This window comes from Pogona vitticeps, chromosome 3 (assembly GCF_051106095.1).
Source record: "Pogona vitticeps strain Pit_001003342236 chromosome 3, PviZW2.1, whole genome shotgun sequence".
Classification (NCBI taxonomy): Eukaryota; Metazoa; Chordata; class Lepidosauria; order Squamata; family Agamidae; genus Pogona; species Pogona vitticeps.
The window spans coordinates 158,944,285-159,417,602 of NC_135785.1; the positions used below are offsets into that span (position 1 = coordinate 158,944,285).

At 40.6% G+C, this 473,318-nt stretch overlaps 5 protein-coding genes, 1 long non-coding RNA gene and 1 other non-coding gene across 13 annotated transcripts; 4 read left to right on the forward strand and 3 right to left on the reverse strand.

Moving 5' to 3' along the window:
* Positions 1-19,908: 19,908 nt before the first annotated feature.
* LOC110088515 (DNA dC->dU-editing enzyme APOBEC-3H-like) lies at positions 19,909-33,419 on the forward strand. 3 transcript variants are annotated; one of them, XM_078391400.1, is made up of 4 exons: positions 19,909-20,006; positions 20,847-21,578; positions 27,071-27,167; positions 28,155-33,419. In XM_078391400.1, the coding sequence occupies exons 2-4, from the start codon at positions 21,036-21,038 to the stop codon at positions 28,352-28,354; spliced, it is 840 nt and encodes a 279-aa protein (XP_078247526.1). In that variant the 5' UTR covers positions 19,909-20,006; positions 20,847-21,035; the 3' UTR covers positions 28,355-33,419. The 3 variants fall into 3 exon arrangements, 2 of the variants coding, with proteins under 2 accessions (XP_078247526.1, XP_078247525.1); XM_078391399.1 differs by having other exon boundaries at positions 19,916-20,006; positions 27,083-27,167; XR_013544056.1 differs by lacking the exon at positions 28,155-33,419 and having other exon boundaries at positions 19,916-20,006; positions 27,071-27,222.
* Positions 33,420-40,375: 6,956 nt separating this feature from the next.
* On the forward strand, positions 40,376-92,636 carry IPO5 (importin 5). The gene is made up of 26 exons (XM_072994675.2): positions 40,376-40,606; positions 44,492-44,572; positions 46,897-47,089; positions 48,841-48,943; positions 49,379-49,475; positions 52,033-52,137; positions 53,664-53,786; positions 53,875-53,995; positions 57,827-57,914; positions 58,871-58,977; positions 60,209-60,333; positions 60,415-60,504; positions 60,582-60,755; positions 60,844-61,062; positions 63,005-63,088; positions 64,703-64,835; positions 64,921-65,042; positions 65,866-65,962; positions 66,060-66,232; positions 67,792-67,903; positions 68,445-68,500; positions 71,468-71,590; positions 71,963-72,182; positions 77,850-78,078; positions 90,316-90,457; positions 91,907-92,636. The coding sequence occupies exons 1-26, from the start codon at positions 40,514-40,516 to the stop codon at positions 91,991-91,993; spliced, it is 3,297 nt and encodes a 1,098-aa protein (XP_072850776.2). The 5' UTR covers positions 40,376-40,513; the 3' UTR covers positions 91,994-92,636.
* An 11,916-nt stretch (positions 92,637-104,552) lies between these two features.
* Positions 104,553-106,185, reverse strand: LOC144588475 (uncharacterized). Its single transcript, XR_013544057.1, has 3 exons — positions 105,771-106,185; positions 105,291-105,399; positions 104,553-104,690 (listed from the first exon to the last, which is right to left on the reverse strand). It is a non-coding gene; the product is annotated as an uncharacterized LOC144588475 (long non-coding RNA).
* A 14,336-nt stretch (positions 106,186-120,521) lies between these two features.
* FARP1 (FERM, ARH/RhoGEF and pleckstrin domain protein 1) lies at positions 120,522-360,183 on the forward strand. Of its 5 annotated transcripts, none has more exons than XM_072994671.2 (27): positions 120,522-120,658; positions 159,626-159,820; positions 281,244-281,348; positions 283,906-283,948; positions 287,349-287,427; positions 291,160-291,257; positions 296,223-296,337; positions 297,246-297,393; positions 298,285-298,380; positions 300,235-300,398; positions 303,436-303,504; positions 306,366-306,441; positions 308,153-308,387; positions 320,977-321,167; positions 323,650-323,739; positions 325,378-325,511; positions 336,123-336,204; positions 337,726-337,963; positions 340,005-340,135; positions 345,888-345,956; positions 347,312-347,401; positions 348,246-348,328; positions 348,635-348,747; positions 351,711-351,874; positions 353,654-353,761; positions 355,299-355,450; positions 356,975-360,183. In XM_072994671.2, the coding sequence occupies exons 2-27, from the start codon at positions 159,650-159,652 to the stop codon at positions 357,054-357,056; spliced, it is 3,126 nt and encodes a 1,041-aa protein (XP_072850772.2). In that variant the 5' UTR covers positions 120,522-120,658; positions 159,626-159,649; the 3' UTR covers positions 357,057-360,183. The 5 variants fall into 5 exon arrangements, with proteins under 5 accessions (XP_072850772.2, XP_072850773.2, XP_072850774.2 ...); XM_072994672.2 differs by having other exon boundaries at positions 320,980-321,167; XM_072994673.2 differs by having other exon boundaries at positions 306,366-306,429.
* LOC140706133 (U1 spliceosomal RNA) lies at positions 209,482-209,647 on the forward strand. Its single transcript, XR_012085856.2, has one exon. It is a non-coding gene; the product is annotated as a U1 spliceosomal RNA (small nuclear RNA).
* A 2,944-nt stretch (positions 360,184-363,127) lies between the features above and the next one.
* Positions 363,128-399,982, reverse strand: STK24 (serine/threonine kinase 24). Its single transcript, XM_020801601.3, has 11 exons — positions 399,664-399,982; positions 391,876-392,106; positions 378,988-379,044; positions 377,812-377,920; positions 377,563-377,720; positions 376,689-376,874; positions 372,656-372,801; positions 371,177-371,300; positions 368,829-368,897; positions 367,226-367,362; positions 363,128-365,578 (listed from the first exon to the last, which is right to left on the reverse strand). Exons 1-11 carry the CDS (start codon positions 399,706-399,708, stop codon positions 365,542-365,544), a joined length of 1,299 nt encoding a protein of 432 aa, XP_020657260.1. The 5' UTR covers positions 399,709-399,982; the 3' UTR covers positions 363,128-365,541.
* A 6,228-nt stretch (positions 399,983-406,210) lies between these two features.
* On the reverse strand, positions 406,211-450,560 carry SLC15A1 (solute carrier family 15 member 1). The gene is made up of 23 exons (XM_020801594.3): positions 450,486-450,560; positions 440,009-440,037; positions 437,534-437,618; positions 437,294-437,435; positions 434,267-434,386; positions 432,394-432,493; positions 430,894-430,984; positions 430,251-430,334; positions 429,254-429,336; positions 428,377-428,463; positions 424,419-424,508; positions 423,400-423,444; positions 423,077-423,109; positions 422,886-422,974; positions 421,608-421,689; positions 420,244-420,369; positions 418,305-418,457; positions 417,112-417,161; positions 416,557-416,664; positions 415,018-415,111; positions 413,569-413,715; positions 410,794-410,901; positions 406,211-408,185 (listed from the first exon to the last, which is right to left on the reverse strand). The coding sequence occupies exons 1-23, from the start codon at positions 450,487-450,489 to the stop codon at positions 407,991-407,993; spliced, it is 2,145 nt and encodes a 714-aa protein (XP_020657253.3). The 5' UTR covers positions 450,490-450,560; the 3' UTR covers positions 406,211-407,990.
* Positions 450,561-473,318: the final 22,758 nt, after the last annotated feature.

Below are 473,318 nucleotides of genomic sequence, written 5' to 3' on the forward strand. Positions count from 1 at the left end.
TTGGGTTCTACCTACTAAAGCCATTTTCCTGGTTGATATGACAGTGAATGCAAACTAGCCAAATCAAAACTGCAAGCAGCTGCAAGACGAGCCCATAAAATGCATGTCCCTAGACCAATGGCTCCCAATCTTGGGTCCTGAGATGTTTTGGACTAAAACTTCCAGAAGTCATCACTGCTAACTGTGCTGGCCAGGATTTCTGGAAGTCATAATCCAAGAACATCTGGGAACCCAAGGTTGGGAACCACTGCTGCAGACCAATCTCTTTTTACTGACATGACTAGAGGAAACTAACAATATATTAAAAACTCTTTTACATAAACTTACAGTAGTAAACAGTAAGTTTAAGCAGCAATCTTGTCACTTTACAGGCACATGTGTCCCAATCTTATATAAAGTGGAATATAGAGTCAGTATAAAGCTCAAACGAAATGAGGTAGGTAGGAGATCATAAGCCCACCAGTCAAAATTTACCTCCCTCCAGTGCCACAGTCCTTTTGATATCCACAGAGGGATTGCATAAATTGCTGCAGCTAAATGTAGCTAATTGACAAGCAGCTGGGGCAGATTCCAGGCATATAACTAGGCACATAAAAATATAATAATAATAACCCTTTAACTGCAGAGCTGGAAGGGACCCTACGCATCATCGAGTCCAGCCCCTTTCAAAAAGGCACAGTGGGGAATTGAACTCCCACCTAAGCCACTGAGCTGCAATCAATTTTCTCCAGGCTTGTGCCAATGCTTTCCGATACCTCTTCCTTCCAATTCCTAGTAATAACCAGAAAAGCTATCAGGATTCAGGAAGACAATAGCATACATGGCCACACGCAAACATTCCTGTTCCTTCAGCCCTCAAAAATGTTGGAAATATCCGGTGTGGCCCTCATGGTCAAAAGTTTGGAGACTCCTGCTCTAAACAATCCTAAAATATGCTAATGCAAGGTACATAGTTGAAGTGAATCATATGCTATGAAAGAAAGACATCTTTTGCTACTTGAGGGAGTACTTTGTAAAACTACATACTAAACATGGTGTCCGAATTGAGCCCAAGACTTCAGAGACATCTGGAAAAATTCAGTTGACAGTATCTCATACCAGTAATGGGCAGGTCATAACCATCAAAGGTGATGCACTACCTTCCCCTTAATAGTGTCCCCAAACTTGCTCCCAAGAGAGAATTATGTATTTCAACACAGGAAGGTATGTTAAGGTGTTTGTTTCTAAACGTAAGGAAAATTGTTGGGCACACTTATACAAAGAAGGAGATAGTGGATAAGGAGATTTTAACTGCTCTAACAAAATGTTGACAAAAGAAAAAAAAGGTAAAATGGCAGGACTATTTCTAATTCTTTGGCAACTGCCACAAATGTTTGGACTTTTGGTACTTGCTTTGAAGAAGTGGGATTTACCCATGAAAGTTTGCACAGTGTATGATTTTTTATGAGTGGTCTATAAAAGTATCATGGACAGGAGGGGCTCATCAGCCTTGGAAGGAAGTCCATCTAGGAGAAGGAAAACTCCAATTTCAAACCTCCACTGCCTTGTGGCTATATCCACTGATGAAAAAGGCTTCAAGAGTTAACCTCGAGGCAAAATCCGGAGCCGGAGTCCCGAAGGCAGTTCATGTCATTCTGGCAACTCCTGCAACATCGCTGGAACCAGTTGTATTGGCTCTTGCCTTTCCACTGGACTATTTCAGCGATGTGGAGAGGGGGGATTTGCTGCTTGGGTAACAGCCTATCCTCCATATTACTTTACCCAGGCTTTGTGCTCTGGAGAGGACACTCTCCAAGTCCTCCATACAGAGCACGTTACCATAGTCTCTCAAGACTGAAGGATGCCTAATCAAAGGTATCACCTATTCTTGCATTTGTATTTTGTAATGGCCACATGCCTCACCCCTTTTATGTCAATGGAACTATGAGGATACCAAGAAAGAGCTGATGCCACACACCTCACATATCAGCAAGAAGGCACATGGACTCCCAACACCAGCGGAGCAGGACTGCAACCACTAGGTAATACAGTGGACCCTTGACTTACAGACGGCTTGACTTACAGACTTTTTGAGTTACAGACTTCTCTGGCCGCAAAATTTAGGTTTGACTTGCAGCCTGAGAATTGACTTACAGACCAGAAAAAAACCAAAATGGAACAAAAACGGCCTGTTACGGGATTAATTGGTTTTCAATGCAGTGTAGGCCAATGGAGACTTGATTTACAGACTTTTTGACTTGAGGACCGCCTTCCAATACGGATTAAGTTCTCAAGTCAAGACCCCACTGTATTCTTTTTACTTTAATCTGACCCCAACTGGCTAGACCTAGTGGGTTTACTAAATTATACCCCAATTTCCAGATGGAGGACATGGGTTTTCTGTCCTACTCCTGCTTTCCTGCTCAAGCAGAAACACGTCTGATTTGAAGAAGAGCCAAATGGGGAGAAGATGTGTGTGTGCATGTATAGCCTGTGCCCCTTTGTTTGGAGAACTGGAGTGTGAAATCCAAGCCACAGCTGCCTCAATGGTATCTTTAAAACAACTCCCGGCCTCATCTAAGACAGAGGTGCCTGGCAAATCCCATCTTGCCACCAATATTTGGACTTTTGGTACTTGCTTTGACAAAATGGGATTTACCCGGAAGAGTTCTCATAGTGTATGATTTTTTTAAAAAAATTATTAGTGCCCTATAAAGGTATCACCTATTCTTGCATTTGTATGCTATAACATAAGTTTCTTTTCCTCCTTAGGTGGATGCAGTTTCCCCCATAATCCACTTGGAGCTGTTTAGACCATGTTTGTCTGTACAGCAGGCCATGCTGCTATGTTGTCCTGCTGCTCATGAATAAAGAAAGTTCTAGGATTGGTTGTTATGGGTTTTTCGGGCTCTTTGGCCGTGTTCTGAAGGTTGTTCTTCCTAACGTTTCACCAGTCTCCATGGCCAGCATCTTCAGAGGCCAGGAGCCAGAGACTGCCGAAACATTAGGAAGAACAACCTTCAGAACACAGCCAAAGAGCCCAAAAAACCCTCAACAACCATTAGATCCCATCCGTGAAAGCCTTCATGAATACAAAGTTTTAGGAATTTCTACTTTTCTTGTTTGCCTTTCAGTCCTCTCACACAGTGGGTACCGTACTTTTCATAAGAAATGCCAGCATGTTCAAAGAAATTTCTTAACATCTCATAGGTTGCTTTACTTTATCACACAGGGTAGATGCAGAAGGGCATTCAGAAGTCTTTGTTACAAATGTGTGTGCTTGTATACACTCAGATGCACACACCCACACATGCGTATTCTGGAAAATAAAGTTCATGTTGACCTGAAGAAAAAGGCCAAGGAAGAAGAGCTAAGAAATGAAACTGAAATTAAAAAGTGGTACATCAACAAACGCGAAACTAACTCCACCTGGACAAACAAATCAATTATATAATATATTTCCCCATAACCACAATAATTCAGCGTAATAAGCTATTCTTGACATAACAAGAATATCCGTCTGCAGCATCATGACAAATATGCTATATTTAATACTGCCAACTTATTCTCCTTTTACTCACCCTTTATCTAAACAGGGAAGTGTTTTCAAAAGTTACTCATTCTCTCCATAACAACAAGCAGATAGACCAGGTAAGAAATCCTCTTTTTCTTCTGTTAAGATTTAGTTCTCAAAACTTATTTGGACCCCACAATTCTCTCTGTTCACCCACATTTCCATTATGCCCTCTCTCTATACTGTATATATATTTTTCAACCATGACTTCTGGGATGCCTCTGCCATTTGTACAGCATCTGGCAGAGTATCACCATCGTTCTTTGGGTCCTTCAGCAGCACATCTTGGTTCTGCTATTGAATATCACCATCTTCCATATATGGGAGACTTCCAGCTAATCCCCACTTGTGGGATCAGATCTTCCTGTTGTGGACAAGAATGCCATTGAAAACGTTCCCAGCGACCAAAGGATGACAGGGTAATGCTATGTCACTGTCTCAAAGAGGAATGGAGGACTTTGGCCAATACCAGGCCTTTATGGAGACAACAAATATAGAACACCAAAAAAGTCTGGGATGCTAACTCTGGCATCCATATTTCTCCTGGTACTTTGGGGGATTGGTTTGTAGTAATAAAACTCAAACATGTTCATTTTCATATCTCCACAGGCCACTCCATTGCCTTTATGTCCAGTTTGTTCTTCTGGAAGAACTGTTCCAGTTCAGGATCCTCCTATTCTGCTCTGCCATGACCCTGAGGGTGTTTACAAAATGGTTGAGATGGCTGTGCCACTTCTATGGACAAATAGCATTTTGACGTTGCCTTGTCTAGACTAATAGCTACTGGTGTCAGAATAACACAAGAAAATGCTCAGTTCTCCTGTACTCCACTTTTGGGATTTGAGTGTTCCTGTCAATTACAAGACACAGATTCTCTTCTTGGCTCCATAATTGCGTATTCGCTTCCTATAATCAATAGGACCTGCTTTAGCAACCCCAAAGATCACGCATTCCTTGGTCTCCCCAGCCAGGCTAGGTAGAGACTGTAGAGGACCATGGAAACCACAGAGGTGGTCCTACATCAACCATGGAATCATTTCCGTCTTTTAAAGAGGTGCTTGCTCTCTTCTTGTTACTCCCAAGCAACTTGCCCAGAAAGATGCTCTGTCACTCCATCTAAGGTCCATAGGAAAGTTATTTGACATACAATAAAATGCAACTTCTGCTGCGGAATCCCATTTTACCTGCTGCACACCCACCAACCCAGTAGGTCTGGCCATAGAAACTTCAGAAGACAGTGGGTTGCATACTGTTGTCACCTAACAATGCATGCACAATGGATATGACATGAGCTCCATCTGCACATCAATTTGCTGGAACTCATGGTAGGAATAAAGGCTTTTCATGTGTCAAGTATCTCCTCTGTAGGTACTATCAACAGTTCTACAGCAGTGTGCTCCTTCAACAAGTTAGGTAACACAAATTCCTTCTGTGCATCATTCTTTGTGGCAGTGAGCTATCCACCCCACCTTGCCAGTGATGACAGTCCTTCAGATGCACTCAGGCTTCCACAATGCAGAAGTGAGTGTCACTTTCCAGTTTTGCTTAATGTCTCCTCACAAGTTAGGTCACCCCATATATCAACTGGTTTGCTTTTTGACAGAACTTGAAATGCTGCCTTTTCTGTTCCAGAGCTGGCTGCAGCTACAGCTTCCTTGAAATCACTTTTCTCCAGACTTATGCTAATGTTTTCTTATACCTCTTTCCTCCAATTCCGGCTTACAACCAGAACAGCTATCAGGATTCAGGAAGACAACATCGTTCATGGAAATTCTTTTTTTCTTGACGTTAGCATGCCTTAAGCATACCTTGAAGCTGTTTAGATTCAGGAAGATCATGATTTGTATCCTGCCTGCTCTGTGACAGTCCTATGAACCACCATGGTTCATGGAAATTCTTCTCCCTTGACATTACCATGGCTTAATGACACCTTAAAATCAAGAATGCTTTCTCATATTGTATCTCACAGTGTGGTATATTCATCTCTTTCACATCCTCTCCCTTCTCCAAGGGTGTATATATATCACCAAGGGAATGGGGTATCATATGAGGCCCTTGTGAACTGGCTCCTAAGCCGTGATAGGCAGAATCTGCCTTCTTGGTTGGAAGTTCCCCATTCATATCTTATGGAAAGGAATAGTCAGGATAATGTTTTTAACAGTAATATATTTCTCTATGGTTTGAGGTAGGTTTCTTGAAAATTAAATGCATTTTTAGATATGAAGAAAAAACAATCCAGAATTAAGTACAGTGGTGCCTCGCTTAACGATTGCCTCGTTTAGCGATGAATTCGCATAACGATGTGTTTTTTGAGCAAATAATATGCCCTGTATAACGATGTTTCCTATGGGCGATTTTCGCTTAGCGAAGTTTGGGACCATGCTTCGCATAATGAATGCGATTTTAGGTCCCCTGCTTCACTTAACGATGTTTCTTTTTTCAATTAAAAAAGTGTCTTAGAAGGGTCAAAAACGGTTCTAAATGCTTGGATTCGTTAGAGGACCCCCTAAGTCATGTGCAAACCTGATTTGGCTTTGATCTGACTTTTCGTTAATTTATGGTTAATTTTTTTTTCTGGCCCATAGGAACCAATGGACCTGTCAAAATCTGACAGCTCCATGCTTTCCTATGGGGGAAGAAAAAATTCACAAAAAATTAACGAAAGTTCAGATCAAAGCCAAATCAGGTTTGCACTTGACTTAGGGGGTCCTCTAACGAACCCAACCATTTAGAACAGTTGCTGAGTCTTCGCTAATTTTTTGTGAATTTTCTCTTCCCCCATAGGAAATAATGGAGCTGTCAGATTTTGACAGCTGTCAAAAGTTGGGCGGGGGAAATTCACCATAAATTAACGAAAAGTCAGATCAAAGCCAAATTAACTTTTGCATCCGTTTTAGAGGGTGCAGAAGCTAATCCAAGCATTTAAAACCATTTTTGACCCTTTTATGACACACTTAATTTGGCAAAAATTGACTTCACAAAGCCATTGAAATGTATTGAGTCAGCTTCAATACATTCCAATGGAGGAAACATTGTTTCGCTTAGCGATGTTTCCTATGGGTTTTTTCGCTTAACAACGGCAATCCGTTCCAATTGGAACGGATTAACCGGTTTCCAATGCATTTCTATGGGAAATGGTGTTTCGCATAGTGATGGTTTCACATAGCGATGTTTTTTTTTGAATGAATTAACATTGCTATGCGAGGCACCACTGTATTTTAAAAATGTATTATCATGGTCTTGATTTTTTGTTTTTCTTTTGTTTTTCTTCTTCTTTTCGTGCATTGGTCAAAGTGCTGAGGTCTTTGAAAACACAACATTGCATTAACAATTCTAAGTGCATTACATTAGGCAGGGTTTCATCATGGCAAGAACCGGCTGGATTTCAGGCAAGCTCCTGAAACTGACTGGGACCCGTCGGTTCCTGCCCGCCCAACCTGGGGAGCGGGGAACAACTATCTGCTAGGAGAAGATCTGCTCTGAAGCAGCAGAGATGACAAAAGGCTGGAAAGGGGATCGGCAAAGGCTGGTTCCCTTATGAAGTCAAATCTAAGTGCATGGACCAAGGAAGAAGCCATCTTGGCAAAGAGTTGGGAACACCCCAAGCAGAGACTCTAAGTTAAAATATCTGTTCATGTAAGGAAAATCTCCATGAACCCAAATAACTGCACAGAAAAGAGATAGATATAAAGAATCAGCAAAATGGACTTTACTGTTAAAAAACTTTACGGTAGAAATGAGTCTCCCCCCCCCCCAAGCATGGATCAGGAGAACAAGTGGAGAGAAGAGGGAAAAGGGGGAGAAAATCACTTCATCATAAAAGTAGAGCAACTTAAGATAAAAGCCTCATTCCTGTGACTATCTGAAAGACTGATATTAAACCCTACTTACTTCAAAGCATTGCAGACCCTTTAAATTGTTATTGTTGTGATTGGTGACTGTGAGAATTTCTCTCTACCCAGCAGGAAGCGCCACCCCCCTCCTGGATTGGACACATAAGACTGAGAAAGGAAAGTAAGGTTACAGTGACATCTGCTGACAAAAGACTTAAACAGCACTCCTTAAAGAAGACAAAAAACAGCCTCTGATAGAAGACTTACACAGCATCCCTTATATACTTAATTTTAGAAGAAGGGGAGGAATCAATATGGTGACAAAAGTTGGGGGGGAAAAGAACTCAAGGAGGATCACCGGCACAGGAACAAAATCTCAGTGGGAGTCATTTAAGGACTGGCAACAGAGTATTCAAGAGATCTTGTCAAGAGGGCTACAACAACTACAAGGAGGGTTGGCTCAGCTATGTGTTCAAATGAAAGATTTAGGGAAGCAAATGACTGATATTAAAAATCAAATTACAGAAAATAAAAACAAACAGCTTGAATAGAAAGCATATCAAAGAGAACACAAGAAAGACTGGAGACTTTGAATGCAGAGATAGAAGAACCGAAATGTGAAAGAAAGCTAGATGAAATTACTCTGTTAAATCTACAAATGGAAAGATCCAATGCCATACTTAGATTCCAGAATCTATCAGAACAAAAAGGAGAAGATACAGGGCAGGTGATTAGTACCTATTTAGTATTGCTCATGGAGATGCAACCAGAGGATGTTCAACAAATATTGACAGAGTACAAAGAATTAATACAACATACACCAAGAATAAAAATCTCCCCAGAGAAATTCATGTTAAATTCATGAGAAAGGTTTTTTTGAGATAAAGTTCTAAGAAACATACAAGGTAAAGAACTTAATAGAAAATATACAGAAATTAAGATCTTGAAACATTCCGTGACAAATGAGACAGAAAAGGAGACGATATGCGGAGATGACATCCCTCCTGAGATCAAATTCAATTATGTATATGTGGTTGGTGCCTCAAGTCCTCTTTGACTTCCAGGAGCAGAATTATTATATTAATTCAAAAAATGAAGGCAGAAGATATTCTGAAAACAAAGGAGAAGTGGCTGTGCAGAAAAAAGGTAAAAAAAAGCAGATGAGAAACAAGAAGAGGAGAAATCAAATTGATCATCAAGTCTAGAGGCAGAAAGAAGCTCAACTAGAACAGAAAAACAAGTGAAAAGTTCTAGAGGAAAGCGCACTATAGAAACAAGAGGATCCAGGAGGAGGAAAGAAAACAATAAAACATTAACAATAAAAATGGACTAAATGAATAAAATGGTTAAAGACTGTAGGCTATAATGGGTATAAAATGGTAGAAGAATTTTAATAATCAAAAATCAGTAACTATTAAAGAAAAAATGCACATGAGATGTTTTATAGATGATATATGATTTACTGATGATACACAATGCCAAAAAATTTAAAAATGTTTTTAAATAGTGTGGGAAATGTAAAACACAGGAGAAGACTTTTATTCTGTTTGGTGGTTCCAAGTCCTCCATACAGAGCACGTTACCATAGTCTTTCGAGACTGAAGGATGCCTAACTAACTTGGATATACTGTATAGGGAATAATTTCCTACCCTGTTTCCCCAAAAATAAGTCTTAGCCTGAAAATAAGCCCTAGTATGATTTTTCAGGATGCTCGTAATATAAGCCCTACCCCAAGAATAAGCCCTAGTTAAGTGAAACCCTGCCTTTGTGCAGCAATAAAGTGTAGCTTCTTCAATATACTATGATTTTACTAATGCATCACTTCGACCAAAGAGAAACTAGTGGTTTAGATGATTCATTGATCATGTCAGTAAATAATATAACAGGTTTTCCATAACTGGGCAGAACTGAAGGGTGTGCACCTTATAAAAAGGGTTGAAGGATCTTGGTTAGAGACAGATCACAAGGCTGTTCCTCTATCTATCTGGGTGAGTTGCATTCTACTTCCAAACAAGTGTCATTTGGTCTCTCTGTTTCTTTTCTATGGTTCACTTGTTTGTGGCTCCCTGACCAAACTCCGGGAGGTAGTGGAAGACAGGGGGGCCTGGCATGCTCTGGTCCATGGGGTCACGAAGAGTCGGACATGACTAAACGACTAAACAACAACAACAACAACAGGTGACCACAAGATTATATTTCCAGCTGATCTAGCTATAAAGTGGTAAGTTTTGAAACATTGTGTTGTCTTTCTGGAGGTGAAATTACATAGCACGTTTCCTTCCAACCCTATTTTCAAGTAGATTTGAGTGTCACTGATACAGTCCTATTAGAATCACTCATTATTTTTACATGGGCATGAAAATGTTATTTGGACAATATCATTACTGAGATTAATGAAATGCTTGTCAATATTTGTTATACATTGTTATAACTTTTAATACTCACAAAAATATTTCTTTGCTAACAATTTAAAACTACTCTTCATTTTAAAAAGAACCTCAAAGTAATTTACAATAAAAACAGATACAGAAGAACCAATTGCTAAGATATTGATTGAAAACTATTAAATAACCACTTTAAAACAATTAATATAAAAACTATAGACCACAACTTTAGGGCTTTATAAGCAAAATGTAAACCCCTGGACTTGGCTTGGCAGCTAATTTGGCAAACAGTTCAGGTCCTTTTAGGACATTATATGTGCAGAACAGGGGACTATGACTTCAAGACAAGATGCAAAAGATTTATGATCATTATCTTCTACAGGATTTTGATTTTTTTTAATGATCTTGAATTGAATCATGACTGTAATGGTGGACAGCAGTTTTTAGCACTGTCCTCATGTCATTTCCCAGATATAACAGATCTTTACAGAAGTTTAAGAAGTTGTGTCTGACTTAACAAAACCAACTTATTTCATCTGGGAATTAAATCAGGAAAACTACACTCCCAAACTAATCGAAGAGTCATAGATAAGAGAGATTTGTCTCTAGTTTCTTTATTTCACGTTAGAGACACATCTCTAGTTTCTTTATTTGACACCTGTTCTTTGCCTTTATGGTGCTAAGCAAAAAGTGTGATTGCTATACTGAGGTAGAATAGAAATATTGATTTATAGAGCTGAAAGAGACCCCAAGGGTCACCAGTTGCAACCCCCTGATGAAGCAGGAAAATCACAGCCAAAGCATCTCTGACAGGTGTTCATCTGACCTTGGTTTAAAAGTCTCCAGTTAAGGAGAGTCCAACATCTTTCAAGGTAGCATATTCCAGACTGAATAGCTCCTCCTCTTCTCAAGAAAAAAAAATAAAGAAAGCAGAAATGCTACAAAACTCCCAAATTTCCGCAAGCTGAACAAAATATAGTACATACTCATGCCTAAAGACTGAATCTACTTGCAGATAGTATTAATATCATGTAGTTGACAGCATAAAGATAGAATGGAACAGTGAAGAACCATGATCCCAAACAGCAGGACAAATACCCACCTAGTTGCTCCCATGGTATATTCTTTGTCTTCCACGGCGAAACTATCTCCCTCCATCTGGCTGTTGCCAGAAGCAAAGGCCCTCTTTTGGACTGTAATTCCCAGAATCTCCCAGCCTGCAAAATCAGTGTGATTACTGACAGTAGGATTCTGGGAGTTGCAATCCCCCCCAAAAAGGAACTTTCCTTAGCTTTGCCTGGAGATTATTTGCCTATGATTGCCATCAACAATAGACAGTAAGGCATGTAGATTTAACCAACTAGCAATTTATTTCAACAGCAGACTGCAGTGTCCTCTTCTTACACTAATATCAAGAATATGGTCTGATACAGGCTTGATTAAAGTATGTATTTTATACATTGATCCTTTTCCATTATGTATCTTTCCACCACTAGGGTGTCTTAAAATATTTACAAACAGAAATAACATAATCTCAATTTTTAAATATTTTTTAATCTTAACAGTTGGAGATATCTGGACAATCTTAACCTGCAAAGGAAATAAAATCCCAGAGGCTGAAAAAAATGTTGTCAGCGGAAGAATACATGAAAAATTTCCCTAATAATATTTGGCCCGGTCACACATTAGCGTTGTTTACTATAAGACAGGAAAATTCTCCTGAGCCCATAGCAAGAGGGTTCAAACACAATATTTATCCTCGTCATGCTGAAATACGAGCTTTAGAGGAAATTCAAAACCATATCCCACTAAATGATGAAAATTATGAAATAACGCTATTTATTTCATACACACCTTGCTTTAAATGTTGCAATCACATATTAGCCTTCCTGGAACAAAGAAATAGGTTACATATGGAAATCCGAGCTTCAAGATTATATTCAGATAGAAAAGGTCTCTGCCTTCTGAACAACGCTGGTGTTTCCATCAGAATGATGAGAAGAGCTGATTATGAAGAGAGCTTTCAGTCCTTTGTTCACCCACCCAGTTCATTTGAGCCATGGGAAGATTTGGATGCCTGTAGCCAGAAACAAGCACAAAAACTGAATCGCATCTTGCAGGTAAGAAAATATGTTTCCAGCTGTAATTCCACCAAAAAAAGTTGGTGCAGGTAATCGAGTAAATACACAGGAAATTGTTCAAGTGAGCATTATAGTGCCTCCCAGAGTTTCTACATCCACAGGTGTTTTACACATTTTAAATTCCTCTGTTTTCTCCAAATTATTTTTTTCTCTTTTTAAAAAATTATAAAATACATATACTATGAACACATAAAACTTACTAAATACCTAAACACAAGATACAAGTGCACCCCTCACCCTAGGAACCATTATAGCTTACAGATATTTACTTGTAATTATAATCTTCCTTCTCCTTTATCCATCCCCCAAATCCTTCCAAAAATACATATATAGATTGCCCTTTCCCCCCTTTCCCTTTACACAATACAGCTTTTATAAATCCATCCCACATTTAATTGAATCTATTAATATTTATCTCCCTTTTTAAACTTAATTTCTGAAGTCAGCTTATCATTAACTGCTGTATTTCATATTTTATTGTACCATTCTTGCAACGTTTTCTCCAAAATGTTGATATCCTTCTCAGTCTTACATTCTATGTTGCCCCCAAATACAACACAAATGATAGTGTGACTGTGGTCCTAGTATACTGACCTAGAGTAATTTCCATCCCTGTATTTCAAACTAACACTGCTACTACAACGGAAACTACTGCTCGTTGTATCTGTATCCATATACTGCAAGATGTCAGATAAACTGATGTTAGCATATCTTCAAAGAGTTCTGAAATGATCACAGCTTTTTGTGTGTGTCTTTGGCATGACAAAGTCAAAATCCCTTACATATTTTTTCTCCCTTTTTTAGCAATAATTTAGACTCAGCTATTGGGAATGAAGATCGCTTTGAACAAAATACTCGCTAAGAAGCTTAACCTCTAAAAACCTAGATATTCTGTTTCCGTGTTTCTCTGTTCATCATTGCCATGTGTCCTGTCAATGTGAAACTAGTGTCATGGGTTTACCTAGAAGAGACACAGTAGTTTCACAACCTTTTCTAAAATAGGAGTAGTAAGAATTTCAGGTGAAGATTCCATTATCAGAGCTTTTTTTTCTTAACAGAGGCTTCATACCTTTAATAAATTCTCAACAAAGAGATGTAGCTTTTTGTGAGGCAGGAGGCAAGAGGGATACCCCACTCGCTGGAGAGCAGTCCCTCTTCCACATCGAAGATAAGGAAACAAGACCCCAGCCAACATCAGCACTCACAAAGACAGAGCAGCAAGGGACAGAAGCAGATGAGCTAGGAAATGATGTGCAAGGAATAACGTTAGGAGGTGTTCAGGAAGAAAAGGCAGGAAAGGAGAGAAAGAAGAAGATTGGGTTTGAGGCAGGAGTGGGAGATATAAAGAGGAAGAGCTTCTGCTGCCAGACTGGGAGTGGGTATGGATGGAAGATCCTTGGATAGGATTATGGGAGAGATTGAGGGTGCCCAAGAAAGAAGCCGAATATAGAAAGGGGAGAGTATACTCACTCCGACCATCTTATTGGGAAGAAACCGAGGCAAGAAAGTGGAGGAGGAAACTGAGAGAGGAGAGAGAGAGAGGGGAGAGGCAGAAAAGAAGGAAAGGCTGGAATGGAGGATAAGGGAGATGAGGAGGAGATGTTGCAGGGAGGACTTTGGAAGGAGCCAGACCCAGAGGGACGCTCCCTGTGGAATGGTGACCGGGACGACGAGACCGTGCCCTTGTTGGAAGGTGAGACAGGTCAGACTGTAACAGACGACATCCCTACAGATTGGCTGGGACCTTGGAATGCCAGTAATGGAAATCAGTTCCTGTTCAAAGATTGGAAGCCCCTTCGGGACCCATTGGCAGAAGGAGAAAAGCGCCAAAATCATGTTATGGACACTTGTTGTCTGTTAAATACACCAATAAATATTTCACCTGTTTTGAAGCATCAAAAATCTTCTGATTTCTTTGAAGCAAAAATGGAGTCAAAAGCCGAACCCTCACACTTCTCCAGTGGAATGGATTACAATTATGGAAAAGGCTTTGCCTGCTGAGCTCCTGCCTGTGACACAGCTACTACAGCATGGTGCATTTGGAATGAACATGGGTTGCGTTTGTTGTAGCTTCTAAAGTTTCACCTGCTTTACATTCCTGCTTTCTTTTTTCTAATTTTTGGAAATACAAAATGAAATTTCAGGAAATTGATGCCAGGCTATGTCAGTTCTCCTGACTGTTTGAATTGACAGTTCGCTGTTCTTGTTTTTAAAATCAGCTTCTTTCCTCTTCTACTTTATTTATCATGGTTGGGTAATAGTGGCTCATTAAGACCGAAATGGGAACCCCAGTGTGGTGTATTGGATAGCGTGGGGGACTAGGACTCAGGAGGCCTGGGTTCATATCCTCACTCAGGCATGGAAGTCACTGGGGGTGTGGCACTCATAAAACCACTCCTTAAATATTACACTTACCTTGAAGCTCTATTAGAGTCACTGTAAGTAAGTTCAGATACGATGGCATATAACAAGATAGAAACATTTCGGAATACTCCAGTAAAATGACTCAGTTAATGGTCAGACTAACTCAGGGGTTAAATTACAGATTTCATTTTCCTGTAAACAGTTACTGTAGGGTTGATTTCTTATGATTTCAATTAATTGCCCTTTTCTGCCTATTATGTTTTATAGTTTTAAGTTTGCAAGCTATACACTTAGTAGGGAGTAAACCCACTGAACACAGGATTTACTTCCAAATTGATTTGCATGGTTGTATGCTGAATGTATTACCTTCTACATTATTATATTACACCACTGCTTGTCTAAGATTAGTATCAATGCTGGAATATTTACTCATTTGATTGTTTAGGTTTATCTACTGAAAGCTTCTAATTGACTGTATTAACTGATCAACTAATAAATCAGAGATTGAATTTTGTCACCATGTGAACAGAGGCAATCTGTCTCTTTTCTTTCAAACAGGGGAGAAAGCTATTTCTGAAATAATGCTGTACTAAGACATGTGTGCTGCATGTAATAACATCTAATTCCATATGTAAATTTAAGATTAATTAATTAAAACTCTTATGATTAACTGATTAAAATGTCTCACTTGGATTGCAACAACACACTCCAGTACAAAATTAACAAAATAAAATACAACACTGGTTGTCTTCTTCACTGTAGTCTGTGTCATTTTCCTCATCTGTAGGGAGATCTCCCCCCTTTTTTCATAACACACTGTGGAAGTTCCTTGTTTACGAAGCTTTAAAAAAAAAAGATATTATTGATCCTTGCAGTACATAAAGCCTCTCATATCTCTGATAAGAAGGATGATTAAACACTTACACATAAACATAAATCAGTTAACTCCGTAAAAATCCAATACTAGTAGTAAAAATCAGGTTTCAAATAAATAATCTGAGGAGCACATTGTAAGTTAATCATTTAAAAAATCTGTGAACCAAATATTACAACTATATCTATGTTATGCTGAAGTAGGCACCAGTTTCACTAGACAATGTTTTGGAGTCAAAGATAACTTCCTAAGCCATCTCTGCCCAGGAAAGAATGCAAAAGGGTCATGCACCCATGGTTATGGAATGCTCTCAAAGCAACAGACACCATCTGAGCATCTAATGTTAGGTGTGGATCACTTATTTGATCTTTTAGCAGGAATACAGTTACACCCAGAACAGGTTGTATGTTAATTTACAGAACTATCATTTGTTCCCTGATTTTGTATGGGTGAAATCCATCTTTTGATTTGGATACAGTTGTGAATTTACAGAATCCACACAGTTACTGTGCCATTGTGGAAGTCTGCTCTCCAGCAAAACTGTACCCTTGGTGATTTTTAAGCACTCCTTTCATGGTTGGATGGAATGTTCAAGGGACAGGGAATCTACAATGAAATGGATTGTTCTCTTATCCACATTAGCATGATAAAACACTGAAAAATGAGATATGCATACCCAGACTGTTTGATGGGGTCAACAGGCCACACCTCTGAACCCAAAGTGGCTGTTCACATAGTTTGCTTTAGGAAAGGAAAAGTATATCAAGACCTCCTATGTGATACAGTACATGATTTGGTATCAGTTAGATAGAGCCTCGTGGAGCAGTGGTTAAACTGCTGTACTGCAACTAAAACTGCGCTCACAACCTGGGGTTCAATCCCAGGTAGCCGGCTCAAGGTTGACTCAGCCTTCTATTCTTCTGAGGTCGGTAAAATGAGTGCCCAGCTGGGGGGGGGGCAATGTGTAGTCTGCTTGAAGCACTATGGGGCAGTATATAAGCAGCACACTTTGCTTTTGCTTTATGTCTAGACAAGAGTTGACAAGCTATCTCTGGACAAGAGCTGAATGGAGTAGACTCTTATAAGCCCTGTAGGCTGGTTATAAAACATCTTTCACAACTAATAGAAGACATATAATGTGATTCCACATTTCTGTTCTAGTTTAACCTTTCCCTTGACATAAAAGCAAATCTTTTAAGAAAGCTGGCCACCCTGTCCTTAGCAGTAGCCGGGTAACTCCTCTTCTCCCTGGACCAGAGGCAACTGAGCCATGATAGAAAGGAAACAGTCTGCCAGGTGCTGCTACCCGACATGAAGCAAGGATGGTGTACCATCCTGGGCATGGCAGGATTTTGCAAATTGTGGATTTTAAATTTTTCATTGATGGCTCGACCACTTTATGATGCTCTAAAGGGGCCGGAAGAGTGGGTAGAGGCTACACCAGAAATGAAAAGGGCTTTCAAGGAGATTAAGCAAAAGTTGCTCTCTGCTCCTGCTTTGGGATTGCCAGACTCAGAAAAACCATTTCAACTGTTTGTTGATGTGTGGAACTTAGAAAGACAACAAGAGAGGTGCAATGGGGTTTGATGTCCCCTTTGTATATATATTTATGTGCAGAATGGCATAATAGAGAGTCTTACCTTGAATAAAGTTATTTATTTTGCAAAAGCATGATTCACATTTAATTCATGAGTCAATTATTTCTTTTTTCAAGTAGTATATATTTACATAGTCCAAAAAGTATAACAGCTTTTCATTGCTTATTACTTGTTCTAGTTACTTTTAAATTAGTTGCTTGTAGCCTCTGAAATTTCAGAGCTCATCAATCCTATTAACAGTTTATTTTTCTGTTTTCTCACACCCATGAGGAAATATCCATGCTGACTCCTTTCACATCATCTGGCAGTATACAGGTATCTTCATTCTGTTGCTGTTGTTTCATTCTGCTGCTCCTTCCCCCCCCCTCTCCAGGTTAACAATGTCTACCAGGCCTTCTAGGCAACAGTAACTCCTTCTGCATCCCTCCTGGGGCTAACAGCATCTTCAGAACAAGACAATTTTCATTGCTAGCATGGTGGAGAAAAGAAGGGTTAAGCTTGCATTCCTGAGTTCCTGATTTCTTCTGCCCCCCTCTAGCAATTTTTAAAATGATAAAATTATTCAGACCAGTCAAAATCCAAAGGGATGGTTCTTCAGATGGATTTCTGATTAGCAGAACTGCATTCTTAAAATAAACTATTGTGGCTTGTTCCTGTGTCTTAATTTTAAAAATAAAAACAAATGAAATATCCATTATATAAATATATCCTCCAGAGTCAAATTCAGTGGTTCTTAACCTTTGTTACTCAGATGCTTTTCAACTGCAACTCCCAGAAGCCCCAGTCAGCACAGCTGGTGATGAAGGCTTCTGGGAGTTGCAGTCCAAAACTCCTGAGTAACCCAAGGTTAAGAACCAGTGAAATAGATTACATTATGCAGGACACATTTAACAGAGTCTGTGGTAAATGAGACTACAACTTGCTTTCTCAAGTACTGATTGGGCTACAAATGGCAGTGTAGAAACACAATTTCATTTTTAAAAAATGCTAAAGGTAACTATGATACCCCTTGCAGTGTAGTGGATAGAGTGACAGACAAGGACTCAGGAGGTCTGGGTTTGAATCTGCTCCTAGCCATGGAAACTTACTGGGCATATGGAACTGGTAAAACCACTCCTTAAATACCCCACTTCCCTTTTAACCCATATTATGGTCAGTATAAGTCACTTCCAACTTGACAGCACTTAACAATAACTGCACTACAGAAGTGATATAATTCAGTGGATAGAAATGCATGGCTGTGATGATAAGGGACTTTTTAATATATTTTTTATTTTTAACTAAGGATAAGGTAAGGAATACAAACGGTAGAGGGGGATATGGGGGGAAGAGGGGGAAGGAGAACACGAAATGTACCACTATATATAACTAGGTACTGTAGTTCTTTGTCTTATCTATATTATCTGGAATAATGCTCAGTAAAAACAATTCTGGTGTTATTGGAACATTACAAAGCAGTATTTTTTGTAACAGAGTATGTACTGCTATCCAATACTGTTTCGCTACTCTACAAGTCTGTGTAAGGTAAAGGTAAAGGTGCCCCTTGACATTTAGTCCAGTCGAGTCCAACTCTAGGGCATGGTGCTCATCCGCATTTCCAAGCCATAGAGCCAGCGTTTGTCCAAAGACAGTTTCTGTGGTCACATGGCCAGCGTGACTAGATACGGAACACCACTACCTTCCAACCGTGGTGGTACCTATTTATCTACTCACATTTTTACATGCTTTCGAGCTGCTAAGTTGGCAGGAGCTGGGACAAGCAACGGGAGCTCACTCCGTCGCGTGAATTCAATCTTACGACTGCTGGTCTTCCAACCTTGCAGTACAGAGGCTTCTGTGGTTTAACCCACAGCACCGCCACGTCCCTTGTTCTGTGTAAAAGCCCTCTATCTTTTCTATACCTAGATTCCACTTGTGCTCTGGACCACCAGTCTAGATATATGTTTTGTGTTTCTAACTCTTCTTTGGACCTTAATTCACAATCATTTTTAATAGATCTTGATATCTTACAAGTTTCACTTCTGTCATGAAGTTAGGTTGTGTAAATGCCGCTACAGTTGATACCCAGCCTGGTGTCTTTTGGTAAATCTGCTGGATGATCTTTTTCCAAGTCCCTAGTAGGGCTCTTCTTATCATATGTGAGTTGAAACTTTTCTGCTCTTTATCTGTTTTATACCATAGAAAAGCATGCCAACCTAACTATAAATCATGCCCTTCCAACTTGAGTAGTCTATCATTATCTAAAGTTATCCATTCCTTTATCTAGACAAATACACAGGCTCTATAATACCATACCCAAACTGGGAGACCAAAACCTGCTCTTTGTTTGGCATTTTGCATTGCTGTATTTTAATTCTTGGTTTTTTTACCTTGTCACACAAATCTCATGATTATCTTGTTAAGTTCTTGAAAAAATGACTGTTTTATTATGGGAATTGTCTGAAATAAAAATAAAATTTTAGGTAGAACATTCATTTTGATGGTTGCTATTCTTCCCATAAATGATAGCTGTAATTTGTCCCATCTCTCCAAGCTAATCTGTATCTCTTTAATCAACTTCATATAATTGTCTTTGAATAATGTACTCATTTTCTTTGTGATTTGGATCCCTAAGTATCTGACTCTCTTCTCTTCTTGAAAGTTAGTCCTTTCTATTAATTTCTGTCGTTCTTGATCTCTCATATTTTTAACAAGTATTTTTGTTTTCTTTTGGTTTATTTTCATTCCTGCCATATCACCAAAATTAATCAGCATCTCCATCAGGGTCAAGAGCTTAAACCCCCTAGTGCAGTGGTCTCCAACCTTTCCAAACCATGGACAGGTTGGGGGGTGGGGTCCATGCATGGGGGGACACCTGTGCACACGTGTGGGTGGGCAGGGCACCTGTGAATGCATGTGTGTGGGGGCACCTGTGTGTGCATGTGGGGGGGCATGTGTGCGTGTGTATACATGTGGGGGGCAGGAGATCTCTCTCCGTGCCTGGTCCTGCCAAGGCCAAGACTGATAAGTCACTTCTGAGTGTTTTATACCCGGAAGACTTTGAGTCATCATGAGTCAGAACATACTTGATGTCACATAATTATTAACTACACTGTGTTTGCCACTAGATGGAGTAGTGAATACTGTACTGTTTTAGTACTTCACTATATGCAAAAGTAACAGAAACTGAAAGTTAAAAGTGAGATAACTACCGGTAGTTGACAGCAGCTCCTAAAAACACTGTCAGAACTTGAATTGGAAAACGACATACAGTATTTGGTAAGGTTACATTTCATGATGTTTGTATTTATTTTTAAAGAGTGTGGCTGGGAGTACAGATATGGACTGAGCAAATTGGTTGTAACCTGCAAACTTTACAGGGGGTGTGATAACAGTGGGAGCAGCAGTATGAAGGAGCCACGGCAGAGGATGATGAAGGAAGCTTCAAATGCTCATCTGGGCCTGAAAGCAACCTGGAAGCAGGTGGTAGCACTGGTAGTACCAATGGTAATACCACTCGGTTCTTGTTACGCATGTTGAGCCCACCCCTGGTGGCCAGTTCTGAGGAGTTATGCCCACAGTTTTGCATTTTTATCTTTTTAAAAAGTTAAATTTTTAAAAGTTAAAAGACGTATTTTCATTGCCCCAAGTCTTCAAAAAACCTACTTCCTCAGCCCCCTGCCATGGAGCAGAGTAAGCATTTAATTACCTAATATCCCAAAGTAGCTCTCTTATTAAGGCACTTCACAAAATTAGCAAGTCAAATGTGAAGGCGTTTGATGCATTCCTGCAATCACACCAGCTGGAAAAGAACAAAAAGTGACTCTACCTGCACAAAAAATGTAGCAGTCCTTAACAGAGGCCAGGAAGTGCAGACAGGAAAACACCGAGGGCAAGCTGGTTTACACCAGCAAAGATGTCTGATCACCAACTTTGGGAATAAACCAGCCCATCCTTGCAGCAGACAAACTGAATGTCTGTGTCGTCAGCCTCCGAGTTGATTTAGACTTTGTCCCAGTCATGTATACGTGGAGTTTGCTCTCTTAGTGTATTTATATTATTTCTGAAGAGAAGCAACATATGTTCAATTTAATATGCCTCCCATTTTAATCTTAACAGTCACCCCAAGCTGTCTGGATTGGCGTTACCAAGAGGAGACAAAAGGAGCTTCCCCAAAGAACGTGAGGACTGTGAACACATTTAGGTATCCCTTGGGCAACAGGAGCAGCTTGTCAGCAGATCCTTCCACTCAGGAAGCACCACTGGATTGCTTCCGACACGAATGAAGCAGCAGCATTAACAGAGAAAATGCCCTTCTTCCTGAAAACACTTCTACCTGAAAAAGATTTCGAAGAAAACTTTAATAATACATTTCAACCCCACAAAACATTAGTGTTGTTTAGTCTTAAAAAAGATAAAAGTTCTCTTTGGAAAACATGGGGCTATGCATATAATAACCCTAACAACGAACATGCTGAACATTTGATTTTGGATAATATTGAAATATATATCCAAGAAAACCAAATCAAAGGGAGACATACACTGACATTGTTTATGTCATATACTCCTTGCCGTAAGTGCAGTGCTAGGATAAAATCTTTCTTGACATCAAGAAATGACCTATGCATGGATATAAAAGCTTCAAGACCATATTTCTTTGAATATAAAAGTGAACAAAAGGGTCTCTACCTTTTGAAGAGCTTGGGTGTTTCCATCAAAATGATGGACCAGTTTGACTACGAACAATGCCTTCATGAATTTGTGCACCCATCAAAAAAGTTAACTCCATGGTTGGGTTTAGAAGAACAGAGCAAAAAAAATGCAGATGATCTGGAAAACATTTGGAAACAGGTAAGATGCAGGAGACATTTACAATGGAGAATCTATAATACTTAACAGCCACAGCTTTTTTAAAAAAGGTAAAATCACATACCAAGACTGAAATCCTCTTGCACAACTTTAAGCTACACAGCAGGGATGCTGTCATCAGCTGCTGCCATGCCATGGCCATTTAAGGGCAATAAAAAACTTCTGTCTCACACACACACACACACAGGTTCTCAGGATTCCTTGGGAATCTCTTTCATCCTGGGGAAGCCTTCGGGAACTGCAGAACAAAGGAGGGGATGATTTAAAGCTGGAAAATCACCACCACTATTCCTAGCAGAAGTATTGGGATCGATGACAGCAATTTAAATAGTTCCCTCCCCATTTTTTGCAGCTCCTGAAGGCTTCCTCAGGGAGACTAGAAAGTTTTTTATTGCCCTGAAATGGCCACACCTGATTACATCATCCCTATTACACAACACTGCTCTGCCAGCAGGATTTTAGTCATAGAATGTTGTTCAGTTGTATGAACTACTCACTTCTAAATGCTTATGACAATATTTATTTATTTATTTATTTATTTATTTATTTATTTATTTATTTATTTATTTATTTATTCATTTCATTTCATTTCATTTATACCCCGCCTATCTAGTCAATTGTGACCACTCTAGGCGGCTTACAACATGCATTTAAAAAAGAAACATATAACAAACCACATCACAAATAATAATTTACATAAATTAAGATAGAATTTTAAAAAAAAAAAATTTTCCCAAAGATGGCGAGAAACGGGATATATTATAACAGAAAAAGAAAGTGTTAGGTAGAAAGGGGGAAGGCCTGCCTAAACATCCATGTTTTCAGTTGTTTCTTGAAAATACCCAGCGAGGGAGCTGCGCGAATGTCAGGAGGTAAGTTGTTCCAGAGGCGAGGAGCCACCGCCGAGAAGGCCCGGTTTCTTGTCTTTTCCTTCCGGGCCTCCCTCGGCGTCAGGCTCCTCAGCCTCACCTCCTGACTCGCTCGGGTGACACGGGTAGAACTGGGTGGGAGTAAGCGTTCCGCCAAGTATCGAGGCCCTAAACCGTTTAGGGCTTTAAACGTAAGCGTCAGAACTTTGAAGTCAACGCGGAACCGAATGGGCAGCCAATGCAGCGCGGCCAGAATAGGAGAAATGTGATGGTATCTTCGAGCTCCACTTAGGAGTCTGGCCGCCGCATTCTGCACCACTTGGAGTTTCCGCGTCAGCCTCAAAGGTAGCCCCACGTAGAGCGCGTTACAGTGGTCTAATCTTGAGATTACGAGCGCATGGACCAGGGTGGTGAGCGCCCCCACATCGAGATAGGGTCGCAGCCGGGCTATCCGCCAAAGATGAAAAAAGGCGGTGCGGACCACGGACGCCACCTGAGTCTCCATGGAGAGCGCCGGGTCCAGGTGGATCCCCAGACTACAAACCCCATTCTTTGCGGCAAGAGTCACCCCCCCAAACGAGAGGGAGTCACCCAAGCCGCCAACAGTGGGGGCACCCACCCTCAAGACCTCTGTCTTGTCCGGGTTCAGCCTCAGCCCGTTCTCCTGCATCCATTCCAGTATGGTCCCCAGGCAGCGCTGGAGGGACAGGACGGCATCACCTGCAGTTGGAGTAAAGGAGATGTAGAGCTGGGTGTCATCCGCATACTGATGACACGACGCTCCACATCCCCTGATGACCCCACCCAGCGGCCTCATAAAGATATTAAACAGCATTGGGGAGATAATCGACCCCTGTGGAACCCCACAATTGAGACTCCACGGGGCCGAGACACTCTCCCCAAGCTGTACTCTCTGGGGACGGTCCTCCAAGAAGGAACGGAGCCAGGCAAGTGCCAGGCCACCAATTCCCAGCTCGGAGAGCCTACCCAGGAGGATACCGTGGTCGACGGTATCGAAGGCCGCTGAGATGTCGAGAAGGACTAACAGAGAAATTTTTCCCCTGTCAGCCTCCCTCAGTAGGTCATCGTACAGGGCGACCAATGCCGTCTCTGTTCCGTGGCGCGGCCTGAAGCCCGACTGAAATGGATCCAGGGCATCCGTTTCTTCCAAGTGAGCTTGAAGCTGGTCGGCCACCACCCTCTCCACCACCTTGCTCATGAAAGAGGACTCTCCGCACAGGATTTCCCTTTGGTTCCACCTTCTTCCCAGTAAGAATATAACAAAATATTTCTAACTCGTTTATAATATGGGGGAAAACTGTTCATTTGAAAGATAGTAATGAAACAACAATTTCTTAGGTGTTGTCCATGCAGTGTTTTATTTTTCCAACTGCTTAATTTATTTTCAAATTGTTGCTTCTTATATTAAGCCTTGGTTTCTGTTTTCAAAATGGTATCCATTTTCACCACCTCAAGTAATTTTTCTCTGCTTGTAGTAATACAGTGGTGCCTCGCTTAACGATGATAATTGGTTCCAAATAATCGCTGTTCAGCGATTTCATCGCTAAGCAAAACACGGTTTCCCATAGAAATGCATTGAAAACTGGATAATCCATTCCAATGGGAAGGGATTGCCGTCCTTAAGCAAAAATCGTCATAGGAAACATCGCTAAGCGAAACACGGTTCTCCAATTGAAATGCATTGAAACCTATTCAATGCATCTCAATGGGGGAAAAAAATTACAACAAATTTAAAAAGAGTCGGGACAAAGTCAAATTAGTTTAACAAAGGGTTTATTAAGTGCACTTATGATTTCAAGCATTCTAAACATTTTTAAACATTTTTAAACATTTAAAAAACAGCCAACATGAGGCTGTCAAAACCATCGTTAAGCGAAACAGGGGGACCCAAACTGTCATCGCTATGCGAAGCATGGTCCCAAACATCGCTATGCAAAAATCACCCATAGGAACCATCGTTAAACGGAGTGCAAGATCGCTCCGAAAATCATCGCTAAGCGATTTCGTTAAACGAAGCAATCGCTAAGCGAGGCACCACTGTATAAGCATTTAGGTTCCCCCCCCCCGTCCTCTGCTACCTGCTGTATTTGCAGTAATCCATAGCCTCCAATTTTTTGTGGTAAATATAATCTGTCTACATCACTTTTTGGATGTAGTGCATGTTGCATGGTCATTAGTTTCCATGTTTTCTGATCCAATTCTTCTAATTCATTTTGGGTCTAATCTATTATTCCAGCGGGATATCTAATTATTGTAACTGCCCATGTGTTCATGGCTTTGATTGTACTTCTGCCAATTAATGTTGATTTTATGATTTTCTTCAAGCTTTTGATATATTCCCTTTTTGTCAGTTCTTTTGTGTGCAGTATGTTATCTGCTTCTAGTATTTCAAGGCATTTATAATTTTCATCACTTGAGAGTGATTTTATAAAATTTTCTAACTGTACTGCATCTAATTTTTTGATCATGCCATAGTGTATAGACAAAGCTGCACATTTGTCAATTCCAAATTTCATTTGAACATCTTCACTAAATATTTGCACTGTGTTTAGAAGTGATTCCATCTCTTTCGAACTTTTTGCATATAGTTTTAGGTCATCCATATACAGTGGTGCCTTGCATAGCGATCGCTCCGTTTAGCGAAGAAATCGCTTTGCATCAGACATTTTGCGATCGCTTTTGCGATCGCTTTGTGATGTTCCCTATGGGGTATTTTCGTTTTGTGATGACCAAGCATCGCAAAGCAACCATTTTCGCACAGCTGATCGGTGGTTTCAAAATGGCCGCCGGGAAAAAAACATGGCCGCCCTTTTTTTCTGGGACGGATTCCTCGCTTAAGAGGCACCAGAAATGGCTGCGCTATGGAGGATCTTTGCTGAACGGTGAGTTTTAAGCCCACAGAAATGCATTAATCACGGTTTAATGCGTTTCTATGGGCTTTTTTATTTCGCATTGCGACGTTTTCATTCAACAGTGATTGACTTTTCCTGCTTGTTCTGAAATATGGTAGCCCAATCCAGCTTTTTTTAAAAATTATTGACATGGAGATTAGGAAGATGTTAAACAGCAGTGGTGACAAAGATTCTCCTTGAAATATTCCTCTTTTGATGCTAACTTCGCCAGTTTCTTCATCATAGACCATTAAGACAATTTTCCATTTTTCCATGTTTGTCTTGAGGAACTTCTGAATATTTTTACTAATCCCAAAAAAATTTAGTCAGCTGTGTGGCAATGAGACAAATGCCTTTTTCTAGTCTATCCAGACCATGTTAAAATTTGTTTTTCATTTTTTTGCATTCTTTAGTATAATTTTATCAATTCAACATGGGCATGGCTAAAACTGGGGACCATTAAGAGAGAAACCGAAGGCTTGATTTTTGCTGCACGAGAACAAGCACTCCAGACCAATATGATGAAAGCTAAGATTCAAGGAATTAGCACTAATAGCAAATGTCGACTCTGCCAAGAAAAAGATGAAACTGATGAAACTGTGTCACACCTCATCTGTTATTATATAGATAAAAGACTTTTTATTTACTTCTCTCTTTACAGTTTAAACACATTCTCTATGTATTATAGAGAGGTGGTTGTTTTTACACAAGTTCCAACAAATATAAGACATAAGACATAAGAAATTTATTTGTCATTGCACTCACAAGTGGGTGCAACGAAATGAGGTGCTCTTCCCCGAGGTAAAACTGGACAACACCACTACAAAAAAAGTTAAAATATACACAACACTCACCATACAAATATAGATACCCCGTTTCTCCCAGCAATTAAAATTCCACCAAAACCCCGCATTTAAACTCAATACTGCACTTGGGTAGAAGCTGTTCTTGAATCTGCTTGTCCTTGCTTTCAATACCCTGAATCTCCTTCTCGATGGTAATAGTTTAAAGAGCTGATGTCCCGGATGAGAGGAGTCTTTCAGTATGTTAGATATCTTCCTCTTACATCCGTTCTTATACAATTCTTCCAAATATACACTACTTTTTCATAACATCTTCATAAAAACTGGTCACTTCAGCTCTAACAGCACAATTCTTACTCTAACTGCTTCAGTTCTCCCTCTGACTCACATCTGACTCTGATGTAGTCACATATGACTACTCCACAGTTTTCAGTCTCAATTCTGTATCATAATCTCTCTTACTCACACACACTAATACCAAATAGCCACCCACCAACCAGGAGTCATACCAACCAATAATCTCACAGTTCCATTCACAAATATTCTATCAAACTTCTCAACTGTTCTGTCTCTCTTGAATCACATCCAACCTAAAACTGACAATCACTTAACATGCATACAAATATAAATCTATAAACAAAGATATTTACAATGTAGAAGTGCCACATTGCCATGTATGGATGTATTTGATATTCAGCATGTCATGTAAAATAGAAAATGTTTAAAATACTGGTTGATGTTAAAGAGAAATCTGTGTTGGATAACATGAAAGAGAAATTGACATCAGCATTTCTACATAAATTGCCATAGGTTTGTGACACATATGCATATGTTCCAACTTCACAAAACAAAGTCTCTTATACATACTGTATTCCTGACCCAATGTATAGTTTTTGTCCCAGGAAGAAGAAAAGGAGACAGAAGAAAATGCCAAGATAATTAAAATATCAAACCACGACAATATGATTGGTCCACAGAACATATCAGGTAATATCAATATTTTATTAAAAATAATAAAAATTTTACTAATCAACATTTTGTATAAAGAGATTTTAAAGAGTACATCAGCAGTTGGAACATTACTTTTGATACTGCTAGTTCAATGTGAGTATTTGGAGGCACACCACAAGATTTAACAACCTCCTTCAGCAGAAATGAGAGGACAATTCTCGCCTCATTCAGCAACTAGTGCACTCCCAAAACTTGCTCTGAAGGGCTAGAGAACTCTCTGGAGCCAGTCTTTGAATGATGCAGAAGGCTACGAAAGGAAGCAAAAGATAGTTCTATTACATCAGTAGTTCACATCAGTATGACACTAGATGTAGGTCGAAGGGCTTATATTTCAAGGACCACATGTACTGAACAGTAAATGTGTCTGCAAATACACAGAGGACTCTGTTGCCTGCAGTGGCTTGCAGTTGTAACTGCTTTTGGATAGACATAGCAAAACAAGGTTTGCAACATGGGCCAGACATTCCTAGGGACATTGCAAGGCAGTTAATACTGGTTACCACCACCTATCCTATGAATAAGCAAAATACACATGCACAGACAAAGGTATATTTTTGGGTCATGAAAAAAAAGACAAAAATAACACGACAAAGCATAAAAGGGTTTTGTTTGATTGTTTACATTTTTATCCCACCCAGCTAGTAGCAAAGCTACTACTCTGGGCAGAAGACACAACAAAACATACCGTAATAGTAGAAAAGCAATAAAAAGGTCAAAAGAATAGATTCCCAATTCCAGGACCACGATAAACATGGTCCTAGGGTGCATTAAACAGCAGAGATACATAGGCTGGAAAAAAATCATGGCAGGTGGACCAAGAGGGATACATAACATTACCTTGGGGCAAATGACAGAAAGGCTTGGGAGCACAATCAGGTCTTAAGTTGCCTCCCAAAAGGGATATATTTTGTATTTTTCCAAAGTTTTGACAATTATTACACTTCATATTTTAAATGGTTTTAGTCTGCACTGAACAACTTGGTGCCCAAGACGTTTCCAGACCACATATTATTCTGGATGGCCAAGATCACCATGATCAATCCCCAACTAAGGATGACACATGGCTCTCAACACCAGAGACTCCTCAGAAACGAAAGAGTACTGACAGAGCAACAGAACCTGTCCCAGGAGCGAAAAGGAAACTTGATTTCTTAGAGAAGTAAGCAAGAACTTTGTCACAACTCTGTGAAAATGTCCATTTCATAATATTACAGGCTTGAATCTTAGGTCATGAAATTTGTTAGATAGTAGATTATGATGATGATGAATGTTAGTACTCTTGATACCTCACTCTGTAACACCAAGTAATAATTTTTGCTGCATTGCCCTAAGTAGAATTATCACAGGGTTGCCACAAGTTTTGCCAAATGTTTTCTAGAAAGGAACTGTACATTTCTGGATGCAGGAGAGACATGTAGATTTCCTGGCACTAAGATATTGTAACAGGAAAGCTTTCTCCTGCTGAATTTCTGTAATCTCTCTGATTCAAAACTGCTGAAGCCTCCTAGTTAAAACATGTACAGTATTTGTAAACCTACTCTTCCCTTTCAAGGAATACTGATTGGTTTCTGTCCAATGCATGCAGTTGCTTAATTTCCTTTGTAGACAGCTAATTATGAGTCAGATGTATAGCTCATCTAGTGATGATAACCATAATTTTAGCAGGCTTGGAAACCCAAGAACTCTGGTCAGAATTTGGCTGAAATCTGTCTTTCATACCGTGTTTCCCCAAAAATAAGAAGGGGTCTTATATTAATTTTTGCTCCATGTGATCAGGTTCAGTTTCAAATTTTGACAACTCATTTTGCGCGGGAAATATCACAGGAGACGTCTTCTTAGCTTTTACATTTTTGTCTTTATTGCTTATACTAGGATCAACACTGATCATAATCGGGTCAAAACAACTTACTAACTCAGGCAATAAGCCATAACTGTCTGATGCGAACTCCCGCCCAAAGTCAGTCAAACTCACAGGGGTGCCGGGCCAAACTTCTCCGCGTCGGTGGGTTTCTGAAGGGGTGCACTCCTCACTGAGCAAATTGTGCTGCAGCATGGTTGCCGGGCCCAATCCCCCTCAGATGGAGGAGTATTATACCTTGAATCTGGTCTTATCACCTGTTGTCCTCTCCCCTTTCCCTTGGGGAACACGATCACCGACCACTCCAAGGTTTCATATTTCACTTCTCCTGACTCTTTAAGTGGGGGTTCCGGAAGCAAACCCCCTAGCTTCAGATTTGCAAAGTCCCTGAACAACCCCTGGGTTTTCACTCTCTCATACTCTCGCAGTCTCTCCAGCTCTCTTTTGCGCCTCCACATGTCCAATTCCACCTCAAACTGCCACTCGCCTTGGCTACTTATACTCTCCTCCCAAACTGACAGTTCTTGCTCCTCCCCCTTCCGACTCCCGCTCTCCTCTAACAGGCATACTTCCACCTTCCCCCTTTCTTTTGGCTCCCCCTCTCTCTTCCTCCTTAATCATGTTTTCCCTTGAGTCCGACTCTACACCAATACTCTCCTGTTCCGATCCTCCCGCTACACCCTCTGTCTTGTGAGACGGCACACTCTCCTTCGGACTTCCTTCACACTCCAAAAAACACATTAGGGTTTATTTTCAGGGGATGTTTTATTTTACAGTCATTTCATCTTCAGGTTGCTGCACAATGCTGTACAATGGTGGATGGCGGGGTTTCACTTAACTAGGTCTTATTTTGGGGGTAGGCTTATATTACAAGCATCCTAAAAAATCATACAGTACTAGGGCTTATTTTCAGGTTAGGTCCTATTTTCGGGGAAACAGGGTATTGGCAAGTTCTTAAAGAAATGGGAGTGCCTGACCACTTTATCTGTCTCCTGAGAAACCTATATGTGGGACAGGAAGCAACAGTTAGAACTGGTCATGGAACAACTGAGTGGTTTAAAATTGGGAAAGGAGTACGGCAAGGCTGTATATTGTCCCCCAGCTTATTTAACTTATATGCAGAATACATCATGCGGAAGGCTGGACTGGAAGAAACCCAAGCCGGAATTAAGATTGCCGGAAGAAATATCAACAACCTCCGATATGCAGATGATACCACTCTGATGGCAGAAAGTGAGGAGGAATTAAGGAACCTTATAATGAGAGTGAAAGAGGAAAGTGCAAAAAACGGTCTGAAACTCAACATCAAAAAAACTAAGATCATGGCCACTGGTCCCATCACCTCCTGGGAAATAGAAGGGGAAGATATGGAGGCAGTGTCAGATTTTATCTTCCTGGGCTCCATGATCACTGCAGATGGAGACAGCAGCCCTGAAATTAAAAGACGCCTTCTTCTTGGGAGGAAAGCGATGACAAATCTTGACAGCATCTTGAAAAGCAGAGACATCACCTTGCCAACAAAAGTCCGAATAGTCAAAGCTATGGTTTTTCCTGTCGTGATGTATGGAAGTGAGAGCTGGACCATAAAGAAAGCAGACCGCCGAAGAATTGATGCCTTTGAATTGTGGTGCTGGAGGAGGCTCTTGAGAATCCCCTGGACTGCAAGGAGAACAAACCTATCAGTTCTAAAGGAAATCAACCCTGAATGCTCACTGGAAGGACAGATCCTGAAGCTGAGGCTCCAGTACTTTGGCCATCTCATGAGAAGAAAAGAGTCCTTGGAAAAAACCTTGATGTTAGGAAGGTGTGATGGCAAGAGGAGAAGGGGACGACCGAGGATGAGATGGCTGGACAGTGTCTGCAAAGCAACCAACATGAACCTGACACAAATCCGGGAGGCAGTAGAAGACAGGAGGGCCTGGCGTGCTCTGGTCCACGGGGTCACGAAGAGTCGGACACGACTAAACGACTAAACACACACAGGGTATTGGACTACAGTATATCACCACTTGAAAAGAATAACCTTAGCACCGACTCCATTACATTCTCTGGACTGGCTTCAAGCATGTTATTGTTTTTGAAGCACTTATTTTCTTTACTAATTTGGGTCTGCAAAAACTTCTCCAATCACATTAATATTGCACCTTATGAGCACGCCATGCCCATCTGCAGATGCCCATGAGTGTGACACACCCACCCACGAGCACGCCTCACTCACCCAGGCATGCTTGTGAGCACACCACACTCCCTGTGAGCGCACCCCACCCCACGAGCAGGGTGGTGGCCTGCCCCCCTGTGCAGACCCTCCCCCCCCAACCAGTCCACAGTTCGGAAAAGGTTGGAGACCACTGCTGTAAGCAGTGTTCTGTGACTGAGTTCCTTTGGGTCTTCTGTGACATATTTGCTTTAATTTACTGTACCTTCTGAGTTCTGAATGTAAAAATATATGCACTGTATGTTTACCTTATTATTCCATTGCTTTTTAATGTCATCATGGAACTATTTATTTCCAGTAACGACATATAAATTGATAAACTTCTAAATTTGAAATAACAGCAACCATTTTAATTACAAACATTTTGCTAATATGAAGGGTACAATTCATGGAAATGGGCTGCCAAGAGGTATGCAAGTGAAAAACATGCTTTAGATGTTTCTTGCCCTGCAACTTCTATCAGTGTTAGCCAGCATAGGCAATGCTGAGGAATTTCATCTGGAGGACTGCCGTTGCTCACTCCTGGTCCACAACAGTAAAGCATTAGAGAAGCAGATAAAATGGTGCAAAAAAGAAACAGATTTGCCATTCTTTAAGTGACAGATATATTGTACAGTAGCCAAGATGGCTATGTACTATTTTAATTATTTTAAATGAAGCTATAAGATTTACTGGAAAATCTGAAAGACAATTTGTTTCTTCAAATTGTCTGGGAGAAAATTAGAGAAATAAAGATAAAATAGGGTTTCACTGAAGGTTCAAGGCAATTCTTGGCCTTTATTAGCAATTATGAGAAAGAATTATGACACTAGGCTTGCTGTAGGCATTTACCAATGCTACAAGAGGCACCATCTGCAATCCTGAGCAACTAGTTTCATTGAGCTTTGGCTCCTCACAGCTGTCATTCAGGAGTCATTCCATCAAGCTGTAGAAGAGACAGAAAGCAGGGCCAGAAAGGTCTGCAGTCTTTGCCTCTGTTTCCATGGCAACCCATTATGATAAGAAAGCCACTCAAATTTGACTGTATTACAGCACAACCACTGTGTTATATCTAATTATATAATCCATAAAATATTAAGAATTGGTCTGTGGCTAAGAATTCTCTTTTTCCTTTTCTATCCCTATCCCCCTTTTATTTTGTAATGTTTCTCTTTAGATTGTAAGCCTGAAGGCAGGACTTCTTTTCCTTTCCTTTCACTGATCTGTAAATTCTTCTGGAAGAGTTTCCAGTGGAAAAATAGATTAATGCTTTGAATAAAGAAATAATAAATTATACACGTAGAAAGTGGTAATTAAACTACTATTTCCATCTTCGCAATTATGACATTTATCAGTAGATGTCAGAATGCACTGCATGAAATGGTGTTTAGAACACTGGATACCTAAAGCACTTATGAAAAAATGCTACATACAGTGGTGCCCCGCTAGACGATTACCCTGCAAAATGGTTTATTTGCTAGACGATGAGTTTTTGCGATCGCTGTAGTGCTTCGCAAAATGGTGTTTGCTATGGGCGATTTCCGATGGACGATGTTTCAGACTATGATTTGCAAGACTTTTTGGGGGGGATCATATTTTGCAAGATGACGATTTTAACAGCTGATCTGCGCTTGTAAAACGGGTGTTTTCAGGACCGTTTTTCGCAAGACAGCAATTTTTACAGCTGATCGGTGCTTCACAAAACGGTTTCTCTATGGGCGATTTTCACAAAACGACAACTATTTTTCCCCATTGGAATGCATTAAACGGATTTCAATGCATTCCAAAGGGGAACTGCATTTCGCAAGACGATGTTTTCACAAAGCAATTTCAGTGGAACGAATTAACATTGTCTTGCGGGGCACCACTGTATTTGTCTTTCTAATTTGTGCGATGCACTAGATGTTGTGAACTCAGCAAGTATTATATGAAATGTAGGATCTTTGTTTGATTTAACCTGTAATTTTATGTAACACATAGAAATGTTCAATACATATGTAGGATTAAAAGCCATAGAAATCAGGAGTTTCAGTTTGCCTGAATTTTATGTTAGAGAATTCTTTTATTATAACTATTGTGATCATGTATAAGTTACCTCAGAAACTGATTTTACCAATATTCTGGTTGTACTAACTTAGTCAAAGACTAATCTTATAAAGATAATAAATTTCAAGAACATATTGCCATGCATAATGTTTATTGTATGTAGTGTTGGTATGGATAAGAACTTTGAAAGAAGAAAGCAACCAAACTTACATTAATTTTCCAGACTGTGACAGCCTCCTCACACGACACAAAGGAGCTGCCACGTCGCACTCACACTCACTTTATTTCACGCTGCCACCAACCATTCCCTCAAAAGACTCTTCAGACAAAAGTATGATTTTTTAAAATAAAAACTTATGTTTATTGATAATAACAAAAGGAATGGTAAATCACTATAATAATTAAAATAAAAGGCAATCAGTAATAATAAAGCACCATACACACACACTCTCTCAGACCTTCACTCTAATATATAGCACAGTACTACACAACATGTACAAGCCCTAACTCCCTAAGTCCCTATCCAGACCCTATCAAGTCCCTCTCTGACTCACACCTCATTCACTCCCCCTTAAATACCCTAGCTCCACCCTCTTATGTCCCACCTCCCGTCATGCTATTGGCAGATGACAAACAACCATAGCAATGATGGGCAGATGACATCACCGTTACTGTAACACAGACAACCTTCCTAACATATTTTACCAACTGAACACATAAGATATAAAATATTTATATCACCCTGCTCTACAGCAATCACCCGTGTACCCTTGCATCGTACTGTTTAGAAAATATACCCTTAGATGTTAATTTTTATATATTTAGTGGTTTAACCAGAATTCTTACACATAATCAAAAGGTCAATATTGAATCAATACAATCTTTTAATTGGTATCAATAATGAATATCAACCATTACATTTACTTTTACCCTACTTTGTGGGCTAAACACACTACAATATTCTGCTATGGTGAAATTAGCATAGATAAAATATCTATTACATATTTTATGGTGTAAAATCTGAACCTTTTAGAACTTTCAGAATAGGTAAATACTTTTTAGGACTTGGACTAAGTAGCTATTTATTGGCACCACAGAGAATTACTTCATGATAGAAATATTTCAGTCAATGTAAACAGATAGAGAACAGAAGCAGAAAAGCTTAGCCACACCAAAATACATATAACAATGCACAAACAAAGAATCACAGACTGTTATAATCTGATTAAGTAATCCAATGAAAATTCCTTCTGCAAGAATCTCCCACATGTGCTCCCTACCTCCAACCCAACACTTTCCTCCTGCCTTAGACCAACAGAACTACTTTTTTTCCCAAGACTGAAACTCAGTTCCCCTTGATAATTTGTCCAGTCGTGTCCGACTCTAGGCGACGGTGCTCATCTCTGTTTCCAACCCATTGAGCTAGCGTTTGTCTGCAGACAATCCTCCGTGATCACGTGGCCAGCGTGACTAGACATGGAACGCTGTTTACCTTCCCACCGAGGTGGTACCTATTTATCTACTCGCATTTTTGCATTTTGCATGCTTTTGAACCGCTAGGTTGGCGGGAGCTGGGACAATCGACGGGGGCTCACTCTTTCACGTGGATTCGATCTTACGACTGCAGGTCTTATGACCTTGCAGCACAGAGGCTTCAGCAGTTTAACCCGCAGTGCCACCACGTCCCTAAGTCGAAACTCAGTTCATTCCACCTTAAAAGAATAAACATGGGTAGGAATTGTTCAATTAGAGCAGCAGCAGTCGTGGTGGAAACATTTCTCATGCGGAATATCTAGTAGAGACTATGTTCTACTAGAATTCTTGATTTCAAAGGAAACTAAAACAGAGTTGTAACCACACATATATGATGGATTTTTAAGAAGACAATTTTCATAAACTCAGAGCAAAGAAAAGTAAGGTCCCATGGCAGGAGATCCTAACAAGAAAAGGAGTCCAAGAAGGGTGGGAGCTTCTAAAACAAGGAAATTCTAAAGGCACAACTACAAACAAATCCAACAAGAAAATAAGGTGGGAGAGAGAGAAAAGAAAAGCCAGGAAAGCTCGGAGAGGACCTGAAAACATAAAAGGGACACATATAGGAAGTGGAAAGAAGGCCAGGCCACAAAAGAAGATTACAGACAAGTAGCAAAGAATTGCAGGGATGTCATTAGGATTGCAAAAACTGAGAATGAGCTGAAGTTAGCTAGAGACACTAAAAGTGACAAAAAGCATTTTTCAGGTACATTGGTGCCTCGCTTGACGTCATCAATTCGTTCCAGCAAAATCACTGTAGAGCGAAAACATCGTAAAGCAAAATTAAAAAGCCAATTAAAATGCACTGAAAACCATTCAATGGGTTCCAATGGGCTGAATACCTGCTTGTCCAGCAAAGATCCTCCATATGGCGGTCATTTTCGGGTGCCTGATAAGCGAAAAATGCCTCCTAAAAACAGTGGGGAGCCATTTTGAACAGCCGGTGGCCATTTTGAAACCCCAACAATCAGCTGTTTTGATCGTCGTAATACGAAGAATGGTTCCCGAAGCAGGGAACTGATTGTCGCAAAGCGAAAAAACCCATTAAAACATTGTTTTAAGATCGCAATTGTGGTTGCAAATTGTCGTGAAGCAGATTCGTCGTTATATGGGGTAATTGTAAAGCAGGGCACGACTGTATGTATGTAGCAAAAGAGAAAGAAAAGAAATAGTGGCTCACGTACTCAATGTAGATGGAAAAATGGTAACAGATGACGCAGACTGCAAAAAAATAAATAAATAAACAAATCCAAAAATAAACATTGGAGCAAGTCCCATGCTGGGACTGCATAAAACACACACACATACACACCAAAAAACAAAACAACACAGAAACATAAACCCCCCAGCCCAAACCTACCCTCCAAACCCCATCCAGAACAATTTTTTTTAAAAAGGAGCACCTTACCCATCCGAAGCCTCTGAAGCCTCCCGGGGGTCCCCCACCGCCGCATTTGCTGCCAGCCTCCCTCAACAGGTCATCCAACAGTGCGACCAATGCCATTTCTGTACCATGGCGTGGCCTGAAACCCGATTGGAACGGATCCAGGGCATGTTTCATCCAAATGAGCCTGAAGCTGATCGGCCACCACCCTCTCCACCACTTTGCTAATGAAAGAAATGTTGGCAACGAGCCTATAATTGCCAATTTCGTCCGCCGCCAAACTAGGTTTCTTCCTTATGGGCCTAATGAGTGTCTCCTTGAGGGCAAGGGGTACCCTGCCCTCAAGGAAAGACCCATTAATTATTGCTGTGGCCCATTCAATTGTTATAGGCCTGGCTGCCTTGATTAGCCAGGCCGGGCAAGGGTCAAGGGATGAGGTGGTGGCCCAACAGCAATCAAGCACTTTGTCCACAATATCAAGCACTTTGTCAACAGGTTGAAAGAGATCAATAATCACCGGTCAAGGCGGAGCACTGGACATCTCTGCTCGATCCACTGTATCCAAAAAAGGAGAGAGGTCCCGTCGAATGGCCTCCACTTTAGATTTTTAAAATACTGCAAATTGGTCTGGTGAAATACTAGAGGGAGGCCCATCATGCACTATAGCAGTGGTTCTTAACCTTTTTGAAAGAAACGCCCCCTTGAGCCATTGAAGAAGTTATCATCGCCCCCCTCCCCACGGTGATATCTTATTTATTTATTTATTTATTTATTTATTTATTTATTTATTTATTTATTTATTTATTTATTTATTTATTTATTTATTTATTTATTTATTTATTTATTTAAGACACTTAAATCCAATGACTGCTGAAAACAAAATTCAATTCCAAGAAAATGAAATACTCCCAAAAAGTAACATTTAGTTATTTAGTTGTAAGCGAATTTTAAGACGCAAAAAGAAATATAAAAAGGGCATAAAAACAAACCGCAATGCAGGAACTAAAAATTTCAAGACAAAAACTCTGAAACTAAATTAAGATTGGAGGAAAATATATATTCATGCACACTGTAAAAAGGCTGCAGCCATCTTCACATGTTTAGCTTGCTCCAACGCCCCCCTACTGCCCCCCTTCTGCTCCAGCGCCCCCACACCGCCCCTTTTCGTTCTACTGCCCCCCTGAAAAATGAAATCGCCCCCTGGGGTTCATTATCGCCCACGTTAAGAACCACTGCACTATAGGTCACGCACTATATGGAAAAGCTCCACCTCTGGTTTGAAGCTTTGCTTATCCAGTTAGCAAGATGTACTCGGCTAGCAGCCTTTACCTTAGCATGGTAAAGGTTAGTTGCGACCTTGACAGCTATCCAATTATCATCTGTCGGGTTCTTTCTCCACTTGCGCTCTAGCCATCTCCTAAATTGCTTCCTTGCTCATAGGTCCTGATTAAACCAGGGTGCAGGCCGAGCTCTGCATTGGAGAGGGTGTTTAGGAGCAATCGTGTCTACAGCCCTGCTGGTGGCAGTATACCAGCCATCCACCAGAGCCTCAACAGGAACACCAGCCAGATCAGCCGAAATCCCTCTCATGGAATCCTATGGGATTCAATAGCCTTTGAGGGTGGACCATAGAAATAGGTCCATGCTCCCTGCAAGGGGGGAGAGCCACTGAAAGATTACATTTCATTAGGTGGTGATCTGACCATGACGAAGGGACTGACACAAGGTCAGTCACCATCAGACCACACTCACTCCAATTTGTGGAAGAAACCAGGTCTAGCATATGACCACCCATGTGGGTGAGGCCCCAGAATGCTGAGCCTCCCTTTTCCTAACCATTGGGGCAAAAGCCTCTTCGCCACTAACAGTTAGCAAATTTAAATTTCCCACACTTTTCCCCTGCCTTTTTTCGTTCGTATCATGAAGCACCGTTCGCAAGTAGAAGCAAAATTTTGTGAACAGAGCTGTTTGTAAGTTGGATTGTTCGTAGGTAGGGACATTCATAAGTAGAGTACACTGTACTGTACTTGGAATGCTGCCATACAGGAGGGGCTCCTTGTCTCCTTGTTTGACTCTTGGTTCTGTTGCTGCTTTTGGATTGTTGACATTTGGTTTAAATACTCCCTCTTTGGACGTGACGCTATCTAGGACTCAACTTTTCTATTTTTCCAGGCTCTACTCTGACTGGAATGTAGTAACTTTCCAGAACACAAGAGTTCTAAAAAGCAAGATATATGGTGCCTCTTACTTTGGACTATAATTTCAATTGGGCCCTGAAGTACGCTCAGTATTTGAAGATTATTGTAGCTGTCATCCAAAACAGGGTTATTCTGTTTATACCTGCAGTACATTGAATGTGGATTTGACCTCCTGCAATCCAGTGGCAAGAATAGTTGATTATGTACTGTAAACTACATTTGCAAAGTCTTGGATGAGCTTTGAGAAAAGCAGTGTTGCAGTGTCTCTTTCGGCTGGTGTAGTCCAAAAAGTAAATTTTATTCCTTAGTTCAGTGCAGCCCACCACAGTGAAACAAAATAACAGCTTAGTGCAATGAGGTTTTAGGAAACATTTATATTGAGGTTGTGGCGCTGTGGGTTAAACTGCAGAAGCCTCTGCGCTGCAAGGTCAGAAGACCAGCAGTCATAAGATCGAATCCACGTGATGGAGTGAGCTCCCGTCGCTTTGTCCCAGCTCCTCGCCAACCTAGCAGTTCGAAAGCATGCAAAATGCAAGTAGATAAATAGGTAACAGTGTTCCGTGTCTTGTTGCTCTGGCCACATGACCATGGAAACTGTCTTCAGACGAACGCTGGCTCTATGGCTTGGAAACAGCGATGAGCACTGTGCCCTAGAGCCGGACTCGACTGGACTAAATGTCAAGGGGAACCTTTACCTATATTGAGGAAAATGAAACCAAAATAAGAGTATCATATTCCACCAGCACTTGTTGATACAGTGGGGAAGTCCAATAGGGCAAAGAGAACTGTCAGGGTATTTCCTAGTTTGAATTTTAAGCATCCAGTGTGTATCTCTGGAAAGAAGACACACGTCTTGTGTTTACCCTGACTTCTACAATCCCCTTGCAAATTTTTCTGCAGATCAGAGGACATTAGCAAACTTCTTATGGATGATGGACAGAACATTAATAAATACTGTAGACAGTAAAAGGCTACAATCATATGTGAAAAGTGCTACCAAAAATCCCTATGGCAAAATGTCATCATTCCGTTAGTTGTATGCACCACTAATACACGTGACTGTTTCCCTTGGTTCCCCCTTTCCCACGTTAACCCCCAAATAACCTATAATACAAATTAGGCTAAGAGGTATTCAATGACCCAAGGACACCAAAAGATTTTACCACGGGTCTGTATGGCGTTGGCAGTCTGTTATTGCATAAATGTCACCAAGGCTAAAATATGTCGCTAGAAAAACAATGCAGCGATGAAGGTGCTTGACGTGCATACACTGCCACCAAATCTGCACAAGATTTGCAACTAAGGGCGCAGGATTTGGTGCACTGATCGCCCGAAGAAAGGGTGAGTCGCTAGAGTGCGTCAGTATTTTAAAAGCCGTCTCAGGGAACACTCCAAAGAGCATCGCCCTCCATGCGTTGCTCCACCTCCAAAACTCAGTGGGCCTCCGAAAGACCCCCGATTTCGTGTGACGTCACGAAAGAGAAAAAGCAGCCGCTCCTATTTCCCCCTTTTTCTTCTCCCCGCCCGACCCTAGTGATCGGAGCCATGGCGCGCGCGTACAGGCTCACGCGCTCCCTCCCATTACGTGCACCGACCCACTCCTCCAGCAGGACGCCGCCGTACAATCTCCCGCGTTTTCTCTCCCCTCCTCCTTTCTCAGCCGAGAGAGAAGCGTGTGTGTGTGTTTTTTTTTCCCGCCCAGCCAAAGAGCGGCTGTCAGGCCCTCCGACCAATGGGAGGCTCCGCTCCCCTCCTAAGCCCGGCCTCGTTTCCCTCCCTGAGGAAGCGGGAGTACCTTCTCCCCCTCCCGCAGCCGAGGGAAGTGACTTCACAATGGAGTGCCCCCCCACCCTGTCATAAAGACTGGGCGATCCCCGCCAATCGCAGAAGAGCGGCTTTTCCCCTCGCAGCCAATGAGGGGGCAGGAGGCCGGCGCCGGCAGGCGGGGTCAGCCTTGTCAGGAGGGTGGGAAGACAAGTGACAAGAGCGCGGCGGCAGCGGCGGCGGCTCCGCCTCCCTTTGGTCGGTGCGCGGCCTGGAGGAGTCGCCTCCTCCTCCTCCTCCTCCTCCTCCCGGCCCGGCTGGCTGGCCTCTGTCTCTTTGGCAGCCATGGCGGCGGCAGCGGAGCAAGAGCAGCAGCAGTTCTACCTTCTCCTCGGCAACCTGCTCAGCCCGGACAATGTGATCCGCAAACAGGCAGAGGTGACTCGGCGGCTCCGCGCTTCTTCTTCTTCTTTCGCCCTCCCTCAAGCCCCGTCCCGGCTCCAGCCACGCGCAGTCCGGAGCCCGGCCTTGCCCTGTCAGCGGCCGCCTTGTGTGTGTCTGTGGGAGGAGGGCGCCCCCCTCCCCCGAACGGGCCCCACGTGCTCTGGCCGGAATCGCCCGGCGGCCGTTAGAACCGTTGGCTGGGCATCCGCGCGCAGGGCTGGCCCGTTCGGAAGGCAACCGCCGCCTCCTTCCCGCCCGCCGCTCTCGCCGGCTTCTCCTTCCCGGTTGCTGATCGGCGCCTCTCTTTCCCCCACCCGCCGCCTTTCACGTGTTTGGCTCTCGGCGCCGAAGCCCTTTCTCCTTGTGTGTGTGTGCGAGAGACCGACAGAGAGAGAAAGGCCCTGAGTGGCTTCGCTCCTGCCTACCCGGGGAAAGCCCTGATCGTTTTCTTTGTCCCGTGGCTGTAATTTCCAGCCCCCCTCCCGGGTCACTGGGAAGTGCCTTCTCTCACACGCGCACTCCTTGTCGCTGATAACCTCTCTTCACCTCATCCCCCTCCCTTCTTCCAGGTTTACCTTTCCCCGGATCATCTGCCTCAGCCCCTAATCCCTTTGTAGAGCTAGCGACCCAAAGCCCTGATGCCTTTATGGCCTGCATCAGGTATTGCCAAATACAAAGGAAGGGTGAGATTCCTTCTTGGAAAATGTTCAGAAGGTACACTCCTGACCCTTTTCCGATTAAATTCATAGGAACAAATGAGGAACGGAAGAGCGTTTCACTGATGGTTGGGCTGTAGTTTTGAGTAGTTTGCAATGCATTAATAGTGTGCTCATTACTCCATTTATCTATGTAGAGGTGGAGAGCCATAGTGCTGATGGATTAAAAAGCATGAATAGTTCTGTCTTGATTGATGCTTTGGCAGTATCAGTAACGCTTGTGTATGTGTGTGTATGCATATGCATGTATGTGCTACATTTCAGAATTCTAAATTCTCCAAGGAAAGGGGTTCAATCTGTCTGGTAAAACTCTGGGTTAGATTTATTGGGGAGAGGGGATGAATCCCGAAGATTTTGCAGCCAGAATTCAATTTGCTGTGATTGATGCAATGTAAATTCTTCTGAAAATTTAGGGGGTCTTGTCTGAACTTTGGAATAATACTATGCCTAAAATGCAAAATGTCTTTAGTATTCAATATAGTACTGAAGTGATACTTTCATCTTTGCTTTATTCTATGCTTTTTATAATAATTTGAAATTCAGAACTACAAGATTTCCCAGTAATTAGTAAATTGGGAAAATGCTTCCCCCACCCACCCACAGGGGTGCTTTACATTCTTTATTGTAAAAACCTAGTGGGAAATCTCTGTTCCATTGAAATTAATGCCAGTGTCTGGCTTAGCATTTTCTCATTGGATAGCTGTACTGAAGCTTTTATCATTTCATCACTCCAACGGTCAGCAGAGTTCAGCACATTGTTTCATTATGAAGAGTTGTATAAAAAGCTGTTCCCTGTACAGTATTCTAATGTAAAACAATGCAGTGTGATTATTTTTCTTTCTGTAACTGACACATGTTATCCAAATAAGAGGTGAAGACTGTACTTACTGATACAATCATTTTTAAGCACTGTAAAGCCTCATGGCATACATATGAATGTTCTAATGTGTGAATGAGAGAGGAGGCCAATAGCAAATTTGAGCATATTAGTCTTCTGAGCCACAAGTAATGTGGTCAAGTCCTGAGACCCTTTGTTAAAAGGAGAAGGAATGGCTAAGTGGTGCATCATAAGGAAATTACATCACTTGTATGCAAAATAAGGTAATGACTGATGGGCATATTGCCCAATTGTGATAGTAAACAGTTTCTGCTGTGTTGTAGTAACTTGGATATTTTGCAGATGAGCTGTTCAAACATTCTTATTCACACAGTATACGTTTGAAGGCCAATTCATGACACAGAGAATAAGCATATTGTCTTTATGTCCTTGACAGCTTCCCAGAACCATATATTGTAGTAGTTCCTACCTACTGCCTTGTAGTTTTAAGCTCACAAACCTGAGGAGAACTTTTGGTACAGCGAAACCGAGGAAGTCCAGATTGGTAGAAACTGAGGGAGTCCAGATTGGTAAAGAAGCAACGGCCAAAAAATAATAGCAGTCAAGTGATACTGTTGAAGCTTATGCATGTCCATTGAGAGAGGAAGATCTCTGCCCTTTTTGACACTGGGAGATGGTAATGCTAGAGTCAGCAGTAACTGGTGCAAACTCTTGATCGCTGGAAAAATAATTGCCTTGACAATCAGCAGGGGCAACTATCTACTCAGCACCATCCACTTACAGCATACTGCCTGGCTTATACTGTACCACCAGAAAGCAATCAAACTGTCTCTTGTCCCTATTATGACACGTAATATCTGGCAGCAGGTATTCCCAGTGAACACCAACCCACTAGTGCTGCTAAGTATGAATGAAGAACTGATAAATAGTAACTACCTGTGAATTTATCAGACAATAATAGAGTATCATTAGTTCTTGCAGTTTTCAGTAAATATTATAGATGTGACAAGCACTGATGGTAGTGTTTTACTTACACTGTTAGATACTCATATCCAGATGGGTTGACAAGATTTGTCTTGAGTTCTATTTAACTTCAAAAACCTCCACACCCATTCTTAACCAGATTGGTCTTTTTAGTATTCATTCTCTTCTGTCCTAGAGAGATATCTGTTAATGCTGTGCTTTTTGATCATGAAGATAACAATGTTAACATCACTGTTGCTTATTCTAAAATAAATATTAGCTTTTATTAGCAGCAAGGAATATTAGGAATTATTTTTATTAACACTTCTAGGCACTGTAAAATGCCAGAATTTTCATTCACCCAGTCATTTTTACTCTAAGGAACTTCAAGAATAATAGATGGTACTTCATAGGTTGTACTTTGTAGGCTTCAGAGTTAAGAGTATGATAAGCACTGATCACTTCTGTAGACACGTAGTGGATTTTTCATACTCTAGAGTGAAACTAACTTTCAGACTTAACTTAAAATTGCCTATTTAAACTGTGAAATCAACAAGATTCTGATCAATCGGACAAGCAGGCCTATCTGTACTCCCAGACAGCCATTGCTTTCCTCAGCATCTTCTAATCAGGGAAGCAGTTGTGTGCACAACAGACAGAAATGTGTAAGCAACCAGGGGAGAGCAGGTGCGCAACTGCTCTTATCCACACAGTTTTGTTTTGGTGTTTTAACTACTATTACACATATCTGGTTAGTTCATCAGTGGAAGTTTGACTGGGTTAACATGAAAAAAAAGAGAGTGACATAAGAATAACATGACATAAGAATGTTATGTGCATTTTTTTTCTAGGTTAGAAGAAAGCCATTGTCTTCATAGTCATTAAAAGCTTCTCTTGATGATTAATGGATATTGGCCTGGTTATAACCTGTATGGTTTGGCTTTTGGGATTGCAAAATATTTTGAAACTCTGTCCAAACAAAACAAAAAGAAACAACACAAATATTAGCTTTTATGGATGTATCCATTTTTTCAGACACTGTTTGAAGTACAGGATTGCACCTTTGAGTAAAAGAACCTCAACACAAGCATTTATTTCCAGCTGTGATGGTGTTATATTCTCAATACCAGTTGCTGGAGAAGAATAATGAGAAAAGTTGATTGCCCTCAGGTTCTGTATCTCCGCAGGTATCTGGTCGGTCATGAATGGGAACAAAATACTGTACCGTAATGGACTTTGTTCGGGTCTGGCACAGTTTTTTCTTCTTCTTAAGAATGGGTCTCTTAGAGCATAATGTGGGGTAGGTGAAGCCTTGATGTCTCATTTTTAGTGGTAACCTATATCTGTTCTTTTCTTTCATAGGAAACATATGAGAACATACCAGGCCAATCTAAGATTACATTCCTTCTACAAGCTGTCCGGAATACTACTGTTGCTGAAGAAGTATGTTTTTCCCCCCTTAGGCAATCTCTAATAATGCTATAAAATATAAGATAAGACAGTATCAGCTGCAGCATTGTTTTATGTTGTACTAAAATTGTTAGAATTCTGATTAATTCTATCAGCTGGAATTAGCCACTAAGAATATATTACTAGAATTATTTCTAGATTTAACAACACTGATCAAGATGCTGTTTCCCTACAGTAAATTTACAGGTGTAATACTAAACCATAGCTTAGTTTTACAAGAAAAAACAGACACAAATGGCTGGTGTACTCCCTCCTCCCCAACAAATGGGCCAAAGTCCTATTGCTTAAAGTAGTAAATTGAACTAGAGTAGACCTATTTGGTGAATCAATTTCGCCATAAGTTCTGTTCATTCATGTGAGCCTATTTTAGCTGTGACTTACATAGTACTGTCATAACTAGCATAGACCTATTTTGATGAGTGGAACCTATGGAGGAATTGATTCACAACTTACTATGCCAAGCAACTGGATTTCAGCTGTATGACTTTCTGTTTCCGGTTTATTTCCATTTTTGTCTTAAATCAAGATAATGAACCATAACTCAAATAGTCCTAGTGACTTGGATTCTGACTTTCCATCTGTGAATAAAACTAGGTGTTCCCTCCCACTTTTTTCTGCTGTCCCTCGTATTCCCTGAATATCTGATCCTACAAATAGAGACTTTTGAAAATGGTGTCACATACAGTGGTGCCTTGCAAGACAAAAGTAATTCGTTCTGCGAGTTGCGCTGCCTTGCGAAATTTTCATCTTGTGAAAAGCGGTTTCCCATAGGAATGCATTGCAATGCATTCCTATGGGAACCTTGCAAGACGAATGAATTATTTTTGTCTTGTGAAGCATTGGTCTTGCGAAAAACATTCATCTTGTGAAGCATGGCCATAGAAGAAGCCGTCTTGTGAGGCACCATAGGAATCGCAAAAACCATTCATCTTGCAGGTTTTTCATCCTGCGAGGCGTTCGTCTTGTGAGGCACCACTGTATAGTGCAGAGAACTAGAGATGAAGGGATAGGTTGGTAGAGGAAAAGGTTCTGGTACCTGCATGAATGGAAAAACAGGAGAATCCAAAGTATTGTGCTTTTAGTGAAATTGTGAACCCTTCACTTAAATAGCTCTTTCAATTCAGAAAAGCTTTAGCACATGGAATTTGTTGAGTGAAGTTTACAGGAGATGCTAATAGGAAACACTCTAATAAAAAGTGTCTGTGTCTGTCTTTCTTCATTATGTCTTGGGATTTCTGCATTTTAGCCTGAATAGGTGTGTGCTGTCAAGTCAATTCTGACTTATGGTTACCCTTTCCAGGGTTTTCTAGGTAGAGAGTATTCAGAAGTGGTTTACCATTCCCTTCTTCTGAGGGCATCTTGGGGCTGTGCAGCTTGCCCAAGGCTACATAGGCTAGCTCTTCTGGGATGCACAGTGGGAAACTGAACTCTCAACCTGTGGCTCTGCAGCAAGATACCCAACTCACTGAATGATCTTGAAACTTCTGCTGTTCAAACCTGTTAGCTATTGATTGTGTGTTTGGTTGTTGCTTTCTTTACTAATTTATTAACTGTTATGGAGAAGCATAAAGAAACAATAAATAATAATAATTCATTAGTATGTAAATTTGTTCACGTTGTCATATGCAAAAAATAGTACCAATTTAGCAGTATCGATATGAACAATATCTCTTCTGCCATAGATATCAGAAGAGTGATGATCATATCTTATATGTCCATCCTCAGTTGTTTAGATTGTAAAATACATAGAATATTTGTGTATGACATTTATGTTAGCAGAAGTTGCAAAATAAAATAAACCTGTTGCACTTCTGTTACTTTTCCCTAAGAGATTTAAGTGAGTTCACTTATTTAACATGTAAATTAATGTTTATGTGTGCTTTAATATACACTTAATTTATATCCCATTTATCTTATCTCTTGAGGCCATCATGAAGGTGGATTACAGATTCTTCACAAGAGATATTTCAATGTCCATTTTGATCTGTTGCAGAATACTTTATCCATAATTCGCAAAATCTCTTTACCAACTGCTTCTAAGTTTAGAGTTCTTCCATCATAGAGTCAGTTGCTTTGTTTAGTTCTTGTATCATCTGTGGAGTGAAATAGTGGTGCGGTAAATAGCTATATGATTAAAGATGCCAAAAATAAGTTTGGCAGAGTCAGAACTTCGGCTCATTGTCTAGATTTTTGTGTACAACGACATAGAAAATAAAATTACAAAGAATTGAACTGCAGTATATTGTTTTAGAATTGTTTCCCCCACCAAACTTCCTAATGTATATTTGTTTTAATAGGCTAGACAAATGGCTGCCGTGCTCCTACGAAGACTTCTGTCAGCTTCTTTTGAAGAGGTTTATCCAACCCTACCCCCTGAAGTTCAGGCTGCCATCAAAAGTGAACTGCTCTTAATTATTCAGTTGGAGACACAATCTAGTATGAGGAGAAAAATCTGTGATATTGTAGCTGAATTGGCCAGAAATCTAATAGGTACACAGGATTATTTGTATTTCTCAGTTGTGCTCTCTGCCATAACATGACTGATGTAATATACAGCATAATGTAACAATAAATACAGTAGGACCCCTGTATCCACTTTTTCAGTTACTGTGGTATCGCTTAACTGTGGTTGACTGCAGTCCAAAATAAAGGGAAGCTCCTTCATACTCTTCTCTGTCTGCCTGTTCAGGCCATGGAGTGGTGATCATTTTAAGGGATGGAACTGAGTCAAAGTGTTTTCTTCAGTGGGAGAGCACTCCTCAGCATCTTGCCTTCTGCCGGCTTGTCTCGCCACAAACCAACAGCAGCACCTGTTGCTTTCACTCAAGTCCTGATGCATTAATGTGGAATGTGACGCATCAGCCACAATGGGCCAGAAAAGAGACAGTGGAGGCAAATGGCATCTGCACATTGAATGACATCCTCACACCGCACTCATTCATCATAAAAGCAGAGGGCCCAACAGCCTTTGCTTCTGAGCTCACCACTGCAATGTTTGCTAGTATCCACAGTTTCAGACATCTGCAGGGGATTTGAAATATTTTACCTTTGGATACATGGCTCCTCCTGTAATAAGCTGTACCAGTAAAGAAAGTTTTTTTAAAAAAGGGAAAACATCATGAAGAATCCAGAAGAGTGCCAATATCTGTCTGGACCATGTTAAACTTGTTTTAATCAGCAATTTCTATTGTATTGTAATGCTCAAGTCTGTTAACCGCCTTGGGACAGTGATATAAACATATTTTAAATAACTTAAATAAAAAGCTATGAAAGAGGATGCCATGTGGATTATTCTGGAATATTAATGCAACTGCAGAAATACCTATTCTGCTTCCTCACTAATCCTTGCCTGATACAGGGATGGAACACAAAACAAGATATCCTTAGTGCATTTGAGTGACCTGGAAACTCCAGGCTGCTGCCTCTTTGTATTTCTGAATATTATTGTCCTGCTAATCTTCATGGAATTTAGTGCTTTGATTGTGCTGTTATGTTCAATTCTATAGTTGAAAGAAAGCTGTAACATAGAAAATGGAGTGATAACAAATCTTTTAATGGCCATTTCACATTTTTAGGAAGCACTGCATAAGCTTAAGGACTGCAGCAGTCCATATAACCCTTGCATATTGCGATAAGTATATGGCTTTTCATGTTAACTTACCTAGCCAAGCCATCTTCGTCTATGACTGCTTTGGTCCTGTAAAGTGATCCTTTCCCAAATACTAGGGTTACCAGAACTTTACCAGTGATACTTGGTTTCTTTTAAAAAGGTGATGCTTCAATAAAAAAACATGCCTTCATCACATAAACAGGCAGTGATTTTACTGTATTGCTGCCCCACAGGACCTTTTGCATACCCTCTTGCACCTGCTGCAGTAGGTGGGAGTCTAGCTTTGCCTCACAGCAGAATAAAAGATTATTGAAATTTTAAGGAGAGGATGGTGGTGCGATGATTAAAATTTCTGGCAACTATACAAGGGTATGAAGCATTTAAAGTATAGAAAGCTGTCTTGTGTTCAGGAGAATCCAGAGCTTAACATGCTGTGAAACTAGGCAGTCATTTCCCTTTAAGAATACTGTCCCTTGATGCAAATTTTGTCACTGAACATCAGGAGATCGCTCCAGAAAAAAATCAGTTCTTTTATGATTCAGTTAAATACAATGGTTTCATGCTGGTTTTAATCTGTCAAGGAATTGTTTTGAAAATTGGTTTCTGAATGCTCCTTTTCTGTTTTCTCTAGATGAGGATGGTAATAATCAGTGGCCAGAAGGCCTGAAGTTTTTATTTGACTCAGTCAGCTCTCAAGACGTTGGATTGCGTGAAGCTGCACTACATATCTTCTGGTATGGCATTACTCCTAAATGAGTGAATGGTGTAGTTCAGGTCGCAACACAAGTACTGTTAGATTGTATATATAAGGTCACTGGTCTTAGAAATCCTTGCTTAACAATTAGCTTTTAAAATGGGGTCTGGAGGAACCTTCTGGGGTAATTTGAAGAGATTATTCGGAGTTCTTAGTTGAGATGAGTAGTTTTGCTCAGGCATCCACAGGTGGGTTTAGACTAGTATGCTATAGCAATTCATGACCATGTTTCAGTTTAGTTTTCACCTTGCTGGAGATCTTTTATCAATTCACGGGACTGTGGAAGGCAGGTTGACATGAAACATGTTCCCTGAACATAGAGAAATGCAATTTTTAAAATACAATATCTTGCATGTATGTAATTCTAAAGTCTACAGTATGCTTTAAAGTACATGTTATGTTATTGCCTATATAGGAACTTCCCTGGAATTTTTGGAAATCAGCAGCAGCATTATTTGGAGGTTATCAAACGAATGTTGGTACAGTGTATGCAGGATCAGGAGAACCCAACAGTAAGAAAAAATCTGTTTTGTTTTGTCTAAGAACACAATCTGACTAAATTTGTACAAGAAAACTTGGTTTAATGGTGGAATATTTACTGCTCTAGGGGACTAAATACCCGAAATGAAAATCTGCAGCCATAGTTGAATAATTTACACTATTAACCTTAGAATATTGAGTTGCCTGCTTTGCGGTAAGGGCAGTTTCAGAAGCCAGTTCTGGAAAACTGTTGTGACACTTTGGCTGCTGGCCTGCAGTGTTCCCAGGATTCTCTCTTACTCTCTGTTCTAATCAATGTAGGTATGAAATAAGTGAGAACATCACGGATTTGGAGCATTGCTATCCATATGTTGGTAATACCCAACTGTGTCCCCTTTTATCCAGAGCTGGGAAAGCTAGACAAGCTTTGATTCTGTGTCTGATATTGATCATAGACCTAGTTGGTTTAAAACAATGAGACAACCCAGGCAGATCAAGGAATAGGGATTCAAATTGGCTTGAATGGAGTTGTCCTGTCCTTTCTGGGTTTGCTGTATATACACCTAGATCAGAGGTGTCAATCTCAATTTCATCTTGGGCTGCATTGGCATTATGGTTGCCCTCAAAGGTCCGGTTGTATCTGTAAGACTATATAAATGTATCCACTCTTTATAGCTATACTATAAAGAGTGTGAGCTCAGTGGTACATTCTTATGTTACACTTGCTTTTAAATAAGCATGGGCAACCCTTTCAAGAATCAGTCCTCACAGAAATAAAACAGCATTTTTTTCTTTTTCTTATTGCCCAAATGGTTCCATAACTGTTCTCAGAACAGAGCAGCAGAAAGAGACAGATCTTGAAAAACCAGAATTGTTTAAAAAAAAAAAGTTTCTACCAAGATGATTCTGATGTTGCCTGGGCCTCAGGATCACGGTCCACAGAGGGCGCAAGGAGGTGAGCCATGCTTGCGCCATGTTGCATGGCGGCAGCGTTTCCTCCTCCTCCGTCCTTAGAGGGTGGGTGGATCAGAGCCCTGGAGGAGATGAACCTGAGGCACTCAACGGCCAGGCAATCCAAGCTGGACATGCCGCCTGGAGGGTGCAGGGATGGCGGAGATCTGCATCTCTCCGCATGCCTGTGCGCCCCTGAGGGTGTGCCTGTCCTCAATGGGTGGATGGAGAGGCCACAGGGGGAGGCATGTGGATCTCCTGGCGGGGCTTGAGATCGGGTTTGTTAGTCTGCCTCCTGGCTCACCACCCTGCCCCGGCCAGTCCTGGCACAATGTAGAGGAGGGAGAGGAAGGCAACACTGCCGCCACCGCCCCCCCATCTCTGCCCAGCCTAGGCGCACCTCTCGCCCTCCCAGCTAGCTAGGCCTCACCTAGCTAGGGCACATTGGGAGATAGGAGAGGAAAAGGGAGGAGAGACAGGAGCATGCTGACAGGAGGTGGAACGTCACTTGCCGCTCACCTCCTGCTTGCCGCTTATCTGTTCCAGCGGCCTGGTCCTTACAAGGCCATGTACCGGGTTGGAGAACCCTGGTATTCTGCACAGTAGCAGGGGACCCGGACCCTGCAACACTGTGAGGGGCCACATGAAACAGCCTGGCGGGCCAGATTCGTCCCGCAGGCCTTGGGTTTGACACATATGACCTAGATCAAACCTGTGAGTTGGAGGCCTGGGCTTCAGTGGGTATGAGGAATGTTTCTGCATAGCTAAGACTAGTTCCCTAAATGTTGATGTGCTGTAGCACATTCTTTGTGGGACTGACCTTAAAGAGTGTTAAGCCAGTTTAGAATCCCCTAGCCACTCTGTTGCCTAAGGGTAGCTGTAGGGTGCAGATCTTTTCCATGTTGCAGCAGCTTCACTGACTGCTTTTCTGAGAACAGCCCAGGATAATGATTATGGGTTATAAAGCATTATAAAAACATGTCATAGGTTAACTGGAATAGCATGTTCTTACATATCAGATCTTTGATAGAAGCCCTTCATGTTCTGCTGAAGTGTCACATTTACAAAGGACTCAGGTGTACCTTTTAGCGGCTACTCTGGAAGTCTTTGTAAAAAATGGTATGTCTAACCTCTTTTGAACTTGTAACAACAGAAAAATGATTTTTTTCCCAACTGGATACTTTTATCAGTTATTTTGATGTGTTTTATCTGCCTTAAGTTTTTTTTTAGTCTATATTTTATATTTTATGACATGTCTGCTAAATTAAGCACTATTTAGTAGAAAGATGGCATATGAATTTAACAGTGTCAATTCATGGGGGAGGAAAGCTTGCATCCAAGCTCTCAAGCTGTATAGGGAACTCCTGTAGGAAATCACGTAGCTGAGGGACATCAAAGTTCTACAGAGAGCAGAAATTTCCTCCTCAAACTACCTGAAATCTGAAGAAGTTAAAGGTCCCTTCCTAAACAGCCCTACTTGATCTGCACTGAATTTTGTGGGGTGACTGTAACACCCTCATATCACTATCCCAACCTGATATATGTAGGAGGGGAAAGCTGCTTTCTGTGAAGATGTTTGATTTAAAGAGGCTCAAATGTTTGAGAATGTTCTAATGCTAAGATCTGTTTTTTCCTTAGATCAGGACATTATCAGCTAGAGCTGCAGCTGCATTTGTCCTTGCTAATGAGCAAAATCTTCCACTCCTTAAACATTTTGCAGATTTGCTCCCTGGAATCTTGCAGGTAAGGACTGCTCCACTGAGTTGCTTCATGTCAATCTTTTACCGTTACAATTGTGATATCTAAAATGCTTACGAATTTTGCTGTTTTCCATGTCAATAATGCCTGCAGTTCTAGTTTTAGCATCAACAGTAGCTGTAATTATCTAGGGATATGTCATTCTTTTGGTGGGGGGCAGACTCCAATTTGCAGAATTCTCCCTAGGCAGAATTCTGAGAGTTCCACTCTACAGATCCCCATGTACATTCCTCTCACCTATTCTAACACCACCCTTGTTTCCTGTAGTTAATGTACAAAAAATGAAGCTGTTGCTTTCTAGGAGTGGTAATCACATTGCCCTTTAGGCTCTTTAGAGGATGTTTCCAGAAGGACTACCACTCCCAGGAATCACTACAGCAGGTTTGTTGTTGTTGTTGTTGTTGTTGTTGTTGTTGTTGTTGTTGTTGTTGTTGTTGTTGTTTCATATCCACATAATCATGTATATATATTGTGCACATGTTGTTAAGTGCTAGACAGTTGTAAAATATATGTTATTCTTTCACCAAAATATCTCAAACATTACATGGAAAAGGAGGAAACTTTTTTTGTTGTCATATACAAAATCTGCAAATATCTTTATTTAGGTATCACAGTTTTGACTTTGTCTCACAAGATCCTCTGAAAATAAGCATGGGAATAAACTTGAGAACACCCTGCAGCTTTTCAGTTTCCTCAACATAGCTAGTACAAATTGGAAATCATCACAAACTGCTGGTTCGGCAGTTTGTGCCAGTTCATTTTTCAGCTAAACAGGTCTTCGGGGACGTGGTGGCGCTGCGGGCTAAACTGCACAAGCCTGTGCTGCAGGGTCAGAAGACCAAGCAGTCGCAAGATCGAATCCACGCGACAGAGGGAGCTCCCGTTGCTTTGTCCCAGCTCCCGCCAACCTAGCGGTTTGAAAACATGCAAATGCAAGTAGATAAATAGGGACCACCTCGGTGGGAAGGTAACAGCGTTCCATGTCTAAGTCGCACTGGCCATGTGACCACGGAAGATTGTCTTCGGACAAAACGCTGGCTCTATGGCTTGGAAACGGGGATGAGCACCGCCCCCTAGAGTCGAACACGACTGGACAAAAATTGTCAAGGGGAACCTTTACCTTTACCTAAACAGGTCTTCAGTGCTTCCCAGCCCTGCCTCCTCTAGCAAGCACCCACTCAGAGGCAGTGCCCCAGCTTCCCTGCCTCACCCCCTCTGGGTGCTACCTCTGAGTGGGCACCAGCTCAGAAGTATCAAACATGTGTCGCAAACAATGTGTTGCAAACATTGCAGCTAGTTTACAAATCTTTTGGGTTGAGGCTGAATGCCTGCTAAAATTTGATATAATATACATATTTCAGCTATGAATTACTGAGGTAACATGTCCTCTACTCAGTTTCTTTCCATTTGTAGTATTCTTAAAGACTGACTAGAGTCTTCATAAAGTAGTCTTTATTATGACTTTGAATATGAAATTGAGTGACTATGTGTTAATTGAATTCTTATTTTAGGCAGTAAATGACTCCTGTTATCAAAATGATGACTCAGTCCTGAAGTCTCTTGTAGAGATTGCAGATACAGTTCCAAAATATTTACGACCCCATTTAGAACCTACATTACAACTGAGTTTGAAGGTAAGTTTGACACCTCTACTCTGTGCTTTAGTTTTTAAATTATTTGCCCTAGCTTTTAATGTTTCACTTAAATATTTCTTGATTTCAGCTGTGTGCGGACACTAGTCTCAGTAACATGCAACGTCAGTTGGCTCTTGAAGTAATAGTTACATTATCAGAGACTGCTGCTGCTATGCTTAGAAGACATATCAACATTGTTGCACAAGCTAGTAAGTAATTTTTTTCTTTTCTCAGTGTGAGGGTTCTAAAGGGGGCTCCTCTTTTTCACCAAATAAATTAGCAGACTTACGAGGTTTAGAAACTGGAGTAACGTTTATTGCAGTATTTAACAGAAAACCAGTATTGGCAAACGCATTCCAACTCTTATCACCTTCTAACAACTGGTCAGAAAGAGGCTTCCATTTGTCTTCTTTAAAAGGATTTCCCCCAACAGGGTTCCAAGTTCCTGGCCAGTCCACCAACAAGTTAGAGTTCAGTACCAGTCCGGGTTCCCCTGCCTCGTCTCTAGGATCCACCCAGGCGAGTTTCTTGGAGGTCGTTAAGGGTCTGCCGTGGTCCGAAGGCTATCCCATCATCTGGGTCTCCACCACCCTCCATTCATTTCTTTCCCACCTTTCCCTTTCAACCCATTCCTTTTCTTCCCTTAATTTCCTCCTCCACTCCTTCGCCTCTGTTTCATCCCAATAAGATGGTCTTGGAGTCACTTCCCTCCTTCTCCTATAGTCTGCCTCTTCCTTAGGTATACAGAGTCTTTCCCACTTCCCAGTCCATGGATCTTGCATCCAGATCCATTCCCAACCTGGAGGCAATTCCCCCCTCCCCCCTTTATATCTGCAAACCCCACCTCTGCCTCTACCTGGGGTTTCTGCTCTATTCCCACCAACATTTCCCCTGTTTCTTTAACCAGGTCTTGTACTTCTTTCTCCACACACATGGGGTCCTTTCCCGGAGCCTCAATCTTTCAGGGTTGGGAAACAGGCGAGGTCTGCACCCCTTTCTCTATAGGGAGAGGACGGGGTGGCACTCCAGTGAGAATACCTAGGTTCTCGCCCTCAGTCTCACACTCAGATAAAATTAAAACAGGTGAAAGATAGATACATAGTGCAATTACAACTAGCTCCATGTTACTCCAGAAGAAAATTGTTGTGTGTAAAGCTGTTCTTAAAATCCAAATATCCTCTCATGGGCTGTTAATAATGTGGGAGGCCTAAATCAGACTCTCCTCCAAGCAATTCAAAGAGGGAGGTGCTGAGATTTGGTTTGGTTTGGTTTTGTAGAGCTGCGTTTTGGTGATTCAGCTCCTCCATAAATTCCATTAATTCAAATAGGCACTTTATTGTAGTAAGTCGCAACTAGCATAGGCCTATTTGAATTAGTGGACCTCACAGAGGAGTTGACTTATCAAATCCCAACGGTGTAGTGTATAGAGTGACTGCTTAGGACTCTGGAGAATAAGGTTCAAATCCCTGCTTGGTCATGGAAATTGACTGGGGGAGTGGAATTGGTAAAACTGCTCCTTAAATATCTCTCAGTCATGTGAAAAAAAAGTACAGCCTCTTTGAATTCTATGGTTTTATATATCAGGACAGAATAAAAATCATCTGGTCCTTAGCAGGTGTGAAAATTAGGTAAATACAATCTCAGATGAACAACACATGACATGATTTATTTAACAAAACTAAAGCCAAAATGGAGAAGCTATATGTGAAAAACTAAGTACATCTTACGATTCAGTAGCTTGTAGAACCACCTTTAGTAGCAGTAACTTGAAGTAATTATTTTCTGTGTGACTCTACCAATCTCTCATATTGTTGTCAAGGAGTTTTGGCCCATTCTTCTTTACGACATTGCTTCATTTCATTGAGGTTTGCGGGCAATGTAATATGTCATGTGTTGTTAATTTGAGATTGTAATTACCTAATTTTCAGGCCTGCTAAGGACTAGATGACTTTTATTATGTCCTGATACGTAAAACCATAAAATTCAAAGACAGTGTACTACTTCTTACAGCGGTAACACCACTGCTGAAGTATCTCATACAACTTGAAGCCTTACTAAGGTCACCATAAGTTGGAAGATACTTGACAACACGTAACACACATTATACAGTGCACACTCATGGGAGGAGTATGAGACTCTTAGGTTTGGACAATGTTGGTATAAGGGACTAGTGTTAACTAATGAATGATATAGATGTGGTCTGTAGAACTTTTTAATAAAAAAAATTAAGAAATGACAAATTAAATCAGAGTTCGAATAGTTAACACACTAGATTAAAATTGGTGCCTGTTTAAGCCAGACAAATTTTTAATTTTTTATGGCATTTGTTTTAAGCTTAGTACAGTGGTGCCTCGCATATCGATGTTAATCGGTGCAGCAAAAATCGCCGCTAACCGAAAACATCGCTATGGGATTTTTAAAACCCCATTGAAATGCATTGAAACCCCTTCAATGCATTCCAATGGGGTAAAAACTTACCTTTAAGCGAAAATCCTCCATACAGCAGCCATTTTCGCTGCCTGGTAAGCAAGGAATCCATCCCAAAAAAGAGCGGGCAGCCATTTTTTTCCGGGGGCCATTTTGGAACCGCCGATCAGCTGTTGGAAAAAAATCGCTATGCAAAAATCGGTAAGCGAAACAGCTTACCGATCATCGCAAAGCAATTTTTTCCCATTCAAAACATCGTTATGCGATCATTTTTGCGATCGCAAAAACCTAATCGCTATGCAATTTTGTCGTTAAATGGGGCACTCGTTAAGCGAGGCACCACTGTATTAAGTATGGGTATCATACTTCTCTATTTGTTAAGAACTTTTTTGTCTGCACTGAGGTGAACTCTTTGCTATGGCATAGTTTCAAATCCTAGCTTAAAGCTAGCCATAATCAGACTGTATTGTGTTGTAATTACAATTGAAAATGGAGGCAAGAAGATAATTCATATGGCGGAGGAAGGAATCAGTAGTGCACATGAGCCTACAAAAGTCTTATAGTTAAATTCTTCTTTCATTCTTTTTCTAATTTTACATATGCCATATCTATGAAGTCATTAACAGAAAAAAATTAGCATTATGAGGTAGAGCAATAGGAATAATTAGAAAACTAAAATCAGACAGGTGGAGCAGTTGTTCCACATAAAAATGGAGATATAATAAGCATGATCAAATATTGGCTATTGCTAGAAATTCACTGCTGACTTATAACTGATGTCTAGCAGTGTAATAAATTTAGACAAGGAAAAGGTAATCTGTTCTGAATGTAATTAAGATTCAGGACAAAAACATTACTTTGTAAAGATCTAGTTAGGGAATCTGAGAACCTGTCAACTCTAATTGATTTCAAATAACAGTTCCTGGCAAATATTTCTTCTTCGCCAAATCTTTCTTTGAGGAGATTTAACTACAGCCTTGAAAAATTGAAGAGCTGTTGCAGTCATGAAATTAAACTGGACATCATATGACTTGGAAACATTAAAATAGATTGTGTATGTGTGTTTCTGAGACTATAGAGAATATCATTTCCCTCCTGTAAATGCCTGAGGCATAAGCTTGCCAGTTAAGCACTTTTACATCCTATTAATTTTAATTGGAGGGTTAGATACGTACTTAGATCATTCCTTTTAAATGAAAAGGAAGGAAAGGTGCTTTACTTTAGGTTTCTTGAGCCACAGACAAGATGAAATGAAAGTTGCAGTCACATGGTTCGTATCTGTTCTTGAGCCCTAGAAAACCAGATAAGTGTTGTCTACAATACTTTTGTTTTAAAATTGGGACCATTCTCCCACTTATACATGCTCCCTTATGGACAGTTAAAACTAAAATTTGGACTTCAGAATGAAAATTATATTACAGAGCTTTAATATCTCTGGTCATATAATTGCAGTCCAGAATTTGAATACTGGCACATGCTGTGGTGAGATGAAATATGTTTTATGTGTCACATTATTTTAGCAGTTCTTATGGGGTCTGAGACTGATGACCATTTTATTAACATTCAGATTGTTTTTAGAACATCTTTATACTCACAAGATTTCATTGCTTTAGTTCCTCAGATGTTAACTATGATGGTAGACCTAGAAGAAGATGAAGACTGGGCAAATGCTGATGAGTTGGAAGATGATGATTTTGACAGGTAAAAGACTTCTTTTTCTCTTTTTTTAAAAGAAAGTTTTGATTAAAATTTTAACCTTTCGGAGTGGTTCTCTTACATTTCAAGCTATCTTTCTTGATACTTAAAGTTGCTTTATGTCTCAAGTCAATCACCACATGATTGCCTTGGAATGGACAGCCCCACAGTCACTCCTGACTGATCTGTGCTTGTATAGATGTGGTTTTATGTTGAGGTGCCTGATCACAAATGATTGTGTTGGGACCATCATGTTACACAGACAGCCCATGGAGTGAAATAATAATAACCTGTAAAATAGTGGTTCACAGTAACAGTATGAAATAGAAGGTGCAATGGGAGAATTCTGAAGAGAAACCTTCCTATGAAAATCTCCTCATCCAACTATCATTTATACAAAGAAAATCTATGTAAATATAGATTGAATCCAATCTATATATGGATGCAGGATATGTCTGCTTATTTAGTACAGTATTTTAAACAGTTTGATAGTTACAGGTCATGTTAAGATCTGTATAGACTTAACCTGAAACCTATGCAAACAGAATTTAACTTAATTTTAAAAATCTGTGTTTTAAAATATCTACACCTTTAAATGCCTGTTCAGCTTTGCTTTCAAACATAAAGTAGTAATATATTTGAAGAATATGTAGCTGAGCACTGAATTTAATGTCTCTTGAGTATCAGGCTCATTATTGTAGGTTTTTTGGGCTGTTTGGCCATGTTCTGGAGGTTTTTCTTCGTACCATTTTGCCATTCCCTGTGGCCAGCATCTTCAGAGGACAGGAGCTCCTGTCCTCTGAAGATGCCGGCCACAGAGAATGACGGAACATTACAAAGAAAAACCTCCAGAACATGGCCAAAGAGCTGAAAAACCTACAACCATCGGATCCCAGCTGTGAAAACCTTCAAGAATACAAATCAGGCTCATTATTTTTTGTTTGTTTTCACAAACCTCTTAGCAATGCTGTTGCTGGTGAAAGTGCATTGGACAGGATGGCATGTGGCCTTGGTGGAAAACTCGTCCTGCCTATGATAAAAGAACATATTATGCAAATGCTTCAGAATCGTAAGTAATTATATTTTGGCCTTTGAACAGATGTTGCAATATATGCTTTTGGGGTTGATATGATTGATTGAAAATGTGTTATTAAAGGAAGGAGGTTCACTAATTTTGCAGTTGTCGCTAGGATCAAGAAAAGCCCAGGCATTATTTCAGTGCTTAATAGCATGTTGATTTTTTAAAAATCCAGCAGTCCTGAGCCATCTTCGGGTGCATGACACCACAGGATGATTTGGATGTAATATTTCTATTAAACTGGAGATGAATGTGCTCTCTTTCTGCCTACTCCCACTGAATGTGAGCGTTGATACTATGATTCTAGTCACTTTACTAAGCAGGATTATAAACTACCGTATTTGCCAGCGTATAAAACGACTTTTTTGCCCTGAAAAACATGCCTCCAAGTGGGGGGGTCGTCTTCAGTTGGGCCAGGAGGGTGGCGGGCAGACTTTCACAAAGGAGCCGCCACTGCCGTTGAGTGAATGACGCGGGGCCGCACTGGCCGGGGAGGAGGGCAGGCAGGAAGGGTCCGTACGGAGGGCAGGCAGGAAGGGTCCGTACGGAGGAAGGGAAACAGAGCCGGTCATGCATGAGCGTCCAGAGCCTGCTGCCGGGCTGCCAGCTGCCCACCCGCCGCTGTAGAGCTGCTTCCTCTCCTCCTTCTCCACTGCCGGCGCCTGCCCGGCCGCTTCCCCTCCTTGGGCCTCATTGCCGGCCATGAACTTCCAGGGCGGGCCCGGGCAGAGCCCCCAGCAACCACCGCCAGCACCACAGCAGAGCCTGGTCGCCCTGGGGGGCCCGTTGGGGCCGTCGCTGGGCGGGGCGCCGCAGCTGCAGTTCGGTCTCTCCAACTCGGCGGCCATCCAAGCCAAGATCAGGCGCTTTGTGTCGGTGCACCCCAACATCTACGCCATCTACGACCTGATCGAGCACGTGGAGGACTTGGCGCTCCAGAGCCAGATCCGTGAGCTCGTCATCTCCATCGAAGGTGGTATTTTGAATGGAAATGTGGGGGGGGGGGTTCGTCTTATATGCCCAGTCATCTTATACGCTAGCAAATACGGTATGTACATTGTGCAACGTTGGGGCGGAAAGTACAGTCCTGTTTCTCATAGTCTAGAGGGAAAGGGAAAACAGTTACCTTCCACTTGAATACATGTTCTTGATAAAAGTATATGCATACCTTGAATATGTCTGTTCTGGCTCATAATGTCTTCATTCAATATTTTTAATATAGCTGACTGGAAGTGCAGACACGCTGGCTTGATGGCTCTATCAGCAATTGGTGAAGGTTGCCACCAACAGATGGAAGGAATTCTGAATGAAATAGTTAACCTGGTTTTGCTTTTTCTTCAAGACCCTGTAAGTTTAATGCACTTAGCTTCCTGAAAAAATTATACCCAGTCATTTTATGAACTTACTAATAGAAGCTAAATGTTTCAGCACCCAAGAGTGAGGTATGCCGCTTGTAATGCAATTGGTCAGATGGCTACAGACTTTGCACCGGGTTTCCAGAAAAAATTCCATGAAAAGGCAAGTAGAAACCTATGTAATGTATATTGGTCAGGTTCATTTTAAGTCCTTCCACTGACAGTAGCTATTTGTTGTAGGTAATTGCAGCTCTTCTACAGACCATGGAAGACCAAGGCAACCAACGTGTTCAGGCTCACGCAGCTGCTGCTTTGATCAATTTTACAGAGGACTGTCCAAAATCACTGCTTATACCTTATTTAGATACCTTAGTGAAACATCTGCATTCCATTATGGTATTAAAACTGCAGGAGGTAAGTCACATAAAGTAATAATTTGACTTCTATGTTTTTATGAAGATTTAAGTGAGTTTCTTAGACTTGTCTGTTTTTTCCCTCACAGCTGATTGAAAAAGGCACTAAGTTGGTTTTGGAACAGGTTGTTACATCCATTGCTTCAGTTGCTGATACAGCAGAGGAAAAGTTCGTCCCATACTATGATTTATTTATGCCTTCCCTGAAACACATAGTTGAGAATGCTGTGCAAAAGGAACTTAGACTCTTGAGAGGAAAAACCATAGAATGTATCAGTTTAATTGGCCTTGCAGTAGGTAAAGAGAAGGTACGTTTCAGTTTGACTTAATTGCTGTAGATTCTTGTCATAATTTGTTTCATTTATTACTGTTACCTTGCTTTTCTTTCTGTCAGCAAACAGTAGCTTGCAAGATGAAAGTGGGGAGGGGAGAAATAATTTTCACTAAAAACATACCCAAATTTCTTGTCAGGAGCACTATGAGTAGATATACTTTCCTACTTTGTATTTCCTGTTAGAAACTTGTGAAGAAGTGAGAATTTTTTTTCTGTTTGGGGATTGAATTCCAATTTGTGAAGGATCTCAGGATGACATTTGTCATGGCAGGTGTGGTAGATTTAATTCTTAACAGTTTGGACACTTTCCTATCAAGCATGCAAAGGTCAGCTCAGTCCAAGCCTTTCCTGCCTACAAAAGTAAATCTTTTTTGCCTAGAAACCTCATAGGCATCCTTCAGTCTCGAGAGACTATGGTAACATGCTCTGAATCGAGGAGTGTCCTCTCCAGAGCATGAAGCCCGGGTAAGGTAATATGGAGGATAGGCTGTTTCCCAAGCAGCAGATCCCCCCTCTCCACATTGCTGAAATGGTCCAATGGAAAAGGCTTCAGGAGTTAACCTCGAGGCCTAGAAAACAGAGTTAAGAACCATACAACTGCTTTCTTTATCCCTGGCCATTGACTGGCGATAACAGCAGAAAAAAACTGATAGGGAGCCCATGGCTAAGAAAGATAAGCATTCAAGTATACAATATTGCTGTCATATAATATGGTGTTCCAATATTATTTCACAGTTTTCCGTTAGGATCTTATTCTCTCCTACAATCATGTATGTAATAAGCTAGCTGCAGTAAACATTTGTTACTCAGATTTTCTCAAGAAGTTCTTGCGTTTTTGAGGTACAATTTCAAAATGGAAGATGACATGCTAAATGAAGTAGGGATGTTTTTGCGCTTGCTTTCCCTTCCCATATGTGATCTGGGGGAAAACACGTTCTTCAGTTCAATTTGCCTAGTGACCTAATTTTGATCCCTTGTAATACTGGCTTGTTGGTTCCACATTTTTTTTGATCTATAATAGAAAAGAGCTGTCAGCTTGAATGGTGTGGAATAATTGATTAAGGGGGTTTTTTGTGTGTAGTCTGCTGCTTTTGTGCAGGCAGTTGGGTAATATAACTCTGATTCTATGTATCTCTCCAATTTGTGTTTGAATTTTCAAGTAACATAAATTAGCATCTAGCATGGCTTTCATGGATTGGAAAGAAACTTTCAATATTCATAGAAACAATGGCTAAAATCCCACTGAGTAACGACAAGTGTGACTTGATATTGCACAAATTACACAAGTAGCAGTGCCAAGATGGAAGTGGTATTCACAAGCCACCTCTGCAGGCACATTGTGCAGAAACTGTACAAGCCACTCGCACAGTATTTGTTGCCTGAAAAGTTTTGCCTGTGTTACTACATTACATGGAGACATGCAGGATTCCAGCCAATGAGTTGCTCTTAAGTTCTTTGATTTAAAATCATTAGTTTCTCTTTATCTTTTACCGTGCAAACTTTAGTCGTTAGGGCATATGTATAATTTATGCTGGCAGAAGCTTCATAGTGTCTGGCAGAAGATATAGAACAATTAAGACTCGGACCACACATTTTCTGAATAGTTTTTATCCCAGAGTTATAATTGCACTTAATAATGAGCTTAAAGACCACCAGTAGTGAATAGTTAGTTGGACTGTGTTACTTGGCCCTGCGGTGTAAATGTATTTTTAGTGGGGACTTTTAGTGGGTGGAGAGTGTTTGGGGAATTTTATGTGTGTGCATGTGTCTGTTCTCTGGGTGTCTGTGAATTTCATTGTATGGGTATACTGTGTATATACTTACAATGACAATCAATCAATCAATCAATCAATAATTGGAACATATATATTTTTGAAAACTGCCATATTTGATTGGGTGTTTGTTTCTCTTTCTAGTTCATGCAGGATGCATCAGATGTGATGCAGCTGTTGCTGAAAACACAAACTGACTTCAATGATTTAGAAGACGATGACCCTCAGGTATGTCAAGGCATGTTTGTATTATCTAGTATTGTCTGTTGCTTTAAATGTTGAAAGTAATCAGTGCTGTAATTGCTTTGTGTCTAGAGTGTGCAGTGCAACTTCTCGGTGTGTTGGTTATTTCAGTAATCTGTACATTGTCCAAACTTTCTGTATATGTTAGTATCTATAGGTGAATGTATCATATGATAATATTACATTATCATGTTAAACAGTTGAGTGTTATTTAGTTCAAGATACCACTGTACATGTGTGGTATAAAGTCTCCGTTTTTCAAGGCTGACTTAGTTTTATTTGAATTTGCTAACAATGATGGAGCAGAACTTCTTTTGTACCACTTGTTTTATACCATACTAGTTAAAGGTTTGTTGAGTGTGATGGATGGAAAATTTGAGACCTTGAATAATGGAGCATGCACAGTCTTTAGTGTCTTCTGAAGTCTCCACTTGTACTACCTTGTATTTTAGTTCTGTTCCTCACCTGTAAGGATAATTTGCACATACAGAAGATACCTTAACATCAGGAAACCAGAAGAGAACTGTACGATTTCTAGCAGTGGTGTGATATGCTTTGCTCCCTTTTTATCACTGCATTTCTCAGAGAACTACTCATTTGTAATCTCTTTGGTCTTAATTATATGTAATATAATGGCTGAAATCCAATATCATGAAGTTATGCCATTTAAGGCTAATAACATCATCAGTTGCAGCCATTTTTTAGGAATTAAACTTTCCAATTCCTTCCTGCTAGCTTCCAAGGATTCCTTTTATCCTGTGGAAGCCCTTGGAGGGGAAGTGGCACAGTGGTTAAAGTGCTGCACCACAGCCAAAACTGTGCTCATGATCTGGGGTTAAATCCCAGGTAGCCGGCTCAAGGTTGACTTAGCCTTCTATCCTTCCGAGATTGGTAAAATGAGTACCAGCTTGCTGGGGGGGGGCAATGTGTAGCCTGCATAATTAACTTGTAAACCGCCCAAAGCATGCTTGAAGCGCTATGGGGCACTATAGAAGCTGCACACTTTGCTTTGCTTTTTTAATTTCCAAAAATTGTTTCCACTGGTAAAATAATTCTAGCAGCAGTGAGTTTTGGAAAATTTCCCCCAATGCTGCAGCCTCCAAGGATGAAAGGGACCCCAAACAAGCCTCAGAACTTTAAAGGGAATCAAATAATTTAATTCTTGAAAAACAGCTATAGCTGATGATATTGTTAGCTTTCCCTGGCTTAGGTTTATGCTACTGAATCAAATCTAGTGACTCATACAGGACCATAAAAGTTTCTTCTCTTGTCTACAAGGAACTTTCTAGGTGCCCTTAGGCAAACAAATGCTTTTGTGGTCTGAGATTATGTCTGCAATATGGGGACACACTAACATTGCCTTAAAAGCTGTAGAAAGATTGCAAGGAAATGATTTTGTGATGCAATTTACTGTATTCAAAGTGTTAAGTAAAGATAGAGTGTTGTTCAGCTATGTGGAAATTTCTTCTTAACAGTGACAGCAGTGTGTAATGTTAGTATCTGTTTTAAAATGAGTGTATCAGTCAGCCCAGATAGTAATGCAGCTTTGTAAACCTATTCTTGGAGAAAGGGAATGAATATAAAATGATTAATTTACAGATATCATATATGATTTCTGCATGGGCTAGAATGTGCAAAATCCTTGGAAAGGAGTTCCAACAATACCTTCCAGTTGTTATGGGCCCTTTAATGAAAACTGCATCAATTAAGCCTGAAGTGGCTCTCCTTGACAGTAAGTTTCAACGCTTACCCCTTCTTAGTTTCACTGGTACAATAACACAGCTCTGCTATAATTACCATTATTTTTTTCTCACTAGCACAAGATATGGAAAATATGAGTGATGATGATGGATGGGAGTTTGTAAATCTAGGAGACCAGCAAAGTTTCGGTATTAAGACTGCAGGTCTTGAAGAAAAAGCAACTGCATGCCAAATGTTGGTAGGTATTATTTTATTCACAGACTTTGAACAGAAATCACTGCTCAGCATAATCAAAGCTACAAAATTGAAGTAGATTGCAGTTCATGAGCTTAAGATCATTCCTAGATTCCTCTCTTACTGGAAAAGATTATGAGACAGTCCCTTTTGTGGATGGGAAGCAGTGAGTACAGTCAAACCCACATATAGGAGCTTTGTGGCACAGTGGTTAAACTGCAGTACTACAGTGAAGAAGGCTTTGCGCACAACCTGGGTTCAATCCTAGGTAGCTGGCTCAAAATTCACTCAACCTTCTATCCTCTTGAGGTCAGTAAACTGAATACGCAGTTCGGGGGGGGGGCGATATGTAGCCTTCATAATTAAATTATTAATCACCCAGAGAGAGATTTTAGTACTTTGGGGGGGTATATAAGCAGCACACTTTGCTTTGCTTTTATATAGGCCCAGATCCAAAATCTTACTTTTGCCAGTACAGATTTTCTTCCCCTTCACCTCCCCTCTGCAGTTTTCCCTCACGCTGAGTGTGTGTATTTCCCTGTAGCATTGGGGGGGGGGGGGTGGTACAGGATGGATTCCCCCCCAATGGAAGTATGCCGTTGGACCTTAGGCTAGTCAGAACACAAAACACTTCATTTATATACAGAGTAGCAATTTGTGGATTGGTGAAAAGGCATGTGATAATTTAGCCATGTCGCAGGTAAAATGGAAATGCACATATTGTTTGCCTGTTCCTGTTACAGTTGCTGTCCAGTTATTCCTGGTTCCCAGTTACCCTTTTAACAGTAGCATTCCTTTTCTGAAATAATTTCATTATTCTCTTTTAGGTTTGCTATGCCAAAGAACTGAAGGAAGGATTTGTAGAATACACAGAACAAGTTGTGAAACTTATGGTTCCTTTGTTAAAATTCTATTTTCATGATGATATCCTTTAATGAAAATGTTCCTGTGATGTTTTAATGTTGTTTCATTGTGTTTGCTATAAAAATGTTTGATGGCAATTTACCTTAATAGTTTTCACGTGTTCGGGTGGCAGCTGCAGAATCAATGCCTTTGCTCCTGGAATGTGCAAGAGTCCGTGGCCCAGAATACCTCACCCAGATGTGGCATTTTATGTGTGATGCCCTTATCAAGGCTATAGGGACAGAGCCTGATTCAGATGTACTATCAGAAATAATGCATTCTTTTGCCAAGGTAACATTCTACTTATTTAAGCTGTCTTTTTGCTACTTACTGGGATTCCAGGTTATTCAGTAAGCAGGATAAAAGGGAATGTTATTATTTGTAGATCAGAAACTTTGCTTTCAGCATTCAATAAATTGAGGCAATATTATAAACATCAGGAACAAGCAGCAATGGGTTCAGATACTCTCTTCTCTGTCCCCAGCATGAAGGGAGTTGAAGCTTTTGCTTTCATTTCACAGTGACCCATAAGTTATCATTGCGTCTGTATACTTCACGTACCCAAGCTGTATAGGTAGAAGAGTGAAAGCTTGTAGTTCTAAAGAATTATTAGTAAATTCCTTATACATTTCTTTTACTAGAAATTACTAAATCTGTATTTTTATTGTTCTGAAGCAGTAATTTATGCATTATTTGTAAAGTAAATAGCATATTGATTGATGTGTCCTGCAAGTGAAAGCACTTTTCATTGTGACACAAGGAGTATATTTTGCCCATAGTTTTCTGTTACCCAGCCTAGTTTAATTGCCAGTGTAAAGGACCTTAGTGCAGCAGGTTCTAGCTATCTTCTTTGTACTGCTCAGTAGCCAAAAGAGCAAAAAAATAGGTTGACCTCGCTGTGTACATTTCTGAAATACCGCATTTTTCCGATTATAAGACGCCCCCATGTATAACATGCCCGCCCCCGCCCCCCCAGTTTTGACCCTTTTGAGCCTGAGTGCCCAAATCAGCAGGCACCCTCTGGGCCGGCATGTCCTCCAGAGGGTGGACAAGGGACACCTTTCCCCCACTCCCCAATATAGGCAAGGCCTTCACCCAGTCTTTCTGCGCTGTGCTCTGCCCTGCTCGCTCACTCTCCTGTGGTGCTGGAGTCGCAGTCAATGGGCAGCAGCAATTACACGCTGAGCGGCAGCCGGGTGCAGCTCTTCCTTCACCTCCTCCTCCTGCTGTCGCCGCATCATCACTGCCTCCAGCGCCACTTGTGGACTCCCTTTGGGCAGGGGACAAGGTGGAAACGTGAGCTCGAGCTGAGTCCCAACAGCAAGAGCTGCCGCGCGCTGCACCGGGCTGGCATGGGCAGCAGCATCAGCATGGCTCGCTTGCTTTCCTGTGGCGCTGGAGTCACAATCAATGGGCAGCAGCGATTTGCCTCCGCTTCCTCCTGCTGCTGTCACCACCTGATTACCGCCTCCAGCGCCACTTGTGGGCTCCCTTTGGGCAGCAGGCAAGGCGGCAGGGTGAGCTCAAGCTGAGCCCCAGCAGCGAGCGGTGCTGCCCTCTGCTGGCATGGGCAGCAGCATCAGCATGGCTCGCATGCCCACAGAGAGGGCTCTGTGCCAGCTGTGGCATGTAGGTTCAGCTTCTGTGTATAAGATGACCCTCAATTTTTACTCATCTATTTTAGAAAAAATAGTGTATTATACATGGAAAAATATGGTAACAAATATGTATAAGTTCAGAGCTTACAGAACTGGTCTTTCTGTAGTTGTGTTTACAATGTTCTGGAAATCATCACTATTGAAGCTTTTTGAGTAAAAATAATTTTCAAGTTGATAACTTTATTTCATTAGTGTATTGAAGTAATGGGAGATGGATGCCTTAACAATGAACACTTTGAAGAGCTTGGAGGAATATTAAAAGGAAAACTAGAAGAGCACTTTAAAAATCAAGAATTAAGGCAAGGTAAACTACTTAAAAGTTGCTTACTGACATGAAATATTTGTCTCAAGGTACAATACTCAGTTTTACTAATGATGGATATTTCGCTATTTTAGCCCACATAAGCTTAAAGTTTTGGACAAAAAATTGTATATCTAAAAATACAAGATTAAAAAACATCTGAATGAATACAGAGATAATCACATTGATAGTCATTGTTAAATTTGGTTGCCAACCACCAGCCCCCCCCCCAAGTTCTGGAAGTTTTCCAAGCAAAATATTTAAAAGTAGAATCTGTCTCAACAAGTACTGCAGTATATGACAAAAAATGCAGCTTGCTTTTCATCAGGACAGCTTTCCCCAGGATAGATTGCTATTTATTACTGCACCTCAGCAATAACTTTCGCACCATACGTTCCTTCTGTCATGCTTACAATAGCCGTCCACCTAGTTGGCCTGCCAAACAACTTCCCTTTGCTCATTTTCTGTGGCTTCTTTCCTGCAGTGGATCTGAAAATTTATGTAACAACTGCACTAATACATTAATAATTTACTTTTTAATTAGCAAAAAGACAAGATGAAGACTATGACGAGCAAGTTGAAGAGTCATTGCAAGATGAAGTAAGTTTTCTTTTCTTGATTCATTCTGTGATGTAAGCAGAACATTCTTGTAAACTATTTGTACTATGCGAATACTTTGAAATAGTGCTGAACTGAAAAAAAAATACACAACTTCCCAATGTGTGTGCTTTGTTATTATAATCATAGTCTCAGGCTTGTGCTCAGGACAAAATACGCAAGATTCTCCAGATTCTCTGACATATCTGTCCATAAATTGAGCCATCTTATCTCAAGCCAGCGAGACTCAGACCATATTCTTGAAACATTGATTAGAGGCCCTTTCTTGGAATTTTACACATTTTTACCTGAGGACTATAGACTTTACCACAGGCAAAAGGTAGCAGACCATTTCTCCCAGCAGTACTCTAAGTCTTAAATCTGTCAACAAACTTGTAGTCAACGCTTGTCCAATCTGAGTTTAAGACAAAGAACTGTTGGTAGAGCTATGGTTGCAGCATGTGCCACGTTCTTCCAATTGTACTGGGAAACCCAAGTTTTGGAAAACTGTTCATCGGTTCCACTTGACTTAGGCTCCACCAGCAACTGTGGGGATAGTCTGTCCCTCCCAAACTCAAAGGTCAGGGAGCTCCAGAGTGGTTTTGTTTTCAAAGTAGAAAGAAACAGCCAGCTGAAACAACAGATTTATGGTACATTAGAAAGCAGTAAGTTGTTAGTCCCTATTGTCTTTTTCCTTAACATGCAGAAAGGAAGATGGCTTGTGGAGATGTTAGACTCTGATGAAAATGTGATGGTTTCGATAGGATGTATCATATAAGGGTTGGCGCTCTGACCCAGGCAGCATAATGTCACTGTTGGGCAGATCCCTTTTCATATTGTACACTAAAGCCACTTTTGTGGTAGCTGACAAATATCCATAAAATTCTATCCTCCAATTATTTTAATGTTTCTTTTCCTTAGTGCTTGAGCTTTAAAATGTGCATTGCTTGGGTTGCTCACTACGTAAGACAGCTTCTGCTACAAATACAAGAGTTGAATTGAGATTATTATTATGCAGCTGCATAAAAACCTCTGAAATATTATACAGCATTGTAAATGAATACCTCCCACCAAATCATGCACAGGCAGAAGAATAGGTAGCCATCATAACACCGGAATTCACATGTCCTGGTTTTAAGAACATGATAACCTCCTAAGCTGAGCATGTTCCAACAGCTTAAGAGGAAGACAAATACTTTGTCCTATCTCTTGCATCTTACAGTTAATCATGATGTTTGATTAAATTACATGAGTGTCTGAAGTCCCCTGAGTAGTCAACAGATTTTTTTAAAATGATGAAAAGAATCATATGTTTTGTTAAAGCAAGTTAAAGATTTTCCGCATTATGTATTTATTTTATTTTGTTGTATGATGACTCTGAAGTGAATGGCAGTCCTGGTGAATGAATGCCTTGTGCCACAGATCCTATGGTTTTTAAAGACAATATTCAGAATAGCTGAAAATTTAATATCTAGATAATTCAGCAATATAATATTCTCTTAATATTTATCTTGTCTTTGCCACATTTCACTCCCTTGGTCCCTTCTGAGAAACACTTGTTGGGTCCAGATTTCTAGCAGCCAAGAGAGTTGTGAAAGAATATAACAAGGACCTTTAGGGTAGGGTGGCAGCTTGTGCTGCTACATCCAGTAAGTGGTTCTAAGATACCTGTCAGTAACTATGATGGAGGTGGGGTGGGGTTAATAGAAAGACTGGGGAAGAGTTGTATTTGTACAGGAATGAATTAAATTTTTGTTTCTGTGGTAGAATTCATCTGAGAAATCCAAGTAGGGCTGTTGTATTCTGAGAGGCAGTCTCTTATTTATTTGATTTATACCCTGCCCATCTGGTCTAAAAGACCACTCTTTTATACTTTATAAAATTTATAAAATTTTATAATTTATAAAATTAGTTTATATTTTCAGCTTCTATATAAATATTAGTAATCACAGAGTAATCAAAGGAGCATTAATATACTAGCATAGACTCAATTTCAGTTTCTGACTGGTTCAGAACATGTGTAATGTTTAGGGAAAACTTGTCAAAGACTTGCTGTTTTTCCTTTCCTCTACCTTTTCCCAACTACACTCTAGAATTGAAAGGGCCAGTGAGGAGATTGAGGAAATGGCAGTAGTTCAATGTGACTTGAGGAAGCAGATGATATTTTACTAGAGTTCAAGGTCCAGTTTAAAGAAAAACTACAGTATTTGGCAGAATGATACAGGTGGCTGTGTTTCTTTTGGAGTAAAGGTTACCCTGTGCTCATTTAGGCATTTGTATGAACATGAAAGCCTTGGGCAGTGGGGGTTGGGGAATAAAAATTGAACCACTCAGGCTGAATTACAGTAAGGAAAAGGCAGATGACTGGCTAGAGGGAGAAAGTGTGTGGACATCTAAAGGAGAAAAGATCTGTAGGAGAAAAGTTCCTGTCTGTAAGAACAAGGTCTGCTGAGAACAGGTAGGGAAAAGCACCAGTCGCTTATGTTTGTACATAACAATAAAAATGAGAACTTTTGGTTTATTTTGATTCACTCCTTCCTTTGCAGAAGGGGGTTGAAAATGTGTTTTGTGTAATTTCTCAATCCAGAGTAAACCAGGATTAGTTGTCAATTTACATAGCATATTTTAGAGGAGGAAATCATTAGCCTGGCTTCAGAACATGGATGGTACATTCACTGTCTGGTTCATTTGCTTTTGCAAAGGGAAGAACAAAGCAGGAGAGCTGCATAGATTAGCATGCTTAGAAAAATAGGGTAACCCTAAACTAGGATAAATTCTGGCTTATCACTGTGTGCACCTGTATCTGATATAAACATATTCCTGTGTAATCTTGAAGCCAAAATTCTAGGAGAATTCTAGGAGAATTGATGGACCACTTTTAGTCTGAAAATACAAAAGTCATGACATCTATCACTGTTAAGCTAGTCAAAATGATTTGTATTGATCAGATTGCATTTTCTTTTTTATCAGCATGACAGTGATGTCTACATTCTGACTAAAGTATCCGATATTTTGCACTCAATATTCAGCAGCTACAAGGCAAAGGTGTTACCATGGTTTGAACAGCTGCTACCACAAATTGTCAATTTAATTGTAAGTATCATAGATTTCTTCAGATTATCTTGAAGTAGTAGAAAGATCCTTTATTGTAATATCAACGCTGGGACAATGGTGACGGAAGCTTCAATGTAAAGTCCATACAAAATTAATATATTTGGTTGGCTATAATATATACAACTTTTGAACATGTATTGTGGTATTTGATTCCAGAGGCATGTGTTTGGAAATAGAAATGTAAAATGTAGGAGAATAGCAAATAGATAAAGATTACATATGTAAAGAATGATATGGAGAAAAGTATGTATACAACATAAACTACAATATAAAGGAATGGCAAGGAAAAGTTTCAAATAGTGGAGGGAAAGCTGGATGTATATTTACCTATTTTAAATGTTTTATTTACAGTGTCCACATAGACCATGGCCAGATCGGCAATGGGGTTTATGTATTTTTGATGATGTCATAGAGCACTGCAGTCCATCTTCATTCAAATATGCAGAATACTTCTTAAGACCAATGCTACAGTCAATATGTGATAACAGCCCAGAGGTTAGGCAAGCAGCTGCATATGGTGTTGGAGTTATGGCACAATTTGGAGGAGACAACTATCGGCCTTTCTGCACAGGTAATTTGGTCAGAGTATTTCTAAACGAGATCCAGGAGACTTCACATAGGTACCAAAGTGTCCTGTTTGAGGAACAAGTAGAAGGTTCTAGTAATTACTGCCTAGAGAATTCCTACAGATAAATTAAATAACAAATGCTACTGAATTGGCAGGGGGCAAGGTGGAATTTGTAAAATAGAACTTGAATGTTTTATGTTATTTCATTCCATAAATCATATTACTTATTAGCATTTTTGTATTAATTAGAAATCATATCAAAACTTGAAGCTTTTTTTAATCATAGGTAAAGGTAAAGGTTCCCCTTGACATTTAGTCCAGTCATCTCCGACTCTAGGGGGATAGTGCTCGTCCCCGTTTTCAAGCCATAGAGCCAGTTTTGTCTGTAGACAGTTTCTGTGGTCACGTGGCCAGCGCGACTAGACACGGAATGCCCTTACCTTCCTACAATGGTGGTACATATTTATCTACTTGCATGTTAACATGCTTTAAAAGTGCTAGGTTGCCAGGAGCTGGGAGAAACAGGAGCTCACTCCATCGCGTGGATTCAGTCTTACGACTGCTTGGTCTTCTGACCTTGCAGCATAGAGGCTTCTGCAATTTAACCCACAGCGCCACCACGTCCTTTTTTTAATCATAGAGGGCATTAGAAGACAAGGATAACAGATTAGTCAAATGCTATTTCATCAACAGCTAAAGCTACTCCCTTGTGAGCCCAAATTTTTAGCTGTCATCACATCATAATGCATACTTCCCTCATTGCTACAGTTGTTGGTTTTTCTATCAAAAAGTGAATGAGATTCTGGCTGCTGTTCCTACATTCTGCCTATTTTGCTGGAGCCCATTCTGGAGTTTTTAATCCTATTACAACCATGCTTTGTTTTTCTTCTTTCCTTCAAAAAGGTTGATAGACACACAAGGTCTTTTATCCTCATAATATGATGAGGTTGACTGCCCATGGCACTTCATTGAGCTTCATGTCTGAGCTGGATTTCAACTTTGCGTATTCTAAAATATGTTCCTAAAGTTTACAGAGATACTGTGACAAGGCAATTAAGTATTTGTAATAACAGTTCCTTGAGGTTCTTCTTCGTGGCCTCTGTTAATCACACCCTGGGTGATTCATGCCTGCACAGAGCCTCATCGGAAGATTCTAGAGCTTCTGCAATAGCAGTGAACACGTTAGAATATGCCCCTCCCCACCTTGGTGCTCAAGCGTTCCTTTTCAGTTTCAACTGCCACATTGAGAGCCTCATAATTCTGCTTCTGTGGGTAAAAGAGAAAGAGAGCTTATTCTTGATTCCTTCCTGTTATCAATCTTTTTCTTTTAAAGTATTAGATCAAACTCTTATCATCGGAGATTTTTCCTTTCACCTCTCTCGGCCTCTGGCCGCACCCCCCCACCATGGTTTTTTCTCCTCAATTATTTTCTCCTATTCATGGCTCCTTTGGGCCCATTTAAGCACTGTGTTGTCTGCGATAAGATCCCACTTTCCGACGGACAAGCTAAGTGCCTTTTCTGCTTGGGAGAACAGCATCAAACTTCCTCCTGTACCCACTGCAGAAATTTTAAGGTCGGAGTTCTTTGATCTCGCCTCTCAAAGCTAAAACTCTGACTTTGGGAACAATCTTTACAAACAGTTCAAATGGCCCAACCTCCCTGTAGGGCCACTTCCCAAACCAAAGCAATGGAAAAAGCCGTTACTGAATCATCGAAACAACGTCCATCAGCTACACCAGCTCATTCTGATACTCCATCTCCATTGTCTAAGACCTCGAAGACAAATCAAAACTCTCCATACTGACGTCCTCGACTTTGAAAACAACCTCTAATTGTCAGAGACTTACTGAAGCTGCTCCATTTCCGGAGCCTGTTCCTCCTAAACGAGCTAAAGAGTCTAAGCCTACAGACATCCCACAACAACCACAACTCTCTGAATCAATTTCGGTTGGATCTCCCTCAGATGACAGACTTCCGTCTCATCAACCCTGTTCTCAGTCTCCAGAATGGGATGACAGAGTTGACCAACTAATGTCCTCTCCTCCCAGTCCACAACCTTCCGTTCCTTCCAGCAAGCCTTCAGTTATTCCATCACCCAATGATTCCCATCCCAAATGACTCAACACCATTCCATATCTCAACGCCGAGGTCCATCCCTACCAATCGAGGTCCGCTGACACAACCACCATCTTTTGATGTCGACGATCCTTGACATCGACAGATATCCATGGACATGCCGCCTCCATCTTTTCCAACTCATAACTGGCAATACTATGAGACTCAGCCTCTCGACACCAAAGTCAATCGACTCCAGATGCGACCTCGATGGCTCTGACCATGGATCTCAGCCGCAGACTCCATCGGTGTTATTTACCTCTCCACTGTCAGACATTGTTGATGCCGACCCGCCATCACCGCCAGAGGATTTCCAGACCTATGCCCAACTTATGATTTGCATGGCTAAATCTCTTGATCTGCAAGACCACTGACCGCATTCCTCCCTGTAGAAAAGAGACAAAATCTCTTCACCTTACTTCGCATTTCCGCATGCCTTGATACCTGCCTTAACGGTGCAACAAATTCTAGGCACCATGGCCTCTATCACATCAGTTGTACAACATGTGCGTCTCAAAATGAGATCTCTCCAATCCTGGTTTTATGTCCCTGTTCAATCCACTAACAGACTCTCCCCACACTCTCCTAAGAGTCACTCCAGAATTGGTCTCTCAACTTCAGTGGTGGCATTCCCATACCAACCTTTCTATCGGGCGACCATTCCAACAACCTTGCTCGTGAATACAAGTCACTACCGACACCAGCTGCACCGGCTCGGGGGCTTACTGAAAATCCCTCACAGTCCACACCAAATGGTCTCACAGAGAAAAACTGCTCCACATTAAACGAATTGGAGCTACTAGCCGTCATAAAGGCTTGCAAGGCCTTCAGAAACCTTCTGGTAGGAAAAATGGTACAGATCACCACCGACAACACCACGGTGATCTACTACATCCTAAAACAAGGCGTCACCCACTCCCCAGGTCTCCTCTACCTAGCGGTTGACCTCTGGGAGTGGTGTCTGCAACATCGCATCTGTTTCACAGCCTTACACATCGCTGGTCAAGACAACAACCTAGCAGACTCGCTCAGCCATACAGATGCCCAAACTCACAAGTGGGAACTAGATCAATCAGTATTCCGCCAGCTATGCCGGAAATGGGGCACACTGGCTCTCGATTTCTTTGCCTCCTGAGCGAATCAAAAATGCCAACTGTATTGCTCCTGAGCTGGAATAGGAAAACATTCCCAGGGAGACGCATTTGTCAGACGTTGGCCCAAGACTCTTACCTACCTTTTTCTACCGTTCCCTCTCCTCCACAAAGTTGTCGTCCGTCTACAACAAGACAAAACCAGTGCCATTGTTATAGCCCCTTGGCGGCTGAGACAGACTTGGTCCCCAGTTCTCCTCAGTTCTCTCATCAGACATCCACCATCTCTCCCGCCTGCCACACCTTCTCACACAGAAAAACTACCAAGTCCTACACCTGGACTTACCTGTTCTGCACCTGGCAGCATGGAGGATTCTCCCTTAATGAACATTCTTCATCATGCCAAAAAAAAATCCACAAGGAAAGCCTATCTGTACAAATGGAAGAAATTTTGATCCTTTACCAAATCTTCCTCATCATCCTCCATCAATCCATCTTTTTCCACTATTCTCCGCTTCCTCCTACCTCTCAAATCCAAGGGCCTCTCCATCTCACCCTTGAGAGTCTACCTTTCGGCAATAATATTATACCAACCTCCAAATTCTCCAGCAGCAAACTTCTTCAAACATCCAACAACGAAACATTTTCTAAAAGATCTCTCTCATATCTACCCCAATACTCTACCTCCTTCCCCATAATGGTCATTAATTCCTGTTTTGAAACAGCTTACAAAAGCTCCTTTTGAGCCTTTAGCTACAGCTGACTTAAGATTCCTCACCTTTAAAACAGCTTTTCTCATAGTCATCATCTCAGCTCGATGAGCTAGTGAATTGGCAGCTTTACGCTACGACTACTTTTATCTACAATTTTTTCCCCGATAAGGTAAAGTTATTCATGGACATTTCCTTCCTCCCCAAAATTGTCTCTCAATTTCATCTTTCCCAGCTCATTGTCCTGCCTTCATTTTTTTGTCGCCTTCTTCAAATCAAGAAAAATACTCCATACATTAGATGTCAGAAGAGCTCTTGCTTTTTATCTCCAACATACTCAACCTTTTAGACAGTCTCTTCATAAGCCATCAACTACCTACAAAAGGCCGTCTGCCAACTTCCCAATCTATCTCCAGATGGGTTGCCACAACCATTCATTTGGCTTATCAACTTGCTCAACAACCAGCCCCTAGAGTGGTTCGCCCTCACTCCACCAGGGCAGTGGTAGCCTCTACAGCCTTTCTCCGCCACGTACCTCTTCTGGACATCTGTGCCTCTGCCACTTGGGCACAGCCATCCACATTTATCCGTCATTATAGACTCAATCTCCAGCAGAAGTCTGATGCGGCATTTGGACATGCTGTTCTAGCCTCTACCTTGGCGTGACACCCTGCCTCTGGGTAAGACAGCCTATTAGTCACCCAGGGTGTGATTCACAGAGGCCACGAAGAACGACAGGCTACCCACCTGTAATTGTAGTTCTTCAAGCGAACCTCTGTGATTCACACATCCCGCCCATCCTCCCCTCTGTCACACCATTGTTTGCTTACTATTAAGCAGCAGTTGACACAACTGAAAGGGGACACTTGGTGCCAAGGTACTTATACGGGTGGGGAGGGGCATATTCTAATGTGTTCATTGCTACTGCAGAAGCTCTAGAGCCAATGAGGCTCCACGCAGGTGCAACTCACCCAGGGTGTGAATCACACATGTCCACTTGAAGATTTTACAGGCGGGTAATCTGTGGATAAGAAGCATGAAAACTATTGCCTAGAAGTAGCCACAAGCATAATCTTCTACACATGAAACTTTGTATTGGTGTGCTTGTTGTATGAATACATATTGATATTATTTTCATTCTAAAAGGGCTGGAGGGTAAAATAGCCTGATGCTGACAAATTATTAGAATGGAATACAGTAGCAGGGGTAGGGACTGGAGAGAAGGGATCCTGAAACAGACAGATCCAGGTTATTCTGGACCATGCTTCTTTCTCCTCCCTCCATAAAGAGACTGAGGATGGCTAGCAGTAAAATAAAATAGATAAAGTTAAAACTTGTCCTTTGAAACATAGAAAATTTAAAAGCCACACAAATCAGTGTGTGTGGTGGAAACATATCTGGCCAAATTAGAAGCCCATTCTGCAGCACCTCCATTTAACTGCCTGAATATGAAGGATCCTTGCCTTCCAATGGAAAAATATTTGGGATTGGGGGGCTACCCAGAATCCCTCGGTAGTGAGTTCCACAGCCTGTAAGCAATCACAGAGAAGAACCCCTTCCATCAAACTTCTATTCAGTAGTGGTGAGACTAAAGGAAGGCCCTCTTCAGAAGATCTTTACAGCCAGCAGATTTATATAGGACAATGTGCTATCTCAGTCTAGTTCCCTGATGCATGAGTGATTTGATGTGCTATAATTTCTTGGACTGAAATATTTCTTTGCCTTTTTCTTTTGTCAAATATTGTATTATCAGAGGCACTTCCATTGCTGGTAAGAGTTATCCAGTCAACGGATGCCAAAACCAAAGAGAATGTCAATGCAACAGAAAATTGCATTTCAGCCGTCGGGAAGATCATGAAATTCAAGCCTGACTGTATAAATGTTGAAGAAGTCCTTCCCCATTGGTTATCATGGCTTCCACTGCATGAAGACAAAGAAGAAGCTGTTCATACTTTCAATTACTTGTGTGATCTAATAGAAAGGTAATTTAATAGAATATAAATTTCATTCATGCAGATCTATTCTGTTGAGCCAAACATTGCATCATTCACCCAAATTAAAGCAAGCAGATTTTAGTTACAGTACCCCACCACTCCAGAGTAACCTAGATATCCGTAAATGTAAATATTCCATCGCCTTTGATGACAGGAACTTTGATTTATTTCTTCTTTGTATTTCAAGCTGTATCTCACACCCAAAGTTTCATCCATCCAAAGTCACTTCCCAGAAGCCTCTGTCAGCCAGAATGTAATAGAACTCATGGTTAATCAACATGTGAAGTGTCATTGGTTCCTCACCACTGTCATAATGTTTTTATGCTCTATTTATTTTTCCAAAACTCTTTTGTTAGCCCTGCCATTCCCTTCTTACTTTGTGATATGTTAAAGAAAATTGCTTTATAGTGTCATAGGCACAGTATACTTGAAATTAACATTAATGGAATAGTGGCCTAGTTTGGGTTCCACATTAAGCTAGGATTTCTATGAATTCCTCACTGTTGCACATTGCTCAGTTGCTTTCACTTTGTTTTTCTCAAACAGTTAAGCAAACAATGAACTGTGTGTCTTTAGTTTCTTTATTATAACACTTGAACCTAGAATTGGAGGCTGTCCGACTCATAATCCATGATATGTTGGCTTGTGTTTCTCTTATGCGGTGAATAGTGAAGTGCCATACCTTATTCAGGCATTACAGTTGTACATAAAGCACAGACAGTGGGCCCATCACCTGTTGAATTATGCCTGCATATGATGTTATGTGCCATCAAGCCAGAACTAAGTTATAGTGACCCTGATAGGGTTTTCCAGATAAGTGAGATATTGAAGGAGTGGCTTTACCAGTTCTACACCCCCAGTGAGTTTATGTGGCTGAGCAGGGATTTGAACTAGGCCTCCTGAGTCTGTCACTCTATCTACTACACACACTGGGAATCCTCAGCATGTAGCCATTGGGCAGCTTGTGTATAAGACAAGCCAAATGGGAGCACTACATCCCAGTAAGCCAGGGTTGTCTGGGATGTCTTTTCAGAGTATCAGGTGTACAATGATCTCACAGAGGTATTGTTAAAAGAGAATGAATTCAAACTTCGAAACAAGTTAGGTGAAGCAGCCAAGATCAGTAACTCAGTATGCAAGTAATAAACAAGTTCTTTGTGGTCTCTGTGAATGCACATGAATGGGTTAGACTGTGCCTGCGCAGGACTCCTCAGAATGTTCTAGAGCTTAAAACCGTGATTAGCAGGATGTTCCCCTGTGGCGCGCATGCTCTGCCCGCCCGTGATACCTCAGTTCCTTTTAGCCACCGCTGAAATTGGACTTCTTTAGCGATTACTAGAGTGAACTTCTTATCTCTTGTGGTTTTTCGGATTTTTGGACTGTTCAGCGTTTACAATTTCTGGATTTCGGACTTGATCTTGTCTTTTTGTTTTGGATGTTTTCCCTGTGAGTTATCTTTTTGTTTTGGTTCTTCGTAGTGGTCTCTGTGAATGCACACAAATGGGTTAATCCTGCACCTGCGCAGGACGTCCGGAAGATTCTAGAGCTATAGAAAAAAGAGTCAATTAGCTCCCTCCTCTCCGGAGGGTATATAGGCTCTGCCTTGTCTTTCTCCTTTCAGTTCCTCTTTTTCCGCCGCACCATTAGGACATTAGGAAGAGCAGAGCATCTATACTTAAGTATCCTAGCTTAGCTAGCCTTTTATTCTTCTCCTTTTTCCCTGTTGTTGTTTTATTGTTGTTTTATTGTTAATCCTTGACAAACCTGCCAAATTTTTTTAGTTTGCCATCGTTCTGTTCCCCTCCCCCTGTTTCGACGGATCCCCTTTTTGTTTTGTTTTATGGCCCCTTGGGGCTTCAAGCAGTGCGCCGTCTGTTCTCGTAAAATTCTGACGGACACGAAAGTGCTTGTTTTGTCTGGGAGAATCACACCTCGACCAGACCTGCATTGCTTGCAAAGGTTTTTCCAAGCAAGCCATTAAACTCAGATGTCAACGGATTTGATCTTTTCTCTACGAGAAGACTCTTTTTCCCACCATGGAAGGCTCCTCTTTCCCGGCACCAACCCTTCCACGTTCGGAGGCCTCTAAACAGACTTCTCCTGTTGAGCAATCGACTCTTAACATTACTCTTCCTGTGAAGCCTAAGGAAGCCTCAAAACCGCCTAGTCTGAGCCTCATTCCAGCCCTCTTCGGACTGGTTAAAACTTCATGGGACAAATCACCCTTGATGGCTCAAGTCCCTCACAAAATAGAGCATCGCTACAAAACTCATGGGTTGGATTCCAAATTCCTCACTAATCATTCATCACCCAACTTCATCGTGGTTGAAGCCACCCAATACAGGTCTCATACCTGGTTGTCAGCTACGCCCATTGACAAAGAGGGTAGGAAATCCAACAGTTTGGTCAAGATGTTTTATGCCTTCGCTGCCCTTTTGATCAAAATAGCCAACTATCAAGCGGTCATGGGCACTTACCAGAAGCATCTTTGGGACAAAATAATCCCTATGCTACAAACTTTACCTGATCCTTCTAAAACGGAAGCCCTCAATGTTACGAAGAGGCTAATACCCTGACTAGACAACAGAGATTTGCTGCAAAACATACGGCAGACATCCCCTCTAAATCCATGTTAACGGCGATAGCTGTCAGACGCCAGGCATGGCTCAGAACTGCCAATATCCTCGATGACACTAAAACAAAAATCAAGGATCTACCCTTCGATGCGCTTGGACTATCCTACTTCAAAACTGATGAAATCATGGAGAATATCCATAAGATGAGAAAGACAGTGAAGTCTTACGTACCATACCAGCCATATAGGTATCAGAAACAGGCATACAAGAAGCCTCAATACCAATCTTCCACTCAGTACCAACCCTTTCCGTACAGCAAACAACAGCAGGACCAGACTTATCAGACTTATCAGTCCACCGCTCCGCTGTTCAAACAGCAGCGCTTTCGTAGCCCCAAGCAGTCCTTTCACAAAGCTCAGCACAGGGGTAAGCATCTCTCCTAATTCTTTATGCACCACCAGACTATTCCCATTCCTCCAAGAACGGCAAACCATCACTACTGACAAGTGGGTCCTTAATTGGAAATCTCAGCGCTCCTATCCAAGGAGGCCATCACCAGGATACCATCCTCTGACTCCAGCGAGGGCTTCTTCTCACACTACTTTGCAGTCCCCAAGAAAGATGGAGGCATAAGGCCCATCATGGACCTCAGAGATCTCAACCAATATATCCTCCATAAGAAATTCCGTATGCTGACTCTTGACTCCATTCTCCCTCTTTTGTCTCAGGGAAACTAGTTCGTCACCATAGATTTACAGGACGCCTACTTCCACATCTCCATTCACCCATCTCATCAAAAATTCCTCCGATTCAGGTTCCATCACGATACCTACCAATTCACCGCTCTCCCATTTGGGCTCTCCACAGCCCCCAGGACATTCACAAAATGCATGGCACCAGTCGTGGCTTACCTCCGTACCAAGGGGATAAAATTTTTTCCCTATATAGACGATTGGCTTCTAGTTGCAAAATCCTACCACGAGGCAGTCTCCGCCACAAACTTCACCCTCTACACCCTAAAGAGACTCGGGTTAAAAATCAGCGAGAAAAAGTCCAGCTTGATGCCATCCCAGACCGTCTCCTACATAGGAGCAACACTGGACTCGATTCTCATGAGAGCTTTCCTACCGTCTTAGCGAATTCACAAAATCCAGGCGGCAGCCTTCCAGTTTACACCATACGCGACTTTGACCGCGCACGATACCCTGCACCTTCTAGGTCTGATGAGGTCCACTACCGCAGTGGTACTCTTCACGAGACTAGTCCTGGTTTCTCACCCAGTACAATCCCATGATGGATCCTCCTACAAAAAGTTAAGGGTCCCACCTCTCGTAGCCAACCATCTCATCTGGTGAACCATGCCCAACAACCTTTCATTGGGATGACCGTTCCACCCTCCATATCTGTCTATACAAGTGACGGACGCCAGCCCCTCAAGATGGGGAGCGCACTGCCTGGAGCTGCAGGTACTTCGCGCCAAAGAGCCATCCACATCAACCAGCTAGAACTGTTGGCTGTCATCAAGGCTTTTCAAGCCTTCCTGCCTCGCATACGAGGGCTCGTGGTACAGTTGGTAATGGACAATACCACAGTGATGCACTACATCAACAGACAGGGCGGCACTCGATCCAGGCCCCTCCTTCGATTGACTCTACGTTTTTGGGAATGGTGTCGCTCCCACCACATTTTCCCCCAAGCAATCCATATTGCGTCCAAGGACAATTCCCTGGCAGACCTAGGAGTGCACTTTGCCTCGGCGTCGACATCGAGCTTATTACCAGCTCGATCCCGTGGTTCAGGTACCAACAAAATCTGCGGTTAAACACCGCCTGCCTCAACCCAATGCTTCTCGACCAGAGCCCCATCCATCGAAGCGGTACCACCAGTTTTGGTATCACACCCGAGTGCTTCTCTCCCTCATGTCTGTTCATCCTGTCAGGTTGCATCTTCCAAAGGTTTTCTTCCGTCTGGGGCTGACACTTCAGTACTGACCCCTTGGGCTCCAGCCTTTACTTCTCAGGCTCATCACCATTCTCCCTCTCCGCCCCTCTCTCTCTTTCTAGAGGCTCCTTAGCATCAACAGCCTCTGAACAGGATCCACCTTCTGAAGCTTCCAGAGAGTCTCCCTCAAATCTACCAACCCCTGATTCGGATGTGGCTGATATTAACCCCCCCCCGTCCCCATTGGAGGACTTTATACTCTCAGCTCATTCTCTGCATGGCGAAATCTTTGGAGCTCGATATTGAGCAGCCTCCCCCTCCTAATCAAGACCTCGTCTTCAACAGTATAAATCAAGAAAAATCCCCTCCGTTGAGTCTGACATTCATTCCTGCCATGTTGGACCTCATTAAGGAATCATGGGAAAAACCATCTGCGTCTCTCCAGATTTCCAGACATGTTGAAAACCACTATAGGACACATGGGAACAACACAGCTTTTCTTGCTAAACATCTGTTTCCAAACTCTTATCACAGTGCAGTCCAATCAGTCGCATGCTGGGAACTGCTCAACGGTCACCCCCACCAACAGAGAAGGTAGAAAGCTGGATGTCCTACGTCGTCAGCTGTACTCCCTGGTCTCCTTTATCATGAAGGTTTCCAACTACCAGGCTGCAATGGGAGCTTATCACAGACAACTATGGAATAAGATCCTTCCAGTTCTTCAAGCCGCTCTCGAGGAGACTGCCCTTAATACCCACCTTGAGGTGGCTACTTTGACTAAACAGCAGCGTTTAGCATCTCGCCATAGGGCTGATGCTGTCTCAGAGGCTATGGCTTCTGCTGTTGCCCTCAGGAGACGTGCATGGCTGCGCTCAGTGGAAATCACTGATGATTCTAGGTCCCGCATTGAAGATCTTCTCTTTAATGGTGTTGGCCTCTTTAATGAGAAGACAGATGAGGTGATGGACAACTTGCACAAGATTCATAAGACTGCCCATTCTTACTCTACCCAACAGCCAAGGTACCAACGGAACCAATGGCGCTGGCCATTCACCTTTCAACAATTGAACCAGCACCCCTATTGCCCTTACAAACCTCCAGCTCCAGAGAAATCCAATCTTCCTCCGTCCTCCTCTGCTGCCTCTTCCTTCTGATCCCAGGCACCGGGCCTACGTTGACAAGCTTTCCATCCTCCTGCAAGGAGAAACAATATCTTTGACTCTCCTTCCTTGAACCTGATCCCTGACCGTCCACATCATCCCCAGCTAACCCCCTTTTTTGACAAGTAGTCCATCTTCACCAAGGGCGCTTGGGTGCTTGCCATCATACGTTACGGTTATCTGTTAGAGTTCTCGGAGCCTCCTCCTATCGGTCGCCTCAGACCCATGGCTTACTCACCTGCCCTAGAGGACAAAATATATCTCCTTCTCCAGAAGCATGTGGTTCAACAGGTTGCTTCCCAAGATGTTCTAAACAGTTTTATTCCCATTATTTCACAGTTCCCAAAAGGGATGGGGGCCTCTGCCCCATCCTGGACCTCAGACTATTCAATACTTGTATTCATCTGAGGCGTTTTCACATGGTCACCCTCAAATCCGTTATTCCACCTCTGGGCAATTGGTTTGTCATTATGGATCTGCAGGATATGTATTTCCATATTTGCATCCATCAGCATCAAGTATCTCCATTTCTTCTTCATGGATTCGACTTACCAATTCTGCACTCTTCCCTTCGGGCTCTCCAGTGCTCCAAAAACCTTCACAAAGTGTCTAGCTCCTGTGGCAGCCTACCTTTGTGTGCATAACATCACGGTTTTTCTGTATATAGCCAATCAATTGATTGTGGCAGGTTCATACCACACAGCCCCAAAAGATGCTATCTTTGCTCTTCAGACTCTAGCAGACCTCAGCTTGCAGGTCAACTTCACAAAATCTCCTCTCAAACCGCCTCAAGCCATGGATTACATCAGGAGACACCTCGATTCGGTCAGGGCCAGGGTATTCCTCCTGAACGAATACTCAAGTTGAGGTGAGCCATTAACCCTTTTTGATACTCCAGAGTATCTGCTCACCATACACACCTCCTAAGTCTGATGGCTTTGACCATGTCTGTTCTCCAACATGCAAGACTGAAGATGAGCTCTTTGCAGGCTTGGTACCTATCTCAGTTCGACACATCCTTCCAAACGCCTGTGTGTTACCCCCAGAGTTGGCTTGCCAGCTACCCTGGTGGACCTTCGTCCCGCACCTTCTGGTTGGGGACGAAGGTCCTGCACCTCCAGTTGACAGTACAGATCACAATGGATGCCAGCCCAATAGGATGGGGTGCACACTGATGTTCACGAGATCCATGCTTTGTGGTGTAGCTTAGAGAAGCTGTTACACATCCATCACCTAGAAATGTTGGCAGTCATCAAGATTTTCCGGGCTTTCCATCTTCTCATAGTTGGTCGCAGGGTCCCGGTCGCCACAGAGAATATGACCACCCTGTATTATATCAACAAACAGGGAGGCACCCACTTGTTGTCTCTTCTATATCTGGCGATTCAGCTTTGAGAATGGTGTTACGATCACCATGTTTTTTCAGTCACTATTCACGTGTCTACAGAGGACATAATGTCACCGACCATCTGAGCCACCTTACCCCTCAAACCCACAAGTGGGTTCTCTGCGACTCTGTTTTCTCCCATCTTTGCAGCCGGTGGGGAACACCGGTTCACGACGTCTTTGCCACTCAGAGCAACTCGAAATGTGGCATGTTTCGCTCTTGGGCAGGAAGAGGTGTGAACTCTCTAGGTGTTCATGGTGAACTGGGGCAATGTCTTTCTCTTCCCTCCCATTCTTCTCATCCAGCAGACAATAGTCAGACTCCGTCAGCTGCGGGCCAGTGCCATCCTGATAGCACCATGGTGGCCTCAGCAACCTTGGTTTACCCCTCTCAGAACCGTGTCATCCAAATTCCTGAGATTACCTCTCCAGCCGTCCCTCCTGACTCAGGAAAGAGGCAAGATCTGTCATCCTGACCTAGAGTGTCTCCACCCACAGCGTGGAAGATTCCCTTGCCATAGCAGATGTGCTGGACAAGGCTAGGAAATTCTCTACCAAGTTGTTATACTCCTAAAAGTGGAATGCTTTCTCCAAATTTGCTGCATCTAGGGGTCTAGTTGTTCCAGTTTCACTGAGCACCCTCCTTGCTTTCCTTCGCTATCTGTTTGGTCAAGATTTGGCCCACTCAACATTAAAGGTTTATATTTCTGCTATCATCCCTTATCAGCCTGTTGGATCTGAAGCTTCCTGCTTATACTAACATCCAACCCTGAAGAGGTTCTTAGAAGTTTGCGGAACATTCGCCCACCTATCTGACCTCCACTTCCTCAGTGGTCTTTAAAATTTGGGAGTGGGACTTGCTTACCCCCACTCAAGCCCTTGGCTTCTGCAGACCTTAAGCTTCCCTCTATTAAAACATTGTTTCTTGTTGTAACTTCTGCACGACAAGCAAGTGAGTTGGCTGCCCTTCAGACCAATGGCCCTTATACAGTGGTGCCTCCACTTATGACCATAATCTGTTCCAGAAGATGGACGTAACTCGAAATGGTCGTAAGTCGAAGCACCATTTCCCATAGGAATGCATTGAAATGCAATTCGTCTGTTCCGACCTAAGAAAAAAATCACACCAAAAAAATCACTGCAAGACTCATTGGAAACGTGATTAATCCCTTCCGGCTGAGGGGGGGGGAAGTAATCAAGCGGGCAAGACCCATTGGAAGCATGCAGGACCCATCAAAAAGGGGGGGACAAAAAAACCAACAAACTCCCCAAGACCCAATGGAAATGGAGGAAAAAAACCAAAAAGCAAGCAACCCCCCCAAGACCCATCAGAAATGGGAGGAACCAAAAAGCAACCAAACCCCCCAAGACCTGTCGGAAATGGGAGGAAACAAAAAGCAGCCAACCTCCCCCAAGACCCATCGGAAATGGGGGGAAAACAAAAAAAAAACAAATAACCCCCCCAAGACCCCTCACAGCACAGAAACATAAAAAACCCAGCTCAAAAACCACGCTGCAAAAGCACCCAGAACAGTTTTTAAAAAGCAGAAAACAGCACCTTACCTTACAAGGCAGCCCAAAGCCTCTCTGCAAACACACACACAGAAGCAGAAGGAGGCAGTCCCAAGCCTCTGACGATGACCTGCTATGGTGAAAGAGCTACAAAGAAGCAGCCTCATCACCACTTACAGTTAGAAATTTGAATTTCCCACCTTTTTCCCATGCCTTTTTCTGTTCGTAAGTGGAAGCTCCAGTCGCAAGTAAAAACATTTTGCGGCCAAAGCTGGTCATAACTCAAAATGGTGGTAAGTAGGGACATTTGTAACTCAAGGCACCACTGTATTCAGTTTCACTCAGACAAAGTTTCCTTATATCCTGATGTGTCCTTCCTTCCTAAAGTAGTTTCAAGTTTCCATGTGAATCAACCAACCTCTGATTCTTCCAATGTTATTCCCATCTCCCTCTTCTGATGTTGAGTGCATGCTCCATTCCCTCAGTGTTTGTCGTGCACTAGTATTTTATATTTCCAGAACCAAGGACTTCTGCAATTCTCCTCGTTTCTTCATTTGCTTTAATGGCCCACGAAAGGGTTTTTCTGCCTTGTCGCAGACAATCTCCAGATGGATCATTAATGCCATTACATTGGCTTATGGATTGACTGGCAAAGCTGCCCCAGACATGTTGAAGGAGCACTCCACGAGCGCTTTGGCCACTGCTGCCTGGCTGCATGGCGTTGAGGTCTCTGACATCTGTCGAGCTGCCACTTGGTCTACACCCTCGACCTTTGTCACACATTATTGTGTGGACATCAGGGCCAAAAATGAAGCAAGTTTTGGCAGGACTGTGCTGACTTCATTCTTGGCGTGACGGCCCTCCTTCCAGTAAATGAGCTTGCTAGTCACCCATTCGTGTGCATTCACAGAGACCATGAAGAAGAAAGAGAGGTTACTTTCCTGTAACCATGGTTCTTTGAGTGGTCCTCTGTGAATCCACACGTCCCGCCCATCCTCCCCGCTGTCCATCACTTTGTTGTCCTGAGCTTGGTTATAGTTAGAGCTTTGACAGTGGCGGACATTTTCCAGAACTGAAGTACTACGCGAGGGCGGATCATGCGCGCCACGGGGGAACATCCTGCTAATCACATGTTTTTAAGCGCTCGAACATTCCCAAGAGTCCTGCCCAGGCGCAATCTAACCCATTTGTGTGGATTCACAGAGGACCACTCGAAGAACCATAGTTACAAGTAAGTAACCTCTCTATTTTCTGATATGGTCATGCCATATGCATTCATTCATTCATTCATTGCACTTATATGCCGCCCATCTAGACATTGTCTACTCTGGGCGGCTCACAACAGGTAAGATAAAAACAGTTAATATATAATAACAGTTTTACAGCAATATCCAATGATAACAATAGTTCAAGATGGGAGGAAAAATTAATTAAGTAGTGCCTGGAGGGAAGGCCTGTCTGAATAACCAGGTCTTAAGTTGGTTTTTAAAAATGCCCAGCGAGGGAGCCAAACAGATCTCGGAGGGGAGTTTGTTCCAAAGAGAAGGAGCCACTGCCGAGAAGGCCCGGTGTCTTGTTTTTTCTTCCCGGACCTCCCTTAGCGTTAGGCTTCTCAGTCGCCCCTCCTGACTAGATCAAGTGGTACGGGTAGATCTAGGTGGGAGAAGGCATTCTGCCAAATATCAAGGTCCTAAACCATTTAGGGCTTTGTATGTAATCATTAAAACTTTGAAATCAACGCAGAAGCATACGGGCAACCAATGCAAGGCGACCAGGGTGGGAGTGATATGTTGGTGTTTCCTCACTCTACTGAGAAGTCTGGCCACTGCATTCTGCACCATTTGGAGCTTCCGCATCAATCTCAAAGGTAGCCTCACGTAGAGTGCATTACAATGGTCTAATCTTGAGATTATGAGCACGTGGACCAGAGTGATGAGTGCCCAAACATCAAGATAGGGACGCAGCTGGGCAATTTGCCAAAGATGGAAATATGCAGAACTGACTACTGATGCCACCTGAGTTTCCACGGTGAGCACCGGGTCCAGATGTATCTCCAAACTGCGAACCCCACTGTTTGCAGTAAGAGTCCCCCCCCCCCAAGAGAGGGAGTTTCCCAAACCGCTGATGGATCTGACTTTAGAGGAATGGGGTCACAATCCAAATGATAATATATTTGGTGTATTAAATATCCAAACAAAATAATAAGCTGTCTTTACATATTTCCTGTGCACTTTACACTCTGTATTGGTAGCCCTAGTTAACTAGATAATGTTTAAACTTGTTAAGTAGAAATGGGCACAAACCATGGCTTAGCAGTTTGGCCATACAGCTGTTCCGTGTGTCCGTTGGCTTCCTAGCCCTGCCTTTTCTGTCAGGCGCCCACTCAGAGGCAGTGGCTCAGCTTCCAAGCCCCACCTTTTCCAAGTGCTGCCTCTGGGCACCCGCCAGAGAGGTGGCGCAAGGGAAACCAGGATGCCCATAGAACAGCCGTGCAGCTGAATGCTGAACTGCAGTTCATGCCCATCTCTATTGTTAACTAGCACTTATTATTATTTGTCTATAGTTTATTGATCTGTGCTAGTTTCCGACTTTCACCTGTGTAGTTTGCCTGAAAAACAGTATGTCAAGCAAGCCTATGGAAACACTAGTTCACTAAGTTATGTTGTGATTTGTGGGACAAAATAACAGACTGAAATGTGGGGTATAGTTGAAAAGAGAAAAGCTGCTTCTCAGTTCCACTGAGGGAAGAGCAAGCTTTGTTCCTTAATCCAATTTTTCAGCTATTTCAAAATGTAATAATATTGTACTTAAGGGTAGTGGTGAGGGAAAAGAAATGTAGAGTCTTTCATCCTTCCCCCACTGGTTACATTTGATGGGACTTTAATCTGGGATGAAATTGAAGCATCATTCTAACACCTGTATGAAACCATTTCAGACTCAGGTAACAGTAAATTAGACCCATAAAGTATCAAAAACTTTTTTTAATGTATATTTTTATTCCATTACTTAGGCAATAGTCTGTGTTCCTCTTTTCATTTAAGTGGAATCTTCAGAAGATGACTCAGTTATGTTTTGCTTTCTTTGTGAATTGATCAGTTGTAAATATCTAATATACACTGTGTATTAGATTTGGACAGTTACAGCAGAGAGAAACAGTCTGGCCTGCTTTCAAATTTTGGAACATCTTTTTTCAAGAGATATTATATCCCAGATATGTTTTCACTATTCCATAAGCATTTATGATCTAGGATAATTTTTTGTAGTTGCAAACTTTCACTTCCTCTGCTTTTATTCTGTGATCAGACTTGCTAGATCCATGGAAACATGTCATTTTAAATTGTTGCACACTGACTAGAGAAAACCTCAAGGGATGAGGGTGGAAGAGGGTGTTCTTTCTGATGGTAGTACTCCTTTTTTATTTATTGTAGACTTGGTTTGCAAAACTAGGCAGTGCTCTTCATCTGCAGTTGAATAAGGTAGGTCATTGATATCCTCTTCTGTAATGAGCTTGCATGAAGCACTTTGTGAATTCATGGCACCTGGAATTTGAACCAAAGATCCACGTTTAATCTGACTATATTGTGTATCATTCATTCATCTCTTTAATGTTAATGTGGGCTAACATTTGTTTTTCTTTCCCTTACCAACAGTAATAATCCCATTGTCCTGGGCCCAAACAATTCAAACTTACCCAGAATATTCAGTATAATTGCGGATGGTCAAATAAATGAAGCAATCAAGCGTGAAGATCCATGCACCAAGCGACTGGCTAATGTAGTTCGGCAAGTGCAGGTAAATTCTAATTAAGTTCTTCATATAGAAAATTGTTTTGCTTCTTGAGAAAATAGCAACACCTGCGAACTACTGCCCCAAGTCAAGCCTCTGCTCACAACCTGAGTTCAGTCCCAAAGGGTTAAGTAGCTAGCTCATGGTTGACTCAGCTTTCCATCCTTCCAAGGTCAATGAAATGAGTACACAGGTTGCGGGGTGTGTGTGTGTGAGCTTGTTTCTTAATTATGTTGTAGACTACCCAGTGAGTGCTCTAGCACAATGGGGCAATATATTAAGTCAAAACAACAACAACAACCCTGTTGCTTGGAGTTGTAAATCATAAAGTAGGGCTATTGAATCAATAGTTTAGTGAGTCAAGTTTTTTTAAAAGTTCCTTTGATTCAAATGGGCCTATTTGAACTGCAACTTGCTATGCTAAAGTAAGCTACGACTGAAGTAGGTGCATTTGAATCAGTGGACTTGTAGGAGTTGACTCATCATTGATTAAGTGCTCCTGTGCTAATTGTGACTTATTTATGAGCCACAAAAATGTGTTTGAGAATAAATGACGAAAATCCTATATGTAATGGCAGAGTGCTCCACCATTCTCAAGCATGGTACTTCTTCTGGATTCGTCATTAGTCAAAGTTGACAAATTTTAGCTATGAATCAATGAATATATTCATTGATTTTAGCTATGAATTTGTTGGTTCCTTGCTAAAACACGCCCCACTGATCAGCAGGACATTGACAAGCAGGCCGGCTGTGGAAGGGAAGCAGTTTCTGTTCCAGGTTCCCTTCCACAACTAGCCTGCTTATCAGTGACCTGACCATCAGCTGATGATCCGGCCATCGACAAGCAAGCTAGCTGCAGGAAGGCAAACCTGGTTTCTGTTCCTGCAGCCAGCCAACATGAAGGGAGAAATAAAAATGGGTAATTATTTGCCCCTTTGTATTCATTAGGGACTCCTGATGAATATGAAGGGACGAATATCCCATGAATCAGTGATATTTCAGGAATATTGTGATATTTGTGTTGTTTTTAAATTTCTCCCCATGTCTAGTAAACATTGTAACCTATGAGAGAGGTAGGCAATTGAGATCCCAGATCTGAATGTTCAAATCAAGGCAAAGAGAGAGAGGAGGTCTCTAAAATAGAACATCCTTTTTTAAAATTAGTTTTCATCTTTTAAAACTATTTCTATTATATATAATTGTTATATATTTTGTGTAAAAGATCCCTAAAAGCACTTTTAAGTGCTGGCTTCATTGATAAAGGACTGTGTGTTTTCTGTAACTCATGAGATTTTTTTAATGAGAAGAATTTCTATAAAGTGCTGTATCAGAGTGTACCATTTTATATAAATCTTTCTGTTTTCTCAAAGTTATCCAGTATTAAGTATTCTGATCTTTTCATAAGCTATGCTCATGCCTGTTTAACTTTTCCATTATTTCTCGTTTGTTCTCTAGACTTCTGGAGGCTTGTGGACAGAATGCATATCACAGCTCAGTGCAGATCAGCAGGGAGCCATACAGGAGCTCCTGAACTCTGCATAAAGGGCCTTAAATATCATCCACAAGAAAACTCCAAATAAACATTTACCCTTTGGCTTAGGTTTCTTTGTTTTGTTTTTGAGAGAGAACACTGTAGTGCATGTAGGCCATTTCTGCAACCTACAGGCAGTGGCAGCAGGAAGAAACGGTTTCAAATGGTGTTGCAATGAATTTCTACCCATCAGCATTGAAGGAGCTTCCTGTAAACCTCTGCAGTAGCACTGAAGAATATTTTTCTAATGGTATGAACCAGCCACATGATGGTGAAAGGGAAACATGTTGAATTCTCAATAAGCATAAAGAAATTAAGACAGCTTTAAGACCAGGTATTCAGTAGACACCCGTTATAACAGATTACAGGCATTTTTACCCTCTAGTGTTAACATGTATTGGAGTGTGAGTATTTTTGTAGGGTAGAGAACACTCTTCTGCCCACCCTACCAGTAGATTAAGAGACATTATACTGAAGGCAACATCAAGCATGAAGACTTCATCGGGATCACATTCAGTTTTTTGAAGCAGGCTTGTGTAGTGACTCAGTGAAGAAAGCCATTGAGTTCCCAGCCCCTTGAATGTGAAGCGTCCTTGGCATGTCTGACAGTATCTCATCCACTCCTCAATAAATGACATTGAAATACAATCAAAACTTGTGTAAAAGTCCAGTGCTGTGTGGTCTCTGTTGGCTTTCAACATTTTCATTTACTGTGTTTCAAATGTGGTAGGCTTGGCCTATGTTTATTCATGTTTTCATATTACATAATGCAAAGATTGAAGAGCTCTTTCTTACAACTTATTTGTCTTTTCATATGTTGATTTTTCATTTTGACCTATTTTCATAATTTAGAGATGTAAGTATCAGCTGCAGGGTGATTCTGTTTCCCGAATAGGATTTTCCAGTAGTTGAACATAGGTACATGTGCTGGAGTTGATCTCTAATAGAACAGACAGCATCATAATAGGGGAACTTGAGTTCCTCATAAGTTTAGGCTTTTCTAATCTTCAGTCTTTGGGTCAAGCATTTTTCATCTTATACTATAACATTCCAAAAAAACAGGCAATTTGTTTTCGACTCATTTGCTAGGTGGGGGGATTTGTGTTCAGAATTCACTAAAGATGAATTCTACACATCATTCTTGGAAATGCCACTAAAAGCAATAGGACTTCAGAGTAGAAATATAGAATTGTAGTATAAATGAACTGAATGTTCATAAATCGACTGCAACTTCAGCATTGAGACAATGCCTATGAAAGCCCATTCTACAATACACCAAGTTTCCATTCTGTGCACATTTGCTCTAAAAGTAGTATAGAAGATACTATGAATGATTTGTTCCTAGATTTATGTATGTGAAAAGAGGACGGTTTTGTTCCCTCACCACCCAGAGCAAAGCAGAAAGCAACACAATCTTTGCTTTAGTTCTGAAATTGGTAGGTGCTCACTTCCAGTTTTGTTCCTATCCTCATCTGGGTCAGCATTTTATGTTCTTGTTTAGTCGTTAAGTCATGGCCGACTCTTCGTGAACCCATGAACCAGAGCACGCTAGGCCCTCCTGGCATCCACTGCCTCCCAGAGTTTGGTCAAATTCATGTTGGTATGTTTATGTTCTTACTCTGTCATAATTATTTATGTTCTTACTCATAATTCCTATACTTTTATCCCCAGATTTTAGTTCTCTGACTTTCTTTGATAACCTTTTGTGTTTTTCTGGTAGCAGGTAAACATTTTTCGCCATTTCTCATATTGCAGGTCCTTTTAACATTGTTATCTGTTTGTGGTTGGGTCTCAGTAAATGTAGGCTGGGAATTCCAAATGGGCATGGAATGAACTTCACAGAATGATTAAAGGGCTCAAACCCAGGCTGTGATGCTTAGCCTGCCTCATTTCAGGCTTCAAGAGGCATGGGATGGGCAGTTTGCTGTATAAAACACATTTACATATGGTTTCATTAATGCCATGTAGCTTAGTGAGAGCCATGAGCATAGAAAGAAAGCACATATAGTATAATGAATTTACAAACCTAAGAGTAGTTCATCTTAACCAAGGTGATATAACATATGTTGACTTCTTAGAGGATTTTGTGCCATCAGCATGTAGCAACTTTCCTACCATCACCACTAGGGGATGGGTGGCTGTTGGCTTCCATTCCTTGCCAATTTCAAGCTAGAGGAGGTAAGCTATAAAAACCCTCTCTTACCCAGTTCAAGGACTAGCCCATCCATGCAGACTTTGCCTCATGAGCCTGACACACCTATACCCTGGAGCTCCCCAACGTGCTTTCAAACCAATTGCTGTCTTTATTAGGATCGAAAGTACGTAATTCATGGTTCTATATGGCTTGAAACTTCCAGTTAATACAAGGCATGGCCCTTGTCTGGATAATATATGGACAGAATTCTCTGCACCAGCTTTACAGAATCTCCACAATTAAGCACCTGTCTTATTCATCATGGGTTTTTATAAATTACAGTATCTTGATCCATTTTAGTTTTGTGTATTTGTGGACTCGCATAAAAGATTTCTTTTAATCCTAGATAATTTGGGAGCTAGGGCAGAAGTTAAACACTTGCAATAACAATGTGATTAGGCCTAACACTGCCTAGGGCAGAACAAGATCCTGTTTGTTACAATAGCAGGCATTGTGCCTGATTGGTGGAGCATCATAACAAACAAATAGCATATTATTCAGGCATGCCTTAATACAGAGGAGTTTCTAAGCCTACGGTACATTTGTTGGATCTAGTGGTGCAGAGCTTTGATCTCAACTTGTTGCATTACTAAACTCACTTGACCATGAGCCAGAAGAACTGTGGATTGAAACCAGAGATATCTGGGAATAATACAACAAAATTATTCCTGTAGTCAGAAGAAAGGCCTAAGGTGGATGACTAAAAAAACACTTGAAAGTGTTAAAGACAGATGAGAAGCAAATGTAAAAGGTGACTGAAATAAGGTCAGAATCCTGAATGCAGCTTTTCAGCATCTATCATATAGACAAAGAGAGCTATTAACAATCAGTGCGAAGAGATGTAAGAGAACAACAAAAAGAGGAAAAGCAGAGTTATCTTCCATAAGATCCAAGAAATCGAAAGAAAATTAAACCTTAATTAGAAATGCTGAAAGACTAATGGAAGCATGCTATATGGCCAGACCAGGATAAAATAAAGAGAAGGTGGAAACATACTGAAAAACTGTATAGAAGAGTAAAATGATTATAGATTCCTTTGAAAAATAATTATGATTTCTAGAAACATGATTTTTTAGAAAGTAAAGTGAAAGCTGCCCTGAAAACACTTGGAGGAAATAAATCACTAGGAGTATATGGGATACCAATATAACTATTTTATGCTACAGAGACTGGATCTGACAAATCCTAAGAAGATATGCCAGCAAATACAGAAAACAAAGCACTAACCCACAGACTGGAAATATTTTACAGTGGTGCCTCGCTTTATGATTGCCCCACATTACGACAAAACTGCTTAACGACGATCTTTTTGCGATCGCAAAACGATGGTCTGAATGGGGGAATTTCGCTATGCGATGATCGGTTCCCTGCTTTGGGAACCGATTCTTTGCAAAACGACGTTCTTTGAACAGCTTATCGGTGGCTTCAAAATGGCCACCGGGTGATTAAAATGGCTCCCCACTGTGTTTAGGGACGGATTCCTCACTATAAAGGCAGCGAAAATGGCCGCCGTATGGAGGATCTTTGCTGGACGGTGAGTTTTTACCCCATTGGAATGCATTGAACGGGTATCGATGTGTTTCAATGGGGCTTTTATTTTCGCTTTACGATGTTTTCACTTAACGGCGATTTTCCTGGAACACAGCGTTAAGCAAGGCACCACTGTATATATGTTCCAGTTCCCAAGAAGGGAGACACAAAGGAGTGCAATAATTATAGGACTGTTGCATTAGTTTCCTCTGCAAGTAAAGTGATGCTTGAAGTGTTGTAACAAATACCTGATATTTAAGCTGGATTCTGGAAAGGAAAAGGTATCAGTGATTATATTGCAAATATCCACTGGCTACTGAAAGATACCAAAAGATTTAAGGAAATTGGTCTATGACTTATAGACTACAACAAAACCTTTAGCTGTGTGGATCATGAGAAAGATTATTTTGTTATTTTTGCTTCTAGGGAGAGTTCAGGCTTGATTTGATTAGGGGCCCACTTATTTGTCTTTTGACCAACTATGAGATGGACACAAGCCATCTTTGCACAAAATGTTCCTTTAATATCTCCAATTTTTTGAACAGATCTCTGGTTTTTCCCTTTTTATTCTTTGCCTCTATATCTTTGCACTGTTCATTTAAGAGGGCCCTCTTGTCTCTCCTTGCTGTCCTTTGGGAGTCTGCATTCAATTTTCTGTAACTTTCCCTATCTCTCTTGCATTTTGTTTCCCTTCTCTTCTCTGCTATTTGTAAGGCCTCATTGGACAGCCGCTTTCTTGCATTTCCTTTTCTTTGGGATGGTTTTTATTCCTGCCTCCTGTAAAATGTTATGAGCCTCCATCCATAGTTCTTCAGGCACTCTGTCCACCAAATCGAGTGTTTGTGATGACCAGCTTGTTCTCTTGACAAAACTCTATTAGCTTTTGCTCTGCTTTGTTTTGTGCTCCAAGGCCAAACTTTCTTGTTGTTCCTTTTATCTCTTGACTCCCTACTTTAGCATTCCAGTCCCCTATAATGACAAGAACATCTTTCTTTGGTGTCAGTTCTAGAAGGTGTTGTAAATCTTCATAGAATTGGTCAATTTCAGCCTCTTCAGCATAGGTGGTTGGTGCATAAACGTGGATTACTGAGATGTTGAAAGGTCTGCCTTGGATTTGTATTGAAATCATTCTGTCATTTTTGAGATTGTATCCCAGTACAGCTTTTCCCACTCTTTTGTTGACTATGAGGGCTACTCCATTTCTTCTACAGGTTTCTTGCCCACAATAGTAGATATGATAATTGTCTGAATTCAACTCGCCCATTCCCGTCCATTTTAGTTCACCAAAGCCCAGGATGTCAATGTTTATTCTTTCCATCTCCTGTTTGACCACATGCAGCTTCCCACTGTTCATAGATCTTACATTCCAGGTTCCCATGCAGTATTTTTCTTTGCATCACCGGACTTTCGTTTCACTTCCAGGCGCATCTGCAGCTAAGCATCTTTTCAGCTCTGGCCCAACCACTTCATTAGCTCTGGAGCTACTTGTCCTCCGCTCTTCCTCAGTAGCATGTTGGACGCCTTCTGACCTGAGGGGCCATCTTCCAGCGACATATCTTTTAGTCTTTTGTTTCTGTTCATGGCGTTTTATTGGCAAGGATACTGGAGTGGCATTGCCAGTTCCTACTCCAGGTGGATCACGTTTAGTCAGAACTCTCCATTATGACCTGTCCGTCTTGGGCATCCCTGCGTGGCATAGCCCATAGCTTCTCTGAATAACTCAAGCCCCTTCGCCACAAGGCAGCAATCCGTGAAGGGGATTAATACTACAGGGATCCATAAATGTGTAGAAACATCCTTCAGATACTTCTTTGTAGAAGTATCCTTCAGAAAAAGAGCATTCCAGCAAGTGTTTTCTACTCAGTAATTTTAAAACTGTTGTCTCCCTTCAAGTTGCATCCAATTTAGAGCAACCCTAACAGGGTTTCCAAGGTATGGGAAATATTTAAAGTTTCCATTACCCAGCAAGGTTTTGAAGCCAAGTCTTCTGAATAGTAGTCCATCACTCTATCCATGACACCATCCTGGCTTTTCTCTAAATGTTGGCTCCCTTTGGCAGATCCCATCCCAGAGACCTTCTTACACGAGCCTGGGAACAGAACATTAAATGCATATCCTGAAGGTTCTTCCTGAGATGATGTAAGGATGGTGTGTTTGTGCTTTCATTTATTATATGTGTCTGTGGATCAGCTCCTTTTTTGTGTGTTTGTGGTTTTTTTTTCAACTGGATATGAGGGGTTTTTTTTTATTCTCTCCTACATAATCCACTTGCCATTTGGTACATGCATTAGCAAGTATTTGTTTTCATTTAAACCCCTTGAAGCTGTGCAGATGGTATTTAAGTGCTGTTGTTGTGCTTCCAAAATGGAAATGTCCAGAAATTCCTTACTGCTCTACAATGTAAACAATGAATTGCTAGGCCATAGATGGTCCTGACTGTTTTTCCTTCGTTAATCACTGGAGTAAGCAATCCTGCTAACCTTTTTTGGTGACCTAATCAAAGAGGCTTATATTACGGCTAAAGAAAAACGTGACTTACTTAGCTAAAGCAGGTCAAAGACTAATGGGATTTCTGCTTTAACGATCTGTATCTTATACCAGATCATCTTCATGCCCATGTTTGCCCACTCACTTCTCAATTCAAGTGCTAAATTATATGTAAAAATGGTTCTGCAGATAAGATAGGCAGGAGAGTACAGATACTAATATATTTGATTCTTTCAGATACTACAGAACCAAATGATCACATAGGCTTGTTGGGAGCATATCGTTAGGAAGCAAAGGAGTCATGACTGAATTCATCTAACATTGCTACTGACTTCCTTTTGCTACAAAGCAAACATCAGAATTCTGGGGAGGAGGTTATAAAATGTAGAACCACATCTTTACCATGCAGTACTTTGAACTACATTTCTGAGGATGGAACTTAAATCTTATTTTCCTATAAGACTAACATTATGCAACAAAGCATCTTATATAAATGCTGTCTAGTCATTTAGAGCAGAATTTGAAGCCTTGGAAATTTCTTATTGCCTCAGGAGTAAGAGGTGTTAGATGGTCTTGCCCTATAACTTTATGCTCCCTGTAACTTTTTTTTCCTAGTTGTGTCCAAAAATACTTTAGAAATTTTGGTACTTTTCTATAATTTATGCTGCTCTTTTGCACTTGTGTTTCCTCTGTGTCCTGGCTCACACATTCTTCCTGTGCATGATCCAGGGATCCATAGAAATGTTTGTATTGTTGCTCTGCTCTGCTCTGCTTTGCTTTGCTTTGGGAAAGGGTCTGAGTGGTACAAAAGGTAACATGCACATTTCCTTGCTCCGCATGTGGGCAGCTCATATTGCTCACATTATGTCATATGAATCAGCCTGATCCAATGTATATACACACAAATTATAGAATCCTATTGATGTTCATTTAAGGTTTATGTAACTTCCTGGAGCAAGTGGCAACTAACTGACAAGATGCTGGGGTGCATCTCAGTTGCAAATTCAGGTGTCTGATCAGGCATATTATGGAAATAGACTCTTAATTAGTTGCAACAAGTAACATAAACCTTATGCAAACACGAATGTGATTCTGCATAGGACTTTCAATAATGTATCTTAATGCAAACATCCATGTTGATAATGCTACATAATCAATACAAATACTTTCTGAGCTTCTAAGCTGTTTACGCTTTGGGAATGTAGATTCTAATAGATAAATTTTGCTGTTCACATCTGCAAATATTTTTGCTCGCAAACTCCATCCATGTGATTGTTTGCTACTTAATAAATATTGCATTAAGATCTGCATAGAACTTGTGAAACATTGCTGACCATTTTGAAATATTTGGTCTTTTCTTTTGTTTCTCTGAGGATTTCCCAATTTTTGATGACATTTGTGTTGCATCCTCAGTAAAGGATGGAAAAATAACTGGCTCAAAAGGAGTTATATTTGAGAAGAGGGCTTCCACACATTCCAATTCATCATGATATGGCTGAATAGTCAGGCTAGGACAGGTCTACATCAACAGCTATACTGGGAAAAATCTTTGTTCAGTCCAGTGATATCAGTAAATGCAATTTGTTTTCTCCATCTGTGGCAGAGAATGTGTTCCTCTACAGACAGTAAGAGGGGAGGGAGAGTCATGTCACCTTTATCTTTCTAGAGATCTCTCTGGTTCAGGAATGGAAGCTGGAATGCAAGTCTTAGGTCAAGAGGGAGAAGAGGAGTCATAGCTCAACAGGGAGTGAGTGCCCTTGCTTGCTATGCAGAACGGATTGGACTTTTTCTGTTTTAATTATTTTTATTTTCAAACTACTAGGAATGGGATAGGGAATACAGAAGGTAAAAGGGAATACAAGGGATGGAAAAAAAGGTTTGAGGATAGGAGAACACAGAGTATATAATCATCCATTCTATTCATATTAAATGTGTATGCCTCTGATCCACTCATTTTCCAGTACAAAAAAAATTCTATTTGATTATCCTCCATATATTCGCTTATATTCATGTTTTAATTTAAGTCTAAGTTATTCCAACTCTATCATAAAATCAAGGACAATTATAGAACACATCCCCTCTTTGATTTTCTTTCTGCCATGGACCTATCGGCCTATCTGGAAAGCTATCCATTTCTGGCACTTCCCATATTTTCTCAGTACATTTTTCCCATTTCTGTGCCTCTATTTTCTTCCAATCTTGGGGAGATAAAGTTAAATCCAAAACAGTAGTCTGATTTTTAACATCGCCTTTTCTGACTATTGTAACTGGGTATCCCACGTGGAAACCTCCAATCCCCTCTATGTTACCAACCATGTTACCTGGCATCTCTCTCAATAAAAACTGTTCTGGAGTTTCAATTTCATTCAATTGCTGTTTAGCCTCTAGTGGTTTCCCCTTCATCAGGTCTTCTATCTGTCCAAGTTTCTGATATATCTGCTGAAATCCTATTATTGCCATTCGCATGGTAACCATCCATTCTTTGTCTGACAACATTCCCACTAAGTATGTCCTCCCCCTCCTTGCCCAGAAATTATCACAGTATACTCAGAATCTACACAGTCCAGCCAAGAGAGGGTCCAAAGTAAACGTCAAACAGGAAATCAGTCTCTTCTAAAAAGAAAAAAAAACCATCGTAGTCCTGTAATAACTCCAGATCTAATTTTCTTCGGTCCTCCGTCTGTTCTGCTGAGCTCCTGTCGCTGCTCAATTAATAGTTTACTGTCGTTTCCCGTGGCTTTATTCTTTCTTCCAAACCAAAAACACTTCTGTTTTCAAAGTCCCGTTCAATTGCCTTCTCCCCCTCTTTCGTCTGTGTCGCCACGCTGATAATTCCTTGCTTATTTTTTGTTCCCGAAAGCCTGTGCCTCCTGCTCCAAAGATGTGGTTTTATTTTCAAAGTCCACTCAGTTAGTAAGGGAAGTCCAGATTGCACAGCTCTGACAAGAATTCAGTCCCTCTTGAATAGTATTTCTTCTGGGATTTTTTTCCAGAAACACAAAGTTTTTCTCGCAATGTATCTGAGTGACCTTGGCCAGCTTGCAATACGCTTGCTATTTATCAGAGTTCACTTTAGGAAAGAAAAAAAAGACAAGCTGGTATGCTAGCTTGCCGCTTCCCCTCTCTCCTTTTGGTCAAATATTTTTCACTTTATTTTCTTCAAAATATTGATGAGGTTATTCATAAATCAGAGGCTTACTTTGCTGTTGTTTCTGTTCTCCTTCCTCGGGAAGTTGGGGGTGGAGTTTTCCCACAGCTTTCTGCCATAAGATATGGCCTCCCGTCTCCGGTCTGCGTGTAGATGAATTATCAGAGGGAAGAAAGAACCGGTTGCTGCCAAATCTTCCAACCTTCTGGGCTCAACTGCTTGGGGGTGCCTCTCCTGACACCCCCTTCCGTCGCCCCCTTCTTGGAGGGATGGGCAGGCCGGACGGTTCCAGTTTTCCCCGGAGCTGTTCACCGGGTGCTGCTGGCTTCACTGCAGTCAAGCTCCGCCTCCCAGAACAGATTGGACTCTTGACAGCTTCTAGCTAGGGCTGGGAAGGCCCCTGCTTGAAATCCTGTGGAGCTACTGCCAATCAGACAATATGGGACCAGATGGACACAAAGGGTCTGACTCTATAAAATTGTGTCCCTAAATATTCATATTTTTCAAGAATAGAAGTTTTTTAAAAAATTATATAAGAGGAGGGCAGATCCTGGTTTTGAAAGGAGGCAGGGCTTGGCTTTTGGTCCTGCCTTTGGCAGGTGTCATTTTCTTCCTCCTCCAATACAGGTCAAAACTGTAAGTTGATCAGGGCAAGGGAGGGGGGAATATGCTGTCCCTCCAGATGTTCCATGACTACACCATCCACAGTCCCACCTCACTGGCTATGCTGAGTAGGACTGAAGCGAGTTGCAGCCTACAAACTTCCTTAGGCCACATTTTTTTCCATTCCTAGATTAGAGGCTTGTTTAAATTTCCCAAAAGCAGAGACTAAGTGAAATCCCCAGTGTTTGCCTTGGTAAAAGTTCCTCCTTTTAGATGCAGTCTGGAAGAGCTCTCGCTTCTTTATCTGAAGAAAAAAAAGTAAGAAGGGGTCATTTCCGAATCTACAGCTGTCTCCTTCGGCAGAAGTGTGTTTTGCTGGAACAGGCTGCCTAGTCAGCTGATTGCAGGGAAAGCCTGCTGGGAAGGACTTTCTTTTTCTGAAGAGATAAATAATCTGTAGCCTTTAGGACAGGTATTTTACAAAGCAGCACACCTACATTTCTTTTTATTTTTATGTATACACACATAATATATACATAAAAAAGCTCACTTCAAAATAAATTTGTTAGACTTAATGGTGCAGCAGTATTTTTTTCCCTTGTTACCTCTTAAGAAGACTACTAAACATATTTATGAGGGAGTAACCTATTTAACTGAGTACGGCTCACTCCTGAACAAAAACATTTAAGACTGTGCCCCTGGACACTGAATTAAGAAGCATGCATCAATTCTGGACCTTTTGCAAGTCAGTTTTTCACTGGATAACCTAGAATTCTAGGAAAAGGGAGAAAATCTTATATTTTTGCCTTAGTTTTTACACAAAACTTTTCTATACTTTAGTTGCCTTTTTTTATGCATTAAGCAAAAACACATAAGCAAGCAGATAAAGATTTTATTTTCTCTCAAGTGGCTCTGATTTCTGAAGCGTAGGATTAACGTATTATTAAGCGTATAATTAACGTGGCCTCCTTTTTTAATCCGATAAAAAATGGAAGGTGACCAAAGCCCTAAAAGCCTGCCCTGGGGAAAGGTGTTGTAAAACTCACCAGGGATTGGACTGCCTCTACGCACGATGTGCCCATGTTAGACCTGTATATTGAGCTAAAGTATGACTACCAGACAATACCATCAGCTGAACATAAAGAAATTCTTGCAGGATCACAAGAGCAAAGGTCTAGAGAGGCCATCAGCCTACTGTTATTGCTAATGAAAGGCTCATACCCAAAAGATAGGACATGAGAGAAGGAACCACAAGTTTTCTGTTGGCAGGAGAAGTACCAGTGGTGAAGCTGACACAGTTGTGCAGAATTAAATTTAATTTCATTTTTGCCTAAACTGCAATGGGAATATAGTAGTTAAAGAACTGAGAGGCTTAAAGCCTCATAAAAGTCACAAGTCTCTTCACCTTGCCCACCACCAAAAATTGTACAAGAATCCTGGAAGCAAACTTCACATTCCCTGTTGTTTAATATTAAAATATGGGATGAGGCATACCCCTGCAGCTTTCATCCACAATCTGCACATTTAAAAAGAAAAAGAGCAGATACAACCCTAAACCTTGATAACCTTTATTTTCATCTAATGATTGCTTCAGAACCTTATGGGACATACAACACTTTCAGCTTCATAGCAAAAGATAACAGGATTTTAGAACATACAACGATACATACAAGCACAAAACACATGACAAGCGATGCCATTAGATCAGAGAAATATAAGTGTTCGTCAATTTACACCTAAAAACATTTATACTACAACTATAAGCTCAGTTCCAAAAAGCTGATATACACCAATACTTTAAAATAAAAACTGGGATGATTTTGCCCCCAGGACTAATTGAAATCCTATAAAAACATATAGGATTTGAGAAGCCACAGGAAGACCAAAACCAGAAACATATTGTGTAAATTTGTGGGCAGTGGTGCTTTACAATGTTTCATCTGTCCGAAATGGTGATTTTCTAGCCACCGCCTTAAGGGCTTAGCAGACTTGTGCTAATGGAGATCCTAGAAATCCTAACTGTTTATACATGTATGCACAGTTGTTTGCTTCCCTTACACCGGTTTTCCTTACTCAGAAAGCAAACTAGAGTGCAGAAATACTTGTATTTATTGAAAGTTTGCGTCAAAACTGGCGAGGGAGGGGGAAGCAATTTTTTAAAGGATGCCTTTTTTTAGCCAGGACCATTTAATATTATTCTAATAGAAAGCAACAGGCCACACTTTCCCCATACATTATGGGATGTTCCCAAAGTCTAATGTAACATGTAAGTTTATCAGTGTTATGTGCTTTATTATACTTGAACTTACAAATTGAGCACATCGTTACTTTCCAATCACCAATCAAAAACCGGAGCACACTAAATGTTGGATTTGGAGATAAGGAAAATCACTTGTGGGAGCACCTCTTCTAAAATGTTGTGAAGTGTGTAATCGAATTTGACCCTCATGTTCATGGCTAAGTGAGTACTTGAATCTGTGTCTCTTGTATTTCTGTCCAATTGTCTTAACCCCTATTATCACGCTGGTTGTCCGTACATTTGTGGTTTGTGCCACAGCTGGAATTTGATGAAGAAATTGATGGAGGAGTGGGTTGGACTCACCAAGGTGTTCTGGAAACAGTTCCATGAGTAAGAAGTCACATGGAAGAAAGGCAAGAATTTTTTGAAGCAGCTAGAGATACACAGATGGCTGGAAATGGTGCAGCTGGGTAGGTCACAGATCACCTGTAAGTCACAGGCAGAGGCCTGTCAAAGCATAACAAGTGAGAGAGAAAGATGCCAAAACACTATACATTTAAAGAAAACCTGGGATGAAACTGGCTTTGGAAGAAAATTTGAAACATTTGTGCATGATTTGGATGCTGACACAAAGCCAGTAAAGTATTTTAAAAGGGTTTCACACTTCAGAGCAACCAGTTATTTACACAAGCTCTTTTCAGTCCTATTTATTATTTTAATTCTAGTTTGTACCCCAGAGAAGGCAGGATGCACTGAATTTAGGGAGGAAGATATTGTACTTTCCTGCCTCATCTTTTCTTGCCCTGGACCTGCATCTGGTCCCTGAGGCCCAGTTGTCTCAAGACAAGATACCTGCAAGGTATGTTTTAAAAGCAACTCCCATTCAGAATTCTGCAGATGCACAATCCATGTGGTAAGCAAGAACAACCAACCATTTCTTTATGCATTATTATTTTTTAATCATCCCATTTATTTGCAGGCTGATATCCATTGTCTTCTATGTTTACAGTCCTCATTCCTACAATGCTCCTTTGAAATTTTGTGTGTGTGTGTGTGTGTGTGTGTGTGTGTGTGTGTGTGTGTGTGTGTGTGTGTGTGTTTACTTACATACAGATGTATAGACAAACGTATCTTAAATTCTGCCAGATGATCTCTTTAAGGTGCATGTCTGCTAGGAAGAAGCACTGCAGCATGGTACATTTTACAGCTCTGTGGTCTGTACAGATGACATAATGAGGGGCAAAAAGAGGTTACTAACCAACAGTAGACATAATGAGACCATTAACCTCCCCATCCATCCTTTTCTGCTCCTCTGAAAACTCTACAATTCAGACAGATGGTTAAGGTATGAGTGAGTGGAGGTACATTCCCCTTGGCAAACTAAGTCTTTATCTTGCTCACGCTCAAACAATTCATGCCTGCTGCTCAGAGATAAAGCTTTTTAAATTTTATTTTATTTATATTTTTACTCCACTCATCTAAGTGGCTAGGCCACTACTCTGGGTGGCTTTCAACCAAAACCAGTATAGATTACTTGAAAGTTAAATACGGGGGGGGGGGGGGGGGGTAGGGTTTCAGTCATATTACCTTATCTGTAGATAGGCAGAAAGTAGATCCTGTTCTCCTAGGTGGGTAGGCAGAAGATTAACAAGGTATTCTGGAACAATTTGTCTGGGAACAGCAAGAAATGAAAAAGCAGCCCCTGTCCCATGATGTGCAATCAAGTCATTTCTGATGTATAGTAACTGTGTGTATCTCCAAACGTTCCTATTATTAATAGTCTTGATCAGTACTTGCAAACTAGAGGCCCTGGCTTCCTTTACTGAGTTAATCCATCTCATGTTTGGTTTCCCTCATCCTTACTTTGTTCAAATTTTCCTAGCATTACTGTCTTTCAAATTTATTATTTAGTTAATTACTTAACTTTTATACTGCCCCATTAATGCAAAGCACTATTCTTGACGGTTTACAGCATGATAAAACAAAACACAAAAGAAAAAAATAATAACTTGCTGTATAAATAAATACATAAAAGTTAAACACAGCCTAAAGCAAGAGGCAAAATATTCCATGTAGGAGGCAAAGCAAGAGCCATGTCAATCAGCCAAGGCTGAATTGAAATACCTCTCTAAAGAGCCACATCTCCACTAGCTTCCTAAAATTAGGAGGGAGGGGACCAGGCACCACTCAACTGGAAGATGGTTGCAAAGTACAGATGCCACCGCAGAAAAGGCCTGACTTCGCATGGATGATTTCCTAGCCTCCTTCAGAGTGGCCACCCATAGTTGCATTACCTAGGAGGATCTGGTGGCACTTTGGGGAAAGGTGCTCAGACAAGTAACCAGGTCTTGTCTTCTGATGATAGGCCCAAAGTACAATAAACTTTGCTCAGCAATTTTTACTGCTAGACAGAGTTCAGCTTTGATTTGATCTAGCACCCGCTTGCCCTCATTACCATTATTCCACACAAAAGTTTGTAGGGAAAGACTGGTGAAGAAAGTCAGGAACAGGATTTTGTGTGAGTTTGTAAGCTTGATTCTCCTATTGACCAACAATTGGCTGAGTGTGTGCTCACCTACACCTTGTTACTTAACGTTAGCCTACGTCCACCTGCCTCTACCATGGTGTTGCACTTGTCTCTGGTTAAGTGGCTCTCAAGAGCCACTTAAGCAGAGTACATCCTGCAAGCTTGATGTCTGTCCATCCCTAACCAAATCTGTATCATAGGTAAAGGTAAAGGTTCCCCATGATAATTTTTGTCCAGTTGTGTTCGACTCTAGGGGGCGGTGTTCATCCCCGTTTCCAAGCCATAGAGCCAGCATTTGTCCAAAGACAATCTTCCGTGGTCACATGCCCAGTGCGACTTAGACACGGAACGCTGTTACCTTCCCACCGAAGTGGTTCCTATTTATCTGGTCACATTTGGATGCTTTCAAACCGTTAGGTTGGCGGGAGCTGGGACAAGCGACGGGTGCTCACTCCGTCACATGGATTCGATCTTACAACTGAAGATCTACAGACCTTACAGCACAGAGGCTTCTGCGGTTTAACCTGCAGCACCACCATGTCCCTAAAAATCCGTATCACGTTTCAAGCTAATAGATTTGTTGGAAAGGGTGATGGTGGGTGGTGATACACTCTTTGGTACTGATTGGGTAAGGTAAGCAAAAGGGTATCTAGCTGCAATTTGCTTAATTGTTGCATTATTTTTGAGGAATAGAGCATAAAGATGGTCTAACCAAGGAGCAATAGAAGCAACATAGTAGATTTGCAAAACAGTGAAACAGTAGAAAAATTATATAAAGGAAAGGACAGAACAAAATCTAATTGTTAGTCCAGCTAGATGAAACATATTGAATCAATGAAACTTGTAATTGCCAGCTAATGAAGTTTCCACTGATTCTGTGGTTGAAATCCTATTCCATATATTATGCCACACAAAGCTGATGAGGGCAGTGACAGCCCTTTTCTGGAAATAAAACATTTTCAATTCTCCTCCAAAGGCGTCAAGGCTTCTGTGGAATCGCTTTCATCCCTGGGAAGCTGTTGGGGGACAAGGGGAAACTTTAATTACCAAAAGATGCCGCTGACAGGATGACTTTACTGGCAGTTGTGATCCTCAGTAATGAAAGACCTCCTGATGTCTCTTGACTCCCAATGGCTTCCTTACAATGAAATATATTCCTTGGGAGCTCTAGGATTTTCAATGTATGGAAATCTTTTACTTCTGAAAAAATGATGCTGCTGGTGGCATCATCAGCCTTAAATGGAGTAATGTGCGAAAGAGCCATTAACTGGATGTAGGGCTCCTGTTTTGTTTGTATCCTGTCCTCCTCCAAGGCAACATATAAGTTCCTTCTGCTTATTTTATTTTTCCAGCCATCCTGTGGGGTAGGTTAGGCCCAAGGTCATAATTTCATTCCTGAAAATATGTATTTCCAATGCTAATGACACCTCCAGCCAATATGCTTTACTGGCTGTGACAGAAAGCAGCAGGCCAAGAGGAAGGGGAAAAGGATGAGAGAAGGAAAGCTGGAAAATCAACTGTGTTGAAACAACAAGCAGAGCATGATACTGGTCTGAAGTAATCAGTTAATGTTATTATGTACATATTGGAAAGTTATCGTGTTTGTCATTTAAGAATAAGAAACACTGCAAATAGAAAAGGGTTGTATTGTAGTTAAAAATGATTTTACCTCAGTCCACTCTTTCCTCTTTTATGAAGAGCCGTGAGGGAAGGCCTATCAAGTGACACAGAATCACAAGTCTCTGTAATAATTGTGACAAGATTATATCAAGCCATGGTTCACAGACCTTGTTGCCTAGAGAGAATAGTAAAATGCTGTAAGAGTATGGATCACTCTCCATAACTGTAGGTTCAGGATCAGTGAGTGGCCTTCTTGTTAAGTATATTGCTACGTCTAAATTTTATTCAATTGAGTGGAGCTCATGTGTACCAGCATGTTCTGCATATGTTGCTTCCATTAAACAGTGTGGCCCCTTCAGAAACTGACCTCCTTTCTCATGGCGATGGGCAATAAATAAGGTATAAGAGTTCATCCTCATATGTCACATAGGTAGAGAGAGGGCTACCCCTACCATTAGGTGGAGCAAGGGAGCATATTTGAGGGCAACAAATTTGGGGTGTTCTGGCAGAACACAGACTTGCCATATCTTTACTGCTAAGGATTGGGAGACTTATGGGACCTTGTACCTCACATGCAAAAATAACATGGCTTGCTTGAGGTACTATATACCTTAATTTGGAGTGGGGAATGCCATTTCATGTTCTGTCACAGGCAACAAAATGAATAGGGCTAACCCTGCTTAATGAACAGAGTATGTAACTATGTAAAAATTCAGGCATCTCCTAAAATGCGGATGAACTGCTAGGACATTTAGGGAGAGTTCACAGAGACCATTTTCTTGCACCATTAAATATCCAATCTATTTTACATACACATTTCTCCTTTAGCTCATATATAAACCCCAGTCTTCTAATAGAGGTTGTTATATCTCTGAATTGTTTTCCTTGCAGTCCAAAGGAAACTTCATTCTTCATCAGCAAGCAATGGGATGGTGTGGGGGTGGCAGATATCAAGTAATTCACAAATCCTTTGTTTGCAGTTTGGGATGGAAAGTTGCAACCATGCTTACGAGGAAGGATGCCTGAGAACACATCTCCTGACTGATTGCATCCTGAGGGCTTGATCACACATGCCAAAAGAACCTAGTTATACCAATTACAGTGGTGCCTCGCACAATGAGTGCCTCACACAACGATAAATTCACACAATGATGGCTTTTCCTGAAAAATTTGCCGCCTCACACAACGATGTTTCCTATGGGGAATTTTCGCACAATGATGTCCCTTTTCGCTCCTGTAAAAGTGCCTTAAACTGTTCGGAAAGTGTTTTAAATGCTTGCTATCCTTAGCCCACCTCCTGAAACCTATGCAAACTTAATTTGGTGTTGTTCTGAGGCGTTCTTAATTTTTGGTGATTTTTTGTTTTCTCCATTGAAAGCCATTGGACGGCAATGCATTTCAACTGGGGAACCGCGTTTCCCTCAACGATGTTTCCTATGGGGATTTTCGCTTAAGGACGGCAATCCATTCCAATTGGAATGAATTAACCGGTTTTCAATGCATTCCTATGGGAAATGGTGTTTCACAGAACGATGTTTCACAGAACGGGTTTTTTTTTTAACCAATTAACATCGTTGTGCGAGGCACCACTGTACTTTAATCCCTTTTTTGATTGGATACATTTTTACATGCGGTCATGTAGTGTATATATATTGCTGGGCCCATTCACATGGCTATCAGTTCAATTGGTACATTTCTTGCTCTTTGTATCTGTTCTGTAGCCTACATGTGCCATCTCATATAAATTGATTCATTTGCCATCCTGTTTCTTGGGGTCTCTGCTGCCCTAAGATTTTGTCTTTTAAAAATAATTTCTAATTGATATACTGCCATTTTCTTGTCACTTCTGTTAGTCGGTGCACAGCCTGGTGATATATGTCACCTGCGGTTGTTCCTTCCTTCCCTTTTCCCCCAGTTCCCAATTCTTTTCTCCACGTTCTCTTTTTCTTCCTCCCCTTTTCCTTCTACCTTCCTCCCCTCTTTTCCCTTATTTCCCTGCATATCTCTCCCTCTCAGTTCTTGGCTTTAAGTTTTCTTTTCCCTTTTGAACAGCATCAAGAGAAGGAAGCAGGTTTTAAAAGACTTGCAAAGTATTGTGAAGAACAGGGTTTTAAAAAAGAGAGAAGACACTAATGCAATGCCCCTTTCGTTCTCCCCTCAACAATTCAAAGCAGGAAACATCCATTTCTCTGCTCAAACCGTATTACCCTTTTCCTTTATTACACCCACGGGGGGGGGGGGCTGTCTCCTTCTAAGCAAAATATTTGTGGTTTTTTTTTTTGCTCTTGCTTGTTTTTTTCTACAAGTGATTTATCAATATCCCTTTATTTATTTTTAGAGGGGCACAAGTGCAGTGGCCTAAAACCCACCCCCTTTGCAAAGTAAATAAATTGACAGCTATATTCATACATGCTGAAACAATCAGGATTGAAGCAATACATGATCAGTACATTGTAAAACAACACTGCTGGTGAGGTAGAAAAAACCTGATTGGCTGGCCAAAAAAATCAATCTTACCTGCATGTCATGGGAACAGAAATCTATCAAATGACATGAATAGCAGCAGAAATGATATAACTGGGGTTCTTTTGGCATGTGTTATTGAGCCCTAAATCTGGGTTCATCTTATACAAGCAGACTCAGCATGGACATCTGCCGTAAATTTTTGGGAATATTTTTTCTGCACTATCCATAAAACTTCCACGCACAGCCTGAGGAAGTGAGATTTTACCCACAGAAGCTTGCAATTTGTCTGATTTTTAAGTGATTCGATAAAGGTACAACCTAATTCTTACATTTATATAAAGCCTTAATTTACAATGATTAGCATAGTGTAATATTTTCAGAGGTCTGCATGCTAACAAAAGCCCCCCTTTTCTACAGTATGTAATGTTTTTTGTTTAGAAGCTATGGAGTGTTTACACAAAAAAGTCAAATAAAATTATTTTTCACTAGTCTTTTACACTAAATGGAATAAATTAAATTTGATTTTCAAAAATCAAGCTCCAAACCCACTACACATGATTGAGCATAACGCTTTTATTTCTAATGATACTTCACAATAAAAAATGACAATTTTCCATTGTTAAGTTGTAATTACCGTCTTTGACCAATACATCAGCTAGAGAGAAACATTAATTTTTCATAATGGAATGCCCAAATCATACAGTATTGGGTTTTGCAAAAGTGTTACAAATCAATAGTATGCAACAGCAAAGAATGAAATTTTAAATTGAAGCTATAATAAACAGTAGTAGTCTTTTTCACGTTGTCTATATCATGTACAGCACCACAGAGTTTTTTTATCCAATATAATTTTCATCTTGTGGATATGACCATGGAAGCCTTAGCACAGGACATGTGGGGTACAACTTTCAAGATGCAGGCTATAAATTAACCATAACTTAAATTCCACTGATTTAACTACGAACCAGTTTCCACTGACTTACTCATCTGGATCCCATGAATATATTGATACATATCCTACCTTCTGACCTTTTAGTCTGCAAAGCACTTTGTAAGTAAAACAACACAGTGATCACAAAAATATATTATATATTATAATTTATATATTTATTATAAATTATTAATTTATTACATTATATATTATATCAGTACATAAATTTGGCTGTGGGGAGGTTCTGGGAAGATGTTTTCAATTTTTATTTTATTTGTTATAAGTGATGCAACACATCAGTAATTACCCGATACTGTGAAAAAAAAAATTAAAACATTATTCTCTCCCTCCATGGAAGAGCAGAGGAATTGCTTAACTTCCCAATACTGTATTGTGAAATAACTGTTTTCTTAAGCCACATCACCACACGGGAAATTCAAAGAGGAAGGCAAATTGACAGTGGAAGACTCACTTTGGTTTATTTCCAGTGATGCACATGCTGGAAATAAACCAAAAACAGACTGATCCTACACACACCAAAAAAGTAGATGCTAGTGATAGGGCTCCAGAAAGCTGTGCGTAGGAGCACTCTGGGGCAGGGCTGGTTCACTCTAGCAAAGGCATCATCTGACTGCCAACTTTAGAGGAAACCAAATAGCAAAAAAAATGCTTGTATAGTAACACTCATAGTTGAAATTATATCAAAAAGGAAAGATGGTTTGACCACATATCAGCCCGCTGCTTCTAATTCAAACTATGGGCACAATGGTAGACCTTTCTAGTACCTTAACATCCACCACAAGTAAACACAAGACGTTCACTCAAATTTGATTCCCCAAGGAGAAAGAAATATCTGGTCTAAAGCTACAGTTAAGATTGTAGGACTACAACTATTAAAGCTAGACATAATTCACCTATAATTGCTCAAGAAATGTCTAGACATGGCCCCATTCACAGTCCCTGTTTGTATCTGAACTGCTACTCCAAGTAAACGCAAGAGCTGTATCAGAGTCTCTATACTGTGGATAACTACAACTCTATGTCAAATAACATCTGAGATTTCAGAAGTGGAGAAGTATAGTCATTTATTTTCCAGCATGGAGTATTATCAGTAAGGTGACATAATATTTAGTGCAGATTGCATTAGCTTTGTTGATCACGTTGGTAGCCCTCTTCTTTGAGAATCATGTAGAAACAGGTAGAACAGATAGTGGAAGGAACTAAGAGTACAATTGCCCCTGTATTTCCATCATCCTGAGAAATGTAAATGGGTGGGGTATGTATGTATGTATGTATGTATGTATGTATGTATGTATGTATGTATGTATGTATGTATGTATGTATAAATAAATAAATAAATAAATAAATAAATAAATAAATAAATAAATAAATAAATAAATAAAGTGCAAACCTATGCATCTTCTCAACTTCAGACTATGTCCATTAAGCACAATCAGACTTCCTTCTCATAACCACGGATCAATTGGAATAGGACTGTGTTGAAAAGCTGCTCTCTGTAGATGTTGATGCTATCAAAGCTTGTGTTTCAATTCTTCTCCATTGCTAGCAATGCAATATACAAAGATTGGGTGGCCAGTCTAATTACGGCTCTAGTGTTTACTTGAGGTGAAAGGTAAGGTACAAGAAGGATGCACCAACGGATTCATGCTTTGAGTGAGAAGAAGAATTGATCTGTGGTCTGAATTACCTTGTTTTGGAGGATATAGCTTCAACCATAACTTCTGGCTATAAATGGAATCTCTGTCTTCTTCCCTTGCTCTCTCTTTGAGGACTTCCCTGCTATTTTAAATGGAAAAACTCACAGACAACAATTTGGAAGTCTGTCTTTATTGAACAATTTAAGGTAAGAGAACAACCTGTAAAAGCCACTGTATATACAGTATATCACAGAAGTGAGCACACCCCCTCACATTTCATAAATATTTTAGTATATATTTTAATGTGAAAATGCTGATGAAATTATACTTGGCTACCATGTAAAGCAGTGAGTATACAGCTTGTATAATAGTTTAAATGTGCTTTCCCCTCAAAATAACAATACATCTATTTCCCAAAGCCAACCTCTGCATATGACACTGAGCACGGGCACTCAACTTCTTTGGTCGACCATGGCGAGGCCTGTTCTGAGTGGAACCTGTCCTGTTAAACCGCTGTATGGTCTTGGCCACCGTGCTGCAGCTCAGTTTCAGGGTTTTGGCAATCTTCTTATAACCTAGGCCATCTTTATGTAGAGCAACAATTCAATTTTTTCAGATCCTCAGATAGTTCAGTACCATGAGGTGCCATGTGGAACTTCCAGTGACCAGTCTGACAGAATGAGAGTGATAACACCTGCTCCACCTTCACACCTGAGACTTGTGACACTAACGGGTCTCATGACACCAGGGAGGGAAAACGGCTACTTGGGCCCAATTTGGACATTGTCACTTAGGGGTGTGCTCACTTTTGTTGCCAGTGGTTTAGACATTAATGGCTGTGTGTGGTGTTATTTTGAGGGGACAGCACATTTACACTGTTATAAAAGCTGTATACTCACGGCTTTACACTGTAGTCAAGTGTCATTTCTTCAGTGTTGTCACATGAAAAGATATACTAAAATATTTATGAAATGTGAGGGGGGTGTACTCATTTCTGTGATATACTGTATATATACATTTAAAGCTAGTGATCATCAACAATTTAACAGTTTGAACTCACAGTACACAGCAGACCAACTTTCCCCAACCTTCTAGTTAGGTCTTTAAGAAAAACCATCAAGTCACAAAAAAGAAAGAGTGGCCATTAAGAAGACAGCTCCTGCATGCTTTAAGAAATACAGTACGTTACTTATCAATTCACACTCACCGAGTCTTGGTGTTCTGGTCAAAGATGTTCCCCTGAATGTTAATTTCACATCAGATGGGTTTCATCATCCGCTAGTTCTACTGAAGAGCTGGGGGCCCTAGAAAACCATGCTCTTCATCCCATGTGCCACTCTATACTATCTGCCAGAGTGAAGACACAAGTAAAGATATGAAAATTTGGAAAGTGGCAGTACAGTACTGAGACTTAGTAGTGCAGCACCAGCAAATAAAGGCCAGAACAAGAAGCTTGCCAAAGAGAAAACAGAAAAGCTTCAAACATTCATCCAGGTTAGCTCTTTATTAATCATAACTATATGGCAGATAAAGCTACCATACAGTTAATAATGATAATAGTGATTATGATGATTATTCAGTAATGCTTCTGTTTCATGACACCCTCAATCAGTTGCCCAATATGGCTCTTTAATTCTGTCAGATGGCAGGGCCAGCCTGAGAAGGGGTGGGGGTGGGGAAACCCTTTCTCTAACCACATTTCCCACACTGTAGATAATGTTAAATATACATCTTTGAATAGTATGCTTGTGCTACTTCATTACCTATTTTTCTCAAGCTAACACACCTTCAAATGCTTTACATTTTCTTCTTGGGTCTTTCTATGCAGGAAGAACCAGTTCTACATCCTCTTTACCGCTCCAGGTAGGAAAGGCAAGAGGCACAGCCTCTGGGAACTTCTACTTGGGAGAATTTGCCTGTTCTTTTCTTTCTTATTACCACTGGCTGTTTAATTCAAATGTTAATCTATATCCCAAAATGAAAGAGCCGTTACAGTGGTGCCTTGACTTATGACCATAATCCATTCCGGAATGATGGTCGTAACTCGAAATGGTCATAAGTCGAAGCACCATTTCCATTCAAATGTACTGGAACACGATTAATCCATTCCGGCCAAAGAAAAAATCACACACACACAGACACAAAATCACTGCAAGACTCATTGGAAATGTGATTACTCCCTTCTGGCAAAAGGGGGGGAAGAAAACCAAGGGAAGCATGCAGGACTCATTGCAAAACCACAGAAAACGAATGGAGCAGATTGGAAATGCACAGAGAACAAAGGGAAAAGGTTAGAAATGCACAGAAAGCAAAGGAAAAAGCAAGGGAAGCATGCAAGACTCATTGCAAAAGCACAGAAAACAAAGAGAGCAGATTGAAAAGGCACAGAGAACAAAAGGACAAGGTCAGAAATGCACAGAAAGCAAAGGGAGCAGATCAGAAATGCAAAGAGAACAAAGCAAAAAGCAACGGAAGCATGCAAGACACATTGGAAATAGGAAAAAAACCCCAAAGCAACCAAACCCCCCAAGACCCATCAGAAATGGGGAGACAAAAAAATCCCCCAAGACCCATCAGAAATGGGAAAAAACACTCCAAAAAGCAACCAACCCCCCCATCGGAAATGGGGGAAAAAATTAAACAACAAACAAATCCTCCCTAAAACCCAACACAGCACAGAAACATAACCCTCCCAGCCGAAAACCATACTGCAAAAATACCAAGAACAGTTTTCTAAAAGCATAAAGCAGCACCTTACCTTAGCAGGCAGCCTCCTCGAATCGCACCCTCTCTAACTGCCTGGGCGAAAGAGCTACAAAGAAGCAGCCTCTTTCACCCCCTACAAATAGCAACTTGAATTTCCCACCTTTTTTCCCTGCCTTTTTCTGTTCATAAGTGGAAGATCCGGTCGCAAGCAGAAGCAAAATTTTGCGACTAGAGCTGTTCATAAGTCAAATTGGTCATAAGTAGGGACGTTCGTAAGTGGAGGCACCACTGTATTTCAGTTACTCCACCTGTACATATAAATGTCTGCCTACTGAAGCTACTCCATACATCTGAAGACACAAGCTACACTGCATGAAAATTTATGCCAAATAAAAAATTGTCTTCTAAGACCCACAAGATGCCATTTTGCTTTTACTACATCAGAATAACACAGCAGCCCCCTTGTAAACTAGAATAATTTTGTGTCACACCCAAAGTTGGACATCTCACTGCTATTTTATTATGACAGCCAAGTGTTTGGATGGTTGATATAAAGCAGTGGTTCCCAACCTTGGCTACCCAGATGTTCTTGAACTAAAACTCCCAGAAGCCTTCACTACCAGCAAGGTTGCCCACATTTTCTGAGAGTTGTAGTCTAAGAACATCTGGTGACCCAAGGCTGGGAACCAGTGGTATGGATTTTACAGGTACAAATAAGGAGCTGGAGTCTGTTTCCAAGCAGAAAAGCTGGGTAGAGCATTTGAGGATTCTACTTAGATGGTGATATGGACAAGTAAAGTGAGGAAAGATATAACGGGGGCATATAAACTATCTTAAGCAAATGAAGGTAATTTTTGGATTTTTAACCATTGTCCCATTTGGTGTCAGAATTATTCAGTAAAGTTGATTCAAAGCACAGTAGCTGAAATGAAAATACTTCTTCACATAAATGGATTCCTAATTTAGGAAACTAACTACTGGAAGTTATGGTCAGAACTACTGACCTAGAAGCTGTTGTTGGATAGATTAATGGAGAACAATTCTACCAGTGGCTTCATGTTTAGGGGCAGTAATAAATATCTCAATGTGAGATGCTGAGGACAAGCCAGATAAAAAAAGGCCATTGCCTTCATGCCGATATCGGTTAGCAACAGTTAAGAAATAGTAGAGAAAAGCTGAAGTAAAATAGGAGGTTTTTACTGCACAGTTGCCGTGCTTTGTCCACATAATCTGACAAAGGGTTTAGATGATGATAGCCATGCCCTATCTGTAACCTTTGTCTTTTCCCTAACTGAAAGGTTACTTCCAAACTGAGAGGTACTGAGTTTTTCCCCTCTTGATCACTGGGAAGAAAAAAGGCAAGAGATTCGACAAACAAAAGAACACACAAGGTCAACAAACTGAAGTTACTGCTGCCTGGACTTCCTATAAACATCCACAGCTGTACATGAAAGCCTCGTCTGCAAGCATCTGGAATTCTATTAGGGAGGAAGAGACAACGGGTACAAAAGTTGTGCCACAGTCCTTCTCTTCTTGGAGGTATGTATGTCCTGACTTAGTTCAGAGTGTGTATGTACTGAACTGCAGCATGAATGGACTTTTGGCCTCACCCGGCAAGATTGCTTATTCTCTGTAATGCATATTTGGGGTTGTGTTTAACCTCCCTGCAAAGGCCAGGATAATATTGTTAGAGATGTGTTAAAGAAAATCCTGAATAAACAACAAATAAAGAGGTGATGTTCAGAATTAAACTGCTGAAAAATCCCAAATGCATTATTTTTATGAGAAGGAAAAATTACTGGCAGTCCTTCAACTGACAAGATTGAGATAGACATACCAATCAAGGCCACTAAAGGTGGAATCTGAAACCTGTGCTTCTGAGTCTTCAGCCCCTGTCAAGCTTATTTGGCCATCATTTTCAGAACTTTTTACATTATTTCTACACCATCCACTGCTCTGTAGTACCCAGCCTGGGGAAGAGCTGTACGGGACTGAAACCTAGCTTATGGCTGTGCTTTTTAAATGGTCTAATATCCACTTTTATCTTACAATTATTTTTACAAGGTACTGGACGGATGGAGAGGCTATGTTGGCAACCACTAATCAGTGAAAAAGCAAATCCAGATCCTTGTCTATGCAATGTGTTGTTTATAGGTAGCTGCCTTATATCAAGTCAGACTTTTGTTTTTGTTCATCTAGCCTACTACTGTATTGTCAACAATGACAAGCAGTGGCTGTCCAAGGACTGGAGCAAAAAATTTTCCTCAGCATACAGGGACTTGATAATGGCAACTTCTACATGAAAACTGTATGTGCCAGCATAGAACAGTAACATCTCTTGCAGAAAGAACATCAGGCAAAATCCAAAGAAAGAAAACAAAAATGACAAAAACATGTGGCCATTTTAATGTAAGCTTTTGTCGACACGTCCGCTTCATCAGAAATTAAGAAACAAATTGAAATGAAATGTATATGAAACATCAGTTTCACATTCTAAATGTTCATTCGCTACATGCACTAATTAGACCTATGTTTGTTTTACAGTCCTGTTGTAAAAACAGTTCAGGGAAACAGAAAACAGACACCAGGTCTGAGCAGAGATGGGGGGGGAGAGAGAGAGAGAAAGAGAGGAGGGGTTGAGGGGGTTGAAGATGTTAACCTCAAAAGGGTAAAGAATGAATGAAAGAAGTTAACCCAGGAATCATGTGTGTTAATATAGGGGGTACAGACAATTTTTATCCTGAAGCCTTGTGATGAAAGATGGACATGGTAGTAATGAAGAAAATGGCAGTGGCGTAGATACTAACAGTAGAAGGGTTACAATTGGCAATGGCTTCAGAAACCTAGGCTTATATTCAATCCATTTCTATGGTTTTCCATCTTGCCTATAAATTTTATCTCAGCTGTTTCCTTCTGTATTCTTGATTCGTAATGATTCTGTTCTAAGACAGTGACTTTTAAATCTTTCACAGAGCAACCTGGTAGACTAAAATGGTTGGAGACAGGATTCTGTGCATTGTGGTTTCTGATACCAGATTTGTGGCTGGTTGATCAGTTTCTGTAGGATCCCTTGCAGAAGATATATTCGTTGCAAAAGAGAACATGCTGTGGGTGCTTCTAGTCAGTACACTTCCTAACCTCATCCCCCCCCCCCAATTGCCCAGCTCCTCTTAAGTTTTCCTCCTTAACACATTTTATCTGGTAGGCATATTTTACCACTGCCTGAGGAAAAGGTGCTTTTACCATGAAATTGCCCTTCTTTGTTCTCGCAATTTTAAGGAAGTCCAGAGAGAAATCCTCCTTGTGCGTTGCTTCTATGTTTTCCCACCTCCTCTTCGCACTACACACACACACACACACACACATACAAAGAGGTAAACACTTCATGGAAGGGAAGCATCGGCGCCTACTCATCGCCTTTTGACTGATAGCGGCAGGAGCTGTCCATTGGAAGCACAGAAAGGAAAACGCAGGACGGAGACTGCGAAATGGAAGATCCTAGAGGCTACCGTGAAGGAGGCCAAAGCAACTGCGCCAGAAGCACCTCGCCTAGGAGCGCCCCAGCGAAACAAACTGGCGAGGGATTCTTCTGTGGTGTGACCTTCCTCCGCGGAGTAGTGCACAATTCGAGATAGGTGGCTCCGCCCCACTTCAGCCCTGACCATTAGGCTTCCCTTTTCTTTTTGTTCCTCATGTGAGCCGGGTTTTTTACTCACGCATCAACCTCTCCTGTTTTCGCGACCTCTGAACACTTGCGACCTCCGCCACGCCTCTGTGGGCCGGGGAGGCGCGCAAATCCGCGCGCAATCCACGCACAAACACACACACACACACACACAGAGATGGCCCCTGAAGGCATACTTAGAAGAAAATATATAACCGGCCGTTCTGGTGTGTAAGAGCTTTCGCCTCTCGCCGACAAGGAGGAGGGGTGTGTGTGTCTCTTCGCACCCCCACCCCGTTCCTTTGGCGAAAAAGCGGGACCCTCCCCGAGCCGAGCGCGCGAGGCCGGCTTCTGTGTGAGAAGCGGCGAAGGGGGGCGGGGCAGGAGCCGGGCCAGGGAGGCAGGAGGCGCTGCGCGGACGCTGGAGGGGGCTCTTCACCGCCGCCGCCGCGGCTCCCCTCTCCGCCTCCCCTCTGGGCGGGGGCCGGGCTGGTGGTGGGAGGAGGAGGAGGAGGAGGAGAAAGAGGCGGCGGCGGCGGCGGCAGGAACCATCAGGGCGAGGACCGCGGCGGCAGCAGCACCAGCCGCGGGGGCGCCCTTTTCCTGCTTCCCGGGCCGTCGCGGGGCCCCGTGCCTGTCTTCCCGCCGGCGGGCGCCTGGGTTCCTTTCCCTCTGGGCGAGCGTGCTTTAGCCATGGCGACCGTGGCTCCCTCGCTCCCTCGCGGCTCCCCCTGCCTCCCGCCCCCTCCCTCTCCTCGCACGGCCACTGCCTCTTCTTCCTCCTCCTCCTCCTGGAACCTTTAATGGCTCGGACCCTCCGGCGGCCCCAACTCGACTTGTTTTGCGCCACCGGCGGCCGCCGCCACAGCCGCCAGCCAGAACCCGAGAGGAGCAGCGCGCACGGTGAGCGGAGCGCACGGAGCGGCGCGAACAATGGGAAGGAGGGGGCTCGGGGGGGAGGGCACTCGCTCGGAAACTGGACTGGGGGGGGCGGCTCCGGTCCGCCGGGGAAAGCGCCCTCGGGCTGGTGGGCCGGAGGGGGAGAAGTCCGCGCGGTGTGGGTTTGGGGCGGCGGCGGCACGGAGGGGGGGGCGTTGCTGTGCGGGCGAGGGACTCCGTCGTGGAAATCCGCTGGCGCTAAAGCGGAGGTGTGCGCCCGCTGGGCGGTTCGGTCGCCGGTCTCGTCGCCCCGGGCTTGATTTTTCTGCGCCGCTACTTCCAGAAGTTGGTGCCTTTTGTTTCTTCTCCTGGTTGGGAAGTTGCTGGAGGAGCAAAGGGCATCGATTCCTGGCGCTCGCTTCCCCGCCCTCCTCGACCCCCCCGCCCGCCCACCGGCTGTATCCATGGCGGGGGGGGGCGTGGAAGGGAGGAGATCGCCCTCTGTCCCTTCTTCGCAGGCGGGGGGGGGGGATGTCAGCGCGCCCTCGCCTTTGCTTCTCAAATGTCACATATACACGAACAACACCCCCTACCCCCCCCCCCGAGCCTGTTACCCCTCTGCTATAGAGCTGATTTTCTGCCGCCGTCCTCGTCCGTTGAACTGCCTTGGCTTCTCGGCGGTGTAGCCGGGAAGAGCCGGCCCTGCACAAAGGAAGCTGAAGGAACGCCTGGGAATGGACGGGGCGGACACGGCGTGCGGGGGATCGGGGAGGGGACGGGTGGCCGGGCTTGTTCCCCATCTGGAACCATTCAGCTGAACGAAAGAAAGGTCGAGTCCCGCCGCCAGAGGGGAGAGGAGGTGAAAGAGGGGCGGAGCGGGTGGGGCAAAAGAACAGCCCGATTATTGAGGCTCTCCAAGAAATGGAAGGGGAGGAGATTCAGGTGAGGGGGACATCGCAAAGGCAGACCCTGGCCAAGGTGAGGGGCTTTGTTTTGCGGCCTTCGATGACAGATTTTCAGTGCTTCCATGGGGGGCGGGAGCGAGTGGTCCGACCCATTGGGCACAACCCCCTCCCCCCCAAGTCCCCTTGCTGACGCCCCATTGAAATGCAAGGGAGCTAGCTGCGCAGGAGCGTGGCGGTTCATTTTAAATGAAGCTTGCGCAGGAATTTTTGCAGCTGTGTCCCGTGTTATTTTATGCTACGAGAGAGTTCTTTTTCTTTTTAAAAAATAGCTTTGCTACCACAGTGTTTTTAAATTGATTACAACCGCTCTCTTCTGAAAACAAACTCTGCCTTTAAAAAAAGAAAGGTGGCTGAACAGTACAGTCATGGCCAAAATTTTTGGCACCCATGCAATTCTGTCAGAGTATGCAGCCCTTCTCTCAGAAAATTGTTGCAGTTGCAAATGTTTTGGTACTCACATGTTCATTTCTTTGGTTTGCGTTGGAACGACAAAAAAAAAAAAAAGAGAGAGAGAGAGAAAAAGTCAAATCTGATACAATTCCACACAGAAACCCAAAAGTGCACTGGCCAAAATTATTGGCACCCTTAACTATTTGGTCACACTCCCTTTGGAAAAAAATAACTGAAATCAATCGCTTCCTGTAACCGTGAATGAGTTTCCTACACCTCTCTACTGAAATTTTGGTCCACCTTTCTTTTGCAAACTGCTCCAGGGCCTTCAGATTTGAAGGATGCCTTCTCCCAAATGCTGTTTTGAGATCTCTCCACAGGTGTTCTATGGGATTCAGATCTGGACTCATTGCTGGCCATTTCAGAACTCTCCAGCACTTACTTTGTAACCATTTCTGAGTGCTTTTTGAAGTGTGTTTTGGGTCATTGTCCTGCTGTAAGACCCATGACCTCTGGTGGAGAGGCAGCTTTCTGACACTGGCTACTACATGGTGCCCCAAAATTCTTTGATAATCATCAGATTTCATGATACCATTCACATAGTCAAGGCATCCAGTGCCAGAAGCAGCAAAACAACCCCAAAATACCTTTGAACCTCCACCATGTTTGACTGTAGGGACTGTGTTCTTTTCTTTGAACGCCTCATTTCTTTTTCTGTAAAAAATACCATGATGTCCTTGACCAAAAAGCTCTACTTTTGTCTCATCTGTCCACAGTACGTTCTCCCAGAAGGATTGTGGTTTTGTCACACAAGTTTTGGCATACTCCAGTCTTGCTTTTTCATGTCTTTGTGTCAGCAGTGGTGTCCTCCTGGGTTTCCTTCCCTTTTCATTCAGGTGGTGACAGATAGTGCGACCTGACACTGTTGTACCGTATGTCTGCAGATCAGCTTGAATTTGTTTGGAAGTTAATCTGGGTTCTGTATCCGCCATTAGAACAACATTGTTGTATTTTTTCAATAATTTATTTATTTATTTATTTTAATTTATTTATAAAATCTAGTCAGCTCTGGACCACTCTAGGCGGCTGATTTTGCTCTTCTGTCCATGCCCACGGCATGGGCTGTAAACCTCTTGATGATATTGCATACAGTGGACACAGGAACATTAAGATCACTGGAGATGGACTTGTAGCCTTCAGATTATGTTTTTCCAAAATTTCTCTCTCTCAAATCCTTATACAACTCTTTACACTTCATTTTTTTCTCCATGCTCAATGTCACACACAACACAGAGATTGAGTCAACTTTTGTCCATCTTAATTGGTTGCAAGTGTGATTACTATATTGCCAACACCTCTTACTTGTAACAGGTGTGTCTAAATATAAATTAAAAGAGCATCACATGCTTGAAAAGCAATTATTTCTTACAACTTAGACAGGGTATTGGCCAGTGCATGTTTTGGTTTCTTTGTGGGATTGTATCAGATTTGACTTTTCTTCTGTTTTTTGTTTTTTGTTGTTGTTCCGATGCAAACCAAATAAATGAACATGTGAGTACCAAAACATTTGCAACTGCAACAATTTTCTGAGAAAAGGGTTGTATTTTCTGACAGAATTGCAATGACTTATGGTAACCCTTTTCAGGGTTTTCTAGGTAAAGAATACTCAAAAGTTGTTTCCCATTCCCTTCTTCTGAGGGCACCCTGGGACTGTGCAGTTTGCCCAAGGCCACACAAGCGAGCTGTTCTGAGATGCACAGTGGAGAACTGAACTCCCAACCTTCGGCTCTGATATCTAACTCACAGAGCTCTGGTGCCAGCACCTGCATCCAGTGGGTGAGTAAATATTTGTATAGATCTCCCAAAAGCACAAACTGGCGATAACAAATCTTAACGTATAGACATATTCTCCATTCATGAAGGAGGACAGGATAAATAACTTTATGTATGTATGTATGTATGTATGTATGTATGTATGTATGTATGTATGTATGTATGTATGTATGTATGTATGTATTTATTTATTTATTTATTTATTTATTTATTTATTTATTTATTTATTTGATTTATATCCCCCCTATCTGGTCTTGCGACCACTCTAGGCGGCTTCCAATACAGCATAAAACAGCAAATTAACACAAAAATTATTACTTAAATGATTTCATAACAATTTACAAAACAGGTAAAATAAAATAAAAATAAATAGAGAAAAATAAAAGAAAGGAAAAAGATCAAGTATTGACTGGAGGGAAGGCCTGAATAAACATCCATGTTTTTAGTTGATTTTTAAGGTACCCAGTGTAGGCGCCACGCGAATCTCCAGAGGGAGATTGTTCTAGAGGCGAGGAGCTACCGCCGAGAAGGCCTAATTTCGTTTTTTTTTCCTTCCGGGCCTCCCTCAGCGTCAAGCTTCTCAGCCTCACCTCCTGACTCGCGCAGGTGGTCCGGGTAGACCTTGGTGGGAGTAGGCATTCCGCCAAATGTTATACATTATACCAAATGTTGCTCTGTTTTATGTGTAGCGGTTGATGAGCCTTGTACTGTGCATGTAGTGGTGTGAGATGGTGCACTCTGACAAGAAGACTTGGGTTCTTATAATGAGTTACCAAACCAGTTTGGGCAATCTGGTCCTGTAATAGCAGACCAGTTTTCTTTGACCCAGCTGATTTCAGGTGCGTCAGAAAAAAAAGTCATGGTGTAGACTCTTTTTGGGCTGTTTCACAGATATGTTTACATTAGCTGCTTTCTTATCATTTGATTACTCGACACCTGATGAGTCACAGCTGAATGTATGAGCTGACTCAGTATTAGAAAAGCAAATGTTTTAATGTGATGGGAAGTCATATAAAAGTTCTGTTGTGATCCATGACAGTTTATTCATACATGCAGGTAGTTGCTGTAGTCGAAAGGCCTGGATGCTAGCCAGTTGATTGCATCTACTTGGCAGGTATTTCACTCCCTGTATTATGTAAATGGGAGCCAGGTAAATCAGGATAATGTCTGATTAACAGTGGTAGGAATTGAAGCCCTTTGCAGGTTAGCCCAGATGAAATTGAGGGGTGTGGAGACTAACATCCCTTTCCATCTTTTACAAGCAGACATCCTGCCTTACAGTTCTTTCAAGAAAACTTTGCCCTTTTCCATTCCAGTTAAGCCATATAAACCATTATATTCTACTGGGCTATATTAAAATAGCCTGATCTTTTCTGCCCCCTCCATTGAATGGCTGCCTGATCAGTCAGTCATATCTGGGCCACTGCTTGGTTGTGAACTTTCTGTGGGGCAGAACATGGAAAGCTACTTTGAGAAGAAAGTGCATTTTCCCATGGCTGAAGTCATCCTTAATAAGCAGTGGGAGAACTGATGTTTTGCAAACTAGAGCTCAGTCATGGATGACTTAACTATGTCATTATATTTATTCTTAAAGTAGCTTTCCAAGCTCAGCTATGGAGCCACTGCCTTTGTAGGTAAATGCGTGGAAATGCAAATAAAGAAAATCTCTACACAGGTGAATGTATTCCCTTCCCAAATGAAGCATACACTTTTACACTTTGTTGTTGAGTTAATTTGGAAAGTCCTTTGTTTTCTTCTTTGATGGCAACCCAGTGTTTCAGGATTAGCCTGATTTAGGAGATCTGGATTCTTGTTCCCTCCCAAGGTAGGAAGGCTGTGAGTGTGGACTGGTCATTGACTCTCAACCTGACTAAATTCACAGAATTATTATGAAGATGATATGGAGAAGGAGAGTTACTTGTGGTACCTTGAGGTCTGAGGTAGAAAAGCAGGATAAAATGCAAGTAATAAATAGATGAGTAATGATGTGAATGCTTAGAGGCACTCAGTCTGTTACATCTTTCCCAAATCACAAATGGCCAGGAGTGGGGAGTGCCAAGTAATTTGTTGTAATGAAAAATGAATTTGTTGTAATGAAAGATACTGTTAGGGACAGTGCTTTGTAATCCTTGTGGGCAGGACTGAAATAAACTCTTGCCTATTTTGTGTATTACGTTTCCGTGCATGGCTTTGGAGGCCTTTCTGCAAAAAAGGGGGTAGGGGGAAAAGTGTCATTGTAAATTTTATGACTATTACATATCTGCTTATTTTTAATTCAGATACATTGTTTAAAGACTGGGTCCTTATTTCACCATGTTTAATAAGTAAGATGCCAAAGCTGTGTTTTTGTAAGTGAAATGGTACAGTGCCAGTTCTGCAATTCCTTGAAATAGTAAGCATCCATGTGTGTAACTAGTTTTTCTCATGGTTAGAAATCTGACACAGTTGATGCATGCGGGCATCCTTTTTTTGTAGAGAAGAGGTAAGAATGAACCCACCAGAGGTTGATAGAATTAAATCCAATTGTTAGTCTCCACTAAAATAGACCCATTGACTCAAGGTGTGTACGGAAGTGTTGATTTAACAAGTCCCATTCATTCATTCAGCCTATTTTAATGGAGGCAATGGATGTGCCCTGTAAAGTTTTTGGGAAGAGGAACAGACAGTAATGAACATTGTTGAAAACTTGTGTCTCCTCCCACTTGGTGGCTGAAATCTTCAGGCTTATGTATGTTATACTGTAATGAGAAGCTGGTGATCTTCAGCCAGTGGCCTGTGTTCAAGTGAGTAGTTTCCTACTACTCAAGTGGACCAATACTCAAGGATACTTCTCCCTCCTTTCTCATTTTTACTTCCCCCATACAGTACTTGTTTGATTGCTAGCAATTTGGTTGCTGCTTCTACAGCCTTCATTTCAGCAGGAGTGTCAGTTTAAGAAGGAGAGAGGAATCGTTGACTACAGTAGGTGTGTATTCTAAGAAAACACCTATGTCCTCTGGAAACAACAACAATAAATAGTGTTCATTCTAAGCATAGGAAACTGAGGAGGATGTGTGCTATATTACCAGATAACCATGTTTCTAGTTACTTCAATTAACTTCCACCTTTCTATACTGTATAATCTTATTGTTGATATGGAAGTACCTAGGATATTCTGTCCTCTCTTTTCATCTGACTAGTTTGGATGTTTATTTAGTGCCCAGTTGATTATGGAGATTAGACATGAATCAGCTGAACTGAATCCAGATAAAACTAAGGTAGTGATGGCTGGTAGACCTGAATCTAGGAGGTGTTCTAGATTCCCAGCCCTGACAAAAAGATTCATAGCCTAGTGATGCTCCTATATGTTTCGGATATTTCAGCAGTACATACTCTTAAGTACTTCTCAGCAGCCTCACTATTAGATTATGCTTCTCTTTAATTCAGAGTGACTTCTGTCAGTCATCTCATCAAAGCTAGACTATAGTAACACATGCAGTATAGTGTTTGCATTGTGCCTTGCTGTTTTCCCTTAGGAATAGTTTAAGGCATTGATGTCCAAAGGAATAATGAAGATTGATTGCATACAAAATGTGTTTTGATGCACATCAAAGCTACTTTGGGTGTATCCTTGAAATATATGATAGGTATGGCATAAATACATAGTCACAAACATATATGTCATAAAGATGCTCTCAACAGGGAATCAGGATTGCATGTCATTCTACTGACTGCATATTGAATAAGAGAGCCAGGTTTTCTTTTGCATTTTGTATGAAATAGTACATGTCTAGAGTAGAGTAGTCCACCACGACTAGATAGGCGGGATATAAATTAAATAAATAAATAAATAAATGTCTGAATTTAAGAGACCACCTCTGTCCTTGCATCTTATTATGTCACCGCTTTCCACCTTGTGGTTTCCTTCTGCATCCTCCCTTTTTTTTATTTTTTTATTTTTTTGCTGGACCAGCTAATAAAGTTGCTGATTAATATTTTCACATTCCACAGCTAGATAGAAATATGGCCTAGTTTTCGAGAAGTGGGTGTAGCTAACTTCTCTCAGGGCTTATTTAGCAATTTAATGGACAGCAACCATGGTGGGTTACATTTAATTAGAGCTGCGAGCTAGAGTCAATTTTCATTCGCATGACTATTCAATTGATGTTTCATTAGATGATTACAATTTGTGTTTGATTAACATACAGTATTGACAAGAGAGGTTAGACTTGGGATACTTGAAGGTCATGTCACTGACACAGTTTGTACAGATGAGAGAGCCAGTGTGGAACACTCTTCATAGGGTTGAGCTGGGCCTTAAGATGATGTAGGTTCAACCCTTAGTTTAGCCATTAAACTCAGTGAATAACTTCAGGCTAAGAACTCTGTCTCCACCTTGCCTACCTCACAGGGGTTTGGTCAGGATAAAGTGGGGGAGAAGGAGACAGCCTCGTTGGAGGAAAGGGGCAGGGGATACCAATTAATTTTATTTTATTTATTTATTTATTGCATTTATATGCTGCCCATCTAGACATAGTCTACATTAATGAATGAGAAACATCCTTTCAGTCTCTCTCTCTCTAATTAAAATGAACAGAACTCCATGAAAGAAGACTTTTGCCTGCGTGTTCATCCAAAATTAATAATTTTTTAAAAATTTCCTTCTAAAAATGAGAACCACAAGCATGTGAAGATAAAAAATAGAAATGAAAGTATCAACCTGCCTTTTAAAATTGTGTCACTTTACTGAGAGAGATTCTTACTTGTTTCCAAACTTACTTGTTTCCAAAGCCGTGCTACTGTTCTGGGATACTGTAATTTGCAATCCTATGTGTATATTGGCTGAAATACAGTAGCAAGTTACAATTAGAGTAGCAGCATTGAATCAGTGGGTATTTGATGAGTCAACAACACTTGCGTAAGTTCCACTGATCAATAGACCTACTTGAGTTGTGACTTACTACTGGATTTTAGCCATTATATTTAATTTCCAACAAGGAACAATAGCTTTAATTGCATTATTACACTTTACCATCTCACACTTAAAGTATAAGCACCCTTTCAGGAATTGCAGAATGTCTTCTATGCATTGCAAGATGTCACTGATTGGTTTAGTTTAATTGACTGAAATGCTGGCAGTGAATGAATGTGAAAATCTTTAACAGGTGTTCCTTGGAAGTAATAAACACATGTTTGATAACAATATTTAGAAAGCCCAAGTTCCTAATTGTAAGCAAGGTAGAGGGTGCATTTGGTTTTTGTGTTTCTTTTCTAGGTAAGGGCTTATTATCCTTGGGTGTTTTTATAGCTGGTGCACCATACCTTGAACATGATATGTCTTTAAATCGTGATCTTTTCTTAGGGCTTCCTTAAATTTTATTGTCTCTGGAGAGCAAGGAGATAACTGCCTGCACATCAGGGCTATTTGGCTGTTTAGTGTTTTATCTTCTAGATACATAAATGTATTGTTTTTGTCATGCATCCAATATAAATCATAAGGAGAAGCTGTTGATACTGGAGTTAATCCAGTCTGAGTAAAATCACGATGTTGTGCTTTAACAATCCCTCCAAACTGTTCTATTAATAAACTTGCTACTAATATATTGTAATGCATTCACTTTGAAAAAGCAAGCCTGACAGGAAAAGGTAGAGGACATTTAAACCATGGATTTTGCCAGTGTTGACTTGCTTTGATGATTAGTTAAAGGCATAGCTGCATCTCAAGAAGCATCAGCACTAAAAACAAACCCAAAAAATCAAATGCTGGAGAGATGGAAATCTGGGGCAGATGAACATCTCTAAATCACTGTTTCCTTGTGTTTGGGAGGGTAAACGGTGGTTAAAGTACACTTCGTTTGAACTCAGTGAGCATAAATGCCCTAAAATAGCTTGGCAAATGGCCACTGTGTTGCTGGTAATCCACCAGCATAGGAGGCAGTACCTTGATTCTGGGTATGCTTTCAAATATAATGGATTGCATGTAGAAAGCAGCAGTTCTTGGGTTTGTTTTCTTTGAAGTAAGGTTTCTGAAATGGTTCATCACAAAGTCTAAACACTTGCCACTTTGCTTTTAGGGAACACGTTATTTGCTGGAAAAACTTTCTTCATAGGGACTTTAATATTGTTTCATGAAGTAACTTTGTAGCTGCTTTTAAAAAATAAACAACAACTGAACAGACTAGAGAAGGTGGATGAGCCAAGGAGGGGAGTAATTTAGGTGGCATCATAGATGAAGCGGCAGCAGCTCCTGTAATTCCTTATTCCATGCTGGGTGGGGCTGATGGGAGTTGTAGTTCAAACATTTTGAGGACATTTTTGCCTCATAATTGGTTAGTTTCATGAGAAAGAGGGGGACGGAGCCTATGAAGGAAAAGGCTCTACTTCTTTCAGCCCTAGGGGAAGGAAAGCATAGGCTGGATTTCATCTTTTTTTTTCTTGATCTTCTCTCCCTCTCTCCCCACCTCTTGTCATTCCTTATAACCGAATTATGTTCCTATTCGGAAGTAAGTAGAATGTTGTTTTCCTTTCCAGGGTCTTAAACGGGGGAATGAGAGGGCTTTGGATCTGTATGTGTATGGTGGGGGTGTATGGATGCATAAATAGATACATGGATTGATATGGCTTTAACTATAAATATAATTTTCCTAGCAATCTGCCTCTCTTTCAAAGTATATTTTAAATGTCTGCATTATACATATCCCCTTATCAGGAAGTTGGCTGGATAGCATTAGTGGGGGCTTTGTATTTATTGTATGTTTGGGAGCAAATCTGGGTTTGCTGACCTGTAGTATCTGAAATCTTCTTAATGGTGCAAGAAAATGAAATCTTGTTTTGTAAAATCTATGAATGAAAGAAGTCTTTGAGCCTAACCCAGTGATTTATTTATTTTTTGCTCCTATCCAAACAGGGGTTTTGAACTTGTTTGCTTTGCACAGTGGATCACTCTGCTGTGTCATAGAATGTTTTTATAGCTACCCTGCCTCCTTTCCCTCAAGAAGCCTATGTGAGGGGATGTTAGTGTTTAAACAACAACAACAGCCACTAAGTCCAAAGTACTCTTGGGAACTCAAAACCAGTGGAACAAGTTCTTTCAGTTCTAGCCGTGATAAGCATTGAATTAGTTTAATCCTTTCTGTTGAAAATGTGTGGAGCCTATATTTCTGCAAACTATTTTGTAGCAGTGGGTTTTAAATAACAGACTGAAGCAGGACAATGCAGTTAAGTAACAAAGATAAGAGTTCTACAAAATAGTAGTAAAAACTACTTCTTACTTGTTGAACATCGATGGCCTCTTTCTAATAACCATTTTGAAATGAATTTTGATGAAGCAGGCAAGAGATCCAGCATAATGCAACTTTATTTAAAGACTACTAACAACAAGATCAGTCTTTTGAAATAATCCAGGATTTTAGAACTGAGCATAACTGTGTCCTCTAAAACAGTGGTTCTTAACCTTTGTTACTCGGATGCTTTTGAACTGCAACTCCCAGAAACCCCAGCTAGCAGAACTGATGGTGAAGGCTTCTGGGAGTTGCAGTCCAAAACTCCTGAGTAACCCAAGGTTAAGAACCAGTGCTCTAAAACACAACTTGAAAAGTTACTTTTTTACAATTACAGTTCCCAAAATCTCTAGCCAGCATTGGCTTCCACCATACTGCATAGCTACTTACTATGCCAATTGTGGAACTGTGGGAATTATCATTCAAAAAAGAGATAACATTGTCAAACTCTGTTCCATACAGATGACTAATCTATCATCACAAATAGATTGTTAATTCAATTTATAGCCTTGCATAACCACTGATGTCCTGCTAGAGTTGCAAGAATTAATATGATTGTGAGCTGCCTATATTTGTGAAGAATGTGCTCGAAAAACTAGGAGAAAAGAACCCAGCTATAAAATTAGAAGAAAAAAAAACATGGTCCCCCTGGTAGCTCTATCTATTATTTGTTTGTTGTTTGTTTGACCATATATATTGACAGCCTTCTGTCACTGGGAGAGGTCGTATCAGATTCATTAATATCTTTCTTGCTTTCTGTATTCTGAATGGACCCTGGGACTCAATGGTGTCAAATTGCATGTTCAGGGAAAACATATTTCTTGCTATTACATCCTTCCTCCAGACACTTCATTCCTTCAGAGTCCCATGCGTGACGAATGAAACTTGCAAATGAACTCCTTATTTGCCTCCCAGAGCCCAATCACAAAACAAAAGCTAGCTAACTTTCAGCATGAAAGGCAAGGCAAGCTCCTACTAGGATGAAGAGACATTGTTCTAAAAAGTTAAAAAAGAGAGAGAGTAGTTGTTATCATAGTGACACATATTAAAGTAGCTATTTACTTTTCCATTTATCAGAATTAGACAAATGTTTCCTTTTTGTTACTTCTAAAAGAACAACAGAATACTACCAGCTCTTGGCCCTTGTTACAAAATGCACTCCTTCAGTATATCTCACCAGTGCTGTAATACACCCAACAAAGGAGAAAGCAGTGCTTAAATTGCAGTTCTCCTTTTTACCTTGTACTGAAGTCATAACTTAAAAACTCAGTAAAAATCACATGATATCCCAGAAGGAGGCAGCTATACCTCATTAAGTTAAAATAATGTTATGTTCATGTATGTTAGTTGTTAAAGAAGGGACCTGACTGTAATTAACTAGTTATTTGTTACTAGTCACTTCCAGGTTCTAGAAACTGGTGTGGTTGGGAGAGACTACTGCACATTGGTGCTTACTGAACATGTAATCTAATTTGTTTTCAACAAGAATAGTCCCAAATGCCACAGCATAAAATCATGACTCTATCCATATATTCCACATTGCTTTTTTCTTTGGGAAGAGATAATGTGTAAGTGGCCATCTGATCATCTCTTGTGTAGAGGCTGTTAAAAACCTGGAACTACTTCTGGTTTGAAGCTTGAGGGGGCAATATGCTATTTTAATCTCATTGATTTCCACTGGATTGAAGCAGTCTAACCATGTATAGGAATTCAACCAAGGACAGCAGTCAGATGGAAGTAATTGCAGCTAGATCACCCTCCTAGTTTTGTGTAACATACAATGTTTGCTTTTCTTCTGTTGAGGCAGCTTATTAATTTTTTTGAATGCCCGTGTTTACTGTAATTTGGACAGTGCTGCCCATTATCCTCCATTGTGTACATACGGTATATAACTCTGTAATAAATTTTCCAAAACACAGATTGAACATTCTGCATACATGAGCACATATACTGTCTGCGTCAGGAGAGCCAACCTTCCCTATATACAGGTTTATCCAGTGTGTGAACTGGATATTGTCAGCAGTAAATTCTGTATTTGTTCTGGCACTTTTAAAAAGTTTGTAGGCACTGTGATCATCGTCAGCAGTTTCCATGATCATATGCATGATCACCTGGTTGACAGATTCTTGGGTGGCACACTTGTATGTAAACACAAATATTGAACCAGCTGCCAAGAAAAGTGTGTTCCATGAATCAACTATTTCTCAATGGAACTCTTGAAGTGCCTTCTTTGTTATGTGCCAGGGTCATCATGTCCTTAGGCCAATGTTTCTGACCATTTGGTCTTCCAGATGTTTTGGTCTTCAACTCTTGGAAGCCCCAGTCAGCATGGCCAGTGGTCAGGAATTCTAGGAGTTAAAGTTCCAAATATCTGAAGGGCCACAGGTTAAGAACTGGCTCTCTTAAGCTTTTCTTCATAGGTAAAGGTAAAGGTAAAAGTTCCCCTTGACAATTTTTGTCCAGTCGCGTTCGACTCTAGGAGGCGGTGCTCATCCCCGTTTCCAAGCCATAGAGCCAGTGTTTTGTCCGAAGACAATCTTCCGTGGTCACATGGCCAGTGCGACTTAGACACGGAACGCCATTACCTTCCCACCGATGTGGTCCCTATTTATCTACTTGCATTTGCATGCTTTCGAACCGCTAGGTTGGCGGGAGCTGGGACAAGCGACGGGAGCTCACTCCGTCACGTGGATTCGATCTTACGACTGCTTGGTCTTCTGACCCTGCAGCACAGGCTTCTGCGGTTTAGCCCACAGCGCCACCACCAAGAAAATGGGTACTTGCTTGTTAGTGTTCTAATGTATTAGAATGAAGATGTGTTTCATACCACATCGTAAAAAGGTCTGAACAGTCCATGGTTTGAAACAAGTACTTAAACCAGTATAATTGTTACAGCAGTGGTTACCAACCTTGGGTCCTCAGATGTTTTTGGACTAAAACCCCCCCAGAAACCTTTACCACTAGCTGTCCTGGCCAAGATTTCTGGGAATCACCATTCAGGAACACCTGGGGACCCAAGGTTGGGAAGCATTGTTTTACAGGATGGTCCATGCTACTACAGTGGACCCTCTACTTAAGGAATTAATCCGTATTGGAACGGTGGCTGCAAGTCGAAAAGTCTGTAGGTCAAATCTCCATTGACCTACAATGCATTGAAAACCAATTAATCCCATAACTGGCAGTTTTTATTCTATTTTTGTTCCATTTTGGTTTTTGTCTGGTCTGTAAGTCGATTCTCCAGCTGCAAGTCGAATCTAAATTTTGTGGCCAGAGAAGTCTGTAACTCGAAAAGTCTGTAAGTCGAGCCGTCTGTAAGTCGAGGGTCCACTGTACCCATAAACAGACTATCAGCATTCTTTTGATACTCACCATGCTCATCCATCCATGTCATTTGATTGAGAGGCTTAGTTTGTTTGCTTTTACGCTTGCAGGGACTTCCCTCTTGTCTGTGGATGGTGCTCTTCTAGCCTGGTTCTCCAAGAACTGAAGTTGCTTTTAGCATATGTAAAGCCACAGGCAATTTGGACAGCTTGGGGCAGGTGAGACTGAGAGCTCAGTCAACTTTTCGCCTCTCAGATTATGAACCACCCATGTATACGGTTGTGTTTGGGTTGTAATAAATAAATTAAAACCTAGAAATTAGCCGAATTAGCATACAGTAGCTGGAAATGTTTAGATTTGAAACAAAACACTATATTTAACTATAAGATTTAGTTCTTCTCCCATATTGTGTGTTTGTGCCAGCAATTGCTGTTCAAATAATCATAGTGAGTGGTTAAAACGCTGTACTGCAGCTAAAACTGTGCTCACGACCTGGGGTTCAAATCCCAGGTAGCCGGCTCAAGGTTGACTCAGCCTTCCATCCTTCCGAGGTCGGTAAAATGAGTACCCAGCTTGCTGGGGGGGCAATGTGTAGCCTGTATAATTAAAATTGTAAACCGCCCGGAGAGTGCTTGTAGAGCTATGGGGCGGTATATAAGTCCAATAAATAAATAAATAAATAAATAAATAAATAAATAAATAAATAAATAAATAAAAACAATAAATAACTTGTATTCATAATGAAATCTATTATATAATATGATGTTGCTTAGTTGTTTGGTATGACAGACATTCTCTGGTAAATAGTTATCTCTTTGTAATAGTATATTCATAATGCTTACGCTGGCCCTAGTACTTATTTGTCCTATCTTTATTTCTGTCTGAGGTACATATAGTGTGAGACCCTGTCAGCCTTATCAGTCCCTATCTATTGCTATCACACTATTGGACCCTATCAGTCTCTATCTCACAAACTCCTGGCTGACACTGCCTTTTATAGAAGCCTGGCTGTCTACAGATACACTCTGATTGGTTCAGGTCACATTCTATGCTAATGCCACATTCTGCTCCTAGAAAACACATTGTAACCATTCACATTATAAATACACACACACATATAATATACATTCTGTGTTGCATAAACGCATATATATGAACAATAATAACTTATGAAATTCTGGTGTCACATCACCTGCATGGATGAAAACGTCACAGTTCTTGCTAGTGGACCTCCTTTTCTAACCTCTCTTAATCTCTGTTTTTTCTGTTTAATGCATGGTAAATGTGCTACATAACTCATTCTTGAAGGCTGGATTAATAATTCTTGATTCAGTCCCGCAGTGTCAATGCCTGTAATCCAAAATCAATGTATAAAGAGCATTTGCTCTCTGAAGGATCTCTACTGCTTTCCACAGAGAATGACAACTGGTAGTTTCCACAGAAAAGTGAAAATAAAGCCTTGACCTCTCAGTACTTGAAAGGATTTTGGGATTATATACTTCTGAATAAGATCACATTTACAAGTATAGGACTTCAAGTTATGTGATTATCAAACAGATACTGCTGCATCTTGTGTAGTGAGTACATTTTATGTTGTCATAATCTTCCTTCCCTCCCTCCCTCCCCCCTTCCTTCCTTCCTTCCTTCCTTCCTTCCTTCCTTCCTTCCTTCCTTCCTTCCTTCCTTCCTTCCTTCCGGTGCATGAAAGATATGCATACTCATAACCATAAGGAATATGTTATGGAAGAACTAGGTTTTATGAGAGACACTTCTATTTTTTTAAAATAATGTCCTACTGTAAAATTTGCAACCTACAATATTTACTAGAATTAGAAAGGTTTATGGCTATACAGCTAGAGGAATGACAGATGTTAGTTATTGTTACCAGTAGTTAGTTGTTGACATAGTGTTAGAATTAAGTAGATTATTCTCATTCCCAAGTGAATTTCATTTATTTTTGAAAATAAATCTATAGTTACTTGCTGTTTCATAGTCTGTTATTTCATATCTTTGAGCTTTTTGGGCATTTACTAGATTTTTCTAGGATGATCAAGATTCATATAAAAGTGTAAATATTCACAAAATATATACAAACTGCCTATTTGCCTTTAAATTACAGGAAACTAACTTTAGGGAATCTATTCTCTATGTAGGTTATTGGTGACAAGAACCTACATAGAGAATAGATTCCCTAAAGTAAGTTTTTCCTCTTTTCTGTTATTCAGATTACTTAATCCTTGTATTGATGTCCTCTGAGTTCAGCATCCCCTAAAGACTTGTGGTGTCTGTTAACATGTCTCTCTTCCCACTTCCTCATAAATGTTTGTGGGAAACCTTCTGTTCTTGCTTGGTGACTTCTTTGTAAGTGTTTTATCATTCAGTATGTGGTATTTGAAGTCATTTATCCACATATGTTTTCTATTTATTGGACCCTTAAGGGGAGCTTGCAAGGCCATTTATATTTAACATGGATGATTATTTATTTATAAGCTTCTGGGTTTCCTTGTAATCCTACTCATTTTATCTTTTAATTGATGATTTTAATAACTGTTAATTTTTCCTCTATTCATCTACTTTGTTCTTTCATCTTTGATTATTTTTCTTCTAGTAAAACTTTGACAAATGAAGGCTGTTTTCTTTTTGGATTCCATGGGCTGAACCCAGTTGTTAATTCCATTTAGAGTTAAATGTGGCCTGTTAAACCAGGGTGGATAGAAATAAATGTTTTTTTTTTTAAAAAAAAATCTTATTGATTTAAATGGTCAGAAATTAGATTTTTAAAATTTAAATCATTTAAATTGTGATTTAAATCAAATCATATCTGTTAAGCTGAAATTTGTATGTGTCCAATTCATTCAGTGGATCTAGTCTAGTTAGGACTAACAACTGGATTTATCTTAGATTTTGTAGCATTGATATACTGTATTTTTCTGTGTATAAGACGCCCCCATGTATAGGACAACCCCCCCCACTTTTCTAACCCAAAATTAAGACATCTAAGTGGGGCTTAGCAAGTGCAGGGTGAAAGGGATCAAAGCACTGCAGGATCACTTTGATCCCTGCTTTCTCCCTTTGTGCTAAGCTCCGCGGGGCTTAGCAAAAGGAGGGGGAAAGGGATCAAAGCTATCCCACGACTGCATGATATTTTTGATCCCTTTCCCCCTTATACAGCCATGGGATTGCTTTGATCCTTTCCCCCTACACTTGCTAAGCCTCATGGGACTTAGTAAGCAGAGGGGAAAGCAAGGATCAAAGCCATCTTGCAGCGCTTTGATCCCTGTTTTCATTTTGCTAAGGCTTAGCAAGTGGAGGGGAAAGCAGGGATCAAAGCCCTGCAGGACCACTTTGATCCCTGCTTTCCCCTCCTCTTGTTCTCTCTCTCTCTCTCTCTCTCTCTCTCTCTCTCTCTCTCTCTCCAGCTTACTTCCGTGTATAAGACGACACTCAATTTTTAGTCTAAAGATTTTAGACAAAAGTATAGTCTTATACATGGAAAAATACAGTACTTTTAAAATGGGTTGATTTGTCTTAGATTAGAAGTAGATGTTGCCATTTTTATGTATGGACCATGGAGGAGGAGCTGTATGCTGATGCAGCTTTTCTAGTCATAAAGATGTCAGAAGTTATTAAGATTTGTAGAACAACCTTTGTGTTTTTTGTTGTGTTTGCAAACCAGCCTGTCAGTTTTACACTGTGGTTGTATTTGTTACTGATGAGATCATTCTGGATAAGCCTGGTATTGGATACCCTTTTGGGGGCTTTTTGCATGACCTAGATGCTCTCAGAGGGAAGGAAAAGAGAATAGTTCATTATTCCTCAGAAACCAAGGGTAACCATGCTGGCTTGGATCCTAACTTTGTTTCTGTGAATGGAACAGAGTCCACATCTACAGCTCAGGGCTTTCCTTCACTCCTTCCCCTCTGTATCCCCTTGCAGGCCCTGAACATCTATTGTGGTTTGTAGATCAGTAGGAATGGTGGAGGATATGGTGCAGGAGAGAGAGTTAATAAAAATCCTACACACAATCCATTTTGTAAATAGCACAGCAATTTAGGAGGCTTTTCTGAGCCTTCATGACCGGGCTGAGTTGCTGCTCCAGCTTGTTGCAATTTTCTGAAATTTCCAAACTATTTTCAACAAGCTCCTTTGTGAGCAGGCCTTTGACAAATACCCCTGATTTGAAATACTGTTTTTGGCAGACTATGCAACTGTAACAAGTTATACGCAGCTTTGTATGCAACCATTTGCGGCAAACATTTTTTCCCCACGACATTACTGTGGTATCTGAGAAATGAAGAAAGATACTGTGTGCTGCCTTAAGAGGGGAAAAACCCAGAAAGAAATAGCATGTTTGTGTCATCACAGCATGAATTTCGGATTTCCTCTCCTTGTCAGTCTTTGAATAGGATTATGTCAACTCTGGCTTCTTGTGCCTTCTCCCTTTTTGGATCCTCTGGTGGGAGTGTATCACAATAAACCCGGGCTGTTGAATGGGTAAGATGAGAGTTGGGGTATAAATGTGATGACAAAATAACAGTGAGGAGGTTGCTTCAATTAAAGAAAAGCTTTCTTAGTACAGGTCGTCCACTCTGGAGAAGGAGCTCTGTGAACCACAGTGAGTCTTTTCTGAAAATTACAATTAGATCCTGGCTGAATGAATTGAACCTAAGTTCCACTGAAATCAGGAATCATCGATTGGTTTATGGATTGTATTATATAGGTCACCTTTCTCCTCATGATGGAACCCAAGGGGGCTCACCGTGTTAAGTCAAATCATACTGAAAACACAATAAATCACAATTTAAAAAAACATACTTTACTGAAGACCTGTTGAAGTTAATGGAAACTTAGTTTAGCAAACATACAGAACAATCATAAGTGAGGTCAGTGGACAGGAGATTGATAGCTCTCACACTGCATCCCAAGCTCTGGTGCCTCATAAAAACCACAGCATAACAAATGTAGTGCAGAGTGTTTGGATAAGGTTTTGTCTAGATTTACAGCCATTGAACCTGCCTCGTTACTTCTTGCAGTGCGTTCCTGCTGGAAGAATAGCTGGCAGTAGCTTTTTGCTCTGTCTCAGTGCTTTTGTGGGGGGTGGAAGTCTGCAGCGGAGGTCTCCTCAATGGGGGAGCCTAAAATGCGTCTTTGTAAACGTTGCAGCCATCAACGGTTAGTGGCTTGGTACATGTTTGGAGAGAGTATTAAGTTGTGTTCTTAGTCTGGATCAAATCTAAAGTTCCCATTTCTGAATTCTTCAGGAGCAACCTTCCACTTCCTTCCCCACTCTCTTCTCTTGGTTTTTCACTGAGTTATCTCTTCTCCCTTAGCTACTCTTGTTTATGTGCTGTAGCTTTTTATTTCGTCACCTATGTCTCTAGAGTTGTCTGGATGGAAATATGGGTTATTTGTTTATAACCTTTTTAAACCCCTTGTTAAGATTGGTACATGCCTTTTCCTTTTTTAATGGCCTCATTCTTAGCTACTTTTCTCTGAAGCTGTAGGAAGTGAGAAGCCTGTTGCTTAGCAATAGGTAGTGGTGCCACTTGCATTATATACAGTGTGTGCTACAGATATGCAGGGATTCTGCCTCTGTTGTGTATGACATAACATACTTGGGTTGAAAATGTTCTTTTGATTGGAGAGTAATCAAGTATTCATTGGATAGTCTTAAATACATATATATTCTTTGAGACTTGTATATGGTTGTAGGTAATCAATGGATTCTATGCATCTGGTCTTCGCTGTTCTTTGTCCAGTTCTTCTCATATTCTGTTCCTCTTCTACATTCAGCATAGTTGTGCTCAACAGACAGAGCAGTCTTTGAAAATTGCTAGCTATCAAAAAGTCCTGGTATACTTAGCAGAGAGTTTTAAAACCAAAACAGATTGCTGTATGTGGAAGCATGTGATATAAATATAGTGCAGTTGACATTGTGAACAATGAAGACTCTTACAAATTCACTCAGAAGCCCCCCCCCCCTGTTTGTTTATGGTGTCTGTATGCCTAGCTTCCTCAAATGAAGCAGTATACATTAAGGATTGGTCTTTTAGAATTTTAGGACTTCCAGTACTACAATTTGTTCAGAACCCTCCAGGTAGAACTATGAGAGTGAAAGCCCCAGAAGGAATTACTGTAGAGTAGTGGTTCCCAACCTTGGGTCCCCAGATGTTCTTGGACTAAAACTTCCAGTTTCCTTCACCACTAGCTGTGCTGGCCAGGATTTCTGAGCATTGCAGTCTAAGAACATCTGGGTGCCTAGGTTGAGAAGCACTGACATAGAGCAACCCTCTTTACCTTCATTTTGCTTCTATGCCACTGCTTTGAGGTAAGTCAAAAAAGAATCTCTGCAACTCACTTGTATTCATGGGAGAGATAGTTCAGTTCGATACCGCCTCTGTACAGTCCAGTGCGGAGCAGGGCTCACCCTTGCATGGACCTTTGTGAGTCTGTTGCAGAAAGAAAAGGAAAAGGAAAAAAAATTCCACAAAATGTTGTAGCATTTTATTGTAGTTTGGTCATGTTCCTCATCTGACTACTTTGTGGGTTTTAGAGATACATAATTTCGTGTTTGATGACATCTGGATTGTTTTCCTTCTTATGGAAATGGTTGTAACTTTCTTGGTTTTAATCAAGCCTAAGAATTTTTGTTTCTTCTTCGTGGTCTCTGTGAATGCACACTAATGGATTTAATCTGTGCTTGCGCAGAGGTCTCCGGAATATTCTAGAGCTTTATGCTAAGTTTGTCAAGGACCGCCCCCCCAGCCCACAAGGTCCACCCGCCCTTGCATTCACCTCAGCTCCTTTTTGCCACCACTGAGGTCTCTCCTCTAGCTGAGCTGCATTCGTCCATTGTGTTTTCTAAAGGAATAAAATTGTTGAAATTGTCTCAATCACTTATCTACTATTACGATTTTCTTCTAATCAAGGAATCGTAAGAGACTCTTTCTCGGACCATTCCCCCCTCCCCTTTCCCACTATTTATGGCACCCCTAGCCCCCTTCAAAAAGTGCAAATCATGCTCAAGTAAAATTCCTCTTACAGACGGCCATAGCATCTGCCTTTTCTGTTTGGAAGAAGCCCATCAAATTTCCTCGTGTCAATACTGCAAAAAATTAACCAAGGAAGCCCTCAAGTGAAGGCTACAGCACCTTAGGTCTTTCCTCTGGCAAAAATCACTACAAGCTGCCCAAGACATGGAACCACACAATCCACAACCTCTGAGACAATCGCCGATCCCATCTATCGTCTCTCCATCTGCTAAATCAGTCCCAAAAAGTTCTCAAAAATCAAAATCAAAAACTCCAAGTTCAACTAAATCCACTTCGATACCAAAGTCTCCCTCGATATCGGACAAATCCAAGTCTAAAAAACATAAGAAATCTGCTGATCCTCAACTATGTGGACTGGTACCAATTCAGACATCACTTCAAGATCAACGCACGGTACTCATAGATCCTTTGGATGACAACCCGTTGCCTCCATCTGGTCAGCTTGAATCTCCAATTCTAGCTTAATCTCCGTCCTCACTGATTGACACTGCTGAAATGACGATGATACCAACCTCACTGTGTTTTAGCCCCATATCGATGGTTAAATCCATATTGGTGGCCGATTCAGAATCTGTGTACCAGGCACCCGACATTTCTCCTCCCCGTAAGAAGTTGAGGAAGGAACATAATCTGTCATAACCAGTTCATCTTGGTGCCAATACCATGAGATCTGCCACTCCTACTAGTCCTTCATGTCCTGAGAGCCATCCAGGAGATACAGGCAGTCCAAGAGGATCAGGCTCTATGAGCCTCCGGGGTACTACGACCCTGCCTACAGATGCGCTCGATATCGAGCATATCAACATTATCTGTCTGAGCTCGACTTTTACTCTGACTGTCAACAAAGATGCCAGTACTACTATGATTTGGACTATTCCAACTCATCTCCTTCTCCTTGATATCAACCACAATACCAGGCAGCGTATCAGTCTCTGTCTTCATCAGAAGAGGCTTTGGTACCACCCGTCCAGATACTGAAACATAAATCAAGAAAAAGACAACATTGAGACATCCCTCAAATTGAATCTATGGTACCGAAATGATCCCGCATATCAACTTTGGGCCAGCAATCTCAACCTTCTGTACAGGCAAGCACTACCTACACAGGTCCTCCGCCTTCACCCTCTGGTACCAACCATCCTCATAGGAAGAAATCACAAGCTACCTCAGTACCGTCTCATCGTACTTTATCTAAATCTCACTGTGATTTACCAGAACCAACTCCTGCTCTTTCGTAGTATTGTCCAGCCTCTCCATCCTCTTCCTCCCATTCTCTTTGAATTCTTCCCACTCTATTCTAGATCAAGAATCACCACCTAATCTACCAACACCAGATTCTGATATCAATATCAACAATCCCCCTTCTCCATCTGATGATTTCTCTTCCTACTCACAATTAGTCTTACGTATTGCCAAAGCAATGGAGCTTGACATACAATAGCCCTCTCAAGTTCAATCAGATAGTCTTCAAAGATATCAATGAACAGCAAACTCTGCCTCTAAGCATGAGTTTTATCCCATCTTTGCTGGAACTTACCCAACAGACCTGGACAAAACCTTCGTTGATACCACAGATGTCTCATAAGGTCGAAAACCTTTACAAGACACATGGAGGCAACACTACTTTCTTATTTAAGCATCCACCTCCTAATTCTCTGATTGTGGATGCCACTCAAAACAGGGCGCGTAATTGTTCTGCTTCTTTATCTTGTGGTGCAACTTTGGGAATAGTGTCTAGAATGACACTTTTTTTCCATGGCCGTACATATCACCACATACGACAATCTGCTGGTAGACAAATTGAGCGAACATCACACCCAGATGCACAAATGCTCTGTGGACCAGTCAGTGTTTCTTCACCTGTGCAAGTGCTGGGCTCAACCGCAAGTCATCATGTTTGCTACACCTACCAAATGCAATCTATTCTTCTTGAGGGCAGGTGTGGGACAAGGATCAATGGGAGATGCATTCATTGCAGACTGGGCTACTTGTCTGATATACCTATATACTTATTCCCTCCCATTCCTCTACTACTCAGGGCAATATCCAAAATCAGGAACGATCATGCAAACACAATCCTCATAGCTCCATGGTGGCCATGTCAACAGTGGTTCACCATGCTATGCTCCATTACCAGTGACTACATCCACCTACCCCTTGTCCCACACCTTCTCACACAATGAGGCAGGACCCACCGCCCAGATCTCCACACCCTCCACCTCACAGCATGGAGAATCCTTCCCCAGTAGAGGCTATCCTTTCTTATGCTCGAAAACCTTCTACAATCAAACTATTGTCACAATTGGTCTGTCTTCATCAAATTTGCTCAACAACACAATCTTCCTACTAAGCCTACAAATTTGCATACTATCTTACAGTTTCTCTCCTACCTGTTTGACAAGCAACTGTCTCTTTCAACCCTCAAAGTTTCAAGATTCAGAAGCTGCCATAATTTTCAGACATCCCACACTAAAATGCTTCTTATGAGGTGTTGTCAATATGCGCCCTTCAGCACCTCCACCTCCTCCACAATGGTCTTTATCCCCTGTTCTCCACTGGCTTTCTCGTTCACCCTTTGAGCCACTTGCCACTTCAGAATACCTCCTCTCTCTCGAGACACTCTTCCTAGCCACCATCATGTCCATCTGCAGGGCTTCCGAACTTGCAGCATTGAGAGTTGACTCTCCATTTCTCCAGTTTCATCCCGATAAGGTCACTCTTTTTATGGATATCTCCTTCTTACCAAAGGTTGTATCTCATTTTCACCTCTCCCAACCAATAATTCTGCTTGCCTTTTTTCTGTCGCCTTCAAATGATGTGCAAAAATCCTTACATATGTTGGACACCAGGAGAGCTCTGGCCTTTCATATCTCCGGGACTTCCTCCTTTTGGAAATCCAAGAGGTTATTTGTATCACTGCACACACACACCCTTATAGAGGCTCTCATGTTTCTTCCCAGACAATTTCCTGCTGGATCGTCGCTACCATAAAATTGACATATCAACTGGCAAACAGCCTCTACCAGAACGTATTAAGGCTCACTCTGCTAGAGCAACGGCTACTTCTCCAGCATTCCTTGCAGAGCTGCTACATGGGCAATGCCTTTCACATTTGCCTCCCACTACAGACTGGACCTAAAAGCCAAAAAAGATGCTTCTTTTGGGAGGGCTGTCCTCTCTTCAGTCCTTCCGTGACGTCCCTCCACCGATAAAGTAAGCTGGTTAGTCACCCATTAGTGTGCATTCATAGAGACCATGAAGAAGAAAGAGAGGTTACTTACCTGTAACTCTGGTTCTTTGAGTGGGCGTTTGTGAATTCACACTTCCCGCTTGTCTTCCCCTCTGTCCGTCACTCTTGTATCTTTTTGATGCAGCGGCAGGCTGTTCTTAGGAACTGAGGTGATTGCGAGGCCAGCCGGACCTCGTGGACTAGGGGGGCGGTCCTTGACAAATGTAGCATAAAGCTCTAGAATATTCCGGAGACCTCTGCACAAGTGCAGATTAAACCCATTAGTGTGAATTTACAGATGACCACTCGAAGAACCAGAGTTACAGGTAAGTAACCTCACTTTTTATTTTTTTTAGCAAACAAGGGGATTTAATACCACACTAACCTAATATAAGGCAACTTCCTTTATAAAATGTCAGAGATGAAAATGAAATGTAATATTGTGTCTCCTCTCAGAATGTCTGCAAGAAAAAGAACACTGCATTATCAGTTATGGCTTAGATTAGACAGATGACAGTTTTGAAAGTGGCTTTAAAGAAGGATTGTTGTGTATGACATGTATGTGAAACAAATTAGAGCAGTGTGCTGAAATCACACACACATCTGTACCATCAAAGCGAACTTGTGGATTTTTAACTTTCTTGAGATATATAAATGTATCCAATCTTTGATTCTTTGCCTATATTATGTAGTGTTTATACATCCTGCTTTTTCTTACAGCTTCTTTTGTAAGCAGTGGAGTTTTTGTAGATTTGGATACTTCAGAACAATTTTATATGAGCATACTGAGGAAGATAATTGTTCGTTTTGTCTGTGGTGTGACAGCTGTGTTTAGCCAAAGCATGCTGAAATATTTTGAGGTCAGATAATGTTGGTAAAACTGTGTTATCTTCCAGGGATCCAAAGGAAAGGCTGCATGTTACTGCCAGATTAGACATTTGAGAACAAATTGTTTTACATGGGGTGTAGGGCAGAGTATCAGACTAGATGGAACCTTTAAATTAGTGGTTACTGGAGCTTGTCTTTGTTGATTAGGACAAATGAGCTGCAACAGGAATCTTAGTGTCATCTTTGAATGATACTTCACTTTCATAAAAGAATGCTGGAGTCAAAATTTTCCAAATGCAGAGCTCAATGGGCATTGAGATACAAACTCTTAAAAAGCCGTCCTAAAATGTTCTGTTGTTACGAGTATAATTTTATGAGTCAAACAGGGATGCAGAGTCTGTGTGGTCCTCCAGTTGTTGCTGGCATACAGCTTCCATCATTCCTTCACAGTTGACAGAACTGCACAGGATAAATGGGGACTGTAGACCAAGAACATCTGGAAGGCCACATGTCCTCCCTTCCCAGAAAATTTAATAAAATTAAAAAGGAATTTTAAAGCTGTTGCTTAAAGGTAAAGACAGTTATGTATAACTTATTTAGTAAAACTTCAGTGGATTACAAAACTGGGAGCTGAGGATACGTTTAGTTTATATTTTTACATTTTTCTTAAATAATATATACAATACATAAGAAATACAAAAAATGTAAAATACATACATACACAAAGCAACTTACATTATTCAATTATATATCGGTGCCCCCCTCCACTGGACCCTTTCAAATATATGTTGCATCAATTTCCAGTTATGGCTCCCAACATACCCTCTAACCTTCCGCTCCATTGGACAGGGCTCTGCCTCTCTCTCTTGCAACTTTGCTGCTCCGTGCACGTGACTCCACATGCAGGGTCCCATCTCAAGCAGAACCTAACATGATTGCTGTGCGGAGGGGGAAGACAACTGCGCAGAGCGAGGCAGAGGCGCGTGCATGCCCAGCTTAGAGAGAAACTTGATGGTACCCCATTCCCCTTCTAAAACTATATTAATCCTTTTGAAGATGTGTGGCCCTTTCCTTTTATTAAATACATAATTACATCTCCAAGCTAGATTTTAAAAAATGCTATCCGTGCAATTCAATTTTACAATTGTTAGATGCCATTTCCATAATAATTTGTAGTAATTTTCTTCTATTCTTACTGATATTCATTTTATTATTCTTTCATCCCAAATATTTTTCTACTCTTCGGTACTTATATCTGTTCCCAAATCCATTTCCTGTGATACCTTACAAGATTCATTTTGGGTTTTCCACTCCTGTTAATATCTTATAAGTTTTGCTTGTTTTCCTTCTCATATCTTGCTTTTTTCTTGTTAGGTTATAATAGTCTTATGAGAAAGGTACCAGCTTGTAGAGCACCTCTGATGAATGTATTAGAACTATAGATCAATTCATGTTTAACTGGATTGCTTCTGATCTCTAGGTGGTTAATTGCTCTTGATTTGCAAAGTTCAGCTTAATGTATAAAAGGGGTTACATTAAGTTCAACTTTGCAAATCAAAAGTACTTAACCACTCATGGTGGTTTCAAAGTGCATACTATATACCTTTTGCATTCACTAATGTTCAAACCCAGGGGTTGCAACTTACTAGGGGAGTGCATGCTTAGTATGATAAATCCCTGATGGGTCACAATCAGTTAGTTTAGATAATGCTGAATTTGGTGGACATCTTGTTAGATGGTTTAGGTGGCTTGATAGTCTGACACAAGTGCTGTATTTAGTGGAAATTCTGTATTTTGTCCATTGTTGATTTAAAATATTGTAGAGTTATCCGGCACCTGTACACAATTTGCAGGGTAGTGAGCAGAAGGGACGCACATTTATTTCTGTGAAATAGAAAAGAGAAAACTAGAAATAATGTTGTGCTGTGAAATGTATTGTTGTTGTTTAGTCATTAAGTCATGTCCGACTCTTCGTGACCCCATGGACAAGAGCATGCCAGACCCTCCTGTCTTCCACTGCCTCCTGGAGTTGGGTCAAATTCATGTTGGTTGCTTCGATGACACTGTCCAACCATCTCATCCTCTGTCGTCCCCTTCTCCTCTTGCCTTCACACTTTCCCAACATCAAGGTCATAAGTATTAAAATGCATATTTATACTATACGTTTCCCAATATCAGCTCATAAGTATGAAATGCATATTTATACTGTAAGTTTGCTAATAACACAACTCTGCCTTTAAAAGTTTGTCAAGCAAGCATTGATTTTACTCTGAATCATGCAGCCTTTGAGGAGGAGAACCACTATTATCTTGAAAGGTCTTTTTTCACTAAAGCACATTATGCACAGTTTTGATGGATTCAGAATAAACTGAGGAGGGTATGTTTCTCTTCCTGATCAACTCTTCATCTTCTGTTACTGTCTCCAACTCTCCAGTTCAATCATTCTTTCACATCCTTAGGAATGAAAATGTGTCTATTGTTTGAGTCGTGTGATGTTTGACTGACCATCTATTATATCGAATTAAACTTTCATATTTTTACTACAGTTTTGGAATAGCTGTTCTAATAGCAGTGGCTTTCATTCTCTATTGCCTTGTCACACCACCAGAGCCAATTTGCACTGTGAAGTTTATGCAAGAACTTTAACCTAAGGATGCATTTTTTTTTTTTTAACGTTGTAGCAATTCTATGTAGCCAGAAGACCTGGTAAATAGTTAAAAGCTGTTCCTTTCCAATTCACCTTTCTGTCACAACCACTTCAATGCTAGGCTAGGTGCTACTATTGGCATTTAAGATCTAGGTTTCCATATCTACTGCACAAAATAACCATAAGCCTTGAGTAGTGTCCATTTGCAAAGTTAAAGCATTGACTGCAGTCACATCTCATTACAGTTCAAATTGTGGTTTGTTATAATTTTGCTTGTATGAATAAATCCCAGTTAGCAAGCCTTAGCTTGCTAACCAACCAGAAAGCACATTATAAATTCACATGAGGATCTCTGTTGTGGTTTATAAACTCTTTGGCTGCTTGTGATGGTGATACCTACAATCCATGAAACTGCTCATCTCTTGCTTGTTCCCCCAGCTGCCCATTCTGAAACAGGAGCTGAGGGATGAAAAACAAGCAAATCAGACATGAGGAAAACAAGCCATGGTTTACTTGGTTGTTTGTCACACAGTTCTTGGCTTAAGCAGCAAACCTTGGTGAATACAAACTACAGCTTATATGAGAGTATGCTCCCAGAACCGTGTAAAGCTTCAAAGGCATACATTGCTGAAAGTTTGGTGTCACCTCGGTTATCTTGTTATATATGAATGAGCCTACCCAGAATCCTGAAATCCATTACTGCTCTATATAGTACGTGAGCACACCTGTTGTTTTGTATTTTCCTTTTCCTTTTTGGCAATTTAGTATAATAAATTGAGTAGTTACATTGTTGTAAGACTCTTCTTAGTTTTCTGTAGCTGCAACTGACACAGCAGGCTTGAGCAGCTCTATAAAGGCATCCTCAAAAAAAAAAGTATAGATGGAGACAGGGGGTTAAAAAGATGACTTCCTGTCTAGAATAAAGAAGATGGTAACAGTGATGGCAAGCAGCAGGGCCAGTGAGGAAAGGCAAGTGTTTAAAAGTCTCAGGTTTGTTCTGCTTGCTGTTGTATCTATCATCCCAGCATTTTAAGGTGAGTTTGAAATGCATCTGAAAAATACATACTGAGCTCTCTTTTTGTTTTGATCTTAAATGTCTCTCTTTCATCTCAGTCCTGCAGAGTTCATGTGGTTGTAGTGCTTGAAGTTGTGGTTATTAACTTGCACACACCCAACTAAGTGAGTTGAGGGTATTGTCCGACCACATGGGAATTCCAGAGTATTGAGAATTAGCAGTGTGGTTCAATTTAGGGTTAGCAAAAGTGTTTAATGTGTACATATTTTGTATTTCCTAAACTCACTGAGAATCCTGGTGCTCCCTCTTCCCCAAATGGGCTCAATTTACTGACAACTGCACATCATTTCTTGACATTGTGGTCCACAGAAAATCAACATGGGACAGGGTGTTTGTTTGTTTGTTTGTTTGTTTGTTTGTTTGTTTGTTTGTTTGTTCTGATACATTACGTTGGCTGGGACAAAAAAGTAACCCAGTGGCAAAATGTAATAGATTGGGTAGAAAAGTTTCTGTCCGATAGTATTTTTCCTGTTTGCAACAACAACAGCGACAACAGCAGCTGCATGTGGTGGAAACTTGGGGATATGATTTGCAACTCTTCAGATGACATTGCTGCTCAATACCTACAGTGTAGATCTAGCATTGTCTAGAGCAGTGATTCCCAAACTTGCACGCACCCAACTCACTTAGTTCAGTGGTTCCCAAACTTGGGTCCTCAGATAGTCTTGGACTAAATCTCCCAGAAGCCTTCACCATTAGCTGTGCTGGCCAGAATTTCTGAGCGTTGTAGTCCAAGAACATCTGGGGAACCAAGACTGGGAATCACTGGTCTAGATTCTGCAATAAATATGAGTCTGGAGGACTAAAATGTCCAGAGGCATGAGGCTTGAAAAGAGTAATTTCTTCATTCAGACAAACTGCCCAGATGTTTTGTTTTTGTGCTGATGTCTGCATTTTCGTTTGGGACTGGGTATGCATGTCTGTGGTACAGGCTTGCATAGTTCTTCCATTGAAATGTAAAGAAGTCTTGTTGCTTCAGTTTATACAGACATCTTACTTGACTTTCACATTAAAGAGTTATGTGGTTGAGTGAGCACAAAACCTTCCAGCTGGTATAACAGTTTTATTTATATAAAGGGCCTGAGCCAAAGTTCAAATAAGTTTGAGGTTTAGTTAATTTCATTAAAAGGCATGTATTTAAATGATGAGTTGAACAATTTGCCAGTGACTGTACACAAGGCTCTCTTTCAAATTCACCAACCAATGATTGCTATACCAGATGGGTTGCATTAGTTATACAACTGATTGAAGGTAGAAATATGAGGTAAAGGAGGAAATCGTGAACATGCTTTCTCAGTGGTAAGTCCCATTTATTTTGATGGGACTAAATCACTGAGTAAACATGTCCAGGATTGATAGTTTTTGTGTCATGCAAGATATTTTTTTTGGAAAATTTATTATAAAGTAATATAAGTTATTTTGTTAACAGAAATGTAGTAGATAACAAAGGGAGAAACAAAAAAAAAGTTACCAATATGGCTTTTTGAAACAGTTTTGGGCATGAAATGAAAGACAAGGAACCTTTGCAGTAGAGTGAGAAGTCATTTAGATTTGGAGTAAACTGTATGATGATAAAAATTACTATGTTTCTGGAGAATACAGAACTAGAAATAATTTATGTCTTGAAAGCTAAAGGTTAGTCTTAGCTGTTGCTCAAGGTTGGTCTTAGCAGCTGTCAGTAACAATTGAGTTTCTGATTGTTGTGGATTCAGCTTTATAATTACCAGCATGTAGATTTTTAAACAAATGCCACATATGTGTAATCAGTTAATAAAGAAGTTGTGTTCTTATACTAGTGTTCTTGAAGTCCTTCAGGGAAGCAAATGTGAAAGTTAAAATCATTCTGCTGTTGAAAACTCTGTTTGAAACTTTTTCTAAAGTGTGGATTTTATTCCTCTCCTGAAGACAGACCTGCAGACCTTTCATATTTGCTTCTGCCTGATGAGAGATGACACCAGCTCAGTTGATAAATTCTGTTTCATCATCTATTCTAGTCTAGCTGTCTTTTGCACAGATAATAGTCCTTTCACTGAGCATTACTTAGATGTTTGCTGCTTATCTATTTTGATATATGATTCCATACATATACAGAGCCGTACACTTGCAAACTCTTTTACCATTATGACTCTTTCAGTGCCCAGTTTTACAAAATTTCACCTTCTATCTTAGACTCTTGAAATTTTTGTAAATGGAGCAGAAATGGCTAAATCCAATCACTAGTCGCCACCAGAGTACATCCATTGAGTTTAGCTGAGATAGGTAAGGGGTGACTTTATAGGTTCCATTCATTCCATGTGTCTGTTCTAGCTGAGAGTTGTACTTGTTTTAGTCCCATGTATTTTGCAGGAGGGCAATATTTTCTCCTCCAGGACACCTCAGTAAAGAGAGGCTAGAGGGACTTGTGTTTGTTGTCTACAGGAGGAGCTGGAGTTTGTGGCTATGATCCGGTAGTGTTTTGGAACATTGGAATGTGCCTTTTTCTGAAATATTGTTCTGTCAAGCTCAGTATCATCACAATGGGGTGATGATCTCAGGGCTCAGGAGAGGGGGGAAAGTGACAGTCCAGTGGAGGGCATTCAGAGGCTATGTGGAAAAGAGGAATCTTCCCTTCTCAAATCCGTTGATGGAACTTCTTCCATTGGTAAATGGTAAGTGGCTTGTGTTGTCAAGGTTAGCCTACTATATGCTGTGGAGCCCCTGTTCCCCACCTCTTCTTTAAAAATATCCCTGCAGCTCAGAATATACTGGTAACTTTTCTTACAGAGAACAGTGACTACCTTGCCAGTTTTAGCCATTGCGTGCCTGCCATTTCGTGCTCAGTTTTAGTCATTATTGAATGCTAAGTGTAGGATCAGCAGAATGAGAGACTGTTGTGTAAACCATGAAAAGTTTTCAGAGCCAGCACAGGATGGGGTCAGCTGGAATAGTAAGCAGTGCAATGTTTATAATGTATGTGGCCCTTTTTTCTTCTTTTTGGGTCAGGCATTAGTAACTTGAGACTGGAACAAGGGGGGTGCCCCCACATCAATTTTAGGGGGAGCTATCCTCCCCTTGATCAGTCCACAAGCCACCCCTTGAGTCAGGGAAACACACACACCCAGAATACATAAAACGACACAGATTCCACTGTGTTTTCTATTCGTATTTTGCCTACAAACACACACACCCAGATATTACCTGTCACTGTGAAGCCATTGAAATCCACAAACACCAGCAGAACTTCAACAAAAAAGAAGAAAGTTTAAAATTCAACAAACCTTGGCTCCCAGCACTGAAAAATACAGCATGCAAAAGGTCAACAAACTCTACCCAGCCACAGGGACCAGTGATCACTACACACAAAAGACCAGCTAACGACACCCATCAATCACAGTGACAGATAATCTCTCCTCCTTATTACAACAATACACCCACAGCAAAAACACACTGATCACCATAATCACCCATCTCCTGAAAAGGACAAAAGCTGATCCCACAGCTATAAATAAACTCCCAAACAAACTGCACCAGGGCACAGAATGCTACTTCTGTCCTCCAGCTACAGAGACTGGCAAAACATTAGGAAGAACAACCTTCAGAACATGGCCAAAGAGCCCGAAAAACCCACAAAACCACTGATAATCTACTGAATTTGGTATGTTACTGAATTGTCGCCTCAGTCTGTTGTAATCTAATTTTTCAGGGTCCACTTTAGAGGAACTGGATTTTCAGAATTCAAGGATTCCCAGTCTCATCATTGAATTATGAAACTGGGAATCCTACAGGCCAAATTATGGGACCAGGAGCCCTCAAACTGGCAGGAGGTGGAGCAGCCCTTCCACCTCTATGCCATTCCCGTGTTACTTCTCCAAACCATTTGAAAAGTGCCCCACTGCATCATGATAGTCATGAGGATTCCCTGTGATTCACAAAGGTGCATGGAGGAACAAGTTCCAAAAGAAGCTACCATATAAATAGTCCTGAACTTATGAAAATCTCATCTCTAATTCTGCCTTTCCAGGCTTGAAAGTTCTGGAAGTGTAGGGAGGCAGCCTTTGTCAGAACTCAGCAAGGCACTTTTCTAAGGGTTCAAAAGAACCACAAGAATAACAGGGAGGTGAGGGGGCTGATCTACTTCCTGCCACTTTAAGGGCTCCTGGTCCCATAATTCAGCCTGAGATATGCCTTCCTAATTATGGGTGTGGGAGTCCCTGAACTCTGAAAACCCCATCCCTACTTAATAGTGTTTTCCAGAATACACTCTCCTGTCCTTAGTGTTTCAGAGAATTAAAAGAAAGTATGTCTTTAAAAGGGGGGGAGAGGGGGATGTCAATTATCTGTTTTTTTCTGACCTTTTAACTGGGTATAAATGAGTGCATTAAAATGCCTTTTGAGCCATTTAGTATGTCCCTCTTGGAAATGTCCCTGCCTATACTTGCTGATTTGAATAGTTCAAACACCATCATATTTTACCAGTAACTTCCAGTTTATTTTAAAATTCTTAAATATCTTAGTCATTGTCTTTCCTTGTTTACTTTCATTCCCTTTGCTCTTTAATCTGTCCAATTCTTGTGTTTAAACCTTGGACAAGTTCCTTGTATCTCCCCTGCATTTCTTTTTGGCCTGAATCAAAGAGGTCCACAAATATGGTGACCACAGTTGCTGTGGTAACCCAGAATTGAATTCTGGCAGTTACAATTGCGGTGAGGTATAGAGCAAGGAGAAGTCATAGTATGTTGCCCTTTTGCCTTTTTTTTGTTACTCCCAGAATTTTTTTTCTGTGCAAAACTGTGCAGCAAGATTGGCTGTGACTGTTGTACCTCTTTGGCTTCAAAGCCAAGGGTTTTAGCATCTACCCAAGATGATTTTTTTAAACTCCTAAAACAGTGAAAATTGTGGGAGGGGAGGGGAACCCAGCTTGAGGCAACCATTTCTCTTTATTTCATTTCTGGAGTTCAGTGGATGAGACTGCAGAGTAGTGCCAATGTTGCAGGTGAGTCAAGAAAAGCATAGCTAGTTAGGGCCTTTCCTTGCTAGTTAGGGCCTTTCCTTGACCAGAGAGGGTCTCCATGAAATAAAGCTGACTCTATGAGGAAACTGGGAATCAGGGGACATGAAGAGTATAGCTGTACATGCCCCAGTGATCTTGGCCCACAGAAGGTTTGTTGGTAGGGTGATCTGGTCCCCATCAATATGCATAGAGCCTCTGCTATATATCCTTAATCTGAGAGTAAGCCCCACTGAGCACTGTAGAAATTACTTACTGCATCATTAACAACTTGTTGTCTGTTTACATATCCCAAGTCACTGTGTTTGGCAAACAGCTGCTAGTGTGGTTTACCTTCCTGCCCATTTTCCTTTCGTTGCTTTGGGAGCATCCTAAAGCGCTCTATCTCCTGATATCATTTTGTTCTCAGAATGACCTGTTCTGTAAAATCTGCATTCATATATTGTTTAATAGGTTTGTTTCATTACTCCCCCGCCCCACTGTTTTAGCTCCATCTGAATAATGCTGCTGTTTTAATCTCTGCCTTTGAATATGCAAATTGAGCATGCAGTACTTATGTATATAGTACTGCTGGCAAAATCAGCATATGATACACAAGCGAACACTTCAGGACAGTTTACGTAGCAGAAAGCTCTCTCTCTCTCTCTCTCTCACACACACACACACACACACACACACACACACACACACACACACACACACACACACACACACACACACACACACACACACACACACTCACACTCACTTTCTTCAAGTTTTTAAGCTCAAGGAGACAGTCTCCCTCCCCCACCCATCCCCAGAATTGAGAACAAAGTTCACAGGGAGAGTGGATGGGTAGGTTTAATAATTCGCTCCTCTGTGTTTCCAAATTGTGTCATATCTTCCCATCTCTGTGTATGGGAGGTAACCAATAGTACAAAATGAAATAATATATATTTGAATTTTACTAGTGGTAGCTACTCCTTGCAGTGGAAGGAATTGGGAGAGGAGTTAAAACTGGGGGCTGACAGAATACGTCTCTCTTCCTTCCCATGGATTATGATTCTGACCAACAGCAGAGGGCTCTAAGTAAAATAATTTCACACTCCCGTCTTCCATTGACCTATCATTCCTTCCATTTCTTGACATTTGTTCTCTTCATTTATTCATAAATTGTTGATTCCCTGAATCCTAGACTCTATGTTCCGGTGTTGTTGTTGTTTTCACTCTGCTTTAGATTGTGCTGTACATAGATTTGGTATGACCATGGGAGCACCTTTTGTGTCATCTACACTTTTCTTGGAAGGTAGAAGAGAATAGCTGAAGCCAGGGATCCCCTAGGTCTTTTATTCAGTTACTCAATTATTGATCTAGCCAATAATTAATAATTAACCAGACATTAAAGAGGGTTTAATCTTCCAGGATCAAGCAAGATCAGTAACTACAAGATCTTACACTTCACCTGCTTACTTGCCTCTGGAGACGAAAGCCCTGTATTTGTAGCCTTCTTCTGATAAACTACTGCTGTACAATGGGGGGGGCGGGGCGGGGAGAAACAGCATTTTCTGGCTGCTGAATTTCAAGCCATCTGGATCAGAGAGTTTTCTGGATTATATAACACGAGGTCGCTGAGTGTACCATTCTTTCAGTATCTGTTTTATTCACTGCCCCACTAAAACAAGTATTTATTTGGTACCCTTGAATATTAGTACATTTTCTTAAATGTCAAGACAGAAATTTATTTGAATTTCATATCCAGGTTTTCTTGGATAAAAATGAGCACTTGAATCTCTTCCATCTGGCTTTTGAATAGGAAAGAAAAATCAGATTACCTACATGACAAACGGAATGCATTTCTGTTAGTTCTTTTGGTCCCCCCAATAACATTTGATACCATCAGTAATGGTATTCTTCCGAGCCATTTGGCTGACATGAGGCTGGAGGCACCATTTTGACTGCATTCTCTCAGAAGGTGGTTCTCAGGGACTGCTGTTCATCATCACACCTCTTGGGTTAGGATAGAAGTTGAGGGGCTGCATATTCCCATTACTGATCCCAGAGGTCTTCTGCTGCTCCTCTGAATCGTCTTCTATTCCCCCAGAGGCACAAAAGAGACTTTCTGAGGGGGAAATTAAAAAATGGGGTTCTGCAATGTTCTGGGACGTCCAGGGATAGTGGGGGCCCATTTGGGGCTGCATGTGATCTGTAGACCTTACGCTGACTCCTGGTTTTTGGCATTTTTAGAACTGCCCTCTGTGATTTCATAACATTTCTTTGAAACTTCTTTAAAAAATATTGACTGTGTAGTTCAGGAGTGGCCTTTGTGAAGCCCACAGGCCTCAAGTGACTTCCATGGGCATTTTTGCAGCTACCCCAAACCTTCCTCACTGGCTCACTAAGTTTTTAAGATGCAGAACTTTTTAAAATGGTAAAACATTTGGAAGAAGCACAATATTTCACTTTGGCAGCCTACCCAGCATAATGTAGTTGATGGAGTGACAGACTTGAACTCAGGAGACTTTAGTTCAAACCCCTCTCAGCCATGGAAACTCAAACCACTCCTTAAAAATCTCACTTACCTTGAAAGCCTTAATAATGTGGCTATAAGTTGGTTCCAGCTTGACAGCATACATTGCAAGTTCGCACAGCCTTGAAAAAAACAAGCTGGAAGTGTCTATCCAGAAACTTTAAAAAAAATAATAATGGCAAAAATGTGGATTTTTGGAGTCCGTTGATGGGGTCTAGGAGCCGCAATTTGACTCCTGTGATGCAGAGATTGCTTGCCTGTAGTGTAGTTAATTAAGCAGAACACAATAATAACTAGAATACAGTTCTTAGTTAGCTTTGTTTGTAATGATACAAAATGTACAGGTACTTTACTTTTCAAAGTAGAAATATTTTGTAATAATGGAAGAAATGGTTTGTGGGGGAGTTGTGCAACTTTAACTCACTGAGGTCCAAACTTTTGTCTGTGAAGGACAGTATGTGTTCCACAACCTTGGCTACACCTAATTTCTAGGACTACACAAGGCATGAACAGCTTCATGATGATAACCAGGCAAAACCTGGAACTTGCCACCATCTGTGCTGCTCTTTTGAAGGGGAAGATCTCTGTGGTGCATCTGTGTGCTTTTCTAGCACGTTGCATGTGTGTGGTAGTGTGCCAATGTTACACTGAGCTTTGAAGAATCAGGGGAAGGGGAGAAAGGATCCCTTAGATCTCATGTTGAGGAATTTTCAGGAAACCATCCTCTGTTTTGTAGCATCTTTGCTCAAAATATCTCTACTCAAGGCTCAGTATGGAAGTCCTACCTGCAAAGTGTAGGAAATCTTGGAAGGGGAATGGGAGTATGTGTCATGTGAATTGGTCTGCATGTTTGTAGACCTATGAAAGCAAGTGGTGGTGGAGGTGATGGTCTACTCTAGTTTTTTTGTATAATTCTTTACATATAATTGTAACTACCAAGGATCATTACTGCGGAAGATTCTGAATTTTGAGGCGTAAAGCAAATCCACTGTCCTTGTGAACAAGCCTTGTTATTAACCTATACAAATCAGTGTTGCAACTTACAACAGCCCAGCACTTCCAAGTGGCTCCACTTGTTAAAAAATCTGTGGTATTAAATGACCAATCTATCATGGCAACTTATTAACCATTATTTACTCTGTGACAAATTCTTGCTAAACTTCGAGAAGGCTCCGTCTGTCTATTACAGTTTTCCTGTTTTCTGTGCAGCTGCATAGTTTTGAAGACAGTTTGTAAAAGGCCGGTCTACAATGTACTTGTAATCTTAAAAATTATAGACTATACTGAGTTTGGAGATTAGTTAGTGATAATTTGCATTCCAGGAGTGGGATACATGTTCTGGGTCAACAGTGCATTCTTTCCAGGCCCTCACTGTCCAGCCATATGCTGCGGAGTTTTAAATTTAATATGGTCATATGAAGTCCTGAGCAGCACAAAATTCTAGAATCCTCTTTAAGGGGCATGACCTTGTTTCAGAATTAATGGAGCAACTGTATGTATTATCAACTCTATGTTTGTTCAGCCAAAAAGTTATATTCCTGTTTTTCCTGTTTTGTTGCATGCTTCCTAATGATAGTTGATCAGAGATTAAAAGGTGGGGGAGGGGAATGGAAAGGCAATTACCCAAATAGATGTTAGCAGCAGGTTTGGTTTGAAACTCAGGTTGTCAAAGCAACAAAAGGAAAGAAGGGAGAGAGAAAAATTATGGAATGGTTTGACAAATCAGCCTAGTAAAACAAGAAAATTAATGAAAATTGTGATGTGTTAGGCTTCCTTAATAACTTATTTTTCCGGGGGGGGGGGGAGAAGAGGTTGCTCAGTAATTGGAGGATGAATTATTTTGTAATTTCATTTTATGATTATTTTTATGACTGTGGCTTGCTTTGAAGTATGAATTTATTTATTATTTTTTTTGGATTACTTAGGCAAAACGGCAAAAAGGAGAACTTTTTTTCAAAAATCATCTTTCTTTTAGAATGCTCTTTATTCTCCCATTTCTCATATGTCATAAGATTGCATGAAAAAGACAAATCTTCACTGATTTTGATGACTCTCTTAGTTCTTCTGAATTAACTATAGTGCCTATAACTGGTTTGATTCTTGTTATAACCAAGCTCAATGTGGGTCCAGCTTACCGAACATCTTGTTAGCCTGCTGTTGCTTAAAAAGTTCTAATTCGTAGCATCATGGAAATAAATATATTTACTTATTTAGATACATTTATAACTAATGTACGCGGACTGGAACACTTTTGGTGCTTTGCAGCATGGGGGATACAGTTGTCACTTTGCTTTGGTACATGTTACATCAGAAATACTGAGCCAGCTTGACTGGACAGGTTTTGAGCTGTAGCCCTAATTCATTTGGAGTAAAGTAAGCAGAATTGCTTTAGCTTAGTTCTGCTTTTTCACCAGATAACAGTGTTACCTAATGTTAGAAGATGCCATATTTGGCTAATTGTGTTTAAAAGAAATAAAAGCTGCAATCCTGAACACACTTACTGCAAATGGGAAGCAAGCCCTCATGAAGAGAGTGGGACTTCACTTCCAAGTAAATATACAGAGGATTCAGCAATAAAATATCAAGTTCAGACAGCATTATGAAATGCAAAGATACTTAGGACGTGAGGTTCCTTTAAGAGGACATGTGCCTCTGTTACCTGCTGCAGAATGGGGAGGGGAACTTGTCCTCCAAAACGCAGTGTGGAATTCAACTTCCAGCACAGCCAGTGAGCAGGACTGGTGGGAGCTGCCTTCCAGCAATATCTGGAGGAATGCTTTGCTGTTAGTAGTGTTCAGAAGTGCGCCATGATGCCAGTGTAAAAATTCCTGTATACCTTGATGACTCTTAACAGTTTTAAGTAATACACCTCATGTTTTCTTTATCCCTCTGTCAGAAATAGGAGTTTGCTTCTCCAAAGATGGGTGAAGTGGAGCAGAGGCCGACTGCGGGATCCCGGTTAGGAGCTCAGGAGAATGCTGGGATCAGTACTTTGGAACATGGACAAAAACTGCCCACAACACCTACAGGAAAACTTGTTTCTATCAAAATCCAGATGCTGGATGATACACAAGAAACTTTTGAAATTCCGGTAAGGTGATACTCAGGATCTGTTCCTCATTGCTTGGTTGATTAGAGAGAACAATCTCGCTTTCGAATCTCTGCCAAAAGATGAATTGAAACTGCAGTAAGAACCTAATTATTTATTGTCTCTCTATAACAGTGTCACCAAGGCATTGAAATTAGTGATTTTTTAATGTTCTGCACTTTTGTAATCCCATGAGAATCTTCTAACACTTTTTATTAAACAGAATCAAGTGTTGAATTCAAGAGTGTAAACTAATGAAGTACCATATGAATACTAAGGAAAACTAAGTAAAAGTTTTCTGTTCTCGTGAATTAGTTCCTTTGGTAGCAGTGGACTGGAATTGGCATATGTTTGGTTGCTTCCAGTTTAACCGGCTTTTTTAAAAAAAATCTTTTTAACATAATAGCTGCGCTTCTGATAAACAGCTCACTAATTAGTTGATTTTCATTGCTTGGACAAAGATCATTACATAACACATCCCTGTTCTGAGGGCCCTTCTTAAAATACTCCCTGTATCTGGGTACAGATACAAAATGTACATATTGTGAATCAGTTGTGAATGTAACGTGTGTTGCCTTGCAAAAGTCTGAACTCCAACTTCCTTGCCATTTGTTGAGTTAGTCCTTTAACTCAAGGGTGGTCCTTTTAAACTAATAGCATCATCCTTAGTGGTCATTCCTATGTTACGTTAATATAAAGGGAGAATTCTTCAGTGGACAATTCTGAATAACTTTAAACAAATGTGGGATGCAGTTAAATTCCTGGGGTTAGATGGGACTGAATGATGGGAACAGGGGAGTCTTTTCTTCTCACCTTCTCCTTTATCCCTCACTTTCCTACTGCCTAAAATGTTCTTTTGGTAGGTGGAGGAAAGGAAGGAAATCAGTATTTTCCGAGTTACTCCAGAGGTGAAAGGAGCTCATTGTTCTTTCCTGAGATGACTGATGAGAAGAAGAAAACAGATACAGTTAACCCTCTCCCCCATTCCTTTGTAGGGCAAGTTATGGACAGTGTCCTCTATGGGCAGGGATATTTCCAGCAACACAAGGGGGGAGATCATGATTTGGGAGAGAGTTTGCATGTACACTAATAAGTAAATGTAGTTTTGACTCATCCCCACATCTAGGCTTCCAGTCCTATCTAGGAAGGGAGGAGTGAGGTAAGAGAGTGGTTGCAACCATTGTCTCTGTTTATATGCCTATAGGGTGAATGCTTTATAGTGACAGATTTATCCATCCTCAGTTGTCTGGAGTCCGTAACTTAGTGTTTGAAAAGAATTTATGCTTTTAAAAATTGCAGTGTGAGTATGTGTTTAGAAATGCAAGAATTGTAGACCACTAAAACAATTGTAGACCACTAAAAATTGTAGACCACTAAAAATGTGGGATGTGGTGGCGCTGTGGGCTAAACTGCAGAAGCCTTTGTGTGCTGCAGGGTCAGAAGACCAGCAGTTGTAAGATCGAATCCACGCGATGGAGTGAGCTTCCGTCGCTTTGTCCCAGCTCCTCGCCAACCTATCAGTTCGAAAGCATGTAAACGCGAGTAGATGAATAGGTACCACCTCGGTGCGAAGGTAAACAGCGTTCCATGTATAGCCGCACTGGCCATGTGACAACAGAAACTGTCTTCGGACAAACGCTGGCAGGAAAGTTTCTCTTAAATGTAAAATCCAAAAGCTCTTGGAAAGATGGATTTCGCTAAGCAAATCTTTCTTAGATGTAAGGCAGGAAAGCTGGAGGTTGCATTAGGGCTGTTGTTTTAAAGTTACAGCTGAGGCAATTGTGGATTGGATATCACACCTCAGTTCTCTATACAAAGAGGCACGGGCCATGCGTGCACACACTCCCCATTTGGCCTTTCTTGGAAACAGACATGTCTCTGCTTGGCTGTGGGTGGGGGGAGGCAATCGTCTGGGATTGGGGGTTTGTTTAGCAAGTTGATGGACAGATATATTGGGTTTGTGTGTTCTAAATTACTGAAACATTAGAAGGACATTCTTTCACTCTCCCTTCTGCTGGCTTACTGTGTGACCTCAGGGCACTTGATTAGCTGGACAGGATTGACTTTCCATCTGTTTCAAACAGAGATTTGCTTTTGTTGTGGTGCTGCTGTTTTAAGGCATTTCTTTTCACTTTTAACACAGCAGTTTTTGCTACCTTACGCAGTTGGCAACTAACACTTAATGTCTGTCCTATGCTCATTTGGTGGCAGAGTTCATAGTATCATAGTTCTAGAAATAAAAGGCTGTGTGACAATGCCAACACACTTCCAGGGTGTCCCTGACCCATTACCACTTAGTTGTCATGAGGCTGCTTGCTGCTGATGCCTACACATTAGTCATGGAAAAAGGCACCAGTCAATGTGCATTATGTGCATCAATAGAAATCCCACCCCGCCCCTGGTACCCTTCTCCCCACCTTAAGTCTCACCATAGGTCTCATCATAAGTGTGTTCTGAGCACACTGTCTGAGATGATGTTGACAGAGCTTCCCAGGATGAGAATGAGCACTAGAAAAGGACAGGAACTGTCACTGCCACCTCTTATCTCAATCTTTGTGTTGGAGTGGGTAGAACCAACACAGCAGATAGCAGCATCTAGAGGATGACCCACCCAAGGACATCTGGCCAGAGTCCCCCTAAAACTCTGGAGCTCAGCCTGTTAATAACCATTACATTTCCAACAGTTTCTTGAAAGGAATTTCATGTTAAGTTTCAAAGACTTGGGATATTCAGTTTTGTGTACTGAAGCTCTGTGAAAGTTCTGAAAAGACATTATCTGTCTGTCTGTCTGTATGTCTGTCTGTCTGTCTGTCTGTCTATCTATCTATCTATCTATCTATCTATCTATCTATCTATCTATCTATCTATCTATCTATCTATCTATCTGTATCTGTGCATCCTTTATTGTGATGCAAATAAAACTTACTGTCACTGTGCATGGTTTGGGAGAAACAGAGAGAGAGAACTGAAACGTGATACCTCCATGATACTGGGCCATACTATGAAATTTTCTTGTCTATTTTTTCTCATTTATCAGAGCATGAGGAATGTTCAGTCAGCTGCATAGAGGTAGTGCCAATGTTGGTTCTGTCATAGTTTTGCAGTTTTTTTAAAAAACAAACTGTGTGTGAGTCACGGGCATGAGGCTGTTGTAATCTGGACAAGCCTTGCTGAAAAACAGACAATAATGCTAGGAGACGTGGATGCAGTATGAAAAGAGAAAGACTGGGTGTGGCATGGGTTAAGTCACTCAAGGAAGCTGTGGGCCATTAGTTTGCAAAATTTGAGCATAGTTGTGAACAACAGGGCATGATGGAGATGACTGATTGATAGGATCATCATAAGTCAGAAACAACTTGATAGCAAATGACAGCAACGTGTTTGAAGCACTGGAGGGCACTCAAAGTGCTAATTGTGACAGTAGGAGCCAAGCTTTTACTCTTTGCAGAACCACAGTGCTGAAGTTTCCTACTATCACAGCCACCGCTGTCATTGTCACCAAGCAAGTGGACTAGCAGCATTCCACCTATTACTGTATTTCAAAGCTACCAACTGTGGTCCATTTCTTTACCATAGGTTGGTCAATGGAGTCTCAGCTGCTCTCACACTGCCCATCTCTGCTTGCCTAACTGGCTGACTGCCTGGTGCCACGCTCAAAAGCTAGCTTGCACTTAACACTGTCAGTTGTCACAATCATGCTTTGATTTGGTGCAAGAAGTCTGTGTTTAACTAATGGCTTCCTCACAGGCTGTATTAAATACTGTGGATTTGCTGAGACTGATATGAGTGGAACTAGGAGGGTGAGACATTGCCCAAGGTCAATGCTTTCTCATTTTAATGACGACTTTGGGATATGTTAAATTAATTGTATTAGTGGAAATAGTTGAGGTGGTCATTCCACTTTTTTCTCTAAAAGGTAGATTTTAATTATCTGTTTCTTTCCTAGGGTTTGTAACAGTGTGAAAAAGTTAATTACTTTTTCTTTATTCTGCTGATGGGCAAAATAAAGCATTCACTGAGCTCATAGATTATTAATATTAAATGCATTGTCTGTTTCATCTTCATTCCCCTCTTTCACGTCTTCCTTATTTTTAAATGAGGTTTAAGATTTGTGTAGCCAACAGAGAATGTAGAGCTTCTCGCCTTCTACTCCTCTTCTCTTTTGTGGAAAGCTGATTTTGGAGAGACACCTGTGTTCTGATCTGTTATTTTAGATACACTTAACTCATCTGTCTTTATGGCTAATGCTTTGTGTAAGCTTTATGAGCATGACCTGTAAGGCAGGTCATGCTCATAAATTGATTTTAGATATGTTGCCTGAAATCAATCATTCCTATGAAGGCATTTTTCCATTGTTCAGATTTTCTCCTTTTAGTCCCTCTACCATCTCTCCTGGCCCTTCAGAGGCAGTGGTTTGCAAACCTGGGTCACCAGATATTATTAGACTACAGCCTCAGGGGTCCATGACCATTAGCTATGATTAGAGGTATTTGGGAATTGGAGTGCAATGACATTTGCAGACAGGTCCGGTTCTATTGTAAACAGCACCCAAGACAAGGGATGCCTTCAGCATCTCCCAGTGGTCAGCTTTGGAGGGCAACCCAGAGGTATTGTAGGGCCTGGGACAAGTATGAATTGGATGGCCTTGTTCCAGAAGGACCCATGCATGTGTGTTCCAGGCTGGGAATGCATGCATGAAATACTGAATGCACAGACCACACATGAAATTTCTCACCTATAGCTTTTTCTTGGACTGAAATCAGGCAGAATGATAAATGTGCTCCATTCTTTCGTACATGGTGATAAGGGACTAGGCATTGCATTGTGCTTCTCTGGGATATCTCCTCCAGTTGGTATGCCATGATTCTGGACCCTGGAAAACCAGTTGTACATAACAGTTTTATAACAATAAGGGATTAGAAACATATTTCAGTCATATAAAGTCTCTGTTCCTCCAGCCAAAGGTGGATTGTGCTTTGAGGAAGGGGTCTTAATGGGGGTGGGTTGTTCCATTCACCATTGACAGGGCAACCGCCCTGCTTGAGCCATGAGTAGTTGGTATGCCCAGTTAAATAATCCAAAAAATTATAGTTTCACCAGCTTGTGTTTTATGATTCTATTATGTAGGGTCTTAAATTGTGCAGTGTTCTAAAAGTCCTGCTGCTGTAGTATGGCAGGAACTGGGAAGTTTTGGTTTTCTAATGGTGAAGGAATGTGGGATCTGTAGTCCAGAACACCTAGAGGGACATGTTCTTTACCTCAGGTTGGCCACATATCCTCTTTTTTAAAACAGAGGATAGTCTTCCATTTCCAAGGCTGCAGGAGGACAATTCCCATTTGTTCTCCATTTGAAGGGTTGGCTAGACCCAAGTGTAATTTAAAGATAATTAATGGGGGAGATTAAATACTTTGAAACTCACCACCTACAATAAGCAACATATGAGCCATCTTTTTCTTTATATCAGACTTGGACTGCCAGTACACACATAGGACAGTCACTTGCACTCTTCTCAGTCAGATGAGATGTACAGTATTGTAATTCTGCTAAAATTGTGAAAAATCATTTCTGGTGTGTTATCTGGATATATAAATTAGCACATGCAGCTTCATGGAGATCATGTTATGCAACATCACATTGATTACTACTCACAAGGTGGACCCTAGTGGGGTTTTCTGAGAAACTGATGTATCTAAAGGATGGTTTTGCCAGTGTCTCCACCCAGTGAGTTTTCATGGTCAAGCATGGTCCTGTTCTGGTACTCTCGTCACTATATTACAGTACTCAATGTAAATCAGTATCCCTCTTTGACCATTTTGTTGCCCAGTATCTCCTCAATGTCTCCTTATCCTTTCTGGTGGTGCATCAGAGGCCCTGCTATCCCCAGCTGTATTAGTTAGTTAGGCATCCTTCAGTCTTGAAAGACTATGGCAAGGGTCTCTTCAAATTGGGAGAGGCCGTGATGTAGTGCCTGCCTCCAGGCTGAATGCTCAGATGTCAAGGTTTCCCATCTGTTGAGGTCTATTCCTAAGGCCTTCAGATCTTGCTTGCAGTTATGCTTGTATCGCAGCTGTGGTCTCCCTCTGGGGCGATTTCCCTGCACTAATTCGCCATACAGGAGATCTTTTGGAATCCGACCATCAGCCATTCTCACGACGTGCCCAAGCCAACGTAGACGTCGCTGTTTCAGTAATGTATTCATGTTGAAAATTCCAGCTCGTTCTAGGACTACTCTGTTTGGAACTTTGTCCTGCCAGGTGATACCAGAAATCCGTTGGAGGCAACGCATATGGAACGTGTTCAGCTTCCTCTCCTGTCGTGCACAAAGGGTCCCCAGATGTATTATAAATTGACAAAAATAAGCAACATAAACAAACACTATAGAAACTTTTATCATACAGTTCTTCCCCCCCCCCAAGGTCAGTAATTCTGTGTCTAGGGGATAAGCATCAGAGAAGGGAGTGGTATAGCAACCACAAAGCAGTGTTTTATGCCTTCTCTGCCTACTTTAATTGCGATGTGAGTTGCCGTTCCCTCCAACTCTGGAAATGAACAGCAGGTCAAGTGTCACCTATTCATCATTCTAAGGCTTTATTCCCCATGCCTGAAATTATGTGGCTGTCAGTGTCGAAACTATTCCCAAAGGAAAGTAGGACACTTAAATATTCACTGAGCAGTCCCAATAGCCAAGTCTGGTCTGGTGGAATTAAGAAAAGAGACAGTGACATTTTTCTTTCATAAGTAGGAACTGTGGTAGTTTTCCCAGCAGATCACACTTGGCACTGGCTCTTAAAGGACTGACTTTCTTCCTGAAAGATAATTAGATCATCTTTGTTGAAATGCAGGGGATTTTTAAAATCTCATCTTGTAAAATATTAATGTTTTTTTCTCATTATGAGAAAACATAAACTTAGTATAGGCTGCTTCATGATAGTGAATTATGCATTATCTTAAATGAATGTCAAAACAAGAACAAATTTTAAAATTGGTTGTTTAAAAATGGTTGAGAATGCTTTAAAAATCTTTCTAATGTCAATTATCTCAAGTGATTTCCCGTTTCATTTTTTCCCCCGTTTCCAGTTGCAAAAAAAAAAAAATAAAATAATAATAATCAAAATCTTCGGTTCTAAACACACTTTAGCCACTCCACTTGCTATTGTGGGGGGGGGGGGGGGGGAGAGAATAGCTATAAAAATTTAAGGACACAACTTGCCTGGCTACAGCCTGATAGCACCTTTTAGTTTGGCAGTTCAATATATCAACATGCTTTAGGAACACAGTGAACCCTGTGGGACTTTAATTATGTGTATATGTGTATTTTGTAAGGTTTGTGCTAGATTTAGGAGTGATTGTTAAGGTCAAATACAAGACACTCAAAGTCCTCAGAGCACTGTAACATTTACTCAGATTTATAATTTATTTCTTAACTTCAGTGTCTTAAAAGAGCCAGATGGTGGATTGATTATGACATGTCTTGTCCAATGTCTTTCGGTATTGTCTGATTTTATGTGATTTTATCTGAATAATGTATTTTTATCTTCCTGGTCATTGATTGTAATAAATATAAATTAATTAATACAATTTATAACAGCCTTTGCTGATTTGAGTTTGTGGGGTACCTCACATCTCACATTTCTACATGAATCAGATCACCTTTTTCCAATCATTTCATTGTTCATCTGGGTATTAGGTAAAAGTTGCTTCTTTTTCAGAATGATTCCAAGCAATGTCAGCTTGCCTGTTTCTATAAGCTTTTTTCATCTACATTGCTTTTATGCATAAAAATCCAATAGTTGATGGAAAAATGTAATGTTTTATGAATTATAGGACATTTCAGTTACTCAGAAATCAGTCTTATAGCTGTGAAAAACTATAGATACAAATGCTTAAAAATATATGAAGTAACTTAAACTGTATGCAAATAATTAAGTCAAATTTCAATCCAAAAATGGAGGAGCATAAAAGACACAATAAAATACCAAAAAAATGTTTTAATAACATTCTAAAAATGCAGGGGCTTGTACCCTCAAAAGGCACAATCAAAAAGCAGAGTGTATATTTCTTAAAATATTGATGTCCTTAAAAGTAAAAATATTTAAAGACAGAATATTTTTCTTAGCCTTTAAGCATATTCAGTCACACAAGAAAACTATTCAGTGTTCTCACTCAGACAAGCCGGCCATGTGCCAGTTTGCAACTATGGAAGGAATTTCATGACTTCTTTATCTATGTACAGTATGTTGCCAGCTTCTGGAAATTAAGTCCACAACTAAATTGTTTTCTCCTGCTCTTTGATGTCTGGTGCCTAGTACCTGTTACCTGTGTTGTTGGTATCTGATATCTGTATTGTTTTAACTTACTTGCCTATATTTATATTTCCCTCATTTGTTTATTTTTCTCTTTAACTGTCAACAGTTGAGGTCTGCTGATAGAGAAAACCATTAACCTATTAAACACATGTCTTAAAACTTCTGTGGAAATTTATATTATCTTTGCCAACCCAGCAAACTGCCATCTCAGCAAACTGGGAAGATAGCAAACTGCCATGGCAGCAAAACATTGTTTATATTTTGACTAGGTAACTTGAACACCTATGAAGCGAGCAAACTGCTGAGAGCTTGGATTGTTTCTGTAGCAATCTGCTTGAGCACTACATTGCTAGGCATGCATTATGCTTATGAATGGATCTGGTGGCATGCGTACTTATTGGCTGTAACTGTATTGTAGCACTCTAGAGGCTTCATGGTATAGGACTGTTTTTCTTTTCAGTGCTGTGGTTTTGTTATCAGTGTTTACATGTCCAGGCCCAAGTGTTAGCTTGCTAGAAAAGAGATGCTTTGCAAGGAATAGGGTTGCAGCCTGTGCAGGATGGCGTTACACTCCCTCTGAAAGCACAGGTGCGCAAATTGGGGGTGTTCCTGGATTCATCTCTGAGCCTGGATGCCAGATTTTAGCAGTAGCCAGGAGTTCCTTTGCACAGTTAAAACTAGTGTTCCAGCTGTGCCTGTTTCTTGGAAGTTCTGATCTGGCCACAGTGACACATGCCTTAGTTGCATCTCGGCTGGATTACTGTAACACACTCTATGTGGGTTTGTCTTTGGAAAGTATTTGGAAACTCTGGATCCAAAGTACCGCAGCCAGATTGCTTACTAGAGCTGGTTACAGGGAACATGTAACAGTTACAGCTGCTCCACTGGCTGCTGATCTGCTTCTGGGTACAATTCAAAGTACTGATTTTAACCTATAAAGCCCTAAATGGCTTGGGCCCAAGCTATCACAAAGACTCCATCTCCCTCTATGAATTTGACCAAACTCTGGGAGACAGTGGAAGACAGGAGGGCCTGGCGTGCTCTGGTCCATGGGGTCTCGAAGAGTCGGACACGACTTAACGACTAAACAGCAACATAACATCAGCATTGATGCTTGAAATTCTTTGTTTTTATAGCACCCATGTTTGAGATTATAGCTCACAGTAGACCTTTTTCTTCTTACCCACCAGTGTAAAATAGATCTGACTCTAAAAACATAATTTTGTGTTTTATATAGTTTTGTTTTTAATAACAGTAGTAGATTAATCTGGACTGGGATCATGAGATGGGAAAAGGAAGTTAATCCAACCAAAATAACTCCTCCTAGATACCACCAGTAACACAATCAGGAGAAAATACGTTTTGTTATATGCGTGTCCATACTGATTTTTTTTTTCAATAGCTGCTTGAACAAAGTATGAAAGCATAAAAGCATGTTTACAACCATCATTATGATTAAATGTTCAATGTATATGCAGTGTGTGTGTTTTTTTTTTGAGAAAATGTCATTGATTGGGGCATTATAGAAGAGGCACACATGCAAAATCACACATTGACTGAAATAAGTTGCAACTAGAGTAGGCCCCTTTGAATCAATAGAATTAAGGGAGGAGTTGATTCACCAAATCATCACTGATTTAATAGTCCTACTCTCTTTGCAACTTATTACTCTAAGCAACGGGATTTCTGCCAATAAGTTATGAAATCACCCCAGCATAATGGGAAACTTCTTGAAAATGAGAATATGATTTATATGCAAATATGTGTTCTGGGAGGAGCTGTAAGAAATGTGGCAGTGAAAGGAAGCCTTGATTGTCAAGAGTTTGCAAAACAATGTCACAATTGCAATACAAATAGCAAATGTTCAGTGGAGATTCTGCTGTTCCAAAGCCTAGTGCCAGATAGAAAACCCTGCCTAATATGATGGGAGAAAGCATTTGCTTTCTGTTGCCTCACTCCCTTGCTTTCTCCACAAGTGGTGTTTATATCAGCCAGCGCTTTTAGTAATTTTCTCCACTTGATTTTCTTCTCTGATTTTGTTCTCTTGGTCCACCATGTGGTTCTCATTAAATGTCTTTTTAATAACATTGAAGAAGGAATTGGTTTATGTGAATACTGGGTACTGTTTAGTGGGAATCCTTGCTGGACCCATTGTTTTCCAGATTAATTAATTATTCTGGCTGCACATACGCTTCCTGACTTTAATATCAAGACAGAAATTCGTCTCCTCCTTCCTCGTTTAACTCCGGGTTTGGTTTTTTTAACTGAATATATGTGACTTTTCAGTCCATACTCTGGAATTTAATTTCACACCTTTTTGTTATTTAATCACAGTTCTCTGTCTTTGTACTGCTTCTCAGCTCTTCAGTATTTCAAAATGTCTACAGGGGGTCTGGAAAAAATATTTCAGATTCCTAGATGCCAGGAGCATATTTTTGGATACTAAGCCTGCACAAGGCTAAATAAATAGCTCACATTCTTGGATGTTAGCAAAACACTTCTGTGTTACAGGCTAAATTTTTAGCTCTCTCTATGCTCCAAGACCACCTCCTACAATCTGTTTAATTCAATAAGAAAGTTGCATTAAGAATCCCTGAGACAGGCTTATGTCTGTGCTGCTTGGTTTTGTTGAAGTATGCCTGCGAGGAAGCTCTTCTGAACTGAGTGAGGTTTGTTTCTGAATAGAGGTATATAGGTTTGGTCTGCCAAGCAAATTAAATGGAAATCCTTCAGTCACTTCATCAGATCTAAGAAATACGTGTCTGAATTTGTGAACTGGTATTTGTAAACTGGGAATAAAATGATGAACTCCTAAAATGCACATGGGAATATTTAGAATAATATGGTGGATGTCCTCAGATCCTGAATGTAGACCCTATTACATGTTTAATCCTAAAATGTATTTTCTTATGATGCATATTAAATGTTATTTAAAAATTTTAAATTTAAAAATTTTAAAAATGTTTTTGTTTGATCTCACAGTTAAGCAAGTCATAACTGTGTGATATTTTTAGAGACAAATGAACAGCAATTGAATGTTTCTATTTTTTTCCTGAACTTGCAGTCTATTATTTTGACTTCTTATTTTGTCTGATACCAGTGTGTTGCATAGTTTTGTTATTGTTCATTCTTAAGTTGAAAGGAAAGTACCATGCTTGACAGGGACCAAAACAATCTGTTCTATTTCACTTGCTAAAAGAGTATTTAAATGTAGATACTGTAATCTGAGCCATTATTTGATTGGCTATAGGTAAAATAAAGCAGATTTTTATAGCGGGGTTGCCTCTCACCCGATATCACAACTCAATTGTAGCAGTCTAGACTGGAACACAGATGGAAATTATGGAGTTATGACTTCTAATGATTGTTTCTGAATGTTTTCATTTCTACTACTCAACTTACAGTATGTTGTATCCATAAAAGAAAAATACAAATGATGAATTGTTTAATGGTTTTATTGTTTCTGATCTTCTTTCTGTTCCAAAGACTGGTGCTGGAAAATTGGCAAAGTGTATCTGTTCCTACAAAATCCAATTTAGTACTTTGTCACACAACAGAAAAGATGCAGAAAAAAACCCTTAGCATTTGTTGTCAGGTTAAAAACAAGTACTTCTTTTAGAAACTCTGTCTTTGCCACATTTATTTCAAGTTGAATAATATGTAGCTTAGAACAACACGCTGTGTTCTCATGCAATTCTGGTGATAAATTATTAGAGATTATTAAGATGCTGTTGATAGCTGAACTGCTCTTCTGCAAATGATTTGTCCTATTCTTCATTTTGTTTTAACTTGATACAGTGCAAAGCTTAAAGGCATAAAACATTATGGCCAGAACCATATTAGAGGTGACAGTGGACACAGCTTGACAAGTTATGGAACAAGACTGCACAGGTGTAGAAATACCCACAGGTGTGCGTCACAGAGATAATGAAGACAAAGCTAGCACCATGCAGAATAGGCCATGTGGTTTGGGCTTATGGCAGCAATGATATGCTGATGGTATAAAATCCCTCTAAAAACGATCCTGAGGTTGCTCTGTGTAATAGGATACCTCTGGATTAATGCCAGATGTTAAGCAACTCAATAGTCAGTTTTTGTAGCAAACCAGACTGAACGGTGCCCTTTTCTCTTGAGTATTTCCTCCATTCCTTAATCAAATCATTGTATTTTATTTTTGTTCTGTTTCATTAGATAACAAATGAGCTGGATGAGAATAAAATACACAGTGACATTACAAGTAATAATAGAAGTAGACACCGTGTTTGATGTTTCCCTGGACCCAGTATCTCAGCTGGGTCCAGGGAAACAGAGGTTCACATAGCCACTTGGCTATGGACTCACTGAGTAACCCTGGAGTTGTTACCATTTTGCAGCCTAGTCTACATCACTGGTTCTTAACCTTGGGTTACTCAGGAGTTTTGGACTGCAACTCCCAGAAGCCTTCACCACCAGCTGTCCTGACTGGGGTTTCTGGGAGTTGCAGTTCAAAAGCATCCGAGTAACAAAGGTTAAGAACCACTGGTCTACATCACCAGTGCCTGTCCAGGTAAAATTGGAAGGAGGAAGTAATTTACATTGTTGGAAGTTCCTTGAAAGCAAAGCAGAATATAAAAAAAAGGAAGAGAACTGGATAATATTATTGATTCCTTCTGGGAAACCCCCCCATTCAGCCTCACCTCATGAAAGGGAAAGTCTGTTATAGAAATAGTTTTCTCTTGCCCACTACTGTACCATCATGGAGCTCTAGCAACAGCTATTAGCCATAGTAGCTCAGTGGAAACTCTTTGCACAGAAGCACTAGAGCTCTGATTACCTGCTGCTGGACAAAAACAACCTCTGGCTACTACTGTATCATTGTGGACTAGGTTGTCAACATCTCATATTTGAGAAAATATTGCATAGTCACAGGAGCTTTGTGAAATAGCACACATTGGAAAAATCCTTTCTGAATAACTTTTAATATTCTTCTGATGTACGTAAATAATTTCTAACAAGCTTCTGATGGGCCTAAGTATATGATAAATTATACCACATCTTTACTCTCCTTTCCCATTGGCTAAAGTCTATAAAAATGTGAAACCACTTTTAGAATTGACCCTAGGTTCAAGACAAAAAAAATTTCTAGTTTGAGAAGGGGCATATGGTTCGTTTTCAAATGTGGGGGGAAAACACAAGCTTTCTGTACAATGTATTTGGGTGTTGACAGAACTGTGCACCCACAATTATGTTTTTAAAGGCTTCTTTTCTGAGTAATCACCAAGCCTAAAGCTATGTATGTGGACTTTTAAAAAGTTAAAACAGCCATAGAGCAAGAGAATAACATTTGCAAGTTTGGCTCAGGCTGATTGAGGGCAATGTTTTGAATGTGCCTTTGTTTAGTTTCAGCAGGCAGTTTACTTTGATGTGTGCCTGTAGAGAACTTGGTATTCTGTTTCCTGTTGCACAAATAAATAATGCCTTGATAGGATTCAGTGCCATCAGTCCTGCTTGCTTATTCATTCCCCTCCCCACAACATTTAGTGTATTAGAGGAAAACAAACTGCTCTTTTGATATACGCTATTCTTGTGTGCATGCTCTGTAATCTTCAGTAGTTGCTTTTAGCAGGCTTACCAGTAGTTTTATAATACAGCAGAATTTATTGCAAGCTGCTCGATTTTGTCTCACTCAGGGTAGTGTGGCAGATAGAGTCATGGATTAGGACTGGATTCATAATATCTAATTAGCCATGGAAACATGGGGGGAGGGAGGTTGAATGGTAAAAAATACTCCTTAAATATCTCACTGATCTTGAAAAACCTATTCAGGTCATTATAAGTTAGTTCTAACTTTGAAACACATGACACACAAACACCATTTTATAGCCAGCTGGCTGAATAACTCAGTGAGTTGGTGTGTCTGAGAAGCCAGGATCAGCAGTTTGACTCCCCACTTAACCTTGTGGAGTGCTTCCTGAAGAGAGGAGTGGTCAACCCCTTCTGAGTGTTCTACATATAGGAGAGCCTAGAAAGGGATGCCATAAGTCCAAATTGATTTGACTGCATGTAAATATTATTATTATCATCATCATTCCATTTTATGATAATAGACCCATCATCTGGTTTCTAGCGTAAAGGAACAGATTGATCCAGTAAAACAGTTTTACTATCTAAAATTAATGTTGGTCCTACCAATTGGCCAAAGATTTTTTGCTTTCTTGAAATCGTTCATTATTTAATTTTCAACAACAAAACCCCAACTAGCAATTGGACATAATAAACTAACAAGGTAAAAGAAATCCATAGTGAAAGAAGCATTTTGGCATAAGGCATCAACATCATTCTTTTTTTTTATCTAGGATTTTAAGATCTTACTACATCTTTTGAGCACTTGCTGATTGTGGTATTGTTGTTGAAGATTGTTAATATGTGCTTTATATGTCAATGTATTGATTCATTATTTAATTTATTATCATCTTTTTACTGTGAGGAAAAAGGAGAGAGGTACTTGCAACATCCACGGCTTCTGATACTATAGTAACTTTGCTGACCTAGGGTACACTGTATCCTGAAGAGGGTGCTCCAGTTACTGCTCCACCTCAGTAACTGGAGCCCCATGTCCCACCCCTTTCAGCTTGGCTGTTTCCTACCTATTAACACCACACATGGTACACTGGGACAGAAACTTGTTCAGTCATACAGTTTGTCTTCCAAAATGTTTTCTTAATGTTTTTGTTCTTATTTATATATTTTATAGTGTCCATGCAATGAACGTTATATGGTGAAAACCAATGAAAGCATGAGTGAGAGAGAGAGCATATGGGATACATCACTTGGTGACAAAATGCACACAAATGTAACTTGACCAACAGTCCCTCTAATTTTCAGCCCTGCTTGGCGGGGCTCTGCCCCTTGTACACATGGCCACTGCTCCATCACCAAAAAAGGAGGGGAAAAATTCACCAAAAAGGAGGACATAGACAACAAGGAATACAAGAAAGGAGGATATTTGTCACAAAATGGGGGTATTTTTGCATTTAAGTTGCATGTGCTGATTTAAAATAATTGTGCAAATGATATCACAATTAGCCATTATTTCTAATTGTAATTTGAATGGAAATGCACTACTGCTCACTATATGGCATATGAGTGTGACTGGGCAACCACTTTGGAGCAAAGTGTTGAGATATAAATCAAATAAGTAAGACAAAGTGTTTAATAGCATTCTGAAATGCCCTGTACCTTGTATTTTCTGCAGCTTACTGAAAGTGCATTTATACAGAGAAAGAGAAGGAAAATTAAATAGAGGTCACTGTAGTTCTGTGGAAGACGTCCAGGTAGGCAACAATCAGTTATTTCATAGGAATGGTCTGAGTAGGAGTTCCTGTATGTCCTGTCCTGGGACTGACCTCACATCTGAAGTTCACACAGAACTGATGCACCATGTCATATCCTTCCTGCTTTTCATCAGTACCTACATCAGTGTCTGTGGTTTGTGTCTTTTCTTACAAGATGGCCCTCACTGCAAAGATTTTACTTAACAAAAAAAAGGGCAGGGGGAGAGGGCCAATTAAATACATTTGCCGACCAAAGCTTCTACTTTCCCTGCTCCACAAGGGAAATTAATGGAGGTGTAAGGTGGCTACTTACACCTCACCAGAAAGGAGGACAGCTCTTCAAATAGAGGGCCACCCTCCTTAAAGAAGGGCATATGGACACCCTCATATAATGACAAACTGTTTATATTAAAGAGAAAATAACAAATCTGAAGATAGACAGTAATCTGTAGTCTTGTAGAACTTTTTTTATTCTTCAAACCATGATAAAGAATCCTTTGTGTGTGAACTGATCCTATATATTTCAATTCTTACAGATTTTTACCAATTACAATAATGTTTAGCATCATTCCTAGAACATTTGCTGAAGAGTAAGTTTCACAGAGCTTAATAGGGCTTACTTCTGAGTAAACAAACATCAAAATTATACCCCCCAGTAAAAGGGCATTAACAGCTTTCTGTACTACATAGGTTTTTTTTAAAAAAATTAATACCTGCTATTAGGTCAGTCGCTACTTATTATATCTGCTTCACAAATTTATGGTATGATATTTAACAATATTACATCCCATGAATAGTTTGACATAAATGCTTCACATGATAAGTTTGTTACTTATACTTAAAAGGAACACATATTTAAGTCCTTTCGACATTTTAAACTTTGTAGACCTGGTCTTTATTGTTCTTTTTTTAAAATTCATCTTATTTGTTTTCCTCTCTACAAATTTTCCTATATCTGGGAAGTGAGGGTTAATCCTTCCCTCAAATTCCTCCCCCACACCACTAATTCAGAACTTGTAATTGAAATTCTGCCCCCCCTTTTAATTGCTAGAGGGGCGAAGCTGCTGGGGAGGCAAGGATTAATCTTCCCCTCTATATGCACAGTGTTTCCAGACCAGATCAATGCCCATTGTGCTTATTTTAAACAAAACAAGACACAGAACTGCATGCTACATGTTTCATATAACATGTACTACGGTCCTGAATGTTCAGCAGATGTAGAATATGTCAGGGTCTATGTATCTACAGGTTTTGCTTGTTGTTTGAACATTTCATTGTTGGGAATATTTAGTGATTAATTATTTCATCAATATTTCATGTTTAAGGGATAAATGTTTCCAACCGTTTATCATTTCTTCCAGATTTACTTTCCTTTAGAAATTGTTCTGTCACAGCTACAAACACACACACAAACACACAAACACACAAACACACACACACACACACACACACACACACACACACACACACACACACACACACAGGTTTGTTTTGAACTGCATTTGAAGAAGTAAACACGCCCTGTAAAGCTCTGTCCTTCATCCAGCCACAGCTGAACACTTTATGGAAGTGTATTAAGCCAAGTCTCTTAAGAGGGTAAAAGGCAGCCAACTGGATATACTTGCGAGATCTCCCTCAGGAGTGGAAGGGAGGAGCTAGTAAGAAGCCAGTTGAGCATTCACTTAAAAAAAAGAGAGAGAGAGAGAGAGAGAGAGAGAGAACAGACTTCGACTGCATTCTTTTTAGCTTGAAGCAGTCTTACCGAGTGGAACAAACAAAATGAAACCCATGGTCTGCTCACATTTTGTTTTCAGATTTATGGAAATGAGAGGAAATATATGTATATCTACCTAATTTGCATAATCCATTTTAGTAGCAAAATGGAGATATTCTTTCTGTTGCAGAATTTTGCTAAGATCCCATTTTTTTAAAAAAGTACACAGTAAAAAAAGTTACTCACATAATGGTTCCCTGTTTGGCAAAGTGTCTAGCTTTCAAACAGTTATAAAATTGGTTATATGACCGACACCCTGCAAAAGGGTGAGTAGCAGGCTGTGGGCAAATTACACATCCAGATAGTCTCCAGCACTATCCTGATTTTTTCGCAGGGCATCTACCCACCCTGCCATTGCTTCCACTCCCTGTATGAAAGCTGTAACATGAGAAAGGTGTATGTGGTGCCTTCAGTGGGAGATGATCCTGTTTAAAAATCTCCATCATATCCAGACATACCTATGTCTGACTGCCCAAATTAATAGAGGTATTTTATGTTTACCACGAAATATTTGGGGGTTATTTTTAAATTTTGTTTTTCCTGGGTATTATTTTCATTAAATGAATCCAGATGCCCTTTACCACCTACCCTGGACAGATTCTTCCAGTTTTGAAAATAAATAAATAAATAAACAAAGGCATATCTTGCTATGTGTAGATACTAAATGAGTGTTACATTTGGACAGATGACCACAAAAGGAAGAAAGATTGAAAATTTTGGACCTATTTTTGTAAATACTAGCCAACAAAAAAATGCGAGAATGATCTGCCTTTCAAGAAACTAATTTGCTTTTCAAACAATATATACTACCAATGTGGTTTTTAAAATCCCCACTCCAGTTTCTTAATCAATGCCTTGTGAACTTTCTTTAGCATTTACAGTGTTAATGTTTTTCTTTTGACCCCAGAGATCTTGGTCAATTATGTATAACAAAAAAAAAAACCCACTAACAATCAACAGTACTTCAAAACCGTTTTGGCTGTTCATTTAAAGACCCTTACACAATCATTATATGAGCCAGGTGTAAGCAACTTAAGAAGGCAAAGTCCTGCTATACAGGTTCAATTTAACCTGAGAAGTGATAATATTTCCTCAGTCCTTTAAAAAAAGAAAAATATTAGCTGCCTGAAACTATCGGATTGTAAAGGATGTGTCTGTGTAGAAAGCAACAGGTGGTGAACCAAAATGGAGATCTGTAGCTTTGTCATTATTGGAGAAATGCAGGGTTGTTGGGGTTTTTTTTTTAAGGAAATGCTTAAAAATACATTCTGATATACCTTTGATTTTAGTAGCTAGTTTTGGTTCATTAAAAAAATGTAACATTAAAAAAAATAAGTCAGGGATGGACAACCACATCTAGAGATTTTTTTTTCCTATCAGTGGTAACTGTGGTAGCCTGCAGTAAAGAAGTTATGGTCCAAAAAACTGTCGAGCTACAGTTGCTCATCATGACTGAGATACAAACACTATGACTTTCTAAAAACCAAACATTGGTTCCAGTTTACCAGAGACTACAGTATTTCTCTCCTGACCTATACTAGAACTGCTCTTTTGTTTGAGTAGAATGTAATCATCTTCTCAAGGCCTTGTCCATTCACTTAATAAACATATGGGGATGGGAAAACCGGCTACCCACCCCATGACCTCCGAATATCCAACTTAAGGCCATAGTCAGAGGCTTCCCTGTCCCAAAGTTTTGGATTGAGGTGCCCTCTCTGTTTGGACCATCAGTCTTCCATTTGTGTGTGTTATGTGCCAATTTACAGCTAAATTACGTGAGATTAAGGAGTGGTTTTACAAGTTCCGCACACCCTGATGAGTTTCGATAGCCAAGTGGGGATCCAGATCCAGACCTTTAGATTTTGTCACTTAATCCACTACATCACACTGGGGAATAAACAAGCCTTCCATAGGAGTGTGTTTAAAATGGCTGTGTACGTATGAATTTTCATGTGGGATTAAGAAACGTGCCTTAGGGTTCTTGATCCTGAGTATCAGTCCTAGGAAGATATACAGAGTGAATTTTCATATTCTGTTTACTTGCAGAGATTAGGAGGGAGGGCAATATATGTTGGCCTGGTCTCCTCTTTAACTGAACAAATAAATTATTATGTAATGACTTTTATGTTTAGAAATATTAACTGAGTGTCATTAGTATTGTGTTTTCTTCAACATTCCTTGCTTTTCTAGATTGGTGTAGCAAAAGGGCTTGTGATCTCAATTTTTAAAAGGAGATATTCCAGCCTTTTAAAAAACCCTTAGGAAATTAAGATAATGAGAATACTTCATTAGTATTTTACTGGTACCTTTTTTCTCTCTGCTAGTGTTTTAAGACTCCCAGAACACTAATCTTATGGTTCTCCTGAGGAGGAAGAAATGTCCTCAACAATGCAACAGTCTGAGGTAGCCAGCAGTTTTAGTGTTCAGTAAGTTCAAATGATCCATAGGAATCCTTAGATGAAAAATAAGCTTCTGTTTAATTTTTAGCAGGAAAATAATATAACAGTTATAATACTTCAGACTCTTGATCTGTATGTTAAAAAACAGCAGACATTTTAAAAATGTGAATAGTGGGTGTTAACATTTTTATTTGTGAATAGTGGATGTTAACTTTTTTTATTTTTCTCCAGAGCAGAAGGAGGAAACTGAACTGTATGAGGGAACATGTTTGATGCCATCTGACAGTGTGGGGTGTACTTGTGGACCACCAATGAAAATCATCAGGCTTTCCAAACCAACACCCATTGAAATTATATTCTTTTTCACATACTGTGTGTCCTGGCCCAAATCTGTCTTTTATTTCTTGCAGTTTTTACAGCCTGTTTTGTTGCACACCCAGATGAAAACACAGCTGCTTTAAAAAAAAAAAAGCTTTCTTTGAAAACTGTTTTTGGGGTTTCCACCCCTTTTTTCCTACTGAGTAATGAAATATTTAGTGAGGAAACAAAAGCTTGATCTGCGGTTTGACAGAAGCTGTTAAAAGGAGATTAATACATCCTGTTATATCAGGAATGTGCAAATTAGCATCTTTGTGGTAAAAAAACAACTCAAAGCAGCAAATCCTTTAGAATTAGCAGCAATTATAAAAATCTTTTCATAACACATGGCTGTGTTTCAGACTGATAATAGATACTGGTGTGTTCTAGTTTTGCTTTAATTATCACTCCTGGGCCGTATGCTCTTTGTTGTTACATGCCCGTCAAGTCACATCCAATTTATGGTGATCCTATGAATGAAAGATCTTCAGAATGTCCTGTTCTCAACAGCCCTGCTCAGCTTGTGTAAGATCAAGCTTGTGACTTCTATTATGGAGTCAATTCATCTCATATTTGGTCTTCCTCTTTCCCTGCTGCCTTCCATCTTTCCCAGCATTACTGTATTTTTCCAGAGAATCTTGCCTGCTCTTGATGTGCCCAAAGTAGGACAAACTCAGTTTCATCACTTAGACCTCCAGAGATAGTTCAGGTTCTTTTCGATCTGGGACCCATTTGTTTGTCTTCTGCCAGTCCAGAGTATCTGCAAAGCTCTCCTCCAACACCATATTTGAAATGATTTTTTTCCTGTCAGCTTTCTTTACTATCCAGCTTTCACACCTATGCATGGTGATTGGAAATACAAAAGTGTGGATGATCTTGGTCTTGATCTCCAGTGGCACATCCCTACACTTAATGATATTTTCTAATTCCTTCATTGCTGCCCTTCCGAGTCTCAGTCGTCTTCTAATTTTTTTTGGCTGCAGTATCCATTTAGATTAATGATTGAACCAGAATATTCACAGTCTTTCACCATTTCAATTTATTCTTTGTCAAGGTTAAAGTTGTGTAGTTTTTCTGTAGTCGTGATTTTTGTCTTTTTAACACTCATCTGCAGTTCTGCTTTAGCACACTCTTTTTTCACTATCCCTAAAAAATAATTAATTAATTAATTAATTAATTAATTAATTCATTCATTCATTCATTCATTCATTCATTCATTCATTCATTCATTCATTCATTCATTCATTCATATCCTGCCTATCTAGTCAACTCAGGACTACTCTAGGCGGCTAACAATCAACAAATTGTTTCAAATCATTGCTGCTTTCTGCCAGTAAAATGTTGTAATCTGCATATCATGAAATACTGATGTTTCTTCCATCAATTTTCACTCCCCCTTCATCTGAATCTAGTCTGGCTTTCCTTATAACATATTTGGTGTAAAGATTGAACAGATAAGAGAATAAAATGCACCCTTGTCTAACACTTTTGACTTTAGGAATCCATTCTGTCTCTCCACATCCTGTCCTAACGGTAGCTTCTTGTCCACAATACAGATTAGGCATCAAGACATTCAAATGCTGAGACACCAGTTTCTTTCAGATCAACCCATAGTTTCTTGTGAGCCACACAGTCAGCAGATATTTGCAGTATGATCTTGAGTGCCCCTTTTCAGAATCGAGCTTGAACATCAGGCATTTCTCGCTTCATATAAGGCAAAGGTCTTTGTTGCAACACCTTGAGCTGCAATAGTCTTATAGTTATTTCATTCTTTGGTGTCTCCTTTCTTGAGAATTGGAATGCATATTGAATATTGCTAGTTTGTGGTCATTGTTTTATTTTCCATGTTGGCATATTCTTGTTAGGATTTTGAGATTCTTTCTATGTGGCTTGAAGCAGTTCTATTGGTATCCGATCTACCCCTGATGATTTATTCCTTTCTAGTGCTTTCAGAACAGTTTTCACAACACTTTCTAGAATTACAGGTTCTTCAGTATATAATTCCTGTTCAGAGGAGTCCATCATCCTTTTATCTCTTTACAAGTCTTTAGTATACTCTTTCACTTTATTTTCTTCTGATCAGATAGTATGATTCCTTGTTGGTCTTTCAGCATTCCTAATCTAGGCTTAAATGTCCTTTTGATTTCTCGGATCTTCTGATTGATATTATTTAGTCAGATCTTGCATTATAGCCCCTAACTGCCTATGCTATATATTGCCTCAGTATCAGAGACACCCCATTTCTCCTGAGTTTGTCATTTCCACTTTGTATTTGTTGGACTGTAAATACCCAGATCCAGTCCACTTCAGTTCATTAACACCAAACACTGCAAAGTTGTTATATATTCCATTTCTTGCTTTAGGGGTTCCAGTGTGCCTTGATTCATACTTCTCACATTTTGTAGTCCAGTTGTATATGTTGTGCAGCATTGGATTATCCTTTCACTTCTGTGCACATCAGCCACTACATGTCCTTTTGGATAATCTAGCTGCATCATTAGTGACAGAGCTTTCATATTTGTCCTCTGCTCTTCTGCTATTTAATTAGCTGACTGACTGAGTGCTTTGTGACCTGGCAGTCTCATCTTTCAGAAATATTTCTTACAGTATTTCATTTTGGACTGTCTCATCATAGGGCTTTCATGGTAAGGAAAGTTCTTTTTTGGTTTACCATTGCCCCCTTCTGTGCAGTAGTAACAAAAATTATTGTATCACCACTATTACCAATGCCTCCTTCCACCAGTTTCACCTTCAGCTACTGTTGCTGCTTGGTAGCTGCCTTGATGAGAGTGGATGCATCTTAGTCTGGTGTCTCGGTTGTGACTGTTCCACTTATAGAAGTCAGGATCATAATGGAGTCTGGCTTCCTGATGACATTGATCTCAGGGGGCTCTTTAGTTCTCCATAAAGATGGAGAAACTCAAAATTTGTTATTGTCTACAGAATTCAGCATTTTCTGAATCCTTCCTATGTTTAAAAAAGCAAGGTTCTCCCCACCACCACCCCTTAATGCTAAGAATACAAGATTTCAAGCATGTGTATAATTTCTGTCAAGCTATGAATACGGTAAGGAAGAAATAAAACAGATATAAACAAAAAGAGAAGTATTTCTGAAAGCACTGAGCAAAAACTGATCTGATGTATCACATATGATTTGTATGTATTAATTTTTTCAGAAGCTTCACTGTCACCCCCCTTTATTTCTTTTAACCAGGAAAAAAAAATCTACAAATGATTGCAATGTATACAGATAGCAGAATGCAGTTTTTCTTGCCCTTATTAATGGTCTAGTCTTGCCTCCAAGATGGGCTGACTTTAGTGGGTTAGGATTAAGTCCAAACCTTCATTGGCAGAAAATCATTTCTACCAAGAGAAGCCTCTTCTATGGCTTGATGCCACATCTGCTGCTGGAACTGCTCTTCTGGCTAAGGTCAGTGGCCTAAGAGCAGAAAAGGGGACTGGGTAGGGGTGGGGCTATGCTGTCATATCCATATCACCAGCCTTAGGGACACAGCCACAATGTTGACACAAAATGGATTCAGAGCAATGGTAGTCTTGAGTAGTTTCTAACATATGTAGGTTAGGAAGGTATTGGATTCAGCACAGTTCAGTTGGCCCTTGGCCATTTTGGCTAGTGAGGATTATACTGTTCATTGTTTACTTGGATGCAAAATGTTTCCTGTGTTCTTTTTTTCTAAGCACATCCACAAGGCATGTGTACAAGGGTCCGTGAAGATTAAACAACTCTTCTTCATGGTCTGCTGTGCAGTCATGTGCAAGCTACCCCTGGTGAAATTCTGTCTTCCATACAGCTATTAAAGATACAAAAGTCATATCCTTTTTCTTCCATGTGTATTTAGTCCATGTTCAAAATAAGATTTCCTATTTATAAGAGATGATTTTTCCTCCTTTGCTTTACTTTCTAAACTAAGTGTGTTATGTTCAGACTCCAGAATCACACAGTACACTGTAGTATACTAAAGAGGCTTTACAATCCACAGGAATGCTGGGATGACAGAATTCAGGAAAGCTTTTACTATAGTCTTGTTCAATCTTCCTAAAGCTGCCAAACCAGCAATTTCCTCTGTATCGAGCTGTTCCTTGGATATCTATCAGCTATACTTTGTGTAGTCCCACTTTTGGCTGTTAATGCGTCCATATGTTTTCATTTATAGAATCATGGGAATTCTCTAGACAGCCAGTCTGTTGAAAAGAAATTAATCCTAGTAGTGAAGCAGGATTGTGAATTCTCAGCAGTTCAGGAATTCATGTTTTCACGTTGTGTCTATTTATGTCAAGGCTGAATGTGACCAGCTGCTTCTGGTTACATGCTTTTTTCCTACATGTGCCAGTAAAATATCACTTTGGAAAGGCTTTCGCAGAACAAGGACTGGAATGGTTCAGCCATTGTATTTCACTGCACAAAATTGTGTGTGATGTACAGATAAACTGTACGTGAACATTTGTTGTATGTTTTGGCCTGAAAACAGTAAAAAGAGCTGTTTACCTTAGTAACATTTTGACTTAATGTGCTATATCAAGTTAGACTGTTAATCTGTCAGGTATTGTTAGGTCCAGATTTTCATAATGCAGCACCTGTTAACTGTTAAAATTCAGTTTATTGTCCGACACAATTGTGACTCAAGTTGATGGGAGTTGTAGACCAGACTCTCTGAAGGGTTCCAGGTGGGGGCTAAGTTAGTCTAGTTTGATTGACATGTCTCTCCAAAGTCTGAGGGCAAGGTCCTTCAGCTACTTGATATATTAGATTTCTTATGCAAATCAAGGTTCTGGAACCAAGACCTACTATGCTAGTACTGAGAAGTCGCACCTGGCCCAGTCCTGCCTAAAAACAACCTGGCCCATTTAAAAATGTCTGTTAAATGCAAGATACCCATAAGTAAAATAATATATCTAAAATAAATGGACCATGCAAGACTAGCACTGCTAACTAAAAAAGTTTTTTTTTCCCAAGCAGAAGGCTTGGCTTTTGATCTGTGCCCTTCCACTTCAAAATAGGCTGCAAGGAAGTTAAATGGCAACATAAAACAGAGAAGCAATTTGTCCGAAGAAGAGCAGTTGGTGCTCAGCAAATGTTCTATGTGAGGGAACAGCCCAAGATGGGAAGGTGGTGGTGGTGGTAATGACAATAAGAAGGATCTACAGGAGGAGTCTGGGTGCATTTTCTTGCACTGTTTTGGCAATGTCACACAACCAAATCTGACTGGAGCCTTTCAGGTGTTCAAAAAAGAGTCCATTGTGAAACCATGAGCATGGACAAGAGTTCAATCTTCTGCCTGTCACCATCTCCACAGGGAGAAGGACTATCTAAAGGTGAGATCTTCTGCTGGCCATGGAGTCTTTCCCCACAGTTAGGTATCCTGAAAAAATCTAGAGTTTCTGATGGTGTGTTCCACATGTAGCAGCAGACCATCTCAGCTTCATGTTGACCTTTACCAGGACTGCAACAGAGAGGAGGGTTAGAACTCTCTCCTTTCTCCTGCTTTCACATGAAGCCTCTTTTGAATGCCTAGATAGGGCTTTGGTTGTGTGACACTGACCTGCCTATGAGATCCCTGACTGACCAGGATCACCTCAGGAACATGTTTTTGTGTTGGTTTGTTCTTTGCATTTGAAAAGAAACACTGTATCAAAGCTACATATCGGGAAAGGAAACAAAACAGGCAGTGAATATAGCATGTGAAAGGTTGCAAGCAAATAAACTTCCTCTCCCCCACACCCCTGATTCTTTTTCACACATCTAGATTTTTGTGTTCTGCTCTACTCTATACTGTACATATATTTTGTGTGTGTGTGTGTGTATGTGTTTTTTACCAAGCACTAGCTCAGACTCAATATACAGTTACAAAAACAATTCCCTGCTGAATATCTGCAAATGAATGAACACAATTGTTTCCATAGAGACCGGGCTATTGAGAGTGAGCTAGCTTATATTAGTCAAATATATTTTTAAAGTAGTGAATTTACTTCATAATTAAATTTGCATTCTGTCATCGTAGACATTATCTAGATAAAGTCAAAAGGTTTCTTTAAAAGTAGCCTCATTACCACACTATTTTCTTTTTCTAACATAGTCAACTGAGCCATTAAGTTTGATATTACTGTTTTTTTTTATTTTAAAAAAAAGAAATTACATAGAAACATGTGCTGAAATTGGGCGTCTTTGCAGATGGGCTGCAAAAAGTTGAAGCACCATATTTATAACCCATGTTTCCTTCAGTGAACTCTTCACTTTATCCTCACAACAATTCTTTTGAGGTTGGTCAAGCTCAGGGACTTTTGACTGACACTAGGTTACCCAGTGAGTTTCATGACTGAGTAAGAATTTGAACTCAAGTCTCCTAAATGCTAGTCTAGTACTTTAACTACTACACCACACTGCCGTGTGGAGACATTGCATGGTGACCCCTTGATTTGAGCAAGGGAGGTGCCTTGCTCTGAAATTTTGGATTGATGCAACCCCCACATCATAAGCCATCTCTGGACATTGAGTAGGAAAGTAAGGAGCTGACTGGTACAATTATCTGATGGGGAAGTTTTAAAAGTTTAGTAATGTCTCTTAGAGTCCATCTCAGCTGCAGCAGAGTGGCAAAGTCAAGACCTCATAATAGGCCACAACATTTTTTACTATCTTGCCTGGTTGCATGTGTTGCCTCTTATTTGTTGCATTAAAACAAACACTTCTTGTAAAGTTTTGTTGCTTGGCACTGAATTGGGATATGCGAAATTGCCTTATAGTGAGTCTCACTTTTGTCCATTTAGGACAATACTGTCTCCTTTGACTGATACCAGATTTCCTTTGTCTTAGAGAAGGCCCTCTGGAAACAGGAAACATCTGGAGTGAAAACATCTGCACAGAATTAGGAAGATTTTAGATTAGGCATCCTTCGGTCTCGAGAGACTATGGTAATGTGCTCTGAATGGAGGACTTGGAACAGCATCTAGTGTGGCTGAGAAGGCCAATTCGAGAGTGACAATCACTTTCACACTGAAGACAAATACAATACGTCCCCTGTACAGCTCTCTGATTTTGCTGGTTTCGGGTCTGCCTCTTTGCCTCGGCCTGCTGGACAAGTGTCTCTTCAAAATGGGAGAGGCCATGATGCACCACTTGCCTCCAGGCTGAATGCTCAGATGTCAAGGTTTTCCATCTGTTGAGGTCCATTCCTTGTATCGCACCTGTGGTTTCCCTCTGGGGCGATTTCCCTGCACTAATTATCCATACAGGATATCTTTTGGAATCCAGCCATCATCCATTCTCACGACATGGCCAAGCCAATGTAGACATTGCTGTTTCAGTAATGTATGCATGCTAAAAATTCCAGCTCATTTTAGGACTACTCTATTTGGAACTTTGTCCTGCCAGGTGATACCAAAAATGTGTCGGAGACAATGCATATGGAACATGTTCAGCTTCCTCTCCTGCCATGCACAAAGAGTCCAGGACTCACTGCAGTACAGGAGTGTGCTCAGGACACAGGCTCTATAGACCTGGATCTTGGTATATGTCGTCAGCTTCTTATTGAGCCATACTCCCTTTGTGAGTCTAGAGAACATGGTAGCTGCTTTCCCAATGCGTTTATCCAGCTCGACATCTAGGGAGAGAGTGTCAGGGATCGTTGAGCCAAGTTACACAAAGTCATGAACAACCTCAAATTCTTATGTGGAGATGGTAATAGAGGGAGGTGAGTCCACACCTGTGGCTCATGACTTGTGTTTTCTTCAGGTTGATTGTTAACCCAAAGTCTTGGCAGGCCTTGCTAAAATGATTAATGAATTTTTTGAGGTCTTCAGTAGAGTGGGCAACAGCAGCTGCATCATCAGCAAAGAGGAAATCCCGCATGCATTTCAGCTGGACTTTGGCCTTTGCTTTCAATTTAGAGAGATAAGAGTTTTCCATCTGACCTAGTCCGGAGATAGACACCTTCTGTTGCAATTCCAAAGGTGTGCTTTAGCATGACAGCAAAAAAGATCCCAAACAGGGTTGGTGGGAGGACACAGCCCTGTTTCACTCCACTTCGGATGTCAAAGGGATCTGATGTTGAGCCATCAAAAACTACAGTGCCCTTCATTCCCTCATGAAAGGACCTGATGATATTAAGGAGTTGAGGGAAGGATTTTAAAAAGGCCGTCCCTGCTAACCAAATCAAAGGCCTTTGTGAGATGTATGAAGGTCACAAAGAGTGGCTGTTGTTGTTCCCTACATTTCTCCTGCAACTGTCTGAGGGAGAATGCTATGTCAGTGGTAGATCTATTAGCTCGAAATCCACACTGTGATTCTGGATAGACTCTGTCTGCAAGCATCTGGAGTCTCTTCAGCACAACACGGGCCAGCAGCTTTCCTACAGCACTGAGAAGAGAGATGTCACAGTATTTATTTATTTATTTATTTAATTTATATGCCGCCCACACTACCCAAAGGTCTCTGGGCGGCTTACAGCATTTAAAATACAATAAAGTTATGTAGCAATAACAGTAGTTATTGCAATCACCCCTGTCTCCTTTGTTCTTATACAATGTGATGATGTTTGCATCCTTCATGTTGTGTGGTACTCTACCTTCCCTCCAGCAAAGACAAAAGATTTCATACAGCTTGGTGGTGATGATCTCTTTACAGCAATTCAACAAGGATGTTATCCTTTCCAGGTGCCTTGCCAGAGGCGAGGGAATCCAAGGCTGCTTTTAGTTCTGGTAAAGTTGGTTCGCTGTCCAACTCTTCCAAGACAGGCAGGCACTCAATGTTATTTAGTGTTTCTTCAGTTACTACATTCTGTCTGGAATATAGCTCAGAGTAGTGCTGCACCAAGCATTCCATCTGCTGTGCTCAGTCCTGGATGATTTCTTCTGTATTAGACCTAAACTGCTTGATACTGTCATACATTCCCTTGATGTTACCTATGTCCGCTGCTATCTGTAACTGAGAGCAGAGCTGAAGCCAATAATCGTTGGAACATCTCCTAGCAGCCTGTTGGACTTTGCTGTGAGCAAGTCGAAGAGCCTGCAACTTGTACTCACTAGGACAGGCTTTGTATGCTGCTAGAGCTCTCCTCTTATCCTCAGTGGTTGACACGAACTGCCTCTGGGACTCTGGCTCTGAATTTTGCCTCATGGTTAACTCCTGAAGCCTTTTTCCATCAGTGGATATAACCACAAGGCATTAGAGGTTTGAAATTGGAGTTCTCCTTCTCCTAGATGGGTTGCCTTCCAAGGCTGACGAGCCCCACCTACCCAGCCTACTCCCTAATAGTGCGGAGATTAGAACACAGGCCTCCAGCTGCTGGAGCTTGTCTTCCAAGAGGGCCACCAATTAACACTTAGTAGCATTTCTACCCATGAATTAGGAAAGGTTCAAATTTTTAGAACTGCAAAGCTGACTGAGGCAGCTATAACTGTACATAAACCGCTAAGCTGTCACTTTTCCCATGGACAACTAGGCAATGTAAAGCCTTTATTAAACTGCATCAGTAATTCCACCATTGGTATATTATTTTGACAGGAGAATTAAAAGGTGCCCTTTATTTTCTCATTTTGTATAACATTTCTATCTTTATTTAATTCATTTATTTTACCCATTTCTGCCTTTGTCCTAAACAGATGCCAGGGATTGCCATTTTGTCAAATGGGAGGGATTTGGAAGTCCTACAATCCACCATTTGTTGGTGACTCGATCTGCTTGCTCTGCCTGATGAAAACAGTGCTAAAGAAACATCTTCTTATGTTCATGAACATGATTAATGCCCCTTGAGCGTTCTGAGATAAAAGAAGCTAATTGCAAATCAATTCAGTGATAAACAGCTAAGTTCGTATTAATGAAGAATTTGCCTGCTAATTGGCAATTAAGTAACTGAATAAAATATTTATAAATGAAACAGTAGACCTCTTGGTATATTGTTTGTAGGAGGAAAGTAGTGAATAAGTAGTCACCTATCTCTCTTCTGTACATCCTTGGTTATTTAACAAAACTTGAATAAACCATGTATTTTAACTGCATTTGGGTATTCATCCACACTTTCATTAACCACTTTCATAAAGACACACTTTCATAAGCCATGAAGTGTCATGGCTCTGCTCTTTCCCTCCCCTCCCTCCACATCATGCTGGCTTTAGTGCAGATACTCTAGCCTCATTAACCCACAGTTTCCACAATAAATTATATCTGGTGAACTCGCCAGTGAAATCTGTGAACAAACCATGCTGGTAAGCTAGAGTACAACTAGAAGGACAGAAGAGTGAATGAGGCAGGTTTATACCTCCTATTCTTCTTTCAACACAGTTACAGTGTTGGTTTTCTGCCTGTTCAAAAGATAGCTATTACAATCTTATTTAAAAGACAAAACAGGTATTCTGGAGTTTGATGGACTTGCTGTCTCAAACTGTAAACAGTTTCAACCACAGCAAAACAGAACACAGCAGAATAAAAAGCTAGCATAATCTCATCAACATTCATTTGACTTTGCCTTAAATATCTGCATTAATGTATCTTCTTGCAGGATTGAAATCACGTCTGGGCATCATTAACATAATGACATGTTCTTCCTTTTCTTTGAAGGAAGTGTTTTGTATATAGCAGATAGAGCTATTCAGTGTGATGTATTATTGGCCTTGTGGCACAGTGTTTAAACTGGGGTATTGCAGCCAAAGCTCTGCTCATGGTCAGTGTTTGATACCAACTGATTCTGACTGCGAGCTTGAGCTTGACTCCACCGTCTATCTTTCTGAGGCTGGTAAAATTACTACCTGTGGGAGAAGCAATGTGTTGTGTGTATAATTTAAAAATTATAAACTGCCCAGAGAGTGCTTTAAGCAGTATGGGGTGGTATATATGCAACATACTTATTTAAAAAAAAAAAGAATGGACTAGGAGACGGGTTCAGATCCCTGCATGAAATTTACTTGGTGACTTGGGCCAGTCACATCCCTTCATTCTGCCCTATCTCACAATGGAATTGTTGTGAGAAACTGGGAAGGAGGACAGCCATGTATACCACACTGAGTTCACTGGAGGAGAGATGGTGTAAGATTCTAAGGAATTGGAAAAAAAATCATGTGTGGCATTTCAATCTAAAAGACAAGAAAGGAAAATCTTGGGGCTAGATTCAAGATTGTAATTTAGATAATTTTTTTTTCAAATAAATCATTCAAACAGAAAGCCCATCAACTGTTAATAAACCTTACTTTACAGAAGGTGTACTCAAAGCATTGTCATACTTCATCATTGAGTATTTATCTGAAAATAAAGCTGTGTAAAAAAAGTCCCATACTGCTTTTTTTATTTTGGATATCTTTACTTCATACCTCATAAATATTCATTTTCACAATATCATAAAAGAATGGTGCAATTTACATCAGGGGTGGGCATCCGTATCCTTTCCATTTGCTCTTGGACTCGAACTCCCATGAGCCTTGGCTGGCTAGTGTTGAAAGTGAGAGACACACTAGGAGCTGCCGTTTATAAACATTAGAAAGTCCATAGTTGTCTAGTCCTGATTTACATGATACGCATATGGATTTAAAGATAATGGCTATTTTGGGAGGAAATAAAGGGCATAATTTGATCTTGCTATGCTTCTTAGAAAAGTACAAACGGATGAACAGCCACTTAATTGAATTCTGTTGTCTCCCAACTCTCAACATCCAATGTAAGCATAGTTAATAGCCTTCAGAAATAAAAAGGGACAGCAAATTCACCACTGGAACTGTGATTCCCTGGAGAAAATATCAATGGATACTCAATAGCTCTCATTCACACTGTGCTAAACAGCAGGGAGCCAATTATTCTTAGCATTAAAGGCAAGGGAGAGCAAAAGCTTTTTTTTTGTGGCACAAGTTTACATTAGTGGACTGTATTGTATTTTGCACAGGAACAGGGTTGAAGGACCAGCATTGCCTGTGTCCCACTTTGTGTGGGACCAACCCAATACTGATGCTACAAATTACCTTTATTTTCCTCACCTCTTAGACCATCAGCCACTGGCTTTAACCTTGACTGTTCGTTCCCATTTTCTTCAATTACTGTTTGCACTAAAAGCAGGGGAGTAAAGAGCCTCTTCCCAGTTTCTAGCTCAGGAAAAAGTGGCCAAATAATAGTAAAGGGCTCTTTTAGATTCTGGCACTCTCCTGATCTCAAGGGTTCCACCCATGATAATTCAACCACTCTTTCAGTAAGCACAACATGGCTCATGTCAGCTGCTGCATCTCTTGGCTGAATATCCTTGGCTACAGCTCATGCCTCCAATAAATTGCACAACTGGAACAGAGAATCTCAAGTGAAAGCATATACGTTGTCTATAAAACATACACACAGAGGGCGAGAGAGCAAGAAGATTTGGTTATTTAAAGAAATCCAGAGATTGCTGATAGTTAATGGACTTAAAATTTAAATGCAGCATTTAGTTTGTATTTTAGATTCACCAACACCAATTAGCTCCCGTTATGGCTGTGCTGAGCTTGCCTTAATTGGCTCTTTGCTGCTGGCAATCTAGCTCTACATTTTCTCAGGTGTTGCATTTCAGTGCCCTCTGTTTGCTTTCCCAAGGGAAGGCTGGCAAAACCTTTTGAGAAGGAAGCTGTTTTTAAAACAATCCAGTCTGCTCATCAGGTATGGGGGCTGGCATGAGTGGGGAGAACACAGAAATGACAAAATATTTTGTCACCAGAAGAAGTGCAACAGAAGAATACAAGAATTGCAACAAAAATGAATAACTGGCTTTGAGACAGTGCATTATATGATGCTATATATTTTCAGTTTTACTGTATATCATAGAATTGTGGACTTTTAACACTAAAAGATAGAACTGTTTAAAATGTGTATTTAATGCAGGATATTAAGAATTCTTTGGATCAAGAGAGTGACAAGTAAAAAAGTGCTAATATGAATGAATGAAGACAAAGAAATCAAGACTGATAAAAGATAGAATACTTTGGTCACATAATGAGTTAAAGATATATAATCTGTGTGTGTGGAGTTGCTTGGCCTTTTCAGTAACAAAAAGCAGGGGTGGGGAGATCAAAAATACATTTTAGTCAGATCATTAAAACACACCTAAGTTAAAACATACCTGCTTGGACAGCAATCCCATCAGCTCCTGTTACTGGAATTCAAAACCAGTTAATAGTGGCTGCAGAGAATTCAGGCCATGACCCTTGCTGGAGTGTGGTAATGAATAATGTCCTGTTTCCTCACTAACATGCATTGAGAATCTTATCTTGAAGAGTCTCATCCTGCCACGGGATATTGGCAAAAACAGGCAGAGTACTGAAAGGTGGTACAGAGTGAGTTCTCAATAGGACAATCAGCCATCTTGCTCTAGGACAGTGTTTCCCAATCATTTTTGAGTCAAAAACCCCTTTTACAATAGGCAAGTAACCTTGAACCCCACCACATTTGCATAAAAAGGCATTTTTAATTGGGTGGACAATTTGTGACAAGACAGATTTCTCTGGCAAACAGAATAATGCTAAGAAAGGAAGAAGACAGAACTTGAGATGGATTGTCTGGACAGAGAAACCACAACCTTTATTTTACAAGAATGGAGCAGAGTTTTTGACTCTAGGAGTGAAGATTTTGGGGTGGGTGGGCCAGCATTAATTCACAGGGCAGCAATTTGACAGTACATAACACCACGACCAAATATCTGTTGCCTGATGGAGGAGGGTCCTCTTCCCTTCTGCCCCCCAGCTTTCCCTAGCCTTCCCTCCAGCCTAGCTGAGATGGACTTCTCTCCAGGCACAACTAGGGAGGGAATCCCCAGAACCTGGAAGGAAGAGGCAGTCTTTAGGGGAGAAGAAACTCCACTTTTCCCCAGAAGAAAAAGTAAAAGAGAGAGGAAGGGACCTTTTGACTGCATAACCAATTCCACCTACCCCACCTGTCCCTTCCTCTATAGTAGTGGTTCTCAAACTGGGGTCCCCAGATATTCTTGGACTGCAGTTCCCAGAAGCCTTCATCACTTGCTATGCTGGCCAGAATTTCTGGGAGTTGCAGTCCAAGAACATCGGAGGATTTCAGTTTGAGAACCACTGTTCTATAGGAACCCAACTCAATGCCTTTAACCCCTGCTGATAGAGCAAAGCAACTAGTAAGTCGTCATAGGTATACAGAGAGAAATTCTTGGTTTGTATGAGCTTGGTGACCCTCCAGAAAACAGTTTGTGACCTCCTTGGCGATCATGACCCACAGGTTGGGAAACCATGCTCTAGGAACACTGTTGGAATCTGAGTAACAGAAAACAAAGGTAAAACTCCATGAAGTCACAGTTACAATGCAGGAGCCATGCCATTACTAATCTAGTTGCAGAGCCCCGTGAAAGTCTGTAGAACAGTAGCTTACTTTGGAAGGCAGATTGAGAAAGCCTGTGAGCAGGGAGGCAAGATGGAGTTACGTGAGCGCTGTCCCTTCCAGCAGAAAAAGGGGAAAGAAACAGAGGAACAGAGACGGTTGGACCCAAAGAGACATTTCACAGAGATTCCTCTAGGGAGGCCACTGGGGAGGGGAGGTGATGTCCAGTGAAAAGAGGAAAGTAGAAAAGCTGAGGGAGCAGTTAGAGAAGGTGGGAACAGGGAGAGGAGAGGACAAACTGTCAGAGGAGGAGGAGAAAGGGAAAGTTGGCAGGAAAGAAGATATAAAAGAAATTGGAGTCCCAGAGAGCGGTTTAGAGGCGTGGGAAAGTGAGAGCAAAATGTCAGAGAAGATCCTTCCCCTGGGTTGGGAATGGATTTGGCTAGGGAACCCCTGGACGCAGCAGTGGGAGAGGCTGTTGGTCCCGACAGAGGAAGCTGAGAGAAAAGAGAGCGGAATTCCTTCTAAAGCCCTCGTAATGGGTAAAGAAAGAAACCTGGGAGTGGGGACACAGGCTGAAGGAAGAAAAAGCCATGTGAAGAAAGAGAGAAGGGACAACGCTAGAGGGAAGGCACAGAAGGCGATACAGAGGAGAGCATCTCAAGAGACCTGGGAATTCTGTGAGTCGGGAAAACAAGACAGGAGGAAGCAACCATGCCCCCTGTTGTCAATATCATCTGGGCTGGCACTGAGAGACTGGGACCAGTTTGACCAACCAGGACTTTGGGACACTAGTTATGAGAAACCGTTTCTTGTTCAGTAATGGAACCTTTTCCTTACCATGTTGGGAAAGGAAGAGACGCATGACATCAAGCTCAATGTAAATAATTTTATTGAAGTTCCCACAATAAATGTGAATGCTTTGCACCTTGAACCTGAGTCTGTGAGACTGTCCACTCACATGTTTGCCAGCAGTGGTGGCCTCGCTCATCCTTCCAATAGTTCCCGGAGTGCCGCTCCCTTTCTGCTTGGCTGGCCACTCCAGGCAGGAGGAGGGAGGACAGAGTCTCCCTGCATGGCTGCCAAGTGGCCAGCCGAGCGGGAAGAGAGTGATTGGAAGAATGAATGAGACTGCTGCCGCCGGCAGACACGTGAGTGGACAGTCTGCCCCCCGAGGCCGGACTCTTGTTAAGTCCAGCTGTGTGGGGATATTAGTATTCGAGTACTAATACCCCTATCTCTATTCAAAACCCAAACTCTCACAGAACCTTTGTAGGTTTCCAGTTGTCTCTTGGAATAAAGCTTTCCAGTTGGTTTCTTTTTTACTTTTTAGCTAAATGCAGCTCTGTATAACAGCCATATTCTTGTACTTATAATTCTAAGTGATTAGCAAAGTTATTTGGATAATATAATTTGTAGGAGTTACATATATTTGATGAGTATGCTAGAAACTGAATTATTTGTTCATGTTTAAAATGTTATTTTGTGCTTGCATAAATGTTAAGGCAACCCTAAGGGTTGTTTTAAATCTCTCCATTTTCCTTGACATGGATGGACAAAGAAAAAGTATTAATTGGAAATAGGAGACATGAAAATGGCAGACATATGACTCATATACTCACATGGTTTTATACCTGCTTGGGATATTTTCTACCAGCAATTGAGTGAGCAAAGAGATGTTTCTCTGGACTGGATTTGGGGAAACTGTGTTGTTCCAAATGCTAGTAGACTGGTCACATGCTGATTGACAAGGGCAATGGTAGGCGACATATGGAGTCTGTGCTGCATCTAGTGGGCCCTGTACTGACCATGGCAATTTAAAAAACCTTTTAGTGATGAAAACAAGACAAATGGTTTTACGAGAAGCCTCCCAAGAGAAAGAAAAGGTTGCCAGATTTCATTATAAGTGTGCTCCATATAGCTTATGTTTTGAAGGACAGAACCATTTTTGGAAGGTTTGACTCTGCAAATGCATAGTCTGTATATGATTTCCCCCCACTCACCCAGTTATTCTAGCCAGAAGAGTATAGCTCACAGTATGTTAGGCCTTGTCTGTCATGAAGAAACTGAAAGCATTCACTTGACTGCTCCTTTTAGCTGCTGAACGCTCCAAAGGGAATTTAAGAATGTGTTTCATTATTAAAGGCATCATGAACTCTGATGTCAGCAAGACTGGTTTGTGATTGATCTAACTTTTTCTCCTTAAAACAAGAGTGCTCATTTTCATAGTTGGCCAAATCCTTATCTACTAATTCTGGAGAAGAAGGATCTTTCCCTTGTTTCTGACTGCACGTACTCCTTCTGGAACAACATCTGGAGTTAAGAGGAAAAAAGCTTGCTAACTTATTTTTTAAAAACAATCATTTCCCTATGAACACTCTAAATTTGACTATCCTATATTTGTATCAAAGATGTTTTTCAGAGGTCTGAATTTGAACATATGCATTCATTTATTTTATTTTTTAAAAAGAAATAAAAGGATCCCATCTACCAGTGTAAACCCAATTTACTATATTGCCGGAACTTAATGTGGATTTCCCGCTCATCTCCCATCCACAGATGAGGCCTATGCTTTAATAAAAGGTTATACTACACTAGTTAGACATCAGTTTTTGTGTTCAGCTGTCTTCTACCACCAGAGAGCCCACCTGGATAAGGTTATTTCACCTTCTTGCATAAGACGTCCAGCTCTAAGTTCCACTGCAAAACAGTGCCCAGATGGCCCACATCATAACGACATAATCCATGTAAACATTATTGTGACAAACCCAGACCTACTGGTATCTGCCACACAGTTACACTAAGCTGCCACCAACCATTCCCTTTAAGAAGTCACACAGACCAGGGATGGATTTTTCAAACAATAAAAAGAATAAGGTTTATTTAAATACACACAGGCAAAATAAAACAATCAGGTGAATAGGATAAAGTAACGTGGCTTATTCTCACTCATACAAGCATACAGTTTGGTTCACACAGAACCCTTAACTTGAAGCACAGACCCTGAACCTATCAGTTCTGGCTAACCAACAGACACCTGAACCTATCAGGTTGGTACTCTGACACACAGTAGTACCCTGTCTGACACACAGACTCCCACAACAGCTTCTTCTTCCCAGCTGCTGCTTCTTCACCCAGAGTCTCTCAGCATCTCCTAAACTCTCCACACACACTCCACATATTTATACAGTACAGCCCCTCCTCCTGATGTCCCGCCTTCCACTCCCCATAGGATGGAACTTTCCCTCCAAACCCATGACAGACAGGTAACATCAGTGCTGTATGTAACACCTCCCCTCTTTATAAGTTGTTTTGTAGGGGGAAAGCTAACGTGCTTTTCACCAAAAAAACAACCTGTATAAAATACACAACAACAGTTATACATACCATATTATACTTACTCATACTTACATTCTAAGTTAACCATAGCAAATAGGCATTTAAACATTTACCATATACAATACATCCATTTACCTTTATTCATACAAACCAAGTTCAAAACCAGGTACATTTTAACTTTTTGTGATCATTATATACACATAGTCCATGTTCTTTCGTCGTCTTCATTCTTCAGGTCTTCTTGATAAGGCGTCAGCAACACAGTTCACTGACCCTCTGACCACCTTCACTTCAAAGTCATAGTCCTGTAGGTTTAAAGCCCACCTCATAAGTTTGCTATTGTGGGTTTTCATTGTCTTTAACCATTGCAATGGTGAATGGTCAGTACACAGAATAAAATGTCTTCCCCAGATGTAAGGCTTGGCCTTCTGGATCGCGTAGACTATGGCCAAACACTCCTTCTCCACGGTTGCCAAATGTCTCTCACCTTTTTGAAGTTTCCTACTCAGGTAGGACACTGGATGCTGGTCACCATTCTCATCCTCCTGGCACAGAACTGCTCCTACCCCGCTGTTAGACGCGTCGGTGTAGATGATGAACTCCCGGTCGAAGTCTGGAGCATGCAGGACTGGATAGTTGATTAACGCCTCCTTCAACCTCTGGAACGCCGCCTCACAGTCGCTGGTCCACGGGATGCGGTCATCAGCCTTCTTCCTCGTCAGATCGGTCAGCGGAGCCGCAATCTCGCTAAACCTCGGGATGAACTTTCTGTAGTAGCCCACCAACCCAAGAAATGATTTGACTTTTTTCTTGGTGTTGGGTCTAGGCCAATCACGAACAGCTTCTATTTTGGCCTCCAGGGGTTTTATCATTCCTCCCCCTACCATGTGACCCAAGTATTTTATTTCTGGGCTACCCAGCTGACACTTGCTGGCCTTTACTGTTAGCCCTGCTGCACTTAACCTCTGCAGCACTAACTCCAGGTGTATCAGGTGATCTTCCCAGGTATTACTGAAGATCCCTATGTCGTCAATGTAGGCCACTGTAAAGTCACTGAGCCCTGCCAAGGTCTGGTCCATCAGCCTTTGGAATGTGGCTGGTGCATTTCTGAGACCAAAGCTTAGGACTCGAAACTCATAGAGACCAAAAGGGCTGCAAAAGGCAGTCTTTTCTTGATCCCTGGGATCAATTCTTAATTGCCAATATCCCTTTACCAGGTCCAATGATGAAATGAACCGACAACCCCCTATGGTTTCAATCAGGTTGTCTAGCCTGGGCATTGGGTAGGCATCAGGAGTGGTTACACGGTTTAATTTCCTGTAATCGACACAAAACCTAATGCTCCCATCAGGCTTGTCCACAAGGACTATCGGAGAGGACCAAGGACTAGAAGAGGGGACGATTATGTTCTCCCTCAGCATTTCGTCCAGCTCCTTCCGCACCTTGTCCCTATAGGGTCCCGTTACTCGGTATGGGGATACTGCCTGCGGGGGTGCATCCCCTGTGTGGATCCGATGCATCACTCCCTTCACTATCCCCGGCTTGTTGGAAAACACCTGTTGATATTTACTAAGCAGCATTTTTAGTTCTTGCTGCTGGTCTTGGGTGAGTGCAGGACTGATCTTTACCTCCTCTGGGTTGTATTTTACTTCCCCTCTACCCTCCCAGAAGGGTAATTCAGCTTCCTCACTCTCAGCTGCTTTTATCGCGAATAAAACCCTCTGTTCCCCTCTGTAGTAGGGTTTTAGGGCATTCACATGAACCACCCTCCTTGCTTGGTTCTCCTCCTGCTCTATTAGGTAGTTCAGGTCTGACATCTTGGAAATGACCCTATATGGTCCTGCCCATTTGAGCTGCAGTTTATTCTCTCTGCAGGGCCTAAGCCAAAGCACTTCCTCCCCTGGGTCAAAGTGCCTCTCTCTAGCTTTGTGGTCATACCATGTTTTCTGTCTGACCTTCTGAGCTTGCAGGTTTTCTGCTGCCAGCTCTAGATTTCTCCTTAGGTCATTCATCAAGGTGTCTATGTAAGTCACAACGTCTTGTGGGTCATCCTGGGTGATCTGCTCCCAATTTTGTTTGATCAAATCAAGGGGCCCTTTCACCCTTCTCCCAAATAAAAGTTCAAATGGACTGAACCCGGTACTGGCTTGTGGCACTGATCGATAAGCAAACAAAAGGGATTGCAGCTTCTGGTCCCAATTGTTTGGATTCTCTGCCAAGTAAGCCCTAATCATGCGCATTAGAGTCCCATTGAACTTCTCAGTTAACCCATTACTTTCCGGATGATAAGCAGTGGTTTCCTTGTGCTTTATTCCACAGATTTGCCATAAGCGTTTCATGAGCTTTGATGTGAACGATGCGCCCAAATCTGTGATTATCTCTGAGGCAAATCCCATCCTGGACATATACCCCACCAAAGCATCGGCCACTGTGTTAGTTTCAATGTTAGTCAAGGGTATGGCTTCAGGATACCTTGTGGCATGGTCCACAATTGTTAGAATGAACCTGTTCCCCCTCTTTGTGGCCTTGGGCAAAGGTCCCACAATATCCACCCCTATGCATTTGAACGGAGTGTCAATCACAGGCAAAGGGCACAACTTTGCTTTGGTCCTGTCGCGGTTATTCCCCTGCCTTTGACACACATCACATTGTTTACAGAACTCCCTGATCTGCTTCCCTATGTCAGGCCAGTAGAAATTCTGTGTGATTCTCTGCTGTGTTTTGTTCACTCCTAAGTGCGCAGCAAACATGTCAGAGTGCCCCCTTTGTAAGATCATGGGGCGATACTTTTCAGGTACCACCAGCTGACTTCTGATCCCATCTCCCCCTTTTGAGATATTCCTCAAGGTTTCTCTATATAAAATCCCCTTTTTCTCCAGAAATCTCACTGGGGTTTCAGGTGTTAGCTGGGCGTCAGTCACCTGTTCAAAACACTTTTGGAGAGTGGCGTCTGCCTTTTGCTCCTGTCCAAATCTGCTGTCTGTGGTTAAGGTTTCCACCACAGCTTCTGAACTTCCCTCTGCTTCCGTCTCTGGCTCATCATTACCCCCCTGAACTGTCCCTGTGGTGGCTTGTGAGCGTGTAATCACTAGCACCCGTTTCACATGTTCAGCCAGGTCATTTCCCACGAGCACGGCTGCTGGCAGAGTCGATGAAATCGCTAGCCGCCAAGCTCCCCTCCAGCCTTGAAAGTTGACAGGTACCTCTGCTACTGGCAGAGAGATTACCTGCCCCTCAATCCCTGCCACCTTCATGCTCTCATTTGGGATTATAAACTCCCTAGGAATAATATCTGGATGGCACAGGGTTACCTGGGAACAAGTGTCCCGCAGCCCCCTATACTGACGGTCAAGTATTCCTACGTCCACCCCAGCTGTCTCAAACAACTGAGAATCTGTTTTCACCAGCAAGCAGCGCTTTACCTCCACAAGAGGACCATTTTCCTCAGCCTGATCAGCAGAGGTAGCTGTTCCAGACTGAGTAGCCATGGCAACAGGCTCCCTCAGTGACACTGAGCCTTGCTCTTTCTGGACACAGAACACAGCTTTTGGCTTGGTCCCACTAGAATTCTGAGGCACCATTCCTTTTAGCTGCTTTAATTTCTCACACTCTGAGATTAGATGACCCTTTCCCTGACAGAAATAACATTTCCTGGTGTATTTTGATTCTCTCTCATCTTGTTTTGGTTTTCCCTCCAAAATCTGAGGTCTTTGTTTCATGTCTGAGGGCTTCCCTTCACCATGGGCCCCTCCCCCTTGCTGGCTTTTCCCTGGTCCCTGAGAGTACTTGCTGTAGGTTTCTTTGGGTTTACCCACAGATTTCCCCTCACCCAAGGGCTTTCTTATTTGGGAAATAAAATCTGCGATCTCTGCGGCTGCTGCCACAGATTTCGGTTTCCTTTCCCTCACCTGGAATTTCAATTCCCCATGCAGGACTGAATAGAACTGTTCCAGTGCTATTAAGTCTTTAAGCTGCTCATAGGTCTCTGTTCCCTCCTGCGATAGCCATTTCTCAAGCAGCCTCACCAATTGGGCCCCCACTTGGGTAAAAGTCTGCTCTGGTTTCTTGGTGAGGGACCTGAATCTTTGTCTCAGCTGCTCTGCATTTATCCCATGTCTGGCAAACACCAGCTTTTTAAACTCTGCAAAATCTTTCATCAGTTCCTCAGGCATCTCGGCATAGACCTCAGCCAGGCTACCACTGATTAAAGATCGCATGATGGTCATCTTCTCAGTTTCCCTCACTGAGAAGTCCACAAACGCTCTTTCCACTAAGGAAAAGAACACCTCAGGACAATCTCCCTTGTGGTACACAGGGAATTTCTTCAGGTCAGCTTTAGACAGTTGGCCTCCCTCAGAATCCCTATTATTATTATTGTTCTGATTCATCAGTTCCAATTTTTTTAATTCAAACGCCATTTTCTCTCTCTGCAATTCCAATTCAATTCTCTGTATTTCAAATTGCCTTCTTTCTCTCTCTAATCTTTCCTCCATTTCCCTCACCCTCAGTTCATGCTGTTGGGCTAGGAGTATTTTTCTGAGTTCTGGGTCCTGCTCTCCTGTGCTGTCACCTTGCACTGAGCCAAATTCATCCTCAGAACCTTGGTCAATCTGGGGGTTTTTCACTCCACTCATTTCTGCCATCTGGCTTCGAGTCAAGGGCATAATCCCCCCTCAGAACAGGCTGCTTTAAAAGTCAAGCCTCAAAATAAAACGACCACTTTTTTCCTTCTTGCCTCAGAACCAGCCTTCTCTAGGCTGCTGTTCTTTCAGCACTAACTTGTAACAGTATCGAGTCAGAGCCTACCCCCCTCTGCTGGGCCTCTCAGCTGGCAAGCTAGATCACTGTTACTACGCAGTTTTGCCTCAGCTTTTTCCCGCCAAAACTAGGCTACCTCAGAGCACCTTAATCTAAGTCTCCCCAGTTGGCACGTTCTTCTACTAGCGCACCTCCCCGTGAGGTACACCTAGAAGATTACCTACGCGCCTCAGACTGTCCCTGACTAGACCCCCCTTGCTCTGGGCACACTTGCCAAGGCTTTGCTGGACCGCTGGACAACTGGACCAGTCGTATCCCACACGCTGGACACCAATCAATGTGACAAACCCAGACCTACTGGTATCTGCCACACAGTTACTCTAAGCTGCCACCAACCATTCCCTTTAAGAAGTCACACAGACCAGGGATGGATTTTTCAAACAATAAAAAGAATAAGGTTTATTTAAATACACACAGGCAAAATAAAACAATCAGGTGAATAGGATAAAGTAACGTGGCTTATTCTCACTCATACAAGCATACAGTTTGGTTCACACAGAACCCTTAACTTGAAGCACAGACCCTGAACCTATCAGTTCTGGCTAACCAACAGACACCTGAACCTATCAGGTTGGTACTCTGACACACAGTAGTACCCTGTCTGACACACAGACTCCCACAACAGCTTCTTCTTCCCAGCTGCTGCTTCTTCACCCAGAGTCTCTCAGCATCTCCTAAACTCTCCACACACACTCCACATATTTATACAGTACAGCCCCTCCTCCTGATGTCCCGCCTTCCACTCCCCATAGGATGGAACTTTCCCTCCAAACCCATGACAGACAGGTAACATCAGTGCTGTATGTAACAATTATAAAAGCAAAACAAACGGAAGGGCCATGCAGCAGATAAGGCCCAGTAGCCTATTAAGCCTCCATGGATCTGTAGTAAGTGTAATGATGTGGGACAGTGCCAATCATTACCATTACACAAAGCAAAGGGCAGGTTTTCCTCATGAAGATTACTGATTGGGCAATAGCACTGCTTGCTCAAGTGCCAGAAATCCTGTGTTATTTTCTGCTGAATATTAGGTCAGCAGCATGCTGACCAAAAATATTAAAAGAAGGGGAACAGTTCAAAGATTGTCCCAAGCAAGACAAGACTTGCCCCAAAGAGTGTCTTGGTAAGGTAGTGGAAGGCCACTAAAGAGAGAGCTTGCAAAAGCCTCTGTCAGCAGACTGTTCCATAATCTTGGTATGCTTGCCGATCGAAGCTACCTTCTATGCCTCAGTTGCCTGTGTCATGTTGAAGAAGCATGAAGAACCTCTCCAGAGATTTGTATGGGAACAGCTGGTCTCATCAGATATCCAGCAGTCAAGCCATTCAACACTTTAAAAGTAAGCTTTCAATCAATCATTTCTATGACAGTACTGCTGATGTTCTATTGTGTGCTCCATGCGGTCCATTAACATTTGTTGCATTTTGAATAAGCTGAAGCTTTTGGAGACTCCTATGAAGAGTGCACTGAATTATTGTGACTTCTTATATGCCAGTAAAACTCTGTTAGCTTTAAGACATTTGCTTGTTGAGCAAATGTGAAAATACAGCTAGTTCCCTCTCCAAGGCCTAGCAGCAGTAACCATTCTAGTATCCAGGTCTACATAATGAGTGTTGCCGTTCCTGGATCATATTGAAAAGTTTGGTGTTAATATTTATTGTATGTGCTCTGCTGGTTATTTATTGATATGTTGCAATTTACCCACCTGCAGGCATAAGCAACAGATACTATACTGTATTACATACATCCTGTTTCTCTATTGTACAAAGATATTTTTGTGAATTGCACAAACAGACATTATTCCCAACATAAAGAATCTAGAAATGTCAGAAAACTGGGAAATTGGGAGGTTGATGGTTTTGATGCCCTGTGAAATACAGGTCTTTTAGCTTGTACCTGGACGGGTTGGCCAAAGGAATGGGAAGGAAATGTCTATTAATTGGAAGGTTCTGCTATTTGTGTTCTTAACAGTGTGAGAAAGAATTTTCAAGGCTACAAACTCAGGTCTAATACAAGCTGATTAGTAGAATTGGTTTCAGCTGAAGAGAAGGGAGTAGGAGCAAGTAAAATTACTTCAGAGAGGTTTGGAGTGACTCAAGGCCTTATTGGTCAATTCTCTCAGAAGGTCTGGAAAGTGGAATGATGGGTATAAAAATGAAACAAGAATTTGTTTAATTTAGCCTAGTCTCTCTTCAGAGTTTTTGAAATGTTTGGAACTTTAATCTTTTTGATTTCTTTTTGCAGCACCATCAATAAAATAATAATTGTAATAGCAGTTTGGTTATTTTGGGAAAGAGGATTGATTGGTAATAAAGAAGGGCCTTATCTTGACCACCAACTGGATTCTTTATATTTTGTATGTATTTTGGTACTCCTGCCTGTCAGGGTTGGTGTGTAGGCATAAACACTCAATTTTTTTTGCTTTTTGGTAACTTCCTAGAGTATGAGAGTTTGGAATATGTTATTAGCACAATTAGCCCTCCCAGAACCTAGCTACACTAGGAAAATTTGAGCAGTGTTGCTCAATGGTTAGTGTGGACCTTTCTGACCCAACTTTGACAAGAGGATAGCAATCTTATACAGACTTACTTGGGAATATAGGATTGTACATTTGCATAGCATTATATCTAGAGATGTGCATAAACTTCTCTAGTAGTTGATTTGTGGTTTAGCATTTTATTCACTTAATTTTTCTTTCACATTCATTGTTTAAACATCTAACCAGTCTTTACACATCTTGGGGACATATTTCCATATTGCAAATCTCCAGCATTGCAACCTTTCAACCCCCCCCCCCTCAAAAGTGAATTATTTGGAATGTAGAAAATTAGGTCACGGTAACCACATCTGTACTCTGCATGATTTGGCTTCATTTGTACAGTTAATGAGGGATGCAACATACAAAATGCCAAGCTTTTAAGTATTTCCCTGGAAGGTATATCTACATCTGTTTCAGGGCTGCTAGTTATAATCAGTGTATGACACTTCAGGATGCACAGATACTGCTCACACTTTCAAAATCTACATCCAAATTAGATGGTCAGCTGTATAGGACTTTTACGTTTGAATGAGCTTGCAAATAAGTCAGTTTATTCATTTATAATATTTGTAGAAGTATGCCAGTAATATCTGTACAAAGTGAGTTTGGAGGCAGATACTACCAGTTTTGGGCTGTTTTAATGGATCAGTTGTGGTTGCCATTCTCTTCTGTTTTTAATGGTCAATAAGGGTTGGACCTAATGGGTTGTGTGGCAGTAGTTCCCAAACATGGTCCCCTTTTGCCGTTGGATTACATCTGCCAGAAGCCCTGATCATAGGCCATGCTGTCAGGGGCTTCTGAGTGTTCAGCAGTTTTCCATGGCACAAGTTTGGAAGCCAGTGACCTCTGGTCAGTGTGCACAGGAAGAGAGAACTGATAATAATGAAGTTCCCTTAAAAATATCTGTATGTTTTAATAAAGATCAGTACATACCAATATCTTACATTTGCATGTACAACCAATGAACCAGATGTATTTGTTTGGTTTTTTTTTTGGGGGGGGGGGGAGAACAGTCTATAGAGTTACAGCAAGTGTAGATTGATGAGAAGAGAGAACTGAGAGTCAAAGGTGTTGCTTGTGTGCCTATAGTATGTACTGTCATGCTTTCTACAGTGTTCTGTAACTATTTTTGAAAACCTCTTCATTAACACATTTTAAATATAAATTTACTTTAAAACAGCAATGCATAATCACAGTTGTCACACATCATAAAAAAAAGAGAGAAAGCTCCAGCATAGGATTAACCTACAACACAATTACATTCATGCTAAAACAGCAATCTTCACAGCACCTGTGAGCATTACCTCCAGACCCAACCCAAATAACTGCTGCATTGTGTATAGCACAAGGAGGAAGAACCTGTACTAAAAGCTAATATCAATGAAATCCTGTTGCTAAAAGTTAGATGGTGGAAGGCTGATTGTCATTAGCTATGGCAAATTTTCAGAAATTAATGACTTCCCCCACAATCCTGTAGCCTCCAGTGGCTTCCACATGACAAAGGGATCCCAAAGGAGCCTCAGGACCTTTGCAGAGGAAACAAATAGGAAATTTTATATTTTTGAAACATCACTGTGGCTGATGATGTCATCATCCTTACACGGAGTAAATTGCCTAACAAGATTTCAGCCACTGAAATATTTATATATTTTAAACTCTATGCCCTCCCAGTATCCTCAACTAATTATCTTATCACAAGCAAGAAATTAAAGAAGATTCAGTAGTTGTGGAAACATTGTAGCAATCCCCATCTTACTGATTGGAACACTTCAGTCCCCTAGGATAGTGTTTCGATGCACAGAAGAGAGAACTGTACAGTACCTATAAGGCAGCCATTTTGGCAGTGTCACCTGAAGAGCAATAATCAATGTGGCTGAATTTCAGTTAGTTCCTGTGTACAGGCTTTTATTTAAACAGACAAGCACACCTGGGACCAAAAGTGACCTAACAAACCTGTTGCTTTTTGCTATGGGGTACTTCCTTGTTTCTGCCAATAAAGTGTAGTAGCACATAATAATAAGAATAATTTAAATAATTGTGTTTTCCAGCAAACCATTATGCTGAGATAAAAGTGACACACTTGTTTTTTTGGTAGGTGGCACCCATTCAGCTGGAATCCTGGAATTATCAGTAGGTTCAGGAAAGGCTTCCAAATGTATCTGTAAGTCTACTGCTAACCCTCAATATACTGGAATTTCCAGGTCAGAAAATACCCTCCCCCCCCCCCCCACGGTCACTCAGAGCAAGTTTGCTTGTATGTGGATAATGGCTCAATGACCCAACCCCCCCCCCCAAAAAAAACCCATCTGATGCAGTGATGTGATAATGAAGTTGAGCTTAGCTGTAATATAGAAATCTGAAGGGTAAGTTTGGTTGTGATCACAACTTAATGATCCACTGTGCACAGATAAAGAATTGTTAAACTGTGTATTACATTTCTGTAAAAGCTGAGTCCTGTGCCAGCAGAGTGGTGATTGTATAAATATCTGTCTTCAGCAAAACACCAGGTGATGAAAATGGGTTGTGGATGAGGGGAGACAGCTTAGCCATCTAGACAATTTTTCTACTCTCTAATAATGTCATTGTGAGCATTCCAAAAATTACATGTTAGAGTAAAAAGTGCTCATCTGGATTTTGAGTACTACTACAAAGCATTGACTGTTTATAAATAAAACTTTTCCCAAAGTCATCTCCAGTTCCAGCTAAAAAAAAGCATGTTTCCTTGAAAAAAAAGAGTGAATGAATAGGTTCTTACTCATAACATCACCTGATCTTTGGCTGTCTTTCCTCAATTATCTGCACGTCCACTTAAAGCATTAAGTGATATTTGCAAGTGGGTATGAAGCTATCAATAGCTGCTGCTTAGACCTAATGTCATTATTCAAATCTGCTTCTGCTCAAGATGTGAGCGCAGATAACGAAGTTCGAAGGGACTCACCTACAAAGCTAGAAAGTGAGGAGAATAGCTTGGGGATGAATTGCATTTGAGGCAAAGTAGCACAACAGAGAGGGAAGGAACTCAGTGGCATGAGGTTATTGCAAAATATAGTTTGGATTAATAGTGTCATTTGAAGAGCTATTTCTAAAATGGTAGTAAACCCTTGTATGACTGTAGATATTCCATGATATGTAAAATGGGATCAAAATTAAGTTTGACAAATTCCTTCATTGTTTGACTAGGATAAAATACCAAGTAGCCATTAATTCCCACTGTCCTTTCTTTCAGGCCTGCCAAAAGTGCAGAATGACACTCACTTCATGAAGTAGCGCCTGTTGTCCATGGGAACTGGTGGGGCAGGAGCTATGGGGCTACAGGCTTGTACAACAAAAAGGGTGAAACAAGACTCATGAGCTTTCAGATCAATCTTGGGTCCCCACATGTTCTGGGACTGCAACTCTCAGAAGCCCTTGCCAGCACAGTTAGTGGTGAAGGCTTCTGGGAGTTTCAGTCCAAGAACTGCTGAGGGCCCAAGGTGGGGAACCACTGGCATAGATGAAAGGAATTCTGTTCATGCAAATTCAGTCATAGATGAAGGTAACAATAATATATGGAGTGCAGGGCCATGTATACTTTCCTAATTTTCTTGGAAGAAAAGTGAAATATTCATTTTGAATACAGTGGTGCCTCGCAAGATGATTTTAATTTGTTCCATGGAAATTACTGTTTTGCGAAAACATCATCTTGCAAAGCCCAGTTCCCCATTGGAATGCATTGAAAGCTATTTAATGCATTCCAATTGGGGGAAAAATAACTGTCTTGCAAAAATTGTCCATAGAAGACATCATCTTGCAAAACACAGTTCCCTATACCATACTGGGAAAAAATTCGGAAACTCAGTGGGTCTCAGATGGCCTCCCCCTCTTTCTTTCTCCAGCAACAAAGAAAGGGGATGAAAGGAGTCAAAGCAGCCCCCTGGCTCCTGATAATGGTGACTCCTTTTGCCCTGATTCTTTCCCATAGGGGAGAAAAAGAGGGAAAATACAATATAAGACATCGCCAGGATTTGCTGCCTTTGTAATAGGTCCTGATGAGAAGAAAGAGCGATGAAAACGAATCTAGAAAAACCAGGGAAATCACAAGTGCAATCTCCCATTAACACCCCCTTCTGTCCCCTGACCCCCCCCCAAGGCATGGTGACCCCCTGGCTACACCTCCCACTCAGTACAGGGCTGCACAGCCCCAGTCCTGCCAGAGGCCAAGAGAGCTCCTCAGTGTCCTGGGGTGCCCTGCGGGACCCCCATCAGGGGCTAGGTGTTCCTCCCACAATCCTCTAGTGCACAAGTATTAGCATAAGGTATTAGCATATGCTAATAACTGTGCACTAGAGGATTGTGGGAGGAACACCTAGCCCCTGATGGGGGATCCCTCAGGGCACCCCAAAATACTGAGGAGCTCTCTTGGCCTCTGGCAGGACTGCGGCTGTGCAGCCTTGTACTGAGTGGGAGGTGCAGCCAGGAGGTCACCATGCCTTGCGGGGGGTCAGGGGACAGAAGGGGGTGTGAGGTGCAAGGGCCATTCCAACTCATACCTTGCAGAGGAAATACCATGTCATAAAAGTGGTTTTTCCAGGGGGAGGCTCATCCATTGCACTTTGGGTATGCTGCTGATCCCTGTGATTTCCCCAAATGTAGGGCACTCAACTGCATAATTTGTGTTAATGGTGGATTACATTTGTGATTTCCCTGGGTTTTTTTTTTCTACAATCTCTTTACCCTTTGGTTCCTGGCTGTTTTCACCATTCTCTGCCATTTAAATTTGCAGCCATAGCCCCATTGGCAATGCTTTGCAAGACGGTTTTTTCCCCCATTGAAACATATTAATTACATAAGACATACTTTTTTTATCCTAAAAAAGTGGTAGAGAAAGTGTATGCTGCTATTTTTCTAAGAGGTGGACCCTGGAAAGCCAGCAGCATATATTCCCCCCACACACACACACTTTTTTGGGATAAAAAAGTAGGTTTTATGGTATTAATGTGTGTCAATGGGAGGGGGGGAACTGTCTTGCGAAACAGGGTTTAAAAAATCTTGCGAGGCAAGGAGCCAAACATCATCCAGCGAGAAAATTGCCCATAGGAGCAATCATTTTGCGAAGTGCAACATTGCTCCAAAAAAAGTCATCAAGACAATTGTCTAGCGAGGCACCACTGTATAACATTCAAATGCTTAATTATTAATTGTGTGCATGCACAAGTGAACGCACACACGGTCAAGTCAATTCTGACGTATCACAACCCCTTTCAGGTTTTTCTAGGTAGAGACTACTCAGAAGTGGTTTACCATTCCTTTCTTCTGGGGACATCCTGGGACTGCGCAGCTTGCCCAAGGCCAAAGAGGCTGGCTATTCTGAGAAGCGGGGGAGGGCGGATGGACCTCCCAACCCCTGGCTCTGCGGCCAGATACCTAACTCACAAAGCTATCCAGACTGTTAATAAACATTATTAAAACATACAAGAGACTCTCAGGTAGACCATAGATACAGATGGGGTATTGATTACATATCTGTATCTATTTATATATTCATATAGATAGAGGCAGTGAAAGGAAGAGGGAGATAGTTGCATGTCTTTGCATATATGTTGTGCATAGCTACTGAGAAGAAAGCTCCAGTCAGTTCGTTGGAATTTCCTTGCAAGTAAGTGTGAGCGCCAGAGTGGTGTAGTAGATAGAATTATGTATCTCCGGAGACCAGGGTTCAAACCCCCACTTGAAATGGTAAAACCACTCCTCACATATCTCAACATACTTTGAAAACGCTGTTAGGATTGCTATAAGTTGGATATACCTTGATGGCATATAACCCACAAGTGTGTAAAAGATTGGAGCCTTTTACAGAGCAAATCAACTGATTAGGGACATCATTATTAGCCACAGTGTGCCTGCCCAACAGAGCCTGTGAGCCTCAACATTTCGCCCACTATGCCCAGTGGTGACAGCAACCTGCTCTTAAAAAAAATAATCATACTGATAAAGGTATTTGCTTCCAGATGAGCCATGGGCTGAAGTCAAGTGTGCCTTGTGAGATGCCCGAGAAAATCCTCACAGAACATATAATAAGTCACAGAGTGGGTTGAGCAGGCCAAAGTTCAGATCAACAGGGTTGCCTAGTTGGAAGCATCCTTTCAGTCAAGGCAACTAAAAATATACTGTGTATCAGAAAAAGCAGTCCAAGAAAAGCAGACAAAGAATAGTTAGGAACATACAGTTACACCAAATCCTGACCTGCCTGCTGTCAGCCACCTCCCCTTTCCTTTAAATAGTATTGTTGTGAAGCTGAAATCAAGCTAAGTAGGCGGCTGCTGGATCTGGTTTCCATGACAGCAGAGATGTGACAGATCAGGGCACAGAGTGAATCCCAATACCATCTATCCCTCTTTCTCCTGTTGAGAAAAATTATGGCTATTTATACAATTTCCCATTTCTTGCTTGTTTGCTTACTCAAAACACATCACATAGGATTTTGTGTGTGTAAGACAGCCGTCTGTACAGGGCTGTATATAGAGAGACTTCAGACAAACATGAAGTAAGATATAAATTCACTAAATGTGTGATAAATAAATTAAACAGATATAAATTATGTAATTAGAATTAGCAGAATAATTAAGTTACTTAATGTAAATAAATATGATCAATCTGATCTATTGGGAAGTTAGAGGAAGCTTCTTATCCCAATGAATTATTACTGCTATTGTTGTGACAGTAAAACATTTTCAGCAGTTATGGAATTCCCTCTTCTAACAATGGGTTATCTATAATGTCCATACCCATTGTGGCAGAGCTTTTCCTTTACAATATTGCACTACCCTTCCTCCCACTTATCCTCAACTATGCCCAGTATTCTGCATATCTCAATGGAGTCTTCATCGCACTTCCTTATTGTCATGTCATTTTCTGGTGCATCTGCAATTTGTCCAGAGTTTCCCTTGGGTTCGGCTTGAGGGTACTGTATGTTATTTACTTAATTTCACTGGTAGTGTATTTCTGCCTTTTCTGGCAGCCTCTTGCATGCTTATTAATGACATAAATCTGGCTATGCAGTGTCACTCGGATGCCTACAAGTTTCTGCATTTAGCATTAAAGTACTTAGCTGTTATTGGAACAGGAGCAATTTTCTCTCTGGGCAGGAATGCTGCTCAAACCTCTGCTTCCTTTCTTTTACTCCATCTTCCAGTGAACGAGATCCTCTTTATTCAAGTGTAAGTTGATTTTATCTTTATGAATTTAAAAGGTCTCAATCATAAACTTTTCTGTTTGGGATGCTGAAATCAGATATCCTTTCTCATATGGATGTTGAAAATCAGCAGCATGGGAATAAAAGGAGGAATGAAAAGAAATCCATTGGCTGAAATCCTGTTGTTTAGTGTAACGTGATTTGTAAACGTTCAGTCCATTCCTAACCTGCACAAAAAGAGGCCCTGCCACAATTCTCAGGTGCTTGCATGCACGCTGGCTGGAATATTGTATGGTAGGGAGTCTACATTTATCCCTGCTACGAATGGTTTGAATGTTTCAAATTGTATTGTGCTAAACAACATAATTTTATCTATTATAACATACCTAGATTTCTGGTAATACACATTAATGATTTTTCTAATTTATAAATACGGGCAGATGTGTAAAAGGTGACCTTACTTTTTTCTTCGGAACAACATGTTCCTTATTTGTTATGTCTACTTGTAACCAAATTCCTTTGTTTTGTTTTGTTTATTATTAAGAGGAAATCAGTCTTTGACAAAAAAAATTCTGGTTTCCCTCCATTGATTTTCTGTCTTTCAATTAGTCCATGGTTTGATCATTATGGACAAAAAACTTCTCAGAATTTGACTTTCAATCATAGATAACATAGTTGTTGAAATATAAAATTAATATATTATAATTTGGTTATCATTTTAGTAGATACAAAAGAATGAAAACTTAATTGATCTCATCATGTGGGTTCCTCGTGACTGAGATCCCTAGTGTATTTATATGTAGGACATTACTTGAAAAAAAGAGGGAACTGTAAATTAGACTGGAACGACAGCAGTGCATATGAGCTTTTTATTATTCCGCCAAAGTACTGCTTTTTAAATTGAAAATCACCAACTGCTTTTACCATTGTGAGGAGCAAATTTCACCTTTCCATGGTGTTCATGTGTGCTGTCAAGTCACTTCTAACTTGCAGTGGCGATAGTGTTTTCAAGTATGGTTTACTTGTGTTACCCCACACTGAGTGTCCATGGCTGACCTAATCCGACAGTCTGTCTACCTCACCATATTGGGTCTCCATAGTTTTTAGCAACAGTTGGAAATTGGAAATAACCCATATGCCACTGGACAAGGCATTTTAGTCCTCCAAAAGCCTATGCAGTTTTTCAATAATCAGAAACTTTGTAGGGGGAAGAAGCTATCCCAGCGCTATTCCTTCATCACTTTGCTTGAGTAGTGATATGTACAAATAGGAAAAATGCTCAGTGGATTTGAAAAGTGCAAGCTGTGTGCGTTAGTTCAGCTGAGGTAGAGCCAGAGCTGTCAGCAGAGACAGAGTTAAGGGGGTCCACTTGGGCAGAACCAGGTACCTGTATCTTGTTATCCATCATCTTCTGTTGCAATGCCCTTAGGTCATGTAACAGTGGATTATATATGTGCAGTGTATCACTGAGTGGGAGAAGAATGTCTTGCCTTAATTCAGAATGGTTATGCACTATCACATTTGGTTCCATGCCATTCTGCATTCATGAAGCACGCCTCTTCCTCTGAAGAGGTTGACTGGTGTAGCTCATCTTGCAGCTCTGAAGATGATGAGGAATATGTTCCAATGGATTTGCAGAAGAGAGTGAAACTAAGGACATTTCAGCAGTGACTAACAATTAAACCAATAATGGGTTCTTCCCCTTGTTTCACAAGGGCTGTGTGTGGTCTCCTTCAGCCCATGCTACTGTCTCATCCATTAGTTTAAAAATGGCCTTCTTTCTGTTTTTCCTTTTTTGCAAGTTTCCTTTTTTATTATCAAACACAAAACAAATGTAAAACAAGAACATGTGACTAAGCAAAGTAAACAACAGCAACAGCAAAAGGTAAATCAGTTTTCCAGCCTTTGCTGAGCACTTACTTTTCACAGGATCATAACCCAACCAGTTCTAAATTAATTGAACAAATTAATGATTAAGATTCTTCTGCAAATCGGGGGTTCACTGCAGGTAATGAGGCCTTTTGTTAATTGACCAGATAGCCCGGTGTGATTACTTTTTCACATACTCAATAAATGTGAAAAATAGTCTCTCATCTGAGTCTGGTACTTTCTGATCTTTTAGTCACTGCATAATGTTAGTTGGTTAATTGACAAATGCTGTTCCTACGCTTGGCCATAACATTTATTAAGGGACAGAAGTGATTAGTATTTAAATAACACATTGCTGTTATCAGAAAACAGGTTTAGCAACAGAGTTTTGTAAGTGTAAGGCAGTCTGCCGATCAGGGCTAGGGTTAAGATGTTTTAAAATATACATCTAGCCACACTACACAGTTTAATGTTCCCCACAGTGCAGCCAGATGCTGCTTTTACAGTGGACCCTTGACTTACAGACGGCTTGACTTACAGACTTTTTGAGTTACAGACTTCTCTGGCCACAAAATTTAGGTTTGACTTGCAGCCTGAGAATTGACTTACAGACCAGAAAAAAACCAAAATGGAACAAAAACGGCCTGTTACGGAATTAATCGGTTTTCAATGCACTGTAGGTCAATGGAGACTTGACCTACAGACTTTTTGACTTGAGAACCACCTTCCAATACGGATTACGTTCTCAAGTCAAGACCCCACTGTACATGCACAGTTCTCTGGAAGTCCAGTGTGTAAACCAAAGCAGGAAATAAACCTTTGTGAGAGCCACCGTATTTCACCAGGAAGACTAGAGGTATAACATTAAAACCCATACGGAAAATAAGCTTGGGGTTGTAAATCCCTGACCAGTAAGAATGAGGAAAAATTCCTGTAGGCCTAGATTTCGATCCACCCTGTAAATTTTTTGCAGGACTATGATAACAGATATCATCTGATACTGTTGCTCAGGATTACATTAAAAAAAGTATTTTGCACCTTGAGAACAAATCAATGAATCCAATTAAAAATATTATTTCCACCCTAGATGAAAATATAAGCAGTCTGCCCGGTAAGAACCAGAACTTCCTAGTAAATTAAACCTATTCAAAATGTTACTTTTTCACCCTCTTATCTTTTACATTTATATTCCATCTTTCTTCCAGCTAACCTCAAGGGCAGCATAGATGGCTCCCCTCTTCCCTGCTTTGTTGTCACAAAACCCTGTGAGGTAAATCAGGGTAACAGACTGGGGCTGACCTAAGGTCATCCAGTGAGTTTCATGCCAAATGGGGATATGATCCCATCTCTCTCCAGTTCTACTCTAATGGTCTAACCATTAGACCATGCTGGCCCCCACTAAATGGGATACATGTCACTAGCCCATGGAAATCTGAGATAGAGTGGAGAAAGAACCCCACTTGCACAATGTTATTCCTAATATCCTGATCAACGTGGATGCCAGCATATAAACACCCAGCAGGAATGAGAACTTGATAGCAAGTGCATCCCGTTCCAAATGTTTTCATTATATATATGCACATTGTGCCATAAAAATCTGAAGTGAAGAGGCAAAGACCTCTTGCTTAAAATATTTTTCCTACAGTAGGTCGAAGAAAATATATTCCCCAACACCAAATGTTCCCCATTAAAATTTATATATGTTATAGTATTTAAATATGGAATATGGTTGATGTATAGTTTTTTAACTGTTTTGAGCTGCCTTGGGTCCTCTGTGGGGATAAAGACAGCATACATATACATATGTACGTGCATACATACATATATACACACAACTGATCTCTGCAGTATTTAACACTCGCCAGAAGACATATTCAAATTGGCCTTAAAAATGTGTTGTTCTTATTTTGGTTCTCACACATTCTGTGTTGTTTCTCATTTGTTTCTTTGCCATGCAGCCATTTTGAAGATTGTATGTCCCACATAGGAATGTGCAGAGCAGAACAACAAATGACTGCTAGTCAGTTCTTGTTGCACATGTCTTTATGTACTTGAAAAATTTACCCAAGCCTTTACTGGTTCTTAGGGTATTCCAGGACCATGCCTAGTTGTATTTCCTAAGGACTCTTAGAAAGCAGCAATTGACTGAGAGTTTGTTAGCTACCTTCTATCGGAGTTCGATTGAGAGCATATTATCCTACTGTCTCTGTGTATGGTTCACGAGCTGCACAATGGCAGAGAAAAAGGCAATTCAAAGGGTGATTAAGACGGCCCAAAACATCATTGGCTGTTCACTCCCCTCTTTGGAAGAATTGTATAAGAACAGATGTAAGAGGAAGATATCTAACATACTGAAAGACTCCTCTCATCCCGGACATCAGCTCTTTAAATTATTACCATCGGAAGGAGAATTAGGGTATTGAAAGCAAGGACAAGCAGATTCAAGAACAGCTTTTACCCAAGTGCAGTATTGAGTTTAAATGCGGGGTCATACGTTTTTGGTGGAATTTTAATTGCTGGGAGAAACGGGGTATTTATATTTGTATGGTGAGTGTTGTGTATATTTTTAACTTTTTTTTTTTGTAGTGGTGTTGTCCAGTTTTACCTTGGGGAAGAGCACCTCATTTCGTTGCACCCACTTGTGAGTGCAATGACAAATAAATTTCTCATGTCTTATGTCTTATGTCTTAGTTGCTTGTTTTGCCCTTGAACAAAGGAAGGGTGGAGGGATGTCATTCAAGTTTTGTTGGAGTATGCAGATAAATTGTGTCCGAGTATGCAGTGGGTGATTCTGCCAATTACTCAGTTCTACCCTGCTATTGGAGCGCTATTGTGCATTGATCACATCCTGCCCCTCCTCTCTCTTGTGTGCCTCGAAGAAGGGCCTTTTCCAAGATGGAGATTGGCTGAGCACATTCTGTCTGATTGCTCTCTCTCCATCCACACTTGCATCAATGCCTTCCAGCTTTAGGGGGTGGTTTACCCGGTTTAGAAATGTTCTTTAAAGCTAAAGAAGCTTGCATGAAATATGTAAGACAAACAACCTTCTTTGTTTTTCACTCAAATGCTATATTTTGACCTTTGCTACTGAAATAGTATTGTCTGTAGTTAATAAACCTTTTTCTAAAGTTATTACAAGTTAACTCCATGTTTTTGACACTGTACTTAATTTAGCCCATTGAAGATAATTGGTCAGAACACACCATGATCTCTAACAAGTTTAAAATAAGATGTTCTGTTTGTGGAGAGAGAGTTCCAGATGTTTTGGAGGTCCTTTCATTGTGCCCTTTTACTAGCTTCATTATTTGCTCATGGGTATGTGTTGTTGTTGTTTAGTCGTTAAGTCATGTCCAACTCTTCGTGACCCCATGGACCAGAGCATGCCAGGCCCTCCTGTCTTCCACTGCCTCCTGGAGTTGGGTCAGATTCATGTTGTTAGCTTCGATGACACTGTCCAAACATCTCGTCCTCTGTCGTCCCCTTCTCCTCTTGCCAACACACTTCCCCAACATCAAGGTCTTTTAACGCCTCAGCTTCAGGATCTGTCCTTCCAGTGAGCACTCAGGCTTGATTTCCTTTAGAATGGATACGTTTTATCTCCTTGCAGTCCAGGGGACTCTCAAGAGTCTCCTCCAGCACCACAGTTCAAAAGCATCAATTCTTCGGTAGTCAGCCTTCTTTATGGTCTAGCTCTCACTTCCATACAACACTACGGGAAAAACCACAGCTTTGACTATGCGGACCTTTGTCGGCAAGGTGATGTCTCTGCTGTCACCATCTGCAATGATCATGGAGCCCAAGAAGGTAAAATCTGTCACTGCATATCTTGCCCTTCTATTTGACAGGAGGTGATGGGACCAGTAGCCATGATCTTAATTTTTTTTATGTTGAGCTTCAGACCATTTTTTGCACTCTCCTTTTTTACCCTCACTGATTCTTTAATTCCTCTTCATTCTATGCCATCAGAGTGGTATCATCTGCATATCGAAGGTTGTTGATATTTCTTTCAGCATCCTTAATTCCGGCTTGGGATTCATCCAGTCCAGCCTTTCGCATGATGGATATGTGTAGGGGTGGCCATTTTCAAAAATGCTCAGACAAACTCTGGGTAAATGCCTGACATTCTGTCCTTCCACAGGCTTCAGTAGTCATCATTGGGCATGTCCAAAAATAGTCAAGGTGGCCATTTTCAGGCATGGTCAGGAATGATAACAAAGTCCTAAGTTAGTTTCCTGCTGCCAAGATAGCAGTGTGTGTTTTGGATACAGAATATATAGGATGTGCACTGTAAGTAGCAGTTTTCCCTCTGTTGTATTGAATTTGGCTCTTCAGGTGTTTTAGAGACTGAAGTGGAGCAGTGCCTGATTTGCTGTGAATGTCTAGCCTGCAGCTGGTCTTTTTGCTATTCAGTATCAGTGTTGGAAGTTTTTATTTTCCATAATCATATAATTCAGGGGTCCTCAAACTCCGGTCCAGTTCCGGTCTGTGGCCTTGTGGGAACTGGGCCGCGGAGACGAATCTCCGCCTGCCTGCATGGTGGCCATGTCACACTCCTGCGGGGGGGTCGTGCTCACAAAGGGGGTGTGTCACACTTGCAGGGGCATGTAGCACTCACACAGGAGACATGTTGCACTTGTGCAGGGCCATGTCGTTCATGCACATGTGTGCATGTGGGGGGTACCCCCGCCCCCCACAGCACATGGAGCCGCCCCCCCAGCTGGTTCGCAGTCCCAAAAAGTTTGAGGATCACTGATATAATGAATGTGGGGAGCTAAAACCACCAGTGCACATCACATCGAGCTGGTGTGTGTGAGAAAGAGAGACAGAAATAAACCAGTGGGATCAAGCCTCTTTTCCTGTTTAGCATTTGTAAATAACTATTTGTTGATATGCAGATTCAGACACCTTTTTCGTTCTTTATTATCAGTGTAGTTCTCCTTAACTGAAGAGAAATTACACATTCATTCATTCATTCATTCATTCATTCATTTATTCAATTTATATGCCGCCCACACTACCCAGAGGTCTCTGGGCAGCTTACAATACATGTGTTTTCCTCCACAATAACTATCAGCACATCCTCCTGGATAGAAGCTAGCACTAGAAGTGTCTGCAGTCAAGTTTGTGGTTCTTGCCTCCTGCAGTACCTCTGATTCCTGAGGCAGTACATTTATTTTTATTTTTACCTAATTTAAGAGTTCCTGGAGTAGTGAGCGCTCACTGATAACCATAAGCTCAGCACTACTTGTTACATTCAATGAGCATAAATATTACATATTCTTACAGGGGAAAAATGCTTCAAAATCAAATTTGTGCCACTTGGATGAGGTGTAAAGAACGATACAGTAAAATTACAGCATGATGAAAATTTCTGGTTAGTATTTTTTTAATCCTTTCTTTCTTTCTTTCTTTCTTTCTTTCTTTCTTTCTTTCTTTCTTTCTTTCTTTCTTTCTTTCTTTCTTTCTTTCTTTCTTTCTTTCTTTCTTTCTTAACACTATTGTTATGTACACATCCTAGTTACACAATTCCATCTGTATCATATTGCCAATATTTCAAATGCCTTTCTTTGTGTTTGGACTTCTTATCATCCTTTTAAAAATCACACTTAGAAATGTTTCATGCCTTTTAGAGCTGGAAATCTCTCTTGGGCAAAGAACCAACTGTGGACGTCTGCTGGTAGAACAGGAGATTCAATTCATTGCATCTCACACACACACACCCATGTGCTCCAGCCCTGGAGGGCTGGTAAACTTCTGTTTTTAGACAGTATGGATTTCTTGCCATCAAGAAGGGAAGGGCATGAAAGTTTGGCTGCATTGACACCTAACTGCCAGTGATGATTTTAGTCCTTGATTTTATTGTCTGGTACTTTACTCTGAAACAGTGACTTCTATGTTGGCTTGGGCATGTTGTGAGAATGGCTGATGGTCGGATTCCAAAAGATCTCCTGTATGGAGAATTAGTGCAGGGAAATCGCCCCAGAGGGAGATCACAGCTGCGATACAAGAACATCTGCAAGCGGGACCTGAAGGCCTTAGGAATGGACCTCAACAGATGGGAAACCTTGACATCTGAGCGTTCAGCCTGGAGGCAGGTGGTGCAGCATGGCCTCTCCCAATTTGAAGAGACCCTTCTCCAGCAGGCCGAGGCAAAGAGGCAGACCCGAAACCAGCAAAATCAGGGAACTGGACAGGGGACAAATTGTATTTGTCTTCAGTGTGGAAGGGATTGTCACTCTTGAATTGGCCTTCTCAGCCACACTAGACGCTGTTCCACGTCCTCCATACAGAGCACGTTACCGTAGTCTCTCGAGACTGAAGGATGCCTAATTTATCTTTACTCTGAACAACAGCCTCTTGCAATGATAATTTTATGACTTGGCTTGTGGAGTTTCATCCTGTTTCATGGATCCTGTTTTGTATAATTCTAAGGCTAAGATATTGGTTTTCACTAGAAGAGTTAAGCATAAATAGACAATGGGGAACTCCATTGAACAGGTATCAAGCTATAAATACTTAGTCTTCCATTCAATCTAGATCCTGGCTTTCTCAAATAAAAAAGTCATAGCAAACTCTCAGAGGACTGTTGCAGCACTGATGAGATTTTTCTGTATAAAAGGTGGCCAATATATCTTCAGTTATCCAAGTATTTATAGCTAAAATAATCGCACAAGTGATATGTGGATCCCAATTGTGTGGTCATGTTAACTTTAGACCTTTAGAAATTATTCAGACTAAATTTCTGAGAGCTGTATTTTCAGTTTCCATAGGTAAAGGTAAAGGTACCCCTTTACTGGACAATTTTGTCCAGTCGTGTCCGACTCTAGGCGGTGGTGCTCATCTCTGTTTCCAACCCATAGAGCTAACGTTTGTCCACAGACAATCCTCCATGGTCACGTGGCCAGCGTGACTAGACACGGAACACCATTTATCTTCCCATCGAAGTGGTACCTATTTATCTACTTGCTTTTTGCATTTTTTGCATGCTTTTGAACTGTTAGGTTGGCGGGAGCTGGGACGAGTGATGGGGGCTCACTCCGTCATGTGGATTCGATCTTACAACTGCAGGTCTTCAGTGGTTTAACCCGCAGTGGCTTCAGTGGTTTAACCCGCAGTGCCACCACGCCCAGGATCTAATTCTTGTTAAAGCTCGTGCCAGGGTATACATGATAAACTGCTGGCTAAACTTTGATCTTTCTACCAGTAGGACCCACACCATTAACATTGTTAGATACTTTTCAATTTAAATGGAAAAGGCACCTGTCTAAGGAATTATTGTCTCTGGGATTTTCTCCCAGCACCTTAGTAGCGCTTGGTTACTCTAAAGCCAAATCAGTTGTTAAGCAGAGAATCTAGGACATAGAATTACAAGAACATTTAAGTTTGCTGAGTAAATATAGAGGCTTAGGCAATAAGATTTTTGTGGCCTCTATCTATTTGGCTAATTTAATTTTTCCCAAATTCAGGAAATCCTAATTTAATGTCTTGCTTCTGTGCTTTTGAAGAGGAGATACCATGGAGTACCTTATCAGAATCATTTATGTCCCTGTAACAGTTGGAAAGTGGAAACTGCGGAGCATGTTCTTTTACACTATTCTATCTACTGTGGCTTTTGTAAAGGATTTCTTTTTATCTGTTCTTCAGAAATTCCCAAATAGATATGAAGAATTTTATATCTCATTGTACTTTCTGGCAAGTTCCTCCATATGAGATAAATTTTACATATTATGTGAATGCACAGTTTGGCATAATGTACATTGGACCTTTTGTTTTGTTTTGTATTGCACTATTTGCTTGGTGCTGGTCCTTGACCATAATAAATTCAGTTTCATTTCATATGCTGTCAACCCTTGGAAGTTTTAAAATAAGCACAATATAATATATACACAGAAACAAATTGGGGACTGTGCTGCATCTTTTGGGAACTTTTCTGTCTGTGATGTGAAATGTCAGTTTTCCTGTAATGATTCTATTTATGAAGTATAGGGAGGAAATGCCAGGCATTGTTTATACATAGAAAGGCATTCACTTACACATGTCAGGAAATAATTAGACAGGAAACCTGTTGTCTGACAGTATGTTGCTATTCAGCTTAGTTCTTTGTAGATGTAGTGCAAGCATTTGCAACATACCTGTTCTTGAATGTAAAACATGTCATTCTGCCTTTATCCCTTCATAGTACTTGTCGCTATTACTCTGAAGAAGTCCCAAAACATCTTAAATGAAGCTTTTAGAAATTTTAAAAAATATGTTTTATATTTATATATTATAATACGTTGGCTACAATCCTCTTAGTTGTATCTGCTGGTGTATTTCAGTCCATGCAAATCTCAACAGCAAATTACAGCAAGTTAGGAAGTCAGCATGGGCATTCCTGTTGTGTGCCAGTCCATACAACTTGGTGGGCAACAGCAAAGGTCTATGGCTAACTTCTTAACTGGCAGTAATTCACTGCTGAGATTTATGCAAGCTACATTACACAAGCATTTTTTAAAATGATCCAAGCCAAATATTCAAAACCTTTAAAGTGTTACAATACCTCATTTTTTGCTTTGGGTTTGTTTTGTGTATCTTGTTGGACTATTTAAAGTACCAGACTTCAAAGAATCGAATATCAAACAAGGCTCATGAATTATTACAAGGTGTGAAGTGCAACCAAATACCACTGTCACTTAGAGCCTTGCATGAAATCTGTATTCTAACCCACATGTCTGAAAAAGTGGACCATGTTCCATGAAACTTACATTAAAATGTTGCACTTAGTCTTTAAGGTGCCATAACATGTTTCATTGCTTTTGTTTTGTTTTGTGTTTCTTGTTGAAATGCTTACAAGACTAACATGGCTACAACTCTGAAATATTTTTGTTGCAGATTTGAATCCTGGTGATTGCGTCCATATAATGGGGAAGAAACTGGGACACATTAGATATACTGGGGATGTTCTGTATTGCCTATACTGCCTCTCCATACACCTGGGGAATTGTTCTCAAATGCCTTACTCTGAGAACAGATTCACTTACCTTCTGCCCATCTTCTCCTACCTCTGTCTACTTCACTGTCTCTTCCCCCTTGCTTTACTCATCCATGTTCAGGGGACATGACGATGTGGAAATCACCGGCTGAAAAATGCCCATAAGGAAACATTTTCAAATGACACACTCACAGAACGTTCAGATCAGTACAGAACAGAGTGGCAGTGAAGTCCACAGTTTGCACTGGAGCACAGCAGAACAAAAATTCACCATTACCTAGGGCAGTGGTTATTAACCTTTTTGAAGGAAACGCCCCCTTGAGCCATTGAGGAAGTTATCATCGCCCCCCCTCCCCGCGGTGATGATATCATTTATTTATTTATTTATTTATTTATTTATTTACTTACTTACTTATTTATTTATTTATTTATTTATTTATTTAAGACACTTAAATCCAATGACACCTGAAAACAAAATTCAATTCCAAGAAAATGAAATGCCCCCCAAAAGTAACATTTAATGATTTAGTTGCAAGCGAATTTTAAGACAGAAAAAGAAATATTAAAAAGCATAAAAACAAACCGCAATGCAGGAACTAAAAATTTCAAGACGAAAACTCTGAAACTAAATTAAGATTGGAGGAAAATATATATTCATGCACATTGTAAAAAGGTTGCAGCCATCTTCACAGGTTTGGCTTGCTCCAGTGCCCCCCTACCGCCCCCCTTCTGCTCCAGTGCCCCCCTGCCGCCCCTTTTCGTTCTACCGCCCCCCTGAAAAATGAAATCGCCCCCTGGGGGGCATTATCGCCCACGTTAAGAACCACTGACCTAGGGTGATGCAAAAGAACTCAGAAAGCAAGTTTTTTGTACTACTTTGGCTCTTTTGACACCAATTTCAGTCTTGCATTGTGTGGACACTGGGATGCGGTACTACCGTGTTTCTCCGATAATAAGACACTGTCTTATTATCTTTTGGGGGAAAGAAAAGGGCAGATGGCTTATTTTCGGGGGAGGGCTTATTTTAATGACCTGTCATTAAAATAAGCCCTCCCCCAAAAATGCGATCTGAAGAGAAACCAGAGCATTTTTCCCCGAAAGCTGGCGACAGCCGCACCAGCAGCAGCAGCGTTGGCGGCGGCGGCTACTTGGGCTCGGCCAGGGAGGAGACGGAGGCTGGGGAAAGGCAGCGGCTGAGAAGAACTGGGCTTCTCCTTCCTGCTTTCCTGCTTGGCTCCTCTCGCTTTCTGGCTCTCTGCGAAGCCCTCACCACTGTGGAAGCGAAACGAGGAGGAAGGGGAGCCAAAAAGGCGGGCTTTGCTGGGAAGGGGGAAAACACAGCGAGCGAGCGTGCCCGCTCGGCTTGCAGGCGATGCTCCTCGCTTTGCTGCCTTGGTCGCCTCCTCCCCTCCGCCTTGAAGCTTTTGTTCTCCTCCTCTCTGGTCCGGGGGCAGGAGCGCCCGCGCGGCGCCCGCAGGGCTCGTGCCTCTCTCTCCCTCGCGCGGCGGGCAGGGGAGTTCCAGGCGGAGGAGGAGCTTGCGCGGCTGTTGGCTCCCGGGATCCCGTTCGGCGCGCCCTGAGACGAAAGCACTGCCATGAAGGGCGAAGCTCTGCTTTCTCCCTACTGCATTCTGCTCTGCTGAAGGGATGTTTTTTCGCGCCCTCGGTAAGCTTACCCAGGGCGCAAGTAGGGCAACAGGGCTTATTTTTGGGGGAGGGCTTACTTTAGAGGAATCCTACAAATTAAGGGGAGGGCTTACTTTCGGGATAGGTCTTATTATCGGAGAAACACGGTAGTGCCATGGGTGCAAAGGAAATTGAACAAATGCTGAATGTGAAAGTACTGTAAGTCATAAACAAAACAACACAAAATACAGTCACAGGAATCCTTTTTATAGCATTGCTGCTGTAGGACAGCTTAATTTCCTGTTTTAGACCAAATGAAATTTGTATCTCAAACAGTACCCTCTAAAAATGGCAAAAAGTAATTTTGTGTGAAAGAACAAAATACTCACTTTTAATGAAAGCAACAATAAAAAATAAGGAAAATAAAGATCGCAATTAGGTAACAGAAATATTATCTATCACTTAGTAGTCAAAATATTTAACACCATCAACATTATCCTATATGAGTAGTAATTAGGGATGATAGAGGGGTTATTAAAAACTTTTGAAGGGCACTGGAGAGACACTATTTTAACCATTATGCCATACCATCTTTCATCATGTTAGCATTTGCCAAGCTAGAATGAGTGATCAGTGCCACCATATCCCTTTAAGTGTTACATTACTCACAACAAAACCTTAAAGCCTCGTTTTTTAAATCCTCCTTGGACATATTTACCTTAATTACATGAATAGTCTATTGGTTAAAGATCATATGGGAATTGTTATATATGATATTAATGGGTTTAATTCATTTTAATTAACTGTGAATTAACAGGGGAATCTATTTTGGATCCAGTTATATCTCTGAGGCATAGGGATTTAAATCTGAAATGGTTATTTAACGCATGCTAATTACATCAAGAAAATTCTACAGTGCCATTATATACTGTAGGTCATACAACAAACCTGGTATTTGATTAAAAGGTCAGCTTCATATGACAAATAATGAAGAGTTTTGAAAATTTTGTGTGCATAGCTGGGAGGTTCAACCAACTGCTGTCTTCCTGGTCTGTTTGCCAGTATTTTATCTGATCAGAAACACTTTGCAGGATGTCCCTCCCTCAGATGTTTTTAGGTTATATTTTAGTATATATAGGCTAAAAATGTGACCCGTGAAGTTGTCCCTGATTCACCCAAGTAGTGTGTTCATCTCCATCTTAAAATACATGAGAACTGAGATTAGCCCATGTTGCCCAGCACAGTGCGCTGATCTAGCAAAACTCCCCCACAGAGACTTCTGATCAGGAAATCACAAGCCTGTTTGCTTTACTCTTCCCCCCCCTTAAGTTCATAAATCTGTGGATTTGAAATAGAGTGTGAGAGATGGGTGAAATGGTGAATATCCTCCCATACCTTGGTGTGCATACTATACAAAATAGCATTTACTTGTTAAATATTTCATACTGAAATGATCTCACTACAATTTGAATGCTTGCCTTGTTTTATATGATTAGCATACTTATGGTATCCTCTAGGAGATGTGGATTTACTATACTGAAGGCTAAGTAGTAAGTAGTTTAACTTAATCCTCAATAGACAAACAGATGCTCTCACCAAAGGCCTGGCATCTGGGGCTGTCAACAGTTATTAAAGAGAGGTTCAGATGAGATAAAATTATCACTAGTCCTCACGGAAAGACTAGTAAGTAGAGAACTGTCTACTTGGGAAAGCTTGCTAATTTTTAAAAAGAAGCTATTCTCTCTTTCAGTCTCTTGCCAGGTGAAGCATGCAGTTTACTTGCTATATTCAGTCATAATGCCATTTTATTGTCATGGTGTGTTTTTATTGTGAGAGAAATAACTTTTGGAGTCTAAGTAATATAACCAAATCTGACTTCCATCTGGAGATTTTCTTTTCATAGCTGTAATATTGTGCATATGTTATTCATCCTGTCTCGGTCTTCCGGTGTTTGGTACTAAAAAAGGAGAGGGAGTAAAATTAGCTGAGACTACAGCTGCCTCAAAGTGAATTTGCCTACATATCTCATCAAGGCCTACGAGATTTACTTCCTGGTAACTACTTAAAACTACAGGCAGGTAGCGCAGTCTATACTCAGAGATTCATGGGCTATAGTAGATTTGGAATTGACAGAAGCCTCTTCTGTCAGTGCAACTGCTGTTGAGATGGTTGATCTTAGATATGCTGGCAAAGCTGAGTCTGCTGGCTTAGCAGAGCCCCAAAAGGGGGAAGCAGAGAAGAAGAGTTGCTTTATAATTTTCTCAGCCCATGTTTGCAGCTGAAATTCTGATTCAAAGTTAGAGAAGGTCGTGGTAGTTCTAAGTCATTTCCAACACCCCGGCTGCAACAAATTAAGAAGGGATTGGTTCCAGCATACTTGGCCAGTTAGCATAGCCACCCTACAGGCACAATCCTAACGAGTCAGGATGAATGGGGGCTGGTTGTGCAGACATGGAGCTGCTTGAGCCTATATTGAATCCAGACCCTTCCCAGGATGATGGAAGTTATTTCGGACTGCCCTCACTTTGGCCTTACTTTATGCTTGCCTAGTAGATGCATCCTTGGCTGGAGGAACTTTGGATCTGGAATCACACCTGCATTGCGAACTCTCTCTATCCTCTTTTTGGCTCTTTTCTTGGCTGATCTTAGCCAGTGCAGCAATGGTTCTAGCAGATCTTCTCTCGTATCAGCCAGCACAAGGGCAGTTATGCCAGCACGAGAATCTTCTGTCCATTCAACACCCGCTGCAGCTGGTCCGTCTTTCAGTCACAATTGTACTGCCTCTGTGACTAAATATAAATTAATGAAGATCGACTCATTCTCAAACCTCAGGACAAAATCTATATGCCAAACATGAAAACTTGCAAAAATAACCAAAAAATACACATTCACAGGATTTCAAAGTGGTAGCTCTCTTGCTCTGTGCAATCTTATCAACAAGAAACACAAAAGAAAACAAAAGCAAAAACAATTATAAAGAAGACAAAGGCATTGTGGCACCTTGAAGACTAATTGCTATGTTTTAATGTGAGCCTGCATGGAACAAGACCATGTCTTCAGTCATAAGAGTGAGTTACAGGAAACATTCATTTTCATTGGAACACTTGTGCTACAATTGCAGGACAGAAATAATGATATTTGATTTTGATGTTAGCCATTATTAAGCCCTGTTTTTCCATGGCATTTCATTTGTATACTTTGTACTTTATCTCTATCTGCATATCTGTATTACTTTTGGTGCTGCTCAAATTTCTTTCTCCCTCTCCCCATCCCCCCTCTCTGTATATAACAGATCCCCATTAGAGGCCCTAATAGTAAGCAAGCTTTTCAGGTTGGGTGCCTGCATGTACTCTGATACGGGCCTCCCACCCAATTCCTTGGCAGGAGAAATTTAAGTGTAGATTGCTGGTGATATGTCAGAGTGGTAGACCAAGATGCCAGCTTTGTTACCATGTGTGCACTGGAAGCACTTGTTACAGGATATTACTTTGTCAATAAAAATGTCAGTAGCCTATTTGTCATTTTTACAGCAAAGTTACATGTGAACGAATATGAGTAAGTGGACTACCACTGATTTAATGGAAACTTGCTGATAAAACTTTTTCTTCTAGCTGTCTGGTTCTAGTATATCTCTAGGTTGCAACAGAACCATTTATTTTCCTGTTATGGTACTGCTTGTCTGTCATGCTGCCATGAAAAATACGTAATAGCTATAAGGGTCCAGAGAAAACACAGGCTTAGGTCCTTAGAAGTCAGTCTTACTAGGCTATGTGAAGCTTTTGAAAACACTTCCTTTAAACCAGCCCAAGAGTCATAGGTGGCTGCCCCTCGGTGGGTAGTAGATGGCAGCAAAGAATTATCCTTCCTCTTAAGCATGTTGCTTTCCCTTTCTCTATAATGTAACAGTGTTTCTGCTGAATGAGCATGCTGTATTGCTAGATAGCTCAGTGGTTTAGGCTAGAGGTTGGGAGTTTGATTCCTCACTGTGCCTCCTTGAAGGGGCTGGACTTGATGGTCCATAAGGGTCCCTTCCAGCTCTGCAGTTCTAGGCCTCTGAAAGGCATAGATGCAGATACAGTTGTGCTCTGGACGATTACCCTGCTCTACAATGAATCCGCTTTACGTTGATGTTTTTGTGATCGCTTTTGCAATAGCAAAACGATGTTTTAAATGGGTTTTTTTCACTCTGCTTCTGGAACCGGTTTTTTGCTTTGCAATGATCAGCAAACAGCTGATCGTCAGGTTTCAAAATGGCTGCCGGCTGAAGAAAATGGCCCCCTGCTCTTGTCTAGGATGGATTCCTCGCTTTACAGGCACCGAAAATGGCTGCCGTATGGAGGATCTTCGCTAGACGAGCAGGTATTCAGCCCATTGGAACGCACTGAACGGTTTTCAATGCGTTTCAGTGGGTTTTTAATTTTATTTGATGACGTTTTCGCTCTACAGCGATTTCGCTGGAACGAATTAATGTCGTCAAGCGAGGCACCACTGTATACTGCCTATGGGACACTGGGGGAGACAAAACACAACTTAGAGCATGGCCTGTACACTAAAGCTGTCACTGGAGTCCTCAGTCTCCTGGTTGTGGTTACAGATTAGCTCAGTCTGGATTTATTCTCCTCCCCCCTTTATTCTGACCATTTTCTTTACCTTGGAATGAAAATTGAGATTCTGTATGGTATTGAGCATTATTAATGTAGCCAAAGCCTTCCGTTTGTAACTGCTTGTGTCAGATGTTGTTGGAACCTTTCTCTCAGTAAAGCTCTTGTCAATGGCTGTGACCATATCACTTAACTAAACAGTATTTTGTTTGATGAGTTTTAACAAAACATATTTGATTTTTGCAAGCATTTTATATGATTGCTAGTCCAATCTAGATTCAAAGCCCTCTCATGTCCCTGGGTATTAATTGTTTTGTGAGGAATGTTGGTGCTGGGACTTGGAGCTCCAAGAAGGCAGTACAAAAAGATGCATCTCTGCTGCATCATCAGAATATATGAATTGACTTTATTAGCTGTACAAGAATTCTTAGTGTATTGAGCAGATGCAGTTGTCTGGCCGCAAATGCACTAACCCAGTTAGATCTCTGTGGATCAGTATCACTCTTGCTTTGCAGAATTTCCACTACAGTATTCAAAATTTGACCCTCACAAGTTGACATTGTTCAGGGGGAAAAAAGCAAATAGTTTGCTTTTTTCTTAGGAACATAAGTAAAAGTTTCCTATGAGAGAATATGTAGGGGAATGAAAGTATGTCAGAATCATGCTACATGCTATGTATCAGCTATGTCTATCTGCTTTTCCTTTTTTTTTATTTAAAAAACCTATAATAAGGGACATGGTCTTGAATACCACTCAGGCATGTGTGTGAGTGTGTGTATCCCTCCATGGTCCCAATCTGGACTGAGGCCCTGTACCTGTAGTTTGCGTGGGAAAGGAACCTTTGAGCAAATGCAACAGGCCACAATAAGACTACTGGTGGAAAGATTAAAGCCTTCCTAAATCTTTCCTTACCCTTGACCAAAGGGATAAAAAGAGGTGACTGCATGCAGAGGTGAGGGGAGTTATGGTTCTAAACTACAGCTTCTAGTGGCAATTATGGCTGATATACAGTATTCTGGAAAGTGTAATCTAAGGATCTAGTTTTTGTCATCTCTAGCTGCATCTTAACTTTTCTGTCTCTGACAAAAAGGTAACATATAAGTTGGTGTTCAAACAAGGTCCCAGGTTCAATTTCCTGATAGATGTGTCGAAGATCTGCCTGAATCTCTGGTTAGCTCCTGCAGGCAGGATAGAGGGCACTAAACGGGGTCGACCAGCAAATGCTCTGTTTTGACTTAAGGCAGCTTCTTATGTTCCTAGTGCTCTCATGATTTAAAACATTTTATTAAAAGCCACAAGCAAGAAATTTATCACCAGTGAGAGAGTGTGATACCAATGTGGTCCTCTCTTATATTTATAGAAGTGTGTACTTGTATTGATCCAGTCTTGTAGGGAGGAAAGTAAGGAGTTGCTAGCACTGAGGACTAACTCATTAATACTGTGATGAAAGGTAAAGCAAATTCAGTAAGGCAGGGTAAATGTCTTGGTTGGTTCTGCAGAAAAACCTCTCTCTGTGTGTGTCTGTGTGAAATATATCAGTTTTCAGTCCTTCTTTCCTATTATATCTAGACTAGCTAACTCAGCAGCACTTCAGGACACTGTTTGGTAGCTCCAAAGGTCTGGATGGAAGCCTTTTGCACAATCCTTGGTCCTGCTTTGTTCTTGTGTTTGCAAGTACAAGAGTTAACTGCACAAATCTTATACAGAACCAATGTAAGCATTTTAAAGTAGTTTCCTTGTTGAAGAAGAACAGTTTGGGGGAGAGGAGAACCTAGTCTGTGATTGATGCAGACTAGTAAATCTTTATGGTCTCTTCACAAGGAAACAATTTACAGTTTAAACTGCTCCACTTCTTTTCCTGATTGTCTTGCTATCACGTGCTGTGGGTTCCCTCTGACTGCAGTAGACCATAATGTAGAGCTGACATTTTTTGTGTACGTTCAAGACATGCCTGTTTTTGCAAGCCTTCCTTGTGTAATACAGCCTGCTAATTATTTTACTATTTCAGATAATGTAGGTAAAATATATTGGTTGAGATCTTGTTGCACAATTATGTAAAAGGCATAACCTTTAGAAGAGAATTGCTGCAAGTTAAGGAATCTCTGTAAATATTATTTGTTGCATGCAGAACTGCACAATTCAGCATGCAACAGATAATGTGCACTGTATAGATATTTATTAACTTATAACAAGTCACTTCCAAAAGTTATGCTCTTTGCATAATTGTGCAACTATAGTATTTTACATCACTGTATATAAAAATAAGCATTGTTATATGTTGTCCAGTCACAACCAACCTATGGTGAAAATGGTAAGGTTTTAAAGGTATGTAAGACATTTAAGGGGTGGTTTTACCAGTGGCACCCCCCATGGCTGAGTCAGGATTTGAACCCAGGTCTCCTGAGTCCTAGATGTAACTATCCACTGCTCCACACTGGCACCACACTATATTGATATTGCTGTACTGTTTTATATCGCATGGTTTTGTTGACATAGTACGCCACTATGAAGTTCTCAACTTCTTGAAAATGATTAAATGCAAAATACATGTTCATAAATAAGGGTAAGATCTGATTGACTGCACGGGTTACTTGACAAGGATTAACTCCTGGCATGAGATCCATTTGCAGTTGTGTAACATGAACAGCTTTCATGAGCCAAATTTGTTTCTTGCTCCTATGAGTTTGATAAAATTGGGATAATCATCTCTCTTGCTACCACTGATGTTGAATTAACATTTGTTTTCTACTTGTTTAAGTCAAGCACCATTGTTCAGTTGGTTCTGCTCAACCGATGCCAATAATTTAAGCCTGCCTTCACTGAAAGAGTATGACCGTGTAAATGATTAATCCAGTTGGATCATGTGGCTGGTTGTTCTTTTTACATGTTGATGTTACTGTCAGGACCAAAGGGATTCCATTGCCAACAGGCAGTTTTAGTAAAATGCTGTAAAGGAAATAAAGTTTCTTTCTTGTCCTTTCTGTTTGTTATTGCAAGCATTGCACACATGTCTTCATTATGTTATTTTGAACGCAAATTGCAGCTCAAGCTGCTGTTATGCTTAGCTGTTTGGAAACTGCACAACGTGAAAAGGGCATCCAGTTTGCTACACTGTGCAAATTATTGTGTTTAAAAGATCAAAGAGAAAGAATGGGGGAGGCAATTGATAGAATTACTAACATCAAATAGTTTTTTAAAAAACTTTCCTTAACTGCTCCACTTCAGTCTGCAGATGTAGTCTTGCATATCTGGAACACTTCTCCATCTAAAAACGTGTATATGGGAGAGGAAGGTGGCATCCAATCTAGATTTCCTCTTAATGTACTGTTTTTCTTTAAGTGTATGGGACAACGTTCAAGCATATGGCATTGAAGCCTTGAAACAGGCTCACCCTGAATCTGCAAACTGTATAAATCAGTTTTTAATTGCATTGGATTTTTCGGTAAAACTGTAGTGGCAATAGAAGCATTATATCTCCTGATGTTTCCTTTTCGAAGTCAACCAATATTTCTTTCCTCAAGGCTTTTCCTTGGAAGGCAATTCACATTAAGTCTCTTTTCAGGAAAAAAATGGACTAGGGAGCTCTACAACTGATCCTAGTTAAGGTTTTCTACCATTAATGAAAAGTTACAAAGCAGGCAAAATATTAGATCAAAATATTAGATTGAATTTACTTGACTCAGTTGGTTTATCAAAGTTTTCTCTTTGATATCTTTTGGGACAATACTTATCTATATCATAATTCATTTGATGCTGTAGCTCCTTGGAGCACTAAAAGCATGTACATTTTTTATCATTTAATCACACCTTGGTTTGGATGTAGCACCCTGAGATTACTATAGTTTATCAAGCCTTTGTTATTTGAGTCTTGGTAGTCTGAAATTCCTTCAGTACACTTCCATTGGTACCAATTAAGAATGTGCCTTGCTCTTCTTTTCTTTTTTCTTTTCTTTTCTTTTTCAGCTTTCAGACCCACACCTACAGATAGGTACATTTCACTCACCTGGACCAGGGCCTAGCTTTGAGGCTTCATGGCCTAGCTCCAGGCTTGTTTCTTGTACAAAAAAATGAAGTTGTTATAATGTCACTGCTACTAGGCTCTGGAACTCCTTTCCAGAAGTAGGTGAAGACCTTTCTCTTCAGACACGTTTTTCCTTAGTGACTGTAGAAGACAGTAAACAGGATGGTTTATATTTTATTGGTCCTAAATCTGTTTTTCGTCGTCTAGTCGTTTAGTTGTGCCCGACTCTTCGTGACCCCATGGACCAGAGCACGCCAGGCCCTCCTATCTTCCACTGCCTCCCGTAGTTGTGTCAATTTCATGTTGGTTGCTTCGCAGACACTGTCCAGCCATCTCATCCTCTGTCGTCCCCTTCTCCTCTTGCCTTCACACTTTCCTGACATCAAGGTCTTTTCCAGGGAGTCTTCTCTTCTCATGAGATAGCCAAAGTATTGGAGCCTCAGCTTCAGGATCTGTCCTTCCAGTGAACACTCAGGGTTGATTTCCTTCAGAATTGATAGGTTTGTTCTCCTTGCAGTCCAGGGGACTCTCAAGAGCCTCCTCCAGCACCACAATTCAAAGGCATCAATTCTTCAAAGGCATCAATTCTTCGAGGCTTCAAAGACATCAAATCTGTTTTTAGTAATGCTTTTACCTAACATTTTAAATTTAATCTTATTAATTCTCATATTGAACTATTTACTGTTTTTAGCTTTTTAAATTGCGTTTTTAATTATATAAGCTACCTTGGGGCCTTTTTGAGGAGAAAGGTGGGGTAAAATATTTTAAATAAATAAATATTGCTTCCTGGAAGTGGTAGTTCTTCATGCAGCACCATCTTAAAGATTACCAACAGAAAGCACCGCTGGAGCTAGGCTCTGATCCAGTTGAGTGAAGTGTGTCTGTAGGTATCGGTCTGTGGGTTGGAATTCCCAGAATTCTGCCTGTGGAATTGTTGGGAATTGATATAAAAGAGAGAGAGAAAGTCACATTCTTAGTCTCAACCTGTCTTGAAAGGTGATTTATGTGGGTGATGTGGGTAGGCTACCCATGGGTTGATGACTTAAGGCACTCTCTTGGCCAGAGGCCTGGACTTTTCTACTTGTCCCTTCTCCCTTGATACAATGAAACAGGGATGCAAGAGGGATATCAAGAGTTGTTTGGAAGGTCTTCTAATACCTGGCATCCCTTTTGCAACATTAAAGGCAGTTGGGTTTCCTAGGAGCTTCCTAAAGCCAACAGGTTTGTTGAGTTTGTAACTCAGTTTGTTACATTCTGGTGGAATGTGTGTCATGTAGGTGCAGACAGTGTAGAAAAAAGAGCAAAGAAAGAAGAGCAAAAATGACTAATGGTATGGAAAATGAGTCTGAAGAAGAGGGGGTAAGACTAGTTATGTTTAATTAGGAAAAGAAAATATTGTGTTGTAACAATAATAACACACTTAAAATATGTAAAAATATTTACACAGAAGGAAAATTCTTCAGGGCTAGATTTAACAGACAAGACTTAGAAGAGTATGTTTTAGCTCAACATTTGGAGAAAATGTAGTGATGGTGGGAACAGGTTAACAGTGGAACCAGTTTGTCTTTAAATTGGTAATTGCAGGAGAACTTTTGTTAGGTATCCAGCCATCTCCTGAAACTGGCCAAGGTTTGGGTTTTTTTCCTGTTAAGTAAGGATTGGGCTGGATGACCTACAAGATTTCTCCAATTCTGTGATGTTTTGCCTAATTAGAACATATTCACCGTTTCCTCTTGAAGAGTTTTCAAGGACCAAATTCCTTCTGTGACCTCATAAAAGGAATTAGGAAATACTGTATATAAACTGAGAAGGGAGGAGATGGATGTTGCATGTGTTTACATGCAAGTAACCTTGCAAGTGAGGGGTTGTTGTTTGCATGTAAAATGATCCCAGCAGCTTGGAAGTGAGAGGCAAGCCAGAGCTACAAGGACACCAATTCATAACGTGGAAAAATACTATTTAAAACCCCTGAAAAGAGCTATTCAGCTGGCTACCTGAACGAATAAAGCTGGCAGGATGAACCTTTCATGGCAGCTTGTATTTGAAGCCAAAAGAAAAGTGTATTGAAAGCATTTTTTTTCTAGGCAGCATTTAAGAGTGGGAAACAACTTAGCATGCAGCTTTACAGATCCAACCTTCTTTCTGGAATTGTGCAGTCTTTTAATTTCACAGCCTTCTCCTTCTGTAACCAGAATAATGTGGAAAGTAGAAGATGTCCTTTATATTTGCCTTACTGATACAAACGCATGAAAAACTATGCCAGGTTCAAAGCCTGAAGACAAAGGTTCAGTGCTGTGTCTCAGAAGTGTGTTATTGTAAGCACATTGAGTGGGAAGGTTCAAGCATGCCCATTACTGTAGTGGCTTCACAATTTGTCTTGACAAGCATACTGATGGTTCTTTTTAAATATATTTTATTGTTTTATTTTATTAATAATAATACACAATAACATGGCAACTGAAGAGTCAAAATCCAGAAGAAATTTAGATCAAAACCAAAAAAAAAAAAAATACAATACATACTCCATCCCATACCCCTCACCAACCTCGAGGACTAACTTATTATTCATTCACACTTGTCGGAAAACACCTCTGACAATGGCTTTGTGTGTGGGTGAGAAGTGGTTAACTGGTAAAAACAAGGATTCAGCTTCTGGGATTTTCCTTTGCATGATGTCACTTTGTGAATGGTAATGAACACAAGAGGGTATCTAAGAGACTATCTTGACTTCCTGCCATTGGTGTTGTCAGCCTTCAGGCTGCCCTTGCTATGTAAAGCTTGGCATCCTTTTTCTTGCTGGCAGCGCAGGAACAATATTGTGCAGCAACACTGGGCCATTTCCTGGGATTTTGAACCATTTGTACAGAAGCACAGTATCCCACATTCATAAACCAGAGTACTTTTTAACAATTGAATTGTTTTTAGCTTTAAATATTGTTTTTTAATGATGTAAGTCGCCTTCATATACCCATTATTTTCAGCTTTAGGTACTGTTTTTTAATTAAGTCAGCTGCCTTGCATTATTCTTAAGGAGAAAAGAGAGGTGGAAATGTTTTAAATAAATAAATGTGTGGATGCAGTTTAAGAGTAATTCCATAAGTATCAGTAGAAAAGACAGTAAAATTTGTTTTCCACCATCCCACCTGACAGCGAAACCCACTAGGTGACCTTGGGACATCATCCACGGTCAGATTATCTCACAGTGTTATTGGGAAGATAACTTGTGAAGGAGAGCCATGTATGTTGATACAATAAGTGTATTAATTAATACCTTGTTTTCAGATATGTGTTTTGGCAAAAAAAAGAGGATCTTTTTAAATCTAGAAGTAAGGGAAGTCTGAGGCTTCCCATGTTCTTCTTCCTTTTTTTCTTTATTCCTGGAATAGAGTTACTTTTGTTTCTTTCATCTCAGAGAACTGGTTTCCTAATTCTGAAATGCATACTGAAGTGACATACTGTAGCTGAAAAGCTATATTTAGCTGCGAAATTGTTATTCAGTTGCTGCCTCAAATAGGAGGCACTGCCTGAGCAGAATATATGGTGCACTTTTGTGTTTTGCCAACCAGTGTTGCTGCAAGATAAATTTCATCAATTGCGAGTGACTTATAGTTGTCAGGAAGACAATACAAAGACCATTTAGATTATATTTAGAATTCAGTGATGTGTGCAAGTAGGATTCTATTGGTTTCCTTTCCACCCTACAAAGATAAAATATTTCTTTATTACTGATTTGCCAGCTTCATGCTTTGTACGATCTGTTAACTGAAAGCTTAAATGAGTGCCAGGATGATACTCTTTTGTCATTTGTTCCTGTGTTAAAATCTAGGACAAATCTGTGCAAGGAACTTAGTTGTATTTACATAGACAGGGTCTCCTGGGAAGGTTGAAAGGGCATGGGAACAAATGAACATACTGTACTTTTAAAAAAACTAAAATAAGTATCATATGGCATTTCTTCTTACTTTTAGAATACTTATGGAATTTGGAATATTTAAACTAGATTTGAAAGCAGTATATGAAAAGTACGAAGGATGAACTGTACATGGTATTTACCAGCATTTCTTGACCAAGATTTACATTTTTGTGAAAGGAGAAAACCATTGCCTATCTTTTTCCCATGGAACAGTTCCTGTGAAAGGATTATCATGTATTGCGCAGATCTTTGCATCTTAACACAAGTGAGAGAGTGTATGCTATATGCTGGGATGCATTTATAGTTAGGCATAGAGATGCAGCTTCTTAATGCTTTTAATGCCCTAAAGCTGAGCTGCTGCATCTCTTTAAGCCATCGGTCCAGTCCTGTTGACTGGTAGTTGTTGTACTCACCATACCTCACTCTCTGTGTGTGCTGCAGCTAGTGGTGAAGGCTTAGATTTAGACTTGGCTGCCTCTTCCGGTCACTGCATCTGAGTGGGCTCCCACCAGAGGTGGTGGGCCGCTAAACCATGAATCAGCTGTGTGGCTGGTAAATGAACCATGCCAAACCAGCACTTTGTGCCTGTCTGTACTCTCTCACCAACTCTCTCCCTCGTACACACCTCATTATATACAAAAGCAGAGCTTCTCCACCCAGCACCATGAACACCAATCAGCTTGCTGTGCCATTCATAAATATTCTTCTGCATTTCTCAACCATGTTAACCATGCAATTACAAACCATTATGCAAAACGCATTTACAGCGTTGAGTCACCATAGTAACACTAGTGGAAAACGAGAATCGTTCAGTTTGGGAGATTTCAGTAACGAAAACTTTTAATTTTTTTCAAAAAAGATAAATTGCTTGTAAAAACAGTTCTGACTTAAAAAAATTGTGTTGGAATGATTGCAGACCTTTGGGGAAAAAATCAGTGATGTTTTGGAAGGGAGATGGAGCAATATCATGATGTAGCATATCTTCTAATTGGCCTGGTGGAAGGGAACACTGGTATGTAATTGAATAGTGTAAGTTGTTTTGTGTATGTTTACGTATTCAGTTCTTTTCTATTTTTTAGTTTTGTGTTTCTAATGTACTTTACATATTCTTTAATAATTTCTATTAAAAAATGAAAACAAACCCAGTGTCATGCCTGTTGAATTTTGAAGTGTGGTACAACATACTTTTCAGTAGCTTTCCATGTTGTGTAAATATACTATAACCTTCTAAGTAAATGAGCTTCCAGTTTTTGGAAATAAATTAGGAGCATAATCCAAAGGAAATTCTTTGGGTTTTAAAATAACAGCCAAAGCCTTGCATGTGCTGCTGAACATGGCCATTGTTTTTGTTAGAGTGGTTACTTCTGCTGTTGCTTTACCATTATCATTATCTGCCTCAGCAAGATTGGCATGACAGTGCAACCCCTGTATCCGCAGGATCTGTATCCATGGTTTCACTTATCCATGGTTTGGTGCAGCCCTATATACAAGATGCAAGGATGCCCTCTTAGGGTTACGAGCTCTCCTTGTGGCTCTTGTCCTGTGCTCCTGTATGTTGTGTACAGGGTTCCCTTGTGTCTGCAGTTTCAGACATTCACAGTAGATCATGGAACTGATCCCCTGCAGATACAGAGGTCCTGCTGTTTAGTGCTTTTTGATGGTGCCCCCCTCCCACAGAGTTGTAAAAGGACTGACGTTTAGGAGATAACTGATGAGATTGGGATGGAGTTGATAGGAGTCATAAGATTAATATAGTTAGATGCCTGAAAATTAATTATGTGTTTCCTGTTTAGTCCAAAAAAAAAAAAAAATACAGCGAAAGCAGGCAGCATACTTTTAGTCTGTCCTTATGAAAGATTAAACCTCTTGTGGATTGCATCAAAGTATTAATAGAAAAATGAGGTGCATGTTTCTGGTTGGGTTGTATAATGTGGGGTACCATTTGTGTGCTTTTTAAAGACTTACAGCCTGATCCTGTATTATTTAGGAAAAATGTACCATATTGCATTCAGGGGCCCTCATGTCCAAGTGTGAATGAATCAGATTATAGCCCTATAGTACTATTCAAAATTTGTTTTCTAAAGAGCAAACCTCATTGACTAACTCTCAGGTAAATGTATATGGGACTGCATCCTTAATGCTTCAGTGATAAATAAACCCACCTTATTCTTTTCTCATTGGCAGTGATCAGGGATTTCTTTTGTTAGCTTTTCTGTTAACAAAATACTGTGCAGAGGAAAAGAGAGGGAAGAAGGCTTATTACAGTGGTGCCTTGATTTACGAACTTAATCTGTATTGGAACAGTGGCCGTAAGTCAGAATGTTCATAAGTCAAAGAATCACTTCCCATAGGAATGCATTGAAAACCGATTAATCCATTCCGGCTGAAGGAAAAAATACCCCCCCCCAAAAAATAAAACACTGCAAGTCCCACGCTAGGACTGCCAAAAAAAAAAAAAAAAACCAAACAAATCCAAAAATAAACACTGGAACAAGTCCCATGCTGGGACTGCCAAAAAAAAAAAAACACCAACACCACCACCACCACCACCACCACCACCAACAACAACAACAACAACAACAACAACAACAAAGCACAGAAACATACCCCCCCAGGCCAAACCTACCCTCCAAACACAACCCAGAACAACTTTTTTCAAAGAAAAAAAAAGCAGCACCTTACCGGTCTGAAGCCTCCCAGGGGTTCCCCACTGCCACTGATCACCGCCTTTGGAGGTCTCCCAGGGCTTCCCTGCCACCATGGAGGACCTCCCAGTGGCAGGGAAGCCCCTGGAGGCCTCTGAAGGTGGTGATGGCAGCTACGGCGGAAGCGTGGGAGACTGAGCCTCCCGTTCCCTAACCGTTGGGGCAAAAGAGCTAGAAAGAAGCAGCCTCTTCGCCACCAATGGTTAGGTTTTTTGAATTTCCCGCCCCTGTTCCCTGCATGTTTCTGTTCGTAAGTCAAAGCTCCAGCCGCAAGTCAAAGCAAAATTTTGTGGCCCGAGATGTTTGTAAGTCAAATTGTTCGTAGGTTAGGGTGTTCGTAAGTCAAGGCACCACTGTACTATGGCATGTGGTTTGCAAATTATTTTTGCACTGCTACAAGCTTCAGTGAGCTGATATCTTAGTATTAAAATCCATGTGTGAATACAGGAATATGGATAGATTCTAGATTTGTTGAAGAAATGGACATACAAATTTACAGATCATTTGTTTTTTCCCCCCCTAACTGCTAGTTCATGCTGCTTGGTACATTAATATTTTCAAGGAGTGTATGTGAAAATGATGGTGTGTACAGATTTTTCAGTAAGATGAACAAATATAATGGTTGTTGTAGGTTTTTCGGGCTCTTTGGCCGTGTTATGAAGGTTGTTCTTCCTAACGTTTCGACAGTCTCTGTGGCTGGCATCTTCAGAGGACAAATATAATCTGTACATTTGCTGGGGTGACCATTGTCTGTGTGTCCATAGTTGTCTTCTTTAATCAAGAGATCATATCAGGATTCTAAAATAACACTTCACCCAGAAAGGAATCTGCAGAAAACACCTCTTCTGGTTTCCTCCACTGGAAGCATTGCCTGAGCAGAATTCCATTCCTGTGCACATGGGATCCAATCTAGAACTCCAAAGCTATCAGTAATTTTATTAAAATATAAGCAGCAACCGACATCTGATATTGCTACTGCTCACTTTAGCTATCTGCTAATAAAAATGAAGTGCTTTTACAGTGGGTGTGAAGTATAGGTGTGAAACATGGTTTTATTTATTTATTTTGCAACAAATACCCTCAGAACTTTGATGTTATCTGTCTACAGGCATTTCAGGAAGCTTTTGTTTGATTAGAATTTTCCCCTGTTTATAGGAAGTAGATTGTCAATTTTTTTAAAGCTTCGAACAGTTTAGCAAATATTTATCTTGGATTTTCATTCTAGGTTAGAAGTGATTACATGAAGGTGACTGTGTGTGTTCTTGTGCCCTCCCCGTGTGCAAGTGGATGTTGAAGGGGCCAGTGGGGTTAGTTATCACAAAGCACTGGAGAAATCAGTGCAACAAACACAGAACTTTATTCATGAACTCTATAAAGCAGCTGGTTGACACTGGTGTTTTTGTTTCTAAAACTTCCCTCTATCTCTCAGGTCTTTTACATTGGAGTTTTTTGAGCCCAAGTTCTCTAGCTGTTTCTCTCCACCTCCAGTCTCTTAGTGGCATTGATACCTCTCATGTTCTTCTGTAAGTGCAGAAATCTTGGTCCATTTCCCTTTATCTCTTAAACTGGTGTTCCTTTCTCCAGCAATGGATCCAGGGCTAGATGTCTTCAGTGTGGGCCCAGTGAGCTTCCTTGTGGGAGGCTAGAGGTCAAGTTGATCCAAAAGCCCCCTGGTCCTGCTGTGGCAGATTTAACTAGATGCTTCAGTTTTTTTGTGTATGTGTGTTTGTTTTGTTTTTGTTAGTTTAGGTATGAGTGCAGTATAGTCATAATAAGGAGAGGACCTCTGGAACAACTGTTTAATGTCCCAGAGAAAGGCTTAGAAAGGATTGGTATTGGTCATTGAAGAAATGGAGATTCTAATTAGTTTTATATTTAATGTGAGATCTTAGTTTGGTGTTTACCAAACTAGATCTCAAGGGGAGGGGGACTGTTAATCAAGTACTACTTTTAGATAAAAGTTTAAAGTGGGCAAAAGAGTTGTTGACATGTGGATTGGACAAGGGCCTCTCTTCCCAAACTGGAAGTTCTCATGTCAGCCCATACCTCTTTCTCTCTCCCCCCCCCCACACTTCACTCTCCTCCTCTTTGCTGATTGTTTCTTCCTCTCCTTCCGTTCCGAAGGTTTCCCTGTCTTTCCCACCTTTAGAGGCTCCTGGGATCCCCATAGCCGCTATAGCAGCTCCCGCTGAACGCTCATCCGATCTTGGGTAGTTCCCAGGTGAGGAATGCAAGACGTAATCCCTCTGGTTGGCTAACACTTGAATGGGTTGTGAAAGGTGCCAAGGTCGACCTTTGCCATGTGCCTACTGTCTCCTGCTCACAGGGACATTGAGAGTTTCAAAAAAGTCTGTTAGTTCCAAACAAGAAAATGTTTATTTTTCCTTGCCTTTTCTGGTGCAAAATTAAACTGTCCTTAGACTGCCATTCGAGGACCAGAACTTGAAAAGGTTGCTTTTTTAGGGATACAGTTCCCAGATTGTTGGAGCTACCATGGCCACATGGAAATTTCTGGGGGCTTTATAATAGAGGAGGGGAGAACACTTTCCCATGCTCCGTGTAGGACACCCCTAGATTTTTTTACTGCAATTTCCAGCAGTCCTCCTTGACATGGCCCGTACTCCAGGACTATAGGAAGTCTACTATGGGCACCATTTTTGAAAAAGCTGACATATAATTGTTTTTCTATTTGTGGCGTTTGACCCCTGAGAACATACAGTGTGTTAGTTATAATAATGTAACTTCTGTTGTCTTGATTTCCTCTAAATTAAATGGCATAATAGTCAGAGGGGGTGCTGATGCATATTAAACTCTTGTTTGTAGTACTTGTGCTAGTGACGTTGAGTATGCTAAAAAAAGCATTTTAAATTTTTTTAACAAATCAAGTGTCATTAATTAACCAACGTTTTTTGGAAATGGCCCTTGCTTTCTTATTTTTCATTAAAAGTTGTTCTTTAGATGTTTGTTATTCCAACTCTGTGAAATCCATGTAACTAATAAAATGTGAAATAGCACAAATGGAGTACAAAATTGCAACCAAATAATACAATAAAACTCTGGCTGAAATCTAGGGGTAAGTCACAGCTAGCATAGGCCTATTGAATCAGTGAGGATTTTGGTAAGTTAAATCTTCTACAAGTTTCATTGATTCACTGGGCTTGTTCTAATTGTGACATACTACTGAAATCCAAATAATATAAAGGGATTATTGTATCTTTTTTTTATTTTTGCTTTTAATATTGCTCTTATTTGTAAGTTTTAATATATTTGTTTAATTATTTTTAAATGTTATACTAATGTATTTAATTGTTAACATTGTTCATTTTAGTACTCAATCCATCATCATAAGCATAAGCATGATCATTATTCATGATCATAATTCAACATGGTCATGCTAAAACTGGGGACCCTTAGAAAAGAAACCAAAGGTTTGATTTTTGGTGCACAAGAACAAGCACTCCAAACCAACGTGATGAAAGCTAAGATACAAGGAGTTAGTGCTAACAGCAAATGTGACTTTGCCAAGAAAAAGATGAAACTGTGTCATACTTCATATGTGAATGTCCAAAGATTGCACAAACAGATTACAAATAGATAGAGTGGCAAACTTAGTGCATTGGTCACGATGCAAAAATATAACTTGCTGGCCTCCAAAAACCCATGGGAACATCATTTAGAGGAGGTGTCAGGAAATGACAAAGTCGAGATCTTGTGGGATTTCCAAACGGACAGATACCTTGAACATAACACACCAGACATAGTAGTACTGTAATAGAATGAAGAAATGTCCGGATCATTGACATTGCAATTCCAGAGGATTCCAGAGTTGAAAATAAAGAACTGGAAAAACTGACAAAGTACAGAGACCTGGCCATTGAAACATCTCACCTCTGGAAGAAACACACACCAGTGGTCTCCGTAGTCACTGGGGCTTTGGGAACAATATCAAGAAATTTCACACAGTACTATAAGCAATTGCAGGTCTCAGAAGTCACACCATCAGAGCTACAAAAATCGGCAATATTAGGAACAGCATACATACTGTGTTGATATTTAACAGATACTTAGGTTTTTGATTAAAACTTATATCTTTTATATAATGCCAGTCAATGTTTTTATAATTTTGTTTGATTGCGTGTGGAGTTTTTGATGATGATGATGATAAACTTTAGAGTAATTTTAGAATTGTGTAACAGTAATTGTAATCTGTGTGATAGTTATTTAGTCTCTCAGTTGTCAGAAGTAATGAAGACAGTTCTAAGTAAGCTATCCTATAATAATACGGGTGAACAGCTGTACAAAAGAAGAAAAGGAATTGTAACACTAAAGAAAGTCAAGCTGTGCTTTGAAGCTTGGAACGGAAGTCTGTATTTATTGACAGGATTATGACATTTGTTTACTCTGTGAATGAATTTTATATCCTCCTTGTATGTCAGAATTTGGCAGTACAAGGAATAGAGAGTAACTCAGCTGCAAACCCAAATCTAAAGAATCAGACTGTGCCTCTGATGTCAGATTTGATTATACAGTGGTGCCCCACATAGCGACGATAATCCGTTCCGGAAAAATCGTCGCTATCCGGATTCGTCGCTATGCGAAAAGAAAAAGCCCATAAGAACGCATTAAATCCTGTTTAATGCGTTCCTATGGGCTTAAAACACACCGTTATGCGAAAATCCTCCATACGGCCGCCATTTTCGCTGCCTGATATGCGAAGAATAGGTATGAAAACACTGCGGGCAGCCATTTTTTCCCCGGCAGCCATTTTGGAACCGCCGGTCAGCTGTTTTTAAAACATCGCTATGCGAAAATCAGTAAGCAAAACAGCTTACCGATTATCGCAAATCGATTTTTTGCCATTAAAAAGATCGCAATGTGATTGCAAAAAACAAATCGCTATGCAGATTCTTCGTTAAACGGGGCGCTCGTTAAGCGAGGCATCACTGTAATTCCATTTCATCATTGAATTCATTGGGATTTACTTCTGTATATTGACATGTTGAAGCTATTTTGTTCTGGTACAGAAAGAATGTGGCTTAGATATTTGATGATACAGACATATTTTGGTAAACTGCTCTTAGCAGCTAACCCATGCCTCACTGTTTCCAAGCTGTGTTTTGGTGTGTGTAAGAAAGCACACTTGTTTCTTTCTATTGCTTACATTGCATTTTAGAAGACATTTATAATTTGTGATTCTGGATATTTTCAATTTCCAGTTTCAGATATTTGCAGATTGTGAATTTAGTGATGTGGTTTTTATGTAGATCGATAGGTGCCTTGAGTTCTTGTAAGAAAGAGCAAGGTATAAATTAGATCATTATCATGTCACCATCATGATCGTAGCATGAGCAAATGATCAGCACACTGGGACCACATATCCACTGTAGCCTGACAAGACTGGCACTGCCTCTCGGCTGTATCTTCCCGGCTGTGCTGCTGTAAGTAATTTGTGAACTCAGGGTAATGGGCCAGCAATGACATTTAGTGAACTCAGATTAAAAACTCACCTTTTGGACTTCTGGAATCCCTGGCTTTGTTGAGTAACTTTCCAGACCTAACTCAAAGGAGGCAGGCGCTGTGAGGCTCATGTTGGGAGTTTTCTGACTCAAAAGTTCTTGACTGAAGAAGGGTTTCAGAACCCCAGTCAAAGAGTTCTATGGTTTATAATACTGGCTCTCCTAGCTCAGCTGTTCCCTCTCCCTCTGAGTCAATGTCAAGGCCCTCTCTGGTAGTTTGCTTCATGGCAGAGGTAATATGAAGAGATGTGCATTTTAATGTTTAGTTTTCTTCACTTTTTTTCAAGCCATGGCATATGGATTATTTTCAGACTGAAGCCTTTTGTAATAACTTAGAACACAGTCCTGAGAATTTCACTTTAAAATCAGCCTTAAAGATGTGTAACATAAACAAATACAAATATCTATTTACCCAAGCCCTATGGAACTCAAAGGAATTTGCTTTGGAGTAGACAGGTAGAGTAGTGGATTAGGCTGTTAATTATCTAATGTACTTAAAGATTCTATTTCTATATATGGCTGAAAATCTGTCCTCTCATGACACCACTTGCACCTGATAATATCATGCTGTTTCTTGCACTTTGTTCCTTGATTTAGGAATAAAGGAGGAAGCCAAGGAAAAAAGGGCCTGTTCTTTGTTTATTTAAACTTCTCCACTGCCTGGATCATATTCACACATTTTCTCTATTCATTTAGCAAATTAATACTGGAAGTGCTCTATTTTAGTTACACTGACTCTCTGTGTAAGAGATAGGTTAAGAATTGGCAAGTAAGGCTCTTGTACATCTTAAAGAAAACATGATGCTTCAAAGGGCATGGCCCAGTTTGTTTGTACATCTATAGCATCTATATACGTATCATTTGACATGATAAACTCTCTAAGTGGTTTACACTAAAATATGGTATAAAAACAATTAAAACAACTTAGAAATATAACAAATGAATGAACAACATACTAACAATAAAAAGAGAAGTATCATCAGGTTGGACCTTCTGCAGAAACATGTATGTTTCCAGCAGGCATTCAAAATAGAAAGCACAGAGAGAGAGAGCAACTGTTTTCAGGCCTACCTTTGTGATATTCCATGATGTCATTTCGTTTGTTGTAGAAAAATCACTGTTATAAATCTCTGAGGTTCAATGGGCATGTATAGGGAAAGGCATTCTGATAGGTATTGTGGTCCCATATTTCTTAGGACTTTGTGCATCAATAAAGAAACCTTGAATATGGTTCAGTATCTAACAACAACCAGTGCAGTCTCACCCTCCCCAAATAGGTTTAATGTGTATACAGTGGTGCCTCGCTTGATGACGTTAATCTATTCCAGCGAAATCGTCATCAAGTGGGGGGGAAAACCCATTGAAACGCATTGAAAACCACTCAATGCGTTCCAATGGGCTAAATACGTAATCGTCCAGCGAAGATACTCCATAGGGCGGCCATTTTCCAGTGCCTGTCTTGTGAAAAAGCCTTCCTGAAAACAGCGGGGAGCCATTTTGCACAGCAGGCGGCCATTTTGAGAGCCGCCAATCAGCTGTTTTCAGATCATCATAATGCGAAGAATTGGTTCCCGAAGCAGGAAACCGATCGTAAAGCGATTTTTCCCATTAAAACATCGTTTTGCGATCGCAAAAGTGATCACAAAAACCTCATCGTCAAACGGATTCATCGTTTAACGAGGTAATCGTTAAGCAAGGCACCACTGTACAGTTTTTTGCTGTACTACTGCATGCTACACTAGAGGCAGCTTCTGAGCTAGCATACAAGCAGCCCCAATAAAGTTCATTAAAATAGTTCAATTTATATGTATCACAATAACAACAGCATCCTTGTCTGAGAATGGGTATCAGCAAGGGTAATGATTGCTTGAAGGTGCAGTGGAGACCACGGATCAAGCAAAGAGTTTGTTTCTCTTTTACAAATGGCTTATACTCTTGGCACCTCCCTTATATTTTTAGGATGGTAGTGCCATATCATTTAGAAAAAGTTCTATTTATATGAATTTGTTAATCTTTTGACATCTTTTCTGTAGCACTGCTTGAAGTAAAAGGAATGGAGATGTATAATACCTAATACTATATTTAGCTTTTTAAGTCAGCGTTTAGCTCAGTCAGCTTTGAGGCCAGTAGTCCACATTAATGCCCCAGAAAGTGTTGAAAATGTGATGTTGAATGAATATTTGTACTGTATATGCAGAGAAGCAATTCATTTTGTTAAAGAAATTCAAACTGGACTGAGCTGTCAATGCAGCACACTTTGACTGTAATACAAAAACTGCTGATGTTGCATTCCCTACCCAGAAACTATGTGTGCATACATATTCATTCCAGTCTATTCATACCAGCATCACACTTTCCTGTTCATATGTTCAAAATATACATCTAGACTTGTGAACTCTTGCTGAGATGTGTTAGAATTTGTATGAGCTGCCTTTCATACAGTCTTTCTTCTTTCCGCCAATTCCTCGTCTTTGCTTTCTCTCTGTAGGTAGCCAGTCCTTTGAGCAGAAGAGAGGTGCCTCAACCTGAAATTTGGGGATAAAGCATTTCCCCCTCTACATCATGAGGTGCCCCTGTGTGCATCAGCATGCCCCACTTTGGTTTCTTTTCTTAATCTTTATGCCGCCTCTGTCTTGCTGACCATCTTCTGTGGTACATGTATGTCACTGCTGCTAACTTCAGGGTTCACTGTACTTAGAGTAGACTCTGAAATGCCCAAAACCTACTAGTCAAGAATAATTCAGATCCAGTTAACTTCGGTGGATCTACTTTAGGAAGGACTAGCGTTACATTTAGCCCATGGTCTTAAGTCAGTTTATAAACTGGACCAATTTCCTTCTGGTTGGCAATGTTGATGCTGACACTATTTTAGTTCATATCTTCCAGGCCAGAAACTAAATTAAAATATGCTTCAGGATTATAGATGCCTAACATGATTTAATTCATTCCAGTTCATCCTACCTGGCAGATTTGTCCCCTGCATTCTCTTCAGTCTACAACATCCCTTTAGCAAGAAAGCCTTCTGAATGTCTTAAGTTATACAGGACTTGGAAAATTATGCTGGTTGGTGGTAAAAAGACACTTCAGGCTACCAAATAAGCTGGCTGTGGACATAATAGTCCCATTGTTTTGCCCGTGGAAACCATAATATAAACTTTGAATAAACATTGTGTATGTAGGTGTGTGTTTTCTAAGCAAGTTGTTTTCCCCCCTTCCTTGTTTGCTTTTAATACATCCTGGCAGTAGTTCTCTTTAAATAGGAATCTGTTTGTTTTGTGAAATATTGCTGAGGTGTGTTGAAATTTGTATGAACCACCTGTAAGCTTCCTATTCTAACTTGTTTTAAGCTAGAGCTTGGAATATTAGGTATTAAAATTAATTCATTAGAGTTAGATGTTAGAAACTGGAATAGTCATTCATTGTTCTTGACATTAAAAAATGAGAATGTTTAACTCATTGAATTAGCAGTAGTAACTTGTCACTTAAAAAGTTTGTTCTGAAATAAGTAGTGAGATATATAGCATTCCTTCCTTCACTGTTGGCATAAAGAAAAAACACACTTCCAGCCCCAGAAATAGCCTAGAATCCCCCCAGGTTGACTTCTGGGACTGAAAAAGGAGAAGAAGAAAAAGCAAAAGAGATGCCACCCCATCTAGAACATGAGGATAACTTTTCCAAAGCAAGTTCACTTTTTCCCCTTTCCTTCCTTTCCACTGAAACTAGTTTTGTTACTCCTGGGACTCTTAAGTTCTTTGCATTAATGACAAGACTTTGGTGCAAGCCTGATGTACTGTAGTAGACATCCTGACCCATGAAAGCTAGTAATTGTATGATTCCTTTAGTGGTCTATACTCTAGAAGTATCATCTATTCTCCCATCAGTTTTGTTAATTAGCTCGTACCAGGACTGAGTTTTTGGCCTTGATTTTTTCTTCTTCTCTCATACAGATAAAACACAGGTGGCAAAGCCTTCTAATTAACAGGCAATTTCTCCATCTCTACTTGCCTGCTCATTCTGGGTACAAGCTAACAAGCCTGCATTTAAAAAGGCATTGTCCTTCCCCCCCCCCCCAATTTTCCAGTCTCTTTACAGCTCCTGCCCTTGCACAGCTGTTTGAGGTCACAGCAACTTGTTTCTAACACTTGCACCCCTTTTATGGGACAGTCCCCATCACTGAAAATAAACTACTATTTCTAATCTCTCCTGGAAAAATGAAATTCACTTTTGAAAGTGCTTAAAAACTAACTGGCTGTGTATAGCGCAGTGATTCCGAAACTTGGGTTATAGATCCCAGAAAGCTTAACCATTGGATATATTGGTCAAGGCTTCTGGGAGTTGTAATTCAAAATGCCTGGGAATGAGTCTAAAGGGAGTCATATTTTCACATCAAGTATGTCTGCCTTGGATGAAGGCATCAAAAAGCATGGGCAGTAGATAGAATCAGTTGGTCTAGTCACATGCCATCTTTTGTTTTTCTGTTTTGTTGCTGGTTGAAGTCGGGCATCTACGTTGGCTTTCATGTGATGTTTATGGTTCTGCTTCACTACTATATCTTGACAATAATTTAAGTTGCCCCTAGGGCTGGGATGAAAAGGAGAGATGATACAATATGTAAATTTATAAAAATTTATTTCCTAGTGGTTCTTTTCTGTAGGAAAGGTTTTTAATAGGATGGAAATGGATTATCCTTCTCAGGAAAAGTATATTTTCAGATTCAAATAGCAGATTGGTGCAGTCACTTGTTCAGCTAATTGAAACCTCCTCTGCATAATCTTATTATAGAAACAGTTTGCTTTGAACAGAAACAAATACAATGCAAAACAAGTGTTAAGGAATACTTAAACAAGCCCTGGATTAAATGTTTGACAGCAAATGCTGTTTATGGGATAGATCGGTGGTTCCCAGCCTTGGACTGCAATTCCCAGAAGCCTTCACCATCGGCAGTACCGGCTAGTTGGGAGTTGTAGTCCAAGAACATTTGGGCTACCCTGCGTTGGGACCCCCATGGGCTAGATGAAATGCTACACATAAGATAGCGCCAGCACCCTCTTCTGGTCTGCACCCAGGAAGGAATGCTTAAGAGGGTTTCTCAGATATCCAGAGCAGGTTTTTAGAGCACACGGGGTATTTGCAGGAGAGGCGAGATTGCTTCCTCCTTCTGCATCGTGTGGAAGCTGCTTCTACTCACATAGATTGTCCAATCCTATCTGTTTCACTGGAACTTCTTGTCTTTGCAAATTGTTCTGGTCATTTCTTGGGCTATTACAACACTATTCTGAAATTCATAGAGGCTAAATATGGGGTGATCCTTGGGTTTTCTAATCACTGCTTGGAGGTGGTAATCTTTCTCTCTTTTTTTAAGGACTGCAGATCCCAATAGCTCTCAAGGCACTAGGGCCAGGGGTGCTGATGGCTGAGGAGTTCTAGTTCTTTTGCCAAGTTCTGTTTCTAAAATAATTTTGTGCCAGACTGAAATATGCTCAAGTCGTGGAAGAAGGAAGGAAGAATAGCTTTGAAAACAATCTAGTGTGAAATGTATTTTCTCTAGAGCAGATGCCTCGAAGGAATCTAAGGAGATCAAAAGAGCAGGGTCTTTGCTGCTTTAGAAAATCTTTAGAAATTATCACATGGCAGCTGGCAGCTGCTCTTAAGCAGCAAAAGCAGCAGGAGGAATGGAGATCTGTGAGCCGAGAGAATATTTAGGACAAAACCCCCAATCCTGAATGGGATATATATTTAATTGATCTGAATCAAATTTACTTCCATGTGTAAATAGGATCAACATACTCATTATAGCTAAGCATCTGTTCTATCAAGAAATTTGGCTAAAATAGGCATAAAAAATAAAGTATGTACAGTATATAGAAGAGACATAGACCTGAAATCTAAAAGAAGGAATGAACCCCCCTCAACATTTTCCCCCAGTTTTATTAGTATGTGAGAATCAGGATAGTAACAAAATGATTCAATGTAATTTGATTCAGTATTTATATTTTTTAAAATTCCAGTCTAGATCAAAGTTTTAAATGAAAGCAGGAAGGTATCTGAAAAAGTTTTGCAAACAAATTCTTTCTCTTGTTCACACCTGCTTGGAAAAAGTCCTCACTAAACAGAGTATACTGAACAGTCTAAGTAAACAGAAACATTGCTCATCTAATACGTAACTGGAGAAGTTGTTGCACAAACTCCAGGCGGCATAATACATTCCTGCCCTTGTTGTTAACTTAATGATTAATTACTCTTAGCGCTTTTATACAGTGCTCCAAAGTTCAGACCACTTTGCTTTATAGACATTAACAATTTCATTTGAAAGGGATGGTGCTTTCTGTCGGGAACGTTTAAGAGCATTTCCAGGCTTTGCTGACTGTCCAATCACTCAGCTAGTTGTGTCTTCATTTGCAAATGTCAGTCTAGCCAAATTGGAATCGGGCCAGTTCCCTGTGATTTAGGAAGTGAATGATAGTAAAACCAATGGATTTGTTTGGATTCCCAGGGGGCTTTGAAAACATTGTTTTACATAGGAGTCCTGTGACTAAAGACCAAAATGTTAAATACATAGTGTAACTAAGGATCTGTAGTGCCATTAAGATTTCCACCAGCCTTTCTGTGTTGTTCAGAAAGTATACAGTAGTACTGTATAGATTTCATGCACAGTAACTTGGTTGCCAAGCTGCCTGATCTAGCAGTTGCACTGGCAGGCTACTTAGAAGGTTGTGTATGTGCAGATATGTATGTATGTATGTATGTATGTATGTATGTATGTATGTATGTATGTATGTATGTATGTATGTATGTGTTTGTTTGTTTGTTTGTTTGTTTGTTTGTTTGTTTGTTTGTTTATTTATTTATTTATTTATTTATTTATTTATTTATTTATTTATTTATTTATTTATTTATTTATTTATTTAATTTATATCCCGCCTATCTGGTCAGGTCAGGACCACTCTAGGTGGCTAACAATCATAAAAACACAATGAAAATATATAAACAATGAAAATATATAAAAATATCTTTGGGACTACAATCCCCAGAATCCCCAGACCATGTTGGCTGAAAATTCTGGAAGTTGTAGTCCAAAATATAATTTTTCCAATTTCTCAACAAGATAGCCATGTTAGTCTGTTCCAGTGTGTATAAGAAAAACAACACTTACTGTATTGTACTACCTTTAAGATGAGGAGATTTATTTCACTGCAAGCTTTTGTATATTAAAGTCCACCTTCTCGATGATTGCTTCCCTTGAGGAAGTGGATTTTATTCCATGAAAACTCACACTAAAATAAACCTATTAGTTTTAGAGATGGCACAAGAATCTTTGGTTTTGTTCCTATCACTTCCTTTATAGCAGTGGTCCCCAACCGTGGGCCTCCAGATGTTCTTGGACTTCAACTCCCAGAAATCCTGGCCAGCAGAGGTGGTGGTGAAGTCTTCTGGGAGTTGTAGTCCAAGAACATCTGGAGGTCCAAGGTTGGGGACCATTGCCTTATAGGAATCACTATTGTCAGTGACGTATCTTTTTCTGGTAGTTCTATGCTGGCTGAGGAAGAAAACAGTAAAGGCTGGTGGGAGGGATCAAGAAGCAATAAAGGAGTTTTGCACGGTTGCCCAGCAACCACACAAGTAACTCTGTTTATTTCCCTTCCTTTCCTGGCTGACATTAACTCTTCATCGGTGCTGGATAATAGTTATGCCTCAACTGCAGCCACCCCTTCATGTGAAGTGTCAGAGGTCTGGCTAGGGACTCCAGATCTGATGAAGGGAATGGTCCCTTAATACCTGGTCTTTAATATCAAGATTCAAAAGCCCAGTTCAAGTTATTTGCAGAGCGGCTGGCCAGACTGCGTTTATAACCATTGCTTACAATCATACACACTTCCCATTGCCCTTAAGCTTTTCCCACACTTTTGCAGGGCAACTGGACCAGTGCATGGTGCTGCCTTGCAGTCCATACATGCACTAGAACACAGTTTAGTTGCTGTTATGCTTTCTTCATCTCTCTCTCTCTCTCAATATCACATCTTGTCTTGTGGTTACTTTATATGGAAGAGCTATTGTATTTCATTTGCCTATGAATGCTCATAAAAGGTAAGATTGGGAGATTTGTGTCTGTTTGTGCAATAAAAATGATATCACCAGACCACTAAGTAAACCGTAACTTACCTGATTATTGCTGAATATATACAGTGGTGCCTCGCAAAACGATTGCCTTGCAGGACAATTAATTCGCAAGACGATTGGTTTTTGCGATTGCTGCGGTACTTCACAAGACAGTTTTTCCTATGGACAATTTCCGCAAGATGATGATTTTCCCCCATTGGAACGCATTAAATGGATTTCAATGCATTCCAATGGTTAACCCCGTTTCACAAAATGATGTTTTCTATGGATGATTTTCGCAAGATGATTTTTTCTCCATTGGAAAGCATTAATTAGATTTCAGTGCATTCCAATAGGGAACCGTGTTTCACAAGACGATGTTTTCACAAGACGACATTTTTCGCAGAATGAATTAACATCTTCTTGCGAGGCACCACTGTATAATGGAAGCAGATTCTGTCCCTTTCCATTCAGGTTACAACAAGACTGTTGTCACTAGTAGCAGCTGATATTTTCTTCTTTATAAAATGGTATGATTCTGTCTTCAAACTCACTCATTCTGTTGGTCACAACAACTTCTCTATGTGTGAAACAGTGACAGCTGGTGCCCAGTGGGGTTAGTGGTGTGGACAGCAGAACCACCATGTATTGAGTCAGAAGAGTTACTGAAGGGAAACTTGAGTCCTCTGTGGCATTCTGAATATGGGACTTCACAAAGGTCTGAAAGGGAGTGTTTAAAAAAAAAAAGAAGAAGCCCACACACCAAAGTGAGACATTAATTAAACAGAACTCAAGCCTGCTCGGGCTCAAGGCAGAATGTTACTGTATCTACATATGTGCAGGTGCCTTACAAAATCCCTCTGCCTCATTTCCAAATATGGCCATGATTTGATCCCTGATCTCAGTCACTGGATCAGGACTCAGCATGCAAATAGTGCATCCACAGAACTGGACAGATGCAGAAATTATCTGCTATTGTTGGTGTTTACTTATTTCTGTACCTGCAGAGATGTCTGGTTGTTTTCTTGCCAGAGGTCAGGCAGGAAAAAGTACTGATTTGGTCAACACTGTTTCAGTTGCTGGACTTCCAATCTTTGTGTTTTCTTGAGAACTCAGCAAAGCAATAGACATAACAAAAAGTAAGAACTTTGCTGTAAAGCAGAGATGAGCAGAGTGATGCTTGCCAGCCACAGGTGAACTCCAAGGCTATTTTTGTGGATCCTAGATGCCTCCCCATGAACAAGAAATTTTGCAGAAACCATCGTTCTTATACAAGTCTTCCAAGGGAAATACAGTAGCAACATTTGTAAATCTCATCTCAGTCCACTCTCCACAAAACCATCATAGAGCCTATTAAAACATTTGGAACATTTTTCTGAAATCGATGGTGCAGACTTGGTTTTGTGTCTTATGTACTGTTGTCAGTTTTGACTTATGGTGACCTTAGAAGAGTTTTTGAAGTATGTGAGATAAATACAGAATGGTTTTGCCACTGCCTAGTGAGTTTCCATGGCCATGCAGGGTATTTGAAACTGTGTCTAAAGTCATAGTCTGACACAGTCTGTACTACACTCGCACAAACTAAATGATGTGAAGAGCAAAATGGCATCTATTCCTTTTATTTTGAGTTCTGTAAGAGAAAATACTTAACACCAGATGTACTCAATATGCCACTTAGAGCTATTTACAAGGGCACTTACATGCTGTCACTTGGCTTGGATGTATCTAGCCTCCCACAATATTCATACAAAGCAAATGCTACTCTGTAAAACTAGCGATAGGTAACTATAATTGTACTTGTTTACGTGGAAATGGTTTTTCACTTTGTTATAAGTTTTGAACTATGACAGAGATCAGATCAGTTCTCTGTAAACTGTGTCAGAGATTCCAACATTTTTGAGAGTGCTTTCCAGGAGGTAAGGATTAGCCTGGAAAATGAGGCTGTCAGATATTATGGGAGGCAGTGAGCACATGCTGTCTTTCTCTTCAGATTGAACTATTATCTGGAATGTATGAAGAGTACTTGTGTAGTCAACGGTTTAAGCCTAAAGGGACCTTAAGCCCAGGACAGTTCATGAGCTGTGTGGAGGAGGGGGGCATTTCACCCCCAAATTTGGGAGAAAGCCATGCCCCAATCAAGCTCTTTATGTCCTGAGAATACCTTAGAAATTAACTCATTCATCAGCTCCATCGGGCCCTTTCATCAGCTCTTACTATTTAACCAGTCTGTGTGCGAAGTTCAGGCAGTAACTGGTTCTTGCTCTGATTCTCTCTTAACTGTCAGGCACCTTTTCCTGGCAAAACCTAGACATCTTTTAGAAGTGCTCAATAAATGCTTGGGCTGGGTTCCCAGGGAATATGGTTAATCCGTTAACTGGGAAAGAGAGTGGTTATTTTTTAACTGAGCATTTTAAAGTGTGGTTTTTATATTATAAGCTGCATTGGGCCTTTCAGATTGGATTGCATTAGGTAAAAAAAAGTAATAATATGATCCAAATGAAATATCATGTGGGGGGATTTTGAAAGAATGAGGGAGGCAGGATGAGAGACTGCCTTTCCCTAGCAGTAGAAAACATTTGACAAACCCCAGACACAACCACCTCTTCTGATTAGATTGCCTTCCTTTTAGCAGAATGTAAAGAAGGACAGTAGAATGGGCAGCCAGGAGAGCTGGAAAGACAGATTCTAAAGACTTTACTCCCCTTGTGGCCACAATGCACTTTGACTTTATGCGAGGAAATTAATGTGTGAAATACAAGAGGCAACTGAGATTTTTAATTGCATAAAGTGCTGTGTTGAATGCAGCAGATGTTGTGAGCCTGAAAGAACGTCACAAAAATATGGAAGGGTACTAGAGAAGGCAGAACAGTTGGCAACATCCAGGAGCACAAGGAAATTGACTGATGTTTGCTATGATATGCAGTAGTCCCTACTGGCCCTGTTAAAAGTTATCTGAATTTTCTGAAAGATGAAAATGAGGCTCTCATGTATGTCTTGTATGGGCTAACATAATATTTTGTTGTCCTGGACAAAGATTCTTAACCTAATAATTTCCTAAGTCTATTAGCCTGAGAAGCAATTAACAAAAATATGTTAACATTAACCAACTAATTTGGATTGTTGGTATGGGACACCCAAATACATGACTCCCCCCTCAAATCCCTTTGGGTAGAAATGTCAGTAGATTTTATTGTCTCTCCCTTGACAACAGATTCAGATAGTCCAATGTTGAACACATTTGTATATGCCTGGACACAAGATCTCTCTGTTTACAGCTGTAAGAAGGAATTATGTTTTGAATCTTCATGTACTCTCAATAAATGTGACTGAGACATGGTCTCAGCTAATTCTTTCAGCTACTTGCATGCAGGAACAAAGATATATTAATCCTCACAAAGAAGCATAATAATTTAATAATATTTTCAAAGAAAGGAGACCCTCCCCAAAAGGAAAAACAAGAGGTTTTTTCTATAAGATCTAAAAAAATAAAAAAGAGAAATTTATGCCTAGATTAACAATGCTGAAAGATAAACAAAAGAACATATCTGATCATGATAAAACAAAAGTGGAATCAATATTGTGAAGAACTGTACAGAATAGATGCTAGAACAGTTTTAGAAAGTGGAGTGAAAGCTGATCTCAAGACAGTTGGAACAAACAGATCACGAGGAGTAGATGAGATTTCAGTAAAGCAGAGTCTGAATTTATCATAACAACAATATGGCAGCATTGAAAATGAACCAATGGCACACAGAGTAAAATGTCAATCTGTGTTTCTGTCCCCAAGAAAGGAGGTACCAAAATTTGCAGCAAGTTACAGAATTATTGCATTCATTTCCTATGCAAGACCACTGGTGTTCAAATTTTAAAACAAAGACTACTACCATATATAGAGTAAGAAATGTAGAAGCAAAAATGACTAAACTCAAACTATTATACTTTTTATGAGTCATTTCACAAAAGCTCATACCTACAATCTGATATCTTTCTGTTGCCTTCATATTTTAGTATGTATGTGAGTCATTCTGGTGGTTGCTGCTATGTGCCATCAAGTCACTTCTGACTCAAATTCATCAGGAATGTTGTTTGAATTATATTTTGGCACTACGATTCTTTTAGTGTTCTTTTTCAGCTTTATTATGTTGGATATTAACAGTGTATGATCAGTACCAAAATATGCTTGTGGTCTTGTTTTGGGGGAGAGAATACAGCTTCTCCATCTCCAGATTCCAATTATGTAGTTTATTTTATTCTTATATAGACCATCAGATGATGTCCATGTGTACAGTTGTCTATTGGTTGTTTGCATTTATTATAAGCAGTTTGTTGGACTTACAGAACTCTACACATGATTCTGTGAAGTGAAAGGAAAGTCCAATGCTGCAAAGAAAAATACTGCATAGGAACCTGGAATGTGAGACCTATGAATCTTGGTAAGCTAGATGTGGTCAAACAGGAGATGACAAGAATAAACATTGACATCCTGGGCATCAGTGAACTAAAATGGACGGGAATGGGCAAATTCAATTCAGACGATTATCATATCTGTTATTGTGGGCAAGAATCCTGTAGAAGAAATGGAGTAGCCCTTATAGTGAACAAAAAAGTTGGAAAAGCTGTAATGGGATATCATCTCAAAAATGATAGAATGATTTCAGCATCACAATAATCCAAGTTTATGCACCAACCGCCAATGCTGAGGAGACTGACATTGACCAATTTTATGAAGACTTACAACACCTTCTAGAACTGACACCAAAGGAAGATGTTCTTCTCCTTATAGGCGACTGGAATGCTAAAGTAGGGAATCAAGAGATAAAAGGAACAACAGGGAAGTTTGGCCTTGGAGTTCAAAACGAAGCAGGGCAAAGTCTAATAGAGTTTTGTCAATGGAACAATAGGGTCATTACAAACACTCTTTTCCAACAACACAAGAGGCAACTCTACACATGGACATCACCAGATGGCCAATACCGAAATCAGATTGATTATATTCTCTGCAGCCAAAGATGGAGAAGCTCTATACAGTCAGCAAAAACAAGGCCTGGAGCTCATTGTGGCTCTGATCATCAGCTTCTTATAGCAAAATTCAAGCCTAAACTGAAGAGAGTAGGAAAAAACCATTTGGCTAGTCAGGTATAATTTAAACCAAATCCCTTATGAATACACAGTGGAAGTGAAGAACAGATTTAAGGAACTTGATTTGGTGGACAGAGAGCGTGAAGAACTTTGGATAGAGTCTCGTAACATTGTACAGGAGGCAGCAACAAAAACCATCCCAAAGAAAAGGAAATGCAAGAAAGCAGTGTGGCTGTCCAACGAGGCCTTACAAATAGCAGAGAAGAGAAGGGAAACAAAATGCAAGGGAGATAGGGAAAGTTACAGAAAATTGAATGCAGATTTCCAAAGAATAGCAAGGAGAGACAAGAGGGCCTTCTTAAATGAACAGTGCACAGATAAAGAGGAAAATAATAGAAAAGGAAAAACCAGAGACCTCTTCAGGAAAATTTGAGATATTAAAGAAACATTTTGTGCAAAGATGGACATGATAAACGACAAAAAAGGGAGGGACCTAACCGAAGCAGAAGACATCAAGAAGAAGTGGCAAGAATACATAGAGAAATTTTACCAGAAAAATTTAGATAATCCAGATAGTGTGGTTGCCGACCTTGAGCCAGCCATCCTTGAGAGTGAAGTCAAGTGGGCCTTACAAAGCATGGTTAACAACAAGGCCAGTGGAGGTGATGACATTCCAGTTGAAGTATTTAAAATCTTAAAAGATGACGCTGTTAAGGTGCTACATTCATCATGCCATCAAGTTTGGAAAACTCAACAGTGGCCAGAGGACTGGAAAAGATCAGTCTACATCCCAATACCAAAGAAGGGCAGTGCCAAAGAATGCTCCAACTACTGTACAATTGCATTCATTTCACACACTAGCAAGGTCATGCTCAAAATCCTCCAAGACAGGCTTCAGCAATATGTGGCCGGAGGACTCTCAGAAGTACAAGCTGGATTCCGAAGGAACAGAGGAACTAGGGACCAAATTGCTAACATGCGCTGGATTATAGAGAAAGCCAGAGAGTTCCAGAAAAACATCTACTTCTGTTTCATTGACTATGCAAAAGCCTTTGACTGTGTGGACCACAGCAAACTATGGCAAGTCCTTAAAGAAATGGGAGTGCCTGACCACCTTATCTGTCTCCTGAGAAACCTATACGTGGGATGGGAAGCAACAGTTAGTCCCATTTCCAGGTGGGATGGGTTATGATGGAACAACTGATTGGTTCAAAATTGGGAAAGGAGTATGACAAGGCTGTATATTGTCCCCCGGCTTATTTAACTTTTATGCAGAATACATCATGCGAAAGGCCGGACTGGAGGAATCCCAAGGCAGAATTAAGATTGCCAGAAGAAATATCAACAGCCTTAGATATGCAGATGATACCATTCTGGTGGCAAAAAGTGAGGAGGAATTAAAGAACCTCTTAATGAGGGTTCTTAATTAATGGTCTGAAGCTCAACATCAAAAAAACTAAGATCATGGCCACTAGTCCCATCACCTCCTGGCAAATAGAAGGGCAAGATATGGAGGCAGTGACAGATTTTACTTTCTTGGGTTCCAATATCACTGCAGATGGTGACAGCAGCCACAAAATTAAAAGACGTTTGCTTCTTGGGAGGAAAGCGACGAGAAACCTAGACAGCATCTTAAAAAGCAGAGACCTCACCTTGCCGACAAAGGTCTGCATAGTCAAAGCTATGGTTTTTCCAGTAGCAATGTATGGAAGTGAGAGCTGGACCATAAAGAAGGCTGAAGAATTGATGCTTTTGAATTGTGGTGCTGGAGGAGGCTCTTGAGAGTCCCCTGGATTACAAGGAGAACAAACCTATCCATTCTGAAGGAAATCAACCCTGAGTGCTCACTGGAAGGACAGATCCTGAAGCTGAGGCTCCAGTACTTTGGCCATCTCATGAGAAGAAAAGACTCCCTGGAAAAGACCCTGATGTTGGGAAAGTGTGAAGGCATGAGGAGAAGGGGACGACAGAGGAAGAGATGGTTGGACAGTGTCACCGAAGATACTAACATGAATTTGATCCATCTCCGGGAGGTTGTGGAAGACAGGAAGGCCTGGCGTGCTCTGGTCCATGGGGTGATGAAGAGTCGGACACGACTTAATGACTAAACAACAACAAGAACACAAATGATTCTGCTGCATTGTTTATGTTCCCTAGACCAAATTTTCCAGCAACATTTGGTTTTGCTTTGATTTTGTGTTCCAGTTACCTGTCATTGTAAGCATGTCTTGGTGTGTGATCAGTTTCCTCTTGAATGCTTGAATCAAAGCTTTCAATTTCCTCTTCTTCAGCATTTGTAGTAGGAGCATAGATATGAATTATGGTTATGTTCATAGGTTTTCCATGGAGTCTGATTGATATTATCCAGTCAGATATTGCATTTTAGCCCCTGAATGCCTGTGCTGCATCTTGTCTCAGTATTAAAGCTGCTCCATTTCTTTCAATTTGTCATTTCCAGAGTAGAAAACTTTGTAACTGTCTGACTGAAAGTATCCCATTCCAACCCACTTTAGTTCACTGACACCAAGTACTGAAATGTTTGTTGCTTCCATTGCTTGCCTTTCAGTTTCCAGTTTATCTTGAGTCATACTTCTCATGTTCCATGGTCCAATTGTATGTGCTGTGAAGCACTGGCCTTTCCTTTCATGTCAGCCACTACATGTTCTTTCAGCTTTAATCTAGTTGCGTCATTATCAACAGCGCTATTTGTATTTGGCCTTTGCTCTTCCCTGGTGGCTGATTGAGTGCTTTCTGATCTGGGAACCTCATCTTCCAGCACTATCGTTTCATTGTGGACTCTCTCATTATGAGGTTTTTAAAAGTAAGAAAAGTTCAGCAGTCATTTACCATTGCTACCTTCTGCGTATTACTAACAAAACTTTTACTGCCATTGCCTCCTATGCCAGTGTCGCATTCAGCTACTTCTGTTGACCGGTAGCTGGCACCTCCATCACCATTAGAATGATCCATTCTTTTCTGCTAATGTAGTTACCCTTGAAAAGAATAGGTCTCAACTTCACTGACACACTCAAGCCCATTCACCATGTTGTGGTGTGCGTCTAAGAACAGGACTTCTTTTCCCATGTTTCTTTGTAGTTGCCCAGTGGTAAATCTAAGTTTCTGAACTCAAGACTTCCAATCAAATATCTTGTTCAGCCTTCATCTGTGAAGAAATTAATAACTTGCTTAACTCTCTTTGCATCTTCAGGGCTTTATTTTAGATAAATATCAGGGCTTGAAGTTGGAGTTTTTGTTCAGCAATCCACAGCCTGTAAAAGGTCATTTCTAAACTTTAATTCTAGACAGATGAAACTTGTGTGTGGAGAAAAGGTTAGAAGTAATTTGATGAGTTTTCAATGTGCATTCTACTGTCAGATCTTTTCTACCCCTTAATTTCATAGGAGTAAATAAAAAAAATGAAATATGCAAGAGCATTTATATATATATTGTTTTGCAACAAAAGCAATAATTTTAGCTTTTGATATTTTGGTCCTGGTGACTTGAAACAGTATCTCATCACCAGCCACTTTCTGGTGGGTTATGCCATGTGAAATGCTTGGAAGCCTGTTGGACAGTGATCTTCAGAACCCCTTGGTCAGTGTGGTCAGCAGTCATTGTAGTTGAGGGTTTCTGGAAGTTATGATCCAAAAAATGAATTTTCCAAGTTGTGGTCTGCCTTTCCTTCTTGAACAAAATACTGCTGGATGACCCTTCGTCCAACCCAGCCAGCAAGACATTTCTAATGTTCTGAGCAAGATTACATACTCAAGTTATCAGATAACACAGATGCTTGTCCTAACGCTTCAGAAATTCTGAGTGTTGCCTCCTAGTTTGTGTCTAATCTTTGAGACAGGCTGTAACAACTCCAAAATATCAGTTCAGAAACCCTACCTGTGCCTTCTAGCAGGCGTGGGAGATGGTGGTGCCATGTTTTGAGGAGCAGTTAGCAATCCTGCGGGCCTCTTCCAAAATTTAGAAGAAATTTTGTATTGGCCATGAGAGGGCATAAAGGAGGCTTGTTAGCAAACTTCCATTTTTGTAACTGGGGATGGAGGTTATAAGGGTGGATATGATTATAGCTCACCAAGATCCAGGGATGAGCATATGAGACTCCAGGAACCTCTGGAACTTGTTTACCCCTGCTGTAGGAAAACGAAACACACCTGAAACAGTTTATTTGGCTATAAGACTTACTATTCAGCCATTATGGCCTGAATCCAGGTAGAGCTTCACATCTGATTGCGATGTGGGGATGCAGGTCTTGAACCCAACATCCCACTCTACCTTGAAGACAGACAAATGTTTACAAGTTCTGCACCAGTATTTCTAAGCTCATTCTCATGATCAGTGGTTCTTAATCTTTGTTACTCGGATGTTTTTGAACTGCAACTCCCAGAAACCCCAGCCAGCACAGTTGGTGATGAAGGCTTCTGGGAGTTGCAGTCCAAAACACCTGAGTAACCCAAGGTTAAGAACCACTGCTCATGATCATGCTTTATTAGAGCTCCCGGTCACTGGAACATTCAGCGGAACATGTTTACAAGTGCTATTGCAAACCTTCCTTGCAAACCTCCAAATATTTCCAGGTGGGATGGGTTATGATGAGAATGCATATTACATGCATGCTCTTCTCTCCACCATGTTTCAAACTCTAGCTGGATTCAGGCTGGAATTCCTGAAGAGACCTTAAACTCTCGTAGAAAACACAGTGATGCATAATTTTCATATATCTTGACTATATAATCTTTAATTCATGTTTTGAAAGACCGTAACATTGCTGGGCAAGTTCAACTGGGCCAAACCATAATGAGCTTGGGAACTTCAGTTTATTTCTGTATTTTATGTACTCATTGTTTATCAAACATGAATTAAATTGCAGATATCCAAACACTGACTAGATGCTATGCTATTTATGTTGCACCACTGAAGAATCCTTTTATGAATTTAAGAGTCTAGTATCTTGCTCTCTTCCCTATAATGTAAAAGTAAGCAAAGTATGTGACATGGTGTTAGCTCTCTTCTTTGGGGAAAGTACTCTGCTTCCCTCTGCTAGCAATCAGTTAAGATCCCTGGCAAAAAGCAATCTGTCCTGTCCCCCACCCCACCCGGCCTATAGGAGAAAAAGCAGGAAGAAGAGAGAGACAGAAATATCAGAAGAAAACATACAAAGATAAATGGTGGTGGCAAAGACAGAGACAGAGAGAGAGGAATGGTCCTTGCCCATTTTGGTTTCTGGCTGCACCAGTCACTCGCTACAGTCCTACCCCGCTAGCATGTGACCTCAGGGAGATAACCTTTGATGGAATGCAGCCCTTAGCAGAAGAGGCATTACCAACTTTATTAGCTTCTACTTGCAGAAAAACTCACAGGTTATAATGACATCCAGCTTTTGTTTTCATTTACTGAATGTTGCATTGGAAGGAGACAGGCAGCAGAAGAAGGGAAATCATGTGGCCTGTGGCTTTCACACAGGCAACCACGCTATTGCTGTGACATCTTATTTGAGCCTCAGGACTGGGCTGTAAATACTCTGCTACATTCCATTGATAATTTAATTAGTATGCCTTGATCATTTAAATGAAGTGTAGTTTTATGGTAGAATCAAATAAAGGGGAAGAAATGAGGCACAAGAAGAAAAGAAAAAAGTAGTCTTGAGGCCGAAACCTTCAGCTATTATTTATGGACATTTTGTCAATGTATAAATGGTCTATAAAATAAATCCACACCAATAAAACTGGAACATTTCTTCTATCCAGCAATGGAGGCTCATTTCAGAGGCAGACGGGAGGTGGTCCTCATTACGCAGTGTTTGCTGAATAACTAATCTGAATGGCACTATTATATTGCACTCAAGAAGTTGTGGAGTATGAAATTCAATCTGAAGTATTTTTAATGAGCATTTGGAAACCTCTTTTCAGCCCCTGTGAAGAAACAAGGAAGATAGTGTGCTTGGAGGCCAAGGGATACACTTCATTCAATACTTGCAAAAAATATTTGGGAGGGGAAAATGGCACTTTGTTTAATTTGATTATAGCCATTTTGAAATTGGCATTATAGAAAATAGGTCTAATTTTAAAATTAGGCTTTGTGAAATTATGCAGGTGACCTCTTAGAGCTTTTTTTTTTTTTTTTTTTTTTTTTTTTTTTGCTTTATTGGACAACAAGAATAAGAACAGTAATCAAAGTATTTATTGCTGAATGTTGCAATGCTCACTGCCGAGATCATTCCTACCATTGGACAGGTGTCAGTTTTAGAAGTATCAGTGCAAGTTGTAAATGTGTCAGTTGATTAATTTGTGATTACATTTTCATTCATTCATTCATTCATTCATTCATTCATTCATTCAGGTTTTATACTGCCTGAGTAGTGCAAAGCATTACTCTGGGCAGTTAATAAATAAATAAAGTAAATGCAATGAGACAAATATTATGAGGTGCTTCAGAATGCTTTATAGCACCCCTGTCCCTCATATTCCTGCAATTTGACAATAATTTATGATGGGCACACTGCCCCCTCCAGGTTATCAGAGTTTGCGATAACTTTCCAAGAAAACTTAAAAGACCAAGTTCAGCAGAGCTCTTTCCTGTCTTCTATTCTACCCTTATCAAGTAAATGTATATTTTTAAAACAGGCAGAAACAATAGTGGAGATGATCGATACTTGGCGGAACGCTTACTCCCAACTAGTTCTACCCGCGTCACCCGCGTGAGCCAGGAGGTGAGGCTGAGGAGCCTGACGCTGAGGGAGGCCCGGAAAGACAGAACTAGAAACCGGGCTTTCTCGGAGGTGGCTCCTCGTCTCTGGAATAACCTACCTCCGGAGATTCGCACTGCACCCTCGCTGGGTACTTTTAAGAACCAACTAAAAACATGGATGTATAGGCAGGCCTTCCAGTTAATTCCTGTCGTCTTTCCTTTTTTTCTCTCTCTTTATTTGATTTATTTTTATTTTTCCCATCTTATTGAATCATTTAATTAATTGATTGTTATAATTTTTAAAGAACTTGTTATCCTTATGTTGTAAGCCGCCTAGAGTGGTCGAAATGACTAGATAGGCGGGGTATAAATACAATAAATAAATAAAATAAAATAAAAATAAAAATGATTGGCTTAATGGCAAGAGCATCTCTGTAGACCTCATTCATCATCTTCTACCAGGATACATATGATACATAATTTCCAGTTCCTCAGGAACTGGTGAATCAGTTCCCTTGTAAAAAAAATGTAATTGTATTTTTTAAATGATTTTATACATGTTTATATTGATGTGTTTCTATCTCTGTAAGCCGCCCCGAGTAGACATTGTCTAGAGGGGCAGGGTAAAAATCAAATAAATAAATAAATAAATAAATAAATAAATAAATAAATAAATACACACACACACACACACACACACACACACACACACACACACACACACACACACACACACACACACATACATACATACATACATACATACATACATACATACATACATACATACATACATACATACATACATACATACATTAAAAAAGCACTATTGTTTAAAGAATGGTCTCCAGCATGTTCAGGCTACGTCAACATAACCATATTCATAATCTTAGAACTGCAGACCTGAAAGGGACCCTATGGATCATCAAACCCAGTCTTTGTTAAGGAGGCACAGTGGCAATTTGAACTCTCAATCTCTGGCTTGGTACTCAAAGCACTGAGCTATCCAGCAGTTTTTGAAAATGAAGTTCATAAAGCCCTGAGCTGTTGCAGATTCTTTTTGTGTAGTACACAGGGTTGGGGGTGATTAAATTGTTACATGTTGGGTTCAAACTTTGGAGGGAATATCAACTTGGTTTGTGTTTGAGATTTGGAAATGCCAGAATTTCCAAACTTAGCCAGTTGTCTGAAAGAAGCAAACAATAATTAATATTAACCACAGTTTGTTGGTTTTGATAAAATGTCAGAGGGTGGTTAAGCCAAACCATTTGAACTCCTTCTCCCAGCAGTGTGGGTGGAGAATGGGTTCACAGAAATCCAATGTTCATCTAGGTTTGTTCATGCCATGCTAAATACTGCTTTATTGTGATGCTTCTGGGAATCGACTGTGTCCTCCCTTTAAGTGCAGTCCAACCTCCAGACCCTGCCTCCTCCTTTTATCTTCATTTGAACTAACAGAGAAACAAGGTGCTGTACTATTATATTAGTACAGTACCTTGTAAATGAACTAGACACATAAGCAAAAACTGTTAAAAATGAAGTTATGAAGGCAAATTAAAGTGAAAGAAGGAGAGAATTACATTAACCAGCCAGTGTTGTTGAATTGAGAAATTTTAAAAGTTGTTGTTTAGTCATTAAGCTGTGTCCGACTCTTCATGACCCCATAGACTGGAGCATGCCAGGCCCTCCTGTCTTCCATTGCCTCCCAGAGTTGGATCAAATTCATGTTGGTAGCTTCGATGACACTGTCCAGCCATCTCGTCCTCTGTCGTCCCCTTCTCCTTGTGCTTCACACTTTCCCAAAATCAGGGTCTTTTCCAGGGAGTCTTCTCGTCTCATCAGATGGCCAAAGTATTGGAGCCTCAGCTTCAGGATCTGTCCTTCCAGTGAGCACTCAGGGTTGACTTCCTTCAGAATGGATAGGTTTGTTCTCCTTGCAGTCCAGGGGACACTCAAGAGCCTCCTCCAGCACCACAATTCAAAGGCATCAATTCTTCGGCGGTCAGCCTTCTTTATGGTCCAGCTCTCAATTCCATACATTGCTACTGGTAAAACCATAGCTTTGACTATGCAAACCTTTGTCGGCAAGGTGAGGTCTCTGCTTTTTAAGATGCTGCCTAGGTTTGTCATCGCTTTCCTTCCAAGAAGCAGGCGTCTTTTAATTGCGTGGCTTGCTGTCACCATCTGCAGTGATCATGGAGCCAAAGAAAGTAAAATCTGTCACTACCTCCATATCTTCCTTTCTATTTGCCAGGAGGTGATGGGAGCAGTGACTATGATATTAGTTTTTTTTTAATGTTGAGCTTCATACCATTTTTGCACTCTCTTCTTTCACACTCATTAAGAGGTTCTTTAATTCCTCCTCACTTTTTGCCATCAGAGTTGTATCATCTGCATATCTGAGGTTGTTGATATTTCTCCTGGCAATCTTAATTCCGGCTTGGAATTCATCATTCCTCTGGAATGCCATCACCTGCACTGGCCTTGTTGTTAGCCATGCTTTCTAAGGCCCGCTTGACTTCACTTTCAAGGATGTCTGGCTCAAGGTCAGCAGACACACTATCTGGGTTGTCTGGGACATCCAGATCTTTCTGGTATAATTCCTCTATGTATTCTTGCCGCCTCTTCTTAGTGCCTTCTTCTTCTGTTAGGCCCCTACCACTTCCATCCTTTATCATGTCCATCTTGCATTAAAACTTCCTTTAATATCTCCAATTTTCTTGAACAGATCTCTGGTTTTCCCTTTTCTATTCTTTTCCTCTATTTCTTTGCACTGTTTGTCTAAGAAGGCCCTCTTGTCTCTCCTTGCTATTATTTGGAAGTCTGCATTCAATTTTCTGTAACTTTCCCTATCTCTCTTGCATTTTGTTTCCCTTCTCTTCTCTGCTATTTGTAAGGCCTCGTTGGACAGCCACTTTCTTGCATTTCCTTTTCTTTCGGATGGTTTTTGTTGCTGCCTCCTGTACAATGTTACAAGCCTCCAACCATAGTTTTTCAGGCACTCTGTCCACCAAATCAAGTTCTTTAAATCTGTTCTTCCCTTACAGTGTGTATTCATTAGGGATTTGGTTTAGATTATACCTGACTAACCCTGTGGTTTTTCCTACTGTCTTCAGTTTAAACTTGAGTTTTGTTATAAGAAGCTGACGATCAGAGCCACAATTAGTCCAGGTCTTGTTTTTGCTGACTATGTAGAGCTTCTCCATCTTTGGCTGCAGAGAATATAATCAATCTGATTTCGGTATTGCCTATCTGGTGATGTCCATGTGTAGAGTCACCTCTTGTGTTGTTGGAAAAGAGTGTTTGTGATGACCAGCTTATTGTCTTGACAAAACTCTATTAGCCTTTGCCCTGCTTTGTTAGTCAGAACTCCCAGGCCAAACTTTCCCTGTTGTTCCTTTTATCTCTTGACTCCCTTCTTTAGTATTCCAGTCCCCTATAATGACAAGAACATCTTTCTTTGGTGTCAGTTCTAGAAGGTGTTATAAATCTTCATAGAATTGGTCAATTTCAGCCTCTTCAGCATTGGTGGTTGGTGCATAAACTTGGATGACTGTGATGTTGAAAGGTCTGCCTTGGATTCATATTGAAATCATTCTATCATTTTTGAGATTGTATCCCAGTAAAGATATTCCCATACTTTTTTTTTTTTTTTTTTACTATGAGGGCTATTCCATTCCTTCTACAGGATTCTTGCCCACAATAGGAGATATGATAATCATCTGAATTGAATTTGCCCATTCCTGTCCATTTTAGATCACTGACACCCAGGATATCAATGTTTATTCTTGCCATCTCCTGTCTGGCCACATCCAGCTTACCAAGGTTCATAGATCTTACATTCCAAGTTCCTATGCAGTATTTTTCTTTGCAGCATCGGACTTTGCTTTCACTTCCAGGCCCATCCGCAGCTAAGCGTCCTTTCGGTTTTGGCCCGACCACTTCATTAGCTCTGGAGCTACATGTACTGAGGCTCTTCCTCAGTAGCATGTTGGACGCCTTCTGACCCGAGCGGCTCATCTTCCAGCATCATATCTTTTAGCCTTTTGTATCTGTCCATGCAGTTTTCTTGGCAAAGATACTGAAGTGGCTCGCCAGTTCCTGCTCCAGGTGGATCGTGTTTAGTCAGAACTCTCCACTGTGACCCCCTCCGTCTTGGGTGTCCCTGCGCGGCATAGCCCATAGCTTCTCTGAATTACTCAAGCCCCTTCGCCATGACAATGCAGCAATCCGTGAAGGGGATTTAAAAAGTAGTTTGTGATTAATGACAAGGTTAAACTGTTGATGGGATAAAAGAGAACTGTTCATCTTTATGCTTGCCCATAAGGAAAAAGTGAAGCACAAAACTAAGAAAAAGGAAGACATAGATCCATAAGAAGTTGAGCAGGCCAGTTGCTCAATTTAGCTTATCCAATGTTTATGTTCAGTGAAGAGCTTATTTAACTGAAAAATCTAATAACACATCCAGTTCCTGAATCTTAAAAAGAGCTAAAAATTACAAACATGGCAAGAATACATTCTGGAAAAGATGAATGAGGAAAATTAAAGCTGCAGATCATTGGGTTAAAAGCAGTTAATGAAATAGTAAGGTAAGGTTTTGCTAAATGAACAAATCATGTGAAATAATATTTATGTTTGAATCCGTAGCATGTACAGTATCTCCATTTTGAAAGGTGTTTGGGTAACTTAAAATATAAGTACATTTTCTAAGAAACTAAGGGTTTTTTTTAGCACTTTATTATTGCAGAAGAGATTGAGAAAATATTTGCTGGCAGACTCTTGATCTGAAGTCATTGTTATGGATTACAGACTGCTAGACTATTAAACCTGACTGTACATTCATAACCAAGTCCAGCTGAGCTGATGAAGTGAATGTTTAAAGATGAAAATAGTCAATTTACTTGAAGAAATAGCAGATAAGCATCAAGGATGTGGGTTCTATAAACAGGGCAGATTTTTAAAAATTCTCAACCACTTCCTTATTAAAAGGTCATGTTAAAGAATTAAGTTCTCAAAGCTCTGGCTGGAATTTTTCCAGTTATGCAAATGTTAAACCTGATACTGTTCTAAAAGCTTTCTTCAGAGAAAAAAACAAAACAAATCAAAACCTTTGTTCCAAATAGATATTGAGATGGTATGAGGAAGACTGAGCGTAGTGGAAATGACTAATAGACCTAAAGAATATTAAACACATAGCATAGGGCAGTGGTCCCCAACCTTGGGCCTCCAGATGTTCTTGGACTTCAACTCCCAGAAATCCTGGCCAGCAGAGGTGATGGTGAAGGCTTCTGGGAGTTGTAGTTCAAGAACATCTGGAGGCCCAAGGTTGAAGATCACTGGCATAGGGTACAAACCTAAATGTAGTTGGAAAGAGATACACCCAGTTGAACAGAGTGGGATTTACCTTTCAGTTATCTCAATTTTGCCTGATTGTCTAATTCATCTATACTGTATATATAAGCTGGCAGGATGGCTTTGTAATGGATTGGAACACCTGGCCATCCAGTTTGATTCTCCCACACTCTGCCTCCCAAGAGAAGAGCCAGATGTGTGGCCTTGGGCAACATGCAGAGTCCCAGAGAACCACTACAAGGAGCAACTGGTAAACCACTTCTGAGTAGCCTATTCCCAAGAAACCTTGGGAAAGGTTGCACTCACTTGGAATCAGCGTGATGGCACACTGTTTATTAATTCTGATTGTAGACTATAAATTTAATTAATTGCTTAATTTAATTTATAGTCGAAAAATTGGAAGAGTTGAAAATCCTTATCAAGTTTAAGAATGGTTTGATATTGTTCACTGAGAATTAACATCTGATTAAGTTCATTTTGGGTAATACAGTAGATAGGCATAGATAGCTTAAATCAGTCGTGTCTAAAATTAAAATATTTTTGCAAGAGTTTAATTTAAAACATTTGTTATTCCCATAGTGCTGTTCAGTGTATAAAAATCTGTATTTCCTGTGCCCAGCAAAGTGTATTTTCTGGCATTTCTCTAGTCACCACATGATTAGTATAACTGTGAGAATATGGCTGAGGAGTAATGAGTCTTAATGTGACAATTTCAGTTGGCTTCTGTTTGTTTTTGTTTGTGCTTAGTTATTGTGTAAGCAATTATGCTGGTTGCATGATAGAATGAATGGGTTGAATGATATTTATGACAGTTCATAGGGGTAAGAATTTATCTCCAGGGAACTTTGTTGTGATTGGTTGCTTTCCCCAGTCCCAGTGGGACAGGGGAAAGAAAGTGTGAGTGGGGGTTTAAGATGTTGGGTAGTTAGGACAGGACTTTGAAGTTTGTTATGATAATTAAGAATAGATACGAAAAAGATAATATATAATGGGTGAAAGTTTTAACCAAAACCCCAAGTTTTACCTCATGATAGCTAACAGACTTCAGAATGTAGCAAAGGTTGGTAGTATTCACTGCCTGTATCTTTGCAAAGCTGTTCAAAAAGTCCTTAATTCAGTGATTTGCATTTTATAACACTGGCAATTTTGACTGATTCGTTCAAGGTCTTCTTTAGCTTTTAAGGTCTCATTTTAGCAGCTAGAGCTTCCCTATGTATGCAGCAGTAGTATCAAGTCACCAACTGTATGATTTCCTTAATCCATGCTACAAGTCTCGTAAGCTTTCCAGACATTGCTTGTGCCCCATCTGTGCTAATTCCAATGCATTTCATCCAGTCCATGTCATGAGATGGTATAAACTTGTTTATGCTGTTAAATACTTCTTCAGCTGTAGTGTGTACCAAAGAGGAGATGAACAATATGTCTTTGAAAACATTGCTCTCATGCTTATATCTAACTAGCACAGTGAGGTTGCTTTCATAGAACCATAGAAAAGTGAAGTTGGAAGGGTCCTACAAGGTCATCAAGTCCAACCCCCTGCTCAATGCAGGAATCTAATCAAAGCATATCTGCCAGGTGATTATCAAAGTTTTTATTGAATGACTCCTGTGTTGGAACACTCACCAACTTCCAAGGTAACTGGTTCCACTGTCGTACTGCTCTAACAGTTAGGAAGGTTTTCCTGATATTCAACCAAAATCTTCCTTCCTTTAACTTGATCCCATTGTTGCGTGTCCTGCACTTTGGGATGATCGAGAACAGATCTTGCCCCTCCTCTGTATGACAGGCTTTCAGATATTTGAAAAGTGCAATTAGATCACCTCTCAGTCTTCTTTTTTCAAGGCTAAACATGCCCAATTCTTTCAGCCTTTCCTCATAAGGCTTGGTTTCCAGCCCCCTGATCATCCTTGTCGCCATCCTCTGAACTTGTTCCAGTTTGTTACCATCCTTCTTGAAGTGTGGTGTCCAGAACTGGATACAATACTCAAGGTGAGGCCTAACCCTTGCTAAATAGAGGGAGACTAGCACCTCATGGGATTTGGAAACTATACTTCTATTAATGCAGCCTAAAATAACATTTGACTTTTTTGTAGCCACATCACACTGTTGGCTCATATTTAGCTTGTGATCTACGACAGTTCCAAGATCCTTCTCACTCACTGTTTTGCTGAGCCAGGTATCCCCCCATCTTGTAACTATGCAATTGGTTGTCACGTTCCCGGGGGTTACAATAGCCGAAGTCCAGTAAACCAGTCCAGGGTCAGAGATACCAAGAATGCAAACCAGAGTTCCAAAACAAACTTACAGAGTGCAGTCCAAAGTCAAAGTCCAGGGTCAGATACACAGTCAGAGTCCAGAGTTCAGAGTACATAGTCCAGGGCCAAGGTCCAAAGTTCAATACCAGTGCAAGTCCAGGGTCAAGGTCCAGAGTTCAGGAACAGGAGACGTGGGTGCCAGCCAAGATGTTGACTCCTTGCTTCCTCAAAGTTTCTTGCTTCGCTGAAGCTTGTTTTATCCTGAAGCAGCTCCCTGAGCTGTTGGAACACTCTCTATTCTGCTAGTACTCAGGACTAGGTGAACACAGGTCCCTGTGGAAAGCTTTAGAGCGATCCTCTGCTCTTCTTTCCCTGAGTCTTTTCCAAAGCCTGCCCCGAAGCCTGTCTGCTGTGGAGGGAGAACCTGGAGGCTGCTCAGCTGTTTCCAATCTCTTCACATTCTCCTCAGCCACAATTAACCCTTCTGGGTCCAGATCTTCAGGCGCACTCATGACATTGGTTTCTTTTTCCGAGGTGCAGTACTTTACATTTATCCCTGTTGAATTTCATTATGTTGGTTTCAGCCCAGTGTTCCATCCTATCAAGGTCATTTTGAATTTTGTTTCTATCTTCTAGAGTATTAGGTATTCCGCCTAATTTGGTATCATCTGCAAATTTGACAAGTATTCCCTGCACTCCCTCATACAAGTCATTAATAAAAAATATTGAAGAGCACCAGGCCCAGGACTGAGCCTTGGGGTACCCCACTAATTATCTCCTCCCAGTTAGAGAAGGGCCCATTAATCATCACCCTCTGAGTACATTCTGTAGCCAGTTGTGTATTCACCTGACAGTTGATCTATCCAGCCCACACCTAATTAGCTTGCTAATCAGGATATCATGGGGCACTGTCAAAAGCTTTGCTGTTTGTTATGTCTATGATTCTTCATCGTGGTCTTCTGTGAATGCACACAAAGGGTTAATACCAGCGCCAGCGTTGGGCCTCTCGGAACGTTTTCTAGCTGCAAGAGAAAAGTAACAATGTTTAGGACTACCCCTACTGCGCACGCCCAGCCTAACCGTCCCTCAGTTCCATTTTTCCGCCTAGCGGTTTGGAGCCTCTCGTCTTAGCTGCGTTACTGCGATATATCTGATTTTTTGGCTTTTGACCTAGCTTCGCTCTCGGACTACCCTAGCGCTTTTTCCCTTCAACTTGACGACCCGGTGTGTTTTTCTGGCTTTATTCGGACTGATTTCGGACTGCTCTGCCTTATCCTAGGACTTGTCGTTTCGGTTTCCTTACTGCCCTATGTCCCCTTCCGGGCCGTTCAGCAGGTGTGTGGTGTGCGACCGCAAAATTCCTCATCAGGACGGCCACGATACTTGCCTGTATTGTTTGGGCGAGTCGCACAATCCCAAAGCTTGCCCACACTGCAAAGCCTTCACTAAGGCCGCTCTCAAAGCTCGCCAACAGCGCCTTAAACTTCATCTGTGGGAGTCAACGTTGTCTTCCACGGCGCCCTCGGAGGGGGAAATGGCTTCCACTTCTCGAGCAGCTCCTGTTCAGTCAGTCGTCTCTAAAGTCTCCAAAATGTCGAAAAAATCCGCGTCGTCGAAATCGGCCGCTCCTGCTTCGAACCCCGAGCCTCCGGCTCCGAAAGCTAAGCCGTCGAAATCGTCCAAAGCTAAGGCGGCCGCCCAGCTTAAAATGACTTCCATCCCGCTTTCTCCGAGCTCGGGTTCCATCCCATCACCGATTCTTGAGGAGTTGTCGAGGCGCTTCGGGGCCTCGTCCGAGGCACCCGCTCCTCCTCCTTCTCGACGTACTGAAGTGATACCGCCTTCGGGAAGGTCTTCCCCGACACCGAGCCAGTTAGTCGCTGTCACTACTGGCCTCGCTTCTGCCCCACATAGCCCCTTTCCTGCGGGCCAGGGGTCGCCTCCCGTGTCGATCTCGTCCGTACACTCGGACTCGAGATCCCCTCGAGAGAAGATACCTCGATCACCTGTGCGTTCCAGGTCGAAATCTCCTCGAGGCAAACGTTCTCGCACGGAGAAGCATGGCTCCCCGAGTCGGTCCCCTTCTTCCGGCCGCTCGAGGTCGAAGTCTCCTCGACGGAAACGATCAAAGAAGAGGCATCGAGCTTCCACTCAGTCCGACTCTGGCGATCGCTCGGACTCGAAATCTTCTAAGCGTAAACGCTCTAAGAAGAAGCACCGTTCTCATCGACGTCGTAGCAAGCATCGACGTCGATCTTCTTCTTCCCGTTCGGCGGATTCCGACCGCCCTAAGCGTCGTAAGCACCATCGACGTCGACGCGACCGTTCGACGTCTCCTTCTTCGTCTTCGACATCCGCATCTCGAGACCGGTACCGCAAAAAGATCCGGTACATATATGTGTCTTCTTCTTCGGAGTCGACCCGACCTCGACGCCGACGCCGGACTATTCGACCCAGAGACCAGCCTCCTGCGTTACCGGTTGCCCCTCCGCCGCAACCGGCCCCTTCCACCTCGGCGCCAACCGTGGTCCCAGTTCGACCCCCGACAACGCAGGTCGGCATCGAGAAGCCCCCTCCAAAGAAGAAGAGGGATGTCTTCTCCTCTGATCCAGATGAGGTGTCCACGGAGCGGTCTTCTGACTCCGACCAGGAACAACCCCCTCCCTTGCCACCGCATGATTTACCTCCGGGTGATCTGGTGCTTTCCGATACTGGCGATACTCACGCCCCTTCTCCATCTGAGGATTTTTCTTCTTACTCTCAGATGATGTCCAGGCTTGCCAAGACCCTCAAATTGGACTTGAATCTCCCTTCGCCTCCCGGAGAGGACTTGTTCTTTGGGGACATCAAGAAGGACAGTACCGCTCCCCCCAGTATAGCCTTTGTGCCTGTGGTTATGGAGGCCATCAAGGAATTCTGGGCTCAGCCTGCGACTACACCTAATGTCCCTCGTCGCACAGAGCACTTCTACAAGATTCATGGGGCTGACACTCATTTTCTGCTCAAGCATCCCATTCCAAACTCACTCATTGTTGAGACAAGTTGTTCAAGGCCTTCGGCTAAAGCCCATGTTACCCCAGTTGACAAGGAGGGTAAAAAGCTGGAACTCATCGGCAGAAAAATCTACTCCCTTGTCACCTTGCTACTTCGAGTCATAAATTATCAAACTGTTTTCGGAGCCTATCACAAACAATTGTGGCTCAAGCTTTTGCCGGGGTTGAAAATGATACCTGAAGACGCCCGGCAAGCTTTTCTTAATTCCTATGAGGAAGCTCAGACGGTATCCAAGTATGAACGTCTTTCCATCAGACATGCAGCAGAAATCTCTGCCAGACGCTTGGCTCCGTTCTGCTGACATAATGGAGGACGTCAAGTCAAAGGTTGAGAGCCTCGCCTTCGACGCTACCGGGCTGTTCAACGAAAAGACCGACTCCCATTTGGAGGACCTTCACAAGGCTAAGAGAACTGCTAAATCCTATTCTGTTCAGTCTCAATCTAGACAGCGACGCCCTCAATGGCGTAAATCTTATGGACAGTATCAATCTTCCCAACAATACCGTCCTTACAAGCACCTACCTCAGCAGCGCTCTGGCCAGTCCTCTTCTTCTGTCCAGGGCTATCAAGGATACCGCCCTCGTCCTCCCCATCGCCGCCAACCCTTTAAGCCACCTGGCAGGAAACAAAAACAGTATCTTTGACTTTCGGCCCCCCGTTTTCACCCATTCACCACCTACCACCCGTCTTCAACCGTTTCTTCACAACTGGTCTGTCATCACAAACGACACTTGGGCTCTGAAAATTATTCAGCACGGTTACCAGCTGGAGTTTATAAGATCTCCTCCGCTAGGTTTCATAACTCATTCTCCCTTCGACTCCTCGCTAGAGGAAGAAATATCATCTCTCTTGGAAAAAGATGCCATCTCTACGGTACCACCCCGCGACATACAATGCGGGTTTTACTCCCGCTACTTCGCTGTCTCAAAAAGCGGAGGAGGCATAAGGCCCATCCTCGATCTAAGACTCCTAAACACTTATCTGCGACCCAGACGTTTTCGGATGCTCACCTTAGAGTCCATCATGCACCTGCTGAAGAACAACAATTGGTTCGTCCTCATAGATCTCAAGGACGCATACTTTCACGTCACTATCCACCCCGACCACCGCAAGTTTCTTCGGTTCATCTTTCAGGACACAATCTACGAATTCCAGGCCTTGCCATTCGGCCTGTCCACAGCTCCCCGGACCTTCACCAAGGTCATGGCTCCGGTGGCAGCTTACCTTCGTCTCAAGGGCATTCACGTTTACCCTTACCTGGACGATTGGCTCGTCGTCTCCACCTCGCGGAGGCAGTCCCTGAAAGACACAAAGTTCATCCTGTATCTTCTCTCCAATCTCGGTCTCACTGTCAACAAACAGAAGTCTCGGCTCATTCCCTCCAAAACAGTTCAATACATAGGAGTCTGTTTGGACGCTGTAAAGGGTCGAGTCTTTCTTCCCTCAGAGAGAATACACAAGATCCAACGAGCCATCAGGAAATTTCTCCCCGGTGCTCGGGTGACAGCCCATCACGCCCAACACCTCCTCGGCCTGATGTCTTCTACAACGCCGGCGCTAGCGCACGCTCGCCTCAAACTCCGGTCGCTCCAATCATGGTTCCTCACCCTTTTCGACCCTATGATGGACAGTCAGAGGAAACGCCTTCGTGTCACCCCGGAGCTTACCAGACAGCTCCAGTGGTGGATGTACACACCCCATCTCACGGTTGGCCGGCCCTTTCGTCCACTCCGTCTCACCGTTCAGGTTACAACGGACGCCAGTCCGTCCGGCTGGGGGGCGCACTGCGGGCGTCGCACCATTCACGCCCTCTGGACACCACAGGAAGCCATGTTCCACATCAATCACCTGGAACTGCTGGCGGTTATCAAGGCCTTCAGGTCCTTCCTTCCTCTCCTGCGCGGCCGCGGAGTTCAGCTGGTGACGGACAACACTACCACAATGCACTATGTCAACAAGCAGGGAGGAACCCGCTCTCACTCACTCCTGTATCTCTCCATCCTCCTTTGGGAATGGTGTTACCGTCATCATATCTACCCTGTGGCCATCCATGTAGCCACGGAGGACAACACAGTGGCGGACACTCTGAGCAGGCTTCATTATCAGACTCACGAATGGGAGTTAAACCCTCTGGTCTTCCAGGACCTTTGCCGCCAATGGGGGACCCCAGTGCTGGACGTGTTCGCATCCCCTCACAACGCCAAATGCTCCCGGTATGCGTCCCGGGCAGGTCTCGGTCGCCACTCGCTCGGCGACGCGTTCATGATTCCATGGAACCAGGGTCTCTTGTACATGTTTCCACCGATCCCGTTGATACAGAGATCCTTGATCAAACTCCGACATTCGATGACTCCGGCCATTTTCATCGCACCCTTTTGGCCTCGCCAAGTGTGGTTCCCCACTCTAGTCAGCATGGCTGTGGACTCAGTAACCCTTCCGATATGGCCGGACCTACTGACCCAGGAAGCAGGCGAAGTCCTTCACCCCGACCTCGACACGCTCCATCTGACGGCGTGGAGGATCGTCCAGAAATTCAGGAGGTCTTGACCAACGCCATCAAGCCCTCCACGTCTCGCTTGTATGCCTACAAGTGGAAAAGCTTTCTGAAATTTACCCAGCAGAGGGATCTCGCCTCTTCCCCTGTGTCTCTGTCTACACTTCTGCAGTATCTCCGTTACCTGTTCGATTTCCACCTGTCTGTCTCTACTATCAAGGTGTACCTGGCTGCGGTTGTCTTTTTCCAACCCAGAGCTTCTCCCTCTTCCCGTTTTTTCTCCCATCCCACTGTCAGGATGTTTTTGAGGGGTCTCTCTAACCTCCGACCTCCCGTTCGTCCTCCACTCCCTCAGTGGTCCCTACATTTGGTTCTGCACGCCCTATCCAGAGCCCCATTTGAACCCATGGCTACCTGTGACCTCAAGATGCTTTCTTTAAAAACGCTATTCCTAGTAGCTATCACCTCTGCCCGTCGAGCTAGCGAGCTGGCAGCTCTCCGTCATGACCAACCTTTTCTTCAATTCTTTAAAGACAAGGTTATGCTTTACCTGGACATATCTTTTCTTCCCAAGGTGGTCTCCGACTTCCACGTCAATCAGCCACTTATTCTCCCAACTTTGTTTCCGTCTCCGACGACTGATGTTGAACGCATGCTCCACATGCTTGATGTTCGACGGTCCTTAGCTTTTTACGTGTCCAGGACCAAGGACTTTCGCCTGGCCAACAGACTCTTTCTTTGCTACTTCGGCCCAAAGAAGGGCTGCCCGGCCTCGCCGTCCACGCTCTCTCGGTGGCTCGTATCTACCATCGCCCTTGCCTACGAGCTCAACCACAGAGATCCTCCACAGGGACTTAAAGCCCATTCCACCCGGGCTGTTGCCTCATCCACTGCCTTACTTCGTGGCGTCGACCTGCCCGACATCTGCCGGTCCGCTACGTGGTCCAATGCCTCTACCTTCATAACCCACTACAGATTGGACGTGAGGGCAAAGGAGGAGACCAAATTCGGGAGGGCAGTGCTAGCATCGGCTCTTCAGTGACAGCCCACCATCCGGTTAGTAAGCGTGCTAATCACCCTTTGTGTGCATTCACAGAAGACCACGATGAAGAAAGAAAGGTTACTTACCTGTAACGATGGTTCTTCAAGTGGTCATTCTGTGAATTCACACAATCCCGCCCGGCCTCCCCTCTGTCTGTCTGTCACTGGCATCTCTATGACTCGAGGGCCTATGGCGGACAAATGGAACTGAGGGACGGTTAGGCTGGGCGTGCGCAGTAGGGGTAGTCCTAAACATTGTTACTTTTCTCTTGCAGCTAGAAAACGTTCCGAGAGGCCCAACGCTGGCGCTGGTATTAACCCTTTGTGTGAATTCACAGAATGACCACTTGAAGAACCATCGTTACAGGTAAGTAACCTTTCTTTTCATGTTAGCCGCTCAGAGTGGTATAAATATACCAGATGAGCGGGATATAAATCAAATAAATAAATAAATAAATAATAAATATCCAATTGCACTGCAAAATAGGGGGACGTGAATTCCTTCTAATAATTGGTCCTTGATATTGGCTAACAAACCATCGATTCACTTCTTAACTGTTTCATTTAACAAAGGTATTAAGGAAAGGTGTTTGGCAGCTTCTCCTTGATCAATGCAGAAACCATGATTTTGCTGCAGGCAATGTGTGAGGTTTTCTGGTTTTTGCTATTAGTTGATGAGACCCTCATTGCATGCATTTATTTATTTATTTATTTATTTATTTATTTATTTACTTACTTACTTACTTACTTACTTACTTACTTATTTTCATTGTTATAACCAGTTGCAGTCTTTTTTAACCATTTTCTTACTTTCCTGAAGCCCATGCTCATTACTTTTGAAAAAAAACAGTGCTCTTTCTGAGTCTCAAAATGTGTTGCTATGAAATTCACTGTGATAATATTGAAAAGTCACTTTATCCGACAATATCTAAACGGTTTTATTAACAGAAATTGAAGAAGAAACATGATCACGAAGTCTGTCTAAAAACTCACTCTGACACAGACTGACTCCACCTCTCTTCCCGTGGTTTCTTGCAGAATCGTTTAATTAATTAATTGTTATAATTTTTTCTTGCACTTGTTACGCTTTATGTTGTAAGCCGCCTAGAGTGGTCGAACTGACTAGATAGGTGGGGTATAAATAAATAAATAAATAAATAAATAAATAAATAAATAAATTTCTGACTGTCTACAGAGTAGCAAGAACTTGCATGTCCTCACTATGTGCAGAAATATCAAACAGTTATTTTCATAACCGATTTTTACTTTTGTATGTTTTTAATGGAGACCGTAGGTCAGAAAAGCCAAGTTTTGCACAAACAAGGAAGAGAAATTAAAATCTTGTTCTATGTTTCCTTTTCTTTCTTTCTTTCTTTCTTTCTTTCTTTCTTTCTTTCTTTCTTTCTTTCTTTCTTTCTTTCTTTCTTTCTTTCTTTCTTTCTTTCTTTCTTTCTTTCTATCTTTTTCTTTCTTTCTTTCTTTCTTTCTAAACTGCAAAAGGTCATTTCTGTAAGCCTTTGCGGATTCACTGCCTTTCCAGCAACTTCTTTCAAAGAACAAATATACAGATAAGTCCCAAGGCTATAGCATCCTAAAGAAGAACAATTGTTTGTGCTCACAAGGAAACAATATTATTTATATACTGTAGGTTGTGTTTATTTGTGTGTGAGATCTCATGATGATTTGGATTTATAAAATGTTTCCCAAAAAAATGTGTTGGTGTTGTTGTGTTTTTGTGGGGGGTGGGTTGCTTGTTTGTTTGTTTGTTTGTTTGTTTTGGTAAGAGCATAGGCTGAGTAACCTTATGTTGTTTTTATTACAGCAAAGAGCTCCAGGGAAGGTTTTACTGGATGCGGTCTGCAATCATCTGAACCTGGTTGAAGGTGACTATTTTGGCCTTGAGTTTCTCGATCATAAGAAGATCACGGTATGCGGTGAAGCTTTTTACATAATTTATTTCTTAAGCATTTTTCCCTGTTTTCTTCTGTGCAACAATATTCTTCCTGGGGGAAAACCTGGAGATAAGGCATCATTTAAACTTTCAACCATTTCCAGCTTTATTTCACTGCTACTGAAACTAGACTTAATATTAGATTTGTGCAGCCCAGTTTCAGAACTATGTGTAATCATGTAATTTTTAGAGAGAGTTTATACAATACTGATACCATATAATTGCGATTTTCTTTTCATTACCTTTCAGCTGAAGAAATGCATAATGTAATGTATACTGTCTATGACTACACTTACCCATACACATCTGAGTACAGTAGAACCTCCAGTTTATAAGAGAGAGAAAAATTGTTTCACTTAGTTTTTCTTAATAAGAACGCTTCTGCCTTAAGAAATAGGTGGCATCATGAATAATTTGCAGGATGATTTGTCAAAATCACATGCCAGTTAAACGGCTTTTGTAATGTATACCCTCCAGTTTATCTTTGCTGGCCTCGTATTCCTTGGCAGTGGGGATATAGACATTCTGTTGCAGTGTGCCAAGTACTTTGTGTATTAACTTTTGGCTAGATTAAAATCATATATTGTCGAACTGCTTTTTGCCTTCTTAAATATGATTTTTGTGCCAAAAATAACAGTATGGAGCCACCTACTCTGTGCAATGTGCCCAGAGTATTTGTAGCTTTATTGTGTCTTAGTCACTTTTTTTGAGAAATTTGGCAGTGCTGACATGTGCCATGTGTGAAGTTCAGTAACAAGATGTAGAGTTAATGCCACAAAATAGCAATCTGTTTTTGAAACATCTGAAAAACTATATTTTCCTGCATTTGGATAACAAATAAATGATGAAGGCATAGTTTTTTACTATCTAACAAAATACAGCTTTAAAAAACTGTTTTTAAAATTCTGTCTTAAAGGAATTATTCATAAATTTTAACATAGGTGTATAGAACATTGAAATGAAAATGCTTGAGTTAAGTCACCATTTTAGGGTTTGTAAAATAACAATTAAAACAGAATAATTTAAAGCACACACACTTCTCTTTTAAAAAATAGCATTTTACTGTGACAGTTGTGGTTGTGCTAGTGTAAGAAGAACACATTTCTTCTGCTACATATTTAAAATCCAGTTATGGTCAAATCTAACATAACTTTATGTTCCTCTTTTAAAAAACAAAAGATTTTGTTTTAATTTCCAGGAGAAAAATGAGTTTTCTTTCCATATACTAAACTCCTTCAATTTTATATATTTGTAGATAAGCATAAGATTGAGCTGTAAAAGTTATGTCTAAGGATAGCTGAACATCGCTATGATATATCTGCATATTTATTTATATGCATCGATCAGTGGCTACACGGCATGTTAAAATGTGTAATCTACAGAAATAAGTCACACTGAATTTATTGAGGTTTACATCTGAGTAACCATGTGAAAGTTTGTGAGCAGAATCCTTTAGCTGTGTCCTATAAATCTGTTATTTTCTCCTGCATCTTAAATCTTCATTTGTGATACACTGTCACTGATACTTCCATTCACGCAACAGAATTCACACAGACATAATCAAATGTCAGTCAGACTAAATTATTATGGGAAGAATTAACAAACAATAAAAGCACTGTTTACTTATCTTGCTGCTCCTTTGCATGCTGCTTTAGTAACAGAGTAATTAACATAAGAGGAGTGCTGCTAGAGCAAACCAATGGCCCATCTAAATGTATATCCTGATTGCCATCATGGGCAACCAAATGCCCCGGAGTCAAGCTGAGAAGCAGAACTTGAGGACAGTAGCTTTCTTTCCAATATTGTTCCCTAGGAACTGATAATTCAGAGCCATACTGCCTCAGAATTTAGAGGCCATCAGCATGGAGAGTTATTAATACCTCTATTTTTGGTGATTGATAGTTTCAGTCTTAGGAGCTATTTTTCTTCGGAGTTCAATTTTTTCCATGCTCTGCTTATTCTCCCTGAAAATTCTTTAAAAATACAGCCCTTTTCTTACCTCACACAACCAAGTTAGATTCATCAACCCTCTAACTCTCCAACAGCTGTCTCTGATTGCACTTCCAGCTAGTTAAACAACTTGGTCAGACACTAGTCCCATGGTAGAAACAATAACAGAGCAGCAGAGTCACATGGGAAGAGCCATGCTGACATTTAGCTTCTGTGTCACCATGACATTGCCATAGTTTATTCTGAAGAGAGCACCCCTATTGAGCTGTCTATATACGATATTACCAAAGAAGTACAGAATAAAGTCCTGGGAGAACCATGGATTGATTTGGTATGTTTATGTGATTGCCTGAGTCATTCTTAGCTGATGTTTTGCTCGGTTTTTTAAATTTACACTTTTTGTATAGTTTCTCTTGGCCAAGAAATGGGAATATTAAAATATGAAATGTGTGGCAGATAGCCTTGCTGTTAATATGGTGGAAAACACTGCATGTGTTGCATAGTTTAGTTTTAATCTATACTTTATAGTTACATTTTTTTTGTTACGTTTCCATGGACAATAATACGTTTGTTTTGTTTTCAGGTGTGGCTGGATCTTCTGAAACCTATTGTGAAACAGATCAGAAGTATGTATGGACAGTTTTCTTCCGATGCAAAAACTAGGCTCAGATTAAATAAGGCTTGTCTTGCAGCTGGGTCTAAGGAAGTGTTAGAGTACACTTCTCTTCACCTATTTTGGGACACCAGCCGTGCCTCTTAGTATGTCCACATAGTAACCTAATAAGAAAGCCTGCATTTTTAAAATCCAGCACATGCAGGCCCTGCTTGCATGATTCGTTTCACGATCTCTTCTGAGCTGTTGACTGTGGGCAATGGTATCCATAAATTCAACTCTCGTAGGTCAGCCCTGTTTGAATGCTACATTTTTGTGTGAACATATCTAGAAATATTGAAGGAAGGCTGGGCAAGTGAGCCAGGGAACCACTCCCTGCTGCTCATCAAGTGGTTAGGACAGATCCAGGGTAGATGTCTTCCAGGTCAAACGATAGCTTATTTGATTTACCTCAGAGGATACCTGGTTCCTTTTGAAGGATGTGCATTGCTGTACTTTGTGTTTGAGATGCTTGATGATATGCTTCCTTTTCTGCAACCCTGTTTTCAAAGTTGTTCCTGGAGTTACTCATCCAAATTCATTTCTGGCAATAACGAAAGACAAATTGGTGTGCTTACATTGTAAAACACACACATGTTGTGCTTTATGTTGCATTTGAATGTTTAATTCCTCTTGGTTCACATCCTTTGAATGTGCCTTCAAAACAGGCTGTCATGAATGAAAACATTTTCTTACCCCTGAGCAAAATCCAAGCAGTGGGGATGAATATGCGAAGTTGGGGGCTCCACACATGCCATCTCCCTCTCTGTTTGTGAGCAAAGCAACAAGGCGCAGGGGAAGGGAGCAGCTGGAAAGAATGGAGGCTTGGTAGTGTAGAAGTTCATAGCTGCAGGCTTAACAGTTTGTCTGCAAAGATGAGCTGGCTGATTCACTTTAGGTAATAGTCTATGTGCATGTATTCTTCATGTACACACAAGTGTACATACAAGATTCTGTGATTTCTGCTTAAAAGAAAAGGATATGCTAGTTTTTCCACTCAGTGATACATTATGTATAATTCAAAAATATTTTTTATTGCCTGTTTGGAAGATGAAGCATTTAAAAGTGCACTTTCAGCCTCAATTTTATCACTTCATGAGAATACCCAGGTTTTAAAGGGCTGTGAATAAAAAAACACATGAAACCTTTCTCCTCAACTTACTCCCAATTCCAATATTTCGACTAGTATTTCACTTCATAGAAACTTTTATGAAGCAATGGGAAGCATTCACGTGACTGCAAGCAGAGATTTCTGCACCTTTCTCTATACTAGAACTTGTGATCAGTGCTGCCGGGGGTGTTAATACTGTACAGGCAACCCAACATTTTGGAAAGCATTGAGCTTATCATGTAGATTCATTCTTACTTTGGTGTAAGCCCTATTAAAATCAGTAAGACTTGCTTTATTAAGCATTAGTTGGTTTAGCTGCTTTTTACAAGTGGTCCAAAAACAAGAGCATGTGCTGAATTGATACAGTAACATCATGGCCATAACCATTTCTTGTGTAATTTAATTTGCTTGCTTTCAAAGGGAACATTTTTCTCATGTACTTGTTTAATACAACAGCCTGGGATATTTTGGAAAGCAAAATATTGCAATGTATCTGAGTTAGAAGGCATTTAATTGTATCTGAAAATAAAATCTAAATAGAAATGTTGAGGGTCAAAATCTATCAAACTCTGTTTGGTGCCACTGAAAAGACACCTTAAGAGAAACAAAAGATATACAGTGGGGTCTCTACTTAAGAACGTCTCTACTTAAGAATAATCCAACTTAAGAACAGCTCCATTTGCTAAATTTTGCTTCTACTTCAGAACAGAAATCCAAGATAAGAACAGGAAAAAAAACCTTTCCTGCTCTTTTTTTAACCTTAGATCATCTTAGGTTAAAAAAAATTCTCCCCCTAGTGGTAGAGTACGTATTAACCAGCTTTGCATTAGTTCCTATGGGAACTAATGCTTCAATGTACGAACACACCTCTACATAACAAAAAAACAGCCAGAACGGATTAATTGGTTTTCAGTCCATTCCTATGGGAAATTTTGCTTCAACTTAAGAATGTTTCAACTTAAGAACACCATTCCAAAACGGATTAAGTTCTTAAGTAGAGGTTCCACTGTAGTTTCTATGGACGGAAAAGAGCAGATACAGATTAAATGGTTTTCAATGCATTCCTATGGGAAATGCAGATTCAACATAAGAACTTTTCAACTTGAGAACCACCTTCCAATACGGATTAAGTTCTTAAGTAGAGACCCCACTGTATAGACATGTGTGTGTTGGGGGGCAGGGGCTACTGGATAAAGATTAGTGCGGGGGAGCTTCGTGAGCTTGTCCTGGACCACATTTTTGCCCATCACTTATGTGAGGAATGGTGCCTCTTTTGTAAAGATCATGAGGGGAAGGCCTGTACCTCTGTGATAGAGCACATGCTTAGTGTGCAAAAGGTCTGAGGTTGAATCCTGAGAACTTCAGGACATGCCGGGAAACACTCTTTGAAGTCCCATAGAGCTGCTGGGTAGTCTGTGTTGGTGGCAGCTGGGTCAGTGAATCAATGGCCTGACATTGTATAGGCAACTTTCTAAATTCTTAACATAACTGCCTTCTTTGCCAGAGACCAATCTATACCCCAAGGACTTCACCAGCACAAGTAATCCAGCCGCTGATGTGCATCACATCATTATGCTGGCCTGTTGTCTGCCATCCTATGTCCTATTTGGGTGCTTTTACAGGGAGGGAAGTTTGGTAGGGTTTTGTTTGTTTTCTTTTAATATGTTTTATATGTCTTACATGGTTTTAATATTTTCAGCTGTATGATTTGTAATATTTTGTAAGCCGCCCAGGGTAGTGGCATGCTCACTAGATGGGCGGGGTATAAATTTAAATAAATGAAATAAATAAATCACAAATGTTTTGCGTGGTTACCTTTTTATAGTTGCTGTGGCCAATTCATCCCCTGGTAGTCAGCCTTCTGGTGATAGGGCTCTCTGTACTTAGCAAGCTTGTTCCTCAGAGGACAGACATGCAGTCTGCCATTGAGCCTGTTGACGAAGCCCAAGTAGATTGGCAGAAGTTTGCCAGAGCTTTCACCCTGCTGGCTTAGTTTTCAAGGCCCCCATATCAGCTCCATGCCATTATGTGGTAGCAGCAGACTTTCTCAAGGTACCATCATTCCAGAGGGGCGAGAATGCATTAGAAAACATGTCTGTGTTGCATTTAACAGTATTGTGCTAAAAGCATTCTGTGTGGGCTTTAAAGTTGCAAGATAAACGGGTGTATCATTTGTAAAATGTTTCCATGTAACAAGATGCAGTTGTTTACTTCAAAATATTTAAGAGTGTTTCCCCCCACTTCCTGCTTTTTCCTTTCTTAGGACCTAAGCATGTAATTCTTAAATTTGTGGTGAAATTCTTCCCGCCTGATCATGCTCAGCTGCAAGAGGAGTTAACAAGGTTAGTGTTCCCATCTTCTGTTTTCATTTGCTTTTCATTAAATCATCATCATCATCATCGTCGTCTGTCTGTCTGTCTGTCTGTCTGTCTGTCTGTCTGTCTGTCTGGCATCCAGGGCCACTCTGGGCAGTTTACAGCAGATAAAACAACAGAGTAACAAAATAATACATATACAAAATAATAATAATACAATTGGGGCATAAATCAGATATCATAAAGTGCAATAAAACAGGTACAATACAATAAATTACAGTTAAAAGCATAAAATATTAAAGACAAGAAGCATGGCAGTGTGATGGATGATACTTTAGCAAACACTGTTGTATCATACAGCTGTTTGCTGACTGAAACCAATTGACGATCAACAAAGCCCCAGCCCATATCAGTGAAACTGTTATCCTGGAATATAGCTGGCTGGGCAGCCAAGAAAAGGGACTCCGACTTTTGCTCCTACCTCCAACAGTTCGAGATCATCTTTTTACAGGAAACCTGGACAGACTCTCTGATCCATTTAGAAAGTTTTTTAGCATATTCCTTGCCTGGATTTAAAAATAATTCTCATGGCCGGTTTCAAGCCGGCCTGTCTCTATTAGTTTCCCAGCAATCTAAATTTAAAGTCCTGGAATTACCCCCTTGTGACACTCTTGCTCAGGCTTTCCGTTTTAGCATACAGCTGTTTGTTCAGAGAAGGCCTATTTTAATAACCAGGTTTTTAACAGCTTCTTAAATGTGCCCAGTGAAGGGGCCAGGCAGACTTCGGGCGGAAGAAAGTTCCATGATTGTGGAGCTACCACCGAGAAGGCCCGATGTCTAGTGGTTGTTTTCTGGGCCTCTCTTGGGTCAGAACTCTCAGCCGCCCTGCCTGGGATGATCTTATAGGATGGGCAGATCTAACTGGAAGGAGGCGCTTAGCCAGATATCGAGGTCCCAAACCATTTAGGCCCTTATAGTTCAATACCATCACCTTGAAACTGGTATGGAAGCAAACAGGTGGCCAGTGTAAGGCGGCCGAGGGGGGGGGGAGAGATATGTTGGTATTTTCTAACCCCATTCAGCATTCTGTCCGTCTCGTTCTGGACCCGTTGCAATCTCCGTAGCAGTCCCAAGGCCAGCCTTGGGGACTGCTACTGCTACATAAAGGGGCATGTACTAACAGTGCTGCTGGATTACAATAAATCAGGTTATAGCGGGGAACTCAAGTTCTTTCTGAATTAGATTCCACACTGTCCAATGTTTGTTCTAAAATTCATCCACACCTGCCCCTTGGCTGTTATATGATTATATACAGACCCTGTGACAACGTCATGCTATCATTTGCACTTCCCCCATCCTTGAGCCCCCAGATGCTGCTCCATCTTTTATGGTCTTATTGCCCTAATGCCACATTTGCCCTGAGAGATTTTGGATTTGGCTCAGTGGTACATACAAACATTTTCCATTTGTAGCAGTTTATACTCCCTGCTCTGTATATCTTCAGGTTCCATGCCAAGTTTTCTTTTCTTGAAAAAGTCTGTATGTGGAGACTAAAACCACATATTAACCAGAGTGAAATCCCCTCATGAATGTGTAAATTACATATTTTTGTGCTTTTATTGCTATATCAAATACTTTTATCATTACTATTGGGAGCTGGCAGTGGTCCCTCATATTGTAAGTTTTGGTATTGTCTGATATGGAACCACCATTGCATATTGGTAATTTGCATTGTTCATAGCTGTGTGCATTTGTTTTTAGTCAGGAGTTAATTTTCCTCACATAATTCTATCTCCACCATTGATTTCCCACTTCTTAAAATAACCTGCTGCTAAATAAATTAAGCTACTAAAACAAGTGGAAAGGGGATCATGGTAGTCTGATGACTGAAGAATAGTTAATTCTGTATCTGAAGAGAATAAAAGCAACGAAGGAAAAAGCAGTCTTGTTACCTTATTTTCACAGCCCTTTCAGCACATCTTACAAGGGGTGGGGGGAATGAATAGCTGAGAGCAAGAGAAAAATATGGCATTGTTCAGTTAATGGCAACATCTCTCAAAGAAATGGAATAAAATAAAATTGGAAAAATAAAGCATCATAGCTTCTTTCAGAAATAAATCAGATCACACTATACTCTGTTGTCTTATTTTGAGAGTATAAGAATGGTGCTTTTCTATTCTCAACAGAAAAAAATTACTAGATCTTACAGTGAAAGTTTTGGAGAGACACTGATTTCACAGTGTAATGCTTATGCCTATGCCTATTCCTAACTATCATTATAAAATCCTGGAAAATATTCATCCTTACATACTTATAAAGCCAGGATTACGTACAGAGCTCCTTCTGACTTCATGTTCTGCAGAAGTTTCATCCATTCATAATTCTTGTGGTTTGTTTTGATGAATGAGCAAAGAAATGAGTCATATCCATTATGCATGTGTAGCATGTGTAGCTCCTAGATAATAACACTGTTAGAAGTATTAAGCTGTTGAGACTGTAGCTGTATGCATACATGTCTGTTAACATTATAGATTCTACAGATGATGGAAGTTAAGGATCAGGCCATCTGGCAAGACTCCCCAAATCCACTTGGGTGCTTGTAGCTGAATAATAGTGCCAGAGTGGTCTCTGGTCATAGCAATACACGCACAAAATTGCAGCGACATTATCTGATCTTCTAATTGTAACCATGGTACTGATTGCAGTAAGGTACTATTTGCAGATGCTCATTATGAGCAGCTTCACCATTGCAGTGTCCTTTACAGAAGATGCTAGATCAAACAGTATCCTGGCACATTAGTAAGAAACAAGGCACAAATTAGTGTCTGTGGCACAAAATAGTGGATAAAGTAGGACATGTACAATCATTAATTCAACACTGGTAAGGTTTTCCTACTGTTGATAAAATATTTATAGACTTAGAATGTAGTCTTTCTCAGACAATTATCACCTGCACAGCAATACCCCCAAATTCAGCCATTTCCCATTTATTGGTTTCTGTCTGTATGTGCAACCACAATAAAATTTTGGAGTACTGCATAATTTTTGTTCCGTCCATTGGGACAATGAAGTAGTAGTAGTAGTAGTACTTAGTCCCAAGCCTGTTTTGGACAAACTGTGATGCAGAGAAGTTTAAATGATAGTAAGTTGCTTCCAATATTGGTTTTTAATTGTGATGGCCGAGGATTTAGATAAAGGGGTGAAGAAAAGTACCCTTTATATAGCTGCATGCTTTTCATTTTGCTTTGTTTTGTTCAGTCAAGTGTTTCTAGCTCTGGATGTTCAGATAAAACAAACTTCTGCAAACAGAAACACTCCTTCGAAGGAGCATGCAGTACCTAGGAGTTCCCAGTGGGATCAAAAACTAGCCCCTAATATCAGTGGTGTAATGTTTTTATGTATTGGGATGTAAAGTTCAGATTTACAAACAAAAAGCAACCTAGGAATAGTAAATAAATAGCAAAAAGAGAACAGTAAACAATGAGATGTGGGAAATAATTAAAATGTCTGGGCAAACTGGTTGGCAAAAAGATTATAATATCACAACACAAGTCAAACTTCCTTAATGTGGGAATTACCAAAAACAGTTTGCTTTTCGGGTACTCACAAAAAGGCCTTATCTTAATTCACAGACAGATTCTCTGTGCCAAGAGAACACATTCCCAAGAAACAAGGAAACATTTCAGTTTTACAACCGTCTTTTATGTTTGGTGAAAGTTGTAACCCAGTTTCCATTCCTTTTCTTTTGTGTCTTCAAAGGTACTTATTTGCACTGCAAGTGAAGCAGGATTTAGCACAAGGAAGACTAACCTGTAATGATACCAGTGCTGCTCTCTTAATCTCACACATTGTGCAGTGTAAGTAAAGTGTGTAACATCCTGTCATCCCTTTTGAAGATCAAGGCATTGGCTGACAGATACTGAAAAAAATACGGATATGTGAACATATTTTCAGTAGATTATGCACTAAAGTGTCCTGTTAGAAAGTTCCCTTTGCTTTCATTCTTACCATCCTAATCTTTGTCTGACATTGTTCGGTAACCAGGTAGGTAACATCATATTTGAATACCTGTGTTTGGTGAGAAAGGATGAGAAAGCCTTCCCCAGAAGGTACTTCAAATACGATTTAACACCTTGAAGTAATGCTGGAATGCACAATTTCTAAAGAGCCATTCCTTTATTGAGATTCAGAGTTGTCAACCTTTTTTGAGTAATATTAACAATAGATGAAAGAGGCAAAGAGCCATGCTTTAGTAATAGGCCTTTAATATATAAAACCTTTTTTAAAAAAAACAAACTGGACTGCTTTAAAATGTTCCTTGTGCCGTACAAAACTATTTCTTTTAATCATACATATTTGCAGGGTTCCTGTTGGAAAGTATGTATTAATTCTCCCTTTGAACTCATTTTGACCCTTATCTCGAAGACTATTTCACCAGGCTTCATGCCATATGAGCATCCTATCATTGATGAACAGTTAGTAACATTGATTGAAAATTTCCCAATAAGGCAGTATATGCATCCAGAACTTCTCTCTGTGTTATAATTGCAAAAATCCTCTATTTATTACACTAAAGAAAGATAAGGCCAAAGCAGTTTTAAATCTAGGCCAGCTGAGGCCCCAGAAATAAATGCCAGATTTACAAGGTCCTAGATGAGTGATAACAAATGATTCTCTGGTAAATTAGCTAAAGAATTGCTGAAGAAAAGCTAAGAAAGCATAATTCTTAATGCCATACTGAAAAAGACCAATAAATCAGACATTTCCTCCAGTTTTCCTTGCTTACAGATCCAGATGTGAGTAAGGCAGCTTTGGGAATTTTCAATTAGATTTCACACTTCAACAAGATTTGACATATAATTTTTTTTTTTAAAAAAAGAAGAAACAGAAGCAGAAGACATAGTTGCTAGCGACACCTTTAAAGTAATGTACACATGTGAATTTCGTTGTATGGGTATACTGTGTATATACTTACAATGACAATAAATTTTTTTATTATTATTATTATGAGTCCTTGCAACTATTATTGCACTTCAATATGTCAACGTTCATGTTATATGTATATTAATAGCACAGTACATTTTATTTTTTTTAAAAATGTAGGATAATTTAGTTGTCCGTATAAGATTCTCGTAAGTTTTATATGCTTTACATTATGGTGTTTCATTAATTCCTGTTTATTTCTATGCAATTACATTATTTTAGTGAAAAACAAAAATGGTGCATTTTTTAAACTTGCAATATACTTCATACCTTCCTCTAGTTTTTTAAAAATTATGTGAGGTACATTTGACCCCAAAACTAGATTCCTAAGAGTGATTTTATCTATTGATGTGGGGTTAAAAGACATGTAGGACGTGGGATTATCTTTGCTTTTGCCACCTCATTCCCATCTTGGTAAAGAATTCCCATCTCAATGTGCAGATAAGCAGCTTAGAAATAGCAGTATATACTATGGCTAGGATTGTTCAACCAAGCTTTGAAATAAGGATTTAAAGTCAAATGCATCAGGAAGTGCCTGATTTATAACCCACGTATTATTCAGAAACTGTGGCCAAAAGAGCAGTAGGAAGGAACTGGCATTTGGAAGTTGATTCAACCTCTACCCTGCATTAATTGCTATTCCATTTATTCTGTATTTACAATAATTTTTACTTTTTTACTCTCTTACTTTGAGACAGGTGGTGATTCATGAAGACATGTTTCCCCCATCCACCTCATTCGTAATTTGCTAAATTTACAGCTAATTCATGCCAAAGTCTGGTTTGAAGCCCATTATGTTGTATACACCTGCATAAGGTTTTCAGTCTGCACAATCCTCTCCATGTGTTAGTAGAATTGTATTTTTATATCTTTAATACAGTAGTGGCATGCATTTCGTTTCGTTTAGTCGTTTAGTCGTGTCCGACTCTTCGTGACCCCATGGACCAGAGCACGCCAGGCCCTCCTATCTTCTACTGCCTCCCAGAGTTGTGTCAAATTCATGTTGGTTGCTTCGCAGACACTGTCCAGCCATCTCATCCTTGGTCGTCCCCTTCTCCTCTTGCCATCACACTTTCCCAACATCAGGGTCTTTTCCAGGGAGTCTTTTCTTCTCATTAGATGGCCAAAGTACTGGAGCCTCAGCTTCGGGATCTGTCCTTCCAGTGAGCACTCAGGGTTGATTTCCTTTAGAATTGATAGGTTTGTTCTCCTTGCAGTCCAGGGGATTCTCAAGAGTCTCCTCCAGCACCACAATTCAAGGGCATCAATTCGTCGGCGGTCTGCTTTCTTTATTGTCCAGCTCTCACTTCCATATATCACGACAGGAAAAACCATAGCTTTGACTATTTGGACTTCTGTTGGCAAGGTGATGTCTCTGCTTTTTAACATGCTGTCAAGATTTGTCATCGCTTTCCTCCCAAGAAGCAGGCGTCTTTTAATTTCGTGGCTGCTGTCTCCATCTGCAGTGATCATGGAGCCCAGGAAAATAAAATCTGTCACTGCCTCCATATCTTCCCCTTCTATTTCCCAGGAGGTGATGGGACCAGTGGCCATGATTTTAGTTTTTTTGATGTTGAGTTTCAGACCATTTTTTGCACTCTATTCTTTCACCCTCATTACAAGGTTCTTTAATTCCTCCTCACTTTCTGCCATCAGAGTGGTGTCATCTGCATATCGGAGGTTGTTGATATTTCTTCCGGCAATCTTAATTCCAGTTTGGGATTCATCCAGTCCAGCTTTCCGCATGATGTATTCTGCATATAAGTTGAATAAGCTGGGAGACAATATACAGCCTTGTCGTACTCCTTTCCCAATTTTGAACCAATCAGTTGTTCCATATCCAGTTCTAACTGTTGCTTCCTGTCCCACATATAGGTTTCTCAGTAGATAGATAAGGTGGTCAGGAACTCCCATTTCTTTAAGAACTTGCCATAGTTTGTTGTGGTCCACACAGTCAAAGGCTTTTGCATAGTCAATGAAGCAGAAGTAGATGTTTTTATGGAACTCTCTGGCTTTCTCCATAATCCAGCGCAAGTTAGGGATTCTTGCCCACAATAGTAGATATGATAATCATCTGAGCTGAATTCGCCCATTCCTGTCCATTTTAGTTCACTGATGCCCAGGATGTCGATGTTTATTCTTGCCATCTCCTGTTTGACCACCTCCAGCTTCCCAGCGTTCATAGATCTTACATTCCAGGTTCCTATGCAGTATTTTTCTTTGCAGCATTGGATTTTCCTTTCACTTCCAGGCACGTCCACAGCTGAGCGTCCTTTCGGCTTTGGCCCAACCATTTCATTAGCTCTAGAGCTACTTGTACTTGTCCTCCACTCTTCCTCAGTAGCATGTTGGACGCCTTCCGACCTGAGGGTCCCATCTTCCAGCGTCATATCTTTTAGCCTTTTGTTTCTGATCATGGGGCATTCTTGGCAAAGATACTGGAGTGGCATTGCCAGTCCCTACTCCAGGTGGATTGCGTTTAGTTGGAACTCTCCACTTTGTCCTGTCCGTCTTGGGTGTCCCTGCATGGCATAGCCCATAGCTTTTCTGAGTTACTCAAGCCCCTTCGCCACGACAAGGCAGCAATCCATGAAGGGGCAGCAATCCATGAAGGGGAGTGGCATGCACCAGCAGACATACTTACAAGAAAACAACAGTATTCTTCTACACAGTTCCCATATATCTCAGAGTGCTTTTAGTCAGAATGTCTTTACCTAGTTTATCTTTGCCAATCCTTTTAAGGCCCATGCTTCTCTCAGCATATTTAAACTGCAATTACATGCTCATTGACTTAGGGCAAATATCTGGGTTATCCTTACCATTATGCAGGGCAAGTCAATGATCTGAGAGCACCTTTTTTCATTTACTTGCTGCATTTATATCCTGCTTTTCCTTCAGTTAGCAAAAAGTTGTCGTAGGGGGGGCCTTCTTTTTCATTCTTGATCTTTGCAACAACCTTGTAAGAGCGAAAGAGGTGGCTGACCCAATGTCAGCTTACTGAGATCCAAGGATCAGTGAAGATTTTGTATATCCCAGGTTCCAGGCCAACTCCAGTCAGTACCCAGTGATTGGGTATTATTACAAGGCACCACCTTGTGAGTTACTTTGATTATGGCATTACCATCCTTGAGATGGGATTGGGAGAGTGCATTTTGGATCTTCTGCCTGAGGCACGAAACACTTTTCCTCGTCCCCGTTACAATCATGTAAAAGAAAATATATGGGAGATTTGAGAGAAGTACAGTATTTCTAGGGAACAGTGTATTTTGCAGTAAACTGGAGATCTCCGCTCATTACCATGCTTTCATTGTATACCTTACGAAGTTTTTGGAAGTCTCGCTGTTGCAATCAGAACCGGATGAATAAGCTTTATGGTGGGCTGACGAACGTGTGCTCCTAGATGTTGTTTGAGCACATACGGGCTTCCTGTCAGTTCTAACTACTGGTGAGGGATGATGGGAGGGCCAGGTGCACCCAAAACTGTTTTATATGTTGGTAGAGCCATAGCATGGGTGCAGTGGGTTTATAACAGCTACAGGCAAATCCATTTCAACTTTCAAACTTTGAATGTTTTACATCAAGTTTCCAAGCCCTTATTGCAGTGTTTTGCTGTCTTAATACCACCCGCTAGTAATTTTGTGTCTTAGAGCCAACTTGAGAATATAAAATCTATACAACCTTGAAGTGTGTCATATTGAATTCAAAAAAGCATTGCTTAGTGATAAATATACATAGGACTGGGTTGTCTCCATACACTGTGGTGATATTTTACTATGCCTCTCAGTGCCTGGTTTACACTCACTGAGTTTGTGCATTTTTCTCTCTCTCTCTCTCTCTAGCTGAGATAGGGGATTTTGATGAAACCATTGATCGTGAACACTTAGCAAAGAACAAGTATATACCTCAACAAGAAGCATTAGAAGACAAAATCATGGAATTTCATCGTAATCATATGTAAGTGTTACTGCTTAAGTGCCAGAAATAATAGGCCAAGTGCCATGTGGAATATGAAGCAGGATCTTTGTCGAAAGGACTTAGCTAAGGAAGACAGGAGAAAGATTAATACTAGGAACAGGTCTTGATAATGGGATAGAAGGAGGAGGAAGGATAGTACACAGAAATGGAAAGCAATGGACATTCCACTTTGGGAGACAGGTGAAGTATCACAAATGGGGAAAAATACTGTATAATGTTTAAGGTATAAGGACTTGCATAGTAGAAGATACAAAGACTAGGACTGAAGTAAAGAAAAGAAAAATGAATTTATATTTTTCCTTGGCTTACTCCCTTCAAATTCCTCTGCCTTCCCCCACCCTGCTCTTTTATTGACCCATAACCTCCAAGGCAGCTTTATTTCTGTTTAAACTACTTGTGTGTCAAAAATCTCATTTAGACATTGCAAAATAGTGTAAGTGCCAATTAAAAAAAATATTTTTCTGTCAGAAATTTCTAAAGAACTGGGACAAAAACCAATGCCAAGCAAAATGTATTCATTTTTAAAAAGCCACAAAAGTGTTTGTCATTCTGCATGGGACATTGCACAGAAAGAAATACAAAGCTGTGTTATGGAAGAACAGAACGCTTGAGGTAGTTGCACTTCCTGTTTGTTTTCCATCACACCCAATGCTTAGCATATAAACTGTTACAGGTAGTTGGTGGTCCAGTCAATGAGCATAGCACATGTAGGGAGAGTTTTTAAAAAATTCTGCTAGGTTGTGCAAACACTAAAGTTACCACTAGAATCTGTTTTACATGGAACAATTGTGTATGCAAGTCTGAACAGGAAGCAACATCTGCCTTGAAGACCACCAACTGGTTCTTCATGTCTTCATACTGTGTCAAATCAATTATCATTCCTTTAGTGGACAAACACCAGCAGAATCCGATTTTCAGCTACTTGAAATTGCCCGTCGTTTGGAAATGTATGGAATCCGGTTGCATCCAGCCAAGGACAGAGAAGGAACTAAGATCAACTTAGCAGTTGCACATACTGGCATTCTGGTGTTTCAGGTATGTGAGTGTTACATACAGCACTGATGTTACCTGTCTGTCATGGGTTTGGAGGGAAAGTTCCATCCTATGGGGAGTGGAAGGCGGGACATCAGGAGGAGGGGCTGTACTGTATATATATGTGAAGCGTGTGTGGAGAAGTTAGGAGAGCTGGAGAAGAAGCTGGAGAGCTGAGAGAAGAAGCTTGAGTGGGAGTCTGTGTGTCAGACAGGGTACTACTGTGTGTCAGTCAGTACCAACCTGATAGGTTCAGGTGTCTGTATGGTTAGCCAGAACTGATAGGTTCAGGGTCTGTGCTTCAAGTTAAGTGTTCTGTGTGAACCAAACTGTGTGTATGTATGATTGAGACTAAGCCACGTTACTGTATCTTATTCATTTGATCATTTTATTTTCCCTGTGTGTGATTTAAATAAACCTTATTCCTTTGTTAGTTAAAAATCCATCCCTGGTCTGTGTGACTTCTTATAGGGAATGGTTGGTGGCAGCTTAGTGAAACCGTGACACACTCCAGTAGGTCTGGGGTTGTCACAGCTCTCATCATAATTCAGTCTAAATTGCAAAAAAAAAAAAAAAAAAAAAAAAAAAAAAAAAAAAAAAACAGACATTAGTTGGCAGACAAAAATTCTCATGAGATAAGGCCTACTAGAGCCTTACAGTAAAGTTTTATGCTGTGGAATACTTTAGCTCTTGTAAAAAATTAAGAGGGCTTAAAATCCAATTTCTTGGTTAATATGGGCATTGGTGTGAAACACAATAGAACATCACTATCCATCCACTAACTCTAGGCCTTGGGGGGGGCAATGAGTTATAGACCATTTTATAGATGAATTACCTTATTTTGTGGAAGGAAGCATTCATGCTTACTATTTTTGCTTATTATTCATCATCTAGGGTCACACCAAGATCAATGCCTTTAACTGGGCTAAAGTTCGAAAACTGAGCTTTAAGAGGAAGCGTTTTCTTATAAAGTTACGGCCAGATGTAAACGTAAGTCTTTGGAATGGCACAGTGCGATGGAATGGAATTTGAAGTGGCAATGTTCTTTGTAAGGCTCCTCTCTTTTCAGATACTTAACAGAATTTTAAAATGAATTATTCCCGTTTAGTTTTTCATAGTGGGTACTTTAAACAGTTTTCTTTTCATTTCTGCATGCTAATGTGAAAAGAGCTTGGAAAAGCTCTTTTTTAATGGCTACAAACCACCCAGGATCTTGTACTGACTGGCAAATTCTGGGAGAAGTGATCAGAAGGAGTAGTTTTGCCATGCTTTGTATAGGAATATATATAATGCCCCATCCAGTCTCTTGGAGCTGTAATGTAAGAAGTGGATCCTTATCTTCTCACCAGAAGATCATCTCTCTCAGCTTTACTCATCTCACAGCTGCTGAGTTCATTTGGGACTCTCCATGTTTGTACTAGTCATTTTATTATTGCCTGCTCTGTGGGATCTGCTGCTTCCACTTCAGCCGTGAATTGTCATTAGTTAAGAAGCTAGCATTTGTATTTCTTTTTGCTTGCCAGGTCATATGACTGGAATGTGACAGGAAATACAATGGGTGACTTCTTAACTAGCAGCAATTCACTGGAGATTTGTAAGCCTTTGGACTCATGCCAGCAGGCATAGGCAATGGGATTCTGGCAAGTCTTTATATTTTTATATTATAGGACTTCTACAAGGTCCTCTGGGGGATCAAAATTCTTCTTGGGCAAGGGATGTTTATTTCAGTTGCCTTGAGCTTCAGATCCCCACATATCAGCTCCAACTTCCGGTAACCATGCCAGAGTCTTGGGCCTAGTTCTCCCTGAACCACTTCAGGCTGTGTTAGAGGTTTACAAGCTGGTGAGGCAAGGACCATGACATTCACTTTTCTATGTGGAGACAATTGTTCAGTCACATGGTGCCACATCTGTGTTCCAGAATGGTACAGAGCAGACACATCTTTACCACTTTAGTAGAAACTAGACCTAAGTTTTGTATCCTTATCTTAGGTCAGGAACATGTGGACCTCTAATTTACTTCAACTTTGGCCATACTTGCCTATGATGAGAGTCACAGTCCAACAGCATCTGAGGACCATACATTTTCCACACTGCTCTAGTTTTTCATATAGAGGACTGATACTTTAGGAAATGTTTCCATTCAGCCTCCATGAGTTATGAAGTTCATTTTAAAGTATTTATTGTCGGTTTTCTATAGCACCCCACAAAATGGATATCTTGAGACTGGCATCAGTTCTGATTAAAGGATTTGGAGAAGATAAAGTAGGTCAGCAATAGAAATGATTAAGCACTACTTTAAGGGGAAAAAAGATAGCCAGCTTGGTATAGTTGAAGCGTTTCCTGCAATATATTCCCATTATAAGGGTATGTCGTGAACATCTTGACCCAACATGTGTTCTTGATTTGAAATCTAAAGTATATAGTGAATAATTCCAACCTTCCAGTAGGCTCCTTCTTTTTGTTCTGGATGCTGCACGCATCCAGAACAAAAAGATTACGAAGAAAGATTATGAAAATCTATTGGAAAAAGATTATGAAGAATAGATTAAAATATTATTTCATTCTTAGTGAAAATAGAGATAGAAGATACACATTTCAGTTTTATTATTTGTCTTGAATTGACACCACTTAAAACTTCTCAGTTTCGTACAGTCTAATGGAAATGTTTTGGACGTAACGTAAGAAGCTTAGGTACATGGGAAAGTGTGGCTAGGCCAGGGATTCTCATGTGAAAGCCAACCTTTTCCTTGTGACTGTGTACAGTTTTGTATTTTCCTTATTCCAATATTTTCCTTGATTCCAATATGATGCTTACTCTTTTTTTTTTCTTTTCCCCTTTCAGAGTAACTTCCAGGACACGTTAGAATTCTTAATGGCCAGCCGGGATTTTTGCAAGGCCTTTTGGAAGATCTGTGTAGAACATCATGCCTTCTTCAGACTCTTTGAGGAACCAAAACCAAAGCCTAAACCTGTTCTCTTTACTAGGGGATCGTCCTTTAGGTTCAGGTAGGATACAATTTTTCTCCTAAAGGTGGCTTCTGGTCCAAGCAAGGGGGTATGTTACTGGAAGACTCTGGGGTGAGCTCCACACGCTGAGGTCATCACAAACTGCTTCTGGTTTTCTTTACTGTATTAATTCCTGAGAGCACTTTGTTCACTCAGTGTGGCACAGGCTTGATTCAGACATACAGTAATGCTCTTGCTCTAACAAGTGTGGTTTGCCATGGTGGAAACCGATGATGAACTTGAATATTTACTTTCCTTCCTTCCTTTCCCTTCACATCTTGTGTGCCTGGCTTTGTTAAGTCACGGTTTCCTGTGACAGCTAAATCCTGAAACTGACATGCATAGAAGAAGAAGAGAGAGAACTTGGCGGTTCTACAAGCTGTGAGCAGGAACACTGTGTCTGGAGAAAGCCATGAGAAGAGATTACTTATGACATGGTTCAAGTTGAATTTGATGTTGCCACCTTCCAGCACTTTGGGGCAAAAGGCTGGCGGCATGATTTTAGCCTTGCTCAATATTGGTACATATTCGTATATCAAGTATGGTACTGCCCATGAGGCCAAGCTTGTATTGTTTATGGGTGGGTTGTTTTTGCTTTGTTGCTTTTTCAGGTTAAATTGTACTGCAAAATGACTAGACTCTTGGGGCATTTAAGAATTAGATTAGTAGCTGAAAGTTATATTAAGACATGGCAGTACTTTCCTTTATTGGGACCCAAGCAGTTCGCAGTTGTGAAGTATCCGTGCCCATTCAGATGTTTCTGAAGGCTTTAAAGAGCAATTCCAATACTTGTAGGTGATGACCTCCAGTGAGGAATTGTGGCAGAAAGCAAAATATCTAAACAGATGTTGGCCCAGGAGGTCATTAACCTTAAAAACAGAATGATATCCTGCCAAGGACCTCTTGCAATCTTCTGTATTGGTCAGAGTTCTTGCTGCAGGAGATGGGAGAGTTAGTGTGCAGGGCAGAGTCAAAGCCAACATACTGAAAGACATTCTTGGCTGTAACAGGCAATGTGGTGGCCAGCCAGTGGATATCTGGATGTTCCCTTTGATCACCATCTCAGACATGTTCTTTATAGAACAAAATATTTTGTGACCACAATATCCTGTGGCCAATATTGGTACGTTGCCTGCTAATAGCTACTAATACAGGTTTTGAGTGGGCAAATGTTACTAGTGTTACAATAGGTTAGTAAAAGGTTGCTCCTTGATAAGATGTCTAACATTAGCTAATTTGTTTTGAATTTAAATAGGTGCAATAAAATGTGATGAAAATGTGAAAATAGAGAAAAATCAGGATTGACATAGATCTTGTTAGGCATACTATCAAAGATTATGAAATAAGAACTTTTCCTTAATTTTTCATTCATAAACATAATTTTGAGATTGATTTTACATTGATTGTACATTCTTAAGGTGCTGCAAAATAGTTCATTGTAACAGTACAGCTTTCTTTTTCTACTATGTAACCATATAACTACATCAAAAACTAATATTTCCCCCCAGAATATGAATGAATGTGTGAAATTACTTTGTTAAACTTTCCATTTAGGTTTTGGTGTCACCTGGATAGTAGAAAGGCAAATTTGCTTGGGCTTTGAATCTGTTCATAAGAGAGCAGAGGTATATTTTATACTTTAGTTGTTGTTTCTTTTTAAAATTCACCTTTTGCTCTTGATCAGAGGCAGAATAAAAAGTCAAATTAGAAGTTAAATTGACCCTTTCCCTGTGTCTGTTTTGCTGGCTCAGCTCTGTGGGTCACTCGTCACATATATTGGTTTGCACTTTTCTGCTGCATCTGCAGCTTGACTAACATGTGAAGTTTCTTCTTCACACTGAGCTTTTCATGCTTATATAGGGGATAGCTGAGGATGCAGTTTCCCAGGCATGTAATTTGTGGTAACCAATTATGCTGATCTCTAGGCTTTTCACTGCATCTCTCAGAAATTATTCAGTCTCATAATAAAGGTTGACCTGAAGAATCTTTTAAAGAGTGAAAGATGATTTCATTGCCTGTTGGATAATTTTGAAAAGTGTTTTGAGACTCAACATTCCAGATTGCCTGAATAAAAGGGAGGAGCAATTCTTCAGTGTGCTTTCTATGAAGAAGGTCCTAGGGACTGGGATTTTCTGTGAATAGAGACTTCGTAGAGGAGGGGAATCTCTCCTGATTGGACAGAACCTGTATTTTGCAGACTTGGTTAGGAAGCTGTTACTAGCCAGGCTTCATGGAAAGTCAGATTTGTGAGAGAGGGTCATGTGTTTTCATATGATTGTATATTTCACCTGATGTGTTTCCCCTTTCTATGGAATTTTTTTTAGCTGTATGTTTGTATTTTCTTATGTGGCACATTAAAGTGTTATGAAAAGACAACAGCAATGTTCCAAGTGCCTCTAAAACTGTATGTTACAAATTGAAATCTCCTTGCCCTCCTGCACATTTGTTTCTAATTTCTTTAATTTCCTTTCATAACAACAGTGATAGAATCATACTGTAGTTACTTGAGTCTTTGGAAATACTTTCATGTAGTATTTACAAAAGTGGTTTCCTTGCAGAAAAGGGAAATAGCATTTTAATTGTGCCTGTTTATCAGTTCAATTATTTTACTTTGTCATTACTTGGAGAGCATGAGGGAATATCCCATTTAGATAGCAATGAATACTTGATTAGCATACAGAATGCTTTGTTTGTTTTATTTATCCACAAAACTAACTTTTTGACAGTCATTTCATACCTGGCAAATTTCTTTCACAACTATTACCTCCGCTTATAAGCACACTGGTGCATCTGATGAATGTATACGGGTCTCTCTAGACATGTGAACTTGAGGCAGGAAAGTGTTATTAAGTACTGTATGGTACAAGATGAGTATGACTGTAAAAATATAAGATGATACAAACTGTCAGTCGTAAGATGAGTACTTACAGTTGTAAGCACAGGATACGAGATGAGAACAATTTTAGGAAGAATCCTTTATTCCACCAATATTAACCCTGCTATGTGTTTGTTTGTTTTTTGTTTTTTCCCTTCCCAGTGGCCGAACTCAAAAGCAGGTTCTTGACTATGTTAAAGAAGGAGGACACAAAAAAGTACAGTTTGAAAGGTTAGAAAGACTTCATCATGTTCCTTACTGGTCTGGTCTATTTGCTTTCAAAGATTTTGGGGTTTTTTTAATGTACAGTTTTAAATGATTAAACATTTATGTATAGCATAGGGACAGAGGGAAAGTGAATGGGAGAAGAGTGAGAGGGGAATATTCATTCATTCATTCATTCATTCATTCATTCATTCATTCATTCATTCATTCATTCATTTACAATATCCTATCAGAGGAATAGTTAATCATCTATTTTTGCCATAGATGTTATTAATTTTGTTTCAGCAGGATATCACATACTGTAATAAATCTCACCAGAACTTTGGTTTTTGTTATGAAGAGCTGATGGGGTAGCATTGTCACAAGAATAGGCAAAAAAAGGTTACTACACTTCTGTGAACTTTTCTTATTTTTCTATTCTTTTCTCCATTTTGCTCTATTAGTTAGTCTTTCTGCCTTAGTGTTCCCAGATTTCCTGATAGCATTCCAAGAAAAGAGCTAATGTGCTTCTCTTGAAGCCATGATAATTTTAAACCCCGAGTAATTTGCTGTGTGTTGTAATCATATTTATGAGTTCACTTTTGTTGTGTAGATCACAAATCCTATATAATCCTGTCTCTGTTCACCCATCAAATTGGTTGCCTTAGGCCAATGTACCCATATACTGATACTGTATACATCAACATGGAGTGAGTTGCAGAATATGTTTCCATGTCTACCATACTTTTAAAGATTCTTGTGGAACCAGTTAGACAGTTCCTTCAGAGACTGGCTAACGATTTCGTCAGTAGGGCATGGCATTAAAGGGGTTCAAGGGGTCTCTCATTTCCTCATGTACCCATGCCACTGTACAGTTGCTAACTTCCAGCTGTGAAGTTAGCAACTCTTCCATAGCATCTTCCATGCAGTCATTTCTTCTTTTACTATTTTTCTTAAAGGCTCAAGGCAAACTTATTTAGCTTAGTCAGCCGAAAGACAGCTTTAGAAAAATTGGAAGTGAACCTGGCCTGCTTAATCTCTAAAAGGAAAACAGCAGTGTACACAAAATAAATTAATGTGCAGTATGTCTCTCCTTACTCACCTGTCAAGCTCAAAAGTATGACTCTCAAACAAACCCTCAGAGCACTACAAGATTACCACACCAATTGGTAGGTAGCTTGAGTCTGTGGTTGTTCATTACAGCTGGCATTAATTCCTGAAAGGGTTAATTCCAGTGTGAAATCAGATAATCTTTCCAGTCATATCAAATTTCATCTGGGTATCAAGGTATAAGTTGATTAAATACTCTCTCTCTTCAGAGAATGAGAATAAACCATTGTTTCACTTATGCTGAAGTATTCTAGAAATCCACATTTTATTCAGTCTACTTTTTCCCAGGTAGAAAATAAATTCTTGGCAACATCAGCTTGTCTATTTCTACAATCCTTTATTCAACTACATTGCTTCTATGTTCCATGTTCATAAAATATTCTAAATAGTTAAAAATATAATTTCTGTTATAGTCATGTTGCTTCAGTTACACAGAAATTAAACTTACAGCAATGAAAAAGCTGTAGGTGCAAATGCATAAAAATGCATAAAAGACATCCAAAAATGTTGCGTCCATGAAAAAAATAGTCACAAATGCTCAAAAGTAAATGAAGTTGTAGTTAAATAATTTCATAACATCTATTTCAGTTATAAGCTTCTAGCTATAAAAGTTACAGTAAAGAACTTAAATCATATGTCAGTCCAAAAATACAGGGGCCTATAGCCTGAAAAACCAATGCAGTGTGGTGGATAGGGTGATGAACTAGCATTCAGGAGCCCCAGGTTTGAATGCCTTCTCAGTCAGAGAAACTCACGGGGATCTGGAACTGGTCAAACTATTCCTTAAATAACTCGCTTACCTTAGAAGCCCTATTATTAGAGTCTGTAAGTCAGCTCCAGCTTGACAGCACATAACAGTCTAAAAAGGCACAATAAAAAGACAGAGAGTGCATCTCTAAAACACAACATTACAAAATGGGATGCTGCTCCCTGCTCATCTATTTGACGAAGGGTTTGTTTTTTTCCATTCTAGGCACATTTTCATTACCTATTAATAGGTATTGTAGCACAGAAACTAGCTGTTTCAAGCTGTGCACTGTTAGTTGCGGGTTTCCTGCTGGAGTCCAGCTGAAGCGCTGTCGAGATTCTGGCCAGTACAGAGGGGTTCACACAGACCACTCAGACACAGTACCTGGACTTTCCTGGTGTGGGTGATTTCCAGGAGGGTCAAATGTACTGCTGGCTGGAATCTTCCTGTCTGGTGATTACTGCACTTAGTTAATTTCACACACACACACACACACATACACACATACACACACACACACACACACACACACACACAGAGCGAGAGAGAGAGAGCGAGAGAGAGAGAGAGAGAGAGAGAGAGAGAGAGAGAGAGAGAGAGAGAAATTATACCCCTAGCTGACACAGCTGACCAGGGGGAGTGGAGTGTTGGACAGTGGAAGAGAGAATTTTTGTTTGTGATTACCAAATCTGTTGCTAAAGTCATCTGTGACAGGGTAAGTGCAATGTTTTTGCTAAGCTGTATAATGCTCCTAGCAACAGGTCTGTATTCTGAGTCATCTTTTGTGGTCGCAGGATCACTCCTTTGCTGCTCTGTTCTTTTCCTTTTCTGAAAGTTTGTGTAACTCCTTCAGTAACGTATTACAGATGGATACAGTCACTTCTCTGACTGAGAAGATCTGTTCAAAGCTGGATTTTCTGCTAATGCACATTTGTCTGCCGTGCTTTATTAATGGACTGGAGAACAGTATATGGATTTTTAGAAAATTGTTTTTTTGCAAAATGTTTGTGCTTTTTCCTCCCATCCCCAGGAAACACAGCAAGATTCACTCTGTTAGAAGCCTGACTGCAAAGCCTTCAGAACAGCAATCAGAGGTGCCAAAAGAAGTCAGTTATATTCCATTCTTTCACAAACATGAGTTCTAATAACCCTATTTGTCTTTGCCAGACCTTGTTCAGTATTGTGCTCACAGCCAAATGAAGAGCAACACCATGGTTTTAAGCAACCTTATCCTTTCCCTGGTTTGGAATGAACAGAATGTGTAAGCACTGGTGAAAGATTTCACTTACCGTAGGCAATCTTTACCAATAAAAAGATTAAAGTAATATGCCCAACGAATGTATATATTACTAATTGAGGAATTTAAATAAATTATGCAGATGTGATTTTGCTGTGTGTGATTAGCATACTTTGATACAATTTGAACAAAGTTAGGTTTCTTCCCACCCAGATTGAAGAAATCTGTGATTTACATGGCAGATACTGTAACATGAAACAGTACACAGGTGGCCACCTTGGTAAGGGAGGGCAGGGAGCTTCCTGGGATGAATGCCATCTTTATGAACCATGAAAACAATTCTATTCTGCTTTTTTGAGAATGCTGAAGAAAGTCATCCCAGCTTATCTACAGAAAGATCATTTCCCCCCTAAATTGTTTGCTAACTTTCATAATTCCTCAAGCATAAAATAAGACCCAAGAAGTCCAACCTGCTAATAATTTGTGGTCATTATCTCCTTCAGACGATGGTTGTCCAGAGGTGGGTCAAAGGAAGAAAATGAGCTATTGGTGAAATTCCTCTTAACATAAGATGAAAATAGAACATATTTCCAAGAAAAGGAAGAATAATAGCCATATAAGTATTTTGGCTAAAACCATTTAATTCAGAAAGGAATTTCCTCCTTACTTGTGTTGAATTATAGGTTGAGTAGGGTCACATTCAATATATTTGTTGCCATGTAGTTCATTTTTTAAATGTTTGTGTGAATCCTTCAGGTATGTTTGCTTTGCTACTATGCGCGTCACCTTTATTTCACATTTATCTTTCATGTTCCCCACTTGCTATATATCACAGTGTTTCTTACAGTGATGATGAATTAGTTTCAATAAGTGACTTAAAGAGTGATAGAATGAAATGTTTAAACCTCTTGCATGCAGACTAATTTATTCTGTTGGTTCTTCCAAATATGGCCTACAATCCAGAAATGCTCCAAAGAACCAAATCCATTGTGGTATAATGTAATTGGAGGAGGTATTAGTGTGCAGTTGGATGCAAAATTGCAGTGGAGGGGGAATCAGTTGGGAACTGATAGAAGCCAACTCGGAAGGATTGAAATGGCCCAAACAGCACTTTTTTTACCCAGCTGTGCATTCGGTGTCCAACTGCATGCTGAAAATGATACTGGTACATGTGACATCTTCTCATAGAAGTATAGAAACCTGCTTCATGCCAGGTCAGAGTATCTGTGCATACAGCTCAGTATGTCGTATGCTGAAGGGATGTGACTCTTCTAGATTTCAGGAGTCAGTATTCTATGTTACCTGCTGTCTGATTTCCTGACTGGAGATTCCAGAGGTTTAACCTGGCATAAAGCAATTAGAAAATGGGTGCCATACCAATAGGTTATGTCGTGCCCTGTTTCCTTTGCCTCCACATTACATTGAAGGTCAGAGATCTGTACAGTTCAACAGCTTATCCTTTGTAATACTAACCTGTTTATGATGCACTCATAACATACTTGATTTTGAAACTGGTGCTGATTTCTCTCCTTTTCTCCTTTCATAAACTCTGTTTCTTTTTCCTCCTTATTGCTTTACAGAGCAGCAGTTTTACATACGGAGATGGTGCTGATTCCCCAGTGGTGCAAAGCTGTCGACAAGGGAAGGAGTTAAAAGTGGAAGATGGTGGACAACTCACAGCCCCTTCCCTGAACAAGAGCCCCAAGGAAGCCAGGAGGCTGGATGGTGCTGTAATGGCAGCAATGGAGGAGGAAGAGGAGGTTGCCCAGGACAGAGCACAGCACAGTAGATCTCAGGCACAGCAGCCGAGCACAGGTCCTGCATCCCGAGCTGCTCGTGGCAGTAGCACGTCCATTCCTTTCATTGACTGCAGTGATGTAGATAGCGAGTATGACCTCCTCAGGTGGCAAATAACCCGATCACATTCCCAAACAAATGACAATTATGAGGGTGATTTGACCAGTGGTGCCTACATTGATTGTAGAGGTGAACAACATAATAGCAATAGACATAGGGATTCCTCACTCTCCTCTATAAAAGCATCCTACCATGCCACTGAAGACTGTAGTGATGGCAGTCCCACTAGTAGGTCCTTCTATGTTGGTGGGAGTCCCAGAATTCCACGACACAGCACTCTGGTGGATGAAATGTTTAGGGGTCCAGATACTCGTAGTCCATTGGCCCCTTCCTTGACTTCCAATAGCAAAGGGTCAAGCCCTCCCATGAGTTTCATCAGAGCAGAGTGTCAGCGCTGTGTCTCTGAAAATGGGCATGACTACAGGGCCAGGAGTGAAGATGAGGATGGTTATTCTTTCAACTGCCCCACTTATAGCAAGTGTTCACCAGTCTCGCGAAGGCCGCATCTGCAGATGCTTCCAAACGCATGCAACAGGTCTGAAACAGATCCATTCATCTTGAGCCATTCATCTTCAACTCCAAATCAGGATTACAGATCAGACAGGCAATATCAAAAAGGAGTGCTTAAAATGGCCCCTGTAGAAAGCAAAGGTATGGCCAATGGTTTGCCAGCTGCTGGCCATTCAAAGCAAAGTCCAGTTATTCAGTCTCTGTATCCTAGAGGCATGATGGACCACATGTCTGCCATTCAAATTATGGAAGGTTCTACAAGCAGTGGGACAGAATCTAGTGACTCAGATTCAGAAATGGTTAACCCTTTCACCCACCCTCTTGTATTTGGGAATCCCATAGTGCTGAATTCATCTCCTGTGTCTAAGAACAAGCATTCCTTTGGCAACCTCCAACTAGAAGAGGAAGTGGAGGAGATGTCTTTAGACCTCAGTGATGAAGATAGGGTTCATGTCTTCAGTTGCTGAGAAAACTGAATAGCACTGCCAAGAGTAGCTTTCCAATCATATAATTCTGTGGTTCCCAACCTTGGGTAATTCAGACGTTTTTGGACTGCAATTCCCAGAAGCCTTCACCACCAGCTGTGCTGGCCAAGGTTTCTGGGAGCTGCTGTCCAAGAGCACCTGGGTTCCCAAAGGTTTGGAACCACTGATATAATTTGTTAGGGGGAAGTTAAACGAGTGCAGGCAAAACATGCCATCCGTTTAGCAGCAAAGCTGCCCTGTTGAAGAAATGGAAAGATTTATTGATAGAGGTGGTTTTGGTAGCAATCACAGTAGTTTGCAGCGAAATCTAATTGTACCTCATGATTTTTGAAGAACAAGAGTAGAGATGGTGGTATTCATATTCATATACGAATATGAATATCCCTCAGTATCTGGACTTAATGAATGTTGGGCCTGTGGGGCCAGACCATACACTCACATGTCCTGCTGCAGTGGTGGCCCCACTTATCCTTCCAATTGCTCCCAGAGTGCTGTTCTCTTCCTGCTCGGCTGGCCACTCGGCAGCCATTCAGGAAGACTCGTCCTCCCTCCCCATGCCTGGAGTGACCAGCTGAGCGGGAAGAGAACTGTGCTCCAGGAGCAATTGGAAGGATGAGCAGGGTACCGCAGCAGCAGGATATGTGAGTGGACGGTGTGGCCCCCAGGCCGGATCCTTGTTAAGTCCAGCTGCGCTGAGATATTTGTATTCGTATATGAATACCCCTATCTCTAGACAAGAGATTTGAGTCCTGATATGATGACCTTGGTAGCTGATTTTTTTAATGAAACAAATCTTGTATATTAAATATTTAAATGACATGTATACAGATAGATAGAATGGTTGCAGTGCATTCCTGTCACTGCATGTAGAAGTTACTCCCAGTGTTTTCAGTGGGACTTAATTCCAAGTATGTCTATGTAGGATTACAGCCTTTGTCATTTGCAAAGCAATATGTGATATCGTGTTACACACATGTGCTTTTCTCTCCTTCCAAGGGAGAGCCTTCTGTTCAGTGCCTCTGTTTAAAGTTTTACACTGCAATCAGAATGCAAGGAATTTTATATTCATTACCAAATCTAGGCAAATCCTTTTTAAAAAAAGTAATGTCATTTTAGAAGAACTAGAGTTATATTTTGCCATCAGCCTCAAGAAGTATTCATGTACTGGAAGCATAAAAATCAATTTTTTTTTCCTGTAGCCTACGCTCCCCCCACTCCACTTTGGACATTCTGAAGAAACAGAGAAAATGGAAAATGCAAATTTTTAAAAATTAATAAAACTTTAGCAGGGAGATGAAGCCAACTCTTTGAAGGAGCATAGTGAAATGTAAATGGAGCAAGTGTTAATAGTCACCATCAAATATACCATATTTTTCACACCATAAGACGCACTTTTTCCCACAAAACGGGGGTGTAAAGTCTGTGCGTCTTATGGAGTGAAGAAAACAGATTATATTTTCCTGTTTTCTTCTCCTAAAAAATTGGTGCGTCTTATGGAAAGGTGCATCTTATGGAGCGAAAAATACGGTAAATAGTCCTATTTTCTAGAAGTCTGTTGTTTTCCGCATGGTTTATTTTACCTATGTGTTTTTGCTGTTGGTATTTTGTCAGTATTAATAACTGAGTCAGTGCCACGTAGGTACCTGCTGCAGATAGGGAAGATTTGTGTCTTGGAAGTAGGCTTTATACACACTTCCCTGGCAGAACTTGAAGAAGTTAATATATTGGGCCGTCACTTATAAAAAGTACAGTAATAGAGTCACTTGGGTGTTTGGTATCAGAGCTTGGAAATTCCAAGTTACAAATAATTTAGGCCTGTTCCTTTTTTGGGAAACACAAGCATAACAAAATTACAGTTTTGTGAGTAAGAACTAAGTTACCTTATTGGTGTAGCATTTTCTAGTTACTTTAACTTTTAAAAAGGCATTTAAAGCCATTTCAGAGGCATTTTGGCAGGACGTTTTAAAATTTTGTGCCATTTTCTTCTCCTAAGATTTTTGTTTAAGTTAGTAACAGAAAGTGACAAAAATTAATGAACAAAACAGCAAGTAACATTACTAGTTACTTTTTCATGCATCATTTTTCAGACAATAACAGAAATGAATTACTTGTACAAAGTAACTTTCCAAGCCTTTTTAAATGGAATATTCCAATCACATTTATCTTTTGATAGTATGTAATAGATGCAGACCGTGGGTATTTAAACAAAGCATTTAGAAGAAATAGCTAAAATTCAATATTTTAAAATGAAATTTTGTATTTCAGAAAGTTTGTATTTAATAAAGGCTTATGTCCAAATGGCAAGATTACCTGCCTAATAGCCTTACTACTATTATTATATGTATTTTATTATGATGGGTAATAGATGCTTAAAGCATGCTCAAAGATGTGCATTGAAATTAAAATATTAAATGGCAGTCTGCAACCGAATTTGACCATTCGTTTATCCACATGTGAGCAGATTGTCAGGATGTTAGAGCTTAGGAAGTTCTATATTTTAATAATTTTAACATGATATAGAACAAAACAGATAAATACTTAAAACTTCTCTGATGCCTTGTATCAAGACATGCCACGTGGTCATTTTAAGTGTACAAATATTTAGATTATGCTTCATCTAGGCTTGTGTAGGGTTGTCAGCATTTCAGATGTTCATGGAATAGGACAGATGAAGGATAGGCAACTTGCTTGCACAAATGTATCTTTGTAATTATGAGGACTAAAAAGTTGATTTATTTAAGGGGAGCTAGGACCATCAGGCTTCTAACAATAGCCAAAAGGATTAGATTGTTGTTTTCAAAAGGGTCTTTGCCACATGCTGCCCATCCCTTTGTGAGTATTCTCTCTGTGTGTGCGTGTGTCTATGTATGTGTGCGCACAGACACAGAAATATATATGCTCCCGTGTAGACATAAAGGCTGTTGTTGTATTAGTATCGTAGACTGTAGACAAGCTCAATAATGGTATCTGTGATTGTAACTAGATTGTGACAGTAGTATAGGTTGGTAGATTAAAGGGAGTGTGTCATTTCATATTGTGCTGAGAAGGGGATCACTATTTTACATTTAGAATAATTTGCCCATTCATTGCCTTTAATATCTGAATGCTTTAATTTAAAATATAACTGAATAGAACCCCTGTTTAGTGTAGATAAAACGTACTAGCGTTACCTCCGCTGATTTCCTATGGTGATGATAGATGGTAGAAATAATCATGTTGCAGAGTAAAGTCTTAGCCTGTCGGGTGTATCACATAGAAACTTGTTTCAGTAATATTTTAAGAACCTTCAGGTAGGTTATGTTCTTCTTTTGCTTGATAAAAACAGTTACTTTTTTAATCATTAGAGATGGCCACTGGTTTGTGAAATATATATATTGTGGTTAATGTGAGCTAAGTGAAAGACGCACTGTAGTGTGTGTTCATGCTCATAGAGAATGGGCTGAACTGAGCGGCTTAAATAAGGTCTAGCATATTTTACATGTCATAGGATAGGTGCAGAACCTAACAGTGTGGATTAATGTATTCTCTAGGGTTTCCCGGCCGGGTTCTGATGGTTGTTGTGGGTTTTTCGGGCTCTTTGGCCATGTTCTGAGAGTTCTGTACTCTACCAGAGTACAGAGAGAGTTCTAACTCCTGTCCTCTGAAGATGCCGGCCACAGAGACTGGCGAAATGTTAGGAAGAACAACCTTCCGAACACGGCCAAAGAGCCCGAAAAACCCACAACTACCACCAGTGTAGATTAAGTTTTCCATACATTGTCCAATTAATATACCGTATTTTTTGCACCATAAGACGCACTTTCCCCCCACAAAACAGGATCGAAGAAAACAGATTATATTTTCCTGTTTTCTTCTCCTAAAAAATTGGTGCGTCTTATGGAAAGGTGCGTCTTATGGAGCAAAAAAATACGGTAAATATTTTTCATTTGAGAATGATGTACCTTCACTGGTCAATGTGTGAAATATATCACTTGGAGGTTATGCATAATAGCCAGTATTGTTTCTCATTCTCAACTTGAGTGCCATTAATCCCCACAAAAGCTGATATCCTGGGTTTCTTTCCCCTTTTTTAAATACAAGTTATTATTATGGTCACAGGGAACTAAGTCCCTTTCATTGAATAAAACAGTTGATCTACCTAGCTCAGTATTGATTCTCTCTCTTATCCCTACCTGGTATTCCCTGTCCTTGTACTAACCAGGCTCAACCGCACTTAGCAAAATCAGACAAGATTGGGTGTGTTCAGGATAGATTGGTAGTCTGTTTAGGGGTTTTTAAACCTCCCGGTCACGAATCAGTTCAGCAGGGCTTCCTTTAGTCTTTTGAAAACTACTTTTTCCTTTCATATGCCACCTGGGATGCAAGTAAGCACTTAATACATTTCCTCATAATGTATGAATGATGGCAAAACTCTTCAGGGCATCTTGGATACAGTGCTTTGGGAGCTGGTGCATGCAGCATAATTGTCATGACCTGACCATGGCAAGAAGCATTGCTTTTTCATCATGCCCATGTTTACTTAAATTTGCCATTATGCCATATCATTGGTCATGTTGACTGAGGCTTCTGAGAATCGTCTTCCAGAACATCTAGAGGGCCAAAATGTCCCCACCTCTTTCTCTTAACCTTCTGAGATCAATGATGTTTCCTTATAAGATTCCTCCATAAAGATCAATGGAACAGTACAAGAAGATCACTGTTTTTTTTTTCCCACACACCCTTTTTAGAGCAACAACAGTACTTGAAGTGACCCCACTCCAACACTCATCATCTATTCACAAGGTGTACTATGTAAAACAATTGCAGGGGTTGGGGATACCTGTCATAAAAGCAGTGTGCATGCTTTTTTCCTGGTTTTTGCTTAGCAGCTTGGTACATCCATTCCTTCTGTGACTTCCTGTTTCACAGATGAGAGAAATCTGGTTGATGTTTCACTTTTCATGCTTTTTATGTTATTGCAGGTAAAGATAGCATTACTTTTTCAGACAAGATGAATAGAACTCATATTGGAAAGGCATGGAGAAATAGTTTTGGAAACAGCAGCAAAGGTCCTGCCTGGTCTGCGCATAGACAGTAGGAAACAAGCTTTCATAGCAAATTGCCGCTGTAATCGTGTCTGCAACAAAAGGCTCATGTCATGTTTCATACATGATTTTTAATGCAGAATTCCCACAAAACTCTTGCTTTTCCAGAAAGGGGCCAAAATAGTTCCTATTTTCCCCACCTTGGCTATAGATTAGAACTACAAACAAATAACGTTAGCACACATTCTGATTATTTTTTTACTTTTTTTCTTTCATCATCCAGCACTTTTCTGATATATTATACATTTTATATATAAATATCATTCTGCAAAAATAAGATGAGACCTTTTCAAAAATTGCTGGGATCTTCATTCTCATTCTTGTCATTTGTTTAACAATGCTATAAAGGCTTTTAAAAAAGCATCCACTGTATACCCTGTTTTGTCAGCATGTACCTCTATGGAAGGAAAGAAAAAAAAATCTCTTCCCCCATTATTGTCTTTTTACTCAAAGCATGGTATATCTACCTTCTGTTCTTTGCGTTGTTTGCCATACTACTTCAATGTCATATCATCAGAGAAAGCAATGATCTTGGTGGAAATGGTCTTTCTGTTACCGTCATCCTGCAATCTTCCAAAAACAGAGACCTAACTTTGCAAAGTTCAAAACTAGAGAGAAGTATATTGGAAATCATTTGACAAAGGTGACGTTTTGTAAAGTAACAGACCACATGGTGATTATATGAAAATACCTTGTCCTTCACTTTTCAGCAAAGGCAACACTTAAAATAATTTAACCCATTACCAAATTGCCTCTAAGCTGGATCTTGGAGAGTATTTCAGCCAAAATGAACAGTGGCTGTAGCATGACTTTACAGGCAATTGTATTTAACATTGTTTAACTGCATTTCATTTTGAGTAGGGTTGTGTGGTTTAGCTGCTGTTTCTTCTGTCCTTTTGTTTGTTTGTTTAGTAATAGAAAGAACAAAGCTAGGAAAAAGGAACACACCATCTCTTTGCAATCTCCAACTTTCACCTTGCTGTAAGAGACTCTGCAATATCATTTTTCCATCAAATGTTACTGCGCTATTGGCTTACTGCAACAGTTACTGTCCGGTTTTGTACTTGCCGCTGGTTAATGCTATTCTATATCACTTTAGCATGGACTTTATATCCAAGAGGAGGGGATGCTGGCTATTAAACCTAATGCTGAACATGGTGATTATCTGTAAGCATGTCAAGCCAACATTATTTATTTACCTATGTATGCATGACATTAATTTTGTTTTGCTTTTTTATTGCCTGTACTGAAACCTTTTGCCCTTTTCAACTGGTGTCTTGCTGTAAAACTCTCCCTTTGCTTATGTGTGCTATTCAACTTCTGGCTGAAATGTTTGACCCAAGTAAAAATGAATGTGTTCCTTGAGATGATGCACCATATTCACAAATCATTCCCTATTACCTTTGTCATGCACACCCATTTCAAATCTTAAGAACTGAAGGAAAACCATTTTTTTCTTTCTTCTTCTTTTTCTCAGTGTGGTATCCTTGCTGGAATTGCATCATTGTTGTTGTTTTTTAAATTGTGTTCACTTAGAAAGAGTTTACTTGATTCAGCTCTCCTTTGACAATGTGTCACCCAAAAAGCTTGCTGAAAGGATAACTGTGGCATCACATGTTCTCTGGAATTGGCACGAAAGGAAGAACTGGTGACATGAACCTTTTTCTCTTCCTCCTTTTCCTGTACCATAAGGGTCTTGCAGATATGGGAAGAAGCATGTGTTCTCCATGAGGACACACAACAGAGTTTCATGACTTCAAGATTCTTTATTGAAGATTAGATCAGCTGCCCCTCTGAAAATTGCCTCTGTGGGGAGATAGGTCTCCTAATTTAGGGACAGAATACTTATTCACCCAATAAACATACTGTATGTCTGTTTTTCTTCCCCTGCTAATACTGCATGAGACCCAGAAGCAATGGGGGGGCAAACCTGTTCATAATGTCTCTTCTTTCTTCTGATGTAACTCCTTCACTTTCCTATTTTGTTGATTTGGAAGAGAAATTCAGGGAAAGCAAATTAACACTCCAGATCCATTCTGATTTAACTGCATTGAGATCCCTGAAAAATTGAGGAATCCCTAGTTTTAGCAGTGACAGTGTAAGGAATGACAAGAACACAAGTTGCTTTTCAGATAATATATATTCTGACTGGCAGCTAAGACTACTCTCACTCTCCAGGTAATCTTGTGAGAAATATGGAATGTGTTGATTTGCTTTGGAAGCACTTGCATTTCTGATTCTGTTGCCTATGAAGTCAAATGTGAAGTCTGAATTTAAATATTTATGAGGAATGTTCCAGAGTATCCCCATTCATTAAGTGTGGTGTAAATTGCTCAGTTAAAGAAGTCTAAAAGAAATCTTAAACATTTTCTAAAATAGGTTCAAAATCCATTTAGGAATTAGTTACACATATTATATAGTTATGGATCAGTTATGCAGATTTATCTTAGGTCGAAATCAAACAGATTTGGCATGGTGTATGTTATAATGACATAAAACAATGAGATTACAGTTCTGTGTGTAATTACACCCAGTTTAGCAATCTGAACTTCTCAAGATTAAATAATAATTTCAAAAAAGATGCTGAACCCCTTCGAGGCATCACAAACTCTTCAGTGATAAGTTCCCTGCTCAGTGATTAATTCCTTGCAGGAAGTATCAGTTTGAAGAACTATTGAGCCTTCTCACATGTTCTCTTAGAGTGATAGGATTAAATCCAGTAATTAATCCCAGCTAGATTAGACCCAGTGCATCAGTGGAGGTTTACTTTTATCTTGACTACGAAGTACCGTTCAATCAATTATGGGATTTAGTTCGCATAGCTTTTCTAAGAGGTAGTACATAATACAGGTAAGTGTGTGGGGTATGAGCATTGTGAAAGCTTACATTATCACAAAAAAGGCCCTATGCTACACCTGCAGAGAGCTAGTATATAAATTTTCTGAAAGGGCAAAATGATTTTAACCTGGATCACAACACAGGAAACCTTACCGTATATTTTAGTGTTTGACCTTCAGGTGTATCTTTGGACTCATAGCTCAGTTAACCTTAGATTTCAGGTTTATAATTGTTTAATCTTTTCCTTCCCTGATATTTTGACAGGTGATAAATATTTAATTAAGCACCTAGAAATTATGCATTTGGTGTTCTCTAGATATTCTTTTAAAAGTGCTGAAGGGCGTTGGAACATCTGGCTTATTATTATCTCTTCCCAGCTTCAGTTACCATTTCAGTCTAGGTAACTACTTAACATTCATTCTTAGTAGATTTTCAACCTGAATATACATTGTAGTGTCCATATATGTATGTGATCTTTGTGGACTTCCTGTCCATGAATTTGAACCCTCCATGTAATCATAGCTAGGTTATGAATCTAACATCAACCCCCACCCACCCACCGACACAAATACACACTTCTGTGAGTGATTATGTGGGGCATGACAAATATCAGAATCATGTTGCAGTGTGAATCTCCTCAATAATAACTGTTCTGGAAATTGTGGCCCCATACACATCTGGAAGACACCAGGCTGGAGAGTTCTCTTGTAAATGAATTTAAAAGGTGACATTGCTCACCGTAACATTTCCTTCGGTTTATTCTAGCTAGTATGTAAAGGGTAGAGAGTTGGATTTTAAGTGCATGTGTCTTAACAAGTAGTAAACTTTACTCAGAGGTCCTCAACATTCTCATCTTCTGTCATAGGACAGGCACTGTGCCAGAATTTCTATATTTTTGCTTCAGATGTGAGATGATAACATCATTCTTCTAGGTTTTTCTGGAACCTTAGTTGGAAAGCATACTGATTATAAACTTACAAATACAATTTGATGACTAAGGACCTTTCTGCTGCTTTTTTCTTCTAATTGCATTCATTTTATTATGAATTGATTGTATATGGTTGTGTACTAGTGTCAATAAAATTGACATTTGTGTAACAAGCAGTGACTTTTCTCTAAGATTTTCCTGAGCATCCATTTAAATTCATTTCCTTAAGGGAATAAAACTAACAAACAAAATCTTTATTTAAAGTAAGCATCACATTTCATCTGTCTAATCATAACATGCAATGTTGACATGGTTTGGAATATAACATTCCGTTTGATGCTGGTAATGGCAGCAGTAGAGATAGGCACTTACTGTGGTTCACTGCAGTTCAGATGATCAGGCCCACATACGTTGTGCAGGCACTTTAGATTCTGTGCCCTGCCTTCTCCTGTGGGCACCCCAACAGAAGCAGTGGTGTGGGCTTCCCTGCCCCACTTCCTCCTCTGAGTGGGTGCCCATAGGAAGAATCTGGATGCAGAATCTGGGGTACATGCACAACCTTTGAGGGCCCAATCAGCCAAACTATGCTGAACCACCAAAGAGTGGTAACTGCCCATCTCTGGGCAGCAGAATAAACATGTATTTCACTGAAGTGTACACAAAAATACACCTACTCTGTAATTGTGTAGATATTTGGTGCTGTGTCAAATGTTATTGATGTTTCTCAAGATATATTGGCAATCTGTTTGCAACAGAAACTCACCATTTTGAACATGCGACATTACAAGGATTTCTCATACGTTTTAATACTGTCTGTTGCTAGCTGTAATGACTGGAATCATATATATTCCTGGAAATCAAAATCTTTTTGGAAAATATGAAGGAAAAGAAAAGCCAAGGGTTGCAGAAGTGTATGGTTAACAATACACAGTGGTGCCTCACTTGACGAGGATAATTCATTCCGTTCAAATCACTGTTAAGCGAAATCCTCGTCAAGCGAAACAAAAAAGCCCATTGAAATGCATTGAAAACCGGTTCGATGCATTCCAATGGGCTAAATACCTCATAGTAAAGTGAAGATCCTCCATAGGGTGGCCATTTTCTGGTGCCTGTATAGCGAGGAATCCATCCTAATGCACAGCGGGGAGCCATTTTGGACAGTGGGCGGCCATTTTAGAGCTGCCGATCATCTGTTTTAAAATTGTCGTCTAGCAAAAAATCGGTTCCTGAAGCAGGGAACCGATCATTGTGAAGCGAATTTTTCCTGTTACAACATTGTTTTGCGATCGCAAAAGCGATTGCAAAAACCTCATTGTCAAGTGGTTTAGTTGTTTAACAAGGTAATCCTTAAGCGAGGCACCACTGTATACTAAGTGTGTATAGGCTTAATTTCTGCTTTCATTATGACAACATAGAACACAAGATGTTTATGTTCTGCTATTCCATAATCAGTAATCCAGCTATTTCACAAGAATGGGGCAGATCTGAAACCATTTTTCATTGTTTCACTTCATATAGCCACTGATGTGTACTATTGGAGTTTTGTTTTATGGACTGAATGAGGCTTGACAACTGTAAAAATTGTCTTACTACATGCTTTTAAAGTCGTGCTTTTTATATGACTGTCGTGTGAGCATTTCCACCTCAAAACAATCAGATGAGCATGGAGTAACTCAACAAGGTACACTGTACTCACTTCTCTTGTAAGTAGCAAGAGGGCTTGAGTAGTTTCCTCCCTTTGTCCTAGATGTGACTTTGACATAGTAATTCACCTTTCCCCACCACCACAACTAGACTCTGTTCTTTCTCATGCCTTATCTTAGCTTCTTGTGAAGAAATCTTAGTAAGCTGCATTGCTAGATTTTTAAGTTTGTGGGAGGGTTAAAAATATGATAACCCTGGGGTAACTCTTGTTGTTGTATACATTTTGTTGTATACAGTTTTTGTGAACTAAAGCCAGCTATAAAGCACTGAAATAATTAACCACTTTGACAAAGGTCCTCTTTGGACATGATTCTTCCCTCCCACACAACTTGACTCAGGGTGAACAAGTGCTTCTTTTCTGGCCTGTGCTCAACATATAGAAGATATATAGAAGATACTGATTGAAATAAGGTGTCTAATTTATTCTGAGTGTGGAATACCCTACCTCCTTTTTTTCTTATGTATGCAGAATAATTTTTTTTCTAACTACAGTTATTATTAACTGAAGCCACAGTTTGATCTAGATTTGTGGTTAAAATGAATTGGTTTCCTTTATTGGGATGTGGGGAAATGTTTCTTGGAACTTGCAACCAGAAGCTTTAAACTACTTCATGGAGGAGGGAAGTAGAAACCTTGGCAAGTTATTTAATCAGAACTGGGTCTAGGTCTGCCTCTCCAAGAAGAGGTTTTTTAAAAAGCCATTGCATCCACCATATCTGTTGCCTGTAGTGTCTGAAGCAGTTCTGACTTGATCCATCACATGTCAGGAAGGGATCTGTTCATGGAACAAGCAGGCAGTTTTTTCCCGTTGCCACCCATACAGTCGATTTTACTCAAGTCATTTCTCCAGCTAGCCTCAAAAAGGGTGCAGCACTTCCAGATGTCAGGAGTTACGATGAACTTGAGGGGACCAGCCTTATTTGAAAAGACTGAAGACCTAGAAATTTTCATATACAGTAAGAGTAGTGTTTCTGAAATTCACTGTGTTGTTCCTTCAGCAGGCTCACTTGCTGGTAGCCCTCACCTTTCTGAGCTGTCAATCAATTCCCAAAGTGGACCAGCCATGGCAAACGCAACTTTGTCTCCTAATTTGAGCCCTGATAACAGGCAGGCATCTCCGTTGGTCAGCCCTCTGCTGAATGACCAAACCGGTGTCCGGACAGATGATGAAGAAGAGGTCAGGAGAAAGGTACTGATGCTGACTCTGTAATTTTGATTGTGTCGTTCAGGATGCTGAGAGTATCTGAGATTTCACTTCTAGCACTTCTTCCCTGACCAACCACATAGTTGTCCGCATAGAGTCATTGAGGTGGAAGAGACCACTGAGGCCATCCAGTCCAACCCCCTACCATGCAGGAACATCCATCAAAGTTCAAATTTCCAGATTATGATAATTCAGTTAAGAAGGCGGTGTGAATGAAATTCTCCTTAGTTCTTAGTTGGGGCCAAAACCAGACACAGGTGGGCTAGAGGCAAAGTTGATGTGACCACTGTCTTTTCTCGCTCTCTTGCCACATCTCTCCGCTCCTCCCCCCCAGCCATCATTCCTCTTTCTCCATTCATTTTCTTTTCCTTCTCTGTCATGGAGGGTCAGATTCCTTTAGCCAGAGGTCTGAACTCTTTGTTTACAGAGAGGTTTTGAAATTGGACTGATGGCCCCTCATGACTGTGGGCCTTCAGCTGACTTTTTTATGCATACTTTTCCATGTTTGTTTCATCTTAAAAACAGAAGAAAAATATGAGTGAGAAAACCAATAGGATGATGTTGTATTTGCATGAGTAACTGATGCCATTTAGATTTGTATAATTGTGGACGATGATTCACATATCTATCACAAATATGTTGTTCTTAACTGTGTGCCTTGAGCAACGCCACCTTCTTCTGAGCTGGTCTGCTTAGCCTGAGGAATCTTCTTGAATTTCTCTGATTTTGAGCTGTATAGTCAGCAGAATCCCATGGTGCAGCTCTTGCAGGATTGTAGTATTCAGAGCAAGGATGTAGAATTGCATTGAAACGGAACACATAACACTAGGCTAGGTGGTTCCTTTATAGGCCTGTTGCCTATTTTTGCATATATATTTTTTGGTAATGGCCACACAGCTCCCGCCTTTTATCTTAACATAACACTAAGGAAAGAACAGAGACATTCCTTCACATTTTTCCTTAGCTTATGGAAGTTGGATACCATTTTGCTTTACATGTGCACAATCTCTTTATTCCTCAGAACTTTCTGTTGCCATTCATGAATCACAAAATTAACTCTAACATATAAATTTCTGAGCTACCCATAGGATCTTGGTGCATAGCCTGAGGAAGATGACCTGTCATCAAAAGCTATCTGTCTGTTGTTGTTCTTAGTGGTCTAATAAATATATCACGTGCTCTTGCTTTTGTATTGTTTTGGCAATCACATAGTCTTAGTTTTTATTTTTATTTTCCAAAATTCACTGGGTTCTCGGAATTTTTAAATCTGCTACTTAACCCCTGTTGTTTCCTGGTTTGGCTACAAAAATGACTCTGCCTGCAAACACGTCTACTTCTTCTTGCTCGTGTTTGCAAACACAGCGAGAGCAGTGTGAATCCCCTATCCTTATTACACCATGTTGCTGCAATAGTAGCAGTTGTTATTGCAACCAATGATAACTGTCGAAACCTAGAGCAGATGTCTGTAACTAAGAAGCCATATGGTTCTAGCTCATGTTACATCACACATAAATGTTTATTAGAAGTATCAAATGCCATGATTATTTATACTGATTTTCTTCTGGATGAAAGATTTAGGATTGAGTTTCAGAAATATTCTATATTTCACTACAAAATATATATATCAAAATGTATTTTGCTCCAGAAGCATATAATATTAGAGGAGCGTACTTCATGTCCTAATATAACCACACAGGAAAGCTGAAAATGTGACAGATTTCCCCCGCCGCCGGAAAGAAAAGAGCTCTGATGTTGTCCACCCCAGAAGCCCTATAAATACAATGAAAACTTCCCTGGGTATAACTACAATGGATGGTGTTTCCATTACCAGTAGAACCCAAAACTTCAGTGGGGTGACAATATGTATCTCCCAGAGGCTAGCCCTGCTAGTGCCTGTTCTCTCCTCATACTTAAATAGCTTTGACTATAAATTAAGCTATTCGCTTTAAAAGCCTATAAATCCTTCTCCTCCCACTTCTGTTTCATCCAGCACAACTCAGCAGGGACTTGGAAGCATGGAAACACCATGTATTCCTTCCTTCCTCACTGTCCCACATTGTCTTAGAATCACGCTCTAAGATCAGATATTTCAAAAATCAATCAATCAATTAATCGGTCATTTTGGGTAAGAGTCTTCTTAATTTTCTAGAACTTTGGTGTAACTCTTTATATGTTATGTCTCATCAAGTCATATCAGATATACAGAGGCCTGAAGAGTGTTTTCGAAGTATGTGAGATGTTTATCCAGTGAGTCTCCATGACTCAGCAGGGATTTGAACCCAGATCTCTTGCGTCTCATTCTGTCCATTTACCATACGGGCTCTTTTACATACAAATGAAGCTCTTTAATTTGAAATAGTCTCACTGCTTTTTCTCCCATTTTTTCCCCTTGTGCTTTAATTGTGATACAAGAGCTTGCCCTTGGAATAAAGGCCAAAAACTGTTTTTCCTTTCTTGCAACTCCTAGAGATTTCCAGCTGACAAAGCATACTTCATTGCTAAGGAGGTTTCCACCACAGAACGAACTTATCTGAAAGACCTTGAAGTCATCACATCGGTAAGTTTGTTTTTTTATAGATATACAAAATAGTAATTGATTGTGGCATCCAGATAACAGCTTTTGATTTTCAGTTACCTAAGCAGAAAGAGATCTATCTCTCTCTGTCCCTCACTTCCCTACAATATGTTTATATTTTTAAAAATTCCAGACAGATTGCTTTAATTTCTGCTCCTTTTTGATCCCTTCTTTGGTTCTTATTTCATAATACATCCAACCTTCATTTGTGGTTATGGACAACCTTCATGATGCTTTCCCCTAATTACACATTCGCTTACACATTGTTTACTTTAATACCGGCGATTCTGTCAGGAAAATTTAACCTACATTTGGCAGAAACATCTCAAATCTGAATAATGTCTGCTTAGTAAATGCACAACTTGGGCAAATTGGACCAAGTCTGGAAAATGCCCCTTCTTTGAATTCTAGAGCTCACAGAATCACCCAGGCTCCCTAACCAGTTTATGAGAGGTATAGTCCAAAAAAGGGATGTTTGTAGTTTAACTTCTAGTTTTCCAGGAATTGTAGTTCAGCACTTTTCCAGACTCTATAGTTATGTCAATAATGGTGACATAAACATCCCAAACCTTATGGACTCTGAGAAATTTAGTTTACTGAAACCAAAATCCACCAGGTTATGCAGATAAAATTTGCCCTAAATTCTATTTTCAAATTCAAGTCAATTCTGTTGATGGCAACCTTTTCCAGGGTTTTCCAGATAGAGAATACCCAGAAGTGACTTACCATTCCCTTCTTCTGGGAGCACCCTGGGGCTGTTCAGCTTGCCCAAAACCACACAGGCTGGCTCTTACTTGCAGGAGGCACAGTGGGAAATTGAACTCCTAAACTCTGGCTCCACAGCCAGATAGCCTAAACCACTGGATCTTAACCTTGGGCCACTCAGGTGTTTTTGGACTGCAACTCCCAGAAGCCTTCACCACCAGCTGTGCTGGTGGGGTTTCTGGGAGTTGCAGTTCAAAAACACCTGAGTAACCCAAGGTTAAGAACCACTGGCCTAAACCATTAAGCTATCCAACCTAGTCTTTCTCAGTAACAGATATGAATGATATCCAAAATCCTCCAGGATATGATTTTGATAAGATGGTAGCTAACCTTGCTTTTCCAAGGGTTTGTTCCCATTTCCTAACATCAAATTGTAGCCTGTAACTTTCTGTACTAATTGTAGAAATTATTCATACAAGTGTTGTATTTTTTAATCTGTAAGTCAGGCAACATTTAGCGCTGAATAATTAAGAGGTTTAATAACAGTCACTCTAGCCAAATGACTTCATAAATGACTGTGCAGAGGTTAAAGAATCTGCTGTTGGTAGAGGAAGGCATAATGAGCGTAAAAGGAGAATTTAGGCTCCTTGATGTTTTCCATTGTTGTGGGTCAGCTAAATACCAGCGTGAAGATGTCAGAAGTTGTTTACTTTCTTGATAAAGGACGGATGTGGTGTCTATTTCTCCATTATGCATGGCACTCTTTGTCACTAATATCTGTAAATGTGTAAGATTAATCTGTTTCCAGAGGGGGATGCTAACAAGGGCATGTAACCTTTTATTCCCATGCAGACATATTTTAAACAAAGAACTAAGTCCAAGAAATTATCTTATTACCCTTTTTGGTCTCTTTAGTGGTTTCACAGTGCAGTGAGTAAAGAGGACAGCATGCCAGAAGCACTGAAGAATCTCATCTTTTCCAACTTTGAACCTTTGCACAAATTTCACACCAACTTTCTAAAGGAAATAGAGCAGCGCCTGGCCCTGTGGTAAGAGTCCCAGCTGCCATATTAATTTAAATGAAAGTTTGTTGCTCACCCTTCCACATCTTTAAATGTTTTTTTCCACCTGTTTATCTTTTAAAAGTATATAATCTCAGCTGGCATTTCTGCAAAAGCCTTTTTAATTCCTTGAAAACTCTGTGAAGCATGAAAGGTCATTCATATTCTACAAGAGTAGTTTTGCTTGCCCAGTAGAGTTGGGAGCATGAAAGGTTGGTCTTCCCTCTATTGAATTGCCCCAACTTCCAAAAATGCACACCTAGTTTTTATGGAAGGAGGACCTGTAGTACATTCAAAACAAAGAGTGGCATAGTTGTTTGGGCTTTAGCTCACAAGGTGTGTTCCAAGCTACAGTAGGTCACTTCTATTGGTTTCCCAAGGCCATACATAGCCATGTAGATATAATTCTATGAATTGTAACATTCATAGAATCTTAAAATAAAGGAGTTGAAAGGGGCCTATGAGGCCATTGACTCCAACTCCCCTGCTCAATGCAGGAATCCATATCAAAGAATATCTTAACATACTGGCCAGATTGTGACTTCCCACAACATATTCATCGTACCCAGGCTGAAATCAGAAGAGGCTCTAAGAAGACTCACACCTTCCACTTTTTCCCCCTCCTGGCAAGGAGTTGAGCAACCAAGGTGATTGACTGTTTGAAATGAAACCAAGTTCACTTCTCTGTCTCTCCCCAGTGTCGTCTGTCCAACCCAGCAGAATCTCCAAGGCAATATTCCTAGGGGTAGCCACTCTGCAGGAGGCACAGAAATCCTCTGGCCTTCTCTACCTAGGCGCTGACTCTGGAAACAGCTCCCCTTCCCTGCTAACATTTAGAAGGCAGTTCAGAATGGGGGATGGGATATTCCATTAACCAGAAGAATGTGCTGTGAGCTAGTGATCCAGAAACAAGACACTTTCCTTTCATATCCCTCCATATACTGTATTAATATTTGTAATAATAATCATCTTAGAACTGCAAAGTCGAAAGGGACTGTATAGATCATTAAGTCCAGCCCCTGTCAAGGAGGCACAGTGGGGAATCGAACTCTCAACTTCTGGCTCCACGGCCAGATACCTTACATGTTGCTTTCTAATGCTACTTACAAACTTTCCTGGCTAAAATGAGAATTAAAAAAACACACACACAACATTCAGGTTTCATAGCAAGATTAGAATTAGGGAAACAGAAGCATATGTGCGTGATTGTGCCAATTTACTTAGGTATAATGTAGTAGTGAAATTGTTTTTCAGTGAATGAGCCCTCATAAGCCACCAGGCATTTTCTAAGAGCAAAGAAGCTAACTACTGAGAAGTGAGGTTTTGTGAATCAAATTAACTGTAGCCATATGTCTTGTATTTCAGTTGTATAAATGTGGACCCAGTAGTTAGGAGCAAGTGTATTCTTCCAAGCAGAACGAATCTAGCTATGCTGAGGCTTGAGCGAATTCAGCTGCCATAACATGGAACACTATTAGGTCTGTTGGGTCATGTAAAGGAAGGTGACCTTAGATGTCTGCTGACAGATGCAGTTTTTACTGCAGCATGTTAAATACTAATCTGGAAAAAATATTTTGCATTACATCATCATCAACTGCAAACTCTACACCATAACGTGGACACATAAAAGATGCTTATGAATCACTTTTTAAACATTATTATCAGCATGTTTGTTTGACAGATGTGATATGATTGTCAAGCCTCCGTTATCTTTCCAAAAGCTTTACATGCAACACAGTGTTATGGCCTTGCTGAAAGTGCCCAGTGTGTGGAAAAAATCCATACTGGAGCAGTCAAGTGACATTATATCAATGGATCTCCTCCATGGCCACTGTGGACCACACTGAGGGTTATCTGCATCTGTGCAGAACCTGTTCAGAACTCTCCCAACCCTTTTGAACCATGTCCAGCTCTAACCCCTCTGTACGTCTTTGTCTGCCACTGGAATACCAGCAATTGGGGAAACTTCTTGCTGGTCATTTGAATTTCTCTGATCAATTTGCCGTTTCCATTTCTGTTTAATTTGTCCCTTAAAACTTCATTCACAACCTTTATTTTTGTCACATCCCATTTGATTTGTCTTTCATTGCACTCATTGATTTTTATTTGTTTTTTTCCACTTTGTGGGCTCTGCCCAAACGTATGCCTCCTAAAGTCTCGTTTCAGAAATGCAGCACGTACAGGGACAGTATAGTTCCCATGGATCATCATTCAAAGTGTTTATTCCGTCCCAGAGAAGCCCATCTCTCCCAGCCTTGTCTGAGTTGTAAAGCTTTCACTAAGCAAGTCCATAAACTGCTAGTGCACACGGCTGCCTTAGTAGTATGCACTAACAGTTACTGAACACCTATGGCTGCGTTTCAACATCTGCTCTGGGAGAAGTTCTCCATCACCTTCAGGAGGACTAATGACCACTACCTCTGTCTCTGTTTCATGAGCCGCACCTCCTTGCTAGTCATAAAACAACATCTGCTAGGCACATTGCTAATTTTGCCTCTAAGGTCATTGCCAGAGCTGTCTCACTGTGGAGGCACTCCTGGCTCAGTGCTCCAGAAGAGTCTCACTCCATTGTTGAGGATACGGTTTTTGAAGGTAATGGCCTATTCAGTGCCAAAATAGATGAATTCAGGGACTATCTTGTTAAAACATGTACTATTGTAAAGAATACATGTACAGTATTACCTCACATTCTGCCACTTACCATTCTCAGAAGCAGTCTTGGAAAAAAGCCCCAATACGAATATCACACTTACTCTCTCACAAGCTCTGTCTAGAGATGGGGATATTCGTATTTGTATGCAAATACAAATATCCCCCATGCAGCTGGACCTAATGAGGGTCCGGCCCCCGGGACCAGACCGTCCACTCACATGTCTTGCCACAGTGCCAGTCCTACTGGTTCTTCCAGTGGCACCTGGAGTTCCTCTCTCTTCCTGCTCAGCTGGCCACTCAGCAGCCATGCAGGGAGACCCATCCTCCCACCCCCTGCCTGGACTGGCCAGCTGAGCAGAACGAGAGTGGAGCTCCAGGTGCCATTTAAAGGATGATTGGGACCGGCCCTGCAGTCTGGTCCCGGGGGCCGGATCCTCATTAGGTACCATTGCATTAGGAATATTCATCTTAATCTTTGTATCTCATCCCATCTCTACCTCTGTCCACTCTTCCTTTCGAACCAGTCCTCACAAGCAGTCTTTCAAACATGAGTTTCCCTCCACATCATCTCCACAGAAATCTTTTTCAAAGTCCAGTTTTTGACAGCTCTTCTCCTTGTCCACAGACACAACAGGTCCACCCAGCCTAGTGTGCCACTTAACAACTTAGCACACCATCACCTCTAACAGATGGATCCTACACATTGTTCTGGTGAAGCAAAATTCTATGGCATAGAGTACAATGTTATCCCACCTCTCAGGGGTTTTTGCTCCACCAGACCCTCTTACCCTACTCTGAGAGGAAATCTCAGTTGTCTTCTGAAGGGGAGCTATAGCACCCATTCCTTGTGAGGGTGCAGGACTATAGATTTCTTCTCCCAGTGCTTTACATCCCCAAAGCACACTGCAGGCCTCCATTCTATCCTGGATCTTTTCAGTCTCAATCAGTTCATCACCACTGAAGGCTTCTGGATGGTAACACTGTGATCCATTCCCCCCTCCCCCTGCTACATAAGGATGACTGGTTTACATCCATTGACCTCTGAGATGCTTACTTCCACATCACTGTCTCCTTTCTGGTCATGCCCTTTTTCTACCTCAGCCAAGATGTGGTTTTAACAGCCTTCTTCCATAACCCTACCTCACTGTTAGAGTTAAGACTTAGCATGCTGGATGTTCACCAGGAGATAGTCTTTTACCTCTGTGTAGAGGCTGTTTATCTACCATTTCTCATAATATGCTACTGCAGGGAAGGCTTGTTTGGTTTCTGAGGTTTGACTCCGTTCCATTCCATTCATGTTTTAGCAACAGTAAAGCTCAGTGCTACCCCGTCCATTAACAGCATTTACATAAGAACATTTTACTTCATAGGGATTGCACAAGAAAAAGATTACCATGAAGAAAAGTTATTAGGAAATGATGGACTAAATCTAATCATTAATTCTGACTAGAACAGATCCACTGAAGTCTGATTGAGTCAGTTTTAGCTAGTACTAACAATTGGCTTTAACACCATGGACCCAAGTAATCACTGTTTTAGAAATTTGAACAACCTGATATGTAGAAATACAGAAATCTTATATGAGATCTTGCTTTACTATTCTGCATGTATGGAATAGCTCACAGTGATCACATTCAAAATGTGAATTCAAAATGTCTTGACTGTTAGAGCAGTATGAATTGAACCAATTGCCTTGGAAGGTAGTGAGTGCTCCAAGACTGGAGGCATTCAAAAGAAAATTGGACAACCATCTGTCACATCTGCTTTGATTTGGTTTCCTGCATTGAGCAGGGGGTTGGATTTGATGGCCTTATGGGCTCCTTCCAACTCAATTATTCTACGATACTATGTGATGATTTTTCTAAACACTAATGTTGCAAAATCTTAGAACTACAACTGCCACATTTAACAGGTTATAGTAGTCAAAAGCTTTTCATTTTACTTAAAGGATGATTAATCTGGCTGCAGGTTTAACATCAGCAGTAGTTGTGATTATGCAACAGCTTTAGTATGTGATTAAGTATGTTAATTAGACCTATTATGTAACTAATTAAATAGGTTAATGTCAAATATCTCAGATATACTGATAATGATTACTAACATTTGTATGTATGTATTTGTGATTTCCTTTAAAAGAATCACACTGGTGTTCACAAAATATTTCCATAAGTTACTGTAGCTAATAGTTGCTAATTGACCAGGAGCCAGGACACATCTCTACTGTGTGCTTGAGTAGATATCTGAGTGTGCAACCAAGATGTACCCCAATCTAATTAATGAGCTAGATTAGCAAATCTTACATGGATGCTGGTATGATTCAGCCAGTGAAGTTACATTCACAGAAAAAGTGGAATCTTAGTATACAAATTAAATTTAACCAGTGCAAGCATGGCTCCTTGGAAGTATGCCTCTTTTAAATTACTCCAAGGCAGACAGATCAGATGGAAAAATCAGATGGAAAGATGATGATGCAGCTGTTGTTGCCCACTCTGCTGAAGACCTCCAATAACTCATGAATCATTTTAGCAAGCTGTGCCAAGACTTTGGATTAACAGTCAGCCTGAAGAGAACACAAGTCATGTGTCAGGGTGTGGACTCACCCCCTTCTATTACAATCTCCACACAAGAATTGGAGGTTGTTCATGACTTTGTGTACCTAAGCTCAACTATCTCTGACACTCTCTCCCTAGATATCAAGCTGGATAGATGCATTGGCAAAGCAGCTACCATGCTCTCTCAACTCACAAAGCGAGTATTACTTAATAAGAAGCTGATGGCATATACCGAAATCCACGTCTCTAGAGCCTGTGTCCTGAGCACACTCTTGTACTGCAGTGAGTCCTGGACCCTTTGTGCATGGCAGGAGAGGAAGCTAAACATGTTCCATATGTGTTGTTTCTGACGCATTTTTGGTATAACCTGACAGGACAAAGTTCCAAATAGAGTAGTCCTAGAATGAGCTGGAATTTTTAGCATGTATACATTACTGAAACAATGACATCTACATTGGCTCGGGCATGTCGTGAAAATGGCTGATGGTCGGATTCCAAAAGATTTCCTGTATGGAGAATTAGTGCAGGAAAATTGCCCCCGAGGGAGACCACAGCTGCGATACAAGGACATCTGCAAGCAGGATCTGAAGGCCTTTGGAATGGAACTCAACAGATGGGAAACCCTGACATCTGAGCATTCAGCCTGGAGGCAGGCGATGCATCATGGTCTCTCCCGTTTTGAAGAGACACTTGTCCAGCAGGCTGAGGCAAAGAAGCAGTCCCAAAACCAGCAAAATCAGGGAGCTGGACAGGGGACAGATTGTCTTCAGTGTGGAAGGGATTGTCACTCTCTAATTGGCCATCTCAGCCACACTAGATGCTGTTCCAAGTCTTCTATTCAGAGCACGTTACCATAGTCTCTCTGAAGGATGCCTAATCTAAGGTAGATATGTATATATTTGCCTGGAAGTAAGCATAATTGGATTCAGTAGAGCTTACCTTTAAGTGAAAAAAGATACATAGAAAGAGAAAGAACTGGGCTAGTTACACCCAGTAAAGGAAATTTGGCATAAGATAGCGCTGAAAGCAGGAAGCCTTGTCTGTTTACAAAAGTTGTACAAGGAGAGAAAGTCATTTAACTTTTTCAGCTCACCTCATTATTTTCAGCCAGCTCAATAATTTAAAACAAAATAGGAAAGCTAGAAAACTAATGTTTCAGGCTTCCAGGGGACAGTATCACTTTAGAATAAAGCATTTTCTGAACAAAAGTAACACATAGGATTTCCCCAAGTGAAACCTACAGAGACCCAAGAAATAAATCTGTTGTTTGTAACTGATCTTGCTTGCAGTCAAAATCTCCCAAAGGAGACCGGTAAATTGTTACATATTGTGGGTTAATGCAGTTTCCTGGATTAACAGCATTTGCTAGAAAACAATAAACAGCAGTTTGCAGGCACTGCCTTCTACTAAAAATCCTCAGTGAGTGTTACTACAGTATGTGTTAACAGTACTGCTAAAGAGCTTCATTCGTTTTGGAGAATGAAAGCAATGAACTTTCAGACTTTTGAATGCACAACTAAAAGATGCCACTGCTGGATCAAAGATTTGACATCAGCTTTAAAAAGGCTATGGGGGTTAGAGGAAGTTGAACAGGAAATAAGGATATGACTTCTACTGTCTGTGATTGTTTTGAAGCCATGGTTTGTAAATACAGGCTGGTTGTGAATTATTTCTGTTTCATTTGTCTTAAATAGGACAAATTTTGACTTAGAAGTGCTTCCTGCCTTATATCCTATTTCACTTAAATGTCTCAGCTGTGCTTCCCTATATTTTCTGCTTATGGTCCATTAACTTGGGGGTGAGCAACCTGCAGTCATCTGCTGTTTCCCATGTGGGCCCAAAACCAATGGAGGCCATTGGAAAATTCATGTTTTTCTAAAACTCAGTTGATCACTTACTGCAGATGAAAGGAAATTTTCATTCCATGGGTCTTCTTAGCTTAACTTGGCATGCATATTAGTGCATTTGTTCTCAAAGGAACAGGATCAGAAACCTAGAATAGCAGTGTTTTGTTGGGGAGCTGTCCTGCTCCGTTTCACCGATCATACTAAACTAATAATAATATATATTCATTTTTCCATTTTCCTTACAGAAATCCTACAAAATAAGTGCAAAACACAGTCTGAAGGCATTGGAACAATTAGAATTGACTGATTCTAGGCACTAATTGGGAGAGAGATGACATCAATACTGTGCACAATCTGCTCTGATCTCCTTGAAAAAAGAAGTGGATAATAGTATAAGAATTAATAATAGTAGACAACTAGTATTCCCACACATATAATATAATACATTTTATTGTGGTTATTTTATCACAAAGGGAAATTACAGTGAAGGAGGATATTCAAAGGATATTTTAGAAAGTCTTTGAGGCAGATTGAGGAAAACATTTAGAAAATTGTAGATGGTTAAAAAAAATTTTTACTGGCTCTTTGAACGCCTCTGCCTTGGAGAACTTCTTCCTGTGTTTCAAAGTCAGCTTTCTTGTAAAGATGCTAGAGATGACTTACAATTTCCTCTTAGAAACAGTAACAAGTGGTGATCAGATGTTTTGCCATATTGACTTTGGGTTTTATCACTATCAGAACAAGAACATGGGGCAAGGAGGAGACAGGAAAGATAGATGTAGTTATCCATTCACGGGGGCGGGGGAGCATAATACAGGATTTTAAATATCCTGGTCCTCAATCCTGCGTTCTGTTTAAAGAAAAGTTTATATTTTCTTTGGGTTACATTTAAATCTCTTTTTTTCTTTTATTTTTGTTGAGCACTGAATGCAGGTTTTTTTTCAATTAGTTAATTGCACATTAATGTAACCTTTGTGTGCAGTTCCACACTCCTGAAGAACAGATTGCAGAATCAGAAACACTATTTTTATGGACTATACCTGTTCTGAGAGCTGTAGTACAAATCAGCAGTTTTTCAAAGCTCTAAAATGACTTCATCAAGGCAGTGTCTGGCAGCTCACGTGCAACTTGCATATAATTGGTGTCAAAAAAAAAAACAGATGCAGGGCCTGGTGAGGAACTGATAAACATTTCATGAAAGTAAGGCTTAAACTAGAGATACAGAATCTTTGATCCTCTGGACCTTTTGGACGGCAGTTGGCACCGTCCCTTACAATTTGCTGTGCTTGGCAGACCTCTGATACGAGAAGGCAGAAAGACTTGGGAGGGCCAAGGACTCTCCAGCCATAGTTTAAGAGGTCTCTGTTGCAACTGAATAACCTTGCAGAGTCCAGTCAGTCTGATCAACAGTACCGTATGTCCTTCCAGCCACCCCAACTGCTGTGTACATTCAGAGTTTAACATGGGTAATAGTGGCTAGACTTATATTGAGTTCAGTGGCACCAGCCTAAGATAGGTTCAAGTTGGGTAGAAAACCAGCATGGTGTTTATGTTGTTCTGTGCCTCAAGGTAATCAAATTACCACTGAAGAAACAGATGCCAATAAATGGGGAGTGGAACGGTAGCAATAGAACATTGTTTCTCGTGTTTTCCAATCATGGCGTAGGTAAATTGTTATATGGAAGATACAGTTTTGGGGCCTGGAGCATTAGAAGGATATGGGCAATTGTAAAACATGATGTGCTTGTAGCAAGGTTATTATTAAGAAGGCAGAGGAAAGAAGGCTTTTCTCCAGTATTTCCCACTACTATAAAGTTTCTGGAAAGACAGTTTCCTGTCTTTCAATTGCTGCCTTTGGCCCACAAACACTATAAAAACTCTTCCTTATGTTACTTTTTTGCTGTAGTGCCATTTGATACATTTCTTTTAGTAGAATATCATTTGGCAGAGATAAGGAGAAGGTACTTGGCAATAATGTCTAGGTAGCGAAAGGCAAATTCTGCTTCTTTACATTCATGTCATCAGTGCTGGATTCAGTGCTGGATTCCTTCTGCAGGCTCTAGAAGTGTCTGCTTAGGGAAGGCCTATTTACTCCTTTATACCTTACAAAATAATATTAGATTCTAAATATGAAAATAAATCTGAAGGCCCTCTTCAATTGCACATGAACACACGCAGAGTTTTGCACAAGCATTTGAACCATTGTTGAACGTATGCATGACATCATTACATGAGCCTTTGTGCAAGCTCTGTGTGTGTGTGTGTGAGTGTGCAAATAAACACTTCTATCAATATTCTTTTAATCAAGAGGGACAAACCAGCACAAAGCACCGCCATATGCTGTTGCTGTGCCTTCATGCTATTATGCTTTTAAGAGCAGAGGCCAGATGTGCTGCAGAGTGAATTTAGCAGTTGTGTCCAACATTTTAACTTTGCTGTTGAGCCTTGAGGCCACTTGTGGGCCCAGGAGCATGCTGGGAAAATCAAGAGGCTCTAGCATCTCTGTGCAGCACACCCAACCTCCTTCTGTAAGCAGGAAGAAGCGTCTGTTAAAGAAAAAGGTGCTGCCAACTCTGCTGTTGCTTGAGACAGAGTTGAGTGGGGAGAGCAAGGGGAGAAGGAGTAAGTGCGTGAGTGAAGAACTTGGTAAGCACTGAGAGGAAAATGAAGAGAGAGTTGAGAACTCAAGAGAGTACGTTGGTATCTCTGATGGCATCTTGCCAAAAATGGGAGGAAATTGTTTCCCCGAAAATAAGACAGGGTCGTATATTAATTTTTGCTCCAGAAAATGCATTAGGGCTTATTTTCAGGGGATTTCCCCCCCCCCCCGTGTACAACAATCTACATTTATTCAAAGACAGTCATGTCATCTTCTTCTGGTTGTTGCACAATGGTGGAGGGCAGGGTTTCACTTAACTGGGGCTTATTTTGGGGGGTAAGGCTTATATTACGAGCATCCTGAAGGTCTTATTTTCAGGTTATTTCTTATTTTCATGGAAATTATAATAGAACATTACTTGGGTTTGATGGAGGTTAACTGTTGCTTGCTCAGGTTTAGTGGAAGATGAGGCATTGTGGGATTTAATTATAGGAAAGCATAAGAAGTAGCTGATCAATATTTGTAGTTCACTTAAAATTGACATTAATCAGTTTTAGCACTATCTTTTTCTTGTAGATTTTGGAATATTTTGGTAGACTTCTGTTGCCAGGAGATAATTCAGTAGCTGTTTTTATTTTTTCTTTCTTTTGTAGCTAGAAAATTAGACACAATTAAATATGCAATAAAGAAGATATATGCAAATGTTTGTACGTACATGAGGAAGTGCCTGAATATCTCTAGGCTTTCTCATGTCATCAGCATTCAAAAGGTTTTGTTTACACAATAATATTAATTATTGTGCAAAAATATTAATATTATAATATTAATATTTGTAATATTAAGTTTCATTCTAAACTGTTGTACGAAAGTTTTTTTAAAAAGGTGTCTTATTTTCTCTCTCAATGTGGTTATAATGCCTGACTGACATGGATCATCCTGACCCTTGCAGGGAAGGCCGTTCTAATGCCCACTTGAAAGGAGATTACCAAAGAATTGGAGATGTTATGCTGAAGAACATTCAGAGTATGAAGGTATGAATCAAATACAGCCTTTAAACCTTCAAGCATAATGAATGGAAATTGGGGATGGGGAGAGAGATGCATCCATAACCATGCATGCTTACACTTCTTTTCTTTAGCGGATAATAAATAGTACAGTGTTTGCTATGTTTTCTTACTCAAAAAAAAAAAACAAGTCAATGAACAAGTAAGTCAATGGGGAGTGGAGTTACTACGGTTGCAGGCTGCTCCGTTTGGATCTCAGAACATCATCCTACCTCTACTCAGTTATGATGTTTTGTACATCGTTATAGTCATTCTTAAAAGTAACTTTCCAGATTCTGGTTGAGAGCAAGTTTTAATGTATGTGTAAAAGGAGGTAAAAGGAGACAATCATTAGTTCATAATGGTTTTCTATATGAGATATTTTTGAGATGCAGAATATGTGCTTTTATATGAAAGCACCAATTATATGTAGTTCTAAGCACCTGTTGGAATGGGGATTGGAAGGCTTGTAGTCTGGTGGAGCAGCATCCAGTTTTGGCCCGTCAGTGTCCTGGGCAACCCATGTTGGGAACCACTGTTTTTAGGGTTAACATGAATGTGACAACCTCAGTTGGTGGCAGCTGTGACACAATCCCACATGGGAGGTATCATGGTTTAAAACATCTGCAGAACATCCCCACAATGATGTCAGAGATGGTTGGGGGCCAAAGTACTTTATGAAGGCCAAACATCTTTATATCTTTTAATAAACGTCTCCAGAATATGAGTCTTATAGGAAGTGGAGCATTCTACCTGGAAAGTGATCGTTATTGTAATGATTCAAGCCTTTGAAGTTAGTGGTCCTCTTGAGTAGGCCTTCATCAGACATTTGTAGAGTACCACCATGTAGACCAAGAGCGAGGAAAGTGTGGCCCTTCAAGTCCTGTTGGCCTGCAGCTTTCATCTTCTCTCAGCGTTGAAGGTACTGCCTGGCGCTAATAAGAATTGCAGTCCAGCAGTCTCAGGTCTCCTGCCCCTGATTTAGGGAAGGGGTTTTGGGATCCTTAGATGCCTTAGGTAGATTGTTCACATGGTTGAATAATAAGTCTTAGCATTTTTGCAGATACAACAGAACAACTAAGATATTTTTTAGTATGACAGGAGTGTGGTCCCACTGCTTTTGAATTTCAAGTATATTGCCAGTCAGTCTAATCATTAGAGACTCTCCTGATTTCAGGAAGATGGTGGTCAGGGAAGAGTCCTCTCAGTTGTGGTACCCCATCTCAAAAATGTTCTTCTCAGGAAGGTTTACCTGGTGAGCACACAGATCTAATTCCTGTACCAGGCACAAACCTTCTGTTCTACCAGGATTTTAACCAATTTTAAGCCATTTGGAAGCTGTGCATGTATCTGTTGCATTGTAGCATTCTATCTTATTGTGCTATGATGCCACTGGATTTCCAGGTTCAATGTGTTGTTTCATCATTCTACCTCCAACGGCCCCAAGACCTGGTTTCGAATACAAGCATCAAAATATAATGCTTCAGCTTACATTCTCTCTTCCTCCAGCAACTGACAGTTCATTTGTGGAAGCACAGTGAGATCCTGGTTGAGTTGGAGAATGGGATCAAGAGCTCTCGAAAGCTAGAGACATTATGCAGAGACTTTGAGATGCAGAAAGTCTGTTATCTACCCCTCAACGCCTTCTTTCTCAAGCCTTTGCACAGGCTTATGCACTACAAGCAGATAATGGAGAGGCTCTGTAAACATTATCCACCAAATCATGTGGACTTCAGGGACTCCAGAGGTGAGTATTTTGGATTATCTTCTTGTGCCAGTGGTTCTAAATCCCTTATATTGTAGATGGGTGTAATTCAACCTCAACAGCCCCTTATTGTTTTCTAGGAAACTTGTATCGGGAGAAAGTGATCCGGAGGGAACAAGATGGGCAAGGCACCAGCCTCCTGCCCCACTTGCTTCTCCAGATTGCTTCTGAAACTGCATTGCATGGAAGAAAGCACTGCTGGGGTTCAGTTGCATAAATGTGCATGTAAATATGGTTACACTCTTAGTGGGGCAATCTTATGTACGTCTACTCAAAGAGAAGCTCCAGAATGCTCTTCTGGGTGTCTGTATATAGGATTTCATCTGGAGAACAGTCAAACAGTCATACAAATTGCAGAGATGAAGGTAAATATGCCTAGTAATTTTGAGGTCAGTACAGCTGGATTATGACTTGAGGCTTTATTGATGGCAGCAGTGCCTCAGCCATATCAATGAAATTTATTCCTTAGTCACAGCCTGTAGAAAGAGATTTTAAACAGATGCGCACACAACAGCAACGAATCGTTGTTTACGGATATTATCAGTTCAAGCTTTCAAGCTTCTTATGATATTTCTGGGCAGCTAGCCAGAATAATATGACTGTTGGTGGATGGAAAAGCTGAAATCTGGGATATTAAATAGAGAACAGAAGCAATGTGTCCATTTTTGAAACAAGTCCAAAAGGTTGGATCAGACATTTTCTTTAAAATGCAGCAAAATGTTTGTGCTGTACTTTTCATAATATCGTGCAGGTCCTTACCTTAAAAGTCACATATTAGGAAAGTAAAGTTATATAATTTGCGGGGGGGGGGGGGAACTATACTTCCTGTGCACTTGGTGCTAAGAGTTAACTCTGTTTTTTTAAAAATAAAACTTTATTGAATGAACATGGAACAAAATAATAGTCCAGGTATTTCACTAGAAATGCATACTCTGATACAGTTCCTTCACACCATTGTAATCTGTATCAGATTAAAATATTGCACCATTCTTCTGGGGGCATAATAAAAGAAAATATTTGATTGTTGTGGTTTCACTGTGGGGGTAAAGCTGGAGCAGCATGTAAAATTATTAACTTTGCCAATTACAGTTGTCAGAGCTTTCATCCGATACTGAATTTGTGAGTTAACTACCCAGTGGTTCTCAAATGAGAGTCTCCAGATGTTCTTGGACTGTAGTTCCCAGAAGCCTTTACCACTTGTTGTGTTGGCCAGTTCAGTGGTTCCCGACATTGGGTCTCCAGATGTTCTTGGACTACAACTCCCAGTAATCCTGGTCAGCACAGCTAGTGGTGAAAACTTCTGGGAGGTTCAGTCCAAGAACATCTGGGGACCCAAAGCTGGGAACCACTGCACTAGTCCCAATCTTTATGAGTGCATGCTATAAAGAAAAGAAAGGTTGAACTGCATGCTACCTATTTAATAGTATTGTGTAGTTTCACGCTGTGTGCAGTTATTGATCTTCATACTGTGCTGCTTTACCAGTTGCCAGAGCTTTCTTTGCCCAGTTTTTCAATTGGAAAGAATCTCGAGTTTCCACAGAGCAGCTAAGGAAGACCTGCTGCCAGAATTGTAACAGAATCAAATAGAGGAACTAGGAAGCCTTATTTTCTGAGGCTACAACTCCCAGAAGTCTCTAAAATTCTGGGATCCTGGAGCTATAGCCTAAAAAAGTAACTTTTCCAGGTTATGAGGATGGAGCCTCTTCAGTGCTGCTACAGGATAGGGCCATTTGCATTCTTTTGTAGAAGCCTCATGGCGCAGTGGTTAAACCGCTGTATTGCAGCTAAAACTGTGCTCACGACCTGGGGTTCAAATCCCAGGTAGCCGGCTCAAGGTTGACTCAGCCTTTTATTCTTCCGAGGTCGGTAAAATGAGTACCAAGCTTGCTGGGTGGGGACGCAATGTGTAGCCTGCATAATTAACTTGTAAACCGCCCAGAGAGTGCTTGAAGGGCTATGGGGCGGCATATAAGCAGCACGCTTTGCTTTTGCTTTACCAAGGTTGCTTTTTTTCCTTTTACAGCTGCTCTGGCAGAGATTTCAGAAATGGTGGCTCAGCTTCATAGCAGTATGCTGAAAATGGAAAACTTCCAGAAATTGCATGAACTGAAAAAAGATTTGATAGGTATTGACAATCTGGTGATTCCAGGAAGGGTAAGTGACACCGTAACATTTGGGATAAACCACATTAAGGATAGAGATAAGAAAAATAATTTTAAAAACATAACATCATATTTTGTTGGGGGCATGGTTTTGCCAGAACAATGTGGTACATGCCCTCTGGGAGTGATACACTTCAAAATGCATGTGACAGATGGTATGTTTTCATCATCTTGAAAAAAGAAAACCTCCATGTTAAGAAGGCTTGACTAGAACTCCTCCATGCTAGTTTCCAGGGGGGGAAAATTCTTATGTGGGACATCTAAATTCCTGTGAAATGTTATTTATAGTCCATATTTTACTTGTAAAAGTATTCATATCTTTGATCCCTGAAAGTGGCTGCCAGAGCAGATTATAAAAATTTAAGACTTCTCCATTAAAAACCAGAGAATATTCAAATGAGCAAAGATAACGTAGCAAAAGATTTGTGTTGGTTTGCAGCTGGCAAGATTAAACACGCAAACTATTTGGGACAGCAGAAAAGTTTTAGCTGCTTGCGCAGAAGACAACACAGAAGAAATCCATCCAGTCTCCCTTGGGGAGGGAGTTGTGCAATTTGAGTGCTGCGACTCAGAAGCCAGTGATATTTCTCTTGATGATGAAACACAAAGCAAGGCCTCTCCAGATGAGTGTAATTGATGGGCAGACTCATGCAGTACAATCTTTCAAATAGACTAATCCCAAAAGGCATTTAGGACTTTATAGTGAATAACCAGCACTTCTCAGTGGGTGCAGAAACAAGCTGCAGCCCAAGAGAGATTAAACAAGATAGAATATTCTGCACAAGTTTCTAAACAGTTTTCAAATGCAACACAGTGTAAGAGTTTGTAGTAAACTTATCTGGATATGATTGAGGCATGTGGCCAAATCTAGATAATCCAGGAAGAGATGCAACTGGCACGTGATCAGAGGTTACCAAAGGCACATTTAGCACTCTAGAACAATGTTGGATCTCGGAGTAAGCCCAAACGATGAGCCTAGTTTTCCAGAGGGAGTGTGGCCCTGACCAGTCAGCATCCTTACGGATCAGGAGTCGCGCTGCTGTATTCACACATCCAGTCCATCGTTGCACCCAGGTGTCATTTTAGTACTTTCACAGCCTCCTCAACATCAGGCAGAAAGGAGAGTGCAGGCAAATTAGCTGGCACCAGGATATTGACAGCATCCAATTTATTTGATTTATTATTTATTTAAAATATGTTTACCCTGCCTTCCCCCTCAAAAAAAAACCCAAGGCGGCTTACAACAATGAAGGATGATATTTAAATTTGAAAACAATGAGTATATAATGGTGGTTAACATCATTAAAAGACTATATTTACAAATTATGAACAAAGGAGGCATCGTAGATCAATTAACAGGCAATATTAAGGCAAAGATCAATAAATATACAAACTCACTTCTGATTCCTTTCAGCTAAAACATACTTCAAAGAAAGGATGAAATGGCACTGACATAAAATACTGTAGAGTTAAAATCGCACTCTCTATTTGTTTTGCTTTGTGTTTTTTTTTCCCTCTTGGTTTTATGGACTTCAACTAGCAGAGTACATCATGAAAATATAGATATCACCACACTGGAAATAGCCTGCAAGCCTGTATCAATTATTTCGGTTTATGGCCTTCTTACTGCTACAAAATTTCCCTCCTACTTCTCTGTACCTAAGGCAAAATAAGACATTTCATGTGTTTGCCAAAAAAAAAAAAAAAGCTCTTATAACTTACTTTGTCATTATTGTCTCAGAGTTATAAGGGTTTTAACTGTGAGAGACAATAATAACAAAATTGATTCAAGACGTTCTAGTCCTTTCACAAATCTGGAACCTCACATCTGCTGAATAGATAGAATGCTTTGTATAATACAATGACATTCTGAATTGTAGTGGTGTGGAAAAAACACATTCTGTAGAACCCACTAGCCACATTTATGCTTCCATCTTTCTTTTTATACTTTTTAATGCCTTCCATTGTATGATTTTTTTTTATTTTGCAATTAACCCAATTAGCTATCTTCCTAGTCTTTATCTTTTTCAGTGTCCACTAAGACCTTATCTAAGAGTGAGCTGATAGGATTGTCGTTGCTGCTGTTTAGATTAGCTGCACCTTGCTCTTTGGTGATTTTTAGGAATGTGATTTTTTAAAAAATCTGTTGAAAGTATAAGTTTGTTATTCTTCCTTGATGCACATACTTTTCCACCACTTTGGGTGGTTGTCATGGAAGAATGATTCAGATCTTTCTTTTTCTCTTGTGGGTTGCAAAAATAAGATTTTACATTTTACATAGATTTTACTCTTCCTGTGTTTACTCAAAACTCATCTCACAGGGCTAAGGAAGTCCAATTCACTCAGTAAATCTACTCAGTCATTTCTGTGAGATAAGACAGAATGAGTCTTATTCGATCATTATTAAAGCATTTGGAGAACTCTTGTGATGAAGTTGACGATAGTGGCCTTCATCAGTACCTGTTCAGAGAGAGAGAGGTGGCTTTATTTATTGTAGTTTTCGAACACGAGTCAGAAACTTGATTTTTTTTCCCCCATTTTGACTCGTGGGGAACATACATGGATACAAAGTGGCAGGGCTAATGCACTCTTCATTGCATGGGCTCTTCAATAAAGATGGAAATAGTTTAAGGAAGACAAAATGAGACTTAAATAGGATCAACAATAGGATTTACCCATATTCAAAGGAGCATATTCCTAAGCAGCTCTACGTGTGAATGAAGCCTTTGGAACTCCCTCCCACAGAAGGCCAAGCTGGCCTCCCCTTTGCTGTCCTTCCACAAGCCAGCAAAGACCTTTCTCCTCAGGCAAGCTTCCCCTGAATGACTGGCTGCCTCAGTGGGGTTCTTAAATGGATTGTTGTGCATCACTGCTTTGAATGTGTTTTGATGTTGCTTCTGTTCACCATATTTTAGTGTAGTGTTTGTCTTTTTTAATATTGGTATACTTACCGATAAGAGAAAGGCAGGGTAAAAATATTTTAAATAAAAATAAATACCTAAGAAGCCCGTTGAATCAGGGAGGATCTGGTGAGCCAAGTCCTCTATAAGTTCCACTGACTGAATGGCCCTACTGTAGCTGCGATTTGCTATGCTTAGCAACAAGCTTCCAGCCAACACGGTTACAAGATTGAAATACTATTAAACTGAATGTCACATCAAAACAGGCACTGGGTTTTTTTAAAAAATGAAACTGTTTAAAAAGACAAAGGGAGGGGGAATACAACACCCATCATAACAGTGATCTTTGAAGCACAGTATTTCCTGCTCCACACCCTTTCTCTGTGCCGCTGGGAGCCATATGTGGAAGTTCTTATACTTTTAATGCACAATTTGAGAAGGGGCCAACTGGCCTTACACCCACACTGGGTTACTATTTATTCAGCAAGACATTTAATGTGTCCTCTCTGGCTAATTCTCTCATGGATGTCCAAAAGAAATTAAGACATGGTTTGTCCTCCTCTTCGTTTATTGAGTGATGTTATGTGGTTATAACTCTGTTCCTGGTTCCTTTTTAATTGCTCATTACCATTTCCTCTACTTTTTAAATTGCATCCTGGTCTTTAATGTGTTTGGGAGTTTTTTCTTACCTTTTTGGTGCCTGCAGTGAAAACTGGCCAACCCCACATAGGCCACCACTACCCTTGCTCCTTTGGCTCTTTCCTAGGTGCTTCCTGAGTTTGCTTTCAAAATCTTGGCATCTGTGAAGACCGCAGTCTCCTTGCTCTAGTAATGCCTACACCAATTTTGGCATGGCGGCAGTCCTCCAGAGTCCAGATGGAGTATGCAGCTGCTGGACCTTGCAAAATTGCCTGCCTCTCCTACATATAAATGTAAAAATTGGGTTGCGCATACACATAGATCTAGGCAGTCTTCCATTAATTTCAGCAAAAGGTTATTCTTGGGGCCATGGTTTTCAAACAATTCCAAGAAACCCTGGGGTGGCTTATCAGCTGTTTCTTGGGTAGATTGTCCATCTTAGAAGACCGGTGTCTCTCAACTGATAACTTGCCCACAACTACTGGGCTTTTGCCTAAAAGTAAAAGCCCCAGAGAGCTGTGAATTCCACATGTGGTGCCACGTGCCCTAGAACAGTTTGCAATGAACACAGAGAGTCCATAGCTGTAATAACGGAGTTTTGGTGTGCATCAGTGTCATGAAAGTGTTTCCTGACGAGTCGTCTTCACACAGGAGCAAAAAAATTGTGTCTGTAGAAGCAATTCAATTGATGAAGCTTAGCTGCTCTGCAGTGCAGGAGGCCAGGACCCAAATAAGTAATGTAGCGCGTCTAAAGCTTGTGAGCTTATGACAGGGGTGAGCAGAATGTGGCTTTCCAAACGTTGCAGGATTGCTGTTCCCATTAACCCTAAGTGCCATAGCTACAATGAGGGATGATGAGAACTGTAATATAGCAGCACCCAGAGGATCACATTTGCCTATCCCTACTTTACAGCTCAGAGCAAGCTGCTTGTGAGGCTCAGATTGTTCCTTTGTGAGGAAAGGGCTGTTCCAAATGCCATTTATGGTATGGCACAACAGTGAGCTTTGTGTGGGATGTGTTGAGCGTTCCATCGGATCAACATACCTGTTGAGCTTGTGTCATGAAGAGTCTAGTTCAGGAATGAGCAATTTCTGAGGGTCTGAAGTAATTTTTGCCTCACCTTTGTAATGCGGCAAATGGCCTTTGACATGGTCCCCAAAATTTTATTTCCCCACCCCAATGGAAAAATCTCTGAGTGTGTGATATGTTATTTGAAGAAATATTTGTCTCCTCCTGTGTTTCTTCTAGGCTTTAAAAGTCGTTCTTTAAAGAAATACAAACCATTTTGTGGGAGAAAGTATGAAGCCCACAGGCCACACTTCAACCAATCCTGGATCAATATCCTTATTTGTTTAATTATTTGTTTAAAACATGTATGCCTTAAACACAAAGTATTGAGTGGTTCAGAAGATAAGATTCATCAAAGAAGGAGGGAGTATCTTTCCCCTTGCTCTGTGTGGCAGAAATGTGTGGACCTTGAGGGACCCAGGTTGCAGTCCCCATTCAACCAGAAATGAACTTACTGTATGACGTTGGCTCAGTAAATTTTTTTTTCTCTTGACCTGACCGAGAGTTTTTGTGAAGATAAACTGAAGAGGAAGAGAACTACATATACCACTTTTAACTCGATAAATGAAAAAGAAAATGGGTCGAAAGATATATGCATATGGTTGATATTATTATTAAGGTTGTTATTAAGAATGTGCATCTGTCTCTGAGTGAACGGAGATATCCCATTCCTGTAGACAGCTCCACAAAATGGAGTAAAACTATATAAAAATATGGCACTTTGTTATTCTTAAAACTATGTGGATCAACACAAGGTATTGTCCGGTACTTTCTTTTCCTTCACACTAGTAACACTTCTCCCCAAACCTAAAGGAAGGCTGTTTGGGGGGGGAAACTGTGTCCCAGGCTACTCCATGGCATCACCAAGATCTGACATTTCTGGAGTTGCCCATGGAGAATGGACACTTCTGCTTTTGTTCTGCAATCGAAGTTAACAATCAAAAGAAAACCTAAGAGAACCAAAGTACAAGAGTGGCCTACACCTTAGTGGATCCCCTGAAACATACTTGAATTCTGGGTGAAGGCAGGCAGAACAAAATTAAACCAGTGATGCAACATTAACCTTCCCCGATTTTCAAAGAGATGTTTGAAGAAATCACTGATCCTTCATGCTTTGCGTTTCTTCTCCTACACAGGAATTTATTAGGCTGGGTAGCCTCAGTAAGTTGTCTGGAAAAGGCTTACAGCAGCGGATGTTTTTCCTGGTAAGTGGCCTGCGCTGTGTGCAGTTAAATACAACTGCACAATAAATGTCAATAAATGTCAGCAAGAAGCTTTCAGGGAAGGAGTTAGATGGGAGCAACAAAATAATCCAAGGAAAGTGTGACATGCTCTGTTTCTTATAGGAAAAACAGACAGTCACTGGTAGGTATAAAATAAATAGGACCAAATAAATTTAGATTCATAAGAAGCCAAACTCTGCACCCAGCACCAAGTTCAGTTCTCAGTCAGCATCCATAGAATCTTAATAAATGAGAAAAGAAGTGGAGAAAGTAGAACTTACTGGCTGGAGCACACTGCTTTGGATGGACTATAGCAAACCATTGTTTAGAATGACTTCATCCATAATTATTGTAGCCGTGATGACGTTCGGTCCCTGGAAGGACAGAAAGAAAAGGAAGGAATCATAAGGCATATTTATACATGGTATGAGTGGAGACAGAAAACATTTAATTAGTATCAAGAATGTGAACTAAAATATTCATCTCCTTCCAGAATCTCATTGTGAGACAAAGAACACAGTGTTGTGGAAATTTGTCACATTTGATGGTGTTTGCAGGGTATTGTACAGAATATATGGGTGGCCAAAAGGCCACAGAAAAGTATATAGAAACACTGTTGAGCAAATGGGTAAAATGCATAGCAATAGGGAAAAATGCATGAAGGTTTCCATGATTCAAACCAAGGAGGGGAAGTACTGTCTCATAATTAGTTTTCTGAAAATTATGTATGAGCTCTGATTTACAGGTACACATGCATGTATGTCACTATGTATAGAACATAATATATGCTTTGAGTATTAATGGAGGGACTGCATGAACTGAATTCATGCAGTATGTACAGGTGATCCAGTATGCATTACATCATAGGCAAAGCAGAAGTCTCACTTTTAGAGTCTGTATGCTAGGGTCAGAGCATGGAAAAGTCAGTGATAAAGCAGATCTGTGAGTCTGGAAATTGAGTCATGGCAACTGGACTTCTTTCTTACTAGGTTGAAACATTTTGTTTCTCATCCAAGTAGCTTCTTCAGTCTAAAGAAGCTACTTGGATGAGTAGCAAAACATTTCAATCTAACAAGGAAGTTGTTCAGTTGCCATGACTCAACTTCCAGGTAACTTCACCTGGATGACTGAGAGTCTTCACAGACACAGCTGTGACTGTTAATGTAATGATTATTTAATGATAAACAGCAACTTTTTAAAGTTTGTGTAAAAAATTGTAAAAAATATACAGTAAATCGGGGCACTAAATTAATGTTCGCCTCTAATTATGTCCAGATGTCTAAACCTGTAAACCAGTCTTTGAATCGGCTGCATCCATTCTTGTTTTTTCTCTGTAGTTCAATGATGTCTTGCTATACACAAGCAGGGGTCTAACGGCATCCAATCAATTTAAAGTCCATGGGCAGCTCCCACTCTATGGTATGATGGTAAGTAAGACTGTCCATTAGTGACCGTTTCCATTGGACCGCTCAGACTGTGAGAGGTTGTGGACAAGATTCTTTTGTTTATGGCTTCCTCTTTTTGAAGTATAAGATGCTGCCAGCATTCTCAAGAGGTTAGTTTAGAATTAGAACAACTAGAATGACATGTTGCTCTGGAGAATCAAGTGCCTTGGAAAATTAAATCTGGTTTAAGATTTGTAGGAATCTAAGATGGTGGAAACAGTTGCTCCGTGGACAAGAGCTCAGGTTAAATTAGTTGGTGAATTGTGTGGCCAACCCTGGTGAATTGTGTGGCCAACACACACACACACATTGCCTGCATTTCACCCTTGGAAATTATCTGTCGCCCTGCCAAGACGTTGCTAAGGCAACTTCAGTGCCCATAAATCCTTGTTAATCTTTTTTTTTTTTTTAAGTTTTTTAATTGCGATTTGGACTTGGTTAAGATCTAACGATGCATCTCTTCTGGCAGCAGCTGTGAGTTATGTCAGGCAGAAGCATCTTTGTATTTCCTCCAACTTGCTAACATGAGAGTGAGAATAAATCCCTGAACCTTGGAAGGCTACCCAGGAAGCATTAGCAACCGTACAACAGCATATTTCTGAAAAATGACAGCTGCAGTCCTGTTGTCTTGCCAAAATTTCCCTAGTATTGCAACAGGGCTTTAAGTGTAAGTGTAGCAAAAAACCAACCAAACAAACCAGTGAAGTATCCCACGGCTATGTTCTAGCAATACAATCCAAGCCGCGTTCTATAGCTTGCGCTTCCACAAAGTCTGCTATCATCCAGATGTCATCCAACTCCCTTCCTCTGTGTTTTGTATCCTCAGATAGAGGAAAGTGAAGAGGAATGGGGGGTTCCTCACTGCTTCACACTGAGAGGTCAACACCAGACCATTGTCGTTGCTGCAAGGTAATTTGTCCTAGGTACGGGAGGGCACCTTTCAGGAGTTCCAGAGAATGCAGTGCACCCGTCATAGAAGAGAAAAAGTGGGGGAAGTACTATTATAAGCAATGGTTGTCTCTCGGTGCATTTCTAATTACTTTTTTCAGTGTCTGAGAAAGAGGTGTTAGATGGCAGTGGGTTTCCATACCACTTTTTATAGCATGCTCAGATAAAATCTAACACAGGAAAATAGGTTCCAAAGTAGATTCAGCTTAAATATGACCAGCTTGTGAGAGCTGGCAAGAAAAGTCACATTTCTTTTCCTATTTTCAGTAGTCGCACTGAAATGGACAAGTGGACTGAGGACATACAGATGGTAATTGACTTGGCAGAGAATTGCAATGGCCCTGCTCCAGAATTCCTGGGCAGTAGCCCACCGGATACTAGTAAGTACAGAATGAGAAAAGGTCAAATGAAGTGGAAAAACACCCACTACTTAATGCAATTACAAATAGACCCAGTTATTGGAAATCCTAGCATTGATTTGTTATCATTACAATGGGCAAAATCCTGTGGGGTTGAAATTATGCCATACAAACTGGATCTGACACCAAAAACAACTACTTGAATTGGTGGCAATCCAGCAGCAATTTCTGACTATTAAAAACCCCCTGTTGCAAGACTTCCAAAGATTTCCCCAGGACAAAAGGGAACACTCTGAACCAGAAAAGTGGGGGGGGGGGGGAGAGATAGGAAGCTTTCAGTTCAAGTAGTTATTCCCTCAGAGAGAGAATGTTTTTAAAAACTTCTTTGTAAAGTTACACCTTAATACATTTTCTGAAAATACCAAGGGAAATGGGGCCATTGCTGAGAAGGCCCAATTTCTAGTTCATGTACTTTTGAACTCTTTTGGGGTGGCCACTTTTAAAAAGGCCTGGAAGGAGCAGTTGAAATGGGTAGTTATTCTTTGGAAGAGACGCTCCAATGTGTAACAAGGTCCCAAGGCTTTATACACCAAAACAAAAACCTTGAATTTGTCATGGAATTTGACAGGGAGACAATGCAAGCAGACCAGGTCTGGGGAGAATTTAGTTACCCTCAAATCAGCCTGGTTGCCGCATTTTGGACCTGTTGAAGTTCCTGTACCATGTAGCCCCATGTAGAGAGCATTAGACTAATCCATATCTGAGATTACCTGCGCCAGAACTAACATCATCAGGTAGGGGCACAACTGAGCAATCTGCCTAAATTTGAGGTAGTTTTTATATATATATATACACACATACATACATACACATACATACAGTGGGGTCTTGACTTAAGAACTTAATCCGTATTGGAAGGTGGTTCTCAAGTCGAAAAGTTCTTAAGTCGAATCTGCATTTCCCATAGGAATGCATTGAAAACCATTTAATCCGTATCTGCTCTTTTCTGTCCATAGAAACTAATGGGAAGCTGCTATTCTGTCTTCTGCCACTAGAGGGGGATATTTTCTTTTTTTTCCCCTTAGGTTCAGGGAAGGCAGGGAACACTAAAGGCAGCACTTTAGAACTCTTTTTTTAAAAAACGAAGCCAATTTTAAATAATGTTTTAAAGCATGTTGTGCTGATTTTTTCAGCACAAAGGCACTCAGGCAGGCTTTTTAGGTGCTGAGCAAGCCTCCAGAAGCCTGCTCAGAGCCAGCCGATCAGCTGTTAGGCGGGGAGAGGAGCGGGAAAACCACAAAATGGCTGCCAGGCTCTTTCTGGGTGTCGGCTTTTAGCTCTTTCCTGCTCTTTTTCCTGTGGTTTGGGGGCTACCAAGGCCTGGTAAGTGACTTTATTTAACAGTACAGTATTTATTTTTAAGTTTCTGACCCTTTTCCCCCCTCCAGAAGCCTCTAAGGGGAGGGAGGGGGGACTTTTTTCCCTGTTCATAACTCGAGGGAAGTTCGCATGTTGAGTCCTTACTTTCCCTATAGGGCAGGTTTGTAACTTGAATTGTTCGCAAGTCGGGTCGTTCGTAAGTCGAGACCCCACTGTGTGTGTGTGTGTGTGTGTGTGTCTATATATATATATATATATATATATATATATATATATATATATATATATATATATAAAATAAACCCTTAATTTCCCCCCAAGAATAATGAATTGAAATAACAGGAAAGATTAGTGATAATTCCAATGATCAATTGATGATTAAAATAACCAATTTAAAATTATCTACTGAAAATCTTAACAAATTATGAATGAGAATTGATTTTAATGAATTATTTCAAAACTCTGAATAAATATTTCAATTGTACTCTAAAAAATAAGGGATTTGCATTAGAGCCTTAGTGTATTTAATTTTTATTCAGATCGATTACAATTTTAGTTTAGCTAGAATTCATGGAGAGATGACACTGGTGTTCGTCAGTTGTAACCAGTGTAGCAATGTGTGTCTGAAGCTGTACTTGGAGAAAAGAGTGCATTTAATGCTCCCAACAGTTCTGTTCTGAATCAGTATAACATCCATATAGGATCTGAGAATCAAATGTGAAAAACAAAGCAATGGATGCCAAGTTGTTTTGTTCACGAAAGGCCACTGGGCAGTGACAGAGTTGCGGTATTACCAGGATACACCAGATGGCACTAACCAAAAGAACTTCCCTGAGAGATGAAGACGCCAAGCAATAAAGCAGAGTTGATAGCAGAATAGTTGTATTATCTACAGAATATATACATACATGTACAGCTTAGTCCTTGTTTCCAGTCCCGAAGTCATACACAGCAGTTTCAACAGAGTTCAATGCATAAATCAGCATCAAAAGTCCTTATAAATCAGTTCAGCAGTCAAATACCATATGTTCAGTCCACTAGCCAGAGTTCTTCTTCCAATATACAGCACAAAGACACGGCTTCTTCCAGGATACTCCAGAACAACAACACAATGACAGCAATCCATGACAACACCAACCCACAGGGTGTGTGTGCTAGGTCTGCTAGCTTTATCCCAGGGTTAACCAATCCTGGGATTGCTCTTTCAGCTGTTACAATTTACTCAGCTGGATAAATTCTTAACTAACTTCTTTCTTTAGTAGTGATTCTGACAAATACTTATTGCATAGTAAAAAACTGTATTTAACAATTCCTCCAGGTTTCTCCCAAACCTGTCAAGCAGTGCAGGTGCAGAGCAAGCAGTAGACTCAAGTACATGGTCTTGTACTGGATTGTGACATAATCATGGAATGTGAGATATTTTCCCATGAAACCTTTCTTTCCTCTTCACCTCATGCCAACTCTCTCTTTACAAATTTGCCAGCCACTGCTACATCAAGGACTTTGGAAAATAAGCTTTATCAGAGTCCTTTGTATAATGTTTCTGTAGTGTCTATTTTATACAAAGTGTGTGCGGGTGTTTTTTTTTTCTTTGCATTTTATAGAGTCCCCTGATGAACCTACTGCAGACCAGGAATCAGAAGACGATCTCAATGCGTCCCGCACCTCACTTGAACGGCAGACTCCTCACCGTGGCAACACTACAGTGCATGTCTGCTGGCACAGAAATACCAGTGTTTCCATGGTCGACTTTAGTATTGCTGTGGAGGTATTTGCCTGAGAACAAGCTGGATTGTGGTCCCAGAGTGAAGGGGTTTGGGGGGGCAGTTTTTTTTCCTGCCCTTCTGTATGTTACGAGGCAACATGTAGAATTAAAACCAACAGAACTTGTATAGTTCAATATGGCAAACATTTTGTAAGCTCTTTATTTAGCAGTTTACACAACACGTTGATAACTGTGTGGCACTTTCCACATATTTGACTTAATTTCCCAAGGAGTTTTCTGTCTTCACTCCCCTCTCCCCATCCCTCCCACAAGCTTTCATTTCTGTTGGCCATTTTGTACCTCAGTACATTTGGAAAAATGAGTTGACCCTTACTCTTGACTGCTGCAGTTTGGAATCTACATTTTAACACAGCTTTGTCTTCTTTTAGGTTGTTTGCTTTCCTTTGAAATTTTCCTATCTTCTCTTCTCAGCCTCAGCAGTCTTCCTTAGTTGTGTTTTCCCTGCCACAGGAAAAGTGTTTCTGCCTTTTTAATGATGCATCTGAGTAAAGCTAAACTAGTTTTACACAGTGTGATACTGAATCCAAAGTGCTCCAGCTCATTGAAACACAGAATGCGTGCAAAGCTTATTTCGTTTTAATAACAGCAAATTTGAATTAAATAATAGAAAGGTAGATAACTCTTGTAAGGTCAGTTTCTCTTCAGTAAAGTTTGTTTCTAGAAGAAGAGATGTCTTGAACGTTCAAAAGAACTTGTTTAGCTTCCAGAAGGTATCAGTATGTAATCATTTCCCTAGAAAATGCCTGTAGGTTGCTGAATTTTGCCATATGTAATAGGGCTTTTAAGAACAATATGGGGATCTAGCCCTTAGCTTCAATGCACTTTTACTAATTTTGTAGGGCTTTTAATTAAGTATTAGTCTGTGGTCAGGTAGTAATTCCCATTGCAGCAGGGTTTTCTTCTGAAGAGAGAGAGAGAGAAGATTGCACTGCTAAATTTCAGGGAGTTTTTCTCTCTGTCATACCTTTTTGAATTCAAATGATCAGATGGAAGTCTTCAGCAGCCAAAAGGCAGATTCCACCCTTTACGTATCCATCCTCAGTTGCACAGCCGTCCCCATGGGAAGCAATGTGCAGTCACACTGTCCTAGCTCTGTGATTAATTTCACATCAGCGTTATAGCTTATGCTTTCTCTCCATCTCTCCCTCCATTCTCTTGTTCTTCTGTCTCTTTCCTGTGGTGGAAGATCCCTTCTCTATCCAAGACTGTCCTTCCCTAACTGCTCAACTGATCAGCCAATGAGCCATTTGTTTCCATTTCATATGTCTGCTGGTACTGAATACAAAGCCTATCCTTTTAAAGTGATGAGGTAACTGCAACCAAAATTTAGAATATTAAAAAGAGTACAACACATTTGGGTGTATTTTGTCCTAATACACACATGGTCTGTCAGATTTTTTAAAAATGTACCAAGGGCTTTAAAAAACAACAAAATAAATATGTTCCTACCTCCTAAAGTTCATGTCTGTTCATATAAATGGGTTGGGCACAGATACGCCTCCACCTAAGCGCATACACTGAAATCAATGGGACTTAAGATAGTGATGGTTGTCTTAAGTTAAAGCAGACCTGCTGAAATCAGTGGGGACTTGTGAATGACTGACTCTGGATCCAGTTTGTTCAGTTATCTCAAAAGGCACTCCTTTGTTCCTCCTGGCATTTTTAATCAGCTGCATCTGTGCAAATGATGTAACTCATAGTGCAGAAACCTATACCATCTACATGTGATGTACTTAGTTTTCTCTCTTCTTTCATATTCAGAACCAGCTATCTGGGAACCTTTTGAGAAAGTTCAAAAACAGCAATGGATGGCAGAAGCTCTGGGTCGTGTTCACCAACTTCTGCATGTTTTTCTACAAATCCCACCAGGTGACTAATTTTGTTGTTCTTTTGTTTTGTTCTTTGAGGCCAGGAGAGAGCAGTTATTCACACATTACAGGAGTCCTCTGGCAATGCACTTTGATTGTCTGTCGGTGTTTTTGGGAGAGCAATAGAAATAGATAGATAGATAGATAGATAGATAGATAGATAGATAGATAGATAGATAGATAGATAGATAGATAGATAGATAGATAGATAGATAGATAGATAAAACATTGTCAATAGTGACTTTTGTGGATCCTGCTTCAAATTTCCAGTGGGAATTCCTGCAGGCAGAGAGAGGTGGGAATGTCCTGCCATAACTGCAGTCAGGAAGATGCTACTATATCAACAGAAGCTCCACTTCATATACTTTACTATGTAACTCAGATGTGAGGCCAAGGACACCTGGGGTGAAGCAGCACAGAATCCTTTGCAAGAAATGAACCAGGGCAGAAGATTCCAACATATCTTCTGCAAAAAGGGCAGCAGCCCCTGCATGTGTTAATTGGGCAGGGGAGGAGATGCCACTTTAAATAGGGGCTACCAGCCACTAAAGCAACTGCTTGGAGCAAAAACGTTACGGCTGAATTCTCCTGCTTGCGGTAAAGTCATTTTGTAGGAGTTTGGGGAACTGTAAATGCCACAGTATTTTCAAGACCATTAGCATGTTTGAGTGAGAAATGTGTTCTTAAAATTCCCTCACCTAGCACTTGTTGGCAGAAGCTGATGACAAGCCAAAATGCTCCAGTCTCAACCTTTGCTTAGGAGTAGGTTGGAAATCCTTTTTTAAAAAGACAGACAGAAAGACAGACAGACAACAGACAGACAGACAGACAGACAGACAGACAGACAGACACACACACACACACACACACACACACAGAGTGTGAGAGAGAGAGAGAGAGAGAGAGAGAGAGAGAGAGAACCAGTTTGATATCTCATGTCTCTACAGAAATTAGCTGAAAAAATGGCATGTATAGAAAATAAGAGGGAATAGCCAGAGCAACTTAGTAAGCAGAAGTGGGGATTTTTTTTTCTCCATTGCCACAATTAGTGAAAGCAAGTGCTTCTTCCAAGAGATTTCTGCTTCCATGTATGTTCTGTTATTGAAACGACAGACCTGTCAGAGTTGGAGGTAGAAAAGACATTTCCAGCAATGGGATGGGCACCCGTGGTACATGCACACGCAGACAGTCACTTCCATACTGTGAGACAACTCTCATGTAGAAGCTCCCGAGAGCAGTGAGCTGCTGTTTGGTGAAGCAGGAGCTGGGAGGAGGAGGAGGAGGAACCTGGGCTGCTCCAAATGGCAGACTTCTATTTTGAAGGGCTTTTGAAAGATGCCCTTCACGGTGCCATTCTGATATTGGATTGCCTCCAGGTGCTTCTGTTCCCTGTCATCTGCCCCACCCACGAACGGCCCAGGACCATGGAATGTTTCAGCTGTAAATGCTCTTAAATGCAGCAGCTCTGCAGAGCAGAGGCTAGTCCATCAGATGTCTCCCTGCTGATCTCATGACTTATTTTCATCTTTCATTCTTAGGACAATCATCCTTTAGCAAGCCTTCCTCTGTTGGGTTATTCTCTTACCATTCCTTCTGAATCTGAGAACATCCATAAAGACTATGTGTTCAAGCTACACTTTAAATCCCATGTGTACTACTTCAGGGCGGAGAGTGAATATACATTTGAGAGGTACGTCTGCTTTCTGTCCCACTGAATTCTGGAGGGAGCTGGTCAGTGATACAGCTGAGAGGTGCTCTTAAAAGCTGGAGCCTGGGAAAGTTACTATTTGATATGACAGATCTCAGAGTTCCCAGCCAGTGGCTTGAGCTCTTTGTCAAATGTAGTCAAACCATCAGAAGCTCTCACTCCCTTTGGGTTTTTTAAAAAAACCTACAGCCTAGTTGACTCAAAAGTTGTCATAAAAGGACCCAGTATGTCCTGCCTAGGTTCCCAAGGAACTCCATTGTGATTTTACTGATTCTGCTACAAACCAGAACAGAGATGGAGCCATTTCAGAGGGACATGACTGCTGATGGTTCATAGCTGAATGTGTGAACTGACTGCATTTTAAAATGGCATTGGGATAACTTAAAATTGTCCCATGTGTGGCATTCAATCTATGATAACTCATAGATAACTCATAGACTTTGACAGAACTGTCCAGGAGGGCAAGGCTGGGTGGGAAATGCATAAATTCCAGCTGTACAGAAGTGAGGAACCTGTGTCATAAGTAAGCCCACAGATGAATGTAGAAATATTGATGGTTCAAAATTATATGTCACCCGTACGATACAGCTGAATTTGTTGAAGAATTTCAATACTTCAGTGAAAAAAACACAAGATTTATCTTATAGAAACTGGCCTCTTTGTAAAGTTTTTCAAACATTGTATAGTGAAATAAAAGCCATCCTGTAACAAAATTTATTCAAAATTGTCATTCAAATGTACACTGCAGTATAAGGGGGAATTGCAATATTGGGGTGATGGATCGGGGCTGCACACAAGAGGTAGGCCTGGTCAACAGTGGTAGTGAGTAAAGCCAGAGTCAGCATGCCCTCTTGCACCATCAAGACACACTTGAATACACAGGAACCCACACAGCCTCCTCACAATTCATTCTTTCAAACTTACACATGAATTCACTCTCCTTACCCCTCTCAGCATGTAAAGGTGAAAACAGTTAAGCCTCCTATAGCATATAATGCTCTCCTCCTACCATTAAGCTGATTGGTCCTGAGAAAGGGTTTTCCCAGTGCCAGTCATCTGGATGGTCAGCAGGAAGTTCAGTCTGCCAATGTAAACATGACAGAAGGTGTGCTGGGTAAGTCATCAAGTCATCCCCAGGCACTTTCCTACCCATCCCAGGCCAGCAAATCCCTGTATGTCAGGCTGGCCAGATCTAATGGTCATGAGGAAGGCTACTGAAGAGAAGTTAATTCTCTCCCATGTGGCTTTCTTCCTCTGTGCTACCTACCAAGCAGCTGGACTGGGTGGGTTGGCTGGAGCAAGATGGAGATTAGACGGAAGACACTCTAGGATGTGCTCCGCATGTTCATGCTCATCACAAATCTTCCTCAGGACATTGAGATGAGGGAAATTCAAGGAGCTTCAACATGTAATGATGTGCAACAGTTCATAGCCAAGGCCTGTAGTGGACTACAGATACCCAACAGTTCAGTACATTTATTCATGTTTCTCTTTCCATTGATTTAGGTGGATGGAGGTGATCCGAAGTGCCACTAGCCCAGCCTCACGAATCTGTGTTTTAAGTCACGAAGAGTCCCATGTTTATTGATGACTGTACTCCAAATTTTCATTCCAGCAGTTGCTGTTTTTCTAGAGAACATTTGAATTTATTTTCTCCTATTAAATTTTAGTAAAACATAATTGTTTTTTAAATTGTTCTTTAGATATTGCCTCAGCAAGATTGTTTACTATTATTGGCCACGTGACGGTTTCATGTCTTGTAATTGTCCTTCAGTGTGGGTTTTTTTAAAAGCTTGTGCCAGTATTAAAATATTGTCCTTGGAGTGCCAAATGCCAAAAGACATTCCCTTGCCTCAAAAGATTTGCACCGGATATTAAGTACAATTTTTGTAGTAATTTCATATTTGGTATTTCCCACGAGAGCAGAATGCCTTCTCTTTAAGTAACAAACCCTCAGAGATTAGTGGGAAGACTGCCGATTTTTTTAAAAAATGTACCCTCTCTGTAATGCACTAACAGCATTCAAGATAAACATGCATGAAAAGCAGTCTCAAATCAAAGAGGTTATCTTTCATACCTTATTCTCAGTGTTTCTACACATTCTATTTCTAAAAATTAAAAATGTAAACTTAATGTGTAGCTTGCTCATTTCATCTCACTGCTGAAATCCAGGTGGCATTTTCTACCCTTCATCAGTGAAAAATTATGTTCTAAGACATACAAACTTCCAGTGTGAACAGTTTATACAATTACTCTGTGCCGTGTTTTTGAGTACTGAAGTTGTCTTGTGGAAGTTGAGAAAGAGGATTTGAAAGGCTGAGGTCTAACAAAAGGTCAGTATATTTGTGTAGGACAAGCATTGTGGTGCTAATTTGTGGTTTCAGTAAATTACAGTTTCACTAAGAACAGATACATTCTTACATGTGTTTTGAGGAAAATTCAATTTTGCCTCCTTATACACTTTTATACAATGTGTTTTTTTTCACCCCTGATAATAGTGGTTCTATAATGCAGTTCACAACTTGTATGTTTGAGTCTGGAAGCAATGTAACACAGCCTTAAGACATTTAGCCTTGCCACATTGGGTGCAAGTTAAGCCCAAGCAGAAGACTCAACACTGTAAAAATTGAGTGAGCGGAATGAGAATCTTTTTGGTAGTTGAAATATATTTCTTGTGGATTTATTATATACAGTATGAGTTCAACCACATTTTCCATATTAATCATTTAGGAAAAATGTAAGAAAGCTTGATATTAAACATTATGTAAAGAGAATAAGGCTTCTAATTCACTATCTCCCTCTTGCTCTGGTAGCTGAGTTGTCGATCATAGAGGATTTGCCCTTTCTAGAATGTGTACAAATATTTCAAAATTTGTTTATTAAAAAAGGGAATAAAATACCTCAATTTCTTTAGCACCTTATAGTTTTAAGATAATAAAACATTTCAGTTGTTTGTCTTTTTCCTATTCCAAAAACTTTATTTTATTTTTAATAACAAAACATTCTGGCTTCAGGATTTTACATCAGCCTACACAAAATGGGCAAAATGATGGTGCAAAGCAGCAACAAATGTTAGTTTTGCTGATTACTGCTTGGAAAAGTGCCTGTGGCTGCAGGGCTGTGCATGCTGGCTTAGCATAAGATCAGTTGGCTGCATTTTACATAAACATCTATAGCAGCAGTCATCTAAGGATCCCTGCTGCAGTACTGGTGCCTCCAGTGTGGGTAGCAACAGGTGCAAAACTAGCCATACAAGAATGTTTTTTGTTGCAAGGTTGTTACTGAAAGTGGGATGCTTAAAAAACAACCACTTTTTCCTGCCATGTGCATCTTCCTTCTTCATCGAGGCCTTCACTGCAGAGAGTAAAGTGGTTCCTTTCCATCACAGGCCTTGAGTTAATGCTCCCACTGGTGCCCTATGCAGGCTGGGGTGGCGCTCCATTGGGAAGCTGGGAGGAGGCTAGTGGGCCCTCAGTGCTGTGGATAAGCAATACTGACACCTGCCACTATTTTGAGAGTTGTCTTTAAGGGAAAGAAGACTACGAGTGATGCTATCATTGCTACGGGCTGCTGACGCTATTGATCCATGGGTAGAAGGGCATGGGGTCTTTTATGCCATGGCATGAAACTTCATATTCATGCTTAATGTATTTTTAACTCTGCAATGCAAATCACACTATTACAATAGCCACATGCAAAACAAAACTCTCATGATCTTCACAAAAATAACTATCAGTAGAGGTGACATGGCACCAGGATGCCCAGAACTACTGACAATTACTTTATCAACCACATCTATGCATGCTAAATTATCTGAGTTGCACGCCAAGATACTGTAACTTGAAGCAAGGCCTTCTGCAGAAGCATGCAGCACTTGTAATTGCTTGTAGAGCAGTAGAAGTTCATGGTCTCTTGAGTTCCCTGAGAAGTTTATTCACTTGTACAGTAGCTGAAAAATTTCCAGATATCCCTCTGAATTTTGGGGACATATTATCCTAGCAAAAGGCACAGATGGTGGCATTCCCTGTGCTGTGCTACCATGAACCAGCTGGCTGCCCTCAACTCAGCATCTTTTCCTTGACACTACACACAAATGTTTTCCATTTGAAGGTACTACTGTCTAAAGTTATTTCAGCTCAATCCTCATTAGGACACAGCCATTTCAGCTTACCCTGAGCATTGCTTTGGCAAGTAGGTGGTTTTAATACCTAGAAAAGAACTCAGAATTCCAAGGGTGCATGCCTCTGTGCTGAATCATGGAAATAACCCAGTAATCATGGGCCAGTCATTCACAGCCCAACCTTCCCAATAGTGTTGTAAGGTAAGGTCAAAGGAGCACCGTATAAAGCTTTTGGAGCTCAATAGAGGCTCTAAAGTGAATGAATGAATGAATGAATGAATGAATGAATGAATGAATGAATGAACAGCATCAGAATTTTGGTATAGCAATATTTAATGCATAGCCCAGAGATTTGACACAATTTAAAAAAAAAACATTACATTGACTATGTATGAACTCTCACCATCTTGTGTCAGGTCTACTAACTGCCACCTCTGGACTAAGAAAACGAAACATAACCACTATCATATGGCAAATAATGAATGTGCTGGATCTGAGTATTAAGAGTACCATTACTATATTGCTTCCAAATGGTTACATTTACAATCTGTTTTTCTATATTTCCCATAAATATGCTCACTGAACACATATCAAATCTGTTGTATTTCTTTATTTCTGTGAGAGGTAATGTACAAGGAATTGAGAAAATCTTGATGGGTAACATAAGCAAATTTTATACAGGTTTATAAATAGCAATATTACAGAAGAAAACAAACAGATCTTGACAACAGGAAATGATATTTCACAAAAATGTGGTCCCCATATACAGAAACAAAATTTACCAGACACTTGGGGAGAAAAATAGATTAGTTATCACTAGAATGATAGTCCTAATAAAGGTATTACCCAACTGTTGTTTTACTCACAGGCCACATGGCTCCTGTTTTTGTGGTCTATTTGCAAGAATAGTGTGCTTGTGCATTTTGTAAAGGCAGCTGGCTGTTTAGTGATGGAAGCAGAGTGCTGGATTAAGTGGACCTGAAGTCTCATCCAGCAGAGATTCTTTTTACAGCTAATTAGCCTTCCTTATCTGTAAAAAGAATCCAAATTAGGAAGGCACACCCCAATTAGACTTCACAAATGCTTCTAAAACGGGCTTGTCCAATATACACAGCATGTACTAATATAAAATGACTGGATGAATGACAGGTTGATATGTTAAGGTCCACTTTCTCCATAAGAACAGATATAAAAATAACCTTATATTCAAAGACCTTTACTATCTGTTATTTTACTTTTACGTTAGCCGTCATTATAACAGGTTCCAAATGGATAGGTATCTTGGCTTAATGAAGGAAAAACAGTTCAGTGGCACCTTCAGTAGATGTGTATCTTTTCACAGCCTGAATCCATGGGTGATGTGAGTTTACCCCAAGACTCTTAAGCTGGGAAATTTTCCAGAAATCTTCCTGGAAAGCTTTTTGATGCCCTTAACTGACTATAGACGGCTTCAGCATGTGTAACTAAATGCACCCATTTCAGTCATCCAGTATTTTTCTAATACATGGATCTCTGAACAGCTGTATTTAGGAGAGTTTCACTAAAACACAACTGAGCTGAAATGTTATATTCAAAGAAATAATTCTAAACTTTATTTAACCCACTTAAAAGAGTTCTCCGGGGGAAGGGACTTAATAGTAGAAGCTTTCCTACATTATGAGTACAAAAGAAAAAAGAAAAACTAAACTGAGCCCAAAGGTCACAAAGCAAAAGAGGCAGATACAAACCACTGTAACATCAACCTTCCTCCCACTGAGCACTCACCACCGCTCAGCCTTCATCCCACTGAGGTGTGCTCAGCTATACCTCTTGTATCTTCCCTCTGGCAGGATAGTCATGCCCTTTTGAGGATAATAGAGGTTGTAACACAGAATACCTAGTGTGAGGTTAGGGAAAGCTGTAATCAGCTGTACTACTTCTTCACATCTACAGCAGCCTTTGGACTCACTTGTCACTAATCATTTTTCCCCCCGTGGACTACTAACATTTTAGTTATCTGACCATGTGGCCCTAGATTTGGGAAAACCTTTGTACCAATGTACCTGTTGTGTTTAACATGCCTCAGGACACGGCTGCTTTTAACATTTTATTGGCATTTTCAACAGCAGATCTCTTAAGGAAAACGTTAAGGGCCGGGTTTAGCCTATACACAGCAAAGTAGGGTTGTATACAGTAGTGGTCCCCAACTTTGGGCCTCCAGATGTTCTGGGACTTCCAGAAATCCTGGCCAGGAGAAGTGGTAGTGAAGGCGTTTGGGAGTTGTAGTCCAAGAACATCTGGAGGCCCAAGGTTGGGGACCACTGGTATACAGGGCAAGATGTGGGCAACAGGTGTCGGAAATTCATGCAATCACCAACTGTGGTTCCTCTTCAGAATGGGTGGGCTGAAGTGGAAATCTGGTTAAGACTTCACCTCTAGGTGAACAAGCCACTAAGTATCTCCTATACAGAGAGAGGGAGGGTATGTGTGTGTGTGCGCACAGTTCCAATGTAGGATATTACTGGTGGCACAAACCTTTGAACTGGTCCTAAAACCATCAGAAAACATCAGTGCTCCCAAGGCACCAAAAATACAAAATGCTATACAAAGGGCAAGAACAAAACAAGAACCAAGTGCAACTCTCAAGACAACCACCTACTGGGCAATCAAGAAGCCTATGGCACCTAACGACACAGTGAGAAAACAGAAGTGATTTTCATTATTCCACTAGAAGTTCTGCGTACCCACAACCCAGCCATCGACCTTCTAGTTCAAATTACAAGGGTATTAACTGCGGAAAAGGCAAATGTCAACCTAATTATCCACACAAATAGTTTTTGAATCTTGGATTATTTTTACTGCTTACTTAGCACTTTCATTATGCTAACTCTCAAAACAGTGGGAAGATTCACTAATTTATGTGAAAAAGTTTGGCGCTTCCCAGCAAGAGTATCTTGAACAGAATCCTCAGCCAAGCCAACAGACCAAAAGCTGCATTATACCACACTCAGAACAACTAAAAATATTTTTTTCAGTGTTGCACTTTCCCAAAGACTGTTCTAAAATATTTGAAGGATCAGGAATGGTAATTATAAATGCTAAAACAAAAATATATGTCAATTAAGAAAACAACAATTTGGTATTTTTGACCAAACGCAAATTTTACATTTTGAAAAACAGATGTATATTCCCTATAACAAACACTGGACAAAATCCTGTTGCTTAATATATTAAATCACTCTAGAGTAAGCTCACTGAATCAATAGGGATCTGGTGAAGTTTCACTGGTTCAAAGGGGAACACTCTTAACTGCAGCTTGCTTTAGCATAGCAAGTGGGAGTTCACATATGGCAGGCACCCTTGAATCAATGGAATTTACAAAGAAGTTGACTCACTAAATCTCCACTGATTCAATGGGCCTATTCTAATTCGCTATACTAAGCAACAGGATTTTGGCCAATGAATTAAGTGTACTGCAATCCTATGCATCTTTACTTGAGGGGAAGTGAACTGAATTTAGTGTGAGAACAGATTCAACATGCACCAGCACAGGCGATGAATTAACTGAACAGTCAGATTTTATTCATCCTTCAGCTAAGCAATACATGTTAAAGCTTGTCTTCTTGTACAGAAATGGCTTTTCTCAAATTATATAAATAGCAGGGACATTTCAAATTTTGTTTTAGGTCAAAGACTGCTCTTCAAGACTAGCAGCCAAACCCTCTGAACTGGCACTCTTTTATCAAATCTCAGTCTGATGCACTCAACAATATTTGGCAATCTTACAGCAATAAATTGTTTTTGAATCTGTCAAGTCTTTGCCTCTGTGCAGACATAACTAAAAACAGGGGTAGGGATTTGGAGTTTTGTTACATGGCAAGCAGTCCTATACAAACACCCAGCCAGCCAGTGAAGTGAAAAACATTTCCTCCCTACCTTGTACATATCCATGTGCTTCAAAGTCTGAACTGACTTTGAGACTCCCCACCCCACTCCATCCCCAGGAATCTATAGAGTTATCTACTTAAAACATGGTGGTGATATATTTTTAAAAGCTTTGAAAAGTTTTCTGGTCTTTTTCAAAACTGATCTCAGAATGCTTTAAGATTCACACAAGGCCTATCTTCTTAACATGACACCTTGATCCAAGAAGCAGCTTTGTGAATGACGCCAAGTGGCTTGTAAGCACTATGAACATTCATCTTCCATTCAAATGATTACCGTTAATCTTACTCTAAGGGAGCAGAATTATAGTATAAAAACAGGGTGAATGGATTTCTCCATCTGCCTCACTACACAATTTTGTGCATCTCCATGTTTGTACAGAAAGACTAACAGAATATTTTCAATTTAGTTTTGAAAAGGGATATTTTGGCATAAAAGATTATGTTCTCCCTAAATTAAACTTTTCATTTTTAGGTTTCTTGAAAACTAAAATATTTTCCATTCATGTAAATCAATGCAAAGTATCAGAAGCATTAACTAAGACATAGTGAGTGATACATGCTTGTTCTTTTATTAAAGAAAAGGACAAGCACACATTTCAATGACGATTGAGTATTTTACATTTTAACTATATATTTTCAATTGTATACCACTCACTTTCAAGCATCTCTTAAAGAAAAATCCAAATGAGATACCTATCAGATATTTGAACACTATACTAGTTCCTTCCCATTACAGGATAGACAGAGTTCAGATGATGAACCACAAAAGATCCAAATATACAGATGTTTAACTAAAACTGCAGCAGTGATTGCTCTGTTAAATGAAGAAGAAACCTCATGAATTTTCTCCCCCAAAATGGATCTTGGATACCAAGTTAAAACCATTTTTCTCAATGATTGTGATTAAAGATTTTCATATACATAATAGTTTGGGTTTCTGCTGTTTCTAAGACCAACATAATACAATATTGCCATTATTCAGCCAAGATATCTAGGAGGTATTTCAAAAGAAAATTTTCTTTAAGCTAGTCATACGGGATTTTCAGATCTTCCAAAGTAGCTTCAAATAAAACTATGAAAAGTGAATCCAGACTTCAGATTGGCACAATTTTAAACAGATATAAAACTGTCAAGAACAAAAAATAGAGAACTTTAAAAGAAATGGATGCAGTAAATTAAAATAACCAAAGTCGTACCATGGTAAAAGGCTCAACTGTAGATTAATAAAACAAACACTACTGTTCAACAGTTTCTGCATTTGAAGTACAAACAAGATTTTATAGCACGGCTTTAATTATTTTTGACCTGTAAATATAAGGTCAAGTCAAACGTGTTGCCACATAATTCAATTTTTCTCCAATATCAAAGGCAAGCTAATAAACAGTTCTGACCTGACTAAAATATTTACCTCACTAGTATCATCCACAGAAGCACTTGGCAATTTGTACAGAGGGTCTCCATATGCACGTTGAGCAGATTTCAGTAAAAAAAGTGACTATATACAAATCTGTACACATAGCCAATTGTACATTTACTGATTCACAGATTCATTAACTTAAAGCAGTTGCCTTCATTTTTTTTCAGACCCAAGATCTATCTTGAACCCCAGTCTGAAATATGGAACCCACTCAGTTCACCCTAAACCATTTATCCTCGTATCTTTCTCTTTTCCTCAAAAGGAAACTGTAAAACAAAAAAGTAAAACTATTGCATCCACTTTTGATTGGAATGCAATCCTCCTCTACATCTGGGCCCATTAGCTGAAGGCCAATGACTTAAAGCAAGATACCTGAGATTTCACAATAGCTTTAGTTTCCTAACTGCAATCCTAAATATACATCTCAGAAATTTAAAAAGATACCTCCTTTGAATATGTGCATTATTATTATTATTATTTTAAAAAACTATACAGAGCTGGAAAACAATGTCCGTGCTGCATCTTCAGGAATGTCCATCTACTGGAAAGCACCCCATGACCAATCCACTAAGCAGGGCCTCTGAAGCAGCATACGTGAAGAAACAACATTTCAGTGGGATGATGTGTTTCCTCCTGTTACTGAATACCTGGGTACAGGGTGAGAAAAAGTAGCATCTTAAATGAAAAGAGCACTCAGAAGACCCATTCAGTAGTAAGGAACTGTTTATAACAAAACTGCTGCTGATTCGCCATTTTGTGATAAGCAGTAGCTCAAGTAAAAAAGATTGGAAAAGCATTAGGGTTGGAGGCCACATCTTAGAATGTCCCAGAACCCATCCTTGTAATTTTTATAAAAGCATATTACACACAGCTTTGTTGTTACGGTTCCTGGATATGGGATATCAAGGACATACAGTATACACATGATGCATAACAGCAGCTCCTATTACAAGATAATGGCTGTACGGGACTTCCACCAAAGCTCAGTAATCAGTCGACCTTCCTGTCATTTTAACATAACAATCTTCAGTTAAACACATACCACCTTCATTTCCTAATTATCTCTCATGGCTATAATAATTTTAAATTAAATGTACTTGAAGTTTCCAGCAAAGGTCACAGATGTATAATCAGAAGGGAGGTAAGCCTAATCCTGATTTTATGTTATTCAAAAAAAGAGGGAAAGTATTCTCTTTCTAGAGATTGTGGTACCCTGGCATAAAGAAGCAAGTGAGACACTGGGAGGGATTCTAACTTAATTCTATCCTGATTAAATCGGGAAGACAAACATTCCCAAATATTGAGAAAAAACTTATCATCTACTTCATGTTTCAATGTGAATATCACAAGATTTGAACCCATCAGGAGGGCCAGCCCAGGACAGCATTACAAAGTTGGACTGTGGTTTGGGAGATCCTTGTTCTAATTCCTGTTAATGCATGAAACCCACTTTGTGAATACAAACCAGCTAAGCTTCTATCTCTGTTAAAAATGGTTACCACTGTGTGCATCATTCCAGAATCAAATAAGAACCACCCAGTTGCCCATGCTGACATGTAGAAAAGATGCTGATAGGAATCTGACTTAAAAAATACTGGCCATTTGCTCCTCCCTTTAACTGACAGGTTAACAAAGCTAGAAAGGGGTAGTTCTCTGGGACATCAGAACCTAGGGTTATTGGCAAGTATGTCCAGAACAAGCCAGGAATCATAAATCACTTTAAAACAAAGTTTGTATTCTTGACTTTTTGGACACACTTAACCAAAATCTCAGAGGTAAATATCAACATTCTTCCCATATTGGTTTATGTGCACACATAAATCAGTAGTAAATTGGCTGATTATACCACAACAGCTCCTTTCCATTGTGGTTTATTAAACCAGATTTCTTTGTTTACTGTTACATACAAACAGTCTGATAATTTCTATCATCCTTGCCACCTGCCTTGCTTTCCTGGAGCTAGCAGACTTCTCTAATTTCCTAAGCAGAAAAGACACAGGGCGATGAAGTCTCAAACTGAAACAACATTCTTTCCTTTCGGAAAAAAATAGCAACAGATACGGTGAAAACAGATCATTGTCGGCAGTAAATAACACCAAAGCCCTTTGCTGGGGGGGGGGGGGGCAAATCCCTAAATTCTGCCTGGGGAATTCTGGAAACTGTAGACCAAAAGCACGAAAGAGGACACCTCTAATCACTACTGTCCAATTCCACAACACATTGTAATTAAGGAAACATTCAAAATATTGTGACTATTTCTCTGTATGTCTAAGAGCAGTATTATCGATGAATACCTCTGAAGCCTCTGCACAAGTTCTGTCACCATGGTATCTGAAATGCCTGGACATGCCTCTTCAGCTAAATAAATAGCTTCTCTCAGCTCTTCTATGGATCCCATGTTTCCTCCACAAGCTTGATTTCTTTCTTTCAGCTAAAAATCAGAAAGCAATTAAGGATATAACAACCTTATTTTATTATACTGTTTTTATTCTATTTTTATTGTTAGCTGTCCAGAGTAGACTTGTGTCTAGATGGGTGGGGTATAAATGTAATAAATAAATAAATAACCACCCAACCATCCTGAGGTATAGTATTTATGCAATATAAGTGTTCATACGTGTGAAAAAGCAGATTTAGCACTGTACGTCCAAGTTCACAGATGATTCGGAAATGCAGGGAGTACATTTAAAACATTTAACATTCTCTAAATATACCCCTTGTTATTGACCAAATCTAACTAAGAAAAATGTCAGTCTGGTAGAACTTTAGGCAGATCGAAGGCTCCCATTTCCCGACTGTTTATAGAAGAGCCTGATTTAGCAACCGTTAACTCCAGAGGAGTATGCACCCTTTACATGTAACAGGGACAACTTCCTTTACTTTCAGCGCAGCAGCCTCTCCCATCCTGCACTACAAATCCATTCTGAAAGCACAGGGAAGTTGCGGAAGTTGTCAGTGTGCCAGGGAAAAAGTGAAGCCAGTCCACTGCACAAATATATTTTATCGGATTGAAATGAACCATATCTAGTGAGCCACCAGGCATGGCAGCACTCTGCGGTATACATTTAAATCCCACAAACATCTGAAGAACCTTTTAAAATGTGCAGGGAATCCTACTTTCATGACATGAACAACAAAGTTCATGCTAACGGAAACATCATTAAACCTGAAGTGAATTTATTCCATTGTGAACAAAGAAAAGAGGACCGTCCTGTTCCCTTTTCATAACAGATGACTCTTTACCTACAATAGTTTCCCAGTTCCACTCCATGTCAAGGACTCAACAGAATTAATACATTTAAAAACAGCAATATAAAAACTATACAAGCAAGTGCCCAACTGAGCATATACTGTATTAAAAAGTCTGGCTGCACAATAGGTAGAATTGGCCCCATTCACACATTACCATGTTCCTCTTCATTGTGTCCCACTCCCGCTGCCACCCTGAGATGAGAAATGCAGGCTATGCGAAAGCCATTCCTGGAGTTCTGCCCCCATCCTCAGAGTAATCAAGGGAGACAGAAAAGAGGGAGCCCATTGCTACTTTTCTCTGGCTGGCTACTACCACTAGCATTACATCCTCCCCCACCAAAGCTTGGTGGTCTTATTCCTGAGAAGGAAGCCAAGGGAGGTGGATGGAACAAAAGTAGTAATCATAATACATTGATTTTCCTTGAGTGGGATGACTCACCAGTTCATTCTGACAACTATCTCCTACCATCATTCCAAAACCTTAATGGCAGAAGCTGCATGCATTATTTTTAAAAACCTCAGCTCAGATTTTCTTTTAATATATAAGCATAACTCTGATGGTCTTTGTTCCTTTGCATTTTCTCCACCATTTTCATACAATCTCAAATCCAAACACAAGAAACAGATAATCCAACAACAACATACCTCTGCAAATAAGGGAGAGATAATCGTTGATAAGCACCGAGACAAAGGCCGCCTTTGAATGGTATTTTCCTGTAAGAAAAAAAAAGGTATTCCACAAATTAGCCAAAACACTTGCCATCATTATCTGACTTTATAAATTGGACAGAGGTGTGTGGCCTCTGTCAGTATAACTTCTAACACCATGCATACAGCATCCATTGACTAATGATAAGACAAGAATAAGAAAATGCCACCATTCCAGACAGAAAATGTATTATAAACAGCTATAATGTTTATGTAACAAACTGCATTTTAGGATGCTTTACAGACTGCTTAGGTATTATTAAATACATTCAGTTATGTGTATCATACGAAAACTCAGGAAGCACTGCTTTATGAAGCAAGAAAAGTCATGAATAGCACACATGTACATATATTGGGTACAAACTAAGGGCCAGCACATATAGGGATGTGGTGGCGCTATGGGCTAAACCGCAGAAGCCTGTGCTGCAGGGTCAGAAGACCAGTAGTCCTAAGATCGAATCCACGTGACGGAGTGAGCGCCTGTCGCTTGTCCCAGCTCCCGCCAACCTAGCGGTTCGAAAGCATGCAAATGCAAGTAGATCAATAGGGACCACCTCGGTGGGAAGGTAACAGCGTTCCGTGTCTAAGTCGCACTGGCCATGTGACCACGGAAGATTGTCTTCGGACAAAACGCTTGCTCTACGGCTTGGAAACGGGGATGAGCACCGCCCCCTAGAGTCGAACACAACTGGACAAAAATTGTCAAGGGGAACCTTTACCTTTTTAAGGGCCAGCACATACGTGTTGAAGAGGGCACAAAATTGCTGACCAAGGACTACATGTCAATTTAAGACTATGTATCATCACCACTAACCCTTGCAAAAAAACGGTTATATTATATGGATGTGGGCAGAAAAAACAGCCATCAGGCAATGTCTCCCTGCGCAACATCCTACCATAGAAGGCATTTCACACATACCATAAAGCCAGCTACTTAAGCACAATGGTATGTACTTATATCACAGAACCCTCAAGGACATGTGAACTTTGCTGATGTGTGCCTATAGCTACAGTTCTTTACACCACTGTCACATGGCAGATCAGAATTTTATTGAAACCTCATGGAGGACTTTTAAGGAAAGGAAACCAGGGGTGGTGGTGAAGTCACAGCAACTGAAGAGTAACAGATACACTGTTTTTTGGATGCCATTTCCCGCTTAGTAACAATCTGTTCTAACAAGTAACAACTGAGTGGAATAAAAAGCCTGCCCCCATTTAAAACACGCAGGAGAGATGACTTGAGGCAAAAGCTGAGCATCCCTAGAGCTAAGCTACAGGTGTGACACTACGTGATCACGCATCCCCTTTTGGCAACCCCTTCTCATTTGCCAGGGGCTCCTAGGCCTCAGCTTATTTCTCCTCCCCTCAGCCCACCTTAGGGCTCCTAAAGGAATTAAGGAATTTCTAACAAAGGATATCCTTTGTTAGAAATTCCTTAATTCCTTTAGGAGCCCTAAAATATCCTTTAGCTGGAATTCAATAGCTTCCCCGATCAAACATGCAGTGGTTAAAACACAGAACAGTCAAATTTGTTTTCAAGGCTTGAACAAAATGAAAACAGTGTTAGGCTGGTTGACTGTCAAACATTCAGATTCTGTTACTCTTTTTAACCCCTTCCTGAACTGTTCTAACTGCTTTCTTCACCTCCACACCAAACCGCTCGCCTGCCATTCTCCGCCTCTCCATGACTGTCAACCCCTCTCTCCTTTCTGCAAGAGCCACCGCACTCTTTAACTCCCCTCCACAGAATCCCAGGGGCTGTGAGAAAGTTAGCCTACATGCTATCCATCACACAGCTGTGTTACACAACAGTCTAGTTGTGTTTGATGCTGCAATGTCACCACCCATTTCAAAGTATTTTTGCAGACCTGGTAAGTGGCACATTATTCGCATGTATAGCGTTTCTGCACACCTCAGGACATAGTTTATCTTTAGACATGGGCAAAAACCGCAGTCCGATAGTTCAACATGGTTCGGCTGCACAGCTGTTCTGCAGGTGCCCCGGCTTCCCTTGCCCCGCCTCCTCTGGCAGGCGCCCACTCAGAGGCAGCAGGGTGGCTTCCCAGACCTGCCTCCTCTGGGCGCTGCCTGAGTGGCAACCAGGCAAGGGAATCTGGGGCACCCGAAGAACAGCTGTGCAGCCGAACCGTCAAATCACACCAAAACGCAGTTCGTGTCTACCTTTATTCATTTTACGTAATCAACGTTACCAAAACAAACAAAAACCCTGCAATACCATTGAAAAGATGGCAGTTTTCCTGTAATATCTGTAACATAAAGAATACCTTGTTTCTCTCCCACTCGTGCAGCTGGGTAGCTCCATTCTCTAGATTCTTAGGATCTTTTTCTCGGATCGTAAATATCCAGTCACCTGAATCACTGCCACCTGAGGCTTGGCCATCGGTTTCTCTTTAACAAAAATAAAATTCTTAATCATTACAAAAACAGTCCTGTTAATTTAATAACTGCTGAAATTTCAGCCCTGGAAAACTCAGCTGTTAATAGTTTAGAGGAAGAATATTGCATTAAAACCCTAAATCACATTAAAAATAAAAGCTAGACTAAAATGGGCCTCCAATAATACGGGTTAGGACTAGTTTATTAATAATAGATTACAGATCATTTCTCCCTTGATATATCTGTATGGTGAACTAAAAGAAACACTCAATCCAAAGCAAACTATTAAGAGCAAACCAAACCCTTAAAAAAGTAAGGGAGAGGAGCCTCTGTGTGTATGTCTATACACACACTGCCGTGCATACCATTTGTCTCACTCCATCAATTTGCCACCATCCAGCTGTGACAGAATCATCTTTACAGACCATTATATCATTAAATGAAAACACATTCTAAAACACTAGGGATAAATTTTAAAGGTAATAAACAATAAATATACATATAAAGGATCAAACATTCATAGGTAGTCTAATGAAAATGGCCATATTCAAGAACTTTGCCACTTGTTCAATGACTGAAATGTTGGATCTCTGGAGCAAAATTATGCTAAGAGATGCAAAAGAGCAGCTAGGGAGAGACTGGATAATACATTCACTTGTAACAGTACTTCATATGCACATCTCTCGTAAGAGCACAGCAAAATACCCTCCACGGCTTCATTCCCTAGCTCCTCCTAAAAGCCAAAAAACCAAACAGGGTTGGGGAATGGGCTAATTAAGCATTTTTAGGATGAACTGTGAACAAAAATGTTGCCAATGGATAGATAAACAGCCCATAAGGACTAAGTAAATCAGACTTAGGAAAACCACACAAAAGGATTATGTTTAGGGCCATCCAAAAGTAACTCCTTTGTGCAGTTTTCTATAGCTTTTGTTATTCCCATTAAAAAAAAAACAGTAAGAGAAATTAGCGACAGTGGAGATAGGCATATTGAAAAGTAGTCAGCTGTGTAGCAGCTGCTCATCTATCTTACTGAACAACATTCAACAGTTTGTGGGTTTCTGAATTACTGAAAAGGGATTGTATAGACCCCACCCCAAGCTGAGAGAAACTTATCTTCCTTCTTCTGTCCTAAATTATGGCATTTCGACAGGAGAGGAGGGCACATTTCTTGCACCTCATATTTCTCACACCCACTGCTTTCTCCACAGGACATGCAACTTAAAGGAAACATTGTCACAAAGGGATCTCATACTGCACTACATTTTCACAATGTAACCTGAATGTATCTTAAGAACAGGCCTTTAAACCGGCTGGGTATCTGACTCACTTTGTCTGATATATTTCCTACCTCCCCTCACGCTTACCCGTCTGAATCTTCAGAGCTGGAATTGTCATGATTCTGCTCAGCTTTCCACCTTTTATGCCTGTCAATGAGATCTGTCAAGTAAGAGGTTTTCTTTGCATTTCGTACTATAAATTTGTGCTTCAGGAGTTCTTTTGCAGTTGGTCTCTTAAAAATAAAAATAAGTTTCTTTACTTAATTTATTTCAGCTATCAAGGGAATATAGATATACATTTATCGAAGAGAATAATCAGGCATGGCTATTTTTTTTTTTTTTTAAAAAAGATGTTTACCTCACACCACTGGCAGCTTATTCCTTCTATTTCTACCCGCTCCTTCACAGCAGGCAGTTCTCTCTATCAGGGGTTAACAGGATGGACCAAAGTAGCTTTTCGACTACAGACCTATGCATATTTCATCGATACATAATATGCACAAAGAGGAAGACACATATAGGAGAATGCTCCCCTCAATTTTTCGCTGTTAGTTAAAGAGTTTCTCTATTCTGTCCTTCCAGAAATCATTTTTAGCTCCTTTGAGGTTCATTTTGTTTCTTTATTGTATCCTGTAGTGAGACTGGCATGCATTTATAACTTTCCAAACTTAACTTTGGAAATGAACTTCCTGGAAGAATTTTCTACCTGATTATCTAGCTTTTAGGATACAAAGTTGCCTTTTATAATTGCTGGGACTTTTACATCCATCATGAATCTTAACTGTGGGAGGACCTTCCTGTATTATATATGCATAATCTGACGGTATTGTCATCTCCCCCCAACTCATGTTGGGGGTAGATCCTTGAATTATATTTAGAAGGCATTAGAATTTTCTCCAGCTACTGTTTTAGATAGTGGCCTTTCCTGATCATTTTTAATTCATGGTTATTGTACATTTCCTCCTCCTCTGCCTGTTGAGATGGTTATTATGAGAAACCTGTCCAAAGTTTACATTATCCCTGAATCAGGAGACCTTACAGCCATTTTCAGACTGGTCAGGGCCACAGTGTTTGAAGGTTAATGGCAGTTTACCAGTTAGTTCAGTGGATGAATTGGCCACTGCATTTCAAATGACAACTAGTTCTGCTCTGAAGCAACTGGCTCCATCTGTTTGTTGGGAGAAAGCTGTTCGCCCTTGGCTGACTCAGGAGCTTAAAGATGACTGGTCTCGTCTTCATGTCTTGTTTAGAGCAACAATAGAAGGGTGCTCCTTCAGAGGACTCTCATCACATTTTAAAATCTGCATTGGGAAGGTATTTTTGAAATCCAGCTAAGCAGTCTACTATTTTGGTACAGGTGCACAACCCAAGGCAGTTGTTTTTATACTTTTAAGAGCTTGCTGGCCCCAGGGCTATAGGGCATAACTTTAAGTACTTCTTTTTCTCCCTCGGTTGATACCCTAACTGATTAATTTTTCAGACATGAGTATTCCTTGTTCCTTTCCTTCACAATCCCCAGAGGACCAGTTTGAGTTTTCCTGGATGTCAGAAGAACAAGTTCCTGCAATTCTGTCTGCCACACCTCTAACCAATGCTCCTAGTGATCCTTGTCCTTCTTTTCTTTATTCTCCTATAGGTTCTTCTCTTTTCTCTTTTCTGACCAGTCTGGTGAAATGTTCACTTACGATTGGTGCATCCACAAGTTTCTATAAGCATGCTTTTGTTTACCCTTTCCTGAAAAAAAAGCTTCCCTTGATCCTTCAGTCTGTGCTAATTATCAATCTGTATCTCTTCTTCCTTTTGTGTCTAAAATTCTAGAGAGAGCAGCCCTTTCTCAACTGGACCCTTAATCTAGGTCATCAAAATGCCACTGATCCGTTTCAATCTCAATTTCGGGCAGGGCATTCAACCAACACAACACTCTCTTAAGTGTTGAATGACATCCTAGTGGCCAAGACGTTCCTCAGTGTTGGTGATGCTTGACTCGTCAGCAGCATTTGGTACACTTGACCACCTGATTCTCCTGGCAAGACTGGGCTCTTTAGGTTTCTCTAGATATGCTAGTTCTTGGTTTTCTTGGTTCAGGAGGTGGGCTAACGATTGCAAGCATTTAAAACATGTTCCAAACATTGTAAGACCCTTAAAAATGAGCGAAAATGGAAGAGCTTCAAAAGCACTGAAGCCGGCTTCAGTGCTTTTGAAGTCCTTTCCGATGTCCCTTTTCGCTCATTTTTAAGTGTCTTACAATGTCTGGAACATGTTTTAAATGCTTGCAATTGTTATCCCACCTCCTGAACCCTATGCAAACTTAATTTGCTGTTGTTCTGAGTCTTCGTTAATTTTTGGTGATTTTTTGTTTTCCCTATTTAAATGCATTGAACTGTCTATTCAATTGATTTAAATGGGGAAAATAAAAAAATCACCAAAAATTAATGAAGACTCAGAACAAAACCAAATTAAGTTTGCACATATTTCACAAGGTGCACTATGGAATCCAAGCATTTAAAACACGTTTCAAACATTTTAAGACACTTTTAAATGAGCAAAAAGGGACATCGTTAAGTGAAATTCCCCCATAGAGAACATCGTTAAACGATGGGGGAAATTCCTCAAAAAAACCCATCGCTGTGTGAATTCATCGTTGTATGAAGCAATCATTGTGCGAGGCACCACTGTATATGCTTCCCTTGGGTTTCTTAATTTCTAGTTTGGGTTTTCACTATCACATTTATGCTAATGATACTGAAGTGTACCACTCTTATCCTGAGTTTAGTGATGAGGTCTGGACTTTCTTTACAAGCTGCCTATTGGACTTCTCGTCACGGATGTCCTCTCATCATCTGAAACTGAGCATTGACTGTCCCTCCTCTCTCCCTCCAAGATTGTTGGTTGATCCTTGTCTTACAGGCAATAGAGCTTGGTGTTCTAGTGAATGACTGGCTGTTGCTCCATTCATGCATGAGTGTCAGAGCCAAGGTATGCAATTTCCATCTTGCTACCGTGTTTTCCCAAAAATAAGACAGGGTCTTATATTAATTTTTGTTTCAAAAACGCATTAGGACTCATTTTCAGGAGATATTTTAATTTTTTCATGTACAACAATCTACATGTATTCAAATACAGTCATGTCATCTTCTTCTGGTTGATGCACAATAGTGGAGGGCCGGGTTTCACTTAACTGGGGCTTATTTTTGGGGTAGGGCTTATATTATAAGCATCCTGAAAAATCATACTAGGGTTTATTTTCAGGTTAGGTCTTATTTTGGGGGAAGCAGAGTAATATCCACCAAATACGAATATCCCGCCACAGTTGGAAATAACGAGGGTCTGGCCCCACGGGGCCGGACTGTCCACTCACCATTCCACCGCGGACGTGCACTCGATGGAGCATTCCTATCACACTGTTTCTGCAATGGATTATCCACTCCTGGCAGGAGGCGGGATGACAAGCCTCTCTGCCAGGTCACAGAGTGGCTAATCCATTGCGGACAACGGTGTGATAGGAAGCCTCCATTGAGTGCGCATCTCCACAGCAGAATGGTGAGTGGACAGTCTGGCCTCATGGGCCAGACCATCATTATTTCCACCCATGGGAAATAATATACGAATACCCCCATCTCTAGTAATGATCATAAAAGTGTCGGAAAAACTGGAAAACCTCTCTTTTTTAAAAAAATGCTGGCAGTGTTTTTTGTTGTTTTTTCTTTTCAATTTTAGCACAAAACATGCTAAAATTCGTTTTAAACCAAACAAAAGCAGCAATGGCCCTTTTCACACAAAATAAATTCTTCACTCCATTAGGAGGTGATATCTTTCACAAACACCTGATGAAGGGACAAAGTTCCTCAAACTTGTGTATATTTGGTGTGTCTTTTAAACTAAGACATGACAGTAGCTAAGGTAGGTATTTCCAGGATAAAGATCCCTATAAATAATCACAGTTTGAAAATAAGATTTTTTGCTATTGTCACTCTGTAGTGGTACGAATGATATATGTAATACGCAGACCATTCAAATGTGCATGGGGCACATTTTTAAAGAATTTAATTTAATTTAAAGAAACCGACTCAAAACAATCAAGGGAAGGGAAGGACAGAGAGGACCAAACAAAACAACTTACAAAGCTTGGGTCCTTGTTCAAACAGGCCTCAACAAACTCCTTTAGAGGCTTGCTGTAGTTTCCTTCTAACGTTGGTGGATTGTTCTTTGGGATCAGGAATAAAACCTTCATGGGATGCAGTTCAGAATGAGGCGGCTCACCTTTTGCAAGTTCTATGGCTGTTATGCCCAGTGACCAGATATCAGCCTGCAAAGTGCAAGAAATTATGGTAAGACATACCTAGAAGACAGGTGCAAGATTTCCTGCATCTTATCTGAGTGCACGTGCTTTTCTCAGCACCAAGAGAGGCTGACTAACAGCAACATAGGCACATTGGGCACATACCTTTCAGACAACTTGCATGTTTTACCTTCCCTTTCCTCCTGAAAATTTAGTGGGCCTTCCCCTCCCTCCCCTAGCTAAGACAAGCAGGTGACTTGCCATTGCAGCTCCTCAGAAGCTACTGTTTTTCCCCTTCAAATGTGGAACTAGACATATATACGAGTTCCTGACAAAGCCTTTATATAACACTGTTTCAGGGTCACAATTACATTCCCAGGATTTTCTGTGACTCTGCATAGAGCTCCAAATGACACAGAACATGGTTCTAAACAGTACACACACAGAAGAATGCACCCGTTTGTTACAGCAGTGTGTGTTCAGCATGCAAATTATAATTATATCTCATTGTGCGTCTTGTCCCCCTTGCCTCCAGAAAAAAATTTTTTTGCTGACTCCAGACAGCCCAAGTAAACTGCTCAAACCCATCTACACGTATTTCAAGATGACTAAAAAGGTTTTCACATACAAACACACTCAGAAAGAAACAAATGACAATAAATTGGGCTCGAGGAGTTGACCTGAAAATTTTAAGCCACGTAACAAAAAAACTCACCTTCGAATCATAGGCTGACTGCTTTATAACTTCTGGTGCCATCCAAAATGGTGTACCCACAAAGGTGTTTCTTTTTATCTGTGTATCAGTCAACTGCCCAGCGACACCAAAGTCTGCAAGTTTGACTTCGCCTTGTTCGGACAGTAGCACATTAGCAGCTAAAAAAAAATATTTTAGAAAGAAAATTTGCAGTTTCAACATTTAAGCATGTCATATTTTAAAATGTTAACGAAGACCCTACTATTTTACCTTTAATATCTCTATGAATTTTCTTTTCTGAATGCAAGTAATCAAGTCCTTTCAGGATCTCTCTTAATATTGTAGCAATCTGGGTTTCATCAAGAGAACCTGGTTCCAACTAGAAGAAACACAACTGATTATTTTCAGAATAAAATTCCCTGAAAACACAGAAGAAGAAAAAAGAACTGAAGTTCAGTATTTTATGCCTTAATTTTTATTGTAATTTATTGTGTTTCTAAACTTATCCAGGGATTTAAGTGCTTCAGAATGCTTATTTATTCAGTGTGTTAATCCAGTGGTTCTTAACCTTTGTTACTTGGATGTTTTTGAACTGCAACTCCCAGAAACCCCAGCCAGCACAGTTGGTGGTGAAGGCTTCTGGGAGTTGCAATCCAAAACTCCTGAGTAACCCAAGGTTAAGAACCAGTGGGTTAAACTGTTGGACTAAGGAAGGAGAAGGGAAAAGAACTAGACATGGAAATAACCACACAAAACTGCATAAGTTACTTCTTCAGCTTGTCTGCACGTGTTTATCCCCACATGTAAGATTGTCATGAAAAACTGTCATTAGTAGTTTAATGTCACTGCTCAATTTCTGCAAGAACTGTATCAGTTAGCACAGCCTATCTTGACAGGCTGCCTGCCCAACTGTGCCTATCTCAGTCTTCAAGCACCTTCTAATTACTTTGGGGCTAGGGACAGGGTCAAAGGCAGTGATGTAACAGCTCTTCCTTCCCCAGAAAGTCTTCCCTCCTCACATTTCGTTGGAAAGCTAAGGCGACACTTCCGCCACCTGACAGCGAGGGCACCTGAGATGGAGTGGGGAAATACAGCTCCCACCATCCTCAGTCACTGGCATCTTCCAACAGAGATGACTTAAATTGTAATTCAATGTTCATGATTACAGAAGCATCCCCTTGAAACAGGGTGAGGCCCACAAGGGCTTTCCTGCCCCAGACGAAACTCCTTTGCTGACTGAACAAACCATACAGTCAGTATATGTTTCCTCCCAACATAGCTAAGCCAAGAATTTTATACCAGTTAAAGTATATTATATTGTTTTCTTACATAGCTACTTATCATCTACATGTCTGAAGTTCTCGTTTCTGTGTGCATGATGGTCACACAAGCAAATTCAAAAGTATGAGTAGCTTTTAGTTGTACTAATAAAAGCAGATTACTTACAAGATCAAGAGCAGAACCTCCACCAAGATACTCCATTATTATCCATAGCTTTGTATCCTGTTAATACAGAGAAAGTTCCAGCAAAATAAAGACAGAAACTGTAGTCATTGCTCAATATAATTCATGTTTTAAATACACAGATCAGACATGTTTCACCTTACCCACATGTGGCAAACTGGGAAGACTGAAAATGTCAACTGAATGAGAATAGCATGAAAATACAAATAATAAATAGCACAGACACCCTATTAACTCCGTTTCAAATTACATGAAGCTTTTAAGACAAGCAAAAAATGTGACACCTTCAGCCAAAAGTCCAGCATAATACATAGTAATTTTCAATGTTTCACTATACAACAGGATACCATAATGGTCCCAAAGCAGGGCCAGATGGCGCTATAGCATCAAACCAGTGCAGCCAATTAACATCATAGTAAAGGAAATCTGTTCCTCACCGACACCTTTTACATGTTTCTGAGCCCATTTCATGTTTCCATGCAAAGACACATACCATCCACAGAGAACACTATTCCTGATCATGTTCCTCTGAGTTTTGTTAAGCTTCAGAGTGTGCACAACAAAACACAACTATAGAAAGATCCACACCTACTTCTTCAGCTTCAACATAAATTGACAGATTTGCTCCATGAATAATCTGCACTGGTCCCTCGCTAACAAAGAAACTTCAACACCTCTCCAGCTCCGAAGAGCAAGGCTGGGACAAAAGCAGTGGCTAATGGTAGAGCCTAAAAACCCCAATGCCTTATTTCTAGAAAAAGGTGTGATCATGTTCTACAGAAATACCTTTATATGCAAGAACCATTAAAAACTCATTTTGAAGCTCATTATCTCATTCAATAATGTAATGCATCAGAGTTAGCAAAACTATAGCAACACTTAATGGACAAACATCCCAAGCATTTCTATACCTATTACCTCTTGCGTGTAGATTATGTAGTGGTTCTGGTTATCCTCATTCACCTAAGAATGATACATTAACCAAGGACATTTTATCACAATAGTACAAGGATCATTAGATGGATCATGCCTATAGAGATTTTATATTGGATTCCCTCTGTTTGACCCATGTATCTATAGTCCAACAAACAACCCGCCCACCCTATACTTTCCCTCTCCTTGCCTGAGCCACTATGTGCCTCTAATGTATTAAAGGCAACCCAATATGATTTTTGAAAATACCACGGATGCTATTTTACATGCTCCTATGTCAGTTGTTAGGCTTAGAAAATCCCTCCAACACAATCGTTGGAATTCAACCAGTTCACAAATCCTGAATTCAACACACTGTTCAACACAATCTACTTCCAATTAAATCCTTGCTTAGCATTAGAGGTATCTGGTTGCAGAGCCAGAGGTTAGGGGTTCGATTCCCCACTGTGCCTCCTGTGATGGAGCCGGCCTGTGTAGCCTTGGGCAAGCTGCGCGGTCCCAGGATGCTCCCAGAAGAAACGAATGGTAAACCACTTCTGAGTATGCTCTACCCAGAAAACCCTGAAAAGGTCACCATGTTGGAATTGACTTAACAGTATACAATCATTAGTAGTAGCATTAGAAACTCTACACACTGATTTGCTCCAAATACAGAAGCAAAATCTTCCCTTGAATTGCAGGGGCGGCAATTTAAAAAGGGACACAACTATCTAACACGCCCTGCAGTATTTCACCTTTTCTTTTCAAACCTACCAAACGTCTTCAAGGCAGTGTGTTGTAGTGCATTATTTACTGGACTAGGACTCAGGAGATCCTAGAAGCTCATGGGATGGGTGTATGGTGTGGCAATAGAAAAGCATTCCTTGAACATCTTACATGCTTTGAAACCCCTGTCACAGTTGCCATAACTTGACAGTATATAACAACAACAGTTCTTCAACACTGCAACCTGCTTCTTAAATTCTCTGGAAGGTACATAATCAGTATAAAGTTGTGATTTTTAAAAAGAAGGAAAAGGATGACAGCTACATCTCTTGTATATATATTCTCCTCTCTTTACCTAAAAGGAGTACAGTACCTGTTTCTAAGAGTGTCACTCAAGTGAAATTTATGGAGAAAATTCCAAGACGGACACAAGGGTGATACCTTTATTATCACAATCAAAAAAATCACCCAAACCAGTGGTTCTTAGCCTTGGGTTACTCAGGTGTTTTTGGACTGCAACTCCCAGAAGCCTTCACCACCTGCTGTGCTGGCTTGGGTTTCTGGGAGGTGCAGTTCAAAAACACCTGAGTAACCCAAGGTTAAGAACCACTGACCCAAACCACTCCACCACCACACAAACACACAAGCACAAACAATTGAACACGCTCTCCTCATCAGATGAGATGTGAAAAATAAGCAAGAGAGGACAGAGAGAAGAGAAAAGGGAAAAAGGGCTAGATCTTAACTCCTTGCACAATTGTTCATGCTTTTGTGGGCTTCTTTGGTGCATTCTTGGTTAGCCTAATAAACACATCTGTTTAACAGTTATCTTGGAATTTATGTTATGCCAACACAGCTGTTCCTGTTTTTCTTTAAGGAGAAAAAGATTTCTTTATGCTCTGCTCCTTTGACAGTCTGAATCAACACACACTCTGGGTAAATGCATAACATACTTATTACACATTTAAATCACTACATGTGTCTTTGTTTCTTTCATGATTTCTCAAAATCATGTTGTTTATCTGGGACACAATTCTACCACTCTGTGAACACAGTATCAGGGGAAAGATTATGTGCAACTGATAAGCTTATAACTTCTTATCTACCTCACTTTACTTGATAGCCACCCACTTCAGCAGAGCTGATGAATTCTTTATCAGTATTTTGAAGAAATCAAGGAAGAAAATAAAATGTTATCTTTCTTGCAAGGTATCTCAATATATTTGCAAGCAGAGTATTTTCTTAAAAAAAAAAACCCTCAGAGATGAAGCCATGGAAATGCCCTTCATCATGCCAGTGGGACAAGAAGATTAGAAGCATGTGCACACTAACATGAGCAAATGAAAATGTAAGAGGAGATGGGCTGAAAGATGTAATTCAGATATGATAGGAGATACAGCTTTTGTTGATTCTTCCTCTATACATCACACTGCTGAAATCTAACTGGAAAAATCTATATAATCATGATGGCATCCATGGTTCTGACCAAATTCATTAAGAAGCTCGGATTAATCTATGGGGGGATTATTTGGGGTTTACGAACTATGGCTTTTTTTAAAAGGAAATTCTGGAAGGATATGATAACAAAATATATTACAGAGAAAAATAATGATTACATACACCAGAAAATGAGAATCAAAAGGTTTCAGAAATATCTTGAATTTAAGGGCGAGAGAAAATGGGAACAGGTTGTTGCTTCAACTGTTGTTAAATCTTTACCAACAGGGCAGGGAAGGTAGAGCTTAAGCTTCTAGGATCTGCTTGGTTTTTCATCAGAACTTCAGTGTCTACTACCTAGAGTCAAATGTTAAACAGTGGCTTAGGAATTTAAAAACTAAATTTAAAAACTAGATGTTTCCTGATTTGCTCAGTTCATGAATCTGTTTTCAGTACCAGAACTGGAGAGCCTACACATGTCCTGTCAGGCAACAATCTTATCAATGTTTCTCAATTTTAGAAATCCATGGAATTAGAAACAGTAGCTGGTGTATGGGCAATCAGGTAGACATCTACCAGTAGATCTGCCTGTCCGTGTACTTTGGGCAAACATTGGCTGAATTACTTTAAGTGGATTCAACTCATGAGGCAAAAGGAGCGACATGAACTTCTTACTGTCACATATAGTCCTGTATTCAATGATATCTACCACTGGAACTAGAAATTGTTTCCAGCCACACAGAGCACTGGATACAAACTCACAAGATGCCTCCCTTTATTTTATTTCATTTTTTAATACAAATATAGCTGTACAAATATATACATATTCCAGTGCAAATATAGATTAAGAAAATTTGGTGCAATAAAGAATGCTTAAGGGCACGTACAAAGTACTAAAAACAAAACTTTCTATACTATTGCAATACAAAGAAACATGTTTCTACATGCCCTTATTAAACAAACAAACAAAAAAGATATATACACCCAAGGCTGGAAACACAAATACCATACCTAGTTACCAATAACCAATAGCTTTCAGCTCACAATTTCACATCTTGGTAACAATTTAACTACTACTAATACCTTTACAGAATAATAGCACTATTAGACAGCAAAGGAAATTCCGATTTCATCAGGGAAAACCATTGATGGTTATGCATTTTGTCAAAAAAAAAAAAGAATAAACCAAGAAATCATTCATTCTGTTCTTACACAATGTCAGGGATGACTGGGGGGAAAAAGAGACATTTTGAGCCACCTTTCTGGATAATAGAAAAGAAGTTACAGGTATTCCTTCTTATTTCTGTTATAATGAATCAGCAAAAGAATATTGACCATGACTGATGCATCCAAGCTCACTTCTTGTTTCACATTCACATGCCAACAGCACCTTTCAAAATCTTAAAACATAAAAAAGCTTCATCCCTCCTTTTTTAAAAAAGTAGAACTGGATTAACCTCATCAATAGTCACATAAGATGTGAAGAGGCAATCTTAGGAATTACTGGGCATTCCCCAAAAGATCTCTGAAAAATAGATGCATCTTAAGACAAGCCTTAAGACAGGGTGTACAACTGATGAAGAAGCTCAGACAGCAAGCATTTGTGAACTGCTTCCCTCCTTTGAAGTCTCCTGGTAGCCTAATAAATGCTATTTTGCCTTTGGTTTGCCTCCCTTTGAGGTGAGATACGGAGGAGCTTAAATGTTATCCTTAGCAGCAAGCTGCAGTAAAAAAAAACATCCTTGCGATCAAATAAAACATTCCAGTTTTACATATAACTGTTTTCACTACAGTTTTCCACCCATTCAAACACAAAGAACAAAAAAGTGCATCCTTTGACGGGCCATGCAGAATACACTTGGGAAGGCAACACTAACTTCACCTGAAGAGGTAAGAGGAATCAAAGAGCTGTAATATGAGTGCCTTTATTATGATATGAAAGCAAAGTCCATTTGGAAGTTTTAAAGCAGCCTGCCAAAGTTTGAAACTGATGCCTCCTTCGCAACTTGCATGTTCAGCCAAATGCCTAACATAATTAAATCAGGGCTACTTAGGCATCTCTGTGGAGATCATAAGATGGAAGCTCACTTTTATATCACCTTGAATTAGTTTTCCAAGATGAAGGAAACACTTGTTTAACCAACAGATGGTTAGATGTCTGCCGTGGGTCCTGTCGTCTTTCCTGACTGGGAAGAAATCTGATACTGTTTTAACATTCATATTTTGGAAATCACACTTCCAAATATTTCACTCATCATAAGCCCTAAATATAGGACAGAATAAAAACAACATTTTTTCCTCTGCATCCAAGCATTAACTGAATTCAGTTTTTAAAAGAAAAACCAACCAACCTGTAAAGGGTTAAGACCTTCACTGCAGAAAAACACTTATAACTGAGAGCCATCTAGTGGCAAAACCCTACTATGAATCCCAAAAACTAACACGAGGTTTCTAAAGCCCAAACTGAGGGAAACTGCTCTGCAACCAAATACACAGACCATTATTGACTGGTCTTTAAAAAAGTAAACACTAAAATGTACTACAGTACAGGTGTACTGACTTCCCTCCCCAGATGCAAAAACCCTGGAGCTAGTTTAACGAGATCGTTTTCTGCATAATCTTGTTGATAGCCCAAAAGTTGTCTTCTCTAGCCTCAATGCAAAGAAGATACTTTCCTGAAAACAAAAGTCATGTAAACTTACACTTAAAAGGCAAAAGTCTATCCATTGTCTGACAGTCAACAAGACAACCCAATTATTCTATCAATTACTAGACTGTTTATGCAATCAATACTTTGAATGTTCATTATGTTAATTATGTCACTGTCAACTTTGGAAGTTCAGTACTAGCGTTACTGCAGTTGTCATCTTGCCATTACACTCAGTTCCAAAACCCACATCCACCATGTACATAATGTGGCCTAAGTCTGAGGAAGTGGCCTGTAATCCATGAAATCTCACAATAAAATAAGTCTGCTAATCTTAGAGGTGACTAACAATGCTTGTTTCTATTATACAGTGGTGCCTCACATAACGATGTTAATTCGTTCCGCAAAAAGCGCTGCAGAACGAAAACGTCGCTATGCGATATTAAAAAGCCCATAGAAACACATTAAAATGTGATTAATGCGTTCCTATGGGCTTAAAACTCACCATTCTGCGAAGATCCTCCATAGTGCGGCCATTTTTGGTGCCTCTTAAGAGAGGACTCCATCCCAAAAAACAGTGGGCGGCCATTTTGTTTACCCGGCAGCCATTTTGAAACTACCGATCAGCTGTTAAAAAATCATCACTTTGCAATGATCAGTGCCCCAAACAGGGAACCGATCATCGCAAAGGGAAATTCCCCCATAGGGAACATCGCAAAGCGATTGCTTTTGCGATTGCAAAAAATGCGTCGCAAAGCGATTTCATCGTAAAATGAAGCCATCGCTATGCGAGGCACCACTGTATTTCCTAGTTGATGTTTCTTTCTGAACTGTGCCTGGTTAAGAGTTCAAATGGATTTTAACTTCCTCCCTATTTTTTACTTGCTGTTTAATAATTTTGACAAATATTATCAGAACCAATGCAACGTGATTAGTTTTCTCAACGTATATCTGTTAATACTACAGAAAAATCCAGGTTTGAAAATTAGTAAGAAACCTTTTGGGAGCAGGTATGAGTTGGCAGGATGATTTCAACAAACTGGGTAGGAAGGTGAGTTTTTCCATTTTCGAGGCTGGGGTTTAAATATGACTCACCATCTTTTGCTGAATTTACAGCTGCAACCCTTTCTGGTATCTAGCTAGGATCTGATTTTGGAAGTACTTATCCAAGAAAACAAAACAGCAATATTTGCTTATAAGTATTGGATGTCAACTAGCAATTGTGATCTTTACAGTCTTTGAAATCAACTGAACAAAGAATGGGATTGCAGAGTTTTGCCCCATCAATGGAACATGGCCCTGGCTTCCATACCTGCAGTATCTAAGGAATAAGTTGCAGCTTACTCAACAAATGTATACAATGCACCACAATGCCTTTTTGGTAAAGAGATTGAGGAATCTCAATTGTTAGTGTTGCTTCATGCCTTCTTTAAACATAGAGTAAGGATATGTGCAGTTGGACACTTTTCGGGGGGTGGGTGGTGAAGTTCTGAACCATAGTGATTTAGTATTCAGACAATCTTTGAAATCTTCACATTTACACATGCTTTAAAATGTTTACAGAAACAGAGGGAACAGATTCTTTAAGTTCCCCTCAGTGGCTAAAAGGTTTATACTGCAATACTGGAAAGATAAATGCCTGTCTCAGCAAACTGAGTACCTAACCACTCTCACTGCCTCTCAACAAATGGCATGCGTTCAGCAACTTCATATGGATATTTATGCAGACATTCGACTGTTTACTGAGGTTTACACATAGTGACTTTTCTCACTAATGCTTTTTCATTTCTTTTGAAGTTTTTATTTTATTGAGGATATACTTCCTTCTTCTCTCTTGCTATTTTTTCCAGCTTCATATGGTTTATGTATACTGAAAAATAAGTGGCACTTTCTTTCAGAAGGAAGACTATTCCACATAAATGGGTGCTACAATACTAAAGATCCTGCTCCGACTCAGGACAGCCCCTCCAGGTAAATTTATGGACAGCCAAATAAGTCTATGACACACAAGGTGGTCTCATGGGAATTTAGTACTGATACAAACTGAAGTATTGAGAGCAATTATATTTCTTTTTTCGAAAGGACCAACAAACCAATTTAAATGCATACACTGTAACATTTACAGCACTGGTTCTTAACCTTGGGTTACTCAGGAGTTTTGGACTGCAACTCCCAGAAGCCTTCACCACCAACTGTACTGACTGGGGTTTCCGGGAGTTGCAGTTCAAAAGCATCTGAGTACCAAAGGTTAAGAACCACTGATTTACAGGACTTGCAAAATTTATAAAAATGGCTGCAAGACTGACATGGATATCTCAAATTTATAGAACAGTCAAATACAGTGGTACAGTGGTGTCCCGCATAGCGACGATAATCAGTTCCGAAAAAATCATCGCTATACGGATTTGTCGCTATGCGGGGCAAAAAAGCCCATAGGAACGCATTAAAACATGTTTAATGCGTTCCTATGGGCTTAAAAACTGACCTTAAGCGAAGATCCTCCATAGGGGCGGCCATTTTCGGTGCCTCTAAAGCAAGGCAAAACAGCGGGCGGCCATTTTGGAACCGCCAATCAGCTGTGCGAAAATGGGGGTGCTGCAATGATCGCTTCCACACGATCATCGCAAACGCCCCGTTTTCGCACAGCTGATTGGCGGGGCTTCAGGATCATCCCGAAGCCCGCATTTTTGCCCAGCTGATTGGCGGGGCTTCGGGATGATGGGGGGAAGCACTTCCCCCATCATCCTGAAGCCCGCATTTTCGCCCAGCTGATCGGCGGGGCTTTGGGATGATCGGGGCGCTTCCCCCCGATCATCCCGAAGCCCCGCCGATCAGCTGGGCGAAAATGGGGCGTTTGCAATGATCGCTTCCCTGCAATCATCGCAAAGCGATCTTTCCCCATAGGGAACATCGCAATGCGATCGCAAAATCTTAATCGCTATGCGGATTTGTCATTAAACGGGGTGCCCGTTAAGCGAGGCACCACTGTATGTCGATGTAAATATTGCTATGCACTTGGTTCTCAATACTAACTGGAGCAACATCCTTTGCTTCCTTCTATTAATAATCATCATGTGCTGGGAAGTCAATTCTGAGTTCTGGTGACCCATTTCAGGGTTTTCCAGGTATAGAGCACTCAGAAATAGTTTGCCATTCCCTTCTTCTGGGAGCATCCTGAGACTGTGCAGCTTGCTCAAGGCCACACAGGCTGCCTTTTCTCTCCGGAGGTGCAGTGGGAAATCGAACTCCCAATCTCTGGCTCCATAGCCAGATACATACCCTGAATGCTCCCACATTGCACAACCACTGAAGAAATAGAAGACTGCATGTCATAAACAGCTGAAATTAAGCCATTGCTTTTACACACGCAAATGGGACCGTGATCCTGTTTTTTCTGCCAAGAGGCACTGCATGCCAGAGCAACAGGATGAAATGGGAGGCAAGCAACTGATCACATTTACTGGTTTCAGGTCAAAAAGGTCTGTCTCCTGCAATATTGCTAAGCACAATGTTGAGAGATTACAGTTGTTTGAGTAATACTACAAAAGAGCACTACCTCACTCCTCATCGATCCTACCTGTGCTACTACTGTGCCAATTCCTCGCCTTTTCTTGTGGTTGTTTAATGCAGATTCTATGACACTAAGAACTGACCATGCATCATCTAGGGCTGAGGAGCAAAATGAGAAGTCAGTAAATCAAGAGATAATGCATTGATATGGACCTATACTATAAGATGAAACAAGTGACATTGATTCAAGCATCATTCTTAACGTTGAAACACATCTCTCCCCAAACCAGTGCTTCCTTATTGAACAATGATAACACTGCCGCTAATCCTGGCTATTCTTGTCGAATAAGAAGGGTAGATAGGAACAGAGCATATTTTAGGTCAGATGTGCAACGGCTTTTCTGATATATGCTCCGATACTTCCTTTTACACATATAGACACTTTGAGATAAGACCTGCAGCAGGAAGGACTAGGAAAGAATGGACCTGCAGCAGTGAGCAGGGTATAATGCAAGAGGAAGTATCAGAAAACTCCAACAGACCCAGGCAGCACCCCACCATGGACACCATGTCACTGATTGACTACTCTTGCTTGGGGATTCTCAGTCACTTATTACATGGGCCCATCTATAAGCCTGACCTCGTCCTGCAGCTTCAGATTTGTTATATCTGGATATCACCTAGAGCTGCAGAAGCAAGAACTACAAAGGATATATTTGTCATAAGAACCTCCTGGCACAGTGGCTAAACTGCAGTACTGCAGTCAAGACTCTCTGCTCATGACCCGAATTTGATCCCGAAGGGATTAGGCAGCAGGCTCAAGACTGACTGAGGCTTCCATCCTTTTGAGGTCAGTACAATGAGTATGCAGCTTGTGGGGGGGGGGCGCGATATGTAGCCTTCATAATTAAATTGTAAACTGCCCAGAGAGTGCTTTAAGCTCTATGGGGTGGTACATAAGCAGAAAAACACTTCGCCATAGCACACCCCTTCCCCCAATGTAGGTCACAATTCTAGAATGTTTCAAAAGGAATGTTCTCTTTCCCTTTTTTCTTAAAAAAAAAACGGTAATATTTATGCAAGCTATCCACAGCCAGAGAGATAGATAATATGTAATATAGATACAGTACATAGTTCGCATAGTGTTTCCTGTGATGAGAAAAAAAATCCCCTTGCCATCATGAATATTTATTTATTTAACTTATATGCTGCCCACAATAACCAAAGGTCTCTTATAATTGATCCAAACAGCAGCATTACTTCTGATCTACAACACAAGCTAAAGGTAAAGGTTCCCCTTGACAATTTTTGTCCAGTCGAGTTCAACTCTAGGGGGCGGTGCTCATCCCCGTTTCCAAGCCGTAGAGCCAGCGTTTTGTCCGAAGACAATCTTCCGTGGTCACATGGCCAGTGCGACTTAGACACGGAACGCTGTTACCTTCCCACCGAGGTGGTCCCTATTTATCTACTTGCATTTTTACATGCTTTTGAACCGCTAGGTTGGCGGGAGCTGGGGCAAGCGACGGGCGCTCACTCCGTCGCGTGGATTCAATCTTACGACTGCTTGGTCTTCTGACCCTGCAGCACAGGCTTCTGCGGTTTAGCCCGCAGTGCCACCACGTCCCACAACACATGCTACAGCCTCACAAATACACAATATTGAGTGGAAAAGAACGAGAAGTGGGACTTGTACCACTGAACGAGGAAGAGCTACAGAAAGCGCTCAGACATTGCAGTGGAAGAAGCAGCTAAATATTTACTTAAATTCCAATGACTAAAATCAACAGCAAGTCACAACTAAAGTAGGCCCATTGAATCAGCGGGAATTTGGTGAATCAACCCCTCCATAGTTCCATTGATTCAATGGGCCTACTGTATTTACAACTTACTACTGGATTTCAGCCAAGTATCTACACCAAATCTGTATATATTGTTTATTTTCCAAATATTTTAGATGCAAAAGCATTTTATTTTCATTTCTTTCTCTTAATGGATTTTCTACTGTTTTAAAATTCTCCCTAGTTCATTATCTGTAAATGTTCCTCATTTCAGCTCAGCAAAACACGGAATAGTTTTTGAAAAAGGCTGTAAGACTGCAACAAGATAACAAAATTTAACATATTCACTTCTTACGTAAGAGCCTTATTCTTGCTCTTCCAACTGGATCTCTTTTGTGGTCCAGTTGAATACAAAACATAAAAGAAAAATATCCAGCAAAACCTCTTAATGGCAAGTGAGCCTAAGAAACCGAAGATAATCTTAGAACTGCAAAGCTGGAAGGGACCCTATGGATCGAGCCTAGCCCATTGAAGAGGTACAGAGGGGAACTGAACTAATTTATGGCTGTGCAGCTAGATTCCTAAACCAGTGAACTATCCAGATTAAAATTGGCCTGCAAACTACTGTGCAAAACATGACAATCACACATTAAGTCAAGTCACTCCTAGAAATTTTACTACCCAACTGAGCCAGTATGTTTAACATAGTACAACAGAAAGGAAATATTCTACCATACATCCACTTTCTCACACTTACAGCATGTTCTGAAGGACATCATTGCCTCTTACTTGTGAGAAGACTAGTCTGAATAGTTTTTTTTTAAAGTTGCACCATTTCAGGATAATTGACATTAGCAACACAGAAGGGGCCCTTCATCCCAAACAGTTTGTTCCTGGTTTGTAAGCGTCAGAGATGATAAATGCCTATACATGAATTATAAGTAGACCTTGGCAAGAATGCTGACGCATGTCTAACACTCACGAAACAAGCATAAATGAAGAGCATGTGTAAATTTGCTAATAACATATCCATGTCCATATACATAAGGCATATTTTTCTTTAGATGTCTAAACATTTTCTAAAAGTAAATTAATATCTCAAAAGCAAGTGAAAGCCAGGTACAGTCTCTTCCTGAAAACTGCCTTCACCTTATTTTCCCCTCCATCCTCTTACACCCCAATCTGAGGCTTTGTTTACGATCCTCAACAGCCCAGAGGTCTTGGGAGGTGCATACTGAGTTTTAGTGAGAGAAAACATGCAGTCAGCATTTCAACCTCATACTCCCCATATCTTTTCCTATCTGAAGAAAAATGTGCTAAGATTTTTTTTAAAAAAAGATGCAAATTATAAGTAACACTCAGGACCTGCCCAAAGTGACAACTAATTCTGCACATTGCTGGAGAAAGCCTAATAATTCAATTGGTATGAAAATAACAGGAGTGTGTGTAAGACATATGCACACTATGCAGGCTTTGTTTATCAAAATATACATATGTCCTTTTTCGTTTGATCAATATTGAACCCATACGTTAATGTTTTGATTGAAAAATAAATCCAATGTGGATCTGATTTAAATGAAATTGATTTAAGTAATGATTTACATTTTAAAAAATCAGAATTTTATATAACATAATTTTTGAAAGTAATTTTTATTTTAATTATTATTTAAATCAATTTGCTTTTTTAAAAATCATTTATTTTTATCCATCCTAAGTAGATAATTACACCACAGGTCTTATTACAATAATATAAACCACTTATTTGTCCAGCATTCAAAGCAGCTCTTCTTCCACTGATTCTGTTATTTAATCATCATCTACCTGTTTTAAATAAGATATTCTGCCAAAAAGCCCTTTTACCTTTAAATAGGATCCATAATATTTGGTAACATATGGACTGTCACATTGACTCAGCACTGTGATTTCTTGTTGAATGTCTTCTATTTCATCTTCAGCTTCTTCAAGATCAATAATTTTTATCGCAACAACTTTTTGAGTTCGATTGTCAATGCCTTTAAAAACTTCACCAAATGACCCTTTGCCAATCTTCTCCAGTTTTGTAAACAGTTCTTCTGGATCTGCTTTCAGATTCTGGCAGAAATACAGAGAAGAAGAAAACACAACTAGCATTATGATGATGATGATTTAAAGCTTTAATTTAACTTGTAATTCACAGTTCAGTACAGATAATGTTGATGTCATATTCAGATCACTATGATTAATGCAAGCAGACAGAGAAAAATTATCTATGTTCAGTACATACAAAATGACTATTATTATTGAAAGCTAGTAGTACCACTTTTTTTGGAGTGACAGAAATTTCACTTAATAAACAAAGTGCCAGTAATTCAGAGTTTTGTCATTTTTGTCATCAGGTTGTGAACATTTTTGGGCTCAAGGGTCAAATTAAATTCAGCCAAGCACAGCGCAGGCTGTCTGCCACTCATGGGCTGGGACACCCCACTACTGCAGTATAAATTCCTAAACTAATTTCCTTAACTCCATTCACTCATACATATCTAAAAATGATTTAAAAGAGCCGCAATAGAGGTTTTTAAACGCTTTCAGCAAGACTAAATCAAGTAAGGCTGAAGCTTCCCCATTCCTGGTCTAAAGCAATCCAAATTATATACCAAGGTCTATGTGTCAACAATAGGCTTAAAATTAGACAAATTTGCGTTTAATGGCTAAACTCCTGTCACTTAGCACAGTAAATTACATTAGAATAGGGCCACTGAATCAACAGGGATTCAGGGTCTCAACTCCTCCATATTTTCCACCAATTCAAATGGGCTTACTCTAACTGCAATGTACTGTACTACACTAAGCAACAAGATTTTGGCCACTGGGTTAAAACCAATGTCAGTCTACTTAGAATCGATCACTGAAATCAATGCACTTTAGTTATACATGACTAATAAGTTCTATTCAGGTCAGTGGATACAGCACTTTAGGTGGGAATATTGTTGCTTAATTTATAAAACTATAATAGTCCAAGGACTGTTACAATTATGATGACAGAACTGTACAAATCCATGTTGTGCAACTGGCTACAAAGTACTTATGGAAGATGCAACTAAAACAACTATTGCAATTCCACTTCCACAGTTATTCTGGCTGACATGGATGGATGGATGGATGGATGGATGGATGGATGGATGGATGGATGGATGGATGGATGGATGGATGGATGGATGGATGGATGGATGGATGGATGGAATTTATTTATTTCCTGCCTTTCTCTGCGAAAAAATTATTTGCTTGCTTACATAATTAAAACAGTAAAAGCTAAAAACAGTAAACATACAAATATTTAAAAATAATTAAACAAGCATTATATTAAAATGGCAACTAAGATCAATATTAAAACTTTTAAAACAGAGCACAACAATCCATTCAAAGCCCCTGTCAGACCACATCAAGGAAAAGCCTGCCTAAAGAGAAAGGTATTTGGCTGCCTGCAGGAGGACAGCCATGATGGAGCCAGCCTAGCTTCCTGTGGGAGGGAGTTCCATAGTCCAGGAGCAGAAACAGAGCCCTCTTCTGTGTCCCCACCAAGCACACCTATGAGCAGTGGGACTGAAAGAATGGCCTCTCCTGGTGATCTTAATGCTTGGGCAGGATCATAGAGGGAGATGCAGCCTTTTAGATAGCTTAGACCCAAGCCATTTAGGGCTTTATAAGTTTTGTCTTGTCTGGATTAAGTTTCCATTTATTTGCCCTTATCCAGGCCATTACTGACACCAAACACTGCCTTAGATCAGTGGTTCTTAACCTTTTTGAAAGAAACGCCCCCTTGAGCCATTGAGGAAGTTATCATCGCCCCCATCTTATTTCTTATTATATCTTATTTATTTATTTATTTATTTATTTATTTATTTATTTATTTATTTAAGACACTTAAATCCAATGACCCCTGAAAACAAAATTCAATTCCAAGAAAATGAAATGCCCCCAAAAAGTAACATTTAATGATTTAGTTGCAAGCGAATTTTAAGACTCAAAAAGAAATATAAAAAGGGCATAAAATGCAGGAACTAAAAATTTCAAGACAAAAACTCTGAAACTAAATTAAGATAGGAGGAAAATATATATCCATGCACATTGTAAAAAGGCCGCAGCCCATCTTCACAGGTTTGGCTTGCTCCAGCGCCCCCTACCACCCCCCTTCTGCTCCAGCGCCCCCACTCCACCCCTTTTCGTTCTACCGCCCCCCTGAAAAATGAAATCACCCCCTGGGGGGCATTATCGCCCAGGTTAAGAACCACTGCCTTAGATGACCAGCAGAACCAACAGGGACTTACTTCCCCCTGGTTCAGTTCCCACCATAGGTCGTTCACCAAGATGACCAAAACAGTCTCTGTCCCATAACCATGCCTGAAGACAGACTGAAATGGATCCAGATAAATCCCTCTCTTCTAGGACTCTCTGGAGCTGAGAAGCCACAACCCACTCCAGTACCTTGCTCAGGAATGAGATTTCAATCAATTCACACCACCAATCCATTTCCAACCTTTATTCTACAATCATGGAAGCTTTACCATAAATTACATTTAGTGCTGGGTAGACAACATAGGAGTCTCCAGATGTTGGTGAACTACAACTCACAGCCAGCACAGCCAAAGATCAAGGCTCACAAGAGTTGCAGCTCAACATGTGGAAAGCCACATCTTCCTTATTCAATGGCCACATCTTATAACCGTGGGCATCACTGAAAGCCATTAGAAGCAAATGCACAGAAGCCGTTGTCACAGTGCCATCAATCTAGAGTTGCCAGCTAGCCAGGATCTTACTAATTTGAGCTGGCTCACTGCCAAAATTGGAAAGGCACAAAACCAGAAAGTGTCCCCAAAGCACTTCTTGCTTTGAGTGACCATATGTCCATTGTCACAACACATTCAAACATGCTAGGGTGGCTGCTGCAGTCATGCTGCAGCATGCATGGGCATGCAGTAAAGTATGTCTTCCTGCCAACACAAATGTGCATGTTTTGCCACTACAGACAGCTCTGCTTTGCTATCAGGGTGCTGTAAAAATACCTACCATTCTTTCACAGGTGCATTTGGCTACACAATGTGGATAGAGCTCCCAGACAAGTTCAACCAAAGATAAACACTACTGCTAGAATCTCCTACCTTTTCAGTTGGATGTCAAACATCCAACTGAAAAAAAAATCACACTTTAAACTGCTCTATGTCTAGAGTCGGGTGCCTACAAGCGAGAGGTAATAGCGAGCTTACACTTAGGGACCTCAGCCAGCACAGTAGGAATGACATCACCAGCAGCTGCAGATTGCCAAGAATGAAAAGAGTTCAACTTTTTAAATGTTGTGGTCCATGTGACTTGTGCACAACGAAATCCTGAAACTGAAAAAAGAACTCTTCCACACCCCCTGAAACTGAAAAAAAAAGGGGGGGGGACTCTTTGATCAACAGCAATCTGTCATTCTTGGTGCCATCATTCCCACTGTGTTAGAGAGCCACAAGAGAACGCTTGACCAAATTGTCACCACTGGGAAGCATTTCCTTCGTTAAAAGTGAAACAATCTGCACCTGCTTAGAATACAGTACTCTGTCCCACCTTTCTTTTTTGAAATACTGAATACCTCTTCGTGGAAATGCTATTTACTCAGTCCCCCATGCCTGGATGTAATCCAGAGATCACAAGGGCCCAGGATGAGATGACATTGAACTAACTGCATTTACTGTGCTGAGAAATGGTCTCCAAGGAATCTGGCACAACGATCCGTAAAACTTCTGGGAGAGAATCCAATACTCTAAGAGAAAGTTATTTCTATAATTAGTACAATTTTTTGATTTTATTTCATTTTATTTTGTATACTTGCTATTATTCTACTAAATTAGTGCTTTCAAACTGTGATCAGATACACCTGCTTAAAGTGGTGCTTTGGTTTTAACTGGAAACCTCTGTACACAGGCCACGAACATGACAAATCTAGAGTTTTAAGTAATTGAATTAAAATGATACAGCAGAGGTCCAAATCAGAATCATAGTCTGAAAGTCATGGCCTTGGCCAGTAGACTACCCAGATTTATGAAACTAGCATCTATTAGCAACTATCAAGATTAAAATTTGAAGTAGTCTATAAAGAAAGAAAAGAGGAGCAGAGAAATGAAAATCTGAGATGCTTATTCTCATGCTTCTGAGCAACAGGGAATATAACACAAATAACATATGATGTATTAGCTTCTGTGATTTATAGTTTTTATACTGTTATTCTTAATTTATAGGTTAATCAAAAAAAATTTATTGAATTTGAATACAATGCGAGATTTTACTATTTTTAAATACCATCTTTCTTACTTCATGGATCACAAAACAGTAACCTGACAATAAGCACATAAAAACAGAAACAAAAGCACTGCAATGGGGTCCTGTAAGATAGGGGAATCTGTATCTGTTTCCCTTATTCCTGTAGATGTTGAAAAGTAAGCTGCAACTATAAAATAGTTAGCTGACAATAGGTAAATGTCACAACAAGAACACAAACTTTCCTGGGGAAGGGAAGGCTTCTACTAAGAACAGACATAAAGTTTTGTATTTTGGTTTCACAACACTGCTGCTCCTGTGATGAGAAAAAAACTGTGTCCAAGCAACAAGACTGGGAAACTTCCCAGATGTTGGGGTTGCTGGGCTTAGGTTTTAGAGGGTTAAAAAAAAGTCCAGCATGGACAAATTTGGGGGTAAAATAGGGACTAGACATCTCTGTACATTTCAGAGGATTAAATACGTCAACACAATAGATAAGCAAGCTAGGAAACAAAAAGGCAAGTGAATTCAATACCTGAAATATAATAAAATCCATGACACTTTATACTATCTTATCACTTTATACTGTTTTAACTGTCTTGAAATGTTTTAGTTGCTTCCACTTATTTTAAATATTACATGTACTGTATGTATTTTAATGGGTCGGAGACCGTAAAATAAAGACTGTTGTTGTTGTAAAATCCATGGCGTAAAGAGATTATTGTAACCTAAATTATAAAAGCCAGGTAGAAGTAGCTATGAGCCAGAAAGATTCTAAATGCTGTGTTTTTTGTGGACTGATTTTGAATGAATTTGCAGTATTATTGCACACAGTGACATAAACACATTTGCTTAGACTTGATGAAGTAACAACAAAAGTGAGACCAAACACCATTTTATTGTATACAATATACAGTAGGAATGTTTCAATGGAAATACTGTCATTTTCACAGCTTTTCTAAGTTCTTTTTGCCATTCAGATTTCCTACATAATAACCTTTTCTACTTCAGACCCTAGAAAAGTTTGACACCCAAGAAGGCATAATACTTTTAAATAATTTTTTACAGATAGTTGGGGTTTTTAATCCAGATGATCAAAAGATACTGATGACTGAAAGACATTCAAGGGGGCTCCACTTAAGCAGTTCCCAAAGGATTGTCATGAATAACTGCTCCTTCCTCTACAACCTTCCAAGATTAACAGATATATATGGTCAGTACAGTAAAGTATGCTGAGAACTTAGAGAAATGTTGCTCAAGGATTGTGATTCACTATAAATGAAAAACTAGGCAAAAGCCATACAGGAAATACCTAAATATGATACCTCTGCCCCCAATACAAACTGATAACATACTCTTCCTATCTCTTGCCTGCTTTGTAAGAACTAGATCAACCGGCATCCTTCAGCTTCTTTTAGTGAAGAAAGGATCACCATTTCTGTGTGACTAAGAATGGGGAGGTAGAAAAACACATATGCATGTGTGTAAAATGTTGGAGCCGGAGGACACCATCCTGGGCCCTGCCCACGAGTGCACAACCCACCAGCCAATGCTGCATGCTGCTCTTTGGAACAAAACATGCCATAGAGATTAGAGGCCTAACACACTCATATTCTGGGACCTTTACACATAGCAGGAGAAGCTGCTCTCACTGTCACTGAAATCTCAAAAGTCCCAGATAATCAAGCTGCTTTTCTCCACCTCTGCTGTTCATCAGCTTGACTGTTCCTGCCTGCACACAGGAAATGTCAGCAGGAATTAAGAAACTCTGAGGCACATAGTGCTTGAGCAAGTATGTCATTTAAGGAGGCACAAATCTCTGTCATTCAGACTACAGTTCCCTATATGACCTCATGCTCTCTCCATTCTGAAGGGTGGCCTGCCTTGTCCAGCAACTCGCTGCTCTGAATGTTGCTCGTTCTCTTCCGCTTTGGCATCAGGAAATCTTACAAGATCTCACAGGAATAACACAGATAAAGGGAAATATATTTACATAAACACCCTTGAGCATTTTTTTAACAATGCAGTTTACACTCCCTCCTCCATTCTTGCACCCAAAGGACAGTGCTAAGAAACAAGGAAGCCACAGCTGGGAATGTTGCTTATTCTGTTCTGCTTTGGCTTCCTTCAGTCTAGCCTTACCCTCCATTTTCTATCCGAGTTAGGGAGACCTTGAAGAACCCAATTGCTGGTCAACCACCCTAGCCAAAACAAGATAAACTCATTCAATGCTGCAGTCAGTGAAGGACAGGATACTCTTCCTATCTAAGAGGTCGCTATTGCCTGAGCTGACGAATAACAGCCTTGCCGCCGCGGCCGCCACCACTCCCCCTGGCTAAGCTACAGCAACAGCAGCCTTGTCAGTGCATGAAGCAGGCCAGAAAATGAGGGAGATTTCGCTACTTACCATTCTAGCTAACATCTAAAATTATTCCAAATTACACTTTTATTTTTGCTACAAAGCTTCCCTCAAGGATGGCCAGCAGAGTGCTGATTTACCATTTCCGACTTCCGCTAAAAGAAAAAAAAACAATCAAGATAAACTGAAGATGCGAATTTCAACCCCTATTTCTGTCTATGGGGGAGGGAGGGAGGGCAGAAGGTAACATGGATGCATACACAGGCACTCTTTCCTGAGATAAACAACACCTCATTGCATTATAGCAGGTTCTTCGGGGTTATGGAGCACCCCACAAAGGCACCGCAGGACACCCTGAAGGTCAACTACCTTCCTCAACTGCAGTGGATCAGAGCAAGGAATGCTTGCTTTGCTTTGGGAGAGCCTTTTAAAAGAACCCGGGCCCTATCCACAGCTACCCTTAAGCCCCTCCAGGCAGGTTCCCGCTAAAAAGTCTCAATGAGGGGGCCAATATAAAAAGTAGCCTATTCGGATTGTACACGGAACTGCACAAGTTGGGTGAAAACACACCACCCGGGTCCCCTTCCTTCGTCCCCAGAAGCAGAGCCTGCTGCTGTACTCTGCAGAGTTCCTGCTCCATCACACCCAGGCTCTCCCCCAACCGGGGGCCCTCACCGCCTCCGGCCACCCCACAAGGTCCCCCCCCCCACGCGGGGCCATCTCCAGATCTCCCTCTTCGCCTCTTGCTTCCGCCCTTCCCAATGACAACAACCACCCCCACCACCCCCCAGGAGGAGCAAGAGGAAAACCCTGGCACAAACCAAGCCGAGAGAGAGAGAGAGAGAGAGAGAGAGACAAATAAGTGAATGAAAACAACCCCCCTCCTCCTTATCGCATTCCCCCCCCCTTTCGAAGTCCGGGAGGCCCCTCAGGAGCAGCCAAGGAGGAGGAGGAGGAGGAGGAAGCCCGGGGAATTGGAGAGGGAGGCACCCGCGCCAGCAGCGGGGCTGGTTCCTCACCTGCATCCCCGGCAGGCCAGGCTGCTGCACTGGCGAGTGAGCCATGATGACGGAAGCGGCGGCGGCAACTCTTGCTGCTCCTGCTGCTGCTCCTGCTGCCACTTCGCCGCCTGCGCGTCGTCCCCCCTCCGGCCTCTCTTTCCAAGCAGCTCCAGGACCCGAAGCGATCACCTCAGCACCATCCCTTTGCCCTTCTCCCAGCTCCCCGGCCCCCAGCTTTCTCACCACCCCATCGGCACACGCCCCAAAAACCCACACCGCAGGGCTCCCACCAACAGGGAGGACGGAAGGAACGTGCGAACGGAGAGCTGGTGTGCGCGCGTGTGTCTGTGTGTGTCTGTGTGCGTGTGCGTGCGCGCGCCGGGATAGAGCGGGAAGGAGGAGGAACCCCCCCCCCTCTCGGCCCGGCCTCCTCCGTGAATGGGGCGGGTTGGAGGAGGAGATGATGATGGGGAGGAGGAGGACAGGCGGGAGGAGCCACGCTCTTCACGCAGCTCCAGCGGAGCTTTCCCCCCCCCCCGAGCGCCCCTGCCCATAGCCGCAGCAATAGCGCCGCCTCCCGCCTGTGACACCAATAACAAGGAGCGCTGTGCCTTGCATCCGTGTCTGCGGAGGAGTTCTGCGAAACCCGAAAGCTAGCGCGCCAGCTCCTTGGCAGACCCGAAGGCATGTAATACTGTAGACAGGCAGGACCCTGCGGCGCTAAGGTGTGGTTTGGTATTTTTTTTTTATATCGCATTCGCCCAGCCCACGAAAAGCTGCATATCGGACTGATTATACTACTGTATTGCTTTCACTTTCCGCCCCTCCCTCCTTATTGACCTCGGGCCGGGGGGGGGGGGGAGAGAAAGGGCGGAGCCACAAGGGTCTGGCCGTAGAATGGCTACAATCCTGGCATGAACGGAGGGGGCGGGAGCTGGCTTGGCTCCGCCCCCTTCCGCGCCCTTGTTTCCTTTTTTTCCCGCCTTCCCGAGCCCCTTCCTGGCTCATCTCATGAATAGGATCTCTTTTAACTCCGGGGGGGGGGAACCACTCCAGGCATCTGCGCGTCGGAGTTAGTCTCTTATTCAGATTTTTTTCCCCCCTTGGTCTATTCACCTTGGGGCTCAGCAAGGGCACCTGCATAGAACAGATTATTCCTCCTCCTCCGTCCCCTGCTATTCTGGGGAAGGAAGTGCTGCCGCCGAGGCGGCTGTTTTTGATCTAGTATGCATTGAAACTTGCTCGCTGTTTGGCGGCGTTGCTGGTTTTTTTCCGTCCCCAGGGGCTCCTATCAAAATCATGTTTCCTTCTCCCCGCCGCGGATAGTGGCTGATGTGGCTTTCAAAAGCTTAACCCACTGCAGGAACAAATGGGCTGAGCTGGAAAGATACGGCATTAGGGGAATATGGGATGATCTAAGAGAGCTACCCTTAACAATGTATAGCGTGGCGGTGTCATTCGTGCCACTTTGATTGGGAACTTCTCCCCCTCAAAGAACGGAGAGGGATGTAGTTTTGTTTCGTGGGGCTCTTGGGAATTGTAACAAACAAACTCGTCCTTCCGACTCCTCAGGACTACGATTCCCAAGATGCCTTGAGAAAGAGGTGCGACCTTTGAAACGCATTGATAAGCCTTCTGCCTTCTTGTTAAAGCGAATTCTTCGATTCGTTTCAATAATGAGATATTCTCACTTGAAAACTCTTGTCGCCTTCCAGCAGTTGCTCGAAGGGAGACTTGGGAGGCCCTCCAAGGAAGGAAAAAAGGCTGGGAGAGTCAGGCAGAAAAAAACATGATGGTTGAGAAGTGGCGGGGGGGGCAAAGTCACACTCATGTAAGGGGTAAAATAGCCTGCTGTCTCTGTCTCTCAATCTCTTTTTGGTCGGAAGGGACAAAAAGAGGGCTAAAGACCCAACGACACAACTAAATCTGGGCTAATTTATAGGATACTAAGGCTATGCGTTGTATGGTCAGAAAACCTTTTTGGAAACATGAACAGGTAGATTTTTTTATTTAGCCATCCATTTGTTTCCTGAAAATTCTTTGGTGATGTTGTGCTGACTGTTCGGATCAGGGTATACACCCGAAGCATGTGTTCCAGAGTTGGAACAAGAGGAAACAAATCCCTTCCCCCCATAGCTGGTAATGACCTATATGTGTAAAGCAACGCTCATCCACAATAAATCTATTTGCCGTTCAATCCTGCTGGGTCTGATTCCTCATCTGTTCAAAATATGAAAGGTTTGGGAAGCTACTGTGTTTCCCCAAAAATAAGACAGGATCTTATATTAATTTTTGCTCCAAAAAACACATTAGTGCTTATTTTCAAGGGTTGTTTTATTTTTTTTTCATGTACAACAACCCACATTTATTCAAAGGCAGTCCTGTCATCTTCTGGTTGCTGCACAATGGTGGAGGGCAGGGTTATATTTAACTGGGCCTTATTTGGGGGGTAGGGCTTATATTGCGAGCATCCTAAAAAATCATACTAGGGCTTATTTTCAGGTTACGACTTATTTTGGGGGGAGACAGGTTAGGCAAAGGAAGGAGATGCTAGATTTCTCCGTGTTAAAGGGAGTTTTCACTAACAGCATGTAATGAAAGGAGGATGAGGAAAATGGATGTGATTAAAAATAGCCCTGCTCATGCCTGTAGCTGTGTGGTGGGGATAGAATTTCAGCCACCCCAAACTTCCTCTAGCATCTCTTTCCAAAACAAGGCAGACTGACCATGGATTTAACTGTGCATATACTTTTTTCCTGCAAGAAGAGTGGGAGCCATATATCACTCAACAGGGCTTAATGTATTTACAAATGTTACACCTCAGCTCAGCTAATTTCCATTTACCTTTGGTGGCCACTCTCATTATATTCTGCCTTTCTTACCTGTTGAACAAGCTTGAGTTTTGCTGATTCTGCACTTTCTTTCCATCAACATATGTAATTTAAAGGACAGGTGTGTTGAAATGATATTACCTTGCATTTTCTACAAGCAAATGAGTATTCAACAAATGATTACCTTATTGCAGCCTTACAAATAAGAAGATACTGTAGTTAATAGCTACCTGTCTACTAAACCATCTTCTTCATAAACCTGGCCCAACCTGGTTACCTAGCCTTGCCACAGCCATGAAAATGTTTAGAAAAGTATTTATTTGCAAACTGGCCTTAATATATAAGGAACAGGAAAGTTAAGTTACCAGACATAATCCTATTGATCTTTGTGTGAGTGAGTGAGTGAGTGAGTGAGTGAGTGAGTGTGAGTGTGTAACTTGATTAATTATGGATTGGTGCCAAGTATGTTTTGGTTACATGCCTAGTCACATACCAAATTGCAAAATCAAGGTACGTCCCCTTCAATTAGCTACAATCAGCTGTGAGAAGTTATGTAACTCGTATGTGAACACCAATAGGATTCTGACCATTGTAATGCACTCTACCTGGGGCTGCCTTTGAGATTGATGTGGAAACTTCAAATGGTGCAAAATGCAGCAGCCAGGCTTCTCAGTGGTGTGAGAAAATATCAGCATATCTCCCCCACCCTGGCTGCTTTGCACTGGTTGCCCATTTGTTTCCGCATTGATTTCAAAGTGCTAATGATGACATATAAAGCCCTAAATGGTTTGGGACCTCGATACTTGGCAGATCATCTTCTCCCACTCGAGAAAGCCAGCAGGGACGGCTGAGGGGCCTAACGCCGAGAGAGGCCCGGAAGGAAAGAACAAGAAACCAGGCCTTCTCGGCAGTGGCCCCTCGACTATGGAATAGCATCCCTACGGAAATCCTTCTGGCTCCCTCGCTGGGTGTTTTTAAAAGCCATTTAAAAACCTGGCTCTTTAGGCAGGCCTTCCCTCCAGTCAATTAACTCTTTTTCTGTTTCTTTAATTTTCCCCATCTTGGTAATGTATGTAGAAATAATTTGTAGGATTTTATTATGTATGTCTATTGTTATCTTTTATCTATATAAGCCGCCCCGAATAGACTTTGTCTGGGGGCGTGGGGTATAAGTCTAATAAAAGTAAAAGTAAAAAGTAAAGCCATTTTCTCTTGTGTTTCATGGCTGTACAGATTTTTTAATGTTCTGCCATTTTCAACTGCAAGGACAAAAAAAAGAAGAAAAGATATACAGTACATGTTAGAAGGAAGATGTTATGTGTTGTCAAGTGGACTCTGATTCCTGGTGACCATATGAATGAATGACTTAAAGACTGTTCTATCATTAACAGTCCTGTGCAGCTCCTTCAAACTTGTGTTCTTCCTCTTATCCTGCTGCCTTCAACTTTTCTTAGCATTATTGTTTGTTTGTGTTTTTTTTTTTTGGCTTAATCACATTGTCTTATGGTGAGTGCAAAGGATAACAGCCTCAATTATGTAATTTTTGCCTCTAGAGAGTTCAGGCTTGTTATGATCTGGGACCCACGTGTTTGGCTTTCTGGCAGTCATAGTAAAGCTCTCCTCCATCCGATATGTCAAATGGATTGATTTTTTTTATTTGTTTGTTTGTTTGTTATTATTTCTTGTCAGCTGTCTTTACTCTCTAGCTTTCATACTCATACATAGTAATAGGGAATGCTGTAGTGTGTTTGACCTTGGACGTGATATCCTTACACTTGATTATATTTTCTAATTTCTTCATTGCTGCCCTTCTGAGTCTCAGTCTTCTGATTTATTGGCTGCAGTCACCATTTGGAATGATGACTGAGCCAAGGTATATGAAATGTTAAACAATTCCAATTTCTTTATTCTCAGCATTAAAGTTGTGTAGTTCTTCTACAGTCATAGTTGTTGTCTTCTTAATGTTCAATTGCAGTTCCACTTCTGCACATTCTTTTACCTTCACGAGAAGTCATTTTGAGTCATCACTGCTTTCTGGCAGTAATATATAATATGCATATTTTAAATTATTTATGTTGCCCTTAGTAAGTTGCACTAAGTAGGCCCATTGAATCACTGGGGATTTGGTGAGTCAACTCCTCCTTGAGTTCCATTGATTCAAAATGGACTTTCTCTAGTTGTGACTTACTTTAGTGTAGTAAGTTGCAATTAAATTAGGCCTATTTGAATCAATAGAACTTACAGAGGAGTTGACTCACCAAATCCACATTGATTCAGTGGACCTACTGTAGTGTGGCTTTCTATACTAAGCAACAGGATTTCAGTCTATGTATACTTGCAATATAATCTCTAGTGCCTCTTCCTGTTTTAGAGTCCAGCTTGAGCAACACAAATATTTTTAGTTCATACAAGTTAAAAAGTCTTTGTTGCCATACTTTGAGCATCTCCTTGGTTGCATGGGAGTTACTGCACTGCTTGCATCTCCTTTCCTGGAGATTTAAATGTATACTGAATGTTTCCCGTCTACAGGCCATTGTTTTACCATATTTGTTGGCATATTCATGTTAAGAAAATAGAATTACAGTACAGTAATCACTTATGTAATGTGGGGAATGTGCCTATTTTATTGATCACAATAAGATAATAATTAATAATGAGGTCTGAAAATCATCAAAATAATCTGTCCTCTGTAGCATTCCATGCACCTGCATAGACTGCAAGAGAAGTGTGAAGATCATAGGAACTCTTTACTAAGGTACTATTGCATTCTTTTCTTGGGTGATCAATTACCATAAGTTTCTGTTTTCATCTGCTTAATGTGTCACACCCATAACTGCAGCTCTCTTATACAATTAAAATAATTGGTGTTGATCAAATGCATTGTAAAGGTTTAATGACCCCAGAGAATTAGGCCAAGGAAGACATTTATAGCCACACCTGTCTTCCCTGGTTCTGTGAGAAAGGGTACTAAGATTCTATAGAATTCACATCACATACTACCAGTGATACAATTATGTAAGTTTAGACTGTAGACTTTATTGACTTACACTCCTACTTTTAGATAGTGACACATTCCTTCACTTTTCAAAATGAGGAAAGCTAGCCCTCTGCATAGAGCAGGCTTCCTGCTTATTCTGCTGAATGGGATACGAATTCTGCCCCAAACTCTTGCCCTCATATCTGCCATGCACTAGACTTAAGAAGGTACAAAGTACCCTGGCTATCCATCTTCTTCCTCTTGATGAGATGCCACAAGATTCCTCTGGTTAATTTTTATCTTGTATTTGCACTGTTTGGAAAGATACATAAATTACAGGGAATGTTATCTGTACAGGTGGCTGGATCCCCATAAAATAGAGAAAATTTGGTCTTCCAGGTGTTTTGCTCAATAACTTCTATAATCCCTCACCATTGGACATGTTTCTTTGGAGTTCAAAATGGAGGTCAAATTTTCCTCCCTGCTGTCATAAGATATGAAAGACCCTTTCCCTGCTCATCACACCAAGCACATTCCTTAATGAAACAGAAACTTAAAAGGCTGGTTGACACTATGGGCAATGTGTGTTTGCTTCCCTAATTTTTCGTCACACGACATGGCATGGAAAATGTCCATGTATGTATGCTGCTGAGGAGGAAAAAAGGAGATTCTTGGTGGTGATCACATGGGTTGCTTGTAAAGATGGGTTGCGGCATGGACATTTTGTAGGGTTTTTTTTTCTAAGTCATAAGCCACACTGAACTTTCAGGATAGAGCAAACTGAAAGTATAAATAAACATGTTTCTGTGAGAAAGCACAAAAACAAGTTGATTGCAGTGTAAATTAAACCCCTATAGGGTGCCACACTGATCCCATGAAGAAAGTTGGTTTTTTTAAAAAATCACATGAACATGCTTCAGTTTTCTGAATGGACATATATTTTGTGAGTATGACCAGGCTTACAAGTTTATAGACAGAGATAATGTTTCTCTAGTTCTCTTGTTAACCATTTGTTCCTTTTGGGGGACTGGCCTTTGGAAACAAATGACAATTGGCCACAGCTTTTCCAGAATTTCATCCATGAGTAGGAACTAATAAAAATTACCTGCAAAATCCAGCATCAGATGCTGAATATCCTTTCTCTGCACGAGGGTGATGGTAGTGGCAGCAGCATTGCTTACTTATATGTGAAAGTGTAGACAAACTTACCAGAGAGTTAGATACAGTTTATTTGTGGGCAAGCCTGAATCCCACCATGTTGCTTATTTCTAAGCAAAGACTACAGTACCCACTCGGTCATGGGAACAGCATTTCACACATTGGTGCAGAAATGGGAAATCTATAGCTCTCCACATATAATATTTCAGCACTCATTGAATAATGGCCAGGGATAATGGGAGCTGAATCCCTATTCAGCCCAGTAATAACTAGAGGGCAAGAGGTCATCCCTTCATCCTAAATCCATACTGCTGCCCCTATCACTAGTTCAGCCTTAACATCCATTGTCTTTTGGAAAGTGTCTAAGGAAAAGCTTATATTTCCGCTTGTTCTCTTTTTAAAGGTCCTCTGGTGGAAACATATGACACACACCCCTAGACTTCAAGACCCATCAGCCATGGCAAGTATGGCTGTTGGTGAGGAATGATGGGCCTCTAACAATGTCTTTTGGGTCACGCGATCCCTCTCCTCACTCCCCTTTATACTATACATTTTTTTAGTTGCCTTATATTCATTCTAAATATAGGCTATATATGGACAGCATACCAGAATTTCTCAAGCAGGAATACAAAGACACCATGTCCTTACCTTGAACAATAAAGAAATGGTCTCTTTTCCATTTAAGAAAGCAAGTTCAGAATCTTATTGTTTGTTATCCAAGTTTTATTTCAACTTTTTTGTTGTTTCTTCACAATGCAGTTCCTCTTTGTTCATCTTCACCACAATGGCCACTTAAACCTAATTTGTGCAGAGCTTGTGGCAAAAAATGAAGGAGGTGTGTAGTGCAGCAGGGTTGTAAACGTTCCTCTGGCTCAGGAATATGTTTTCAGGAAAAATATATATACACATATAATACATTCATTATTGGCAGGTGAACATTTTAAAAAGGTTCTAACATACCCACCCACCCACCCACCCACTAAGGGCCTGTGTGTTACATGAGGCTCAAACACCAAGAGCAGGGAGTATTTTGCCTTTTTGTACAACACAAAAGTAAAGTAGCTCCATATTTTAAAAAAATTATAATACTTTGAATGTACTTCCATTGTGACAAGTGCAATTAGATTCCGATTCCATGCCCCCATATTTTTAAAAGTGCAAATTCCGCTCAGCCGAAAAAGGAGAGAGAGAGGTTCCCCCCCCTTTTTTTTCCCCCTACAGGAGAGCAAAGTTCTTGATCTTTAGCCCCAGGTGGACATGTGAGCATTTGGAGGATGCTGTACACATCCATCTCTGTCAAGCGAGTGTTGAATGTATCAATCACAGGCTAGAGATGTAGCTGTCTGGATGGCAATTCTCATACACCCTTGACTATATGTTCACAGTTGAGTCTGTGAGACAGGTCCAACTCCATTTTCATAGGCTTCTTTTTCCTTTTCAGATTTTTTTCTTTCTTCTTCATCAAGCTGAGCTTCAATTTCAATTGGATCCACATAGGTATAAAAATAGGCCATGATGGCAAAAATGACAGTCACTGCTAAAAGCAAACCTGCAAAAAGAACGTACTCTTCCCACTGTGGAAAAGAAAACAATAAGGACATTTAAAGGAGGAATTTTTGCACACCATACTGCCATTCATGGTTAATGAATATACATTTATGTGTAAGATCAAAGACCAGGATATATTTACATTTTTATAAACAGTAACCATGATATTAATTTAAGACCTTAGCATAGTGGTGTTATATCCTTGGGAATTCAAACTCTGTGAGCAGCAAACATGTGGAAAACATTTATATGAAGGCGTAAGTCAGGAGCTCAGGGGCCAACACGCTCATTCTTTCCTGCCCTTACAACTTTATTTCCCTAGCAACATCTCTTGTTGTGTGGCTCCAGAATTAGACATGCAAAGGAAGTTGTTGCTTACATATCAGAAATAATCCTGAGGACAGACATGCTTCTTTTACCAGCAAAAATCACAGCCAGGAATGAAACCAGGACCTCCTTAATTAGCTTTAATTAACCACTGCAAGTTAACATCATTTGACCTACACTAGCATAACATCCTAATAGGATTTTGGCCAACAAGTTTTGATTATTATACTTTAAAAACCTGACACTTTCAAAAGTGATCCTAAATATGGATCTTTTATCTTATCTAATGAAACTTCAGGGCAATTTTGTAGTGTTGTGGATGACATTTAATACAGAGGTTCTAGTATGTGAAACCACATCAACACCACCAGTTTCTATTTACTGGGCAGATAATTTTCAGATGTTGCCTTCATAATTATATCTGCAGAAGTATTAACAATACAGTTCTGAGCCTTTGTGTTTTAACTCCTGTACCTGAAGTATGGTGTGTGTGTTTTTCAGTTCATGTCACAATACCATGCAGGATTACTAAGGGACATGAACATCACCTACATACCGTACTTATAGGTCTTAGTACAAAGATGTCAAAAATTCAATTCAAAATTAAAAATAAATTCTAGATGACAAAGTAGGCTGTCAAGGAATTCATCCCAGAAAATGGGGAATGTGTAAAAACACACATCAAAATCCCAAAAGTATTATGGCATGTTTAAGACTAAACAAATTTATTATCATGTGATTTACAATTTACTTCTTCACATACAAAGTACTAAAAGTACTTAGTTACATGTATCTAGAGACATGTATCTAGAAGCTATTTCTTTTTGTCCTCACCCCAACAACCGTGAACACAATGCACATAAGTCTGTTGCCTCAGTATTGAATTATATGTGTTGACAAAGCTCACACTGAAATAGATCTGTTAACAGATCTGCAATACTGTAGTTTGGTTTTGGTTTTGTAAAACATGCTGAAACAGACTAATACAGCTAACTTTTTAAAATGGGGAATGGCATTTATCTACTTCCTGTTTTCTCTAACTACATTTACAATATATACATATCTGTTAAATTTAAAATATTTACACTGGTACCTCGACTTACGAACTTAATCTGTATTGGAATTAAGTTCGTACGTCGAAAAGTTCATGAGTTGAGGCAAACTTTTCCATAGGAATGCATTGAAAACCATTTAACCCATATCTGCTCTTTTCTGTTCGTAGGTCAAGGCACTGTTCGTAGGTAGAGGCATTAGTTCCCATAGGAACTAATGCAAAGCCGGTTAATCCGTACTCTAACACTAGGGGGTGATTTTTTTTTATTTTTTTCTTCTTTTAACCAAAAGTAAACTTAGGTCAAAAAAAGGGCAGGAAATGTTTTTTCCCCTCTTTTTTTGGTTCGTAAGTTGAGGCTCCGTTTGCAAGTTGAAGCAACTTTTTGCGAACGGAGCCATTCGAGTAGGGACGCTCGTAAGTCAAGTTTCCACTGTACTATATATCTGGTATAGATGACCAGCCATGGGGTATAAATCACAATAAACCATATGAAGTCATACACGGCCAGGATACATCCAGTTAATCTAGATGTATTCATATATAAGCCTTCTTTTACAAATGTTATGCAGGTACTAAACACATGGATGGTGAGGCAGCCAGACTGGTTCTCTTTCTCCATTTTGGCTTCATTTTTGCAGTGTAATATGCCATGTGTTATTGTTCATTTGAGATTGTATTTACCTAATTTTCATACCTGCTAAGGACCAGATAATTTTTTATAATGTCCTGATACATAAAGCCATAGAATTCAAAGAGGGTTTACTTTCTTTTTCACATGACTGTAGTCCAGTTGCTACTTGGATGGTGGAACTGAGAAGGGCTCTGAACACAATCTAGCACTACTTCTTTACATGCTGCCCAGAATAGATTATTCCTGGGAATCCAGTGTGGATGACCTAATCAAGGAGCCCCTCTTTTGGCATTATGAAATCTTTATTAAATCATGGTTGCAATGCTTGATTGAATTATTGGGAAAGTCATATTTCTGGACTATAACTTTCAGAATCCCTCAGCAAACATGGTCATCTGAAAGTTGTAGTCCAATAGGATAACTTTTCTCAGTTCTGTGTACCATCGTTACATATTCTGCAGGCAAATAAAACTACAACTCTGGTTTAATAGCACAGCTATGTTTTGTGACATTTAAATGGTGTTCTCCCCAGCATGACTGTATTTACCAATATATCCTTACATAGAACTTGTCGCAGTGCTATAATACATAGAGTTTCTATGTGAATATTGATTTATTTTACCTGTTTGTTGAGTCTTGATGCTCCTGCTATAATTAGAACAATGATATTGCCAACAGCTACAGTCAACAACCAACCAGCTTGCAGCACAGACTTCATATTGGCTGGTGCCTACAGAAACAAGATAGTGCATTAATTGTTTTTCATGTTGTTTTGAAAAACATAAAGAATCTTCAAATTTTTGTGTACTTGTGGGCATATTTGAAAATTTGGGAATGTATCAGGTTTACTGTAACAAAATGGCACCCGGGAAGGTGCCATTCACAAAATGCTTAGTATGTATTTTTACCAGTCCTGTCATTATAAAAGATGCATTTGGGGTCGCATCTAGTTTGGCCATCCTAATGGTTATGGATTTCTTAGCTGTAGCTCATAACTGATAGCAGATTAAGAAATGTGTTAGAGCATAATTCTGGGATCAAAACTAAAGCAACGAAGATTTACATATCAATGGTGAAGGTCCTATTGGTTATTTATGCTGGTATAAATGAGTGGCACAAATCACAGTGGCAAATTGCCACTTGTTAACTAGTCACCACTTGTATTCCTTGTCACAATCCAGTCACATGATTTGGGATGCCTCAAGGAATTCAAGTTGGAATTTGTTACTTATTAGCAATTCACTGCTGTGATTTACGCCCGTGCACTTCTACCAGTGTAAACCAATAGCATTCTGGCTCCTATAGATTAAACTCTCCTTCTGGGATGTACACCTTAATATGATGAGGATTCTGGGTGTGTCAGGAAAGCTGAAAGCAGTATCGTTGAGTAGACACGATTAGAATAGTCAAAGATGAGACAACAGACTAGAAGATGCAAACATCCTCTTCAGGAATTAATGGTTGCATCACTAGAAGAGAATTGATAAGTGGCAAGGGGGCAAAGAAATTCTCGACGGGCAACTACTAGGCATCAGCAATCGATGGGAACACTGACAGAGAATCATTCATAGATAATAGTTGTGACAATAGTTAACATTAGCACTGCACAGATGAAGGCAACAGAAAACTGTAAGTATTTGTGCTTCAAAAAACCCCATGATGAGGAAATGGAAACAAAACAAGAGATAGTCCTCCAATATGACAATCACAAGTAGGAAGGCACTCAGTCAACTACTGAAGGAAAGAGAAAAAGAAATACAAATGGAACAATCACTAATGAAACAACTAGATTAAAGCTGATTTTTGCAGAGGCAGAAGTAAAGTCCAATGCTGCATGACACATACAATTAGAACATGGGATTTGAGAATAATTAATCATACAGTACATGGAACCTTTCATTCTTGGAGAGAGAGGACTGGAGCAGGACATTTTCAATCAAATGATTACAATACATATTGTATTCGCGAAGGCTTTCACGGTCGGGATCTAATGGTTGTTGTGGGTTTTTCGGATTCTTTGGCCGTGTTCTGAAGATTGATCTTCCTAACGTTTCGCCAGTCTCTGTGGCCGGCATCTTCAGAGGACAGCACTCTGGCTGGTGTTTTATAGACTAAAGTAAAGGTTTTGACCATGTAGATCATAAGAACCTGCATTGTTTTAAAAGAAATGGGCTTGCCACAAACTTTTATTGTCTGGGTGCATAGCCCATACCATGGAGAAGAGGATGCTGTTGGGACAAATTGTAGAGGGACAGAATGACTTTCATTGCCAAAGATGTCAGACAAAGATGTATATATTTTCCTATCAGTTCAACCTATATGAAGAACATACCACACAAAAACCTGTATTAGATTCAGATGGAGGAAGAATGCAACCTGATAGAAGAAACACAATGTACAGTTTACACCATACTACTGTCAGAAAGTAGCAGTGACTTGAAACGACAGCTGAGGAAAGTTAAAGAAGAAAGTGCAAAAGCAGAATTACAGTTAAGAAGACAAAATTATGACTTAGAATTATATAACTTCAATGTTGATAATGAAGAAATTTAACCTTTCTGTATTTTTCCTATGCTCTTGTGGTCCTAAATCTATATGGACACTGCACTCATAAAATCAGAAGAAGCATTTGGAAGGACAGTTATGAGGAAACTAGAAAATATATTTTAAGTGTTAAAGATGTACTGCTGGAAACAAAGACCATGATCATCCATACTAAAGAGTGCCCATTACTATATGCAGATATGAACACTGGACAGTGAAAAACGCTGGCAAGGGAAGGAAGCCTATTTATTTGTGTTGGAGAAGACATTTATGGCTACCATGTACCCTCAGGAAGACAAATAAGTGGGTTATAGATCCAATCAGGCCTAGACTCTCACTAGAAGCTAAACTTAAGCAGTTCTAATTTAGACATAGCATGAGAAAACAAGACTCAATGAAAAAGACAACAGTGCTAAGAAAGGTAGAAGGCTGTAGAAAATGGAGACCTAACATGTCGTAGGTTTGACTCAGTAAAGGAAGCTGCAGTCTTTTGCGTGAAAGAACAGAGCATGACTGTTAATGATAGGATCTTTGTGGTATTATTAATTCATAGTGCCACCAGTAATGTGACAGAACATAACAATAATAAACTCAATTTCAGATGCCCTAGTTCTATCGGTTTCTACATTGGAAGCATTTTGTAGAGCACTATGCAGGCTACGAAAGAATGCATAGTGCAATTAGAACACATATGTTAATGCAATTGTGGTTTGGTCAAAGGCCAGAATCTTTCTGGTGTTGCTGGCACCATGTCCATTTCTCCCTATGCAATCAGTCTTTAACTGCAAAGAGTCTAAAGGTCTCTCTGGCTTATTGACATCTCAGGACAATTATTATGAGTGGTGCCAGTTACCTGAGAGTATGAAAATGATAGTCCAGTCACTGAGAAGACAACTTCAGCACAAGTAATAAGGAAATACTGAGGGATTTGCCAAGCCATACTGAATGTATTGGCTTGAATATCTTCAACATATGCAACCTGTAGTCCACTGTCATCACACTGAAAATAAAGCCAAATTACATTAATGCACATATTGCTAAAACACTTCTATAGTTAAAAGAAAAAGTTAAGACCAATTTGAACACTGATTTCTGATGTGGATGGGAATTCCTGACATGCTCACGATCTCTACTTTCTTTATTGGTGTCAAGAGTGTTGCAGTTTGAAATTATGGACATATCTAAAATATAAACAATATTCAGCCAAATTAAAATATCAAAATGAATAGATTTTTTTTTTACCCAACGCAGGCTACCTCAATAACATTATCTCATGCATTTACTAGCTCTTTGTACACTGGGGGGGCATACCTTGCATATACATAAATTCTGCATTGACTGAATTTCTCCATAGTCCTAGAAAATTTGTCCTGCATCTCAAGTAGCCCCATTTTACTGTCCTTGATTTTTTTTAATCTTTCTACTTTGTTTTGAAGTCTATTAAGTGGTTTCCAGATGGTCCCGCCAGAATCTTGTCCTTGAGGGAGACACTCTCCACCATTTATCCATTTAGCAAGATTTAAAATGGGGCTACTTGGATACAGGACAAGTTTGCTGTGACTGTAGAGAAATTCAGTCACTGCAGCACTTATGTGCATGCAATTTATAATCTCCTGAGTATACAAAAGAAGATCTAGCAAATGGCCAAGACAACACTATTAAAGTACCGGTAGTCTGCTTCTGGTTTAAAAAAATAGTCTAATTATCTAAACATTTTAATTTGTTTTAAATTTTATCTATATTTTATATGCATTCATATTTTTTAATTATGTAATGCTTTAATGCAAATAAAGAAGGACTGTGGGGTTTTTTCCTCAGCTCCCATAGTTTGCAAATTTGCTTCAGGACATATTTGTCTGTTTGTAAGCTTGATTTTTTCAAACATGAAAGTTTGGCTGAATTGCATCTCTAGAATAGTAAAATGATTTTAGTTCCAATTACTGTTCATCTCTAGAACATGTATTTTGGCCCTAACTGTGTTATCTATCCATCTCAACCTTCGCTTTGCAACTAGTAGATCACAGATTTTAATTTCAAAAGAAGGAGAGAGAGATCCCACAAACATAAAATTTGCTGGCCCCTGTTTTGCATTATGGCTACCAGAGATTCAACATTTTAAATCTACAGTAGGTATACCAACCTATCCAAGTACTGTACAACTCAAAGTCTGAAACCAACAGCCTTTGAATTATAGTTCACAGTGTCACCTCTTCTAAATATAAGCATATCCTATTTGCATTTAATCTGATTTCTTTTTTAAAAAGCTATTACGAACCTTTTAGATTTTTTTAAATCAACTTACCCCATTTATTATAATTGTATAGGCGCTTCCATATCCAAATGCCAAAGATTTATTTGTACAGTCATGAAGATCGGTGGAAACTGTAATGTCTTTTCTGGAAAACAGGATGTAAAGAAATAATTAACCTAGAAATTCTACATAATTTAACTCACATAAATTAAGCTATATGAGACAGAACTGTTGGAATTAAAAGTACAAACATTGTCTGTTTACATTATGGGCCACTTCTGAGGCAGTTTTACATAAAGCAAAGATATGTGTCTTCTGATAAGCACTGTTCCCTCTACCCACATAGGCTGATCATGGCATCATTTTAGGGCATGATGGGGGGTGGGAGAACAGCAGTTCCCCCTGGCAGTCACCATTGATTATAGTAGCTGTTATTTTATTTACTCACAATACAGTAGACAGTGAAGCACTGTCATTAATTTCTGGAACACTGTGTGTAAATAAAATGGTGCCCACAAAAAGGCAGTCATTAAGACTGCAAATGGAAAAATCTCCGTATTAATTACAGGAGGGAACATTAAAAGTGAATCCCTTTCCATTCCATTTGTGCTTCTTTCAGAACAGACATGCCTATTCAGGATGTACATTATATGTAAAAATAAGTACATTACAGGGTTTTGTTTTTGTTTTTGCTTTTTGTTTTGGTGGACAAGCAGCATCGATAATCCTTTAGGGGGGAGCCATGGAACAGTAGCATTGAATATGCTGTTGGTACTAAAGTCCAAAAGACAATTTCAGAAAAATCCATCTCTAAGAAGAATGCTGCTTTAAGTAGTGAAAAGGTATAGTTGTGAAACCATGTAAAATGGAGAAGGTCACATTTCATCAAGATTAACTCTGGAAAGTACATAGTATCTTTCTTTTCTTTTCTTTCCAAGTCATTCATAACAAAGGAGATCACATTGCCCAGAAGAAAACATTGTAAAAGCAGGAAAGATGCACTTATCTGGATGTGTATTCTGTCCCTAATTCTAAAGGTAACCATCTAGGGCAGTGGCCCCAACCTTGGGCCTCCAAACATTCTTGGACTTCAACTCCCAGAAATCCTGGCCAGCAGAGGTGGTGGTGAGGGCTTCTGGAAGTTGTAGTCCACAAACATCTGGAAGCCCAACATTGGGAACCACTGATCTAGGGCACCAAATACATAGGGAGCCCTATGATCTGATCTCACAATATTATTCTCACTTTAATTCAGACACCTGCACCATTTTTTCAGAGAGCAGCAATTCAAGGGACCAGTTTTGCTTATAAACATGGTGCAAGGCAGAAAGAGTTAAATAATTACCTCTTTCCCCAAACAGCAATGATCCCAAAGTTTGAAAACATTGCCTTTTTTTATTACAGTTCTCAGAATCTCCAGGCCAACATGAGCTGGTAGCTATGCTGACTAGAGGATTCTGAGAGCTGTAATCCAAATAAGCAGATTTTCTTAGTGTTCCAATCTATTTCAGAACCCTTACTGTCACTAGACCCCATTTCATATGAAAGTTGGCACTAACTAAAGCAGTGTTCAGTAGCAGTAATACTTACTGTCCTCTTTGGAAAGGTGTGTAGTTTGTGGCAGACAAATACAGCACATCCGGAAACCCAACTTTATCCATAGTAATGTTAATAGCTGAATTCAAGTTGTTTATGAATCTTTAAAAAGGAGGAAAACGCATGATGAATTTTTCAAAGCGCTACTGTTTATTAGCAACTTATTTTATGGAAACAGAAATCAAGTAATGATACAACCATATTCATGTTAAGTTACAACTCTCCACCTTTATTTAGTAACTTTACATTTTTGTTAGTTTTCCTCAACAGGGAAGGGATTTCTTTCCTTCTCAACAACAGTGCCTAGTGGTGTTCAACATGATATATGTCATTGTGTGTGTGTATGTGTGTGTGTGAGAGAGGTCACAATACATGTAGAAAGAAACTTGCAACTTTATGTCTTAACATGCATTGATTATTATCAGATATTGGACTTTAAAGGGCAAGGCAGATCTGTGCCTGCCACAACATATACCGTAGTTATCTCCAACTTTTGTTTCTATTTAAACAAAAACTAATGTTCAGATTTATAAAAATAAATGATATTACCTGATCTCATTATTTCCTTCCTCTGGTTTTTCTGTGAGACCATCCACAAGCTAACAGAAAAGATAATTTAAATTAGCAAAGGGTAAGTTGGTATCTAAAACATCAAGCACTGTATGCAAAAAACACAATACTATTAATGTTTTAATCTAATGCATTGCAAAATAAAGGCTGGAATCCCATTGCTTAGCATACAATGACACAACTAGAATAGGCCCATCTGAATCTATGGAACTTAACAGGACTTGACTGACCAAATCCCCTCTATTTCAGTTGACTTACTCTAGTTATGACGCACTATGCTTTACAGCCAATGATTCCAATGATTAAATTAAGCATTTCTAAAACAAAACTTGTCCATGTTGCATCAGATTGCACTCAAAATGCTCCCAATGAATCCCTACCTTTGCAATTGAAAAGTTAGATATGGCTTTTGTACTTCCTTTCAGAATGCAGATTACATGCATACATCAAAGTTAACTATCATTAACTGTTGCATTAGCATCAATGTTAACAACAGGTATGACTAACCAAATATCCTTTTAATCAAGATTTAAAGCTAACTATAAAATCTGAGAAAATAGTCACTATTTTTAGCTATGGTTAATGTCAGCTAACTACTCAGGTACTTTCAGATGACAGATGACTAGCATCACAAATCCACTATTGTGGTTTATGATGCTGGGTACTATACAATTATTTTCTTCTTAACTTTTTTTTTTTGTAAAAATGTGGAGGGAGGGGTAGGGAAAAACAGGAAAAACTGAAAGTGACATAATCTGGATCAATTTGAAATTTCCATGAATAAGGTAGGCCAACTGTATAATAAAAGTTATATCTGAAAGCACCAAAAGATCAGAAGGACGTTGAATGTCATTTTTGAATGTATGCTTTCACCTTCTCTTAAACCATCTACAGATGATAGTTTCCATAAATCTCAAGGTGGGACAGTGACATTATTCTTAGCCTGATAGGTGCACCCATGTTTTAAATATTTCCGTTATCTCTGATGAAACATGTTTTGCAGGTTTTAAAATTTCCATTTTACAGCCAGGCAAAAACATTACAATATTCTGTCTTCAGGTTACTTTCAACTAGTCACACACAAACATTCTATTCTTATATATTTCCTATATATTGCATTGAAACAGAACCCAGAAGGTTGGTTTTTTTCAACAGACATTGAAGAAATTTACCAGTATAGCTTGAATCCCGGCTCTATTTGTTATTTCAACAGTGTATCGTTCTTTATCTGTGTAAGTAAATGCTTGTTTTATAGTCTCATTTCCATAGGTTATATTAATACCATGACTATTTAATTTTGTTGTGTCGTAAGACAAGTGGATAGTCTGTAAATAAAGAGAGATTACAATGAAACAGTCTTATTCAAAATTAATAAGTTTCCCCATCAAATATTCTAGTTAATGACATCTTCTGTTTCATGTATGTAGGCATATCTGACATAAAATAATGGGGGGGGGACCTGCAACATTTGTAAATAAAATTGTTCTTTCCCAATTTGACAAGCCAGGACAGGTTAGGGTTGGGATATAGGCATATGGGTCACAGTTTGATCCAGCAGTGCCTGTACCCAACATTTTTAATAGGAAGGGGTAATTAAGCTAAGTTATAGTTTGTGCTTGTGAATATTTACAGAAACATGATTCCCCATCTCTAAGTAGGAAGATTCTCCAAATTTTGAGAGAATTGTTGGAGCCAAATCAGAAGCAACATTAAAGCAGTACACAAAATATTCTGAACAGTGAGTTCCAGATTCAGGCCCTTCTCTGCAACAGAAATTTGATGCTCTCTGTTTAATTTGGGCTTCATTTGAGAGAAAGATTTTTGCTTCCTTCTGCAACATAGCTTCTGAATATCTACTAGGTTCAGAGCTCCTTATTTATCTAAAGGCAGGAGGGAGGCACAGGTGGTATTAGCTATAATATTGGTAATCCCAGAGACAATGAGAGCCAGCAAACTTTATAGGAATGATGTCCTGCCTGGATGTTTCATTAAACAAAGTAATAGGAAAGCAGGAAGAAAACAACATACAGTAGTATTTTAAAAACCCAGTTTGCTGTATGGCATAATTTTCAGATTAAAATAAAAATATTTCTTTTATGGCTAAGGAAAATATATAGAAAGGATGAGATAGTAGACTGGGAGTATTTCAAAATTGTAACAGCTCCTGCCAGCATATTCAAATGATACTAGGATGTGGAAATAGGTTCAAATACTAGGAAAGTAAGTTAACTGGTTCTCAGTTAATGGAGAAAGAGCTTACTAAAAGAAAACTATTGGGTTTAGTTTTTTAAAAAGGTGGGAGGTTGGGGATTTGGTTATTTCTTTTGTTAATAAAGCACAAAGCGGGGGGTGGGGGGAAGTATAGAGATACAGTCCAGTCTTTTTATAGCAAAAAGTAATCAGTCTAGAGAAGAGAGAAGTTGCAATGCAGTTACAATGAGAAGAAAAGGGCCGAAAACTGTGTTTCCCACATTGAGGAAGTCTTCATGCTTACTTCTGGAAAGATGGTAATGAAAAAAGACGAATAACAGCAAGGAACCCCAAACAAACAGGAAATAGGGACTGGCCCCGTAACAGAGATGCAAAAAATTATCAACCAACTTAGTACAAGTAGTGAAACAATATGATGCTCACTGATGCTCAGTGTTAAGGCACACATGATTGCAGTTTTCACAACAAAACATTGGTTTGGAAGTTGCAGTGGCCCAAATCCTATTGTGTACATTATACGTGCAGAAGGATGATGATGTCACTAGCAAGGGAAGATTTGCAATAATTCCCACAGCATGTCCAACTAATATGTCATCAGTGTCATTGCATGTGAGTATGGGAGCCCTGGAACAGAAGGAGGAACTCTTTAATTATTGAAAAATTTCCCATGGAGGTGGGGGGAACTTTCAGTAATTAAAGAGTGTTTTCTTCCATCCCCAGGTTCCCACAACTTACACACAATGTGACTGATTACACTTGAGTCAGACAAGCTGTGAGGCAGATGTAGGGACTCTTTAATTACTGAAATTGCCCCCCTCCTGATGGTGTCATCGTTCTTCTGATAAAGCTTAATGCAACAGGATTTTGGCCAATAAATCTTAAGGTTTACTCAACACTTACCGAGGCCAAAGGACTTAGATTTTCTATCTTCCCATCACTATTAAAATGAATGGATGCATTCTGATTTCCCAGATTTATTACTTTGATTTGGGTTTGGCCTGCTGCAGGAAAGACTGGGAGGGTTTTCTGTGATGGAGGAAAAAAGAAAATAATGTCATGAGGTCAAATGTGGACTAAAAATTAACTTGAAATTATGAAGTTTCTGCAAACCAAAATGGAGTTGCCTTGACATTCTGATGAGAGAAATCCACAACTGCCATGATAAGCCTTCCTACTTTTTCCACAAAGTGCCTTTTACTTTTCTATGTTAGCCATTTGCATCATTTGTTTGTTTTTTCCCAATGGCTCATTGGCTAAAACTATTCTGAAATTATCATCTCATTTGTGATTGTTACATTACCCAGAACTATCTGCCATAGAGTCTGAGTGAGCTCCATAGGAACAACTGTTGGAGGAAGAGGATGGTGGAGGCCAAGAGCAAAGGATGTCTGTGTAAAATTCAGCCAGATGGCACGTCTGAGCAATGGGGGGAGGGGGGGAGGGACCAATCATTTCCCATGCATTTTTATATGAATTTCATAGTCTGTTACTGCTATCCCGTTTGGAACAAAAGGAAATTACCTTATATCAACTTAGATCATCTAGCTCAAGATCAAATTGGAATGGCAGTTGCCAAAGAGGGGGCCTCATATGTTTGTGGATTGCTACTCCCAGAAGCCCTAGCCCGCACAGCCAATAGTCAAGACATCTTGGAATTACAGTCTAAAAACATTTGGGTGTTTAGTGGAGTGTGTTTTTCTCTGCATCTCTGACCAATTCTTTCCTGCTTTATGTGATCCATTTGCAGGGTCCCCCCATCAATATAATCCACTCTGCCTCTTTATAATTTTGTTGATAAAAACAGATAAAGAATAAAGATGTTTTGTGGGGATTTTGTAGTCTAAAGTTCCATCTTGTGGCTATTAAGGGATACATCACTGATGTTTAGCATAATCAAGCTATTGTAGTATAAAGATGCATTGTTCTATGATTCTCTCTCTGCGCAGGCGTGGAATGCCTTAAGACTGATAACCACACGACGCCTCTATGGCCAAATTCTTATCTTATGCTAATTTTGCTTGTTTTGCGTGCTTAATAAAAACGTCTGGGGTGAAGAAGGTAGCCATCTTCTTCTTCTTCTCTACCGGTACCTGAATACTAACAAGATAAAGTCTGCAGTGTCTTTTTTCTCAGAGAATTCTCTCATCAACTGTTGCCAGGCAGGCCTGGTAATAGTTCCCTGGCTATTTTCCCACAATGTTTAGGGTAATTTTTTTAAAATCTCACTTTGTATATTTCTTTCCAGTTGCATTGTTTTTACTTACATCTATTTGAATTTGAATCACAGCAGCAACCACAAAAGCCAAAGCTGCCAGCAGCATACCAACTGTCATCTTCCTCAGAGGCCTGGTGTATGAAAGAAAAAGGAACAAGCTGACACTTAGAAAGACACTTCATCTAATCGCTTCAACTTTGATTACTGTCACTGTGAGGTCTATGTAAATCACCACCTTTGGCCCATGTCAATTTATGCATAATAAAGCAAACCATCTCAGTATCTTAAGGAGGCCTGCCTCCTTGTGCTCTCTGCAGTGAAGGACAAGATGGCTTCCACATACTAAAGTTAACTGGGCTGAGGGCTGAAGTCCCTTGCTTTATCTCAGGACAGAAACAAATCTTACAGATATTCTGGGATTAAAAGAGGAATTATTTCACTGTGGAAAGCAGGGCCAGTTCTCAACTCATCTCATTTGCAAATTAGTTGCTTTGTTGTATGATTGGTTTCAGGGCACAAGAATGGAATTCCTTTGAAGTCTGATTTCTCAAACACAGAAGGTTACCGGGTCATGTTTACCATAATATTGGGCCACTTTATTGTACTGTATTGTATCCTATCATATTGATCCATATAGTGCAAAGCTTCTTTTCCTGTCTTTCCATAAATATTGAAATACCTCTACTATCTGGCCCTAAGAGAATGTTTGGTGAAAATTTCCACTATACATAAGTACAACAGAGAATTTGAAGCACATCTTGTTCACACTTGTTGAAACACAGGCCCGTCCACTTGTTTTATGTTTGGGTGGGAAGTGGTTAACTAATGAAAAAAATAAGTCAATTCCTGAGATTTCCCCTTGCTTGGTGTCACTTTGTGAATGGTCATGAGCACAAGAGGGTATTCTATAGGCCATCTTGACTGCTGCCATTGGTGTTTTCAACTGGCTGTTTTGTTTTTTGCTATGTAAAGTTTGGCACCCTTTTTCTTCTGGCAGTATCAGCACAATATTGTACAGCAATATAGGGCCATTTCTCAGCATTTTGAATCATGCGTACAGAAGAACAATATTTCACATTCAGAAACTGGAGGGTTTTTTTGTTTGTTTTTTGTTTGTTTGAAGAATTTAAGAACTTGATCCTTTTCATTCTCCATTTAAGACTCTGGTTTGCAAATCAGCATCATTTTAATATAAACCCAGGCATTATATAATTATTCAACAACAATATCCAGAAAAAGATGGTTTTAATAACTTACACACTAGAAGCGAAGGCAGCTTGTAAGCAAAAAAATGATAGTGATTTTAGAAAACTTTGTAGTCACTCACGTGAAATTTATGCGGCATTTCTGAATGAGAGGATAAATAACAGCATCTACAACTGGGACCATTATAACAATGAGAATTGGGTTTACAGTCTGTAGAGAAGAGGAAGAGTATAACAAAGTTAAAAATGTTAAAATAGCATTCAATTATCTATTAGAAATAGTGGAAAATGTGAACATAGATGCTTACTGTACCTGCATCTGGTCTGGCTGAATCTGAACAGGGCCCTGCAGAAGGGGGAAAAGAGAGAGATGCTTATTCCACTTCTAAAATGCACAGAAGTCAAAACTTGAAATGTCAGTGTCTCAATCTAGTTGTGTGCCCATGCACATGATTGCATAGGAAACCCCCCCCCGCCACTTATTATTTGCTGTACCAGCAAATGCGGGCACATCAAATGGGGTGTTAATGGGATGTTTAGCACTTTAATATACTTAACTAATATACTTAAACAAAATGCTTCTTAAATACACTTCTATAAGTCAATCAAGGTGCAGTAGTTTAAGAAATGACTTACAAAATCTCCATCCATAGTTGTGGCTTGCAATGTCCATCGTGATCCCTTTCAAAAAAGAAAATTAGACATTTCTAAACTATAAGGCTAATTAAATAGAACAGAGTAGAACTGGCTGGCTACAAGTCCCTCATTATTTCTAGGATAACAAGCTGTAACTAAGTTGCCTTTCAAAAGAAACATAGTAGTGAGCTACAAAGTTGCTTTGCAATATAACAACAAACCTTTTATAGTTACTTTAAAAAGTGACATTTTATGGGCATTTGGGAGCATTGTTTGGTAGGAATTTTTTAAGTCCTATGCTATTGTCATATCAGTCTTAAGTGCAAGGAAGCATTGTTTTGTTTAATATTTTCTAACTTTATATTTTAAATAAGCAATATCAGAACTGGCCAGTAGCTGGAACCATATGGTATGTCTGTCAAATATTATACTCCATATATTATTATGACAGAGCAGTGATAATAATAAGGACAACCTGCCTGTCACAAAATAATGAGTGACACAACAAATCCCTTACAAAAACTATGTAAAGTTCTGGGGAAGAATATTAAAAACACCTATTTTACTGATATATTTTGGGTTATTGTTGTAAGGTAAGATGGGAAGAAATGAAACCACTTATCTTCATGAAAACTGCACAGATCAACTCTTTGAAAAACATTCTGGGTGGTAAATAAAGTAAAATGATAAATAAATAGCCAATGGCAAAAAGAGAGAGATAATTTTAAGATTCTGCAGGCCTCTTGGCTTACTGAAAATTAACAGCAAATTTTTGTTTGAGGAAATGATCATAACTAAAGAATGAGCTGTGTTCTTATATATGTTGTATTAATAGATTTAAAATATATATTTACAGGTACACACTATTTTACCAATAGTAGCACAAAACAACCACCGTTAGTATTTAAAAATAAGAAGTGCATACCTAAGGGTATATCTTGACCCTTAGGGGAGGAAGCATGACCCTAAGATTATAAACATATAAATAAATTGTTCTTAAAATCCTTCACTCAACTTACCTGCTGATCAAAAAGTGCCCAGAACATGGGGAGAGGAATATATAGGAACAACACCTTCAACACCATCTTAGTCTGGACAATAAGTCGTTTCTACAACAAAAGATTTTTTTAAAACAAATTAATTAAAATATAATCTCTGTAATATGACAGGTTTCTCTATGTACAAATTAGAAGAGATAAGAACAACAGATCAAAAAGTAAGAAAAGTTGGAAGAAAGAGGAGTAATCGTAGAAGAAGAATCCTTCAGCAATAATTTGTAGAGAAGTGGGCTGGGATGGAACAGAGAATACGGAAGTGCAGGTGCTCAGCCTAGCAGTTCTTATAGTCACATCCCGAGGAGAATCCAAAAAATGCACAGCAAATATTTTGATTCACTTCAGCAAACTCTTACTTGAAATTTTCATCTTTATGAGGAGCAGGTCTTTTGTAAAACCAACAAGTCATAATAGCCCAAACCACTCCTTAATACTGTTTATTGCAACAAGGATACTTCACAACAATATGCTGTTGCTAGGATTAGCAATTCATTCTCATTCTCTCACCTTTGGCTAAGGTGACGACTACAGTTAACCTGAGAAGGAACATGGAGAGCTGAGGGGTATAGAGAAATGGCAGATGACATCACTATTGCTGTTAATCAAGACATTCCAGTGCCCTGACCTGTGAACCATGGCTCTGTAGAAGAGGGAGGCAGAGGTGCCTGACCTGTCTTTCTCTCCTCAAAGTACCCTCTGATAAAACTTGATTATTGGCTATAATCAGAATTTTTTGGAAGAAAGAGAAATACCAGGAAAAGATAATATTCATATCATATAAACCAGAATACAGGGGCCTCAACTGGTTAAACCAAATGTAATGATACAAGATATTAGGTAACACATCACAAAAACGGGGAAAAGAACATGGGGAACATATCTTGTCAATTAGCCCCGACTTGCTGTGACAACATCCCTTACTCCTCATGGACATGTGTAAATAGACAATCCAATATTTGGCAGGACATGACTGAGAGGTGTGTAAGGTTCTAAATGATATTCACACATGGGGCTTTTTGATAAGTAATTTGAACCTGCAACACTTGTTGAATCTCTAAAGTGTGTGGATTCAAGCACCCTTTGAGGGCTGGTTTTTTCCCTCAGCTGCTTATATCTAGTTAATATGATCTACCACTGATACCTAAAAAGAGGTGATGACTCCCCAAAAAATTAGTGCTTAGTCCAGTGCTTGTGTTTACTGCTACAACTATATAAGTGTGTTTTTTCCTTGTTTTTTTTTAATATCATATCTGATGGGGTTTTTAAAATGATATCTCTTTCAGTTCATGTTGTAGGCTGTCCTGGCTCTTATGCTGGGAGAAAGATGAAATACAAATGGAATTTTTAAAAAAAATACATCCATAATCTTAATTTAAATAAACTGGTCTGCCTTAACAATACACTCTGGATGCTGCTTTTCGCAGCTTTGACAGAAAACATGTCACAAAACAAGAATAGGTCCATCCAAAGAACAAAGAGATACATGGCATAAAGGAGATCGGATTTTAAGCTGTTGTACAAATCACACCTTTAAAAGACATGCATGTGTCACTCTGCTTTGGAATGTACAAAAAAAGACAAGACAAAACAAAATAAAAACAGAAATATTGTCAGTTACCTTTAAGATGAACAGATGTATTTTAGTGTGAGCTTTTGTGAATTACATTCCCTTTCCTCAGACATGTGGAGTACAATGTGTAGACCTCAGGTTAGTATACAGAGCATACATGGTTGTGAGGGGCAAAGGTAAAGGTAAAGGTAAAGGTTCCCCTTGACAATTTTTGTCCAGTCGTGTTCCACTCTAGGGGGCGGTGCTCATCCCCATTTCCAAGCCATAGAGCCAGCATGACTTAGACACGGAACACTGTTACCTTCCCACCGAGGTGGTCCCTATTTATCTACTTGCATTTGCATGCTTTCGAACCGCTAGGTTGGCGGGAGCTGGGACAAGCAACGGGCGCTCACTCCATCGCGTGGATTCGATCTTATGACTGCTTGGTCTTCTGACCCTGCAGCACAGGCTTCTGCGGTTTAGCCCGCAGCGCCACCACGTCCCCTTGTGAGGAGCAAGGGCCAAGTAAAATATGATATAGACAATTTAGGATAGTGAATTTTCAAGAAGATGCAGGTGCAACAATACGCCCCCGTAAACTCCAAATTCCCCAATCATTTTGTCCCTGTGGAAGCTCAGTTCCAGTCACTAGGCGTCCACCTTCCCAGTCCTTTCGACTCTGCCGGGGCTCAGTTCCAGTCAGTAGACGCTGCCAGGCATGCCTTTCAGGTGAGCACTTAGTTCACAACTGTCTCAAATCCAGAGCTGGGCTGAATTTTGCTCACTAGCACCAGCTGTCTGACTCTGGATGCTGCTTTTTTTGTACATTCCAAAGCAGAGTGACACATGCATGTATTTTAAAGGTGTGATTTGTACAACATCATGAGGTCCAATACCTCCTGGCTATTTCAAGAGATCGTGGGTGCACCCGCTCCTAGAGCTGCCTGGTGAGGTGTTGGTGATGCTGGTTTCACCTCCAGCTTCTCCTGTGGGTTGTGGTCAGTTCCCCTGCCTGGTGGTGTCTGAACACCATCTCAAGGACTCAGGAGGAGAGAAGATAAGCCTGCCACCACTGTAACCACTCCCTGGTGGGGGAAAATGACCCTCTCCCCACTCGGGATCCTGAAACAGCAAGGGCAGTCTTTCGCCAGCATGTAAAAGGTAGGTGGCTGCTCTTCCCTCCTCTTTCTCCTCCTCTTCCTTTATCCCCCTTCCTGCCAGCCCACACGGCCTGTGCTCTCTCTCCCTGGAGCAGCTGCTCCTCCCCTTTGGTTCCTGCCCCCTTTCCCCCTGCTGTCTGCATCCTTAGGCGTCCTGGCATCCAGAGTCTCTGACAAATCCTCTGTGAGGTGCAGCAACAAGGCAGATAGCCACCTGGGATGACAAAGCTTCCCCGTTTCATGCCTTAAATAGAGACCAGGGCTATTTAGTTTAATTAAACTGGCTGGATAGTTCAGTAGATTAGGTACCAAAGTTGAGAGTTCAATTCCCCACTGTGCTAAGGAAAGTAGAGCCAGCCTGTGTGGCCTTGGGCAAGCTGCACAGGCCCAGGATGACTCCAGAAGAAGGGAATGGTAAATTACTTCTAAGTACTCTCTACTTAGAAAAACCTGAAAATATAACATATTATTATATATTAATAAGCTGGTTTTCTCCACAGTTAAAAAAATATTTTCTTTCATTAAACTCTGCCTTTAGCACATCCAACTCCTTTCTGTCATTTCTAAAACAGTTTGAAGACAGCCATCAAAAAATCATATAATTATTTACGTTAGCTATTTTTTTTTTCCTATCTTTTATCAGTTTGTTTATGTAATCACTTTGGAAGTTCATTACCTGTGCAAAAAATAATAATAATTATAAATAAAGCTACTGCTACTTAGAAAGTTCATTGCCTGTATCTGCATCCCATTTTACTTTACTTTTTTTTAGATTAGGCATACTTCAGTCTCGAGAGAATATGGTAATATGCTCTGAATAGAGGACTTGGAACAGAGTCTAGTGTGGCTGAGAAGGCCAATTTGAGAGTGACAATCCCTTCCACACTGAAGACCAATACAATCTGTCCCTTGTTCAGCTCCCTGATTTTGCTGGCTTCAGGATTGCCTCTTTGCCTCGGCTTGCTGGACAAGGTTCTCTTCAAATTGAGAGAGGCCATGAGGCCTCTTACATCTACAACTCTTACATCTCCTCTTACATCTACAACTATGTGTATTGTGGGCTCCATATTGTACATAATATGTCTGATGAAGTGGACTGTAATCTATGAAACCTCACACTGAAAAAAAAAATCTGTTAGGCTTAAAAGTACGACAATATTTTTGATTTTGTTTTCTTTTTGTTGTAAGTACAAATAGCACAGCAACTTACATCATATTTTTCACGAGCCCAGTCCAACCAATGTTCCCTCTTTGGATATTGTTTACTACGATGTCTGAATCTGTTTCGAACAGCAAACTGCAAGAACACAATTGCAAATTGTTAATATAACTGTTTTTCACCAGTTATATTCATCAATAACTGCAAGAAGTTTCCTAATTTAACTAACTGGAATGCAAGAGAGTGAGTGTGAGTTTTTACTTAGCATGATTGAATCAATATTGTGTCCACATCTTTTTGTTCCCTCTTATATGTCTAGAAATAGATGCTATTGACAGTTTCTTGGGAAATAACCCTGTTAATCTGTTGTAAGAAAAACAACAAAGAACTTCATGCCACCTTAAAGACTAACACATTTTATCCAGCATAAATTTTTGTGACCTGCGCTTGGATGTGGACATGCATCTGGTGAAGTGGGCTGCTGCAGTCAGTGAAAGCTTATGCCAAATAAAACTCATTAGTCTTTAACATCCCCTCAGACTCTTTGTACAGTTTTCAATTTTCCCCCCATGATGTTTTAGGACATCTAGATGTGCCTAACAGCACCAGACAGACACTTAGAATTGAGGGAAAATCTAGAACAACACTGCTAACTGAAATCATATTTCCATGTCATAAAGAATATTCTGTTAGCTTAGAACAACCACCTTGTAGAGATTTAGGATACATTTCTAACACAGACGTTCAGGAAGCAGCATGTTGCATGATAAACAGTACGTATACATTGCATACTTGGTGAGACAAGCCTAAAAGCACATTAATTGGATTCAGTCCAAAAATGAACCATTCTGCTTCTCCTTAGGCTCAAGTTCAGGTAAACACTGCTACCCATGACAATGCTAGTAGCCCTGTATTGTACATTGCTTACCGTGATGCACTGAGCGACTTGGACCATTATGTTACCTTGAGGCTTTACTTTCTTGTACATTGTACTTCCAGCCATAAACACCACTGCAAAGAAAAATAAAGAACACCACAATCTGCTATTGTCTCTGAAGGAGCATGCAAATATCATGCAAGTGAAAAAAAATGGGAAGCAAGATGTGTAACCACATCAAGAACCTAGGATGCAATCTCTCCGTGGAGAAAATGTACAGCTTGCTTAGCTCTGCATAGAATTTCTCTTTATACCAAGAGCTTAGAGAAGCTACTTTAGGGCCTGCAGATCCCAGAATCCCTCCTCCCCAGCCATGAGTTCATTCTGAGGCTTTCAAGTGGCAGTATTTCTCGGGGCCGATTATCACAGAGCGGTGGTTCTCAACCTTGGGTAACCCAGATGTTCCTGGACTGCAACTCCCAAAAACCCCAGCCAGCACAGCTGTTGGTCAAGGCTTCTGGGAATTGCAGTCCACCTGGGTTACCCAAAGTTAGGAAACACTGACATAGAGAAGGACTGAGAAAGAGGGGAGTAATCAAGTAGCAGCTGTATGCTTCTTTTCTTTTCATTGAGGAGATTTCCATTTCACTCTAGTGATGTAAATGGTAAGACTTGGCAAGATTATCTGTTGTTCTGCTTAAAAGCTGAATTTGCATTTCAGCTGGCCAAAGATTTCTTGCTAATGCCCAGTCTCTTCCATCAGTGTAATCTAGCACGGCTGAGTTCAACAGAGTTTAATCCCAAGTAACTGTGAACAGGACTGCAGTCATGCCAATCCTAACAAAATTGGTATAATCCTGCCTACTGCTCTTTCGCAAAGAGAGTGGGTAAGGTGCCTTGGGGGTTCTCTTTTGGGGCATGGCTTCTCACAGCACTGAGGACTGTGGTGAGGAAATACAGTCGACAACCATACCACTGCAATTTTCCTAACCAAAAATATTGCAAATGAGAATTAAAGCAAGTGAAAATGGAAGTGTGAGATACTTACACAATGCAAGAGCCATTAATATGGCAGGGATACCGAATGCCAGAGGGTAACATTTTTGTCTGGTATGAATTCCACATTCTACCTCTAAATTGAAAAAAAAGAAATAAGAACATCATAAGAACACTTTTTTTGGAGTCTAGCTGCAGATTGTATTTTGTCTCTCAGTCTTAGGTGATGTTTTGCTTATATGGAGATTAAATTCAAAGTAATGAATCATTAATCAAATCTTAGAGATCTTATTTCAGATTTGAATGACAGAGGATAATGATTTTCAGCAACGAATAAAGGTCTGTTCTATTACTATTGTTACTGATCAATCACTGCCTTTTAGCCAAACAATTTCTACATTGGTATGCTCAAATTAATTAAACAGAGCCTTCTCCAAACAATGCCTGTGTGCATGAGCAGAAAGTACTGACTGCGACATGGTTGCTCCCAGTACATCATCCTGTCCTAAATTTAGGGACAATCCAGCCACCTCTTTCCTAAATAGTGTAAATATTTGTGTAAATCTTTACCAAGGCCTTTTGTCTTACTAAATTAAGAAAATACTGCTGGATGATAGACTCTTAATTGGGGCAAAGTATTAAATAAGATGTTAGTTCCCTTAAAATGAAATTATATGTATTAGGGGAATTTTTACCTCTAAGAATTGGAGTGATTATAGTAGAGATAAGACTTCCAGCATTAATGGCCAAATAAAATATAGAGAAGAATCTGCTTCTTTGTTTTTCCTGGAATGCAAAGAAGAAAATTATTATAAACTACACTTTATGTGCTTATTTTAAAAAGGATTCATATCTAATTCATCATCCATTTAATAATTATGAAAGGACAAAGGCTATTGATTTGGTTGTATAATAAAATTATGTATGATAAAATTAATGGCAGGGCTGCTATAAATAAGCATAGTTACGGAAGACCACTGTAATGAATAAGAAAAGCTATTTTAGTGGTGGGTTTAAGATGGACATGATATGGGTAATGGGGCCCAATTGGCAACACATATTCTATAAGCATCAGTAGCAAAGTTGTCAGGTGTTTCTTTGTTAGAGATATCATAGGTAAAGGCCCAAAAGATTAAATATTCAAAGTAATTATTTATACAGTAAGCAACGTGTTATTTACAATTATTTCATTTTTACAATTACTGGGGCATAACTAGGTTACATTATTAAGTGTACCTCTTAGAATGATAACTACACTCCTTTTGCAGTATAACTGTAAGTTTTTAATTCACTTTTACAGTTACAGGCATATCATCTCCCTGAGTGGTTGAGGAGAAATATCACATAGTTCAAGTGCTGTTCCTGTTGTTGCCTTATACAGTACTCTGTTGTGGGTGTTGAGGCAAAAACAGGGTGGACAGGAGGATGATATGTTCTATGTCACAGACCAATGGCTTAAAATGTTCAGATGTTTTTTCTTAAAAATAATTGAAAGTAATTATTATTGTTACTTTTTGGAAATAGCAAATAGTTGCTTTTCATTGTAAGTTTGGGCCCTTGGAACTATAGCTTTTGCTTATCAATAGTGATTTTCTAGGAGATAGTTAGAGAAGATGAAGTGTTTATTGCCACTGCACTCGTTCCTTTCAGATAGAACAACGTACATACGAGAGGGGAAAGAATTGATGTATTTATAGGCTGAAACCCTGTTGCTTAATCACACACAGAGAAAGCAAACCATGTGACATTCACTGACTTTTAGCTGGCAAGGAATGAGTTGCTACTGAGATTCTTAGTGGTGCACATGCCTGCTGGCTTGGTTCATGTTCAAGAATATCAGTGGTGATTTGTTAATTTCCAGCTAAAAGTATGTTATGCTGTTTGTCTTCCACATGTAAACAAGTGGATTTCAGCCATAGGGACAAGCTGAAGTGTCCCTATGGCTTAACGGGAGAACACGTATAGAGGAAAGAAGATTGCAAACTTTGGGGAATGTCTTCTGAAGAACTGCATCTGTATAGATGGGATCCTGACAAGGATCATTGGCAGTGCTGTGTAGCATTTCCACTTTGTAAATAAATTATATGTCACAGGATCCCAGTGCAACCCTTTTCATGAACAAACTCAAGTAAAGAAATGTGCCCTATGTTTTCTAAGTACACAATGGGTTGGGAAGAGTCCAGCAACTCTAATACCTGATGATCCTCAAACTGATCTCCACCAAAGGCTGCTACGCAGGGCTTGATCCCACCTGTTCCAAGAGCAATCAGGAGCAAGCCAATCATGGAGAAAGCACTGCAATGGCAAACATGATTTAAAAATAACATATGAGTTGGGGTGCATGGACATACAAAGCTAATTCAGCTACATTTACCTCCTAGCATCAGGATGAACCTGCCAGTGTCTTTGTGAGCAAATTACGGCATATATTGGGATCTCCACCTATCCCTTGGGATCCCAATATATGGTATATGTGCTCACCCCAAAAATGAATCACTCTGAATGTGGGAATAGGCAACCACAGGTGGACAAAATTTTAAAACAGCATTAAGCAAATGTTAACTGACTCAGAACATCTTTACTATATCCAATAGATTTACTTCTTGGTCAGCCCGACAAGGGAGGATTTTGTGTGCTGGCTGGATAGCTCAATGAGTTGTGTATCTGGCTGTGGGTCCAGAGGTTGGGAGTTTGATTGTGCTTCCTGGAAAAAGAGCCAGCCTGTGTAGCCTTGGGCAAACTGCACAGTCCCAGAGCAACTCCAGAATACGAGTATGGTAAACCACTTCTGAATACTTTCTGCCTAGAAAATCCTGACTTGTGTGGTGGCAAGAACAAAGCTAAAAGCAACATAACATTCTGTTTTATAAATAAATGTGAATATGTAGAATATACAAGGCAGCACATAGGGACTGTAGTTAAGCCTGAGTAGGGGACCAGACAGAAGGCTTTTCTACTGAGGTCCATCAGACCTACCTTACCCCAAGTTCTGCCCAAGCTACAACCCAGTGGTTATTCATTGGTTGCTGTGGGGACTACCTAACTGGCAGGATAGCCACACAACACTTTGGACTGGCTGTATCAGAAGGAGTAATAGTTTCAGTCAACTTTCTCTATCTTCCGTTCAGATAAAGGTAAAGGTTCCCCTTGACATTTAGTCAGTCGTGTCCAACCTTAGGGGGTGGTGCTCATCCCCGTTTCCAAGCCGTAGAGCCAGCATTTGTCCGAAGACAGTTTCTGTTGTCACGTGGCCAGTGCGACTTAGGCACGTAATGGTGTTTGCCTTCCCAACGAGGTGGTACCTATTTATCTACTCGCATTTGCATGCTTTCGAACTGCTAGGTTGGTGAGGAGCTGGGACAAAGCTACATGAGCTCACTCCGCTGCATAGATTCCATCTTACGACTGCTGGTCTTCTGACCCTGCAGCGCAGAGGCTTCTGCGGTTTAACCGCAGCGCCACCACATCCCTTCCGTGTATCTTCCGTTCAGCCTGCTAGCAAAAATGGAGATCCCTAGTAGGTAGTAGGTATAAATATATATATGAATATGTAAAGTTCTATAAGATAATATGGACTAAACTCTTCGTTCAGGCAAAAAAAGTGCATTTTTGTCGGTTGTGTGAATCACACATCTTTCCTTCCTTCTGGGCATATCCATTATTACATCAGATAAAATGCAAAATACTTTTAAGGGCAAGATTATGGCAAGTTTCCAGCTAAATTTCCATGTATCTGGCAGTATGTTTGTAGGCATATGTTACAAAATAGGTTGTTTGCTATTTAAAAGGATAGGAAAGACTGCAAAGGTTCCACACTGGAAAGCAAGGGGAATCCAGCCATGATCAAAATATGATAACTGAAGCACTTACTCCATCAAAGCAGATTTTGAGTTTTATTGATATACCAAGATAAAGCTGTGTAACAGGAGTAACAGGAAATAGTAAAGAGAGGAACCAAGGCTATGACAATTAAAACAGTCATAAGCAGAGGATTTGTGATACATGGAATCTCTAATATGTCCCAATTTGCATTCATGTGGAAACCAGATATTATGTGCTGCAACTTACATGGGAATCTTAACGTCATCTGGTACACCATCCCTGTTTCCATCCATCAGGTCATTTATGGAACCTATCGACAAAACTGCTTGCCCGACTGTGTACACAATAGACAAGGAAACAATGGTCCTGTTATGGAAAAAAGCACATGGAAGATGCATTTTTAATAGCACAGTCCCTCTTTCCTTGTTTCTTGAATGTGAATTGTGTGTTTGAACAAATGTACCATGACAACAAAAATGTGAACGTGATATTACTGAACATATGCAAATAATAACTTTACTTTTCTCATCCTCTACATCCTATTTTGTTCAGTTTCTATGACTGAATATATGTCAGATAGGAAATCAGAGTAAAAGATGAACAGCTCAGTCAATAAATCATAGGATCGTTGTAGGGTTGGAAGGAACCCTGGAGGTCTTCTAGTCCATCCCCCTTGCCCAAGGCAGGAGACCTCATACCATCCTGGACAGATGGCTGTCTAATCTTTTCTTGAAAACCTCCAGCAATGGGGCACCCACAACAACAGGAGACAAGCTGTTCCACTGCTTAATGATTCTCACGGTCAGGAAATTCCTCCTTATTTCCAGGTTGGATCTCCCTCTGACAAGTTTCTACCCATTGGTTTTTGTCCTACCCTCAGGTGCAATGGAGAAGAAATCAATGTCCTCTTCCCTGTGGCAACCCTTTAGATATTGGAAGACTGCTATTATGTCTCTGCTCAGTGTTCTCTTCATTAAGCTAAACATACCTAGTGTTTTTAGTCATTCCTCATAGGATTTAGCCTTATCATCTTTGTTGCTCTTCTCTGCACCCCTTCCAGGGCCTCAGTGTCTTTTTTGTATTGTGGTGACCAGAAATGGACACAGCACTCCAAGTGCAGCCTCACCAGTGTGGTTATAGAGAAGTACCATCACTTCCCGTGATCTTGATGCTATCCCCCTGTGGATGCAGCCTAGGAATGTGTTGGCTTTCTTGGCAGCTGCAGCACACTACTGACTCAATCTTAAGTGGTGGTCCACCAGGACACCTAAATCCCTCTCACAGGTACTACTGTCGACCCAGGTACCACCTGTCCTGTACCTGTGCATCTGGTTAATAAACCAATTAATAAACCAGGAGCATTATACAGCCCCCCCCCCACAGCATTTTTGCTGCCCTGGGTTCCACGTAGACAGTACCTCAATGTCTTCTTCTGCCAAGAAAGGGAAAGGGAAGGGGAAGAAGAGAGAGGAAAGAGGAGAAAGAGGAAAGGAAAGGAGAAAGGAAAGGAAAAGGGGAAAGGAGAGAGGAGAGAGAGGAAAGAGAAAGAGGAAAGGAGATGAGAGAAAAAGGAAAAGGAAATTTCTGCTTTTGGAAGCCTCCTGTGGTGGTGATTCATATTTAGAACAAAATCTTATATGCCCCCCATCTTGCTTCCCCCCCAGCTGTCAAAACAAACAAACAAACAAACAAACAGAGGCAGAAGTAAAGTTCCAGCTACTTCATTTTTTATCCCTCATAGATGGTGCAGACTTTAAGGAGGCCTGGAGGAAGAAAACTGGCCCCCCAAGCTTACACAGATTGCCTCCCGCATGTGTACATGGACTTGAAGTAGCTCTAGACTGGTTTTTTGGATAGAAGCACGAGGTTTTCAAGTCCTGGTTGAAGACACCAGGAACTAAATCTACCTTCAGGCAAAACACATGCTCTAATATTGGTCTGCATGCAGCCATTACTGATCAAAATGACTGTTCAGATTGAGAAAAAGTAACAGCAAATTCTGTTGGTTATTGTGTCATGTTCCTCAGTTCTACAGTAATGAGAGCATCAATGTTTGCATGCATTATTATATCTTATGTAACTATCCCGATACAATTTGTACATGCCACAGATATAATGTGTGGGATCTACACTCTCCCATAAAACAGGAATTCCCAGTCCAGTAAATTTAAGGTCACTCCCACACAGACAGAATAGAACTGAAGAACCAGGCAATGGCAATATGAGAACTACGCATCTGCTAATTTTTTTGTGGCGAACATTCCTGATACTCTGTTACAGTCTGTAACAAATTATTACACACATGCTGTCTTTGATGCAGTTTGCCCATCTGTGTTTCAGTATTGTTTATTAAATGCACTGTTTTTAAAATATGAAATACTATACTTCATTTGCAAGATTAACTCTCGGTTAAACACCCTCCCCAACATTCCATGCCATTATGGCTTGTGCTACAAGTTGAATTGTGGAATCTGCAAAATCTTTCAAAAAAAAATATATGTTTAGCATAGCATCTACATCATGCTGTGCAAATAATATCATAAGCCTTCAAATGTCATACATTTCTTAATTGCGTTGAAAACAAATGTGTGGTTGCCACTTTTTTTAACCTGAAAATATCCCTGTTTTTACAAAAGCCAAACAAAAGCCTATCCTATGTAGAATTTGGGGGGCGGGGCGGGGAGTGAAGTGTGCTGTTTATATACTGCCACATAACACTTAAAGCACTCTCTGTGCAGTTTACAATTGAATTATGCAGGCTACACATCCCGCCCCCCCTGCAAACTGGGTACTCAATTTAACAACCTCAGGTGGAAGGGTGAGTGAGTCTTGAGGTGGCTAGCTTGGACTGAGCAGAGTTTTGACTGCAGTTTAACCATTGCCCCACAAGGCCCATTGCGGGGGGGGGAGGGAAACATAAAACAGAGCAAATGTATTTCATCACAACATCTCTATTAGGGAAAGATGTGTGATGAATTCCTGACTAGCATGAAGCTGTAAAAAGCACAAGGCATTGGTGGGTTCTGTGGAAGAGGAGTTCTACTCCCCGCCCCCCAGTCTTAGGCTATACCAGGATCTACTTAGGATTTATTGGAAGCCACTGCACTCGATTCCGAATTAAAGACAACAGTTCCACAAAGGGGCTAAGGATATAAGCTCCATGATCAACCAGTATTTGCAGGACAAAACACAGCCATGCCCAAATAATGAATATGAATCTCTTTATCCTGTCCAGTTGCATCTCCCACACAATGATTGTGCGGTTGTACTCACATGAACTTCCCTAGCCAGGAGTCAGCTATCAGTGCTCCAAGGATAGGTGTTAGATAGCAGAGGGCAACAAATGTGTGGTAAATGGCAGTAGCAAGGTTGTCATCCCAGCTGAGAAAAAACTTGAAGTAGAGAACAAGCACAGCTACAGGGGAGGAAATAATGACATGATAACGGTGAGTAACGAGGGAGAGCATTCTGCAGACACAAATATAGAACTAGACTAAAGGGGGGGAAAATCACCTCGCATCCCATAGTAGGAGAATCTTTCACAGAACTCATTGATGACAATGAAGAAGATGCTGAGCGGGTAACCAAAGCAACCAGGCTGATGGAGTAGGAAAAACAAGAAAAATATTAATAATTATGAAGGTGTAGAATAAATTGCACCCAGATGTGACTTTAAAAAAAAAGCTGAAACAGAAAAATATCACATTACAATTACGTAAGTGCTTCTAGAACATATATTTGGAAAAATATTTTTATTTGCTTTTAAGTCTATTTAAACTAGAGTCCAAATGCCCTATTTGTTCCAGCAACAGGCAGAAAATAAAATTTATTTCAGTCACCCAAACTCTATGCCTTGTTTCTTACACGAGCCTCTGTCTTGATAGCAGATTGAGTTCAGATTGCCTGATAGTACCTGATAGCTGAGTCTGAGTGCTGTCACTCTGAATCATTGCAGAAAACCAGAATCACAGATGGGAAGGCCATGCATTGCTCTTCTCAGTCTTCTGTTTAAAGTGCTATCAGAGGAAGGCTCTCAGTTGAATGTGTGCTCTATTTGAAAGGCTGTTCCTTGTCCAAGCCTGGTTTAAAGATTTTTTTTAAACACAGGAAGCAAAAGCAGGAATCTTTAAACCGACCATCAATAGCACACAGAGGGCAGACTGAGCAGACACACAGATTACCCAGCACAGTTTTCTCCAACATGATGAAACGTCTTGTATCTCTATTTATGTCTCAAGGTGCATCTATACAATTAAACTCAAATATACGAAAATTATACAAATCTACACCTTTCTTTGTTCCATATGCTTTTTTTCAACTTTGGCTAAGTGTTAGTGGCCACCCATATTGCAGGCCCCAGATCCATATCTTTTTACCAAGGAAAGCAAAGGGAAGGCATTAATGGTGTGACCCCAATAGCTACCCAATGATCCTGTGTGGTGATGTCCGACCCACAGAATAGAGTGGATAAAAATTAATTATTAAGTATTATCCCCTCTTCTTTATGCTCCTTGGGAGGAAAGTGATGACAAACCTAGACAGCATCTTAAAAAGCAGAGACATCACCTTGCCAACAAAGTCCGCATAGTCAAAACTATGGTTTTCCAGTAACGATGTATGGAAGTGAGAGCTGCACCATAAAGAAAGCAGACCGCCAAAGAATTGATGCCTTTGAATTGTGGTGCTGGAGGAGACTCTTGAGAGTCCCCTAGACTGCAAGGAGAACAAACCTATCCATTTTGAACGAAATCAACCCTGAGTGCTCACTGGAAGGACAGATCCTGAAGCTTAGGCTCCAGTACTTTGGCCATCTCATGAGAGAAGACTCTCTGGAAAATACCCTAATGTTGGGAAAGTGTGAGGACAAGAGGAGAAGGGGACAACAGAGGACGAGATGGTTGGACAGTGTCACTGAAGCGACCAACATGAATTTGACCCAACTCTGGGAGGCAGTGGAAAACAGGAGGGCCTGGCATGCTCTGATCCATGGGGTCATGAAGAGTTGGACACAACTTAACGACTAAACAACAACCAACAACAATTTATCCCCTTAGCTGGCAGAACTTTGGAAAGCTATTTTTGAAATAAAACTCCCCAAATCCTCCCCAGGATGGAGGATTCGCTGGGATGGAGGATTGTGGGAGATGTTGCTCAATAATAATTTTTCAAAGCTTGCAAGTTATTAAGACTGCAGGCTAACCTAGTAGTTCAGTAAAATCTTTTCTTAAAGTTTAGATGGCTTAAACCTTCTTAGATCCATTCTAGATTGTCATCAAAGGGATATTTTTGTTGTACGCAAATAAGTACAGTGGTACCTCGACTTATGAACTTAATCCATTTTGGAATGACGTTCGTACATCGAAAAGTTCCTAAGTCGAAGTACCATTTCCCATTGAAATGCATGGGAATGGAATTAATCTGTTCCAGCATTGCAAAGGGCAAAAAGACAGGGGGAAAGGGCTGGGAATTCCAATTTCCCGCCCTTTCTCCCTGCCTTTTGGGCTTTGGAGCTCTCGAAGGGCTTTCTCCGATGTTGGGGGGAAAGCCCTAAGAGAGCTCTGAAGGCAAAAAGGCAGGGAGAAAGGGCTGGAAATTAGTATTTCCAGCCCTTTCTCCCTGCCTTTTTGCAGGGATCAATTTACGAAAGGCTCTGTTCACAAAAAATGGCATTGATTTGCGAACGGAGCCTCAACCTCATTTGTAGGTCAAGCTCTGTTCGCAAGTCGATGCCAATTTTTGCCAACGGAGCAGTTCATAAATCGAAAAGTTCGTATCTAGGGACGTTCGTAAGTTGAGGGTTGACTTTAAAATAAAATAAGTAAATCACATATATAAAAAGGTTTTTTAAACTTCATAGATGAAATTCAACACCTAGATTTATTTTCTGGAAAGCAACAGGAAGAAACTTTAGAGCACAGATTGTTTCATCTCAGAAGACAGATAACCTCCAAGAATAGTGATGTTGAATTCTACAACATAAACACTTACCGCATTATTTCTGGGGACTTTGTTTTTCTCTGTGGGAAAACAAGAACAAAATCACCAATCACCAACCTGAAAATGTTTAGCATACAATATCCATGGACTTTAGCCCCTTTTTTATAAACAAACCAGCAGAGCCAAAATAGGATCTTTAAATTACGTATTTCTTTTTAAATTATATATATAACAAAGAGTAGTAAAATACATGCCGTATAACAAATTTTACCTATGTACTTCTCCATTTTGTATATCAAGAAGAGTTAGAAGTACCTATGTTTATTTACCAGCACAGTAATCTCACATAAAATAAACGAAGGGTGCTGTTAATTAATCTGTGGTATACATCACTGGTAGTTAAATCTTGATTGTCTTTTTTGTACTCAGTAGGGTAGACATCACAAACACACAACTTTCAGACAACATCTATTTATGCACCAAATGGTCCTAACGTACTAGATGACTCACTGCTTCCACTTTTAGACATCAAATACAGTTAAAATATGCAAACTATGTTATACCATGTATAACAAATGCCACAAAGGATTTTTGACTTTAAAAAAGTTCATCTGTATTCCAAGTTGATATGCATATAATTATTGGAAGATAACAGCCGGAATTCTGTTAATTAGTTATACCAACATCAATGTAAAGTCAGATCAGTTTGTGTTTTACAGATTACAGCAAAGCTTTTGACTGTGTAGGTCATGAAAAACTATGGACTACTCTAAAAAAAAAAGTCCACATCAGCAGTTGAGTGTCCTGATGCATAACCTATACCACTGGTTCTTAACCTTGGGTTACTCAGGAGTTTTGGACTGCAACTCCCAGAAGCCTTCACCACCAGCTGTCCTGACTGGGGTTTCTGGGAGTTGCAGTTCAAAAGCATCCAAGTAACAAAGGTTAAGAACCACTGACTTATACCAAGGACAAGAAGCTACTATTAGGACAAAATATGGAGAAATAGAATGATTTCACATAGGCAAAGGTGTCAGACAAGGGAATTTTTTATCAATCTGTCTCTTCAGTGTGTATACAGAATTTATCATATGAAGAACTGCGTTAGATTGAGATGAAGAAAGAGGAAATTAGCAGAAGGAACATCTATAATTCAAGGTACTGTATGTGGATAACACCATATTACTGGCAGAAGGCACCAATGACTTGAAATGAGTCCTGATGAAGAGGAGAGAAGAGTCAAAGCAGGACTGCAGTTGAACATTGTGTATGTGTTCTGTGCTGTTGTCAGAACTGACTTATAGCAGCCCTAATAGAGGTTTCAATATAAGGGAGATATTTAAGGAGTGGTTTTATTTATTTTATTTATTCATTTATTGGACTTATATACTGCCCCATAGCGCTACAAGCACTCTCCGGGTGGTTTACAATGTAATTATACAGGCTACACATTGCCCCCCCCCCCAGCAAGCTGGGTACTCATTTTACCGACCTCGGAAGGATGGAAGGCTGAGTCAACCTTGAGCCGGCTACCTGGGATTTGAACCCCAGGTCGTGAACACAGTTTTAGCTGCAGTACAGCATTTTAACCACTGCGCCACGAGGCTCTTATCAGTTCTGCTCCCCCATGTGTTTCCATGGCCAAGTACAGATTTGAACCCTGTTCTCCAGATTCCCAGTCCATCGCTCTGTCCACCACACCACACTGGGAATCAGTTAAAATTAAGATAAAAATCATGTCTATGTAATTACATAACTTTAATATCGACAATGAAGAAATTGAAATTATTAAAGATTTTGTTCACCTCAGTTCAATCATCAGTCAAAATGAAGACTGCAGCCAAGAAATTAGAGGACTGAAACTTGGAAGTGGAGCAATGAACTAGTAAAGATTCTTAAGTGTAAGAATATGTCACTGGAGGCCAAGGCAAAGATAATCTATACTATGGTATTCCTAATTACTATGCATAGATGTGAAAGCTGGACAAAGAAAAGGTAAGTATACATTATTGATTTATTTGAAACATGGTGTTGGAGGAAGTCCACTGCAACTTTAAACTCTTGCAATTATGCCAGTGTAAATAATCAATAGGATTCTGGCCTAACCACACACTAAATAATGATAATCCACCCTCTTAATTCAAGTTTATGTCCCACAGTTTAAAGCTTTATATACCCAAGAACAAGACTGAAAAACATGATAAGAATTCTCCCAGAATTCTTCCCCCACACACATGTAAAATACTTTGTTGCTTGTCTTAGCATAATTGCGTTTTAAATTAGTGAATTTTGTTTAATATGCATAAAGGACAGGAAATCAAAGGGGATGCTATTATCTAGTTTCTCTATCCCACCAAATTAGTCCTTTTTGCCTCTTGCAGGGCAGTGCTCACCTAAAGATAATGAGAATAATTACCATCCTTAGACGTATGGTAGTGTATTGACTTTCACTATAAACTATGGCACACTTTTCACATTTAAAGTGTGATGTTTGGGGCACAACACTAGCATTTACACAACACAACGTAGTTTGTTACCACCCGTGTTTTTTACTAGTAATATTTTTTAGTTTCATTAAGTATATATATTTATTGTCAGCTAATTCAGAAAAGCACTCTGAAACTACAATTCACATTCAGCAGAAGGTACTATTAATGATGTAACTTTGTGTCAGGATGTTGAAAAATATGACTGTGAGCTAAACCCTATTGTTAGTCTCAATTAGAATACACCAATTAAATCAATGGATCTATTCTAGTTGAGGCTAACAGTTGCACTTAGGCTTTTATCACCATGCCATTTCAGTGTTGAGCATTATACATGGAAGGCGCCATACACACAGTTGTTTTCTTTGGAACAACATATATTCACATACAAGCACACATGCACATTGCCTACAGTTTACATTGCTTGCCACTCATTTCCTGCTCTAGTATGATTAAAGTCGCCTGTGTTTATGTTTTGCTGAAAATAACGTAAGAAAAATAGGTAGGATTTCATTTAGTAGCAACAATGTACTTGCCCCAAAGGTTTCAGTGGAACCCAAGATTGTCAGAGCCATTGTGGTTACTATCTGTATTTTGGCAGAGTGTTTTATTAGCCTCCTTCTAAGAAATCTTAAGACTTCCATTTTCTGCTTGAGTAAATGTTTGTGGCACATCAGAATATTAAAAGTCAACATGGCAGCAGAACTTACATCAGCACTTTCTTGTTGTACTGTGTGACCAGTTTTACTACTTTAGAGATAACACTCAAGAACAAGGAGAATTTGAACTTTAGGACTCTGAGTTGCAAACCAAGCATATTTACATATTTATCATTGGTGACTACCATAATTATGTCTCTAATAATTCTAATAGCATGTGACCTGCAAATAAAAAATGGCAGTACTGTTAGCTATTCTGTAGGGCAGTGTTGAGGAGTCTTTGGCCCACCAGATGTTGGTGAGTTCATATTCCCACCATACCTTATGGTTGATCAGGCTGGGTTACAGCTGATGGGACTTGGTGTTCAACATTTGGATAATCACAGATTCCCCAGACCTACTATAGATGGTAACACAGTTCACCTCCACACTGACAAAAAGACACAAAAACCTTGAGGAAGAATCAGGATCTATTTAGATAAAATCTTCTATGCATAAGCATCCAGTGGAAAAGTTTTATTCAAGGCAGCTTCTGTTTCATTCAGTCTCTCATAAAGTAGTTAGTATCTGTGCACTCTCAACATTTGCTACAGGTAGAATTTGCATGTTATTGCAGATAATTAAGAGCAAAAGCCACAGCAGTATCCATCACACGTTGAAAACCTGAGAAGTCCTAGACAGTAAGTTTTGGTTGACAAACAATATGGCCTAAATATATGATGAGAGTTCCAAACATACAACAGGCATTTGACACAATCATATATACACAGCATCCTTCCTAAGAAGAAAGAGGCCAGCTCCACCAGGTTTTGCCTAACGTCATCCAGCAGTTATTCCACTAAGGCTATAGAAAAGACAAACAATTGCAAGACAACCTCATCTGCTCAAGGCATAAGTCAGCAATGTTGCTAGTTGTCATTTTTAGCCTGCAAATGAGACCATTCACATGTATCATAAATGGTCTCCAAATGATTTCACAAGAATAATTCACTCCTCCAAGCACTTGGTGGCAGACTCATACTTGCTTACAGACAACCCCACAATCTCAAGCAACTATTGACACACAACATGGACACAGCAATAGAGACTATTCCTTACTGAAAACCCAGACACCAGCTCTGCCCCATATTCACTTTGGCAACACAGTCACAGGACCCAACAATGTCACACAAAACATGGGCGGCTTTTACTTCTTCCTCTACTAATGTGATCTATGCCATCTTTTGCCAACAATGTCCCTCTGTACTGTACTAGTTGCTATTCTGGGGAAGAAAAATTACAAAACAAAATTCCAGAGGGAAACAGCTAAGATAAAACATATAGTTAAAATCCATCTCAACAGATTAAATATTAGCCAGAGATTCTTAAGCCATTATCAGATGTGAAATGCTACAATAATTATGTCGTTATCTGCTGTCATTTTCCATAGTTAGGTTCCTTCCCAACCACAGCCACCTCTACTGAACAAACTTCAAAGGTAAAGTCAATGATTCTTAACTCATTACCATATGCTATTTCTGCTGTTGTTTCTATAGCTTGGAGTTCCTTTAGCCAATAATAATTCTTGCTGTTTAGAGAACAATGCTTCAAAATAAAAGAACTGTACACAAAACAGGGGTCTTAAATATAACTAGGTGTGAAATTCTGTATCTTGAATCTGCCAGCCACCACTGTCTCTTTTATCTTAGAGTCATATATGTTTTCTCTGTATTCTCACTCTTATGTCTGAAGAACTTTTGTGGAGTTTTTCCATGGAAATTCACATTAAAATATAGTAGTTAAAGGTGCCATAACATCTTTGTCTTTTCCTTCTCCTTCTTCTTTTTGCTTTTGTTTTCTTTTGTGTTTCTTGTTATTTTGCTCCTTATTTCTTTAGCTTTTTCTCTTCTAATGACTAACATCCATAGGAGAATAACAGCTGCTTTATATCTAGCCATTTTGTATACCTTATAAAATTAAGAACTTGTGCTTGAATTTTCTTATTTTCCTTTCCCTACTCCTCACCTTACCCTTTTGTATGACATCTTTTCTGGAGCATAAGCTGGAGAGCAGAGGCTGTCTAATGTTGTTTTTATTAACATTTAACTCACTCTGAGACCCTTTCCCGCTGTGAATTGGGCATAAATGATATGAATAAATAAGATGCACACCATTGACTGATTGTTCCTTTCTTTGGTACAGAGGAAAAGTATTTAAGTATCTCATTGGAACAGACTTCCTGCCATAAGCAAATGGAACTGTCAATATTTGAACATGCATAATGCGAAACACTGTGATACCATTGCACAGATGCAGGAAATTTGAAACTTCCTTGTAAATGGGATCAGCTAAAATGTTAAGCGAGGCACCACTATGGGATGACATTAGGAATCCATACCCTTTTCTTCACTATGTGTGTTTACTGTTTATGTAAGTGAGAGGAATTAAAGAACCTTGTAATGAGGGTGAAAGAGGAGAGTGCAAAAAACGGTCTGAAACTCAACATCAAAAAAACTAAGATCATGGCCACTGGTCCCATCACCTCCTGGGAAATAGAAGAGGAAGATATGGAGGCAGTGACTGATTTTATTTTCCTGGGCTCCATGATCACTGCAGATGGAGACAGCAGCCACGAAATTAAAAGACGCCTGCTTCTTGAGAGGAAAGCGATGACAAATCTTGACAGCATCTTAAAAAGCAGAGACATCACCTTGCCAACAAAAGTCCGAATAGTCAAAGCTATGGTTTTTCCTGTCGTGATGTATGGAAGTGAGAGCTGGACCATAAAGAAAGCAGACCGCCGAAGAATTGATGCCTTTGAATTGTGGTGCTGGAGGAGACTCTTGAGAATCCCTTGGACTGCAAGGAGAACAAACCTATGAATTCTAAAGGAAATCAACCCCGAGTGCTCACTGGAAGGACAGATCCTGAAGCTGAGGCTCCAGTACTTTGGCCATCTAATGAGAAGAAAAGACTCCCTGGAAAAGACCCTGATGTTGGGAAAGTGTGATGGCAAGAGGAGAAGGGGACGACCAAGGATGAGATGGCTGGACAGTGTCTGCGAAGCAACCAACATGAATCTGACACAACTCCGGGAGGCAGTGGAGGATAGGAGGGCCTGGCGTGCTCTGGTCCATGGGGTCACGAAGAGTCGGACACGACTAAATGACTAAACGACGAACAATGTTTACATTCATTGTTAAATGTAAGGGAAACAATTAGGTAGGAAGGTGAAGGGAATGAATCCAGTGCAGGCCAACCCTACCAAGTTTTTTTAAAGGATGGGTTCAACTAACCTTATCACCATTATCTTAGTGCTTCAGTATTTTGCCTTGGACAATCTAAAAGTAGCCACTCTTGAAGAAAAAAAAAAGAAAAATTGCAGGACAAGAATCCAGAGAAAGGAATCTGAGACATTATATACCTGTACACATGCTAGATGCCAACCTCAATGGACTCATTATAAGTCAAGGCTTTTTAGGGCACTAGAAAGTATCAGTCTCATGGCGCAGTGGTTAAACTGCTGTACTGCAGCCAAAACTGTGCTCACGACCTGGGGTTCAATCCCAGGTAGCTGGCTCAAGGTTGACGCAGCCATCTATCCTTCCAAGATCAGTAAAATGAGTACCCAGCTTGCAGGGGGGGGGGCAATGTGTAGCCTGCATAATTAACTTGTAAACTGCCCAAAGAGTGCTTGAAGCACTATGGGGTGGTATATAAGCAGCACGCTCTGCTTTTTTTAATGCTTTATCAGCACTACAATAATTGCACTATAATTTATATTCCAAATATATTTTTCTCCTCAACACATTCCCCTAAAAACTTCAAAGGTAAATCAGTCTTAACTTAATTGCCATGTTGCTCCTAGGGTCATCCACTGCCTGAGGTAATTCACACATCATTGTGATTTCTGATTTACCCGGGACAACCTCTCATAAAGAACAGGTCATTTGCAACTATAAAAGTTCAGTCTCCTCTGCATAATTAACATAACCTTAACTCAACAGTAACATGTTTTAATCCCTTTGTGTGTCTTAACCAGGCACTGGATATGCAAGAGTCAACAGGTTAGAGTTGTTATGACTGTGGTGACAATCATGATCACCCATTATGAATGAAGCAGATCAGTCACTGTTAAAAGGGCAGCCACTAAGGACGTGACAATGCCAGTTACCACCCAGATAGGGCTACCATCTCCTTGTGGTAGGTTTCTGTGCTTTCCAGTATCTGTGTGACAGACAAGAAGCTCAACAGGTGAAACTTCCACCAGTGTGGAAATACAGTGATTGGGACAAAAATTAGTCATTTAATTCAAGGTTGTTTTGCGGCTGGTAAAAACCTAGGAATCTTGCCAGAAAAAAATGGTAGCAACCCTATCCACACTAAAACGCTGCACCAAATCAAAACATCTTAAGGCCCAGTTACTGACCAATTACAGTATTGTTTTCTTCAGAATTTATGCATTTCTCCACTGCTTTCATGCCAGATGCAATGTATTAATTTTCTAGTTTGTTTTAAAGCTTGATTAGCTAAACTGAAATCTATAAATCAAATGGAAAAGACCCACCTCTGACTGACCCATCTTTTTACTGTCCTATATGAACTTTTAAACACATGCCTATCAATGAACTAAATATGTTGATAGGATACACACTTGTTTCATCATATAATCTGGAGACAGACAGAGAGAGAGAGAATGAGAGTGACCGCTTCAGGCTGATCCATCCAGGTACAGTGGTGCCTTGCTTAACGATTGCCTTGTTAAACAACGAAACCACTATACGATGACTTTTGCGATGGCAAAATGTTTTAATAGGCAAAATTTGCTTCCTGACGATTGGTTCCCTGTTTCGGGAACTGATTTTTCGCTAGATGATGTTTTTAAAACAGCTGTTCGGCGGCTTAAAAATCGCTGCCTGCTGTGTAAAATGGCTCCCCGCTGTGTTTCTGGATGGATTCCTCGCTTTACAGGCACCGAAAATGGCCGTCCCTATGGAGGATCTTCTCTGGATAGTGAGTTATTCAGCCCATTGGAACGCATTGAACGGGTTTTCAATGTGTTTCAATGGGATTTTTTATTTCGCTTAACGAGGATTTTGCTCTACAGCAATTTTACTGGAACGGATTATCCTGGTTAAGCGAGGCACCATTGTATATGTGAAAACTGAGCTTGCAGTCATATACTTATCTGGGCATAACTCGCACAGCTGTATCAGTCAGCAGCAGCAAATACAGCAGCAAAGAAACTTGTGGTAGCTTAAAAACTATCAGATTTATCAGGACACAACTTCCCTGGACTACGACCTATTCAGCACAGCAAGGTTCACCATGCCCTCAGGAAGAGTGAGACCACTTTGCCAGCTGCCTGATGTTGGGGGGTCATCTGTAGCATCCTCTTGGCTAGCCCCATGGTAGACTTCAAAGTAATTCTCCATCGCTGCTCTAATTGGCCTGAGCTCCCTAAACAAGGTTAGTACCTTGGGTGTAACTGAAAGATAAGGCTCTGCAGGACCGCCTACTCTTCGCCTCCAGAAAAAAAGCTATCTCATGGAAGTCAAGCTGAACAGCCCATCCAGCAGCTTCTAGAGTGGGAAGAAACTGGATTGGAGAAAGATGTCATCTTGTCCTTTCCTAAAGGTGGCAAGAAGTCCTGGGGTAGGGATAGTGGTCAGCTCACACAAGTGGCCATCTCCCAGAGGAACAAGTCTAAGGCTGTGACTCTCATTATCTTTCATTGCCTCCAACACTAACATTTCCTTTATCACCACCTCCCCACCTCCACCTGCTTTGTTTTGTTTGCTCAGAAATGCACTGGAAAAAAATGTTTTCCTTGGACTGCACTGTCTGATGCTGTGGGGCAACAGGGAGGCTCAGCCAAGATAAAAAGATCAAGGAACTGAAGGGCAGTGCTTACGTGTGGTTACTGTAACAAGAGAGAAGCACAGGGATGAAACTACAATTACTTGGGCCTGGGCACCACCTACATTTGACTCCAACTCCGCCTACCATTTTGTTCCTCCCTGGCCAGGGTGCAGACGGTTTTCAAATATTCCCTGCTATGTCCTGGATGTGGTGCCTGCTCCTGGTCTTGAACTAACCCTGTATCACCCTCTCGCCCAGGAAAACGCGCGCGTGGTGATCTAGAGATCATCGTTTGTCGCGCGGCCACAAAAGCTCTTAAGTTGCTTTCGCGTGGGAGCAAGAACGTTTCCTTGCTTTCAGCACCATTAACCGACACAAGCGTGTTTTAAACAGGGCGTGTAGCGTTCAGGCTGACCGCCCTTTTGCTTTAGCGCGAGTCACCTTGGGTCATTTCTTGGTCGCGGGGTCAGAAGCGCGCGCTCTGCCCAAAGGCGGGAAGCGGGTCCCGGGGCTACACCCGGCCACTTCGGCGGTCTCGTGGCACGGCTAGAGGCCAGGCTAGAGGCCGGCCTCTGGGCAAACACCACCACCACCACCACCACCACCACGCTCGCCTGTTTAAAGACGGGCCAAAATCAAAGCTTTTCCAAAGCGCCGGCACTGCTTTCTCGCTTAGGTCCCGGCCTGAGCGAGGAGCAAGGCGGTGACGCGGCCGCCGCACACGCTTCAGTAATTTATTTTCTGTATTCTCCATCCCTGTTCTTAAATAAATACTTAAAAATGTGGGGGGGGGGAAAAGTAATTTATTTGTTTATTTATTTGATTTCTATGCCGCCCATCTGGCAGCCAAGTTATAGCGGAGGGAGCCGCTGAGCCCTCATTTTTACCGGAGACCCTCTTATTAATTTGGGAAAATTGAGAGAGAGGGAATAGCCCTCCCTCCCACTTTCCTCGCCTCTTACACACCCCGTTCAGCAGTGCCCTCAGCGACGCCCGGCAGCGCCAAGGTAGATCGCGCGCACCCACACGACGACGGCCGCCGCCGGTGAAGGGTGCGCGCAGCCCCTGGCAAGCCGGCTGCAAGTCTCCCCTTATCTCTCACCCTCCCCGAGGTGCGTCCTGCAACTGCTGAAGGAGCCATCGGGTCCATTAGAACCAGAGGCGAAGGCCCGCCGGGTCTCACGGAGCTTCTCCCTAAAGAAGTGCTTAGCGCGGTGCAGCCGAAGTGGTTTCCCGCTAACTCATGTGGACTCCCGAGAGTCACGTTAAAAGTGTGATTTTCCTCATGGCTTGGAGAATCACTCGGACTCCTCCACCCCCCCACCCACTCACCCCGGCGGCTGAGGGGCAGAAAGCTCCGCACGCGCCTCCCCCGAGAGAAGGGCTCTCAGCCCTTGGTCAACGGGCGCCCACCTGCACCCAGAAACCAGCCTGTTTCAGACCTCCCCTTGAAGGGCGCTTTTGGGCGCCACCAACGCTACCCCACACAGGTGCCCGGGTCCGACCACGGCGCCAAGCCCTTTCCCCCTCACGTTTCCATACCCATTGGAGCGCCCGCGGGTGGTGCCGGTGCTGGAGCTGGTGCTGGTCCCTCTCGGGCGACTTCTGGTTGCAGAGAAGAGAAGAAGGCGGGAGGGCTTTTCTTTAAAAAGCCTTTGGCCTTGGCTCGCCTCCAAGCCCTACCCCGCGCCCTGGACCAGGAGGGAGGCGAGGAGGAACTCAGTTATCCCGCCCTGGAGTTTTCCCCGAGAGGGAACGACAACAACATTCCATTGTGGAAGGAAGGCAACCACTGCTCTCGATATCCCCACAGAAGCAATTTGTAGGGCAGGACGGAGGCAAGGAGTGGGAGGCGGCTGCCTTCCCTAACTAACCTCAGCCACCCAACATTAATGAGACAATGGGAAGAGGGCTGGGGTGGCAACTGCATGGCTGCAATTGGAAGAAGAGCAGCTACACCCCAGCGCAAAAACAAACTATTTAGGATATTTCTTGGTGGAATCATAACGAAAGGAAGCTCTCCTCCCTCCCCGGTCCTACCAGCGCTTCCGTGCTCTGAGTAGCATCCCCAAGTTCTATGAACTTGACAGGTGCCCTTCACCAAGACTGACCCATTGAATGTCTATTTGTCATGCAAGGGAGCTTCTGGGAGGGAAAGAGTGAGTTTTAAGTATTTTAGTGGGATTTTTCAAGGCACTGTCTGAAGAGAAAGGGGATTTATTTGTTTGTTTGTTTGTTTTTCATAGAAATGCTAGAATATTGGGAGGGGGAAATCCAACTGACAGGAGATGGTAGGAAGGAGACATTCAAAAATGTGCTTGCTTACTTGGAGACCCAAAAGTCGGAAGGAAGAGAAAAACTGAAGGATTAAAAGGTAAGTAAAAAAATCCTGATAAGAAATAAAATAAAGCAAACATTTCACAACTGTCTTTTCTTTTTGCTCATTGACCTGAATTAGAAAATACATTGCCTCCTGAGATACAAACAGTGAAGAAAAACAAAACCTAGTAGGCAAGAACTGTGTTTTTGTGTCTTATGTAAAAGAAGTGTACAGTGTATAGTTTACTTACAAGTAGAATATTTATAACACACATATACAGTTTGATATGGCTGAATTTTCTTAAGGAGTTTATTGCTGTGCCACAAGTGAATTTGTTTTCTCTAACTCTAGTAACACCAGTAGCAACCTACCTAAATTATTCATACATTTTGGTTGAGATTTAGACACTAATGCTAATACAACTTCATATAAAATGCAGATGGATCCAGTCATTATCTCCTTAATAACTGTGTTGAGCTAAATGGTTCAGTTTTTTAAAATTGCTGGGGGTGGTGGAAAGCCTCTGATTCAAAAATTGCATTTCTGATTACTTTTTTTAATGAGTGAAAATGGATACTACAGAATCGGGAAACTTACATCAAAATCCTGTCATTGTTTACTCGAGAAGTAATTTCCATTATATTCTATGTTGTTCTATTGCAGCCATGGACATTTTGTAACTGGAGTGGGGGGGCACTTTTCCCCAACTTTGGGGGCCTTGTGCACCTCTGCTTACTTTCTAAGATGCCCCCTAAAAAGAGAGTTCTGTAGCATCTTAAAGACTAAAACTATTATCTGTCACTAGGTCTGATAGAAGCCTACATTCTGCCTGATGCACAGACAGTAGCCAGAGTCCATGGCAAGTTTGTGTCAGTATGCTTATTTGCATAGAGGTTGGCTTGTTTATCCTACATTGGATGCAGTGGAGAACCACAGGCATGGTATGGCATATATCACATTGATAAGTGACCTGGTTTATGATAAATTTTGATCTCTGATGTGGTAAATGACATAATTGGGTCCTGTAATAGTGTTGCCAGTGCAGATGTAGGAACAGAGATTTGAATCTGCTGTAGGGCCTGCTTCCTCTGTCTGTACCTCTGTTGTGAGGTGTGTTGTTGCTGGTAAGGAATCTTTCCAAGTGAAGTGGCTGGCTGTAAGCAAGTACAGGTCTGTTACCAAAGCTTCAAAGAAGTTCATAAACGGTACTGTTAGTAATAATGCAAAGAGCAGATGTAACTTCAGTAAATTTGGAACTTTTTGCCACTGCCAATTATGCCCTTTTTGTTTATGTACACAAACCAGTCTGCAGAATCATCACATGTTCTAGTTAACATAGAATTGAGTCAAAGATATCTTTGTACAGATGTGGAGCTGCCTATATTTTTCATGTTTCTTGAACAGCAAAGCAGCAAAAACTAGAATGCCAAAAGAGCAAGAGAAGGACATTATCTAAGAGTTTCAGACAGTTCATGTGAACTCAGTTATTCCTGTTATCTACAAAAAGTTTGAAGGTACACTGTGTGGTACCCAGGGAAGATTGTGTAGGTTTCTGACTGACTTTTCAGCTTTGCCTTAATGATAGACTGAAGCAACCAAATCTGTACGGGTGCATACCCATATGCACATACACAAACAGTTTGATAGAATGATTTCAATACGAATCCAAGGCAGACCTTTCTCCAACAACACAAGAGGTGACTCTACACATGGACATCACCAGATGGGCAATACCGATATCAGATTGATTATGTTCTCTGCAGCCAAAAATGGAGAAGCTTTATACAGTCAGAAAAATAAGGCTAACAACAAGGCCAGTAGAGTTGATGGCATTCCAGAACTATTTAAAATCATAAAAGATGACGCTGTTAAAGTGCTACACTCAATATGCCAGCAAGATTGGAAAACTCAGCAGTGGCCAGAGGACTGGAAAAGATCAGTCTACATCCAAATCCCAAAGAAGGGCAGTGCCAAAGAATGCTCCAACTACCATACAATTGCACTCATTTCACATGCTAGCAAGGTTATGCTTAAAATCCTCCAAGGTAGGCTTTAGCAGTATGTAGGCTGAGAACTCCCAGAAGTACAAGCTGGATTTCGAAGGAGCAAAGGAACTCGAGACCAAATTGCTAACATGCACTGGATTATGGAGAAAGCCAGAGAGTTTCAGAAAAACATCTACTTCTGCTTCATTGACTAAGCAAAAGCCTTTGACTGTGTGGACCACAGCAAACTATGGCAAGTTCTTAAAGAAATGGGAGTGCCTGACCACCTTATCTATCTCTTGCGAAATCTATACGTGGGACAGGAAGCAACAGTTAGAACTGGATATGGAACAACTGATTGGTTCAAAACTGAGAAAAGACAAGGCTGTATATTGTCTCCCTGCTTATTTAACTTACAGTGGTACCCCACTTGACGATGATAATCCCTTCCAGGAAAATTGCTGTTAAGCGAAATTGTCGTCAAGGGAAAAAATCCTATTGGAATGCATTGAAAAGCAGTTAATGCATTCCAGTGGGGGAAATACCTCATCGTCCAGCGAAGATCCTCCATAGGGGAAGCCATTTTCGATCGCTGTCTTGTGAAAATAGGTCCGGAAAACAGCAGAGAGCCATTTTATGAAATGCCGATCAGTTGTTTTTAATTGTTATCTTGCGAACAATTGGTTTGCGAAACAGGGACCTAATCATCATAAAGTAAAAAAACCCCATAAGAACTATTGTTTTCCGATCGCTACAGCAATCGCAAAAAACTCATCATCAAGCGATTTCGTCAAGCGGGGTTGTCGTCAAGCAGGGCACCACTGTATATGCAGAATACATCATGTGAATGGCTGGACTGTATGAATCCCAAACCGGAATTAAGATTGCCGGAAGAAATATCAATAACCTGTATTATACCACTCTTAATTGCAGAAAGTGAGGAGGAATTAAAGAACCTCTCAATGAGGGTGAAAGAGGAGAGCACAAAACATGGTCTGAAGCTCAACACAAAAAAACCCTAAGATGATAGCCACTGGCCCCATCACCTCCTAGCTAATAGAAGGGGAAGGTATGGAGGTAGTGACAGATTTTACTTTCCTGGGCTCCATGATCACTGCAGATGGGGACAGCAGCCACGAAATTAAAAGATGCCTGCTTCTTGGGAGGAAAGCGATGACAAATCTTGACGGCATCTTAAAAAGCATAGACATGATCTTGCCAACAAAGCTCCGCATAGTCAAAGCTATGGTTTTTCCAGTAGTGATGTATGGAAGTGAGAGCTGGACCATAAAGAAGGCTGACTACTGAAGAATTGATGCTTTTGAATTGTGGTGCTGGAGGAGACTCTTGAGAGTCCCCTAGACTGCAAGGAGAACAAACCTATCCATTTTGAACGAAATCAACCCTGAGTACTCACTGGAAGGACAGATCCTGAAGCTGAGGCTCCAATACTTTGGCCATCTCATGAGAAGAGAAGGCTCACTGGAAAAGACCCTGATGTTGGGAAAGTGTGAAGGCAAGAGAAGGGGATGAAAGAGGACAAGATGTTTGGACAGTGTCATCAAAGCTACCAACATGAATTTGACCCAACTCCGGGAGGCAGTGGAAGACAGGTGGGCCTGGCATTCTCTGGTCCATGGGGTCACGAAGAGTTGGACACGACTAAACGACTAAACAACAAACAACAAGCAAATATAAATCCCCATTTCACAAACCTCAGGGGAAAAAAAAGATTTTGGCTCCTTGAAGTTTAACGTGTTTATTGCTATGTGAGATGATGAGGTTGCAATCCAGTTTCTCAGGCCCATCTTCATCCTCCTCATCTCTGTGTGTCTCAGGAAGTGGTCTGTAAACTGCAGAAGTTTACACTGAAATAGATCTGTTAATCTTTAAGGTGTTGCAATAGGGATTACATGCCATTAAGTCAATTCCAACTAACAGCAGCTCTTTGCAGGGTTTCCAAAGTATAGAGTTCTCAGAACAGGTTTAACGTCCCTTTCTTCTGGGGTTCTTCTGGGGCCAGGTAACTACACAGATTCTTTTTCCACAAAGTAAGGAATCAGATTCCTGACCCCTAGTTCCAGGTGCTCTAGATAGCTCACTGTGCTATCCAACCAGCTAAGGTGCCACAATACGTCTGATTCTGCAGCCAGTACTCAACTCACCAAACTGAACTTCATTATAAATACAGCCAGGCTGTTAATAGAGGCCAGGCAGTCTTTTGTTTAAGCAAAGATACTGTCCTTTTGGCACACACAGATAATATATAACAATTTTTAATGGCTGTAATTCTGTTGCTTTGTTTTCCATGTGGAAGCCAAAATCACTTCTGCCTATCAATTGACACGTCACCACTAGGTATTCCAGTACCTGTGGCAAGCCACTGGGTGGGTATGCTCCCAAGAATTCTAGTGACAATCCATTAATTTCCAGCTAGAAATAGGATTTCATGTCCAGCTTCTTTCAGGACATGTTCAGCTACTGGTTGTTGTGGGTTTTTCGGGCTTCTTCGCCGTGTTCTGAGAGTGGTTCCTAACGTTCCGCCAGTCTCTGTGGTTGGCATCTTCAGAGGACAGCAAACTGTGAAAGCCTTCACGAATACATTGTTCAGCTACTGGTTGTTTTAGTCTGCAGTGTTTTTCATGTTCTTTGATTCTGATGTGGATGCTGCATTTCGTGGTCCCAATATATACCTGGCCACAAAAGGGACCCCCTCACCACTGCAGGAGTATATCAGATACCTTGCAGTTGTAGCAGACTAAAAGAACCAGAAAAATCGGCAGTAGCTGAACATGCCCTGAAACAAGCCAGACATGAAATCCTATTTCAAAATTCAGATGTACTGGACAACACCAGCAATTATTATATTAGATTCTAATTAGATTACACAGGGAAGCCATTGAAATCCACAAACATCAGCAAAGCTTCAACAAAAAACAAAAAAGTCTAAAACTCAACAAAGCCTGGCTCCTAGCACTGAAAAATACAGCCTGCAAAAAGGTCAACAAGCTCCACCCAGCCACAAGGACTGGTGATCGTTGCACACAAAAGACTAGCTAACTACACCCATCAATCACAATGACAGATCATTTCCCCCCTTAGCACAACAATATACCCATATAAAAAACCCTAATCACCATAATCACCCAATCTCCTGAACAGGACAAAAAGCTGATTGCACAGCTACAAATACTCAACTATACCACACACTACACCAGAACACAGACAAGAGTTCTGTCCTCTGAAGATGCCAGCCACAGAGACTGGCAAACTGTTAGGAATAAAAACCTCCAGAATACGGCCAAACAGCCCAAAAAAACCTACAACAACCACCAGAAATGCAGTTGCTTTGGAGCAATAATATTGGCTGGGCTAAAACATAAAGAGAGATTGTGGTGCCTCATTTTGTGTTTCCTAAATGGCTTCTCTGCAGATGTTCTCCGTAAATTGTTTCTGAAGTTCTATTGACACCTACTTCAAGTTGTTTATTAACTGCTGATCATAGGTGACTGCCTGTGTTTCATGCAAGGTTTGGAATGTACAAAGTACTTTTACCCTATGATAATCCTGTAATGCTTGCAATCATTTACGATATGACATGGTAATAATTTCTTCATGCACGGAAGCTGTTATCTCTACTTACAGAATAGGAATGATTACTCTTCTGTATGCCCTGTTGTGTTAGGATTCTTATATAAACTAACTTTACATATAAAAATTAATGGCAGCTAATAAATAATCAGTAGCAACTTAACATAAATAAATTCCCACCTTAAAGATTTTGTTCTTCTGCTCATGCAATATTCATTCAGGTGAAGGTCTGGCAGAGCTAAACCACACAGCTCCAAAACCCAGGATGGTTAAAACTTGGAATGGACCACTTAAATAATTTAAACTGAGGAGTTTTCCATCTTCCAGGACCCTCTTGAGGCTGGGCATTATAGTGTTTGAGGCAATCAGGGAAGGTGGAGAAAGTTTTTTTTTAAATCAAATTAGACGTTCCAGAGCTAGGATCTTTGTTAAAATCATTTCATGGGTGGACACTCCAGACTTGTTGGGTTTAGAGTTAGCTACCACATGAGTCCTGTGTGTCCCAGGAGAAGCACCAGCGTAGGTCACCTTGGGCAAACTGCACAGTCTCAGGGTGTCCTGAGTATGCCTTTGAGTATGCCATAGCTAGAAAACCCTTAAAAGGTTTGCCGTAAGTTGGAATGGACTTCACAGAATGTAATTATTTTATATAGGATCCATTTTTGTTTAATATGTTGGGTTATGTTGAGACATACTATCTTGTTAGGGTAAGTGTTGAACAAGGACAGGGATACTGCAAGGAGGTTTTTCTTCCAAACATGTGTAATGTATTTGTAGTAATATCTACTTGCTGGACTAGAGGCTTGAAGTGAAACAAGTAGGGGTAGTAAGGGAATGGGTTGTTCCTGGTTGGGAAAGAAAAGTATTTCTGAGGTTTTAGTGGGGCCATATTCCTTTATGACTAGTGTTACCTGCTACTGCATCTCTGAAATGCCTTGTGAAAGTGTTCAATTATAGATAGATTCTTTATTTGCATGAGCCATATGTCTTTGCAGGTAGTACATAAAACATTACCATAATGTGAGACCAGCCTGCTCAGTTGAATAAAGTTTTAGATTTTGTATAATCATTATATATATTTTGTATAATCATTATTAAACATATAATTATAAAGACTCTCACAGTCTCCTGTGCCTTGTCCTCTAAAGCAGTGGTTCTTAACCTTTGTTACTCGGATGCTTTTGAACTGCAACTCCCAGAAACCCCAGTCAGGACAGCTGGTGGTGAAGGCTTCTGGGAGTTGTAGTCCAAAACTCCTGAGTAACCCAAGGTTAAGAACCAGTGCTCTAAAGGAAGCTCATACTATAGTGATTACTGCCTTTAACTGCTCAGGATATATGTAGAAAGGGATGTACAGAATGCAATCATGTTTCCTCTAATGCAAGTTGATCTGTTTATGGTTTTTAAGTACAAAAGTTAAAGGAAATGTTGGTAGTGATGATAAGGATAAATAACAGTTATGCAACAGTAAGAGGAGCTAATGAAAGTCTGTAGATTTCTGCAAGATTACTGTAAATAAAACATTAAATTATTTGATTATATGGAAATGCTTTCAATAAAGGAGAGAAAGGGTCTGGATTCACTTCAGACACCAACAGACAGTCTGCATGGCCTGAAAAAAATTCACAAGTAGTGAAAAATGCATATTATTTATTTATTTATTTATTTATTTATTTATTTATTTATTTATTTATTTATTTATTTATTCATTTATTCATTCATTCATTCATTCATTCATTCATTCATTCATTCATTCTATTTATACCCCGCCTATCTGGTCAATACAACCACATATTAAACAACTTATGGTTATTAGGGAAAGAAACAAGTGTGACTGAAATGCATGTACCTATTTGGAGAACAATGTGAAGCAAAGTAATTATATACACAAGCTGATGCAAGAGCCAATCTTCCCTTAAGCTGGGGTGAGAATTGTGCAGCCTCTGAGTCGTGTCTGGTCCCAAGGACATTTTTGGGGCCCATGGGCTCATAATGCTCCCTTCCAACTTCTCTAGAATTATCCGTTGTGCTCCTGGAAGCCTCTGGAAGGGTTTGCATAGTCAATTTCTGCAAGTCCATATTTCAGTCGTACAACATGCTGTAAGAAACCATCTCTTCCTTGTAGATGTGTTCCGTGTAATACTCACAATGGATGCCTTGGACTTTCTGTATAACATTTGGTCAAGCCAACCTTATTTATATGCATGTTATGCTTTTTTGTTGCTCCAGATGGTTTGTGTGTGTGTGTGTGTGTGTGTGTGTGTGTTTGTGTTTTGAATCCTTCCTTTAAACTCTACTGATATTGGAAATCTTTTTTACATCAGAAAGTTAAATGCTGTAACATTCTACACTGGGGCCTTAAAGTACATGTGTGGGAAAACCCAAAGGAAATTTGCAATGATTATTGTCACTGCACATGATGCAAGCCCTGGTGCAGTTTTAAATGGTTGCAAATGTGCCCTTTTAAAAACTTAACTGGGGCTTCTATTGCCTGCCAGCCAGGGCTGGGAGGCTTCCCAACGTCTAATAGCAAGGGGGCCCTTACTTGCTTGACATACAGTGAAAGCCACTTTTTTTCTGGGACATTTTCTGGTTACATTGGCACTGACTGGACTGCAGTAGTGAGGAGGACCAGCTCCAGCAGCTCCATTTTTGCCCCATGCTGCCAGTATGGCAAGAGGCCTTCCCTCGATGTCCAGTTGGTCGGCCAGCAGCTGCTCTATGTCTGCTTTCATGCAAAGGCTCACATTAAAACAGCACATCTATAGCTCGCACTTGTTTGTGGATAACTTGTGGGTTGTCTGGAAGCATGCAGTTCCCGCTAGGGAGGAAGACAGCCTCTAGCTTCCTGTATCTGAATTAGAGCTCACAGAAGCTGTAACCCATATGACAAATCAAAAGGGATTGTCCAAACTATAGTCCATAACATCTGGAGGACTGAAGATGCCCCTGTCCCCCTTCTACATATTGTAGTTAATAATTAGGTGCTATCAGGTGGATTTTTACTTATGTTTACCCTTTCCAGAGTTTTCTAAATGTAAAGTAGTCAGAAATGTGGGCACAGCTTGTCTTAAGGTCACATAGGGTGGTTTTTTCCACTGGGAGACACAGTGGGCAATAGGAACTGCTGACCAGGTTCCCAACTCATTGAGTTGTCAGATCAGCCCCTCCTACATAAACCTTCTCTAAAGCAAAAAAACAAACAAAACAAAAAAAACATAGAACATGAAGACAGTCTGTGTTAGAATTTTTTAAAATGTTAACTTTTAGTTTTTGAATAGTTATTTCGTTTTGTAGAATATGTTCCGTTGTTTCACCAGTTATTAGGGTTCCTATGAAACAGGACGGGGAAAAAATTCTCTTTAGAAAGAGCATAGAAAAAGAGAAGTTACCTACCTGTAACCATGGTTCTTCTAGCGGTCCTCTGTGAATTCATACAATTGGGTTGTTCTGCGCATGCACAGGATGTTTCAGAAGTTTCTAGCGCTTAAAAACATGTGACAACGAGATGTTCCCCCATGGAGTGCATGCTCTGCCCTCCCAACGTCCCCTCAGTTCCTTTTTATCGCCGCTTCGGTAGGATGTATTTGGAATGCTAGAGTGATCACAGCGAGTATTTCAATTATTTAATTCTCTAAATCCTTGTAGATAGATTCCAATCAATTTTTTTCTTTGACATTCCCCTGTGATTATCAACTATTCGTTTCCCATTTCCCTCATTCGCAATTTTTTCCTCTCCCCACCCCAATCACCAGTTTCTTCCTTCTTCTCCTATTTTTATGGGCCCTCCAGGACCATTCAAATGGTGTGTCCTTTGCACCAATAAAATACCACTCGCAGATGGGCATGATCGTTGTTTATTTTGCCTGGGAGAACAACATCAGACCCACTTGTGCCTTGAGTATAAAAAAACTTACCAAACTGGCACTCAAATTACGATTATAATGACTACGATCTTATCTTTGGGAAAGGTCCCTCAATCCGACTATGGACCCGACGACATCACCAACTCCAAAAGAAATGGCTCGCTCCATATTGACGCCATATCGATGGTACCGACGTCGATACCATCTCACCAGAAAGAATTTTCAAAGCTCTTTTTGAAGTCGAGCTCGACTCCCATCTCAAGAGCTCCAACCTGTTCTGATGAATCATCTAAAAAGGACAAAGCTAAGACAAAAAAAAAAAGCCAAAGAAAATGACAAAATACACTCAGACCCTCCTCAACCAATGATTCCAGCACCCATTTTTGAAGAATCATCTCAAGAAGCCCCTGATTCAACTTCAGACAGGGATGATCCTGCCTTAACACCGGCCCAGGCTGTAGCTTCTATGGCTAGCCTGTCGCCTAGTACCGGCCTATCTCCGGCTGATGTGCAATCCAGCCCGGCCTCGGCCCATTCAAGCCCTCGGTCATTTTTGTTACACTGAATTAATAGAACACCTGTTCAGAGCTGATACATTGGCTGTGAGAGTTACATATACTGCCTGTTCCCTCATTTCACCAATTACTTGGGTTCCTATGAAACAAGACAGGAAATAACAGTCTGTTTAGAAAGAGTATAGAAAACATTTGTCCATATCATACAGCCACCTGTTTTGCTACAGTGCATTAACAGAAAACCTGTTCAGAGCTGATGCATTGGTTATGTGAGATTGACAAATTCTGCCTGTGCCCAAATGTGTGTGTACACCTGAAACCATCCCAAACTAGTGATGAAATCACTGATAAATTCCTCTTACATCCAAAGATATTGTTTCCCCATCCAGCAGTTGTGAAGTCCTCTGCCTCTAAACATTAATTTTTTTTAATGTCTCAAAGAAGCACTTTGTGCCCTGTAAGGTGCTTGGGAGAAAGTTTTGCCCTGTTAGTTTCCACAGCCCTCCTTCCTCCCCACCTGAAAATTTGTTTTGTAATGTTTTACAAAATATTATTTTACAAAATATTGTCCACTAGTGGGCACGAGAGGGCTTTTTCCTTAAAACAGACAAATCAACCTTAAAATATTTTGGCTGTAGGTGCAGAAGCAGGTGCAGTTCTCCAAGGTTCAGGGTAGTTGTGTGTCCAGCCTTCAGACCTCTGGAAGTTTTTAAAAAGAGCCACTGATGGTTGTGTCTGAATTAGGATTGCATTGTATAGAGAAAGTATTGTTAATTGCTTGCTTTTATATTATACACTGAGCAAAAATACATTGTAAGGATCTTTACCAGGACTGCACTGTGAAAGTGCATACTTGATAAAACAGAGGGTCCCTTCAAGCTCTGCAGTTCGAAGATGATGATATCTATTTTTGTTATGTTATAGAAGGATGGGAAACTTTTTATTAACAAAATATGGTCACAGCTGATGACATTATCAGACTTACGCAAAATAACTCAATGTGACTAGATTTTGCCCAATGTGTCCAATTATACTGAGCTTCTCACAGTTTATCAATTTTAAAACTCAAATATGGTCATGCTGGCTGGAAGTTGTGGTCTGGAAAAGTACATTTTTCAGTCTGTGCCTATTTGTAATACACTCTGTTTATCACAAGTATGCTGACTACTTGGCAATGAACCAGTGCACCTCAAATGGTCTTCGACTTTATGGAAGTGTGAACAGAAATTACGGGTAAGAATATGTTTTAAATTATTCAAAAGTGTAATTTTTAGACTTTATCACCATGGGGGCTAATTACACATTATACATGTATAACGCCCCCTCCAAAATAGAGGTTACTTACCTATAACCATAGTTCTTGGAGTGGTTCTCTGTGAATCCACAAAAATGGGTTTTACTGCACCTGCGCAGGACTCCTCAGAATATTCTAGAGCTTAAAAAGATGCGATTACTAGGACGTTGCCCCATGGTGCGCATGCTCTGCCGGTTTATAATACCTCAGTTCCGAAGTTGTCCGCCACTGTCAAAACTCTGACTCCAACAAAGCTCAAAACACCAAGTGATGGACAGCGGGGAGGATGATGGGATGTGTGGATTCACAAAGGACCACTCAAAGAACTATGGTTACACATAAGTAATCTCTCTTCTTTGTGGCCTCTGCAAATGCATACAAATGGGTGACTAGCAAGCTCTCTTACCGGAAGGAGGGCTGTCACACCAACAACAAAATCAGCACAGCCCTTCCAAAACTTGCTTCCTTCTTGCCCCTGATGTCCAGATGGTAATGCGTCACAAAAATCAAGGGTGTAGACCAGGTGACTGCTCGACAGATGTCAGGGACCTCGACACAACATAACCAGGCAGTAGAGGTTGCCATAGCTCTCGTGGAGTGTGCCTTTAGCACCTCTGGCGGAATCTTGACTGCCAAGTCACAAGTTAAAGTAATAGCAGAGACAATCCACCTCGAGACTGTTGGTGAAGAGGCAGGAGAGCCCTTTCATGGGCCATGGAAACACACAAAGAGTCTGGGAGAAGTGTGAAAATCCTTAGTACTGGAAATATAAAATGCTAAGGCACAACGAACATCAAGGGAGTGAAGCATGCACTCAACATCAGAAGAAGGAGTTGGAAATAACGTCGGAAGAATCAAAGGTTAATTAACATGGAAATCTGAAACCACTTTAGGGAGGAAGGTGACATCTGAGTATAAGACAACTTGTCTGGATAAAACTGAATATAAGGAGTGTCAGCCCAAAGAGGGGCCAGCTCGCTTGCTCGACGTGCAGAAGTTATAGCCACAAGAAAGAGAGTTTTGAGGGAGATAATTTTGAGGTGTGCTGAGGCCATGCATTCGAAAGGAGGCCGAGCAAGAGCATGGAGAACAACTTGGAGGGACCACTGAGGAAGTGGAGGTTGCACAGGTGGGCGAATGTTCCACAAGCCTCTAAGAAACATCTTGAGAGTTGGGTGAGAAAACAGATGAGAGGCCTCAGATCCCATAGGCTGATAGGATATTATTGCAGAAATATAAACTCTTAATGTTGAGGGGGCCAAACCTTGATCAAAAAGTTTTGATCCCTTACCTGGTCAGTGCCTAACCATAAGATATGTTGTTTTACCTGGAAGATAGTTATGTGATATGATAGGACTACTCGAAGAACTAGAGTTACAGGTGGGTAACCTCTTTTCTCCTTCGTGTCCTCTGTGAATACACACTAATGGGTGACTAGCAAGCTGACCAACCAGGAGGAGGGTCGCCACGAAAGTGCAGAACCCAGGACAGCTCGTCCTATTGCAGCCTGAACCTTAAGCTGGGCAACCAGGCAGTAGGGCGAGATGAAGGGAGATGGAGTGCATCAAGAGACGGTGGCCTAGTAGGCCAATGTTGTCTTGATGCAAAGGGACAGAACACCTGCCCATAACAGGAGTACGCCAAGGTGGTAGAAGGTATGCCAAGATGATGGCGCACGTTCATTATTGTCGGGGAAGACTCCCAGCTGACAGGTAGGGGAACCTGACACCCAGATGAACTAACCACCCATGTCCTGAGACCGTGGGTGATGGACCAAGTTCGGTGTGATGTATCCTGGAGGAACGAGAACCAAGCTAGCAACGCAACCAAACATGACGGTTGCACACCCATGGCAGGCTCCAATGACCAGCCCTGAAGAGGGGGAAAGGTTGAAATCTGTGTAGAGGCCCCATGCCCCTTGGTCAGGAAGACGCCACCTAAGGAGGTGCGGCCAACACCAGCTCAGGAGCCCAACATGGCACACTACTAGTTCGATTGAGATGTGAAAGCATCCCTGTCTGGAGAACCCCATCAATGACAGAAGGAAAGATGGGAGAGGAGGAGCTTCGTCTTGGTGAAGCTAGCAGCTCTCGGGAATAGCTCCCGGGGAAAGCTAGAACCACTTCGGTCTGGGACCCTCCCAGAAACGGGGGAACCGAGGAAGAGTCAGGAGAGACCCTTCTGCAGCAGCTGGTGAGCCACAGAAGTTAGAAGATTGGGCAGCAACTCGATTTTTCTTTCTTCTGGAAATTCACATCAGCACAGACGAAGACGGGCGCCATTTTTGGCAACTAGCCAAAGACAGCTCCGTTCGCCAAGAATAAGAAAACAGAAGCACGGCGAAAGTATACGTCAAAGTAAGTGGAAGCCCTTGTTCTATGAAAAACCTCATTAAATAAAGACAAGTGATTGTGTGCAAATTTATGACCAAATGAGATAAGGAGCGGCATTCCTAGCATACCAGCTTACTAAGCTGAAGGTCGAGTCATCTCTAAAGGAACAGCTAGGCAGAAATAGCTCGTGTCTCCATTAAAGGAGGAAAAATAACTCTTGAAGAATCAACTGACAGGCTTTGAAAAAATAAATTCTGTTGCAAGCTGTTCACTTTGGACCCCTTTTCCTCTTTGGATATATATTTTTAGACTGTGTGGGACTCTGCTTTCCGTGGATAATATATTTGCCGGGACTCTGATTGCTGGACCTCGCTTTTCGGGGGAGGAGAAGGAAGTCTCTGGAAGTAAAAGGAAGAAACGGACTGTGAGCTGTGAACTGGGGGCTATGTGGTTTGAACTGAACTGGGATCTTGACAAATGACATTCTAATAATAGAGTCTTGCCGGGTGAAGGTTAAAACAAACTTGGAGAAGAGAAAAGAAGGGAAAAGAAGAAGCAACCGGTCTGAAGATATCAGCGACGTGTAAAAGGACTGGACTATAAAGACACTTGAGAGATTTATGTTTTAGATTCCATCTCTTACTTGAATGTACCTGCTATCTTATTGCTAATATGGTATAGTTGCAAGGTGAAATATTAGAAATATTGGATGTGTATTGGGGTAAAGGGGAGAGGGAATTTTAAGTGAAAATAGTGGAAACAGAAAATGGAACCTCCCCCTGAGAAAATTACAGATCAGTGGCTAGACTGGAAAACCTCTTTTCAGATGTCACTGTTGCAAAAATTCATGCAGGTAAATTATTATATTGACCAGACGGAAGACGTGATTGGAGGCCCTAGGGGAGGGAAGGTAGCGGAGGTTAAATTACACCAAAAAGAGATCTCAGAACCGGCTGTATTGATGAAGATATCAGATAATATACAAGGGATGGAGGTCCACCCAGTAAGCTATGTAGCGATAGCAGATAAGGAAATTGAGGTTGAAAAGCAAACTTTGAATGATATTGTTTCCCCTTTTAAAATATGGAAGAAAAAAGAGTCGCAGAAACAAAACAAGCACAGGGAGGAAAGGGGAGGGGAGAGCAGAATTTATATTATTTTGGGTCTGCTGAGTGTATTCTCAAGAAAAAAGGAGGGTGAAAGAGGGGATATATTTCACAATTGGCCTTGGTGTTCTGATGCTGTGGGAATAACATAGATTTAAGCTGCATTACACGTATAAGTTGAAAGCTAAAGAGGTTAATACATAGGCAAAATAGTCAAAAGAAGAAGAAGAAAAAGAAGAAGAAAGATGAACCTTTATTGGAACATGAATAGATTAGATGTTTATATACTTGATATGAAAGATTGAATGATTATGCATTTGATGTTTTCTTATTCTCAAAACCCTTTTTCCATCCCCCCCTCCACTGCCCTTTGCCTTTTGTATTCCTTCCCCATTACCCAATAGTTTTGAAAATAAAATTAAAAAATTAAAAAAAAAATGACAGAGGGAAAGATGGAACAGTCGAGGGCCCGCTCGTGTACAGCCACTGGATAAATGTGGCAAGCATAACACCATTCCAAAGAAGGCATAACTGGAGAGTTCCACCCTGTGTGTTCATATAAGAAACTGCAGCAGTTTAGAGTGATACAATCTGGACCACCTGACTCCAGAGCAGGGACTCAAGAGGCCCAAAAGTCCTTAGTGAGTGCCAGGCGCTCCAGCACAATAACATGCAGACTGGTTATCATCATGGACCAGGTGGCGTAGGCAAGCCCCACAAAGCCTAGCGGGCTGGTACCCACTACTGACCAAACTGGGTCAAGAGACCAAAGGGGCTCCCTAACTGTAGTGGGGGGGAAGCGTCCACCAATCCAGGTGTGCAGTTACTTTCTGAGTCACCTAGAGCAACATGGAATTGTGGTCGCAAGGTACCTGAAAGAGAAAGAATTCAGGATTAAAGCGACTGCAGCCTCAGTCGAGCGAGCTGTCCCACAGCTGCAGTAGAAGCCATTAGTCCAAGGAATCGCTGGACCTGTAGGGCAAGGAACCAAACACCTGAAGGAAAAAGAAGCACAACAGTCAAACATTGCCACAAACTTGTTGTCAGGAGAAAATCCTGCTACAAGAAAGCATCCAAAGGCATATGAATACAATTTACATCATGTGTAAGGTATAAAGTCAGCTTCACTGTGTTGACCTATAGTCCTCACGCTGACAAAAGGGACAGTGCCCAGGATGTGTGCTTACCAGCCTGTGGCTTGGACTCCGAGACCAGGAGTCAGTGAACCAACCATGGGTGAACAGTGATTTCCGCAACTGAAAACCTGAGAAAGCGGTTGCAGTCCAACCAGATGCCTGCATGAAAACAAGCATCTTATGATAAACCAATCCCCTGGATGTAACTAGTGAATAACAGAGTCCAAGGAAGCCAAACAGGAACTGCAACAACCGAGAGGGGTGTAGGAAGATTGGTTAGCAACTCTTCCACCCCCCTGCGACTCATGCGAGTCCCAAACCTGAATGGGTTAACAGCAGGTTTGGTCAAAGCTGCGAACATTATGCTACTGGAGTCGAGTTCGAGGGAGCACTACATCTGTGAAGCATATGTGGAGGCATAAAGCACTCCATAGCCTATGGCTCAGAACGATGCCAGGTAGAGTGGGATGGCGATGGTGGCCAAGAGCTCATAGCTCTTATCCCAAACAAAAGGGACTGGTCCTATGCAACCTTGTCAGCGTGATAGGACCTTCCTGAGGAAAATTATCCAGGCTTACCTGACAGCGGCAGGGTTCTCGGGTGGACTCCTGTGAGTCCTTTCCCTATGAGTCTATGCGGGCACTGACAGCTGAGATGGGGCCGCAGACTACTTTGTGAGCGAGCCCATTGATAAAGAGGGCTGTTTTGTGCCAAATTAACAGCCACCAGCAGGTGCTACCCCAGGCAGAAATATCACCGACTAGCAGGGCTAGTGGTAGGAGTTGCAGCCCCCCCTTTCAAAGGCAAACTAAGGCTGTCAAATGCTGCCAGAAAGCTTTTGCCTCAGCACCTAACTGGTTTTAGAAATAGCAGCCACATGAACATGCCCTCTGATAAATGAGGCCCAATACACCAAACACCCAAGGGCGTTACCCCAGACAGGCAAAGCACTAACATGCAGGGCTAGCCGCAGGAGCTGAAGAGGCCCACTGTATCCCCAAAGGGAAACTCAAGCATTACCATATGTCGCTGGCACATCAACAGCCTCGGTGTGCAGCTCCCTCCAGAAGTCGCAGCTACATGAGCAGGCGCACGAAGGAGGGTTGGTGTGTGGCACTCACACACAGAGGCACTTCCCATGTCAGGAGGAATCACTGACAGTCAGGGAAGGTGACCGAGGCAACAGGAGGCCCTTCTTCTCCTAGGGACAGGGCGTACAGAGCCCTAAATCCTGCGGGGTCAAACAGCTGTAAGAGTGAGCCCCTTGAACCAAGAGGGCTGTTCCATGCCAGCCTCCGAAGAGGCTGTACCCCACTGAAGTGGGGAGCAGGAGCTAGAAGGCCCTCCTTTCAGGGCTGTCCGCTCACTGCAACAGCTGTAAGAACGAGCCCCTTGAAACAAGAGGGCTGTTCTGTGCTGAACTCCGGAGAGGTTGTAACTCAGGCAAGCTGAGAAGCTGTCCTCTTCTATCCTGCTAAGAGAGAAAATTGCAAACAGACAAAAAAAAACCCTGTCGCTTTCCAGCCTGGGGATAGTTATAAAGAAGGTAAATGATATATTATTTCTTTAAGAAAAAAGCCCTGAGGGCTGAAACGCCGGCTTTGTAAAGCCTCAACAAAGAACAACTAATGCCGGCTAGTATTGTATCCCCCAGGCAAAAGAAACAACTTGTTACCGGTAAAGAACAAGGGGAGGCAAAGGGAAAGAAAGAAAAAGACAAGAAAAAGATTGGTTTCTACTTGCGAAGTTCCAACGAAGCTGCTGCTACAGTGGCAATCAGAAAAAGAACTGAAGCACTGGGCCGGAGGCAGAGTTATATAGCCAGGTGTAGGGGAGGTCCAGCACTAAGTGCTTAAATCTGTGGAAGTTACCAAAGACTGCTCTGCTCAGCCACAGATTAACCCATTAGTGTGTATTCACAGAGGACACGAAGGAGAAACAGTTGGGCATGATGTTGAAGCCAATGGCACCGTAGAAGAGCGTGAACGCTTGAATGGGACAGGCTCATGTCGAGATGGCTTTTGTCAAGATGGAGATGGATCGTGTTGTGGTACTTCAGAGCTAGATAGATGGTGTTTAGCAGACTTCTTAGAAACAGGTAGCATAGGATTGAACTCGTAATAAGCTTAGTGTCGACACCGAAGAGGAAGCAGTGATGGTGATGGAGATGATTCAGATGGAGCGTAAGTGTATAAACACATTTGGGATGCTCGTAATAATCCTGTTCAAATTGTGGATCGAATTCATCAAAATGGTATCGGTGGTGATCACCGTGCTGACCAAACTCATAAAAAGGGCCTCCATATTCAGAAAGGACATGGCTTTGACAGACGCGGGACAAAGATTATCTCCTGATACTGAGAAGATGGGGAGATGTGGTGACACTTTGCTGCCCTCTTATGCAGAGGGGACTGTGAGACCAATGCCTCCGAGTTCAAGAGATGGACTCTGTCCTTATCCTTTTGTTTCTTATCAGATTGGGTCTTCGCCAAAACCGAGGAAGACTTTGACATCTAGATCAACGTCGATGCCGAGGGAGATTTTAGCTTTGAAACCTTGGTGGAGGTCCTCAGCAAGGGAGTAGTTGGAGCCAATGGAAGAGAGGGCTCAGATTGAGGCACTGGAGTAGGGGGTAGGTTCCATTGTACGGCTGGTTGGAGGACTGGAGGGTGCCAAGGATTTTTCCCACAAGTGGGACCTAAGTTGTTGCAGCCGGAGTTTAAGAGCCGGTTTTGTTAACTTTTTACACTCCAGACAGGAGTGAGTCTGGTGACTCTCATCCAGACAGAACAAGCAATGATTGTGACCCTCAATAAAAGGAATTTTATTGGCACATGTTGTGCAATGCTTGAATGGGCCTCAGCAGGCCATTTAAAAAGGGCGGGAATGGAGGGGGGATGGGGGGACACAAAAAGAAGAGATAACTCACAGGGAAACGTCCGTAAATAAAAAACTTCATTAATTCTGTGATCCAAGAATCGAAAACGTTAGGCAGTCCGAAAGATCAGAAAAACCATAAGATCAGAAAATCAAAAAATCGCTCTAGAAGTCACTACAGGAGTCCAATTTCAGCAGCAGCTAAAAGGAACAGGTATTACGGGTGGGCAAAGCATGCGTGCCACGGGGCAACATCATACTAATCACATCTTTTTAAGCGCTAGAATATTCTGAGGAGTCCTGCACAGGTGCAGTAAAACCCATTTGTGTGCATTCACAAATGCCGCAAAGAAGAAAGTATTTTGTTTTAATGAAAAACTGTTTAGGAGGAACAAAGATGTAGTAAGGGCAAAAGTGGTAGAATCTAATACACACAGTGCCCACTATCTGCACATTTAGCATAATGCTGCAAAATGACTGTCACAACTTTTAAAGTTATGTTTGGGAGAGCTAGTTCCTCTCTAGGTAAAAGTCAGAGTGAGGAGTAATCAAATAACTAAAAACCACAAACTGGGCTGAGGGTGGCAGTGGAAGACATCCATATTTATAATTGTACAGATCACTTCGTTTGCATACATATACTGTATATAACTTCCTTTAAAAATTACTCCTATTTATTATCCCATTGTGGAAAACAGGGAAAATAATTTCCTCTTGGTTGTTTTAAACAACAAAAAAATCCCTCTGTGTATTCTGTTCCTCTTTTCAACAAATCATAATTTCCCCCTTAATAATCATATGCCATAAATTGGATCTGAGTTATGGTGACCTTCCAAGAGTTTTCTAGATATAAACTACTGAGAAGTAGTTTACTAGTTCCCTCCTTTTGGTAGTGCAGCTTGCCCAAGGCCACATAAATGGCAAAGACATAACCCCATCAGCCCACCTCACCCCCACTGGATGGCTGCTGGCCCTCCTCCCTGGAAACACAGTGGAGATTCAGACTCTTGACTCCTGGCTCCATAATTAAATTCTCCAACCCACTAAGATAACAACTATATCCCCATCCTTGTTCCAGGATATTGCTGCAGTGTCTTTCAATTATAACCTAAGAACACAGGTTTAGCACAAGAGGCTAGTAATGTATCCATGAAACCTAATGAGATTTATAGTTGAATTTGCTTTAGGCTCATTTTTTGAAGTAGAACACATTATTCAGTGCACAGGTTGCTGCTTTACTTGCTTTGCATCATACTGGAATTTACCTTGAAACTCCAAAGACTTCCAAACAGGAGTGCCTACAGTTATGTTGTAACCTACATTACAACACATACTTGGAGGCAAAGGGCTTGACCTCAGAATTGATTTGAGGAGGAGGAAGTCATACAAAACATGCCATAAAAACACAGTTCATTCCTTACTTGACTGTGACACCTGGTAGTGCTGCGTCCTTCTATCTTGGATTTCTTTCTAGTCTTTCGGTGATCACTGAGGTTGGTGATCGGCAGACAGTTTTCAGTTCACAACTTCAAGAATCACTTTATTAACTCCCCCTTCCCATCCTGAAATATATGTAGTTTACTCAGCATATCAGACACTAAAAAAAGGCATTTTATTTTAGATATCTTTTATATCAGGACCTAAGGATTGGTTTCTATCCTCTAGACTTGGAGTGGAAAACTGGTTGATATACTAGCTAGGGTTGATGGGAGATGTCGTCAAACAATATCTGGAAGGCCTTAAGTTGCTCACCACTTACGATATAAAACTTTGTGAATCCATGCATTTACCATACATTGTCTTTATCCCATCATTCAATTCATTTTTACAGGGGACTGACCATTCCATCTGTGCTAAACAAATCAAAGAGTTTATGAAACATGAATATTTAGTTCATACTAATTACATTAACATTATAATCGGCCACATAACAGTAACACTACTCTATATAGAGATTAGTTTGGGTGAAGAATACTTTTATTTTATCTAGAAGTTGAGCAACAGCAACTGGAATTCTTTCTTATTAGGCTGAAATGTTTCACTCCTTATCCAAGTAGCTTCTTCAGTCTGAATATGAAACACTCAGTCTGAAGAAGCTACTTGGCTGAGCAGCGAAAAGTTTCAACCAAATAAGAAAGTAGTCCAGTTGCCATGACTCAACTTCCAGATAACCTCACCTGGATGACTGAGAATCTTCACAGAAATACTTTTATTTCTTAGCAGAATGTGTTTGTTCCTTAGTTACATAAAATCAATAAGAAAAGTCTAAATATATAATTAGTAATTTTTTTCTCATATCCATTTTGCACATTTGTACATGTACACAAGATATTGTACATGCACATTTGTACATGTAAACAAGATACCTGCCTTTCCCCGAAAGCAATCAGAAATAAAATTTATAGGAGAGGGAAATGTGAACCCTGCACTTATATATTTAGAAGAACATGAGATTTTTAAAAGTGAGTATACTACACAGTAGGCAAAGGGACTTTTTTTGTAATACAGTGGTGCCTTGACTTACAAACGTCCTGACATACAACCATTTCGAGTTACGACCAGCTCCGGCTGCAAAATTTTGCTTCGACTTGTAGCCAGAGCTTACAGTTATGAACACAAAAAGGCAGGGGAAAAAGGCAGGGAATTCAAATTGCTAACCGTTGGTAAGCGAAGAGGCTGCTTCTTTGTAGCCCCAATGGTTAGAGTGAGTGCGATCGGAGGAGGCTTCGGACTGCCTGGTAAGGTAAGGTGCTGCTTTCAAAAAACTGTTCTGGGTGGGTTTTGCAGCGTGGTTTTGGGCTGGGTGGTGGGATTATGTTTCTATGCTGTGATGGGTCTTGCAGAGTTTCTTTGTTTTTTTGGTGTTTTTTCCCCATTTCTGATGGGTCTTGGGGGGGTTGTTTGTTTTTTGGGGTTTTTTTCCCATTTCCGGTCGGTCTTGTGGGGTTTGCTTGCTTTTCGGGTTTTTTCCCCATTTCCAATGGGTCTTGCGGGGTTTGCTTGCTTTTTGCTTTCCTTTTTTTGCATTTCCGATGGGTCTTGCACAATTTGCTTGCTTTCTGCTTTGCTTTGTTTGCATTTCTGATGGATCTTGCAGTTTGCTTGCTTTTTACTTTGCTTTTTTCATTTCTGATGGGTCTTGCATGGTTTGCTTGTTTTTGCCTTTTTTTGCATTTCCGATGGGTCTTGCATGGTTTCGTTACTTTTTGCTTTGCTGTTTTTGCATTTCCGATGGGTCTTGCACAGTTTGCTTGCTTTTTGCTTTGCTTTTTTTGCATTTCCGATGGGTCTTGCACAGTTTGTTTGCTTTTCTTCCCCCTCCCTTCGGCCGGAATGGATTAGTCGCATTTCT

Bases quoted from the DNA above. Each gene is read 5' to 3' on its own strand.
- LOC110088515 (XM_078391400.1), top strand. From the start codon at position 21,036: ATGCCCTTCTTCCTGAAAACACTTCTACCTGAAAAAGATTTCGAAGAA. The intron at 21,579-27,070 runs GTAAGATGCAGG...CCCAATGTATAG, and splicing joins TGGAAAACATTTGGAAACAG to TTTTTGTCCCAGGAAGAAGA. The intron at 27,168-28,154 runs GTAATATCAATA...AAATGGTTTTAG, and splicing joins TGGTCCACAGAACATATCAG to TCTGCACTGAACAACTTGGT.
- IPO5 (XM_072994675.2), top strand. From the start codon at position 40,514: ATGGCGGCGGCAGCGGAGCAAGAGCAGCAGCAGTTCTACCTTCTCCTC. The intron at 40,607-44,491 runs GTGACTCGGCGG...TTTCTTTCATAG, and splicing joins TGATCCGCAAACAGGCAGAG to GAAACATATGAGAACATACC. The intron at 48,944-49,378 runs GTATGGCATTAC...TTGCCTATATAG, and splicing joins GCTGCACTACATATCTTCTG to GAACTTCCCTGGAATTTTTG.
- FARP1 (XM_072994671.2), top strand. From the start codon at position 159,650: ATGGGTGAAGTGGAGCAGAGGCCGACTGCGGGATCCCGGTTAGGAGCT. The intron at 159,821-281,243 runs GTAAGGTGATAC...TTTTTATTACAG, and splicing joins AAGAAACTTTTGAAATTCCG to CAAAGAGCTCCAGGGAAGGT. The intron at 355,451-356,974 runs GTACGTCTGCTT...CCATTGATTTAG, and splicing joins AGTGAATATACATTTGAGAG to GTGGATGGAGGTGATCCGAA.
- STK24 (XM_020801601.3), bottom strand. From the start codon at position 399,708: ATGGCTCACTCGCCAGTGCAGCAGCCTGGCCTGCCGGGGATGCAG. The intron at 372,802-376,688 runs GTAAGTTGTTTT...TTTATTTTTAAG, and splicing joins TGAACAAGGACCCAAGCTTT to AGACCAACTGCAAAAGAACT. The intron at 371,301-372,655 runs GTAAGCGTGAGG...TTTTTGTTAAAG, and splicing joins AGCTCTGAAGATTCAGACGG to AGAAACCGATGGCCAAGCCT.
- SLC15A1 (XM_020801594.3), bottom strand. The intron at 430,985-432,393 runs GTATTAGAGTTG...TTTGCATTCCAG, and splicing joins ATCAGTTTGAGGATCATCAG to GAAAAACAAAGAAGCAGATT. The intron at 422,975-423,076 runs GTACAGTAAGCA...TCTTCTCTACAG, and splicing joins TTCAGCCAGACCAGATGCAG to ACTGTAAACCCAATTCTCAT.